Source organism: Carcharhinus amblyrhynchos, chromosome 6, assembly GCF_965287045.1.
Source record: "Carcharhinus amblyrhynchos chromosome 6, sCarAmb.v2.hapA, whole genome shotgun sequence".
Lineage (NCBI taxonomy): Eukaryota > Metazoa > Chordata > Chondrichthyes > Carcharhiniformes > Carcharhinidae > Carcharhinus > Carcharhinus amblyrhynchos.
The window spans coordinates 37,112,517-37,689,232 of record NC_137329.1 but is presented as its reverse complement, the minus strand read 5'-3'; the positions used below and the strand labels follow the sequence as shown (position 1 = coordinate 37,689,232).

At 41.6% G+C, this 576,716-nt stretch overlaps 3 protein-coding genes, 1 long non-coding RNA gene and 5 other non-coding genes across 12 annotated transcripts; 6 read left to right on the top strand and 3 right to left on the bottom strand.

The window, feature by feature from the left end:
- The first annotated feature begins 31,527 nt into the window (after positions 1 to 31,527).
- Positions 31,528 to 222,458, top strand: LOC145343831 (low-density lipoprotein receptor-related protein 5-like). 2 transcript variants are annotated; one of them, XM_080190227.1, is made up of 23 exons: positions 31,528 to 31,698; positions 67,961 to 68,354; positions 87,915 to 88,112; positions 105,485 to 105,681; positions 118,561 to 118,692; positions 128,920 to 129,316; positions 129,809 to 129,980; positions 170,878 to 171,094; positions 171,966 to 172,255; positions 173,351 to 173,577; positions 176,040 to 176,224; positions 181,610 to 181,933; positions 190,476 to 190,678; positions 193,751 to 193,962; positions 194,693 to 194,883; positions 198,239 to 198,448; positions 199,390 to 199,515; positions 200,803 to 201,039; positions 206,625 to 206,735; positions 207,910 to 208,146; positions 210,621 to 210,760; positions 214,053 to 214,150; positions 216,302 to 222,458. In XM_080190227.1, exons 1-23 carry the CDS (start codon positions 31,644 to 31,646, stop codon positions 216,570 to 216,572), a joined length of 4,824 nt encoding a protein of 1,607 aa, XP_080046353.1. In that variant the 5' UTR covers positions 31,528 to 31,643; the 3' UTR covers positions 216,573 to 222,458. The 2 variants fall into 2 exon arrangements, with proteins under 2 accessions (XP_080046353.1, XP_080046352.1); XM_080190226.1 differs by having other exon boundaries at positions 207,907 to 208,146.
- On the top strand, positions 101,932 to 102,123 carry LOC145344586 (U2 spliceosomal RNA). The gene has a single exon (XR_013886895.1). It is a non-coding gene; the product is annotated as a U2 spliceosomal RNA (small nuclear RNA).
- Positions 222,459 to 234,920: 12,462 nt separating the features above from the next.
- On the top strand, positions 234,921 to 234,993 carry trnaa-agc (transfer RNA alanine (anticodon AGC)). Its single transcript has one exon. It is a non-coding gene; the product is annotated as a tRNA-Ala (tRNA).
- Positions 234,994 to 235,570: 577 nt separating this feature from the next.
- trnav-aac (transfer RNA valine (anticodon AAC)) lies at positions 235,571 to 235,643 on the top strand. The gene has a single exon. It is a non-coding gene; the product is annotated as a tRNA-Val (tRNA).
- An 18,029-nt stretch (positions 235,644 to 253,672) lies between these two features.
- On the bottom strand, positions 253,673 to 253,745 carry trnaa-agc (transfer RNA alanine (anticodon AGC)). Its single transcript has one exon. It is a non-coding gene; the product is annotated as a tRNA-Ala (tRNA).
- A 653-nt stretch (positions 253,746 to 254,398) lies between these two features.
- Positions 254,399 to 506,831, top strand: LOC145343827 (uncharacterized). 3 transcript variants are annotated; one of them, XM_080190223.1, is made up of 16 exons: positions 254,399 to 254,510; positions 317,478 to 317,582; positions 321,638 to 321,712; positions 346,411 to 346,484; positions 377,684 to 377,763; positions 377,908 to 377,947; positions 380,171 to 380,251; positions 392,105 to 392,212; positions 397,365 to 397,474; positions 406,664 to 406,712; positions 408,669 to 408,789; positions 432,443 to 432,537; positions 440,501 to 440,566; positions 443,255 to 443,354; positions 476,253 to 476,405; positions 502,308 to 506,831. In XM_080190223.1, exons 4-16 carry the CDS (start codon positions 346,419 to 346,421, stop codon positions 504,146 to 504,148), a joined length of 2,910 nt encoding a protein of 969 aa, XP_080046349.1. In that variant the 5' UTR covers positions 254,399 to 254,510; positions 317,478 to 317,582; positions 321,638 to 321,712; positions 346,411 to 346,418; the 3' UTR covers positions 504,149 to 506,831. The 3 variants fall into 3 exon arrangements, with proteins under 3 accessions (XP_080046349.1, XP_080046348.1, XP_080046350.1); XM_080190222.1 differs by lacking the exon at positions 321,638 to 321,712; XM_080190224.1 differs by lacking the exons at positions 321,638 to 321,712; positions 346,411 to 346,484.
- On the top strand, positions 400,735 to 400,927 carry LOC145344673 (U2 spliceosomal RNA). Its single transcript, XR_013886957.1, has one exon. It is a non-coding gene; the product is annotated as a U2 spliceosomal RNA (small nuclear RNA).
- On the bottom strand, positions 438,780 to 494,753 carry LOC145343830 (uncharacterized). The gene is made up of 4 exons (XR_013886806.1): positions 494,570 to 494,753; positions 494,078 to 494,190; positions 439,711 to 439,771; positions 438,780 to 438,954 (listed from the first exon to the last, which is right to left on the bottom strand). It is a non-coding gene; the product is annotated as an uncharacterized LOC145343830 (long non-coding RNA).
- Positions 506,832 to 541,458: 34,627 nt separating the features above from the next.
- On the bottom strand, positions 541,459 to 544,022 carry adma (adrenomedullin a). Its single transcript, XM_080191584.1, has 4 exons — positions 543,924 to 544,022; positions 543,341 to 543,449; positions 543,043 to 543,177; positions 541,459 to 542,403 (listed from the first exon to the last, which is right to left on the bottom strand). Exons 2-4 carry the CDS (start codon positions 543,439 to 543,441, stop codon positions 542,133 to 542,135), a joined length of 507 nt encoding a protein of 168 aa, XP_080047710.1. The 5' UTR covers positions 543,442 to 543,449; positions 543,924 to 544,022; the 3' UTR covers positions 541,459 to 542,132.
- Between the last annotated feature and the right edge of the window lie 32,694 nt (positions 544,023 to 576,716).

Below are 576,716 nucleotides of genomic sequence, written 5' to 3'. Positions count from 1 at the left end.
ATCTCATGTGTGTGGAACTTGGCTATCAGTCTCTGTTCAGCGACTCTGCGCTGTCGTGTGTCGTGAAGGCAGCCTTGGAGAACGCTTACCCAAAGGTCAGAGGCTGAATGCCCATGACCGCTGAAGTGTTCGCCAACAGGAAGGGAACAGTCTTGCCTGGTGATTGTCGAGCGATGTTCGTTCATCCGTTGTCGTAACTTCTGCGTGGTCTCCCCGATGTATCATGCTTCGGGACATCCTTTCCTGCAACGTATCAGGTAGACAATGTTGGCCGAGTTGCAAGAGTATTTACCGTGTACCTGGTGAATGGTATTCTCACGTGTGATGATGGTATCCATGTCGATGATCCGGCATGTCTTGCAGAGGTTGCTGTGGCAAGGTTGTGTGGTGTTGTGGTCACTGTTCTCCTGAAGACTGGATAGTTTGCTGCGAACAATGGTCTGTTTGAGGTTGTGCGGTTGTCTGAAGGCAAGAAGTGGAGGTGTGGGGATGGCCCTGGCGAGATGTTCGTCTTCATCAATGATATGTTGGAGACTCCGGAGAAGATGTCGTAGCTTCTCCGCTCCGGGGAAGTACTGGACGACAAAGGGTACTCTGTCCACCGTGTCCTGTGTTTGTCTTCTGAGGAGATCGGTGCGGTTTTTTGCTGTGGCGCATTGGAACTGTCGATCTATGAGTCGAGCGCCATATCCTGTTCTTATGAAGGCACCTTTCAGCATCTGGAGGTGTCTGTCACAATCCTCCTCATCTGAGCAGATCCTGTGTGTACGGAGGGCTTGTCCGTAGGGGATGGCTTCTTTAACGTGGAAGCACTATCTGTAACCCCCATGACTTGCCTGGGTTTGCAAAACCTCACTTACTGTACTGTCTGGAGAAAAGGGATTGGTTTAGGTTAGTGGGTCATTGTTTTTTAACTGGTCATTTTTTTTTAACTGGTCGGCGCAACATCGTGGGCCGAAGGGCCTGTTCTGCGCTGTAATGTTCTATGTTCTACGTTCTAATACACATCTCTTTAACCTGTGCTTAATGCTCTTTCCACTCACATTGTCGGCATCTTTAAGACTTGAATAGCAGGTTAGTTGTAAAGACTCGCATTCTAATCAGTATTCTGTAAACTGTCTGCGCTGTTATATGCTCTGTCTGAGGCCAGAACTCTCCATTCGCCTGACAAAGGGAGAAACCCCAAAAGCTTGTGAGTTTACTATCAAATAAATCGGTTGGACTTAAACATGGTGTTGTCAGACTTCTTACTGTCTGTTTACCCCAGTCCAACACTGGCATCTCCACATCATGCACACCACTAGTCACAGGCCTCCACTCAGAGAAGCAATCCTCCACAACCACTCTCTGGCTTCTTCCATTGAGCCAATGTCTAATACAATTTACTCCTTCCCCATGTATACCTAGCGACTGAACCTTCCTAAATAACCTCCCATGAGGGACCTTAGCAAAGGCCTTGCTAAAATCCAGGTAGACAACATCCACCGCCTTTCTTTCATCCACTTTCCTGATAACCTCCTCAAAAAACTCTAATAGATTGGTCAAACATGACCTACCATGCATAAGTCCCTGTGCATGCGCAATGAGCCTTGGTTTCAACCAAATTGCATTTGGCAAAACTTGGATACAAAATCACTGAGGGCAATCTTACCATGACACCCTGCCAGCTGATGGATGGGGCTAGCTGATAAGATCATACGACAGCCAAGAAATCAGGTTTGTGCCCGATTTCTCTCCTCTCGTGATCTTACCAGCATCGGGTCTCCAGCACAGTTAGCCTTGTGCCCATTTCCAGCAATGGGGCTGAATATGTTATTTAAATTGACTTTAAATATATTTTGCATGTGTTTAGCAAGTCCAGGACTCAACTGTCCCAGTTCACTTGCCTCTGTGGCCTCACCAGGATAGGTTCTCTCCGGCAGGAATCATAGCTGGTCCCCGACAAGGAGGACCAGACATGATGGCCTTGCCAGTAGAACCGGCGTCCATTGAAGCCCCCTGGGAAGCTGTGGGCAATGACGGTACTCCTTGGGCATTGCCAACCTGGCACCGTCCATCAGGCACTGCGTGGTGCCTAGTGGATGGGGCCTCAGGGGATGGGGCCAGATGAGGGATGGCTGTCAGTGGTGGGGTGGTAGGGAACCCACTGCCACTCTGCAATAGGGATCAGTAGAGGAGTGACAGGGATGATTGGGGCTGGCCATGAGGGGAGGTGGGCTTCAGGCTGGGGAGGGAATAGATGACAATCGAGGGAAGAGAGGGGCTTAGTCAGGGCGGGTGAGGGTATTTGCGGTGATAGATTGGTCCAGGCAGGTGGGGAAGGTCGCAATAGGCCATGGATGCCTGTGGCAGTTGGGATGGATGCTGTGTTTAGGCATGGAGGCGGGCTGAGGGCAGCAGAAGCTGAGCAGTAGACCTCTCTGCTCCCACAGCATGGGACCTGTGCATGCGCAATGGCACCCTCTGCTGCACTCAGTCAGCATTTGGGTGATTTAAGCTCCACCCCCTCCGCTACATGTGAGAAATATTTTTTGAGGTTTTTTTAGTCTAAGTGCATAAGGTGGCAGATTTGGCCTCACTGAAAAAACAGATCAAAAACTCTCCTGTTTTACATGCTCGCCTTGGACTTTGAATTTTTTTCATAAGGTCGTCCCCAATGACATTTTTGTTAAAAAATGCATCTGTTAGCAATTTGATTACATTGGAACCAGGGTGATTGGCAAATAAAATCATCTCCAGAATCTTAGTTCTAAACTGAAATACTGAAGATACTCTGCCAGTCTGTCAGCATCTGTGGAGAGGAAATAAAGATTTCCAGATTCTTAATAGTGGATTCTCAATTTAAAGATAACTATATCTGCTAAAATAATTTACAAGTTTCTTTTTTTGTTGAATATGCTGACCAGTTAACAAAACTAACAGCTTGACACTGGCCCTGAATTTCCTGCAATGGTATTATTGGCAATAAATTCATAGGCAAATAGAGTGTAATGTGGGCAAATATGAAAGTGCCTATTTTGGCAGGAATAATAAAAGAGAAGCATATTGTCCAAATGGTGAGAGATTGCAGAGTTCTGAGATGCAGAGGGAACTGGGCTTCCTAGTGCATGAATCACAAGAGGCTAGTTATTGAAGTACAGCAAGTCATTAAGGAAGTTAATAGAATATTATCATTTATTGTGAGGGAGTTGATTACAAAAGTAGAGAGGTTTTGCTTCAGTTGTACAGGGGATTGATGAGACCACATCTGGAATACTCTGTACAGTATTGGTCTCCTTATTTAAGGAAATATGTAAATCTACTCAAAGGCATGGGCAGGTTGTTTTATGAGGAAAGGTGGACAGGTTAGGTTTGTACCGACTAGAGTTTAGAAGAGTAAGAGGCGACTTGATCATAACCTTTAACTTACTGATGGTCATTGACAGGCTGATGTGGAGAAGATGTCTCTTGTTGGAGAGTCTACAGCTGGGGACACTGTTTAAAAATAAGGGGGCATTCATTTAAGACGGAGATGAGGAGAATTTTTTTTCTTAGATGGGAGTGAGTCTTCCTCAAAAGGTAGTGGAAGCAGAAGTCTTTGAATAGTTTTAAGGCACAGCTGGATAGATTATTGATTACCAAAGGGCAATAGGTTATTGGAAGTAGGCAAGAACATGGGGTTGAGAGGTTACAATCAAATCAGCTATGATCTAATTGAATAGTGGAGCAAACTTGAGGTGCCAAGTGGCCAACCCCTAATTCATATGTTCATAAGTAATTGACTGAGTCCTAATCCTCCAATGTCAAATATATTCAGAAATTTGCTTACAGACTGAGTACCACACACTGCAGTGGAAATGGCAGCCAATTAGAAGCAGTGCAGTCAATGTTTATCAGCCTTCAGCACTTATAAGTTATATCAGTTTTCAATGTGCTACGAAATATAATTATTACATTTGTTTATCAGGAATCAAAAGGCACACAGAGGCCAATCAGTGCATTATGTCTGTGCAGGGTCTTTGAAAGAATCATCCATTAATCCCACTTGTGTGCATGTTTTTTGTATTTAGGCACTTTCACTTACTAGGGACTTCCTCAAAACATACTTGCAGGGAATAACTTTATAAATGTTAATCGTGTCTTAAAAATTGAGGGAGATTATTAAAGATAGACAAAAAGTTGACACATGCACTGATGTTGTCACCAATACTTAGGAAGCACAACCCTGTTCTGAAATGAAGTCGAGTTAAGCTAGATCTCAGCAGCCAGCAAGTGTGTGTAACTTAATTTTCCTTGTAAGTGATTACTACGTGGAGAAGAACCACAAGAACCACCACAACCTCAAAGCACAGAACTGAACTACTGGGACCAGAGTCTCTGTGAAACCCACTCATTCATTTTTCCACTTGTTATTTTTAAGTAAGATTAATCATGAAAAGGGAACAGTTTTTAAGTAACGTTAACTATATCATTATATTATTAATGTGGCATTTTGCACAGACTGGATGTGGTGGCCTAGCCAGTGGGGAGGTGGGGGAACCAGAGGCCATTGAAACTTCCTGGGTGGTCGGGGGCATGACTGTAAAGTGCCCATGGGACAGTGCCAGTCTGGCAGTGCCCACCAGGCACCATATCTGTGCTGGGGCAGTGCCAGGGAGGTGGAGACTGACTGGGGATGTGACCTAGTGGGAGTGAGACAATAACAGGGGGTAGGCAAAGTGGGGAGGGAGCACTGCAGTGGGGAGGCAAGGAGGGAGCACTGCAGGGGTGGAGATCGGTGGGGGGGATGTTCTGCAGATGGAGGAGGTCTGATTGGCAGGGGAAGAAGTGATCAGTAATTTACTGAGCTTGAATGGGTGGCAGGAGATCTCCTACTGCAATGGGAGGTCAGGACGCCTGAACAATGGTGCCCCAAGCGCTCTGCAGCTAACTTCATCAGTGAGATTAGGCTCCACACCTCCACCCCTAGCGAGATTCGCATCTGGACTTTTTTTTGCACTGAGCACCATAAGATTATAACCTGTGGCTCACTGTAAAAACTGGCACCGTTCTCTTAAAAAACGGTTTTCCTGCTCACTCAGCACTTAGATCATTTTTCATAAAATTGTGCCCACTGTTTCAAACTGCCAAATTCCCCTTGTGGTTCAGCACTTCCGACAAACACTGCTGCTGTTAAAGCTGTTCAATTGTTCCTTCGCTTCCTGTAGCTCTGGCTTCCTTGAAGACTGCTATAATCATTCTTTCTTCAAAAGGCCCATTCTAAAGCTGATGTACTCTATGGCTACCATTCCATCTCCAACCCACCTTTTCCTAAAGTCTCCAAATATATCATTGTCACATAATGCTCAACTCTCCCATCAAATCACTTTACTTCAATTTCACTCTGGCCACAGCACTGGAGTCAGTCACTCACTAGAAACATCCTTTGTGACTGTAGCTGTGGTATGTTACCTCACGTCCTATAACACCTCTCTGCAGTATTCAATTGGCTTCTCCAATCTCCTAGTCTCCCTCACTGTCTTTCCTCTGCACTGATTGAGCTTGTTGCAACTCAACTGTAACAGCCCATTTCCTACAATCGTTTCTCCTTGTGCCAGGACATGGTCATCTCAGGTATGCCCCAGGCTTCCATGCATGGTACTGAAAATGAATTATTTCAAGTGTGGTATCTCATTACTTCAGATTTTAATTGTTGGAGATTTTAAGAACCTGAGATTTAAAATTTATATATTTTTTGCTTGCCCTTCACGTCTCCTTTTCTCCTAACTCTCTTAACATAATCCTTCTTTCCCTTTCATTCTTTCTCTTTCTTTTCCTGATTTCTCAATGATACACTGGTTCTTAATTTTCATTTCCTTTCCAGCCTTCCACTGTGAATAATGATTGCTTGTACCATTCACAGTGGGCCCTGACGCCTAGATGTTAGCAACTCACACATTCAGGATTCACCACATAAAAAAAACCCTGAAAAGTATAGAGGTAAATCTAACTAACAGTGGATGCCATTAGAAGGTTTTATTGTAAACGTTGGGGTATTATCGCCAAGCTTCTTAAATTATCTCTTCAATTCTGTTTTTTTGCTAAACAGTAAGGCATATTTTGTTCTTACTTTTCTTTGGAGCATTCCCATTTCCATTTCCCTCTTTCTCTTCATCTTTCAAGCTTTTATCCTTGCTTGGATATGGTCCCACCAGTGGTGGCTAACTCTGATGCATGACCCAAGTGATCATTCTTCATGTGTGACCCTGAGTTTTAAGTGTCAGCAGGCTATACGACTGGGGACCATAAAATACTCTCAATGTTAAACTGCCCATTATAGTTTGGTTTCTAATGATCAGTTCAGGGACGACAAGTCAACAGAGATTTTATTTCCTGTTTTCGAAGGAGTGAGGCTTTGTCAAAAATTGCTATCCCACAATGCCTTGGGGGGCCCTTTTGGTAAATTAAATCAGACAGCTTAAAACCGCTGGAAAAGTAATTTACTGAGCTGTGAAGAGATGTTTTGTTGGAGAAGTTCAGTATCACACAATTGATAGTCCTAGCTCTCATAAAAAACATACAAGCCCTTCAAAAACAGGCAAGAAATATTTATTTTAATAAAAAGCTTGTCACATAAATTACTTACAGTTGGAAAACAACTCTGAAAGATTACAGGGCTACTTGTACCGTGCAGTGGAATTATTCCCTAAATCTCACTCAAATAATTATATATGCAGTTCATTTTTATTCTACGTGCATCCTTTAATGTAAGACTGTGCAAAAATTGTTTTGAATAAGTTAGACTGTTAAAAAATGATTTTGCTGAAATAAAGAGGACATAAATCAAGGGAGCGCATGGCTTACTAAAAAGATTTCATATTTTGAACTACGTTTAAATTAAGATTTGAATTATGGTGCCATGAACCATGTGCCATGTCACAAGCAGCCTTACACTAACGCTGCAATGAAGTTACTGTGAAAATCTGTCAGGAGCAAGGCAGGTAGTGAACCAGATAGTTCAACTGACCACTCCATCCTGAGGTTTGCACTGAGCTTGTTTGAAGAAATCTTGCACTGGCAAACCTCAGTGACTCAAGCAGTTATGACTACCATACCTAGTTTTTGGATGAGCAGTCCAAATAATTCTAAGGCATAAGCTACATGCAGAAGTTTACTTTTAAATTAAAAAGTGTCCTGTGTCTCAAATTGTAATGTTTTAAATTAAATTTAGCACTTATAACCCTGCCCCTGTGTCTAATCATCCTAGCCCACAGCTTGATTTTGGACTTGGCAAAAGACTCTAATCCAACTGAAACAGACAAGTGTGAGATTTCCAGTTGATTGACAGTCACACAGTTTGTCAGGGGTTAGTCGAACAGTGAAATTTGTTGAGATGACTACTGAACACTCTAATTGGCTGGCAGTTCTGCTGACTAGCCGTTAATTGGATGGTTGGTACTTAATCATGGTGGAGACAATGTGGGGGCAGGAACATGTGAGCCATGTGCCTTAATCCATTCTGACCTCCCACTCGCGTTAAATCCAGCCCACAGTCTCACTGCCTTTGCAGTTTGCGAAACGGCTTCCAGTCCGCAATGAATAGAACATGTCTCTCCCCTTCTCCACCTCCTCCACCAAAGCATACTGAGCAGCATCAGAGAACGTTGGAGGATGGTCTCTGCCCCACTGCACAATAATTTTTCCACACATAGTTTCAGAACCTACTCCAACATCCCTTTACACGGGCACCACGGTAGCACAGTGGTTAGCACTGCTGCCTCACAGTGCCAGGGACCTGGGTTCGATTCCCGGTTTAGGTCACAGTCTGTGTGGAATTTGCACTTTCTCCCAGTGTCTGCATGGGTTTCCTCCGGGTCTCTGGTTTCCTCCAACAGTCCAAAGATGTGCAGGTTAGGAGAATTGGCCAAGGTAAATTCCCCATCAGTGTACCCAAACAGGCACCAAAATGTGGCAGAAAATAAAGAACAAAGAAAATTACAGCACAGAACTGGCCCTTCGGCCCTCCAAGCCTGCAACTAACATGCTTTCTGACTGAACTAAAACCCCCTACCCTTCCTGGGACCATATTCTTAATTCCCAACCTATTCATGTATTTGTCCAAATGCCTCTTAAAACTGATTATCATGTCTGTTTCCATTACCTCCCCTGGCAGCAAGTTCCAGGTACCCACCACCCTCTGTGTAAAAAGCTTGCTTCGTACATCTCCATTAAACCTTGCCCCTTGCATCTTAGACTTATGCTCCCGAGTAATTGACCCTTCCACCCCGGGAAAAAGCTTCTGACTATCCACTCTGTCTATGCCCCTCATAACCTTGTAGACTTCTGTCAGGCCACCCCTCAACCTCCATCGTTCCAGTGAGAACAAACCAAGTTTCTCCAACCTCTCTTCATAGCTTATGCCCTCCACACCAGGCAAATCTTTTCCACTATATTCCAAGTGCGGCCTGATTAAGGTTCTATAAAGATGCAACACATCTTGCCAATTTTTAAACTCAATGCCCCGGTCGATGAAGGCAAGCATGCCGTATGCTCTCTTGATGATCTTCTCCACCTGCGTTGCCACTTTCAGTGACCTGTATATCTGCACACCAAGATCCCTCTGCCTATCAATTCTCTTAAGGGTTCTGCCATATACTGTATATTTCCTATCTGCATTAGACCTTCCAAAATGCATTACCTCACATTTGTGCGGATTAAACTCCATCTTCCATCTCTCCGGCCAAGAGTCCAATTGATTTATATCCTGCTGTATCCTCTGATGGTCCTCATCCCTCTCCGCAAATCCACTAACTTTTGTGTCATCTGCAAATTTACTAATTAAACCAGTTACATTTTCCTCCAAATCATGTAAACATATGTTTCAAACAGCAAAGCTCCCAGCACTGATCCCGGAGGAATGCCACTTGTTAGAGCCGTCCATTTAGAAACGCACCCTTCCACTGCTACCCTCTCTCTTCTATGACCGAGCCAGTTTTGTACCCATCTTGCCAGGTCACCTCTGATCCCATGCAACTTCACCTTCTACACCCGTCTGCCATGAAGGACCTTGTCAAAGGCCTTACTGAGGTTTATGTAGGCAACATCCACTGCCCTACGTTCATCAATCATCTTCATCACAATCTTGAAAAACTCAATCAAGTTAGTGAGACATGTCCTTCCCTTCACAAAACCATGTTGCCTCTTGCTAATATGTCCACTTATTTCCAAGAGGGAGTAAATCCTCTCTCAAAGAATCATCTCTCCCTACCATTAACATCAGGCTCACTGGCCTGTAATTACCTGGATTATACTTGCTACCCTTCAAAAGAACAACATTGGCTATTCTCCAATCCTATGGGACCTCCCCTGCAGCCAGTGAGAATACAAAGATTTCTCTCAAGACCCCAGCAATTTCCTCCCATGTCTCTCTCAGTATTTTGGGGTATATCCCATCAGGCCTTGGGGACTTGTCTACCTTAATTTTCTCGAAACCTGAATAGCTCCTCCTTTTTGATCTCAACATGACTCAAACTATCTATACACCCTTTCCCAGATTCATCATCCGCCAAGTCCTTCTCTTCAGTGAATACTAGTGCAAAGTACTCATTTAATACCTCACCCAATTCCTCTGGCTCCATACATAGATTCCCTCCCCTGTCCTTGAGTGGCTAACCCTCTCCCTGGCTACCCTCTTGCTACCCTCTATGTGGCAAATAGGGGATTTTCACAGTAAGTTCATTGCAGTGTGAATGTAAACCTACTCGTGACTGATAAACGAACTTTATGTGGTGCAGGCTAAATTGAAGTGGTGTGAGACTCACTCAAACTCAGGACCCTTTGCTGACACCTGCAGCCACTCAATAGTGCATTTAACAGTTTGCTCGGAACACTCATGCAAATTGACAGGCAGCATAAATTTGCCTATATCAGAAGCAACGTCTTTGGGTTAAACATGTATTGGACAAAATCTTCTGGCTCTTCACGGCAGCAGGATCTTCTGGTCCCATCGCCCCTGCTGCCAGTTTCCTGGGGTGGAATCAATGGGAAATCTCATTGATAGCAGCAGGACCAAAAGATCTTGCTGTCGGCCAATGGCACACTGTCTCCCGCCATGGAGAAAACTCCCACAGGAAGGCCAGAAAATCTCACCCAATGTGATTCTCACAAGCGTTTTCAGCAGTATTAAATTATGCTCCTCAGATCTCATTGTCTCATTGCTGTTTGTGAAATCTTTCTGTGCACAAATTGGCTGATGTTTTACCCTATATTAAAGCAGTAAGCACACTTCAATAATATTCCATTGATTGTAAAGCATTTTAGGATATTGCAAAAGGCAGAATATAAATTGAAGTTCTTTCGTTATGCCCTTCCTCTATCCGTATTAGGTCCTCAAGATTTGATTCTGCAAATGTATTTTGTTTCAGCCCTTGCTTCATGTTTGCTAAACATGCAGGTTTTTTTTAACTTTACTCCACCCATGCTATTAATTTTATGTTGGGTTTTTCAAGAGAATGTGTTCATGTTGAATACATGTCCATACATAGCCAAAGTGAAATGAGCAAAACAAGAAGCAGTAGCACAAGTGCTAAAATTGTATGAAATGCTTAATATGCATGTGCAAGTCCAGGTAAAAAGCTTTGAGTAAGTTAAGATCCTGCATAGCATTGTCTGTGTTTCCACCCAGTAGAGTTATCCTTATTGAAATTAACTTTTAACCAATGTTTTCATGGCTAAGAATGAAAGTTATTTGTTGGGCTTGGTACATTTTGTTCCCTAGTGATGTTATTATAATTTACGATTCATGTTGTACAGTAATGTGGTGCTTGTAAAAGAACTGGAACGTATTGTTCATTACATGTAAATCCATGTATGATTTGTATAGTGTTTCCCTTTGATATTTTGTGCCGATGGTGATGTTTAATACTAAATATTGGCATGTTGATGCTTGGGCTTAACTGTTTTGATCTGGCAAAGAATCACACTGGTTTGGTGGCAAAGTGGATTTTGAACCAGTTCCCCTTCAGCTTAAACCTTCAGACCTCTTCTGCACTCAGATTTATTTAAGTTCTTGACATGACTTCTACACATTGGGCAGAATCTTATCGGCCCTACGGCAGTTGAAATGAAGGCATAGGGCTGGTAAAATATTGGGCAGTGGATTGGAATGGCGCCTTTGTGCAATACCAATGACGAGGACATATACTATCTGTGGACATGCCTGTGGATTAACTGCCTGCTTTAGGGAGACAGGCTGGCAATTTGCATAATTAGGGCCCTAAGTAAAGGGCCCTCTTTTTGGGGTTGCTGGTATTTTGCTGGTGATGGTGGGGATTTGGGGAGCGTCCCATGTAGGGATGTCACCAGCTTGATGGAGGCGTCCTCCAGGGGGCATTCAAGGGCAGCTTTTCACCCTTTAAATAATAATCCCTACTTCTACCAAAGTAGAAAATTTGGTATTATTTCTACCAAATTGGACAACCTCACATTTGCTAACATTATACTCCATCTGCCAGGTCCTCGCCCACTCACTCAGCCTATCCAGATCTCTCTGCAGACTTTCCATGCCCTCCACACAATTCACTTTTCCACTCATCTTCATGTCATCAGCAAATTTTGTAATCCTACACTCAGCCCCCTCCCCCAGATCGTCTATGTAAATGGTAAACAGTTGAGGCCCCAGCACTGACCCCTGTGGCACTCCACTAGTCATCAACTGCCAACCAGAATAGCATCCACTGATTCCAACTCTCTGCTTCCAGTTAGATAACCAATCCTCAATCCACACTAACACTTTACCCCCAACTCCATGTACCCTAACCTTCTGCAGCAACCTTTTGTGAGGCACCTTATCAAACGCCTTCTGGAAATCTAAAAACACCACATCCACCAGTTCCCCTCTGTCTACTGCACTAGTCACATCTTCATAGAAATCCAGAATGGGGTAAACACAGTAAGAAGTCTCACAACACCAGGTTGAAGTCTATCAGGTTTATTTGGTAGCAAAAGCCACTAACTTTCAGAGCACTGATCCTTTGTCAGATGAGTAGAAGTTCTGTTCACAAACAGGGTATATAAAGACACAAACTCAATTTAAGAATAATGATTGGAATGCGAGTCTTTACAGCTAATCAAGTCTTAAAGGTACAGACAATGTGAGTGGAGAGAATGTTAAGCACAGGTTAAAGAGATGTGTATTGTCTCCAGACAGAACAGTTAGTGAGATTTTGCAAGTCCAGGCAAGTTGTGGGGAATACAGATAGTGTGACATGAACCCAAGATCCCAGTTAAGGCCATCCTCATGTGTGCGAAACTTGGCTATCAGTTTCTGCTCAGCGACTCTGTGCTGTCGTGTATCGTGAAGGCCACCTTGGAGAATGCTTACCTGAAGATCAGAGCCCGAATGCCTGTGACCACTGAAGTGTTCCCCAACAGGAAGAGAACACTCTTGCTTCATGATTGTTGAGCAGTGTTCATTCATCTGCTGTCGTAGCGTCTGCATGGTCTCCCCAACGTACCATGCCTCGGGACATCCTTTCCTGCAGCTTATCAGGTAGACAACGTTGGTTAATTGCAAGTGTATGTACCGTATACCTGGTGGATGGTGTTCTCACGTGAGATGATGGCATCCATGTCAATGATCCCACACGTCTTACAGAGGTTGCTATGGCAGGGTTGTGTGGTGTCGTGGTCACTGTTCTCCTGAAGGCTGGGTAGTTTGCTGCAGACAATGGTCTGTTTGAGATTGTGTGATTGTTTGAAGGCAAGAAGTGGGGGTGTGGGGATGGGCTTGGCAAGATGTTCATCGTCATCAATGATATGTTGAAGGCTCCGGAGAAGATGTCGTAGCTTCTCCGCTCCAGGGAATTACTGGACGATGAAGGGTACTCTGTCTGCCATGTCCCGTGTTTGTCTTCTGAGGATGTTGGTGCGGTTTTTCGTTATGGCGTGCTGGAACTGTCGATCAATGAGTCGAACACCATATTCTGTTCTTATGAGGACATCTTTCAGTGTCTGAAGGTGTCTGTTGCGATCCTCCTCATCAGGATGCCCACTGTACAAAAATGTCCTGAAACCCATTGTACAAAGAACCCCCAACTTTTGTCGCAACACTACGGACTTCCTACAGAAACTCAGCACACATGGAGCAGTTGAACCAGGGACATTCCTCTTCACAATGGATGTCTCTGCATTCTACACCAGCATCCCCCACGACGATGGCATTGCTGCGACTGCCTCAGTACTCAATGCTGACAACTGCCAGTTTCCAGATGCAATTTTACAATTCATCCGCTTTATCCTGGACCACAACGTCTTCACCTTCAACAACCAGTTCTTCATCCAGACACACAAAACAGCCATGGGGACCATATTCACATTTCAATATGCCAACATTTTCATGCACAGGTTCAAACAAGACTTCTTCATCGCACAGGACCTTCAACCAATGCTATACACTAGATACATTGATGACATTTTCTTCCTTTGGACTCATGGTGAACAATCACTGAAACAACTATATGGTGACATCAACAAGTTCCATCCCACCATCAGACTCACCATGGACTACTCTCCAGAATCAGTTGCATTCTTGGACACATGCATCTCCATCAAGGAAAGTCACCTCAGCACCTCACTGTACTGCAAGCCCACAGACAATCTCACAATGCTCCATTTCTCCAGCCTCCAACCTAAACATGTTAAAGAAGCCATTCCCTATGCACAAGCCCTCCGTATACACAGGATTTGCTCAGATGAGGAGGATCACACACCTCCAGACACTGAAAGATGCCCTCATAAGAACAGGATATGGCGCTTGATTCATCAACCGACAGTTCTAAAGCACCACGGCGAAAAGCTGCAGCAACCTCCTCGGAAGACAAACACTGGACATGGTGCACAGAGTACCCTTCGTCATCCAGTACTTCCCTGAAGCAGAGAAGCTACGACATCTTCTCCAGAGTCTTCAACATATCACTGATGAAGACGAACATCTCGCCAGGGCCATCCCCACACCCACACTTCTTGCCTTCAGACAACCGCACAACCTCAAACAGACCATTGTTCGCAGCAAACTACCCAGCCTTCAGAAGAAGTGACCACGACACCACACAACCCTGCCACAGCAACCTCTGCAAGATGTGCTGGATCATTGACACAGATGCCATCATCTCACATGAGAACACTATCCGCCAGGTACACAGTACACTCTTGCAACTCAGCCAACGTTGTCTACCTGATACGCTGCAGGAAAAGATGTCCAGAGGCATGGTACATTGGGGAGACTGTGCAGATGCTACGACAATGGATCAATGAACACCGCTCCACAATCACCAGGCAAGACTGTTCCCTTCCTCTTGGGGAACACTTCAGTGGTCACGGGCATTCAGCCTCTGATCTCCGGATAAGTGTTCTCCAAGGCGGCCTTCACGACACAGGACAACGCAGTGTCGCTGAGCAGAGACTGATAGCCAAGTTCTGGACACATGAGGACAGCCTCAACTGGGATCTTGGGTTCATGTCACACTATCTGAAACCCCCATGACTTGCCTGGGCTTGCAAAATCTCACTAATTGTCCTGTCTGGAGACAATACACATCTCTTTAACCTGTGCTTAATCCTCTCCCCACTCACATTGTCTGTACCTTTAAGATTTGATTAGATATAAAGACCCGTATTCCAATCATTATACTGTAAATTGAGTTTGTGTCTTTATATGCCCTGTTGTGAAAAGATCTCCCACTCACCTGACAAAGGGCAGCGCTCCGAAAGCTAATGGTGTTTGCTAACAAATAAACCTGTTGGACTTTAACCTGGTGTTGTGAGACTTTTGATGGGGGAACTGCCAGATGACTGGAGCACAGCTAATATGGTTCCACTATTTAAAAAGGATATTAGAGATAAACCAGGGAACTACACACCGGTGAGTTTCACATCAGTGGTAGAGAAACTATTGGAGAAATCTCTGAAAAAGAGCATCTATCCCTACTTGCATAGGCAAAGCCTAATCAGAGATAGTCAGCCTGGCTTCGTCAGAGGGAGGTCATGTCTCACAAGTTTGATTGAATTTTTTGAGGTCTACACACCTGTTCACCTCAAAAAATTCAATCAAACTTGTTACACACACCTGTCTACACACCCGTTCACAAGGGTAGTGCAGTCGATGTAGTTTGTCTGGATTTCAGCAAAGCATTTGACAATGTGCCACATGGGACGCTTGTAAAGAAGGTATAGTGTCATTTGATAAAGTGGATTCAAAATTGGCTCATTTGTAAGAATTAGAGGGTGATGACAGAAGACTGCTTTAGTGACTGGAAGCCAGTGTCCAGTGATCCAGTATCACAGGGATCTGTGTTGGGCCCACTATTTTTATTTATATAAATGACATTGATGACTATATGGGGGTTGGATTAGTAAGTTTGTGAATGACAAAAAAATTGGATGGGTAGTTAACAGTGAGGTTGAGTGTCTTGGGCTGCAAGAAGATATAGCTGCAATGGTCAAATGGGCAGATAAGTGGCAGGTGGAATTTAACCCTGAAAAGTGTGTGATGATACACATTGGAAGGAGTAATTTGACAAGAAAGCGCTCAATAAATGGTAGGACACCAGGAAGTTCTGTGGAACAAAAGGAACTTGGTGCATTTGTCCACAGATTTCTGAAAGCAGAAGGGCATGTTAGTAGGGTGGTGAAAAAGGCATATGGGACACTTGACTTTATCATTCGAGTCATAGAGTACAAAAGTAGGGTAGTCATGTTGGAGTTGTACAGAACTTTGGTGAGGCCACAGCTAGATTACTGTGTGCAGTTCTGGTCGCCACATTATCAGAAGGATGTGACTGCACTGGAGGGGGGCAGAGGAGATTCACCAGGATGCCACCTGGGATAGGATTTAAGTTATAAGAGAGGTTGCATAGGCTTGGGTGTTTTCGTTGGAGCAGAGAAAACTGAGGGGTGACCTGATCGAGGTGTTAATATTTGTGAGTGACATGGACAGAGTGGATAAGAAGCAGCTGTTCCCCTTAGTTGAAGGGTCACGAGTGGACATAGGTTCAAGGTGAGGGGCAAGAGTTTTAGGGGGGATGTGAGGAAAAGCTTTTTTACGCAGAGGGTGGTGACAGTCTGGAATACACTGCCTGGGAGGGCGGTGGAGGTGGGTTACTTCACATTCTTTAAAAAGTATCTGAATGAGCACTTGGCACATCATAACATTCAGGGATATGGACCAAGTGCTGGCAGATGGGATTGGGTGGGAGTTCAGGGGTGTTTCTGATGTGTTGGTGAGGACTCAAAGGGGAGAAGGGCCTCCTCTGTGCTGTATGATTCTATTTCTCTCTCTTTCCCTTTGCTTGACAGCCCAGAAACCAATACATACTTGAACAGAGGAAAATCAATCCCAACATATGTTCCCTGGCGCTCCCGTTTGTTTATTTTGAATGGAGGAATGTTTCTATGAAAATAGTGAAGCAAGGAATTTCATGTGAACTGGGTACATATTCATATGCAAATATTCCAGAATGTAACTTTGTTTTTAACACAGCCCATGTTAAACTTACTTTAAGTATCTAAAAGCAGGTTTATGAAAAGGATCTGTTGCACCCAGGTCTTGAATGTCAGAATGCAGCCAATTGAAATGTTGCCCAAAAAAAATTGAAGATATGAGTAATTAATTCAAAGACATGAGCAGCAGTGGCTTTACAATGTCTAGCTTCATTAAAGTCGGCCTTTGGTTAGCTGTAGAATAATAAATACAATATGAGCATTTTTGTTTTGGTTTTGTTTGTGGCTTATTAACATACTTTTTCTCAAGTTGGCATCACATCTACTTGCTTGCGGTCCAGACTCAACTGTGCAGCTGGGAGATAGTCTGCTTAAAATCTATTCCATATGTGCAGAGACCATTTTGTGCAGAGATTTACAGGGTACAGAATGATTAAACAATGCATTTTGGAATATGGCTCAAACTTATCTTTAGACATCTATTAATAATAACACCAAATCAATGGAAAGAACAAAGTGCTCGCACATAAAATTTAAAGCTTCATGTGAGTGTGGTTTAGCTTGGCAAAGAAAGTGTCATATCAGGAGGATATTTCTAACTGGGAATTTACTCTGAAAGAGGTACAGTATGAGGTGTTCCGTTCTTTACACTGAGTAAAATGGCTGCAAACATTACAAAATATGACTGCTGTGTATTTTAGCTCATTCTCTCCCCACAGCCAAATCAAATTTATATCATAGCAATATTGTCTGCTTGATTCTCATTTTAAACAATTTAATCTCATCTTAAGAACCTGTAAAAGTATTTTTTAAGGAATTTCAACACAATGTTGAATTCCTTCGATGGTATTTTCCAAACAACAAAGACTTGAAGAAAACACAAAGGCTGACTGCACCATTTCATGGTCTTGTTTTCTTTTGTAATTTGGAAAATTTGTGTATCAAAGTAAATAGATAAATGTTCTGAGTTGTGTAGATTGTGTTTAATGAAGAATTACTGTAGTGAGGCTTATGATGACTGTCTTAAAGAGTGCAGAATAAATACAGCAATGATTAATTGTATCTGTAAGTTTCATTCTTTGCTTATTTTAATATGATAAAACTATGGATTATTTATACTTAAACTAATATATATTCTTTCTTAAAATAAACACAATTGAATGCAAACATAATATTATGAAACTTTTTTCATTTAAAAATAACATATCTTTATGAACACATATAAAATATTTCTAAAATAAGCATTTGAAGAAAATAAAATTTAAAAATTTACTCATTTCATAAAATCCTACAATGCAGAAGGAGGCCACTCGGCCCATCAAGTTTGCCTCGATCACAATCCCACCCAATTCTTAAGTCCGTAACCTCATGAATTTACCCTAGTTCGTCCCCTGACACTAAGGGGCAATTTAGCATGGCCAATCCATCTAACCCATACATTTTTAGGCAGTGGGAGGAAACCGGAGCATCCAGAGGAAACACATGCAGACATGGGGAGAATGTGCAGACTCCAGACATACCCAAGGAATCGAACCTGAGTCCTTGGCACTGTGAGACAGCAGTGCTAATCACTGTGCCACCGTGCCACCCTTCCATAACATAGCTAAATTCACTACAACAAAAGCACTTAAACAGTGCCTCTAATGCAGATAAACATCCCAAAGAGCTTCAGAAAGGCGTAAGTGAAAAGAATATTTCAGTGAGCCAAAGTTGAGTTATTATGAGGTGTGACCAGAAACTCTGTCAATTAGATAGAATTTAAAGAGGGTCTTAAAGAAGCTGAAGAAGCAGAGGAACTCACGGAGGAAATTCCTGAGATTGTGAATTTGAGCAGAGATTGAGTTAAGAGGGTCTCGCTGATCTTTAACGTTTATCCTATAAACCATGGAATCTGATGAGCTGCATTCGTCGAAATAACATAACTGCCGTGGCAAACGTTAATTTTGGCAGCTCAGAACAGTGGCTCAGTGGCTCAATTGGTAAGTGCATGCTGAATATGGAACGGATCCATTTAGATCTGGAAGTTTCTGGATTTGATCCTTGGTCTGTGCTGAATTCACTGATCTCAAATATCGATGCAAAATTGCCTCAGGGACTGGGTATTAGGCTGGGGAAAAATCAGTCAGGGTTCCTCCCTTCTAATTTCTGTCCTGTGACTCATGTTGGAAAATACGTGTGTGGGTGTCAGTGAGGGATTAGGCCTGGTTGTGATTTCCTATACAGTCTAACTACCTTTAGCCACTAATAGGTAGAACCGGATTTTTAAAAAAAACTATCGCTTGGCTAAAGTATTGGAAGGTGAGTGTTGCCCTTGGAAGGACATACTTGGATGGGTCAACATCAAGAACTGAATTTTATGCAGTCCCCACTGTCAGGTTTGAATGCAGGGTGACATGTAAAATCCATTAGGTGGCAGCAATCTGTCTGAAATTTTACAATGGGGAGGGAGCAGGGAAATTCTTTGAGCCTATTGAAACCTCAATCCAATGATATGTAACTAGAGGTTGCACTGTCTTCCCGACTCTCACTGGACCCCATATTTACTGTAGCAGCAGTTGACCTGTTTGAGCTTCTGGGGATCTTCCGTGAATGTCTGTATAGGCCGTGTATGTTTATTGATGTCTCTTTTTTTACATTCACAGGTGATTCAGTCCGCCTTGTTGACTAACAAGGGGCATACACACAGTGGGTCGTGCGAGGGCTGCTCTTGGATGTTGCTTCGAGAGTTGCCTAGTGCTTCACGTCGTTAGTGTACGCTTAAACTGGACCAACTGACGGGCAACACAACAGCTCAGTGACAATGACTGCTGTGCAGATACATTGACCTGGGTTGGAGCTCCGACTTGGGTCGGTGTCTGTGGCAGTTTGCACATTCTCCCTGTGCTTGCGTGGGTTTTCTCCAGGTGCTCCGCTTTCCTCCCACGCCCCAAAAACGTGCTTTTAAGATGACTGGTGTTAACAAATTGTCCCTAAATTAGACCTCCCTTAATCTGGTGCACATTTAACTCTCTAAATTTGCACCCCTTTATTGTGGAGTCCAAGAGGCATAGACAAAAGTCGTAGGTAGAGAAGGATTGGAATGAGGCACTCACCAAATGTTAAAATGGGCGGTGCGGGCTTGTAGGGCCAAAAGGCCTGTTTCCTGTGCTGTGTTGTTCTTTGACCAGGGGATCAGGAATTGCTCTTTTTTTCCTTTCAGCACAAACAGGCCCTTCGGCCTACGAGTTGCGCCGATCACATCAACACCTATCTATAACCCCCAATCCCATAAAACCCCATATACTCATCCAGAAGTCTTTTAAAAGACCCCAGCGAGTTCGCCTCCACCACCACCGACGGCAGCCGATTCCACTCACTCACCACCCTCTGAGTGAAAAACTTACCCCTAACATCACTTCTGTACTTGCCTCCCCGCACCTTAAATCTGTGTCCTCACGTAGCAACCATTTCAACCCGGGGAAATAGCCTCTGAGAGTCCACCCTATCCATTCCTCTCAACATTTTATAAACCTCCATCAGGTCGCCTCTCAACCTTCGTCTCTCCAGGGAAAAGAGACCCAGCTCCCTCAACCTAACTTCATAAGGCATGCCTCCCAGTCCAGGCAACATCCTTGTAAATCTCCTCTGTACCCTTTCAATAGCTTCTACGTCTTTCCTATAGTGAGGCGACCCTGCTCAGTCCTGTCCTGTGAGCCACTTTGGTGGACAGTGTAGCACCCTCTGAGGGCTAAGCTGGAAGCCTTGAGTGTGGACTAAAATGGAAAGCAGAGCCAGTTGCCTTTGGCGTGGGTGAAAGATGGAGTTGAAAGCCAAGAAAGTAGGGGGAAGAGAGAAACAGCAGGGTTGTGTGGAGCAGGCTGCAAAGTGGCCAGAAGCAGCAGGGCCACCGTGGCCACAGGAAAGTTTCCTGTGGTCAGCAAATGGCATGTTTGAGTGGAACAAGTTTGACAGTGAAAATTCCAGATCAGCCAAGGACTTAAAGGTAAAGCAGATTACCCCCAAGTCTCTTGCAACTTGAAGAGTTGGATTCTTTAACCAAGGCTACCTTGATTACGGTGTTGCAGGTATGCTGTCTTTCTACACATTCAAAAAAATCCCTGATTGGCAAGCAGGGGGCTGGCTCAGGGCTGTTTCAACAGCTTTTCTTGTTTTGGAATGTCAGGGATCGGTCGTCCATTGCAAAATTGTCCATTTCTTTAAGATAAGCATTTCTATTTATGTATTTATAGCCTTGTTGCCAGTGGAATCAAAAAAATCATTGTGCTGGAACTTTTGTGTATTCAGTGTGCTTAAATCAAGGGTTGCAGGTATTTTGGGAGGCATCCCTTCCAAAGTTCACACTGTCCACACCTCCTCCTCCAACTTAAACCTCCCTCAAACTTTGAATCTACATTATGCGTATTGCCCAGCGATTTGTGGCAATTTGTAATTTACAAGGTATCTTTCTCTTGCCACAAGTTGCTCAACAATTTAAACACTAATGATGCAATATCAAATTAGTTTGGCAGCAAAGTCTGAACCAGTATCAACCAGTTCAATTTAGCATTATTGAATCCAAAATATTAAATGAGATTGTGTGAGGATATATCACAGTTGAGGGGTTTTCCTTTCACCCACTTAGTGCAACTAGTACAAGGTCTTTCTTCCAGTGAGCATATGCATCCTAACACTGTGACATGCATGGCAGTTGCTTGAACAAGAACTAAGGAGATCACATCCTTCAAAGCAGGTACATCTGCTCAGCTGGAGTTTTTTGGCTCTTAATAAAAGATAAGTCAGGTACAGATGGAGATGAAGCAAATAAGTTATAGTTGATCTCTGTGCTAACATGCATAAAGATTCATAATTGTAGTTCATGTAGCTCTGCGTGTAACCAAAGTTGACAGCAACTTATTCTGCTGGCTGTTTTCCACCTCTCAACTGAGATTCATCTGGCTAATCTTGCTGTGGATTTATTAGTCAAGTTACTGGAATTGGCGTTAAATGGGTTAATCTGTATAGGCCTGCTTTTCTTCCCTAGTGCTGAAATGATGGAATTGCACTTAGCAAAGTCACACTCTGCCACATACTCAACCAATTTTCACAAGGGCAGCCTGACTGCACATGCACAGCCAGCTCCCAGTCTGGTTCACCATGGCCACCAAAATCTTGCCATCAATGGCAAGAGGCAAACACCAGATGACAGAATTTTTCAAAAGTCTGAAAATGGCTGTTTGAGGGTGACGATTTTATTATGGTGTTTTGGATGCACTTGTCAGCAGAACGCAGAGAAGCACAGGAGCGACCCAAATATTTGAACATCAGCACAGAAGCAGCGAGAGAACATGGAGCCACACAGGGGCAGCCCAAAGTATTTGAACAGCAGCAGAACAGAGCTGGAGAAACAAACTCTTGAGAAAATGTACGAAAGTGACATCACAGTCGAGATTATGGAGGAGTCCAAAAAAATTAAGGAATACACACTCTGTCTCTCAATTGTTGTTAGTTGCAAGTGATGGAAAAATAACTATCTAAAAAAGGGGTAAAAAAGAAATATCAGCTGGGAATTTTTAGTCCTGCCGAGTACCTGAGATTTTGATAAGGGAATATAAAGAAACATTCTTCCTTCTGGTCAGTGGATCATAGATTTAAGAACGTTAGCAAGAGGAGAAGGGAAATGAATGTCTTCACTAAGAGTTGTCACGATATGGAATGCTCAGTATGAAAAAGAGCTAGAAGTTGATTCCATAAATAATTTTAAAAAATAAGTTGGACAGGTATTTGAGAGTAAGGAATTATGGGGCTTTGGGAAAAAATGTGGAGATGTTGGACAAAGCATGAGTGCTCTTTCTGAAGAGGAGAAATTCCTGAAATGTGTACTGGAGAACTTTTTGGATCAAGTTCCAAGAAGGGAAGCAGTGGTGAGAATTAAGTAGGCCAAATGGAGTGTATTTGATGCAGCATGTAGCAAACAACTGCAGAAATATAAATTAAGCTGAAACTTAAACTTAAAGCTGTAACTTATGACCAACACACAATACAAATGTAAATGACCTAAAACTCTCTCTATTTCCTGACAGTCCACTGTAAGGGAGTTTGAGGTGGGTCCACAGATGATACACATTGGACCAGATCAGGATGCCTGGAGGACCTGCTTGCATTCTTCTTCAGCTGCAGAGTAAAGCAACTTGGACCTCAATTTAAGTAGCACTTAAAGGGTGCTTATTATCTGAGCTCTAAAGTTTTATGCTGTCATGCCACTGAGAAAGCACCTAAAAGGAACAGAAGATGCAGAGCACGAAAAGCACTTTCAATAAAGGATACACCCAGTCAAAAATCAGTAGTTATATATAAATATCAGTAATTATATACAAAATTTGAATATTACTTAAAAGTGAGATGTGTTGCCAAAGCTTTTCATCTTGCACTCATCAAGACAAACACAAGAATGCCAATTTTCAGCGATCACAATAATTTAAATTACAGGAGAAAAGGGTGATCATTGATTGGCAAGTCAATCCTGATTGGCTGAAATGTTGCCCTAGTTGAATAACGGGGAACCAACGGCTCTCCAAGTTCCCAAGTAATTCAAATAAAGCTGCAAGCTTAAACATGTTCCTTTTGTTTGCAAAGAACATGTTGCTGTATGTGAATGTATGTCAGTTCCAGCAAGTGTAAATGAACCACATTACGAGTTTGAGTGATGATCTTAAATTAGTTGATTGTGTAGCCATTAACACATTCAGGATTGTTCAGCAAATGCTGCCTCATTGCAGAATCACATCTACAGTTGATTTTTTTTTGTTTCTAGAAGTGTGGAGCTGGTTGAGTAGGTCTATGTTCACACCAATTACCAGCAACCAAAGAAACATGTTGTTTGATTCAATTACTGGCACGTATAATCTGGCATCACACCAGTACAGAAATTCATACACAATATTGCTCAATTATATGGTAGGCAGAATGTCTTGATAGCAGCATCCTGTTATAGAAAATACTACTCACATAACCACTGCATAGTTGAAACATGAAACAGTTTGCCTCACCTGTTTTTCAAATTTTGAGAAACTTGTTTTTCCCGGGTAATTTGAGGCAGGTTAGGCACTATTCAAGGCCGAAAGAGGCAGCTTTGGCCCATTTATGAATTTGCTTGATAATCAGTGAACAATGATCTGACCAAGGTAGAATTTGTCCTACAAGATAATTTTGGTGCTCTCTATTTCTGTGCAAAGCTTGCAAGATAAGAACATGTCTCTGGCCTTATTTACAAGATTGTTGAGAAGGCCAATCTTACAGTTTGTAGAGCTGTCCAAATCTCAATGTGTATCTGACCAGAAACTGTCCATGGCTGACAGTAATGGAGACCCATTAGTGAACTTTGCAACCAGCATTTCAAGGGAAAGGACAGATTAGATTGCTTCATCTCAAACATGATATGAGTACGCGCTGAAGCATATTAGCATGAGAACAGAAATCTTTGCACACGGCTGTAAATTTCAAGATGACAAAGATATCATTTACATATTGAAAACATGCATTGACTTCTAAGTTGGGCTCATTCCATCAAAGATGTGTGTCACCTGGGAACTGACAAAAATATTAGCAAGCACTGGACCTAAGACTGTATAATCGATTTGGGCATACACGGTGTCATTAAAGCAGAATTTGTCTACGTAATTTGGTTGATTTGAAGTTATTAAGTTCACATGATACACGAAACCAAAACATTTGTTGTTAGATGTGAATCTCCGATAGGGCTATTCAGCAAGTGCTGCCCAAAGTGTGCTAATATCTACACTAACAACCAAGTTAAAATCAATTGAGCTCATGACTAATTCATACGTGCCATAAGAGACACACATTCATAAACTGGACCTGTTTTCTCTGCAAATAAAATGAGTATATGCAAGCCATGCAGCCTTTTTCAAATTAGCTAGAAGATTGGGGAGCCTATAGTTCCCCATTGCTTCTATCATGGCAATGTCTCAACTGTTCAGAGTCCACTGCCAATCTTCGAGTGTCCCTTTCCACTGTATAAATTGTTGTGATTGCTTGAAATTTGGCAATCTTACATTTATTTTGGTGAGAGCAAGATGAAAAGTTTTGGTCTCCCTTTTCAGCAATATATGCAGTAAGATCCTGGAAGGAATTCAGTTTGGCTGCACTTTTTTTCAACTCAACCAGAAAGATTTCTTCTAAAGGTATAGAATAATATGAGTTATGCAGAGGCCAATGCAGATGATTGCTGAAGATGGTTCAGCCCAGTTCATTGTGCATATGTGTAAGGACGATTAGTAAGTAAGAATATAAGAACATAAGAACTAGGAGCAGGAATAGGCTAATTGGCTTCTCGAACCTGCTCTGCCATTCAATAAGATATTGGCTGACCTTTTCATCGACTCAGCTCCACTTACCCGTCCGTTCACCATAACCCTTAATTCCTTCACTGTTTAAAAATCTATCCAGCCTTACCTTAAAAACATTCAGTGATGTAGCCTCAACTGCTTCATGGGCATGGAAATTCACGGATTCACAAATCTTTGGGTGAAGAAATTCCTCCTCAACTGAGTCCTAAATCTGCTCCCCCTAATTTTGAGCTAATTCTAGTTTCATCTGCCAGTGGAAACAACTTCTCTGTTTCTATCTTGTCTATTCCCTTCATAATCTTACATGTTTCCATAAGATCTTCCCTCATTCATCTGAATTCCAATGAGTATAGCCCCAGCCTACTCAGTCTCTCCTCATAAGCCAACCCACTCAACTCTGGAATCAACCTAGTGAACCTCCTCTGCACCCCCTCCAGTGCCAGTATATCCTTTCTCAAGGAGGGAGACCAAAATTATACACAGTACTCTAGGTGTGGCCTCACTAGCACCTTATACAGCTGTAAAATAACCTCACTGTTTTTAAACTCCATCCCTCTAGCAACGAAGGCCAAAATTCCATTTGCCTTCTTAATTACCGGCTGCACCTGCAAACCAACTTTTTGTGATTCATGAACAAGGACACCCAGGTCCCTCTGCACAGCAGCATGCTGCAATTTTTTATCATTGAAATAATAGTTCATTTTGCTGTTATTCCTACCAAAATGGATGACCTTACATTTACCAACATTGTACTCCACTGCCAGACCCTTGCCCACTCACTTAGATTATCTATATCCCTTTGCCGACTTTCAGCATCCTCTGCACACTTTACTCTACCATTCATATTAGTGTCATCTGCGAATTTTGACACACCACACTTGGTCCCCAACTCCAAATCTTCTCTGTAAATCGTAAACAATTGCGGTCCCAACACTGATCCCTGCGGCATGCCCTAGCACATTGTCAAACATCTTCTCCACGTGTCTATCAAATAAGACTGTTTACTGTTAATTGTAGTTTGTAGTGATATCTTTCAGCTAATTGTCAGTGTTTTGATTTGACTTTGGCTGTCTGAGTGTCTCCACTCCCTTCATCCCATACAGACAGAAAAGATAAGGAGCTAGAGCAGATGACAATAATGTTGCGGGTCATGTGCAATATTACAAGGCACTCCTTGATGTGCCCATTCATTAAATCAGAAATTTGCTACAAGGGAGGTCATTCATCCCACTGATATTGATATTCCATTGACTATATGGCCATTCACAGCTAGTAGAGAAAATTAAGGCAGGGTGGACAACACTCCCAAAAAAGCCAGAGCCAGTCTAATTTTCTATCAATTAATTTAGTCTGAATGGATAGAAGGTGTTTGACAAGGTACCTCACAAGAGGTTATTGCAGAAGGTAAGGGGGCATGGAGTTGGTGGTAGGGTGTTAGTGTGGATAGAGGATTGGTTGTCAAATAGGAGGCAGAGAGTGGGGGTTAATGGGTGCTATTCGGATTGGCGGTTGGTGACTAGTGGAGTGCCCCAGGGGTCGGTGCTGGGGCCTCAGCTATTTACCATTTATATAGATGATCTGGAGGAGGGAACCGAGTGTATGGTGTTGAAATTTGCTGATGACACCAAAATTGGTGGAACAGCAAATTGCGCAGAGGGTGTGGAGAGTCTGCAGAAGGATCTAGATAGGCTGGGCGAATGGGCCAGGAACTGGCAAATGGAATTTAATGTTGGCAAGTGCGAGGTGGTCCACTTTGGTAGGAATAATGGTAGGAAGGACTATTACTTACGTGGCGAAAAACTGCAGCAGGCGACGGTGCAGAGGGACCTCAGGGTCCTTGTGCATGAGTCGCAAAAACCCAGCCTGCAGGTGCAGCAGGTGGTCAGGAAGGCCAATGGGATGCTGGCCTTCATAGTGAGGGGGATTGAATATAAAAGTAGGGAGGTCTTGCTGCAGCTGTATAGGGCATTGGTGAGGCTGCAGCTGGAGTACTGTGTGCAGTTTTGGTCGCCGCACTTACGCAAGGATATTTTGGCCTTGGAGGGAGTGCAGAGGAGGTTTACTAGGCTGATACCGGAGTTGAGGGGGTTGAGCTATGAGGAGAGGCTGAATAAACTAGGCTTGTACTCGTTAGAGTTTAGAAGAATGAGGGGAGATCTCATTGAGATGTATAAGATGATGAATGGGATGGATAGGATAGAGGTGGAGAGACTCTTTCCGCTCAGAAAGGACAGTAGGACTAGGGGGCACAGCCTCAAGATAAAGGGCGGTGCGGTTTAGAACGGAGTTGAGGAGGAACTTCTTCACTCAAAGGGTGGTGAATCTCTGGAATTCTCTGCCCATTGAAGTGGTGGAGGCTGCCTCGCTAAATATTTTTAAGACGCGGGTTGATGGGTTTTTGATAAGCGAGGGGATTAAGGGTTATGGGGAGAGGGCGGGAATGTGGAACTGAGCCACGACAGATCAGCCATGATCTTATTGAATGGCGGGGCAGGCTCGAAGGGCTAGATGGCCTACTCCTGCTCCTATTTCTTATGTTCTTATGTAAAATTGGGAAAGTTCTGTTACATATTGGGATTATCCCCATCAGATTTATTCTTTCATGTTCTACAAAGGCGTAAAAGAGGAAAATCAGCAGCAGTTGATCATTTAGGTGTCTTTGTTGTGACCAGATTGCAGTGCCAATCTGGAGCAATTCAGAATTACAAGTTGTTCTTATCACAGCTTTACCCATTAATTATATGGATTGGTATGTGACAGCATTACAAACTCAAGGATTTTGATGCAATTATACATATTATTGTTGAGGTAAGAAATGCATATTCATTGCAATTTCAGTTTTTAACATTAATCTGATGAGAAATATTCATGTTTGAAATGGCGAGAATTTCTGTAGCCTAATTGACTGCATCAAAGATACCCAAGTGCTGCTGCCAGCCCAGCCACAGAGCCTCAGGAGGAAGAGGGAGACACATAGCACATCACTGATCACAAAGCAATGTCACTTGATCTTACAATCACAATCACTAACTCAAATACTGGCACTGCATGACATTTAGAGATCTGTATAGTGAGGATCAGAAAATTTAAGTCACTAGGCATGAATGGACTACAGCAAGGACAGAGAGAAAGGATATGTCAAGTTCCAGCTCACTGGAGGGTGAGCTTGCAGATAAATTCTGCAATATAGGTCTCAGATGAGGACTTCTATGAAGCACCAACACACAGGTGCAATGTCAGCTCTTCAGCCACATCAAGTAGAATCAACTGTTCCAAAGGGTTATCTTTGCCCCAGTAGCCCACAGCATGGAATCACCAACCTTCCTTGCTTTTCCAACCATCCGTGGCTTCAGCTGGGCTCTCAATACTTGGAGCCTGCACTTTTATTGTTTGGCTGCTTGGAGTCTTTTTCTCTGTTCCTCTCTTCAGTGGTACCTACTAAAGGTCTCCTCCCTTGGGGGTCTCTTCTGGTACTTCACTCTAACACCCCCTCCCTGGGTCCTGTGATTGGGTTTTCACACCTTTTGTTCCTCACACATGCACTCTGGGCAATTCTCCCTAGCCCAAAGATCTCACAACACTAAACCATGCAAGCATAGCCTGCTCACAATTTGTGCATGTTGGAAACTCCCTGGGCACTTCAGAAATTGATAGTTCCCAATTTCCACTCTGATAATCAGTTACTTTTATTTGACAATTTTAAAATGGATATTGACAGATTTCGGTTAGCCAAAGGTATGAAGGAATATGGAAAAAAGGGTATATGAGTTAGGTCGCAGATATGCTATGACTTCACTGAATGGCAGAACAGGCCAGAGGGGCTAAATGATCTACTCATGTTCCTATGTTCCTTGTTGAGGTCATGGGTCAACCACTATCTTATTAAGTGGTGCAGTAGACTTGAGGGTCATATGTTCTAATTCTCTGACTATTTCTTATTAGAATAGAATAGAATCCCTACAGTGCAAAAGAAGGCTATTTGGTCCATTGAGTCTGCACTGACCACAATCCCATCCAGGCCCTATTTCCATAAGCCCACCTGTCCCCATAACCCCATCTGCTAACTCCCAGACACTAAGGATCAATTTAGGATGGCCAATCAACCTAACCCGCACATCTTTGGACTGTGGGGGGAAACTGGAGGACCCAGAAAAAGCCATGCAGACACGGGGAGAATGTGCAAATTCCACATAGACAGTGTCCCAAGGCTGGAATTGAATGCGGGTCCCTGAAGCTGTGAGGCAGCACTGCTAACCACTGTGTCACCCTCGTTTTAGTTTTAAGTTAAATCAATTTTAAAGTTCATGAATGCTATCTAACACTAACCAAACATTTGCGTGGGTAGCCAATGCTAATGCTTTGGTATGGAAGGATCCACTATTAGCAACATATTTGGAAGCCGAACAGTTGTCTTAAACTCTAGACAGATGCACTTATTTAACTGTCAGATCTGTTCAGCTGCTTTAGAATTCTGAAAGCTGGAATAAAGCTGACTGATTTATATCACTAGTCTACCATCGGCCAAGAGATAGGTCTTGCAACACTGAAGAAACAGCACTGGATTGAACTATTTTGGAAAAGTCTACTGACTGAAATGCAACAATTTCAATTCAAAAGGCAGAACTAAACTCTGCCATCTGACTGGCTATGCTGCAGAGTCTTCTGCTAAATATGATGGAAGTGGCTGAAAAGCAAAAGATTAGAGGATAAGTGGAGATGTTTCTTTCCTTTCTCAAAATTAGAGACACCTCTATGCTCAACAATGGAGGTTTCTTGGTCAATTGTAAACATATTGGGTACAAAATCTGTTGAAAGCAGGATAAGAAACACAGAATGTTACAAAGCAATGGTATGAAATATTTTCCCTAATATGTGAACTTTCTTCATCCAGCTCTATTTATAGGCAATGGAGATTAAAAAGAATGCAGCTCCATAGTGGTGTCAGAAATTTGAGATGGATGACCAAATGTAATTTTTGTTTTATCACATTCATCAGTTTAAACCAGAGTCTTTGCCTGACAGAATTATTTGGATTCACGCTGCAGCAATAAGAAATGAAGCACTCTAATGTTGATAACTGTTGCATTAATTCTAAATTTACAGAGAGAAATTAGACTGTTTCAAATATATCTCCTATCGAAAACATCCCAATGTCCATCAATGAGTCCTTCAAATTTAACTTTAGTGAAAGATTATTACTTAGATAAAAGCAATACGACTGCACATTGGACATATCTAAAACTGTGCGGGAGTCTGGTTCACTGACACTGCAATTAAATTACTGTGAAAATCCCCCAGTCGCCATACTCCAGCACTTGTTTGGGTACACTGACGGAGAATTTAGCATGGCCAGTGCACTTTCAGACTGTGGAAGGAAACTGGAGGACCCAGGCGAAACTCACGGAAACAAAGAGAGAACTTGCAGACTCCGCACAGACTGACCCAAGCCGGGAGTTGAACTCGAGTCCCTGATGCTGAGGCAGCAGAGCTAACCACTGTGCCACCATGCCACCCGAAGAATAGGTTATTTTCCCACCTCAACACATCAAATGCTTCCTCACACATTTTTTCAGCTGAGGAGACACCAGCTACAGGTGAGATGCTGTCTCTGGTGATGAGAAAATTGGATGGTATCTACTCACCTTGACATCAAGAACACTACACCTAGAGGCCCGCGGCAAGAAGACAGCTTATGCCACTGTTTAAAAGCGTCAACATTTGCCATATGAGCGAATATTTGACCTCACATTGCACCATCTCAAATAGTATCGCAACACAAAGCTACATATGTCAACAGTTCTTGATGTTCCTTGGGGTTAGGGTTTAGCCCTTTCCAAATCTGCTCTTTGGCAAAATGCAAACATAATGAAGAATATGTGTAAATACAGCTGCCTGGATTTGAAAGTCTGCATTGGCAGAGTTTAGGAAAATATATGGTTAGGATCACAGCTGGCAAAGATGGCTATAGGCACGAAATTGACGTTTTTTTCGGCCCATCAGGTCTTATTTACAGCAGTTATTACAGGAGTAATACAGGAGAATGGGGGGTCCGTGAACTGAGAAGTTGGGAGGCGCAAATCACACACAGAACAAAGATTGTTTGCTGTTTGCCGTGATACCAAATGGTGGCAGTATTTTTTTGCGTTTCGAGCGAACCCGCCAATAACCTGGCTAAAAATTTGAAAACATGTAACTTTGCATATTCAATCTGGTACCTTTCCCCGGCTTCGCTGCTTGAGGGGAACATTCACAATAGGGTTTCTTTTTGGTTTACGTACGGCAGAAAACTCAAGAGAAAAAAACAAACACTTGTTGCGATCTTTTATTCCCCCCACCCCACGCAACCCAAATCATGTTGGGTTTTCAAAGCGCGTCTCTTCAGAAAGCGAACTTCAGAAGAAAACAATTATAAGACTACGTACAGGAAGCTTAACATCAACAGCACCGCTGTTGTGCTGAAGCGACACCCTGTTGAAGGTTCTTGTGGCACTGGTCCAAAGGCAAACATTCTTAAACTCAACCTAACTTCCATTTGAGGGGGGAAGATCCCGCTTCTTTTTACTTGCTATTGGTCAGGAGGGAGTCAGCGATTTGGCAACATGAGAGGTTGATTGGTCCTAGCGTGCTGTCAATCAGGACAGGCTTCCGCTGGCGAGTCCGGTTGTTTCTGGAAGGGGGGGGGGAGGTGGTGGAGGAGGAACGGGGGGGGTGGGGAAGTAGCCCAGCCGGGAAAAGTGTTGGCGACAGGGCAGCAAAAAGGCTGAAGGTGCTGCTGGAGTGATAGTGCGTCGATATCTTGTAATCATGGGGCCTGAGTGAAACATTCACTTCTTCCAGCTACAAATGGAGACTTTGTTACTCCCGCTGATCGTTTTTAGTCACTACTTGGTTGCAACAGGTAAGTAAGTAGGTGTGGATCGCGCGTGTGGTAAAGTGGGACACTTGGCTGTTTGTTATCTCCGATCAGCCCGTGGGCTTCGCGTTTGTAGCCTCATCCCGTTGTTACTTGTAGTAAATGCAACAAAACAAAAAGAAAGTCCATTGTTGGACTTTCTGTCTTGTGGCAAATCAGCGTTTGTCTTCAGACCCCTTTCAGTGCGAAGCGATTTTAATTTGTGTGTGGAAAAAAGGCGCAGAGTGGTAGAGATATTAAAAAAAAGATTATTTGGATCGGGACGCCAGTTCTTCGACGTGTTTCTGGATCTTGGGGACTGTCAAATATAACATTTGGTAAATTGAATTCGGTTGACTGGGTGAAAAGTTTATATGGGGTAAAAAAATACTCTAAGGTCACAAAGACAAGAATTTAGGACGTGGTGTCGGGTGTCACTTCCCAGTGTTCTGAAAAGTTCGTCAAAATCTATAAGACGCGACCTGTATAAACTCGTAATAAATGCAATACAAGTAGGCAGCAAGCGTTCCTCTTTGTGGCTGCCAACAACTTTTATTTGGATTAGCAGGATGCACTCATTTGATGTTTACGTGTGTGATAGTTCTGAGAAAGTGACAATTGTACAACAAGTTGCAAGATTTAAACTGAACTAATCCAAGTTGGTTAATGAGCAATATATATCCAGCGCACGGAAACCGGAGATGTGCAAGGTTTTCACGGAATCTGGCGAAACAATAAATATGTCGAAAATAAAAACCGACACTTTAAAAAAAATGTATATTCCAGGGGGGCACAATTTTCTTTTGCTATAACATGTTAAGGAACTGCATCAGAGATCATGTACATGAAGTTGTTGGCAGGAAATAAAATGGCTTATTAATTCCTTGTGCTGAGCTCTCTGAGCCAGGCTCTATTTTATTGAAAGGATTTTTAAATGTATACCTACGTTCATGGTGACCTAAGCCTTCTAAATGATCCCATTCTTTCTACCTCGAAATAACTTGTTTAATTTCGCAAGATGTAATTGACTTTTCTTGAAATGTGTTTTGTATAAAGTTGCATTTTTGAATTATATTTCAGTGCATTGCATCTTTAAGGAATATTAATCTATGGACCTGTTCATTTATCGAACTGTTGAATTTTACTTGCTATTAGAAACTTAATGTACATTAGATTTTGTAACAGATGTGAAACTAGAAATAATTCAAGCATAGGAAATAAAATTAAAACTTCCTTTTTAATAATGTTATCTATCTATTGTATTTGGGGAAATAAAAGTTTCTTCAGTTTTAAAGGGACTTGACCATGGGCTCAGAGCACATTTGTGGTCCTGACGTCAAGATGCAGCATTTATGATGTAGCTTGGCTCCATGCACTAAATTTTTAAAGTTTAAGTAGTGGGATTGTTTATAGTGAATTTTATAATAAACTTGTTTAATTGTATGTTTTTAATTACCTCAGTTTCATTACATGCCGAAGTTTGAGAGAGAATTTCAAACTAAACAAATACGCCGTCTGTTTACAATAACCTGAGGGATAGCTGAGTATATCGTTTCATAGAATCCCCTTTGGCCCATTGAGCCTGTACTGACAACAATCCTGCCCAGGCTCTTTCCCCATTACCCCACATATTTACCTAACCCTTTGTATTTGCCCTGCTTATCTCACTGACATGAAGGGGCAATTTAGCATGGCCAATCCATCTAACCTGCACATCTTTGGACTGTGGGAGGAAACCTACGCAGACGCAGAGACAAATTCAAGACAGATAGTGATCTGAGGCCAGAATTGAACCTGGATCCCTGGCACTGTGAGGGAGCAGTGCTAACCATTCTGTCACCATGCACTCCTGATTGGCACAACGCTCAAATTTTCTATTAAGTAATTTTCCACACTTCAAAGGCATGTGTATGTGATTTGTTAATTCTTGACTTTATTGGACATCAATAAATTTTTTAATGTTATTGTAATGAGCAAGATTTCAGCTGTCAGATTGTAAATTTTAAATCAGTCACTTTTACCAGAAGACAGTGCAGTTGCATAATAAATTAGTTCCCTCATCATACAAAGTACATTTTAGAGGCATTAAATAGTTTTAAGGAGCTGTGGGTACAGTTTCTGAATAAGGGGTCTCCCCTTGGTGGAGTTGAAGAGGAATTTCTTCTCTGAGGGTTGTTAATCTGTGAAATTTCCTACCCCAGAATGCAGTGGAGACTGGATCATTGAATAAAATCAAGGCATATTTTCATCTACAAGAGATTGAGGGGTCATGGGGGTCAGGCAGGAAAATGGATTTGAGACGACAATCAGATCCACCATAACATTATTTGAATGGTGGAACAGGCTTGAGGAAGTGAATAGTGTACTACTATTTCTTAGGCTCTTGTGTTGATGGCATTTATTCGGCTGAGCAATATAGTCCATGAAGTCCCAGGTATGTTTTTCCATTCTCTGCTGGACTAGTTAACCTCAGCTGGGCAGTTGTATTTGATTAGGTTAGTGAAGGGAGAACTCAACCAGAATTTCCACCATTACGCACTATCCAGTAAACTCAGCTGGGAATGCAGGTGTGTTGATGTAGTGAGGACGTATTGAATTTAGTCTCTATTGCAACACATGGGCAAAGTTCAACATGTGATTGATTGGTAGTTTGTGGAATCATAATACAGCAAAAGAGAAGAGAAGAGAAAATTGGCAAAGGAAAGAAAAAAGTATGGACAATTTATTATAAAGAAATTGATTCATGATCACAATATCGTTATCTGGCCAGTTTGGATTATTATATTAAAATATTTCTTCAGTATTTCACATGAAAAGTAAGGGTTTGAACATGTGATCTTCCTGAGCTTGGGTGAGAATGCTACTGTTTAGCCCAAGTGAGCCACTAAATAGTTTGAACGAATTGAAGGTCTTTTGCTTAAAAAGGACTAAATTCAAGTGGAAAAGCCAGGTTTTCTGTTACATTATTAACTCTTCTCTATTTCAATAATTTGGCACTGTAAGACATCTTTAATGTTTAAAATAGTCACTAATGGGAGATTAATCACATGAAAATTGATGCCAAGTCAAGGAAGAATACAATTAAAATAGCTGACCAGTAGCTTAGCTAAAGAGGGAGGGATTTACAATTGTCTTAAAGGAAGAAAGAAGGACAGAGAAGTTTAGGATCTCACCTGCTGAGGACAAAATCATGAGTATGGGGCAAAGGCCAAGTGTTGAGAATTCTCCATTCTTCCAATGTTGTTGGGCTGGATGAGGTTCGAGATAGGCAGGGGCAAACCTGTGGATGGATTTGAGAATTTTAAAATCATAGGCCAGCAGAAGGAGTGAAGAGTGAATGGGAATTGGTATGATCTTGGATTTGGGACAGTTAAGTTCATGCAGGATGGAAGTTGAAAGCTGGTTAAGAGAGTATTAATGTAGTCCAGTCTGGAGGTAACAAAGGCTTGGATTAGGGTTTCAGCAATAAATGGGGCAAGACCAGCAATATTTCAGCGGTTGAAGTAGACAGATATATTACCAAAGTTGTGGACAGTATGGCTGAACTGAGAGAATGGCTAGACAGGAGGATAAAGAAAGTAACTAGCAAATGGAGCTTGTGGCAGGTTGGGGTATGGGGAGGTGAAGTCAATGCTTCAGTCTTCCCAGTGTTTAATTAGAGAAGATTTTGGTTCACCCAGAGATGGAGGGCAGTCTGTTTGACAGCATGGTGGCATTGAGGGGTTCAGAGAGGCGGTGGGGCTGGGTATCATTGGTATATCTGTGCAACGTGTAGTTTCAGAGCGTTGCTAAGTGGCAAAATGTAGGTAAAAATTAGTATGAGGCCAAGGGTAGATCCTTAGGGATTTCCAGTTATAATAGTACAAGGACACGAAAAGAAGTCGTTGCAGGAGATTATGGCAATGCAGATATGAGTGGAATCAAGAGAGGGCAGTCCCACTTGCTTGATTAATGAGGAGAATGGTGTTAATTACAGTTCGACAGTTTGTGAAGGGTTGGAAGAAAGAGAGCACAACATATGTACAGTCATAGAGGATGTCATCTGTGATTTTGATTAGGGCCATTTCAGTGCTGTGACAGGGATGGAAACCTGATTGAAGATATTTAAACATGGAACAGCAGAAAAGATAAACACAGATTTATGAAACAACAACACATTCAAAGATTTTGTAGAGAAAAGGAGGATGGAGATGAGGTGTTTGAAAGGACAGAAATGTCACAGGTGGATTTCTCAATGAGGAGAGCAATGAAGGGGAGGGGGCCAGTACCCGAGCCTTGTCTGGGAACCAAATGTAATGTCAAGTGGCATGGAGGCCAGGAACGGAAGTCATATGAATGAGAAGTAGCCCGAAATTAATTAAGGTGAGGACGAAACCGAGTTATATGGCCTGAAGTTAAGTGAGAATAGGATCAAGAGAGGGGGAGGTGGGTCCCCTGGACAAGATGCACTCAGGAATATCAGGAAAGAACAAGAAGAGAATCTGCTGAGAGACCCAAGTTCTTGGCTTGGGCAGAGTAAATCTTGTCAAAGTTTTGGCTGAGTGAGAAAGGAGGGAGGGATGTATCAGAAGCAGCTGAACCATTTGTCTCAATTTTCATGACAAGGAAAACCATGAACTCCCCCTTTGAACATAAAAATAATATATTAAGGTGTGCAATGGTCTTGTACCTTTTTCCTACTATGAATGTCAGGTGAAGTGTTACTTCAGTTTTCACAGGAAGCAAAGGCCTTTTCTGCTCCAGTATTCTTCACAATTGACTTATCCTCATAATACATTCTGTAATATTTTAGTTAAAGGATACATGAGATCAGACTTTACCATTTCTATGTTGTTTACCTTTTAAAAGATTTTTTAACACCCAGGAGATGGTTTAAACATGAGTTTATAAAGCTATATAACAAAAACTTATATTTACATTGTGCCTTTAACATAATAAAGCAACCCAAGGCACTTCAAAAGTTATCTAACAAGATTTGACACTGAGCCACAGAAAGAGATATAATAGACAGACTTAAAAGCTTAGTTGAAGACATAGATATTAAGGAATGTTTGAAAGAAATGGTAGTTTAGACAGTTCTGGAGGCAATCATGTTTAGGGCTAATGGCAGCCATACTTTCAGCTGCAACGGTAGAGCTTTTAAACTGGAGGACTTATAAAAGGCTGGAGTTAAAGCAGCAAAGGGATAAAGTAAAGTTTATTTATTAATCATATTAACACTGCAATGAAGTTACTGTGAAATTCCCCTAGTCGCCACAGTTCGGCACCTGTTCAGATCAATGCACCTAACTAGCATGTCATTCAGAATGTGGGAGGAACCTGGCGGAAATCCACACAGACGCAGGGAGAATGTGTGCAAACTCCACACAGTGACCCAAGCCAGGAATCAAACCGAGGTCCTTGGCCGTGTGAAGCAACAATGCTAATCACTGTGCTACCATGCCACCTTCAAAATCAAATCTCAATCTCAAAATGGAGGGGAAAAAATGATTTGCTGAGTGATGCTGGAAGCTTTTCCTGCACATTTTCTTATAGAAACTGGATTCTGATTTTACTATGTATACCAACCAGAGAGAAAATATTTCCCTATTTTTGCATTTGTATTATAAAATAAATATAAATATTCTTGGTGATCATATAAAGATTGCTTAAAAACCAATGTAAGAAATTTGGCATCTCAACTTGTACGTGGGAGCATGCTGCTTATGACAGGAAGGAGTGCAACATGATTCAAGGAGGTATTTATGCCATTTATCTCAGTTTTAAGACCGTGAGACCTCCTTTGATTTTTGCAGCTCTAAAAATGTGTATAGATGGGGACTTTTCAATTATGATACCTGGAAAATTATAGGCCCCTTGCACTTCAAATTATTTTGCATAGCAGCTGCTTTGAACATTCTGCATCTGTTGGAGTCTCTTCAAAAGGTGCATGATTGAGTTATGGTGCTTCTGAAATTTAAATTAAGAAACTCAAAGGAAGAAAAGGAATAGTGTTTCCTTTCATTTTTTGTGACCACCACAGATTTTAACTTTTTTATTGTCAGTAACTTTGGTCTGGCATGATCACAGGAATAAGTAACCAATCAGCTGTTCCATTTCCCTCGCAAGTATGTCTGATATCAGAATGACTTATTGACAGACAATGATAATAGCTTTCCCAGCTGCACTTTATTCTTAGGTTTGTTTTGTTTACGAGGAGGTAGAACATTGAACCATGTACAGAATACTTCATGTAAACTTAACAACTCAAGTCTGGCATTATTTATGGTTGATGTGGAGATGTTGGCGTTGAATTGGGGTAAACACAGTAAGAAGTCTCTCAACACCAGGTTAAAGTCCAACTGGTTTATTTGGTAGTAAACGCCACTAGCTTTCGGGGTTTGCCCCTTTGTCAGGTGAGTGATCCCATTTTTTTCAGTACCAAAATTGATGCTTAGGCCTATACTCAGTGTGTAAATCAACCCCTCCCACCCTGACATTTCTGTTAAGAAATGCTACATTTCGCATTAGTAGTTGGCATCAAGTTTTCAGAAATGTATGATTTACTTGCCTTGTAAATCAACGCAAGGATCAAGCAGACAATATGGGCCAAGTTGCCAAGAAGAGTTCAAGCAATGCAGACTGTACAGGGCAAATAATGATCAAAAATGGGTTTCCTGGCAAAAAGATGAAGTGCAAAGCTGATTTCAAACTAAAACTCGACAAATAACTGCTGCAGTGCAGGAATTCAGTGTTTGTGAAAGATTGGTGCGGGTATGGAAGAAGGAATCTGCACTGAAGAAACTGCCCATGACCAAATGTGCCATGAGAACAGGGAATTAAGATCTTGAGAAGCAGGTGTTAGAATCTCGTAAAATCATCAGAATTATTAGATCATCACAGAAATGCAATGTGTATATACAGAATTGGGTGGACCAAATCAAAGCAAGTTGAACAAATATTTCCAAACAACAGCTTGTTTGTGTAGTTGACAATCTGGTGTTGCAGCAGGAGAACAAAATTGCTCAGTGATTGATTACCAAAAGAATGCTAATATTATCAATTTCCAGCAATTCATTGTCAGACAATGGCAAAAACACAAGTTATGTCACATCAGAACATGGATGAAACAGTCATGCAATTAGATTTGCCCAGCAACCAAACTGTGGGATGGAAAGATTTGAAAACACTTCTTGAAAAGCTCAGGACATGAGAAGATGAGATTCAAGCCTGCATTGCCAATGAAATAAAATTAAAGCCTATGGTAATTTTCAAATAAATCACGCTGCAAGTGATATGTCTATGAACATGATTGGATGAATGAGGATGGGATGAAGTTTTGGGTCAATACAGTATGCATGTAACACCACATACTGCACCCTCTCCTTTCCTTCTCCCCATGTACTCCAGGAACAGTATGCTTTGTCGGTATAGTGCACAAGAAACAATACTTTTCACTGTATACCAGTACATGTGACAAATCAAATCAATAGACATCTTGATGACCATTGCAAAGAACACAGCTTATTACAGTGTTTAGACGTTTGTTCAAATCCCATTTAACTGATGAGAATGAGAGGTGTTTGTAAAGAAATAATACCCAAATTGCAGTTCTACCAGGAGTTCTATTATGCTTTGGATGAGTGCCCCCAACAAGGGTCAAGTTTGTGCCGAGTAATCTCAGTGAATAATTGGTGGAGATAATACCTTCATAAAGAGTGGAAATATGCTTGCTGCCCTGCTTGATGTTTTGTGTTCATCGAGAAATCGTGGGATGCTGTTGTGTGGTTTCATCATCAAATTATGGGATGCTATTAAAGCTGTCATCAGATTTAATCAAAAAAATGCAGAATATCCAATTCAGTAGATGCAGAGGAAGATGTGATTTCTTTATAGAGGGATAATTCTGAAAGCAAAGGTGTCAAATCTGATCCCGAATACTAAAAACAAATTACTGCGGACGCTGGAATCTGAAACCAAAACAGAAAATTGTGGAAAATCATAGCAGGTCTGATAGAGAACAGAGCCAACATTTCAAGTCAGGATGACCCTGGAGGGATCCTTGTAATCTATTCCATAGCCAAAGTGACCAAGAGTGAATTTGATGAATATTTTACGTCCGATACCAAAGACAGCGAATTTGACAGTTTCTTTGTTTCAATTCAATCCCTCTAGAAGTGAACCCGGTTGCTTTGTTTGTTTTTATATGGCTGAATAAACTTTGAGGAATTTATGTATTTGTGATTTACAAAGAATAGACATAGTGGATCTTAACCAGGATTTCAGCTTAAAAGCAAATCTAGAACTTTAATATGGATGATGAGAAACCATTTAAAAAGGCTACTGCTGATGGCTCACGCTTAAATAACAGGCAATTGGGCGAAATACTAGAGCAAGTCTGGCTTGCGGAACCATACCACCAGGAAGGAGATTATGAATATTGGCGAGGGTAAAAAAACAGTTGAAACCTCAAACTGTATGCCTTGGTTAAAATTTATTGAACAAAGTGGATGAAGCCTAAGTAATTGTACTGTATGCATGTCAATGCTGGCAAGACATGATATGTTTTTATGAGGATTAGAAGAAGAAAAGCTGTGGTTGCACCACCATTAAAAAGCAGTTTAAAGGGAGGATAGAGGCGAAACCCTTTGGATACGTCTATACTTTGAATATATCTACACTTCCCGTTGCCTCGAGAAAGCAGCAGTATTATCAAGGATCCCAAGCAGCCCTGATTTACTCTTTTCCACCTTCTTCTGTCAGGAAAAAGATCTGAAAACTTGCGCTAACAAACTTGAGCAGCTTTTTCCCTGCTGTCTTCAGATTTTTGAATGGTTCTCTCTGTTATAATCAAGGTCAGAAACTACACGGTGTTTTATGAAGACAGCCTAGATCATATGTTTTACACTTTGAATTTTGGCATGGGTAAGCATAAGATGTTTCACCCCAGGTATGATTTAACTGACCCAATTTTATCAAACAAAGTTTATTTAAGAATATGGTTAACACATAGAAAATTAGCAAGAACTTTTACCAATTACAAATGAGAAAAAAAACCATGATATTAAATAAACTTTAACAGCTCAATGTACTTTTCCAATCAAACAAACATATACCCAATCCCAGGTTTAGCACAGAAAATAAGAATGTTCACGTGATGTTGGATTTTCTAACTCTGCAACACCTGCTGTGAATTAGTCCTTTGGATAAATAATTGAATTTCTGAATTGCCAGCCTTGGAGCTTCAAACACCTTGAGCTAGGTCCACTGCTTACCTCTAGCTAGCCAACCATCAACAGCAAAATTTTCATGCCAGTAAAGTAAAAAAGACTGCTTCCAACCTGCCAACAGAATTTCTAATACCAGGGAGAGAGACAAACACACTTCATCCAGGCTGAAGTCCAAACACCAAACTAGCCAGCAACCAAAACTGAAAGTAAGAACTCTTGAGGGGGGAAAAAACCTATCCTACCTGACCTGTCAATCATTCTTCCCTCCAATAATTCAAAAGGGTCATAACATTCCAGGAGAGTGCATTAGGCCGGAATTAAAAATGAACAAAAATCCTATTACATGATTCTAACAATGAAAGGACGTAATTTCAGACAGGTCAGCAATGAGCACAAGCACAAAGACCCTCTTAAACTCCAGAGAAATATGATTAAAATATATTTCTTAAAGGCACGGTAGTGTCACATATCATGTATTAGGCTAATCTTTCTCTCCACTCTACCTGTAACTGCAACATTATATTCTCCACTCTCTCTTTTCCCCTCATGTACATCATGAATGCTATGTTGTACCTGTATAGCACACAAGAAACAATACTTATCACTGTATCCCAGTACATGTAACAAATAAAATCAAAATGATCTCACATTGAATAGCCTTGCCAAATAAAGCATAAATAATTATATTGTAAGACATTTGGGTCAAAAATATTACTTCTGTTCGCATTCTGGTTTGAGCAGGATTGTTCAACCTATGACTGATTTTATGCGTATGATGGTGGTGGGGGGTGCAAATTGATATGTGTGCTTCCCAAACTATGGAAGCAGGGTCTGATGCAACTTCATTCTTACTTTTCCTTGCTAGTCTTTCTTTTAATTTTTGGGTTGAATTGGTAGTTAAATCCTGAATCAGAACAGCCAGGTTCATTCAGGTTGGTTGCTTCTAATGTATGCAAACAAATGGGAACATTGAAGCTTTATATGTGACCCATTAAGTATTGAGGTAGCCCATGATGTGGCTAAAACAATGGCCCAGATGACCTGCTAAAATGGATCTTTCTGCTAGCTGGTCTCATGGAATCAGATAATTTAATTTTAAAAAAACAGCACCCTGGACATACTCAGCAGGCCTAGCAGTATCAATGGAGGAAAAAATAAGAATTAATGTTTCAGGTCCATTACCTGTCATCAGAATTTTACATTAGGCTTACTGCTGTCTCTGCTTATGAAATCTGGTGGCATTGGTATGACGTTTGTATTTAATTTTAAAAAAATTGGGCATTTCTGAACTAGAGATACTAACCAGTTCTTCATTAATTAGTTTAGGTTTCTGTACACTTGTTGTTTGGAGAATTGTTTATTTAATAGGTGTTCACCAGCACCCAAAACAAAATTGGAAAGAGGACCCTTTTTGCACATATCCTATTTGCTCAATATTTGAAACCAAATATTTTGTTGTATTCCTTGCCTCATGGACTGAATGATGCACAATAGCTCCTTATTTTGTATGCTGTTTAAACCATACTAGTTATACATCTAAAATTGAAAACATTAATTATAAATTTTGATTGTACAAGTTCAATATACGGATGTGTAAGTAGTGAGTGATTCAGCTGGTGTTTCTGTGAAATGTGCTTTCCTGCCTCCCACCAACCCATGTTAATATACTATCTGCCAATTCTGATATTGTGATAAAAACTAAAATTACTTAATGCAAATATGTGGTATAGTTGGCAGGGTGACCTATAATACATTTATTAAAATTGTTATTAAAATCTTGTTTGAAAACTTCCCTGCATATAGGGGAAAATATGAAATTGGCCTGTGTTTTGTACACGATAGTGCAAACAGGTAAACATGTGAATTCAGAGCTGGAGTATTCAATAAGATCATGACTGATTTTGATTGTGCTCTCAGTGCCACATTCTGCCATCCATCCTGACAACCTTTGATTATCTTATTGGTCAAAATTCTGTCTCAGCTTCAAAAATATTCTTCTCTTTACTGCAATCCTCTTTGGCTCATTGTAAAATGGTAACAGGGAAGCACAGAAATCAGAGGAAGCGAGAAAGGATACAGGTTGGTTTTTCTATTAAAATCATTATGTGGAAGCCATCGTGGTCTGGAGATGCTTCTGTCCTGTTCATTTGGACCAGAAATTGCTGGTGGAATAGCTGTGAGTTAACAATGTAAGGAATTATAGCATTTGATATCGAGGAGAGATTTGCTGCAAATTGCTGGAGAAGTTGCACCTCTCCATGTGTCATGAAATTGTGGAATTTGTCCTCTGAATATGGATGTTTCTCTACAGACGTTCAGTTTGATGTTTTAATGTCACACTGGCCATTAATGGTCTGGCTTTTGGTCCTAATACAAAGTTCAACTCCAAACAACTCTACAGATTCAGATTTAAAAGATTAAAATGGAAATGCCGACCTTCATCGTGAAGTGAAGAATTTCAAGCACCATTGCTATCCTATCATCCCAAAGCACTTTATAGTCACTGGAGTAATTTTGAAGTTAAGTCGCCTTTGTAATGTATAAGTCGCGACAGCCAATTTGCAGAAGCAGCAATAATGACCAGATAGTCTGGTTTGGTGATCATGGTTGAAGAACACACATCAGCCAGAAGATTGAAAAAATCTTATTTAGCTGTGTCATGGAGCTGTTTTTCATGGGGTAGGGTTTTAGTGGAAAGAGAGCATCTCCCCATTGCAGTTGGGCACCAACCAAAAATTTAATAAAAGCCTGCCCTGTTGTGGTATTGCACTGCCAGTTTTCATTCCCCTTCTATTTAATCCAATTTATTTACGAAAATGACATTGCAGTAAATGTTACTCTTTCTATACTATGTCAAGTATTATAGCTGTATATGTAGATAAATAATTGTGTTAAATGGCTTCTAAATTCTATATTTTAACTGTATAGTACAATATGTGAAGACCCCATGACACTATTCAAAGTAGAGCAGGCACGTTCTTTTTGACGGTCTGGGCATCTATCCTTAATTTAAAAAAAGGATTAGCTGGTCAGCATTGCTGTTTGTATGGTCTTGGTGTTTGCCAATTAGCTGCCATGTTTCCTACATTGCAATGATGACTAGTTTCAAAGTATTGAATTGGCTGTAATTTGCTTTGGGCCATCCGGGGGTCATGTAGGGAGGTGGTTTTGAAACATGCTATAGAAGTGCATGCTCTTCATTTCAAAGCTGACTTGAACACTAGAAATGATTAAAAAGTCTACTTCAGAAATAAAATGAGTAATGGATGAAGAATTTGTGTTCTTTTAAACCCACTCTAGGTTAGAGACTGATAACAACACTTATCTGTAAACGAGTGATTGCATGTCAAAAATAATTTATTGGTTATAAAGTGTTTTAGCATATCTTGTGGATCGATGAGGGCCTATTTAACTGCAGATTCTTTGTGATCCCTAGAACAATGCCATCTGGGTGTGTTTAAAGGTATGAAGCTGTATTATTTGTGCAGCTGGGGAACTGAGTCCAACTGTGGGAAAACTGCATGTTTTTGTGAACATTCCAGGTGAGAAGGAGGAGATTGAGAAAACTTTCCAAAGCAGCTGCCATAATATATTTTAAAAATAATTGAGCATTTGACGTTCAGATTTTAATGATCTAATTCCAGTGATCAGAAGAAATATTCAATTATAATAATACTTTTAAATCGAAACATAAATAGAAATTAAGCTTTTCACAGAAGATAAAGTAGAGCTTTCCTTGATATTGTGACATAGCATTTAACAACCTGCACAACTGGCAGCTATTCTTTGACAATTTTTTGCCTACATAGTAACAAAACACTAAATAAGTTAATTACTGCAAAAATTGTATTTTTGAATTGGTTTTAATATATTAAAAAAATGACCAGGTAATGAAAGGAATATTGATAACTGGTTAAGGTTTTGTGTCTAGGTCATTAACGGAATGCTGTCATTAGTGCCTTTTAATTTACAAACATGAGGAAAGTGTCCCTTTACCAGCAGATATATTATCCAGGTGAAAAGACAGTTGTGATTCTTTAAGGTACATGATTGAACAAACTTTTCTTTTATATTTGGATAAATGGAAAATAATTAGATAGTATGAACTAACTGGGATGAAGGCGCTTTATCTGAATGCGCGAAGCATTAGGAATAAAGTGGATGAGTTGGTGGCGCAGATTGACACAAATGGATATGATCTGGTGGCCATTACAGAGACGTGGCTGCAAGGTGACAGGGACTGGGAGCTGAATGTCCAGGGGTATCAAGTGTTTAGGAAGGATAGGCGGGAGGGAAAAGGGGGGGGGGGCGTAGCTCTGCTGATTAAGGATAGCATCAGGGTGGTAGCAAGGGATGATATTGGAGCCAAGGAGCAGAAGGTGGAATCGTTGTGGGTAGAGATTAGGAACAGCAAAGGGAGGAAGAAGCTGGTGGGTGTCGTCCACAGGCCCCCGAATAATGATCTGGAGGTGGGGCGGGCTGTTAACGCGCAAATAAGTGAGGCGTGCAGGAATGGGACGGCCGTAGTTATGGGGGATTTCAATCTGCATATTGATTGGTCGACCCATGTTGGACGCGGTGGGCTCGAGGCGGAGTTCTTGGAATGCTGCCGGGATAGTTTCCTGGAACAGTGTGTGTTGGAGCCGACGAGGGAGCGAGCTATCTTGGATCTGGTGCTATGTAATGAGGCGGGTAGAATTAGGGACCTTGCGGTGAAGGATCCTCTTGGGGAGAGTGATCATTGTATGGTGGAGTTTCTGGTGCAGATGGAGGAGGAGAAAGTGGGTTCCCGGACACACGTCCTTTGTTTGAACAGAGGGGAGTACGGTAGGATGAGAGAAGAATTGGCGAATGTGGACTGGGGGAGCGCGTTGGAAGGTAGGTCTGCTGAGGAGCAGTGGAGGATCTTTAAGGAGATCTTTCTTGGTGCTCAGCTGAAATTTATTCCGATGGTCAAAAAGGACCATAGGAGGAGAGGTAATAGGCCGTGGATAACGAAGGAGGTGAAGGAAAGTGTTAAATTAAAAGCGGAGGCGTTTAGAGTAGCTAAGAGTAGTGGGCGAGAAGAGGATTGGGAGAGGTTTAAATGTCAACAAAGATTGACAAAGAAATTGATAAAGAAGGGTAGGATAAACTATGAAGCTGGGCTAGCGCTTAATATAAAAAAGGACAGCAAGAGTTTTTATAAATATATAAAAAGGAAGAGGCTGGCTAGGGTGAACGTTGGACCCTTAGAGGATGAGAAGGGGGACTTAGTGGTAGGGGATGGGGATATGGCTGAGGTCTTGAATAACTTTTTTGTTTCTGTCTTCACGGAGGAGGACATGAATAATTTGCCGGATGTTAGAGATGGAAAGGTGGTAGGACTGGAGGGCCTCGATGACATTACTGTTACTAGAGAGGCGGTGCTCGACAGACTGGAGGGGCTGATTGTGGACAAGTCCCCAGGACCGGATGGAATGCATCCGAGGGTCCTGAAAGAAATGGCGGAGGTGATAGTGGATGCCTTGGTGGTTATTTTCCAGACGTCGCTGGATTCCGGGGAAGTGCCGGATGATTGGAAAACGGCTAATGTTACGCCGTTGTTTAAGAAGGGTGCCAGGCAAAAGGCGGGGAATTATAGGCCGGTTAGTTTAACGTCTGTTGTAGGTAAAATGTTAGAATCCGTCATCAAGGAGGAAATAGCGAGGCATCTTGAAGGGAATTGCTTGATAGAGCAGACGCAGCACGGTTTCCTTAAAGGGAAGCCGTGTCTGACAAATTTACTGGAGTTCTATGAGGATGTGTCTAGGGCGGTGGATAGAGGAGAGCCAGTGGATGTGGTCTTTCTTGATTTTCAGAAGGCGTTTGACAAGGTACCTCACAAGAGGTTATTGCAGAAGGTCAGGGGGCATGGAGTTGGGGGTAGGGTGTTAGCGTGGATAGAGGACTGGCTGTCAAATAGGAGGCAGAGAGTGGGGGTTAATGGGTGCTATTCGGATTGGCCGTTGGTAACTAGTGGAGTGCCCCAGGGGTCGGTGCTGGGGCCTCAGCTTTTTACCATTTATATAGATGATCTGGAGGAGGGAACCGAGTGTAGGGTGTCAAAATTTGCTGATGACACCAAGATTGGTGGAAAGGCAAATTGTGCGGAGGGTGGGGAGAGTCTGCAGAAGGATCTAGATAGGCTGGGCAAATGGGCCAGGAAATGGCAAATGGAATTTAATGTTGGCAAGTGCGAGGTGGTCCACTTTGGTAGGAAGAATGGTAGGAAGGATTATTACTTACGTGGAGAAAAACTGCAGCAGGCGATGGTGCAGAGGGACCTCGGGGTCCTTGTGCATGAGTCGCAAAAACCCAGCTTGCAGGTGCAGCAGGTGGTCAGGAAGGCTAATGAGATGCTGGCCTTCATCGCGAAGGGGATTGAATATAAAAGTAGGGAGGTCTTGCTGCGGCTGTGTAGGGCATTGGTGAGGCCACAGCTGGAGTACTGTGTGCAGTTTTGGGCGCCGTACTTACGCAAGGATATTTTGGCCTTGGAGGGAGTGCGGAGGAGGTTTACTAGGCTGATGCCGGAGTTGAGGGGGTTAAGCTATGAGGAGAGGCTGAATAAATTAGGCTTGTACTCGTTAGAGTTTAGAAGAATGAGGGGAGATCTCATTGAGACGTATAAGATGATGAATGGGATGGATAGGATAGAGGTGGAGAGACTCTTCCCGCTCAGAAAGGACAGTAGGACTAGGGGGCACAGCCTCAAGATAAAGGGGGGGCGGTTTAGAACGGAGTTGAGGAGGAACTTCTTCACTCAAAGGGTGGTGAATCTCTGGAATTCTCTGCCCGTTGAAGTGGTGGAGGCTACCTCGCTAAATATTTTTAAGACGCGGGTTGATGGGTTTTTGATAAGAGAGGGGATTAAGGGTTATGGGGAGAGGGCGGGAATGTGGAACTGAGCCACGACAGATCAGCCATGATCTTATTGAATGGCGGGGCAGGCTCGAAGGGCTAGTTGGCCTACTCCTGCTCCTATTTTTTATGTTCTTATGTTCTTATAAGGAGAGGCTGGTCAAACTAGGGTTGCTCTCTCTGGTGGAGGCTAAGGGGAGACCTGATAGAAATCTGTAAAATTGAGAAGCATAGATAGGGTTGACATCAGAATCTTTTTCCCAGAGTTGAAATGTCTAATATGAGGGGGCATGCAGCTAAGGTGACAGGGGAAAAAGCTCAAAGGTGATGTGAGGGGCAAGTTTTTTACACAGATTGGTAGGTGCTTGAGATGAGCTGCCAGAAATGGTGGTGAAGGCAGATACGATAGGGGCTTTTAGCTATGCACGTGAATATGCAAGGAATGGAAGGATATGTACCAAGGGCAGATAGAGGGATCGGTTTGATTTGGCATCATGTTTGGCACAACATTGTGGGCCGAAGGGCCTGTTCCTGTGCTGTACAGTTCTGTGTTCTACATAATGGATTGGGTGCAACAATTTACTGCTAAGAGACACTGTGGTCTGAGTTTTAAGTGCGAGTGGATTATAAAGCCCATTATGTGGTCTATTTTGCTACAAGCATCTTCTGATTTGTAGTAAATGGTGTTCAGTTTATTCAGTTGAGATGAAGGAACGCTAGCATGGAGTATTTGTGGCATTAGGTTGAGCTATTGCTATTTTGGGAGCCTGTTACATGGACGATTAAAACATCAGCAATGGAAAAGAAGCTCTTGTTTCTCAAACTACAGTTTTTGTCTAAATTAGAATGAATGTGTTTTTATTTCTGCAAATGCATACGGATTTTTGCTTTTCATTATTTTATATTTCTGTCAGTTTCACTGAATTTCCTTTTTTTAAGATATTTGTTTGCTGTAAACCCTGTTCCTTGACCAGAATATATTGAATGATCAACAGAAGTTTGATTTTTATGGCAACCTCAAAGTTAATCACATTATAGCATTGATGGATTGGGCAGTATCAGATGACCTTGAGCATTCTAGCAATTCAATTCTAATTAAATAGGCTGAAAACATTTTTAGGTTAATTTTATACTTCTAACTGGGGACACATTGGAGACCGGTCTCCTTGGGAATATTAGTGGTGCAGCCATATATACTTGAGGATTATTCTAGTCCGATTAGTTCTTTTCAGCAATTAGGTAGATAAAACGTATTAGCAGTGTGACTTGAAAGTATTTTTTTTGTAAGGTTATCTGAGAAAGTTTTCAGAAAGATCAAATATGATGTAGCTATTTATTGCAAGGCATAAATACTCAGATGATGTTTTTTCTGAATATTCTCGAAGTTTGCTTCTTGAATCAGTGGATGAAGTCTGCAGTAGCCTTTGTAGACTTACATAATGTATTTAGTCTGGGTTGTTGTCTAAGAGGGGAAAAAGTAATCTGTAAGGTTGCCAAAAAGTACATATGGGGAGAGAGCAAACTATGGGACTTGAAAAAGAATAGGATAATTATATAGCATTTTCTTAGAAATTGGTAACCATTGAACTGTGTAACTAACCAGGGATAGTGCATGGCACGTGGAGGAACAAACATGTCAGATGCCTTCCGAGGAGACTGCAGTTATGAGAGCTGGCATGTATAAGGCTGCAAATTAAGTGCAGATCCAAGGTTAAGGGCAGACACAATTAATAGAGAAAATAATATTGGAACAAGTCCAGCCACTGTGCAAGTTAGTTTTAAGGAGGCAGTAAGCAGTTTGAGACTCTGATTAGTGCCAAAAGGGAAAACCGCACAAAATTAAAAAAATGCTTGATGTTTCTGTGATGGGATGTGGCTTTAGGAAACTGATATTGATAATTGCGATACAAACCCATGCAAGCGGTCTTGTTGACGGACAGCAGAGGTAATCTTGCTCTGGACTGTCTGGCATTCGCTTTGCAAATTATGTTCCTGATTTTTCAGTGGTAAATGTGAAGGATGATTTTTGTGAATAAACTGACTGAATCTGTGAAGATTAATAAACATTCTTTTGGCTTGCCTGTGCAAAACAAGATGTTTTTTAAAACATTTAAAAGGAAGTTTTGTTAACTTGGGGAGTATCATGACTCTCTGATCCCACCAACCCAAAACTCCATATGAATTGGCTAAAATACTTGCTTTCTCAAACTATTTTGTTTTATTTGAAAATTCTCTTCCATTTCTGTCATCAGCACCATCTGTCTCAGCAAAACTCAAGCAAGTTTCATCAGAAGTATATTACTTCTGTATGAGAGGATTTTAATTTTTTTTGTTAGATTTTCTTTCTTTTTGCTCCTTCCCTTTTACAGCTGCTAACCTGATATCTCTGGAGCCAGTGGCAGGTTTATTAACATTTCCCATGTTGTGCTACTGTCCCTTTTTGTAAAGTGAATTATTTTCCTGTCCTGGTTACCAACTGGACTCAAACACTTAACCTTTTAGGTCTACACTATTATTTTCATACCTATTTGATCATGAAACCTTAAAATTTCTATGAAGATTTTAAAAAAATTTTATCTTTTTGGGTATATTTCTACCCAGAATTAAGAAATCTATTGATATACAACCAGTAATGCCACATTTGTTTTTGTAACATTATTTTTTTCTTTCGTAAAATTAAGTGAAATGACCTCTGAATTGTCAAACTGGTTCCTGACATCCATTATTGATGCACAGTTATTTCTTTTAAATGAGTATTAGGAAGGCCCCCACCATTGTCTTTAATCTCCACTATAAACTCCACACCCTAGCCACTGACTCCATCCATCTGGCAACTGTCTGATGCCGAATCAGACGTTTACTACCTTCATTATTTTTAACCCTAGGTTGAGCTTCTAATTACATACTAGCACCATCATCAAGATCACCTATTGGATTAACCTATCCCAAAGCTCTCCTGGCTGCTCTCCCATCTTCCATCCTCCATTAACTTGAGCTCATCTAAACATCTGCTGCTATCTGGTTCATCTTGTGCTTACTAGCCTACATTGGCTCTCAGTCTGGTTATGTCTCAATCTTAGTATTTTCATCCTTGTTTTCAAATCCCTCCATGGCCTTATCCAGTGCTATTTCTATACCTCCTTCAACTATGCAATCCTCTGAGATGTCTGTGTATTTCTGATTCTGGCGTTTTGCACATTCCCTGTTTTAAACACTCCATCATTGGCGGCTTTTCTTTCAGCTGTCAAGGCTCTATCACTTGGAATTCCCCCCTTTAAACCTCCTGCACCTATCTGCCCATCTTTCCTCATTTGCAAAGCTGACAGCTGCCAGTTTCCAGATGCCATTTTACAACTCATCCACTTCATCCTGGACCACAATATCACCTTCAATAACCAGTTCTTCATCCAGACATACGGAACAGCCATGGGGACCAAATTTGCACCTCAGCATGCCAATATCTTCATGCACAGATTTGACTTCTTCACAAGATTTCTTCACCGCACAGGACCTTCAACCGATGCTATACACTAGATACATCGATGACATTTTCTTCCTTTGGACTCATTGTGAATAATCACTGAAACAACTATATGCTGACATCAACAATTTCCATCCCACCATCAGACTCACCATGGACTACTCTCCAGAATTGGTTGCATTCTTGGACACACACATCTCCATTAAGGACAGTCAGCTCAGCACTTCACTGTACCGCAAGCCCACAGATAACCTCACGATGCTCCACTTCTCCAGCTTCCACCCTAAACACATTAAAGAAGCCATCCCTACGGACAAGCCATCCGTATACACAGGATCTGCTCTGATGAGGAGGATCGCAACAGACACCTCCAGACGCTGAAAGATGCCCTCATTAGAACAGGATATGGTGCTCAACACATCGATCGACAGTTCCAATGTGCCACAGCAAAAAACCGCACCGACCTCCTCAGCAGACAAACGCGGGATACGATGGATACAGTACCCTTCGTCGTCCAATACTTCCCTGGAGCAGAGAAGCTACGACATTCCTCCAGAGCGTTCAACATGTCGTTGATGAAGACGAACATCTCGCCAAGACCATCTCCACACCCCCACTCCTTGCCTTCAAACAACTGCACAACCTCAAACAGACCATTGTCTGCAGCAAACTACCCAGCCTTCAGGAGAACAGTGACCATGACACCACACAATCCTGCCACAGGAACCTTGGCAAGACGTGCCGGATCATCGACAAAGATGCCATCATCTCACATGAGAACACCATCCACCGGATATATGATACATACTCTTGCAACTCGGCCAATGTTGTCTACCTGATACGCTGCAGGAAAGGATGTCCCGAGGCATGGTACATTGGGGAGACCATGCAGATGCTACGACAACGGATGAATGAACACCGCTTGACAATCACAGGCAAGACTGTTCTCTTCCTGTTGGGGAACACTTCAATGGTCATGGGCATTCAGCCTGCGATCTTCAGGTATGTGTTCTCCAAGACGGCCTTCACAACACACGACAGCGCAGAGTCGCTGAGCAGAGACTGATAGCCAAGTTCCACACACATGAGGATGGCCTCAACTGGGATCTTGGGTTCATGCCACACTACCTATAACCCCCTGACTTGCCTGGACTTGCAAAATCTCACTAACTGTCCTGTCTGGAGACAATACACATCTCTTTAACTTCTGCTTAATACTGTCTCCACTTACTTTGTCTGTACCTTTTCAAGACTTGATTAGCTGTAAAGATGCGCATTTCAATCATTATTCTGTAAATTGAGTTGGTGTTTTTATATGCCCTGTTTGTGAAAAGATCCCCTACTCACCTGACAGAGGAGCAGCAAGCGCTCTGAAAGCTAGTGACGTTTGCTACCAAATAAATCTGTTGGACTTTAACCTGGTGTTGTAAGACTTCTTAGTGGGAATTGAACCCATACTGTTGGCATTACATCTGCATTCACAGTATTTAGCCTTTGTATTAGGAATATCAGTTGCCAAGAAGGGGGTTAAAAAGTCTACAGAGAAACATAGATTAAGTGAGTGAACAAAAGTTCTGCAGGTAGAGCATCATTTGGGAAATTTGGCAGGAAAAATGTCCACTTTGGCAGGGAAAATAGAAAGGCAGAGCGATTACAGAATGTGATGGTACAGAGGGAAGTGGGTGCCCTGGTATATGAGTCACCAAAGATTAGTGAGCAGGTACAGCAAATATTTAGGAAGGCAAATGGAATGTTTCTAATCATTGCAAGGGGCATGAAATATAAAATTAGGAAGCTCTTACTGCAGCTGTACAGGGCCTTGCTGAGACCACACCTGGACCACTGTACAGTTTTGGACTCCGTATTTGAAAAAGGATTCTACTGCATTTGAAAAAGTTCAGAGAAAGTTCACCCTTAGGTCACAGCTAGTGTGCAGTTTCTAGCACCATGCCATAGGAAGGATGTGATGTGGTAGAGGAGATTCACCAGGGTATTGCCTGGGCTGGAGTGTTTCAGCTATGAAGAGAGGCTTGTTAGGTTGGGGTTGTTCTCCTTCGAGCAAAGAAAGCTGAGGGGGAAGTTGATTGAGGTGCACAAAACTATGAAGGACATAGATAGGGTGGATAGGAAGAAACTTTTCACCTTAGTAAATGAGACGATTACTGGGGCATAGATTTAAGGTAAAGGGCATGAGATTTAGTGGGGATTTGAGAATAGCTTTTTTTCCCCCCCCCCCCGGGGTGTTGGAAATCTAGAATTTTTCACCTGAAAGGTGATAGATGTGGGAAGCCTCAAAAGATTTAAGAAACATTTAGATGAGTGCTTGGAATGTCAGAGCATAAAAGGCTGTGGGCCAAGTGCTGAAAAGTGGGATTAGAATAGATGGATGCTTGATGGCCAGCACAGACAACAGGCCAAAACAGCCTCTTGCTGTGCTGTAAAGCTCTGACTATGACTCTAACACTCATCTCATTCCTGGGATAAAGAGTTTATATTACGAAGAAAGGTTGAACAGGTTAGGTATGTATCCATTGAATTAGAAGAATGAGAGGTAATCATATTGAAACATAGAAGATCCTGAGGGGACGATAGGGTGCAGGAAGATGTGTCCTCTTGTGGGCAAGGCTAGAACTGGGGGACACATTTGAAGGAAATGAGGTCTCCCTTTCAAGATGGAGATGAGAATTTTTTTATTTCACGGTGGATCATTAATCTGTAGAATTTTCTTCTCCAGAAAGTAATGGAGTTGAGTCAGTGAATTTAATCAAGGCTGATCGAGACAGCTTTTTGATGGACAAGAGAGTTGAGGATTATGAGGGGGTGGCACGTACAGGAAAGTGGGGTTGAGATCATAATCAGATCAGCCATGACCTTATTGAATTGTGGAGCAGACTCAAAGGGCTGGATAGCCCACTCCTGCTCCCAAATTCTATAAAGTTTATTTATTAGTGTCACAAGTAGATTTACATTCACACTGCAATAAAGTTACTGTGAAAATCCCCTAGTTACTGCACCCCAATGCCTGTGCAGGTACACTGAGGGAGAATTTAGCATAGACAATGCACCTGATCTGCACATCTTTGGACTGGGAGGAAACCGGAGCACCTGGAGGAAACCCACACAGACACGGGAGAACTTGCAAACTCCACAAAGACAGTGACCCAAGCCAGGAATTGAACCTGGGTCCCTGGTGCTGTGAGGTAGCAGTGCTAACCACTGTGCTACCATGCTGCCTCTATATGCCCCTATTATATTATGTTTTTTTTCTTGCCTATTTGATTTAATATGACTATAAATGCATTTGATTTGCTCGGTTAATTTGTATGCTTGCTGATGTCAACATTGTTTTAAGAGGTTATGTGGCAGCAATTAAGATGTTATTAAAAGGTTGCTTAGACTGGAATGGCCATAATTTAAGGTTTTGTGGCAAATTTAGTCCTTACCTACCATGCAAAAAGAGAGACCTCATGCTATTCAGTTTTCGATGGTCAGCCAGGCAGTAAGTCACCTTCTCGCTAATGATGGAATGACACAGCTTGGATAGCAGCCTTGGGATGTAATCTTGCGTCTGTCCATTGCCTGACTTTACAGCACCATTTGTACATTAAAAAAGTGCTTACTATTAGTTTCACAGTTATTTTAATAAATTCTAACCTAATCACTTTAATCCAGAAAAGTGCTTTTTGCACATTTTATAGCAGAGATGTGGTAACCATGAAATTTTTGTGTAGGATGAGCAGAAGTTGCACGAGAGAAGATCTTAAACTATCACTGTTGGCTTGTGTTTCCATTTATGTAAATCTGACTACAAATAGTTATTGTCTCTTCAGATTTTCTGGATTTTTCAAAATTCACTTACGGGCTGTGGGCGTCACTGACTAGGCCAGCATTTGTTGCCCTTCGGAAACACAGAAAATAGATACAGGAGTAGGCCATCCGGTCCTTTGAGCCTGTACCACCATTCAATATGATCATGTCTGATCAAACGCTTTCAGTATCCCAGTCTCACTTTCTCTCCATACAGCTTGATCCCTTTAGCCACATATGTCTCTTGAACATATTTAACGAATTGGCCCGAACAACTTTCTGTGGTGGAGAGTTCTACAAGTTCACAACTCTGAGTGAAGAAGTTCTTTGTCATTTTATTCCTGAATAGCTTATCCCTTGTTCTTAGACTGTGACACCGAGTTCTGGACTTTTCCAACATTGGGAACATTCTTCCCACATTTAGCCTGCCCAGTCCCCATCAGGATTTTTATTTGTTTCTATGCAATCCCCTTTAATTCTTCTAAATGCCAGTGAATACAAGCCCATTAGATCTAGTCTCTCTTCATAAGCCATTCCAGGAATCAGTCTGGTGAACCTTCACTGGACTCCCTCAATAGCAAGAATGTCCTTCCTCAGACTAGAAGACCAAAGCTCCACACAGTGCTTGTGGCATCATCAAAGCCCTGTATAACTGCAGCAAGACATCATTATTCCTGTACTCAAATCCTCTTGCAGTGAAGGCTAGCATATCACTAGTTTTCCTCACTGTCTGCTGTACCTACATGCCAACCTTCAGTGACTGTTTGTTTGACTTTGAAACTCAGGTTACATTGTGCTTCCCCTTTTCCTAATCTGTCACAATTCAGATCATCTTTCTTTCTGTTTTTTGTCACCAAAGTGGATAACCTCACATTTATCCACAATATATTTTATTTGCCCACTCAGCAATCCAGTTCAAGTCATCCTGCAGTCTCTTAGCATCCTCTTCACAGCACACACTGCCACCCAGCTTAGTATCGTCTGCAAACTTGAAGATACTGCATTCAATTCCTTCATCCAAATCATTAATGTATATTGTGAATAGTTGGGGTCCCAGCACAGAACCCTGTGGTACCCCACTAGCTGCTGTCTGCCACTCTGAAAAGGACTCATTTATTCCCACTCACTGCTTCCTGTCTGCCTAGCAGTTCTCTATCCGCATCAATATATTATCCCCAATGTCATGAGCTTTAATTTTGCTCACTAATCTCTTGTGTGGGACTTTGTCAAAAGCCTTTTGAAAGTCCAGATACTTAACATCCACTGGTTCACCCATAACCACTCACATCCTCAAAAATTCCAGATTTGTCAAGCACCAATTCCCTTTTGTGAATCCAAGCTGACTTGGACCGATTCTGTCACCGCTTTCCAAATGCTCAGTTGTTACATCCTTAATCCTGATTCCAGCATTTTCCCCACCACCGATGTCAGGCTAAAAAGGTGATGGTGAGTTGCCACCTTCAACTACTGCAGTTTCTGTGGTGTTGAACGCCCACAATATTGTTAGAAAGTGAGTTCAAGAATTTTGATCCAGCAACAGTGACGGAACAGCAATATACTTTCAAGTCAGGATGGTGAGTGACTTGAAGGGGAACATAGAATCCTACAGCGCAGAAGGAGGCCATTTGGCCCATCGAATTTGCACCAACCACAATCCCCATAACCCTATTCATTTACCCTAGTTATTCCTCCTGACACTAAGGTCAACTTAGCATGGCCAATCCACCTAACTCGCACATCTTTGGACTGTGGGAAGAAACCGAAGCTCCTGGAAGAAACCCATGCAGACACTGGGAGAATGTGCAAACTCTACACAGGCGGTCACCTGAGACTGGAGATTGAACCTGGGCCCCTGGTCTGTGAAGCAGCAGTGCTAACCACTGTGCCATTGTGCTGCTCCACTGCTTCTCTAATCTTCTTGTCAAAATGGACAAGTATACATTTTCCCACATTATACTCCACATAGACAGAGACCCAAGCCAGGAATCGAACCCGGGTCCCTGGTGCTGTGAGGCAGCAGTGTTAACATTCCAGGTGGTGGTGTTACTGGACATCTGCTACTCTTGTCCTTCTAGATGGTAGTGGTCGTGGGTTTTGAAAGCTTGGAAAGTTCTACATTGAGTCAACTAAAAGGCTACAAAGCCCTGATTTATCATGCAACACAAACATTGCTGAATATAAAACTATATTCATTGTTGAATATGATTAATGCATTAGTATATTATTTTAACAGGGGTTATAATTTACTTTAAATGGTAAAATATCTGGCAAAATAGTAGAGGAATATTGTACATTATGGAGCATTACTCTGCTAATATCTAAGGTATAGCAAAGTATAAGAAATGTACAGAAAAAATTGTCAACTTACTGCATTGAGGATTACCTGAGTCTTTAACATTAGCTTGTGCACAAATGTATCTTCTCCCATGAAGTTAGAGTCATAAGCTATTCAGTTTTACACTGACATGAACCTCTTAAATATTGGAACTATGATAGTTTTGCCCTTTGTCAGTACAATTCTTCAATAAATTAATTTGGATAGATATGTAGGAGTATCTGATTTTTTCACAACTGGCATTCAGTTAGTGTTCTGGTGAGTTCCTTAATGTGAGATGTTCAGATGTTGTGCAATGAGGATCAGTTTATGATCTTTAATTCTTTATGCCTTTTATATAACTTGCACAATTCCAATTTTTCAGAGGATTCTTCATTGGGCAGTGGCCTTCAGTAATGGTAGCAGCTGTTAATGTACTTCATGTCCTTATGGCATGGTTCATTGTATAAGGTCTGTGATACTATTAGCATAAATGTATTGAAAAATATTCTGCAGTTGAGCAAGTCAATGCTGAATTTTCTGTCTAAAATCTTGGCTTTTCTTGGTGCCTTGATGGATTTGGAAATTTTGGAATTACCTGTTGGACTATCCCTCGTTTTCCACTTTTGTTTTGTAGGGAAAATTCAGTAAGATAAATTTACCCGTTTAGAGACTTTGATTTACACTCAGCCTGGACAGTCAGTTAGTGTAAGACTTCTGTCTGAAAACTGTGCTCAAAATTGGTAACTCTGACAGTTTGTTTAGTTCCCACTAAACAAGAGACCACATAACAAAAACATTCTAGCGTTTAATTCTCAAACTTGATATTATCTGGCAAATGCTGAACTAAAAAGTTAGCTTGTTTATGTTACTTAGGCCCGAACTTGAAAAGGGATAGGAGAAGAAAGTCACTTTATTTTCCCACCAAGCTAGTTAATAAGGCTCTTTTTATGAATCTCACTTTAAAATTCAGGGGTTTTTGCACTGCAGTGTATTCAGTATTGCAATTTCTCTGACTGTTGATGGTCTACAGTGTTAAAATTTCTCACTGTGGTTAAGAAAAAGATAATGGCTGGAATTTTACTGCCACCCCCCCTCCAAAATTGGGGTGGGCATGGCTCGCAAAACGGCATTCTCCATTGGCTTCAGGCAGGATCTTACAAGTCTCAGGCCGCTGAGGCAGTAAAATTATGGCAAATCAACAAGAAGGTTCTTTTTTAAAAATACGCCAGGATGTCCCTACACCGCTGCACTTTGCAGAGAAGTCATGGAGTGGAGATGCCGGCGTTGGACTGGGGTAAAACAGAAAGAAATCCCACAACACCAGCTTAAAGTCCAAACAGGTTTATTTGTAGCAAAAGCCGCAAGCTTTTGGGACAGGCTGTCCCTTCGCCAGGTGGCTGGGAGTTCTCTCCTTAAATCACAGCTGGAGTATTGTGAGCAGTTCTGGACCGTGTACTACTTTGGGAAGGTTGTATTGGGCTTGGATGGATTACAGTGTAGGTTTTATTCGATCAGGGGATGTGGTGTCACTGGGCCAGCATTTATTGCCCATCCCTAATTGCTTTTGAACTGAGTGGTTCATTAAAGCATTTCAGAGGGCAGTTGAGAGTCAACCACATTGCTGGGGGTCTGGAGCCACATGTAGACTAGATCATGTAAGGGTGCAGGTTCCTTTCCCTAAAGGACATTAGCAAACCAGATGACTTTTTATGACAAGTGATATTAGTTTCACAGTCTTCAGTGGACTTTTAATTCCAGATTTTTATTGAATATAAATTTTACTATCTGCCGTGGTGGGATTCAAACTCAGATCCCCAGTGCATTACCTTGGGTTTTCTGCATTAGTCGTCCAGTGACAGTATCACTACACCACCACTCCCAGCCACCTGACGAAGGGATAGCCTGTCCCAAAAACTTGCAGCTTTTGCTACGAATAAACCTGTTTGGAGTTTAAGCTGGTGTTGTGGGATTTCTTTCTGCTTTGTAGAGAAACCAACCTTCTATCTGTAACAGCCTCGATTGTAAAGCTTTCTTGGCTTCCATCAGGAGTTTACTGTGTGCAAAATGCTTCATTGCATGAATCTCTGAAACTTTTCTTCCAAAAGTTGCTTTATGATAGTTCTACTCGATCTGTATTTTGACTGATGGCATTATTTCCCAACCTTTAGATTCATGAACACACCGTGGAAATTCTATTTTAGATAGTAATGAGTACTTATTCAGCATTGACCAAAAATAAATCTACTGGTCATGTGCTCTAGGCCTCATAACATTATATGGTAATTTGCTATGTTATAGATTATACCTGAAGAATTGATTAAATTGTATAAATAACAAAATATCCAGTTACAGAATTAAATAACTTGTACAACTCAAACATTATTAGCATCAAACAGACACAACATTTCTTGCCATTCTTGGTAGACTACGTCTTAGTCTTTCTTTGGTTCAGAAGGTGCTTGGACAGCAAGATTTCAAATAATGCATAATAAAGTGACCTGTGACATTTGATCATTCAGTGAATTACTCTGCAATCTTCAGCAAACAGTTTCAGCTGTAAAAAAATTTTTAAAAAGCACATCACTTCCAGATTAATCATTATTAACCAGTCATCCGGTTACTAAAATGTGTATTCTATAAACAAAGATTACAAATCTTGGTCATGGAGTTTGCTTCCTTCCAGTAGAAGACCCTTGTAACCTACTTGTTCACAGGTGAATTTTATACTTCAGAATGTAATACCCATTTTATGTCAGAATAGTGATTGGCAGGGATTCTGAGACTTTGTAAATATTAACTGCTTTTGATCAAAATTCATGAATTTATTTTCTATTTAGTTTTATTTTCAGCTTTGCTGCTACTTTTGGGCGCATAAGCAGCTCGAATAAGTTTTTTGTTACTGCTATGCCAGAAACCTAATTCTCGTCCTGTTGGGCATAACTTTTAATTATGTCAGGTATTTAAAAAAAAATCCTAAATTTTAAAGTGGCTGCTGAGACCTTTCTGTCTCTTTTAAGCTAACTTGGCAGATGAGAAATCCTTGGAAACAGGTAGACCTCCCGCTTAACATCTTGTCCATTATGATTTTAATGGAAAGTAAAATGGTGGAGTATAAAATCAGCATTTACATCCAAACTCCTCTATTTCCCCATGGATTAAATCAAATGTGCCCACTTTGTTACAAAACTCTCTTCTTATCACAGTTTACATACAGCTTATTTTAGCTTGTTCATCTAAAAATCATAGAATCCCTACAGTGCAGAAAGAGGCAATTCGGCCAATCGAGTCTGCACCAACAACAATCCCACCCAGGCCCTATCCCTGTAACCCCACGTATTTACCCTGCTAATCCCCCTGACATGAAGGGGCAAATTTAGCATGGCCAATCAACCTAACCCACACGTCTTTGTACTGTGAAAGGAAATCGGAGCACCTGGAGGAAACCCACACAGATCTGTGGAGAACGTACAAACTCCATACAGTCACCTGAGGCCAGGATTGAACCTGGGCCCCTGGCGCTGTGAAGCAGCAGTTCTAACCACTGTGCCACCATGCCGCCCTACTGCTTCTCTAATTTTCCTGTCAAAGTGGACAAGTACACATTTTCCCACATTATCGTCCATCTGCCAAATTATTTCTTAATGGATTTCAGATTTTGCTTCCGATCTATAAATCACTGTACTGGCCAAATAAACATCCTGACATCAACTTGGCATTTACCTTTTTGATTAGTTCATAGCACCTGTGCTTTGCCTTGATTTAATCTTAAATGGTGATATGAATTTGCTTTTCAGTACTGAGTCTTCATCTCCATTCAAAGCTGAAAAGCCCAGGCCACTCTAATCCCTTTTAATTCTGTATCTTAAATGTTTCCAACTTTAGGAAAGATGTAGTGTAGTGATATTGTCACTGGACTACTAATGCAGAAAACCCAAGGTAATGCACTGGGGACCTGGGTTTGAATCCCACCATGGCAGATAGTGAAATTTATATTCAGTAAAAATCTGGAATTAGAAGTCTATTGATGACTGTGAAACCAATGTCATTTGTCATAAAAAGTCATCTGGTTTGCTAATGTCCTTTAGGGAAGGAACCCTGCACCCTTACATGATCTAGTCTACATGTGACTCCAGACCCACAGCAGTGTGGTTGACTCTCAACTGCCCTCTGATATGCTCTAATGAACCACTCAGTTCAAAAGCAATTAGGGATGGGCAATAAATGCTGGCCCAGTGACACCACATCCCCTGATCGAATAAAACCTACACTGTAATCCATCCAATCCCAATATAACCTTCCCAAAGTAGTGCATTGCCCAGAACTGCTCACAATGCTCCAGCTGTGTTCTAAGTAGGGTTTTGTATAGCTGTAGCATGACTTCTAATATTTCATACTCTAATCCTCTAGATATAAAGACAAACATTCCTTTAGTCTTTTTGATCTATGTTTGTTTTTGTCAATGAAATTTTAATGATCTGTGTTCATAGACACCAAAGTCTCTGACCATCTTCGCTTTTGCTTTTCACCATTTAAAAATAGCCTGATGTCTTTTTAGACCAAAGTAGATAACTTCAAATTTACCAATATTGAAATCTATTTGCCACAATTTTGCTCATTCAAAGTTTTGACAAAAGGTCATCTGGATTCGAAACATCAGCTCTTTTCTCTCCTTAGAGATGCTGCCAGACCCACTGAGATGCTCTAGAATTTTCTCTTTTGATTTGAGATTCCAACATCAGCAGTGTTTTGCTTTTCCCCTGTGCACTATTTCAAATTGGGTTCCTTCAGCACAACCTTACAAATAAATCCATGCTGCTGCTCGCTAATCAACTGAAAGATTTCAAGATGCTCAGCCACTCTATCCTTAGACTTTAATGTCTGCTGTCAGGAAATTGCTAGTCTAATTGGAATATAATTCTCTGGTTTTTCCTCTCTCACTTTTTTCTTATAGCATGCAATTTTCCAACTGAAGGAATGGGTCCGAAATTAAAAAAACTTTACAACATCCTATTTGCTTTAAAACCATGGATTGGAAACCATCTGGCCTTGGGGATTTGTCTGTCTTTAGTGCCATTATTTTCTACATTGCTGTTAATTTTTTTTACATTAACTATAGTGAGTTTGCACCTTTGATTTAAAATTAGTTCCCTTACGGTATCTGGCACGCTGTCCTCTTCTCGTATTATAAATGCTGATACACAATCCTTATTCCAAAAGTCCATTTCCTGATTTTAATTTATAATATAACAGTTCCAGTTTTTAAAGAGGCCCACATTGATTTTAAATATCCTTTTCCCCCAGTACAGTTATAAAGGGTTTTTGTGTTGCTATTGAAATTCATTCTAAATTTCTTTTCATTGTCCCTTTTTATAGCTCTCACCATTTGCTTTGTTAACCTTTGCCGTTCCTTGTCTCTTTCCCTTTTACCCGGATCTATGCCACTTCTTATTGGCATTTTTGTATGCTCTTTCTTTTAGTTTAGTGTTATCCCCCACCTCTTCAGTCATTAATGGCTGCTTTTTTTTTTGCAAAGAGAACTTCTGTCCTTTGCATGAACGTTTCCTATTATGGTGAATTGTTTCATCAAGTAATATATTCCTTCATAAATAGCTATCTATTCAAATTAAAAGAGCTCTAATAGTTTGGAAACTGCCACAAATTTGACAGGTTTTCACTCAGCCCTTGAATCCACATGATGGAATCTGTTACTGGTTTCGGATAGATAAATGTAATTTCTCAGAGTGTTGTGAGACTTTGGAATTTTCTTCTTCAAAAGCTGGTAAAGGCAGAATCGTTGAATATCTTAAGAGTTGGATAGATTCTTGATAAGCAATGGGGTGAAAAGTTATCTATTGGGCATGGGCAGGAATGTGAAGTTGAGGTTAAAATTAGATCAGATATGGCCTTATTGAATGGCAGAGTAGGTTCGAGGGGCTGAATGGCCTACTCCTGTTTCTAATTTATGTTTGTCCAATTATCATATCTTTGCTACAGCCTGTTTGATCTGTAGGAAAGGAACTGTTACAAATCATTATCTCTTTGTTTACTCAGATGTTGAGACTGTTGACATTTGGTTTTGACATTTTTGAAGAAATTAGCTGAATTTCAAAGGGAAACATACCCTTCTAGTCCCTCACTCTGCTAGTGCTTATCATTCCTTTTCAGTGTTACATGTACAAATTTCTGATCCGGCACTGGGGTTACTGCGAGGTTGAAGTTTATTTTTCCCCCACGCAATCTTCCCAAAAATGACCAAACCAGCATCAAAAATCAAAAAACTAAAATGCAGATTACATCCACCATAAATCAAGTTTTTGTGATCTCTTGGGCTGGTTTAAAAACTATCTCGTTGGAAGCTGGCCCAGCCCACAAAACCTGCCACACCGCCAAATCAAATTAATTACCATGGCAATTTTCAGCTAATTACCCAGTTTGCAAACCTTTGAAAAGCCTCATAAAATTACCTTTTTTGGCACTGTCATTATTAGGCACCTTTTCAAAATCTATTAGATATTGAAAATATTTACTTTTTCAAGCTGACTATTGTAAAACAATTAAACTTTAAATGATTCTGTATAGATTGTTGAAGTCACTTCCAGTTATTTAAAATCGGGTTACTCACACAGGGTGCACTAAACTCTGATTAAAAATGCTTATTTTATATGATAAACTAATTTTCAGCTTTGTAAATTAAACTGGACTAGGTTGCCACTCTTAAATATACAATAGAACATACCTATTTTAAGGCAAATTTCATAAAATCTGAAATGTTAGCCGATTGTAAGAGCTCCTAATCTGGCATGTATGAACAATAAAACAGTAAGACTAAGAACTTTCCATGTCCAGTCTCATTGGGAGACAGACACCTTTGTTGAAGCTGTCTTTCTAAAAAAAAACTCCCATGCTGTAAGGAGGAACTCTTGAAGTGAAGAATAACTTTAAAGTTGTAGCCTACTTGTGAGTACTTATCCTGTATTAATGTTCTCTTTGAATACGTGTTTTCTCCTTACCTGAACCCAGTCTCTGTTTTTTCTTTCACTCTTCCCCATCCCCATCTACCCCATTCAGTTTTACAGTACTAACTTTGCTCCGAGGAAATGTTTCTTTTTTAACTACGATATTCCCCATCTTTCTGCCAATTTTCTTTTTTCAGTTCAATGCAGATGATTGAAGAGCTACTAAGACCTGATGTAGCCAATTAAAAATTGCCATCCTAACACAGATTTGTTTTTAATCCCTATATGTTCGCAGATCTCTGTTCAAAGGTAGGCTTCTAACACAGTATCACAGTGGTTAGCACTGCTGCCTCGCAGCGCCAGGAATCCAGGTTTAATTCCCGGCTTGGGTGACTGCCTGTGTGGAGTTTGTGCATTCTTCCCATGTCTGTGTGGGTTTCCTCTTGGTGCTCCGGTTTCTTCCCACAGTCCAAAGATGTGCAGGTTAGATTGATTGACCATGCTAAATTGACCCTAGTTTTGGATGGATTAGCAGGATAAATATGTGGGGTTGCGGGGATAGGGTGGGATTGTTGTCAGTGCAGGCTCGATGGGCCAAATGACCTCCTTCTGTACTGTAGGGATTCTATGATGATTTCCTGATAAAAGTTCATTCTGTGGCTTGTAATATGGTTGTAGACAAGTAATGTGCAATTAGAATTCTGGATATAGCTGAGTCGAAAATTTCTTTAACGCTGCTATTTGCAAGAACTTTGCTAGAACATATGACCAGCCATTACCTGGGCTGTTGTACCAGAATTTTCTGGTCAGTGTTTACCACACATTGTCTGGAAAATTATGTAAAGCATCTATTGCCCACATTGTTGATTACAGTGGAGTGAAATGGCCCAGAATTCCTGAAACTGAAGTACGGGTCCACCCATGTGAAATAAGAAAGTTATTTCAAAAATACGCAGACTGATCATTTAGCTCCTATTTCTCTTCAGATGGACAGGATGCTACAATTTGTTTTCTTCCCCTCTTTTTCCTGGAACTTCAGACACCACACAATGAGGCTGCTCTCTCGTGCTTCATCTAAAAGACCATTGTTCACATGGGTCTTGATTGCAAGTATTGGCGAGCTACTCGATTGTGCCCAATCCTGTTGTTCCCTAGACCATTCATGCGTATTACCAACATTGAAATGTAATCCATGTCTGAGCCCAGACCAGTTTTGCCCTTCCCCAGCAGAGGGGAGCTACTTGTTAGAGTGACAGTGTTCCACTTCAGATCAGGGATCAAATCATGATCCTTCCTGCTCTATCTAGCTCATGACAGCATAAGAAAATGAGCAGGAGTAGATCCCAAGAGCCTGTTCTGCCATTTGGCAAGATCATTACTGACCTTCAATTTCTGTCCTACTTTCCCTTCAGATCCCCACATCCCATAGTTTCCTTAAAGTTTAAAATCTATTGATCTCAGCTTGAATATACTGTGACTAAGCATCCATGATTCGCTAGGGTACAGAAATTTATATTCGTAACACTTTGAGCAAAGAAATTTCTCCACATCTTAGTCCTAAATGGCTAACCCCCTTATCCTCAGACTATGAGCCTAGTTCTAAACTCTCCAGCCAGGGTCTCAGCATCTGCCTTGCAAAGCCCTTTCAAAATCTTTTATGTTTCACTGACATTGCTTCTCATTCTTCTAAACTCCAGAGAGTATACATCTATTCCACTCTATCTGTCCTCGTAGGACAACCCTGTCATTCCAGGAATCAATCTAGTGAGCCTTTATTACACCGCTGTTAAAGCAAGTTTATCCTGTATAAATCTCAGAATTAAAAGGCCCGATTTTAACCCTGTTCACACAACCTGAATGGTGAATGGCTTGCTGTCCACCACGTCCACCCACTTGCATAGCTGCAGCTACATCTTGAACTCTGAGTTAGAGTATTTGAGATAGATTTTAGTGCTCCCTTTCCTGCCCATCAAAAAAGGTTTCAGTGGAAGTTAAAATAATAGGGGTGTTGGACGGGAACCTTCATGTATTAACACCCTCTCTTCATCACCACCCACCATCTTAACTTAATAACTCAGCTGCAAACAGGCACAGGGGGACAGACCTATCAAGGCAAGTGTGAACCTATTGGCTATTTATATCTTGTTCTTCAAAACCGCAATTATATTTTAACTTCTGGATTCGAGGGGCCCATGTTAGGGCATCTCAACAGTTGAAAAATACCAGCATCAGAGAGTAGCCAGTAGAGGCCAAAGTTTATAAATATAAGTTTTCTTTTGTGGGCACCACCTTTTGTACAAGATGAGTAAGAATTCTCTTGCCAAATGCATGCCAAACTTTAGATGACTGTGCACCAAATTACTAATCAAGCTAGTGTGAATGTTTATTTTCTACATTCCCTCACCCATTGAGATCTGTTGAAGGAACCTTTAGCACCAGCGGATGGTTGTAGATGATAGAAAAGGCCTATGATAAACTCTTAATTACATTTTGAGATAAGCCTATAAGGAAAACTTGACAACTACCGGACGACACAATAAATAATCCAAGAAGTTAAATGTGGAAATACATGGGTATTATATATGATAACACTTTATTTGGGCAATAATTTAACTGAACTAGTATTTTATGTATTAGGAAATGCTGATTTGAGCTGTGATGTGGAGATGAATGATGAGTACTATACCAGTAAACTAATTGCTGGGCTTTTAGAAATCATTGGGTTTGGCTTCATTACCAAATTCTTATGCATGTCCAAAGTTTTGCTCAAGTATTGCTGAAATGTGGTAATGAGCAGGGTTTGAAATAAAGACATGAAGATACACAATGTGTAGCCTTGTTTACTAGGTTGGTTCCTGGAATCAGAGGCAAAGTAATTAGGTTTGTACACTCTGGAATTTAGGAGACTGAATGGTGATCTCATTGAAAGGTACAAGATCCTGAATGAAGTTTGATAGGATTGACGCTGAGGTTGTTTCCTCTGCCTGGGAATCCGAAGCACCAGGGCGTAGTCTCATACTTGGCACCTTTAGGATGGTGTTGAGAAGAAATTTCTTCACTCAACGGGTTGCAAATCTATGGAAGTCTCTACCTCAGCTGGCTGTGGATGCTTTGAATATATTTAAACCTGGGATTTTTTGGTCTCTCGGAAACAAGGGACATGGTGAGCTGACAGAAAAGTGAAGTTGAGGCAAAAGATCAGAAAGATTCACCATGATTATATTGAATGGTGGAGCAGGTTCAAAGGCTGTATGGTCTATTTCTGCTCCAACTTCCTATCTTCTGATGTCTTGTAGTTGATTTGGGACATGTCAAGGTGTAGCAATTCCTTATGTTGTAGGATGTGAGCATGTTCTGATGTCACTTGAAGATTGTATTGGAGGTGGGGTAGGTGGTGAGTGAGTACTGAATTCAGACAAGTTGCAACTGTAGCTAAGAAAAAAGATAGAGACTGACTTACTGTACACTGGTTTTTTCCTTGCTTCTGGGCAGAAAATGATTGCTATTTTATGCTTGGCCTTAAAAGAATAGAGGGGGAAAAACTGCCAAGATATGGTGGTAAAAGTAAAAATATGAAAGGCTGGTAACTAACTGTACTTTTCTTGTTTTTCTATAGCATCACCGCTGCTGCTTTTTGCAAATAGGCGGGATGTCAGATTGGTAGATGCAGAAACAGTGAGACCTGAATCTACTGTCGTGGTCAGCGGTCTGGAGGATGCAGCTGCAGTTGACTTTTTGTACTCTGAAGGCGCAATTTATTGGACTGATGTGAGTGAAGAAGCTATTAAACAAACAAATGTGAACCAAACGGGGAATGTACAGAAAGTGATCATTTCTGGTCTTGTTTCACCGGATGGATTGGCTTGTGACTGGTTAGGCAAGAAGCTTTATTGGACAGACTCTGAAACTAATCGGATAGAGGTTGCCAATCTTGATGGAATTACTCGAAAGGTCCTTTTCTGGCAGGATCTTGATCAGCCAAGAGCTATTGCACTTGATCCACAACATGGGTAAGTGTTTCATTTTTGTTTTGCTTCTTAATTTTGAAAATTTAATAGTTTGTGATTTTTGAATTTTGGCATAAAAATAGAAATGTGATACATATTGCCCCGGTGCTGCAATCTTTTCAAAGGTATTATTTCCTTGCTGTGCAACTGAACAGATGTTTAGACTTAACCAAAAGTGCCATGGCATGCATTCAGACAAGGCCAACCTTCAACAAAGGCTAAATTTAAGTTAATATGGGAATAAAGGACAGTATTGTTATTTCACCTTCCCGTTTAGAAGTCTGTTTCCCTCTCGATAATCTCTACATACCACTGGAATAGCCCATCAGGAATATCTTTATTTTCAGTACGATTCCACTGCAGCCACCTGAGATTTAATTTCAATTTATTTTTTCTACATTTTATAAGAAAAGTGGATTTTAAAAAATATTAATGTGGGATGTCATGAATTCGACAGCCTCCATTTGATGTTTGTCAGGATAATGCACATTTTTTTAACGTAAGTAAATGAACTATGCTTTGGCAATATTGTCAGCTGACCTGTAGCAGCCTATTAGCAACTTGTGATTCGAGGATGTAGGATGGATTTGCTTGTCAGTCTGTTAACACGGTAGAATTTGGGAAGGCAGTCAGCACCTATAGAGCCATAGTTCATTATGAAAAGAAAACATTGCAAAAATATTTTGATTGTTGCTTTTTCTAGTCCTTTCCTTTTTTATTATGTGAAGAGAAGTCCAAGAGCCAGGTGATTTAAGTAATTGATAATAATGGGATCCTTACGAAAGGGAAGAATAAAAGAACATTATAGAAACAAAAGCATTCGTAATGACTAGTCAGCATATATTTCAAAAGGGAAAATTTTTCTCAATCAACCTTATTAATTTTATTTACAGAGGCAATGGATTGAATGGAAAGTGGTAATGCAGTAGATGTAATTTATCAGGACTTTCAAAAGGGCTTCAATAAGGTCCCCCATTATAGACTAATGAACAACATCAGAGAATGAGGAGTCAGAGGACAAGTTGCAGAGTGGATTGCTAACTTGCTTCAAGACAGAAAACAGAGTGGAAGTACAGGGGTAGTTATTCAGAGTGAGGAAAGATGGGAAGAGGTGTTCCACAAGGATCATAGCTGGTGCCGCTTCTGTTCACTATTTACATCAACAATTTGAACTTTGAAATCAAAGCCATAATTTCTAAATTTGCAGATGACACTAAACTATGGGTAGCGATCAATTCCAAGAAAGACTACAACAAATTACAGGAGGGCATTAATAATCTTTCAGAATCAATAAATTAATGGTAAATGAAGTTCAATGCAATTATGTGGTAAGAAGAATAGGGAGGACATTTATTATTTGTTAGGTACACAAGTCTTGATGAAATTGAGGAAAATAGACCTTGGAATGAAAATACAGCAATCACTGAAAGTTGTGCCACAGGGTAGCAAGGTTATACAAAAAGCAAACCAATCACTTGGGTTTATTTCTCCAAAGGATAAAATTGAAAAGCAAGTAAGTTATGCTAATTTTTTATTAAATCTTAACCACTGCTTCGAATTCTGGTCACCACATTAGAAATAAATATAGAGGCACTGGTGAGGGTGCAAAGAAGATTCACAAATGTATGGGTATACATATCAGGCAAGGATGGACAAACTGGATCTCTTTTTCCCTTAAGCAAAAGGCCAAAGGTGGCCTAGTAAACAGTCTTTAAAATTATGAAAGATTTTGATAGACTTGATACACAGAGGATGTTTCTCCTTGTAGGGAAGAGCATAATTAGAGACCATCAATATATGATCATTTTGAAGCCTAATAGGAAATTCAGAAGAAATTGCTTTATTCAAGGAGTTGTGGGAATGTGGAATTCACCACCACAGGAGCACTTGAAGCAAATAGTATGGATGGATTTTAGAGAAGCATGAAGGGGAAGGGGATAAAGGTTTTTTTTCATTCATGGGGTAGCTGGCTAAATCTGCATCAGTTTCCCCATTTTTAACTTCCGTTACGAAGGTAATGGTGAGCCACCTTCTTGAGCCATGGCAGACATGTTGGGTTGGATACATCCTCAGTGCACTTAGGAAGCGGGGGGGGCGGTGGAGATTTAAAACCCAGTGACCATAAAAGAACAGTGATATGGTTCTGATTAAGACAGTGTGTGGTTGGAACTTGCACCTGCTGCTCTTCTTCTAAGTGGTAGAAATTGAGAGTTGAAGGAGGCTTGATGCGCTGCTGCGATACATCTTGTTACTCTGATAGATTTAGATGAGAAAAGGCAGCAGAGGCACGATTGAAGTTCACATGGCCTGCTTGAGCTTAAAGTCTGTTTCTGTGCTTATAGCTCCCTTTATCCAATGTATGTAATCCTCTGTTTAGAATGGCTGCAGTAGTGATGGAGTTAAAGAATTCCATTTTAAAAAAGGAATGGGTAATCTGACAAAGTACTGGATTTTCCAGTACTGGTACCACAACGAAGCAAAGTTAAGGAAAGGTTTGATGCTAGGCCTAGGAAGTCCAGGCTATTGGGCTGAACTATAGCTTAAAAAACAGGCTGATTTGGATCATATAGGGAAGGTAAAGTCTGACCTACTTTCCAATGCAAACCCCACTCCAACCCACCCTTTTACAACTTTAATTGAGGCCAGAGGCGGGTCGAAACTTTAGCAATGATGATGGATCTTCTAGTCTCATTGCCATTTCAGGATTTTCCACATGAACTCTGGTCGACCTAGTTTCCAGAGTATTGAAAAGTCTATTTGATCTTGAGGATTGGAAGGGACATCACAGCTGAACCTGATTAACTATATCCGATGTAAGTGTCAGTGCATGTGCCAGACCTTCCATTTTGGATTTGAACCTTCTTCACTGTCTCATCTGGCACTTGTTACAGAACCACAATAATTTCCAATTTTTTAAAATGGAATAATCATACATTTAATAAACTAATTATTTTGTAGATCAAGGATTTCAGCAATCTCTGCACTTTGTGCTATGGGCTGCATTTGATGAATTAAAACTCAAGAGATGGTTAGTGCACAAACTTGTTGCTTTGTGTGAAAAGCAGAATCATTTAAAATATTTTAAGTGGATGAAGTAGGGGAGCAAATTTAATCTGACATAACCTTCATGAAGATCTATTTATACCCAAGGTGTAACCTTGGCATTCGGAACTGGGAAGTACTTTAACCATGTCAATCTCTTAAACATTCTGCAAAATATTTTGGAAGAATTGCATGACATAGTGCAATGATAATGTAGAAAAACATGATAATGATATTGAATGTCAATTATCATACCAATAGCCTTATCCCTTGTGTTATCCTAACTTTTGGATTCTGAAGGGAAATTATCAGGGAAATTAAGGAAAATTATGTCTTATTTTTAACAATTAATTTACAGAATGGACACATAAGGCAGTATATATGGGCTCAACTGAAGTATTAATGTTTTTACTTTCTTTTGATTGCTTTGAACAAGTTTGTCCAGAGGTTCAAGGAACTGTAGAGGAGTTAACCAGGTTCAAGAGAGCTCAGTTTGAGGTGGCGATTTGTCAGGAAATGTCACATTCTTGTAATATAACTGGATATCTAAAGGTCAAATTTCAGTCAGTTGGACGCTAGGCATGGAAAGAAAATTGTCATTGCTCAAGGAAAAAACATGGGAATATGTACTGTACTAGAATGATAATATATTCGCCTAGGCTTTGCATGAAGATTAACAGTGCTCACTGTTACTATGTAGTAATTAGCTCAGCAACTTCGAGATTATGGACATATGTAAAACCATGAAGATGTGGTATTTGCTCACTAATGTATTAAACATGGAAGGCTAGTGCCTTTATGTATAGGAGGATATTTATTGGCACGATTGGTCACAATTAATTCACTGTCGCTGAATCAAAATCCTGGAACAACCTCCCTAACAGCACCAGTGGTGTGCCTATACCACATGGACTGCAGCAGTTCAAGAATGCAGCTCACAGCCACTTTCTCAAGGGCATTTAAAGATGATCAATGAATGCTGGCCTAGCCAGCGATGCCCATACCCCATGAAAGAATTTAAAAATCTCCTGCTCCTAGTTTCTGTGTTCATCTTTTCAAGGGATAGTCCTCTTTCCCTAAAATCCATCCATAACGTTTGAGGGGGGAAACAGAGTTGTGAAATACTGGACTGCTGGAGGATGAAGCAATCATGGCAGTTGCCAGGAAAGCAAGCGCACATGCGGGAACCTCTTGTGCTCACCGATCAGCTGAACCTTTGAAGGAGTAGAAGCCCTTCCTATTCATGAATTTGACTGGCTGGTGGCTCAGTGCCTTGATAGCTACTGTGTGCAATCAATGACACCCTTCATCTGCAGGAATCCATGATGGAGGTAAATCCCACTACCTTTTGTACCTGTGAGGCCCTATCTGTCTGAAATAGGATGTACTGCCATTTGCAAGACACCGCCAAAGGTCAGCTGCTGGTCCTTGAAGATGCCAGAGAAGATGTTAAAGGCTAAGTGGCATTGATGGCTACTGGCAGAGATTGCCAAGCAGCAGTGCGAAGTGTGAGATCTCCCAAAACAAGGGCAAAAACCTCTGTAATCCTCTGCCTGTCAAGGTGTGGTCTCTTGCAGCACTGGTTCTTCAACAAATCCAAGACGTTCCTCTGTTTTTAGTGGTAGATGCTATGCTGAGGACAGGGTCTCAATTCCCTTACTGTCCTTGTCCCTCTCCTCTGCTATCCTTATCACCACTGGACACAATATCTGAGAATTGTGCTCCCATTTTTAAAAATTCTTTCATGCGATGTGGGTGTTGCTTGCTCAATCAGCATTTATTGTCCATCCATAATTGCTGCAATACCTTCAATTCTGAGATAAAGTTCCATTGCTTACTATCAATTGTTATGTTATAGTTTTCTTATTGTGCTACAAGTGATCTTGAAATATTTACATTGCCCAACACTTTTCCTCTGACATTTGAACGGTTTCCAGTTAGATGTTTGAATTTTTTTAGATCTACCACAGATTACAAAACATTAATATTTCTAAGGTGTCAGCCTTCAGTGTATCCATTGGTACACCATGAGCAATGCTACGAGATGATTTTTAACATGTATGGATAAAAGCTGTTCCCAGCCCATCCATTACAACTTGGTATCTTGCTTGAATGCATGTTGCATTGATTTCTGATGGCTTATATTCATAGAACTGTAATGGAACACTGGTAGGAAATTCATAACACGGTAGTTGAACATGGATAAGACATTCATAACACTAATTGAACATGAATAGAAAATTCATAAACTTGTAATGGAACACTGATAGGAAATTCATAAAGCTGTAATGGAACAGAGGTAGCAAATTTATAAAAAAACTAATGGAACACGGGTAGCAAATTTGTAAAAAGGCTGTAATGGAACATGGAAACTGTAATGGAATGTGGGTAGGAAATTTATAAAAGAGCTATAATAGAACATGGAAGCTGTAATGGAACGTGGGTAGGAAATTCATGAAACTGTAATGGAACACGAGTAGGAAATTCATAAAATGAAAACTGACCATTATGAAGTCCAAAAAAACTATAAATAAAAAGGGGACAGTTAGCAACAACCACCATTCAAACTGACAAATGTTGTTTGGAAAATCTTTTCAACTGCTCTTTTGCATTCCCTGTTAAGCTGATGATTTACTGCAGGAACTAAGTTTTATTTGTGACAAAACAGAGATGTAAAAGAAAGAACTTGAATTTACAAGTTCACAGCCTCCTGAATATGCCCATGTGCTTTACAGCCAAAGAAGTACTTTCGAAGTATAGTCACTACAATAGAGATTTAATTGCACAATACTATTCAGTATGTTCTGAAAACTCCTGACAGAAATGATGTTATAGGTTTTGTCCCTATTTGAGTTTCCTCAGGCTGAAGTTCCTGGGGATTACTGAGCCAATAATCTCGCCTAAAGAGTTTCAGCAATTTGGAGGCTACTATTGCTTGCAGAATTTGGCTTTTCTATTTGGCAGCAAGACTGACCTTTCGCAGGCCACGTTAGCACTCCTGTGGAAAGCTGCACCCTGCATTTATATGCATCAAGTAAAAATTATTAAATATTAAAACACTCGTGCAATCCATTTTTAAGGTAATTTGCTTTTTTGTGCATCCAAAAATAAGTAGAACTTGAATACTTAACCCTTGGCACTAAAATCAACATTACATACTAGCTTATCTCCTACAACCATAGTTGACAAAGAAGTTGAACACAAACTAAGTTAGCGAGAAAGCAATTTAGGGGGAATGAACTTGAAGGAGTTCTTTGCTTTTGAGTTCCAAATGTTAACAGCAGTTGCTTTTCTCTGCGACCGGTTCCAATTTCTTAAGCCTTTCAGCTAAGGGCCAGCTGCTGTATTGAACTAAACTGAACAACTTACTTCATTCTTGTCTGTGTGCAATAACATTTCCCCATCTTGTTTCATATTAACACATCAAATATCTGGAACGTGCACTGTTTTTACCAATTTTCAAACATTCTGGCAGTACAACTTGTAAAGTGCACTGCCTGAGAGCATGGCAGAGACTGATTCGACTGTGATTTTCAACAGGGGTTGGGATAAGCACCAGAAAAGAAATACTTAGTCGGACTGCAGGAAAAGGCTGATGGAGTGTTGGCTCTTGTAGAGAGCAGCCATGGACTCGGTAGGCTGAATGGCCTTTTCCTGTGCTGTAAGCATTCTGTGATTAACGCTGGAAGGTTTTAGAAAAGGGGTCAAGTTTTTTCATATGATAGTTATAAATGACAAATAAGGTGGGTAATGATGAAAATAGAAAAGAGAACATGTAAAGGAGGCTTGATGAGACATGTAAAATTATGAAGGGTTTTGATAGGTAAACGTGCAGAAGCTGTTTTCAATTGTTCACAAGTCCAGAAAAACAGAGAATGTAAGCATTATCATGGGATGATCTAAAACATTCAGAGGAATTTATTCATGCAGAGTGGTGCCAGTATAGAACTTACTACCATATGGAAGCAGATAGCATTGACACATTTAACGGGAGCCTTGATGCATACTTGAGGGAGAAGGAAATAAATGGATATGGCGATAGGGTGGGGTAAGTGGGAGGAAGCTCATGTGGAAGATGAACACTGGCATACTTGTTGTTCGTCCATCGTTGTCGATGAGGACCTTGACACCGTTAGTCATTTTGAGGCTGGCTGCGGTTTGTCCAAAGATGACTGATCAGGCCAATTCGCGCACGGAATATCATTGCACATATTGGACAGACTTGTGTAGACACTATAGTTGGTGCGCTGGTGGCTGTGGACTTGCGCAGCTCACACTTAAGCTGTGCTTCAGCAATGCACCTTGCTTCATAAGCTTGACAGCCCTTGTGGATGAGGCAGTGCCAAGAGGGGTGGTTTTGTGCCAGCGTTTTCCAGGTGGCCATGTCTATGTCAAGCAACTTCAGAGAGGCATTGAATGTGTCTTTGTAACGTTTCTTCCGCCCTCCATGCGAGCGTCTTCCAGCAGAGAGTTCACCAAAAAGGAGCTGCTTGGATATGCACTTGTCTGGCACAGGGATGACATGACCTGCCCACCGGGTCTGCGCTCTTATCAGCAGTGTGTGGACTGGTAGACTTGCTCCAGAGAGAACTTCGGTGTCTGGTACTTTGTCTTGCCATCTGATGCATAATATTCTGCGAAGACAAGTCATGTGGAAATAATTGCGCCATCATGCATGCCTTCAAAACACAGTCCATGTTTCAGAGGCATACAGGAGGGTAGTGAGTACCGCAGTGCTGTAGACCTTCAGTTTTGTTGCTGGGCTGATTCCTCGACGTTCACGTACAGTGGAGCGCAGTCTACCGAAAGCAGAACTTGCCTTTGCTATTCTGCAGTTAACTTCTGTATCAATAGTCACTGCTTGGAAGAAGGTGCTGCCAAGATAAGTGAACTGGTCTACTGTCTGTAGTTTCTGCCCTTTGATTGTGATTATGGATTCTGAGTTCGGTGCATGAGGAACAGGCTGGTGCGTGACTTTGGTCTTCTTAATGTTGATAGTGAGTCCAAAGTTGTCACAAGCCGTAGAAAATTTGTCCATATTGACTTGCATCTCTGGCTCTGAGCTGGTATACAGGGCGCAGTCATCGGCAAAGAGGAAGTCTCTCAGAACAGTCTCCTTTACTTTGATAATAGCTTGAAGTCTCCTCAGGTTGAAGAGCTTCTCATCCACTCTGTACTTGAGGCTGATTCCAACAACACTGTCCTGGAAGGCAGCATTCAGCATAGCAGTAAACATCATGCTGAACAGTGTGGGTGCGAGCTCACAGCCCTGTTTGATGCCATTGGTGACTAGGAATGCCTCAGAGGATTCTCCGTCATCCAGCACTCTGGCCATCATGAAACTGGCATACCATCTGAATGAATTTGGGGGGACAGCCGAACTTTGATATGATCCTCCACAGGCCTTGTCGGCTGGCAGTGATGAAGGCTTTTGTGAAATCAACAAAGGTTGTGTAGAGCTCGTGATTCTGGCCCTGACGTCCTGAAGTTGGCACGTAGCAAAAATCATGTCAATAGTCCCGCAACCTTCGCGAAAGGCACACTGTGAGTCTGGAAGCAGGCCCAGCTCCAGATGAGTGACCAGACGATTTAGGAGAACTCTTGCGAGGGTTTTTCCTGTGATGGAGAGCAGCAAAATTCCTCGGTGGTCGTCCCATACTGACCTACGTTGGCAAGATGAATTTCATTCAGAGCTGCAGTGTCAATGTTGTGTCTGGCAACTAAGGCTGTTCTTCTCTCTGGTCTATCTGCTGTAGGGTTGTCCAAAAGCATGCACACATTCCAAGTGCCAATGGTGAACAGTGTCACCTTGTGTTTTATTTTGTTTGTTCGACCGCAAGATGGGATCCCCGCAGCAATGGTAAACTGGCCAGGGTGTGGTGAAGCAGACAATATTTAGGGCACCTTTTCTAGCCCCTTTCTCATTCTATGGAGGTTCCTGAAAAGGACTGCTCAATTGCCCAGGTAGACGCCGAGTTTCACTGCTCTTCGGTCAGCGGAAAACAACCATTATCCTGAGCCGCCTGTGTGCAGGTCCGTGACTACAGCTCTGTGTATTCGCACCTACTGCTTCATCACTCGCCCATCGCCACAGGACTTCAAAAGTTGAACAGGATAATGATGATAATGATAATGATGTTGCACAGCATCAGCTTCACTCTCTCTTCCTAATTCCCATCTGGATCCAGTGGCAAGACAAGAGTCAAGGCAGCTGGAGATGAGACTAGGTGCAGTGGATGACCAGGACATCTTCTGTATCTTGTCCTGCGCTTTGCATTCTACGCCGCTTGCAGAGACCGCCTTCTTGACCGTTGGACCTTCCATTGGCATACTTACATAGGTGGAGTAGTAAGTTCATTCAAAAAGAGTATTTGAGGACCAGGATCTCAAACCTGTGACAATTTACCAGTGATTCCAGTACTCCTATATGCTTCAGAAACTTGGACTGCCTACAACAAGCATCTCAAAGCCCTGGAGAAGTGTCAGCAACAAACCCTTTGCAAGATATTCCAAATTTAATGGCAAGTAAGGTTGTCCAACAGCAGTGTCTTCTCCCAAACTAACATGCCCAGCACTGAGGTGCGAGTCACTCATAACCAGCTTCAACTTGACCACAATATTCAATCCGCCTCCTTCAGAAAAGTAACAATATTATACCATGCATGACAAAGATGCATAGGTTGTTGCTCACTATTACTAGTATTTATCTGGAGAAGATGGTTCTCTCAGTAGCCTGGCCAATGTTTGTCCCTCAACCCACATCACTAAAGCAAATTATCTGATCATTATCTCATTGCTGTTTAAGGAACCTCGTTGTACGCAAATTGGCAGCTGCGTTTTCCTACATTGCAATACTGGCTACACTTCAAAAGTATTTAGTTGGCTGTGAAGTGTGTTGGGACTACTTGCAGTCTTGCAAGATGCTATGCAAGCGTCAGTTCTTTTTTTCTCCTTCCTAAAATTTTTTCCAGTGTATCTTTTTTTTGTCACGAAGGTTGAAGGATAGTCATAATTATAATTAAGTTGGCTAAGGCACTATAAGGATGGCTTAATATTGGAAAGTCCCGAATGCAAAGTAACAACGTACATCTAAAGGCTGTCTGCCTAGGAGGCAATACAGGATAGAAATCAGATCTGCTAAAATCACTAACGTTATGTCATAATCACTGCTTTAGAAAACATTTTAAATGCTCCATTTTTAAACCTTAGTCTTCCTTTTGGAGGCCTCCTGAATAGAACCTGCAAGAGCAAGATTATCACTATCACATAATCAGGCAATTGATGCAAATTCATTTCTTGTTCATTTTTTGATTTGCCTATTTATAAATTAAAGCTGGAAAATTATTTTTAAAAAATTTTAAAAAATGAGATGTTTCTGGAGGAGCATTCAAAGGATTTGTTACAGGTATCCTACTTCAAGCAATTCCAAAAAAGATTTTTTCATGCAATTAAAGCTATTATAAGACATTTGTTCAGCTAGTATGCATTTGTGTTTTTCTATAAGTTTGAGATTATACCTGGTAAATAGGAAAATGGTTGTGGTTGTGGAGGGTCAGTCATCCCAGCTCCATGACATCTCTGCAGGAGTACCTCAGGGGAATGTCCTAGGCCCAACAATCTTCAGCTGCTTTGTCAATGACCTTTCCTCCATCATAAGGTCAGAAGTGGGGATGTTCACCGATGATTGCACATTTGCAACTCTTCAGGTACTGAAGCAGTCCATGTTTAAATGCAACAAAATCTGGAAAATGTACAGACTTGGGCTAACAAGTGGCAAATAATATTCGTGCCACACAAATGCCAGGCAATGACCATCAGCAATAAGAGACACTCTAACCACTACCCCATGACATTCAGTGGTGTAATCATCACTGAATCCCCCACTGTCAATATCCTTGGAGTTACCATTGACCAGAAACTCAACTGGACTCACCACATAAACAATGGCTACAAGAGCAGGTCAGGAGTTAGCAGTACTGCAGCAAGTAACTCACCTCCTGACTCCCCAAAGCCTATTCACCATCTACAAGGCATAAATCAGGAGTGTCATGGAATACTCCCCACTTGCCTGGATGAGTGCAGCTCCAACAACACTCAAGAAGCTTCACATCATCCAGGATAAAGCAACCTGCTTGATTGGCACCATATGTACAAACATTCAATCCCTTCACCACTGACGTTGAGTAGCAGCAGTGTGCACTATCTACAAGATGCACTGCAGCAATTCACCAAGATCCTTAGACAGCACCTTCCAAACCCCTGACCACTTCCATTTGAAAGACAAGGGCAGCAAATAAACGGGTACACCACCATCTGCAAGTTCCCTTCCAAGCCTCTCACTATCCTGACTCGCCATTCCTTTGCAGTTATTGGGTCGAATTCCCTCCCTAATGGCATTGTAGATCAATCCACAGAACATGGACTGCAGCAATTTCAAGAAGGCAGCTCACCACCACGTTCTCAAGGGCAACTAGGGATAGGCAATAAATGCTGGCCCACCAGCGACAGCCATGTCCCACAAATTAATTTTAAAAAAGGCTAGAAAGTCGAATCTTCTTTCCATGCTCACTCTCTACACCATTTAACTCTTTTCTCTTGCAATCATTTCTGAATTTTTCTTTAGCAATGTTTTGTGATGGAGATTCCAAAGTAATTGACATATGTGAAAGTGACGATAGTTTTTTTTCTAACTGCATTTTTTATCCACGTTCCATGGCCATCTCCATGAAAACCTTTTCTGTAAACGATAATTACAAGTTGGTGTTTTAGTTCTGCTGTAAGAGATTTTGGCATTATGATAAACCTTAAAGAAAATTGTGAGAACGTTGTGTGGATCTCTGAAATTACGTTTCGGCAAATGACATGTAACTTACTGATGTTTTTTTTTGAAATATTTTAAGATAGGAGAGTTATCAAAAGCTCACAGGGCGACACAGTGGTTAACACTGCCACAAATCCGGGTTCAATTCCAGTGTTGGATGACTGCCTGCGTGGAGTTTGCATTTTCTCCCATGTCTGTGTGGATTTCTTCTGAGTGCTCTGGTTTCCTCCCACAGTCCAAAGAAATTCAGGTTAGGAGATTTGGCCAACTAAATTGCCCCTTGGTGTCCCAAGGTGCATAGGTTAGAGGGATTAGGGGAAAATATGTGGGCAGTACAGGGATAGAGCTGGAGTGGGCCTGGATGGGATGATCTTTTGGAGAGTCAATGCATACTCAATGGTCCAAGTGGCCTCCTTGGGATTCTGTGATATAAAATGTAGATACATATCCAATAATTCATAGTAAGTAAATTCCAGCTGGCTATGCAATATGACTGCTGAACAGTGTTACAATTAACCAGATGTATTATAAGTAACAAGTCTTAGAAATATCATTTGAATTATTTTCCTGCCTCTTTCCTCCTTTCTCCTCTACGTCCATGCATGACCCTATGTGGGTCAAAGTAAATGAATTAATATTGGATCGTTATAGCAATTTATTCTGCAATATGAGCACTTGCAATGGGCAAAATCATTTTACATCCTTTCAAGATAATGGGCAGAATTTTTCACTCCCATTTGTGATGAGCATGTTTGGTGGCATTTGTGGAAAATATGGTGATAAGACCAAAAGTTAGTTTTATATCCTCATGAACCCAGTTTGCTATCGTCTGCTCCACCCATCAGTAGTGAGCCATTTTTCCTGCTCACTGCACCTTGGCAAGCTAATTTCAATACATTAGAATCTCAATAAAGGCCCCCCCGCCCTCCACCATGGACCATGACCTCCTCATGCCAATGTGTTTCATGTCTGTATATAAATGGTGTACCCATGGCAACCCCCATTTCACTCAGGACTTCGAGGTTAGTTTGCCTACTTTGCTTTGAGCAGCACTTGCCATCATCAGCAGCAGGCTTTACTGGTAGCACCAGATTGCTTTTAATGGGGTTGGCCCATGGTTAAAAGTCCACCCACCAGACCAGTGGTACATTGTGGGCGGCTTTTCAGCAGCAGCAGGCCTATAGCTTGTTTGAGGAAGAGGCAGAAGAGACCCCCGTGTAGGAAGAGGCTGCAGGGATGAAGGCTGTTATGGGGTATCCCAGAGTGTCTATGGGAGCTCCAGTTGATCTGTGTAAGTGGTCTCAAGGTGCTGAAGGCAGGGGTGACGGTCTCCAGAGGACGTAACTTGCCCTGGCAGCACGGATGAGATCATTCACCCTCTTTCTGCATCGGACAGTCGGCGGCTTCTGTGCCGCATTGGCATTGACGAGACTGCCACCATCTCCCAAGCAGAGTGCTGAGATTGCTGGACCTCCTGTGGCCTCAGTGAGGGTAGAGGACATCATGGCAGTAGATGTTTCAGTGATGGGTAACTGAACTTCCCTTGGCTTTTGTTGCCATGTTCTCACTGGAGTGGTCCTGGGCTGCAAACATTGAACTGTGAACGCAGCTATAGTTTAGAAATGGAGCCTGGAGTGAGGAAACGATCAGGTAACGAACGGCATGGCAGTGAAATGGTGCATTTCTTGTGGTAGCATAATTAATGAGGTGGGTGACAGACATTACAGCACTAAAGCAAGCCATTGCGGCTGGCGGGGAAGACATATATTTTCACACCGACTGCTGCAGTTAGAGCAGCTGTGGGATAATTCTGACCAATATCCGTGTTCAGCTGAGTAGAAACGAGGATATTTTACAATTTTCCCTGAAAGCTGCTGACTTCCAAGTACAGTACAACAAAGAAAAACCTGAAGGATTGCTCCGAACTGTGATTGGTAGCAGTGGAAGGATTTTGGGCTCTTAGAGGTTCATTAATATAAAGTGGTTTGTTACTTACCCATGCTGCACACATCTGAGATAGAAGCTAATTCATGTTAATATGATAGGAAGGACTGGTTTAAACTTCAAAATGAAATGCATCCAGTGCGTGTTTGTACAAGAAATCTAGTTCAAAAGGATTCGATGAATAGCTAGCGCTGCTGAATTTGCCTTTGTAGAGAAATTGAATTTGGTTTCAAGCGGAAATTGGTCATTTAAAATCCATCTTGTACTTCTTTTAAAAGAGATTTAAAATGCACCAAATTAAGTTAAATTACAATAGATACGTTATCGTGATCAAAAATAGTGGCAACATCATTGCACCTTTTTGTTCCCCCATCTTAAATTTTCAGTTTAGTAATAATTATAGCAGAAACGATGTGAGTGTGGTTCGGAATAATTTGGCATCACTGTCAGCATGTTTAGATTTTTGAAAAGATGTGGTAATTTTTATTAACTGTCTGTTCCTCCAACATTTTGATCAGATTTCCTGCATTACATGCAAATATAAACATAGCAAAGAAAGTTAAACTTGTCTCTGGCATGCCAGCAGGAAAATGGTTTTACTGTAACGGGTATTGTTGATCTTCATTTCCATTTAGTTGTCTTCTCAAAGCTTTTGTTTCCACCGTTGCATCTGCAGTTATTTTCCTTGTTATACACAGCCTTTTTATCCTTTTACGTTATTTTTGCTATTCTTCACCACTCTTTTTGAGCTCTTGCTGCCTGTTTTTTTTTGCTTCTGTCTCTTATTCTCGTCATCTTTCATTCACCGCTCTTGCATTTCCTCCTTTTAGCTTTTTAATGTTAACTGTTTGCTCTTGTCTAGTCTCTACAGGCCCAACCACAAACTAATCTTTCACAGTTATACATCAGAGATGGTGTACAGGCCGTGAGAGCTGGAAATTTACCCTGTGGGATACTAGCATTTGAATGTGTTACCTGTTTAGCACTGATCTATTTATCTAAAATGGGTTAATGTCTCCATTAAAATGGTGAAACATTTTCAATGAATATGTTGGGCATTTTTAAAGTAGTTTCCAATGGCATCATTTCTGAGTCCAGATTTTGTATCACAAACTGAATAAAAGACTAAATCAATGGCTGAATAATGATTTCCAGGTGTGCTCAGTGATTGAATTTAATTTCAAACACTGAGGAAAAATCATAAGCTATCTCTCTTTCTTTCTAGGTTTTCTTTTTATGTCTTTAATTCTGTCAATATGATGCAGTACATAAATATTCAAAAGCCAACTACACGCTAGTTATAGTAGGAAATGTGATTAAATTAAAGGAGAGCCATTGGCAGAAATTGTTACCATGTCGGGTAAGAGAAAAAAAGACCATTTAAAAAAAAATATTCTTATCCATCCACCTTTCTGCTCAAGGTGTTGCAGACTGTAATTTTCCTACAATTTCCCACCTTTTTGTTTATTCTGCTGTCTTATCAGAAAGGGGCACAGAACAAAAGTGAAACCTTTTCTTGGCAAGAAAAGGAGAGTTAGAGGCAGAATTGTCTTGCAGCATGTTTGCTGAATTTAGTGTTTTTTTTAATTTGCTCATGAGATGTGAGTGTGGCTGGAAATACAATTATTTATTTCCCATCCGCAATTGCCCTTGAGAGGGTGATGAGTCACCTCCTTGAAGAGCTGCAGTCCATGCTGTTGGGAAGGGAGTTCTGGGATTTTGATTCAGTGACAGTGAAGGAACAGCGGTATGCTTCCAACTTGGGCAGTGTGCAACCTCAAGAGAACTTGCATGTGGCAATATTCCCATTAGCCTGCTACCCTTGTTCTTCTGGGAGGTAGATGTCATGGGTTTTGCAAACTGTATTAGCAACCCTTTAAGAACGTAGCAGTTGTTTAAAGGTGGAGTGGAAAACAAGTGGTAAAACTGGGGAAATTTTTTTTTGGTTGGGATTTTTAAGATAAAGGCACAATTTGATGTTACAAAGAACTGGCCTTTTTACAACTTTTTTTTATTCTCCAGTACTTCCCAAACTGTGCCACAGCCAATGAATACTTGTGAAGTAAATTCCCTGTGGTCACATAGGGAAATGTGACAGTCAATTTGTGGGCAGCAAGGTCTCTTAAATAGTAATGAGATAACCATAGAATCTCTCCAGGGCAGATAGAGGTCATCCGGCCCATCGAGTCTGTCTTGACTCTCTGAAACCTTACCCTCCCTTCTACCCTCTCCATGTAACCCCATATATTTACCATGGATAATTCATGCAGCTCACACAACTTTGGACTGTGGGAGGCAACCAGAGCACCCAGAGGAAACCCACATGGACATGAGGAGAATGTGCAAATGCCACACAAGGCTGCAGTAGGACCCAGGTCCCTGGTGCTGTGAAGCTGCAATGCTAACCACTGTGCTAAAGTGCCACCATGATCAGAAAATCTGTTTCAATTATGTTGATTCTAATTGTGTCGAAGGATAAGCATTCAATAATGCTATGGGATCTTTTTCATCTACTTGAGAGGATAGATTAACATCTTATCTGGGGTAATGTTGCAGTAGTCTTCGTAACTAATTCCTTCACCATTCTACGGCCAAGAACACAGGTTGCAATCTAATTTTGATCTGGCTGTTGAGAGATGTGCAACAATGGCTGAATACACGTTCGCCTTTTTTTTGTTCTTGGGATGGGAGCTTCCTTGGCTATGGCTTTGCCATGCCTAATTGCCCTTGAGCAGGTAGTGGTTAGCTGCCAGAATGATCATGTTCATTAGATTAGATGTCTTAAATCAATTTAAATTCTCCATGGTGGGATTTGAACTCTGATCTCCTGAGCATTAGTCCAGGCTTCTAAGTTATTAGCCCACCGTGCTAGCTTGTTTTCATAGGATTGATAGAGAACTTTGTTTGTAACCAATGACAGCTATTTGACACATTCTCATCCACTTTGCAGTTGTTCCCATTTATTTTCAAAAAATGAGCTATGGCCTGGAAATCATGTAACGTGTGTGTATATACGTAAACGTTCCTTTCAGATTTTAGTGTACTTTGTTCATCTTGTCGTTCATTAGGATGGAAATGTATAATATATGACCAGGCTAGTTTCATTGCTCCCTTATACAAAGGTCCAGATAGAATTACTTGTTTTTTCCATGTGATATGGATTATAAAAGAGAGCCTATAAGTTCAGTTGGCTGTCATATTGTTGGGAATAATACCAATTGCATGGGTTTGATTCCTGTGCTGGTTGAGGTGCACTTGGAACTTGCCTCCTCACCTTGCCGCTGTGAGGAGAAGACAATAGCAAAACAGCACTGACAAAGAGAGTGCCAGGTAAACACTACAAAGTGAAGCATCAGACATGAGCTCAAGACCGATCTTCAGCCAGACCGCACATGAATTAATAGGTTTAAGTACAAAGATGGTCTCATACTTTTGGGGGATTGTCTGTGGCATTATTGTTATATGTTGGATACAGTGTTTTCATTCCCATGTTTACTGTTAGTCAGTTATAATGTCACTGTGCTGTACTGATCAGTTGTTTAATGGTGACAATGTTTGTTTTTTTTTAAACAAAATTGTCCATACAATAAATCAAAAAAAGCAGACAGATTTTCAGCATGCCATGACATGGAGTATTGGAACATGATTTATTGGAAATTTTCCCATAAGCTCTGACCTTGGGCAAGCTACATCTGAGCAGGCGGGTGTGGAGACACCGATTTGAAGAAAGGTGTTTTCCCAGTGGGAGAGGCAGAAAGTTAGAAAACAAGTAACCTGAACATGCAGGGCCAATTTCTTGGCCATTATGTAAAAAAAATTATGTAAGCGTGGCTTGCGAAACTTCTGCCTACTCATCCAAATCAGCCAGTGACTGTTTATAAAGTATGGCAACAGAAATAACCAACAAAAGTTGTATTTATTTTGATTTACTTTCAGTTTTTATGCCTAATGTCATGAAAATAGTTCTGTTTAATTCCACAAGCACTGGCAGTTCTCTGCAACCTTGACTAACATAAGCAGTATCATCAATAAGCAATTCAGCCATGCAGACATCAAAGTCAAAATGTTACACATTCACTGTTTTTTTTAATGTGTGCCAGTCTATCTCCATCTCTGTTCATTTGTGTGTGTCTCTCACTCTTCCTTTATGAGTTTAATTTTTCATCTCTCACTGGGACTGGGATTAGAGGCATATGGAACATAAATATAGGCTGATCAGCTGCCATGCTGGTCCGCTGGCTATCTCTCTTTCCTAACAAGATTCATTGGATGACAATTAAGATTTGGAACAATGATTTTTATTTCCTGTTTTCTTATTTTACTGAACTCTGCATGTTTAATGCTTTCATATTCTCCTCAGCTCTGAATATTATGCCATTTTCTACTTTCTTGTCAGTGTGGCATCAGCCTTACTTGTACCACCTTCTCAAAGTCGTCTCCAGAGTACTAAAAAGTATGATTCTTTAACTTCCCTCTTCGTCATCTACATACTCCCTCTGAGAGAAAAAATTATCCTCATCATTACCTTGAATGAGTGATCCCTTATTTCTAGATTCTCTGACAAGCGAAAACATTCTCTTCATATTCAGCCTGTCAATATTTCTCAGGATCTCAAAGGTTTTGATCAAGTTACCTTTTACTCTTCTCAACTCTAATGGATACAAATCTAACATCTGCAACCTTTTCTCTGAAGACAACTGGCCAATTCATGGTATCAGTCTAGTAAACCTTCTCTGAACTGCTTCTAATGCATTTGGATCTTACCTTAGATATAGAGACTAGTACTGTACACAACATTCCAGAAGTTGTCTTTTCAATTTTCCTGTGCAACTGAAGCATAACTCCTCCACCTCTGTATTCAATTCCCCTTCAATAAATGATAGCATTTTATTAGCTTTCCTCACTACTTGCTGCACCTGTGTACTAACCTTTGTGATTCATGCATTTGGGCACTCAGATCCCTCAGCCCACCTGCAGAATGTCACTGGGGCTGCAGGAATAAGTGACATAGTTTACTGATGCGATTATGGAATTTGAAGTCAGCTCAAGGCCAAAATGCACAGAGGCTGCACACAGTCCTGTGACTGTTCCTGTGTTTGGCATCTATTTATTGTGAATCACCTTAGAATGTTCATAATGTTAAACTCCTTCTATAATTGTAAATTGCTTGAGAGTTGCCCCAGCTGATACAACATAGTGCAGTGACCCAATCTTAGTACCAGACTATACTGTCCATTGAGGAAGCCCAAAGGTATGAAGAAACTGACTGCAGTTTTGTTTCTGAAAAGACTGAGGCCACTTATGACATTTCCAAATGTGAAAGACTTCTCACATCCCCAGCTGGCGATCTCCCTTTTTTTTTGGAAAATGAACATTGGTTGCTCTATTGTAAATTTCATTCCAAACCATTATTGTTTTGACAGTGAAGTTTAGACATTTGTCTGCATTCGTAGGACTAAGCGCATCTGTTTAGAAAAGCCAACCATGCGGATGGTGGAACATGTATTACTTTGTCTTCTATATAAGCAGGGTAGTCTTTTGACTTTGTGGAGAGATATCTTGTTAATTTAAGCATGGATAAAGAAGGTTAAATGATGAATAAGAATTTTTTTTAATGACCATGATTCTACAATAATTTTCAAACATTACAATTCTTTTGTCACGATGGTTTTCACAGCTTGTGCACTGTACATAGATTGAGAATATTTAACATGGTCAGCAAGTTCTTATTTCTATTGTTCTGCATATTTTTACAGGTACATGTATTGGACGGACTGGGGTGAAATACCAAGAATTGAACGAGCCGGCATGGATGGCAGCAGTCGCTCTGTCATTGTAGATTCTGATATTTACTGGCCAAATGGACTGACAATTGATATCGAGGAACAGAAACTTTACTGGGCAGATGCAAAGTTGAGTTTTATTCATAGATCCAACTTGGATGGTTCTTTCAGGTAATGTTATTGAAATATTTGACTTCCTTTCATCACTTAGGATTACAGAGCAGTTGTTTAATGGAAAATAAGTGCAATTAATTTACTGGGATGGCTCATTGTGGGTTTATTGCTTTACTCCGTATAACATAATCATAATCTCTGATTGTTGTCAATTGAATTGACAATGTGGTACTATTGATGATGTTTGCAGTGTGCCTGTTGCCCTTCCTCTTGGCAATAGAGGTCGCAGGTTTGGGAGGTCTTGTTGAAGGAGCCATGGTGAGTAGCTGCAGTGCATTTTGTAACTTGTATATGCTGTAGCCAACAATGCACTAGTGGTGGAGGGAGTGAATATATAAGGTGTTAGTCACGTGGGCTGCTCTGCCCTGTATTGTGTTAGGTTTCTAAGTGTTGCACTCATCCAGACATATTGGAAAGTATTCCATCAGATTCCTGATTTGTTAGTTGTAGGTGTGGAAAGGCTTTGAGGAGTCAGGAGGTGAGCTATTCTAGACTATCAGCCTCTGATCTACTCTTGTGGCCAGTATTAATGCATCTGGTGTTATGATCTTCAATGAGACTAGTAATTTTAAAAAGAATCTCAAATTCTAAGTTATTAACTGAAAGGATCACACCACAAAATTTCACATTTTAACAAGAAAAATTACTGTTCAAGAGTAAAACAATGCAAATACTACACTATATTCACTCTAACACTATATTCACCCCATAACACTATATTCTGTAAATACTTGTTCTTTAAACCTGAAAATTGCAACAGAACACACTCCATTCTACTTCTATTTCCACTTAAGATCTTATAAAATATAGAGGAACCTAAGAGCTCCTTCACTTCTCTTCTCCTTGGGCCAAACTATAAGGTGTACCGATATTCTCAGGAATTCACTTTGATTCTCCTCAGTATTCTTGCTGTGTGAGATTTCATGGGATCCTTCTACCAGCTGCAGCTAGCCAATTCTCCTTCATCACTTTACAATTGTGGATTCTCGAGCTGAAGCTTGGTCTCACTGCATTCTTGTTTCATGATTTTCAAATTAGAACCACCCCTGTTGCTACTGGTTGCAGTATCTTTGGTAGATCCTCTTTTCCACCTTCTCTAAACTGTTCCAGATCATGACATTGCCTAACTGTTTCTGTGAGAAATCACACAGAAAACCCAAAAGCACTGCAGTCCATCCACACAACAATGTGGCATGGCTGGAATATCCAATTCCTAAACCTTTTGTTCTGGGAAACAATATGAATAATTTAAATCCCCATTGAGAAAGCTGTAGACATTCCATCTCCACCAAGTAGCGCTGAGAGCCTATAGTTTAGTTTGTAATATAGCCCAGAATGACCTTTCTAAAATAAATATAGGCTACCCTTTGATTTAAATTTCTTTAGATCTGTTTTCAAGTTTTTGAAACCAAGTGTCTTAATTCATCATACATTTTTTAAAAAATCTCCAAAATAATAATTATATCCCTAAAATGAATCATTAAATTAGATGAAGTATGCTTAATACTGGTCCAGTTAGGTTTTAGTTGGTAAAGACTCCCAGGATGCCAATAATGGGAGGATTAGACAATTGTAATGCAATTGATTGTCAAGGGGAAAATTGTCTGTCTCTGAATGGAGTTGATAATTGCCTGGCACATTTTGTGTTCCAATACTACTTGCCACTTTTAAGCCTAAGACTGAATGATATCCAGCTCTTGCAGTAAGCGGGCACAGACTGTTTCAGTATCCAAGGAGTTTGAATCATACTGAACACTCTGCAATCTTCAGCACAAGTTCTCACCATCTGATCTTATGATGGAGTCATTGATGAAGATGTTGATAATAATTGAGATTAGGATATTACCTTGAGGAGTTCCTGCAGCAATGTCTGAAGCAGAGGTTATTGGCCCCAACAATTACAGTCATCTTCCATTGTGCTAGGTATGGCTCCAACCAGTGGAAAGTGTGTCCCCCACCCCCCCCCTGCCAACTGCCATTGACATCTGTTTTGCTAGGGCAACTTAATTCCATGCTCAAAGGCAATCACTCTCACCCCATGTAAAGATACACTATCAGACACTCTGTTAATGAACATAAAAAAGAGTTATTAATAAGAATTGTTCCGCAGCCATATGGCTACAACTTGTTCCCTTTATGTTTCTTGCCCAAGAGAGCTCTACCCCAAAGGACGATTTCCTACTCTAAGTCCTACTAGTCTCCCAAACCAAGTGACCCTTACTGTGCTGTGTTGTTCTTAAAAGGACAATCACTACACTCTACCTCTGGAATTTAGCTCTTTTTATCTGACCATGTTTGGATCAAAGCTGTTATTAGATCTGGAGGTGAAATGCCCTGATGGAACCCAAATTGAGCATCAGTGAGCAGGTGAAAAATGCATATAAGAATAAAGTACTGCAGATGCTGGAAATCTGAATTAAAATAAAACTCTGAGTCTATGGAGCAGGAAACCAAGTTAACACGTTAGGTGGGATTTAACAGCCTCTCTTATCCCAAAAATGTAAAATCCTGTCCGAGGTCAATGGACCTTCCCATTGTCCTCCCCTCGCCCGCTCTGATCCCCGTGACAGGCGGGATGGTAGAATTCCAGTCTTTAAGTAAGAATCCAGTAAAGTGAGTAAGTGCCACTCGGAAGCACTATCAATAGCATCTTGCATCACTTGCTGCTGACCAAGAATAGACTGATGGGACTATAATTGGCCAGATTAGATTTCCCCTTTTTTTTGACCAGGACATCCCTAAGCAATTTTCCAGTTTTTCAAGTAGATGCAGTGCTGTAAAACACTGGACCAGCTTTGTAATTGATACAGCCAGCTCTGGAGCGCATGTTTTCAGCATTAAAACTGGAATGTTGTCAGGGCCTTTGCTATATCGAGGGCATTCAGCCATTTCTTGATATCACATTGAGTGAATCAAATTGGCTGAAGATTATCATGATAAGGACCATCCACTCAGATGGACCATCCACTCAGTGCTTCTGGCTGGAAATGGTTGTGCAAATTTCAGCCTTTTTTTTGTATGGAGACCTGCCATCATTGAGGATGCTCAGCTTGGCTTCTGCCAAGACAGCCTGGATACAGACCTCATGAAATCCATAGTCTAAACATGGATAAAAAGCTGATTCCAGAGCTAAATTGAGAGTGACTACTTATTCAGCAAGCATGTAGTCCTGTATAGGTTCACCAGGTATACCTAAAAATGAATTGCTGCTTTTTGGCATGCTCTTTTATGTTCCTCATTGAAATAGGGTTAGTCTGCTGACTTTATGATAATGTTAGAGAAATACAATGCCATGATGTGGTTGAGTACAATTCTGCTTATGGTTTATAACACCTCAACTGTCAGACCTGTTCTGACCTTGAGCGTTGCTGCAGCTTGCATTTGAATAAAATCTCATTATCCCATCTCTTTGTCTCTACTCTTGAGGCACAAAAATATGTGCCAGGGTCAGACATTTTGTCCAATTTCTCTTTGTATTGAGTGGAGTTGAATCCATTTTGACCTTGGTTTAAGTCACTGTGAATTGGTGCACACACCCTTCCAAAACACAGTAATTAACTTTTTATTAATCAATGGTCCGACTTCTAGTCTGGTTCTGTTGTGGTCACCAATTTTAGATAGTCTAATTGTAAAAATTTTTAGGGACAAATTAAGAGTGGCAGCCCCCCAAAAAGGAAGGGGGGAATGGCCTAAACAGAAACTAAAGTCCAAGGGAAACTTAAAACATTAAATCAAAATGTGTTTGTAAGGGTCTGTATCACACACTGTGGTGCCCAGCGGGCACGGAAGGCGTTGACTGATTTAATTTCAGTCAATCCAAATACCAACAATTGTGATGGCTTAATAAATCTATTTTTGTTCAAACAAGACTTAACCAATTAAGGCCAGACAGGACTCGTAGACTAGTAAATTGTAGAAAGCTTATTGAAGAAAAGGCATACTTCAACTCGGGAATGATTTTATAGCTTCAGCTAGTTGTGTAATCCATTGAAGTGTAGGTCATGTTCACCATCTAAGGTCTCTGATCTCAATCTTGCACCCTGTTGCTGAGACTGGCATGTGGTTTATACACCGGAGTTTTCATACTCTAGCTGGCAATGAAATGTTAGAGAACCCCTGTACTTAACTCTGCATAGCCATCATACCATGGTAGAGTCAGGCTATTGTTGATTTAATGATCGGCTGTAGCTATTCTGAAGTAAATTTGGATGACTTCCATTTGTACCTAAGACTATCTGGCTTCTGTAATTCTAACAGAAGAACAGTGGTGCTAAATATCACTGCTTCTTAATCTGATCTTGAACATTCATTATGCTAGAGTCTTGCAAGGCTATTGTGTGATGTCTCACAGACCTTTGCAATTTCAACTGAAGATTATCTTTCTCTCATGAAAAAGTAATAAAACTTATACAAAGATTATGCATTAATAGTTAATCTTTGTGATTATCAATTACATTGATTCATTGATTAGAACTTTATCAAGATTCATTACTTTTATAATCATCTATTTCATGACAGATCACTGTTCAATACTATACTTTGATTTATACAAGTTATAAATACAGATTACAAAATGAGTTGTTGCTATTATAATGGCCTCCTTGACCTTGTGGGTTATTATGGTGAATTTTGTATAAAAATCTAACTACCCCAAATCTACTCACAGAAGAGTGAGCAAAATGCCAGACCGTGAGCTTCCTAATTGTAGTTGAATATATTTCTGCTGCTGATGGCATGCAGCATTTCATAGTGCCCAGTTTTAAATTGATAGATCATCTCTGGATCTAAAATTAAAGCAAAATATTGTGGATGTAGGAGATCTGAAAAAGAAACAAAAACTGCGAAAAAAAACTCAGCATTTCTGGCAGCATCTGTGGAGAGAAAAACTGAGTTAACGTTTTGAGTCCAATGTGACTCTTCTTTGGAACAGAATAAGTCACATCAGACTCAACGCTCTTTTTCTCTCACCCCAGATGTTGCCAGACCTGCTGGGTTTTTCCAACATTTTCTGAATATATTGCTATTCTGAATCAACCTCATTTACTTTGTACAATGGTGATAACATCACACAACACCTCCATGTGAGGATGGGACTTTAACTCTGCAAGAACTGTGTGGTGGTCACTCCTATCAATTCTGTTATGCATGGACCAATAATCTTCAACATCTGTGGATGGTAAAAATAATTTCAGGGTTCTGTGAAATTTAGCTGGTTAACTGTAAGTGTGCACCTGTGTTTCCAGCCATAACTCTCGACTAAACCTTGCCAAGGCTTCAAGCAAAGACCAGGTGTTTTAATCACAGGAAGGGAAAGTGCAGACTTCCTTAGTAGCATGGAATGTTAGATCCTGATTTTTAATATTAAATATTGGTTAAGACCTGAATCAGGCACTTGCCTTCCTGCTCCACCCACCTAGCCACTTGTCTGATGCTGTCTTGTAACTTGTGGAGAAAATTAAATATTGCGCATTAATTTTTTTAAAAATCTAATACTGGTTTATACATAACAAGTTAATTTTTACAGACTACTGTTTGAGGAGGAAGTGTAAATACCGTTAATATCGAAGACCAATCCCAAAATCATGGCAAAGTTAATGATGTGTGAGTCTGGAAAAATCATTAAATTACTTAGTTGGAATATTTGATATTTTTGTAGTCAAGGAAACATACATACAGTCCAATGAGTGCTAGACTTTTTGGTGAGATTGAGGTATGGATGCTAACTTCCTACCCCCAGCCATATTTTCTTTCAGATTACATGATAAATTAATTACCCTACATCGATCACAGTGTCCTGATAACACTTGATTTTTCTTCAAGTATGCTGTGGTAATATTCCGGAATCTGTTATTTGTTATAAACGTGCACCAAGTAAATTCTCTTAAAAGTAATTCAGCGGCTGTAACATCCTATTTGTGCTTCACAAGTTCCATGTATTCGTTGCAGTATTTACATTTGAGGCAAGTAATATTTTCCTTAATTATTCCAGACATTAGTTGAATTGCTTCATGCAGCGTTCAGCTGGCTTACTGTGGCTAGAGTCTGAAGTGAGCAGGGAGGCTATGTCTGCTTTGCCCTTTGCGAGTACTGGCTTGCGGAAGACAATGGAAGTTGTTTCTTTCCCCCAAACGGGTAGGCCTGTTGTAAATGCTGACATACACGAATCTTCTGATCAGCATGCTTTATGACTGCCACTGGGGTCAGACAAACAAGGGCGGGAGTGGTCTAAGGTTTTGATCAGCTCTGCTATACAACCAGTGCCTTTGAAAGCCTCTTCAAAGGCTATATTTTGTTGCATTGTAGTGGCTTTGGAATAAAGACTGTAAAATGGATTGTTGGGAGCTTTTTTTCAAGTTCTGTGTAAATATTTGTTTTTTTAGTTCAAATTACAATGAAAAGGTGAACTCAGTGAAGAGTAAGCAAGTGGGATAGCCTTACTTGAAGTCATTCGATAGGTGAAGTGTCCTCAGACCAATGTCCTGGTCTGTATATCCTGCTTAAAATAAAAATATAAAATTCAGTAAAATGGATATGCGTCAATTTCTGTTTTCATGTGACCCCTCAAATTGGATGCTGACTGTGCTAAAGCTACACAAGAGAGTTTCCTTCAGGCAAGTACGTCAGGCAGCAGACTGCAAACAGCATGAAAACTGTGCAATTAAAACTATTAGTTGTAACAACATATTGGTACACTTACACAAATTGCTGCCATATGTTAAAAGAACTACAGAGGTTTATCTCAACATTAAAAAGCATTAGTAAAATTGTTTTGAATTTGAGCTTTACAGACCATATCATGAACACAAGATTTTTTTTAAAAAGTCAATAAAGTATCTGACACGCACATATAACCCATCATGATGTCTGAATCCCTGAATCAGACTACTGAGTAATCTACTTTAGCATGATGGATGTTGAATATTTTTCTCTCCATGTAGGGTAACATCCCTCTCTAAATGCAGAGCTTTTAACCACGTGTGGGCAGGTTCCAAAGATCCCCAAGTATATTCATAGGTATTGTTGAAGTTAACTTTGCTAAAGCCATGCAGTGCACCAGTTCAAAGCAATGTTGAGCTTTCCACTGCTTGGCCAGCTAGGATCACCCTACCCATAACAAAATTATCTTGTTGGGTTCTCTGCAGCCCAGCGGAAAGAATCTCAACCAACCCTACCTCCACTCTGCCTCTGCAGTCTTATCTCTGCGGATTTCACAAATAAGCAAAATAGACCTGCCAGTTATCAACAATGCCCTGGAGTATTGCAGACCACTCTGGTTCCAAAGCCTGATTGGAATATCTCCCATAGAGAATTGATTGGTGGATCCGGGATTCCAAAGGGCCCAGCCAGTTTGCAGTTTATTAAACCTCAGCCCTATCCATGGAATTTGCTGTAATTGATATATTGCTCAGTCTGATTTCACATGTAAAATGGCTGCTAAGGTGTGCCGTTTATGTAAGTCTATTTAAAGAGACTTTATGGGAAGATTGGTAGCAGGATTTTGAGGCTATCCTGCTACTTTTGTTTGTTTCCTTATTGGTTTCGCTGAGTTGAAATTGCGGCAAGTGTTCTTTACAACATTCCGTCTAATTTCCTTTTGGTGTGTCAGGGTGATATACTCAAGTGCCAGGCCCCTAATTTTTTTTTGTGTGCGGGGCTGACCTAGGCACAGCTTGTGTGAGGACTTTCAGCTTGCTGCGGGGTTGTAGAACTCACAGGGAACATGAGTTCTTGCACTGTCATTTATTTTGAGGTGCTCATAAAGTGAGGACAGTGGATTGACCAATTGAATTCCCACTTCATTTAAAGCTTTCGGATAACAGCGAAGGAGAAAATGAGTTGAACTTGTATTTAACTTTGCAAGTTCAGTGCAACTTTTTGGGTCAACTGATGTACGATCTGCATTGTCACTTTCAATGAACCAGTATCGTAAATTGGAACAGCCTGTGGTATTATTGATCACTTATATCTTTACAGTATCTTAACTTGCCTCCTTGCTGGTATTTTAAAATACTATTAACTGGATATCCCATCCTAGCTCTTCAACCTCTATTTACTTCCCCAGTGTTTATTAGACTGGTAGTGTTTGGCAAAAACAAGTCCATGTAAAGACTGATATATGAATACATTAAAATATTGGTAAGTTTTGTACAGCTACCAATATTTTTGTCCCCATTGACAGGAAGATACTTCCAAATAGCTGTATCCCTTTAAGTTAGGGTCACGTGCCTTTTAATTGAGTTCATATCGCCAATATCCTGTAGATCACCATTGGCCAGAAATTTAACTGGACCTGACATATAAATACTTCAACTGCATATTGTTAGTTGCTGGGAGTGATGTAGCAAGTAACTCACCTTGTGACTCCCCAAAGACTTTCCACCATCGACAAAGTCCATATCAGGAGTGTGATGCAGTACTCTCCCCTTGCCTGGATGAGTGCAACTCCAACAGTACTCAAGAAGTTCAACATCATCCAGGATAAAGCAGCCAGCTTTTTTGGTATCCCATACACCATCTTAAACATTCACTCCCTCCACTACTGATGCAGAGTGGCTGCAGTGTATACTAAGGATAAATTACAGGTGGTAATGAACCATCTGCATGTTCCTCTCCAAGCCATATATTATTATGACTTGGAAATGTATTGTCGTTAGCATTGTTGGGTCAAACTCCTGGAACTCAAAAATGGCATTAAGGAAATACCTTCACCACATGGAGTACAGCACTCCAAGGAGGTGGCTCTCCACCAGCTGCTCAAGGGAAATGAAGAATTGGCATTAAATGCTGACCTTTATAGGGATTCTCATACCCTATGAATGAATTACAAAAACTTATCATTCCCACCTTGCATATAATTTTCCATTTTCCAACCTCTGTCCCATCTTTGGCAATTTCCCCCAACGTCGGACCAGATAGAGACTGAGATCTGGGGGTCAGCAAGTTAACATGAGATAGAATTTAATTATGCACCATTTACTAATGGAAGTCCAATTGGAAAATATATCTATTGTTTTCCAAATGCTGTACGCAACGTCAGTTATGTAACCAAACAGTGCTTTCATTGCAGTGTGATTTAAATTAAGTAGCACTCAAACTCTGAGGATAGGGAGACTCCAATAATTAAAACTATAGGCTACCGCTTGTCTATTTTCTGCAGAAGCCTGACTAAATTGTAAATTTTGCATTTCAGCATTATGGAGCAGGTAGTACTGAACAAAATACATAAGCTCATTTTGGAAATGTAGGAGTGGTGTGATTTGAACACAGAAAATTTGGTGTTAAAGTATTTTGACTGAGGGAGGGAATTCAGTAATTTGCAGAATGCAGTCATAAATCAGCTGATGTTGTTGACTTGGGTGGAGTGGAATGAAATTCAGCTCACTGTTGGATATCAGCGAGCGACCAGGGAGTCTCCCCAGACAACCAGTCAGCCTATTTAATTATAGTTAATATGAGCCATTTTTAAAAGCCCTTTTACTATGCCTAATTAAAATTACTTTTTCATAGCCTAGGGCAGCACAGTGGCACAATGGCTAGTACTGCTGCCACACAGTGCTAGAGAACTGGGTTCGATTTTGGCTTGGGTCACTGTCTGTGTGGAGTCTGCACATTCTCCCCATGTCTGCATGGGTTTCCTCCGGATGCTCCGGTTTCCTCCCACAGTCTGAAAGATGTGCCGGTTAGATGGATTGGCCATGCTAAATTCTCCCTCAGTTTATCTGAACAGGAGTCAGAGTGTGGCGACTGGGAGATTTTCACAGTAACTTCATTGCAGTGTTAACGTAAGCCCACCTCTGACAGTAATAAATAAACTCTTCTTTAATGAAAACATGAATGCTAGAAGTATATAACAGGTCCACAAGTACATATCAGTATTGGCTGTATACCCATTCTATTTGTATGTCCTGGCGCATCTGCTACATATTTCCAGCAATTATATTTTTAACTAAAGAGCATTTCTAGGCTTTCCAGTTAGTGTAGTAAATATAATTTTGTAATGAGTTTAAGATAAATGATAACAGAAAATGCTGGAAAATCTCAGCAGGTCTGACAGCATATGTGGAGAAAGAACCAAACTCTTGTTTAGAGTCTGGATGATTCTTTGTCAGAGCAATAATTTGCCTTTATTTTATATTAAGATAATGATGGGTGAACATACAATGTGCATGAGGTCTTGAGCAACACATGAAATTGTTCATAGACAACCACAGTTTCAGTACATTCTATTCCTCTTGATCCCACTACCTGTACTCCAAAATGAATTGTGTCAAATCTTGTGTGTTGGCTGGGCAGTTTTCCTTGCAGAAATATACTAATCCACAAAGCTAATGGGGAGCAAAATTAAGTATCTTGCATGTTTTACACATCAGACAATATGCTACATGGTAATTTAGTTAAGGGCTAGACTTTTCTCCATCTTTCTACTTGATATGAAGAAAAAAATTAGTCTGTAATCTGAGCTACTTCATCCCTGCCTTTAACAATGGGCCAGATGGGTTTTCATCTGTGCCTTTAAGTGAGGTGAATAGCCAGAAAAGCCCAAATACTAATAGTTGTGCCTAAAATGGATTTATATGCTGCATGACCTTAACTGTTATTATCAACCTATTCTGCCTGTGTCTATGCATCGTGAAGGAAGGCCGTAAATAAGGGTATTCTGGTTTCTAGGCAACAGCCTGAGTGGAAACACATTTCAAAGGAAACTTCACAATCTTTAGTTTAAATCACTACGTTACTTCATAGTAATCATTTTGAGTAATTTCATTTGTGTCATCATCAAAACTTTGCTGGGCTCAGTATCCTGCTGAACTCATGAGACTTTAATTCTTTAAACCCAGAAATGTGTTAGCAGAGGAGGCTGCTGGAGTGCTAATATTAACACTGCCATCTTTGTGATGTGGGAGACTCCTGTTGCTGGTCGCATAGTTAAGTGTTGCGCGTGAACAGGATTTAATTTGTGATGTCCAATATGCCAGTTGGCGTTCACTATTTGGCTCACACTTGTGGGATAGTCACTTTAGCTATATACCAGCATTGACAACTTCAGATGTCTTGGGCTGGGATTGATGGGCAATAATGTACCTTTCTCAACATTAGAAATCAATAAGCATTTTGAAGAAGCTGCTGATAAGAGGACAAAAATGGCTTTGTGAATTTGAAATGTAATTTATATTAGTCTTTTTGCAAGCTTTTAAAAAGAATTGTATGTCCTTTTGAGTAGTTCAGTATGGAGGAGGAAGAAAGTAGAACTATTTTCAAGGAAAAATTGGCAGAAATTTGTATGTAATATGCATGGATTAATTTTTAGTATATAACTGCTGCCCCTGCCTTACTGAACAGAAATGTTGAGGTCTTATATACAATATGTTTTGTGGGTTTTATTAATGTGTGAATATGTATATTTCATGTACACTTGGTTTGCTCTACAATTTTTGGCTTAAAGTTAGTGCCTCCATAATGTAGATTAAAATTCCAGACTTCTATTTGGAGAACAGATAATTTCAGCAGCAATTGTTTAATTTTTGCAGCTGTAATGAACTTTTTATTGGCCTGCACAAGCCATTTTCAAAACCTTCAAAGATATTTCATGGAATGCACCTCACATCCACAATATTTGAGAGTGCCATCAAAACTAAGTTGCAGATGATCTATTTCTGACTTTTTTGTAAAAAAAATTGCAACTTTTGGTGATTGTTCTTTTCCCAGCAGATGTTGAAAAAAATACATGTTATCCTTTACCTCAGTGGTGACACCTTACCTTTGATTTGGAAGGTCATAGTTCAACACCCCTCTTCAGCACTTGAGCATGTAATCATGGCTTGACACTTCAATGTGGTACTGAGGAGATGCTGCACCATTGGAGGTGCTGCAGGCTTCCAGATGCTCTGTTCGCTCATTAGATGTAAAAGATTCCATGATACCATCATGGAGGGGCAGGAGAACTCTCCCAGTGTCTGACCGTATTTATCTCATAGCCAACACTGAAACAAATTGTGCAATAATTTATATCATTGATTGTGAGAAAGCTTACTGCACAGACTGACTGCTGCATTTCCCTAGAAGACAACGGCAGCTACAGTAAAATAAAATAAGTCAGTGGGCATGATTCTCCAACTATTCATGCCAATGGGATTTTCCCATTCCACTGTAATGAACGGAGATTTGGTTGAGCGCCAAATTCTCCATCCTCTCTGGCGGTGGGACATGAACAGCTGGAGAATTCTGGCCACTGGCTCAGACATGTTTTGGGAATGTTCTGCAGACATGGAAGATGCTGTCTAAATGATTTTTATTTTGCTAAACAGATTATCCTGACAAACTGAATCTTAGATCAGCTCTCAATTTAATTTTAATCTTGGGTTCAGGTGACAATTAACCATCACGTGCATTTGGTATTGTTCCACAAGAGGCCTACTGTTAAAAAGTTTGACTTCCAAATTTGAATAGAAGCATAAGCTTTGAATTTTTTCTCTTCACAAAATATTTCTTTTTCTTGCTGACTGCTAAGTCCTATTGCTATACTTTACGATGATGCCCTTGCCACATAGTAATTGTTAATGCCGGGAGTAAGTGCTGTGTAGTGGAAACTGAAGATTTTCAGCTTCCACCCAAGGTGCGTATAGCATATAGAAAAAACAATCTGAAATGTTAGAACTTACCCATTCGAGGAAAGAGTTAAAGAACGTTGAGTGGTTCAAATAATCTTACATACCATGAAATTGAACATCAATTCTTTTATACAAGTCTTTACAACTCAATGGGCGTTGCCAACTTTTTAACTCGTTCATAAGTAGAAGAATGAGATAATGTTGCTTGATTTTGAATTTTTCAAAATTTGTTTTGTTTTTCAAAATTAAATTCAAAATTATGTACCTCTTATATGTGTGAAGAGAAAGACTGGTGACCTTTCCAGGTCTCAGATAATCTAAGTTGGTTTACTATTTCTTTCTGGCCATGTCAACCATGGCTTGGTTGGTAGAACTTGTGTATCTGTCACAATGTTCTGACTCCAAATTCCTCCTGAGCACAAAAATGAAGATTGGCACTTTTAGTGGTGCAGTCTTTCAGATGAGACATTTAAACCAGGGCCACACCTGCACTCTCAAATGGACATAAAAGACCCTGTAGCACTACTTTGAAGAAAAGCACGGGAGTTATCCCCATTGTCCTGGCAGATATTTGTCCCTCATTCAACATCACAAAGGCAGATTATCTTGTTATTATCACATTGCTGTTCAGGGGAAGCTTCACAAATGCAAATTGGCTGCCACAATTCCTACATTACAACAGTGACTGCACTTCATAAGTATTTGATTGGCTGAAAGCCCTTCAGGATGCCCAGTGGTCACGATGGGCATTATACAAATCAAGTCCTCCTTTCTCTTATTTCTTTCCACTTTCTCTTATTTCTTCCTCTGTCTCATTCTCTAGACTTGCACTCTCTCATTCCCTTTTCCCTTAGTCTCTTAAAGGAAATGAAAATGTCTCAGGAATATTGGAGTGAATGCTTTTCTCAGGGTGAGATACATTATTCAGCCAAACTCTAGAGAAGTTAATTTGTATATTCCATAAAGCATATTGACATGGAATAGTTGATACTAATACCAAACTATCAACTTCACAAACGAACACTTGTCATGATAGAAGCACGTGTCAGGAACATGTGTGTATTTCAATGGAATACTGATTTCCATACTCAAATAACCAATATGCACTGCAGTGTGTAAGTCTCTGTGTTGATGGTGTTAACTTGTAATACTTGATAATTAATATGGAAGGTGTTCCTGTTTTGTGTGTAAGCAAATACATGGGTGCCATCGCTTCTTGGCCTTTTGGCTCAGATCAAGTGTAGTATTAACATGCCGCGCTTGGTTGAAGTCATTAGGTTACATTTCAGCTTCATTTGAAGCAATTTTTTAAAGTGGCATCGCAGCCTTTTGGCTAAGATGCAAATAAGATCAAGCCTTGGAGGAGGAGCTATACCTACTCCAGTCAGCTTGGACCATGTAGATCAAGCCCAAAGCAGGAGGTGAGAGCCCTGTCTTCTCAACTTGGATTGGGAATGTCTCAACTTGTTGAGACTCTGAATTGGACTTGATTGGATTGAATTGGAATAAAAACAAAAAAAAAGTGGGTGCCTTATTATTTTTAACCATCCATTTCTTAAATCTTAATGCATAAAGACATGACTCATTAAATATCATAGTGTGCGCTTTGTTGATTTAAAAGGCTATGTTTGCCACTCTTGAGAGCACTTGAGATATTATCTCAAATTATGGGTAGGTTATTGCAGCTAAATTGGTAATCATAAATAAATTGAATCCATCTATACAATTCTGTTAAAGCATTGTTTGCTAGATTAAAGACCACAGGCATATAAAAACAATGTAGAAATTCAGGGCTGAGATTTGTAAGAAAAAAAAAGACAGGTAAAATTCTCTGTGTACAAACTTCATTCTTCAGTGTGGAAAGGTTCCTGTAGAGACCAACAACTTCTGAAAAGAGATGAATTTCCCAGCAACTGGTGGAAAGATCCAAAGGACATGTTTTCACATTTTAAGACATTTACTGTGACAAACAAACTAAAATCAACATAGACCAAATATTACTTAACAGGCAACTACTATACCAAACTTAGAACCTGTTTTGCTGTGCATTACACCTGCCTGATTTGTACAATTACAGGGAGATTTCCTGTGTAGCAACATACTGTCCAGAGGGCTCACACTAGGTCAAAACTTCCAGTATCCTTCAAAATCATTCCATTCAGCCAAGATTTTTACATTATTTCAAACAATGTGGGCATCACTGGCTGGACCAGCATCTTTTTATTGCCCATACCTAATTGCCCTTGAGAAGGTTCTGGTGAGCTGCATTCTTGAACAGCTGCAATCTTTGTGGTGTCAGTACATCTAAAATGTTCTTAGAATTTTCTAGATCCAGTTTTCACCAGCCAGGCTCACTGAGCTATGACCTATTATTTAAAGCTCCATTGGTGTTTTCTCTCCTTCCTTTTGAAGAGTAAACAAACTCTTTCTTTTAACGTAGAACAGTTCTTCCATTTGTCCACAACAGATTCTTTCGTTCTTTTTGCCTCAAAAAGTTGTGTGAGATGCTGAGTAAAGATCTGAAAATTGTTGCTTGAGGTCTCTGTTTGAGTTTCTCCCCATGGCAACCAGATCGCTCAGGCATGTCTTCAAACTGGGCATTTCTGGAATACTCCATTTTGCCTTAAGTTAAAGGGGACATGCTAAAATATAACCACCTTGTACAATTCAACTTCATAATGAGCAAAATACAAATGTTTTCACAAGCTTGTGTGTAGATGAGAGCTGCAAAGAGTGTGGAAAAGAATAGGCGATACAGTACAACCATGAAGATCAGGCATACAGACTGTCAACATTAACTCTGTTTCTCTCTCAACCAATGCCGTCAGATCTGCTGAGTATTTCCAACATTTTATCTTTTTATTATAGGCAATACAATACCCAGATGTAAAAACAGACTATCTGAAGTACTGTCTTTTAAATGATATTTGGGCTGAATCTTACCTGAAGATGCATTCTCACAGTTGCAAGCCTGCCCATGCTTTGCTGGCTCAGCCTACAGTACTTTAACAGCCATGCACAGCGCCTTTATTTGATTTGAGATGGGTTTTTGTCTCTATCAGAGAATAAGTCACACCTCAAGAGAGCTACTGGCCAATGAGATTGGCACACTGCACCTAGCTAGAAGGCTCGTCAGATTTTAATGGGCAGCATAGACACTTGGTGCATTTTACCCATCATGGGTAAAGTACCAGCAGCAGCAGGAGGCGCCCTTAAGTTATTATTAATTGGTCACTTAAAAGTCTCAGTTGAACCACAGGCAAGCAAGCCATGCAGTGTCTGCCCTGCCACAAATAAAATACCCATGAAATAAGGTGGATGTAATAACAGTATTTGAAGATGAACAGTGGAACTTTCACTGTGACCTTGTCAGTATTTATCCCCAACTATCAGCAGTAAAACCCATCGTTAGATCTTTTATCTCATTGCCATTTGTGGGAACTCGCTGAACACTCTTTGAATGCGGCTTTTGCTTAATACAACAATGTCTGCATTTCTGCCATTATTCATTGGTTCTGAAGCACTTTGAGATGTCCTGAAATGAATGTCCAGAAATGTGCTACGTAAATGAAAATTCATTTGTTCCTTTAGCTGTTGTGAAATGTTGTTTGTTACGTACACCATTTTAATTCTTTCTATTGAAGTGATCAGTTTGCAAAATATAAACATATCTTTGTCTAAATAGATTCACATGAACACTTAAATGACCTGTATTGCAAGCTTTTGTCTTAATTTCTTTTGTGCAGTTTTTATTTATATTGTACTCAGAAAATGTTTTTTTTCAAACAATGCCCAGAATTTTACACCTCTACTCAGTTGTCAAGACTGGAATTCTATGCCTTCACAAAAAAATGTTCTTTTGTACCTTTTTCTGTCTCCATTCACCACCACCCCCCCATCAGAATTTAATTCATTTATTATTACCTTAAGGCATTGAATATTTACAATCAATCCTCTTATTGGCTTCCCAACTTGTTTCATACACCAATTATTGTGAACTCTGTTGTCCATGCTTCTCACGCAAAGTTAGATAGAATAAAATCTCTACAGTGCAGAAGGAGGCCATTCGGACCATTAAGAATCCTACACAGGCCCCACTCCCATAACCCCACACATTTACCCTGCTAATTTCCCTGACACTAGAGTCAATTTAGCATGGCCAGTCAACCTAACCCTTTGGACTGTGGGAAGAAACTGGAGTACTAGAGGAAACCCACATAGACATGGGGAGAATGTGCAAACTCCACAGAAAGTGACTCGAGGCCAGAATTGAATCCAGGTCCCTGGTGCTGTGAGGCAGCAGTGCTTACCACTGTGCCACCATGCCACCCATTCAAATTGTTCCTGTTTTCAAGTTGCACGTGCACTCTTGGCATATGAGATGCAAGTTTCTTATCCTAGATTTCTAATCTCTTCATAGTCTTACCTCGCTTTTTAAGCAATTTTCTCCAGCCACCTACTCCAATTCACATCTCTGCTTCTTCTGTACCAGATTTCAGTCTATCGTTCAAACCTTCCACTTCACGCAAGACTATTCTTTGGAAATTATTAATCTTTGCTATCCCTCTTCAAAACTTATCTCTTCACTCTGGCCTCCCTGAAATTTTTTTCACCTCTTTGGTTTTTCTTCAGAAAAGTGTCCTTTTTTTATGTGACCGGTGATATAAAAATGCAACTTGTTTCTGTGCTTTAACAGGAAAAATTGTATGTTATTCTTATTGCTTCTTTGTTTGAATTGCTTTATTTTGTTTTCTTCAACAGGCAAAAAGTTGTACAAGGTACTCTGACTCATCCATTTGCCCTTACATTATACGGCGAAACGTTATACTGGACAGATTGGCAAACCCGCTCAATCCATGCTTGTAACAAGAGGACTGGGGCAGATAAAAGGGAGATACTTGTCAGTATTTACTCTCCCATGGATATCCAAGTCTTCAGTCAGGAGAGGCAGCCACACAGTAAGTTTGGGGGATGGTCATCAAGGTTAAAAGATTAATATCTAAAATACTTACTTTAATGAAATGTTTTGATCAGTGTCACTATTTATGATTTAACAAACAGAACAAATTATTATCAAATCTCTTCAATTTTCATACACTGCAGTTACCTTTGCAATATTCTTTAAACAACCCAAAGCTGGAATCATGGCCCAGTGCAGTCACATGCAACCCTGGTCCAAACAAGTCTGTGGAAATGTTTTAATTTGGATTGCAGGCGGTTATCAAATCATAATGTTATTTATCATGTAATGATTTAATGTTGCATGTAAAGCTCTTGATATACAACTAAATATCTAAAATTGGAACACAGTAGTTCCTCATTTAACTTTATAGTTGTGTTCCTGAGAATGAGATCTTGGTGGTAAGTTGGTATCTTTTATCATTGCTTTGCTACTGCTGGCAGAAGTATACATAATGCCATAACTGGAGTTAACCTCAACTCTAGCATGAAGATGGTACTTGTTCCTCTGACTTGAAGACTCACCAAAAGAGAAGGTTAATCCTTGCAGCACTGAATGCAAAACCCTCCTGCCAACAATTGTAAAAATGGGCAGCATGTTTACCCATATATGGAAGCAGGAACAGAGGTAGGCAGACGTGTAACTTTACAACAACAATGACATATCAGTTTGACAATACCAAATTGCCCTTCAGGCTATTATCCAGAGCTGGGATTGAAGGCAGAAGGTAAGGAAAAGGCTAACTAAAGCTAATTCTCAGAAATTTGGCCTCTATGTCCCCCAGCAGCAGGGGCAGTCCAGCTGCCAGTAGGCGGCCTTCCAGCAGCAGACCTGGGAGGGATCAAGGCTACAGGCTTTGAGACTCTCTGTCAAGCTGGCTCTGCAGCTGTGTCCATTTTTTTAATTCCAAAACCTGGAAAGTCGCTGAGAGGGCCTCTGGAGTTGGCACTGGCAAGTGCAAGACCATCTGCACTGGAGGTGCAGAAGGTCTTCCAGCTGTAAAAGTCCATCCACCATACTCAATTGTTAAGCAAGTGTGCCCTCTGGCTACTATTTGGCCAATTCAAAAAAAAATCACAGCCAGGTGATGCAGTTCAGGGCTGGCATCATCATTTGACCACAGGGTTGGGATCCCAATGCAAATATCCCCAATCCTGCCCTTTGTTCCAAAATGTGACTGAGAAACAGTTTGGCTGGCACAGTTGTTTGTGTTGCTTCTTGCAGTCTGGATTCTGCTTCACAAATGAATGGCCTTAATACATTGAGGATCCACATAAACACAAGGAAGGCGCCAGGAGACTCAAGTGGAGGCCATTTAGCATGCTCCCCGTTGGGCGCCACAGCCTCTGGGCGCCTCCGAATTTTTGGAACGGTCAGCTCTTGCCAATTTCTGGCATGGTGCTGTATAAATTATGTAAATTCTGATTTTAATATGTTTAACATATGGTTAGCGTCCCGGGACTGAAGTCTCTAGGTCTGCTAAAGTCTTCGCCTGTGCCAGAAGTGTTTCACTCCAGCAGGGTTTACAATAGCTCCCCACTTGCGGGGAGCTGGCGGCCTGACCCTGCTGGAGTGAAGGGGAGGCCATGGAGGCCCAGATATTGGGCAGCGCTGAGGGAGCGGGGCTTCTGGGAAGTGTGATCGGTCAGGGTGGGAGGGTCCCACTATTGCTCTGCACTTGGGCTGGGTGACAAAAGGAGGGAGGCCAGTAATTGGGGTAGAGGGAGGGGGTTGTTCAGGGTGGTGGGGGGAGTCAGAACTGCGGAAGATTGGCACATGCGCAAAGGCCTGTTCAGCACCATGCTGCAGGCCTCTTCAGCAGGGATAGGCCCCATCCCTAGATTTTCAGCACAATTTACACTAGTGCACTCTGTAGTGCACAGAGTGTGGGAGATTCATTTTGAAAATCCCACTGAAAAAAACAGTGGTATTTACTCCAGTCTTTATGTGAATTCGACACTTCGATTTTTTTGGGGGGGAGAATCGCCCCCAACATAGAGCATTTCGGCTATGGTTGAAAAATTCTCAAAGGGAAACTATTTTTGGCAGCATTATTCCTTTGACGCTGTAATGGTCCCAATTTTGAGAATACTAATGGTGTTTTAACATTGCTTTCTTTGTAAGATCTCTTCCTTGTGCTCAGTGAAGCACTGACTACAAAATGTCAGAATCCATTAGATTCCATAAAGCCTGATGCTAATGGGGTGAAATGTCAGCATGTCATGACTCGGAAGTATATAGGCTCAGCAGGACTTCTTATACCAACACTGTGCAGAACATCTGCTGCACTTGCTGTGTCGGTTCACAGTACTTGTTTTGTGGTTAAATACATTGTGTGCAACACTTCTGAGTTTTGGAATCATGGCTGCAGGATCTTGGTAGTGAGGTTATTTTGTAAACTTTCTGTCTCCACTTGATGTCTATTTATTTTCACTTTGCTGTCGGAGAGAGTCAGGGAAACATTTAGAATCTATAGATTTTTCAACTGAACCGCAGGTAAGATTGAAAAGAATGAGATTTAACATGAATGGGCACAACAGGTTGAGAAAATATCATACCTTAAAATATACTTATTTTACCACAACATTCAAAAGATTAAAAAAAAAGCCTAGAACTGCTAGTACTCCAGCCTCTGCATTCTTCCCCCTCTTAAGAAAACTGCATTAAAAGACTGAATCAGAGAAAACTATTTTGTCCATTGAGTTGAAAAAAAGGTCATATGCTAAACATCTATGTTGATTCTGGGGCAGTAAGTTGGCACCTCATTATTTCCTTTCTAACTTTTTCCAATCTCAGGAAATTGTACATAGCATTAAAAAAAAATCAGATCAAGATTAAATGTAATGACGAGGCACCTTTTTTCTGTGGTGAAGATAAGCGATAGCTGAATCTGGGCATCATATTGCTGTCTCTTTTAAGCAGTAACTTTAAGAATTTTTGGAGTAATAGTGAAAGGGTGGGGAAATCAGACTTCTGAAGTATTGGTCTGGTTCTGAGGCAGGTGGGACCTGTATAAGCTGGATGGGTTACAGCTGAACAGGACTAGGACTGATATTCTTGCGGTGCTGATTTGCTAGTGCTGTTGGCGTGGATTTAAAGTAGCTTGTCAGGAGGATGGGAACCCTCAGTTGTGGCTCAAATTGGAAGAAAGCAAAGCTGGTAACAGGAAATAATAGTGGGACCAGAAGGCAAGAAAAACAAAGCATTCAGTTTACAAAAAATGCAGAATGATGAGTAGGAATAAATGGGTCATTCTTACATCGGCAGACTGTGGCTAGTGGGTAGCTGCAAGGGCCAGTACTTGGGTCTCAGCTGTCCACAATATATATCAATTATTTGGATGCGAGGACCAAAAGTAATATTTTCAAGTTCACAGATAACACACATTCCCACCTAGCTTTGTATTATGAGGAAGATGTAAAGTACCTACAGGAGGATTTGGACCAACTCAGTGAGTGGGCAAGAACATGGCAAATGAAATATCGTGTGAAAAAAATGTGAAGTAATTCACTTTGGTAAAAAGAACAGATGTGCAGAATATTTCCTAAAAGTTAAGAAATTTGGAAATGTAGATGTACAAAGGACCTGGGTGTCCTTGTCCATAAGTCACTGAAGGCTAACGTGCAGCTGCAGCAAGCTCTTAGGAAGGCTAATGGAATGTTAGCCCATATTGCAAGAAGTTTTGAATACAGGAGGTAATGAGGTCTTGCTTCAGCTTGGTTAGACTGCACCTGGAATACTGTGTGCAGTTTTGGTCCCCTTGCACTGGAAGGGATATTATTGCCATAGAGGGAGTGCAACAGAAGTTCACCAGACCGGAAATGGCTTGACTGTCTTATGAAGAGAGTTGGGCAAACTGGGCTCGTATTCTCGAGAGCTTCGAAGAATGAGAGGTGATCTCATTGGAACCTACAAGATACTTAAAGGAATAGACAAGGTAGATGCAGATAAGACTCCCTTTGTTTGGGGAGTCTAGAACCAGAGGCCACAATTTCAAAATAAGGGGGATGTCACTTAGCACCGAGATTATGAGAAATTTCTTTACACAGAGGGTTGTGAATCTTTGCAATTTTCTACCCCAGATGGTGTGGAAGCTCAGACATTGTGTATGTTTAAGGTGGAGATTGATAGATTCCTGATTAACAGGAACGTCAATGTTATGGGGATAGTGTGGGTAAAAGGCATTGAAATGCCTGATCAGCCACCATTGTATTGAATGGTGGGGCAGGCTCAATGGGCTGAATGGCCTACTCCTCTTCCCGTGTTCCCATTTAGCTTCTTGTGGAAAACAGCCTATTTCCTTCACAAGAGTAGTAAAGTGCATTCAAAGATACAACGCTGAAAAAAAAGGCAACGCGAGTTGTGGCACAAATTTGCAAGTACTGTACTTGTTTGTTTGTCGAATTTTCAAAGAGAAGTGCTCAAGGGTATAAATTGTTTTCTTTAAGGCTTTCATTGTCAGTAATCCAGTACAAAAATATTTGAGTGCGATTTCAAGAAAAAATTCCCTGTACAAAAAAATTGCTTATTTTCTTTTAATGTTGCTAATCAGTAATTCGGCTTTTATGATGTATTATACAACGGGTTATCAGCCTCCTGGCAGGACATAAATGAGAGAACTCACTAGTATAATGATCAGCATGGCAGAGTTGCCGTAGGCCTCATTCATCAAGCCCCTATCGCTCCTGAAAGCTAGCTTGTTGATTTAAGAATGACTCAGAACACAAGATGGTGCGGCTCAACGTAACTAATCAGTAGCCTTGAATGTGCTGGTGTGTCCCTTAGAGGTCAGGTTTGTAAACCTGTGAGCCTCTGAAGAAGAGATGGAGGGAACTATGACCAACATATACAGCAACAGATGCAAAGAATCAGAATGGACTGTCAGATACATCAGTTACTGGTACTGCATTTCAAGAGCATGCATTGTGCTGATTATGTTCCTTTCAGTTGACAAAATGCCTTGTCTAGCTAGCCGTTTATACTCCAGTGGCAATGAAAACACATAACAAGACCCACCAGCAGCAGCTTAAATACCTTTCACTTCCCAAGAACAGCATTACTAATTTCCTCTTCCCCAATCATTTTCCTCCCGTCCACCTCAAAACCAAAATGAATGAAATAGAGTTTGCTCTATTTCTAATAGGTAAAATAAATTAACTAATCTTCTGTATGTAGACGTTAAATAAGCATTCAGAACGTGTTTTGGAAAGCTTAATGTGTTATTAAGTGCATTTAGTTAATTTATAAACTCTCTAACTTTTCACTTAAGTTTAGATCTGGCATATTCAAAAATTTCTATAACACCTTTCACAACCTCAGGACATCCCAAAAAATACAGCAGCTGTTGGAAATCTGAAATTAACTGCAAGATGCTGGAAATGTGCAGCAAGTCTGGAGAGAAACCGAGATAAAGTGCGGAAACTGATGGGGACGAGAGCTAGACAAGGCATTTTTAGTTGGCCACAGTTAGGAAAGCTGGCAAGACCCCATGTCACCTCTTTTTGGGAAGGCTTGCCACATTTTCTGTGCCTCCAGTATTTAACAGGTCAGCGGTGGGCCTTCCCTGCAGGATCAAGAACCATGGGGGCTGATGTCCTGTCTGCTGAGAGCAGCTGGCCTCTTTTATGCTCAGCGTCGCCACTGGAGAACTGATGGCTATTGCTGGTATTACACCTGACCAAGTCCTCATGTCAAGTAGTGACCCAAGTATAGGTGAGTAATGGTGGGGAAGGGGGTTGTAACAGGGCATGGTAAGAGGGTCAGCAGCAAGGGCAGAGGGGTTGATCCTAGCAGGCCCCTATTCCCCAATGCCAGGCGCTTTGGTCAGAAACTGAGTGCCTTTGACCCAACTCCTAGGAAGCCCTCTACCGGAGATGTATTACTTGGCAAATTAAGGGCCTCAATTGAAGTTAGGACAGGAAGACCTTCTCCAGACCATCCCATGGTGGACCTAATTGGGTTGAAGCCATGAAGGTAATGGGGACCTGATCTCCCGCCTCTTGCCTGATTAAATGCCCCACTCTCCCAACCCTCCCCAACTCCACAAAATTTGCGATAGGGAAGGCACAAGATTCCACCCACAGGTTCAGATTGTTGCCAAAATGACTGGACTTTTAAACCTGGTGATGGAAAATGTATGTGGGATGATGAGGATGTAAAATCCTGCAGGCAGCCTTTCCACTGCCTACTCCCCCCATCACTGCCCTCACCACAATTTTACCAGTCGTTTACGGGCTTAATTCTGCCACCACCACCACCAGGATTTCAAGGGTGACAGGAGAGGCCAGTGCCAAGCAGCCAGCCCAGCAGGTTAGGCATTTTGCACAGGAAGGAAGTGAGTATTACAGAATGCGTGTGTTGTATGTACACTTATCTTATTCTCCTGTGGTATTGCATGGGCGGTTGTGATTGAGACCAAATGTAGCCTTCAGAGAAAGCAGGTTAAATTGTGGGAGATAATTAGACCGTGCAACAAATCATATTTCCTGTGTTTTAATATTATAGTTGGTTGTGTATTATTGCAGTTAAACTTGAGGTTATTGGGAAGCAGAATAAAGGTTTCGCTAGTGAAGGCTGTGTAGCTTGAAGCCAGAAGACTGAATTGTACCATCACTGGTGGGAGCGTGCAATTATTGTGTGACAAATTTAAATAGGCAGTTTCTATTACATATCATCAGCCTAATTAGCTAGAAGGTACACTTTGTATGCTGCAACTGATTTGATCCTAAATTTATGAACATGGGACCCCAATTTCGACATCGGAAACAGGAAAGTGCTTTAACCACCTGGTTTGCTAGTCTAGTAACATATTCACTAAGTTACCATTGCTCCTCATAGTTTATGATTCCTATGTGTGTATGTATTCATAATGGCACTCCAGTTGCTGAGAAATTAGATTCTGTTTTGTGATTGAGCTGTACAATTGTAACATGGCCTTTTTTTAAGCTATGTGTACAGTAGATCAGTAAACTTCAGGCTAGTTCAGTGTACAGGTCTCGGTATATAAACTCTGAAGAGTTACTAACTGTGATCATAGCGTGAAGAAAATGTTCTCTGCCTCCCCTTGTGGTTTTCAGCAAAGCTAAAAATCGTGTGGTCAGTGTAAGTGCCTTGTCCAAATCTCCTCCTGCGGTTTTACAGCAAGCAAACGTTCAGCACTCATGTTCGCCTAATAACTTCAACATTGGTTGGTGCACAAATTGAATTGTGGTAAGACAAACGTAAATGTTAAGAGATTCCAATCTGTTTAGTTTCTTCCTGATTTGAAAAGGATTTTTATAGAAGTATATTTGCACAAATCATTGAAGCTGACTGGCCAGGTTGAGAAAGTGGTTAATAAAGTATATAAGATCCTGAGCTTTATAAATAGGGGCATCAGGCACTCAAGCAGACAAATTATTCTGCAACTGGGGCTGTTCTCCTTAGAGAAGAGGAGGTTGAGAGGACGATTTGATGGAAGGATTCAAAATCATGAGGGATCTGGACAAAGTAAGGGATGGTTCCCATTGATGGAAAGTTTGAGAACCAGATGACACTGATTTAAGGTGATTGGCAAAAGAGGCAACAGCAGCATGAGGAAGAGTGTTTTTATGGAGCGGGTAGTTAGTATCTGGAATGTGCTGTCAGAGATGATAGCAGAGGTTGAGGCTTTGTGAAGGAAATGGGATCAGTACCTGAAAAGGGAAAATTTGCAGAGCTACAGGGAAAACGTGGAGTTCCTCTTTTAGTGAGCTGTCATGAACAAAATGGTGCCAAAAACCATCTTCTGTGCTGTAACCATTCTACAAAATGTAAAATCACCAATTTTGCAGCAAAAGTAATTGTTCAATTTGGTTGCAGACTGAGCACCTGTCATTTAATTTTACTGATTTTGTTTTGGAACACATTGCTTGGGCCTTCGGTAGTCGTAACAGCTGAAATAGACTCAAAATTTCCATTTTTTGGGAGGAGAAAAGTGATGTTTATCCTGGCATTGTAGACCAAAATTTGAGATGGAAGTCTGATGGACCAAAATTATAAATAAGGCAGGTTAGGCAGCATCTATGGAGAGATGAACAGACAAACATTTCAGGTCAATGATCTTTCATCAGAACCAGGAAAAGTTATAATTGGCTTTGAGAAAATGAAAGGGGAAATGGTGGAAATAACAAAAAGGAAGAACTGTGATGGTGTGAAAGACAGGAAGGAATTAAACTAAGTAACAGTGCAGGGCCAAAGGAATGGTAATGGGACAAGTGAAGAAGCAAAAGATGTGCCTCGAGGAGATGTGAATGGCAGAATTTCTCTGCATACCTCATTCCCTTCAACTTGATGCATTCTTTTCTGAGATCTAATCCCTAATATTTTCATTAACCCTGCAGACAGGATTGGTCCCATTATCGTGTGATGAGCCAATCTTTCAGAGGCCAAATGACATTTTCATAGGAACATACAAATTAGAAGCAGGAGTAGGGCATCGAGCCTGCTCCGCTATTCAATACAATCATAACTGATTTAGTGGTCTCAACTTTCAATGAAATAACGGGGTGGGAGGAGGGTCATGTAATGCATGTGTGGGAGCGGCAGCATTCTCATGAGCTTTGGCGCTCCTCATTTTTCATTTTTGATCCTTGTTTTATCCTGATGCACAACCCACAATTATCTGATCCTGATGTGTATTATCTGTGCTATGTTGCTGGAAGATCCGAGCTAAACTTTGGTTACAGGGAGCTGGATTGAGTCAAGAAAATCCTTAATTAATTGAGATGGCTGGGGTGCGACTGATTTGCAGTGGCGGTTTTGCTGTTGAGTGGGCCAATGTAGACTTCATGATAATAGCTGCCATTGTGAGTAGAATTGTGGATGACAGTTTTGGCTCCCCAAAACTGGTGCTCACATTGCTGAACTGAGAGATATCCTAAAGAGCATGGATGAAGCAGAGAAGAGAATCCTGCAAGTCAAGAGGGCAGTTTCTGAGGTAGGGGCTCACCCTTCAGTCCTTGGAAATCCTGCTGCATGTTATGTCGAACATCCTGGTTGATTCATGGAAATGGGGCCAGTGAAGGAGTATCCGTGCGCCCAGTCTCCTGGGAGGGGAGAATTCACAGCCCAATTTGAGAACTGGCTGCCATGCTTTCACAATCTTGATTTGAGGCTGGGCATTTCACATTCAATGGGACCACACTGTATCCAATCTTCGAGGTCTCGGGTTGGTTGAAGACTCTGACTGCTGGTCTTACATTGTCTTGTCCTCGGTGTTCATCAAGAAGGGCTGGAGATGGCAGGATGCAACAGTCTTTGCCACCCGCTGGGTCTAGGTTTCTCTTTACCGGGACTTCAGGACAATGACATGGTAGAGCTGAAGAGGCTTTGCAGAAACTATGGATGGATCCTGGATGTTGCTTGATGATCCTGTCATGACTTTGGCCTTTTCAAACTCTGTGGATGGTTACATTATCCTGCAGTGCTTCATTAATCCTGAACTTTGTCCCCTTGTAATCATGCACTTGATTTTACGATGTTCGTGAGAATTCTCCAATGTCAAACGCCATCGCTGATGCTCAGTCAAATCTCCATTCTTAGCAGTGGGACAGGAGAATCCCAGCTGTGGACGAGGTTGGAGAATCCTGGCCATTGTCTTTTATTCTGACAAGCGTTTATGATATATAAGCACAAAAGTGTTTGTTGCCTGTTATCCTATTGCACTGCAAAAATCCGTATTCATTAATCCTGGACTGTACCTCCTGTAATTTTATCTTTGTGTTAATCCTGTACTGTGCTTTTTCGTATTGATGGGTCAACTTTGTAACAGCTCTGAGGTGAATTTTATCAATTGTCCTATTTAGTGTCATATTCTGCAGTTCATTGTTAATCCTCCTTAATCCTTGAATGTGTCCCCTGTAATTTCATCTCTTAGTTGATCTTGTTGCATGATTCATCACATTGATAGGGATATTTCCCTTTAAGGGAGCATGATGTTGAATTTGCGCTTGTTATTCTGTTATCCTGATATCGTGGTGAATCTAGTGGCATCCATTTATCCTTAATAGAATGCAACCCACAATGTACTTCTCATTTCTGAGGTGTGGTGTTGGTTGTGTGGTACTAGAGCTGTGCGATTTTTTTTTGTTGTCCGCCTTTTCGTCTTGTAATATTGACATTTATAGTGGTGCACTTTTTCACCTGATATACTTTATTACAGTTAAAATAAGTAGTGTCATCACAGGGAGGTGAGAAGTAGTGGATTCACCAACTTTAAGGGCATTCAAATGGTCATTGGATAGGCATATGGATAATATTGGAATAGTTTAGGTTAGAGGGTCAATAGATTGGTTCCACTGGTTGGCGCAACATCAAGAGCCGAAGGGCCTGTACTGCGCTGTAATGTTCTATGTTCTAAGTGGTCTAATAGGGTGGTAGTTGGTAGGAAGACTCCCAGAACTTGCATATTTTGTATTCCAGGGTGATAGAATCTCTGATTAACTCCTGTTACGGTATTCTGGGAAAAGATGCTGTAATGTATTGTTGGTGCCTCCACGATGGCTGGGGATTGGGGAAGCATCCTTTGGTGCATGCCCACATATGACAGGAAAATCCTTGGCAGTCTACCTGCCATCTTTCTTGTCCTAATATGCTGCCTTTTTTTTAATGGTTGAATAAGCAATGGCATTAGCTACTTGAAAGATTTGCCTTCCATGTGTTCTGTCGCTCAGTCACTGTTATCCTGTAAGCTTGGTTGTGGCCGTATCCTGACATTCCCCCATCCCTCGATATATCCTTTCATTACTTGTATAATGGGAGGCTCTGGATATAATAGTTAATCTGAATTTTTTTTTTCTCTCTGTCTCTTCCTACATGTACTTGTGTGAAAATGATCTTGCTGCACTGTACCAATCCTTGAGGGCTCATTGCATTATTTGTTTTAAAAAAGTCTTTGATAAAAATGCATTTTTAAAAAATTCTTAAAGAATAGAAATAACTAGGTAACTTGATAATAAATGACCTGTCAATGAAAACTAATTCTCAGGAACTATACATGTTCATGATTCATTAATGTACTGTTAACTAAGGAGGAAAACAAACATCATCTTTTATATTAGATGGATTATATGGGCATGTTTTTTTGTGGATTAATTTCAGTTCCCTTCAAAGTAAGCTTAGTTGTGATGTGGTGAAATTTTCATCTCCCTTGTTATGGTGTTGTATATATCGGGTAGACTCTCAATTTTATGAAGAAAGCGTTCATGCCAAAATGAATAAATCATTATCAGCACAATCCAAATCCACAATTGAGAAAGCCTATCCAAAAAAATTCCACTACTTTATTTGAACATATTTAATTTTGTAACTGGGCAATTAAATAAAATTGTTCTTTGTCATGCCACATGAAGTTAATCTCTTTCATCGCGCCAGCCTTGCAAATTTTCAGTTTTATGAGTCATTTCCAGCCTTCCTGTTCCAAGGATATTTGAATCTTAATTAGCAAAGTTAAGAATAACGTAGTGGAAAATCAAAGACTGCTGTTTGTATAGGAAAAGATGTAATTTACAGAAAAGAAGTATCTATAAATATACCTATTTTATTTGTGTTCTGGAAGATTAGTATCTGAGTGTAATATTTGTTTGTTACCTCCATCACTGAAGGTGTGTGAAGGTTATATTTTTGTCCTGTTGGTCTGTTAGCCTATTTGTTTGTGAACAGTATATCTCAGAAACCAGTGCATGGATATGAATGAAATTTGGTACACAGGGTATGTCCCATGGAAGAAGTGATTAGAATTTTGTCAAAGATGCAAGTCTAGTACCTGGAAGTTTTTAAAGGATTTGTTAAGATTGAGAAGATGATTTGACTTTTTTTTATGTTATGGATTATCTCAGCTGCTTTGCTCACAGCTGTCAAAATAGGAGCAGAGTTTTCAGAGCACATTGTTGGATATGCATTGACCCAAAGTTTGCTCAGTAGATTGAGACGAAAGCGCTTGATAAAAAGATTTCTTTTCTCATCTTTGTAGTTACAGTGCCTCAGTGAAGAACTGTGTAATTGTAATAAAATTGAGTTAAGACTGCATAGTGGAGGTTTGCGCTTTACTGAGATCCCATTTCATTTGCTCTTTTTTGTTATTGCATGATTATCAGATGGTTCCGTGTTTTTAATTTGATTATTTAATTTGTATATGAATTTATATGGGGTTTTTATGGAGGTTTTTGCTATCAATTACACAGTAGTCCAGCCTTTGAACTGTGAATGTGGTTCTTGAATTAAGAAAAAATCCATTGTTAAAAGACTATTGCTGATGATCTGAACAGGCAGAGTAGAGAAAAGGAGAGGGTCCAATCAAATTGGAACCGGTTCATCTAACCAGTAGCTAAACAAAAAGCGCAAAACATTCCAAATTTGTTACAGTGAACCTGCTCTAAATTCGATTGCGAAAAGATTAGCTCAACACTTCAGGTGAAAAGGAGTGAGCAGTTATCCATGATTTCCATTACTGATCTTTAACAAACTTGGAATGTGCATGTCTGTGGACAGGATGGGCTTTGGATAATGACCTGAGCAGTTTAATAATTTGTTTACAGTTATTCACAAAGTGCATACATAAAGAAAAGCCACTTGTTTATGATACAGGAAGGAGTCACTGAATACTGATCAAGAATTCAAAGCTTGGATATTTCCTTTTCTAAAACCCATTTTTCAGTGTTATCATAGATCTGTAAAGAGTCATCACCTTCAGTAAAGGAGGAGAAGTGAGAAATTGGTAGTAAATGGAAAATTAGTCACATTTTGGGTAGGGGATGTGTACTTGATTCATCTGAACCTGGTTGTTAAGATAGTATGTTAAATTTCATGCCATCACTGGAGAGGACATTCATTTTTTTCCCTTTTCACCCATCTTGTACAGTTCGCATCCCATGTGATGAAAGTAATGGAGGATGTTCTCATTTATGCCTGCTTTCCCCAAAAGAACCATTCTTCAGATGTGCCTGTCCAACTGGTGTCCAGCTAGAAAAAGATGAGAAGATTTGTAAAAAAGGTAAGAAATGCTATTGATAAGGTCAACTTTTTTTTGTAGATTAGGTGAAAAGTAATGAGCATATTTTCACTGGTTTGAATTATGCTTGGATGGACCACGTCTTGGGAAATTTAGCAGCCTTCGTCTAAGATTTGGTTTTATTGCTTTCAAACTGGAGGCCTGTGACTAGCGATGTGCTTCAGGGATCAGCGCTAGGTCCACTGTTACTTGTCAGTTATGTTAATGATTTGGATGAGAATATAGAGGGCATGGTTAATATGTTGCAGATGACACCAAGATTGGTGGCAATGAGGAAGGTTATCTCCAATTGCAGCAGGATCTTGATCAGTTGGGCCAGTGGGCTGACGAATAGCAGATGGAGTTTAATTTAGACAAATGCGAGGTGATGCATTTTGGTAGACTGAACCAGGGCAGGACTTATTCAGTTAATGGTAGGGCGCTGGGGAGAGTTACAGAACAGAGATCTAGGGGTACATGTTCATAGCTCCTTGAAAGTGGAGTCACAGACGGACAGAGTGGTGAAGAAGGCATTTGGCATGCTTGGTTTCATTGGTCAGAACATTGAATACAGGAGTTGGGACATCTTGTTGAAGTTGTACAAGACCACACTTGGAATACTGTGTGCAATTCTGGTCACCCTATTATAGAAAGGATGTTATTAAACTAGAAAGAGTGCAGAAAAGATTTACTAGGATGCTACTGGGACTTGATGGATTGAGTTATAAGGAGAGGCTGAATAGACTGGGACTTTTTTCTCTGGAGCGTAGGTGGCCAAAGGGTGACCTTATAGAGGTCTATAAAATAATGAGGGGCATAGAAAATAGATAGTCAGGGGCAGCACGGTAGCACAGTGGTTAGCACTGCTGCTTCACAGCTCCAGGGACCTGGGTTCGATTCCCAGCTTGGGTCACTGCCTGTGTGCCGTTTGCACATTCTTCTCATGTCCGTATGGGTTTCCTCCAGGTGCTCTGGTTTCCTCCCACAGTCCAAAGATGTGCGGGTTAGGTTGATTGGTCATGTTAAAATTGCCCCGTAGTGTAGTAGGATGCTTAGGTTAGAGGGATTAGAGGGTAAAATATGTAGGGATTTGGGGGTAGGGCCCGGGTGGGATTGTGGTCGGTGCAGACTCAATGGGCCGAAGGGCTTCTGTCTGCATTGTAGGGTTCCCTGATCTATGAATATCTTTTCTCAAAGGTAGGGGAGTCTAAAACTAGAGGGCGTAGGCTTAAGATAAGAGGGGAGAGATACAAAACTGTCCAGAGGGGCAATTTTTTTCACACAGAGGGTGGTGAGTGTCTGGAACAAACTGCCAGAGGTAGTAGTAGAGGCAGGAACAATTTTGTCTTTTAAAAAGCGTTTAGATAGTTACATGGGTACGATGGGTGTAGAGGGATATGGGCCAAATGCAGGCAATTGGGATTAGCTTAGAGGCTTAAGAAAAAATAAGGGCGGCGTGGACAAGTTGGGCCGAAGGATCTGTTTCCATGCTGTAAACCTCTATGACTCTTAAGACCTTTCTCACCAAAGTGTTACAGCATAGGACCTCATTTCTAAAAAGGGAAAAGTGACATTTTTCATTTATAGCTGCTAAGCACATTGTTTAAATAAAACTAGTCATTTCAACCAATTTTGTTTTAGTGAAGGTTCTAAAAACAATATATATCATGCATAAAATAATTTCTCTAATCTTGGTGTGGAGAAAATTTGCAGCTTTATGATTTTATAATACATTTGTTTTTTTCTGTGATCTCTTTTGTTAATGGCCCAGTCTTAGATAAGAGGACTTTGAGTCAGTTTGTTGACAAATGCAGAGAAAATTGACAGCTGTGTGATATAATTAGTATGTTTTCTGTGATCTATTTTAGTAATATTTATTTGCACAAAATGAAGAGGTGTTAATTTCTTAAACCTTCAGTTATTAGTTCTTTAAAGCTCTGATAATTTAAGAACATAAGAACATAAGAAATAGGAGCAGGAGTAGGCCAACTAGCCCTTCGAGCCTGCCCCGCCATTCAATAAGATCATGGCTGATCTGTCGTGGCTCAGTTCCACATTCCCACCCTCTCCCCATAACCCTTAATCCCCTCTCTTATCAAAAACCCATCAACCCGCGTCTTAAAAATATTTAGCGAGGTAGCCTCCACCGCTTCAATGGGCAGAGAATTCCAGAGATTCACCACCCTTTGAGTGAAGAAGTTCCTCCTCAACTCTGTTCTAAACCGCCCCCCCTTTATCTTGAGGCTGTGCCCCCTAGTCCTGCTATCCTTTCTGAGCGGGAAGAGTCTCTCCACCTCTATCCTATCCATCCCATTCATCATCTTATACGTCTCAATGAGATCTCCCCTCATTCTTCTAAACTCTAACGAGTACAAGCCTAATTTATTCAGCCTCTCCTCATAGCTCAACCCCCTCAACTCCGGCATCAGCCTAGTAAACCTCCTCTGCACTCCCTCCAAGGCCAAAATATCCTTGCGTAAGTACGGCGCCCAAAACTGCACACAGTACTCCAGCTGCGGCCTCACCAATGCCCTATACAGCCGCAGCAAGACCTCCCTACTTTTATATTCAATCCCCCTCGCTATGAAGGCCAGCATCCCATTAGCCTTCCTGACCACCTGCTGCACCTGCAAGCTGGGTTTTTGCGACTCATGCACAAGGTCCCTCTGCACCGTCGCCTGCTGCAGTTTTTCTCCACGTAAGTAATAATCCTTCCTACCATTATTCCTACCAAAGTTGACCACCTCGCACTTGTCAACATTAAATTCCATTTGCCATTTCCTGGCCCATTCGCCCAGCCTATCTAGATCCTTCTGTAGACTCTCCACACCCTCCGCACAATTTGCCTTTCCACCAATTTTGGTGTCATCAGCAAATTTCGACACCCTACACTCGGTTCCCTCCTCCAGATCATCTATATAAATGGTAAATAGCTGAGGCCCAGCACCGACCCCTGGGCACTCCACTAGTCACCAACCGCCAATCCGAATAGCACCCATTGACCCCCACTCTCTGCCTCCTATTTGACAACCAGTCCTCTATCCATGCTAACACCCTACCCCCAACTCCATGCCCCCTTACCTTCTGCAATAACCTCTTGTGAGGTACCTTGTCAAACGCCTTCTGAAAATTAAGAAAGACAACTTCCACCGGCTCTCCTCTATCCACCGCCCTAGACACATCCTCATAGAACTACAATTGTTTTATGTTTTTTAAATAATTAATGGGTAGTTTTGAAACTGTTTCAAGCATGCCGTTACTACAAAATGATTCTGTGCAGAGTTTATACTGGGTAAATAAGTGTGGAAGCACTGTGTGTTGCATGGAAGACACAAGAGGCTGTTGGGAGTAGACAGTGGATATGTGTTGGGGGGGATGGGAGATGGGAATGGGAGTGTTTCCTGTTGTGGAGGTTGGTGGGAAACAGCGCCATATCTCCCAACCTCAACTTCATTAATCATGGGGGTTTAGCACCGTATTCCATGATGGGATGGACATGATGGCACAAGTTCCTCCATCCTACCTTTGTGCCATATTAATAAGGTGCCTCACATCACTGACCCGCCATTGAAGAAAGGCGAAAAAGATCGATTGCCATAAACACAGGCTGGAAGTTGGATTTCCTCACGGCCCTGGATCTGTAAGATCTACCTGCAGATGCTCCCCCTACCCAGTGCTATGGTGTTCCAGGGTCCAAGGTCACTGGTGGCCTCCATCCTAAACTCCGAAGACAGCCCCAGGCATTGTTCAGGTATGTCCTGACTTCAGCATGCCATGTTATTTCAGACATAGTCCAGACTGATGAGTTTTTTGATTGGTGTCACAAAGAATCGGGAGTAAGTGGAAGATTCTATTTGGGCCTTCACCTGCATCCCATTAGCAGGAAGCAAATCAGTTTCACGCCAGTCTCCAGCATGTTTCCCAATCCTGCACGGCAGGCACTGGCAGAAGATCCTGCGGGAAAATCATAGTATGTAGAATCGATTTTTGGACTCCTGCAGAATTCTCTGCTGTCGAGCCCATCAATGAGACCATGGGAGAATTCTGCCCAAATTCTTAGAACTGAGACAGGCCTTTTAAACAGTTTGTTTTGGCAATTGACCACATCTGTGGTCACCTCCAGTCTGCTTCCAGGGTTGACAGGCTTGACTCCATTCTGCACTCTCAGCCCTGGATTGAAAATTCAGTCTTCATGGCACACTTTCCACCAAGGCAGGTCTGGCCAAGTCAGGAAATTCCTAACTTCAAGTATCCGCCTTGGTAATGAAAATCTGGCTCGATGATTCTGGCACCAAATAATCTAAATAATACGGGGAATTGCCACACAGTAGGCATAATTTGGGTCCATTGAATGATGTGATCAGATTGACATGCTAAAAATCTGCACATTATATAGTTATGGGAATATATAAAGTGGAGGTCAAACATCTTCCCACAACAAATATTGAAGAATCACCCAAAGCCATTCCTGTATTTCTGCAATTAGTTGTAAACCAGCTTTGGAAATCTGAAAATAGACTGCCAGTGTTCCAGGTAAGAGAAAAGGAAAAATACACCTCAAGAAAAGCTGAGAAATGTTGTCCTCGCCTTCCTTTCTGCATTAAAAATTTCGTGATAACAAAAGTTCTTGTGTCTTTATGGTGCCTTTAAGTTCAAAATGTTGCATGTTCTTTCTATTTGTGAGTTAAATATCTGAACAAAAGATCAACATTCTTTGAAAACAAGCATTCATTATAATGAATGGTGGTTGTTGAGACTCAAACTCATTGATGCATCCACAGTCTTGAAACACTTAGCCTGCCTAATGAAAAGTGCCAACATTGTGTATTCACTCTGTAACCTTAACAGCTTCCTGGCACATTAGTTGGAAGTTAAAACTGAGGCGCAGATTGTAAAATAAACAACCCCTTCTCAACGCACGCATCACATCAGGTCCAAACATAGCACATATGAATGCTGGAAATTAGTTCCATTCAGGCAGTAAGTATTACAATGTTGACGTTTCTTCCTGCATTTAAAAGACAGGGAGAATAGCTTTGGAGCCACGTTGTTCACGGCCTGTTTCATTACGCAGTTTGTGAGTGGAAAGGACAAGAGTTCCCAGCGGCGTTGACTGAGAATTTGGATGAAACAATGACACATTGTACTAATCTGATTAGCAGATAGACAAATGGGGCAGGAATAGCAAGGAGTTCTGGCAGGGCTTGGGGGAACTGAGACTGCGCTTTACATTTGTTTGCATTAGCTTGATAAATTGGCACATTTGTTACTATATTATAAACGGTCCTGTCACCTGTCAAATGTGAAGTGGTGCAGAGGAGGATGAAAAAGAATCTTTGTCAACTTGTGCGGTGTCCTTCCATTTTTCTTGTCACTCCTGAATGAAATTTTGCAAATGTAATTTAACCGGCATTTCAGCACTTAAGCATGACTATTAATAATGCAGCTTCAATCAATTACCATTTAAATGATGTTTACAAGCTGCATTTCAAAACTAATTAAAATAAAGTTGGCAGCTTGCGTTGATTTACACTGTACGCTCCAATCTATCATGTAAAATTCACTTCTAAAAGTAATCATATAAAATAGCAAAACGATTAACAGTGTCACTTTCAAAATATTCTGAATGGGTTTCTTGTTTCCTTGAATATAATCTTTCACAGCATTTAAAATATTTTCTGCTGTATAAGAGACTGTTTCTTTTCCTTTGTCAATTTTAAATGTGGATAAATTTGTGTAGTGAGTCCTATAATTTGAATCTGTAAAATTCTGTACAATTCCAAAAAAAGTAAAGGGTTGTTGTTTGAGAACGCTCAATGTTCTAGCCCATTTAAAGATTTAAGTGCCTGTGAAGCACCTTGGTTATTTTTCTATAAACAGTATAATAAATGCAAGTTGCTGTTTGCCTGCATAAGTGGTACAGTCTTGCAACTGAATTCAGTTTGAAATTGATGCATGATGCAGGACTGAGATCTGAACTTTTAGATTTTGCCATTTCATGGAAACGCATTGATAATATCATTCACCTTGCTACTGGTCTATTGGAGAATGAAATATGTTTTTTAAAAGCTGTCAGTTGGTTCAGGAGGGCTCACAGACAGGTTTTGAGTTTTTCTTTCAGTCTATATTCTTGTGAATATTTGATTACCTTTCCAAAGTATAAAGCTGAACTCCTAAGTATCATGCATGAAATTATCATTTGTATTGGTGCTTCATGGACTCATTTGAACTATGCACTTTGGAAGGTTGAGTTTCTGCTCCAGTACAAAGATTTTATGTTCAATTTGTGTAACTTTTTTTAGTCAGTAGCTGTAAATTTGGCCTCCTGTAGATCTTCAGCTCACAATACTCCCTTTCTTTAGGTGGACAGCAAAACAGTCTATGATATTCTTCAATATCACCCATTACTGTAATTTCAAGATTGAATCAAAGGATTTTCATTTTTGGAAAAAAAAGTTGTTAATTCTCCATCCTTGCATAAGCCACTGCTCCCCACTCCCCAGTTCCCCTTTTCAGTGTTTACTGCCAGCTGTGTTGAAAATACTTCTCCATGTGGGTGACAGTTGAACAGAGTATAAATACAGACATCTGGACAGGAATACATGCTCCCCTGATAATTTCTTAGCTGAAGTTTATTTGGATAAGTTGACTGCATGATAGGAGTAATTGCCTCATTATAAATCAATAATTGCACTGCTAATTAATTCCACTTTAAGGGGCAGTTTGATGACAGCACATTGAAACTCCAATTCACTGACACTGTCAATTTTACACCTATGATTTCCCCGCATGTCAAACTCCCGATATTTCCGTTTTATACTGCACCGTCACTTGCTGGACAGAGGCTAAGCCCTTGCCGAAAAGGGAAGGGGGAATTTAGCGACCTAATTTCACAGGCTGTTCTTGTGCATTTTCTTGTACCCACCTATGGAGAGCCTTTGTCAGGGCCTTGGGAACAATTTGTCAAGCCGTCCTATTACCTAGAGCAAATGAATATCAATGGAAGATTGTGGCTTGAGTTCATGCTGTGTGTCATTACTGAAGTGCATGTTCACACAAAGTATTCCATGAAAAGCATAAGCCCTTCTAATATGAATAGATAACACCTTTCTTAAAATACCATTGAAGAGCTTTCATACAAATGCATCAACATGTTATTACTGTCGCTAAATAAGTAACGAAATTATGTTTTTTGAATGGAATTGAAAGTATGTCTGAGTAACAATCAAGAACTTAGTGTTGAGGAGAAAAGTTTTGAGTTCTGTTTTGCTTTTTTGAATTCACAGTGAGAATGGCAGAATGTTCTTTTTTTAAAAAAGGCTACACTTGATGTATCATGAATTAAAAGGATTTTGAATTCTTAGCAATGTCTGTCGTCAAATGGTCTGGTACCTTTTGAACCTATGTGACCTTGATTTAAATATTTAGAGGGCAGAGCAGAGCTTTGTTCTTCCCCTCCATTTAAATTTCAGTCAGTTCTGTGCAATTTTGTGTCAGTGCTGGCACCAATACCTCTCCTAAGCAGGACAATTAGATTTCCAGTCAGTCAGGAGCCAAGCAATATAAACACAATCTTGACAGGCTAGAAGGCAAGCTTTCAGTTACTAGTCTTGAATTATAAGTTGCTGTATAAATAACTCCAGCAACTGTAGATTAAGGCTGGTAGCCTTTTACTTCTGCTTGTCCGATTAAAACGAAATATTTGTGCAGGGCCTGCAATTTTCTGATTACGCACAGCCAGTTCATTTTCATTTAAACTGGCAGTAATAGCATCAGATGAGATTACATAAAATTCATCTCTCTTTCCTTGACTGTACTTTAAACAAAATAAATGTTTTCATGTCAAATTCCATATATGGAAATATGTACAAAGATAGACTGCACAAAGGCTGTGACATAATTTCCCAGTTCTGATTGTAAACATGAGCTTCTATTTCCTGGTTTGATCAATTCGGAACTCCGAGATTGGGTTGCAGCTTTATTTTAAACCATGTATCGCTGCCTTGCTTGGAATGTGCAATTTCTTAACACTGTTCTAAAGTGATTAATACTTTTTCTGGTTGTTGTTTAAGCAAACTATCCTTATGTGTATAATCATGTGCATTTTTTTAAATATATGCCATTGCATTGAATATTTTTAGCCAGCAAAGTAATTCAATTGGGAAAATCCAAGGTAAATTGGCAAACATGTACCTTTTTCACTAGAACTTTCTCAAAACAAATTGGTCGTTTACCTTATTGCTGTTTGTGAGATTTTTGAGCACAGACTGGCTATTCTATTTTCCTATACTGCCACAGTGGCTTTTATAATTCATTTGTGGGACATGGGTTTCACTGGATGGCTAGCATTGATTACCTATCCCTAGTTGCCCTTGAACTGAATGGCTTGCTATGTCATTTCAGAGGTCAGGTGAGAGTCAACACTGTGACTCTGGAGTCACATGTAGGCCAGCCTGGGTAAGGATGGCAGATTTCCTTCCCTAAAGGATGCTAATGAACCAGGTGGGTTTTTCCTGACAATTGGTGATGGTTTCATGGTCATCAGTAGATTCTCAATTCCAAATAGTTTTATTGAATTTAAATTCCACCATCTGCCATGACAGGATTCAAACCTGGGCCCCCAGAACATTAGTTGAATTTCTGGCTTAATAGTCCAGCAATAATACCAGTAAGCCATGGCCTCCCCTACAATTTAATTAAGTGTTTTGTTCGGTGTAAAACACTTTGAGACAGCTCAAGATCTTGAAACATGCTCGATAAATTCATTCTTGCCCAGAAAGTATACTCGCTTGTACAGGCATTAAGAAATGACTGCTTTAAAACCATTTAATGGTAATAAATATGGGTGAATTATCACTGTTTCACAGCAGGGTAAGTGTCCTACATTGCAATGATGTTTTGTGTACGTTCTTTTATTTTGCAATTTTTCAAAATCATTTTAATGCCTCTCGCTAGCCAGTAGAACACTCAACTGGATCATTATTGTATTAAAAATCACTTTAATCCTTTTCTAATGAGATAAATAATTGTCACAATAGAAGACCAGTAGGTGTAAGCATGTTCATGCTGATGAAATACTCTGGCATAAAGCAGTATAGTTTTAAAATTTGAGTGACTTGCACATGATAACATTTGACCAGACGTTATTGTGGAATGATGCACTGAAATAAAACTTTGTTATCAATTGAGCTTCATTTCTGAAAGGAGGTTCAGAAAAAAGCAGATAACTAATATTAAGATAATAAAATTGTAATCTGTTGAATAAACTTTGGTATAATGAATCAAAAACTTTAACCTTGAATATTTTAATAAGGAAATCTCACCTGCTAACATCTTTAAAAATTAAATAATTAAAAATAATAAGGATTTTGGTTCTGTTTATCTGCCTGCAAATATTTATCTCAAACAGTAAATGTTGGCTAACTTATCAGGACAAACGGGCTAAAGCTAATGAGAAAGACAAAACTACGGGAAATGTTCTGTCAATTTCTGTGAGTTGATGAGTTTTCATCAGAACATGCAAATGTTAGTGATGTAACCAGTTTTAACTAACTACTGAGGCAGGGGTAAGGTGTCAGCTAGGGGGAAGATCAAAAGAGAAGAGCTGTGAAGGAAGCAGTAACGAAATGACTAATGTGATGATACTGTAAAGCAAAAAGTAGTAATGGAGCAAGTAGAGAAACCAAAGATCCATCAGTAGGAGGTGCAAATAGGAATAGAAGAAGCATCAGCTGCAGCTGCTGTCTGAAACTTTGGGGCCAGAGGTTATGACCTGAAATTGTTGAACTCAAGTGTTGAGTCCGGAAGGCTACAAAATGCTTTTTCGAACAAAGTTGATGGTGTGTGATTCTGTGTATTTGTCATTTCAGCTTTTTATACTAATTCAGGTCTCACAGGTCCTTTTAATCAAGTTAATTAAGTATCATTTAAACATTCAACCAAAGAGTACAAAATAAAAATTGGTCATTTTTAAATTATGTTTTTTAAAGAGTTATATAGAATCTCTCTTATTAAAATGTTATTAAGATGCTTTCCCCTCTTTATATTTGGGATGAATGTGTCCCGAGTTATTTTTCTGTTTTGTTTGGCTTGATGAACATAACGTAGTTAGGCTTGCTTGATGTTGACTGTACAAATCATGATAATACATTGTTGAATATATTTTGCCTATTAAATGTTTATGTTCAGAAGCAGTCCTGGAACTAATTTTTTTTTTCTGCCCTATAATAGGTGCTGAAGAGGTCTTGCTGCTTGCGAGAAGAACAGACTTACGACGTATCTCCTTAGACATGCCAGATTTCACTGATGTTATTCTTCAGCTTGACGATATTCGACATGCAATAGCAATAGACTATGATCCAGTGGATGGATATATTTACTGGACTGATGATGAAGTTAGAGCTATTCGTCGTGCATTTCTGGATGGCTCAGGGGCCCAGACGCTGGTGACCACAGAAGTTAACCACCCAGATGGAATAGCTGTCGATTGGATTGCACGAAATCTTTATTGGACTGATACTGGAACTGACCGCATTGAAGTAACTCGCCTTAATGGGACATCTAGAAAAATACTGATAGCAGAAGGTCTTGATGAACCTCGAGCAATTGTACTTAATCCAGTGACTGGGTATGTATGCAAGGATTTTTGGTGTAAATATTAAATCAGAATTGAAAAAAATAGTGATTTTTGCATGCAATGTGTTTTAAAGTATATAGGCAGTAATTCTTTTTAATTCATTCATGGGATTGTGGTTCATTGCCCACCCCTGAGGGCACTTAAGAGTCAACCACATTGCTGAGGATCTGGAGTCACATGTAGGCCAGACTGGGTAAGGATGGCAGATTTCCTTCCCTAAAGTGAACCAGATGGGTTTTTACAACAATCAACAATGGTTTCATGGTCATTATTAGAATTTAAATTCCAGATTTTTATTGAATTCAAATTTCACCATCTGTCATTCGAACCTGGGTTTGTTTGCTGTTTTTAAGTTCCAACTATTGAGAAATTGATCTATTGACAAAAAAGTCGTCATCAAAATTTCTGGAACGTAATGTAAAGAAAGCTGTGATTTGTTTTGTTCCAGCAGTGCGAGAATTAATTTTATCAATATCTTTACAGCTATATGTACTGGACAGATTGGGGTGAAAACCCGAAGATAGAACGTGCAAACCTAGATGGCTCTGAACGGATGATTTTGGTAAACACCTCTCTGGGTTGGCCCAATGGCTTGGCTTTGGACTATGTTGAAAACAAACTTTACTGGGGTGATGCCAAAACCGACAAAATTGAAGTAAGTTTTGAAAAGAAACTTGAGCGGTTAGTGCAAATTGGCACAGGGAGACTAGAGTACATTTGGAGCCTTGAGTGAAATAGTGGTATACTATATTGTGTTCAATGTCATGAAATACTTTTCATCCATCCAGCAGACAGAGAAGACCCCCTGGATGGAAATCAATTTTCAAAATAAGGTGGGGTAGAAAATCCACAGATAAAAAGTTACCAATGCAGGAAATGACATTCACATGTTACATTAATAACATAAGAGAGGCTAAATGTAATTTAAACCACTAAATTAATTATTATTTAAAACATTTAGTTGAGGGCAATTAGCTGTCCTTGTATTCTGTTTTTGTGGATTATGCTACCTCGACAATTCAAAATTGAAATAGCGAAGTGATTGTATTATTTCAGTTATATTTCAGTTTGTGGCAGAATGCCAATTTCAATGTTGTTACTTTCATATAACTTCCTCATTCAAAGTTTCTTGATTCCAGTTATTGAGTACGTCAACTCATATAAGTATTAACAGTTCACTAGATTGTAAAACCTACCAATATAACACTGCAGGAATGAAAAAGAATCATTCAGCTAATTTACCTTACTCATCCACACCTGTTTCAGATTCTAATCTTGCATTCTTGATTCTTATCATTGTGTTCTTTACTGAATTAAGTGATTGATCTAACTCCTTCATGAATATTTCGATTGCATGTGCAGATTTTTAATTCATTTGTGGGATTTGATCATTGCTGGCAAGGGTAGCATTTATTGCTTAACCTTAAATGCCATTAAGAAGGTGGTGTTGAATTGTCTTCTTGAACTACCTACAGTCCATATGGTGCAGGAGCACCTACAGTGCTGTTAGGAAGGGAGTTCCAGGATTTTGACATTGTGAACAGTGCAGGAAAGGTGCTTTATTCCAAGTCAGAATGATGGGAGATTTGGAGGAGAACGTGCAGGTGGTGATGTTCCCACTGCTGTCCTTGGCCTTTCAGGTGGTAAAGGTTTTGGAAGGTGCTGTCACAGCAGCCTTTGACTTGCTGTCTAACCACAGTAGCTGTATAGCTTGTCCTGTTAAGTTTCTCGTCATAGGTGACCTCAGGATGTTGATAGTGGCGGATTTGGTAATGGTAATACTACTGAACATCAATGAGAGATGGTTAGATTCTTCCTCATCACAGATGGATATTGCTTGGCAGTTGTGTGGTGCAAATTTTACTTGCTGCTTATCAGCCCAAGCCATTGTCCAGGCATTGCTGCATATGGACACAGACTGTTTCAGTATCTGAGGAGTTGCAAATGGTGCTGAATATTTTACAACCATCAGTAACTATCCCCCTTCTGACCTTATGATGGAGGGAAGATCATTGATGAAGAGCTGGAGATGGTTGGACTGAGAACACTATGCTGAGGAACTCCTGCAGTGGTGTTCTATGACCAAAATGATTGGACCCAAACAACCATAACCATCTTCCTTTGGACTAAATATGACTCCAATCAGTGGAAAGTAATTTCCCCATGTTTCCCATTGACTCCAGTTTTGCTTCGGTTTCTTGATGCCACACTTGGTGAAATGCTGACTTGATGTCTCACCTCGCCTCTGGAGTTGAGCTCTTCTGTTCATATTTGGGTTAAGGCTGTACTGAGATCAGGAGCCGAGTGACTCTGGCAAGAATCCAATCTGAGCATTGGTGAATAGGCTTATACTGATTTGCGCTCTGTGGCACACCTGTTTTCACAAGGTAGTGCAGGATTCAATGACAAAAGGCTAGCTGCCTCAAGAAACTTGTTTCTCAACGCAACCATCATGCCTTCGAAGCCTTGACTCAAGGAGCCCAGATGTTGGGACATGCTAATGTGATGCCCTTATTCAACGAAAGAAAGAGGCAAAAAGTTGGAAACTATAGACCAGTCAGTTTGATCTCTGTGGTGGGAAAGTCACTGGAGTCAATCATTAAGGAGGAGGTGACTGAGCGTCTGGAAAAGCAAAGCTCAATTCACCAGTGTCAGCATGGTTTTGTGAAGGGCAAGTCTTGTTTGACAAACCTGCTAGAGTTCTTCTGGAACTCTTTGAGCAAGGTAGATAACCTGTGGATGTGATCTACCTGGACTTCCAGAAGGCATTTGATAAGGTGCCACACAACATACGGATCCAGAAGGTTAGATCCCAAGGGGCCGTGGATAGAGTAGCTGCTTGGATTGGGGATAAAAGGCAGAGGTTGGGATAAATGGGTCTTTTTCCAGTTGGCGATCTGTAACTAGTGGGGTTCCACGTGGTTCAGTTCTCGGACCACAATTATTTACAATCTATATCAATGATCTATAAACAGGGACAGAGTGTAACATAGCGAAATGTGCTGATAACACAAAGGTAGGTGGGGTAAGGAGATAAAAAGCTTTTAAAAATGGATATTGAAAGGCTATGGGAATGGGCCAGAATCTGATAAGTGGAGTTTAATGTGGGTAAATGAGACGTTATCCATTTTGGCTTGTAAACTAAAAGGGCAATTTACTATTGAAATGGGAAACAGATTCAAGAAGCATCTGTGCAGAGGGATCTGGGTGTCCTTGTACATGACACTCAAAGTGGGTATGCAGGTGCAGAATGTTATAAGGAAGGCAAATGGAATCTGGCCATTTATTGCAAAGGGTCTAGAATATACAAGTAAAGAAATGTTATTACAATTGTATAATGGATTGGTGAGACCACACGGGGAGTACTGTATGTTCAGTTTTGGTCACCTTTGAGGAAGGATGTGGTAGCACTGAAGGTGGTTCAGAAGAGGTTCACTAGATTGATTGGTGGTTTGAAGGGGCTGTCATATTTGGAGCAGTTGAGTAGCTTGGGCTCGTACTTGCTGGAGTACAGAAGAATGAGAGGGAATTTGATTGAGGTACATAAAAGAGCTCAGTGGGATTGGTAAAGTAAATGTTAACCAAATGTTCTCCCTTCTAGAACAGTCTAGGAAAAAAGGTCATAGTTGTAAGAGGAAGAGGTTCAACACAGAGATAAGGAGAAGCTACTTCTCACAGAGGGTTCTAAATCAATAGAATTCACTGCCTCAGGCTGCAGTGGATGCAGAATCAATCAATGGGTTCAAGAAAAAGATAGAAAAATATTTGATCAAAAGTGGGATGAAGGGCTATGTGGAAAAGGCAGTGAAGTGGAGTTAGGATGAGATGGAGATCAGCCATGATCATATAGAATGGTGGAGCAGGCTCAGAGGGCTGAATTGCTCTCACTCCTTGTTCCTACATTCCTACCCAAGGGAATGATCCAGGAAGAACACCAACTTCACCTCTCCGGTCTGGGAGGTTGTTGCCTAGGAGAATTGTGCAACTAGCAACCACATCAGAAGCACTAAACAGTGCAGAAAGCAGATGAATTATCTCAACTACTCTGCCTTGTGTACATCACTCTGTTCCAAACAGGTCTGAGGCCAAAGTAATTTCCTGCTGGTAAGATGCAAGATTGTGAAAGCTTGACAAGATTTCAGCGAGCAACTGTTTTAATGAGCATTCATGAGATGGAAATGGAATTCACACTACCAGGCAGCAGGAGAACTGATCTGCCATTAACCTGCCTTTGGGAGAATTTTAAACTGTTTTCATACCAGTGAATATCAAACTTACCTGCTCCAGTTGGGTTCTGGGCAGCATGTTGGCACAGTGGTTAGCACTGCTGCCTCACAGCACCAGGGATCTGGGTTCAATTCCAGCTTTGGGTCACTGCCTGTGTGAAATCTACATGTTCTCCCTGTGTCTGTGTGGATTTCCTCCCACAGTTCAGAGAAGTGCAGGTTAGATGGATTGGCCATGTTAAATTGCCCCCTTAGTGTCCCAAGATGTGTAGGTTGGGGGATTAGTGCTGTAAATGTGTTGGGTTACAAATGGGGGTGGGGTGGGCCTGGGAAAATTGTTCTGTTGGAGAGTTGATGCACACTCAGTGAGCCAAATGGTCTCCTTCTGCATTATAGGAATTCTATGACTCTGAGTGCTGCTTGATTGCACTGTCAACAACACGTTTGATCACTTTGTTGGGAAGGTTGAGAGTAGACTGGCCAGATCACACTTGTCTGCTGGCACATCCACATCTTTCCTTTTGTGGACAGGGCACAACTAGGCAACATTCCACATTATTAGGTAGATGCCAGTGTTATATCTGTACTGGAAACATTTGGCTAAGGGCACGGCTAGTTTTGGAATACAAGTCTTCACTGCTATAGTCAGGATATAAACTTTGTGCTGTACGACAGGCTCTTCATGCTGGTGGAATCTTTGGTCCCAATGGTGCACCCCCATTACGGATGTCCCAGTGGCATGGTGTGAAATCAATGGGAAATCCCCACTGATAACGACAGGACCAAAAGATCCTGTGGCAGCCAAGGGCGTTGCCCCCCACTGTCAAGTTTTTCACCATGGCAAGGCCGAGAATTGCAGTGAGTGTCTTTATCTGTTTTTTGATATGACATGGAGTGGATTAAATCAGCTGGAGACTGGCATCGTGATGCTGGGGATCTGAAAAGAAGGCTGAGATGGATCATCCAGTTGGTACTTCTGGCTGAAGGTGGTTGCAAAGTTTAATGCATAATGTAGCAATATTTGTCACATTAAAAAGCAGAAAGACAAAGATGCCATTGGGACATTGTGTAGATACCTGACACCTTTTTAACAGTATCATTTAGCCTTTTTTCCTTCAGAATTATCACTTGAATCAATTTACACTGTTTGCTCAGTGACCTCCCATAGTAATAGGTGGAAAAGTTCTGTTTGAATTACCCTCTTCCTAACTTTTTAAACATTTATGTCTCCCTGTCAATTTTAAGCACCTCATTTATCTTTTCTCACTTTAGCTGATCTTTACTGTCAGTTTTATAGATTTCTCTGCTTTAAGTTGAAGATCTTTCTCCCAATCGTCCCACATGTTCTGCTTAGCACATGCTCACACCTTTAGTTCCATATTCCCATGCTATTTTACATATATCCACAATATATCTTGGTCTCATTACCTAAGACTGTTTATCATGTGTTTCATATGTGGACAATTCCAAGCATTCAGAAGCTACTGAAATTAAGTTTGCAATTGCTGGAGCTTGAAGTTTACTTTGTAGTTTAATGAAAGATTTCTTTCCAGATTTGCATGATGAATGTCCTTTTGTTATTTTAAGACATGAGGTGAATTTCAAATGGAATTTAGATTTGAAAAGTGTACGGTGTTCCATATTGGTCCAAACATTGTAGGTAGGATAAATATTTCCTATCTTCTCAGCTTCTCAAGTCTGAGCATTTGTTGCATTCTTCTGCCTCTGGTCTTCTACAGGGTCTGTGAGATGAAAAGAAATTTTGTACTGCATAACCTCAACATGAAATAGAAAAGCACGATTAAAGAGCTCTTTATTGGGTGGAAAGAAAAGTGTGCGTGAGAAATCATATGTGAAATGCAGGCAAATCTTTATCTTGTGTTGTGTGCTTCATCAAGAAAGTGTCTTGATGAGAGTGGTGGTTTCTGCAAAGAGTAGAAGCAATTGGTGATTTCCCTCAACCCTGCATGTAAGCGCGCGCGCACACACACACACACACACCCCCCCACACACACACACACACCCACACACACACACACACACACACACACCAGCATGTTGTACAGCTGGCATAACTGCATCACGCAATTAAAAAATATTTTTATGGTCTTGTGGTACTTTTGCCCTCTATAACTGAATTGTGCGGCATGCTTAACCTCTTAAAATTCTACTTGCATTTCATCCATGTAATTTAATTTGGGGCGGGGAGGAAGAATGTTGACAGCTGTGCAGTGACATGTATAAGTTTTCAGTCTTTTTGACTGCAGTGGTAGCACTTCCTTCAAACGTTAACTTGGCAAATAGTTTGAATATACTTTTTAATGTATTGAAGCTGATGGTTCGAAAAACTGTGATATGAATTACAGATTAAGTGTATAGCTACGTAGCAGGCATGAGAATTTGTGAAATTTCATGCAGCAAAACCAGCACTTATTTTCTCCTGACAGAAAACCTTTGCATCTGTGCTGTTCAGTTGCAGCACAAAGAACCCAGTCACTTCATTAAAATCTTGTATTCTGAAGAAGCCATTTGGCACAGCTTGTCAAACCTATCGTGACACCGGACTATATAGGGCTTTCCCTAAAGCTTTGGCACCCTGTGGTAACATTGTTTGCAACTGAAAAAAAAACCTTTGAATTGGCAGAGACTGAAAAAAAATGTTATAAATGGAAGTATATTAAAATTTTGCATGGTTCGTATATATTGAACGATTTACAAGTTGAGACAAAAAAATTAAAATGGAATTTGTATGCAAAATGGATACTTTTATAGTAGATTTGGATTTGTTTTACATGGATTAAGGTACTACAGCAGGGATAAAGGAAATGTTTTTTTGTACCCTTAGTGACTTTGCATAGCTAATTACTGGCAAACTTTTTTGCTTCTAACTCTTTGCAGTTTAACAGTATTGCAATGAGTAGACAAAGTGACAATGTAATACCTCCATTTTACAATGTTCACATTCCTATTGTACCTGCATCATCTGCAACCCAAAAAAGGAACAAAAAGTGTAATTCTATCAAAGTAATGTGTTATCTTGTGTTGTAAAAGCATTGCTATTAGCCATTGCCAGAATAATTCCTGTGTGGACTACTTTGTTTAAAGTCAGTTCACCCACAACATTTCATTGTAATCAGGTCAAAGCTGACAAAGCCAAGAGTGATTTGTAAAAAACAGTAGCTGGATTTAGCCAGTGCAAATGTATTTATTTGGGAATTAACCAATGACAATGTATGTTACTTGTTGTTCTGTTTCCACCTGAAAACGCACATCAAGATTTCCTCCAATGGAAATAAGTAACTGAGTTTTAATGACCAGTTAGATCTGTAGCCTGTGCTAAGCCAATTCATTTTGACCAAGAAGGTCAAGATTGATGAGTGAGTGGTTAATCAAACAGAGTTCCACTGCTAAAGGTTATCCCGTGAGCACTGCTGAGCAATGAATGTAAACTTCAAACAAAGGCAGATTGAACCTGGTGGTATGTCTTTATAAAGAGTAGTAGAACAAAAACCATTTGCTCGCACCATTTGAAGGTGTTATTTAGACAGGGGACCAGAGAGACCTTACAAGTCCACATTGAAGTCAAGGCCTTCAAGAGAGGTGGGTACAGTATGTGAGAAAACTGATGGAAGGAAATCACCATATACAAGACACAAGTCTGGAGGGTAATGGAATACTGTCATTTGCTGGATGAGTGCAGCTCCAACAATACTCAAAGCTCAACACCATCCAGCATTAAGCAGCCTGTTTGATTTTCAACCCATCCACCGCCTTCAACGTTTACTCCCTCCACCACCAATGCACAGAGTCTGTGTGTGTAGTGAGATCAAGTTTAAAAGGATGGTTACATGAAAAACATGTTACCTCATTAAAATTTTTAAAATTTTATGTTTGTATTATGGGATATGGGGATATTACAGGATGGTGGGGTTGAGGAAGGTTATCTATGATCTTGCTCAATGGCAGAGCACGGTTGAATGGCTGCTCCTGTTTCTTATGCTCTCTTATGATCTACAAGCAACTTCTCAAGCCTCCTTTGACAGTATCTTCCAAACTCTACCACCTAGAAAAGGGAACAGAACTTGCAATTTCCTGTCAAATCGTACATCATTGTGATGTGGAACTGTTTCTTTACTGTCAGTGAGTCAGAAATCCTTGAACTTTCTTCAGCACTGTACTGTGAGTGTACCTACACCAGATGGATCACAATGGTTTAAGGAGTCGACTCACCATCATAATCACAGGTGAGGGCAGCAAATGCTGGCCTTGCCAGCGATGCTTGTTTCCAAAGAACAATTTTTTTAAAAAGGGAAAATTTAAACACAAATCAAATTGTCCTTCCATAATTTACTGGCCAAGTTCTACATTACCACAATGATAAAAGTAAAATACCGAGTTTGGTAGATAGCTGAAAATTTAAACAGAAAATACTGGAAAAATTCACGTCAGGCAGACTCTGTGGGGAGAGAAACAGTTAACGGTTTAAGTGCTACATGACATCTTCTACATTACCATGTTTCCAGCATGAACTGTGATGTGTTTATTTATGGTTAACATTATTGAGTATCATGAATAGATGGCGTTTTTGAATCTCTTATTGTTCTCTGGCAGTTCTTGTGGAGATCTGTAAACCACCCCCTCCCCCTCCACAAAAAAAATGGAATTTATGGCATATAGCATGTTAAAAATCTCAAAGTAGAATACAACCTAACTTCAGCCTGCCAATTTGCACTTTTAGTAGGGGTTTTGATGTCACCCCTGAGTATTGGGAGAAGCTTATCCAGAATCACTGCACCGAGCTCAATCAAATAGAAAACCGTGGTCTCCTTCAAAAACAAGCACACCTCAGAGGCAGAGTGAAAATTCAAAGCGAGGTAATCCCGAGCTAGCAACATGTTCAGAATTCAATTGTCTGTGGTTTCCTGTCCGATTTGCAGCAAAACAGATCATAATTATGATCGTAAGTCCAAAGATGTGCGGGTTAGGTTGATAGGCCATGCTAAATTGAACCTGGTGATAGGGGGATTAGAAGTGTAAATGTGTGGAGTTATTAGAATAGGGCCTTGGTGGGATTGTGGTCAGTACAGACTTGATGGGCTGAATGGTGTCCTTTTGTACTGTAGGGATTCTATGAATTAGCAGTCACCTATGTAACTTGTCAACCATCCTGAATAATGAACATGGCTGTCTTTGCCTTGAAGGACAATGCAGACACAATGGGCCAGGTGATTTCTTTCTGTGCTGTAAACTTTCTGTTTCTAAGAACGAGAAGGGGGTGACCAAACTGCTTTCAGGAAACAGATATTCAGTTAAGCATTTTAATGAGGCTTTGTACCTCAGATTTTACCATTCATTTTTAATTTCATACTGGTTCGTGAGGTTTCCCTTATTTTGTCAAACCTGGCAACGAAAGAGAGATGAGAACTGCTGGATCCAACAGTTCTGTTCTTTTCCAGCACTGCTTGTGAGCAAGGAAGAGCAGACTGGTGGAAACTTAAAAGCCATCTCTGTAACCACTTGACTCTTTGATCTCTCCCATCCCAATCCCTCCTTTTCCATTTCCCACTGTAATTGGGTAGTCTTTGGCACCTCAGACCAACATTAAAGTGTTGAACTAAGCCAAATTATTGTTAGCTGATGAGTACTGGAGGCCCCATTATTTCTTTCTCAGCGTCACATTGTGATGGACGTGTTTTGTCTATACAATAGATTTCTGTTCTTAGCCATGCTCATTACCCAGTATTCTGTTACAATGCAGCATTGACTGCTACCTGAGAAGAAAGCTGCTTGCTTTGGAGTTGTGATACATAAAGACTTAAAAATATAATGGGATGGAATGACAGAAAAACTACATTGGAGAAAAACATCAGTATTAGTAATTTTAGTAATTAGTAGTAATTAGTAGTAGTAATATTTCAGTTTCACCAAACTGCTGTGGTTTTTCGCTAGTCCAAAAATTGATTTCAAAGAGCAAGGTCAGTTAGTTATTTAGCTTAGCCAATCTACCTTTGGCCTCTACAATACATTAGCATTATTCTTTCCTGGAAGTTTGTGAAGCAGTCTGTCATTGTTTGTCTTCTGGGCCTTTCTGTCACAATCCTGGCACTGGCCTTTTTCTTAGACAGGAGTCGTGAGAAGGAAGTTGGTTTCAAATGTTCAATTAATATTGGGGTGACATCAATCAGAGGGGGGGTTCAACAACTATTGAATCCTCTATAGAATAGAGCTATCTCTTTTGTCTGACTCCAAGAGAGTTTTTTGTGGCATAGTCTTTCCTCTTTTTCCCAGTTTCCATTTGTCATGAACTTTATACTTAGATGCATAAAACAAAACATAAACACCATACATAATGAACTCCACAAGACTGATGTGAGATCCTGTCCTGTGTAAAGAATGTGCTGAAGGATCTATCCTGTTCACCCTGATCATCTTGTAAATTAAGATAATAGGTATGGAAAAAATAGTGTGAACCGGGATAGAACTCTTTGTACAAGGGATGACGCATGTATAAAGTTACCTTCTCTATCCACTATATTTTGCAGTAAATTACATTTGCAATTTGAAATAAAGTTGGAATATTTTACATATTTTGTCATATTAGCACCTCTCTGACTAGTGCTGGGGGTTTTTGGAACCTTATTCTTCAATTGTTGCTGAGTTGTTTTCCTATTATCTTGCACTTCTACATAGAATGGCATTATGGTTGAAATGTTCCACTGAATTCAGTGCTCCATCGTTGGTTTTCCTTTTTATGATAGGTATTTTACTTCTGAGAGTCTGCTTCTGGTTTCTGCAAACTTCCCCTTAGTTAAAAGCTCTGAACAAGAATCCACATTTTAACTTTGTGGTGTGAAAGGCGATTGCAAACATTTTGAAGCTTTTTTTTCAGTGCTAAGGAAATGCAGCACTCCAGGGATTATAATAGCTGAATGACTTTAATCAAAAGGAAAATACTTTGATTTTAGCATCTGTGTTCTTATGGATTTGTACAGACATCTGACTTTTAACACCCCGTATTGAGAGCTTTAAAAACAATACTCCTGAATGGCTGTTTGTACTGAAGAAAAGCATTGGTTTGCCAGCTGAATTACACTTTCAAACATTCATGATTAAAATTCAGAAAATACCACACTAAAATTAGAATTTTTGCAACTTAAGGGACATTTATTTTAAGATCTTTAAAGTGGTGACAAGTCTACTTTTGGTGTTTCCCAACCCCCACCCTTCACAAAGTAACACTTTCTGTTTAACTGTCTTTCTTAGAGTGGTGTTAGTAATGCACATTCCTTTTTTCTTTTTTGGGCTTTGTTGAATCCAAATGACATTAGTACTCAATCATGGCTGCAGAATGAGGCTCGTCTTTCAGAGTTTTTGATTGACCGCCATAGTTCTGTGGGAAAGGAAGCTGTCCTTTTCTTGACGGGAGGTGACCCTCACCTTCTACTCTAACAATGAAGACATAATGGAGGCCTGATTGGGACGTATGAGAACCCCCACAGTCTGCCACACACTCCTTTTAGCAGAAGTGTCTCACACTCAAACTTCCATTTGACAATCGTTCTTTCACCGTTCCTTTTCATAAATGCTCTGCAGAGCCATTAAATTGTATTGGTTTTATTCAAAGTCTACCCGGATAATTTTTTTTAACAAGTTTCCACATGAATCTCAGACAATTATGGACAATTAAAAATGAATATTTTTCTGGTCAAGTTTTCCAATAAACTACCTGGATAAACATTATGACTGATAAATTACATACATGTGTATTTTTGCTATATGTCGATATAGTGTTCTGTGTCAGATATAAAATAAACATCAGATCTGTTGATTGAAGGGACCTGAATATGCCTTGTGGCATTTGGAATGTGCCTATTCACTGCCCGAATGACTATAAATGGAAGACTTTGAGTCATGTAGCCCTCCTCCCAGGCTCCCTGTGTAGATATTCCTGTGCTTCTGAAAGCTGATTTCTGAAAAGAACTTTGTTCCTCCTGGCAAACTAAATTATTCCTGGAACAGTTTTTTTTTCTTTCAATCTTGAGAAAGGGCTGTGGTCTTGAATTTCTTTTCAAGCTGTGCACCTCCTTATTTCTGAGTTTGTAGAATACTTCTTGTGCCAATAGACACATGTGAGGAAAGAACCAGAGTTGCATTTCTGTGTAATTTAATGTACAAAAAGATAAGTACAGAGCAGCTTCAGTAGAACTGTCCATGCTTTTCATTGGAATCTTGTTTCTAGCCTGCTTCCAAAGATAGTACCTTTTTATCTTTCCCACTGTGTTTTGGAAATCAGACCAAATTGCTGGCACTTGATTCTCAAAGAATTTCGGAAAATAGTCACATTTTTGTCAAATGTTAACTATTTTTTAAAAAACCCTCAGTTCTTGTCTAACAATGTTTTTGGATATTTTGTGCATAAATGTGTTTTGAGATGAATATTCTCCTTTTAATGATACAATTGTCATAATCTTGACAGAACTAAAATGGGAAGATGAAAGCTCACTAGGAGTGGGCTATGCCATAAGTACTCCATTAAGAAAAGACCCACCCCACTACCACCACCACTGTGCAATATGAAGGAAATTTCTACATGTGTATTGACATTAAACCTCACTGTAAGATAAAATCACATGCAATAATTCTCACTACTGTTTGTTGCTAAGGAGCATTGCATGTAGAAAATCCATTGATGAAATTAGTGTGATTATTGTGCATATTTTAAATAATGACTTTGAAAGGAAGGAGAGATGTTCTATCCATAAATGTGCTGGTTCTGGTAATACTGCTCTCTTTGTCATCATTTCTAGCATATATTTGCAGCCAACATAGAGCCTGTCATCCAATGATCAGAGTCCAAGTTGCATCGCCAGTGATCCAACCACTCAAGTGTGTTTTCATAATTCAGGGTATATTTGAGTGCATTTATATAATGTAGCAATTAAGAATGTAGTGAAAACCTTCAAACAGAAACAAGGATTCACTACCTCAAATACATCTGATGTGCTTCACTCAGATTTTTATATAATTGCATCAATTTTGATGTAACAATTCCCCGCCAGCCATCTTTTATTATTTATATAAAGCACATTGGCGTCTTCTGTCAGTACTTGAAGTATAGTTTTTTGTGAGGTTTTAGTAGCTATTTGGGAGAACAAAATTTGATTTTTTTTGCGGGGTTTAAACGGAGTGTGCATCTGAAATCCTTTAAAGATACATTTATATGCCAACCTGCAGTGAATGTACTGTAGAAAGACCATTTCTTTCATAGCAAAATCAAGCTTTGAATAAGTATATAAAATCAATGTTGCCTGCCTCGAGCTGTTAAAGAGGTTGACCTAATTTTTATCCATGCAATGAACAAGCTCAAGTGATTGGTTGACTTATCAGATGAATATGTGTCTCTTGTCATGGCAAAATCAATCTGTCATGTTTTGTTGAAAGCAATAAAAGTCCCCAAAATAATTTATGTATTTTAAAAATCAAATCTCTTAGTTGTGACAGGATTGGCTTGGCACAGCTTACTGTGTAAATCATGTTTGCATAACTTCTAATTTATAGTGTGGATCTTTGCTATTGATGAGAAACAAATTGGAACATGCCAATAAAAAATGATGTAATAAAACAGAACACCAGTACAGTGTATGTCTGGTGACTGGAAATTGTGGAAATAAACAGACTTATCTGAATAGACACATGAACTGACGGGGAGTAGTGATATGAGTGGTTTGACAAGATAGGACAGCATGATCAACGTAGACTTCAAGGGTCGAAGGATCTGTTTCTGTGCTGTATTGTTCTTTGTTTTAATTGCCTCATGATGAAGTTGATTTGAACTTGCAGATCCCTTCCATCCCTGCCACTCGTCGGAAGAGAGAGGGTCAGGAGGAGGATTATATTTGTAAAATATGAAATGTAATCCCAAACCACCAACAATGCACCTATTTATGGTTTAACTGTGCTGAGTTTGAGGTTAGCCAGTGATTGTAATATTTAAGTGAGGCTCAGTTCCTCCAGTATCAGGAGCTTTTTGAATGCAACAGTTGGGAAACCTGGCAGCAGGATACAGTAGGAGTATTCCACCCTGGTCCCTCAAGCAAACCTGTTGTGATCTTTCCCACTCTCCCTTCCATGTAATTGTTCTCTCTCTCTCTGTCTCTCTCTTTCTCTCCAACCAACTCAAGAACACTTCTTCCCTCTGCCATCAGACTTTGATTTGATTTATTATTGTCACATGTATTAGTATACAGTGAAAAGCATTGTTTCTTATGCGCTATACAAACAAAGCATATCATACGTAGACTTTTGAATGGATCTACCATATATTAAGCTGATCTTTCTCTACATCCTGGCTCTGACTGTAACACTACATTCTGCTCCCTTTCCTTTCCTTCTCTATGTACTCTATGAACGGTATGTAACATCAGTACAGCATGCAAGAAACAATACTTTTCACTGTATCCCAATACATGTGACCAAATCAAGATCAAATCAATCCTCATACCATCACACCACCCCCAAGATTGCTTTCCTGCAATGAGCCCATGACATCCCCAAACCAACTCCCAAACTTTTTCAGTTGTTGGGACTATCCTGAATAGTGCTGGCTGCAGCCTTCAATCAAAGGTCACTCTGCCTGAGGGTCATCCGACCTTCACTTGGGCTGGCTGCTGGGCAGACAACTTTGGCAGGCCCTTTGCATTCCTGGAATTACTGGGCCTCCTAGCCACTGATAAGTACCTGTGCTCGCTCTCTCATTGGCTCCCCATAAATATTGGGGCCAGGCAGCTTCTTACTCAAGCTGGTACCAGTGGGAAATTGCACATTTGTATGATTATTTGTATTTCACTGCCATTTTTCTCTTTTGATCACACACAACCTTAATTTTAATTGCTTAATAGATGCAAAAGTTTCCTGATTGTGAAGTTGGTTACATTTCTTGTTTTTGTATTCTTTCCATATTAGATTCTTCATAGTCTCTCTCTTTCTTCTTGGCTTAGAAAATTGTAATGTCTTCTTGGTATGTGAAATTATCTCCTTTGGTGTAAGCCTTCCTTTCATTTGATAGAAAGTGCTTCATTGTGGTTTTTGTCTCTTCATTGTGCATGTTTTCAGCATATTGCATGATGTGCAGATTCAAGAATTTGCTATCTGTGCCTATACACTTCCACAGTTTCTGCCTCCAATGTTGAGAAGTTGACATTTCCTCTCTTTCTGATGACAGCACATTATTGAAAGCAGACTTGGGATTTTCAGGATTGGGAAATTATTTTCAACCTATGCAGCAGTCCTCTTAGTTGGGATCAATTTGTACTTTGTTCAGCAGGCTGGGTTAAAATTGTTTTAAGGATGATCTCTATTTACCTTTTATTCAGCTTGCTCTGTAATGTCATTTGAACTGGTTTCATTGACTCTAAAATTATTTACTTATGTTAAGTGGGAGCAATAGTTCACAGGCAAAGTATATGACATTATTGTTACTAGAGAGGCAGTGCTCGACAGACTGGAGGGACTGATTGTGGACAAGTCCCCAGGACCGGATGGAATGCATCCAAGGGTTCTGAAAGAAATGGCGGAGCTGATAGTGGATGCCTTGAAGATTATTTTCCAAACCTTGTTGGATTCCGGGGAAGTGCCGAAAGATTGGAAAACGGCTAATGTTATGCCGTTGTTTAAGAAGGGTGGCAGGCAAAAGGCAGGGAACTATAGGCCGGTTAGTTTAACGTCTGTTGTAGGTAAAATGCTAGAATCCGTGATCAAGGAGAAAATAGCAAGGCATCTTGAGGAGAATTGTTTGATAGAGCAGGCGCAGCACGGTTTCGTTAAGGGGAAGTCGTGTCTGACGAATTTATTGGAATTCTATGAGGATGTGTCTAGGGCGGTGGATAGAGGAGAGCTGGTAGATGTGGTGTTTCTTGATTTTCAGAAGGCGTTTGATAAGGTGCCGCACAAAGAGGTTATTACAGAAGGTTAGGGGGCATGGAGTTGGGGGTAGGGTGTTAGCATGGATAGGGGATTGGCTGTCAAATAGGTGGCAGAGAGTGGGGGTCAATGGGTGCTATTCGGATTGGCGGTTGGTGACTAGTGGAGTGCCCCAGGGATCGGTGCTGGGGCCTCAGCTATTTACCATTTATATAGATGATCTGGAGGAGGGAACCGAGTGTATGGTGTCGAAATTTGCTGATAACACCAAGATTGGTGGAACGGCAAATTGTGCGGAGGGTGTGGAAAGTCTGCAGAAGGACCTAGATAGGCTGGGCGAATGGGCCAGGAACTGGCAAATGGAATTTAATGTTAGCAAGTGTGAAGTTGTCCACTTTGGTAGGAATAATGGTAGGAAGGACTATTACCTACATGGTGAAAAACTGCAGCATGCAACGGTGCAGAGGGACCTCGGGGTCCTTGTGCATGAGTCGCAAAAACCCAGCCTGCAGGTGCAGCAGGTGGTCAGGAAGGCAAATGGGATGCTGGCCTTAGCGAGGGGGATTGATTATAAAAGTAGGGAGGTCTTGCTGCAACTGTACAGGGCACTGGTGAGGCCGCAGCTGGAGTACTGTGTGCAGTTTTGGTCGCCGCACTTACGCAAGGATATTTTGGCCTTGGAGGGAGTGCAGAGGAGGTTTACTAGGCTGATACCGGAGTTGAGGGGGTTGAACTATGAGGAGAGGCTGAATAAACTAGGCTTGTACTTGTTAGAGTTTAGAAGAATGAGGGGAGATCTCATTGAGACATATAAGATGATGAATGGGATGGATAGGATAGAGGTGGAGAGGCTCTTCCCTCTCAGAAAGGACAGTAGGACTAGAGGGCACAGCCTCAAGATAAGGGGGGGGGGGCAGTTTAGAACGGAGTTGAGGAGGAACTTCTTCACTCAAAGGGTGGTGAATCTCTGCCCATTGAAGTGGCGGAGGCTGCCTCGCTAAATATATTTAAGACACGAGTTGATAGGTTTTTGATAGGCAAGGGGATTAAGGGTTATGGGGAGAGGGCGGGAATGTGGAACTGAGCCACGACAGATCAGCCATGATCTTATTGAATGGCGGGGCAGGCTCGAAGGGCTAGATGGCCTACTCCTGCTCCTATTTCTTATGTTCTTATGTGGTATAGGTAGAAATAGGCACATAGATGACAGAAGAATTCCATTTTTGGGTTTTACTGAATGTTTTGATCTTGTATAAGACATTGTGTAGAATTCTCCCATCAGCAGGATGATTGGCAGTTGACAGGAGAAGAAGTCAGCTGGAAATCCAAAAACCAGTTTCTTTCTGGAGGGAAATGACAGCGGGATTTTCTCACCCTGCTCACCGTAGAGGATCATGATTCCCACTGAAGGTTGTTGGGAAACCAATTTGCATCCCATTAGTGAGATGCAAATGAATTTCATGCCAGCCTTCAGTGTGTTTTCCAGTCCATCATGGTGAGTAGCAAGATCGCACTGCAAATTCACAGTAACATGTAGATTTTTGGGCTTCTTGCCAAATTCTCTCCCCCTTCCAACTCCGAAACTCTCTGCCTCTACCATTGAATGGCTGGTGGGGCCTTGAGAGAATTCCACCTGATGGTGAGTTAGAGTGTTACAATGCAGAGAGCATGACAAGCAGGTTTCTTAGGGAAGGGGGCACTTGCTGAGAGCTTTCCCCTTCCTCCCTCGTTTTCTCCTCCCCTTTTTCCTACTTCCACCTTCTTTCATTTCATTCCTCTCCCCTTTTATTATCCCCACCCCACAACTCCCTGCTGCCATCATTCACCTGTGTCCTGCAACCTTGTGATGACGATACAAGGCCTTGAGTAGGTGTCATGCCAACAGCCTACCCAGTGTCCTTGCCGTTCACTAGAGATACAGGTACCAGCTTTCAGTGGGTGGGATTCTCCCCACTCTTCTTTGTTCTTGGGGCAGGCCAGCACTGTCCAGTTAAGTGCTTGTGGCAATTAATACAGCAGGCCTTTCTAAAAGAGGCAGTATAAAGCTTTTACCAGCTCTCCAGCCAATGATGAAACCTTCATTCAATACTGCCTTATATTAATTTTCTTATAATTGCAACACATTTAGCATTGTATTTTTAACTCTGTACAATGATTTAAATGTAAGCTTCAGGCTTAAAACTAAAAATTCCCTAATTTATAACATTGGAAAGTCTCAAAAGTGCATATGGTAAATGATGTTTTGGTCTGTTCCACCACACCCTCTTCCCATAGGGAAACATCTGTTTTTTTGCTTAATGCACCACCATAACTGAATAGCTGAGATCAACAGTTCAGTTTGTGGAATGGTATGTATTTGAAACACCAATTTAATTGTTTAAGAAATTGTTAAATACTGATATATATTTGCTTTTGACCTCTTTAATTTAACTTACCTAAGCAATCTCTGATAGGTCACAAATTACATCCTCTGTGACTAATCAAAGCGCGTTGTCCTTTCTTGCCATTTTCCAATCTCTCTGCAGACTTTGACGTAAAGGACTCCTATTGAAGCGGGATTCTGATTTAGAGACATTCAGTCATAATCCCACTGTTGGTAGCTTTGCACCATTGGGTCCTCAGCCAAGCACATATACCAAATGAGCAGGATTACTATTCGAACAACACTTTATCAACAGTAGGGTAAAACTACCCTGTCTCATGATGGTCTAATTCCAGCTCACGTTCCCTATTAGTGGGTGAATAATCTAACGCTTGGTGAATTCCAATGACATTTGTCCAGCTCAGTGAGACTGCCCTTCCTCAGTTCCTCTCTTAACTAATTAGCCATTAAAAAAAACTTGGTGAATATTGTATACCAACAGCTACAATTAACAAGAGAGTTGGAAACAAATACATCTGAGAAGAAAGACTGAGTGAGGAGCACCGTTAATTTTTTTTCTGTTTCGAAAATGATTATATCAGTTGCAACCCGCTTATTTGAGTTTGTTTCAAAATTCAAAAGTAATCAGGAAAATAAAAAATATTCATGCATACTGTAAGAGGACTGCTAATAAAAGTCCTGGATGCTTATTTGAACAGAATTCTCAGCAGCCGTGTTCTGTAACTGGGAAAGAAAGCAGATTACTAAATTGTTTCCTTAGATTTTACATACAGTTTGGCCTCTTGTTTCAAAACAAGATCCAAAATGGATGACGAGAAAAAACGAAGAGCTAGCCTTTCCTCAATGCTATACCTAGAAGAAATATTTTGGGCAGGTATGAGGGGGGAAATTGTTTTATCTACCTGCAGCATTTATAAAAATAATTTCTGGGGATGGATCTTCCTTAAAAGCATTTTGCAGCTTAACATTTCAACATTTATACAATATTACTTTCTTCCCTCAGTCTGATTTTCATGAGATTTTCTTCTGCAATAATATTTAATTAGTAAAAGATCCAGCTGGATAATGTTAATTATTAGTTTTTTACCTGCAGCAACCTAATAAATGTAGAATATAATAGGGCTTCACAGAAAGGTGATCATTGAATGCAAAACCCTGCCAACTAGTGGCATGAAATATTGGATGTCAGTGAAATGACCTCAAACTGTCTCTTTTTAAAGAGGAATTTGTGTGGTGTAGGCCTCATACAGAGCTTATGCAGGTGATGTACAATTGATTGCTACCTTAATGATCTTTTTAAGATGTTCAAATACATGGAAGGCTGAACAAAAATAAGCGCAGTGATGCTGGAAATTCTGCATTTTATGCATATGTATATTTTTATATATAGTAAAAAGTCTGACAACACCAGGTTTTAGTCCAACCTATTTATTTGATAATATACTCACAAGCTTTCGGGTTAGCCCCTTCGTCAGGTGAATGGAGAGTTCATATTTTTATATATGGCAGGTTATTCACTTTTTTTTGCTTTCCATCTCACCTGTTTTGTTCTTGTCTGGCCATCTCTCAGTTGTTAGAAAAGACAGCCGGTGGCTCAGATCTTGAAAGTTTGGCAAGTTTTTTTTTCACCTCTTCTTTCTTTTCCTCAGTCCCCTTCCTTTCTCAATGAGTTGGGTGTTTTTGCACCTTTAAAGAGAATAAGAGCATTGCCTTCACATGTAAGGACTAACGTTGTCTCTGCAGCACTAGCTGATCAATGATAGAATTCTGTTTTGTAATGCAAGCTGAAGTTTGATGCTCTGGTGAAGTACACTTTTCAATTCCAAAAATATGTCAAAATAATTGTAATGTTTGAATTACTGCTCATCAGTGTCTGCCAAAGTGAATTGGATTCACACTCACATGGCCTTGGAAAGAGATATAATGTAGATTCATGAGAATTATACCAGGGCTTAAAGGATTGAAATATAAGGACAGGTTGCATTAATTGGTTTGCATTCTCTTGCATTTAGGTGATCAGGTGGTCTAATTGAAATATTTTAAAATGGGATAAAGAGGTCTGATAAGGTGGATACCGAGAAACTATTTCCTCTGGTTCAGGGACTCCAGAACTTGGATTCAGACAAGGAGCAATAATCCAATGGAATTTAGGGTCAGTATATCTAATGCACACAGATGTTATGTCCCAAAGTGCCATACTCTATTGGCGGAAAACAAGTTACGAATAACCTGAACCGATAAGCTTTGTTTGAAGTGCAAAGTTTACTCAGCAAACAGCTGAATTTGGAGTAACTTCACTGATAGAAATTGGACTTTGTGATTTTAAAGGGATAAATTATCTTAAGTATAGCTTTATCTTAAAATAATACATTGTGCAAAACATTGTATAATATTATAAAAAAGCAACTAACCATATTATCTGTTAGCAACACCATGGAAGCTCCATGCTATGAACACATTTTGCTTTAAGTGCAATACAAACTTAAAATGCTGTTTATTTAGGAGTTGTAACCGGAAACGAATGATGCATTGCAATCTGTAAAAACTCTCTGACCAAACACCAATTTAATTCTGACCTAACCATTTATTTTCTTGACAATTAGATTTTATAGTTCCAAAGATACGCCTTCCCATTGAACCAAAATGATACATTGAATGTAGTCCTGGGTTACCAATCCCCACAAAATAGCTCATCATCTGACTTGCTATGTGCAGCATTCTAGATCCCCCTGGAACAGGGGTTCTCAACTAGAACAGAGGTCCACACCTGTGACACCGGTACGGCTTTAGACTTGGTTTCTACCCACACTGTGTCAATGTGTGTGTGTGTGTGTCTGTGTGTGTGTGTCTGTGTGTGTGTGTGTGTGTGTGTGTGTGTGTGTGCGCGCGCATGTGCGCTAGACTGCTTTGTTTTTCCCCTCCCTCAGTACCAGCTGTTGTTGCCCTCCCTGGATGTTGTTTTAGGAACTGGGAGCATAAGCTGTGTATTCAGGACATCACCTACTACCATTGACAGCACTCTCTCTTGTACCTGACACAGGAGAGAATTTTTAAAAATCACCAAAAACATACTTTGACTGAATTTTTAGTTTTGAAATTAAAATAATGCTGAACTGGTTTTGAATAAAAATGATTTGTGTGAAAAAAATTCTAAAACTAAGTAGAAAAGCTGGAGGGGTTGATAGATTTGACACTCGTTTGATAAACAGTAATACTGTTGAATCAGAAGGCAAATTGTTCTGTGATCTGACACTTGGGCATGCTGGGAGCAGTTGAACAAGCACCTGAGAAGTGCTGTAGTCACATGGCTGTCTGTGATATGTTAAACATTGGCCGCATGGAACTCGCACAATCTGTTCATATTCTGTCATAAAAAAATAGTAATAATGCCTCAAATGATGCAAGTGTTGCCAGAAAAAGATTTAGTACTTTTCAGCCAGTTGTGAACACAAAGACTCCCTGTTTTCCAAAGCACCTTCCAATCCAACAGGTTTATTTCAGTCTGGTTGTGGAGGATAGTGCTGTCTTTTTAAACACTGGAAAGTGGTGGCCACATTTAGTTTCACATCAAATAAGTAAAGTGCATAATATATATTTCATTGTACAGCTTATTTTTATGCAGAAACAATACCTGTGTTATGGGATGAGGGTGGATGTCATGGGAGAGGGTTTTTCAGGACCAAAACAGTCGAGAGTCCCTGTACTAGATTGTAGATGTATTTCTTTCTTAGCAAACTGATTTTCTCTCAGCTGTCTAGAACGCACTGATTCTTGGAGAGCTGTGATTGCAAGAGTGCCAGCCACCATCTTAAAACTTTAGTGAGAACCAGTCTTCTTCACCTGTTGGCCTTCACAATGAGTATTAGAAAATTATTTGCAATAACTTGACCCAATAATGTTCATGATGTGGGAATGCCGGCGTTGGTCTGGCGTAAACACAGTAAAAAGTCTGACAACACCAGGTTTTAGTCCAACCGATTTATTTGATAATACTCACAAGTATTATCAAATAAATCGGTTGGACTAAAACCTGGTGTTGTCAGACTTTTTACTCCAATAATGTTCGACAGAGCACATTTTCAGTAGAACGGAGGTCAGTGGCTAAATGTACTCCACTTCACTTCATAGGCTATGGGTCTGAAGCTGTTTCATATGGTTTGAGCACTGCTTTTGCTGAGATTAGTTGGCTTAATTCCACCCACTGATCAAGTTAGAGTGTTCTTCATCTGTATGTGTCACATCTGGATGATCCACTTACTTGGGGTATAGGGAAGTTACATTCATCCACATACACTGATAAATGCATACACAATAAAACTTAGGTTCAAAAGTTATCCTAAAGCCCAGTGGTAATTGTATAGTGCATTGTAATTCCATGCTTTATGATGATACATCTGTCATTTCTGTGTGTGACTTAAGTGCTACATACAGTGGTGATCTTTCGGGTTTGGCTTTGTTTGTGGCTTATTAACACCATTTTTGTGAAACTGGCATCAACTCGACTTGTTTGTGGTCCACGGTCGCCACTGCAGCTGGTGAACTGTCTGCTCACAATAGATCCCATATGTGCAGAGACCACATTGTGTTGGAATTTACAGGGTACAAGCCATTTAAATAATGGACTTTGAAACATAACTCCACGTTTTCCCCCCTCTTAAAATCCATTTATAGCAGACGAGACCTAACAGCAGGAGGTAAGGATTTGCGTGTGAACTCTGTGTCTACGTTCAAATACAATTTAGTATTGGCAAATGAACTTGAGTTTTGGCAAGACATGTTTTGCCTGTGTAACAAGTAAACTTTATAGTTTAGGTTATTAAATTTATCTTAAGAGGTTTGTAGCATGCATCTGGAAAGCATAATATCAAAATGTTGTATTATGTTATATAAGGAACTGTGTAATTTTGTGTAGTTACTTGATATATGTGTGCATTTTGCTTGAAGACGAGACATATTTCTTACGAGACCATTGCAAAAATAACTGCCCTTGGGATAGCTGAAGTACTGGAAAACTAACTGCCAAGCTTCAGTATTTCCAAACTGGAGGGGGCCATTCTTCAACTTCTCTATTACTGTGTTCCATTACTGCCTTAATGAGAAGGTCTCTGCTTGGTAAGTGAGCAAATGACTCGACTATATGCAATGTATCAGCATTGGTCCACCTTGTGTGTTTCTGCTATAATTGATGTTAAGAACTTCAGACTGTCTGGATTGTTACTTGAAGTGGCAGAATATTGCAGTGGTAATCCATTTTTCATGAATACCCATTTGAGGTACAAGGTTAGAAGTGTCTCGTAAGGAATTTGTATAGTCTTCAAGCAAAATACACACACATATATCAAGTAACTGCACAAAATTACATAGTTGCTTATATCACATAATACAACGTTTAGAAATTATGCTTTCCAGATGCGTGCTATTCAGATAAATTTAATTTGAAGTTGTTTTTAGGTATTTAGGTAGATAGGGGCAATTCAAATTCCATACCATTTATATTATCTACTTTACGCTTACCTTGTCCTTCTTTCCACTCATACTTACTTAATTGATCAGCTTATTTTAATATATTCCTCCGAAGTGAATAGATGGCCTTATTGACCAGAATGTGCATCTCATGAGCAAACCATTCCTAGTAATTACCAGAGGGGCACAATATTATGGGAGGAAGGAAGAGTTTTGGCTTTAGGTCAAATGCAAAACAAACATTGGTGAAGAGTGAAAAGTCAGTGTGCAGCACAAAGAATTTTCATTTAGATAGTGCCCTTCATACCACTGGGCTAAAATATTTCAGTTAGATACTTATGTAATGCAGCCACGCAGAGCAGCCAATTTGCACCCAGCAAAGTCCCACAAAGAATCATGAGGTAGGTTTCCAGTTAGCAGGCCTAACCACTGTTGATGGCGCGATAAAAATAGGCCAGCACACCAGTGGAGCGTCTTGCTCTACTACAAATATAGTCATAGGATCAGATGAGATTGCGTCCAAAAGGTGAAACCTCCAAACATTCAGTTCTCGGTTCCACACTGAAGAACTAGCCTAGATTATGCACTCAAGATGGGAGTGATAAATAAACTTTAATAGTCACATGTAGGCTTACATTAACACCACAATGAAGTTACTGTGAAAATCCCCTATCACAACTAAGCTAAACTAACATTATTTTTGTTTGAAAGTTGTGAAGGGTGAGAGAGATGATATGAATTAGCAAGTGCTGGTTCACCGTGTCAGGTTCAGATTTTATGAAATTACTGACTGTGTGGCCTATTATCTCCGACTAGATTTTATTGTTTACACAAACTAATTTAACTTCGTACAAAATTAAGGCATGCACAAAAGAAAACAAACAGATGTGTTCCGAAAATGATGCCGATGTTTTTGGATCTTCAGTGGATTGCAGAAGAAATTTGCTGCGCTGAACCTGAAATTCACATCTTCACTGCGTTCAAAAGTCCATATAAACAATAAATTATAATAATGAGATTTAATAAACTCCAAGTGCACTAACATTACTGTTACAAACTCCGATGTATTGTACAGAATGTGGCAAGCTCTTAAGGAAATTAAACAACTGACAGCGGGTTTTTGTGCTGACAAGTTAAATTTACAATGCAGTGAAATTTTGGCTGAATCTATTTCAAAGAGATTTTTCCAGAAGGGTTTTTGGCACAGTGAAGAATAATATTTGGATCAAATTGTGAGTTGCAAATAGTTTGTTTTAGGGCTATATCGTATTAGAGCTTCTCGCAGAGCTGGGGGAATTTTTCTTTTTTTCTTGTTTTGGCATCGATCCTCATTTTTCTTCAAATCTAAGCACACAGCAGCTCTTCATTTTTGTTGCAAGATGTGCTTTATGCTGTTTTTACAAGTTCTGTACAAGCCTTGTGTAATGAACAATTTTTTAAATCTTGTGCGGTAATAATCCACTGCGAGAAATCGAGGTTCAGTGACAGGTGCTGGTGTGTGGCTGCAGATCACAGCTGGTGATGTGATTGACAGTCTCAAGTGTTACAGTGGATATATCATTGGCTGTGAACATATAGTCGGACACTAGCATCTTGCTTACGCAACAAGGTTATGAAGAATGACGCACACATAAATTGCACCAGTTTGTACTGAGAATAAAATCTTTAGTGACAGTGAAATAATAGTGAGGTTGTAATGTAGTTGTGATACGTGAGATCTAATTCAAAATATGTCAGAGTCTTCAAGTTTGTTCCCAATTTTCAATAAATCGTATTACTCAGTTACAGTACCTATTTCCATTCTCTTCTGTGGCCGGTTTGCCTCCAGTTATTATTCTTCTAATCTGTAACATCGTAAGAAGTAGGAGTCAGCTACTTAGCCCTTCAAGTCTGTCCAGCTATTCAATACAATCATAACTGATCTGACTGTGATGTTACTGCACTTTTCTACCCCTCTCACTCTCCCATAACCGTGATTCTCCATGTCAAAATCTGTCGAACTCTGCCTTGAATGTATTCAATGCTACTGTTCGCAGAAGGGGAGAATTCCAAAGCTTAATGACTCTCCGAGAGAAGCAATTCCTCCTCAGCTCTATCTTAAATGGAATCCCCCTTATTTTTAAACTACACCCCCTAGTTTTGGATTCCCCTATAAGGGGAAATAGCCTCTCACTGTCTACCCTGTCAATCCCCCTCAGAATTTAAGTTTCAAAAGATCATGACTCACTCTCGAAACTCCAAAGGGTACACGTCCAGACTAGTTAACCTGGGCTCCAAAGACCATGTTTTGATCCCAGGAATCAGCTCAGTGAACCATCTCTGAACTGCTTCCAATATAATAATATATCTTAAAAAAAGAAAGTGTACACAGTACTCGAGGTGCAGTCTCACAATGCCCTGTACAGTTGCATCACTACATCAAGACACTACATCAACTGGTTCTCCTTTATCAATCTGCTTATTACATCCTCAAAGAATTCTAAGTTTGTCAACATGATTTCCCTTTCACAAACCTATGTTGACATGTATTATAATTTGTATTACACCTTTCTAAATATTCTGCTGCTGCCTCCATATTAATGGATTTTCATATTTTCCAAATGATAGATGTTAAACTAGTTGATTTATAGTTTCCTGTTTTCTGTCTCCCACCCCCCACCCCTTTAAATAGTGTAGTTATATTTGTTGTTTTCTAATTCACTGGGACCTTTCCAAGGATCAAGGGGATTTTGTAAATTCCAACAAATGTATTCACTGCCTCTGCAGCCATAATTGGCTAGAAGGAAAGATATTTCAAATTAGGCTTTGTGTATTTCTCTCATTTACTTCACCCTCTTCAAATGCCCTGTTTCCATTTCCAAATAGAAATATAGTGTAAAATTAATGATATTCCCAAACTTAACTGTACCGGACAGTCATTCTTGGCTGTTCTACAATCTACAACCATTGTTCACAAATGAATAGTCATTTTAAATCAAACAAAAGAAGTGAAGTTAAGTTAATTTTAGGTAACTTGAACGGTCAGTGTTAAATCTTGCAGAATCAGAGTACTTTAACGAAAACCACCAATATTCAATTATTGTTTGAATATTTAATATAATCACATCTTTTTGTCTTTGAGTGTAATCAAAGTATGTTCAGTTTCCTTTAATCAAGATAGTAAAACTATATTCAAATTCAATTTCCACTATACAAGTCATTTTTAAACCACTTTTATACTTAAGGAAATGGAATTTAAACAAACTTCCTCACATCCAGGAAGTGATCTAATTGATATTGGTGTGTTTCCTCCAGCTGGTGTGAATCCTGTCCTGTCTGGACAGAAAAGTGTGCAAGTGTAATATTTGTGAGGGAGAAATTGGTTTTGTTTTTTTAAAACATGTTAACGAGCTAACTGGACTAATGGTCACTTACCATTTTTATAGTGGTACATTCTGCTGTGTCCATAATTATAATGGAAAATCTCTTTGTAAACCTGTTGCCCTGTAATTGCACGTTCTGCTAGTGACATCGGCAATGAGAGGAAAGGGGAATGCAAAAGAGGGAGGATAGAAATGGGAAGTACGAAGGAAAGAATGCCAAAGTTGAATGGGCAGTAGGAATTGACAAAGTAGCAAGAGGCATTTTATATTCCACTCTCTCCTCTCTTCAATCAGGATTAAGTAGTATTCACTCTCGAAGCTTAAGTGATGAATCAAGATGCAAACCAAGCTGGCAGAAAAGGCTGTTCCCCCATAGAATTGTGCAGTTAGTGTGGCAAGCTTATGTAGGCAAAAGACATTAAAAAGATAGGAAATTACAACAAAGTGTTGATGTGAAAAGTGTGCTTAAAACCGTGGAAAGAAATCAAGTGATGCAAAGAGTATATTGAAATTTAAGATACTTAGTGATTTTTTTTAAATAGGAAAAACACACTGATTTTCTGCCCATTTATTAGAAGAGAAAATTTGCCCACAAATGCTTTCAAGGCAGAAACACGTAGAATGGTGAATAATAATGGAAGCAGTCGGGGCTAAGTGAGGATGCAAATAGAGCAGCTATAGAGTCAGATAACACAACTGACAGCTGGTTATTGATGGCTGAAGTCTGGTGGTTTAACAATACTACCAGATCCTATTTCTCACCAGTCCTGCTGGACCCTAGAATTCCAGACTTCCAATTCCAGGTCTTTCAATGACTCTTGGTATTTGCAAACATACAGACTGCATTTTCAGTACTTTCTGATCTCCGAGCTAGTTCCAGTGACCCCAAACATTGTCATTATTTTCAACTCTCCCAGGTCCCAACACTTGCCGCAATGCTGCCAGATTCTCTAATTCTTCCAGCAATCATGGGGTCTCATCCCAGTGTTCCCGCACCCTAAGACAACTCTCAGTTTTAGTTGGTCACTGTCTCTGATACTACCGTCCTTCTAAAAACTCTAATTTACTCTCAATTACACCATGGACAATCACTTATTTGTGCAGAAGTACTTGTAGGGAAAAGCAAAATATTTATTAATGTAACAAAAATAAAAAAGGAAAATAAAATAAGTCACAAAAATATATGCACCAGCAATTCACATAAAATACGTGCTTTGAACTCAGTACTTTGCATATTGATGCTTGGCGTTCTTCACATTCTTGGGCCAAAATGCATTGGAGGTGGGTCAAATCCCATGGCAATATTCAGGCTTGTACAGCCGAAGGACCCGTACCTATGCTGTACTTTTTGGTTCTTTCTTTTTATTCGCTGTTTTACTTTCTGAACATAAGTGGCCATGCCAATAAACATTTTATAATTTTACTCTCAAGTTCCTTCTAGCTTTGGCTCACTGTCTATCCCTTTAATGAAGGTCACATTTCAGCCTCCGTGTTCTTGACTTGCATGATGGAGTCCTGTTGTAATTGGTCTGAATTGGACCAGCTTTCTAGCATCAGATTGTTACAACTTCTTTCTGATAAGAGTCCTTCAACCTGAAATGTTGGGAAGAATCTTCCTGTTTTCACTCTAAGTACTCCCACTGGCATGAAAACGGAAGGATTTTGTGCTGACATTGGCAGCGCATGCCAGGTGGGATTCATCCACCTGATGGGTGCAAATTTATGCATCCCACGATGGACGGCATGGTGGCTCAGTGGTTAGTACTGCTGCTCCACAGAGCCAGGGACCAGGGTTCAATTTCTGGCTTGGATCACTGTCTGTGTGGAGTCTGCACGTTCTCCCCATGTCTGCATGGGTTTCCTCCAGGTGCTCCGGTTTCCTCCCATAGCCCCAAAAAATGTGCAGGTTAGGTTGATTGGCCATGCCACATTCTCCCTCAGTGTACCCAAACAGGCGCCAGAGTGTGGCGAGTGGAGGATTTTCACAGTAACTTCATTACACCGTTAATGTAAGCCTATTTGTGAGTAATAAATAAACTTGCATTTATATGAGCTGGCCAGCCCCACTGTTCAGGGATCAGGGCATCTTTTGTTAAAGGGCACCCCGATCTTCATGCTCGTGGCCTGGGAAACCCGTGGTATGGGGATGCTCCACTGGCTGCCGGAGAAATCCAACCACCATCTCAGTCTGTGTGGAATGATGATGATGCAAAGCTCCCAAGGTTTGTTCCTGGGGAATGAACCTGGTGGAGTCGGCGGCTTTCCTTTCTGGGTGGAGATATTTTTATGCTAAGGTAAAGGGGGAATTATTGAAATATAATTTTAAATATGTTAATTGTATCTCTCAGGCAGTGTTAAAAGATTGAATTGTATTCAAGGTTTCTGTTTGGAGGATATGACAATTGTTGCAGAGCCACCCAGTGGTGATGTATGGAAATTTGAGGCTGCAGATAATGCCTCAGGACGTAAGCTATAGCCAACCATCTTCACAGCAATGCCTTCAGGCACTGCAGGCATACAATAGACTTTGATAATATAGAGTTTGGACAGTAGTTTTTTTTTGTTTATCTTGAGGGTAGCACTTAAAAATGCTAATTTTAGATAGCAGATGTTTGTCAATTTCAAACTAACTTGCAATAATGCTCATTCCATCCCACTTATGTTCTTTATGCAACCATAAAGAACGTTGGTCTCACTCCAGAGACAAAAACTGAGGAAATTTAGGAAAGCAATGATACATTGGCACAGCTATTTTCAGAATCTTAAATTGCTAATTTATAATCCAATGGTGTTGGAACTAATGTATTTGTTGTTATATTTGTAATTGACTTAAAGCTTCCAAATCAGCTTCAGGTTTTAAATAATATGTGATCTTTACTGCTTGTGTAGTTTGCTTTCAATTTCATTGATTGCTCATTTAACTTTAATGAATCATTGCAGGACAGCTAAAACATCCAATCTAAGATTCTTGATTATCTAGGTTGGAGAACGAAATATACAACTAAGCGCACGTAGTTCAGAGGTTTTAAAAGCGAAATGTTTATTTTAAATGCTCCTAAACTGTCTGCTCAGCAAATTGAAGTGACGGTGCGCAAATCAGAGAAACCCTGATCTTAGTTTGATTTCCAAGTGAGCTAATGCTTTTAGTATCTCTCTCCCATGTGTTAGCGCTGACCCAGTTATGATAATATCATGGAGAGCCTCGTGACCAATCTGAGTCCTGTTTGCATCCAGAGTTCATGGTCTTCAGACTTCTCAGCAGCAAGCTCTGAAAAGCAAAATGATGGAGAAAGGGAGCTTGACTAGATTAAATTTCCTTTTAAAGAATAGTTTTAAATTTTAACTGGCTGTAAACGTGAGCAATTGGAATCATAGAACCCTATAGTGCAGAAAGAGGCCCTTCGGCCCATCAAGTCTGCACTGAACACAATCCCACCCAGGCCCTACCCCAATATCCCTACATATTATACCCACTAATCCCTCTAACCTATGCATTCCTGGACACTAAGGGACAATTTCTTAGCATGGCCAATCAGCCTAACCCACACATCTTTGGACTGTGGGAGGAAACTGGAGTACCTGGAGGAAACTCACGCAGACATGAGGAGAATATGCAAACTCCACAGATAGTGACCTGAGCTGAGAATCGAACCCAGGACCCTGGAGCTGTGAAGCAGCAGTGCTAACCACTGTGCTACTGTGCCACCCCAAGAATTTACTCATTACTCAATTAGTAACAAGTCAATTCTATTAAATACAAACAGTCCTCAATTAGATAAAATTTACATCTAAGAAATGAGCCATTTAGCCCTGTCAATCAATGATAGTATATATCCTCCACACAAGCCCCATCCCACCTTATCTTAATTTACCTAACAGCATATCTTTCCTTTCTTTCACATGTTCTTAATTAGCTTGCCCTTAAAAGCATCTATCATGTTTGCTTCAAACCCTCTGTATACTGGCATGTTCCACATTCTCACGACTGAGTGAAAAATTTCCTAATGACTAATATTTATGTTCTCTAGTTCCCCACTACAGTGGACACTGGATGTAGATGAGATATGGTTGGGAGTCCTTACTGCCAAACCAGCATCAAACTTCTTCCCCATCGAAAGCCTTCATGATTTTAAAACCCTTGATCATGTTGCCTTTCAAATCTTTGCTCTAGTTCAGCACTTTTTCTTTCATTGTGCTCTTTCAGTTCTGGTATCATCCTTGTACACTTTCTGCAGGACTTCTACATTCTTTTTGTAGCGTGGAGATCAGAACTGTTCCAAACATCATTTAACCAAGGTTCTACATTAGTTCATCACATTTAACATTCATAATTTTAATAGCATGATTTCTAATATTAAAGAATTTGAACTGATGATATTTTATACATACCTAACCCAACATTGCATTTATACTGTGTCTTCAATGTAGTAAACTATCTGAAATTACTTCCTAAGTGCTATCAAACAATATGTGCCAGAATCCAGCAGCATAATGCCAGTCATTGCAAGTGAAGAAAATTTGCCTGACAAAATTCCTATTTTCCATTCCCTCTGAGCTGGCCTCAATGCAAAGATTGTAGTCCTGTCCCTTCCAGAGTCTGAGGATGGTACATTAAGCTTGACCAAACAGGTACTTACAAATTAAATGGTAGTACATGAATTACATTCTTAGAGATTTGCTAGGCCTTAAGCAAACGGGAACTTGCAACTGTTTCAGTCAAAGCATTTCTCATGTTTTTGCCCCTGCAGGCTGGGAGAACATTGTGTGCACATGCATTTCCTCAGTTGGTGCTTCCCAGTGAGCACAGGTGTCTGTAATCAACAAGTTTAATTATTCTTCCTCTTATTCAAGGAGCTGTCTAACAAGACTATAACACTATCTGGAACTGCCGTTGCTCACATTTCCAGAGGGGATGTTGTATCTATGATTTTTTAATCTATAGTATCTGTTTTGAGTGTGAATCTGTTTTGGTGGAAGCAGAAATTAGTAAAGCAGTTGGCACTTGGAATAACATGGATCAATTGGCCCAATATATTGCAATACATTCTTTGTAGGGATTGTTATCTCTCCATTATAGCGACCACATCGAAACAAAAATCTTCAGTGATTATACCCTGGGAAAGATTGGGCTAAACTTCAGCACACAAAAATGAGTGAATTTGGTCAGATCAGATGTTAAAATTTTAAAAATCTGAAACTTAACTCCTGTGAAGACAGAGCAAGGAGGTGGGTTGTCAATTTAAATATTTTGCAGAGGCTGTCAGTCATTGATGTAACCTGCTTTTGGAGGTTTTACTATGAGCGACCGAGTACCCAAGTCCTGGGGTATCAGGTAGCTGAAGTGAGGTGAAAACAGCTTTGGGCAAAAAATGAGTGCCTTCACAGCACTGCTTGTGGGCCAAGAAGTCCCGGAGCAAATGCATGCACACACGCTCAGGGTCATTTTTTATCTGGTTCTATGTCCTGCTCCTGCAATATATTTCCCACTTGACTAGAAGTCAGACCTTTTTGGTAGGGTGATGTGGAGATGCCGGCTTTGGACTGGGTTGGGCACAGTAAGCAGTCTCACAACACTGGGTTAAAGCCCAACAGGTTTATTTGATATCATGAGCTTTTGGAGCACTGCGCCTTCATCAGGTGAGTGAAGAGTTCACAGACAGGACCCAACTGACACAGACTCAATTGCAAGATAATGATTGGAATGTGAGTCTTTACAGGTAATCAAGTCTTTACAGGTACAGACAATGCGAGTGGAGAGAGGGTTAAGCACAGGTTAAAGAGATGTGAATTGTCTCAAGCCAGGACTGTTAGTAAAATTTTGCAAGCCCAAGCAAATCATGGGAGTTACAGGTAGTGTGACATGACCCCAAGATCCCAGTTGAGGCCGTCCTCATGTGTTCAGAACTTGGCTATCTGGTAGGGGGACTTGAAGACAGAGAAATTGTTATAACTTTACAGCATGCAGGGAAACCTGGATCCCTGTCTGAAAGCCTGTGCCAAACTGCCTCCCCCACCTGCTGCCCCACATAACCTGCTAATATCCAGCCATTGTTCTCTATTGAGAAATTGATGACACCATATATATGGATTGCTTATAGAACTTGTGTCATCTTATTCCAGTACACATTTGTCTCTATATACTTCCTCACACACATGCACAACACCATGCCACATATTAATATCTGTGAGCCATTCCCACACTCCAATCTGAATATTGGAGATCACTTGCTATGAAAAATCTTACTGCCAAAAGAAAAATGCCAGATCAACCTGAAAAATTTAACAGACTCAAATCCAAAGTTAAAGTCATTTTCACATACACTTCACATAAAAATGCAGCTGATCCCTCCTTGGAGCATGACTTGGTATCAGCCCAGAACATACTTGACATTCATTGCTCATTTCATATGGGCAAACTGAGGGCATTGAACATTCCTGAGGAGAAAACAGAGTTGGTGCCAAGGTTTGTTCCTGTTGTTGTTGAAGAACTTGGACTTGCACAACACATTTTTTGATCTCAAGATACCTAAAAGCCAGTTAAATATTTTTGAAGCGGCATCACTGTTGTAATGTAGAGAAACATGGTAGCCAGTTTACACACGGTAATGTCCCACAAAAGCAACGTGATATAGGGTGTGACCGACCTACCATTCACGCCATGTTCCTCGCTGCAGCAAGGTCAGAGGATTTGGTGGCCAACCAAATCTCCATTCACCGTGGCGGGTTTGGAAAATCCTGCCGGTGTGAACGGTGGTAAGACTCTGGTCAGTCGGTCGCTGTCATGTTCATTGAGGGATAAAAATTGGCCAGGATGCCAGGTGGCCTCTACTGCTCATCAGATAGGATCTTTTATGTTCATCTGAAAGGACAGGTGAGTCTTTTGGATGATATGTTAAATTGGGACCCAAAATTCAACATACTTTTGTTGAATTAATTACCATGCAAACAATACTTGGATCATAGTCTTTCCTTATATACCATGGCAACAACTTTGAGGGGGAAGGAAAAAGTCATGTAGAAACTTCATAGCCTTGTCACTTTTAAACTTATGGTTTCTGCCTTGGAACAGGAATCTTGGAAATTCTTTAGGTATGTTCAGATATCTGAATATTCTCGATGAGTTCTTACAGGGGTATTTTATCTGAGTGTTTGTGATGTTTTGGCTTGTATTACAGTGCATTCTGACCTGTAGTGGCTCCCAGTTAAGCAATGTCTCAAGTAAGAATTTTCATCCTTGCTTTCAAATCCTATCATCGGCTCACTCTCCTCTATCTGTTTAATTACCTCCCAAGATAGCTGCATTCCTCTAATCTTGCCCTTTTTGCGTCTCCAGTTTTAATTGCTCCACTTTTGATCGGCTGCCTTCTGTTTTAAATTCTAAACCCGGAGAGAGGGTGGGGGGAGAGAGAGAGGAGAGATTGTGTGTAAGGGCAGTACAGTCCCACTATAAGGTTCTCCTTCGCCCTCACCTCAGACATGGTACAATTTTCCCATCCGGCCCGCCACAGGAATTGCAACGCGAGACTCGGACCATGCAAAGGTCTGTTGACCTCAGGAGGGATATTGTAGTTTTGGGGCGAGCGCGGCCAGAAATTCCCGCCCACAGTGTCTTGCACTCTCATCTACCCTGACAGTGGCTGAGGATATTTGAGTGCGCACCCTGAGACTAAGAGTGAGCTAGACAGACACACGCTCACTCTGTTACGCTCATACTTACCTTTATTTAGTGCTGTTTAGTTTTGCTCAGTAAGTTTCTTTAATTTTTTAAAAAGTTATGAAAAGAAATGTAAAATGTTGCGCCAAACTTAATCTTTGTGAAATTTGCTCATCAGCCCCTGGAGTGAGAAAAGAATTTGAAGTGCTCCCCCCCGCAACCCTTCCCCAGGTGAAGAGGTTAAATAAGCCTGAGCTAAAGCTTTAGGCTTCCCAGTTGAGCACTGCAAAATGTTATTTCAAGTACACAAAATGCAACTATATAAGTAAGTTAATTATTTTCTTACAAACCTGTAATTTCTTCATGTCTTTATTAGTTTCAGAAACTTGCTTGCCATGTTAAGTTTTTCAATGCAGTTTGGGAACTAAAGCATTTCTTATTGTGATGTGGTGAAGAGGAACTTTAACTGCTCGAAAGCATGTTCATTTGCTTTCAACTGATTTGTCACTGGTATTATTAATATAATTTATGAATGTGATTTGAACCAATCTGGTTCAGGTATTACAGGCCTTTGCAATTTTAGTGTGATGCACGTAAAGTACAGCCACAGATGTGCAGTATATTTTTTAATTCCTTTGATGCTTGTTTATCAGAAGCCTGTCTGTTCCTATGCTTGTGATAACAATAGTGTTCCATCAAGAATATCTTTTGATCTTATTTCTTCAAAGTGAGGACACTTGGATCGCATCTGATGGAAGAAAATATTGCTTTGCACTTTTCAGATTGTATTCTTGTGAAGCACCTGGTGGTGTTTTGCCACACTACAGGTGCTATATAAATGCAAGTTGCTGTTTTGGTATTCTGATAAGGTTTACTTGGATTCTAAAGTTGGTATCTGATCATGTTTGATGGACATTTTAATATTTGGCCATCATCATAGCTGTGGGAAAGATGAATTTAAGGAAAGCATTTGGATGCTTGACGAGGTCACAGTAAGTCAAATGTCTAGAATAGCAGTACTGTAAGTGTATATGTTTTCTTTTGTTATGTATTTTCTTTTGTTAGGGGTGGCATGGTGGCACAGTCATTAGCACTACTACCGCACAGCGCCAGGGACCCAGGATCAGTTCTGGCCTCGGGTCACTGTCTGCGTGGAGTTTGCATTTTTTCCCCGTGTCTGCGTGAGTTTCCTCCAGGTGCTCCAGTTTCCTCCCACAGTCCAAAGAAGTGTGGGTTAGGTTGACTGGCCATGCTAAATTGCCCCTTAGTGTCAGGGAATTAGCAGGACAAATACTTAGGATTCCGATGGATAGAGCCTGGGTAGGATTATTGTCACTACAGGCTCGATGGGCTGAATGGTCTCCTTTTGCACTTAGGGATTCTATGATTCCATATATAATTTATGGCACTTCACCTGAACATTATACTGAACCATGCAAGGAGATATTAGGACTGATGATCAAAAACTTTGTCAAAGAGGTAGATTTTAAGAAACTTTTTAAAGGATTAAGGACAGAGAGAGCATTATTTAATGCAGGCAGTGGGGTCTTGCCTGTCAGCCGTAGAGCTAGCGAGAGTCCTGTGGTGCTTCCTTTTGGTAGTGCCTGCTGTATTAAGTGCCAGTCAGGCACTCAAGTGACCAGGGAGCTTTTACTGGAATCAAAGACTGAGGTAATATCTTACCCACCAAAAGCTACTGGCCAGTTCGAAGTTTGCAGCTTTTCATTACAAGTGGCATCACCAGGACCAAAGTGATATCTGCCAATTAACATGTCCACCAGAGACCCCAGGGTAAGATGGTGGTCAGTGAGGAGGGGATTAATAGCGAGGCCAGGGAGGGTGATGGTGCCCCTCAGTTGCCCCCCCAACTTCTTTCAGGTGTCTTTGAACAAGGGATCATCTGGAAGCCAACAAACAATATGCCATAGTTTGCTTTTCTGGCTTTCCATGTGGTGACTCATCACCACTGCAAGTTGATTACCAGTTGCAGCAAGTTGGAGCTCTTAAATGGGCATTAATTGCCTTCCAACCCCACCCCGCCTCCAAACCCAACTGGAGGAAGACATTAAATCCACCCACAGCAAGGAAGAGATGCTTAGCAAGAGAATTTCAGAGCTTAAAAGGCAAACCTGCTGAAGATATGAATGCTATACGTGGGACAATTAAAATTGTAGATGTACAAGAGGCCAGAATTGGTAGAATGCAGATGGTTCTGATCCATGTATAGACCCAATAATATTTCAAAAAAGAAATTTAGACTCAAACTTTGAGTTAATAGCAAATGGATAATACGATAAGATTTCACTTATTAAGATGTTTATTGAAACAGACAGACTAAAAATATAATGTAGCAACTGGCCCATTTAAGGGGTGTTAATTTGGAGTTTCATGTGACCCAATCACCCATTAGGGAATGAGCAAGGGGATCGCAATGCAGAACGTGGGCTTTTGCAGCCAGAGTCGATCCTAGAGCTTCTGAAAATACTTTGTATATTTATTTGCATGTAAATAAACCATTATAGTTTCTTGTATTGATTGGTGGCCACCAATCCTTGCAATGATTACATTGGCGACAAGGTAAATCAGAATGACTACGTTTGCAGTGAGGAAATTGAAGAAAACATCATTGCAAAACTGTAGAGTGAATCAGATCAGTCCAAGCCTGAAAAACAGGGGAGTAAGAATCTCTCTTTGGGAAGTGGAAGCGTTCCTCACGACCGCTCAGAAATAGATATTGTATGTGGATCAGTAATACAATAGAGGGGGAGGATAAGAAAGTCATTTTACTTAGCGCATGTGGAACCCAAACGTGTAACTTGATCCAAGGTTTAACCTTCCTGATGTTCCCGACATAAAGACATTTGCAGAGTTCATTGAGCTGGCAGAGGAGCATTACCATCCTAAATCCTCGGTAACACTGCAAAGATATAAATTTACCTCAACCTAGAGGGCCCCAGAAGAGGCCTTTGCAGTCTTTGTAGCAAGGCTAAAGAAGATTGCAGAGCATTTCAACTTACGGTCACCTTTAAATGACATGTTAAGAGATTGATTGGCATGTGGTGTAAATTATGCAGCTATACAAAGGAGACTGTCGGCTGAGTCCTTGACTTCTAAGAAGGCAATAGAAATGGTGGCAGCTGTAGAGTGCCAAGAAGGGCATCCAGGAGTTACAATGCGAGCAAAGCTTGGAGGTCCACCAGTTGTGGCAGGAAACAGAGAGTGGTAATAGCATGAGAAGGAGGCTGTGGGATCAGGCTCAAGCGGAGGGTTGAATGCAGATGTCAGAAGAATCACTAAGTACCAAAGATACAAGCAGCCAAGGAGTAACAAATGCTTTTGATGTGGGGGAAACCCATCCCCAGAAATATGTAGATTTGGAGGAGCAGAGTGTTTTGGGAACAAGGGGGGAGAAAAGTCATTTAATGCACAAATGTAAAAGCAAGCAGGGTAGGCCCTGTACAAACAGAGTAAATAATCCAGCTCAGTACATAGTATGGAGGATTGCTCAGCAGGGGAATGAAATGTTATGTTATTAAACGATGTGGGAGCGGGCAAGGTAGCTCCCAGCACGGTAGTGTTGTTAGTAAATGACTTGCCACTGAAGATGGAAAGAAATATGGAGCATCAGCAACTGTTATGAGCAAGCAGGCCTACCAGTATCTTAAAGAAAGAATTCAACTCCTGAAGTTAATGAACACTGCAACAAGACTGGCTACATACACCGAAGAAGCCATAAAGATTGGAGGATCAGCTATAACCCTTGTGAGTTACAGACCGCAGTCTTCATAGCTACCACGGATGGTGTTTTTGGCAAAAGACCAAGTTTAATGGGACACGATTGGTTCCAGGAGATTAAGTTGAACTGGCAGGAGATTTTTAAGATAAAAGAAGGTGGCCTGCGCAAGTTCATTAGCATTAGGAATTCTGAGATTATAACAAAATAACAGACAAGTAACAAGATTAGCAGGCATTTAGAGGAATAATGAGTCATGATTTGCCCAGTAACAAGATAAGCAGGCAGCTAAAGAAATTAATATAGCAAATTGCTATATCAGACAAACTGTTTACCAGAGAACAGTGGGGCTATACAAATGCAACTTCTAAAGGAAGTAATTTGAGGGATTTAGACAGGTAAATCCACAGGGTGGAATTCAAAGAGATTGAACAGTATAACTGATAGCACCCTCACTGGGAATCAGGCGAGTTTTCCATCCAACAGACAGAGAAGCCAGTTCCATATATGATCAGAGCCACTGTGGCCTGTTCTATCTGACATTTAGAGCCATAGCAGATATTCTCCTCTAAAAGACGTAATTACGTAATTTTGTGCCTTCGCTGAATTAGCAAGAGCATTTTTCCAGACTTCTTCATCTACACTGTATTGTGTGGCCACAATTAGCTGGATTTGACCTCGAATTGCTAAATTGGATGTTGTTTGGGAAAAGGGGTGTCGAAAGAGTTCAGAACCGGACTGGGCCACTACCTTATGAGGTGAGGGTGCAGGACAAATTAGTGAAGAAACACATAGGTCCCGCGTCCTCAAATGATCTGTCCCAAGAGCAAATGCTACTGCCTGATCCAACTGGGCAAGTTGTTTGTCCAAGGGATCAGCCAGTGGCGGACCAAGGTCCCAATGAAACTGAAGTGAGAAGTGAGGCATGGATTCCAGAAAAGAATCCAAGTGAAGCAAGACCAATTGGAACGAACTCTACAGTTGAGCCTGAACAAGTTGGACAAAGTCGCTCCCGGAGAATGAGAGTGGTGAGTGACTGATAAACTATTTTTAAAAAAATCATTTAGTGCTATTATTTTGTAAGTAGTACAAGTTATTTATGCATTTTATACTGAGAGACTTAAAGGGAGAGGGTTTTTGTAGCTGACCTTTTTAACTGGCTTACATTGGGTTAGTCATGTGACCTGATCACCCAATGAGGAATAAGCACAGGCATTTCGGGCTTCTGCATCCAGAGCTGAAAGTGTTAGCATTGTGAAAGTACTCGGTACATTTATCTGCTCATAAATAAACTGCTATAGTTCTTTTATACTAACCGATGGGCCACAATCCACTTGTGCATCCGCTGGCCAGCCTGAAGTGGACAGCTACTGGCCTCTAATTGGCCAGCTACTTTCAGGGGCAAGTCCTCATACTGCAGTAAGTTGTTAACTGACATTATATGCTAAAACCTCTGTCATGAGGTTTGAGTTCACAGCCTTCTGACTCCAAACTTAGAATGTTATGGCATCTTAATAAAAGGAGCATGATACTACTGATAAACTTTTAAGTTTTACATACAAGAAGCAAGAGGTAAAATGGAGCATTTGCCACTGCTGACAAGCAATGCTTGAAGAGTTTGTTACATTCCGAAAATATAGCTGCCCTGGGGAATTCATTTAATAATGACCAGCCCTTCCTTGGCTTTTCTGATACACTTGCTTGATGAGCACTTGATCATGTAAGAATTTAAATTACTTCTGTCAATTGTATATACATGGTAAGGCAAGCCTACCGAAGCTGGTGATGCTCACTTAACCTTTCACATTTTTAATTGCCACTTTGCTCTTCTAAATTCTATGTTTTGGTATGTATCAATCATTGAAGTTGAGCTGTGTTAAACTTTGCTCTGTTTCAGATGAAGAGAGTTCAGCATGCCCTCAGCATGGAAGAGTATGAAAATGTATGTTTTTGAGTGAAATAAATTTCAGTCCCTTGTGCAATTGATATTTAGACAATAAGATGAAGGAGAAAAAGTAAGAGATTTGGCCCATCGAGTCTGTTACACCATTCAGTGAGATCATGATTGATGTGATAGTTCTCAACTCCACTTTCTAGCCTAATTCCTATAACCATTGATTCCCTTCTGATTAAAAATTTGTCTTCTCTTTCAGCCACCTTATACATGAACCTAGTAAAATGCTCCTTTGCCCCGTAAAGATTTTGTAATGATATGCAAAAATAATTGGCTCCTGAGCAAATTTCTTCCCCAACTCTATTGGATTGAGCATCAAGTTTGATGTATGCTAACCTTCAGTTGATCAGTGGTGGGCTCTGCCAGTTCAATTGATGAAGCAGGCTATGCTACCAAGGAATAGGAATACTTTAAGGGACCAGCATTTTTCATTAGTTGGCAATGTATGAATCAAAGCTGTAGCATGGAATGTAGATCATGGTTAGACTTGTTTTGATTCAAACTCACCTCCTTCTCCTTGGCTGGATACTGTTTCATGTTACAAATATCTCTCTTCACAGCTGCTATCCTGCAGGTCAACTTTCGGATGCTGCTGAAGATATCAAACTACTTATTTCTGGATTTTGTTGATTGCTTTGTTTCCAAAACTGAAAATGATCAAGTAAAAGAACATGTCTTTTTCTAAAAGGTACAAGTCAGGTCGGAGAGGATAACATACAAGTTTCTGCTCAGAATGCTGTCATAAAATAGTTTGGCACTGTGCAAATGGCTTTTTGGTATTTAGCTGTAAGGCAGGTCTTCCCTTCCATCACTTTTCATATCTTCTCTGACCTGGACATTTTTTACTTTTTTAAACAGGTGATCAATGTGGATGGAACTGGCCGTAGGACACTTGTGGAAGATAAACTTCCTCACATATTTGGGTTCACTTTGTTGGGTGATTATATCTACTGGACAGACTGGCAAAGGCGAAGCATTGAACGTGTTCACAAGCACCGTGCAGAGAGAGAAATCATCATTGACCAGCTACCCGATCTTATGGGACTGAAAGCTACAAGAGTAACAAAAGCATTTGGTACGTTACCTTGAAGGATGTGAAAGAACTATTAGTCAGGATTCCCTTCTGTTATTGCTGACCCATTTTCCAAATGGCAAGGAAGAGTTTTTAAAAATTCTTTTGTGCGATGCAGGCCTCACTGACAAGACCAACATTTTTTGCCCATCCTTAATTGCCCTTGAACTGAGTGGCTTGCCACACCATTTCACAGGGCATTTAAGAGTCAACCATTACTGTGGTCGGGATTCACATGTAGACAAGACAAGGTAAAGACAACAGATTTCCTTCTCTAAAGGACATTAGTGAACCAGATGGATTTTTTATGACAATTGATGGTAGTTTCATGGTAATCATTACTGATGAATAGTTTTCAATTCTGGATTTTATTAATTGAATTTAAATTCCACCGGTGGTGGAATTTGAACCCATATCCCCAGAGCATTAACATGGGCCTTCAGATGACCATAGACATTACTGCTGCACCGCCATCTCAGTACTATTACATTCGCTGAGGACAAGATTATACTGTGTTGCACTGAAAGTTAAATTAATGCCTAGATTTACTCATGAAAAATCACTTGAATAAGATGTACACTAAAGCGTGAAGCACATTCAGGAGAAGAGCAAAAACCAAATAGCTTACTTTTGCCTAATTATTTACTGTGCAATGTCCAATCTGTAGCGTATATCACCAATATGTTAATGAGTGAATTTCACATATAGGGAGGTGTCTGCTTCTCAAGACAGTGCACATCTGTGTGCAGTACTATCTCTCTGCAACAGGGATGCGATATTTAGTCACATGCTGCTGTGTGTCCTTGTTTCTTTTGATCAGTTCTTTAAATGATCAGTTCTTTAAATAATGGTACTTTTGCATTTGTTTTTACAGGAACAAATCCTTGTTCGAAAAATAATGGTGGCTGCAGTCACCTGTGTTTGTATGTGCCTCAGGGTCCACGTTGTGCCTGTCCAATGGGCCTGGAATTAATAAGGGACATGAAAACCTGCATTGTACCTGAAGCCTTCCTGCTGTTCTCCAGCAGAGCAGATATCCGTAGAATTTCCTTGGAGACCAACAACAATGATGTGGCAATTCCATTAACAGGGGTGAAGGAAGCATCTGCTCTTGACTTTGATGTTTCTGATAACCGAATTTATTGGACAGACATTAGTTTGAAGGTACTGAACAGTAACTAGCTCTAAAAATGGGTGGTAAATAGATTTTGTATGCTAAAGATACACTGCAGGAACTTGCCAAGGCACCTTCGCAAGCACCTTCCAAACCCATAGCCACTGACAAGGGCAACAGACACAAGTGAACACCACTACATGGAAGTTCTCCTCCATAAAAGTTGGTGAGGTTTACAGCGCAGAAAGAGGCCCTTCAGCCACTCAACATCTTGACTTGAAAATATATCACCATTCCTTCACTATCGTTAGGTCAAAATCCTGGAACTCCGTCCCTTACAGCATTGTAGGTGTATCTACAAGCATTATTAATTATTAAGCTAATTCACATCAAAAAGTTTAGAATCTTTACCTACATTCAGTAGAAATGAAATAAGATCAACCTAATGTTTCTTCTGAACAGAAGAAGCTAAAGAATAAAGTGCCACTGGAGTCTCATGGCATCAGGTCAAACATCGGTAATGTTTTGGACGACAGCAGTTCAAGAAGACAGCTCCATGCCAGCTTCTTGAGGACAGCTGGAAATGGGTGATAAATATTGGCCGAGTCAGTGACACCCACATCCTGTAAATGAATAGAGAAAAAGGAAATGGTTTCTCTTTGAAGTCTGAGTGGAATTAGAAAGCACGTGGCTTGTGCAGAGAAAATCACTACACAGACCTCATGGCTGAATAGCCTTTGTTTGTAGGGAGGGCTGTGGGGGGAGTACCTGGTAATGAGCAGGAGGTTTCCTTACCCATATTTGACCTGATGCCATGAGACTCCAGTGGCACTTTCTGTTCAGAAGAAACATAGGTTGATTTTATTTCATTTTCTACTGAATATAGGTAAAGATTTTAAATTTTTTGATGTTTGAAGATTATGGCCAGGAATCTCCAACCTCATCCACGGCTAGGACACTCCAGTCCCACTGCGGTGAATGGAGATTTGGCTGAACGTCAAATTCTCTGTTCTTACTGGTAGTGATGGTAACGCATATAACCTGAGAGAATTCTGGCCCGTGTACTCAGATTAAATTGAAATTAACACTGCTTGTTAACAGATCTGAGATGTTGCATCATTTGTATGGTACTTTCTTTCCCATAGACCATCAGTCGTGCTTTCATGAATGGAAGCTCTGTTGAGCATGTGATTGAATTTGGTCTTGATTATCCAGAAGGAATGGCGGTTGACTGGTTATCAAAAAACCTCTACTGGGCCGACACGGGCACCAATCGAATTGAAGTGGCACGGCTGGATGGGCAATATCGACAAGTTTTGGTTTGGAAAGAGTTGGATAATCCACGTGCTTTGGCTCTTGATCCTTCCGATGGGTAAGGGAAGACCAAGTAAAGTAAATATCACAAGGTTCTGAAGGTCTCAAAAGTTTCCACAGAAGCACGGATGTAGGCTTAAAGATAAACTATATCCCCCGGCATTACAGAAGTGACATTGCAGGAGTTAAAACATTGAAATTTCTCATCTCTTCGGTCATAATCTATCAACCTACAGTCAGTATGTTGCATTTTTGTATCAATGCTTGTCAAGGTAACTGGTTGATTCTTAATCATTTAGGATAAATGTTATCAGGTCCCAGAAAAAAATTGCAATATGGAAATGTGGAAAGTAAAACATTACTAAGGAGTTTTATTGAGAACACTTAGACGCAAAGATTTTGACATATAATTAAGCTGTAGAGGTGTTTTGTCCATTATAACTGGCTAGCTTATGTCAAAGACATAAAAACTTAAGTATTGGGTTCCATTAGCACCTGCTGCTTGTATCAGCTGTAAATTGTAGCATGGTGTACATTTCAGCCATATTGTGAGCAGTTTTGGAATTAGCTGTAGTGTGCTAGGGGAACCAACTGAATCTGGAATTCCACTGTATCTTGATTCAGGCTCATTGGTAGTATCAGCTGATTCCTGCTAAGCTAAACCTACAGTACACGAAAGGTAACTTTGAATCCCAAATTAGTTACTTACAGAATTATAGAAATCCTACAGTGCAGATGGAGTCCACTTGGCCCACAATCCCACCCAGGCCCTACTCCCGTAACCCCTCATACTTATCCTGCTGACGCAAGGGTCAATTTACCATGGCCAATCAACCTGTAGAACATTACAGCGCAGTACAGGCCCTTCAGCCCTCGATGTTGCGCTGACCAGTGGAACCAATCTAACGACCCTCTAACCTAAACTAATCCAATGTTATCCATATGCCTATCCACTGACCATTTGAACGCCCTTAAAGTTGGCGAGTCAAACCTAACCGGCAAATCTTTGGACTGTGGAAGAAAACCAGAGTACCCAGAGGAATCCCACACAGACGCAGGGAGAACATGCAAGCTCCACACAGACAGTGACCCGAGACCAGAATTGAACCCGGGTCTCTGGTCCTGTGAGGCAGCAGTGCTAACTGCTGTGCCACCGAGCCGCAGACATTAGTTGTTCAGGCAAATCTGCATGAGTGAATGTAGTAAACAATAAATTTACCATTGACCATAGTAGCCTTGGTTTGAAATTCAAGGTTTTATCTGTTGTAAATGGCTATTATGAAAGTGTCGTCAATTGTACTATTGAACCATCTTCCTAAAATGCAGTCGTGTCAAGAGAACAACACAATTGGTATCTACAAAGATCAACTGTGTTTGTATAACCTGGAAATAAGAATCTGTTCAAAAGTTAGGCTTTTGAAGGATGTACTTAAACAATTGTTAAATTCTGATTACTGAATGCTTTTTAAAATATTCTGTGAAATTATTTGAGTATTTCACTTGCAGGATGTACAAAACTTGTGGCAATCTGTCAGCATGTCACCATTGTCTTGAGGTGCTAGGGTTTAACTCAGTGATACCACTCCTGACCAAGTCTAAAGTAAGGTCATACGATCAAGCCTCATGACAGAGACTTGAGTATATAATTTAGACTTGTAGCTCAATATGGGAGAACACTTTGTTTTCTTGTGCCTTCTTCAGATGAGCTGGTGAGGCAAGGCAGTGTTCCTCCTCTTGTGTACAGGTTAAAGTTCCCAGTGTACTTTTTGAAGAAGAACAGGGATCTCTCCCAATGTGCTGGCAAACATTTATCCCTCAACCAAATCATAATAAACAGATCTAGTCATTTATCTCTTCATGGTTTTGGGATTTATTTGTGCACAAATGTGCATATGTTTCCCTACATAATAATAGTGAAACACGTCAGGATATCCTGAAGTTCTGTACAAATTTGGTTTATCTTCAGCAGTGCCAAAATGGAGTAGAAACAATCCCATTGCATCAGCAGAAGGTGGTTATTTTTGAGAATGGATTTGAAGCAGGATGTTGGTAATTTGATGCTTATACTGGGAGTCCATTGCCTCCATCAGTTATACATAGCACTAACTCCAATTACTTTAGACACAAGAATACTTTCTACTTCTTGACAAAATAAAGATTATTAACTTTCTGTGCATTTAACATGCAAAATTTATGTCAGGACACTGAATTCAATGATCAAAATAAATGATGGAGCAGGCTCAAAGGGCTAAATGGCCGACTGCTTCTAGTTCCTATGTTTTTATATGTGAACTGCAATTAAAAGATTTACTTATGTGAAAGCTATGAAATAAAATGGTTTCTCAAAGTTCATTTGTTATATTAACAGGAAACCTGATGAATTTTTGAACTAGAAAAATGTATAGTCTCGAAGTCACTGATCTTAAGAATAAGATCTGGCTGTTAGGACAATACAGGGTCTTTTGTTCAGTGATTTGTTGCACCCTGCTAAGTGTTTTGATAACTGTTTCCCGACACCAGATACATGTACTGGACTGAATGGGGTGGTAAGCCAAGAATTGTCCGTGCCCACATGGATGGTGCCAATAGTGCTGCACTGGTGGATAGAGTGGGCCGTGCCAATGGACTTACTATTGACTATGTGGAGAAAAGGCTCTACTGGACTGACCTGGACACATCAATGATTGAATCTTCAAATATGTTAGGTAAGAGGAAATTCCAAACTTGGTTTTGAAGTAACTTGTGAATAAGTGCTTTGATCTGTCATGCTCTGTCACATTGTTTGCTGGAGCAGATGAGTGAAGGAGCAGAGGGACAGATAAGAAATTACCTGTTTTAAAAACCTGTTTAAGTAAGTTTAAAGCACTTTGTAGTAAGAACTAACCTTGTAGAACTGTTTAAATCATTTAAAAGCATTACCGCTTTAAGAATTCTGAGGGAGTGGTTAGAAGGGAGTGTGGGCCAGCAAGCTTTAAATCAGCGCCAGTTTTAAAAGGAGGCCTGGTGTAGACAGCGGGCAGCAGAGTGAGTGGGAAACAGAGTGAGCTATTAGGGCTTAAGATCAAAAGGGCTTGAGAGAAAAGGGGCCAGGTAAGTTCGTGTGGAAATTTTCGTGAATAACGGAGGGGCATGTGATGTGTTGTTTCTGTATGATGTGGGAACTCGTGGACCCAACGGTACTTCCCAGTGACCATGTCTGCAGTAAGTGCAGGTTGCTGGAGGAGCTCCTCTGAGCTACAGACACTGAGGCTCATCAGGGGGAGGGAGGGTGCCATTGTCAATGGGGTGCAAGTGACATCCATCCCCCCGGACTGGCTAAATCTAAGGGTCAGGAACAAGAGGGGGCTGCTGAGAGGAGGAAGGGGGGTGGGGGGAGGAGGCCTCAGCCTCTCAATCTGCATAACAGGTTTGAGGTTCTTGCTTCCAGTCTGGACGAGGACGAGGGAGGTGAGGTCGGTGAGCAAACTGCACACGGTACAGTGATGCAGCAGGGCATAGGCAAAGAGAAGGTGAAAAGGAACGTAGTTGTAATTGGGGATAGTGGAGTGAAGGGTATTGACACTGTCCTTTGTCACAATGACAAAGTCCACAGAAGGGTGTGTTGTCTGCCTGGTGCTCAGGTCCGGGATGTCGCAGCTGGGCTGCAGAGGAACCTGGAGTGGGAGGGTGAGAATCCGGTCGTTGTGGTACATGTGGGTGCCAACAACATAGGCAAAATGCGAACTGAGGATCTGGGGAGGGAGTATGAAAAGCTGGGAATGGAATTAAAAAGTAGAACCGACAAGGTGGTTATCTCTGGGCTACTGCCTGAACCGAGTGCAGACGGGTGTAGGGTTGACAGGATTAAGGAAGTGAATGGGTGGCTCAGGGATTGGTGTGGGAGGAATGGGTTTAAATTTATGGGGCATTGGCATCAGTATTGGGGTAGGTGGGACCTGTTCGGGCGGGATGGGGTTGGTCTGAACCATGCTGGGACCAGAGTCCTGGCGAATCATGTAAAGAGGACTGTAGACAGGGCTTTAAACTAATTATGGGGGGGGAGGGTGCGAGGGTAGGTGACATTAAGAGGCCTAAAGTTAAGGAGAGGGTACAGGTAAGGGTAGAGGCTGAGGATGTCCCAATAATAAAGGGAGTAGGGGGCGTGAGTATGGTTGGTGGCGTTCCGGCAAATAGGGTCCAGGTGAAGGCTGGGATGAAGGCACTTTATCTGAATGCGCGAAGCATTCAGAATAAAGTGGATGAGCTGGTGGCGCAGATCGGCACAAATGGATGTGATCTGGTGGTCATTACAGAGATGTGGCTGCAAGGTGACAGGGACCGGGAGCTGAATGTCCAGGGGTATCAAGTGTTTAGGAAGGATAGGCAGGAGGGAAAAGGGGGGTGTGTAGCTCTGCTGATTAAGGATAGCATCAGGGTGGTAGCAAGGGATGATATTGGAGCCAAAGAGCAGAAAGTGGAATCGTTGTGGGTAGAGATTAGGAACAGCAAAGGGAGGAAGACGCTGGTGGGTGTCGTCTATAGGCCCCCGAATAATGATCTGGAGGTGGGGCGGGCTGTTAACGCGCAAATAAGTGCAGCGTGCAGGAATGGAACGGCCGTAGTTATGGGGGATTTCAATCTGCATATTGATTGGTCGACCCATGTTGGATGCGATGGGCTCGAGGAGGAGTTCTTGGAATGCTGCCAGGATAGTTTCCTTGAACAGTGTGTGTTGGAGCCGACGAGGGAGCGAGCTATCTTGGATCTGGTGCTATGTAATAAGGCGGGTAGAATCAGGGACCTTGTGGTGAAGGATCTTCTTGGGGAGAGTGATCATTGTATGGTGGAGTTTCTGGTGCAGATGGAGGAGGAGAAAGTGGGTTCCCGGACACACGTCCTTTGTTTGAACAGAGGGGAGTACGGTAGGATGAGAGAGGAATTGGCGAATGTGGACTGGGGGAGCGCATTGGAAGGTAGGTCTGCTGAGGAGCAGTGGAGGATCTTTAAGGAGATCTTTCTTGGTGCTCAGCTGAAATTTATTCCGATGGTCAAAAAGGACCGTAGGAGGAGAGGTAATAAGCCGTGGATAACGAAGGAGGTGAAGGAAAGTGTTAAATTAAAAGCGGAGGCGTTTAGAGTAGCTAAGAGTAGTGGGCGAGAAGAGGATTGGGAGAGGTTTAAGTGTCAACAAAGATTGACAAAGAAATTGATAAAGAAGGGTAGGAGAAACTATGAAGCTGGGCTAGCGCTTAATATAAAAAAGGATAGCAAGAGTTTTTATAAGTATATAAAAAGGAAGAGGCTGGCTAGGGTGAACTTTGGACCCTTAGAGGATGAGAAGGGGGACTTAGTGGTAGGGGATGGGGAAATGGCTGAGGTCTTGAATAACTTTTTTGTTTCGGTCTTCACGGAGGAGGACATGAATAATTTGCCGGGTGTTAGAGATGGAAAGGTGGTAGGACTGGAGGGCCTCGATGACATTACTGTTACTAGAGAGGCGGTGCTCGACAGACTGGAGGGGCTGATTGTGGACAAGTCCCCAGGACCGGATGGAATGCATCCGAGGGCTCTGAAAGAAATGGCGGAGGTGATAGTGGATGCCTTGGTGGTTATTTTCCAGACGTCGCTGGATTCCAGGGAAGTGCCAGAAGGTTGGAAAGCGGCTAATGTTACGCCATTGTTTAAGAAGGGTGCCAGGCAAAATGCGGGGAATTATAGGCCGGTTAGTTTAACGTCTGTTGTCGGTAAAATGTTAGAATCCGTCATCAAGGAGGAAATAGCGAGGCATCTTGAGGGGAATTGCTTGATAGAGCAGACGCAGCACGGTTTCATTAAGGGGAAGCCGTGTCTGACAAATTTACTGGCGTTCTATGAGGATGTGTCTAGGGCGGTGGATAGAGGAGAGCCGGTGGATGTGGTCTTTCTTGATTTTCAGAAGGCGTTTGACAAGGTACCTCACAAAAGGTTATTGCAGAAGGTCAGGGGGCATGGAGTTGGGGGTAGGGTGTTAGCGTGGATAGAGGATTGGTTGTCAAATAGGAGGCAGAGAGTGGGGGTCAATAGGTGCTATTCGGATTGGCGGTTGGTGACTAGTGGAGTGCCTCAGGGTTCGGTGCTGGGGCCTCAGCTATTTACCATTTATATAGATGATCTGGAGGAGGGAACCGAGTGTATGGTGTCGAAATTTGCTGATGACACCAAGATTGGAGGAACGGCAAATTGTGCGGAGGGGGCGGAGAGTCTACAGAAGGATCTAGATAGGCTGGGCGAATGGGCCAGGATCTGGCAAATGGAATTTAATGTTGGCAAGTGCGAGGTGGTCCACTTTGGTAGGAATAATGGTAGGAAGGATTATTACTTACGTGGAGAAAAACTGCAGCAGGCGACGGTGCAGAGGGACCTCAGGGTCCTTGTGCACGAGTCGCAAAAACCCAGCTTGCAGGTGCAGCAGGTGGTCAGGAAGGCGAATGGGATGCTGGCCTTCATAGCGAGGGGGATTGAATATAAAAGTAGGGAGGTCTTGCTGCAGCTATATAGGGCATTGGTGAGGCCGCAGCTGGAGTACTGTGTGCAGTTTTGGGCGCCGTACTTACGCAAGGATATTTTGGCCTTGGAGGGAGTGCAGAGGAGGTTTACTAGGCTGATGCCGGAGTTGAGGGGGTTGAGCTATGAGGAGAGCCTGAATAAACTAGGCTTGTACTCGTTAGAGTTTAGAAGAATGAGGGGAGATCTCATTGAGACGTATAAGATGATGAATGGGATGGATAGGATAGAGGTGGAAAGAATCTTCCTGCTCAGAAAGGACAGTAGGACTAGGGGGCACAGCCTCAAGATAAAGGGGAGGCGGTTTAGAACGGAGTTGAGGATGAACTTCTTCACTCAAAGGGTGGTGAATCTCTGGAATTCTCTGCCTGTTGAAGTGGTGGAGGCTGCCTCGCTAAATATTTTTAAGACACGGGTTGATGGGTTTCTGATAAGAGAGGGGATTAAGGGTTATGGGGAGAGGGCAGGAATGTGGAACTGAGCCACAACAGACCAGCCATGATCTTATTGAATGGCAGGGCAGGCTCGAAGGGCCAGATGGCCTACTCCTGCTCCTATTTCTTATGTTCTTATGATTATTTATTATTTAAATATGGAACATATGGCCTTATAAAAGGTTCTGTGTGGAATTTGGCTGATGTTTTTTGAGTTGTTTCTGAAATTTACCACTGAAAAGACAGTTGTACGTTTTTAATTCAAAGCATTTTACATACCATATTATCAATTGGGGCCAAATATTCACGGCATTGTCATTTTCAGTTTGAAGTTGTCTAATAATACGCGTGGGAGTTTACACCAACTCCCAAAGAAAGTGCTTCTGAACTTAGGGCCACAAACTGCTGTTGCAGCTCTTCGATGAGTATGATTACTCAGAAAGTACTTTGTCTAATATTCCTTGGACAATTCCTTGGCAAATATTTTCAAAGAAGAAAACACTTCTATATTTTGTTCCAAACACGCACTTTATCTGTAATTCTTTCAGCATGTTTTTGTGACATTCTTCAGCTGATGTTTTCTTTTAGGGTAACTAATGTTATTGTTTGCATGTTTAATAATATTGAATAGATGCAAATCTCAAAACCCCTAGGATTCTAATGATTTATTGTTTGTTTGTTCAAGTGCATTACTGTTAGCAATAATATGAAAAAGAAAATTTGGGTCCATGATTGCTCACATCAACGTTATATGGCGAATAGCAGAACTCAAAAGTTTTGCTTTCCAGTGTCCATCTAAGATCAGTTTCTTTAGATTAAGAAGCGATGCAATAATCAGCCATTTTCGGTGCATTGTATCAGAATTGAATTTCTTTAAAGAACAAATAAAACTAAACCATGGTTTTTGAGCCAATTGAAGCTTATGCAAAACCAAGTGAGGAACATCTTCCAAATGCACCAATACCAGGGCAAAATGGCAATGCAATTCCACATTGCCCTCTTAGTTTCAGTTTTAAAAGGACTCATAGAAAGGAGACATTACTAATTGTACTTATAAAATATTGCTAATTGGACTTTTTGTGTATTCAGCTGAGTTGTTTGCAAAATCTAATCCTTTGTCATTCATCACTTAAGGAAAACAGCGTGAAATCATAGCTGATGATCTGCCTCACCCTTTTGGATTAACGCAGTACCGAGATTACATCTACTGGACTGATTGGAATCTTCGCAGTATTGAGCGTGCTGACAAGATGAATGGGCAAAACCGTACTCTTATTCAGGGACATTTGGACTATGTGATGGACATCCTAGTTTTTCATTCTTCGCGGCAAGATGGCTGGAATGAATGTGTGCAAACCAATGGTCACTGTTCTCATCTTTGTCTTGCTGTGCCAACTGGGTATAGGTGTGGATGTGCATCGCATTACCTTCTTGATGATAATAACAGGACTTGCAGTTGTAAGTCTTTATTTATCTTACTCCAACATTGAGTTTATTTTATGTATATCTCATCTGGACTGCAGAGGAACTTGGAGTGGGAGGGTAAGAATCCAGTTGTTGTGGTCCACGTAGGTGCCAACGACATAGGTAGAACAGGAACCAAGGTTCTGCTCAGGGAATATGAAAAGCTAGGAGCTAAGATAAAAAGCAGAACCAACAAGGTGGTAATCTCTGGATTACTACCTGAGCCACAAGCGAATTGGCACAGGGTCAATAAGATTAAGGAGGTAAATGCGTGGCTCAAAGATTGGTGTGGGAGGAATGGGTTTGAATTCATGGGACATTGGCACCAGTATTGGGGAAGATGGGACCTGTTCTGATGGGATGGTCTTCGTCTGACTTATGCTGGGACCAGAGTCCTGGCGAATCGTATAACTAGGGCTGTAGATAGGGCTTTAAACTAAATAGTGGGGGGGAGGGTTCGGTGGTATGGGGAATTACAAAACCAGAGGTAAAGGAGAGGGTACAAGTGCAGGTTAATGATGAGGACATTCAACTAGTTAAAGGAGTCAAGGGCTTGGGAGAGGTTAGTAGCATTTCCAGACCATGTAGTAGGACAGAGTATAGAAGGTGGCAGGAATCTAACCTCAGGCAGAGTAAAAAAGGTGACAAGCACGAGAAGGGAGGTGGTCAACGCAGTGCAGGGAGATGGCCTGGGGAAGGATAACCAGTTTGCGACAGGAAGGGACAAAGCGTGCAAACAAAAGAATGCACTAACAAATCAGGTCCAGATAAAGGCTGGCATGAAGACACTTTACCTGAATGCATGTGGCATTTGAAACAAAGAGAATGAGTTGATGGCACAAATCAGTACAAATGGGTATGATCTAGTAGCCATTACAGAAACGTGGTTGCAGGGTGACCAGGACTGGGAACTGAATATCCAGGGGTATCAAACATTTCAGAAGGCTAGATGGGTAGGAAAAGGAGGCTGGGTAGCTCTGTTGATTAAGGATAACATCAGGGCGGTAGTGAGAGACGATATAGGCTCTAAGGAGCAAAATGTGGAATCAGTGTGGGAATAGTAAAGAGAGAAAGTCATTGGTGGGCATGGTCTGTAGGCTCCCAAACAATAACTTTGAAGTGGGCGGGCTATAAACAGGCAAATAACAGATGCGTGCAAAAACGGAACAGCAATAATCATGGAGGATTTTAACCTGCATATTGATTGGTTGACTCAAGTCGGACGCGGTGGGCTTGAGGAAGAGTTCTTAGAATGCTGTTGGGATAGTTTCCTCGAACAGTATGTTACCGAACCTACAAAGGAGCGAGCTATCTTGGATCTGGTCCTGTGTAATGAGACAGGTAAAATTAATGAGCTTCTTGTGAGGGGTCCTCTTGGAATGAGTGATCACAATATGGTTGAATTTCTAATACAGATGGAGGGTGAGAAAGTAGGGTCCCTCTGCTTCAACAAAGGGGAGTACGATAGGACAAGGATGGAATTGGCTAATGTAGACTGGGAGTGCAGGCTAGTTGGTAGGACAGCTGAGGAACAGTGGAGGATTTTTAAGGAGATTTTTCTCAGTACCAGCAAAAATATATTCCGGTGAAGAAGAAGGAATGTAAGGAAAGGGATAACCAGCCGTGGATAACTAAGGAAGTAGAGTATCAAATTAAAAACCAATGTGTACAGAGTGGGCAGAGTTATTGGGGAACTAGAAGATTGGGAAAGCTTTTAAAAACAACAGAAAACCACTAAGAAAGCGATAAAGAAAGGAAAGATAGATTGTGAAACTGAACTAGCACAAAATATAAAAACCGATAGTAAAAGTTTTTACAAACATATAAAAAGGAAAAGAGTAGCTAAAGTAAATGTTGGACCCTTAGAAGAAGAGAAGGGGGATTTAATAATGGGAAACAAGGAAATGGCCGAGGCCTTAAACAAGTTTTTTATGTCAGTCTTCACGGTAGAGAACACAAATAGCTGACTGATAATTGACAGTCATGGGACTGTAGGGGGTGAGGACCTTAAAATGATTACTATTACTGAAGAGGTAGTGCTTGGTAGATTAATGGGACTAAAGGTAGACAAGCCCCCGAGTCCAGATGGAATGCATCGCAGGGTACTAAAAGAAACGGCAGAAGTAATAGCAGAGGCGTTAGTTGTAATTTATCAAAATTTGCTGGACTCTGGGGAGGTGCCAGCTGACTGGAAAACAGCTAATGTGACGCTACTGTTTAAAAAAGGAGGTAGACAAAAGGCGGGTAACTACTGGCCAGTTAGCTTAACGTCCGTAGTTGGGAAAATGCTGGATTCCATCATTAAAGAAGAAATAGCAGGACACCTGGAAAAGAATGGTTCAGTCAAGCAGACGCAGCATGGATTCATGAAGGGAAAGTCATGTATGATGAATTTACTGGATTTTTATGAAGATGTAACGAGTGCAGTTGACAAAGGGGAACCGGTGGATGTGGTGGTTTTAGATTTCCAGAAGGCGCTCGATAAGGTGCCTCACAAGGTTGCTGCATAAGATTAAGATACACAGAGTTGGGGGTAAAGTGTTAGCGTGGATTGAGGATTAGCTATCTAATTGGAAGCAGAGAGTTGGAATAAATGGGTGCTTTTCCGGTTAGCAGTTGGTGACTAGTGGTGTGCCGCAGGGATTGGTGCTGAGGCCTCAACTGTTTACCATATACATAGACGATCTGGAGGAGGGGACCGAGTGTAGGGTAACAAAGTTTGCGGATGACACAAAGATGAGTGGGAAAGCAAATTGCATGGAGAACGCAGAAAGTCTGCAGAGAGATTTGGATGGGCTAAGTGAGTGTGCGAGGATCTGGCAGATGGAGTACAATGTTGGCAGGTGTGAGGTTATCCACTTTGGAAGGAATAATAGTAAAATGGACTATTATTTAAATGGTGAAAAATTACAACGTGCTACTGTGCAGAGGGACCTGGGGGTCCTTGTGCATGAATCGCAAAAACTCAGTTTGCAGGTGCAGCAGGTGATCAAGAAGGCAAATGGAATGTTGGCCTTTATCGCGAGGGGGATAGAATATAAAAGCAGGGAGGTCTTGCTGCATTTGTACAAGGTACTGGTGAGGCCACAACTAGAGTACTGTGTGCAATTTTGGTCCCCTTATTTGTGAAAGGATATATTGGCCTTGGAGGGAGTGCAGAGAAGGTTCACCAGGTTGATTCCGGAGATGACGGGGTTAGCTTATGAAGAGAGATTGAGTAGATTGGGCCTCTACTCGTTGGAGTTTAGAAGGCTGAGGGGAGATCTTATAGAGGCATATAAGATAATGAAGGGGCTAGATAGGATAGAAGCAGAGAGATTATTTCCACTTAGAAAGGAAACAAGAACTAGTGGGCACAGCCTCAAAATAAGGGGGAGTCAACTTAGAACAGAGCTGAGGAACATAAGAACATAAGAAATAGGAGCAGGAGTAGGCCGTCTAGCCCTTCGAGCCTGCCCCGCCATTCAATAAGATCATGGCTGATCTGTCGTGGCTCAGTTCCACATTCCCGCCCTCTCCCCATAACCCTTAATCCCCTCTCTTATCAAGAACCCATCAACCCACGTCTTAAAAATATTTAGCGAGGTAGCCTCCACCACTTCAACGGGCAGAGAATTCCAGAGATTCACCACCCTTTGAGTGAAGAAGTTCCTTCTCAACTCCGTTCTAAACTGCCCCCCCTTTATCTTGAGGCTGTGCCCCCTAGTCCTACTGTCCTTTCTGAGCGGGAAGAGTCTTTCCACCTCTATCCTATCCACCCCATTCATCATCTTATATGTCTCAATGAGATCTCCCCTCATTCTTCTAAACTCTAACGAGTACAAGCCTAGTTTATTCAGCCTCTCCTCATAGCTCAACCCCCTCAACTCCGGCATCAGCCTAGTAAACCTCCTCTGCACTCCCTCCAAGGCCAAAATATCCTTGCGTAAGTACGGCGCCCAAAACTGCACACAGTACTCCAGCTGCGGCCTCACCAATGCCCTATACAGCCGCAGCAAGACCTCCCTACTTTTATATTCAATCCCCCTCGCTATGAAGGCCAGCATCCCATTGGCCTTCCTGACCACCTGCTGCACCTGCAAGCTGGGTTTTTGCGACTCATGCACAAGGACCCCGAGGTCCCTCTGCACCGTCGCCTGCTGCAGTTTTTCGCCACTTAAGTAATAGTCCTTCCTACCATTATTCCTACCAACAGGTTGAGGAGGAACTTCTTCTCCCAGAGCGTAGTGAGTCTTTGGAATTCTCTGCCCATTGAAGCAGTGGAGGCTACCTCATTAAATGTGTTTAAGTCACAGGTAGATAGATTTCTGACCAATAAGGGAATTAAGGGTTATGGAGAGCAGGCGGGTATGTGGAACTGAACCACTTTCAGATCAGCCATGATCTTATTGAAAGGCAGGGCAGGCTCGAGGGGCTGGATGGCCTACTCCTGCTCCTATTTCTTACGCTCTTATGTAGCGTTTCAGAGCTACTAACATTCTTTTTAAGTTATTGCAGTCAGTCTTCTGTAATAATGCAGGGATTATAACTTGAGAACAATAGTAATAAATAGCAATTCGCTCTTTGTGTGTCAGCAATATTCACTTCAGTTTATGAAGTGGCAAGATAGAAGCAAAATTCTTTAGATACTGGAAATCTGAAATAAACTAAGTTCTGAAGAAATGGCGTATTGTGCTCGAAACATTAAATCTGTTTCTCTTTCCAGAAATGCTGCCGGACTTGAGTTTCTCCAGCACTTCTTTTATTTCATAATTAGTAAAAGTTACTAAATATTAAACATTAATGATTCAGACAACCTGTAAATTTATGAAAGTATTTTGGATGAATAAGAACATAAGAACATAAGAAATAGGAGCAGGAGTAGGCCATCCAGCCCTTCGAGCCTGCCCCGCCATTCAATAAGATCATGGCTGATCTGTCGCTGCTCAGTTACACTTTCCTGCCCTCTCCCCATAACCCTTAATCCCCTGTCCTATCAAAAACCCATCAACCCGCTTCTTAAAAATATTTAGCGAGGCAGCCTCCACCACTTCAACGGGCAGAGAATTCCAGAGATTCACCACCCTTTGAGTGAAGAAGTTCCTCCTCAACTCCGTTCTAAACCGCCCCCCTTTTATCTTGAGGCTGTGCCCCCTAGTCCTACTGTCTTTTTTGAGCGGGAAGAGTCTTTCCACCTCTATCCTATCCATCCCATTCATCATCTTATACGTCTCAATGAGATCTCCCCTCATTCTTCTAAACTCTAACGAGTACAAGCCCAGTTTAAAGAACAAAGAACAACCCAGCACGGGAAACAGGCCCTTCGGCCCAACGAGCCCGCGCCGCCGCATCGCCCTACACCTATTCTACCCTGCATGTCTACGAATGGGACCCTACTCAGTCAGATTCAGGGAAGAAATAGTGTCAATTTGGTGGAAACCAATTAGCTTAAGAGCACATCTTTGGGGTGTGGGAGGAAACCGGAGCGCCCGGAGGAAACCCACGCAACCACAGGGAGAATGCGCAAACTCCCACAGACACAGGCCCAAATCCATGTATCTGCACAGCTAGCATTATTCAGCCTCTCCTCATAGCTCAACCCCCTCAACTCCGGTATCAGCCTAGTAAACCTCCTCTGCACTCCCTCCAAGGCCAAAATATCTTTGCGCAGGTGCGGCGCCCAAAACTGCACACAGTACTCCAGCTGCGGCCTCACCAATGCCCTATACAGCTGCAGCAAGACCTCCCTACTTTTATATTCAATCCCCTTCGCTATGAAGGCCAGCATCCCATTCGCCTTCCTGACCACGTGCTGCACCTGCAAGCTGGGTTTTGCGACTCATGCACAAGGACCCCGAGGTCCCTCTGCACTGTCGCCTGCTGCAGTTTTTCGCCCCGTAAGTAATAGTCCTTCCTACCATTCTTCCTACCAAAGTGGACCACCTCACACTTGCCAACATTAAATTCCATTTGCCATTTCCTGGCCCATTCGCCCAGCCTATCTAGATCCTTCTGTGGACTCTCCACACCCTCCGCACAATTTGCCGTTCCCCCAATCTTGGTGTCATCAGCAAATTTCGAATGTTATTAATATGTTATTATATTAATGTTATTAATATATGTAATGTTATTATATTAATATATTAATATTAATATATGAATGTTATTAATATATGTAAAGTTAAATTACTATATTCCTTTAAAGTGTTAAAAGTTAAAGTTTACTTATTATTCACAAGTAAGGCTCACATTAACACTGCAATGAAGTTACTGTGAAATTCCCCTAGTCGCCCGACTGTTCACGTCAGTGCACCTAACCAACAGATCTTTCAGAATGTGGGAGGAATCCAGAGCACCCGGAGGAAACCGATGCAGACATGGGGAGAACGTGCAAACTCCACACAGACAGTGACCCAAACCGGGAATCGAACCCGGGTCCTTGGCGCTGTGAGGCAACAGTGTTAACCACTGTGCTACTGTGCCACCCCAGTCCTAAAACGAGTATCCCATGTTTTGGACATTACTGTTCAGTTATTCATTGGGTTGCAGCTGAAATATAGTCTCCTTCACCCTGAGCATTCTATACCACTCAGTTGTCTAAGGATTTAATGACTTAATATGTTTAAAATATTGCTTCAAACGTTCATATTTAAACTCTGTTTGGATAATTGCAGCAATCATGGTGAGATTCTTCAGCCTCTCTGCTGCTGGTTCCCAGGCAGCAGGAGGCAGCACGCTGTTGACTGGCAGCGGGATTCTTGGGCCCCACTGCTGTCAATGGAATTTTCCCATTAAAGCCACCCTATGCCATTGGGAAACCTGCAGTCAGGGGTGCACTGCCAGCGGGACCAGAGAACCCTGCTTACAATTAATAACAGTAAAAAGTCTGACAACACCAGGTTTTAGTCCAACCTATTTATTTGATAATATACTCACAAGCTTTCGAGGGACACCCTCTTCGTCAGGTGAATGGAGAGTTCTGGCCTCAGACAGAGCATATAAAGCACAGACAGTTTAGAGATTACTGATTAGAATGCGAATCTTTACACCTAACCTGCTGTTCAAGACCTGAAGTGGCTGATAATGTGAGTGGAAGGAGCACTGATCGCAGTTTAAAGAGATGTGTATTGTCTCCAGACAGTACAGTAAGTGAGGTTTTGCAAACCCAGGCAAGTCACGGGGGTTACAGATAGTGCGACATGAACCCAAGATCCCTGTTGAGACCGTCCTCATGTGCGGAACTTGGCTATCAGTCTCTGTTCAGCGACAGCGCAGAGTCGCTGAACAGAGACTGATAGCCGAGTTCCGCACACATGAGGACGGTCTCAACAGGGATCTTGGGTTCATGTCGCACTATCTGTAACCCCCGTGACTTGCCTGGGTTTGCAAAACCTCACTTACTGTACTGTCTGGAGACAATACACATCTCTTTAAACTGTGATCAGTGCTCCTTCCACTCACATTATCAGCCACTTCAGGTCTTGAACAGCAGGTTAGGTGTAAAGATTCGCATTCTAATCAGTAATCTCTAAACTGTCTGTGCTTTATATGCTCTGTCTGAGGCCAGAACTCTCCATTCACCTGACGAAGAGGGTGTCCCTCGAAAGCTTGTGAGTATATTATCAAATAAATAGGTTGGACTAAAACCTGGTGTTGTCAGACTTTTTACTGTGTTTACGCCAGTCCAACGCCGGCATACCCACATCATACAATTAATAAAAGAGATCAAGGAATGAGAAAAAGTAAAAATTGTTTGCACCTAAAAAAAACCTCCAACAATCAAAATACAAAGAAATGAAATTTCAGTACTATAGGAATTGTTTAGCGATAATTTGACTGATTACACCATTTAAAAAACACTTGCACTTGAATGGACAAGTCTTGACATTTTCCCAGGTATTTGGTTGGTATCCATCAGAAGTTCAGCACTTACAGTACAGCCCAACCGTTTATAAGAACATAAGAAATAGGAGCAGGAGTAGGCCATCTAGCCCTTCGAGCCTGCCCCACCATTCAATAAGATCATGGCTGATCTATCGTGGCTCAGTTCCACATTCCCGCCCTCTCTCCATAACCCTTAATACCCTCGCTTATCAAAAACCCATCAACCCGCATCTTAAAAATATTTAGCGAGGCAGCCTCCACCACCTCAACGGGCAGAGAATTCCAGAGATTCACCACCCTTTGAGTGAAGAAGTTCCTCCTCAACTCTGTTCTAAAGTTCCTCCTCAACTCTGTTCTAAAGTTCCTCCTCAACTCCCTTCTAAAGTTCCTCCTCAACTCCGTTCTAAAGTTCCTCCTCAACTCCGTTCTAAGTTAGTTGAGTGCTGAGCTTCTTGGTGAAATACTGGTATAGAAAAGCTCCAGAAGGGTAACCCCATGGCAACTTTCTAATTTTAGCCCAAAATCCAGGCCAACATTTTCATTGTTTTGCAATAAGATTTCCTTTAGCAGTTATGATCCTGTAAGCTTAGCCTGTAGCAATTAGATCATTGTAGAAATATTGATACCAATAACTTTTTAATAATATGTGTTTAATTTGTCTTTGCTCTTTTAGCACCCATTAACTTCTTGCTGTTCAGTCAGAAGACTGCAATTAGTCGCATGGTATTGGATGAACACCAAAGTCCAGATATAATATTGCCTGTACATGGTTTGCGTAATGTGAAGGCAGTGGAGTATGATGCTGTTGACAAGTTGATTTACTGGGTTGATGGACGCCAAAATGTCATCAAAAGAGCAAGAGATGATGGCTCTCAGGCAAGTGACAGATGGAATCTTTCAAAAACAGTGATACCACCGCGAAATTAGTGTTTATTTTCAAATAAATGTGTTTTAGCCGCCCTCTTCTCAGTGTTCTCTCATTTTCTTTACTCGCATTGATACATAGGGATGATGTGACAGATGTAAAGTTCCTCAGAGTGGTAACTCATCCATTTTGCATTTTTGCGAGAATGCCAGGTGGCCAAATGAAACCTATACAACTTTGACAAAGGGTCATCTGGACTCAAAACATCAGCTCTTTTCTGTCTTTACAGATGCTGCCAGAAATGCTGAGATTTTCCAGCATTTTGTCTTCTGGTTTCAGATTCCAGCATTCGCAGTAATTTGCTTTTATCCTGTCTTTGGTTGACTTTCAAATTTGCCCACTTTTCATCAGGATTACAAAATTGTAATCTAAAACAGGAGATGTGGTTAATTTTATATTTCTGCTCATTTGGACCTCTTGCTCTATCCAACTGATATCTCTGATCTCAGTACAGCTTAGAGGCAAAACCTAGGACCTCCCTGGTTTTTCTTGCTTAGTATCGTGTCATTTCTTGCATTTACCCACTGGACATCAGAAAAGTCCTCAGTATCTATATTTCTAATACACGCATGTTTCGAAAGTAAGCAACAGTATCCCTGCTTTTCAAATTATTTTATAGCTGGTAGTGTACTAAGTTCAGTAACAACTTACATAAGCATCATTAACCTAACATGTATTATCCTTGGGTATTCATCTATGATAACAGTCCCACATATTCTGAGTTCAATTCACAGTCCAGGATTTGAGCACAAAGATCAAGGTTATCCTTCAGTCCGGTACTGTGGGGATGCTGAACTATCATCTTTTGGATGAGATATTAAACCAAAGCCCCATTTGCCCTCCCACGAGGATTTAAAAGATCCAGTCATACTATTTTGAAAATAAGCAGGGAAGTTAATCGCAGTCCAATATTTATTCCTCAAGCAACATCACAAAAATAAGTTACCTGGTCATTATCACATTGCTGTTTGTGGGAATTTGCTCTGTGCAAATTGGCTGCTGTGTATGCCATATTACAACAGTAACGACATATAAAAAAAAGTACTTCATTGGCTGTAAAGCACTTTGAGATGTCTGATGATTGTGAAAAGTACTGCATAAATGGAACTTTATCTCTTTCATTCTCTTACTTTTATTCTCTATAAGATCATCTTTACATTTGACATTTTGTGAACTCACCTGAGCTCTGAACACCTCTTGCTGCTTTTCAAATCATCATGAGGTCATAGAGCCCTGTAGTGCAGAAAGAAGCCCTTCAGCCCATCAAGTCTGCACCAAACACAATCCCACCCAGGCCCTACCCCATATCCCTACACATTATACCCACTAATCCCTCTAACCTACACATCCTTGGACACTAAGGGGCAATTTCTTAGCATGACCAATCGACCTAACCCCACACATCTTTGGACTGTGGGAGGAAACCAGAGGAAACACATGCAGTCGCAAGGAGAATGTGCAAACTCCACACAGACAGTAACCCGAGCCAGGAATTGAACCCAGGGCCCTGGAGCTGTGAAGCAGCAGTGCTAACCACTGTGCTACCGTGCCGAGATGGTTATCAATAGTTCACTTTTCAATGTGCTTTAGACCCACAATGAACTGGATTTTCATCAAGGCAGGAACAAGAGTCAGGAAAATTCCCAGCTTGCTTTGCTCGCCTCAGGAGAGAGCACCAGGAAAGATAAGATTTTCCGTCTGGGTTATGAGGGATGGCAGGTGTGGGCTGCAGTCATGCTGGGAGACCCAGGAAAATGTCCATAGGTAACTATGGGATTGCCAGTTACCAAGGTGGCCTGTTTAAAAAGATAGCTTTGGTGCTGTCCCTGTTGCTATAGACAAAGTAAGGCCTTTAGCTACAAATCCCCTTACTTCTGACACATTCCCTAAACCAAGTTATTCTCCACCTAACTCCTATGGCCCCTCATATCCACAAGCCAATCTATGGCACTTCCATGCCAATTCACCATGATATATTGGATAGAACCAATTAACCCCATTGTTGCCAGATAATGTGTTTAAAAAAACAGCTTTTTTAAAGAAGTCACTCATTGAAAGTTTTCCACTTTCTTTTCAAAAAAATGTTTTTCCTGCAAACCACCAAATGTGTCAATCATCTAGACACTTTAACATATCAATAGCAGAAACTGTAAGTATTTGAAATGCTGTACTGAAACATCTGAACCACAGAAAAACATTGCTTGATTGACAATATAGCTCTTAATGATCTATTCTGTCAATTGCACAATGTTTATTTACACAGGTGAATAGATTTCAGGTACTTGCAGTTGATACTTCACAGCATTTGGATAATTGAAACTTGTATTTGTCCGTAGGAGAAAAGGAAGTGGAAGGTTATTAATTTATGATTATTTAACACATTTTATCATGACTGCTTTTGTTACATATATCGTCACTATAGGATTCCTTGGTTTTATGCACTGTGTAGTAGATTAAGAGGCCAAAGGGGATGGATGAGGAGGAATATCTTGGATTATAGGGTACGAGGGGTCATAAGTTGTGGTTGAGGTATCATGCCTTAGCATGGGGAGAGGGGAGACATGAAGAGGACCTTTTGTACCGATCTTTCAAAATGTTGCCTCATGCAAACTATGTTTTATACTTAGTGACTTTGTTTCAGTTGAACTGCAGCAGGAACCTAAAAGCATTAGTTCATGATCTGAAATTCTGTTGCATTCATAACTGGAATTATGGCATTGAGCATCTTCCTAATGGGAGACAAAACTACACAAAACTATTACTGTACAAATCTATCTATCCTGTAGTTTGAAGCTATAATAGGCTTAAAAGAGTGGACAACAAGAATGCCTTTTAAGTGTAATGTATCATTGTGTATTTTTCAATTCAAGAAAAAATAATTCCATTTCAAAGCTAGCGCAGATCATGCATGTAAGCTGTTGTTGTAAGGGTGCTTTGGCACTTTTCTGGCATTATGTACATAAAATGGTTAGCCAGTAAATGTTCTTGATTTTTTGACCCTGATTTGTTGTTTATTTATTTAGGCATTTGTGGTTGTTTCTGGGCCAAACCAAAGCCAAAACTCAGACATACAACCTCATGATTTAAGCCTTGATATCTACAGCCGGACTGTCTACTGGACTTGCGAAACATCCAACAGCATCAATGTTAATAGGCTTAACGGAAAGCCCATTGGCATAGTTCTTCGTGGAGAACATGACCGACCAAGAGCTATTGTTGTGAATGCAGAAAGGGGGTAACTCATATTCTTCTTTACATTTGTTATTGAAGTGAAGCTTAATGAACAGTTAAATTAATTCATCCATTCTTGTACCAACTCTCTTGATCCCTCCTTTGCTTCGGTGTTGTTAGACACTCTGACCAGCATTCGGTTTTGAATGAGTCAAATGTTCCTGAACGTAAATTCTGAGAAGCACAAAATCCATACCCTCAACGTTGTCTCCAACCCCTTGCTTAGCCTCAATCCGGTACTGAACCAGACGCTTCACAACTTAATTTGGTTATGAACTGAATTTCCAACCCTATAACCGCATTCAAAAAGACCATTTATTTCAATCTTCATAACTTCCTTTGCAGCTACCCTTCTTTATTTCATTTCCACTGAAATACTCATTATTTTTATCACCTCCAGACTCAATTACTCCAATTCTCTCCTAGATAACCTTTAACCAAGCTAGTGAAACTCCTAAGCATTGTTGCAGCTTTGATTTGTCCTTTTTTAAAAAATCTCATTTTAGTAACTGTAATAAGATGCTGACTTTTTGTGTGAGATGATGGCCGAATTCTCCGATTTTGCCTGCGGCTGGAATTTTCTAGTTCTGTTGTTGCAAATGGAGATTTGGCTGAATGCCAAATTCTCCATTCTCACTGGCAGGGTGTGTGAGGCTGGAGAATTCTGGCCTAGGTCTCCTAGCAGTAATATCTCAATTTTAATCCCCCCTTTGTGTATTAAAAATGTTATGCAGGTATATGTACTTCACAAACATGCAGGACAGGTCCCCAAAGATTGAACGTGCAGCACTTGATGGCACTGAAAGGGAAGTATTATTTTCAACTGGATTGATCCGACCTGTTGATTTGGCAATCGATAACAAACTGGGAAAACTTTTCTGGGTTGATGCAGATCTGAAACGCATAGAAAGTAGTGACTTGTCTGGTAAGTTTGAGATCTCCACAATGCTTCTCCAATGTACTCGCTCTGTCTTCTATAAAATGAAGCTCTGTTTCAATATACTACTGAAAGTGTGAAGTGAAAACTGATTTGTAACTTTGAGTTTCCACAGCTGTATTTAGTGAAACTTTGAAATCCATCTTTAATATATCTGTCTGTCTTTGATCTTTCTTGTAATAGCTTGGCAGAACCAGGGAGTTCAAACTAGAAGAATCTAGTATAATTTTGGCACAATTCTGCCTGTCAGTACTCAGGAACACTTGAATCTGAAATATTCAATTTTCTTGGAAAGTTTAAAAAAAACTGAAGAGGATTTTTAAATTGATCATGTCGCCAAATGAATAATGAGTCAAACAGCAAGTTCAGATCCAAACATAGATAACTTTACAAGGTTTATTGTCCCAAAAGTTCAGTAAGTGATGATATCATGGTGAAGTTGAACATGTTTGGATCATATTCCTCTTTTTGTAATTTAAAAGTAGCTTTAGCGTTTTAAAAAGGATTAATGCCTCCATTACAATACAGAGAGAGAATTTGATATGATTGTGTGAAACATTTGTGCAGTAAGATTGCTTACAGTAACATGCAGGCTGTTATCTACAATGTAACAGCAAAGAGCTATCTCACCAGGGCACATTGGAATTGATATAGCGCTGTTAGAATCAGTTAGTAAGCAATGTAATATATCATCAGCTATGCAATGGAATATGATGGGATGAAAGCCTTTTGGCTATAGGGTCATATTTACAATGAGTTTGGTAATCTCTGCTCAATATCTTGTTGGTATGGGTCTGCAGCACTAAACTGCACTTAATTTGACACCAATTGGCCCTAATTTGGCAGTAATTTTACCCTGAGAGGAAACATAACAGTTTGAAATAAGTTAGAAGGAGATACTCACCTGAGATTCAAGCTGAGGCACATTCTTGGTACTGAAGGAGGTTCCTTTTAAGTTTTATGTTGCATCCAAAGTTCTGTACCTGGCGTATAATTGTTTGATGTTGATATGAGATACCCAAAACGGGAAGTGTGGAAAAATTCTTAAAGCAGGTGTTGGTAGTGAAAAAAAACAATAGCGGGCTGTTCTTGTGTAATTTGTGGACTGCCAGCACTATATTGTTTTCTGTATCAGTGTGTGCTGTATTTAACATACAATTCAGGACACGTATACAGTACAAAGACCAAGCCACTTCAGCTGACCTCATGTTAAAATTGATTAAGTCAGTAATAACAGCTCTTAAGCCACGGTAGTGAAAAAACCATTGTTGCTAAATAAACTTTTGCTTCCTTTTGAAATTTTAATCATGGTTCTGATTGGGCAGATGTTTACTTTGTCGGCTCTAACCAATATGAAGACTTGTTTTTCTTAGAAGCAGGAGCTTATCTTAAATCCTTGGTTACTCTACATTGTACATATGTGACAACAGGAATTAGGTAAAATGTCACTTGACGTTTTTCACCTGCAGGAAGTTTATGAAATAAAATCTGCTTCTATTATTTGTAAAATAAGTTCATTAAACTTGTGACTTGGCAGACATTCAAAATCCACACTTTTTTTTACTTACCCATTGGGTCAAACCTTGCACCTTTCTTAATTTCTGAAAATTCTAAAGCACTTTAGAACTAACTTTTGAAGTGTAGAAAATATAGTAGTGGAAAAAAAAAGTGTTAGTCACTTTGCACACAGAAAACTCATATGAACATCAACGTAGTAATGATCGCTAGTCAGTTTGGTTTACTGAAATTGATAATGGAACAAATATTGGCCAGGCCTCTGGAGATAATCTCTTGCTTTTTCTTCAAAATAGTGCCATGGGATGTTTTGCATCCAATTGGAAGAGCAATCAGGAACCTTGGTTTACTGTTAGCTAAAGATACTGCATTCTAGTGTCAGCCTAGATATTTGTGTTCAAGTGTATAGAGTGGGATTTGAACCCACAATGTTCTGACTCATACCTGGGAACATTTACCTTATTTATATTGATTTTGAACCATTCAAAAAAGTATTAAGTTTTGGTAAACTTAAACAATGCAACAGATTATCACGAAGAATTTTTGCTCCTACATAAAACCTGCATTTTCGTTGAGTTATTTAGTACTAACAGTTGATGTCTGGTACTTTATTCAAGTAATCTTCACACATGCCTGAACGTGAGCTGTGTTAGCATGTTTAACAATATTGAATATTTAAATTTTGACCATCATTACCAAACACCTTTTAAGTTTCACTCATAAAGGCGACACTTACATGGCCCTGCTGGGTTTGGATTCCCCCATGTGGGAATCACATCCTGTCCCCTGCCCCTGTCCCCTACCGGTAGAGATCGCATACGTTGGAAATGGGGGTGGCACTTCTGGATCTGTGATCCCAGCGCCATTTTGAATAAGGCAAGCAGCCTCCGCAACAGCGGGCAATTAGTTCAGAAGATTGTTCTTCTGCACATCCAGCAACAGCCCTCATCTGACTGGGAGCACAATAAAGCTCAGTGCCCTGAAGATGGTTGGCGCAGTTCCCTTCTGAACACTTCACGCTTGCTGAAGGATCTCGAGAGCTGCTGGTCAATCTAATTGGCTGCCAGCTGTCTAATGAGGGGCTTCCTCTTTAGCCAGGATTGGAAGTCCGAGCTTGTGCAATCTTCGCTCATTACAGCATAAAACAGCATTGAGGCTGTTGGAGTCTGCATGGACATGTTCCCCATCTGCTCTTTTGCCCTTGCCATCCTAAAAATTCAGGCCCAAATCTAATAGCCATGTAAATGCACTTTTGAGCCAGGTAATGCTCAGAATCTCGAATCATAACTGATGCTTTATTTTCATGTTGCTAATTACAGAACAATTGAGGCCAGTTACAAGTCTCCATTTCTACTCTGCCTGATATTTACTAATCCAGTTCCAACCTGGAATAGAACTTTTGATTGGCTGGTTGAACTGGCGTTGTACTACGTATGGCAATAGGGTAACACACTAAATTGTAAAGAAAATCCTCACATTTATTGCAAATATTTGTATTTCATCCCTTTCCCTCTTGAAGTTTGTCCATATTCTAATGTTGGACAACAAGCAGAAGACCACTAACACTTCTCAAGCCTGCCCTTTTGGCTGCTAGGAGGGATATGAAAGGAATGCCAGTTGACTTGCAATCTGATTTTTCTTTTCCCAATCTTGCCCTTTCCTGAAAGAAATTTGTTTATGGAACGTCTCGGGTGCAAATCCACATTCTGCTTTTGGAAAACGTTTGTTTTGGTGCTATTGTGTATATAATTCTGACATAGTTTCATGGAGGGTGTTGATGACGTGCATGAAGACATTTTAAAAGAGGGAATTTGATTAATTTACTTAGGTGCCAACAGACTGACATTGCAAGATTCCAGCATCCTTCAGCCAATGGGGCTCGCTATACTTGGTGATTACCTTTATTGGATCGATCGTCAGCAGCAGATGATTGAGTGCATAGAAAAGATTAATGGAGACCATCGTACAAGAATTCAGGGCAGATTAGTTCACCTTACTGGCATCCATGCAGTGGAAGAACTGGATGTAGAAGAATTCAGTAAGTTTTCAACAGTATTAAACGAAGAAATTTTCTATCACAGATGCAGAGATTTTGTGATATCACAAAACGTGGCTAGGGAAATATTATAAATGGATGTTGTCCAACAGTTGCTGATGGATGTAATTAAGTGTTATCATTTTAAACTGCTCCCTTCAATCAATGCTTACAAAAAAAATAAACCTTGCACAGCAGTGAAAGTAGCCAAAAATGTATCGGGATATAAGACTGTGTTGTTGCAACCTGTGCAATTCACCTCATCCAGTTTATCATGGTTTGCTGCTAGTTACAGCGCACAAAATGCCAATGCGGCACAGCGACGCAGTGGTTAGCACTGCTGCCTCACAGCACCAGGGACATGGGTTCGACTCCCAGCTTGGTTCACTGTCTGTGTAGAGTCTGCACGTTCTCCCCATGTCTTCGTGGGTTTCCTCCAGATGCTCCAGTTTTCTCCCACAGTCTGAAAAATGTGCTGGTTAAATGCGTTGACCATGCTCAATTCTCCCTCAGTGTACCCAAACAGGCGCCGTAATGTGGTGACTTGGGGATTTTCACAATAATTTAATTGCAATGTTAATGTAAGCATACTCATAAATAAACTTCTTATGAAAAAACTTCAATGCAAGTTATATGCCTGTAAATTTTGCAATTTATGCATGAAAATAGTGAAAGAAATTACATGATGAATAGCTGTTAAATAGCAAGAAATCAAATGTATTCCTGCATTAAAATTTCAGAATGATCTTTTGGAACAATCTGTACATCCGAAGTATAATTAGTTAACGGTAGAGCTGCCTTCATCCTACCACTCGTTTTCCAACACTTTCAGTTGTGACCTGAAGTGGTTATTTTGTAAACCTGACTCTGTGATGCACTGGAGCAGGATAAAGATCTGAAGCATTTACTAATGGTATTAAAAGTCATGAGTAATTTCTTGACAGGTTCACATCCTTGTTCCCGTGATAATGGTGGCTGTTCACATATCTGCATTGCAAAAGGTGATGGGACACCACGATGCTCCTGTCCTGTACACTTGGTGTTGTTACAAAACCTACTGACGTGTGGAGGTACTGTACCCATATATAGCCGTTTTATCATTTTAAATCTCTTCCTTTGGTACATTATCCTATTTTGTGACATTTGAAAGTCTATGACAAATCATTCCACATTGCAACCTCAATTGAAGAGCAGAATGACTTAATCCTAATCATTTGGGTTAAATGATCTCTGAAGTAAACACCAGTATTGTTTACGAGCAAATGTATGTTTAAAGAATCCCTTCACTTAAATGTTGGAATTAGAATTTTAAATTCTGTCCTCTCTGCACCGATAAGTAAAGAGTCAGACCTCAGTTTGGACTTATGTTAAGTTATCCATCTTGATATTACCCTTCAGGGTGTGAATGATGGCGGGATGCCCTACCTACCAGGGAGACAAAGGGAGTTTAAACAGGAACCATTTCCCATTCCAATGGCTTTCCTGGAGGGACAGTGCATGGGGCAGTAGCAGGGTGCCTTGGGCAGTGGCAGTGTTCTGCCTGGGCAAATCCCTTTCTGACCAGGGGATTTATTTATGTGCACCCCGGTGAGTTACCTTTGCCTGGTTCCTGTTTTTAAAAGCAGTTGTAAACCTCACCAATGTGACATCATGTCAGCAAGGAGGGGGGTCAGAGGGTTTCAAATTTGGTGTGGGGGAGGGAAGAATGATTTGACGGAGAAGCCCACTAGTTATATTAAAATTTATTGAAATGAGATTCCCGACCTTAGCCTTTTGGCTCACTCTTGAAGAATGGCAAGTGGGCACAATAGTGCTGTCGTCATATGATGCCAAGGCTTCTTCAACAGCATCTCCAGACCCACTACCTTTGTCACCTAGAAGCACATGGGCAGCAGGATTATGGGATTCCTAATTATAAGTTTCCTTTCAAAATATACACCATCCTGAGATGGACATAGATTGTCATACCGTGCTCATTGCTGGATCAACATCATGGAATTCATTACCTGACAGTGTCATGAGAATGCTTTTGTAACATGTTCTGCAATGGTTTGAGAAGATAACTCACGACCAGCTTCTCAAGAGCAATTGGGGTTAGGCAATGAATTCTGGATTTGCCAATGATGTCCACATCCTAAGAAGAATAAAGACATTAATATTCAAGCATGTATTGCACCTTCAAAAAGGACAAGAAGGGAGGACAGAAAATGAGTGCTTGAGAAGTGCTAATGAAAGAAAAATTGTGCAGATTCAGATATGAATCCTTTCTGATATTCCAGTCTAACATCTACATTCATAGGGTAAAACAAAGTATTAACAATGAAAAGCATATTCTGAATAATACTCATCTTGTTCAGAACCACCAACCTGTTCACCAGAACAATTTACATGTGCTACTGGAGAGATTGATTGTATCCCAATGGCATGGCGTTGTGACGGCTTTCCAGAATGTGATGATGATAGTGATGAAGAAAACTGCCCAATCTGTTCCACCAACCATTTTCAGTGTGAAAAGGGCCAATGCATTGATGGACGTTTACGATGTAATGGTGAAGTGGATTGTCAGGATAAATCGGATGAGGAAAACTGTGCTGGTAATTTTCTTTTTAATCTTATTAACCAGTTATTACCTTTCAACTGTGTGTCTGTTTGGATATTGTGGTTTAATCTATTTTTTAATTACTTGTTGAAATTGAATTTCAAATTCACTCCGTCATCAAAAACTAAATGTTGGGTTTATCTTCTTTGTCAGTAAAGGAATCATTTGGCATTTTCTGTCCAACTGTTACAAGTCTTGGGTCACACCAAAGAGGTTGATTTCTTTCCAGCGGAAAACAACTAGAAGTGGCATCTCGGGGACAGTCTTAGATCAAAGCAAAAAAGTGAGACAAATGTGCTAAGAACGCTTAATATGGTTAGTAAGAAGTCTCATAACACCAGGTTAAAGTCCAACAGGTTTATTTGGTAGCACAAACTTTCAGAGCACTGCTCCTTCATCAGATGAGTGAGGAGTTGTGTTCACAAACAGCGCATATATAGACACAAACTCAGGATATTTGATGAGTTTGTGTCTATCTATGCCCTGTTTGTGAACACAGCTCCTCTCTCACTTGATGAAGGAGCAGCGCTCTGAAAGCTTGTGCTACTAAATAAACCTGTTAGACTTTAACCTGGTGTTATGAGTCTTCTTACTGTGTAACATCTCTAAAGGACTTAAGAGGGATAACAAGAAGTGAGGGTAAAAATCAAGTTAATGTGTTAGTTGTATGGTAAGGCCAGTAATGAGGTACTCCAGCAGCATTCTATAGTTCTAAACCTAACTGAATTTGTTAAGGTTTCAAGTTATCTCTATTCAGTGCGCACACACCATGTTCAGTCATTTTGTGCCAGTATTATCTTTAAGTATAACAGCGCTATGGATTTAAGTTAAATAGTATATTTGCTACCCTGTGCTCTCAATAGGAAGCTGCATTTGAAGAATTGACGTAATTGGGCTATAGTTTTTCTTTGGGACAAGTGCAGTATTGGTGCATTTACCCTAAAGTCATTTGGCACATGGAAATTCACCCCTTCAGGGGAAGAATTTTCCCTCTCACTGGCATGCGAATGAACTATCTATATCCCTATCCATGTTGTTCTTGTACAGCTTCGACATTGGCATCTATCTGGCAATGTGAACAATTGCCCAGGTATGTCCGGTTCACAAAAAGCTGGATAAGCCTAGTTCAACCAATTACCACCCCCATTAGTTTGGCTCAATCATCAACACTAATGGAAGATTGTTGTCAACAGTGCTATCAAGCAGTACCAGCTCATCAGTGATCAGTTTAGATCCTGCCAGGGATATTAGATTCCTGATCCCATTATGGCCCTGGTCCAGACATGAACAAAAGAGCTGAATTCAAGAAGTGACATGAGAGCAACTGCCCTTAACATTTGATTGAGTGTGGTCGCAGGGAGCCCTAGCAAGTCAATGGGAATTGGGGGGAAACTCCTCACAGGTTGGAGTCGTAGCTAGCATGAAGGAATCATAGAATCCCAGCAGTGCCAAAGGAGGCCATTCGGCCCATCGAGCCTGCACCGATATCAATCCACATAACCCCACTAATCCCCCTTACACTAAAGGGTAATTTACGTGGCCAATAAACCTAACCGGCACATCTTTGAACTGTGGGAGGAAATCAGTGCACCTGGAGGAAACCCATGCAGACATGGAGAGAAGGTGCAGACTCCACATAGACAGTCACCCAAGGCTGGAATTATATCTGGGTCCCTGTAGCTGTGAGGCAACGGTGCTAACCACTGTGCCGCCCATAGGAAGATGGCTGTGATTATAGGAGCCAATCATTTCAACCATAGAATATTGCTATAGGAGTTCCTCAAGGTAGCGTGTCCTATGTGCAACTATCTTCAGCTGCTTCATCAATGACCTCCCTTCCATCACAAGGTCAGAAATGAGGATGTTCACTGATTGTACAGTGTTCAGTACCTTACATGCTAAAACAGTCCATGTCCAAATGCAGAAAGACTTAGACAACATTCAGATTTTGGCTGATAAGTGGCAAGTAACATGTGTGACACAAGTACCACACAATGATCATTTCCAACAAAAGATAATCTAACCATCTCCCCATGATATTCAATAGTATTACTATGGCTGAATCCCCACCATCAATATAGTTACCATTGACCCGAAGCTTAACTGGAACAGCTGAATCAATACACTGGCTACAAAAGAGGCTGAGAATTCTGTAGCAACTATCTCAACTCCTGACTCCCCATCATCTGCCCACCATCTATAAGACACAAGTCAGGAGTGTGATGGAATAATCTCCATTTGCCTGGATGAGTGCAGCTCTGACAATACTCAAGAAACTCAATACCTCCAGTATAAACAATCCGCTTGATTGGCACCACTTGATCACTGACACACAGTGGAGCAGTGTGTGTCACCTACAAATGGACTGCAGAAACTCACCAAGGCTTCTTCAGCAGCACATTTCAAACCAACAACCTCTACCACCTAGAAAGACACAGGCAGCAGATACGTGGGAACGCCACCACATGCATGTTTCCCTCCAAGCCATATACCATCCTGACTTGGTTAATTCACTATTCCTTCGTTGTGACTGGGTCAACATCCTGGAACCTACTCCATAACAGCACTGTGGGTACGCTTACGACAGGCAGACTACAGCGTTTCAAGAGCGCAGCTCTTCTGCACCACCTTCTTGAGAGCAGTAAAGGACCCTCACATTCCATGAAATACTTTTAAAAATATAGTTTATAACCCCGAATTAGATTCTTTTGTTCAAAATTCAAGTTGGAATACTTTCTCCAAAGATCGCCACAGAGCAACACTATCACACTTGAGTACACATTAGATCCTTGAGTGCATTAAATGATGATTATTGCAGGTGGATGTGATTCACAGGTACGTTTCTCTTGCTGCTAATGAAATCATCTTCCCACATATTGCATTTCCATTTCATTAATCAAACCTTTCCAGTGCAGAAGGAGACTATTCAGCCCATCAAGTCTGCACTGATGTTGTTTTCTCAGATTAAGCCTCAGATTTCTCAAACAGTGGAGGTGATTCTCCCAGCCTGCTGCGCTGCACTTGGGAGATGTGGGGGGGAGAGGGTGTGGCCTGGAGAACATGAGCTGAGCCTAGAAAGGAGAGATCAAGAAGAATAACCAAAAATTTGGTCAGATTGAATCATGGCGGGCGTGGAGGGCCAGCGATGTGGGGTCGGCCAGCAATCGGGAGGCTGATAGTGCAGAGCCACTGTGCACGTGCCAATCTCTGCTATGACAGATCGGCAGATGTGCAGTGGCTCGCTCAGCACTATGCTGCTGGCCTCTCCAGCAGGAATAGGACCCACCCCCTGATTTTCACAGGATTCACGCTAGTGTACTGTGTAATGCATGGAGTGTGGGAGATTCATTTTGAAATTCCCGCTGAAAAGACCACTGGGACTTCCTTCGTTTTTTACACAAATTCGACACTTTTGGACAAATGACCCCAGTGTTTTGAGTGCTATGTTATTAGCGTTCATCTAGTGGTAGAAACTAGGTATTGCAATGCTTCAGTTTGTTTCACCAATCCCATTGACCTGAATTTTGCAGTGCTGTAGGAATAAGGTGAGCTGTGATTGCTCCTCATTGTAACAGAGAGAATCAAAAGGTAACTTTGGGCATCTGTACATGCCCAATTATATAAGCACATAAAAGAAATAGGAGCACAAATAGAATATATGAACATTTAAACATACGAAATAGGAGCAGAAGTAGGCCGTTCAGCTACTTGAGCATGCTTCGCCATTCAATAAGATCTGTTCATGTTTCAAGTCCTACGTTATTATCTACTCTCAATTATCTTAGAATACAAGAATCAATCTACTTCTGTCTTAAAAATATTCAATGACCTCCACTTCTACCACCTTCTGAGGTATAGTTGTAAAGTCACACAATCTGGGAGAGAAAAGCATTTCTCCTCATCTCTGACCTTAAAGGTGACCCCTAATTTTAAACAGTGCCTTAACATCCCTCCTTAAGTAAGGACAGCAAAACTGCATGCACAATTCAAGATGTGGTCCCCCCAATGCCCTGTTTAACTGAAATATAACATCCTTACTTTTATGTTCAATGGTCCCTCAAGCCTACTCTGCCATTCATTAAAATCAAAGCTGAATTTCTCCAATAACTCCACTTTCCAGTCTTCCCCCCATATCCCTTAAATGTGCAATACAGAAGTTGAGGTCAGAGGTAGTCACCTCTTCTATAGAATCTGCTGTAATAATCCTCACCAATAGAATTGGCATTAAAACATAATGGATTAAGGATATTTGCTATTAGTTCCCTAGTAGAAAAGCCAGAAAATGTTAGGGTTGGTGAATTCAAGATTAAGTGTTTTTACAGCTAATGAGTGATAATGACTTCCAAACAACTTCTCTGGCCCTGAAAATGTCATGTTAGAAATTTGAGTTATATTTCTTAGAAGGAAATACATTGTTAGAAATGTTTCAATTTATTTAATTTCTTTTATCTCTCTCTGAATCCCATCTCTCTTTCCCAATCTCTGTTTCACTTTCTGTACATGATTTAAAATTAATTTGAACGTCCTGGTTCAGTTTCTGCCTCACTCCATGAGATTCTTCAAACTGATGGTTTGCAGAGCCTTGCCCAGCTCTCTCATGCCGTAGAAGCCCGGTAAAGGGTGTCACACTGGATCAGAGTTAGATTTAAGAAAGTTGCGCTCAAAAGCCTGTAAGAACTTTGTGGGAAGCTGTTAGTGGGGTGGAAAGCAAGTGCCATTCCTTTGCTGCTGGATGCAAAGTCAGGACTTTCAATGGTGTTTTGGTGATATTGAGATGCTCACCTGAAAGGAGTACTCAAGGATTCACTTGCCGAAAGTTTTGTCATTCTAGAAAAGGGTTCAGAACTGCTTCAAATCAAGTTTGTTCAGAAAGCTTAATAATTTGCATTAATAGGAAAAAGGGAAGTGCAGAGGAGAATGTTTTTAGGATGTATGTTCCAATTTTTTTTTGTACAAATAAAGAACACAAACCTGTACAGAGAAGGTAGGATTGTTTTTATTTTCCAGTCACATGTAAACTTGCTATTTTTCACATCCACGTTTATCACTGAGATGTTCAACCGCTGATAGCTACAAGGTGACTCATTTGGAAATGGTGCAGATGGCCATTCTGTCCCTTCCTGAACAATGTCAAAATAAGTGTTAAGGTACTATTATATTACTAAATTTCCATAATGTGATATCAACATCAAGAAAGATGTCTGTAGCACTATTCCAGTGAAGTTATTCTCTTTTGGACTCATGATTGAGGCTTGATCACAAATGTGCATCCAATTTCAAAGTGAGAGGTTTCAGAAAAAAAAATTGAAAATAAAAGCAAAGTGCCTACTTTCTGTTAACCAGCAGCATTTTATTTCAGCAGTAGTTCATACTGAAAGTGCATGCCTCTATATATTGATTTTTATTAACAGCTATTCATCTTGTTGCAATATAATTCTAGTAAAATTCTTGCATTGCTCCATTTGAGCTACAGAGAATGTCAGGCTGGCTAGTTTTAACTTGTTTGTTTCCAGGATTTCAAAATGTTTAAATTGTTCTCAAAACTGGCTGGTATATAACTGTGTTTTCTGTCAATTCCAGTGATTTGTCATCCTAACCAGTTCCGCTGCAACAGTGGTCAGTGCATTTTGAAGAAGCAACGTTGCAACTTATTTCCAGATTGCCACGATGGGTCAGATGAACTACTTTGCGGTTAGTATCTGTTCATCCACTCAATAGGTTTTGGACTTCAGTGGCCCTTGGGATGCATTGAGGAGAACATGTTCTGGCTCTTGAAGCAGAACATGTAAAGCATTCTTTTGAAAGATGATCCAAATTTTTTTTTAAAAAAAGTCATGTTTATTTTGATATACTTGTGACCATTAAAATGATGAATGGAAAGTTCCAATTTTTCCACACCCAGTTTCTGCTTCACTCACCCTGTTTAGGTGTAGCATACAGATGTTACTGCATCAATATGTTTCCATTTTCCACAATGGCTCTCATTATGGCTTGAATTGGAATGCTACTAAATTAAAACAGATGCAATCTTTGCAGGATTTCACTTGAGGCTTGTTTATATGCATGTCAAATCAATGTAGCTGTGTAATTATATGCCCTAAATGTTTTGCTTTCCCTATTGGTTATCTACAAATAAATATTCAATTTTGAAGAAAAGCAAAATTACACATTTTATTACTGCGGTATAAAAATACCACTCTCTAACATCATCAGAACTTCCCAGTAATGGCTCACAACCAATTGAAGTGCAGTTGCCTTTCTTTGTAAGACAAACAAGTTATTTACAGCAAGGTCCCACCAACAGTTAATGAGATGGATGAAGTTAAACTGTTACTAGTTGAGGAGGTAATATTGGCTATGGCACTATTTCCTTTTTAAATGGTGTCATGGGATAGTAATTATACTTCCAGACAGACTGGATCTTGATTTAATATTTTGTTCCCAAAACCCCTCTCCTGCGCTTAAGTAAGAATTTTGTTTATACAATGAACTCCTGAACTAATTCTGAGCTGGGAGTGCTACCAACACAAGGCAGACTCATATTTACCAGTTTAAAATTGACATTCCATTTTTCTCAGAAGTTTTTCATATTGTTGTACACTAGTCGGTTCACTTGGAGACCTTGAGTGAGTCCTTGAGTACTCCTTCTTTCAGGTGAGCATCTCAATATCACCAAAACACCATTGAAAGTCCTGACTTTGCATCCAGCAGCAAAGGAATGGCACTTGCTTTCCACCCCACTGACAGCTTCCCACAAAGTTCTTACAGGCTTTTGGAATTAATATTAATATGTTCTGATTTTATTTATCATGATTCAGTTCATCTTGAAATGACTTTTCAACTAAATCTGTTCACTTCCCAGCAGAATTGGCTAAAGCTTCAGTGAATGAGTTCCAGTCCCATAGCAGTGCAATTGGACCTGTCATTGGTATAATCCTTTCACTCTTTGTAATGGGTGGTATGTACTTCGTCTGTCAGCGAGTCGTCTGTCGACGCTACAAGGGACCGAATGGACCTTTTCCACATGAGTATATCAGTGGAGCCCCACATGTTCCCCTAAATTTTATTGCTCCCAGCAGCTCACAGCATGGCACTTTCACTGGTAAGGAGCCCTCCATATTATCCCTGATAATTGATTTTGGTGTTTGCTTTGCATGATTGATTCAAATTGAGGTGTAATTTGTATATTTTGGCACAATATTGTGCAAATTAACAAATAGCATCCCTGGGCTCCTGTAATATTGTCTTATAATTTAAAGAAAATGATGTTTATACAATGCTAGTAACTAGCAATAGGTAATCATGCCTCATATTATGTTTTATAAATGCGAGTTAATAAATTTTCAAAGCTTGTTATTTTAGTGTTTTTTCGCCAATAGACAACTGGCTGAGCTATTTTTATTCGGAAAAGCAATTAGTCTGGATGTCTGGAAGGATTTTATAGCTTGACTACGTGAGATTTTTTGTATTATTATTCAGTATAATTAATATTTTAATTTCTGGTCTGTCCTGAATTAATTGATCATAGCTGGGACAGCAATCAGCTGCTACAGAGAGGGAAAATCAGCCAATCGTTCTATGACCCAAATGGGAAAATGTATATTTGTGAAAGTCAGATGAAGACAGGACCAGACATCACTGTGACACTCTGTCATGGTCAGAACGCACTCTGTATAGACTGAACTGAAGGGAACGGACCATGAAATTCATGAAGCTACACCCCAATTTAAGTTGGCACTTTAAGATGTAGAAGCATATTGCTACTGCAGTCAGATTTGATGTTGCATTAGAATGGAAGCTTCAGTTGTACAGAAGTGGTTTGGAGAATGTTTACCAGACTAATATCTGCAATGGGTGGTTTGTCTTAAGAGGAAGGGTTGGACAAATTAAACTTGTATTTACTGGAGTTGAGAAAATTAAGAAGCAACTTGACTAAAACATTAAAAATTCTGAGGGGTGAATGTTCCCTCTTGTGGGAAAATCAAGAATTAGGGGTCACTGTTTAAAGGATTGCCCATTCATGTAAATTTTTGTAAGCAGTTTCAGCTTAGCTCATGGTAGGTGAGATTCCACATTATAGAAACATAGAAGCTAGAAGCAGGAGTAAGTCATTCGGCCCTTCAAGCCTGCTCCACCATTCGTTTTGATCATGGCTGATCATCGAATTCAAGATCCTGATTCCACTTCTCCCTGTATCTCTTTAGTCCCTGGAGCTTTATCCAATTTCTTTTTGAAATCAGACAATGTTTTGGCCTCAACTACATTCTATAGTAGTGAATTCTATACATTCATCTCTCTCTGGATGAAGAAATTTCTCCTTACCTCAGTTCTTGTCTATGACCACCAGTTATGAACTCCACCATTGGGAACATTCTTTCCGAATCAACCCTTTCTAACTCTGTTAAAATTTCATAAGTTTCTATGAGGTCCTCTCTCACTTTTCTAAACTCCAGTGAATATAACTGACTTAGTCTCTCCTCGTATGACAGACCTGCCATTCCAGTAATCAGCCGGGTAAAGCTGAGGACATCCTTCCTCAGATGAGGACACCAAAACTGTACACAATACTCTACTCACCAACGCCCTATACAATTGCTATAAAATATCCCTAACCCTATACTCAAATCCTCTCACTATGAAGGTCAGCATTTGTTTTCTTTAATACCTGCTGTACCCACATGCCTACTTTCAGCAACTGGTGCTTGAGGACACCAAAGTCTCACTGAGTATCTACCTCTCTCAATTTACACATATTCAAGTAATAATCCGTCTTCCTATTATTGCTACCGAAGTGGATAACCTCGCGTTTATCCACATTATACTACATCTGTCATGCAGATGCCCATACACTCATCCTATCCAAGTCACAGTGAAGCATCTCTGCATCCTCCTCACAGCTCACCTCCCCATCCAACTTTGTATTATCTGCAGATTTGGAGACGATACATTCAGTTTCCTCTTCCACATCATTAATATATAATGTGAACAGTTGGGGTCCTGGCACAGATCCCTGTGGAACCCCACTAGTCACTGACTGCCAATCAGAAAAGACCCTTTTATGCCAACTCTTTGCCTCTTATTTGCCAGCTTTCTATCAATCTCAAGACATTACCTGCAATCCCATGTGTGTTAACTCTGCATCGTAGTCTGTTATGTGAGACCTTGTTGAAAGTCTAAATAAGCCTAGTCTAAATTGACCTAGTTGAACAACCTAGTCAAGTCTAAATTCAAAACAGATGAGTTTTTTTTGAGGGATGTGTGTCTTGGAGTTTTGGCTATATTCTTGATAAACAAGGGGGTGAAAAGATTATCAGGGGTAGATAGGAATGTGAACTTGAAGTTAGTCAGACCAACTATGATTTTGTTGAGCAGCCTTGAAAGGCCAATGGCCTACTTCTGCTCCTAGGTTATATTGAGATTTCACAACTCAGTAAAATGTAAAGGTTATGTAACTATTTTCATTTAAATGTGTGTAAAATGATCTCTGAAGTCTGGAATGAAAATACTAATATATGATTCCATTTTTTTTTGGAGTCCTTTGTGCAGACTTTGTGACTTCTGTTTTGTCCTGTACAGGAATGTCATGTGGCAAGTCCATGATCAGCTCCATGAGTTTAATGGGAGGGAGCAATGGGGCCCCACTGTATGATAGAAATCATGTGACCGGGGCCTCCTCCAGCAGTTCATCAAGTACAAAAGGAACCTTCTATCCACAGGTATGCACTTCTATATGTTCAGTATCCATGTCAGTTATAAGAATACGCCTCCTCAAACTCATGTATTCAGCTCATGTATTTACATACAGCAATGGGAGCGAATTCATAAAAGATTCCCTGTTGATCGAGCAGGACGTTTTCTAAATGAACATTTGTTTCAATGTGATTTAGGGCATTTAATGTAGATCTATATTTGAAGTTGCTTCTTTGTCAGTGCATAATGTACTTCAGTGAGGATACAAGGAACCTACAAAGGGATACAGTTGGGTTAAATGAATGGGCAAACATTTGGCAGATGGAGAATAATGTGAGGCTGTATGCTGATGGGAATAATTAAAAAGTAGAATTTTACATAAGTGGGGAAAGAGGACTGCAGAATGCTGTGGTACAATGGGATATGAGTGTCCTTGTACGTACATCACAAAATATTAGCATGCTGATACAGCAAGTGATTAGGAAGATAAATTGAATATTATCCTTTGTTGCAAGAAGGATAGAATGTAAAAGTAGGATGGTTCTGCTCTAAATGTGCAGCACATTGGTGAGAACATAATCTGCAGTACTGTATACAGTTTTGATCTCCTTAGTTAAGAAGGAATATACTTAGACTAGAAGAAGTTCAGAGAAGGTTCACTATGCTGGTTCCTGGGATGAAGGACTTGTCTTCTGATAATAGGTTGAACAAGGTGGGCCTATTACTAATTTAAGTACAGAAGAATGAAAGATGACCTTATTGAAATACATTGGATTCTGATTTGCCTTGACAGGGTAGATGTTGAAGAAGTGCTCCCCTTTTTGGAGAAATTTAAACTGAGGGCACAGTTTTAAAATAAGGGGTCTTGCATTTAAGATAGAGATGAGGAAGAACTTCTTTGCTGAGAGAGTCAGGGGTTTTGGAATTTCCTTCCACAGAGAGCAGTGGATGCTGGGTCAGTGAATATATTCAATTTTTGAGCTACAAGGGAGCCAGTGGCTATGGGAGACAGGCAAGAATGTGGAGATCAGCCATGATCTAATTAACTGGAGGCACAAGCTCAATGGGCTGAATGCCTTCCAGCCCCCACCAGCAATCCACTGAAATCTCCGTTCACTCCAGCAGGACTAGAGAATGCTGCCAGCATAAAGAGCTGGAAAATTCTGGTCCTGCTCCTATTTCCTCCTAACACAGAGCAAGTTTCTGCTGCATGCTGTTTAGATTATCTCTAAATAAGAAAGTTTTATGTTTGGACAACTGAAAGCTGAAATGTCTTAGCAAAAATATTTTATTTCAAATCTTTGTAGTGGAAAGGATTGTGTGGAATATCTATCCACATTGCCTTTCTATTGTAGTGCCTCCTTATCTCAGTTACTAGGAAGGGCATAAGATTCAGATAGGGCACCTCCTCTTCCTGTGTGGTGGGAACCAATGCCAATGGCATGTTACTTCAGTGCTATCACTGCCAGTTTTTCAAGACATTAAAATAAATTTGGTTGAATCCACAGAAAACAGAGATATTGTGCTGCCTTGTATTTGAGAACTTTAACTTCAGGTTAAGTACCAACAACAACTTGCATCTCTCCCCTCTCTCAGCTTTTCCCATATTATGCAGGTCACCACAGTGCTGATTGATTAGTCTTCACTATCTTCACTCATATCACCATTAATGTGACAATTTGGCAGTTGGTCAGATGCCCTCCTTTGCCCATTTATCTGGGCAAGGGACCTGCACTGATACACACTATCTGCACCATTGGCTGGATTCTTTTGTGGACTCGAACCCAGAGCATTCTGGTGCAGAAGCAGAGACACTACTGCTTGAGCCACAAGACTCAACAGCTAGCATTTCTAACAACATCTTTAATTCATCAAGCATCCAAGGAGCATCATTATACAAAATTTACACCAAGCCACAAAAGGCAATAAAATGGCAGGTGACCAAAAGCCTGGTCTAAAGGATAGGTTTCAGTGATCATCTTAAAGAGAGAAGGAGAGGCTTAGGAAGGAATTCCAGAGGCTTGGACTTCAGCAGCTAATGGTGCCGCTACCATAAGTGGAGCAATTAAAATCAGAAATGTTCAAGAGGCCAGAATATGAAGAACGCAGGTATCTCGGAGGGTTGTGAGGCTGAAGGAGATTCCAGAGATAAGCAGGGTCCAGGCCACCAGGGTGGTAATTTTAAAATTAAGGTGTTGCTAAACCAGGAGCTAATGTAGGTCAGCAAAAACAGGGCCAATGGGACTTTCTCTCCCCATTGAACATTACATGATAATTCATGCTTTTTAAAGTGGGATAAGGCATAGAGGACAGTTCTTCTGGTACTGGAAATTGAAATTTAAAGTTGTTTTGGTTTGAAGATCATAGTTTGGTTCTTCTCTTCCTTGTGCTCAATTTTAGTATGCCATTGGCAAAGTTCACTTACAGTGCCCGCAGTGGAGGAGAAGATAGAAAGGGTTTTTTTTAATTAAATGTGGAGCTGCTAAATAACTGGGCCAAATTCAAACTGAACTTAATATTCTGGTGATATTACTAGTGATGTTTGATTTGATTAGTGAATGTTGCCCTTCATTGACAGATTTAGGTGATCCTAGAAATAATTTTAGTTGTCGGCTAATAACAGCAAGAACTTGCATCTTCATAGATCCTGCAATCCAGAAAATGTTCTGTGCAGTGAAGCATAAGGGGGAGCAAGAGGAGGGGTAGAGAAACAAGAGCAGAGCCTAAAAAGGAGAAATTAAGAGGAATAACCAAAAGTTTTGGTCAGAGGTGAGATCAAAGGAGGTGTTTAAAGGATTAGAGCGAGAAAATTCCAGAAATTGGGACATGTGCGGCTAAAAGCACAGTCGCAGTTTTTGAGGGATTGGAGAGGGCAGGAAGTTGAATAAGTAGCCTGCTTCCAAAGATAGGAGAGTTGAGATTAGGGTTGGAAGGAGTTACAGTGATTCATTAGTGTAGATTGGGCTGGTGGTAGGTGGGTGATGGATATCAGCTCCACTGACCTAATGACATTAGTGAGAGCAGAGTCACCAGGGAAGGTGCACTTTGCAAAGGTAGTCAATGGACAATACTGAAGCAGCAAGCTACATGAACTTATTTTCTTCATTTTGGTCAATGAGGAATGACTGGTTGTACAATGGAAGCTTTCATTTGAAATTTGGGAAGGAAAATCTATGATCAAATGGGTTGATCTTGGTGTTTGTTTAGTTAGTTGATTCTCAGCACTTGCCCTGCAAAACAAAACATTAAATGTTTAAAATCAATTATCTGTTTAATTACAATCCCAAACGTTCTGACTTATTTATTTATTTTTCATAGATTTTAAACCCACCTCCATCTCCAGCCACTGATCGTTCACTCTATAATACCGAAGTGTGCTACTCCTCCAACAGTCCTTCCACGACCAGGTCTTACAGGTGGGAAAAGGCACATGTTTCTGGCTGCTTAAAATCTATTTGTCATTAATTGTTACAAAAACATTTAAAGGGCACAGGTGCAGGCGAGTATTGTAATGGCTGAGATGCTGAAGTTCTCAATGCTGAATATAGCAGAAAATTTATTGTGTGTTCATTAAACTCAATGAAAAGTTCACATTCTCAGCTTACGGATGAGCTTTCATTAGGCCATTTGTTTTAACTTCTGCACTCATAAAGCCTTTCTCCAAATGTTTAGAAACTACCGCTTTAGATCAATAAATATTCCACAGCCAGTTCTCATGAACACCAAACTGTTGTTGAATTTTTGCCCTCCGTCTTTTGTCAATTCAGAAACGGCCCAGATTGGATCTGGAACGATTTGATATGGATGATTGAAATGTGTGTGACCACACGGGAAGCTACTCCTCCTGTGCACTGTGAAAGTACCTTGCTGAGGGAAAATTAAATCAACTTCTGAATCTGTCCATCTGTCTGCATTATTTTAGGAAAATGTATCTTATGAAAATTCATAGAAATAAAAATGACAGATGCCATCATAAATGTAGCTGCAGGGGTAGAAATTGAGACCATAACTGAGTTCAGCAATTTAAATGAAAGAAAATCACAATTAAATAATAAATTAATGTTACAGATCATTGGGGGGCTTAGTATAACTCAATTGTATTTTGATGTTGGCAATCTAGTGCATTGATGGTGACTTTTAAAGAAGCCATATACTAAAACTGTGCAGTCAACATCTTATTTATTTGGCACCTTTAATGTAATGAAATGTCCTAAGGCGCTTCATGGGAGCACAATAAAACAAAGAATAATACTGAGCCACATAAGGACATGTAGATTCGATGACGAAAAGTTTTGGTCAAAGAGGTAAGTTTTAAGGAATGTTTAAGGAGGAAATCGAGGTAAAGAGACAGGTGCAGGGAGATTTGATCACCCCCACAACGTCCAAGGGGAATCAGTGATCTCCCAGTGAGGCTCATTGAGTTCCCTTGGTTACAGGCTTGGCCTGTCCAACTGGATCTTATTAACTGAATCTTTCATAAGGCAGGCCCAGGATTGGTCCTGCTAAACTGTAGTCCCAGGTAGGGCTGAGTGTCTGTACGCCATGGTTGTGTTTTTACTTTGCATGCTGTAATAAACTATGTTCCTCTCCAGTCGCACTTCCTGAGTTATTACAGGAGGATGTTCTAGCAGTTTGGGCCCACACAACTGAAGACATGGCTACCAATCCTGGACCGATTAAAATTAAAATCGAGTGTGCACATGTGACCTATGGTGGAGAAATGTGGGGCCTGTGGAGATTACAGAGATGGGGAGTGGCAAGGCCATGGAGGGGCTTGAAAAAAGGGATGAGAATTTAAAAATAAAAACAGAGCTTGACTTGGTCGTGTAGGTCAACAAGCACAGGGCTGATAGGGGAATGGGACTTGGTGCAAGTTAAGACATGGGCGGCAATAAAGTTGAGTAAGCAAATATTGGCTTGAAACTAGGATTCTCTCAAGTTTTATATTCTGATTTCTCAGTATACCTTCACGTGGAGATAACTTGCAAAGGGCAGCTATTTCCTCACAAGAACTAAATGAAAATCAGAGAACCCAACCACAAGCCTCACAGCAATTGTAGGATAATAATCATCAAGGTCAGGCTGCAGTGTGAGATTTCAGCCAAGAAAATTGCATGCTGTAAGGAGGTAGCAGGAAAGGGGGAATAAATGCTTTTAGTTTAATCTCATTGGTAAAAGGTGTTGATTTTTTTTAAAGTTAACCCACATCAATGTGCTACATGAAAGTAAAATGCCTTGTGATTTTAATTTCAATCAGAATAATGTTGCCAAGTCTGTGAAGTAGCTAATTAAATTGCATTTACATGAGCCTCTCCATCTCCAAGTAAAGCATGATACAGTAGCCTTCATTAGTCCACCATCATGTCTGTCAGTAGGTAAGGTGGAGGCTGGAGAGCAGGAGATGGACCACTTGAATTAGTTCATTAATGAGCAGTATGAGTGCATTCAGTTTACAAATCTAGAAGATGTAAGGTAAATTGCACACCTTAAATCTTGGCTTTGGCGTGTAGTTTTTGACTGTTGAAATGATTGAAACAGAAACTCAACATTACTTTTCAATTTTACAGACATTATATTATGCAAAGTGTGGCGCCACCTACAACTCCGTGCAGCACTGATGTGTGTGATAGTGATTATACCACAAGCCGGTGGAAGAGTCCCAAGTACTACGTGGATCTGAACTCCGACTCGGATCCTTACCCACCACCCCCTACCCCTCGAAGTCCATACATGTCAGCCGAAGAGAACTGTGAAAGTTGTCCGCCATCACCTTCCACAGAACGAAGCTACTTTCATCTCTGTCCTCCCCCTCCATCTCCCTGTACAGATTCCTCATGACCCTATCAAAAGAAACATTTTTATAATTCTGTACATAGCTTTAAATACAAACAGAGAGAAAGTATATTTTATGAATTTAAAATAACAGACGGGTGGGATTATTCAAATGACAAGTGTACAGAGAATATGCGCTAATCGATAGGGGCAATGGAGTTTTGTACAGTTGAAAAGAAAAATATTTATATGTCTTTTTTTCTTGAGTAAATACACCATTTACATCTTTGTGCCATATGCTCATTATACCGAACAAAGGAGAAGCAAAAGATTCACAAATGCTAGCACAGACAAAATGGGCCAAGTGGCCTTATTCCACACCCTACAATTTTAGTTAGGCAAAACTATATTAGAAATGAAATTACAGGATGCCATATTCATGGATACTAAGTGGACAACTGTTTATTTTATACTTTTTCTACATATTTATCAAAATTATACCTGCTGCACAGTGGAATTTTAATGTTTCATTATTGATATTTCCAATCAGAATGTCACCACATTCTGATCTGATGACACACATTATTGTGTTAAGGATGCGATACATACAATCCTCTGACAATTACATAACCTTGAAAATAAACCACTAGCCAGAACTTTTGTACGTTTAGTGTCATTGTGGGTTAGCATACTATTCTTTCATGTCAAGTACCTGTGTTTGGATTCAGCTGAAGTTGATGACATTGAAGTCTGTTTATATTTGTTGTTTCTAAGGATACTAAGAAATTAATTTGAGCAGTATCAGTTCAACTCAGAGGGTTCAGGTTCAAGGCAGAATAATAATCCATAATCTATTGTAAATTTATACTGCCAAGCAGAGGATTCCTGATGTGAGAAATAATAGTATCACACAGGTAACTTTTAAGGAGTGCACCTCTTAGGTTCAAATTAAAAAATGTTGAGCTAAATAGAAGGATTTTACACTATATCAGACCTAAGGGTACTTGACGATGCCTCTACCTGTCGGTGGTTATAAAAAAAAGTTCCATCTTAACAGAGATTTTCCTCAGTTTGTTGGGCACAGGATTCTCCAACAAAAGATTACAGGGCAAAAGTTCTAGTTGATTGTTGTGTGATTTGTATTTTAACATTAAATTATTTATCATGGATAATAAACCAATCTTTTTCTTTAGAAATTATTTTAATGTTTGGCTTTTTTTCCTTTGCTTGTATGCACAAAAGTCGTAGCTGTCACTACTGAAATATTTGAGGAATGCCCATTGTAAATAAATTAAAAGACCTGCACACTAATAATAAATACCTAAGATTTTGTTGAATCGAAAGCTGCCTTATTTATCATTAGCATGAACGTGCATGCTTGTACCACTAATTTGCTATGGTAGCGTTAAACTTAAGATGAGGGACTTTTGCCTTTTGAGATCATTGTGGTATGCAGAATCTGTAATTCCAAAAAAGAGTCTTTTATGAAAAGATGTCATAATATCTTTTTACTTTTTAAACAGTTACAAGGCTTTCCATTCTTAAATTTATCACTTAGCACTATAGAGGTTAAAAGTATATTTTATCTAAATTCATTACGTTATTTATAAAATTCACAGATTATATGTATAATTTTCAGCAGCACCATTCTCTCTGTATTGTTTCTGTGCATTGACACTAGCCATAAATTGAAACAAAACTTATACAGAACTTTATTACTGGAATTTTACTGCCTCACTTGCCCAAGGCTCCTAAGATCCCACCCGAGGCCAATGGAGAGTGCTGTTTTGCGAGTTGGGGCGGGCGTGATGGTAAAATTCTGGTAAGAATTTTCTTTTTTTCTATTATCTATTAAAATAATTGTGATCACGTTTTAGGCAAAGTCCCATAAAATGTGTAGAACCCAGTTTGCTGCATTTACATGAAGTGTTCTGTTTTTGTCTGTTATTTGAATGATCTAATTGTTACAGGGAACTTTATGTCCTTGTATTTCAAAATATGCTTGGCTTTTTGGGGTGAAATATGAGCATATAGCTGACCTACCTATCTCTGAAACATTGTACATTAAAGCAGAGATACAAACTTCAGATTGTTCTCTTTTCCAGTTTTTAACGTTTTATACTACAGTACTCTTGTGCATATATTTTAAGATCATCCTTCAAGGAAATATGAAACCTTGTTGATGTAATTATATAGTAGCCTTATTAAGGGAGAAGTGCTGTTTCATCAGTATAATTTTGTTTTCATTGATTTTGGTGCATACTGTTCAGATCGACCACAAATGCAAATCAAAACCCTTAAAAGACTGAGGCAGAAATAGTATAAATTAAGCAGATAAGAGATTGCATACTTTAGCATTCTTTGGTTTTATTTTGTGTATCTGTCTCGGGTTTTCTACCAAATTTCAAATATTTCTTCATTATCAATTGAAATTGAGTAGTTTGTGGAGAAATGCCAAATACAATTGGACTTGAAAGATGCACAGTAATCATGCTTTTAAATTGTTAGGGTGTTACTATAGTATCAGTGAGATTATGTGAAAGCATTAGTGTCAACAATTTGGGAGGGTAGGAGGAGGCTATATTTACTATGGAAAACTATTAGCCCCAGTATAACCTCCGCCCCCAGTGCATGGTATCTCTTGTTTATGACGAGAAAGCCCCTCTCTATTGCTGATCTGGAAAAGTCTAATATTGCCAGCTTCACTTTTTTGGCAGGTTTTAATGGTGCTTTACATAAAATTCTTGTAAGTAATCACTAGTTAGCTCAGTATGTTTGTGACAAAACATATCATTCAGTTTCTGTTTATGTATTGTCCACTTTAGAGAATCATTGCTTTGTTTCTACATTATATCCTTTCAGCCCAGTAAGTCTGGGATTGCGTTTCTTGCACATGACAAAACTGCCATGCAATTACCCATTTTATATTCCTGTTTTCAAGCAATAATCCAATTTCCTTTTTAAAGAAAGGTTTTTGCTTCAACAAGCAAGTTGAAAAGTTCCAAATTCTAACCACTAAGAGACTATTTCTTGACCTTTCTCATTAAATGTACCTCACTTTGTTGCTATCTGTTTCCACTGGTTCAAATCAATTGCTATTAAACTTCACGCAACTCTTAATTATTTTGAAGACCTCCATCAAGTCAGGTAAATTAAAGCAGAAATTGCTGAAAATGCACAATAGATAAATTAGCATTAATGGACATAATAAATAAGTTAACAGAATCCTTCAACAGAACTGAAAAATGAACAAGCATTGAAAAACGTCAGGCTGACGTTAACCAAATACTGAAAGAAAGACATTATGATCATAATAATAAAGGTTTACCATTTTAAGCTACCAGTACATTAGATCACTCTCAAACAAGGGGGGATAGCGAGAACTGCTGCTGGAACCTCACTGATGCTGCTTTTCATTCAGCCACCAGGTGGTGCAAAAGAGCAAACCAGCAAAACTCCCCTGTTGCTTATGTTCAGCATTCTTCCCCACTACTCAAATTTTTGACAAAGCTAAGGTAAAAGACTTGCTATGTGGGGAATCATGAATATAAATATGACTAATTATGTGTGGCCTGATATGTTTGAGCACCAATATACAGTACCACTATTGTAGATAATCAGATAGATTGGCTTGCTGGACCAAATGTCTTCTCCTATGTGAAATCTTTAGGCCGTAATTCTCCAACCTTGCCTGCAGCTGGGATTCTCAATCCCATTGCAGTGAACGGAGTTTTTGCTGAGCACCAAATTCTCCGTTCTCGCTGTCAGCAGTGGTGGGGTATACGAGACTGGAAAATTCCAGCCTTAGTATGTTAACTCCTGATCACCTGGACCATTAGACTTAATTATCTGGCCACTCTTCATAAATGCTGATAGTTTGACATGTTTCCTTTCGTCTTGATGTGAAACAATCCCTTGCAAAACAATTTGTGATGAATACACTATTCCTACATCATTCCCTGAAAGTGCTGGTACATGGGGAGGTAGTCAGTATGAGTGCAAGAAGTAGAGGTTAATTTATACAAAATATTGGTTACATCGACTAAGAGTATGAAATCTGGGAATTCGGATACATAAATCAGTTTAAAAAGTAGCATTACAAGTTGATAAAGCCATATGGAGTGCAACTTCATAGAATATAAAAATGGAAAGTAAGGTTAAATTTATGTAGAATCATGGTTAGAACACAAGAGCTAGTTCTGTGAGCACTTCTGATCTCCATGCTACAAAAATGGATACTATCACACTGGAGAAATTCACAGAGATGTTACTAGAATTGTGGGATGCTACAATTTAGAATGGTTGAGTAGGCTTGGGGCTCTTTTTGCTGGAAAAGAGAACAGATTGACCTGTTTAAGCTTATGAAAGGTTTCAAAAAGGCTTAGTTTCCACTTGTGAATGAGTCCAGACAAAGCAAGTAAATACCAAGTAGCCACTAACGGATGAAATAAAGATTTAGGAGGAATTTTCAGTGGTGAGAATGTAAACCTTGGTGCCACGTGGATGGTTAAAGCATGTAGCGTTGACACACTTACAGGGAGACTTGATGTGTAAGTAGGAATGTAGGCAGGGTGAAAAGAGGTAATTAGAATAGAAAACTGAATTTGGAGTATAAATATCAATTGAGTCTCTTTGGGTCAAATGACCACTTTTGTGTCGTAGTTTCAATATAAAAACCACAGTGTAATTATTGTGTGCAATTTTGGGTTCCTTATCACAGAAAAGGCATTAAAGTCATAGAAAGCAAACAATACAGTTTCACCAAGATGATGTCAAGTTGGGAAGTTTTCCATTGTTTGCAGAGGAGGCTGAAAAATTGTAATATAGGTTTTCAAACTTTCTGAAATGTTTTGATTCTAAATTGGGAAAAACTACTTCCTACAGGTGGAAGTCAGTGACAAAGGACCATTCGTTTAAAAGAGTAAGGAAAGAGGTGGGAGAAAAGTTTTAAGGCATGGAATATTTTGCCACAGTCGTTGAGACAAAAACTATTTAAGAGAAAATAGATGCATTTTGAAAAGTGCAAGGCCGAGAAAAGAGCATGGAAGAGAGAAGAGTATGATTAGTTCTGGATCACTGTTGCAAAGAGGCAGTATTGGACAAAATTGTTTGCTTTGTAAAATTTAAGAGGTAATGTTACTTCTGACAGCAATTTATTTATTCATTAGCTTCAATGGAAATACTGTTTTAACATGTAATTTATATTTTTTCTAAAAGTAATCCCCCCCATGGTTACTCACTGTTAGCATGATTTTTTTTCCTTTAGTAATGGTTTTAAATTTTAGATCTAAGACAAACATTTAAGTTGGCCAGCTTTAAATTCTGAAAGTTAATTCTGATAGGTTTGCTAAACTATCACTGGTAATTTCAATTGTAATTGGAAACTACAGCTTGTCTCTGCCCACAATCCCAACCCACACATCAATGTTGTGCTGCCTTTGACAAGATAGTAACGTCATTAAAGTTGCTGTCTCACAGTGGGGCTTGTCAAACAAGCTGAAGTTTGTAAACAAATTGCTTTATTAATTACTATAATGGTTGCAGCAAGAAACAAGAAAGCATATCAACTGACTTGATATCTTAAAAGCTGCTCAACTGCATGGGATTTCTGCAGCACAAAAAATTGTGCGATTTAACACAAGAATAATAGACTGATTGTAATAATGAGTGACCTGGTCTCCTTTTAACTTTATAACTGGCAACGGATATAGGCTTGCCTTTACTTTCTTAGTCACCAGGTTTTTCTTTATGTTGAATGATATTTGTCTGTAATGTTTAAATTTATGGCCAACATTTGGCCTGTTCTCTCCCTCGGCTCCTGGTGCTCGCATGTTGAAATATTTTGCTTGTAATTCTTTGTATAAATATTTGTAAAGACAACATCAGATCACTACATTTGTAATAAAAATGCTGTTGATTTTTATAATAAAATGTTTTATTTTAAAATCTGTATTTTTTTGGTCACTTGAACTTTTTATTTTGAATGCAGTGCAGAAAGGACAGAACACTGAAGAGAAATCAGCAATAAAATAAAAGAAAATAAAAACAAATTATTGCAGAGGCTGGAAATCTAAAATGAACCAAAATGCTGTAAAAAGAATCGTATATCTAGGACTGTAGATAGGGCTTTAAACTAATTAGGGCAGGGGTGGGAGAAATTACAATGTCTAAAGTAAAAGAGAGGGTATGGGCACGGGAAAATGTTGAGGATGTCCCAATAATAAAGGGAGAAGGGGGCATGAGAAAGGTTGGTAGCGTTCCTTCAAATAGGGTCCAGATAAAGGCTGGGATAAAAACACTTTACCTGAATGCACGAAGCATTCGGAACAAAGTGAATGAGCTGGTGGCGCAGATTAGCACAAATGGATATGATCTGGTGGCCATTATGGAAATGTGGTTGCAGGGTGGCGGACTGGGAACTGAATGTCCAGGGGTATCAAGTGTTTAGGAAGGATAGACGGGAGGAAAAAGGGGGTGGGATAGCTCTGCTGATTAAGGATAATATCAGGGCAGTAGTAAGGGAAGATGTAGGCTCCAAAGAGCAGAACGTGGAATCATTGTGGGTGGAGATAAGGAATAGTAAAGGGAGGAAGACGCTGGTGGGTGTGGTCTACAGACCCCCAAATAATAACTTGCAGGTGGGGCAGGCTATAAACACAAATAAATGATGCGTGCAGAAATGGAACGGTGATAATTATGGGGGATTTCAATCTACATATTGATTGGTTGACCCATGTCGGACGCGGTGGGCTTGAGGAAGAGTTCTTGGAATGCTGCCGGGATAGTTTCCTTGAACAGTGTGTGACGGAACCAACGAGGGAGCGAGCTATCTTAGATCTGGTGTAATGTAATGAGGCAGGTAGAATTAGGGACCTTGTTGTGAGGGACCCTCTTGGGAAGAGTGATCATTGTATGGTTGAGTTTTTGATGCAGATGGAGGATGAGAAAGTAGGGTCCCAAACCTGTGTCCTCTGTTTGAACAGAGGGGAGTACGATAGGATGAGAGAGGAATTGGCAAATGTAGGCACAGATTGGTCGGTAGGACTGCTGAGGAATGGTGGAGAATCTTTAAGGAGATCTTTTTCAGTGCTCAGCAGAAATATATTCCAATGGTAAAGAAGGAACGTAGGAGAAGGGATAATCAGCCATGGTTTTCGAAGGAAATAAAGGAGAGTATTAAATTAAAAGCTGATGCGTTTAGAGTGGCTAAAAGTAGTGGGCAAAAGGCAGGGAATTATAGGCCAGTTAGTTTAACGTCAGTTGTTGGAAAAATGCTTGAATCGGTCATCAAAGAAGAAATAGCGAGGCACCTAGAAAAGAATTGTTTGATAGAGCAGACGCAGCATGGATTCGTTAAGGGGAAGTCATGTTTGACAAATTTATTGGAATTCTATGAGGATGTGACTAGTGCAGTAGACAGAGGGGAAGCGGTGGATGTAGTGTTTCTCGATTTTCAAAAGGTGTTTGATAAGGTGCCGCACAAAAGGTTGCTTCAGAAGGGTTGGGGGTAAGGTGTTAGAGTGGATAAAGGATTGGTTGTCTAATAGGAGGCAGAGAGTTGGTATCAATGGGTGCTATTCTGATTGGCGGTTGGTAACTAGTGGAGTGCCGCAGGGATCGGTGCTGGGGCCTCAGCTATTTACCATTTATATAGATGATCTGAAGGAGGGGGCTAAGTGTAGGGTGACGAAATTTGCTGATGACATGAAGATGAGTGGAAAAGCAAATTGTGCAGAGGGTGTGGAAAGTCTTCAGAAGGATCTAGATAGGCTGAGCTAGTGGGCGAGGACCTGGCAGATGGAGTACAATGTTAGCAAGTGTGAGGTTATCCGCTTTGGCAGAAATAATAGTAGGAGGGATTACTATTTAAAGGGTGAAAAGCTGCAGCATGCTACGGTGCAGAGGGACCTGGGGGTCCTTGTGCATGAGTCACAAAAACCCAGTCTGCAGGTGCAGCAGGTGATCAAGAAGGCGAATGGGATGCTGGCCTTTATAGCGAGGGGGATAGAATATAAAAGCAGGGAGGTCTTGCTGCAACTGTACAGGGCATTGGTGAGGCTGCAGCTGGAGTACTGTGTGCAGTTTTGGTCGCCGTACTTGCGCAAGGATATCTTGGCCTTGGAGGGAGTGCAGAGTAAGTTCACTAGGCTGATACCGGAGATGAGGGGGTTGGACTATGAAGAGAAAGTAAATAGATGGGGTCTGTACTCGTTGGAGTTTAGAAGGATGAGGGGGGATCTTATAGAGACGTATAAGATAATGAAGGGGATGGATAGGGTAGAGGTGGAGAGATTCTTCCCGCTCAGAGAGGACAGCAGGACTAGAGGGCACAGCCTCAAGATAAGGGGGGGCAGTTTAGAACGGAGTTGAGGAGGAACTTCTTCACTCAAAGGGTGGTGAATCTCTGGAATTCTCTGCCCGTTGAAGTGGTGGAGGCTACCTCGCTAAATATATTTAAGACACGGGTAGATAGGTTTTTGGTAGGCAAGGGGATTAAGGGTTATGGAGAGAAAGTGGGAAAGTGGAACTGAGCCACTTCAGATCAGCCATGATCTTATTGAATGGCGGGGCAGGCTCGAAGGGCTAGATGGCCTACTCCTGCTCCTACTTCTTATGTTCTTATGTTCTTATGAATGTTTAGCGGGTCTGGGTGCATCGGTGGCAAGAGAAAGAGAATTAATGCTTTACATTCAAAATTACTACGTCAGAACTAAAAAGAAGTAGAAATTTGATGGGTTTTATGCTGTTGACAAAGGGACAAGTGGAGCAAAATGGAACATCTGGGACAGCAGCTTCCAAACCTATGACCACAACCATCTAGAAAGATAAGGGCAGCAGATACATCGGAACACCACAGCCTGAAAGTTTCCTTCCAAGCCACTCACCATCCTAACTTTGAATTATATTGCCATTCCTTCTTCATTGCTGAGTCAAAACCCTGGAACTCTCTAACAGCACTGTGAGTGTACCTGTGCCACATGGACTTCAGATGTCCTAGGAGGCAGCTCACCACCACCTTCTCAAGGGCAACTGAGGATGGGCAATAAATGCTGGCCTGTTTGGCAATGCTCACGTCCCATGAATGAATAAAAAAAAGTCAAGGCAGATGAGGTTAAATGACAAAGGGAGTGGTAAGGTTAACATTAAAATCTATGCTTTGGTCCAGAGTAGGTGTTAATGGCAGAATAAAGATCAGGACTGTCTGAAAGCAAAATAGCAATGCATTAATAGCAAAGAAAGTGTCAGCACTGTCTGAAAGCAAAAACACAAGAATAAGATAAGACTGGCAATTGGGGGGGAACTCAATATAGAGAACAGAGTTCGTGGTCTGAAGTTATTGAACCTAATGTTAAATCCAGAATTATGTAAAGTGCCTAATTAGAAGATGAGATGCTGTTCTTCCAGCTTTTGTTGAGCTTCAGTGGAATATTATGGCAGGTCAAGGACAGAAATGTGAATATGAGAGCAAATTTGGAGAAATGAAATGGCAAATGATGGAAAGGTTGGTGTCTTGTTTGCAGACTAAGCAAAGGTGTTCTGCAAAGCAGTCACCCAATTTGCACATCGTTCCCTCCCCCCAAAGTAGAGGAGACAGCAATGTGAGCAGCGAATACTGTAGATTAAAATTAAAAGAAATGCAAGTAAATCACTGCTTCATCTCAAAGGAATATTAGGGGCCTTAGATAGTCAAGGAGGGGTTAAAGGGGTAGGTGTTACACATCAATACTAATACTATCATTGCCATTCCCTTTGCCTTGTATCCATGACATCTTTGTAATTTAATCTCTCCTGCCCTCTAACCTATCTCTGACTTTCTATTTTGTCCTACCTGTCCGTCTTCCCATAAAATGCACCTCATTTCTACCCCTCCAGTTCCAGATAAGTCATATTGGAATGGAAACATCAGGGTGTGAGGATTCACTGGGACGGGGGTCTCATGGCTGGACTGCCTTGGGAAATGTTTGTTCAGATTCAGGATGGCGAATCTGGGCACCATCCTGGGGTAAAATGCTCATTAGTTCTCTGTCTTCTAAAACCTTTGAAGTTCCCTGATCACTTTAATCTCCATGCCCCCTGGACAGCTGGAAGGCTTCCAAATCATAGCAGCACTCTGCTCAACAGAAAGGATTCTCCTTTCTCTGTGGAAGAAACTGTGGATGTCAGAAGATCCTTTTCAAGTCCCCTTCCTGGCAGAAGTCATTCACTTTCACTAGGAGACAATTCCCTTCACTACAACTGTTCACTCAGCCCCATTGTTTTAACATAGCATTTATTTTGTCTCTGAACCTTCGCAGAAAGCTAAAAGCCTTTGAAATACCTTCCAACCCTTTGAAAGCCCTTGTTTCCTTTCAACGTCAGTCCTGCCCTTTTCACTCATTTGATTGACAGCTTAATGGTTTTTATTCAGCATACAGCCAGCTGTGTTCATATACATTTCCTTTCATGCTTGAATGCATCTCAACTACCCCCCACCCCCCATTGTTCTTAACCACAATGCTTACACAAGCTTACTTGCTTTGAACTTGCCTGCAGTTGTTTGGCAAGCTGGGAGTCATGCTCACCCTCATGCCTGCATGGTATCGAGGCGGTGGGGGGGTGGGGGGAGGATGTCACCCATTATTTCAGCGTAGGAGGAGAATGTCTCTCTCTGCTGAAGGGTTGGTGGTGTTCCCCTTGTCAGCGGAGGATCATCTTTTCCATTTTTGGGGGAAGGGATCTTGTTTGTGAACAGAGATAGGGGTGTCCTTCAGCAAGGGTGCCGTGATATCTGGTGTGATTCCTGAGATGCATGAATTTGCATCTTATCAGGTGAGTGAATCCCAGCTGACAGGTGCTGGCAGTGCCAGCTGGAAACTCTTCAGTTTTCCTACTCATGTGGGCACTTACTGCTGGTTTGGGTGAATCCCAGCTGTCAACTCTGTTTCTATCACCACAGATGCTGCCAGACCTGGGTTTTTCCAACATTTTCTATTTTATTTGAGGTAAATTGAAGTTTCTGTCTAAATATATAGAATGTAGCATTGTGTGGTTAAATGTGTTTTGATACACAACGCATTTGCTTCCTCGTAACAAGACATGAAGCTTTTTATTCGTATGTAAATGATGCTCCCAGGTGGAAAATGGTTTACTTGTTGTCAGAGAATAATTATCAACACACATTTAAGAACATAAGAACATAAGAAATAGGAGCAGGAGTAGGCCATCTAGCCCTTCGAGCCTGCCCCGCCATTCAATAAGATCATGGCTGATCTGTTGTGGCTCAGTTCCACATTCCCGCCCTCTCCCCATAACCCTTAATCCCCTCGCTTATCAAAAACCCATCAACCCGCGTCTTAAAAATATTTAGCGAGGCAGCCTCCACCACCTCAACGGGCAGAGAATTCCAGAGATTCACCACCCTTTGAGTGAAGAAGTTCCTCCTCAACTCCATTCTAAACCACCCCCTCTTTATCTTGAGGCTGTGCCCCCTAGTCCTACTGTCCTTTCTGAGCGGAAAGAGTCTCTTCACCTGTATCCTATCCATCCCATACATCATCTTATACGTCTCAATGAGATCTCCCCTCATTCTTCTAAACTCTAACGAGTACAAGCCTAGTTTATTCAGCCTCTCCTCATAGCTCAACCCCCTCAACTCCGGCATCAGCCTAGTAAACCTCCTCTGCACTCCCTCCAAGGCCAAAATATCCTTGCGTAAGTATGGCGACCAAAACTACACACAGTACTCCAGCTGCGGCCTCACCAATGCCCTATACAGCCGCAGCAAGACCTCCCTACTTTTATATTCAATCCCCCTCGCTATGAAGGCCAGCATCCCGTTAGCCTTCCTGACCACCTGCTGCACCTGCAGGCTGGGTTTTTGCGATTCATGCACAAGGACCCCGAGGTCCCCTGCACCGTCGCCTGCTGCAGTTTTTCGCCGCGTAAGTAATAGTCCTTCCTACCATTATTCCTACCAAAGTGGACCACCTCGCACTTGCCAACATTAAATTCCATTTGCCATTTCCTGGCCCATTCGCCCAGCCTATCTAGATCCTTCTGCAGACTCTCCACACCCTCCGCACAATTTGCCGTTCCACCAATCTTGGTGTCATCAGCAAATTTTGACACCATACACTCGGTTCCCTCCTCCAGATCATCTATATAAATGGTGAATAGCTGAGGCCCCAGCACTGACCCCTGGGGCACTCCAGTAGTCACCAACCGCCAATCTGAATAGCACCCATTAACCCCCACTCTCTGCCTCCTATCTGACAGCCAGTCCTCTATCCACGCTAACACCCTACCCCCAACTCCATGCCCCCGACCTTCTGCAATAACGTCTTGTGAGGTACCTTGTCAAACGCCTTCTGAAAATCAAGAAAGACCACATCCACTGGCTCTCCTCTATCCACCACCCTAGACACATCCTCATAGAACTCCAATAAACTTGTCAGACACAACTTCCCCTTAACGAAATCGTGCTGCGTCTGCTCTATCAAGCAATTCCCCTCAAGATGCCTCGCTATTTCCTCCTTAATGACAGATTCTAACATTTTACCTACAACTCCACTGTTTCTTTTCATTGTCCAAACAAAGGTATATTAAATTCACTGAGGAGTCCTGCAGAACTATTAAACTTAAAGTTTATTTATTAGTCACAAGTAAGGCTTACATTAACACTGCAATGAAGTTACTGTGAAATTACCCTAGCCGCCACAGTCTGGCACCTGTTCGGGTACTTTCTCATAAATCTGTGGTGGAGACTTTGTTGCTTCAAGAAATTTCTCCTTTCTATAACATATGCAAACCAATGCAAAATATTGATCCAAGTGCTGTACAATGTTTTTGTCCAATAATCGCTACAATTTTACATGTTCAATGCTGGCAAAGTATAATGCAATTGTAGCCAACTGTAAATCTTGGGTCTGGTTTAATTTTCACTGTAAGAAGTCTCACAACATCAGTTTAAAGTTCAACAGGTTTATTTGTTGCAGAAGCCACAAGCTTTTGGAGCACTGTCCCTCCATCAGGTGAGTGGGAGTTCTGTTCACAAACAGGGCATATATAGATACAAGTCAAATTACAGGCTGGAATGTGAATCTTTATAGGTAATCAATTCTTAAAGGTACAGACAATGTGAGTAGAGAGAGGGTTAAGCACAGGTTGAAGAGATGTGTATTGTCTCCAGCCAGGACAATTAATGAGATTTTGCAAGCCCAGGCAAGTTATGGGGGTCACAGATAGTGTGACATGAACCCAAGATCCCGGTTGAGGCCGTCCTCACGTGTGGAACTTGGCTATCGGTTTTTGCTCAGCGATTCTGCGTTGTCATGTGTCGTGAAGGCCGCCTTGGAGAATGCTTACCCGAAGATCAGAGGCCAAATGCCCATGACTGCTGAAGTGTTCCCCAACAGGAAGAGAACACTCCTGCCTTGTGATTGTCGAGCAGTGTTCATTTATTTGAGCGGTGTTCAAGCCTTCCATATACACAGGATTGGCTCAGGTGAGGAGGATCGTAATAGACACCTCCAGATGTTGTAAGATGCCCACGTAAGAACAGGATATGGCGCTTGACTCATCGATTGACAGTTCCGATGCGCCATAGCAAAAAACCACACCGACGACCTTAGAAGACAAACACGGCATACAGTGGACAGAGTACCTTTCGTCGTCCAGTACTTCCCTGGAGCGGAGAAGCTATGACATCCTCTCCAGAGTCTTAAACATATCATTGATGAAGACGAACATCTCGTCACGGCCATCCTCACACCCCACTTCTTGCTTTCAACCATCACACAACCTCAAACAGACCATTGTCCGCAGCAAACTATCCAGCCTTCAGGAGAACAGTGATCACAACAACCTCTGCAAGACGTGCCGGATCATCAACATGGATGCTATCATCTCACGTGAGGACACTATCCACCAGGTACTCGGTGCAATCTTTTGCAACTTGGCCAACATTGTCTACCTGATGTCCCAAGGCATGGTACATTTGGGAACTATGCAAACACTATGACAATGGATGAATGAACACCGCTCGACAATCACCAAGCAGGAGTGTTCTCTTTCTGTTGGGGAACACTTCAGCAGTCACGGGCATTCAGCCTCTGATCTTTGGGTGAGCATTCTCCAAGGCGGCCTTCATGACACATGACAATGCAGAATCGCTGAGCAGAAACTGATAGCTAAATGGTGCACACATGAAGATGGCCTCAACCGGGATCTTGAGTTCATGTCACACTATCTGTGACCCCCCACGACTCGCCTGAGCTTGCAAAATCTCACTAACTGTCCTAGCTGGAAACAATACACATCTCTTTAACCTGTGCTCAACCCTCTCTCTACTCACATTTAAGACTTGATTACCTGTAAAGATTCGCATTCCAACTATTAACTTGTAAATTGAGTTTGTATCTATAGACATCCTGTTTGTGAACAGAACTCCCACTCACCTGATGAAGGGGCAGTGCTCCAAAAGCTAGTGGCTTGTGCTAACAAATAAACCTGTTGGACTTTAAACTGGTGTTGTGAGACTTCTTACTGTGCTTACTCTAGTCCAACACCGGCATCTCCACAACATAATTTTCACTAACAGTCATCAAGATGTATAATGCAGTTAATAACTTCTTCCTGAATTTTGACTTCTATTGTAAAAATCAAATTACTCAAAGGTGATTTATTTTACCAGACAAGGGTTATGTGTGAAATGGGAGATTTAATAGTGATGACCTGAAATGTTATAGGAAGCTTTAAGACTCAGTGCATTTCTCAGAATCAGAAAGTGGAAATTTGAAAACGCATCCTTCAATAGGTAAGAACTAGGCACAGCACGTTAAGCCAAGAATAGCCATGATAACTGCCTCCATTACCACAAAAGCAAGGCAGCAGAAAAAGACTAGAGAGGATGTTTCCACTAGTGGGAGAGACTAGAACATGAGGGCATAACCTCAGAATGAAGGGTCGCTCCTTTAAAACTGAGATGAGGAGGAATTTCTTCAGCCAGAGGGAGGTGATTTGGTGGAATTCATTGCCACAGAGGACTGTGGAGGCCAGGTCATTGAGTGTCTTTAAGGCAAAGACAGGTTCTTGATCAATAAGGGGATCAAGGGTTACAGGGAGAAGGCAAGAGAATGGGAATGAGAATCCTATCAGCCACAATTGGATGATGGAGCAGACCAGATGAGCCAAATGGCCTAATTCTGCTCCTTATATCTTATGGTCTTATGGACTTGAATTTGTATAGTTACATGGCTTTTTGATTAATTAATGAAAAGGGTTATTGATGGTAGTGCAGTTGACTTCTACATATGGACTTTCAAAACATGCTTGATAAAGTACCGTAAAATATTATTGTAAGCAAAATGAAAATGCATGGAATTAAAATGACAGTGGTTCAGAAATTGGCTAAAGGACTGAAAGCAAAGAGTAGTGATGAACTCCAAATATTATGCGCCTATGCTGAAACAAACAACCTCATCCATCTCACTAATCGTATGTAGTACTATAAAATTATTGTCTAAGTTGTAAATGTGTATTATCATTTTTGTACAATCGTTGGACATTCAATTGGGCATGCTAAATCTATATTTTAAGCAGTGCTTGAAATAGAGAAGATTTTCATTGTTATTAATCATTGCAGTCACTGCCAATAACTATGGACAGACAGAAATTAGAGTAATAATGACTTGCAGTTATATAATGCATTTATAGTAATCAAACATTCCAAGCCATTTCACATGAGATATTAGGACAGATGAGCTTAGTCAAGAGTTAAATTTTAAGGCATCAATGCAGAATGGGATATCAATGGAATAGACAAGTGTCAAATGTAACTAAAGCATGGATGAGGTTTTCAGCAGCAATGCTGAAGATGGGTAGAAATGGGCAATGTTGCAGGGGTGGGATTAGAGTGGATAGCTCTGTTTTGGCCAGCATAGGAAACACAATGGGTTGAATGGCTTCCTCCTGTGCAGTAAATCTGTCTAGGTTTCTAGGTGGAAGTAGGTGGTCTAGGTATAGAATGGCAATGTGGTTGAAAGTTTATCTAGGGCCAAAAAAGATACAAAGGCATTTGATGCACATCCTTAATTGCCATTGAGAAGGTGCCCACCTCCTTGAATCACTGTGGTCCTTGTTTTGTCAACACACCCATAGTGACATTAGGAAAGGAGTTCCAGGATTTTAACCCAGCAATTCTGAAGGATGGCAACATAGTTCCAAGTCTGAATGAGATGTGACTTGGAAGGGAGATTTCAGGTGGTGGTATTTCCATGTGTCAGCTACTCTTGCTCTTATAGGTGATAAGTTGGTTTCCCAGATGCTGTCAAAAGAGGCTTGGTGAGTTGTTGCGCTGCAAACTGTGGATGGTAGATGTTTCAGGCACTATTTGCCAGTGATAGCAAGAGGAAATATTTAATGAAGTGCATATTTAATGGAAAAAGCAAATGATTGCTTTTTCCTGGATGATATCAAACTTCTGGAGTGTTATTGGGAGCTGCACTCAACCAGGCAAGTGAAGAGTATTCCATTACATTCCTAAGTTGCACCTTGTAGATGGTGGATAGATTTTGGGGAGTCAAGAGGTGTGTTGTTCACCCGGAATTCCTAACAGCTGTCCTGCTCTAACAATCACAGCATATATATAGCCAGCCTTTTAGAGTTTCTAGTCAACAGTATACCCTAGAACATTGATGGTGTGAGATTCAATTTTGGTAGTACCATTGAATGTCAGGGGGAGATGGTCAAATTCTCTCTTATTGCAAGTGGTCATTGTTGGCACTTATGTGGCACAATTTTGTTTTGCCATGTATCAACCCAATAAATGTTATCTAGGTCTTGTTGCAAATGGGTACAGTTTCAGCACCTGAGGAGTCATAAATTATATAATCATTAATCAACATCCCACCTCTGCCTTCTTGTTGAACAAAAGGTCATTGATGAATTTGCTGCAAGTTGTTGGGCCTAGGGGACTTCCCTGGGAAACCCCTGCAGCTATGTCGTGGGACTGAGATGATCAGCTTTCAATAACCACAACCAATTTCCTCTGTGCTAGGCATGACTCCAATAAAGTGAAGGGTTTTTACTGCGATCCTGAGGGGAGAAGGGATGAGTGGTAGGAGGCTGGGGTGCAGGGGAAACAGCTTAAGTTTTATTCTTATTTCCTCATTTTACTGTTTTTGTTTTCTTTCAGAGAATGAGCTTGGGCCTCAGCCGGTGCTTCACTGCAGTAAGCGCAAGGCCCAAAATACCAGCCACAAAGCATTAAGTGTCGGATAGTGGCCAGACCAGCTAAAAACTGGACTGTCTGGTATCAAACTGGATGAATAGTCAAAGGGGACCTGACTTGGCTTTCGGATAGTGTTGATGAGGAGAAGCCTGTCAATGAGAAATAGGAAGGGGGCAAATGATTCCTTGGAGGAAACTTCAGAGACTGAATGGGTGGGAAGAGAAGGCAGGAAATTCTTTGACCATGAATGTATAGTTCTGAGTGGATCCAGGCAAGAGTCGGTCATGGATTCATAGAGTTATGCAGCAGGGATACTGGCCCTTCTGCCCAGTTAGTTGAACAACAGAGGGGTAGTGTTAGATAGAGGAGGGTGGAGGAAAAGTCCCAAAGTCAATCGTGACTGTGACTTTAATGATGTGGGTTGCAAGAAAGGATGTCCCGAAGCATGGTACATTGGGGAGACCATGCAGACGCTATGACAACGGATGAATGAACATCGCTCGACAATCACCAGGCAAGACTGTTCCCTTCCTGTTGGCGAACACTTCAGTGGTCACGGGCATTCCGCCTCTGACCTTAGGGTAAGCATTCTCCAAGGCGGCCTTCACGACACACGACAGCGCAGAGTCGCTGAACAGAGACTGATAGCCAAGTTCCGCACACATGAGGACGGTCTCAACAGGGATCTTGGGTTCATGTCGCACTATGTGTAACCCCCGTGACTTGCCTGGGTTTGCAAAACCTCACTTACTGTACTGTCTGGAGACAATACACATCTCTTTAACCTGTGATCAGTGCTCCTTCCACTCACATTGTCAGCCACTTCAGGTCTTCAACAGCAGGTTAGGTGTAAGGATTCGCATTCTAATCAGTAATCTCTAAACTGTCTGTGCTTTATATGCTCTGTCTGAGGCCAGAACTTTCCATTCACCTGACGAAGGGACTAACCCCGAAAGCTTGTGAGTCTATTATCAAATAAATCGTTTGGACTAAAACCTGGTGTTGTCAGACTTTTTACTGTGACTTTAATAACATTAATGCTGTTGATTTCAAGGGCTTTGAGTTATTGCCACCCACCCCGGCTAGGAAGTTAGTGTTAAAATGCTGTACAAACAATTAAAACGGATACATCTAAAATTATAGAAAAACGCCATTGAATTAAACTTCTAACATTCCTATTCAGGTAAGCAGTAAAGTCATATAACGGGGAATTAGCTCAAATGGTAGAGCGCTCGCTTAGCATGCGAGAGGTAGCGGGATCGATGCCCGCATTCTCCAATACTTTTAACAAATTACTGTCCTCTTCAAACGGGAAAGGCCAACAGAAAAGGGAGCCTCTTCTTCTCCGATCTCCCTCCACTCCGATAAGCACTTCCAGCTTTCGGTATCTTAATATTGCTTGTTGATGATTGTACTAGGTGTAGGAAGCGGGATGCAGCCGCGGTTAGAGCCCCTCACCCAGTGTTCCAGCTCTCGGGGCAGCGGCTCTGAGTCCGAGGCCGGGAACTAAGTCGCCGGCCGGGGACTGAACTCCTAATTGGTGTGAAGGGGGACCCACTTTAAATTCTGAAATTCAACTCTGACGTTAAATTGACTAAATTTTTCACTGGTAATTTCTGGTTGTAATTGGAAACTACAGTTTCTCTCTCTGCCCACAATCCCAACCCACACATCAATGTTTTTCCAATGCAGTAATGTCACTGAGTTTGGTGTGAGAAGCGAGTCTCAGAGTGTGCAAAGCAGAGCAGGTGTAATTTTATCACAGCTGGGAATGACCTAACCGGAAGATCTAATTGCTGGTCTCAGTGTTCGCTCTACATTCGGGGAGTGTTCAATCCTTTCGTTGATCAGGAGAGTTTCCGTAGTGTAGTGGTTATCACGTTCGCCTAACACGCGAAAGGTCCCCGGTTCGAAACCGGGCGGAAACACTTTTAATTTCCGCTACTTATCACTTCATGCAGCTCAACACATTTTGCTGCTCATTATATTTGATTTTAAATCTAATCATATTGGTTTATGATTATACCACAGCATACCATACCAGTACAGTAAAATCAGGGTTTTATATTTATCTTCCTCATTGGGCTGCTCAATGTCCCAAACCAAATTAACCCATTAAATAAACAACCAATTGAGTAATTTTCAAATCAAATATATTGTTATTGTTCTGCAGGGAAATATTAACAACACTTTCATTAATAACCTTTAGCATGTCTCTGTGCCATACGACTGGCAAATGCATGTTGTTGCAATGCAGTAATTGCACTAATCCACAGGACCTGATCTTGTTGAATGACAGAGCAGGCTGGAGGGGCTAGATGGCCCACTCCTGCTCCAAATGTTATGTTCTTAAGTACAGATCAAGAATTAATATATACAGCAGAAGTCTTTGCAGCAACACTTTTTGGATATTTGTTTCTTTTGATAGCTAGGGAAATAATTCACAAAGGCACTTCTTAATTATGGCCAGTGCCTTGTATACAGTCAGATAACCTGCTCTTTGGAAACTTCTCTTCAATGTGAGTCTTTCTTTTGGGCAGGTTTCTCAGAATCAGGAATGTTGTGTCTCCATTCCAGTTCAATGGGTTCAGAGATGATTGATCAGTCCAATGTGTGATCTGCAGATTCTGTCATATATGGGTCAGGAAATACTTGGAAGAGTTAGGCAGATGAGATATTTGGAGGTTATTGTCCTCTTGCCAACTTTTCCCCCAATTGCTTCTGACGAAGTCACTTGAAGTGTTTTGTAACTTTAATTTTGGTTGGTCACAAGCGAGGGACTCCATGATTCAGTGGAGGACAGATTTGTTTATGGTCTGCACAGCAAAGCAGTATGGAAATGTTTGCTAATGGAGAGTAGCCTTACTCTGAAAAAGGCCATGGAAATTGCTGTTTCTATGGAACTGTCTGCAAAGGGAACTCAGCAATTGAGTTAATGTACTTGGATACACAAATCGGCACCCAAGAACCAGAGGTGGATTTATGAATAGGCACAGTGTCCCATCAATAAGTGTGTTGACAATCTAATTAAAGTATTAAAATTATACACATAATACATACATATAAAGGATTTGATAGTCCCTTTATACCTATAATGTCTCCTTTGTTTTATAATGTTTTCAAAAGTGAATTCCATTGCATTCCATTCCATTCTGTCAGAGATGCATGGCCAGTGAGGGAAGACTTCGCCTGAGTGAGACAGAGACCAAGTGGATTTAATTGGGAATTTGGTTCAAAGTGAGAATTCAACTAATAAGTTTCTTCAAGTTCAATTTTACAGTAAGAGTCAGATTCCAACCTAGAAATAACTTAGCACAAACAGCCTTCAAGTACGTTAAATACTAAGAAGTAGTGAGACAGAGATCGTGTGAATCAAAGATTGGGAATTTTGATAAAAATGGGAATTTGGTGAATTGGGGGAATGTGGTGCTTTAGGTGAGGTTCATTGCAAGAAGTTCAACTTAGAATAGAGTGCTGGGAGTTGGATAACTAAGGGAGTTGGGGAAGGAAAGGAAAAGAGGTGCTCTTTTGCTTTCTAATTCATCTAACTCAAAACCTTTCAAACTGTGGACTGGGGCTCAGCGCCTTCTTCTGCGACTGGATCCTAGACTTCCTAACCCACAGACCGCAATCAGTGAAGGTAGGCAACACCAGCTCCTCCACGATCTCAACATCAGTGTCCCACAAGACTGTGTTCTCAGCCCCTATACTCCATATATGCCTATGACTGTGTGACCAAATTCCCCTCCAACTTGATTTTCAAGTTTGCTGATGACACCACTGTAGTGGGTTGGATCGCAAACAATAATGAGACGGAATACCGAAAGAGATAGCGAATCTTGTGAACTGGTACAACAACAATAATCTTTCCCTCAATGTCAACAAAACAAAGGAGGTAGCCATTGACATCAGGAAACATAGTGGAGGACATAACTGTGTCTACATCAACAGGAGTCTTCATGTGGAGATGCTGGCATTGGACTGGGGTAAATAAAATAAGAAATCTCACAACCCCAGGTTAAAGTCCAACAGGTTTATTTGGTAGCAAAAGCCACTAGCTTTCAGAGTGCTGTTCCTTCATCAGGTGTCACCTTGTGAGACTCTTTCTACATCAACAAGGACAAAGTGGAAATGGTCAAGAGCTTCAAGTTTCTAGGTGTCCAGATCACTAACAACCTGTCCTGGTCCCTCCATGCCAACACCATAGTTAAGAAAGCACACTAGCACCTCTACGCTCTCAGGAGGCTAAGAATATTTGATATCTCTGCTATGACTCTCAACAACTTTTAAGATTGCACCATAGAAAGAATTCTGTCTGGTTGTTTCACAGTTTGGTATAGTTCCCACTCTGTTCAAGACCACAAAAAACTACAAACAGTCATGAACAAAGTCCAGACTATCCCACAAACCAGCCTCACATCCATTAACTCTGTCTACACTTCTCGCTGCCTCTGAAAAGCAGCCAGCATTATCAAGCACTCCGTACACCATGGACATATTCTCTTCCACCTTCTTCCGTCAGGAAGAAGATACAAAAGCCTGAGGACACATACCAACCGACTCAAGAAAGCTTCTTCCCTGCTGCCATCAGAATTTGAATGGACCCACCTTGTATTAAGTTGATCTTTCTCTACATTCTAACCATGATTATAAGACTACGTACTGCATTCTCTCCCTTCCTTCTCTAAGGACAGTATGCTTTGTCTGTATAGCATGCAAGAAAATATATTTTTCATTGTATGCTAATACATGTGACAATAATAAATCAAATCAAATCAACTTTATCAGCCTTCAGTAAGTTGTCTAATTCTGCTTCAGGAGAAGAAGCTAGCTATTTGGTGAGTATCTGATTTATTCTATTCCTAAGGTTCAACATAGTCGAGCAACTGGTGGTAAGTTTAATAAAATACATAAAAACAAAAATAAAATATACAATTAATAAAATAATTAAATATTTAATTGGAACACATTAGGATGGCAGGACAGGTGTCACAGCTGCAGCATGTGGGAACTCCTGGATGCCAGTTTGATCCTGGGCAAACATGGATGAGAGAAGAATTGGCGAATGTGGACTGGGAGAGCGCGTTGGAGGGAGGGTCTGTTGAGGAGCAGTGGAGGATCTTTAAGGAGATCTTTCTTGGTGCTCAACGGAAATTTATTCCGATGGTCAAAAAGGATAGTAGGAGGAGAGGTAATAAGCCGTGGATAACGAAGGAGGTGAAGGAAAGTGTTAAACTAAAAGCGGAGGAATTTAGAGTAGCTAAGAGTAGTGGGCGAGAAGAGGATTGGGAGAGGTTTAAATGTCAACAAAGATTGACAAAGAAGTTGATAAGGAAGGGTAGGAGAAACTATGAAGCTGGGCTAGCGCTTAATATAAAAAAGGATAGCAAGAGTTTTTATAAATATATAAAAAAGAAGAGGCTGGCTAGGGTGAATGTTGGTCCTTTAAAGGATGAGAAAGGGGACCTAGTGGTAGGGGATGGGGATATGGCTAAGGTATTGAATAACCTTTTTGTTTCTGTCTTCACGGAGGAGGACGTGAATAATTTGCCGGGTGTTAGCGATGGAAAGGTGGGAGGACTGGAGGGTCTTAATGACATTACTGTTACTAGAAAGGCGGTGCTCGACAGACTGGAGGGGCTGATTGTGGACAAGTCCCCAGGACCGGATGGAATGCATCCGAGGGTTCTGAAAGAAATGGCGGAGGTGATAGTGGATGCCTTGGTGGTTATTTTCCAAACGTCGCTGGATTCCGGGGAAGTGCCGGATGATTGGAAAATGGCTAATGTTACGCCGTTGTTTAAGAAGGGTGCCAGGCAAAAGGCGGGGAATTATAGGCCGGTTAGTTTAACATCTGTGGTAGGTAAAATGTTAGAATCTGTCATTAAGGAGGAAATTGCGAGGCATCTTGAGGGGAATTGCTTGATAGAGCAGACGCAGCATGGTTTCATTAAAGGGAAGTCGTGTCTGACAAATTTACTGGAGTTCTATGAGGATGTGTCTAGGGCGGTGGATAGAGGAGAGCCGGTGGATGTGGTCTTTCTAGATTTTCAGAAGGCGTTTGACAAAGTGCCTCACAAGAGGTTATTGCAGAAGGTCGAGGGACATGGAGTTGGGGGTAGGGTGTTAGCATGGATAGAGGATTGGTTGTCAAATAGGAGGCAGAGACTGGGGGTCAACGGGTGCTATTCGGATTGGCGGATGGTGACTAGTGGAGTGCCCCAGGGGTCGGTGCTGGGGCCTCAGCTTTTTACCATTTATATAGATGATCTGGAGGAGGGATCCGAGTGTAGAGTGTCGAAATTTGCTGATGACACCAAGATTGGGGGAACGGCAAATTGTGCGGAGGGTGTGGAGAGTCTGCAGAAGGATCTAGATAGGCTGGGCGAATGGGCCAGGAAATGGCAAATGGAATTTAATGTTGGCAAGTGTGAGGTGGTCCACTTTGGTAGGAATAATGGTAGGAAGGACTATTACTTACGGGGCGAAAAACTGCAGCAGGCGACGGTGCAGAGGGACCTCGGGGTCCTTGTGCATGAGTCGCAAAAACCCAGCTTGCAGGTGCAACAGGTGGTCAGGAAGGCGAATGGGATGCTGGCCTTCATAGCGAGGGGGATTGAATATAAAAGTAGGGAGGTCTTGCTGCAGCTGTATAGGGCATTGGTGAGGCCGCACCTGGAGTACTGTGTGCAGTTTTGGGCGCCGCACCTGCGCAAAGATATTTTGGCCTTGGAGGGAGTGCAGAGGAGGTTTACTAGGCTGATACCGGAGTTGAGGGGGTTGAGCTATGAGGAGAGGCTGAATAAACTGGGCTTGTACTCGTTAGAGTTTAGAAGAATGAGAGGAGATCTCATTGAAACGTATAAGATGATGAATGGGATGGATAGGATAGAGGTGGAAAGACTCTTCCCACTCAAAAAAGACAATAGGATTAGGGGGCACAGCCTCAAGATAAAAGGGGGGCGGTTTAGAACGGAGTTGAGGAGGAACTTCTTCACTCAAAGGGTGGTGAATCTCTGGAATTTTCTGCCCGTTGAAGTGGTGGAGGCTGCCTCGCTAAATATTTTTAAGACGCGGGTTGATGGGTTTTTGATAGGAGAGGGGATTAAGGGTTATGGGGAGAGGGCGGGAAAGTGGAACTGAGCAGCGACAGATCAGCCATGATCTTATTGAATGGCGGGGCAGGCTCAAAGGGCTGGATGGCCTACTCCTGCTCCTATTTCTTATGTTCTTATGTTCTTATGTTCTTATGTTCTTATGTTCTTATATATTTGAAGTTCAAGGAGATTTGGCTCAGAGTTTATGAGCTGGAGATTGAATTACAGGCACAGTGACGCATCAGGGAGGGGAAAAGTTACTTGGATTCTTTGTACCACGAGGCAGCCACACCTCTTTAGAACAGGGTCTTTGTACTTGGTCAGTGGTCAGGGACAGGCGAATGAGACTGATGAAGCAGGTAAGGGAAATCAGAAGTCAGAAATGCAGGAGCTTCAGTCCTTACAATTGTACAATGGATTGAGTTTTTTTTTGCTCCCCATCACTTCCAGCTTAATGCTGCTTACCAAGCTGTGTGGCTGTGGAGTGCAGGACCAAGTGCAAATCCGGCAAGACCTGCTGGATCAAACTCCCCATGGTGACTTCAAGTCAAAATGCTCACAGGCCAGAGCCACGACCTTGGACAGAATGCAGACAAACTCCTCTCTCTTTTGGTCAGGTCTGCTGAGTGACTGCCAAATCTCTGCTTGATATTCTGCTGCTGGTCGTATTTCCAGCAAGGAGTTTGCGATCACTTCCAGAGTGAACTCTGAGTCTGACTCAGACTGAGCATGTGGCTGTTCTCCAGCAGCCCTTTGAGTGCTGGAGACCTGGTCTGCCTCTGCCTCTCACTGCTGTGGGAGCATTTCAGTGAGGTGTTTTCCAGGAAGTGACTCCGAGTCTAATCTAGAGCTGTGCCCCACTGAGATGTGCATCTCTGCGCTAGTGGAGGTGAGTGCTATGACACTTCTTCATGTGCTTTCTCTTCAGACGTGATCTGGAACCTGGGATGTAGCAGTCAGCAGGCTGCCTCCAACTCTGCTGTGGATCTGAACTGCACCCAGGTGTCATGGTAGGGTTAAGAAAACTTTGGGCCACAGATGTTCAACTACTGTAAATAACTTGCAAATATATTTCATGGTTATGTGAATGTCTTGGCCAATTGAAGGCATTGTGACTTTGTGCATTGAAATTCTCTTTATGTGGAGGTTTAAACTGATAGCGTCCCATTGTGAGATTAGCATTCATGTGATGTCAGCCTCACTTAAACTTGAGTCAATGTGGCAGACCCTTAAATGCCCTCAGGGATGAGCAATAAATGCTGGCCCAGCCAGGGATGCCCACATCCCATGAAAGAATAACAAAAAACTAACCTCCATACCATTGTGTGATGACAGGGAGATATGTTTAAATCATTATTTGAAATGAGTTGTGTAAATATTTCTAACCCTTCTCTCTCAAGGAACACCATTGAGTGAGAGCGGTTCATCTGCATTGACTAGTAGTATTTGTTTCTCTTCAGTGGTACTGCACAGGATAAGGAGATCCCTGGCCACATCCTTATTGCAATGATTGCAATGTTTGCATCATTATCTGATGCTGTATGTTTCAAATTTTCTCTCACATCATTCCCGTTCCTCAATGGACTCTCAGTTCCCAGAGTGAGTGTATTCATAGGGCATCATGGACTGAAGCATAGATCATGGCCTGGTGATTCATGAGGCTAGAATGTGTAAGTGTGAATGCAGGATTTGTTTTCGTTGTGACTGGTTGCACATTCCCGAAGAGGAAATGGCATTGAGGACTAAAAGAAATGACATTGAGGGCTAGATGTAGCCATATGCCTCCTTCAACCTCACTCTTCCTGGAACCTGTCAGCAATTAAAGTGTCACGGGCATTTGTATCCAATATCATGCCTCCTCCATGGTGTCATCACGTTCATATTGGCAACCTCCAGAGCTTCCTGGGCCCTTTCAGGCCTAAGCTGCCTAACCATGATCCGTGGAGGTGCAAAGTACCTCCCCCACAGAAGAAGCAGCAGCCAGAACTGTGGCCTGATAACCATGACGAATGCACGAGGGAGGCTCCTCATGAGATTAAGCACCGTCTCCCTGTTCCACCCACCACACACACACACAACCTTCCGACCCCTGAGATTTTAAAATCCAGTCCATTAACTCTGTTTCTCTCTTCGCAGGGGCTACTAGATTTGATAGAGTCATAGAGGTTTACAGCATAGAAATATGATTTCCCCCTCAGCATTTCCTGTTTTTATATCACAAAAGATTGCATTGCATTTTGGAATTCAAAGTGACTACATTTCAATGACAATCATTATTGATAATATTTATTGATTTTTAGTAGTTTTGTCCCAAAATTCCTGGTTCACTCATAATGTAAGATGCTGGTCTAAAATGTGCTATCCTTGCTTTTACCAGCAGGTGGTATTATAAACCCTTGTGAACTTTCTCTCACATTTTCTTCATTCTGTCATGGAGTGAGTAAGTAGCCCACAAGGCTGACTGCAATGAAAAGACAGAAACAGGTACAACACTGCAAATCAGAAAGAAAATCAAAGGAGTTGAGAGTATTGTGAAGGATGGAAAAACTAAAGGGAAAATATGTTTGGTTAGATCACAATTCAGTCAATTTACTCTTCTAACATGGTTTAAAAATGTTTCAATATGTGAAAAACTAAGAATTAAATATCCTCAATAATCATCACCCCTCCACTAAACTTAACGCCAGAACACACAAGGAAAGCATTAATTTCTGAGAAACCGTAGTACTTAAATTGGCACAAGACAACAGACATAAATTTGCAACATATGCAACAGTTTTCAAAGTAGCTGACGCACACATCTTCACACAAAAACCTAGCCTCTAAACATGCCTTCCACAGAAAAATGAGGTCATAGTTAATATATTTTCATCACACATGCACAAAGCTGGACGGCAATTACTGCTCTTTTCTCTGCATTTCAGGTTTCCATCCCAGATATAATTTAACAATTAATCCAGTATTTATATTGATCTAACATTAATTGTTGCTTAAGGAAAAAAGTTCCAAACTTGCACCACATTTTGTGTGTAGAAGTGTTTCTTAATTTCACCCCTGAAAGATCTGGTTCTATTATTTAGATTGTACTTCCTAATCCGAGAATCCCCTAAATTAATTGGCCATTTACCTCATTACAGTCTCTTCATTACAACACAGACTGCAGTTCCAACGTACTTAATTGATTGTAAAGCATTTTGGGATGTCCTAAGGTCATTAAAAACGCTCTAATAATGCAATTTATTTATTACAGTTTGTGATCATAGTGTGTGCAAAATGGTTTCATGTTTGTCTCTAACATAGTCAATGAAATTTGAGCAATTTCAAAGTATGTGAAACGCTCTGAAATGTGAATACATGTAAATGCAAATCTTATGAAATAAGATTGTTCAATATTAAATTATTCTGTTAACACAGCGCTCATCAGAACAGCATCCACTGCAATTTCCTCTATAGAGTAGCTCCTGAACATATAAACGTTAAGTGTTCCTGGCTCCTGGGTAGTTGATTATTCTTTTGTTGATAGGTTTAAAACTGTTCTCTCTCCTTCACATCCTTTCTCTTCTTTGCAGCTTCCCTCTTCTCTTTGCAGCCTCCCTCCCTGTTTTCAACTTTTTGTTGCCCCATGAGTTCTGCAGCCTCACTTCCTCCCCACTTCCCCATGAATCCACCCCCACCTTGGCAGACTCACCTCCACCCCAGCTTCAACATTCTACTTTCCAGACATCGTCCCCCACCCCCACTTCCCCAGCCTCTTGCTCACTGCCGTCACTCACCTTGTGGATATGCCGGCGTTGGACTGGAGTAAACACAGTAAAAAGTCTGACAACACCAGGTTTTAGTCCAACCGTTTACTATCAAATAAATCGGTTGGACTAAAACCTGGTGTTGTCAGACTTTTTACTGTGGTCACTCACCTTCTCATTGTTTGTTGCTACTTCAATCACAAGCTGTTCATTCCCCCACTTGGTGCTGATTGGTCCACTTGTGATTCTGTCAGTTCCATTTTTGAGTGTAACTTTTCCCTGATTGTTTGCTTCCTTAATTGAATTTTCCAGGGTGTTTTGTGCAGGACAGTGTAGGAACAAAGGGACCCTGGGGGTATATGTGTAGGAAGCATTGAAGATGGCAGGGGCAGATGAAGCACAATTAACAAAGAAGGTGGCACAGTGGCATACTGGTTAGCACAGCTGCCTCACAGTGCCTGGGACCGAGGTTTCATTCCAGCCTTGGGTGACTGTGTGGACTTTGCACATTGTCGCTGTGTCTGTGTGGGTTTCCTCCAGGTGCTGCAGCTTCTTCCCATAGTCCAAAATGTGCAGGTTAGGTGGATTGGTAAAGTGACCCTTAGGGCATGATTTTAACATCAAGTTGTACCCATTTTCAGATGCGAAAACTTGGTAAAGTCAAGCATGAGGTAAGGAGCGTGATCTGTGTCGGTGCCCCCTTTACCAAGGCCCAAAAATGGCTGCGATTGAGACTGCACCCAAAATGGGCACAACAGCCATTTAAATGCATTTGCACGCATTTAAACTGACTTAATGTGCTGCACGCCCATCTTTACCGGCATGTCCCCCTTTACCACTGCGTTCACCCATCCAGAATCGGCACGAAACAAACACGCTCCATGGAAGTCCAATTCTGGCTTCAGTTAGTGAGGAGGTAGGTGCCTAGCATCTGACAGCTCTCTGCTTGAGATCGGTGGGGTGGGTGGCAGGGGTGGGGGGAGAGGTGGGACCGCTGCCACTCTGCTTGAGATCTGTGGGAGTGAGGGAAAGGAGGGTCTGCTACCATCTGCCTGAGATCAGTGGAAGGGAAGGAGGGGTCTGCTGCCACTCTGCCTGACGTGGAGACGCCGGCGTTGGACTGGGGTAAACACACAGTAAGAAGTCTGACAACACCAGATTTAAGTCCAACCGATTTATTTGATAGTAAACTCACAAGCTTTCGAGGTTAAACTCTTCGTCAGGTGAATGGAGAGTTCTGGCCTCAGACAGAGCATGTAAAGCACAGACAGTTTAGAGATTACTGATTAGAATGCGAATCTTTACACCTAACCTGCTGTTCAAGTCTTAAAGTGGCCGACAATGTGAGTGGAAGGAGCATTGGTCACAGGTTAAAGAGATGTGTATTGTCTCCAGACAGTACAGTAAGTGAGGTTTTGCAAACCCAGTCAAGTCACGGGGGTTACAGATAGTGTCACATGGACCCATGCTCCTTCCACTCACATTGTCGGCCACTTTAAGACTTGAATAGCAGGTTAGGTTTAAAGATTTGCATTCTAATCAGTAATCTGTAAACTGTCAATGCTTTATATGCTCTGTCTGAGGCCAGAACTCTCCATTCACCTGACGAAGAGTTTAACCTCGAATGCTTGTGAGTTTACTATCAAATAACTCGGTTGGACATAAACCTGGTGTTGTCAGACTTCTTACTCTCCCTCACATCAGTGAGGGGAAGGGGATCTGCTGCCACTCTGCCTGAGATCGGTAGGGGGGAGGGGCCCTCAATCAGTGTAGTGGTAGGGAGGCTGAGGGGAAAAGGGAATCAGTAATGTTGTGGGGGTGGGGCAATGTCTGTGAGGGCCAGGAGAGGCATAATCTGGCCCGGAAGGGTTGTGGCAAGGGAGCAGCATTCTATCTTTTTTTTCTGTGTATGTGCAGTTGTAGGCGCTGATTGCAGCTGCAGGAGTTCAGGTGTGTTAAGCCCCACCCACAGGCTTGTGCAGCGCGATTCGGAATCACTAATGTTTTTGCAGGCAGAGTGTGTATGGGGGCACCTCAGAACAGGTTTAAAAGTTGGAACTGAAACACTCCCAGTTTGAAGTTCACCCAGCACTCAGTGTCCAAAGGTGTGTAGGTTTGGGGGACTGCTAAGGCAAACACATGTGGTTACTAGGATAGATGATGGGTGGGCCTGGATAAGATGCTCTTTCTAAGAGTTGGTGCAGACTTGATGGACTGAATGGCCACCTTTTGCATTATAAAGATTTTATGATTCTAAGAATGTCAGATCCTGGGTTTTATAAATAGGGGCATGGAGTACAAAAGCAAGGAAGTTATTATAAACACGTATGAAACATTCGTTCAGCCTCAAATGGAGCATTATTATCATGTTCTAGACGCCACATTTTAAGAAGGATGTGAAGACATTGGAGAAGGTGCAGGAAAGAACCACAAGAATCATTTCAGGGGTGAGAACCTTCAACTATATAGAAAGATTGGCGAAGGTGTGTTAAGAGGAGATTTGATAGGGGTTCTCAAAGGTCATGAGGGGTCTGGACATATTCGATAGAGAAAACTGTTCCTCTTTGAGAAAGAATCAAAAACCAGAGGTCACCAGTTTAAGATAAGAGGAAATATTTGCAGGGTTAAGGGAAAATGGCAGGAGCATGGCACTAGGTGAGTTGCCCAGTGAGCTGGCACAGAAAAAACAGGCTGAATGGGCTTTCGGTGCTGTAACCATTCTACGATTCTATGCTATTCACATAGTGTTGTTGCGGGCACGCAATGGGATCATTTTAACTTTGTGTGATTGTGTGGAATAAATGATTGTAAGTCAACAGCCCATTTACCTCTCCCCTGATTTTTAATTTCATTGTTCCATTCTATTGCACGATTTCAAAATCTATCCCAATGTGTTTTTCCCCCTTCTTTTGCAATGGAAACATTCTCCTTAAAATCGCGAATGGGAGTTAACATGCATTTAAACATGCATTAAGCATTGAAAAAGTTCTTACTGGAAATTTTTAATGTTAGTTTAATGCATGTTTATGGATGACATATTTCCTGCAAGGTTCCTTGGCCTGAAAACTGAAAACAGCACTCTTGCTATTAAAACTTCATTGAAAAATAATTTAACCATTATATTCTCTTCTGCACTTAGGACATGAAGGGGACAAACAGCTTGAAAATCCAACATTTTCGACTTTGCTACCAATCTGTTTCTGATTATAAATTTGTATTATTTGATCAGAATAGAAGGGAGGAATTCCTTTTGGAACAACAATTATGATGGGTGTGCATTTTCCAGCATATCTAATGATCTTCAAAAAAAATGACCAAATAGTTTTGTTCTTGCTTTGTTTTAGTATGCATATTTGTAGAAGTTTCAAAATGAATAACAAAAGTTATGAGGAAAATAAATAGTGGAATTCTTGCAAGTGCAACTTGCTCATTAATCTGGCTTTAAGATTGTAATTCAATTATCCCAGAGATTATGCATTTGAAAATATTAAAGAAAAGCAGGACCCGTAATCCAGTGTAATCGAGGTCTGGGCATCAATATTTATTGTGGTGGATATCTTAGTAAGCATTGGTTCCTGAATTTGTTGATCAAAAAATAGATTCAAGTAACCAATAGTCAAGTATTGGGTGTTTTAGTAACATTTAAGAAGTAGGTAATGTAGGTATGATAATACAAATAAAAAATAGGACAGTTTCCAACCTGTTTTTATTCTTCCAGTAGTACACAATGTTCTTTCCTATATTGATTCAACCAGACGTAAATCTACCATTTTCTTTTGCACAAAGGCTTCTGTAAATTGCAGATCTTGTGTCCCTTCCCCTGCAACTATCTGTATCAATTGGTCATCCCACAAGACACAGCATGACTAATGTAAACTGAATAATGGAAATTAAAATGTCAAGCTATCCAATTTACTGCCACATTAATTTGTTGCAAGGTTAAAATGCTTCCTCTCCAGCTATAAATGTTGGTCTCCTCAAGCTATTAGAATGACAACTAAAATGAAATGTTTAAACATGAAGATGCTGCTTCATAGCAATATGTCTATGCTGGGATTGTACTAAACATGATTTTTTTTCTCTGATACTGGCGACTATTCTTTTGTGGGACCACTTATAATTAAATTTCTCACAGTGATAGATTTGGGTTGTACAAATTGCATGGCTGTAAAGAACATTGGTTGGGAGATGGGGTAAAGAAAGGACTGCAAAACACCATGAAATATGACCCTAGGAAAATACATTTTTTCAAAATGCAATGTGTCCCCTTTTATGCCCTCATTTTTAAAGGCATTTTCTCAACCTCTGTAAATATCATTAAGTAAAGAATTTCTTTCCATTTATTTGAATTTCTGAGAAAAGTCCATATATGAAAAGTTAATCTAATTTCTTTTCCTCATAGATATTGACAGACCTGCTGTGCATTTCAAGGATTTTCTGTATTAATTTTAGCACATACTTTTTCTTTCAATTTCAATGTTCCTCACCTTCTGAAATTAAGTATGTTATTTGCTTAAAGTGGTTTGCAACTTGCCTCAGGTTTTTCCATCACAGCTAACACTTCTGTGATTGACAGTTCCGTCTCCCGCTGCAACACAGTTTATTTCACCTGATCAGAAACATTACTGTAACAAAATAATCCATATTTCTATTTATTTGAATCATGAACTAATGCACAAGCAACTCTTGACTTCTCTGTTTGTTTATCTCCAGTACAAAAATTCTGCTCAATGGTGAGGTCCTATATGTGCTAGCAGCTCAGATGCAGAAGAAACCATCCTGTCAATCAATCATACTTACATGGTATTCTTAAGTGTTCCAGTTTAAAAGTACAGGTAAAAATATATCCCAGCTTTTCGTATTATTTTCAGATTTGCTTTCTTTTCAGAAGCTATTCTGCAATGATATGGCTTAAGCTGTCAATTTGTTTAATCTTTTGAAATAAAATCAAATGTTCACCCTTATTTGTGTTATTGCTATTTCGAGTTTGGAGTATTTTTCTATTTTTATTTGACAAGTAATGTGTTCCAGTAACATTTATGTTGCTCAGGCATGGTGCTGCTGTACAGTTCAGCTGAGGTGAGCATGATCATCTCTGTGTGTGTATCCATCAGAATGACATGAGCTCTTTCAGCAGGGATCAGGGATCTGCAGTCCCACAGGGAGAGGCACAGCTGTTGGAATGCAGAATTAAGCAAAATGTAGTTATTGACAAGTGCTTTCAATGATGGGCACCTCCTATTAATGTGGTTGTGCATTGGTCCTTATCAGTAATATATGAAGCAGTCCAAAGATGTGCGAGTTAGGTTGATTGGCCGTGCTAAAATTGTCCCTTAGTGTCTTGAGATGAATAGGTTAGAGGGATTAGTGGGTAAATATGTAGGGATATGTGGGTAAGGCCTGGGTGGGATTGTGATTGGTGCAGACTCGATGGGCCAATTGGCCTCTTTCTGCACTGTAGGGTTTCTATGATTCTTAAAGTGTTAAACCTAAGAAGGATAATGTTCCATTCTAGCTACGCAGGATAATAGCAGCAAAATATTGTGGATGCTAGAATCTGAAATTAAGAAAACAGAAAACAATGGGAAAACTCAGCAGATCTAGCAGTATTTGTGGAGAAAGAAAGTTAATGTTTTGAATTTGTATGACTCAGAGTTTTTCCAGCAATTTTTGGTTTTTGGAATTCCCTAAGATTGCCGGTAATGGGGTTACTCCTTGCATGAAGGGATAGTATTAATGTATGCCGCAGTTACTTGAGATTCCTTTTGATGCCACCGAACTTCTTCTTCATTTGTTCCCAGACCTAGAAGATGGTGTTCACTTCTCCCACAGACAATTTGGTACTTTGCTTAAAGAACTGCTTGACCTCTTGCATGAATGATAATCATGCATCTCCTCCACAGCTCCCTGCAAAAGGACCTCTAAGGCACATTAGTGAAAGGAGCTTCTCCAGGACCATGATTAAACGCATCTTAAAATGCATTTTGCTCTCAACCCATTTAGAGTTAGTAATATGTTTTTCAGAGCAGTTGATTGGCACATTATCCTGATGTGCAGCCAATCATCTTCCAATGCTGATTCCCTGGGCATATAAAAGATATCCTGAGGGCCTAGTCAAATTAGACCAAACAGCCTAATTTGGAATAGTGACAATGCCAACCTCCTTGTATTGCAGATATGGCCACACAGAATTCGGATAAAAACATCTCTCATTTCATCAGGATTGTACATTTTTATAGGAATTATATGTTTTTTAAAGCATTGCATTTTTAAAGGAAAATTGTTTTGTGGGAAAATGTATTACCGTGCTTTGGTTTGGGAGGAGAGGTAATATGTATATTATTTTTGTTGTTTGTAACTGATACAATAATGTTTGCTGACTTGATTTATATTCTACATCATGCATATTTAAACACATTTTGCCAAACATCTCTTCATGAAAACAGTGCTAAACTAAAGAGGGATTTTGACAACAGGAAAGCAGATACTTCCTCTACCAGGTAGTGACACATTGCACTGAAACTCTATCAGGCTTACTTCAGGAAAGTTCACCCCTAGTAGGTATTATCTCTTACAGAATGTTGGAGCACCAAAATACACTGCTATCTTGTCACTTCCTGCAAGTACCTAAATTAAAATGCCTGTTACTTGATCTGTTCAAGAGAGAAATAATATTTTTGCAGTCAAAATAAATCATTTTTTTTACATTTCCTATAAAATGTCATGTATATTTCTGTAATTCTATTTTAAAATGTTCACCATGAAGATTCAGATCAAATTAAATCCCCAGAAAGTGTACCATGTTTATTTGTAACAATTCTACAAATATGAATTGGCAATGAATATTGCCTGTTTCCTTTATGCAGGAGTTCCCAAACTCAGTTCACAGAGGTCACAGAGATAGTGCTCGAGGTGTGTATGACTCCTCTTCCAAGAGAACAACGTCAACTGTAGAGAGTCTGGTAGGACAGCCCTTCCCTTGATCCACTGGCTGTTTGCCACCAAATAGCAAGCAGTGGACATTGAGCCCAAAGCATTCTTTAACTTCAGAAAAATCTTTAGCAGTGAGGGCTGAGCAATTTGTGTGCCAACTTGTTGCAGGCAGAGGCAGGCAAGTGTAACTCAGCTACTTTTGAAACTGGGAGGTAATGCAGCTAAACCGGGAAGGTGAGTGGCAGCTTCAAACCTAATGTGCACCCTGCCTGGGCTGGTGAATCTGCTTTGCAGGCACCGGCAACTTGACCAGAAGAGGCGATTGGTTGGTGGTAGAAGAGAGGCTGATTAGTGCGTGTGAGCAGCAGAGGGAGGAAAGCTGATTACTGTGTGTGGAGTAGTTGTGGTGGTGGAGAAGCGAGCTGTTGCTGATTATGGGGGGAGGAGAAGGGCTGATTACAATGTCTGTGGGATGGGGGGAGATGGATTAGTTACAATGTCTATGGGGAAGGGACTGATTACTGTGTGTGGTTGGTGGGTGAGATGGGCTGAATACAATGCAGTTGGGGGAGAAGGGCTAACTATAGTGTTGATGGGGGAAAGGGGCTGATTATTGATTAGAATACAAGAGCAGGGATGTACTTCTGAGGTTGTATAATGTTCTGCCCCCATTTGGAGTATTGTGAGCAGTTTTGGGCCCCATATCTAAGGAAGGATGTGCTGGCCTTGGAAAGGATCCAGAGGAGGTTCACAAGAATGGTCCCTGGAATGAAGAGCTTGTCATACGAGGAATGGTTGAGGACTCTGGGGCTGTACTCTTTGGAGTTTAGAAGGATGAGGAGGAGTCTTATAGAAACTTACAGGAAACTGCGAGGTCTGGATAGAGTGGATGTGGAGAGGATGTTTCCACTAGTAGGAAAAACTAGAACCAGAGGGCACAACCTCAGGCTAAAGGGACGATCCTATAAAACAGAGTTGAGGAGGAATTTCTCCAGCCAGAGAGTGGTGAATCTGTGGAACTCTGCCACAAAAGGCTGTGGATCATTGAGTAAGACAGAGATAGATAGATTCTTGATTAATAAGAGGATCAGGGGTTATGGGGAAAAGGCAGGAGAATGCGGATGAGAAAACATCAGCCATGATTGAATGGCAGAGCAGACTTGATAGGTCGAGTGGCCCAATTCTGCTCCTATGTCTAATGGTCTTACTACTGTGTGTGTAGTTGCAGGGGAGGGGGGTGCGGGGTGTGTGTGGTTGTGGGGAGGGGGTGGATGGGCTGAATACAGTGCTGTTGCGGGAGAGGGGCTAATTATAGTGTCAATGGGGTGATTGCTGTCTGTATGCGGGAGGGGATAAGGGCTTATTACAATGTCTGTTGTGGGGGGAGGCTCTAATTCTGTGTATGTGGGAATGGGGAGTTTCACTGAGTCTTCTGCCACTGGGAAATATGAACAGCTTGGCTGAACATATATGAGTGTGTAAAATGTTAACTTTCTTACATAATATGTTAAAACCATAGACTTTCATATCCATACAACATATATATGTTGACCTATATATGTGAATGTTGATAATTATATACTGAATATTACTTTACTGTTACTTCATTGTTTTTTTGCTGACATCTGGAACCATGTTCGCTTTTAAGTGTTAAAATGGGGTTATATTGGAAAATAGTTTGGGAAGCACTGTAATGGCTAAGTTACTTTCAAAAATAAAATAAGAAATGTAGAAACATTGCAGCACAGGAGGAGGCCATTCAACCCATTATGCCCATGCCAACTGAAAAAAAAGTATCCGGTCTAAATCGCATTTTCTAGCACTTGGTCTGTAGCTGTGTAGGTTGTGACAATTAAAATGCATATCCAAGTTTTTTTTAATGCGGAAAGTTTTTGTTTCTGTTTTTATTTCAGATTTTCAGCATCTGCAGTGCTATATTTTTATTTTTTCAAACGTGATGAGAGTTTCTGTCTGTACTGTTGTATCAAGCTGAGTTACAACCTCCATCACCTTAATTCCTTTACATATATATACATCAGATATCATAAATATCTAATGATTTTATTTTTGTTGGTTTTAAACCCAGACATAAATCAGGGTTTGAAATGCAGAAATTAGGTTTGACGTTACTTATAGCTTTGGAAAATGTAAATAGTTGATGCAAAGAAATGGAAGAAAACGATGTGGAGAATGCGGGCATCGATCCCGCTACCTCTCGCATGCTAAGCGAGCGCTCTACCATTTGAGCTAATTCCCCTTCCTAAACGTTGGATATGACACGGTATTCTCCGCTTTATTTTATGATTCTGTTGGAATTTATTTGTATCATTGCATTCATTCATTTATTTCCATGCATTATTTGCCTGCCATTGCTTTGCCATCATTGCAATCGTGAAACGAATGAGGAAATCGAGCTTTCCACTCGTGCAGTCTTTTCGACATTTTGTCGAATCAAACCTCACAACAGTGTGATACTCCCAATAGACAATGCAATGCAAGATAAAGATCATTGCAAGGTGCTTTCCTCTGTGGCTGTGTGTGTGCACTCACGCTTCGAATGCAGAAGTAAAGAAAGGATAGACAAGACAACGAGTACCACTGAAGTGCTTAAATGAAGAATGCATAGTAAACATAGAGAGCCGGAGCCCCCCCGCCCCTCCCCCCCCTCGCCGCCGGCACACACAGAGAGACAGACTCTTCCTTCACACATTAAAGAGCAGATGGTGCTGCCGAACAGCACGAGCGCAGCAGTGCGCGCGCGCCTACTGCGGTGACAGGGCGCGCGAGGCGGCAGAGAGCGAGCTGAGCGTGGCGCCGCCGGGGCGTGAGCAGGAGGGCGCGCGAGGGGCCGCCGGGGCGCGAGCAGGGGAGGGCGCGCGAGCGAGAGAGCGAGCGGCAGAGAGCCGGGGAGCGCGAGCGAGCGGCAGCATCTTGGGGGTGTCAGGGCAGGAAGACATGAAGAGAGGGAGCCGCCGCGGGCTCAGTGACAGGCAGCGAAGAGCAGCACAAAGTCAGCGAGAAGGTAAAAGAGCCTGTCTACTCTGTCAGCGGAGGGGGGTGGGTGGCTGCCGATTGATAAATAAGGGAGCCGTGGCGGTGATGTTGAGGAGGAGGAGCCGGTAATGGTGTAGTGTGTGCGTTGTTGTCCGTTCGTGCCCCTCGCAGCCACCGGCGATGGTGGTTGTTTTTTTCTGTGTGTTCTCTGACAGGGGCTCCGACCGCTGTCATTTATTTCATGAGGGAGGGAATCCGTGACTCTGTCGATGTTGCATCCCTCCGATCTGGATTTATCGTGGTGGAAGGGGTGAGTAGTAATGAAATGGGTTTGGTCGCTTAGGTCAGAGCGCCCTGCCATGATATCTGTGAAAACTGTTGGTGGTACACATTTCAAAGCCGTTCCGAGGACGCGAAACGTGTCGATAGTGTCAGTTGTACAGCAATGACACACTGTTTAAAACTAAACTCGCACAATAAATATCCGAGAACTTATCACCGACTATACTCCCCGTGGGAACTGCTGTTTTTGTCCTGAAATGGAAATCAGATAGTAAGTCTCAGAGACTCTTTATTTAACGTCAGTTTATAAATAATGTAGAACCGAAATATTGTTTTTCACTGCGCTGCCCTTCTCTATGGCGAAAGCTGTCAAACATGTTTGAATTTGCAGACTGAATATTTCAATATTTCTTGTTCCAAAGGAGAACAACATATTCTTATAATACATCGCGTGTGTATTGTGACATTTCTGCTGATGATAGTAAAGCTTTGAGGAATACTGTAGCAATGTTATAGTGGTGGGGTGTACACGTAAATTACTGCAGCTTTTTATGAGGGCCAGAATTATAAGGATGAAACAGGTTGTAAAAAGATGTAGACAGGTTAAGCGAGCGGTCAACAAGGGGAAATGTGAGGTTATTTATTTTAGTAGTAAGCATAGAAAAGTAGTATTAGAGAAGATGAAACTTCTGAATGTTGACGTTCAGAGAGACTTTGCTGTTGCAAGGAACGCAAAGTTAGCACGCAGGTACAGCAAACAATTAGGAAGGTAAATGGTATGCTGCCCTTTATTACAAGGGGATGGAAGTACAAGAATAAGGAAGCCTTGCTACAGTTGTTCAGGGCTACGGTGAGAACACATCTGGGTTAGTGTGCCATTTTGGTTCTATATCTAAGGAAGGTTATACTTGCATTGGAGGTAGTATAGTAAAAGTTCACTAAATTAATTCATAGAATCCATACAGTGCAAAAGAGGCCATTGGGGCCATTGAGTTTGCACTGACTCTTTGACAGAGAGTCTTACCCACCCTTCCTATCCCCTCTAACCTGCACACCTTTGAAAGGGACAATTTAGAATGGCCAATCCCCCTAATCTGCATATCTTTGGACTGTCAGAGGAATCTGGAGCACCCGGAGGCAACCCATGCAGATACAGGGAGAATGTGCAAACTCCACATAATTTCCCAAGCCTAAAATCAAACTTGGGTTCCTGGCGCTGTGAGGTAGCAGTGCTAATTACTGTGCCACTGGTTCTATGGATGAAAAGCTTGTCCTATTTTGACTGGCTAAGTAAATTGGGCCTGTACTCTTTGAAGCTTAGAAGAATGAAAGGTAACCTCATTAAAGCATACAAATTCGAAAGGGGTTTGACAGGATAGACATCGAGATGTTGTTCCCCTGACTGGGGAAGCTAGGACATGGATCCGCAGTCTCAAGCTAAGGGTTGGATCATTTAGGACCATGATGAGGCGAATTCCTTTCACATAGAGGATTGTGACTATTTGGAATTGCCTACCTCAGGCTTGTTCATCTTCCATTGTTGAATATATTTATGGCTGAGATAGAGGTCTTTTGGGGAATGGGTGGGAAAGTGGAGTTGAGACAGAAGATCAGTCATGATCATAATGAATGGCGGTGTAAGCTTAATGTTCTGCTGCAGCTCCTATTTCTTATGTTCTTACAAATTTACTAAGACTACAGTATTGTAACAGCTGTTATGTGATTAAAAATAGGTACATCATTTTGGAAGTTATGTGGAATATCTGCTACAGCATTGTAGTGCCTCAGTTTTGTTGAGCTGTATGTTTTTGGATTTGTACATGTCTCCTATTTTTAGTGTCAGCTGCAAATTTGGACCTTTAGGCCTCCACTCACATCTCTTAGACCTTCTTTGGTTCTAGTCAGTTTGGGTTATGTGTTGGTGACTGGAGGTATGTATAAAAATTTGGGAAATACAAAATATTACAGGAGGAATCGTTAGGGCTACTGACAAATTGAGTGGGGAATGAGAATGCTGACGGCAGAGACCAGCAAAAGGCCCCAGAGAATTTGGCAATGGTCATTAGTGAACATGAAAGAGATAAATGGATTGAGATCTAATTGGAGAAAATTCAAGTTACAAGGAGACAAGAGTATATTTGTAAGAAACTCTCAGGCATTTTGGAGTATGTTGGTGGCATCCAGGGTGTGGGGGTGGGGGCCAAAAAGTAAAGCAGGAGAAACACAAACACTACAAGTGAGACTAAAAAGAAACAAACACCTCCCACAATTTACTCCCTCATTATATCTGCACTCACCATCCCCCTCCCCACTACCCCCTCACTTCTCAGTACTGTATCTTAAAATATAATTACCTGCCAAATAATTATCTTTGAAACCTCCAGATTAGGATGCAGAATTACTTTCTTATTCTGAATTTCTGTGAGGAAACTGAACATGGCTACTTCATAATGTGTATCCATCTAATGAGTATTGATGGAGGATTAAGTTTAAAGATGGAGCATTTCATTCTTCAGCGTTGTTTGAATTACTGCTGAGTAATACTACTATCTCAATGCAGAATGTGCTGCATTTTTAAGATCTTCTCATTATTGTGAATGAGTTTGTTCACCTCTAATGTTCTTTGTGGTCATTCACTGCCTGTTTAAAGATTTGGTTTGCTTTTGTTCCAGTTTGAGTGTGTATCCAGTTGCTTTTGTATCTGGATTAATTTAATGCAATCCAAGTGTGAAATAATTCTGATAAATTGTGATAGTGCACACCAGTTTTTTTTATCTAAACTAGTAACTCCTCAAAACAGAATAGATTTTGATGTTGCCTTCGTTACAGCTATTAGAGTTTCCCTCCATCTGTGTGACAGTAGAATTATACCCCACCGTACAATGGAGTGTTCTGTTTTATTCTGCGCTAACTGAAAACATTGGCACCATGTTTAACATTACAACATTTGTTTTCTAGTTTACTGATTGTTTGTGGAATTGTTTTACAAATGCATAAGCAAAAATAAGAAGGCAAATGATAATGAGTTTGTTTATTTAACTGGACACAAACTAGCCCTGTTAAAATGCACACATTGTCTATATTCTTCTTCGGTCTGTTGCGCAATCAACATTATCATATCTCTCTTCACTTACTAGGATGCCTTTTTGCCGCTATTGTAATGTATCTTTATCAGGAATGAAGAATTAAATTTATCCCCAGCACAGAACTTGATAGATCACAATGCAAGGATCAAGTTTAAACTTTGTCATTTAGGAAAGGCAATGGCCTAGTAGTATTATCACTAGACTATAATCCAGAAACTCAGCAAATGTTCTAGGGACCTGAGTCTGGAGGGCGGATGATGGAATTTGAATTCAATAAAAATATTTGGAATTATGATGCCCATGTCCCACAAATGAAGTTTTAAAAAATGATACAGACTGTCTGAAACGAAAATGCTTCAGTGCTTACAAAGTGACTGAATAGTTTTGAAGAAATATCATGTTGGACTGTCTTTACATTGTATCTGTATTAATGTTTATTCCTAACTCTACCTCTCAGATCAACTTTGTTATTTAATTTTGCCATTTGCCCCATCCAAGATGTTGAAATGAAGATTCCCTTACTCCTTCTTTGCGCATCTCACACTGTTTCTTTCCATCCACCTTTCCTCTAAAATATTAATTCTCAACTGCCACCCATGTACTGTTAAATTTCTTGCTGAAATTTCTCATTGTTTGTTTTCCATCAGCCTTTTCAGTAAGCAACACCTCATCCTTGGTTATTTCAGGCTGTTTCTCAACTCAACTCTCTCCTCAGAGTTCATTGCCTTCCTTTCGTCCTTCAGTATCTCCCCTGGATAAACCCCATCGCCTGTATTCACAGTCATTCCCTGGACTTTGTCACCTCACATGCCTCTGTATTTCCATCACGTACCAGTCACATCCCTCTTTTGTCTACCAACTGCACTTCCTTTTGTGCCTGCCCCAGAAAAAATCTCTGCTCCTAAGTCCCTTACAATGGCACTTTAAACATCCAATTTTTTGATAGAAGATGGTGTTAATGTTTCTGTTGTTGCAGTTTCCAGCTTCATTGGATCCAGCACTTTTTTTACTTGTTCTGTATCACTCCCTTTTTCTTTCCTCCATTGTTCATTTTGTTATTCCATCCTATCAGAGACCTACCCATTTCTCTTGTCTTTCTGCATCGCCCCAACCCTCACCTTGTCCCTGTGCTTGTTTAAGACCTGTTACGTCTGTAATAGTTTCCATTTCTAATTAAAGGTCAATGACCTGAAATGTCCACTGTCACTTTCTTCTTAGATACTACCTGAATTGCTAAGCTTTTCTAGCATTTTCTGTTGTATTTCAAATTCCCAACTATCTGGCTTTTGGCCCTCCATTCACCATGATATTTCTGCAGCTACCCACCTACTCAGTCACATCGTCGTCTCCATCGTTGATGCCCTTGTCTTCACTAAAAATATTATGCCTGCTCACCCTAATAGTTCACTTGGATGGCCCTTATTTCCACTCCCTGAAGTCCATATGGTGCAGACTTGAACATTTATGCCGCCCTGGTTTGGCCATTCATTGACAAGTCTGGTTGGACAACATAAAGTAGTAAGAATTCTGCTTTCCTCTCACAAAACTACTCACTACTCTGGATCATTCTGGAATATAAAGATAACTCCTGTCTTCTCTTCACTATAAACTCCTCTCCCTTACCTCCAGCAACAAATTTGAGAAGCTCATGGACTTCTTTGTCACTAAGATTAAGACTATTTTTCAGCTTCTCCTAGCCCACCAAACCAAACACCCCCTCCTCCCCTCACCTGAAACTCTCATCTATCTGTGTTTCTCTTTTACCTGTTTCACCCTCTCTTGTCCATGAGAGCTACCTCCCTCCCTTAACTCTCTTCCCACCCAACTTCCCTTCCTGGTCCCCATGTAAGCTGATATTATTAATGGTTCTCTCTCCTCAGGTACTGCCAGCCTTTTCTTCAAGTCTGCCCTTATATCCCTCTCCTCAAAAAAAACATACTTGAGTCCTTTAGCCTTAAAACTATCACCCCATTTACAAACTTGCTGTATTGTCCAAATTTCTTGAATTTGTTGTTGTCACTCAAACCCCTGTCCATCTTTCCCACAACTCCATGTTTATATCTCTCCAATCAGGTTTCTGCCCTTTTACCCGTACTGAAACAGCCCTTCGTAAAATCACATATGACATCCTATGTGATTGTGAACATTGTAAACTCTTCTTTCTTGACCTTCTCGAACAGCTTGCAACCTTTGACATGGTGGAACATACCATCCTTTTCCAGTCCCTCCCCTATTGTCATCCAGCTGAATAGAGCTCCCATCTCCTGATTCCATTCCTATCTATCCAGTCAGAGATTAATCTGCAATGATTTCTCTTCCTGCTCCTGCACCATAATTTCTCATATCTCCCAAGAATCTATTCTTTGCTCCTTTCCATTTCCACATGCTGTCTCTAGGTGCCATCATCTGAAAATGCACATCAGGTTCCACAGTTATGTTGATAACACCGAGCTGCATGAGCCTCTCTATTGACTCTTTCATTGTCTCTGGCCTGACATACTGCTTGTCTGACAGGATGAATAGAAATATTAGGAAGACTGAAGCCATTGCGTTTAGTCACTACCACAAACTCTGTTCCCCAGCTGCTGACTCTCTATCTCTCTCTGTGGCCACTGTGTGAAGCTGAACAAGACTGCTTGTAAACTCTGTATCCCGTTTGACCTGAGATGAGCTTTTGTCAAGATCTGTACTCCATCATCAAGACCTCCTACTCAACCTCTGACGCATTACCCATTTTTGTCTCAGCCTCGGCTCATTTCATGCTGAAACTCTTATTTATGCCCTTTCTATTTATTCATGGGGTGTGTGCGTCATTGGCATGGCTCGCGTTAGTTGCCATTGCCTTTCTGAACTGCTGAAGTTTATTTGAATATTTGTTACCTTTAGATTTGCTTACTTCAAAGTTCTCTTGGTCAGTTTTGGATTCTTGACTGTTCTCATTTTTAATCACTCCGCCATTATCATCCATACCTTCAGCTACCTTGGGCTTGCACTCGAGAATTTCCTATCTATGTCTCTTCCTCCTCCTTTAATATACTCCTTCAAATCTATCTCTTTAACCTAACATTTAGTAACCTGCCTAATGTGTCCTTATATTTTGTTCTCATGGCAGAGGTGATAGTGGATGCCTTAGTAATTATTTATCAAAATTTGCTGGACTCCGGGGAAGTGCCGGAAGATTGGAAAACGGCTAATGTTACGCCGCTGTTTAAAAAAGGTAGCAGACAAAAGGCAGGGGATTATAGGCCGGTTAGTTTAACGTCCGTAGTTGGGAAAATGCTAGAATCCGTCATCAAAGAAGAAATAGCGAGGCACCTAAAAAAGAATGGTTTGATGAAGCAGACGCAGCACAGATTCGTTAAGGGGACGTCATGTTTGACGAATTTATTGGATTTCTATGAGGATGTGACTAGTGCGGTAGACAGAGGGGAACCAGTGGATATGGTGTTTTTAGATTTCCAAAAGGAGTTTGATAAGGTGCCTCACAAAAGGTTGCTGCAAAAGGTTAGGGTGCACGGAGTTGGGGGTAAGGTGTTTGCGTGGATAGAGGATTTGTTGTCTAATAGGAAGCAGAGAGTTGGAATCAATGGGTGCTATTCTGGTTGGCAGTTGGTGACTAGTGGAGTGCTGCAGGGATCGATGCTGGGCCTCAAATATTTACCATTTACATAGATGATCTGGAGGAGGGGGCTGAGTGTAGGGTAACGAAATTTGCTGATGACATAAAGATGAGTGGAAAAGCAAATTGCGAGGAAGGTGCGGAAAGTCTGCAGAGAGATCTGGATAGGCTGAGCGAGTGGGCGAGGACCTGGCAGATGGAGTATAATGTTAGCAAATGTGAGGTTATCCACTTTGGTAGAAGTAATAGTAGGAGGGATTATTATTTAAAAGGCGAAAAGCTGCAGCATGCTGCGGGGCAGAGGGACCTCGGGGTCCTTGTGCACGAATGGCAAAAACCCAGTCTGGAGGTGCAGCAGGTGATCAAGAAGGCGAATGGAATGTTGGCCTTCATAGTGAGGGGGATAGAATATAAAAGCAGGGAGGTCTTGCTGCAACTGTACAGGGTACTGGTGAGGCCGCAGCTGGAGTACTGTGTGCAGTTTTGGTCGCCGCATTTGCGGAAGGATATATTGGCCTAGGAGGGAGTGCTGAGAATGTTCACTAGGCTGATACCGGAGATGAGGGGGTTAGCCTATGAGGAGAGATTGAATAGACTGGGTCTGTACTCATTGGAGTTTAGAAGGCTGAGGGGGGATCTTATAGAGACGTATAAGATAAAGAAGGGGATGGATAGGGTAGAGGTAGAGAGATTCTTCCCGCTTAGAAGGGATAGCAGAACTAGAGAGCACAGCCTCAAAATAAGTGGGAGGCAGTTTAGATCGGAGTTGAGGAGGAACTTCTTCACTCAAAGGGTGGTGAGTCTCTGAAATTCTCTGCCCATTGAAGTGGTGGAGGCTACCTCGCTAAATATATTCAAGTCACGGGTAGGTAGGTTTCTGATAGACAAGGGAATTAAGGGTTATGGGGAGAAAGCGGGAAAGTGGAACTGATCCACTTCAGATCAGCCATGATCTTGTTGAATGGTGGGGCAGGCTCGAAGGTCTAGATGGCCTACTCCTGTTCCTATTTCTTATGTTCTCATGTTCTTAAAATGACAGCAATTCCCTTTAAAAGTGAGATCAGCAGCAGATTGCGTAGTACAGTGAGTTGCTTTGTTTGTGAATTGAAAAAAGTCAATCCCCAGTTAAATAGATGCGTATAAGTCCAAGATGTTGTGAAACTAGTACTAAAACTATCAACTGAAGTGAAGACCTAAATCTCTATCGTAGCTTTCTTCACTTCTAGACAAAGTTCTGTAATTTAATAGAATCTTGTTTTATTTGCAGTGTGTCTGCTATAAAAAACACTTTCCATAATTTCTGAGTACTGAATATTATAAGCTATAATTTTTTTAATATAAAGTTCATTTAGTGGTGTCATACATTAAACACTGCAATGAAGTTACTGTGAAAATCCCCTAATTGTCACACTCCAGTGCCTGTTTGGGTGCACTGAGGGAGAATTTAGCACGTCCAATCCGCCAAACCAGCATTTCGGACTCTGGGAGGAAAGCAGAGCACCCAGAGTTTAAGTTTAATATTTATTAGTCACAAGTAGGCTTACATTAACACTGCAATGAAATTACTGTGAAAAGAAAACCCACACAGCCACGGGGAGAACGTGCAGACTCACCACAAACTGTGACTCAAGCGGGATTCGAACCTGGATCCCTGGCAATACTAACCACTGCGCCACCATGTCACCCGTGAGTAGCTCATGAATTAATAAAAATACTGTCAGGTTGACTGAGGCACTTGCCATTAATTGAGATTATACTTCGTATAAGTTAGTATTCAGTATTGAACAGCCAGATGGTAATGTAGAAGTTGATTGTTATCTCATCCTATACTAGTCACTGTCATCAATTTTTAAAAAATAAACCTAAATTGCCTCTGATTTGTAAACATATTCCAAGAAGTTGTTGAAGATTATGCTAATAATCTACTTATTGATATTTGTCCTGCTGAAAGATAACAGGTAGTTGAATTTTAATTTAATTGATTTGAAATTACACAACTAATCATTGGCAAAAAGATTTATGGCAATAAACTTCTATTGATGTTTTAATGTTAGTTGAATAATTTTACCTTGGTTATACAATACAAGAAGGAATATTCACATGATATATAATTTGTGCTTCTGCTATTTTATGTATTTTAACTACATAGTAATGTTATAATGTACCGCACCTGGCGCAGATTGCGGCAATCCCAGAGATTAGTGTGCAGATCTCAAAATTGGTCTCACAGCTGGTGCCAAATCCTCCAGGCCCCTTTCTAATGGCATGAAACAGATCTGGGTACATGGCTGATTAGCATATTTAAAGTAGTACTTAAATATACATAGCCTATTCAACTCTCAGCGCATAGGATTCTCTGGCCTTCAGGCACAGCACGAGAATGGCGAGAATTACTGCTGGTCTCCACCAATGGAGATCTAGTGCGATGGCCATGCTGGGGGACTCGGAGGCCATTGAAGCCCTAGGTGGTCGGGGTTTGGCCAGACAAGGACGATCAGGCAATGCCCACCTGGCAGTTCCCACCCCGACAGAGGTTGCTAGGCACAGTAGCAGTTGGACACTACTGGTGTTCCAAGGGGGTCGGGCCTGTGTGGGAGCTGTGACTTGGGTGCTATGCAGAGCAACTATGATGGAAGGTTGTGCAGAAGGGCACTGATGGGTTGACTGTGCAGGGTAGGATAATGCAGGGGTAGCTCATGTTGGGAGTCAAGCAGGGTGACCCATCGGGGAGGGCCCAAATGTGGATGACCTGTGTTGGGGAGGTGAGGGGGAGCATGCCGCCGATAAGGGGAAAGACTCAATGAATGAGGGAGGGGGGTCACCCATTTCACTATGAGATCGGGGTGGTCTTGCGAAACAGGCTCTCTGGCATGTTTAGACTCTGGCCTCCCAGTACTGGCGTGGAACTCCCAATTCTCCAAAAAAGTGACCGTGTGTGGGAGGGTTGTCATGTAGCATGTGCTGAAAAGACCAGTGCAGATTGCTCCTGTTTTCTCAGTGTTGTGATACTTAGTCAATTTTTTGGGAGAATTCTTCTGACCAGAGTTTCTTCAGTCTAGCTCAGATTCACTCTATCTAACTTCAGCAATAATCTCATGTTATTTTTCTAGGAGCATAAATTTTGGTGCGATTTATTGCTAAATGGTGCTTTTCATTGTTACTGACCATAAAACAGCTGTTAGTTTGAACTTTTTCAGTAAACATTTATTATTTCTAAGTTATATGTCTGAAAAAGATGACCGTAGCTGGTACATTCTGTTTTTTTTTGCACAGTGCCATTTTGGTACTTGGACATGTACCTTATGATTTCAGAAAGGAGGGGAGTGAATTAGAAATATGGACAATATTCTTTGTCACATCAGAAGCAAATGGAAACTGTGGACCAGACAGTTCTCCATTTGTCGGCGCATCATGAAATCTTGACTCAAAATCTACAAAGATGTTAGTCTAAAATTTGCAGAAGTCACTGGAGTTGCAGAAAGGTTAGAGATCAATGCTAACATTTATTAAAGTTTGATAGTAATGTTGAAAACATATGATCTAAAGTTTTTATTGTTTTGTTGCAGTTATTCATATTATTATCATAATTTCTTTCATTTTTGGCCACAGTTATGGATTTAAATCAACAAAATAATGAAATTGAAATGTTTGACACTGGCAATGCAGTGTTTGTTGTCATACTAGTTGTCTTGAGGGCAGCAAGACGTCAACTATTTTGTGCAGGACATGAAGTGACATTTAGACAAGACTGGATGATGTTGACATGTCCATATATGAAGAACATTGCTAAACCATGAAATAGAATCATAGAATCCTTACAACGCAAGAGGAGGTCATTTGGTTCATCAAGTTCTTGCTCGCTGTCTGCAAGAGCAATTTAGCTAGTCCCAATCACCTGCCTTTTTGCTGTGTTGTACAATATGTTTCCATTCAGATGCTTGTTCAGTTCTCTTTTGAAAGTCATGATTCAATCTGCTTCCATCACCCTTTCAGATAGTCATTCCAGATTGTGACCCATTTGTTGCATAAATAAGTTTTTCCTCATGGCAAAACTGGATTTTTGCCAATTATCTTACATTTGTGTCCTCTAGTTGCTAACTCTTTATCTAGTTTTTCTTTATCTACTCTGTCAAAACCCTTGATGTTTTTGAATAACTCTATTAAATTTTCTGTCAGCTTTTTGTTCTCTGAGAACAACCCCAAGCTGTCCAATGTAGCCACCTATCTGAAACCTCTCATCACTTCTCTAAAGTCTTTTCTCTCTCACAACACAGTTACTCTGCATGTACTTGTACCCTAACTATTCACAACCCTGTCCTCCTCTGCTTTCGTTTAATCATTACACCACCCTCACTCCATCTCTCACACACACACACACACACACACACTTTCCAACAGCTTGCATGGCAGTCTACAAATTAATTGATTTCTTAAAAAGTGCTGAAATTGAATTTAAACACATGAATGTATAAGTTTTTTTTAGTAGTTCACAAATTTGCAAAGGACATTTCAATTATTTACATATATTACCATTTTCAAGAATAAGGGGTCCATTATTTATTAATGTTTGTTCCTGTTACATCATATGGACAATCATAAGAACATAAGAAATAGGAGCAGGAGTAGGCTATCCAGCCCTTCGAGCCTGCCCCGCCATTCAATAAGATCATGGCTGATCTGTCGTGGCTCAGTTCCACATTCCCGCCCTCTCCCCATAACCCTTAATCCCCTCTCTTATCAAAAACCCATCAACCCGCGTCTTAAAAATATTTAGCGAGGTAGCCTCCACCACTTCAACGGGCAGAGAATTCCAGAGATTCACCACCCTTTGAGTGAAGAAGTTCTTCCTCAACTCCGTTCTAAACTGCCCCCCCTTTATCTTGAGGCTGTGCCCCCTAGTCCTACTGTCCTTTCTGAGCGGGAAGAGTCTCTCCACCTCTATCCTATCCATCCCATTCATCATCTTATATGTCTCAATGAGATCTCCCCTCATTCTTCTAAACTCTAACGAGTACAAGCCTAGTTTATTCAGCCTCTCCACATAGCTCAACCCCCTCAACTCCGGCATCAGCCTAGTAAACCTCCTCTGCACTCCCTCCAAGGCCAAAATATCCTTGCGTAAGTACGGCGCCCAAAACTGCACACAGTACTCCAGCTGCGGCCTCACCAATGCCCTATACAGCCGCAGCAAGACCTCCCTACTTTTATATTCAATCCCCCTCGCTATGAAGGCCAGCATCCCATTAGCCTTCCTGGTCACCTGCTGCACCTGCAAGCTGGGTTTTTGCGACTCATGCACAAGGACCCCGAGGTCCCTCTGCACCGCCGCCTGCTGCAGTTTTTCACCACGTAAGTAATAATCCTTCCTACCATTATTCCTACCAAAGTGGACCACCTCGCACTTGCCAACATTAAATTCCATTTGCCAGTTCCTGGCCCATTTGCCCAGCCTATCTAGATCCTTCTGTAGACTCTCCACACCCTCCGCGCAATTTGCCGTTCCACCAACCTTGGTGTCATCAGCAAATTTCGACACCATACACTCGGTTCCCTCCTCCAGATCATCTATATAAATGGTTAATAGCTGAGGCCCCAGCACCGACCCCTGGGGCACTCCACTAGTCACCAACCGCCAATCCGAATAGCACTCATTGACCCCCACTCTCTGCCTCCTATTTGACAACCAATCCTCTATCCATGCTAACACCCTACCCCCAACTCCATGTCCCCTGACCTTCTGCAATAACCTCTTGTGAAGTACCTTGTCAAACGCCTTCTGAAAATCAAGATAGACCACATCCACCGGCTCTCCTCTATCCACCGCCCTAGACACATCCTCATAGAACTCCAGTAAATTTGTCAGACACGACTTCCCCTTAACGAAACCGTGCTGCGTCTGCTCTATCAAGCAATTCCCCTCAAGATGCCTAGCTGTTTCCTCCTTGATGGCGGATTCTAACATTTTACCTACAACAGACGTTAAACTAACAGGCCTATAATTCCCCGCCTTTTGCCTGGCACCCTTCTTAAACAACGGCGTAACATTAGCTGTTTTCCAATTTTCTGGCACTTCCCCAGAATCCAGCGACGTTTGGAAAATAACCACCAAGGCATCCACTATCGCCTCTGCCATTTCTTTCAGAACCCTCGGATGCATTCCATCCGGTCCTGGGGACTTGTCCACAATCAGTCCCTCCAGTCTGTCCAGCACCGCCTCTCTAGTAACAATAATGTCATTTGAAGAAACTTCACAATAAAGGATGATTTTATTTTGCATACAAATGGAATTTTAAAATATAGTTTGGGCATGGGGCGTTGTAATAATAGAATATATGCAACTGTTATATTTATCTTGTTTCTATTTTAATTAACATGAACAGAGCTTCCTCCTCTTCCCAATTTAACGACAAATCTCCTTTGTTGAATGGTACAATGCAGAGAAATATATCTCTGTAAATAGTCTGTATCACATTTGGAATATTTTCTTTCTTTTCTCAAAACTAATGAAATAGTTTTGAGGATGATACAAAACTTCGAACCATGAGGATGATAATTTCCTTCAAAAGGAAATAAACAGATTTGTGCAATGAACAGACAAGTGTCAGAGGAAATGTAATACTTTGAATTGTGAAGTGATTCATTTTGGTCAGAAGAGTGCAAAGAGGTGATACAAAATACAGCATACAATTCTAAAGGAGGTGTGGGAGCAGAGCGATTTGGGTGTGTATGTGCATAAATTATTAAAAATAGCAGGTTGAAAGGTGAAGGTAAGACACATGGCATCCTGGGCTTTATCAGTTGGTGCATAGAGTGCAGGAGCAAGTAAGTCAGTGTTAAATCTGTATAAAATGCTGGTTCAACCTCAGCAGAAGTATTGTGTCCCATTGGGACACCACACTTTAGGAAGAATGTGAGGTATTAGAGAGGGTACAACAAAGATTCATGGGAATGCTTCCAAGGATAAGGAACTTCAGCTATAAAGACAGGAGAAGTTGCATTGTTTTTCTGGGAGAAGAGAAGGTTGAGAGGAGATTTGATGGAGGTATTCAAAATTATGAAGGTATATGGACAGAGTAGATGGTGAGAAATTGTTCCCAGTTGTGGAAGGATTGAGAACTAAAAGGCACAGATTTGAGATAACTGGCAAAACAAGCAAAGGTGTCAAAAGGGAAAACCTTGTCACACAGAATGGTTAGGATCTGGAATGCATTGCCTGAGACTGTGGTGGAGCCTGATTCAGTCGAAGCATTGAAGAGGGAATTGGATTATTATCTGAAAAGCAAGAATGTGCAGGGCTACGGGAAGAAGGGGTGTGGCACTAGGTGAATTGCACCTTCAGAGAGCCAGCACAGACAGATTGGGCACATGTCTTCTATGCTGTAACAGTTCTGTGATCCCATATCTTAAAACAACAAAGACTGTATGTGTACAAATTCTCAGCATCAGGATATTCCAAATCATTTTACAGCAAATGAAATAGCTTTTAAAGTGCAGTTACTGTTACAATGTAGGAAAGCACAGTAAGAAGCCTCACAACACCTGGTTAAAGTCCAACAGGTTTATTTAGTAGCACAAGCCACACACGACCATGCAGATTGCTGAGCAGAAACTGATAGCCAAGTTGCGTACACATGAGGATAGCCTTGACTGGGATCTTGGGTTCATATCCGTAACCCCCACGACTTGCCTGGGCTTGCAAAATCTCACTAACTGTCCTGGCTGGAGACAATACTCATCTCCTAAACCTGTGCTTAACCCTCTCTCCACTCACATTGTCTGTACCTTTAAGATTTGATTACTGTAAAGACTCGCATTCCAACCATTACCTTGTAAATTGAGTTTGTATCTATATATGTTTGTGAATACAACTCCCACTCACCTGATGAAAGGGCAGTGCTACAAAAGCTTGTGGCTTGTGCTACCAAATAAACCTGTTGGACTTTAAGCTGTGAAACTTCTTACTGTGTTTACCCCCAGCCCAACGCTGGCATCTCCACACAATGTAGAAAACACAACCATTTGTACAAATAAAGCACCCAGAATTGCACTGTGACAGTGAAGAGATAATCTTATATACAATTTGATCTAATGTTGATGAGGGGTAAATGTTAGCCAGGATGCCAGGGATAAATCTCCAGCTGAGCAGTGTTCTTGAAATGGAAGCATTTGCACCCACCTGAGGGGCCTCAGTTTAATGTCTTGCTGGAGAATCTGCCATACAATAGTACTTTGTCAATTTACCCTGTAGTGACAGCTGGATTTTGTGCTCAAGTATCTCAAGATCTCTGTTGTGAGTGGGAGGAAAGAAATCATGTAAGTGGAGATGCAGGAAATAAAAGGAAACAGCATAGTAATAAAGCAGGTAGCATTTTGGGCAATAATAACCAAAATGTGGCAGGAAGGGACAGAGTATACAAACCTAAAGTGTGCTGACACTAGAAGTGTGTTCTATCTTTTTGAACGTGGTGGGGTAGCTCTGATAATTAAAGATGTCAGTAGTACAGTAGTAAGAGATTTACCTAAAATCGAAAGAGCAAGATGTAGAATCAGTTTGGATATAGATTAAAAATAGGAAAGATAAGAGGTCACTCAGGGGAATTAATTTATTGGTCCCGTAAATTGCACTGTAAGGCAGAGCGTACCGAAAGAAATAAAATTGGGCATGCGTGAAAGTTGCTGCAATAATCATGACTAATCTGTACATGGTTTGGTTGAATTAGGTTGGCAAAGTTCATAGAGTGTATTTAAGACAATTTATTAGTGTAATACATTCTGGAGTCAACCAGAAGCAGGCTGTTCTAGACTTGGTAGTGTGAAATTAGACAGGATTAATCAGTGACTTCTTGGTAAAGCAGATTAAGTGACAGTGATCATAACATGATATAATTTCATGTTTGCTTTGAAGGGGAGAAATGTAAGTCTGAAACTAGGTTTAAACCTAAAAAAGATAATTATAACGGTATGAAGGCAGATCTAGCTGAATAGGAAAACTAGGTAAAAAAATGCAATGGCAGACTTTTAATGAGATATTTTATAACTCTCAAAGATTTATCTCAGTGAGAAAGAGACACTGTTTGAAAGGATGCGTTATTGGTAGCTAAATAAGAAAGTTAAGGATAGCATCAAATTGAAAGAAACACTGTACAAATCTGTAAATTGGTAGGTCAGAAGATTGGTCAGATTTTAAGAACCAGCAAAAAAAGGGTTTAGAAAAAAGAGGGAGAAAGCAGAGTATCAAAGAAAGCAAAAATAGACATTCTGGGCTACAGTTGGGAGGCAGGAACAGGAGTCTGATAGAATATTGGCCAGTATTCAATCTTACGCTGATTGGCTCATTAGATGTGCATTCACCAAGGAGCACAGTGAATTGTGCAGTGGGAGAGCAGGATACGGATGTTCCTGCCATCCCCTCAGCTGCCACATATCATGTAGAAGTGCATTATTGCCCATTATTCAAGCATCATGAATGCTTGAGGTGATCTGTAAACAAATGTCAGTGATCCATCTAATCAGTATATTCTTTGAAGCAGTCCCTCTGGCCCTGAGCGTTTCAGCCAAAGGGAATTATTCTACCTACCCTTGGCCTGATCCCACCCCAACATGGTGAAGCTCATCAAGGAGGAGCACAGAGGGGATCTCCTCTCATTCACACATTTTTGTGCATGGAATTACAGCATTGACCAGGATAATGAAAACCATGTTTGCATACCCTTACACAAAAACCTTTCAGCTTCTCTACATCACATTGAGACACATTTAGAGATCATTTCCTATCATTGTAGATGTCCTACCACTCCATTACCAACCATGACCATCTACTGGGGACTGTCTAGGTTTGAAATCTGTACCCCAAGGCTCCAGGGAGCTAACCTATGCCTTTCTTCCTACATCCTTCCTCTCTTGCCTTGGTCAACTTGAGTTGCCCTTCAGAGCAGGCTTTACTGCAGTTCACAACCTTGCTGGCATTTCGATGTTCGGAGACCTACGAGTCAGGGAGCAAATTTGCTACCATTCGGGCTTTACTAGAAAGAGGGAAACACACCGGAATATAGTTCTTTAGGAATTGACTCATGATTATTAAGATGTCCCTTTAGTCATCCGGTTGTGCTCACACATACAGACCAACTATGATGTGAAGAAGAGCCTTGAAAAAATGGTGCACATAACTTTCCAAACACACTCCACTACTTTCTATTCTCACATCACCCACCAACTTCCTGTCCTTCATCCTGATCCATCTAATGTAACTATTTTTATCTCCTCTGTTACTCTGGAACCATCCTATTTCCACCCTGACCCCTCCCGCATGTTTTACCTGTTTCCGTGACATGCTCATAAAACCATTAACCTGGGCATGACCCTGGACCTGCCACCCTACTGCACTCCACTCCCTCCTCATGTTCCCTTTGCAGCCCTGTATTCTCACTTCAACCCCCAGCATCTCACGAGAGACAAAACCAATCCTGCCTTTTGAGATCCACCTCTCTTCCACATCCACTCCCCATTCAGAGGACCCACACACCCAACAAGCAAGGCCCCTCCATCCTCCCCAAGTCCTTGAATCATCACCTTCCCTCCTCGGCTCCATCCCTGTCCTGAACTCCTTCAGTCCCTTGGCCAGCATCTCTACCCATGCCCCTTAGAGTGCCATCAACCAATCGTTTTTTAGTTAAACAACTCACTCTAAAGAAGAAAATAAACAGTGGCTACTTACTTTAACTCCAACAGGTTGTCCTCCTCAAGTCCATTTAAGGCAGTTGTAAATCTGAAGATGCTTATTACTCATTTACTGATGGCTATTTTGGGAAGGGTAACAATTCTGGTGAGCTGGCCTTTTAATGAACATGCACGACTTGCAGTTGCATGCAAATACATCTCTTGCTTGCAGTTGGGAAGTTTGACACACCTTCAAACAAGGCTGAACTTAATTGCAAAATTTCTTCCCACTGTCAGGGAGCTGAATTTTGGCTCTTGCTCAATTAAGTTCCCTTGCCCACTTTGCTTTTGGAAGCGGCATAAGATTCTGTCCTAAGAATTTCTATAAATACTTAAATAGGAAAAGAGTAACTAAAGTGAGTCTCTGGAGAGCAAGTCTGGGAAATTGATAATGGAAAACAAAGTATTGGCAGTGATGTTGAATAGGTATTTTATTTCTGTTTTCATGTAGAAGGCTTAGAAAAGTTCCCAAAGATACTTAAAAATCATGAATTCAAAGGGAGGAAAGAAGTTAAAACAATCCACATCATCAAACTAAAAAGGTGAGACAATTATTAGAGCTAAAGGCTGACCAGATGGCTTGCATCCTAGAATCTTCAAAGAAATAGTTGCAAAGATAGCAGAGGCATTGGTTATAATCCTCCAAAATTTCTTAAATTCTGGAAGAGGCCCAGCAGATTGGAAAATAATAAATGTATCAGCTTTATTCAAGAAAACAGGGAGACAGATCGGAGGAAACTATAAATCAGTTGGCCTAAATTCTATCATCAAGAAAATGCTACAATTCAATATTAATGAGGCTATAGCAGGATATTCCCTGGATCAGGCAGTGTCACCATGGTTTTGTGAAAGAGAATTTGGGTTTCATTTATTAAATTTATTTGAGAAAGTAACAAGCAAGATGGATAAAGCGGAACCTGTGGATGTGGTATACTTAGATTTCCAAAAGGCATTTGATAAGGTGCCACATCAAAGGTTACTACACAAGATAAGAGCACATGGTATGGGGGTTACATATGAACAATGGAGTGATTCACTAACAAGAAGCAGAGAGTAGGAATAAATGGGTCTTTTTTGGGTTGGCAAGCTATAACCAATGGAGTGCCACAGGGATCAGCGCTTAGGCCTCAACTATTCACAATCTGTTTCAATGACTTGTGTAATGTCCTAACTACATTAGGGGTTGTGGGTTTTAACAGAAAGAAAGGACATGATTTGCACGTGTTGATTCATCAAACCCATAACAAGATTTATTGAAGAACTGCAGAATACAAAATTTAAAGTAAAACAGCAGCCTAAGTACAAAGCCAAATTACATCACCATCAAGTCAGGTGATCAGCTCTTAAAGCACCCTGCAATTTTTTTTTAAATATAACATCCCTCCCTCTTTACTTATGTAGTCATGACAACAAACTACTACAATGTTATACAAAGACTGTAGACATAGTATCATTAAACATGGTTAATAAGAAAGGCAAGTAGGAAGACATCTATTCCTCTTTGGTTATATATGACATTCTGGAATGTGGTTGTTCTTGACCCCTGAAGTGTGATTTGGAACATAAGTAGACACTTCTCTTGGAACTAATTCTGTGTCATTCTCACTTGGTATAGTGGCATAGACACAATCATCATAGAATCACCATAGTGCAGGAGGCCATTCGGCCCATTAAGTCTGCATTGACCACAATCCCACCCAGGCCCTATCCCTGTACCCCACATATTTAACCTGCTAATACCCCTGACACTAAGGGGCAATCTAGCATGGCCAATTCAGCCTAACCTGCACATCTTTGACATGTGGGAGGAAACCGGAGCACTGGGAGGAAACCTATACAGACACGGGGAGAATGTGCAAACTCCGCACAGATAGTGACCCGAGGCCAGAATTGAACCCAAGTCCCTGGTGCTGTGAGGTGGCAGTGCTAATCACTGTGTCTTGTCCCACCCATCAGGCAATTCATATTCAACTAAGTCTTCCATAGTGGTATTCACAACACTAGGAACTAAAGAAGTTGATACTTCTAGAGATGATTCGGAGAAATCATTTTGAGGTGATAACAACTGGTCAGCAATATGTCATAAACTAATTCATCTTTGGTTTGAACCATGTAAGAAATTCGATCTGTTTTTGTTAAAATATGGCTGATATCCATTTCTCACTTGTGGCATAATTACATGCTAACACTCAATCTCCTTGTTGAAATGAGCATTGTTTTCCTTTACTTCTCGTCTGGCAACCTGAGACATTTGTTGACGTTCTACTATTTCTGAAGTTTCTTGAGGTAAAAACAAATCAAAAGTAGTTCTCAATGTTCTCTTTAAGAGTACTAATGCAAGTGAACTTTGGGCAGTTGCATGAGTAGTTTTTTTATGGAACATAGAACAGTACAGCACAGTACAGGCCCTTTGGCCCTCGATGTTGCACCAAACTATGTCCAAACTGAAGATCAAGCTATCCCATTCCCTAACATTCTGGAGTGCTCCATGTGCCTATCCAATAATCGCTTGAAAGTTCCTAAAATGTCCGACTCCACTATCACAGCAGGCAGTCCCTTCCACATTCCAACCACTCTCTGAGTAAAGAATCTACCTCGGACATCCCTCCTATATCTCCCACCATGAACCTTATAGTTATGCCCCCTAGTAACAGCTACATCCACCCGAGGAAATAGCCTCTGCACGTCCATTCTGTCTATCCCCTTCATTATCTTATAAATCTCTATAAAGTGACCTCTCATCCTCCTCCACTCTAAAGAGAAAAGCCCCAGCTCCCTCAACCTTTCCTCATAAGACTTATCCTCCAAACCAGGCAGCATCCCGGTAAATCTCCTCTGCACTTCCTTCAATGCTTCCACATCCTTCTTATAGTGAGTTGACCAGAACCGCACACAATGTTCCAGATGTGGTCTCACCAAGGTCCAGTATAATTGCAGCATAACCCCACGGCTTTTAAACTCAAACCCCTTGTTAATAAACGCTGACACACTATAAGCTTTCTTCCCGGCTCTATCCACTTGAGTGGCAACCTTCAGAAATCTGTGGATATGAACCCCAAGATCTCTCTGTTCCTCCACATTCCTCAGAACCCTGTCATTGAACCTGCAATCCGCATTCAAGTTTGTCCTCCCAAAATGAATTACGTTGTACTTATCAGGGTTAAACTCCATCTGCCACTTTTCTGCCCAGCTCTGCATCCTATCAATGTCTCTTTGCAGCCTGCAAGAGCCCTCCACCTCATCCACTACTCCACCAATCGTGGTGTCATCAGCAAATTTACTAACCCACCCTTCAGCCTTTTCTTCAAAGTCATTGATAAAAATCACAAATAACAGGGGACCCAACACTGATCCCTGTGGCACACTGCTGGTAACTGGCCTCCAGTCTGAAAATATTCCCTCCACCACCACACTCTGTCTTCTATGAGACAGCCAGTTACTTATCCAAACGGCCAAATTTCCTTCTATCCCATACCTCCTTACTTTCTTCATGAGCCTACCATGGGGAACCTTATCAAACACCTTCCTAAAATCCATGTATACGACATCAACTGCTCTACCTTCATCTACACACTTAGATACCTCCTGAAAGAATTCAATCAAATTTGTGTGGCAGGATTTTTCCCTCACAAAACTGTGCTGACTATCCTGGATTAAACTGCATCTTTCCAAATGGGCGTAAGTCCTATCTCTCAGGACCCTTTCCATTAACTTACCAACCATCGAAGTAAGACTAACTGGCCTATAATTACCAGGGTCATTCCTATTTCCTTTCTTGAAGAGAGGAACAACATTCGCCACTCTTCAGTCCTCTGGCACAATCCCCGTGGATAGAGAGGACCCAAAGATCAAAGCTGAAGGCTCCGCAACCTCATCCATTGCCTCCCAAAATATCCTAGGATGTATTCCATCTGACTCAGGGGACTTATCGCCCCACAGGTTTTTCAAAATTGCTCATACATCTTCCCTCAGAACATCTACCTCCTCCATCCTATCAGCCTGTATCACACTCCCATCCTCAAAAACATGGCCCCTCTCCTTAGTGAACACTGAAGAAAAGTGTATAGCTAAAAAGCTATACACACTAAGTGATGCTGAACCTTGCTGTCTTGAAACTTTTAAAGAATGTTTCAATTATTGTACTAATCTTTCAGCCAATTCATTCGTTGATGGATGATATGGTGCAGATTTTATATGCTGAATACATTTACTTTGAGATAATCCTCAACCTTGTGTGAAGTAAACTGTGAACCATTATTGCTAACAATTTGTTCTAGCTTACCAAATCTTGCAACAATTTTATTAAATTTTTGGATGGTTTGTTCAGCTATAATAGATCTCATCATAACGACCGATGGCCATTATGAGTGTATCAATTAAAACAAAGGACATGTAACCCTCAAACGAACCAGCAAAATTTATGTGTATTTGTTGCCATGACGTCTTAGTTAAATCTTAGGAGTGTAAAGGAGACAGTGGTGGTGTGTTTCTTCTTCCTGCACAGGATTGACACTCTCCCAATTTTTCTTCAATCTGAGCATCAAACCTGACCATCAAAAATAACTACATGCTAATCCTTCATCTGACCTACACCAGGATGTCCTTCATGTAGTTGTTTAAGCATTTTATATGTATATAAGGGGCAAGAAGGTAACTGGGGAAAGGGTAGATCCACTCAAGGATAAAGGAGGGAATTTATGTGTGGAGCCAGGGAAAGTGGGTGAGATTCTTAACAAATACTTTTCTTTGGTAATCACAAAGGAGAAGGGCATGGTCGAAGGTCTAGAGAGAGATATGTTGATGTTTGAGCGTATGTTGATATAGAACAAGTGGTGGTGTTGGGTGCAATACCTAAAGCATTAAAATAGACAAAGTCCCAGGACTCATGGGATCTATCTCAGAATACTAGGGATGCGAGGGAGGAAATTCCTGGAGCCTTGTATGAAATCTTTGTTTCCTGTTTGGGCACAGGTGAGGTTCCATAGGACTGGGGAATAGCCAATTTTCTTTCTTTGTTTAAGAAAGGCAACAGGGATAATCTAGGAAATTACAAGCCGATGACCCTTCTGTCAATGGCAGGAATATTATTGGAAAAACTCTCACATCTAGAAAAATATGGACGTACTAGTGATAGGGAGCATGGCTTTGTGTGGGGAGGTGATGTCTCACAAACTTGATTGAGTTTTTAAGAAAGTGACAAAGATGATTGATGAGGGCAGAGCAGTGGATGTTGTCTACATGATCTTTAGCAAGGCCTTTGAGAAGGTCACTCAAGGCAGACTGACCTAAAAGGTCAGCCATGGGAGATATGCGATGAGCTGGTAAGATGGATACAGAACTGCTCTATTCAGAGAAGAAAGTGATGGAAGGATGTTTTTCTGACTGAAAATCTGTGACCAGTGGTGTTCCACAGGAGCCTCTATTGTTTGTAACATACAGAAATAATTTGGAGGAAAATGTAGATGTTTTGATTAGTAAGCTTGTGGAACACAAAGATTGGGAGAGTTGCGGATAGTGAAGAGGATTGCCAATGGAGACAACAGGATATAGATAGACTGGAGACCTGGGTGGAGAAATGGCAGATGGAATTTAATCCAGCCCAATGCAAGGTGATCCACTTTGGAAGGTCTAATGCGGGAGAGAAGTATGCAGTAAATGGTAAAACTCTTAGAAGCATTAACATACAGAGGGATCTAGGCGCACAGGTCCACAGTTCCCTGAAAGTGACAACACAAGTGGATAAGGTGGTCAAGAAGGCATATAGCAAACTTGCTTTCATTAGTTGGGGCAAAGAGTATAAAAATTGGCAAATCATGTTGTAGCTACATGGAACTTTACTTGGGCCACTTTTGGAATATTGCATATAATTCTAGTCACCACACTACCTGAAGAATGTGGAGGCTTTAGAGATGGTACAGAAAAGGTTTACCAGGATGTTGCCTGGTTTGGAGGGAATTAGCTATGAGGAGAGGTTTGACAGGCTTGGTTTGTTTTCACTTAAACATTGAAGGCTGAGGGGTGACCTGATAGAAATTTACAAAATTATGAGAAGCATTGATAGAATTGGTTGTCAAAGTCTATTTCCGAGTGTAGAAATGTCAATACTAGGGGCATAGGTTTAAGGTAAAAGAGGAAAAATTAAAGGAAATGTCAAAAGCAAGTTTTTTCATGCAGAGGGTGATAAGTGCTGGAATGCACTGCCGGAGGAAGTGGTAGAAGCAGATATAATAGCAACATTTAAGAGGCATTTAATAGGCAGGAAATAGAGGGATATGGACCAGGTAGGGATAAAAGGTCTTTGGTTTAAAAAGGCGTCATGTGTCGGTGCAGGTTTGGTGGGCGGAAGGGCCAGTTCCTGTGCTGTACTGTTCTTTGTTCTAACTCTTCCACGCAGACTAGGGAGAATGATCATTCAAATTCTCCTCAACAGATACCCTCCATGAACGGTCAACTCAAGCAGTCTTGACACACATGGCTTCAAATCAGGATATGGATGATGTGTTCCAGCTACTGTTCCTTTCAATACTATATCCTTTACCTTCCCCATCACTGAATCATTTCTAGTACGTCTCTGAACCTTAGAAGCTGTCACTGGCAAATGATCTATTTGCGAAAAATAAAGAATATTAGCAAAACTAGTTGGTAATGCTCAAAAGGTGAAGGTTTTAAAGTTTGAAGTTTTAAAGTTTATTTATTAATGTCACAAGTAGGTTTACATTAACATTGCAAAGAAGTTACTGTGTAAATCCCCTAGAAGCCACACTCCAGCACCTGTTCAGGTACACTGAGGGAGAATTTTATTTATTAGAATGTCTCATTTGGGTTGGAATTTTTTATACCAACCCTGATGAGACATTTGGTTAGTTCCAACAGCAGTAGTTCAAAATGAAGGCCAAAATGAAAGACATTTAGCTAATAAATGTCATCCTAGAAGCAAGAAATGTTCTGTATAATTATGCACCTCCACCACCTGCCTCCCCTGCCCTACTCCCTATGATGAGGATATGAGAGTGGACATTGGAGTGATATGAAATGGCTACCAGGCTTCAGCAAAATTATGACCAATGTAGTTTTCGCCATACCTGCAGATTTCATCCCAGAATACAAGCAATGTTACCAATTAAACCCAGTTAATCAAGAAGTGTACTTGAAATGTTAGTAGTGCAGATTCATGCATCATCTCTACGTGTAGGCTTATCTCCAGTAATAACGTTGTTTCACATGCAGGTTGAATGCCACTATCTAGAGAAATGACTGGTTAACAGCTCCACATTCTTTACTAATGCTTCTTTAGAATTCTCCTTCCTCTCTAAACTGGCTGCAGGCTGGAGTTTGTTTCAAGGCTTGTCTGTACTGCAGCTGACCACTAGAATGTTTGCGAGCACAGGGTAGCTTCACTCCATTTCCTCCCTTACTTCCTCAGTATATTTCTACCCTGGTAAAGGTGGTCAAATACAGTGTGCAGAATTGTAGATGAGCACCAATGTCCTTCCTCTCTGCAGTTTAGAATGTTGCTGTATTAATGCTTACCCCATTGAGTGGAGAATTTGTCTTGTTTCCTTTAAAAAAATACTTAGATTACTTAAATACAGTTAGATTTAATTGATTCCAAACTTAAATTATTTTAACAATTGCTCACACTTCATGTAGTCACTTTTGCACTGACAAGACTCATTGGAATAAATGCAAAATGGATGTTCAAGATTGTGAAGCGGACTGTGCAACTTTCTAGCATAGTTTTGTAAGTGCAGTAGTTGGAATATTGATTAGCAAAACTGAAAGTTAGCTTGCATCTTACTAGTCACCTAGCCTACAATTTAAACTCTGGTTATTGTGCATATGTGCTTATTGTTCTATACCACCTTATGAGAATGGAAACAAACAGCATCCAAACTACTAAGCCTTGGTTTGTATTATAACTTGGCTACAAAACATTTATTTCCATTTAAACGTAGCTCTTCAAATTTGAATGATACAGTGGTTAAGTGGAAATTATGTTGCTGTCATTCTCAAAACTCTTTGTATTACTCAACCTACAAATACAGTGAAGATGTGAGTGCTGCCCTAGCATTTTGTGATATTTAGTACCTTATTCTAGGTTAGTCCAAGTCAGAAGTTTGTCTACATTTGTGTAAAACGAACACATTTGAACGTACTCATCATATGCCTTCTTTCTGAGTTGACATATGACAGTGTATAATTTTTCTAACATATTCCTAAAAAAGAGCCAAAGTTGGATAGCTTTTACCGTTAGGTTAACCTTGAACAGAGTGGTGTAATTAGTTTTACCATGGTGTCAATAGGCCTATTTTTCTTGATTCTGAATTTGAAGTGAATGCTGATTTTGTGAAAGACCTGTGTTTTGTCACAGACTCCTTTTAAGAACTAGCGTCTCCACAGAAAACTGCCTCGTTTTTTGTCGATACAGTTAATTGAATTGAGTATATCAACAGTTCTGAGTGACAACAATGCAATGGAACAACGAAAGTAAGGTTCTTTTGCTTTAAAGCAAGTAATGTTTGCCGAATCTGCATATTGATTGGATGACCCAAGTCGGATGCGGTGGGCTTGAGGAAGAGTTCTTGGAATGCTGTCGGGATAGTTTCTTTGAACAGTATGTGACGGAACCTACGAGGGAGCGTGCTATCTTAGATCTGTTGTTGTGCAATGAGGCAGTTAGAATTAGGGATCTTCTTGTGAGGGATCCTCTTGGGATGAGTGATCATAGTATGACTGAATTTCTGATGCCGTTGGAGGATGGGAAAGTAGGGTCTCAAACCTGTGCCCTCTGTTTGAACAGAGGGGAGTATGACAGGATGAGAGCGGAATTGGTGAATGCAGATTGGGGGCGCAGATTGTTGGTAGGACGACTGAGGAACAGTGGAGGATTTTTAAGGAGATCTTTTCAGTACTCAGCAGAAATATATTCCATTGGTAAAGAAGGACTGTTGGAGAAGGGATAACCAGCCATGGTTATCGAAGGAAATAAAGGAGAGTATTAAATTAAAAGCTGATGCGTTCAGAGTGGCTAAAAATAGTGGGCAATTAGAAGATTGGGAAAGTTTTAAAAATCAACAAAGAATGACTAAGAAGGTGATAAAGAAAGGAAAGGTAGAGTATGAAGCTAATCTAGCTCTAAATATAAAAAAAGACAGTAAAAGTTTTTACAAATATATAAAGAAGAAGAGGCTGGCTAGAGTGAATGTTGGACACTTGGAGGATAAGAGGGGGGATTTAGCGGTGGGTGATGAGGAAATGGCTGAGGCTTTAAATAAGTTTTTTGCCTTGGTCTTCACGGAGGAGGACACGAATAGTTTGCCGGATATTAAAGATAGAAGGATGGTAGGAGATGAGGACCTAAATGCGATTACTATCACAAGAGCTTGATAGACTAATGGGACTGAAGGTGGACAAGTCCCCAGGACCAGATGGAATGCATCCCAGGGTTCTGAAAGAAATGGCAGTGGTGATAGTGGATGCCTTAGTAATTATTTATCAAAATTCGCTGGACTCCGGGGAAATGCCAGAAGATTGGAAAATGGCTAATGTTACGCCGCTGTTTAAAAAAGGTAGCAGACAAAAGGCAGGGAATTATAGGCCAGTTAGTTTAACGTCTGTAGTTGGTAAAATGCTTGAATCGGTCATCAAAGAAGAAATAGCGAGGCACCTAGAAAAGAAGGGTTTGATCGAGCAGACGCAGCACGGATTTGTTAAGGGGAAGCCGCGTTTGACGAATTTTTTGGATTTCTATGAGGATGTGACTAGTGCAGTAGACAGAGGGGAACCGGTGGATGTGGTATTTTTAGATTTCCAGAAGGTGTTTGATAAGGTGCCTTACAAAAGGTTGCCACAGAAGGTTAGGGTGCACGGAGTTGGGGGTAAGGTGTTAGCGTGGATAGAGGATTGGCTGTCTAATAGGAAGCAAAGAGTTGGTATCAATGGGTGCTATTCTGGTTGGCAGTTGGTGACTAGTGGAGTGCTGCAGGGATCGGTGCTGGGGCCTCAACTGTTTACCATTTATATAGATGATCGGGGGGGGCGCTGAGTGTAGGGTGATGAAATTTGCTGATGAAGCAAAGATGAGTGGAAAAGCAAATTGCGTGGAGGATGTGGAAAGTCTGCAGGGAGATCTGGATAGGCTGAGCGAGTGGGCGAGGACCTGGCAGATGGAGTATAATGTTAGCAAGTGTGAGGTTATCCACTTTGGCAGAAGTAATAGTAGGAGGGATTATTGTTTAAAAGGCAAAAAGCTGCAACATGCTACGGTGCAGAGGGACCTCGGGGTCCTTGTGCACGAATGGCAAAAACCCAGTCTGGAGGTGCAGCAGGTGATCAAGAAGGCGAATGGAATGTTGGCCTTTACAGCGAGAGGGATAGAATATAAAAGCAGGGAGGTCTTGTTGCCACTGTACAGGGTACTGGTGAGGCCGCAGCTGGAGTACTGTGTGCAGTTTTGGTTGCTGCACTTGCGGAAGGATATATTGGCCTTGGGGGGAATGCAGAGGAGGTGATGGGGTTGGCCTATGAAGAGAGACGGAATAGACTGGGTGTGTACTCATTGGAGTTTAGAAGGCTGAGGGAGGATCTTATAGAGACGTATAAGATAATGAAGGGGTTGGATAGGGTACAGGTAGAGAGATTCTTCCCGCTTAGAAAGGATAGCAGGACTAGAGGATGCAGTCTCAAGATAAGGGCGGGGGGGGGGGGGCGCAGTTTAGATTGAGTGAAGAAGTTCCTCCTCAACTCTAAGGGTGGTGAATCTTTGGAATTCTCTGCCCGTTGAAGTGGTGGAGGCTACCTCGCTAAATATATTTAAGTCACGGGTAGATAGGTCTCTGATAGACAAGGGAATTAAGGGTTATGGGGAGAAAGCGGGAAAGTGGAACTGATCCACTTCAGATCAGCCATGATCTTATTGAATGGTGGGGTAGGCTCGAAGGGCTAGATGTCCTACTCCTGCTCCTATTTCTTATGTTCTTATGAATGTTTTTTCATGATATTTCAGCAGGTGAATTAATGGTAGTGTGCCAAAATTTGGGGAACTTATTTTAAAAGTGATCATATGTTGAGGCCAATCATTCATTTTCATTATTCGACCATTGTTGACAGAAAAAAAGAAATGAAGCTAAAGGAATCACATGCCAGAATTAAACTTTTTGCGATACACATTTACATTTTTGAGGATGTGTAGCCCAAGTCTGAGTGGAAGGAAGTTTCACTGTTGCACCAAGAAAAACAAAATACAAAGAGAAGAGCTGATAAAGGAGAGGATTTTTGTAAAGGCAAAACAAAAATCCTTTTTATTCAATTTCCTCACTTACTTTGAACCTAAATTTATTTGGTAAATATCCAATTTTGTGCTTATTTGTTCATACGTTTGCATTTGTCTGTACTTAGGCTCCTCTAGGTGTGTTGAGATGTTTCTCACATGTAGGTGCTTCCTAATTGGAAATTCTTTCCTTCCATCCTGTCACTCCAAAGTTTGAAGATTACAGTAAGTTTTGTGGATGGGAAGAAGAAGATACGTGGACAGACTAATTGAGTTGAAAAATGTATTGCTGATATTCAAAATTAGGAATTTTGAAGTCATCTACTTTGGATTTGAAAAATACAAATCAGAAAATTTTCCTAATGTTGAGAGACTAAAAATTGTGGAAGAGTAATGATTAGTCGTATTTTCATCATGGAGGAAGGAGTTTTCCAGGTTTTGTGAACATGCCTCTGTCATGGAATTTTCATCTTTTGGAAGTCTGCCTCAGGCAGCAGGCCTGAGATGGAGCCGACTGATGCTGAAGTGGCCAGGTTGATAGGCAAACCTCAGCTCACAGAAACATCAGCTCAGTTCTTCAGATCAGTGTAAAGCCCTCCCCTCATCCTTAATTGCCTTGGTCATTAGATGACCATTCTTTTCTAATTATCAATGCCGTGCAGTCCTGAAATGGTACAAAAAGTAATCAATAAGGCCAACGGAATGTTGGTCTTTATCTTAAGAGAATTGAAATGAAAATTGAGAAAATTATGCTTCTGTTGTTTTGATCACATTTGGATAATAGTATTTGAATTAATAAAAGTAATAGTGTTAGGTACGGAACCGCACAAAAGATGCAATTTCACACGAAAGGTTAGTGAAAATATGGAACTTGCTCCCCCAAAAGCCTGTGAGGGCCATTTGAAGTCTTCAAGATTGAAATAAATTTTTGTTTGACAAGGATGTGGAACAAAGGTGGGTAAATAGATTTTAGGTACAGATTATCCATGATTTAGTTGAATGGCAGGAAGAATGAATAGATTACTCCTGCCTTTATGTCGTTAAGATTTCTTTTATTGTATGCAAATACTAACAATTATTGAAAAACCTATGCAGCAAATATATTTTTGATATTGTATGTAAAATGCATATTTTAATTATTGCAAAGCACAATTGATGCTCAGAAGGTCAAAAGCTAATTATACAGTGGACATAAAGTCAGCTAGAACTGTTTAGGAAGTTGCACCTGGAAACCACATTTGGTACAGCAGTAATAATGTTCTGCATGTAAAACTCGCTAAATTGTAAGGCTTTTTTTTACATTTAGGAGAGTCATTGCATTCAAGCCACATCCTGCACATAATCACTCTTTTTTAAAGTTGTTAGTTGAGGTAATATTGCAATCCACAGAGGATAGAGTAATTTTGTCTCTGTAGCGTTACAAAGAATAACATCTGCTAAGGTTATTTAGCATTCTATTTGCCTTACCTTTTGAGAAACACCAATGCAGATGAATTCCACGAATGATCATCTGGCCTGGAACATTTGTTACATCCTGAATTGCTGAAAACATTATGAGCCAGAAATGCTGTTCTCATTTGAGAGATATAAATTTAAAGATTCTGAAGTAACTTTCTCAATATTGGACTACAGGGCATAATTTCAGCTGGGGAGCCCCCACTGAAGCTATGTCAGCACAGTGTTGCAAAAGTCATTAGAACAGGTGGCTTCCTTGATGCAAACGCTAGAAAGAGTGGAAGACATTACTGTAATGTTTTGCTAATCAACAGATGGTTTACCACTGATATTTTCAATGTTGAACGATAGAAAATTAGTAACATGAAAAATCCACTTGGTCGAACAAGTCTTTTTTTAATATTGATCAGAAATTAAACACAAACATTTCTCAACTATTTTTCTATCCCATTCTGTTTTAAAATTTCAGTCTGAAATGCATTTTCTGTTCTATTACGATTTGTCTGTGCCAACAGTTTCCTGTCCCTAGAACAAAAAAAAGGATAAGCAAGCCCACTTCTGTTGCACTTGTCACACAAAGAACTACTTAATGGTGAATGAATAATGGTAATAAGAATGTTTTAAAAGGTACTTCTAAGTAGTTGTTTTGTTTAGATGCGATCAGTCCAATTGATTTCATCCTTTCGGTCTACTCAGAAATTTTAAAAAACTTAGAAGACTAATTAGAATTTATTCATCCACCTGTAAGCAGCAGTGAAATACAAATGGGCTTATAGACCTATGTTGGATGACTCTACTGTCTTTTCATTAATCTTGGTTTCTTGATTTCGCCTATTATTTCTAGCAGTTATATCCCACTTTTGATATTCTGTGTACAAATAAATGTTTCCTGGCATTCAGCCTACACTTGCCCATCACTAACTTGAACCTCTGCCCCTTTGTCGTGCTTTTTGGTACAAATAAATATTGTTTCAGGTTCACTTTTATTTTATTAAGTGTTTTGTTTTAAGACTGAAGATGTTGTCTATTTTTCACAGTTAATGCCACAGAGCAGCCTCATTGCTCTATCGTACGCTATTTCTGGAGCCTTATGTCATCAATGGTGTTGCCTGGCTGGAGTTTTGTGTAGTTTTGGAATGATTCCTTGGCATTCAAATTCAACCAATCCATCCTTTTGGTTTATTTATTGCTGCTGCACGCAGTTTGAATATGTTGAATGACAAGTCAAACAACACAATTCAGTCTCTTTCAGTTTTGCTCTTGGCGCATTCTCTCTCAAATGGGAGTGTACACTGCTATTTTTAATTATAGTTTCTATATTGCACCTTCTCTTTGAGTTCTATTTGCTGTTGATTGACCCAGTTAAAAATGTCAGACTCTTGGGTATCACTGGGAACACAGTTCCACTTCTACCTTACTGTCATCTTCAAACATATATTGTAACAGGCAGAAGCAAATTAGTGCAGTTTCTGGAATCTGAAGCAGCACAGTAGCACTGTGGTTAGCACTGCTGCCACACAGTGCCACGGACCTGGATTCAATTCCTGGCTTGGATCACTGTGCGGAGTTTGCACATTCTTCCCTTATCTGTAAGGGTTTCCTCCGTTTGCTGCAATTTCCTCCCATAATCCAATGATGTGCGGGTTAGGTGGATTGGCCAATCAATGTAAATTGCCCCTTAGTCCCAGGGGACTAGTTAGGGTAAATGCATGGTGTTATGGGGATAGGGCCTGGGATGGGATTGTGATCGAAGCAGGCTCGATGGGCCAAATGGCCTCCTTCTGCACTGTGGAATTCTATGAAAACAGAAAATGCTGGGAAATCTCAGGTCTGATGGCATCTGTGGAGAGAGGATCGAGCCAATGTTTTGAGATTGGCTGACTCTTCATCAAAGGGGTAAAGAGGGTCTCTTGTGAAAATTTATAAAGACTTTTTGGATGTGCATCATGACCTTCCAGAAGTCCCAACACAGTGATCTCCATGGGAATTACTGACAGCTTGCTCCTTGGGATCTGATGCAAAAGTCTCCAACTGAGTTAGAGTTGGAAACTTTGGATGGTTCTGATTTACTTATCTGAAGTTATCCAGGAAATGTTCTGCAGAAAGGTCAGAATTTTACGGCTTGGTCGTGGCGGGACCTACAGTGGGAAATTCAGCAGCCCAGCCAAAAGTCCACTGTCTTTTGATGGGATCTGACAATCCCGGTGGTGAACAGCGCCAGCTGAGTAACTGCAGAACTGATCCTCTTCCCTCATATTTGCTCAACCCCCCACCATCTTGTTCCTGACTACACATTGACTCCTCAACTACCCCCCCAACCCAACTATTCCTCCTTACACACTCTCGCCTCTGACCACCTGACTAACCCTCCCCATTCCGACTTGACTCCTTCCACCTCTACGCTACCTGACCACTTCACGACCTGACTACATCTCTTGAATTGACTGGACTTTCCATTCAGCAGCTTTTGCTGATTCTCTTCACAAGTCTCTGCATGATTTTCTGTGCTGAACGAGTTCTTCTGACTGCTGTATTGGAAGCCAAATTCTTTTAAATGTAATCGGTTCCGACACTGATTGGAAAATTTCTTAGTTCTGTTGTGTGATGGATGCCATTCATTGTGGTATTCTTCCTTTCTTCTACTTTTAGTTATTAATTCTATTAGTCTTCCGGTAATAAAGACTAAACTAATGAATATAATCACATGAATATACAAATTCAAAGAAAAGGTGAGCCGTTTACCTCCTTGAGCCTGCTCTGTCATTTAATATGATCATGTTTCGAATGCCACATTCTGATCTGCCTCAGTAGCCTTTGATTCCTTTGCCTAACAATAATCCTTTGTCACGATGTTTATACGTTGCTGCCACTGTTTTAAGTACAGACTTGTATATTTATATTTATATTTTTCCTTTAGATGAATAATTAAAGATTTATCAGTCCAACCTTGTAGCAGTTGAATCCTCATTTTTTGCATATGCATTTTCCATAACTTTAAATCCTCTTTTCTACTTTGAGAGGGCTATAGCAACTAATCAGGTTTAATTTCCTGATAACACAGATTCTGCATAATAACAGCAACCCACAATCAATATATTATAGGATATCTGATTGTTTTGCTGCCTCTAGCTCGAAGTATGATGTCAAAATGGTTTCATTTGTGAAAGCAGGACTTCTGGAACTAAATAATGGAGAAATAATAATGGCATAGTGGCACAGTGGTTAGCGCTGCTGTCTCACAGCACCAGAGACCCGGGTTCAATTCCAGCCTCGGGTGACTGTGTGGAGTTTGCATGTTCTCTCAGTGTTTGCTTGGGTTTCCTCCTGGTGCTCTGGTTTCCTCCCACAGTCCAAAAGACATGCTGGTTAGGTGCATTTTCATGCTAAATTCTCCCTCAGTGTAGCCAAACAGACACCGGCGTGTGGCGACCAGGGGATTTTCAAAGTAATTTCATTGCAGTATTGATGTAAGCCTACTTATGACTAATAAATAAACTTTTACTTTCAATGTCCTCAATGAAGATATTAATTAACCTATCAAATTAGGAGTGGAATAACTTGGTAAATTCCAGTTCAGATTGAAGTTGCAACAGAAACTTTCTCCCTCTCCTCTTCTACCAGTAGCTTGATAAAGAAACAGTTTGTCCCAGATGCCCTTGCAGTGATAATACTGCATATTATGCATTGTTTATGTCAACCAACAAGGGACAAACCTCCATACAATATGTGAATGACCAATATATCTGCATCCATTGTTTGAATTTATCACCGACTACAAGTTGATTGTCAAAACTATGGTAGGCAATATTCCAGCTTTCTGCTGTGATGAGATGAGAAGGAATCTGCTTGAAAAAATTCAGTTAATAACTGAAGAGTAAGGTTTATTTGAATTAGGGAAAGCTATCATTTGTCACTGAGGGAATAGCTAATGCACTGTAGCATGCAAGGTTTATTGGCTGGACGTAGACAGAATTGTTAATTGATCTCAAAGATTTGTTGCCAGCAAGAAATCAGCTTTCATTCACCATGAAGAAATTACATGCATTGAATTCAGCCTCATAAATGATAGTTGGAAGCATATTTACTCAGTATGTGTTATGGAAAATGGAAGCTCCATCATGAAACTTTAATATTGCTTTGTGCTATACATAGCATGCTGATGGGTAGATGTCAGATCATGATAGTGGTTAAAATGCCTGATGCTGCTTCAGCTTTTTGGCCTAACCTCTGATAAGTTGCATTTCCTTTGTAGCTTTCAGAACATAGCAAAAGCTGTATTCTCTCTCTTGGCTAAATCTGTGATGTTTTCACTTTAGAGCTAGATGAGTGGTCACAGATGCTTTGGCCTTGAATGAATGCTTGTAGCATTGTTTTTCTCAGACTATAATTTTAGTTTTTATAACAAACCCTTCAGATCCGTACAGTTAAAATCTTGCATCAAGCATGATTCTGTCATATATCAAAATGAAAGTGTTGCTCTGGAGACATTAAATATCACAATTCAGATATCATGCCATAATAACAATAATTGTGATTAGCTAAAATGGGATGAGTGAAATAAATTCCTAATTGGCTATATGTGGGTAAGTACCAGTGACACAGAAAAACAGCAGAAAATTATGGAGTAATTGATTTTTTTTACTCTTCACTTAACTTATGTTAGCAATGTTTTGTACTGAATAAAGAATGGAGCCACAATTTTTCCTCTTGGCGAGGTTGTGATTGCTTTCTGACCTTTTGGTCTTCTCTTGCAGCCACTTTAAGTCCTTGCTACAGTTGCAGTTACTATCTCTTCCTGGTCTTGTTTTGACTGTATTCTGAGTTCTTTCTGCATTACTTTGTGCCTTCTCTGTGACCTTAGCCACATTTTGAGCCCTGCTAGGCCAGAGCCATGCTAATTTTCTCTTATTTGTTTTCTGGTCTTCTGTAGTGCTCCAGCACAGCTCCAGTTTGGGCTCTTTGAAACTAAGCACTTTTAACTCCTAAACTGTCAAACCGTAGGCATTCTTTTGTATTGAAATTCATCCACTGCCACTGGTTCTGAATTCTGGCTTTTTCTATACCCTTTGGTGCTACGAAGCAGCACCTCCTCTTGATATTGTTATGGTTTGAGCCTTTTAAACCATATGTCCTGGACTAGTTCAGCTTTTTATCTTGTGTAATTGTCATAGCAAAGTGCATTGGCTGATTTAAATCAAGAATCAATTGAGCATCAAACCACTCTTTTCAGACTTTATACCCTCAAAATCTAATAATCTAGTACTCAATCCCTGACTTCTGCTGAAGGGACCTCCAGAATGTGTGCAGAAATCTGGGACCAAAGTCCCCCAAGAGGCCAAACCGCAGATCTCACTGGTGTTAAGTATTTGTATAGCTGCGAACAGTAACAATAATTTTTAAAAATCTGAAAGATAGAAGTCTGCCTAGCAATTAACAGTCAATATTTCTAGTGGGAGGCAAGCCTCTAAAAGTGACCAGGTCATTCCAAAAGTATGAGAGAATCTAAAGACGGTTAAATATGAATTGCTGTAAGAGCAGAAACAAATCACTTAGGTAACTGAGATAGAAATGTTAAATACCCCAAACAGGAACAGTTTACCTGAATGATTGGGTGATTCAGTGCTATGGAAATGCTAAGCTCTGCAAAAGGAAAGAATTCCAGTGGTACGACAGCTGACCTGTGAGTTTGAAATAACCAAAGGGGAAATGGTATCTCCAGTGCATTAATTTCCTCTTTAACCAATAGCTCCCGCTTTTCCTTTTGTCTGTCCTTCCTAAATACTGAATACCCCTCAGAAGCAGAGAGGCCAGTCTACATCTCTCAGCTAGGAGGCTAGGACCCATTTCACAGCCAAGAGGTTCTGTACGACGGTGCAGAGGGACCTCGGGGTCCTTGTGCATGAGTCGCAAAAACCCAGCTTGCAGGTACAGCAGGTGGTCAGGAAGGCGAATGGGATGCTGGCCTTCATAGCGAGGGGGATTGAATATAAAAGTTGGGAGGTCTTGCTGCGGCTGTATAGGGCATTGGTGAGGCCGCAGCTGGAGTACTGTGTGCAGTTTTGGGCGCCGTACTTACACAAGGATATTTTGGCCTTGGAGGGAGTGCAGAGGAGGTTTACTAGGCTGATGCCGGAGTTGAGGGGGTTGAGCTATGAGGAGAGGCTGAATAAACTAGGCTTGTACTCGTTAGAGTTTAGAAGAATGAGGGGAGATCTCATTGAGACGTATAAGATGATGAATGGGATGGATAGGATACAGGTGGAGAGACTCTTCCCGCTCAGAAAGGACAGTAGAACTAGGGGGCACAGCCTCAAGATAAAGGGGGGGCGGTTTAGAACAGAGTTGAGGAAGAACTTCTTCACTCAAAGGGTGGTGAATCTCTGGAATTCTCTGCCCGTTGAAGTGGTGGAGGCTACCTCGCTAAATATTTTTAAGAAGCGGGTTGATGGGTTTTTGATAAGAGAGGGGATTAAGGGTTATGGGGAGAGGGCGGGAATGTGGAACTGAGCCACGACAGATCAGCCATGATCTTATTGAATGGCGGGGCAGGCTCGAAGGGCCAGATGGCCTACTCCTGCTCCTATTTCTTATGTTCTTATGTAACCTTTTTTACTTCTCAGAGATGCTGTAGTGTTACATCTAAGTCTTAGAGCCAAGACATTACAGGAAACTTCCATAAAGGTAGCTTGAATATCCTTGCTGGACCAGGAAAAGATGTTTCCCAGACTTGATCATAAGCAATGTATTGTGTGTAACTGTAAGCCAGTTTTGACATGTTAGTTTAATTTGGATATTGTTTGGGAAAGGAAAGACTTAGTGAGTTCAGAGATCGTGGATATGGTTTGGAATAAGGGGTAATTTCTATGTAAACTGGGTGTGTGTTTTGTTATTCATGTACTTAAGTTGAGTTTTTATAGTCCTTTTCATTGTATATCGTCTTTTCTTTCAAATTAATAAATATTCTTGAATAGTTGTTTATAATGATTGGACTGGTTCTTTACTGGGGTTTAACGTGTCTCCTCACAGTATTCCACAAAAACTAAACACCACCAGAAACCAGTGTTTCAAGATGGGACATCTTCGCAGGTCACATCAATGTGGTTTGTGACGCTGGCAAGATAGTTAGAAAATAAGAGCAGGAGTAGACCATTTGGCCCTTTGAGCCTGCTCTGCCATTCATTATGAGATCTTCCTGCTGCCCCTTCCCCCAATATCGTTTGATTCCTTTAGCCCCATGAGCTATATCTAACTCCTTGAATACATGCAACGTTTGGCCACCATTGCTCTCTGTAGTAGAGAATTCCACAGGTTCGCAACTCTCTGGGTGAAGAGATTTCACCTCATCTCAAGTGAGGTGAACGGTTTACTCCGTATCTTAGACTGTGATCCCTGATTCTGGACTACCCTGCCGTCAGGAATATCCTTCCTGCATCTGCCTTGTCCAGTTCTGTTAAATTTTATAGGTTTCTATGAGATTTCCCTCATTCTTCTAATTTCCAGCGAATATAATCTTAATCGACTCAATCTCTCCCCATACGTCAGTCCTGCCGTCCCAAGAATCAGTCTGGCAAACCTTTGCTGCACTCTCTCTCCATAGCAAGAACATCCTCCCTCAGGTAAAGAGACCAAAACTGTAGACAATGGGAGTGCTTCTCCCATCCCGACGCACTAATTTTTTAGCGTGGCGGATCGGGAAAATCACGTGTGGGCCAATTTGCTGGATTCGTGCATGCATTCCTAAAGCGCATGCATCTCAGAGCACCAGATATCTAATTTCCTGTTTAATGCCATTCCCAATATCACTGCTGCTTGGGGGGGTCTGTATACCACTCCCGCTAACATTTTTTGCCCATTGGTATTTCTCAGCTCTACCCATACAAATTCCACATCACCTTTCATCTCTATTGCATTAATTTCTTCTTTAACCAGCAATGCAAAGGCTGCATTTCTCTTTCTATCTGTCCTTCCTAAATACTGAATACCTTTGATTGTCAGTTCCCATCCCTGGTCACCCTGCAACCATGTCTCCGTAATCCCCTTTCTGTTTACATCTATTTGCGCAATTAATTCTCCACTTTATTATGAATGCTCACCGCATTAAGGCACAATGCTTTAAGGTGTGTCTTTTTAACATTTCTTTCCAGTCACCATTACTTTTCACTGTGGCCCTGCTTGATTTTGGCTCTTGATTTCTCCACCTATCACTTATTCCCCTTTCTATCTTTTGTTCTTGTCCTTGTTTCCCCCTCCTCTGACCCCTTGCTTAGTTTCCCATCCCCTTGCCATTTTTATTTAAACCGTCCCCCAACCACTCCAGCAAAAACTGTCTCGAGGACACCAGTTCCAGTCCTGTGCAGGTCAACTTGTCCAGACTGATCCTATGCCCCTGAGATCCAGTCTCAATGTCCTCTCTTCAGCCATATATTCATCTAATATAGCCTGCCAAATTTGCTTTGACTAGCACGTGGCACTGGTAATAATCCTGAAATCAGTATCTTTGAGGTCCTATTTTCCAACTTACTTCCTAACTCCTATAATCTGCTTTTAGGACCAAATCCCTTTTTTTAACTCTGTCTTTTGGACCAATATGTATGATGACCATTGGTTGGTTGTTCACCACCCCACCCCCAGAGTGTCCTGTAGCCGCTCTGAGACACCCTTGACCCTCGCCCCAGGGAGGCAACATACTATCCTGGAGTCTCGTTTGTGGCCACAAAAATGTCTATCTACTCACCTTACAATTGAATCCCCTAATAACTATTGTATTCCCACACTTTTTACTTCTCCTGTGCGGCAGAGCTAAGTATGATGCAACAAATTTGGCTGTTGCTGCTTTCCCTTGATAGGCCGTTCCCCCCAACAATATCCTAAATAGTAAATCTGTTTTGCAGGGGAATGGTCATTCCTTTCCTTTAGAAATTTAGATTGGGGAGCCCTTTAGAAATGGTGCTTCTATCTCTGAAAACATTTTCAGGCCCTGCCAGTGTGGGGCACACCTTCAGGATTTTTTTCTTCAAATTGGAGAAAAGCTGGCGATGCAGCCACCGAGCTGCATGCAGCTTTTCTTGCCTGGTCCAGCACTTACAAAGAAAAAAAGGAAAATTCTGCTTACTATCTCGGTTGTCTATCTGGGATGTTTAGACTGTTTATCTCATAAGATTATCTGACTGCAAATTTCCAGACGTTTGTACAGTCCTATTTTGATGTCCCAGAACCTTTGAAGTCCTAACTCTTTTCATTAACGTTACTATGGAACCCACACTGCTGGCATGGAAATTCAGATTGCAGTCTTCTTGACTTTGGGAGCTACTATTTAAAGGGGCTTCCAGAGTGCATTCCCGCTTCTGAACTGTGTTCTGTACACTAGCCATGAGAGTCCCAGGATAGTGGCCTTAGGTGTGGCAACTGCCGTTATCCTTCAGGATGACAGTGTCTGTTCGCTACCAAATATTCCTCCAAAAGCATTTGCTGGTGTCACTCAGCTAGCTGGTTTAGACTACTGCATCTAATGCCGAGACACATCAGTCTGCAGCTGTGTCTCTGGACCTCGAGCTATTGTTTGAGGTCATCCTCCAGATTCATCTATGTCCTATGGAGTCCTCAAGCTGCAGTCACAGGGGGAAAGAAATTTCAAAGGAATATCAGGAGTGAAAATGAACACATAAGGCAGGTGTAAGAGTAATTTGTTTTTCTTTTGTTAATGCTAGTGTGATTTGTTAAATTGTATTTTTTATCCTGGATTTCATGTGTGTTTTTTTTAGCTAAGTAAAGGCAAGATGCATTAGTAACAAGAAAGGCATGCATTTAGCACATTTCACAATAACGTTCCAGTGCCATTTACAGTCCCTTTGAAATAGTTTTGAAGTGTAGGAAACACAACAGCCAACTTGTGTGCAACAAATTCCCACAAACAATAATGTGATAATGACCAGATAATCTGTTTCTGTGACGAAGATTGGGGAAGACATATTGGCTAGGACTCACCTGCTTGTCTTCAAAATTATGCTGTGGGACTTTTTATGTTCACCTGAGAGGATAGGTGTGGCCTTTGATTTAAGTCTCATCTGAAAGGTGGCAATCTTGACAGCAGAGCACTCCCCCAGTACTTCACTGACATGCCAGCCATCATTCTCTGCTCAGTTCCTGAAATGGGCCCACAATCTTGTGACTCAGGCAAGATTGATATCTGTTGAGCCCCAGCTGACAAATAGGTATGAAGAAAAATTATCACATGGTGGTTGTCGGAAGTTGGAAGTGGAGGAATGATTGTAGGAGACAGTTGGGGAACTCGGTGGCTGATTTAGTTGAAGAACTCCTCATTGGGAGCTTGGGAAAATTGGTTTCTGGTAATCATTGCTTTTTTTCCTCACTTTCCTCCTCTTTTTTACATGTTGTTGCCCAGGAGGTGGCAGATTGGACCATCATGATGGCAATCATGTGGAGCATGAATAAACTCACGTGTACTGCAAAGTTCCTCTGTAGTGCCTCAGACTGCAGATTCATGCTCGAGTGCGCAGATTATTTGCTCAGGGCTGTTCTTTGTGGCAGCATGGCTGGCCTTTTGGACATTTTCTGCAGTTATGTGTAGGCAGTGATGTAGTGCTGCCAGAGCGCACGGGAGCAGCGTTCCAGCATCTCCTATTCACCACTGGATGGTAAATTGTCCTTTGCTGATTGGCCATCCATTATCTGTGGGAGGGATCTTGAGAAGAGGGTAATTTAATTCCATGTTGCTTGGATCAGCACAGACATGACTGAGAAGAATTTCAGTTGAACTTTTGCCTTTTGCAGTGGGTGCATGTGGTCTGTGTTGAAAGTTCCTCCTCTCTGCTCAGTGTCACTTGCATTGGAACTAAGCATTTTTGTCATTGAAAGTTTTATTCAGTCTCCAATACAAATGAGCAAAATGTAGGAGCTCAAACAATGTGGAGAACAAGCTCCATCGTTATCATTTCCTGAAACCGTCTTCCCTGCTGGAAAATAATTAACCTCAGAAAATCCAGTAACCGCAAATCACCATTGCCAAACCTAAAGATTGCTCAGTATCACATCAGGCAGCATGATTTGCAAGATGAGTAGAGAATCAGCTGAAATTCAAGCCCTGCTCCCCTTTCCAGTGTTTCATGTACAGAGTAAGCTGCATTCAGACCATTGCCAACTCCCTGTGCTGGCTGTGCACACAATCTCAATCCAAATTAAGATTTTAGCAAGGATCTTTAAAAAAATCATCTTCCAAGACTCAATTTTAGAGGTGGCAGAGCGAAGACCCGGGATTGCTGCTGCTGAATGTCTCCAAGTCAATGTACCGCAAAGCAGCAGCAGCAACTTCACAGCTCCTTGATTGTTTAAAAAAAAGAACCCCACAATTCCCTTTACACAACTTCCTAATTGAAGTCCTTTTAAAATTCAAGGTTCCTGGGATTTGAAGCAACATTTCCCCAAACATCCTGTTGTGTTTGCCTACTGAACATTAATTCCTTGGCTGTGATGGCCAGAGGAGTGAAACGTAGAATTGTGCTTGTGTCCATGCAGGCAGCTTTATATGGAATTTGTAGCACTGAGATTGGCCATCTCACCTCACCTTTTCTGGTGATTATAGAGTCATAGAGGTTTTACAGCAACTTGTCCACGTTGTCCTTTTTTTAAACCCCAAAGCTAGTCCCAACTGCCCACATTTGGCCCATATCCCTCTGTACCAATCTTACCCATGTAACTGTCTAAACGCTTTGTAAAAGACTAAATTGTACCCATCTCTACTACTACCTATGGCAGCTTGTTCCAGACACTCACTACCCTCTGTGTGAAAAAATTGCCCCTCTGGAGACTTTTGTATCTCTCCCCTCTCACCTTAAATCTATGCCCTCTCGTTTTAGACTCCCCTACCTTTGGGAAAAGATATTGACTATCTAGCTGATCTATGCCCCTCATTATCTTATAAACCTCTATAAGATCACCCCACAGCCTCCTACACTCCAGAGAAAAAAGTCCCAGTTTATCCAGTCTCTCCTTATAACTCAAACCAATAAGTCCTGGTAGCACCCTAGTTAACCTTTTCTGCACTTGTTATAGTTTAATAATGTCCTTCCTATGATAAGGTGAGCAGAACTGTACACAGTACTCCACACAAGACTTATGTTCCACACAAACCTCTCCCCACCCTTCTTGATCACACTATCCAGGTAATCTTCAGCTATTTTTTCTCCCATGTGTTTATCAAGTTCCTTTAATGTATCTATACCAGAATCATAACATGGTTACAGCACAGAAGTAGGCCATTCAGCATTTTGTATTGTGTCAGTTCTTTGCAACAGTAATTCAACTAGTCCCATTCCTCTGCATTTTTCCTGTGGCTTTGTAAAATCTTTTCAAACATCAAATGTTCCCTTTTGAAAACCACAATTGAATCTGTCTCTACCACGTACTGAGGCATTGCATTCCAGATCCAAACCACTTGTTGTAAAAAGAGACTTTTCCTCATGTCACCTCTGGTTCTTTTGTTAATCAGTCTTGACCTTCTGGTGTGAACAGTTTCTCCCCACTTATTCTATCCACAACTTTTGAACACGTTTAACAAAGCTCCTCTCAACCTTTCCTTTTCCAAGGAGAACAGCCCAGCTTCACCAATCCATCCGCATAACTGAAGTCTCTCATACTAGGAAGCACTCTCATTCTCATAAATCTTTTCCGCACCCTTTCTAAAACGTTCACATTCTTCCTGTTGAAGCTAAATCAGTGTTCTATGAAGGTTCATAAATTGATTGCTTTTGTACCCTGCCCCTATTTATAAAGTAAAAAATCTCACAACACCAGGTTTAAGTCCAAACAGTTTATTCGATAGTAATCCCACAAGCTTTCGGAAACGGTGTTCCTTCGTCAGGTATGTGGAAGTTCTGATCAGAGAAAGGCATCTAAAGACACACATTATGCCTATTTATAAAACCAGAATTCAGTATAATTTATTAACTGGTTTCAGAACCTCTCCTGCTGCCTTCAATGATTTATGCACATATACATCCAGGTCACCTCTGTTCCTGCATTTTATTTAGAACTGTACCCTTTATTTTGTGTCATCTCTCCTCGTTCTTCTGACCAAAATGTATCAATTCACATTGCATACATTACATTTCATCTGACACGTGTCTGCTCATTCCACCAACCTGTTTATATCCTCTTAAAGTCTATCACAATCCTCCCCACAGTTCACAGTACTCCCAAGGATGGAATTGTGCTTTTTTTCTCAGCAGAGCGACCCCAACAACAGCTTTCTCCGCCATTTCATTTAGCTGATAAAAAAAGAGAATTGAAGGGGCAGACCGCACAATGTAAATCTGACGCAATACTGTCCCCAAACACTACCTCTGCCCTGGCAATGGGCCATGTCAAGGGTAGTGTCTGGGCATTACCTCCCATTGAGCAATGTATTCTCCTGAATTCTTCTGGCAGTTCATCTCTCCAGGTGCAAGTCTTGTAAGGACCTGTCATAATTCATGTCAGAGAACCCACATGCTGATGTGAATGGATTAATAGTAGAGGGGGGTGATTATTAGGCATAGAGGCCTGATAATTAGAAGTAAATTTATTGTAATAGGGTCCCTGGCATTGAACAGGATTCCTGTTATAACACTGGTGGATGAAGGGGACAATTGCTTCCCACTTTTACGTTGGCATGAAACATGATTTGGACTCCCCTTTGGATTTTCCACTTCCATCACCATTCCAGTCTGATGAAACGTAAGTGAAAAATGCCTCTTAAATCCTCCAACATCTTCACATTCTGAAATTGTGAACTGTATACCCTGGTCTAGATTATTAATGTAAATTAAGAAAAGCAGAGACCTGTCTATATACCATTGCCCAGTCAGAAATAAGTACAATTTTCAGCAATTCATGTTTAATAAGTTTGAATTAAATAATTAAACTGTTGCATAATGAAATTCTAACTGTGCTAAAGACGAATGATCCACAATATCACATGGTTCAAAAAAAGTGTGCTGGCACTAATAGTTTTCACTTTAAAAAGCATAATTTTACTGACACAAGAACAGAGAATGATGGAAAACTCAACAGGTTTGGCAGCATCTGTAGAGACGGAAAGCAGAGTTAATGCTTTGAGTCTTTCTGACTTTTCATCAGAAGTAAGGAGAGGGAGAAATATGTTGGATATTAAATGTAGCTTGGAGAGATCTCAACAAGCTGTACCAATCTTAAGAACCTCTCATTATTGGCAATGCTTTTGAAAGAAGAAATCTATTTTTGCAACACTGAAGGGGAACTATTTGGCCTGATTGGCAGAACATAAGAAATAGGAGCAGGAGTAGGCCATCGAGCCCTTCGAGCCTGCCCTGCCATTCAATAAGATCATGGCTGATCTGTCATGTCTCAGTTCCACCTTCCCGCCCTCTCCCCATAACCCTTAATCCCCTTGCCTATCAAAAACCTATCAACCCGCGTCTTAAATATATTTAGCGAGGCAGCCTCCACCACTTCAACGGGCAGAGAATTCCAGAGATTCACCACCCTTTGAGTGAAGAAGTTCCTCCTCAACTCTGTTCTAAACCGCGCCCCCCCCCCCTTTATCTTGAGGCTGTGCCCTCTAGTCCTACTGTCCTTTCTGAGCAGGAAGAGCCTCTCCACCTCTATCCTGTCCATCCCATTCATCATCTTATATGTCTCAATGAGATCTCCCCTCATTCTTCTAAACTCTAACGAGTACAAGCCTAGTTTATTCAGCCTCTCCTCATAGTTCAATTAATTAGAAGTAAGTTTACACCAAGCAGGGGCTTGGTGTAAAATTCTAGCCTGTATATCTACTTAATTCTCTGGGAGGCAAGGGAGGAGATTGCAGAGCCCCTGGCTCTGATCTTCAGGTCGTCATTGGTCACCGGTATAGTGCCAGAAGATTGGAGGTTAGCGAATATTGTCCCATTGTTTAAGAAGGGGAACAGAGACTTCTCCGGGAATTATAGACCGGTGAGTCTTACTTCTGTTGTGGGTAAGGTTTTAGAAAAAATTATTAGGGATAGGATTTATAGTTATTTGGAGAGTAATGAAACGATTAGAGATAGTCAGCATGGTTTTGTGGAGGGTAGGTCGTGCCTTACTAACCTTATTGAGTTTTTTGAGAAAGTGACCAAAGAGGTGGATGGCGGTAAGGCAGTTGACGTGGTGTATTTGGACTTTAGTAAGGCGTTTGATAAGGTTCACCATGGAAGCTTTCTGCAGAAATTGCAGATGTATGGGATTGAGGGTGATTTAGGAAATTGGATTAGGAATTGGCTGGCGGGTAGGAGACAGAGGGTAGTGGTTGATGGTAAGTATTCGACATGGAGTTCAGTTACAAGTGGTGTGCCTCAGGGATCTGTCTTGGGGCCACTGCTGTTTGTAATTTTTATAAATGATCTGGATGAGGGTATAGCTGGGTGGATTAGTAAATTTGCTGATGACACCAAAGTCGGAGGTGTGGTAGATAGTGAGGAAGGATGTCTTAGTCTACAGGGAGACTTGGTCAAGTTGCAGAGCTGGGCCGAGAGGTGGAGGATGGAGTTTAATGCGAAAAAGTGTGAGGTAATTCACTTTGGCAGGAATAATGGATGTGTAGAGTATAGGGCTAACAGTAGGACTCTGAATAGTGTGGATGAACAGAGGGATCTAGGTGTATGTGTACATAGATCCCTGAAAGTTGGGAATCAAGTAGATAGGGTTGTTAGGAAGGCATACGGTGTCTTGGTGTTTATTGGTAGGGGGATTGAATTTAAGAGCCGCAGCATCATGTTGCAACTGTACAAAACTCTGGTGCGTCCGCACTTGGAGTATTGTGTGCAGTTCTGGTCCCCACATTATAGGAAGGATGTGGAGGCTTTGGAGAGGGTGCAGAGGAGGTTTACCAGGATGTTGCCTGGTATGGAGGGGAGGTCCTATGAGGAGAGACTGAGGGATTTGAGGTTGTTTTCATTAGAAAGAAGGCAGCTGCGAGGGGACCTTATTGAAACATATAAGATGATCAGAGGTTTGGATAGGGTGGACAGTGATAGCCTTTTTCCTCGGATGGAGAAAGCTAGCACGAGGGGGCATAGCTTTAAATTAAGGGGTGGTAGTTATAGGACGGATGTCAGGGGTAGGTTCTTTACCCAGAGGGTGGTGAGGGATTGGAATGCCCTGCCTGCTGCAGTTGTGGATGCGCCTAGTTTGGGGGCGTTTAAGAGATCCGTGGATAGGTTTATGGATGGAAAGGGTTTGGTTTAGGTTAGAGGGTCATTGTTTTTTAACTGGTCGGCGCAACATCGTGGGCCGAAGGGCCTGTTCTGCGCTGTTATGTTCTATGTTCTATTAATTGAACAGAAACTGGGAATGAAAGGGAAGGGAAAGTAAATGACTAGTAAACATGGTATTCAGGTAAAGGTTCTCAAAACATAGCATGGCTGAAGCTCAGTATTCATCGGAACTCAACAATAATTACGATTGTCATTGTAGTTGTAAGGTGAATATAAGATCTGAATGTTGTAAGGTATGAGCCTGGATTCAGTCTCTCATCAGAGCCAGAAGGTTATGGGCTCAGATTCTATGCTAGAAATGGAATATATATTCTGCATTGACACTTAAATTTAATATTGATAGTATACTGCACTCCAGCAGTACATTTGACTTTTAGGTGAAATATTAAACATGTGCTCAGTTAAAAGTGAAAGATCCTGTGGCACTAATTGAAGAGGAGAATGAAAGTTCTCCCATGCAGTCTCCTGTCCAGAATATATCTCTCAACCAATGCTACCAAAGACAGATTAATTGGTAATTTATTTGTTTCATTGCTGTGTGCAGATTACCTGCCAATTTGCTGATAATTTGTTTATTAGTGTCAAGCACTTTGGAACATCCTGAGAATGTGAAATATGTTTTGATTATGTTGATGTGCCGCACAAAAGGTTGTTACAGAAGGTTGGGGGCATGGAGTTGGGGGTAAGGTGTTAGCGTGAATAGAGGATTGGCTGTCAAATAGGAGGCAGAGAGTAGGTGTCAATGGGTGCTATTCGGATTGGCGGTTGGTGACTAGTGGAGTGCCCCAGGGATCGGTGCTGGGGCCTCAGCTATTTACCATTTATATAGATGATCTGGAGGAGGGAGCTGAGTGTAGGGTGTCGAAATTTGCTGATGACACAAAGATAAGTGGAAAAGCAAATTGTGTGGAGGGTGTAAAAAGTCTGCAGAGGGATCTAGATAGGCTGAGCGAGTGGGCGAGGACCTGGCAGATGGAATACAATGTTGGCAAGTGTGAGGTTATCCACTTTGGCCGGAATAATAGCAGGAGGGACTACTACTTAAAGGGTGAAAAGCTGCAGCATGCTACGGTGCAGAGGGACCTGGGGGTCTTTGTGCATGAGTCACAAAAACCCAGTCTGCAGGTGCAACAGGTGATCAGGAAGGCAAATGGGATGCTGGCCTTCATAGCGAGGGGGATTGAATATAAAAGTGGGGAGGTCTTGCTGCAACTGTACAGGGCACTGGTGAGGCCGCAGCTGGAGTACTGTGTGCAGTTTTGGTCGCCGCGCTTGCGCAAGGATATTTTGGCCTTGGAGGGAGTGCAGAGGAGGTTCACTAGGCTGATACCGGAGTTGAGGGGGTTGAACTATGAAAAGAGGCTGAATAGACTGGGCTTGTACTCATTGGAGTTTAGAAGGATGGGGGGGATCTTATTGAGACGTATAAGATGATGAAGGGGATGGATAGGGTAGAGGTGGAGAGGTTCTTCCTACTCAGAAAGGACAGCAGGACTAGAGGGCACAGCCTCAAGATAAGGGGGGGGCAGTTTAGAACGGAGTTGAGGAGGAACTTCTTCACTCAAAGGGTGGTGAATCTCTGGAATTCTCTGCCCGTTGAAGTGGTGGAGGCTACCTCACTAAATATATTTAAGATGCGGGTAGATAGGTTTTTGGTAGGCAAGGGGATTAAGAGTTATGGGGAGAAAGCGGGAAGGTGGAACTGAGCCACTTCAGATCAGCCATGATCTTACTGAATGGTGGGGCAGGCTCGAGGGGCTAGCTGGCCTACTCCTGCTCCTATTTCTTATGTTCTTATGTTAGTTAGATGTAACAAAATTTTATCACGCTGTTTTCCTGTTCAAGAGTCTTTGAGGACCTGAGTTGTAGAATGCATCTCATTTTCAAACAGCAAAAGCAGCTTAGCTTGGAAAGTATTGTGTTTTTCTAGAAAATAGGAACAAGGTCCAGAATATTATGCTTTTCCTCAGCAGGTTCAGAGGTGGGGTGGGGTGTAAAGGGAGTGGGAGGGGGTGCCGGCAGACCATGAGATTGCATGGACAGGATCTGGCTGAGTTGCTGACCTGGTGGTAATTTTATGCTGGGATCAGCAGGGCCTTGAATGGGAAGTTTCCCCTTGCTCCAATTATGACCGTCAATTAGCCATTTAATGGCCACCAAAGAGTTTTTATCCATCCCATGTGGGAGCCAGGGAGGGTGTTCATTCAGAACGCTCCTCCCCTGACGGATTAGTGGTCCCTAGACTCTACTACCCTCCCCCTCACCTATTGTTGAGTCCTTGATCATCCCACTTGTGACTTCGCAGATGTTTTCTATCTGCCCTGGGACCCCTGTCACTGACCTGCCCTTTTGATCCCTGGCCTTAGTTCTGGGCAGTCCCCTACAGCACCTTTTCTGAATACTGCAGTGCTGTGCTTGAGGGATTGATGAGCTGTCGTCCAATCTTATTGGCCTGCAGCACTCCTCGGCAGGACTTCCTCCCTAGTGAAGGTATAAGTCGCACATTATGCTAATCAGTGCACACCAGAGTGTAAAAGGCATCAGGTCAGCTGGGACTCAGCAGGACTGTATTCCCTGCCATCCTAAAATTTCAGGTCTTAGTATTCCAAATGTAACATAAAAAGGCATTTATAAACAGTAAGCACCAGGTTTGGCACTCATAGAACTGCATGGAGAATGGTCACAGAATGGCTTATTGCCTGGATTGTTGTATTACAGCATTCCCAGGAGATTGTGTGATGATAACAAGCATAAATGATTAAGTGATTTGACAAAGCACAACCTCCAGTGGCAACATCTCGGAAATTTCTACATTTATAAATGGGTGGAAATTTTACAAAAAAAAACTAAGAGGCCAATTTTATTCCCTGCCTCACTTTTGGTGAAGTGAGGTGGTAAGATGGTGCAGGGGGTGAAAAATCAGGTTCGTGCCCAGTTTTCGCCTCCCCTGATTGTACTGGCACTGTTTTGCTGGCAAAATTAGCTTCATGCAAGGAAAGGCCACAAAGTTGATTTAAATATTAAAACATGCTAATCAGCCAGATGCGATCCAGTTTGCGCCATTAGAAAGGGGCCGGGGTGATTGCAAACTGTTTCGCACCAGGTGTGAAAGCAATTTTTATACCCGAATGCTATTTTCACTGATTGGTGCCATAAACATATGTTCTGGGCTTGCCCACCACTATATAATTACTGGATGTTGATACTTGCAACGATTTACAAAATACAAAATAATCTGTAAAGACTCTCATTCCAACAATTATTTTGTAAATTGAGTTTGTGTCTTTATATGCCCTGTTTTGTGAATAAAACTCCCACTCACCTGATGAAGGAATAGTGCTCGAAAGCTAGTGGCTTGTGGTATCAAATGAACCTGTTGGACTTTAATTTGGTGTTGTGAGACTTCTTACTGTATTTATTATATTGGTCAGAATTGCCTGACTTGAACACCTCAGACCTAGACTTCAGCAAGCAGTTATTTTGTCGTAGTTGTATTTCATCCTGTATAAAAACATCTGAAGATTACATAGGTGATGTTGTATTCTGGGATATATGGATGCTGCTGCTTATATTGAATATCAGGTTTATTCTGTTCAGATTTTTCCAGTATGTGTGTACTCCCATGATTTTCCTATAGCTGTGGTAATGAACAAAGTACCCTGCCATCAACGTGTACCTCAGAAAATTCTTTTTAATGGGTAAAGGATACTACGTAAACCAAAAGCCAATTGAACAGATCCCTTTGCTCAGAGAATTAACCATTAAAGTTTTAGGTATTTTGTTCTTGTAGGGTTCAGTGACATCAACCACTCCTGTGGTTGAGCCTTAAGTTTGAGAGAATGTGTTCATTTGCATAGATTTATAAGTTAATATATAACAGCACAGAGATTGAATGAAGAGCCTTCTTTATTTCATTTTTACTTCTAACATTTTTTTCTTTGACTTTAGAAGATGTAATCTTGACCTAGGTTTTAATTGCAAAGCAAATTTTATTAAATGGTAGAGTGGACAGGCAAGTGGTAAATGGAATTTAATGTGAGTTGCTGCATTTTGGCAGAAGTGATAGGAAGACACAATATAGATTTAACGGCACAATTCCAAAGAGTGTACAGGAATAGAGGGACCTGGAGGCACATGTGCACTGATCATTGAATGTGACAAGACATTTTGAAAGATGGTTGACAAAACATTTGGGATCTTGGCCTCATAAATAGTGACATTGGGAGACAAAAGCAGGGAGGGTATGCTGAACTTTTATAAAACACATGTTAGGTTCCAGTTGGAGTATTGCATCTGGCTCTGGCCACCACACTTCCAAAAGAATATGAGATTGTGCAAAAGGATTGTTCCAGAACTGGGAGATTTTAGTTATAAGGATTAATTGGAATTGCTGGGGCTGTTTTCCTTGGAACAAAGGTTGTAACATGTTTAGATGAGCTAGAATTCGATTTGATTTATTATTGTCACACATAAAAAGTATTGTTTCTTGTATGCTGTACAGACAAAGCATACCGTACATAGAGAAGGAAAGGAAAGAGTGCAGAATGTAGTGTTAGAGTCACAGATAGGGTGTAGAGAAAGATCTAAGAGTGGTAATGACCTGCAACTCACTGGTCTTGAGAATAATGGGAACAGATGCAGCCAATGATTTCAAAAGGAAATTGGATGGGCGTTGGAAGGTAGTAAACCTACAGAGCTATGGGGAGTGTGACTGACTGAATTGCTCTGTGGAGACCCAACATGGATTTGAGAAGCCAAATGGCTTTTTTCTGTACTATAAATGGTTCTATGCCTTTGTACCAATGAAAAACTCAACAATCTCTATAAGTAAATAAAACATAACAAATAGCCATAACTGATCCATTAAATTGTGTTCATACTTGGAAACCAGCTGGTCTGACTCTCATTCTCTAAAGGCTTTTCCAATTTGAAGCCAGACTGAAAATGTTTTGCAGAATCCAAGTGGACCAAAGAAGTTAAGCACACATCGAAAAACATCCACAAATTGTTTTCATTTGAATTGAATGGCTTGGGCTTGCTGTCAGCTGCATGGCCAAGACAAAACAACTAAAATTTGTAACATCTGTATTAAAATAAACAGGGATGTGTTTTCAGGAAGTGAAACTGGGTTTTAAACCCAGGTGTTTTAAACCCTGGTGTTTTATGGCAACAAAATAAACCAGTACCATAATTTCTACAAATAAGACAAAGGTATTTTATATTTTTTCACATCAGTATATGATTAGTAACTGCTGATGCAGTATTCTATTTGTACTAGCATTCAAGATCCATGTTTTGTCTTAAAACATTGAAAAAAATATTTTGACTAAAGCTTTTGTTTGCATGATGCAATGAAGAATAAAGAGACAGTGATGCAATGTTTGAAGGTTGGGGGACACTGAGAACCATTGCTTGGTCATTTGTTACTCTCAGCTATATGGAGTGAATACAGAAAGTTCAGTTATAGTTGGTAGCCATAAATTGTTTTGGTCTCAGCTGGTGTTCCTCACTATTGACAGTACGTGAATTGCTATTTGAATACCATTTTTTAATCTTTTCAATTGCTAGTATCTTCGTTTGGCTATCTCACATGCATAGAATGAATTCCATTTCATTTGTATGTGAGATAACAGCCATTTGCCATGAGGTATTGTTGCCCATATATGTCAAGAAATTAAATTTGGCTTTGAAGCTTTTTGAGTACTCAGATATGCAAAGAACGGTGGTGACTGCAACTAGCATTAGTGTATTCAAAGGCAGCTGCAGGGATGGAAGCAGAGCTTCATAGTCAGTACATTTTATTTTGATTTCCAAGTTCAGTATTTGGAGGTTGAGGCCTAGGTTTTCACCTTAAGGCACCTAGCAAGAGTCTAGAAAATTTCAGTCTTAGCCTGTCTACCTGCCTGCCAAGAAGAAAGTGTCCACAAAGGCAGGATCTTCATTGCTGGGAGGAAGGCATGGGGCGACATGGTGGAGGCAACCACAAAGGCTGTCCAGTGTAGAGACAGGCTGTTTAACAGGCCTGCCTGAATGCAGTGGGATTTTATCCTAGTTATAATAAAAACAGACCTTCTGGCCCTTAACCTTCCCAGCCATCTCCATGCCACTTCATGTCTCCCCATTCATTCCCCTTGGCCCTCATGTCCCTTATGCCAAGCTAATGCACTTGCATATCTATTGATTTACTATACACTGAACAAATGAACTATATAATGACAATAGGATGTGTAAAAAAAAATTAAAAGTTTAATTCATTTATAACTTTCTACTATGTAAAAGAGTTATTTCCCTTAGAAAGTAATAGAAATATGAATCATTCAAAGTCTCTATAACAAAAGCCACAAACTCTCAAAACTATTTAATGCTATGTGACAAGTGTGAAATTGACAGCAGAGATTAGACAGCGTGAACTATCAATCACACATTTTTTCTCTGGGGCGGAGGTGTTTCGACAATTGTAATGGATGATTACAGAAAAAGAGCTAACATTTGAAGTCTTTGTCAGAACCAAATGAAAGCTCTGACGAAGGGTCATCTAGACTCAAAGCATTGGCTGTTACTCTCTGGAGAGCTGCTGGCCAATCTGATTGCTGGAAGTCTTGTTTTATGCCAATCAATGCTCATTAGAGCTCAATGGAACTGTTGGAGTCAGAGAGGATGCACTGTTGCATAGTATGGAAAATATATAGGAGCTGATTTTCTCTTGGCAAATTTTTCCTTTGGGCTTTGCTGAACTGTTTAAGGTAGCTCTCTCCTCATTGGTCTGACAATGCTTCATCTCAGGAGGATGTAATACTTTCCACAATGCCAAATTCTTTGTACAGTGCACCCATGTCAATCTGTTTAAGATTGCATGCTTGAATACTGTCGCAAAATTACTCAAAGGATGCCACCTTTAATAGGATTGAATCAAGCATTCTGTTGTGAATGCTATTTTTATCACTCTAGTAGCTCTTGATTTTTGTAAGAAAGATTAAAAAGTCTCTCACGTTTTCCTGCCACAACTGGTGTTAATTGCTTCAGTTACTCACTGGTAATCCAAAAAAACTTGTCCTGAAAGTTCTCTCCAGGTTCTTATTCATGTCAATCATCAAGTTATACAGTGACAGGATGCCAAACAACTTCTAAAGCTTCAGTGTAGTCTACGAATGGTTTCAGTGCATTGCTGAGAAGCAGAAAGTAAAACTCAGCCACTTCATTGACAAAACCCTCATCCCTGAAGCATCTCCACAGTAATATGGGAGCAGTCTTCCATACCTAAACTCAGAGAGGAGCTTTTCACAGGTTGCCAGCATTTCAGCATTTCTTTATAGTTGGCAATAGAGAAAGCCTCCAGGTCACAATGTGCCAAAATAAGGTGCATACCTCCACTTCAGCAAAATCTCAGAACTCACTCAATTGCTGTGTTCTGTTCTCCGAAATGTTAAAGAAGCATACACCTTTAGAATAATGTTTTCTGCATTAACGTTAATATTTCCAAAATACTTTGTTGCATTGTGCGAAGTAAGAGCCAAACAGTTGGCTGGAACATTGTCTTTTTCGCACCTTTCAATTTTTGGTAAATGCTGTGTTTTCTCTGGAATCAATACTTGCATTTTCAGCTGAATACATATGGAGTCTCCCTAGGCTGAGATTGAAAACATTGGACAGAATTCTCCCAAGCCCCCAATGACAAGTTCAGTGGCGGGTGGGCGGAGGGGGTAATTCAGTGGGTGGCTTAAAAATCTGCTTCATGCCAGTATAAATTTACAGCATGATCTTTCTCTGGCGCTCACTTTGGTGTATCGATAAACCTGCTGGAGGCTGTATGAAAATCATTTGCAACTGCTATTAGGATGCAGATGAAGGTCCAGTGACCCATGCCTGGTTCTTTGTGGCACCAGTGGGAAAACACAGATGTGAAACATATTTGGAACAATGTGACATGCAGATGTCAGGGCTCACTTGAACAATGCCTGGAGTTGCCTTCAGAGGATGAAAGCCGATGGCAACCTTGGGTCCCATAACAAAACAGCAGTGGGCGATGGGAGTATCTACAGGTGGACCTTCCAGTTTTAGTTTCTTGGAGGACATCCATCTTCTGGCCTCAGAATGTTCTTGGAAATCCATCCTCTTTCTCAGTCAATCCATCTTCCGGCCTCAGAGTGCTCCCAGAGATCCATCTTCATTTTCTGGAGGTCCACCTTCTTTCTTTAATAGTAGGTCATTGATTTTGGGTGGTGTTTCAATATGGTACCTGAACACAATGGTGGACTATGTGCCATCAGGTCTACTCCATCACGGAATAAAGTGCAAAGCACCAGGTTGCAAATTAATGAGGTTGGGTTTGGAAGATTTGGCTTTTTTTTGGCCTATTGGCCTCTGCACTGTAGAACACTGCACATTCCTGCCCCTGCCACAGGAATTAGTCTGCACATGAGAGAATTCCACTCATTGAATTTGGGGAATATAGATTGAACAATTTTTCCTTATCAGAGCTTAATTGCTGTGTACTGTGTCTCAAACTCACATTGTTTCATTTTACTCCTGCTAATCATTTCTTAGACTCTTCATGCTCCTTTGAGAGAATTTCTACTTTTGCTTGCAAGAACAAAGAAAAATACAGCACAGGAACAGGCCCTTTAGCCCCCTAAGCTGGTGTCGATCATGATGCCCCAACTAAACTAAAGCAAAAACCTTCTGCCCTTACTCGGTCTGTATCCCTCTGTTCCTTCCCTATCCGTACCTGTCCAGATGTCTTAAATGTTGCCAATATGCTTGCCTCCACCACCTCCCTGGCAGCACACCCCAGGCACTATACCCTGCGCAAAAAACTTCCTCCATACATTCCTATCAAACCCTCCCCTGTAACTAACACTTCCACCTTTGGAAAAAGCCTCTGACTATCCACCCTATCTATGCCTCCACAGTTCTGTAGACCTCCACATCATTTAACTTTTGCTTCACATTCTAGGTTCTTCATTTTCATTTCAGCCATTTCATTTTTTAACAAATCAATGGTCCTCAGTAAGTTTAAGGTATCCAGTGTTTTTTCTTCTTGTTCTTTGAGCTTCATTTTTCGATTTTATTTCTGTCTTTTCTTTCTCTGCCCGCAACAGAGCTTTGTCTTTGTCCTTCATTTTTTTTTCAATTTTGGCCATGTCTGTCTCTGGTGAAGTCTTAACTTGTTTCAGTTCTGCAATTGAACGACTCAGTTCATTATCCACTTGCAGCTTGGAAAGTTCTATGGCTTTTCCTTTCCTCTGAAATATTGAAAATTGCTGAGTCTTCACAGCTAACTGGTCCTTCAGGTCGTTCAGGGTGAGATAAAATTCATGTTGTTTCTCTTCATACGAACAAACTTTGACCTGTGAGAATAAAAGCAGAAAATGCTGGATAAACTTAGTAGGCCTGGCAGCATCTGTGGAGAAAAACAAAGTTAATGTTTCAAAACAGTAAGATCATGGCTGACTTAATTGTTGCCTCAAATCCAGTTTTCTATCTTCTCCTAGGATAACTCCTCCGAGGCAGGTGTCCCTTCACCAAATAGATTTATTTACATAGTCAAGAACACTCATGTACTTCCTCATACAGAGTATGTCTCCAGAGTGTCAGTAACCCTGACACTGTACATTATATATAGATGTAGGGTTCCCTGATTGGACAAGCCATTGCTGCCTTAATCAGGGAGCTCATATTGTAAGAGGTCCAAATCTTGGTCCTCATTAAAATCATTACATCCCTCCCACTCTGTGTCCAAGGAATCTTGGTGGTTTGTTTGCCTTGAGAGCTCCTTGAGGCATTTAAGCACTGGGTCTTGTTCATCAGGCTCTGCGTCTGATGTAGATGGGTGTAGCAAAGCAGTGCTCATCTCTTTTGTCTTAAGCTCAGAAGCACTCCCTTCATCAGATGGCAAGGGAGTAGATGTGGCTAAGTCTGCCGTGTGCATTTCGGACTCGAGTTCCAACAGCATTTCCTGGAAGTCTTTCCAAGGCTTTCAAAATGCTAGGCATCGTTTGTTCCTGAACAGCCTTAGAGTTTAAGGTTCTCAAATGATCAAGATGTTTCTCAGGATGGTACGTACTGTATATAAAACCGATCCTGTCCTTGAGTCAACCATGCCTTGTAACCATGCAGGGCCATTCCCAGGATTGACGAGAAGGCCACTCCCAAGGCTGACTCTTTTTCAGTAGTTAGTGTAATGGAGCCAGGCTGAAGGCAAGGTTGGGTATAAATTTCATATAGCAGGTTACCAACCCTAGAAATGATTTTAACTGCCAGGATGTCTCAATCTCTAAATATTGGAATTCAGTCCCATACCTATATCCACTTGTAGCTCTCAAACAAACAGCAACGACAGGCACCTTACTGTGATAATGGGTGGGTGTGAAAGTATTCATTCAGCAGGAATCCAGTAATAGTTCTACGAGTGAAATAACAAGCAATCTTTTCATTTAACATTCCAGACATTTTTTCCAATGATTTAAAGGCCAGATTTTTAAATGTATTGACCTTTTGATAGCTTCCTGTGGCAGCTGTCTTCAACAGATGCTTCTCACCATTTTGACAGTTGATTTTGTCATACCTATTGACATTTTTAATGACCTTGACAGTAATAAGTTAATGCATTTTTTATAAGGGCACTTTACCTCCCTGAAAGATATCACAGAACCAGATCCACAGGGGTGCCTTACCTTTCCCTGGCAAGCCAAATAAATCCACCAACTTCAGAGCTGCATTTACCTGGTCTAATCTGCATATATTGGGTTTCATATTCCTGAAAATCCTATTTCAGTGGAGGTGGCTGATAATATAAATGACCAGCTGTCTCTGTAAACCACATATGCACAAAATGTTCACTTTCCCATTACTACCTCTGAAAATGGAAAGGCCTATTTTTGGGGGCAGGACTTATGATTTTCAAGCATTTCTGCTATTTTCTCCACAATGATGAACCTTCCCATTTGTCATTGCTTTCTGTACCTTACATGTGCATATAAGGAATGGTTTAACACTGAAATAGGTTATAATTTTTTTACTGGCGAAACAATTAAGTAACCAACTTTCCTTCATGATGCTCATGTTAACTGACATGGTCAGTGAATCACTCTCTTCAGTAGTCTGTTTCTCCTTCAATCCTGTCATCACCACCTCATTGCCACCTCCTCAAAAAAAGCCCTTGATCCCTCTGTCCTTGCACACTGTCACCCAAACTCCAACTTCCCTTTTCTCTCAAGTCCTTGTGCATGTTATTGCCTCCTAAATTCATATGTATCTTTCCTAAAATTCAAAGTTAGCACCTCCTTTTTATCTGCGCTACTATGGCATGGACATCTCCTTTATCAAAGTCACAAATGATATCTTAGCATGCTGTGACCTTGGTAAACTATCCTTCCTTTATCCTTCTCAACCTGTTGGTAATCTTTGACATGGATGATCACACCACCCTGCTCCAATAACTCTTTCCCATTCTCCAGCTGGGCAGAACTGCACTCAGCTGGTTACAATATAATGTAAGAAAATAAATTTGCATTTATGTAACAGGGTTAACATGGTAAAATTTCACAGAATGTTTCACAGGGACATTATAAAACAAAATGTCATATCTCACCATAAAAGATATTAGCCCAGATGACCAAAAGCTTGAAGGAGGAGATTGGTTTGAATTAAAATCTTCATGGAGGAGAGAGAGCTTTACAGGGGGAGAGGTTATTGTCAACAGGATTTTCTGCTGAATGTAGCCCTTGTTGCTTGGAAATCCACGGCAGGGATGCACCAACGGAAAGACTGGAAGATCCCACCAGCGCAAATGGTCAGAAAGTTTTGGCCAGTGACTTAGGTTTTCCCAATATTGAGTTGGATGAAATTCCAGGACTGCGTGAATGATAGGCAGTGTAACAAATACAGAGGCAGTGATGCATTATGCTATGTGTGCGAAGTGTCACATTTCCTACAATACAACAATAACTACACTTCAAAAACTGAAAATTTCTATATGAATTAAAAGGTAGAATTTTCCAGCTCTGCCTGCAGCAGGTCCGGCCTCAAAGGGCTCGAAAAATCCCAAAAAAAGGGACACTCACGTTCACCATTAGTGAGATTGGCAATATGGATGCAAAATTTTACAAGAGTCAGGAAACAAGATTTTCACCGGGAAATCTCACTTCCTGATTTTTCCCTGCCCCTTGCCAGTGAGGTAATGAGGATCTCCCTCACAAAGGGCGGGGACCTTATTTAAATTCATTTATGTCTTGTTAAAGACCTACACGACACATGATCCTTCCTTATTGAATATTCAAAGCTCGACTGACATCATATCAGTGAGGTTGACAACAGCTGTAGGAAGTTGGAAAACAGTTGAGGAATTTCCATGGTGAGGCCAAGTGGGGCTGGGAGTGGGTTATACCTGGGTACAGCCCCCTGGCACTGCCCCTGACTACAGGCCCCTGGCACTGCTCCACATTCCTCTGTGGTGGAGGGGATGCTGGGGAATAGTTTATGGTCATTTGATTAGGCTGCCCTTTACAGATGGAGCCTTGATCTCTGTAGAGCGACCTTTCTGGCTGTTATCAGACTCTGCCCTGCCAGACTGATGGCGTAAACCACACCCTCTGATTTCAAAACATGACTTCAAAAAGAAAGGCCCTAGAATTACATGTTTTAATGGTAAGTATCTTTTAGCTGTTGCAAATTGTTGTGAGGCATTACAGTTTTAATGTTACAGTTTAATGTTACAGGCGTTACAGTTTTCCTGTCTTGACAAAGAAAATCCAATTCTGTATGCCAGTTATAGGTTAAGCAAAAAAAAATTGCAAGTTGATAGAGGAATAATATAGAATTGTTAATATGAGGCCCTTCATTTTAGTTTTACTGTAATAAGTAGACTAGGTTATGGTAATTGTAAAGTGCCTTTTATAGTGAGAATTCACAATGTGCTTGGAACAAAATATGCAAAGGTGTTACAAACTGCAAAGGCTTTGTAAACTGTATAACCACAAATTAACCAAGTATTAGAAGCTTGAACTATACTTTCAATATATATGTACTGTGCGCCTTGGCCAACTTCGTTCTGAATGCAGCATGATGGGAAACATAGTGATGGACAGGCCAAATTCTTTTAACACAATTGAGCATAGAAAGGCAACTTCTGTTATCTGTTTTTAGCTGCACGAAAGCAAGTTTAATAGGCCTGGTACATAAGGGAGTGGATTTGTTCATGGGCAGCAAGGAGAAATCTTGCAATCTGATGAGGAGAGGCCAGATTCAGGCAGAGAATGACTCCTTTTGCCAATTAAGGTTCACAGCTGCAAACAGTGGCCTTCGTTACTGGAATTGATGTGGGTTAAGTTTCCTAGATAACGGGGAGGAACCTACAGGGACCGTGAGCTAATGATCCCCTATTCCTGTTGACAGGTGGAACATTATTGGCTAAGATAACAATGTTTAATATTGTAATTGGACTCTCCTGTCTGATTGACAAGGCTGGGCGGGATATCAAAATGTTCAGAATAATATAACAATTTTACAATTGTGAGGTTAGTTCAAAGAGGGCAGTCATGCCTTATCGATTGTGGCTCCCTTCTGTTGCATGCATTGGCAAATAATTTATTTTTCATTCTTTAACTTTATGCTGTCTTTCGCAGTCCATGGATTGGTTGACTAAAGTCAACTAAATAAAGGGCACCCAGTGGGACACCTCAAAAAATTCCTTTTACACCAGTTTAGTTGATAATGTTGAGCCAAGAGTTTATTGACAGTTGGCAGGCAGATGAAATAGAGAAAATTCATTTGTTAACTATTTCATTAACATCAAGTCATATGAAATTCAAAATCTACATGGTATGGTGATGTTTGTTTGAGGCATATTCAGATTCAAAGAATATCTGTATTCCGATCCTATGACTGGACTGCTCCTAACCCTGGAAAACCTGAGGATCACACTTGGCATGATAATTTCAGGCAGCTGTCTGATCAAATTCTTCATTCAGCTCTCTGTACTGTGAAAATTTTGAAGTGGGCTGCTCAATTTGATCTCCACTTCCCCTGGACACGTGGAAGGCATCCAAATCACAGCAGCACTCCATTCTGCAGAATGGATTCCCCTTTCTCTCTCCAAGAAGTTGCAGGTGTGAGAAGACTCCTTTGAAGTCCTTTGAATCACAGGACAAGTCACTTTAACTGGGGGAGGAGGAAGGGACCTCTTCTTCTCCTTAGCTGCTCACTCAGACCCATTTTTGTAACACTGCATTTGTTTCAAGTCTCTGAGCCTTCCGAGAAAGATCTAATCCATTGCCAGTCTTTGAAGTCTTTTGAAATCCGTTCCCAGCCTTTGAAGTCTTTTTAAATCCATTGCCACCTTTTGAAGACCTTTGTTCTCATTTAGTTAAACAGTCCACCTTGAAATAGCCATTGACAGCTTAATAATTTTTTCAGAGCATGCTGGAAGCGTGTTTATTGATCTTTCCCTGCATGGTTGAATGCATCTGACTGCAATGTGTGTAAAAGTCATAGTTCTGCTGTAGACAACCTCAAAGCAGCTAAGTCCTTTTACTTTCTCTTTTCTATAAACACAGTGGTAGGGGGAGGGTTACCCTCTGTGCTAAGGGGTTGAGTGTGCTCCTGGTCAATGGGGTTTCCTTTTCTCCTGTTTGGCGGGGGGGGGGGGGGCGCATGGTGTGGGTGTCTGAATGCTGAGATTCGGGTGCCATTTAAAAAAGGACTCTTTTGTGTTTCGTGTGAGGTATAAATTTGCATGGAACATCCAACTGACAGTCGCTGCTAAACAGCAGTGGGAAACATTCTGGATTTCTGCTGGTATCAACTCTTAGAGCTGCTTCAGTGAATCGTGACCAGTATATTTCAAAATGTAACTGTCTTGAGTGAAGAAACAAGAGTCTGGAAAAGACTAAACCACTAAGAAATGATCTTTTAATTTTTAGATAGATGTGAACTATGAAATGCCCTGAATGTTACTTTGCTTTATTTGGAGCATTTAATAAATGCAATTGCATGACTCAAATATTGAACATAAAGACATTAGCTTTTCTTTTGTTCCTATTACTTGGCAGCTGGTTCTTAAGCAACCTTCCCCACCCATTTATTCCAGTACCAGGCCTACAAATACACTGCCAAGCATAGAGTTTAAACAACATGTTGCAAGTTATGACCCACTGTTTCCGCCTTTCTTAGGGCTATTATTAAATTGCATTAAATTTCATTGCTGTCACCAATACTTTGCATATGCTTTTCATGCTCCCCAGAATATAATATCTATAATAATTTTACTTTATTGTGTTGAATTTTTGCTTGGACATTAATTATTTATGCCATAGCAGCAGCTTTCATTGTGCAAAATAAATATCTAATATCTTTAATAGGATCATAGCTCAAAAAAAAGCTTTTGAGTCTGTTATATTCATGCCTGCTCTCTGCAAGAGTAATTCAGCTAGCTCCCTCCCCCACTCTTCTCCCATAGTGTTGCAATTTTTTCTCTCTGCAGGTCTTGTACAATCCCCTTTTTAAAGGCATGATTGGATTCCCATATGGCCTCCACCATACCCTCAGACAGTATATTCCAGGCCTTAACCACTTGCTGTGTAAAAATGTCTTTCCTCACGCATCGCTATTGGTCGTTTTGCCATTCATCTTCAATCAGTGTCATCAACTCTTCTGATAGTGGAACAGAACCTTTCTGTCCACTATGTCTAAACTCCTTATGCTTCCGAACACCTCTACCAAATCTCCTTTCTTCTTTTAGGAAAACAGCCTTAAGCCTTGCTAGCATGTCCAGGTAACTGAAGTCCGTCATCTGTGGAATGATTCTTGCAAGCCTTTCTGCACCCTCTTGAAAGTCTTTACATCCTTCCTAACCTGTGGCTTAGAGTTTACACAATTGTGCTAGGCTTCTGCACATTAGTATTGTTAAATGATTTGGTTTATTTGTTGTCAGATTTTGTACTTTGTCACATATTTGCATTGTACAGGTGAAGTATGATAGAGTTAAATGGTTTTTAATTTTAATTTACCATATTCATTGCAAGTGTGACATCTCTGATAAATTGATAGTGATCGTTCTTTGAATAAGTTTTAAAAAGTTGAAAAATTTAGCGTATTTACTCATCTAACTCTGAAATCGATGCAACTGTTTAAATATCAGTTTCCTCAGTTTGATAGCCACAAATATTATGGACAATATTTTAGTGACCGTTTGAAAAGAGACAAGACATCGAGTAGCCTTTATTACAAATTCATAAAATGGTTCCTTGAAATCTATAAATATTAATGCATTGTGCTTTTGTCCATCTGAATTACTCCATAGGTACAGGAAGCCAGTGTTAAGATCTGAAGACGCAGTTAGCTGATTTCAGACAAGAGGCACAAACCTTTTTCAGAAAATCTGGCTCCTCACAGGAATAAAAATAGGGTAAGCAACAACTTACATCTACAACAAAATTTACAAATAAAAGTTTGCAGCGTGGAATTATTGCAAACTTGTGTTTCAGCTACATTTTAAATACAGCTGCATATGTATAATGTAGCATTTGAACCATAATATAGTGTAATAGTTACGCAAAGTGTCATGCTAATTACAACAGATATGCAGTGTGTGAATCCCTATTTAACTAGAGTGCCGGTTTTCGGCCAGTACTTGCAGAATGCATTATGGGACCATTAATCCAAATTATGATGTTGGGCCCTGCATCACTCTTACCCAGGGACAACAGATTTTTGCACATCTATGATTCACTCACTAATTTCTGAATGCCACCTGCATTTTTAATATTGCTGGGAGTCAACAGGGATATGTTTCAATTATAATTTGGAATATTTAACATTGGGCAGAATTCTCTTGTCCTGCCCATGTTGAATTTGTTGGTGGGTGGGAATGGAGAATCTAGCGAGAGCCAAAAAGTCAGAAATCTTCTGGCATAAAATCATGTTGCAGTTCTCCCATTGCAGATTAATGGCAAATCGATCTTTCTGCTGACTGGGGAGTCATGAATGCCATTTGCATCTCATGAACACTCACTAAAATAGCTATCCAGCAGTGTCCCTTCACAGGCCTTCCAATATTGTGTCATGTCAGTATGAAAATAAATTAGTCTAAAACCCAATTGCTGAAGAGTGACATGTACAATTGGCAAGAGACATAAGAACATAAGAACGTAAGAAATAGGAGCAGGAGTAGGCCATCTAGCCCTTCGAGCCTGCCCCGCCATTCAATAAGATCATGGCTGATCTGTCGTGGCTCAGTTCCACATTCCCGCCCTCTCCCCATAACCCTTAATCCCCTCGCTTATCAAAAACCCATCAACCCGCGTCTTAAAAATATTTAGCGAGGCAGCCTCCAGCACCTCAACGGGCAGAGAATTCCAGAGATTCACCACCCTTTGAGTGAAGAAGTTCCTCCTCAACTCTGTTCTAAACCGCCCCCCCCTTTATCTTGAGGCTGTGCCCCCTAGTCCTACTGTCCTTTCTGAGCGGGAAGAGTCTCTCTACCTCTATCCTATTCATCCCATTCATCATCTTATACGTCTCAATGAGATCTCCCCTCATTCTTCTAAACTCTCGAGTACAAGCCTAGTTTATTCAGCCTCCCTCATAGCTCAACCCCCTCAACTCCGGTATCAGCCTAGTAAACCTCCTCTGCACTCCCTCCAAGGCTAAAATATCCTTGCGTAAGTACGGCGACCAAAACTGCACACAGTACTCCAGCTGCAGCCTCACCAATGCCCTATACAGCCGCAGCAAGACCTCCCTACTTTTATATTCAATCCCTCTCGCTATGAAGGCCAGCATCCCATTCGCCTTCCTGACCACCTGCTGCACCTGCAGGCTGGGTTTTTGCAACTCATGCACAAGGACCCCGAGGTCCCTCTGCACCGTCGCCAATGCAGAAAAGCTTTCTGCCATAGTGCTGTGCTGCTCTTGATGTGCTGTACATCACTGTAATGGGGCAGACCATCTCATCTCCATGCTCAGCTGGCCTTCATGGATAGCACCAAGCTCCTAGAACCTTGGACCCTCCTGTGTCACCGGTTCGGATCAGGAGAACATCTGGGGTTGGGGAACCTTCCTCCAGGTATCAGACGCCTGTGTCTATCTGGACAGCACGCTGCTGCAGGTCTCATTTTCCTCCTTGCACCTTCTCACCCTCCTTCAGTCACCCCATTGTTGGCAGCTATGCCTCCAGCAATCATGGTCAATGCTTTGGAATTGCCTCTCTAAAAGCTCATCTTTTTAAGCAAGTTTTTATTTACCTCTTTAGCCCAGTGTTGTAGACACAAATATATGTCCAGATTTTTTAACTCAAGCACGAAACAGGAGGCTGAGAGCTGAATAAGCCATCTGCAGCTCAACAACTAGAAATCTGGGTGATTTATTCCTGTGTGGGGTGTAGTTATCCACTGCAAATGTGAGGTTATCCACTTTGGTAGAAGTAATAGTAGGAGGGATTATTATTGAAAGGGCGAAAAGCTGCAGCATGCTGCAGTGCAGAGGGACCTGGGTGTCCTTGTGCACGAGTCACAAAAACCCAGTCTGCAGGTGCAGGTGATCAAGAAGGCGAATGGAATGTTGGCCTTTTGTAGCGAGGGGGATAGAATATAAAAGCAAGGAGGTCTTGCTGCAACTGTACAGGGCACTGGTGAGGTCGCAACTGGAGTACTGTGTGCAGTTTTAGTCCCCGCATTTGCGAAAGGATATATTGGCCTTGGAGGGTGTACAGAGAAGGTTCACCAGGCTGATACCAGAGATGAGGGGGTTAGCTTATGAAGAGAGATTGAATAGACTGGGTCTGTACTCGTTAGAGTTTAGAAGGCTGAGGGGGGATCTTATAGAGACTTACAAGATAATGAAGGGGCTGGATAGGGTAGAGGTAGAGAAATTCTTCCTGCTTAGAAAGGATAGCAGAACTAGAGGGCACAGCCTCAAAATAAGGGGGGGGCGCAGTTTAGAACAGAGTTGAGGAGGAACTTCTTCACTCAAAGGGTGGTGAATCTCTGGAATTCACTGCCCATTGAAGTGGTGGAGGCTACCTCATTGAATATATTTAAGTCATGGGTAGATAGATTTCTGATAGACAGGGGAATTAAGGGTTATGGGGAGAAAGAGGGAAAGTGGAACTGATCCACTTCAGATCAGCCATGATCTTATTGAATGGCGGGGCAGGCTTGAAGGGCTAGATGACCTACTCCTGCTCCTATTTCTTATGTTCTTATGTATGTGGGCCTTACCCATATGCCTCTGGTCAGTTGTCTATCCAGTGCTGGCAGGAAGTAACAACTGGTTGTCAGGGAAGGGCACCATGTCAGGTAGTGGAAGGACGTGACTGGGGATTGAAAGAATGATCACCAGTATTTGAATGAGTCCAGACAAGGAGCTCAAAATGGTATTATGATCAGAATGAGGTGGAGCTTGGGACAGGATAGACCAGTAGAGGAGCACCACTGCTTATGGCTGTTTTGTCCATTATGGCCTTGGATCACTTGCTGCTAGGTTGACGTGGTAGAAAAGCCGCAACCGTTTGCTTGCTCAAGCCAATAGTTAAAATAGCAGCCACAGCTTGATAACATCATCAAAGCCCAACCTATACATTGTTAGGGACCAGATGAGAAACTCCAAGGTATATTGTGAAGTTTACCTAAACCCCAACTATTTTTTGATCTTTGCATTGGTGTGAATATAAGGTGTTCTGCTTCAGGTGTGATTATATTGACCCATCAGTAAGTTTTTATTTAAAACAAACATTATTTAACAACACAATTAAAATATAACAAAAAGAATTAGCATAACTTTTACAAATTGAAATGCTTCAACATGACAAGGTATAATTCTTAACTGCTAGCTATTGCTATTAGTTTCAATTTAAGCAATATCCCATAGACCTAAACACCTTTTCCAAATCAGTTAGCAAGACACCCAGGCTTACATGTTTCCCTAATGCTGCAGCCTTTTAACGCCTCTAGACTGAGATACAGAAAGCCACCTGTCTTCTGATTCTCAGGCAGCAGCCTCCAGAGAAAACCTATTTTCACACATCAGGATTCTAGTGAGAGAGAGAGGGAGAATACACCTCTTGTTTTTTGCCGACTGCTGGAGAGAGTATATCTATTTTCCAGGTCTCCAAACTTCAATCTCCAGAAAGAGAGAGAGGAAATAAGCTACTGCTCCTTTTCAAATTCAAACAGCAACTGCCTGTTTTTTCCCTCCTTGCAAGCCCAGCACCACCCACCCACATGACAAGCATATGTCAATCAACCTAATTAAACCTTACCCTGAAACCCCAGGGAACAACTCTAAGAATAAAAATACGCATTAGCACAGATTAAAACAAACACACCAATAATTAGGAATAATTATTCTTCTGTATGCTGAGCATGTGGGCTATCGGTTGTAGACAATTTGGCATCATTTAACAGAGCTGCCTTATAAACACACTCTTCACCAGAAACATGACACAAAATACATTTCTTAAAGGCACAGTATCATTACAATATTTAAAGAAGGACTCTGTTGGACAAATGGGTTAAAATCAAAGATTTCAGAAAGAAGGTAAGATATGAGCGGAAACATTATGGACATTTCATTTTATCAATTTTGTGCATGGCTTGGACACTACTTCATCAATAGATTGCCCTTGTTCTCTCATAGTCATTTTTGATTTGCTGTGAGTGGCTGAAATACAGCTGTAAAGTGAAGGCATAGTGACTGTTGCCAGGATAATGGAATTAATCTGCATGATTCATTGCCGATAGTCAAACAGCTTCTGGATGTTGAGGGAGTGATATTCCAGTTGGTTGCGCAATTAGCTGATTTGATGTGATTTAGCCATGAAGTGATCTGTGTGTAGTCTGTACCACATTGCACCATGTGAAAGCCTGCAACCCTATGAAAATCACATATTTGCTCCACCTGCTTGTCTCTGGCAAGAAAGAATGAAACATAGTTCTCTTCACATAGAGAATCTCCCTGACTTCACTTTACACAACAATGAATGGCCAAATGCAAAATATTACAAAATCTCTATCTCCAATCTAGAAGTGCCAGGTGAATGGAGTTCATCACCAGTAACTTTCACAGACACTTGGATTTTTTATCCTTGCCCAATTCTGAGATTGCAGTTGTGCTTGCAGCAGGTAGGAAATTTCTGTGCAGACTTCCTTACTAAATCCTCTTGCTGAGAGCCTTTCTTAGCTCCTCCTTCCATTTTGCAGCTTGATCTGTTCTGTGTGGTGTCCATTTAATCTTCAAATCATGCTGTATCTAAGAGGAATGCCTCCCATGTCTGCGAACTTATTGGTGCAGAGGCCTTGAAGTTAGCAAAATGTCCTTCAGCATCTGTCTGTGTAGAGTTACGCAACTTGAAACAATTACTGAAAATGTCAAACAGAATATTTTCAAATCTCGTAAATGATCATAAGAAATCTACCAACAATTAACATCTAAGTAGTTGATGTTCCCTTTAAATTGCATTCCTGACTGAGTTGCGGGGTGTGGTGCGTTGAGGTGGTGAGAACGGTACACTTATTGTGTAATACATTCAACTGTATGAGGTTAAGAGAGAGAGAGTGTTTGGCTGTAGTGTTAAGCTCCAAATTGGTATACACAGTTCAGAACACAGGTTTGTGCAGGTGGTGTGCAGACTTTTTGGAATTCTAACTGCATTGACCACAATCCTTATACATCACCCGGCATTTCTGCATAAGTTACATTCTCTTAGTACTGCACTGTACTGTCACCATCGATTATGTTCCTGAACCACTTCCTTCATTCTTGGGAAATCTGTTCTAAATATTCGTCCCTGTGGGAGCAAAATTCTTCAAATTTCTGACCTCGCATGGGGTTTGTGCAAATTTAAACCCATGTTATCTTCAGTTCTCTTCTAGTTCTGAGCTGAAGTTCAAGTTTGATAACATATTTATAACTAGAGCTTCTTTTATTTCACATTTTGAAGATGTTGTTCATGTTCTCCCTTGGTATTTTACTTTCCCACAAGTTCAGTTCCTAATCTGTCCTAATAATCTAGAGTCCTATGTGCTGAGTTCACTAAGTTGCTGTTTACTGAAACATCCAAATCTTGAAAATAAAATGCCCAAAATTACAAACAGTATCCCAAATGCAGCACTGAATACAGTGGTTATATCATTGGCTTTGCAACCCAGAGGTCTGGGCTACTGATATAAAGACATGAGGTCAAATCCCACCAGTACATCTGGAGACTTTGAATTCAGTCAATTAACTAAATCTGGAATTTTAAAAAGAGCTAATATCAGTAATGGTGGCCATCAAAAGATCAAATTGTTGTAAAAAAAAATCTTGTTTGTTACTGTCCTTTAGGGAAGGAAATTTGGCGTCCTGCCATCCTCACTTGATCAGGCTTATGCGTTACTTCGGAACCACAACAATTTGGGTTGATTCCTAACTGCCTTTAAAAATGGTTGTACCAAACTGCTTGAAGTGATTGACCAACACTTTTTCAATGGTAATTGGAGATGCAAAATAAATGCTAGTTTGAGTAATGATGCCAGGAATTAATTCTTGAAAATTATGTCTAGTTAAATTTAGGATCACGTGTTCATTTACAGGCACATTATCGTGAAATAAATTAGGTTTTTTGATTTGCTTAGTAAAGCTTTGTATTTATTGGAAATCATAAATGAATGATCAATAGTAGTACAAGTATACTTTCTCAACGTTTGCTATTAATTGTGCACTCATTACGCTCATATTTGGTTTCTGTTATTCCATAAATTTGTCTACTTTAAAATCCCCAATTCATAGGTTTTTAATGCTTTGAACATTGTATCTCATTTCCAATTTTTTTCTCAGCTGTGTTTAGGATATACTGTCTGTAAAAGCACAATCCATGCCCTGCAGCAACCAAACTTTTCCCTCTTATGACCATTGTCTGCTTCCAGTTGAGACAGTTTTCAATTCAGTTAGATAATTTGACAGTGAGATTTATGTACATCAAGAAACAATGTAATTTCTTTTAAGATTCGACAATATGCAAGACCTTGCCCAGATGAATTGAGTTTTTTTCGTAACCTTTGTTTTATTGAAGTCAATTTGTAATACAGATTTATGAGCTAATATAACTAGATGTAGAATTTGATTGTGAACAGTCGTTTCAAGAAGCATCACTTGAATATTAATGAAAAGAGAGACATATTGCCAAAGCTTTGCATCTTGCACTTATCAAGAAAATTCAAGAATGTCAAATTTCAAATAATCACAGCAACGAAATACTACAGGAGAAAAGGGTGGTGATTGGTTGGCAAGTCAACTCTGATTAGCTGAGGCATAGCCTTTGGTTCCTTCAGTTGTTCCTTCGGTTATTCATAATGGACTGGAGTGCAGACCATACTCAATCAGCCCACACTTGAAAACTCTGAAACAAAATATTTACTGTTAGATGTGTTCCGCGATTGGGCAACACTTGTTTAATAATCCTGCATGCACCAATAGCTAGACTACAGATTTGGGGAGGCAATGGCCTAATGATACTATCAGTGAACCATTAAACCAGAAACTCAGCTCATGTTCTGGGACTCAGGTTCAAATTCCCCATGGCAGCTGGTGAAATTTGAATTCAATAAAAGATATCTGGAATAAAGAATCTGCTGATGACTATGAAACCATTGTTGATGGGAAAAACCCATCTGGCTCACTAGTGTCCTTTAGGGAAGGAAATCTGCCATCCTTACCCAGTCTGGCCTACATGTGACTCCAGAGCCACAGCAATGTGGTTGACTTTTAACTGCCCTCCAAGGGCAATAAATGCTGACCAACCAGTGATGCCCATATCCCACAAATAAATAAGAGAGTGATTTAAAAATAACCTGTCAAGCTTACAAAATGGCTCATTTATACTTGCCCTTTTGCAGAGACTCCCTTCTCCTTGGGGAGCCAATAGTTCCAAGTAGATTTTCCAGCGGCAGTGGCCTGGCCAATCAGAGTCGACTTGCCAATCAATTAGCATCCTTTTCTCTTATCATATAGATTGAATTTTGGCATTCTTCGCTTGTCCTGATAACTGCAAAATGAAAAGCTTTGGCAATGTTTCTTTTCAGCAATTTGATTATAATTTTCATTTGTGAAGTTTTAATACCATCAAAAGCAAATCTCCAAATCCTTGTGCTGTTTCTATAATCTATTTCTTTGTAAATTGCTGACCTCTCTCTCCCCAGTCTATGTGACCACAGCCAGGTGCCACTGACTGTTCTATTCACACCCCACCCATCCTTCTTGACTTACCTGAGGGTAACTGCAATGCTATTGGCAAGAAATAGGCAAACCCAAATTTCTATCCTAGTAAACTTTTGTGTGACCATGGTGAAGAAAACATGTAGAACATTGGTGTGATTTATGCCTGACGTTATTAAAATTTAGTTACAATCTATCCAATCCCTTGTAGTTTTTATTTTCAAGAAATTTGGTTCACTTGTATTTCTGTGTAACATTTTCCACCACATTAAAAATACCAGCTTGAATCATTTATGTTCATAGAATAGGAACGCTAATGATATCTTGCATCTGTTTTATGTTACATTAAAATTTGGAATGTGCTTTTTAAAGCAGCATTTAAAAATATTTGTCTTCTGATATGAGAATTGCTGGCAATGGGCATTTGTCCATCCTAGTTGTCCCGCAATTGGCAATACAACTGATGAAGTAACTGAAGAGGGCATTAAAAAAGGAAGAACTTGCACTTGAGTAGTATAGTTTAAATCCCAGAACATCCCAAATGTTTTGCAGGCAATTAAGTATTTTTGAAACATGGTCGTTTTTATCATGAAGGGAAGTATGACAGCCAATTTATGTGCTGCAAAGTTCCTCAAATAGTAATAAGATAATCTGTTTTATCAGTGAGCTCCTTTGTGTGAACCACATAGTGCTGGAGTTATATGTAGCCAATTCAAATTTCACTTCAGGGTTAAAATTGTTTCTTTAAGAAAATGGTTTTGGAACAGGCTTCTGCTGAAATCTCATGGGATAGGCTGGGCATTTTCTGTATTGGTAGATCTTTTCAAATGCATGTTATTGATTTATCAAAATTGGAAATTTTATAAAATAATAGACACCTGATCAGCCATGCTTAATATGGAGAAATGCCCATCAAGCCATAGCCTCTGGTGATTGGCTAGGGACCTGTTCTTGGAAAAATTAGCTGTAGAAACAGATATAAGAATGTTCCGCTAGGCATGAGAAAGAAAGATAGATTCTTAAAGTACAAAAGGAAGCTTTTCAGCCTGTCACACTTGGGCCAGCTCTTTGAAAATGCTGTCCATTCTAGTCCCAGATTTTTCCCTATAAGAGTGCAGATTACACCTCTTAAGGTACATGTCCAGTTGTCTTTTAAAAATTCTTATGAAATCTGATGCCACCACCCTTTCAGGTAGTGCAGCCCAGATCTTTAATAGTCCTCTATGAAATTGACCTTCCCCTCTCTTTCCCCACTACTTTGCCAATTACTTTAAATTTACCATCTCTACTGATTAATTAATGCATCAGAAGAAATAGTTTCTTCCTACTTGAATGTCAAAACCCCTCACAATTTTGGATAACTCAGCCAGATCTCTCCTTGATCTGCTCCAATATGAACAATTGCAACTCCTCCAACCCCTCTATGTAGCTGAATTCCCTCATGCTTGGCACCATGCCTGGTAAGAAGTCTCACAACACCAGGTTAGAGTCCAACTGGTTGGATTCTAACCTGGTGTTGTGAGACTTCTTACTGTGTTTACCCCGGTCCAATGCAGGCATCTCTAAATCATGACCATGCCTGGTACCATGGTGGCACAGTGGTTAGCACTGCTGCCTCAGTGCCAGGGACCTAGACTGGATTCTAGCCTTCAGCAACTGTGTGGAGTTTGCATGTTCTCCTGTGTCTGCATGGGATTTCTCCGGATCTCTGGTTCCTACCGCAGTCCAAAGATGTGCAGGTTAGATGGATTTGTCATTCTAAGTTGCCTCTTAGTGTCCAAAGATTTGTAAGTTAGCAGGATCAGCAGATAAATATGTGAGGCTACAGGGATAGGCTCTGGATGAGATGCTCTGCCTGAGAGCATCTCATCCAGAGATGCCTGGGAGTCAAATGGCCTCCTTCTACACTGTAAGGATTTGATCTATGTAGCCTCTGCAGGTCTTTGACATCCTTGCTAAAGAATTATATATATAATATTCCATTTGAATCTTAACCAGAAATGTTAAAAGTCTTGGCAAGTTTTCATTATTTATAAATGCAATGCCCCTACTTACAAACCCAAATATCCCATATAACATCTTAATTGCCTCAACAACTTGTCTTGCCATTTCAAAAATTTGTGAAATGCGCTCTTGGGTTCCTCTATTTTTACGTTATTGCAGTCAAAAGTCCATTGACGTTTGGTGGGAGTGGAAGAGCCTAGTGACAGGCAAGGCAGGAAATTTCAGCCTATGATGTTCAGAACCTATATAGTATTGTAATGTTCACAAACTTCAAAGTTATACTTTCTATCCCCAAATCTGAATAATTTATATATAACAGTAAAAGCAGTGGTTCTAATATGAACCTATTGGTGTTTTTCTCCAGTTAGAAAAATTACCATTCAGCAATATTCTTTGCCTCCTATCACACAGCCAAATAAGTACCCAAATTACTACCATCACTTTGCTTCTATTTTCTGAATGAGTTATGAGGTACTTTTATCAAATGCATTTTGAAAATTCATATAGACAATATGTATTGCACTACTTCAATCAACTTAATCATTTATTATCTGACTACGCGAATCTTTCATAATATTGTGTGATTGGTGACTTTTGTTTAAGTAACTTCAGTGTTTGTAGGTTTGCTATACTTTCTTGCATTTTTCTGACATGTAATGCACTGTTTTGCTGTTCTGCTTTTCATATTTTTGAATTATAGTTTGCAGTTTAAATATAAAATAATAGATATTGGCAAATCATTTAATCAAACCAGATCACACATTTCAGGATTTAAAATGTAAAAATAAAACATTTCCATTGTTTTGGAGCTCACTGATGAACAATCTGATGAAATGGTTGATTCACTTACCTGGATGTCCATTGCAGTAATGTGCAGAATGCACAATCACAGTTATATTCAAAATAATTTTTACTTCAGCATCATTACTTAGATTGGAATAAGTACAAATATATCAGGCAGAATTTCAAAATGATCGTCCTAACCAAAATGGTCAGTCTAGTAGACGGGTCAGAAACTCATTAATATCTGCAGTGAGCTTTGCCATGGCTCTTTAACTGAGACACAATATTAGCAGCCCACTTCCAGATTTTTTGATCAGAAAGCTTTTGGTACATTGGCCTTTATAAATCGGAGTTTCGAATATAAAAGTTGGAGTGTTATGGTAAGGTTATATAAGGCATTGGTGAGGCCGAATTTAGAGTACTGTGTACAATTTTGGTCACCTAGTTACAGGAAGGATGTAGATAAGGTTGAAAGAGTGCAGAGAAGGTTCACGAGGATGTTGCCGGGATTTGAGAAGCTGAGTTACAGAGAGAGATTGAATAGTTTAGGACTTTATTCCCTGGAGTGTAGAAGAATGAGGGGAGACTTGATAGAAGTGTATAAGATTTTGATGGGTATAGATAGAGTGAATGCAAGCAGGCTTTTTCCACTGAGGCTAGGGGAGAAAAAAACCAGAGGGCATGGGTTAAGATTGAAAGGAGAAAAGTTTAAAGGGAATATGAGGGGGGGCTTCTTTACACAGAGAGTGGTGGGAGCGTGGAATGAGCTGCCGGATAAAGTGGTAAATGCGGGGTCACTTTCGAATATAAAAGTTGGAGTGTTATGGTAAGGTTATATAAGGCATTGGTGAGGCCGAATTTAGAGTACTGTGTACAATTTTGGTCACCTAGTGCGGGGTCACTTTTAACATTTAAGAAAAACTTGGACAGATACATGAATGAGAGGAGTGTGGGGAGATATGGTCAAGTGCAGGTCAGTGGGACTAGGCAAAAAATGGTTCAGCACAGACAAGAAGGGCCAAAAGGCCTGTTTCTGAGCTGTAATTTTCTATGGTTCTATGGTTCTAAAGGGTGAGTGGGATAATGTGCTGAATCTGTCAAAGAAAAGATTTCTAATTAAACAGACTCAGGTATGGGTCAGAATGACTGAACTCTATTCCTGATGCTGCAAAAAACATAAGAGTGGGGAGGGAACCTGAGAAGGATGTCCTCTGGGGGTCTCAGCTGGAGGTTTTGCTGTGAGATGCAAAGGACTGTGGTGAGGTGATGTTTGGGAAGAATGCGGGGGGAGAGGTTTGCGTCTGAATCCAAACAAGCAACTGAAAGAGGCTAGCAAAATCAGCAGCAAGATTATGGCCTCTCCAACCTTCAGCAGGTCCACCAAGAGGATGAGGGTGGAAAAGGTGAGTGACACAACAATATCATGTGACCAGTCGCATACTCTGTGTTTCCCAGCATTTTTCTGCACAGTACACCTCAGAACAATCCACCTCACAGCACATCTCATACCTCACTCACTCTACAGGGACCTCTGCATATCTCCAAATGAACAGCCAATATGTTCAGTCATCCTTATCCTGTTGCCCTCTTACATCTTTGCTTTACAACCACCCTCCACAAAGGTTGTTCTTCTCTTCTCTCCACTCATTCCATTTCTAATAATCCAGATATGTTGTTCTAGGAGTCTGCAGATGTCAGCAACAAGCTGTTGTGAAAGGCAAAGCCTCCTGAGGCACAGGTGCTAACACATGCTGAGAGAACTGATCTAAAACCCGTAGACCTTGTGTTTGGGGCTTACCACCTTCAATCTCCATCTCTTGCATTCTCTGTGCCCTGTGGAGTGACATGTGGCTGAGCAAAGTGCAGATGTTGCTGCTGTTGATGTTGTATCTGGTGCTTTTGCTGGTCCTCTCATTCTTCATCAGAGGTGAAAGAATAGCTGCATAAGCTTATTCTGTGCTGTAGTGAAGGCTGACAACTGGGAAATTGAATGATGTTTAAGACAGGTGAACTGACAACAACACAGCTTATATGTATATACTGTCTTTAACATAGTAAAACATCACAAGGTGCGTGGTAGGAATATTTTAAAAAAAGGCACTAAGCCACATAAGGAGATATTGGGCCGATTTTACCATCATATTGCACCTGTTTTCAGAAGCAAAAACTTAGTAAAGTCGGGCGTGAGGCGAGTAGCACGATCAGCGCCCACCTCCACGCCAGTTCCCTCTTTACCAAGGCCGAAAATGGCTGCAATCGGGTACGACAGCCATTTAAATGCATTTACATTGACTTGATGGGCTGCACTGCAAACTACTGAGGACAGCAAATGTTGTCCCATTGTTTAAGAAAGGGAGAAGAGACTTCCCTGGGAATTATAGACCGGTGAGTCTTACTTCTGTGGTGGGTAAGGTTTTGGAAAGGATTATTAGAGACAGGATTTATAGTTATTTGGAGAGTAATGAATTAATTAGAGACAGTCAGCATGGTTTTGTAGCGGGTAGGTCGTGCCTTACTAACCTTATCGAGTTCTTTGAGAAAGTGACCAAAGAGGTGGATAGGGATAAGGCAGTTGACGTGGTGTATATGGATTTTAGTAAGGCGTTTGATAAGGTTCACCATGGTAGGCTTCTGCAGAAGATGCAGATGTATGGGATTGGGGGTGATCTAGGTAATTGGATCAGGAATTGGCTAGCAGATAGGAGACAGAGGGTGGTGGTTGATGGTAAATATTCGTCATGGAGTTCGGTTACGAGTGGTGTGCCTCAGGGATCTGTTTTGGGGCCACTGCTGTTTGTAATTTTTATTAATGATCTGGATGAGGGTATAGTTGGGTGGATTAGTAAGTTTGCTGATGACACCAAAGTTGGAGGTGTGGTAGATTGTGAGGAAGGGTGTCATAGTTTGCAGGGTGACTTAGAAAGGTTGCAGAGCTGGGCCGCGAGGTGGCGGATGGAGTTTAATGTGGAGAAGTGTGAGGTAATTCATTTTGGTAGGAATAACAGATGTGTTGAGTATAGGGCTAACGGGAGGACTTTGAATAGTGTGGACGAGCAGAGGGATCTAGGTGTATGTGTACATAGATCCCTGAAAGTTGGGAATCAAGTAGATAAGGTTGTTAAGAAGGCATACGGTGTCTTGGCGTTTATTGGTAGGGGGATTGAATTTAGGAGTCGCAGCGTCATGATGCAACTGTACACAACTCTGGTGCGGCCGCACTTGGAGTATTGTGTGCAGTTCTGGTCCCCACATTACAGGAAGGATATAGAGGCTTTGGAGAGGGTGCAGAGGAGGTTTACCAGGATGTTGCCTGGTATGGAGGGGAGATCCTATGAGGAGAGACTGAGAGATTTGGGGTTGTTTTCGCTGGAAAGAAGGCGGCTAAGAGGGGACCTTATTGAAACATATAAGATGATTAGAGGTTTAGACAGGGTAGATAGTGATAGCCTTTTTCCTAGGATGGAGAAAGCTAGCACGAGGGGGCACGACTTTAAATTAAGGGGGGGTAGTTATAGGACTGATATCAGGGGTAGGTTCTTTACCCAGAGGGTGGTGAGGGACTGGAATGCCCTGCCAGCTGCAGCTGTAAATGCGCCTAGTTTGGGGGCGTTTAAGAGATCTGTGGATAGGTTTATGGACGAAATGGGATTGGTTTAGATTAGTGGGTTAGTGTTTTTTTTTAAAAAGCTGGTCGGCGCAACATCGTGGGCCGAAGGGCCTGTTCTGCGCTGTTATGTTCTGTGTTCTATGTTCTATGTTCCCCTGTGTTTGTTCATCCAGAATTGGTGTGAAACAGACGTGCTGCACAGAATTCCGATTTGGGCGCTCCAGTTAGTGAGAAGGCAAATGCCAAGTGTCCCTGCTTGAGATAGGCAGTGCGGTGAAAGGGGGCTCCAACAGCTCTCTACTTGAGATCGGGGAGGGAGGTGTGGTGGGGGAAGGTGGAGTCTGCTGCCACCCTGCCTCAGGCCATTGACGGGGGGGGAGGGGGGGCTGTCTGCTGCCACTCTGCCTGAGATCAGTAAGGGAAAGGGGGGTCTGCTGTCATTCTGCCGGTGATCAGTGAGTTGCAAGGGAGGGTCCACTGCCACTTTGCCTGTGACCAGTATGGGAGAAGAGGGTTCCACTGCCACTCTGCTTGAGATCTTTGAGGGGAAAGGGGGGAATCTGCTGCCACTGTGCCTGAGATCAGTGAGGTGCAAGGGAGGATCTGCTGCCAGTTTGCCTGTGATCAGTGTGGGGGAAGGGGGTTCCGCTGCCACTCTGCTTGAGATCGGGGGGGGGAGGGGCCTGTGATTGACGGAGAAGATGGAGGGATAATGGAGTCAGTAATGTCGGGGTGAAGCAATGATGTGGAGGCCAGGCGGAGGCATTAGCTGGCCCGGGAGGGCTGTGGCAGAGGAGCCACATTCTATCTTTTTTGTTCTGCACGTGCGCAGTTGGAAGTTCCGATTGGAGCTGCAGCATTTTGGGTGTGTCCACAGGCTTGAGTGCAGAGTGCATATGGAGGAAGGAGCCTGAGAACAGGTCTAAAAGTTGGATCTGAAACACTCCCAGTTTCAAGTCTGCCCAGCACTTAGAATCAAAATGATAAAATAGGGAATATTGGATCAAAAGACCAAAAGTTTGGTCAAAGAGGTAGGTTTTAAGGAATAGCTTAAAGGTGAAAAGCAGTTGAAGTAGGGTAACAGAGCTTAGGGCCTACATAGTTGAAGGCACAGCCACCAATGGTGAAGCAATTAAAATTGGGAATGCTCAAGCGTCCAAAATTAGATAAGCTCAGATATCTCAAAGGATGATGAAGCAGGAGAAAATTACAAAGATAAGAATGGGTGAGGACTGTAAAACTTATCAGAAGTTGGCAATCATCATGCTAATCTAGCAGTGCTGGGGCAGACCCAGTGGGAACTTCATAGGTGAGAAACTCATTTATTTGTAATGTTGGGGGGAGCATAAGTGGGAGCTGGGATACTGGTGATGGCTGTTTGTGTTGGGGGAAGGGGGTGCCTGCATTGACTGGGTGGGAAGGAGTTGGGGGAAAGGGTCCAATGTTCAGGGGGGTATTGACATTGATTGTTTGTGGGGGTTGGGGAACAGATGCTGACTCTGATCGCAGAAAGGGAGTGTGGTGAATGCCAGCTCCAACCACGGGAGGTGGTGAATGCCAACTGTGATTGTGGAGGTAGAGTGTGGGGGGCGTGAGCCCCTGAGACCTCCATGATGGGGTGGAATGAGTTTGTTGCTTTGATTGGGGTGCCCTTTAAAATGGCGTCCTGATCTCAGTGCAGCTGGGCTTTGCTGGCATGTTTAGGTCCCATCCCTCTACGTGACAGCTTGAAACATGCTCATCTGTTTTTTTACAACAGTGCCAAAAGTTCGGAAGGAAAATTGACTTGTTTTCTGGAGAGAAACATGCTGTTTTTCTCACTGGAACTGACACTTTGCCAAATTCTGGTAAGATCCCCCTGAGTGTTTGTTCTCTAAAATTGTTATATCTAAGCCAAATTTAAAAAATAGTACAAGCCCATCTTTACCCACTCCTGAAAAACAATGTAAAATTTTATGCTCAAGTGCTTAACAACTCAGTTTATTTGGATAATCAAAATTGATATCCTCTATACAGTATATATTTTTAACAAATTATAATTAAAGCCTCAAATACAAGTCTTGCAATGTACTAATTTATTGATTGCACTCTGCCATTTGGTAATGCTTGTGACAACATAATTGAGAATTGCAGAGTTGTAGTGTGAATACAATCGTCTTTATGGGACTGCCTGATATCAGTATAAATTGTAGCAATTTAGGAAGTAGGTGAGGGAAAAGACAGTGTGGGGTACAAATTAGTGCTATAGTCCCATTTTAATGCATCATCTGCACATCTTTTTCTTCCTGCTGAAGTATTTGAAGAACAAATGACAAATCTGTATACTTCACCTCTCACATGTTGTGGATCTATATGCAAAACTGTCCATAACTGCCATTTGTGGTGTAACCTGTAGAACATGGGGACAGGATTCAGACATTAAACCTGTTTTGCCATTTAGTATATTTTTTCATGGTTGATCTGTACCTTTGTTTTCACCATTTTCTTTTATCAACTCAACAGCTAAAACCTATCAATTTTCACAAATCCTGAATCCACAGCTTTTTGGGGGACTGAGCTCCAGATTTCCAACATCCTTTGTGTGAATAAATGCTTCTTGATTTCATTCCTAAATAACCTATCTCTAATTTTAAGATTACGGCCTGGATCTTGTGGTAGATGGCTAAGTGGAGGTACTTGCCGCTGACTGCATGAAATACGTTTTGACCTTGGCCTTAAGCTGCACCAAGAGTTCACTCTCTTGGCTGCAACATGAGTCAAACAACAAAGTCAGTTCGCAGGTTTAGCAGCATAGTCCATTGCTGGCAAAGCCATGCCCTCTTTTTGTGTCATGTGTGGAAAATACCCCTTAAAATATCAAGAAATAATGATGGTATATTGCAGTGAAGTAAACAGAGGAGATAAATGTATGGTATGAGTCAAGAAAATTAATTAGGATATCTAAACAGTTTTTAATTTTTAGGCAGCAATGAAGCTGTGTATAAGTATTAATAAAAGCACCCATGGCTTTCCCCTGGCACCCCTTCAGGACCCATTGATCTCTCCAAGCAATCAAATCACCAGCTGTCCCCCAGTACTCCTAGCTCCACCTTCCAGGAGGGGGGAATGGATCAGGGAGCAGACCGGGAAGATTCGGGGCAGAGGAACTGGAAGAGCGGGAATATTTTAACACTCTTGTTGGTTTAAATGATTTAACACTCTTGTTGGTTTGAAAGCATGTACTGTGTTGCAGGCTGTGTTGTTGCTAGCATCGGCCCTAAAAAAAGCTACATAAAAACTAATGTAACTTCTAATCAGCCCAAGATTCCAGTGACAGATCTCTGGCCCTTTATAAACCAGCAGAGCCAGTTGCATGCACTTTGGATTTCAGCATAAACAGGATTGCCACTGCAGTCCCTAAGGATGGCAAACTTCTCAACATTCACCACTGTTGGGACTGCAAGATCGAGGCCAATGTTTTCTTGCCCTGGATCCCCCAACCTTGAAATAGTTTCTCTATATTTACCTTAGCTAACCACTTTGTTATTTTAAACACCTCAGTAGTATCACCTCTCAGTTTTCTAAATTCATGGAAATGCAAGCCAAGTTTATGCAATCTGTTGTCATAATTTAACCCTTTAAGTTCTAATGTCATTCTACTTAATCTACACTGTAGCCCTTTTAAGTCAATGTATCTTGACAGAAGTTTCATACTCAAAACTAAACACAGTGCTTAACTGGAATTTTGCCACGGTTCTGTACAAATAACACATCATGTCTTTATTTTTATTTCCAGTTGCTTTGCAATAAAGACCAATTTTCTGCGTAATGGCTTTGTGATTTGTGTACATGGACATTTAAATCATTTTGCTACTTTGCAGTTCCCATCATTAAATACCAATTTGTCTTTCTCAGATTCAAAGTAGATTCATTTCACGTTTTTCCACATTGAACTCCATCTGCCATGACTTTTCCATTCACTTAGCCTGTCTGCATCTTCCTGCACCCATAAACACAACTTACAATCCCTCTTAATTAGTACCTTTAGCTAACTTGAATACACAGTTCTCCACTCCTTCATCCTACTTATTAATATATATAGTGAAAGGCTCACTTGTCACATCTGCCCATTCAGAGATATTCTTAAACAATGGAGTACCAATCCAAAATCACAGTTATTGGATGTAGACATCTTTGGAAAATTGTAAGTACTGAATCAGCAATTTTCTCAACTATTTCTTTTAATATCCTGGTGTGGTTGTCCAAGTCCTGTGGTAAATATCATTGCACATGTTTAGCATTGACACGAAGCATTTTCCAGTGTTTCACTCTGCTTTGCTGTGGTATCAGCTCAACTTCTGACTCTAGCAGTGTTTACACAGCAACCGTAGCAGTGGTAAACCACTCCAGTCCAATGCCATAATTATAGTGTACATGCTAAAAGGCAAGTGCATGTGAAATGATTACTTAGCCCCTTACATCTGTAGATGTACCACAAATGCTAAAGAGCTGTTTCAGAATTGCTAAAAAAGACCATGAAGGAAGCTCTTGTGCAGTTTAAAAATCATAAATTGAATCACTAACTTATTATGCATAGGGGTACACATTACTAAATCATTTTGTTTTCCAAAGGATGTTGCCCTTGTAACTTTTAATTTGGTATCAATAACTACAAGAATCGTTAAAGGTTTCAGAATGGATGGGTGCAATCTTACCACCTTGCTGTGACAGTCAGGAAAATAGTGTGTGATGCCAAAAATCAGATTAATGCCTGACACCAATAGGTTTGATATCTTCATGGCATGAACTGCGAGTCAAAGCTTATTAGCATAAATTTTAATGTATTTTAATATCATTAGTGAGTTCAGTATGTATGCTACCCACCCCTTCCCAAATGCTTCCCGCTTCTGCAGTGAGACATCATGCTAGCATGAATCACTACTGCTCTATAAAAGTGTGGTTCGGGTGCAGCAGTGATGAAGGTGAGCGAGGAGGTGAATACCATTGAGCACCAGTTTCCGGGGCACATGGGGGTCTCGGCCACTGCATGGTGTGGACTGAGGTAGGGGTCTTGCATGGGTACAGGGGTTTGCTGGTCCGTGGTCTTCGGGTTGCGTGTTGTCGTTGGCCTTGGGCACATGTTGCACACATTCCTCTGGCCACTGAACAATTGCATACATGGTTGGGTCCCAACTCCTCCAATGTCATCTGTCTGCTGGACAAACTGGAATGGATAACCTTATGGACTGTCTTTTCTCTTTCCTCTTCCCCTCACACCTCCGCCCTCCTAGCAATCATGGATTTCACCTTGGATCCATGCTGCTGAGGAGGAAGAAATCCACCTACTGCAAGGCCAGCCCAGACCAGAGGCTGCAGCAGGAGGACAGGGGGCTGCCAGTTGGGGTCAGGACACGGCCACCCATCAGCCTGAGGGGAGGACCAGAGGATAGCTGAGACAGAGACACAGCATGTACAGGACCCATTTATCCTTCGATGTGCTACCAAATCTGCAGATCTGGAAGGACGCAGGATGTCAGGAAGTGGATAGATATGGATAATCCAGGTGCAACAGATGGTACTGATGCCAGGATGGGATGGGCATTCACTCATGCTGCCCAAAGGAGTCGTGCATTTTTTTTCGGCACTACCTGCTGATCCCACGTCAGCGTGTGGGCACTGACAGTGCTACCTCTCACCAGGCCACATTGCTGGCCTGACCCCGAGTCACCAGCTGTCTCAGACGAAGAAGATGGCCCTTTTCTCCTTCGCAGCATGCTGTAGCCATCCCAACTCTCTTAAATGCAGCTCCCCCTTCTTAAAAGTGCACAGCTGTGGGCACTTTGGGCGAGTGAGATATCTGGGGCCTCCATGATGCCATGATTCGCTTGGAGGCTCTTACATTGCACTATGTGTTGGAAAATTTTGATGCAGAGGGCGCCGAAAAGATCGGCTGAAGGATTCCCATTTTCTAGCTGTTATTACGCTTCACACTCCATATTTCTTTTTTCAGCAATATTCAAAAAATATTTTGCTGTTTAAAGTGAACAGAACATAAATGTGTTATTTGAATTAAGCAGACCCACTTCATACTTGGTGACACCATTGTGGCACCATGATGTAGTTACGTGGTAGTTAGCTTGTTGCTAATATGCTGGGTAGTATACACTTCATCGAATATATGAAAATATTGGGTAAAGATTTGCATTTATAGTTTTTATTGTATCTTATCAACCATTCAGAAGACAGAATGTTTTAATTTGCTAGCTTTAAACAATTTAACTGGTTGAAATAGTTGACAGAATTCATATTTTAAAGCCAAAAATTTAAATATTTTAACTCCAAATAAAATGGGGAACAGTTGTAATCTGAATTAGCCTGGAATTTATTTTTGTTGTCGTATTTGTTTAAAAATAAACGGTTGTTAGACTTTTAAAGTTGCGCAGATGACGATTTCTCATTTGCTTATATGTTTACAATGTTTTCTGCGAAGTGTAGACTGATAAAGATTAGAAAAGCAGAGCATGATTTAAAAAGAGAGATCTTTGAAACAATGCAGATTCAGGATGACTTTGTACATGCATCACAAAAAGTTAGCATTCTGGTACAGCAGGTAATTAGGAAGGCAAATGAAATGTTGGCATTTATTGCGAAGGGGATGGAGTATAAAAATAGTGAAGTCTTGCTACAACGGTACAGGACATTGGTGAGACCGCAGCTGGAGTACTGTGTATGGTTTTGGTCTCCGTATTTAAGGAGATTGGAGTTTAGAAAAATGAGAGGTGATCTTTTCGAAACATGTAGGATTCTGAAGGGACTTGATAGGGTAGATGCTGAAAGGATGTTTCCTCTTGTGGGGGAACCTGAGGGTATATTTAAAGACCAGGGGTCTGAAGACAGAATGAAGAATTTCTTCTCTGTGAGTCATTAGTTTTTGAAATTCTCTTCCACAGATTGTAGTGGAGATCGAGTCATAGAATATATTCAAGGCTGAGTTAGATTTTTGAATGACAATGGAGTCAAGGCTTATGGGGGTCAGGGAAGGAAGTGGTGCTAAGGCCATAATCAGATCAGCCACAACCTTATTGAATGGCAAAGCAAGCCCCATGGCCTACTCCTGCTTCTATTTCTAATGATTGCATTAAGAGATTTCTAGAATGAGTTGCAGATTTTACCATTTGTTTCTTTTTGTTTTAAGATTCATAGAATCACAGAATTGTTACAGTATAGAAGGCCATTTAGCCTGATATGTCCTGGCTCTCTGAAGAAGCAATCCCACTACCTTAGAGGGAATGTTTTTCTAACTGAAATGTAGGATTCACTTTGGTTTTGGTTTAGTAACATTTAGTTCTCTGGGTGGCTGGTCAGTTTTTCTGTCGAGTATCACCTGTGCAGATGCCGGCCTATTTTGTACTATATTTCAAATGTTATTTATTTCTTTGGGCTTTCACTATGTTTGCCTTGGACGAGGATTTTTGGCTTTCACTGCAATTCAGAATTTTTTTTATAGAAAGAGTATTGTGTGTAGTCACTTTCAATGCATTTCATAAAATGTTGCTGTCTCTCCAATTTATTTTTAATATTTTAAAATGTTGGTTTTCTTTTCCTTTTTTTCTTTCATATTCCTATTTCATTTGACATTCAGTTAAATATTTAAAAATATTTCTTTTAATTTCAGTTAATTTAGATACCCTGTATCTATCACTGCATTTAGATGATATTGCTTTGTTGTGCCACACATACCAAATATGATATGACCATCTGTCACAATGAATCACTAAGAGCTTAGATTTTTCACTTAGAAATAATGCCAAGGTAAAGTAGGATATTGTACCAACTGACCTGAAGTAAATTGACCCTGCCATTATTTGTTTAATTTCAATATTCCCAGTGAGCTCCAGGTTTTAGAAATGCCTCTCGCTGGGAGTTTCACAGGTGGGCGGGAACTAGTGGGCTCTGCAGAATTTAAAGGACTGTTGGAAATTTAAGGGCAACTCATCAATCAAAATTAATTGGTAAAAGGAATCTTTATTAAAAATATCTGAAAAAGTTTTGGACAATATCTGGGACTTCTGGAAGAGAGTAAAAAGGTCAAAAATGTTCTGTTGTTGCAATGAAAATGTTGTTGAACTATGTTCCTGGTGAAGGCAAGAGAGGCAGAAGGAAGTCATCAGCAGGAATTGTGCTATATCAACCAGGAATGATGAAGCAACTATACCTTTCAAGAATATACAACATTACAAGTGACTCACTTGTCTGCAACTTACAATAAAACACATGAAAGTGCTTGAATTCTTTCTTGTACCACAGGCATACTTAGATATTGGACAGGATGTTCTTCCCCCTCCCCAGTGTGTTTCATAGCGGTAGGAAACGGTGCACCACTTGCTGGTGGCAGGATCTTATTTATGGTCCTGCCATTGTCAATGTGGTTCCTCATTAAATGCACCCCTCAAAACTGGGAAACCTATGGTGGGGATGCACTATTGGCAGCAATGTAAGATCTTGCTGATGTAAAAGCCAGCAAGATTTTGGTGATTATTGTTGTGAAATCAATTATTTTTCTAAGCCAGGTGCATAAGGAGCAGATGAGCTAATCAGTGCAAGTACAAGCATAGGAGTGATTTGAGTTTATTGGTTCAAACCTATGGATTTTAATGGACAGTTATTCAAATTTGAATCATTCTGATCAACACTATTCGCTACAATATGTTTCAATCAAAGAGATAGTAAATCCTAAGAATTACTTAAAACTTTTGTTTTGTTTCTGCTAAAATATGCATTCTTTTAAGGTTTCATATATTTTTTGGCAGCTAAAGCTTCAGTTGGGAGGTATAATCAACACCAAGGCAGGTAACATAAGATAGTGTAGGTCGTACAAGCGAAATCAATGGTAGTCAGAAAAAAGGTTGCAAAATTTTTACAATAACGACACTCCAACAAAATTGGGAAAGTGGAACTATATGTGGAAATTTGGCTGCACAGTACCCCCAGGTTTGGGCTGAACACAAACAAGGTTATGGATATTTAGATGTCCCTCCAATAACAATTCCTGGGAAAGTCCACGTAAGCAATACCCACTCAAACCAGAAGTGATGGAGGCAGTTAAAAACATCATTGTAGATTTAGAGAAATAACAGAAATCACCTGTTTGGCCACTAAGGAAACCAGATGACGGTTATTGATTAGCTACCGATTATACAGCCCTAAATTGCTATGGACTCGAGCCAACCCAAATCCTGCTAGTATCTTGAGCACAATTGGAATAGAGCAGACGATAGTCACAATATTAGACATAGCTAATGTATTTTGACCAATTCCTGTTACTGAAGAACACCTGTATAAGTTTGTATTAACAGTTGGGAATCTGCAATGCAGTTGGACCCATCTGCCACAGGGATTCAATAGAAAAAGGATCAACCAAAAGTTAATTAAATTAATTATAGAGGTAGTATTTAGATTGTGGTGTGGCTCAGGTCCTAAGGAAATTTTTTTGTTTAGAACAAGTTTGTTGCAGGAAAATATTTAGTTCAAGCAGAACTTGGGATGTTGGCTAAAGAAGTTAAAATTCTTGTTAACTGAAAGGCTCCTGATGGTGAGTTAGGTTTTTGGGATGGTCCACTGAGAAGTGTAAGAGAATTTTAGATGCAAGATTCCAGTGTTAAAAAATTTTAGAACCAGGAGAGTTCTGACTTCAGGTGGGGATGATTACAGTGCTAACAATGCCTGTTTTAAATAAGTCTGCAACACTGAGATTTGATGGAACAACCTTGCTGGAAGTAAGTAGAAGGCCAAGAAATTTCAGTCCTTATCCAAATCTTTGAAACAATATTCAGGACAAGTGGTTAAGCTTTCAAGTTCTCGTATTTATCTGACTAAGGTCAGATGTAAGTCAAATGGGTGTAGAAAAAACTTAAGTTTGGTTTAAAGTATGAGGCTGAAATTTTCCAGCACTTCAGATTTAATCAACCGTGAAAGGAAACAAAAGCAAAGTTACTGCCTGCTATGAAATAGCCTGGACCTGTCAATCAGGAGGCTAGTTAAAGGTAGTGGAGCATGAAATTGAATGTAAACAAAACATTTTAAAGCATTTAGGCTTCTTAGCTTGGCCAGAAACCTGAAAAGGAAATACATTGTTTAAAAAAAAGAGGCCAGACTGAACAGATATGGTGGAAAGAGGAAGTACTTGAGGCTTTTTGGAATGTGAACTAATTGTATCAATAATGAAGTGTTTGATCTACTTTTCGTTTTGTAAGTTTATTTATTTGTGTCACAAGTAAGCTTACATTAACACTGCAATTGAAGTTACTGTGAAAATCCCCTAATTGCCACTCTGCAGCGCCTGCTCAGGTACACCAAGGGAGAATTTAGCATGGCCAATGCACTTAACCAGCACGTCTTTTGGACTAGGGGAGGAAACCAGAGCACCTGGAGAAAACCCATGTAAATATGGGGAGAATGTGCAGACTCCACACAGTGACCCAAGCTGGGAATCAAACTCAGGTGCCTGGCATTATGAGGTAGCAGTGTTAACTACTGTGTCAACATGCCGCCTTAGAACTATCAGTCAAAGGTCAGGCAGCAACTGTGGCTCATTCAGGCTATAAAGGGGAATCCTCTAGTGAAACTGACATCTCCTGTCAATCAGAATACTTCAAAGGGCCCAGGTCACACCCAAAATTTCTGAAATCAACCAAGGATGATCCCTTCTGTAGATTGGAGTGCTGCTGGGATTCTGAAGGCTTCCGAGTGTTCAGGGGGCCTGGATATTAATGTTACCAGGCCACTTCAAAGGTCTACAGAACACAGACAATAATAAAGATTTCAATAGAAAATTGTCCAAAATCACCAAAAAAAGTTATCTTCACATTTCCCTGGGTAAGAAGGGAATATCCAGCCACAAGACCCTCTCCCAGGGGAGAGTCGCAGGGTCAATTGGTCAACTTCTTTCTCCACCACCGCCACCCCAAGTCCAAGGCACCGGATGCACACTTGTCACATTAAATTAATACTATTGAGTATTCATCAGGTTCTCACCCACTTTGGGTAAGAACCTGATCACGACCAGAGGAGTGGGCCAAGAGTCTCTCAGTGAATTTGACGCCCAGTGAGAATCCCACTTTGACTCCCACACCTGATTCAACTGATCATCACAAGTCTCGCTAACAGCTAGGGGCCCCGGAGAATCATCTCAATACTTAATGCCATGCTGCCTCAGTCCTGTGCTTTGTGTACAATTGAGTTTCTCTCAATAGAAGAGAAGGAAAAATAAATTAGTATAAAGTGAAAGCATGGTTACTTAATAATAATGGATGTGAAATTTGTATCCATTTTGCTGCTGGAAATGGCTCTATGCAAGCCCTCCAGAAGATCTGCACGGTTTACCATCTTGAGGAGAAAGCTGATGCAAACTTCCATGCTTGCATCGGAAGAAACTGAACATATCATATCATAATACTGGCTGATGTGACACACAATTGCCAAATTTGGACCACACAGATTCATTGAGCAGATTTTCTTGCTATAGAGTTTTATAGCACAAAAAGAGGCCCTTCAACCCATCATGTCTGTGCTGGCATCAAACATCTATCTATTCCAGTGCCATTTCCAGCACTTGATCTGCAGCCTTTTGTGCTATGGCATTTCAAGTGCTCATCTAAATGCTTCTTAAATGTTGTGAGTGTTCCTATTTCCACCACCCTTTCAGACAATGAGTTTCATATTCCCATCACCCTTCAGGTGAATATGATTTTCATCAATGCACCTCTAAATCTCCTGCCCCTGACCTTAAGTCTATGACCCCTGGTTATTGATCCCTCTACTAAGGGGAAACGAAAATAGTATCAGGAGTAGGCTATTCAGCCCTTCAAGCCTGCTGCACCATTAATTGTGATCATGGCTGAGCATCAAATTCAATCCCCTGTTCCCACCTTCTCCACTATCTGCCAATCAGAAAAAGACTCATTTATTCCAACTCTTTGCTTCTTGTTAAAAAAACAGAAATACCATTAAAAAGCCTGCGAAAATCTTTACAAAGGCAATTGCTTACCTTTCCTCTGTGTAACCTTCTCTCCGCTTGCTCCAACAAACAATGGCCAATGAAGAGAGACTAAATAGACTGGGTCTGTACTCATTGGAGTTTAGAAGGATGAGGGGGGATCTTATAGAGACATATAAGATAATGAAGGGGATGGATAGGGTGGAGGTAGAGAGATTCTTCCCGCTCAGAAAGGATAGCAGGACTAGAGGACACAGCCTCAAGATAAGGGGGGGGCAGTTTAGATCGGAGTTGAGGAGGAACTTCTTCACTCAAAGGGCGGTGAATCTCTGGAATTCTCTTGCCCGTTGAAGTGGTGGAGGCTACCTCGCTGAATATATTTAAGTCACAGGTAGATAGGTTTCTGGTAGACAGGAGAATTAAGGGTTATGGGGAGAAAGTGGGAAAGTGGAACTGATCCACTTCAGATCAGCCATGATCTTATTGAATGGTGGGGCAGGCTTGAAGGGCTAGATGGCCTACTCCTGCTCCTATTTCTTATGTTCTTATGTTTCTTCCCATCAGCCCTATCTATGTCCCACATTATTTTGAACACCTGAACCAGGTGCCCCACCCCCCCCAACCCCCACCCCCACAACCTTCTCTGCTCCAAAAAAACAACTCCAGCCTAACCAGTTTCTGGTGACTAGCACTGCTAGCTGTGCAGATACATGGATTTGGGCCTGTGTCTGTGGGAGTTTGTGCATTCTCCCTGTGGATGCGTGGGTTTCCTCCGGGCGCTCCGGTTTCCTCCCACACCCCAAAGATGTGCTCTTAGGCTGATTGGTTTTACCAAATTGACACTATTCTCCCCTGAATCTGGCTAAGTCAGGGGTTCTATTCGTAGACACGCAGGGTAGAATAGGTGTAGGGTGATGCGGCGGCGCGGGCTTGTTGGTCCGAAGGGCCTGTTTCCCGTGCTGGGTTGTTCTTTGTTCTTTGTAGTTTCTCTTCATAGCTTCATAGCCCAGGCAACATCCTGGTGAACATCCCCTGAATCCTTTCTCATGAAATCCCATCCTTCCTATAGTATGGTGACTGCAATTGCACACAGTACTCTAGCTGTGGACTTACGAGTATTTTATACAACTCCATCATAGCCTCCCTGCTCTTATAGCAGAAAGTTGTAGTTTGTCTGGCATCTTGCCAAAACCATAGTTTTAGTGAGCATTGTGAGGGTGTATTACTTTACACATGTAGTAAAACTTGATTTCCAAAAGGCATTCAGTAAGGTGTGACAAAAGCTTGATAGGCAAGAAAATAACTCAAAAAGTTGGGGTAATATCTTAATGAGGATAGAGGATTAGTTAACCACCAGGAACCAAAACTTAAGCATTAATGGGGCATTTTTAAGTTGGCAGGCTGTTACTAGTAGAGTGCCACCAGGAATAGTGCAGAGGCCTGAGCTTTTTACAATCCACGTAAGTGATTTAGACAAAGAGGCGGGAAGTAATGTGTCTAGGTTTGCTGATGATTAAAGCTCAGTGGAGATTAGGAGGGCATAAAGAGGCTGTGAAAAGATGTAGACAGGTTAAGTGAGTGAGCAACATGATAGCAAATGAAGTTAAATGTGGGAACATGGAAAGTTTTTCACTTTGGTCTGCTCCCGCTGCAGTTTTACTGGTACCTCCTTTAGGGATTTTTCCCGCAATGGGATAGGTCAGCACCAAGGGTTCATGCCACTTGCTAAAGCCTGGAGACTGTTAGCTGGGCTGTGCCCCTCGGTGACCTTTTCCCTTCAGCGTGAACTGCCTGCTTGGTTCTGAATCAGCTTTGGCCAGGTTCCACTCCCAGTTGCACAGCTAGGACAAGAACGTGCCAGCCTGTTATATATTTAAATGGCTGCATGGTTGCTTTAAAAGCTGATCACATGATTTGATGATGATGTCATTAAGGATGTTTCAGAGACTCCAGCTTTTCATTTCAGTTGTACTCTATACAGGCAAGATCTCCTGGAATAAATCTGTTGTTGGTTTCAATCCACCTGTGCAAATCAAAGCTGCTTCTTATTGGAAGAGTGGTGGGGGGGATGCTACAGAATAGCTGTGGACTGAACCACCCAAGATGAAGTGGTCTTGTCCTCTGAACGTTACACAGGATGGACAGGTACCCTGCTCCCAAGTATTAAGTTCAGCCTGTGGTCTAGAAGCGATGTAGAAATTGTAATCTGAAACCATAAGAGTGACACAGAGAAGGTGCTTTATAATGAATTGTATTAATGAGAAGGCTTATAATTTCAAAATCCAGACCAATTACATTTCCATGATTATTTTAAGGATTGGGAGATTATGGCCTGAATTTTCATTGAGTTGAGATGACACATTTGTGGGCACATTCCCCCAAGGTGGGCGGACTGAGCCAGGAATTTTCCCAACTCCCCTTGCTTCAGGGAAAATTCAGGCCTTTTGCTCAATTTATGGTCAATTTACCTCAAAGACTCAGTTCATCTACGTTGTCTTTGGGAATAATTCATCCTGTGTTGACATAGTCTAGGATATATTTTCAGTGTTCGTGTGCAGCTTCACAGTTCATTTTAAAAATTTCCTTTTGACGGAGTTTGCAGTAAAGTGCAAAGAATGCATACTGATTTTGATATGCATATGAATTATTCACTAATAATTTCCATTTATTTTTCAGCTTTTGACATGAAGAAAGATTTAGAGGCATTAATTGCAGAAGAACGTGCTGAAATAATTTCCAATTACAACAAGGTACTGTGTAATTTACAAAACAGAACAAAGGAATTAACTACAGTGCTACATGAAAATTGTGAATAGGAACTGAAGGGATGCTTTTATTTTTCACTCTAACATTTTGCACTGTACATTAATATCTCCTTTTACGTTGCCTTTAAAACATATGAAGATGAATTTCATATGGAATATAAATCAGGTAGGCAATGTATTAAAATTTAAACCTTTTTGACTTGTGGCCCCTGTTATGATGTAGAAAATACAATAGGCACCTAGCTGATCTGGAAGGGTAAAATTTGGTAACATGTAATGATTTAGAAGAGTCCGCAGCAGCGCCATGAATAGGAGGAGTAGATGTGTCAGGAGTGAAAGTATGTAACCTTTAGAGCAGAAACCAACATTTTTGCAGAACCAACAATTGTCAGTACATTAAACATAGAACTTTTTAAGGTTCCATATCTGTCAGGGACTACAATAAAAATGTGGCACATCTTCATTGCCTGACTCCAATTGAGTATACCACAGAAAATAACCTTTTTCCTAAGTTGTATTGTTTATGTTTGGTGAGTAGGAACAGGAATTGATCATATAATGCAGGCAAGAGACTGCAATGGCCTTTGTGTTGCAGTTATTTAATTTAGCAACTAGGAACAGGAGTAGACCATCTGGTCCCTTGAGCCTGCTCCACCATTCGATAAGGTCGTTACTGATCTTTTTATGGACTCACCTCCACTTACTCGCCCACTCACCATAATCCTTAATTCCTTCACTATTCAAAAATCTCTCTATCTTTGTTTTAAAAACATTCAATGAGGTATCCTCAACCTCTTCACTGGGCAGGGAATTCCACAAATTCACAACCTTTTGGGTAAAAAAGTTCCTCCTCAACTCAGTCCTAAATCTGCTTCACCTTATTTTGAGGCTATGCCTCCTAGTTTTAGTTTCACCCGTCAGTGGAAACAGCCTTCCTGTTTCTACCTTATCTATCACCTTCATAATCTTGTATGTTTTTATAAGATCTCCCCTCATTTTTCTAGCTTTCAATGAGTATAGTCCAAGTCTACTCAGTCTCTCCTTATAAGCCAGCCCCCTCAACTCCAGAATCAATCTAGCGATAAGCTGGATGAGGCTAGGTTATGAAGCCCCACCAGTTTTGGTGGGAGATTTGCTCACCTAAATTAAAGTCCACTGAAACAGTGGCACAGATAAAAACTCAGAGGTAAGTCAATGCTTTCATTTTGTCTGCTAGTTTGGTCCGTGGTTTTAAGTTCAGGTTTTGCAGTAGAAATTTGAAAAAACTCTTGTAAAGTCAAAATAGGCTTTGTATGGTTGGCACATGACATATATTTCTTTTTATAAAAAAGGTTTAATGATTTGGCATTATTGTTTCTCAGATGCTTCTTTCAGTTTCACCTCTGATAGTATTTCCGTTCCCCTTATCCTTTGGTAATAGGGAAGACAGATAGGATTTAGTTAGTTTCCCTGACACTATGTGAACTCAGTGACCATTTTCCAACAATCTGAAAAGAGTAAGAGATCTGTAAATATCTCCGTCTATATGCAATTCATACAAAATGTCCCTGAATCTGTTTATATATTACATAGTAATATGGCTTACCTTGCCTACCAAACTTAACAACAGTGTTAAGTTGGTTGAAGACATGCGCTCTGGCAACAGTTCTCCAATTTTCCAAAAACATCAGCATGCTCATGCTTTGGCATAAAAGTCTATGCCACTCACGTCAATGTGTTTTTCCTATAACTCACGAGGAAAACCCAACAGAAAAAATACAAAGCATGCAGTGAACATAACATACTTGCACTTAACTGACTCACGTGGTGACCAAGGTCGTCGTCATTCACTGGTTGAGATTAGTTTCGTTCGATGAGAAGATTCTGTGTGGGATGTGGTTGTGTAAGGAACAATTATCTTTTAAAATTCTCATATACATGGGTGCAATTCAGGTGCATAGACTGCATTATTAAACCATTTTTTGTGGGCTTGGTGCAGTAGTCCTTAATACCACAGGTATGTACAATATTTTTTATATTTGTTCATGGGACGTGGGTGTCACTGGCTAGGCCAGCATTTATTACTCATTTTTAATTGTCCTTGAGAAGGTGGTGGGGGGCTGCTGCAGTCCATGTCTTATTGGAATACCCATAGGACTGTTCCGGGGAGTTCCAGAATTTTGACTCAGCAATATAAGCAACAGCAATATTCTTCCGACTCAAGATGGTGTGTGAATTGGAAAGGAACTTGTAGGTGATGGTGTTCCCATGCATCTGGTGCCCTTGTCTTCTACATGGTAAAGGTTGTGGTTTGGAATGTGCTATCAAAGGAGCCTTGGTGAGTTCCAATATAATGTCGAATATGGTACTCACTGCGGTCACTGTGTATCGGGAATGGAGAGTGAATGCTTGTTGTGGTGGATGGGGTGCCAATCAACCATACTGCTTTGTCCTGGAAGGTGTTGAGTTTCTTCTGTGTTGTTGGAGCTAAACCCATCCAGGCAAGTGGGGAGTATACCATCAAACTCCTGACTTATGCCTTGTAGATGGTGGACAGATTTTGGAAAGTCAGGAGGTGAGTTACTCCCCATAGGATTTCTAGCCTCTGACCTGCTCTTGTGGCTACAGTAATTTATATAGGTAGTCCATTTCAGTTTCTGATCAATGCTAACTCTCCCAGGATGTTGATAGTGGGAGATTCAGCATGGTAGTGCTATTGAAAGTCAAGGGGCGATGATTAGATTCTCTCTTGCTCGAGGTGATCCTGGCCCTTGTGTGACACAAATGTTACTTGCCACTTGTCAGCCAAAACCTGGATATTGTTCGGATCTTGCTACAGTTGGACTACTTCAGTATCTGAGGAGTCATGAATTGTGCTAAACATCATGCAATCATCAGCGAACATCTCCACTTCTGACCTTATGATGGAGGGACGGTAATTGATGAAACGTTTGAAGTTGGTTGGACGTAGAACAATATCTTGAGAAGCTCCTGCAGTGATGACTTTCAACAGCCATGACTATTTTCTCTTGTGCTACAACAAGCAAAGAGTTTCCACTCTGATACCCATTACTCCAGTTTTGCTAGGGCTCCTTGATGCCACACTCAGTCAAATACTGCTTTGATGTCATGGGCAGTCCCTGTCACCTCACCTCTTCAGTTCAGCTCTTCTGTCCATGCTTGGTCCAATGCTGTAATGAGGCCAAAAGCTGTGTTGCCCTGGTGGAACCCAAATTGAGTACCAGTGAGTCTTGTTGTTGAATAAGTGCAACTTGATATCATTGTCAATGGCACTTTTCACACTCCATGATGATCGAGAGTAGACTGATGGGGCACTAATTGACCCGATTGGATTTGTCCTGCTTTTTCTGAACACTACATATCTGGGCAATTTTCCACATTGCTGGGTAGGTGCCTGTGTTGTAGCTGTATTGGAACTGCTTGGCTAGGGGCATGGCTATTTCTGAAGTACAGGTTTTCATTACTATTGCTAGAATGTTGTCAAAGCTCATAGATTTTGCAGTATTCAGTAGTTTCAGCTATTGCTTGATATCACATGGAGTGAATCAAATTGACTGAAGACTGGCATCTGTGATGCTACGGATCTTAGGGGAAGACTAAGATTGATCATCCACTTGACACTTCTGGCTGAAGTTGGCTGCTAAAGCTTCAACCTTTTGCACTGATGTGCTGGGTTCCCCGTCATTGAGGATGGGGATATTAGTGCAGTCTCCTCCTGTTAGTTTTTTAGTTGTCCACCATCAAATCCTGCCACATTATAGAAAGATGACCTCAGGTTTCATGACTGGATTTTAGGTATATTGTATAACTGTGTTTTCAATGTTAATTTGGGTCATTGGCCCAGTTAATTTTAATGTGGGGATAGGGAAAGGATAGAAACAGAGAGTTCTGATGTAGAAAAAAGAAATAAGATGAGAATGGTGAGTCCTTGTATGGAATGGAGTAACTGCAGTGAGTCATGATGTGGGAAGAAGCTGAATGGGGGAGTTCAGCCTTGATGTGGGCAGCAGTGGCTGCATCTGAAGTACTGAGTAACTCAGGATGTGGGAGTAGGACAACTGGGCTTGAGTCATGATATACAAGAGTGCTTCTTTGTTTAAAAGAAAGTTATATAAAAGTAGATGACTATACTTTTCAAATTGCAATAGATGCACTGTAAGTTGTTTGCAGTATGTATACGTGGGTTTTTTAAAATTCATTTACATAATGTGGGTGTTGCTGGCTAGGCCAGCATTATTATCCATCCCTAAATGCCCTTGAGAAGATTTTGACCCAGTGATAGTAAAGGAACAGTGATATGTTTCCAAGTCGGGATGGTGAGTGGCTTGAAGGGGAACTTCCAGGTAGGAGTGTACCTATGTGTCTGCTGCCCTTGTCCTTCTAAATGGTAGCGGCCATGGGTTTGAAAGATGCTGCCTGAGGAGCCTTGGTGAGTTTCTACACTGCACCTTCTAGCTAGTACACACGGCTGCCACTGTGTCGGTGATGGAGATTTTGAATGTTTGTGGAAGGGGTGCCAAATAGCGGGGCTGCTTTGTCCTGGATGAAGTCAAGCTTCTTGAGTGTGGGAACTTTCTCACCCTGCCAAGTGGAGAGTATTCCATCACACTTCTGACTTGTGCCCTGAAGATAGTGGACAGGCTTTGGGCTGTCAGGAGGTGATTTACTCACCACAGGATTCCTAGCCCTTGATGTGCTCTTCTAGCCACAGTAATATATGGCTAGTGCAGTTCAGTTTCTGAAGAATGACAACCTTCAGGACGTTGATAGTAGTGATAGCAATGGTAATGTTATTGAATGTCAAGGGATATCGGTTAAATTTTCCCCTATTGGAGATAATCATTGCCTGGCACTTGTATGGTGTGAATATTACTTGCCATTTGTCAGCACAAATCCCTAGACATTGCCCAAGTCTTGCTATATTTGGACATGGACTGCTTTAATATCTGAGGAGTCGCGAATGATGCTGATAAGTGTGTAATTATCAGGGAACAACTCCACTTCTGACCTTCTGATGGAAGGAAGGTAATTGGTGAAGCAGCTGAAGGTGGTTTGGCTGAGGACACTACATGGAGGAACTCCTAATGTAATATCTTGGAACTGAAATGATTTACTAGCAATATAGGTAATAAAATTGTTTTCATTGATGGTTATAACGAAATAGAAAGCTGTTATGAACAGAAAACAGGAAAATGCATTTTCTTTTCCAGATGTTGACTTTTTTGATTAAATGTTTTCATTATTAATTTCATTTGCATACATGACAAATATATAAAACTTCAAAACTCAACTACATTAGTAAAGAATCATGCAGAATGTTCCTATGATGGTGACTTATCTCCACTAGTGCGAAGGTTCATCTGTGCCCACAAGGTGCCTGTCATTTCCTCAACTTTCCACTATGTGTAGGTGTATCCTCATGATCTGAGATTGAGGTGGCCTGCTGACTTCCATGCCCTGCTTCTTGAGAGAGGCCTAGACTTTGAGGTACCAGGCCTACTTTGGGGCTATGTGGGTGTTGCAGTGCTACCTTTCTGCTGTGTGGAGCTGGAGTGTGTCATTTACAGGGAGGGCGGGGGGGGTGTCAGATAGGCTGGGCACCCTCAGAGTCTCTTAGGTGGAAATCCCCAGGCTACGCTCCAGCTGATCCTTTTCCTTTTGTGTGCCCAAGGGCCCTGGACTCCTCCATGGGATGGATGAACAGTTGGAGTGAGATTCAGAAGCCCCACCATCCTCTGGTGCTGACACTTATGGATTGCCTCTAGTGCAGTTCATGAGCTGAGCCACGGAGTGAACATCCTTCTGCACCAAGGCCTCCACTGCAGATGCCACTCGAACAATGTTGGCCTCATTGCATACACGTGACAACACTATCTCGTCCGTCTGTTGACCTTGCAGTGTGGTGAAAGATGCTGTTATCCCTTCCTGATGCTTATGACTCTGCCTTCAATGGCTTTGGGACAGCTGTACCTCAGGACATATTATCGACCTAGGGCTCAACAGAGTCCCGGGCTTCAGCATCTCTCCGAGTGCTGGATCCCTGGAATGTCCTTTCCTCCACCTGCTGTGGACGTTCAGTGTGAGGTGCTCACCAGGGAGTGCCCCAGAAGCCTGCTGCCAGGTTATTCCCACCAAAGTGTAAGTATTTACGCTGGTGGAGGGTGATAACTGTGAAGCCTGCATGATGCTTGTCCCAAGATATCTTCGTCGGAACTGCTCTGGTGTGGTCTCCAGAGGGTGTGAGGAGGGTTCAGGCTGGTTAACTGATTGACTTGAGAGATGGCACTAGTGCATCACATGGATAGACTGATGTAAGGAAGTTAAGTCACGTGAGGCTTCACCATGGCTGCATGTGTTGAGGGTTTTCACTTTTATCTCTGCCTATACCTCACCCTCTGCACAGTGACAATCCTGCTCCCCACCGGCTAGTTCAAGTGTTCTTTCCTCAAAGCATGTTAAGATTTTCAGCTTGGGTATGGTTCCAGCTGGTTGCGCCCGCTCACACTGTTGAGTTCGAGTTTATCCTGCAATGAAACAGATAGGGGGAGTATGGGTGGAAGCCCTGTTAAGTTGATGGTAATGGAGCCTGCCATGATTGGAAGATGAGTGGCAGCAGGGATGTGAGGAGCAGATTATCTACTGGAGGATGCGGGGAGGATGAGGAGGGTGACATGATGTGTTGGCACCCATGAGGTGGCTGGGAGAGAGGTCACTGTGGGGATGTGATGAGTATGTTAGGAGGTGCAACAGGGGAGACATTAGGAGACAGACTTACCCTGGTTGCTCAAAGAAGGTTATTCAGCTTTTGGCACTATAGCCCATCTTCAAATGGAGCGAGCTGGCATTTACTACCACATCCACAGCCTCCCAGGCAGAGATGGTGACCTTGCTTATTAGATGTCTGGATGTCATTGCCTGTGCTTGACACCATTAAGAACTTTTGTGGGGACTCCCACCATGGAACATGATAATGTTTTCCTGACAGCCATCTTCCTAACTGGACTTGAAACAAGTGCTGCGAAGGTGTTTAAAAGGAGCACCCCACTGATTGCAGAGATTAATTTTTCCTGGTGTGAGCAAATCAGAGGCAAACTGCCATATGCATGACATGAAACAATTGGAAAAAAAATTAAAGGCTGGATATACAATTAGTTTTCTTGCTCTTGCAGTAACGGATTTCTTCCCTGTTTTCTTGCCAGGACCAACACTTTGAAAAAATATTGAACATTTTGCCCTCAGTGCATGCATCCCTTACTTATTCCATATATACTGCAGGCTGAATGCTACTGATGAAAAGATAAATTATTTCTTGGCTAACCTAAGGTGGAGCAAAGACGAATACTGCAGACAACAGTCAAACTGGTCTTCTGTGTCCAGTCATCCCTTTTCCCAATAGAACCATTCTACAGGCAGGTGGTCTGTGTCCAAGTAGCTGATTTGGAGAAAACCCTGAATAACAAGCTGCGTCGGGATGCTAAATTGTTGCCCGCACCTCTCTGGTTTTGTGGAAATGAAGCTTAACGCCTAATTTGAACCAATCTTTGAGTCAGACATATGTTACAACTATGCCTCTCATTTCACAACTATTTCGTGCAAAATTGTTTCCTCAGTCGATGAGTTTATGCCTAGGCAAGTTCATGTGGTTAAGTATGGATTTAAGTACTATTAAACAGAATTGTCAAAACATGAGGAAATTACAAACTGAAAACAGAAAATGCTGGAAAATCTCAGCAGGTCTGACAGCATCTGTGGAGAGAGAATAGAATCAACATTTTGAGTCTAGACCCTTTGTCAGAGGAAATTATAAAATGTGTTGCATGCTGGCATTATCAGCAATAGCACATTGTTCACAATAAGAAGTTATTGCCCAAAATATGTGCAGACAGGAAGAAAAGTGCTCTCAATAGATTGTTCCCGTATTCGGCCTGCATTCTGTGTGAGAAAAAAGATTGTCGTTTTTAATTTATATGCGATCTGTAGGATCTGAAAGATGATTAATCTTAAAATGAATTATTCCATGCCGTGTGCACCTATTGATAGTGCTTACCAAAACACATTTAAAAAATCAAGACTCTAGTTTTCAGTCTACTCACCGCATCTTTCCAATAAAATGGAAAACTAATGTCCAGGAAAAAAACAAAAATACAAATAAAAATAGAAAATACTGGAAATACCCACCAGGTCCAACAGCATTTGTGGTGAGAAAAACAGTTAATGTTTCAGGTCAGTGACTGAAAATAAATGTCAGAACTGGGAAAAGCCAGAAATGTAATGGGTTTTAAACAATTACAGAGGCAGTGAAAGGGACAGGATGGATGTGGAAGAACAAAACAAAAAGTCATTGATTGGGTGGAAGGTGGAAGAAATTAAATGAGAAAAGGAATAATGGTGCAAAGCTTAGTGAGACAAAAAAGAAAGTCAATGCCACTATTCTGAACAGGAAATGGGGGATGATGATCTATTGAATGTGGAGAACAATAATGATAGGTGAGGTCAAAGGAAACTCTTGTTTTTCTGGGAGGGAGGTAAAGGAATGAGATCAGAAGTGTATGAAATGGAATGGACATGGTTGAATGACCAGACAACCAGGATTGTGAGGCATTCTCAATCGGGGAAAAAGTAAGACTTCTCAGAAGTGCTGGAATTCAAGGTTACATCATTGGAATACTTGCAACAAAGAAACTGGGAGAACAGAACAGAGTCCTCATAAGAGACAAGGTGGGAAGAAATATTGTCAAGGTAGCTGTGGGGATTGGTGGCCTTATAATAAAAGTTGATAGCAGGAAATGGGGGCGGAGAAGTCGAGCAAGGGAAAGAAAGAGTTAGGGCTGGAACACGGGAAGGTGAGCGAAGAATGGAAATTGGAAACAAAGTTAACGAGAGAGCAGAAAACTGTAACAATATATTGTGAAAAGAGATAAAGGAGGGGACTAAAGTGTCGAAACAAAGAATATTCTACATATCTCACAAAAAGGCGGACATATCTGGGACCCACATGGGTTCCCACAGCCTTTTACTTGGAAGAAATGAGTGGAGTTAAACAAGTTGTTCAGCCAGCCAGTGGAGGGTGGTGAGTGATTTGGACTGATTTGGCCTCAAGGAAAAAGCAAAGAGCCCTAAGACCATACTGGTTGGTTTGGAGGTGTAGAGGAATTGGACGCCTGTGGGAAAAGGAGACTGTTGGGACCAGGAAGTTGGAAAGTTACAGAAGGCATCTGGAGCTGGAAAGTGACTGGACAAGGGGAGAAAGAAAAGAATCAAGATGGTAGTAAGAATCAGTTCAGTGGGGCAGGAACAGGCTGATATAATGGGTCTTCCAGGGATGACCTGCTTGTTGGTCTTGGGAAGGATGTAGCAGTAGGTTATTCAGGGTTAGGGGGCTATTAGTTTGGAGCCATGGAGGAAAGTTTTTAGAGGAGATGAGGTCGGTTATATTCTTGGAAACAATGACTTACGTTTGCTGATTATTAAAAATAAAAGTCAGAACAAATATGCGTATTTTTGGTTTTAGAAATCTATTAAACAAATGCCGGCCAATTTGAGGTGCCAGTACATGTTACACTGATAAGCTGATGTCAAACTTACTGCAAATGGAAATGAGCAAATCCAAGAAATGTTGTACAAATGCAATCTACAATTCCAACAAAGGCATGATCAGAGTTTTCTCAAACTGAATTACAGTTTATCCAGTGCAAAATTTGAGATGTAGTGGATTGTACAATTCCTCACCATTAATGAGTGTTTTATAATCAGAACACATGTTGCCATATTTTTGCAAGCTTTAAACATTGGTCTGTCTGCATCAATGCTGAGCTTGTCCATTAAAATAACAAGTGTATTCTTACCAGATGAAATCATGCAAGGTTTCATATATATGTGTATTATATATATAGAATATGGTATTTGAATTCTGTTGCAGATTATATTCTCAGAACTAACTGATCATAAAGTAACTGCAATCAATCAGTAAATCATTGACACTTGGTGTGATTTTAACTGCGCCAGTGGAATCTGGGTGGGTGATCACTTAAAAATATCCAGAATATTTACTTGCCCTGTACAAACCCAAACTTAGTGGGGTCCCTTTTTGTGTGTGCGTGTTGAGTTTCCGTAACATAATTGGAACCTATTTATAATTTGATACCCTGAATGGGAGGTCACGATAAGTTTTCTACCTGATGAAGAGCATTCGGGTCAGACTGACCTTATTTCGTCTGAAATCTTTCCTCCATGACTCCAACCTCATAGTTCCCTCATTCCAAATAACCCACTGCTACGTTTGTTTTTATTTTCTTTACGGATACTGAAGGAACAAGACCACTTGTTTCAAAGAAGAACAAAGAACAAAACAGCCCATGAAACAGGCCCAACGAGTCCACGCCACCATTTTAACATTATGAGTCCCCCCTCCACCCATGACCCTTGTCTATGCTTTTGGCATTCCACATTGAGGGAAGACTAATATAGGGACAATTTGTTACAGCAGTCAGCCTAATAGCACATCTTTGGGGTGTGGGAGGAAACCGGAGCACCCGGAGAAAACCCACACAAGCACGGGGAGAATGCATAAACTCCCACAGACATTGGCCCAAATCCATGTATCTGTACAACAAACAGTGATAATCACTGAGCTGTCGTGTTGCCCAGCATCTGGTCCAGTTTAAGCGTACACTAACGACATGAAGTACAAGGCTATTCTCGAAACAACCAAGAGCAGCCCTCGTACGACCCATCTCGTGTGTGCCCCTTGTTGGACAACAAGGCGGACCGAAGCACCTGTGGATTAAAAGAGAAAAATATCAGTATCATCCACATCCTTATACATTCCCAGGGACGTCCCAAGGCTCCTGAACCTTATTTAAAACAGCCTCCTATATCCGTCCATCTCCATCCCGCTCATGTGCCTGTCTAAGTAACTCTTAAACAACTCCAGCGAGCCTGCCTCCACCACCTTGCTTAGCAAAGCATTCCATACCCCCACTACCCTCCCTCTAACATCTGAATTATACCCCCACCCCACCCCAAGCCCGTGGCCCCTCGTAATATGCATTTCCAACCTAGGAAAAAGCTTACCACTGTTTACACTATCTATACCCTTCATAATCTTACACACCTCTATTAGATCTCCCCTCAGTCACCATCTGTCAAGGGAAAACAGCCCCAATTTGCTCAATCTTTCCTCATAACCCAGTCCTTCCATACCAGGCAGCATCCTGGTAAACCTCCTCTGCATTCTCTCCAGGGTCTCCATGTCTTTCAGGTAGTAAGGCGACCAGAACTGGATGCAGTATTCCAAATGCGTCCTAACCAACGTTCTATACAACTGCAACATTAGACTCCAGCTCTTATACTCTATACCCCTTCCTATAAAGGCTAACATACCATAAGCTTTCTTCACAACCTTCTCCACTTCTACTGCCACCTTCAAAGACTTGTGCATTTGCACCCCCAGGTCCCTCTGTGTTTCTATACTCATTATAGGTCTACCCTTGATCATATAACTCCCCCCTACATTATTTCTGCCAAAATGCATCACCTCACATTTTAGGATTAAACTCCATTTGTCATTCATCTGCCCAATATACCAGTCTACCTATATCCCGTTGTATTGCCTGACACTGCTCCTCACAGCCCGCCAATCCAGCCATCTTAGTGTCATCTGCAAATTTGCTGATCACACCACTTACTCCCTCTTCCAAGTCATTTATGTATATTACAAATAGAAGAGGTCCCAGTACTGATCCCTGCGGCACACCACTAGTGACAGACCTCCAGCTAGAAAAGGACCCTTCCACTACTACTCTCTGTCTCCTCTTACCAAGCCAGTTATCAATCCATCTAGATACCTGGTCTTGCATTCCATGAGCCTTAACCTTTTCAACCAACCTACCATGAGGGACTTGGTCAAACGCCTTACTGAAATGCATATAGACAACATCAACGGCTCGTCCTTCGTCGACCGTTTTTGTCACTCCCTCAAAAAATTCTACCAGATTCGTAAGGCAAGACTTCCCCTTAACAAAGCCATGCTGCGTATCCCTAATCAGATCACAACGCTGTAAATGCCCATACAGCCTATCCCTAAGAATTCTCTCCATCAACTCGCCTACCACTGATGTCAAACTCACCGGCCTATAGTTACCAGGATTATCCCTCCTACTCTTTTTAAATAACAATTTCTGCTGTTTTCTGCCTACTTTCCAGCCAAAATAGGGAGGGTACAGTGTTCGCAGTAGGATTTATGTGAAACCTAAGAATTGTGGACTTTGCGCATCAGGTTTCAGAATTATATTTTACTGGTCAGAGACTAGTCTGTATTTAATTTGGCCTTTGTAATAACTGTTGAAATTAGGATCCTGATGTTCACTAAATATTTAATAAGTTTTTCCATGGCTACAGCCAAATCTTTTGTGACAGATATAGAGTTGAAACTAAATTGATTTTCTACATCTGTATGGTCATTGTTAAGAATAGCAGTTGTGATATAACATATACAAAGCTGAAGAGGAAGATGTGGATAGAATAAATCAACTTGTCTCTTCTTTTAGTGTCCAATGCTCGATGAAGCATGTGTCTACTCAGTAATGGTGCAATGTAACCTTTTTACCAGAATATGACAACAATTTTTTTCCTTCATATTGGACACCAAAACTATGTAAATCAATGATCTTAGAGATGATCTGTATGGCTCTCTACAAGACACAGAAGATGAAGTAAACATTCAATTATTCACAAAATTACAACTGCAGTCCCATCTTAAGAATTTCTAGTGATTATATATTTCCATTTCATCCCATTTCAACTGCACAGTTAACTGTTACTTGCTGTGCAAATTATGAAAGAAACTGAGGGATAGTATTAATTGTCACTTAGATACAGACTAATAAAGGACATAGATTGTCCAATTAAGCCTGGCTAACTTGGTTGTTTTATTTTAGGAGGGCTGATTAAAGATTGGACTACATGTTTGATGTCAGTCTACATGAATTTTAAGAAGGCTTTGGCAAGGCCCCACATGGCAGACTGGTCATAAAAGGCCTTATGATATCCAAGGGAAAGCAATAAGTTAAATTCAAAATTGGCTCATTGACATTAAGTGGAGTGTAATGGTTTTCCAATGTTTATTTAGCTGGAAGGCTGTTTCTAGTAGGATCTGTAGGGCTCAGTACCAAGTTCCTTGCTTTGTGTGATATATAATCAATGATTTAGAATTAATTATAGAGGGCATAATTAAGAATTTTGTGGGTGATTCAAAAATTAGCTGCTCATTTCTGTTTTATCATTGCTTGACAGACAGCTGCAACAGTAGATATATATGTGTTGGTTGTATTTTTTGCAAATTCTTACTATGTTATGAATAAAACCCTGTGTGGTGCTGTAGTGCAGTCCCTTGATCCCTTCATGCCTCAGTGCAGCAGTCAAGGATGATTATGTAACATGTTTTTATGTCTTTACCAATGCTGGGTAATAGATTACTATGGCTGCAGCTTGAGTAAATGATGAATGTTCAATTTTTGACATATTATCACAGGAAAATGTCATTAATCAGTATAGGAGATTATCTTGAGATGAAAGTCAGACGGCATACATATGAATTCTTAGGCTTGAAGTTTAGAGCTCCTTATATTGGATTGAGTTATTCGGGTCACCCCTTAAGAGGTAAGGAAGGAATGCTAGGAGAAAAATGTGAAGAAAAGTTTATCTTCAACACGTAAACATCATAAGTGTGTCTAAGAGCAGCATAAAACTACATCATGAACTTAGCATATTATCTGCTGCTGAGCTACTAAATAAATGCGTATCTGTTCATTTATATAGTGCATTTTGCCATATAGCAATTAGAATTTTGTTATTAATTGTTAACTGACAGTTGTCCTTTCTATAAATGTTTTGACACTGTTTCTGCAAGTTACCTTAACGTAAGTTATCTCTAAAATATTAATATAAACCATGAAATTAGACTATCATACCGTTATTGCAGCTGCCTTGTATTCTTAAGAAGCAAGATATTAGAACATAGAACATTACAGCGCAGTACAGGCCTTTCGGCCCTCGATGTTGCGCTGACCAGTGGAACCAATCTGATGACCCTCTAACCTAAACTATTCCAATGTTATCCATATGCCTATCCACTGACCATTTGAATGCCCTTAAAGTTGGCGAGTACACAACTGCTGCAGGCAGGGCATTCCATGACCTTACTACCCTCTGAGAAAAGAACCTACCTCTGACATCCGTCCTATAATTACCACCCCTTAATTTAAAGCTATGTCCCCTTGTGTTAGCCATCACCATCCGAGGTAAAAGGCTCTCACTGTCCACCCTATCCAATCCTTTGATCATCCTGCACGTCTCAACCAGGCCACCTCGCAACCTTCCCCTCTCCAATGAAAGTCCCTCTCCAATGAAAGTCCCTCAGCCTTTCCTCACAAGACCTTCCCACCATACCAGGCAACATCCTGGCAAACCTCCTCTGCACCCCCTCCCCCCAATGCCTCCACACCCCTCCTACAATGCGGCGACCAGAACCGCACGCAATACTCCAAGTGCGGCCGCACCAGAGTTCTGTACAGTTGCAACATGACCTCACGGCTCCGAAATTCAATCTCTCTACCCCCTGTATGTTCGGGGTAAGTTTTTCACTCAGAGGGTGGTGAGTGAGTGGAATCGGCTGCCATTGGTGGTGGTAGAGGCAAACTCACTGGGGTCTTTTAAGAGACTTCTGGATGAGTACATGGAATTTAATGGGATTGAGAGTTATAAATAGGCCTGGTAGGTATGGATATGATCGGCGCAACTTGTGGGCCGAAGGGCCTGTTGTGCTGTAGTGTTCTATGTTTTATGTTCCATGTTCTAACTTCAACAAGACGCTCCAACTCCTGTATTTGATTTGATTTATTATTGTCATATGTATTAACATACAGTGAAAAATATTGCTCTTTGCATGCTATGCAGACAAAGCTTACCGTTCATAGAGAAGGAAAAGAGAGAGTGCAGAATGTAGTGATACAGTCATAGCTAGGGTGTAGAGAAAGATCAACTTAATGCGAGATAAGTCCATTCAAAAGTCTGACAGCAGCAGGCAAGAAGCGAGGTATACATGGAGGGGTGGTAAATTGGATTAGACATTGGCTCAATGGAAGAAGCCAGAGTGTGGTAGTGGAGGATTGCTTCTCTGATTGGAGGCCTATGACTAATGGTGTGCCACAGGGATCGTTGTTGGGTCCATTGTTATTTGTCATCCATATCAATGATCTGGATGATAATGTGGTAAATTGGATCAGCAAATTTGCTGATGATACAAAGATTGGAGGTTAGTGGACAGTGAGGAAGGTTTTCAAAGCTTGCAGAGGGATTTGGACCAACTAAAAAAAAGGGCTGAAAAATGGCAGATGGAGTTTAATGCAGACAAGTGTGAGGTATTGCACTTTGGAAGGATAAACCAAGGTAGAACATACAAGGTAAATGGTAGGATGCTGAAGAGTGTAGTAGAACAGAGGGATCTGGAAATAGAGATACATAATTCCCTAAATGTGGCGTCGCAGGTGGTTAGGGTCGTAAAGAGTGCTTTTGGTACATTGGTCTTTATAAATCAAAGTATTGAGTATAAGAGTTGGAATGTTATGGTGAGGTTGTATAAGAAGACATTGGTGAGGCTGAATTTAGAGTATTGTGTGCAGTTTTGGTCACCTAATTACAGGAAGGATATTAATAAGGTTGAAAGAGTGCAGAGAAGGTTTACAAGGATGTTGCCAGGACTTGGGAAACTGAGTTACAGAGAAAGGTTGAATAGGTTAGGACTTTATTTCCTGGAGCGTAGAAGAATGAGGGGAGATTTGATAGAGGTGTATAAGATTTTGATGGGAATAGATAGAGTGAATGCAAGCAGGTTTTTTCCACTGAGGCTAGGGGAGAAAAAAACCAGAGGGCTTGGGTTAAGGGTGAAGGGGGAAAAGTTTAAAGGGAATATTAGGGTCGGCTTCTTCACGCAGAGAGTGGTGGGAGTGTGGAATGAGCTGCCGGATGAAGTGGTGAATGCGGGCTCACTTTTAACATTTAAGAAAATCTTGGACAGGTAAATGGATGAGGGGGGTGTGGAGGGATATGGTCCAGGTGCAGGTCAGTGGGACTAGGCAGAAAAATGGTTCAGCACAGCTAAGAAGGGCCAAAAGGCCTGTTTTCTGTGCTGTAGTGTTCTATGGTTCTATGGTAAGCTGTTCTTGAGTCGGTTGGTACATGACCTCAGACTTTTGTATCTTTTTGCCGGTGGAAAAAGGGGGACGAGAGAATGTCCGGGGTGCGTGGGATCCTTAATTATGCTGGCTGCTTTGCCGAGGCAGTGGGAAGTTTCGACAGAGTCAATGGATGAGAGGTTGGTTTGCATGATGGATTGGGCTATGTTTACGGCCTTTTGTAGTTTCTTGCTATCTTGGGCAGAGCAGGAGTCATACCAAGCTGTGAAACAACCAGAAAGAATGCTTTCTATGGTGCATCTGTAAAAGTTGGTGAGAGTTGTAGGTGACATGACAAATTTCCTTAGTCTTCTGAGAAAGTAGAAGCGTTGGTTAGACTTTCTATAGTCTATAGAAAGTTTATAGTTTATAGACATACTTTATAGTTAAGAGACTTTCTTAACTATAGTGTCGGCATGGGGGTCCAGGACAGGTTGTTCGTGAGTTGGACACCTAAAAATCTGAAGCTCTCAATCCTTTCTACTTCGTCCCCATTGATGTAGACTTTATGCTTCCTGAAGTTGATGACAATCCCCTTTTTACTCTAAGTAAATGGGTAATAATTCCCATAACATGAAACATGTCTACTGGAGAAATTATAAAGTGGCCAAATTATATATAAAATATGGATTCAAAATTTGTTATTGCAATTAGTTAATGTAATATTTCTAAATATCTTTTGCTTCCAATTGTCTTTGTATCATTCCTTAAATATATCACTTTTACTCCCTTGAAAATGAGAGCCTTTTACACAAAGTTAAAAAGAATAATGAAAGAAAAATGTTTTTTCAGTCAGGAGAAGAGACATTTTCCTATGCCTAGAGTTTGTAACAAAATCACAGCTACTAGTTGAGTGATTAAAAATTCAAAGTTTTTTTTTAACTGTATGAAGTATGGTGATCTACAATATTTTCTTTCAGTTCACTGCTTTTGGCAATTTTTTTTGTCTTTTAGGGCAATAATAAGTTTTATTGGCGTGGCTAACTACTGCTCCAACAAACATGTATATTAACTTCCATATTACTAACTGTAACTTAAAAATTAAAAATGAGTTTTTTGTTTCATTTTCTGGAGTGTAGTTAGTGAAGTAATCAAATTTTTTTCTGAAAATATGTAAAAATCAGCCTGTTTAGAACTTAATTTTTTTGCACTTTTATGTCCTGAAATGATCTTTATAAGCATGCATGCTTAAACTAGAATTTATTAGATTTACATAAATTTTACAGTACAAATATCAGCCAATTGGTCCAACTTGTCTGTTTTGGTATTTATGCTACACACGAGATTTCTCCCATCTTACTTCATTTAATTTTATTTGCATATTATCCAGTTCCTTTCTATGTCATGAACTTAACTAGCTTTCTTTGATTAAATCTAGTTTTGATAAATGATACTATTTGTCCACCAAAAACGTTCAAATCTGTGACCCTTGTACTTAAGGGAGTTGAGATGGGGGTCTATAAAAGGGATCAGCTGCTGTGAAAGAGAGACACCACTCAGCTATATCATGTCACCACTCTTATCAACCCTTCCACTTCCTGCAATTTGTTGTACTGCTTGTCTGACATCCAGTATTAGCAGATGAGCAGAATTTCTTCCAACTAAGTAGTAGGAAGATTGCCTTTGGCTCCTGCCATAGAATGTGTTCCCAGTTGTCTCATTTGTAAATCAAAGTACCATTTTATTCTTTGGCCATGAACTTAGATAGCATCTTACTGCTCTATAATATCTTATGAGTTTACAGACAGAACATAAGAGGATGCCTGGGAGCATGTTTCTATTTGTGCTTAGCTCATCCTCAGTTGGAATACAAATATTTTAACGAATATGGTCATACTTCATTAAGTGAACATTAAAAATAGAAATGAAAGAATAACCAACCAAAAAGAAAGAAAATGAAAGCTGAAGAAAACTTACTGTTGAGAAGTAAAATCACAAAGTGAAAAAATATTTAGAAATGCTATGGAAACAAAATACTTTCAAAATAAACGTGATGGTTTCAGGAGCTACTCTGATTTTATTCATCACTTAAAAAACATTACATTATATTTGGTTGTCAGTTTGGGGTCTTAATATTAAAATGGAGTATTGTAAGGAAGGAAGCTAATGATACTTAAAATCATTTGAGCAACTACAAAGCAGATAATGTTGGAATACATTGGGCTGAATTTTTGCCAATGGGCAGGAAGTAGGAATCAGGTTTGTTTCAGGTCAGAAATCCACCTCAGGAGTCAATGGGAGGAATTTTCCTTTCCTGTCTGCCATGGGAATTGCAGCAGGTGGGGGTGTGGGGGACAGACCATGCAAAGGTCCATTGACCTCTGGTGGGATTTTCTGGTTTTGGGACAAGAGTGGCCAGAAAATTCCACCTAAGTTTTTTTTTCGCCCTGAAGACTCTTGAGTTTCTCAAGGGCAACTTAATGATTTTTGAGGGCTTGTTTTTCATAGAATTATAGAATCCTTACAGTGCAGAGGAGACCATTCAGCCTATTGACTCTGCACTGACTCTCTGACAGAGGATCTTACCCAGGCCCATCCTTGTGACCTCTCACATTTACTGGCCTTAAACTTCTTACATTTACCATGGCTAATCCATCTAACCTACAGATCTTGACACACTAATGGGCAATTTAGCATGACCTAGCCATCTAACCTGCACATCTTTGGACTTTCTCCCTAACTCCCTTATAAGGTAATACAATCACATATTGTTCTGTGTTTGTGTTTTTTTTTAGAGAATTTCCTCCACTAGATAGATAATGTAGTATATAAAGCAAATACTGAATGTGTGTGTTTTATATATATAATATATATATAAAAAGATCACATATATATATATTACTAAATCTTTTAACTTGGAAGCTCCTGAAACCCTCTTTCATGTCTTAATTGCCTCTAGACTTGACCATTCCAACACGCTCCTAACTGGTATCCCACATTTTACTCTCCTTAATCTTGAGGTCATCCAAAATTCTGCTACCTGTATCTTAACTTGCACCACATTCCATTCCCCAATAACTGTGTTCACCAACCATGCAACATCGTGATTTTAAAGTTTTCATGCGTGTTTCCAAATCCCTCCATGGTGTCGCCCTTCCCTCTCAGTGCAAACTCCTCCAGCTCCTTAACTCTCTAAGATGTGTAATTCTGCTCTTGTTTGTACTCTAACTTCAGTTGGAAGACTTGCTCCACAGAGATTGGGGTGCCACCTTTAAAGGGTGCCCAGATCTGCACAAAAAATAAATTGCTCTCACTCCCCCATTGACACGGAAAACACCCTCCTCCCCCAAATACCTGACGAAGAAACACCGTTTCCGAAAGCTTTTGGGATTACTATCAAATAAACTGGTTGGTCTTAAACCTGGTGTTGTGAGACTTCTTACTGTGTTTACCCCAGTCCAACACCGGCATCTCTACATCATTTCATCTTTAAACCAGTAGTGATTTGCACCGGTGTGACATCATGCTGGCTGGATGGGAAAATACATTGAGGGCAGAAGTAGCATCTTCCTGGGAGTGAACCTGATCCCTCAGCGGAGGGGGAGGGGGCGGCAGGAAAGATCCCAAACTGAAATCTTGCTAGTGCAAATCCCATTTTTGGCCACTCGTGAGATTTAGCAGCCATTACAGGATTTGCTAACATGGTTGCTAAATCATGGCCAGTGTTGAAAATCTGGTTATCCAACAAACTGGAGTTGTCCGAAAACTGGACCTTCAGAGAATATGCCATATGTCAAATTTGATTAAGTAAAATAGGAAAAAACTAATTTACCTGGGCATTTCACCTAGGTGCTGAATTGTTGCAGTGTGGCACTACAAGCAACCCTTGATTCCATCCGATCCAGCTTGGCCTGAACTGTCCATGGTCTAAAACATCCCACCCAAAATCCAGCGAGATCTAAATTCCAGCAAAGACTCAGTCCCAAGGTTGCCAGTTTTGAAATGCAGAACTTGCACATAAATTTAAGTTGCACTTCATTTACTCAGAAATAAATATTGCTTTGTTGCCTACCCAGGGCTTTGAGACTTTGATATCTTCTGCTACCCCATCTTCTAGTTCACTTTAACTAAAACTCAATCCAGTTTATTAACTAGATCAGGAGGCTATGTCATAAATTTATGTAACACTTCATCTCATACCTACATGATAAAACAGCTTCCTAATAATGTTTTTCACTTACTTGGCAGTTGTCATTAACTGCCACCAAGAAAATGTCTTGAACGCTTTATTGGCAGGAATGCCAATAAAGGCAATTTTTCTCAAGCAGTTGCTCAACCTGGGAGACTCAGGTCTCCTGCTGTGGCTGCTCCTCCAATCACAGATTCTTCTCTGGAGCAGTAGCTCCTCCAGATTCTATCTCTCCCATGCACGTGGCAACTTTTATTTCAGCTGTTTCCCCAATGATTGAATTTTCCAGGGCTTTTTTGAGGGCAAATTTGCCTGCTGCTCCCATGTATTTAAACCCTGCCACCTTGGAGAGGAAACTGATTAAAGTTTAGAATTTTGCTCGGGATATCCCTTAATGGAAACATGTTTTTTGGTCACTTAGCAGCACTGGGGGCAGGAAAGAAAACAGGTCAGATAAAATATGGGACTGTAGTAACTGAAAGTGAGATATCATGGGAACTTGAGACCTGGCAACCAGGGCAGAACAGCACCTCACTTTGTTGATGCCAATATGTATCTACTCCTGGAGGCCGCGAGAGAGAGAAGTTCTTTTCCCAGAGGATGATGGATTTCCCTCCATTTCATTTTTCTTCCCTTTCTCACCTCCTGTACCTGGTCCTTCCTCAATGAGCTGCCTTCTTCTGGGGCCTCATTGTGCTCAAGGTATACACCTCTTTGGAGGGCCATGTTAAAGAGTGCAGGAGAACACCATATTGATCAAAATCCTTTCAGGGGAGTATTGACAGACACCACCTGATTGGCTCAGGCATTGGACTATATCTTCAGAAGCCTGATGTCCTATTCAGTGCTTGTCCTGCTGAGCAGGTGGCATTGATTGCATTATCTCTTTGTCTCTATTTGGGGCTTCCATAGAGACATATGTAGCAATGTCTTCAAGAGAGATCCTTTGCTCGCTAGGATCCATCTATGTACTTGAGAGGTTGGAGTGAAGATTTCTTGAGAGAAAGAATTGAGAGCTGTTAGCTCAGGCAGGTGGTAGTTGCTCTCTCTCTTTGTCCCACTGTCCCCTTCTTTTATACCCGTGATGACAGATCAATATTTCTCAGAGTAGGATTGGTTCTAGATTGTCAAAACCATCAGATTTAAATTTAATAGGTTTTTGGTATCTATGTGTCTGATTCAAATTGATTGGCTAAATTCAAAAACCTGTTGTCTTGGTAAAAACTGCTGCTTGGCCTTTCAATACTAATGTTTCAGTTTGGGTTCTCTATGTACTTGCATTTTAAATCTCTAAGCATAGAAAATGCATCACCTTTTAATGGGACCATGTAACTTTCCCCTTAGCATTTTACAATTTTACATACATCAAATTCTAACTTCCTACCTCTCAATCTACAATTACTGTACCCAACTTCGCAACACGTGGCAAATAGTTCTGAAAGGGGCAAGGTCTTTGATGAGGGCACAGATGTCTGCGACCATCTGTCTGAGGAGCTGCAGTGTCCTATGGTACTGGTTTTTAGATTCCTTCAGATAGCTCCATTTTCACAGCAGTAGATCTTAAGTTGAGGTTTGGCTTCCACTGTCTTTCTGCCCAACTTTTCTCGCTTGAGAACTCCTAATACCCAGCATTCCATCTTTCCTGCAGATGATGTTGCCCCTCATCACTGTATCCTCAGTGCTCGCTGAAGTCTTTCTTCTAGGCTGGTGACTGCCCAGTTGTCCTTTGTCCTTCTGCACCTGCATTGCTGAGGGTTTACTCTAACAACTCAAGGCCCAGACACTGAGTGTCCACCCCTCTTACCAAATATCAAAGCCTTGGCACTCTACTGAACCTTGCTATGGGGCTGGGGTGATGTCCTGGAACAGCCATGACTGCCCCACTCTCCCACACTCTTTACCCTCACCCTGGAGCTGATATGTTTCTGAAGACACAAGTAAGTATGCACCACTTTAAAAATGTAAACTTTGAACTTTGACGAGCTCATCATGAGCTTTTAAACACCTTTAATTGGCCTTAGTTGGTAGGAGAGCTAGATTCTTGTCGTTCTTTCCTCCCTCTCTAGTGATTCTTGCCACCACTGAAAACGGCATCTTGAAACTGAAATGCCATCCAGCATGCCTTTTCATTCCACACCATCTGCAACCAACCAACAGCTGTGTTTCCTATTCCAGGCAGCCCTGAAAATTCAACGTATAGAATCTGAAAAGCAGTGTCTTTCCAGCAATTTTTAATTTTTTTATTTCAATTTTCCTGCATACAAAAATGCCTGGTATATTTTCCTCAAATCACTTTCAAAAGGTAATGACAAATGTAGTCTTGGAGGAGTATTGAACTTGACAGTATTGCTTGTGTTGTTGTAACTTGACTTAGGGTGTTGCTGTAGTCTTGCCAATTTTACTGTGTTGTGCTAATTTAGTTTCCTCATGTATTCAGTAATTCATTTGATGTCCAACAGTCCACATTATTACAAAAACGCGAGAAATGTACAGAGGGGAAATTATTTATTCTTTTTAATTGTTTAATACTTAGAAAGGGGTACTCATAGAATCCTACAGTGCAGAAAGAGGCCATTCGTCCCATCGAGTCTGCACCAACCAGAGCCCCATCCATGCCCTCTCCCCAGAACCCCATGCATTTACACTAACTAGTCCCCCTGACACTAAGGGGCAATTTAGCAGGGGCAATTTAGCATGGCCAATTCACCTGACTGGATTCGGATGGATACTGATGGTATTATCTGCTGTGAAATTGGACAAATGCCTGGAAATGCATTGGGAGAATGCAATACACATTCCCATGCCCATTGCATCTGATGTAGGCGACACACAAACCAAAAATATATGTAGCATGCCTCAGCTTTAAGAACATGGTTGAGTGAGCATGCCTGAGCAAATGCTTAAGAACTGTGAGAGGTCAGCATGAGTTCAAGTTAGCTTAAACTACTTAAGTCTTGAAGGAGAGGTGCATCCTGGCTAGAGCATGTTTTGATATCATGCAAGTGGGAATTTGACCATGGTGCAATATGGCAGAGAACATTTACCAAAATTTCTGATGCTGCTCTGGAGTCTTGCTATTGGAAGTGGAGCGCAGGAGAGATGTTGATATCCTTAGAGGAAACAGGAGATCCTCCAAACAAACTTTGCAAAAGCAGTGGGACAAAATAGAAGTGGTGATCAATATCAGACTTCTCAGAACCCTAGATTCCCTACAGTGCAGAAAGAGGCCACTTGGCCCATCAAGTCTGAGCCAACTCTCCAAACTAACATCTCACCCAGACCCTACCCTCTGTCCTCTCCCCATAACCCCACACATTTATTTTGGCTAATCCACCTAATCTATACATCCTTGGACTGTGGGAGGAAACTGGAGCATCTGGAGGCAACCCTGACAAACTAAATGCAATGGCATAAGAAGTTTAGTGACTTCACAGAAGTGGTCAACGTCAGTGAATGTATCTTCAAATGCTGCATCCCACCAATTATAACATGAGACTTATACATTGTTCAATGCATCATATTCCCACCTCTCACTTGCGATGGTTAAATTCTCTACTGTTGGAGATGACCATTGCCTGGGTAACGACTAGGTCCTGCTGCATTTGGAGCAGTCCATGTCCAAATGCAGTAAGTCCTGGACAATATCAGGCTTGGGGTGATAAGTGGCATGTAACATTTGTGTCACATATATACCAGGCAGTGCCAGTCTCCAGCAGGAGGAAATCTAGCCATCATCCATTGACATTCAATGGCACTACCAGTGCTGAAACCCCCACTATCAGCATCTGGGAGGTTACTATTGATCAGTAGCTCAACTGGACTAGCCATATCAATACTATGACTGTGAGAGCAGGTCAGAAGCTAGGAATCCTGAAGCGAGTACTCATCTCCTGAATCCCCAAAGCCTGTTCACAATCTACAAGGCACAAGTCAGGAGAGTGATGGAATACTGTCCCCTTGCCTGGCTGAGTACAACTCAATCCTACTCAAATGGCTTGACCATCATTCAGGACAAAGCAGCCCATTTGTTGTCACCCTATCCATAAACATTCATGCCCGTCACCACTGATGCACAGTAGCAACAATGTGTATCATCTACAAGATGAAGGAACTCACCAAGGGTCCTTAAACCTTGGATTCCAAACACATGGCCACTACTGTCTAGAAGGGCAGGGAAGCAGATACATGGGACCGCCACCACGTGGAAGTTCCCCGCCAAGTCAGTCACCATCCTGACTGGGAAGTATATCATCATTCTTTCACTGTTGCTGGGTAAAATTCCTGGAACACTCTCCTTGATAGCCCTATGGGTGTACCTATGTCACTTGCAGCAGTTCAAGAAGGCAACTCACCACCATTCTCTCAAGAGCACTCACTACTCAGCACTGACAACTGCCAATTTTCAGATGCAATTCTACAACTCTTCTGTTTCATCCTGGACCACAATGTCTTCACCTTCAACAACCAGTTCTTCATCCAGACGGAATAGCCATGGGGTCTAAATTTGCAACTCAATATGCCAACACCTTCATGCACAAGTTTCAACAAAACTTCAACCGATGTTATACACTAGATACATCGATGACATTTTCTTCCTTTGGACTCATGGCAAAGAATCACAAACAACTACATGATGACATCATCAAGTTCCATGCCACCATCAGACTCACTAGGGGCTACTCTCCTGAATCGGTTGCATTCTTAACACATGCATCTCCGTCAAGGATGGTCATCTCAGCACTTCACTGTACCGCAAGCCCACGGATAACCTCACGATGCTCCATTTCTCCAGCTTCCAGTCTAAACATGTTAAAGAAGGCATCCCGTATGGACAAGCCCTCCGTATACACAAGGTCTGCCCAAATGAGGAGGAATGCAATAGACACCTACAGATAATGAAAGATGCCCTCGTAAGAACAGGATATGGCACTCAACTCATCAATCGATAGTTCCAATGTGCCACAGTGAAAAACCGCACTGACCTCCTCAGAAGGCAAACATGGGACATGACCCTTCATCATCCAGTACTTCCCCAGAGCAGAGAAGCTATGACATCTTCCTTGGAGCCTTCAGCAGGTCATCGCTGAAGATGAACATCTCGCCAAGGCCATCCCTACACCCCCACTACTTGCCTTCAAAGTTCTGGTCACCTCACTACAAGAAGGATGTGGAAGCTATTGAGAGGGTGCAGAGGAGATTTACAAGGATGTTGCCTGGATTGAGAGGCATGCCTTATGAAGATAGGTTGAGGGAGCTAGGTCTCTTCTCCCTGGAGAGACGAAGATTGAGAGGCAACCTGATAGAGATTTACAAAATGTTGAGAGGTATAGATAGGGTGGATTTTCGGAGGCTATTTCCCAGGGCTGAAATGGTCGCTACGAGAGGACACAGGTTTAAGATGCTGGGGAGCAGGTACAGGGGAGATGTCAGGGGTGAGTTTTTCGCTCAGAGGATGGTGAGTGAGTGGAATCAGCTGCTGTCGGTGGGAGAGGCGAACTCGCTGGGGTCTTTTAAGAGACTTCTGGATGAGTACATGGGATTTAATGGGATTGGGAGTTATAGATAGGCCTGGTAGGTATGAATATGATCGGTGCAACTTGTGGACCGAAGGGCCTGTTTGTGCTGTAGTGTTCTATGTTCTATGAATGCGCAACCTCAAAAAGATCATTGTTCACAGCAAACTACCCAGCCTTCAGGAGAACAGCAATCATACACCACATAACCCTTCCACAGCAACCTCTGCAAGACATGCCAGATCATCGATACGGATGCCATCATCACATGTGAGAACACCATCCATAAGGTACACGGTACATATTCTTGCGACTTGGCCAACGTTGCCTACCTGATACACTGCAGGAAGAGATGTCCTGAGGCATGGTACATCGGTGAAACCCTGCAAACGCTACAACAATGGATGAATGGATACCGCTTGACAATCACCAGGCAGGAATGTTCCCTTCCTATCGGGGAACACTTCAGCAGTCATTCAGCCTTTGATCTTCGGGCAAGTGTTTTCCAAGGTGGCCTTCAAGACACATGACAATGCAGAATCCACCAAGCAGAAACTGATAGCTAAGTTCTGCACACGAGAATGGCCTCAACCGGAATCTTGGGTTCATGTCACACTACCTGTAACGCTCACGTTTGGCCTGGGCTTGCAAAATCCGACTCACTGTCCTGGCTTGAGGTAATTTGCACCTCTTTAACCTGTCATTCTCCCTCTCTCCACTCGCATTGTCTGTACCTGTGAAGACTTGATTACCTGTAAAGACTTGCATTCCAATCATTATCTTGCAATTGAGTTTGTGTCCATGTATGCCCTGTTTGTCTACCCAATTCTCCACTCACCTGATGAAGAAGCAGCACTCCAAAATCTCATGTTACCAAATAAACCTGTTGGACTTTAACCTGGTGATGTTGTGAGATTTCTTACTGTGCCCCCCCCAGTCCAATACTGGCATCTCCATTTCGAGAGCAATTAGACATAGGCAGTACATAAGAACATAAGAGATAGGAGCAGGAGTAGGCCATCTAGCCCTTTGAGCCTGCCCCGCCATTCAATAAGATCATGGCTGATCTGAAGTGGATCAGTTCCACTTTCCCGCTTTCTCCCCATAACCCTTAATTCCCCTGTCTATCAGAAACCTATCTACCCGTGACTTAAATATATTCAGCGAGGTAGCCTCCACCACTTCAACGGGCAGAGAATTCCAGAGATTCACCACCCTTTGAGTGAAGAAGTTCCTCCTCAACTCTGATCTAAACTGCCCCCCTTATCTTGAGGCTGTGCCCTCTTGCCCTGCTATCCTTTCTAAGCGGGAAGAATCTCTCTACCTCTACCCTATCTATCCCCTTCATTATCTTATACATCTCTATAAGATCCCCCCTCAGCCTTCTAAACTCTAATGAGTACAGACCCAGTCTATTCAGTCTCTCTTCATAGGATAACCCCCTCATCTCCGGTATCAGCCTAGTGAACCTTCTCTGCACTCCCTCCAAGGCCAATATATCTTCCGCAAGTGCGGCAACCAAAACTGCACACAGTACTCCAGCTGCGGCCTCACCAGTACACTGTACGGTTGCAACAAGACCTCCCTGCTTTTATATTCTATCCCCCTCGCTATAAAGGCCAACATTCCATTCGCCTTCTTGATCACCTGCTGCGCTTGCAGACTGGCTTTTTGTGATTCGTGCACAAGGACCCCCAGGTCCCTCTGCACCGTAGCATGTTGCAGCTTTTTGCCTCGCACTTGCTAACATTAAATGTTAACAGTAAATGTTGACCTAGCCAGCAAGCTCTCATCCCTTGAAATATCTTTTTCAAACCATCAAGCATGAGTCATACTTATTATTCATTGTTTCATTTCGCCCTCACACTCTTAGCATAACTGCAAGCTCCATAGCCGTATCTCAAAGTTTACACAGTCTGTCAGCTCTTCAACTATAATGGTTGGGATTTTTCAGTCATGCGACACTGAGACCTGAAATTCCCACTCAAGGTCAATGGACCTGTAAATGGTCCACCAAATTTTCTGTCCCAACCATGATGATTCCCACAGTGGACAAGATTGAAATGGACAAGATTCTATATATCAAATGCATTGCACCATATGTACTGACAAAGTATTATGATGCATAACTAGGGACCAGAAGTAAAGCCTCACCAGTGGAGAAGAAATCTTATTTCCCAGGAGGGGACAATACTAACCATCATTGGAGTGACCATGACTGAACCTTGGCTAGTTCCAGGGTTGAAACCTTGCAAAACCTCACTTACTGTACTGTCTGGAGACAATACACATCACTTTAACCTGTGCTTAATGCTCTTTCCACTCATACTGTCAGCATCTTTAAGACTTGAATAGCAAGTTAGTTGTAAAGACTCACATTCTAATCGGTAATCTGTAAACTGTCTGTGCTGTTGTATGCTCTGTCTGAGGCCAGAACTCTCCATTCACCTGACGAAGTGACAAACCCTGAAAGCTTGTGAGTTTACTATCAAATAAATCGGTTGGACTTAAACCTGGTGGTGTTAGCCTTCTTCCTGTGATTACTACATCTCTCCAGGATCTGTTTCCCTATCTGCTCCTCAACATCCCTGTCACTATTGGGCGGCCTATAGAAATTGCCCAGCAAAGTTACCGACCCCTTGCTGTTCCTAACTTCCACCCACAGAGACTCTGTAGACAATCCCTCCACGGCGTCCACCTTCTCTACAGCCGTGACACTAGCCCTGATCAACAGTGCCACTCCACCCCCTCTTTTGCCTCCCTCTCTGTCCTTCCTGAAACATCTGAATCCCAGCACCTGAAGTACCCAGTCCTGTCCCTGAGACATCCAAGCCTCTGTAATGGCCACCACATCACATTCCCAAGCAGCGATCCACGGTCTGAGCTCATCCACTTTATTCACTACACTCCTGGCGTTAAAATAGACACACCTCAGACCTTTGGTCTGGGCGCTCCCCTTCTCAATCACCCGTCCATTCTCCCTCTTACACTGTCTACAATCCTTCTCTATTTGCAATCTAACCTCCTCGCTCTCAGTCACCTCATCTTGATTCCCTCCCCCCAACCTTTCTAGTTTAGTCCCCCCAGTAGCCTTAGCCAACCTTCCCACCAAGATATTGGTCCCCCTGGGATTCAAGTGCCACCCGTCTTTATTGTACAGGCCACACATGCCCCTAAAGAGGTCCCATTGATCCAGGAACCTGAATCCCTGCTCCCTGCTCCAGTCCCTCAGCCACGCATTCATCCTCCTCCTCATTCCATTCCTGCTCTCACTCTGCCGCGGCACAGGCAGCAATCCTGAGATTACTATCTTCGCGTTCCTCTTTCTCAGCTGTCTACCTAACTCCCTATAATCTCTTTTCATGACCCGTTCCCTCTTCCTACCTATGTCAGCGGTACCTATATGTACCACGATCTCCAGCTCCTCTCCCTCCCTCTTCAGGATTTCTGGGGTGCGCCCAGAGACATCCCGGATCCCGGCACTAGGGAGGCAAACCACCATGTGAGACTCCCGGCTGCGTCCGCAAAAACACCTGTCTCCCCCCCCCCCCCAAACCCACCACTATAGGGTCCCCTATTAACACTGCCTTCCTCCTCCTCCTTTCCTTACCTTTTTGAACTACTGGGTCGGGCTCAGCTCCAGAGACATGGCACCGCTCCTTCCCCCAGGTGGGCTGTTTCCCCCAGCAGTACTTATTATGAAGGGGCACATCCACCGGAGTGCTCTCCATCACCTGAGCTTTCCCCTTCCTGACAGTTACCTACTTGCCTTCCTCCCGTGGCCCTGGTGTGACCACCTGCCAGTAGCTCCTGTCAATCACCTCCTCATTTTCTCTAACCAGACGAAGGTCCTCGAGCTGCAATTCCAGTTCCCTAATACGGTCCCTTAGGAACCGCAGCTCCACACACCCAGCACAGGTTTGGATGTCTGGGAGGCCAGCAGCCTCCAGGACCTCCCACATCCTACATTGGGAACAACAGACTGGCCTCACACTCATAAGTGCCCTTTTAAGAAATTCAGGAAAAGCAAGTAATTAAAACTTTTAAACTTACCTTGCCTCACCCTTTTCGCCTAAGCCCTGTGAGCCAAAGCCCTTATAGCTCACACTCTGCTTCCTGCTCACTCTGCTGCCCACTCCCGACGCTGACCGCTGTCTATTGCAGCCTTCCTTTTATACTTCGCACGCTAAAAAAAACCCTTCCCAGCACACCCCGCGGCCCACTTCCGGTTAAAGTTTAAAGCAAGTTTTAACAGTTAGAAAGTCCACGAAAATCTTTAAAAAGTCAGTTGCTCGCCTTCTCACTCTTGATCCTCCTCTCTGCTCGCTCCACGAGCAATCCAATATTTCTTTAGCTACTTTGTATCAGCAGCTTCAAGAAAGAGATACATATCAGTCTCTTTTACCTCCACATTTTTTTGTATTTTTTGGGTTTTAGCATACATATATTTTTGATCAGAAAAAAGAAGGCTGAGAGGAGATTTGATAGAGGAATTCAAATTTATGAGGGATCTAGGCAGAATAGATGGGGAGAATCTGTTCTCATTCATGAAAGAATCAAGAGCGAGAGGGCACAGATTTAAAGTGATTAGTAAAAGGCATAAAAGTGAGAAGAAACTTTTTACACGACAAGTGGTTAGGGCTTGGAATGTAATGCCTGCGAGTGTGATGGAGATAGGTTCAACTGAAGCATTCAAAAGGGAATTTGACTGTTACCTGAAAGGGAAGAATGTGCAGGGTGATGGGGAGAAGAAGGGGGAATGGCATTAGATGAGTTGCTCATTCGGTAAGCCAGTGTAAACACGATGGGTCAAATGGCAGCCTCCTACAACGTGACAATTCTGTGACTTTATGAATTTGACTATAATTGTTCATGAAATTTGAATGCAAACTGCTGAACTGCAAAGTTAATATAAAAATTGTCATACTGTTGTATTCTATAGGAGTTCAGAGCATTAATGTACTTGCACAACTTTTTTTACTTGTAATCTGAACCCTTGGATCTCAGCAATACACATTAGTTCCTTACTACATCTGTATGACATTTTTGTGTTCCCTGAAGTGTAGGACCTTTAGTTTCTGTGAATGAAATCGCTGATTTGGTGTTAGATTAAGGACAGTTTTGGTTCTGTTAGTATATGCTGACTGAGTAGTGGATTGAGTGAAATTATTTCAGTGAAGGAGAATGTCATTCTGTCAGTCTGGTCTGGATCTGAACAAGGATTAACTCACTTTATATATTTTTTTGAAAAATATAACAGGGTATGTATAAAGAAAGAAATAAATGGATTAAAGAAATTTTTTTTTACAGGGCAGGCAAGATGGGGCATCAGTTGATCCATGGGATGATTTCAATTTATACAAAGTTGTGGACAGATTTGGCTTTCTGCAGTAAGTTCAATAAATGTTGAACCTTTTGGTGACTATTCCCATTTATTAGAAAATGTCAGACACTTCTAATATTCTGTTTGTAATTGATGTATGTCCTTCTCTTGGTGTTACCAAATGAATAATAACATTCTGATGTACTTTCAGTGAACACGAGCTGCCGACGCCAACTGTATTGGAGGAAAAGGTAAGATGTCTCTTATAACAAATACTTGCTTATTATTGAATAATTCCACATTGTTCAGTAAATGACAGCAGATTGATAAAGCTGCTCCCCATGTTACACAAAAAACAAAATCACAGCGTTTAGTAAACAAAAACTGAGATACTGTGGCCGGAATTTTACCAGCATGCCCATCATGGGAACCAGAGCGGGTGAGGGTGGGAGAAGGGGAATGTCCGTTGATCTTGGGTGTGATTTCATGGTTTCAGAACAAGAGAGGCCATAAAATCCCACTCATCATTTAAAAGTAAGCTTAGATGGGATCGGTCCTATGCTGCAGTACATTGGAATTGGAGTATGAATGTTGGTGCTTCACTTTTGCCATATAGTGTATTTCCACTCACTGCTGAGCCACTGAAAACTTCCTGTTCAAAAATAAAGCCTCTGTTTGGTGCCTTTTCATCAAACAAGGTGTGTCCTTTTCATCAAACAAGGAAGGCAATGAAGGGAAAATTAGAGGTTCAGTGAATTTGAACCACTCCCAGACACGCATTGAACAACTGGTTCCAGAGCAGGACTCGTTGAAGCCTGGAGTAGGTTTGCTGCTCACAATGTCAGAAGTTCAACATCAAATATGCGCAGGTTCACAAAGTTTCTACTGAGCAGACAAGAGTCTGGGAACATGATGTAGAATAATGGAGCATGAAGGTTTATTTAATATATAAAATGTGTATATATAACATAAATTGTTCCAGTAAAAGTGCAATTTACAAATGCTGATAAGATCAAATGAAGATAATTTTCCAAATGTAATTAACTGACATAATCATAGAATTTAAATTACATCTGTCTGACCAGATTGAGACAGAAAAAGAATAAACAATTCTGGTATATCTTGAACAACATTTGAACCAATTATGTTACATTGTACTTTTGTCTAATCCAAACATTAGCTACTGAATTGTTGCCTTTATACAATGGCCAGGATTTTTAGAATGATCCACCCTGCCACCCAAAAGTAGAGAACACATTGCCAATAATACTGGCCTTTTATGTAGCATTTTATTGATTGTCTTTTGGAAATCCAAATACACCAGCTCTACAGTTTATCTACCCTGCTTGTAACAGCCTCAAAGAACTCTCATAAATTTATCAAACGTGATTTATCTTTCACAAAACCATATTGAGTCTGTTTGATAATATTATGAAATATTTCTCATCTCCTTAATTAGGTTCCAGCATCTTTACAATAACAGATGTTAGCAAACTATAGGCAGTTAGCCTGATTTCTGCTTCCTTCTTTTCCTGCATAGTGCTATTGCATTTGCAATTTTCCAATCAACAGAGAGCTTTCCGGAATCTAGGGAATTCTGAAGGGCAACCAATGCATTCCCGCTACTTCTACAACCACTTAAGACCCTAGGGTGCAGCCATCAGATACAGTGGACTGTGGTATTCTCCCAGTGGTGGGTGGGGATCTCACTGTGTAGAAAACCCAAAAAATAAAGTCTCTTGAGGTTACTTGAGGGCTTTTAGAGGCTTTGGGAAGTGCATTGGGAAGAGGGGGGGGGGGAGTGGTCTACTGATAGCCTCTTGCTGCTAAACCCCCATCATTTCCCCTCTCAACCCTATCTCCTATCTGCCTCCCCAACACTGATCCTGATCCTGCCATTACTCACCTATGCCTGGGTCCACTGGTGATTCTGGACCTTGTCTGGGTCTGCTTCCAACAGCAACCACCAGTGGCACTACTGAGCAATGAAGAGCTTCCAGCCTCTGATTGGCTGGCAGCTCTCTTTTGGGAACTTCCAACCTGTAAAGGAAATGCCTGAGAGGAAATCTTGGAGTGGTACATAAGATAGTTAAGGAACTTGAAAAGGTAATTCTGAAAGGTTAATCTAGAATGTAACTTGGAAGAGCATGTGCTCAGAAGAGTAAAAGATAAATCTGTGCAAAAACTGATAAAAATGTAGCATAAAGTTCCAGATCAAGCAATGAAGGTGTAAGCTCGTAAGTCATTTAATGAACGTCTGAAGCTATAATGAGGGAGACTTATCTTCCTGAATGAGTGGAATAAGATGGGATGAATGACTCTCCTCATTAGGGATTTCTTCATTTCCCCCATCTTGCCCAGAAATTGAGGCTAATAATATTTGGCGTCTTTGTCTATTAAAAGTGCCCAGGACTAAAATTGAATCATTACTGAAATAAGCAAATGCTTTTTACGCATGACACTTTTTTTTTCAGGCTAAACATTTGGAGATTGAAAGAACACCCAAATGGGTCAAAATGGTTAAAAAATGGGAGAAGTACAGAAACAGTGACAAGGTAACATTCATTACTTAAAAGTCACCTCAGTAAATCTGAATTTATATGTTTGAGTTATTTGTTTCATTTCACCTGAAATCAAGAAACAGCTGAGGGTACTAGATACTGCAAAGGTTATGGGCCCTGACAACATTTCGGAAATAATACTGAAGACTGGTGCTCCAGACCTAGCTGCTACTCTTGCAAAACTGTTCCAGTATAGCTTGGCTACGCTGAGGGTAGTGTTGTAGGTCCAACCATATTTTGTTGTTTTATCAATGCCCTTCCCAACTTTGTAAGGTCAGAAGTGGGAATGTTCACTGGTGTTTGCAAAATGTTCAACGCCATTCATAACTCCTCAGATACTGAAGCAGTCCATGTTCATATGCATCAAAACAACATTTAAAGTTGCGCCAATAAGTGGAGAGTTACATGCATGCCACACAAGTGGCAGGCAATGATTGTCTGCAGCAAGAAAGAATCTAACCATCTCCATTTGACATTCAATGGCATTAGCATCATTGAATTCCCAACTATCAACATCCTGGGGTTACCATTGACAAAAAACTTAACTGGACAAGCCATGCAAAAACTGTGACTATGGGTTACTGAAAGACTGGAAATTGTGTGGCAAGTAACTCACCTCCTAAATCCTCAAAGCTGGTCCACCATCAGAAAGGCAGGAGTGAACTGTCTGATGAAATACTGTCTATTTGCCTAATTGAATGCAGTTCCAACAGCACTCCAAAAGCTCAACACTATCTAGCACAGAGCAGCTTGCTTGGTTGGCACCCCGTCCACCACCTTAAGCATACATTCCCTCCATCACTGATGCTCAGTAGCCACAGTGCCTCACCAAGGAACCTTCAGCATCTTCCAAACCCCTGACCTCTGCCACCTAGAAGGACAAGGGCAACAAATGCATGGGAACACTGCAAGTTCCCCTCCATGTCACACACCATATTTACTTTGAGTTGTATCATTGTTCCTTCACTGTTGCTGGGTCAAAATCTGGAACTTCTTTCATAATAGCACAGTAGATCTATAGCACGTGGGCTCAGCACTTCAAGAAGATGGCTCACCACTACCACTTTCTTCTCAAAAGCAGTTAGGTCAATCAATGCTAGCCTAGTCAGCAACTCCCATATTCCATGAAAGAATACATTTTTAAAAAAGACTCGTCATGTTCCATTTTAGCAGAGATAAGCTACAGAATGAGCAGAGAGATTCTGACTAAGAAATTAAAGTCATGTTGATAAAGTTGATTAGCCCAGACCTTTTATCAGTATTCTGCCCACTGCTGTGATCCTCTGCAGGTTGAATTTGCAAAGGACAGATCCGAACAATCCTGCAGCTTGTTGACTAGTGGAATCAAGTCCTCAATGCCCAAGATCTCCCTTGGATAACCCCAGTGGCTTTTCCTAGTAATTTTCTCTGGGTTTCACTCATTCCTGCCTGTTCAGGAAATATTATTAATCAACAATAACCTGCTCACTGATCCTCAGGTTAAGTTCAGCCAGAGCCTTTAACTCCTCACCTAATAGAGCCTTGGTCCAAACATGGAAGAGCTGAACTCATAGAATCCCACACAATCCCTAAAATGTAGAGAAGGAGGCCATTCAGCTCATTGCATCTGCACCGAGTCTCTGGCAGAGCATCCACCCAGACCCACCTCCATCCTATCCCTGTAACTCCACATATTTATCATGGCTAATCCCCCTAACCTCTACTACTTTAGACACTAAGGGGCAATTGAGCATGGCCAGTCCACCTAACTTGCACATCTTTGAACTGAGAGAGGAAACTGGAGTACCTGGAGAAAACTCAGACACAAGGAGAACGTGCAAACTCCACACAGTCACCCAAAGCTGGAATTGAACCTGATCCCTGGCACTTTGAGGCAGCTATGCTAACCACTGTGCTTCCCAGGACGTGAGATGACAGCAACTGGCTGTGACATTAAAACAGCATTTCATCGAGTGTTGCTTTAAGGAACCCTAACAAAACTGAAGTCAATGGGAATCAGAGGCAAGATGCTGCACAAGTTGGAGTCAGACCTAACACAAAGAAAGATGGATGTGGTCATATGTAACTCCTGAGATATGTACAACTAGAGTGGCAACGTTATTTGGAGGGGTAATCTTTTAGGTAGTTGTGATTAAATTATGCAGAGCTGTCACAATTACTGTAACTTTACTGCTTTAAGGAGTCTGGGAGGAATTTGCTAGATGTATTCCTGAATTAGTCAGTGGTTTTTCTGGATTTTCCTAGGAGGCAATATGATTAACAGATCAGTGAGTGGTTGCATCTGTCAATATATTCATTCCTGACATTTTAATGTGGTACAATAATGAATTAAGTAGAACGTGTGTACTAAAAGTTTTTTGTTTCTTAAGTGGAGTTGGGACAGCCAGCTCTAAGTACAAATTCTAATTTTGTTTAGTTGTATTAGAGTCAATACCATCTTGGTTGCTGGATTTACTTATGCAGATTCCAACCATAATTCTGGTATAAAAATGTAAACAAGGTTAGATTAACTACAGGCAGTAAGGCCATGTTACCAGTGCTAAAATTATAGATGTACTTTTCAAGCTGACTCAAAAGAAATTTCCCTGGTTCACTACTTGCAGCAAAATTAGAAATCATTTCATAATAAATGTGTTTACACATTTGGTACAAACAACATAGAAATAATTTTACCCCATGTTGAAATTGATATTGTTCAGACAGGTTTCTTTATGCAATTGGCCACAGACTTACCATAATCCTGCGACTTTTAATGTCATCCTTGATGTAAAGGAGCAGAAAAGCTAATCATGTGAAATTTGGAGGCCTTAAGGACTCACTTTATGCCCTCTACTCATGATGTATGAACATTATATGTTCAATGCCAGAGCTGAAGAGGGGAGAGCATTGCTCAGTATGTGAATACAATGAAATGCCTGGCTGAATTGTGTGTTTGAGCGCTTAAAGATGATCTGATCAAAACTAGAATTGTCTTAGAATCAAAGAGATCCTGCCATAGCACCACATCTGCTGAACAAAGAGAAACCTACTTCAAGAAAGCTGTTGACATGTGCAGATGCTCTGAAATGGTCAATCATCAGCTGCTCAGTATTGATAGAAGAACTGATGAGTCTTTGCAATCTGCTGAGAGGCAGTTCAGATCTTCTAAGCACAAAACAATGGAAAAAAGAAAGAACTATTTGCAGAAGGATTAGCAGAAAGATCAAGACCAGAATACTAAATGTAAATAGTGTGGTAGACACCACACAAAAGGAAAGGAAGCATGTCCAGTGTGGGGAAGCTGTGCTGTAACTGCAAAAAGCCGTATCATTTTGCACATAAATGTTGTGCTGCAAACTTATAAAGATAGTTGCAGGAAAGATGTTAGACGATGAACCTGATGAATCACTCTACAGCTAGAACAGGTTGGCACCCTCAAGTTGCAAGGAAAATTGGTTTGTGATTATTGGAATGATGACTGCAATAAAGTCAATATGAAGTGTTAGATAGGCAGTGATGCTACATGTAGTAGCATGAGCTTCACAGCCCTGTATGAAGTTGCTGAAAGTGGTGACCCAAAAATGAAGCTATCAAAGGTTAAGTTGTGGCTATGCAATGGAACAATGTTCACTCCAGGAGGCCCACCTGAGCTAAAAGCCCTATGTAAATAAGATTTGCAGTTCCAAATACATTAAGTAAAATCCCCTAATCTCATCTGAACTAATTCAAAAGCTTGCAGTACAGGTACCAGAAAGAGGTTTGTCCAGCACTGCTGAACAAATTCTAAAAATTACAAAGATGTTTTCACAGGCCTTTGATGTTTTCCTGGTGAAGTAGATGAGTATGTGCGACCAACTCAACATCTTCCGAGAAGTTCCAGCAGCTCTCAAGTCTAGCCTGAAAGATAAGATAGAGGAGTTTGAAAAGATGGAGTAATCAAGAAAGTGATAACTCCTACACACTCCATTAACAGCGCAGTAACAGTGAAAACAACCTGGAAAACTGAGAATGTGCATTGATCCAAAGAACCTCAATAAATCTTTGATGAGATTTCACTATCCCATTTTAACCATTGAAGAAATTCTACCACATCTTTCCAAGGCAAAGGTCTTTTTTGCCTTAGGTGCACAGAATAGATCCTGGCAAGTGAAATTGGATGAAACCAGTAGTTTTCTGACTACATTCTGTAAACTGTTTGGGACATACAGATGATTATATGTGCCATTTGGAATTTCTATTGCTTAGGGAAAGCAACAGCATGATATAGTCAATGATCTTCTGAAGTGGATGTGATTGTGGATGATGTGCTCGTTTATGGATATGGAGATACAATGAAAGAGGCCATCACATACCACGGTCAGAATCTAGTCAATCTGCTAGAAAAAGTGCAGCAGATGAACCTGAAACCAAGTAAGAGGAAACTGCAACTGAAGATGACTCAAGTCAAGAACATAGGTCATGTACTGACCATGAGAGGAATTCTCTTTGACTCTGGTAGGGTGAGAGCTGTGTTGCAGAGATGCAGTAACCAACAGATGTGTTGTTGTAGTGTGAACTTGCACGAAGCTCACTGCGAAGGATGTTCAGTTGTATTGGGATACAGAACACAGCAGCTTTCACTTGCTTCAAGCAACTAGTGGTAACAACATTACTGCTGAGTTATTAAGATGTTAATGATGAAGTCATCCTGGATGGTGATGCCAGCAAGACAGGACTTGAAACAACCACGTGCAGTTGTGTTTGTATTCAGAATGTTAATGCAAACTGAATGATGCTATGTAGAGATTGAGGAAGAGTGCCTGGCTGTGGTCTTTGCTTGTGAGTATTTTAATCAGTGCCGGTTTGGGAGAGACAGAGGACGATAGAGTCTGACCACAAACCACTTCAAAACATCTTTCTCAAGTCATCATCTATGCTCCAAAGTGTCTGCCAATTGTGTTATTTTGTTTGCAGAGTCATCATTTAGAAATACAAACAGGGGTAGTGGATGCACATTGCCCATACATTGTCAAGAGCTGCACTCCTTTTGAAGAAAGTTGCTGATGCTAGTACAGAGTCTTCCAGATTCAATAAGAATCAACAGCTCAACATGTTCTGTAAGTCATCATCTTGGCACACGTTAAATCTGATAGGCAAGGGTCTTGGACAGAGCAAACAAACTACACAATGAGATGCAGCTGTAGGTGCTGCAAGAATACAGGAAAATTCAAGTGCACACCTATTATAAGGAGTATTGGGCATGAAGGGATTGACTGGCCAAGGTGGCATCTTGTACAAAGGAACTAACGTCATCATTCCCAAAGAAATGAGGAAACAAATGCTGAAGTACATCTATGCAAGCAACCAAGGAATTGAGACTAGTCTGAGGAAGAGAACTGCTACACTTGCATCTAAGCAATGAGCTAAAGATCATATCAGTCAGTGCAGTGTTTTTAATATCATCAAGCTAAGTAAACTGAAGAGCTACTCATAACATCCTAGATAGACAATGGATTAAGCTTGGAGTAGATCGCTTTCATCTCTTTGGAACTGACTATCTTGTAACCATTAACTGCTATTCAGACGATTGGGAGTTGGACAAGCTGATATCAACAATCACTGTGAAATCAAAGAACAATACAGCACAGGAAACAGGCCCTTCAGCCCTACAAGCCCGCGCCGCCCATTTTAACGTTCAGTGAGTGCCTCATTCCAATCCTTCTTCTACCTACGACTTTTGCCTACGCCTCTTGGACTCCACAATAAAGGGTGCAAATTTAGAGAATTGTATGTGCGCCAGATTAAGGGAGGTCTAATTTAGGGGCAATTTGTTAATACCAGTCAGCCTAAAAGCACATTTTTGGGGTGTGGGAGGAAACCGGAGCACCCAGAGAAAACCCACGCAAGCACGGGGAGAATGTGCAGTCTCCCAAAGACACTGACCCAAGTCAGAGATCCAACCCAGGTCCATGTATCTGCACAGCAAACAGTGATTATCACTGAGCCGTCGTGTTGCCCGTCAGTTGGTCCAGTTTAAGCGTACACTAACGACGTGAAGCACTAGGTAACTCTCGAAGCAACATCCAAGAGCAGCCCTCGCACGACCCACCGTGTGTATGCCCCTTGTTGGTCAACAAGGTGGACTGAATCACCTGTGGATGTAAAAAAAGAGACATCAATAAACATGTAAAGCCTATACAGACATTCACAGAAGATCCCCAGAAGCTCAAACGTAAGAGACAGGTGATCCATAAAATATGTTGGACGGCCCATAGGAATCTATTGATTCCCAGGAACGTCTTGAGGCTCTTGATCCTTAACTAGAACAATCTTTTGTATCCCTCCATCTGTAGTCTGCTCATGTGCCTATCTAGGTAAGCCATAAACAACTCTAGCGTGCCTGCCTCCACCACCCTACTTGGCAGTGCATTCCAGGCCCCCACAACCCTCTGTGTGAAAAACGTCCCTCTAACATCTGAATTATACCTCGCCCCTCTAACCCTAAGCCTGTGGCCCCTCATGATTTTTGTATCCAACCAGGGAAAAAGCTTCCCACTGTTCACTCTATCTATACCCTTCATAATCTTATATACTTCTATTAGATCTCCCCTTATTCTCAGTCTTCCCAGGGAGAACAGCCCCAATTTGCCCAATCTCTCCTCATAGCTAAGACCTTCCATACCAGGCAGCATCCTGGTAAACCTCCTCTGCACTCTCTCCACGGTCTCCACGTCCTTCCGGTAGTGCGGCGACCAGAACTAGATGCAGTACTCCAAATGTGGTCTAACCAATGTTCCAGACAACTGCAACATTAGATGCCAGCTTTTATACTCTATACCCCTTCCTATAAAGACAAGCATACCATATGCCTTCTTCGCCACCTTCTCCACCTGTACTGCCACCTTCAAGGACTTGTAAACTTGCACACCTAGGTCGCTCTGTGTTTCTATACTCTTAATAGTCCTACCATTTATTGTATAACACGCCCCTACATTATTTCTTCCAAAATGCATCACCTCGCATTATCATAGAATGCCTGATAGTACACCGGTCTTTATGGCATTCTTGATATTATGATGAATAACAATGACCCTCGGTTAATGAGGGAAGAATTCAGGTACTTTGTAAATGATTGGGAAATACAGCAATACAGATCATCTCCACCCTATCCCCAGGCAAATAGAAAGGTTGAAACAGCAGTAAAAATGGCCGAAAGGATCTTCAGAAAATTGAATAGGCTCAGCAAAAATGTGTACAAGATAATCCTAGAATGGAAAAACACCAACTGAAGGCATGGAATGTAGTCCAGTTCAGTGACTAATGTCACGCCTCACCCAAACTACTTTTCCAAAAGCTAAAACACTACTGAAACTGGAAGAGGTAACAGGTGTGAGTAACAAAATCAAAATAAAATGACAGAAAGCTAAATTTCACTTTGATATAGTTCTTAAATCATTGTTAGAGCAGACAATTGGAGAAGTAGTCAGACTGCAAAAATTCAACACTTTCAACAAAGGTCAGCTCACTTGGCAACTTGGGACCTATGTAGAAAAGTTGTCACTTTGATCCTACACAGTGAAAATTAACGACCATATATATTGCTGCAACGCAGGCAAATATGGACAACTGGTGAAACTACTCCTTGACAGCAGATAGCTGATCAGAGAGATGAGAGTTCACCAACTGCACAAGGAACTGAACAACCATCAGTTCCAGAGGTCAAGCATTCCACAGTAAAGGCAACAGCAGAAACAATGATCACAGCAGCAACTTTTTCTAGGGTTTACCTCCCAAATGCCCTTGGAAGCAAAGATTGGCTCTTAATTGGTCCATTAAGTGGCTCCATTAACGTTCCTCCCAGTAGCAGGAAGACATCAGGAACTCGAGCAGCCTTTTCCCACAATATTGCCAATCCTGCTGTGTCCCAGCCCACCTACAGTGGATTGGAGAAAATCACCTTTCGGAGATCAAGCAGAAAAATAAAAAGATTATGATTTGAAAAATGGACAGATGGATATTGTATGTCGAATTGTGGTATAAAGCATCTTTAGTTTGGAGAATATAAAGCTGATTTATTTGTCAGATTGACATGGAGACTAATTTAAGCATAATTAATTCATCCTCTGTGAGTGGTTATTGATATGTTTTTACATTTTCTGCCAAAAAGGAGTGTCAGGCTGTTAAAATGTCTACTGTTGTTAGAGTGCTGTGGGAAAACATCCTAGTTTGATTGCCATAGATCTTGGTGTAGAAATTGATGGAGGTTGACTTGTATGCCAAGCATAAAATGATCTCTACTCTTTCATGGGATGTGGACAGTGGCAAGGCCAGAATTTGACCTTCCTTTTGCTAGGCTCCTGCAGAGGGCATTGAACAAAAACTGGGTTGCTATGGGTCTGGAGTCACATATAGGATGGATCGTGTAAGGATGACAGATTTCCTTCTCTAAAAGACATCAGTGGATCAGATTTTTATAATAATTGAAGACAATAATGTTCCCTCTTCTTCAATATACGGGCTCTCTCGCCTCCATGATGCATTAATGGATAATGAGCTGCGAAATGTTGCTCCTACTGGAAGGATTCACTGGCACAGAAATTTGGGATGAAGTTAACTTTGATGGCCATTGGCAGTACCATCATCTCCCTGTTATGAAATTGCAGGTCAAGTTATAGAAGGTGGCACCGCTCGGTGATCATCTGCTTAGTGAGATGGATGATACTGCTGTTAGCTGAGAAGTAGGTAGAAGTGCTCCTCCAGACTCTTGATGGATAGTGCTTTCTTTTAAGAGTTCTTCTTTTCTGCATTGCTTCCCCTCTGCTGATTGACTGAACTGCTAAATCATTCTGCATGCCAAGAATGACTGGAATTATAGCCTCCAATAATGAATAACCTTGATTATGGAAGAAGACTTTTCTTCTGACAGACTAACCAACTCCTCTAACCTCTTCTCAAGATCCAACACCAGTCCCTGGAAAATCCAAAAATTAGCAAAACTCCTCAAACATGTACTTGCACTAGCAAAAGCATGTCGTCTGTGAGCTCTTTTTGGGTGGGGAACCCAGTGTGATGGGGGAAGGGTTCCTCATGCAGCTAAACACATGACCATCTTAGAGCATTTAAGAGAGGTTGTTAACTGGACCTCCACAGTTTGTTTAAGATCACAAACCTCCCTCTCAGCTTCCAGTTTATAAATGTCTCCCCTGTGCTAGTGCCTTGTCAGTCGGGACACATAATTTAGGCTGTGTTGGAAGCATTCCAAGTATCATTTTTTTTGCATTGGGGTGCAAAATGTAAGTCCTGGTAAGGAAACTTTATATAAAGTGGTTTGATCTGAAAGAGCTGTAAATAGATAATTATATCCAAATGTCTATATTTGACTCATTTTCCTAACAATATTTTTTTTGCAAGGCTAAATCACATTAGTAGAAACAAAGACCACTGATCTTTTGGCTGTTGGCTTCCATGTTTCTGAATAGCAACCAGAAATAAATTGATGCTATATCCCACTTAAATAATTATTAAGGCTTATGCAAAGCTCATATCCAGTGATGACAACTGTCTGGAAAATCCATTAATTTTTTTGTGGCTGCAAAGGTATAATAATGTAATCTTATTTATTCAACTAGTTCAAAATAAATTACACGTTCATGAAAAGCTTAAATAATTTCATGAGATAAGATAAACTGAATCGTATATTAAAAACAAATGGTGCTCAAAATGCTTGGTATGTCAATTTAATTTTCTGTTTTTCATAACAATTCTTTGAGATATGGCAGAAAAATTACTTTATTAATTTTTTTGGTTTAACTAAACTCTGGCTCGTACATATTTGCTTGTACATATTTATACAGTTCATGCATTGAGTGTCAACTGTGAATGAAATCCTGTACCTGGATTTGTGTCGTCTTGGTATACCTTACAGGATGATCTCTGGGGGATCTCGTAATAGAATCGATCTGAATGATTGATGATATATCTGTTGCCAACAGCAAATGCCAGAGATCTGAGATAAGCTCATAAAAGATTGAACCAGCAAACCTTTCTCTGAATATCTCTTGAATAAAGGAAACATCCTGGAATTATTATTCCTGACCATGCAACTACTTTTCAGCTATGTGGATGATAAACTTATTTTGAATAATTTACTTTAACTAGTGTAATTCAGATAATGGGGAGTATATTCTCATTTACATGGACAGGGTTCAAGCCTTATTTATTAAAAACCTAAAGCTCAATGGGCTTCGCACTTTATGCAAGACGTTTTACATTTACACTTTTGGGTTCATTAAGCACCTTGATACGTTTGGAAAATAAGTTAACTGAGCCTTTATAAGAATTGCACCTCCGAGATACAAATTAGAATATTAATCAGTCCAGTCATGTATGTCTCTCCAGCTGAAAGAATATTGCAAGATTTCTACATATATAAGTCTTTGATGCATTTCAGAATGCCACATTTTCCTATAATGCAAATTGGCTGCTTTGCAAAAAAAAGCAGGTCAGTCATTTCTTGTCAGCTTATCTATCATTTAGATATTTGAAAACTTGCAACCAGTTACTAATCTACAGAGAAATTATTTTGTGTTAATTGATCATGAGATATACTTGGGCAGAATAATTTGGCATTTCTTGAACAGCAGGGTGAGCATTATTACACCCCTTGTGCTTCATTGCTAACTGTCCCTTCAATAATGCTTGTGTCACAGTTTAGGCCCCAGCCATACCATTGATTGGCCTAGCCCTTCCCCTGTTGCAGATCTGTGGATGGCTCACTGGATTTTCTGCACCAGTGCACCCTACTTCTATGACCCGTGAAAACAGTGATCTGTTTATCAGTACTTTGAACACACTAGTGGTTACTTGGATGAGGTATTGTTGATGATTATGGAACCAAATCCTTCAGGACGAAAGGAGATTTTGTGGCGCAGTCAGGAGCGTTCCTGCTTCTGAGTAGAAGCTCCTGGTTTGAGTCCAAACTCAGCATGTAATGGCCAACAAAGATGAGCTTTTTACATGGCATACATTAAAGGCAGGTGAGAAGAGCAAGAGAGATTTCTGATCAACCATGTGACGAAAAGAAAGAGCCTCTCCCACCACTATCTATAGCACCAGACTGCAACATGCATTAGGAAGACAGTGACAGAGCGGTAATGTCACTGGCCTAGTAATCCAAAGGCCCAGGCTAATGTTCTGGGAACAAGGGATCAGATTCTACCACGACAGCTAATGAACTTAAATTCCATTATTAATCTGGAGTGGAAAAGCTAGTCTCATGGATTGACTGTCGTTACAAATTGTTGTTCATTAAAGTTCTTTGGAAATTACAGATAAGCAACAAATATGACTTGTCAGCGACACTCACAACTCATGAAAAAACAAAAAAAGTGAAATTTTACAAAGAATATTATTCACGTTAAAAAACAAAATTAACTTGATATTATTCGTGAATAAACATTACAATAAGTAATCCTCAGTAAGTATACATTAAAATGGACATTTCCCTCAAAGATTAATGCTGGAATTCTACTACCTCAGCTGCCACAGAATCAGAGCAGGTGAGGGGCAGACAATGGTCCCTTGACCTCGGGTGGGATTTTCCGGTCTCAGGTTGAACAAGGCTGTAAAATCCCACCCCATGTTTGTATTTGGTGATTTAAGAGTATTTTGTGTTGTGGACCATGAACAAAGAATTGTTTTGTTAAATTAGAGAGACTTATAACGACTTAGTTAAATAACAGAGTAAAGTGTAACTTACATTAACAGACAAGTTTTCAATGAGTAAGTATTTTGTGGATAATCTGGTATTATGTAAACTTGTGAGTATAGAATTGAGCATATATAATTATCATGTGACAAGTGTAACACTAGTCTGTGTTTTCATTTCAGATGATCCGTAGAATTTACAAAGGAATCCCACTACAGCTTCGGGGTCAGATTTGGTCACTGCTATTAGATTTAGAAAAATTGAAGTCGGAAAATGAAGGGAAATATGAGGTAAATTATTTAGGAAACTGTTTCTCAACTGATTTTTTTTTATTACTGCCTGCAATCTTTGATGACTAACATACTGGACTTTTCAAATTCTGTTAGAGAGTGTTGACTTTTTAAAGCCAAAATGTTGGTTCAAACAGAAAGTAATAAGAACATAAGAACATAAGAAATAGGAGCAGGAGTAGGCCATCTAGCCCTTCGAGCCTGCCCTGCCATTCAATAAGATCATGGCTGATCTGTCGCTGCTCAGTTCCACTTTCCCGCCCTCTCCCCATAATCACTGAGCTTTAATGCATTCTTTCATACCTTTTTCACAGGGGAGATAATATTGCAAGGGTAATATAACCTCCATTGCTAAGAGCACATAGGATGGAATTTAATGCCCTCCCCTGTGGCAAGTTGGTAGGTGCACATTTAATCTGATCAGAAGAACATGCTGCTTTCCTGTCTGTCTTTCCTGATTAGGTCTGTGACAGGAAACCCCATGGACTACCTTCCCATCCTGCTGCCAATGGATCCTACATTGGGCATTTCATGCCCCTTAAGGGTGCCACCCTGCCATTGCTGGTATTCATCTAGCAGTGGGCAGGGGGCTCACCAAAACTGAATGTTCTAAATTTTCATCGGTGGGAATTTAATTTGGAGGATGAACTTAAATTCAGTGAGGTAGCCTTTTAGTTGGCATGCATGATATGTTAATAAATGCAAATTGAATGGGATTCCCAATATTGTTCATTGGGAAACTCAGCCCATCTTAACCTCCCTTGAGAAGCAAGAGAAAAATATTCACAGTTTTTCCTACCAAATTACATGCAACCTGCCCGCCTGGTGAGTTTATTTGTGGGCTTCTGAGGAGGGCCACTTGTTCAAAGACATTAGGTACCTGATCCAGAGGCCTTGCGTCAGGGAGGAGGGGGACTGTTATGAGTGTTTGCTTTTGAGCACTTCCCCCACAAACTCCCTTCCACCATCAAGCATTTATGCCTGATTTCACAGCTTTTGGATAGGTATAGTATGGCAGCAGCCACCCCTCTGTCAGTGTCCTTGATGAAGGGAAGGCTTGCCACTGCCCTGTTACATATCTGATTGGCACTTAATCTGACTAACTCCTGAAAGGAGGTGATGTTGGGCTCTTGCCAGTTCTCCAGCCAGTGCTTCAATCATATGATGCCTATAATTTGTTACATTATGGTTTATATTGTTAAATCTATCATGGGCAGTATTTTTTGATTGGTGGGGTTCTTTGTCTTGCTATCTAAAGGATTGACAGCAAACATACTCCCATCTAATTTTGTGTCATAAGCAAGCGTGGACACATTGCATTCGCTTCCCTCATCCAAATCATTGATATATATTGAGAACAACCAGAGCCTGAGCACTTAGCTCTATAGCAGCCCTCTAGTCGTATTTCCTCTCTCCCCACCCCCCGCCCCTCCCCCGGAGCGCTCTGATATCCAGCCCTGCCAATCAACAATGGCAATTTCCCCCCCTACCCCGTCCACAATGGCAGCACCCCCCCACCCACCCTTGTGGCAGACCACCCACTGACTCCCCAACCCACCCCAATCGCTGGCCTCCCTCCAGCCCAGACTGATCCCCATGCATAGTGGCAGTGGGACTGCCCCCTCCATCCCACTGATTGCCATGAGACTTTGCCCCTTGGACAGTGCCAGTGGGGCACTGGCTGGCACTGCCAAGGTGCCCATGCCCAAGGGGCACCACCCTCCCAACCCCCAGGTGAGGGCACCAATTGCTTTCCCCTTCATTCTAGTGGGGTCTCTTGCTAGTTCCCCAAATGCAGGGAGCTACTCTAAACCCCATCGGAATGAAGTATTCCTGACAGGGTGGGAGATTCAATTGGGACTGGCAAGTTCTCGATAATCACATGCTAAACATATTTAAATTACATTTTAAAAAATTCAAATGACTTAGCTCTCTTCCCACCAGTTTTCAGCGTGGTCTGGTTTCCGACCATTCTCCAGCTTTGGGAGGTGCATATGCATTGCCGGAGCATGCGCAAATCACGGAAAGTGGCCGATGGCGCACATCTCCCAGCCCGACCTGCCAGAAAGGTTGCGGTTGCGATGGGAGAGTCGTCCCCTTGGTTCCTGAAAATCAAAATGCACCACATCCACTATTTCCCCTTTATCTATTCTGCTAGTTATGTCCTCAAAAAAACTCCAGTATGTTTGTCAAACATGACATCCCTTTCATAAATCCATGTTATCTAATCCTATTGAAATTTTCAAAGTATCCTGATATCATATCCTTTTGTAATAAATTTGAGCGTTTCCAAAACGACTAATGTTAGGCTAACCAGGCAGTGATTCTGTTTTCACCCCCTCCTTTTTTAAAAAGCAGGTTACATTTGCCACCCTCCAACCTGCTGGGACTGTTCCAGAACCTGCAGAATTTTGGAAGATGACAACCACTGCATCCATTATTTAAATGGCCACTTCCTTTAAACTCTGGGATGTAGATTATTAGGCCATCAGAATTTATTGGTTTTCAGCCCATTAATTTCTCTGGCACTATTTTTTGACTAATTTCCTTCAATTCTTCCTCTTCACTTGACCATTGGTTCCCTAACATTTCTGGAAAGTGACTTCCATGAAGCCAAAATTAAAGTAGTTGTTTAATTGCTCAGCCATTTCCTTATTCTCCATTATACGTTTTCCCATTTCAGATTGTAAAGGACCTACATTTATGTTCTTAATCTGTCTCTTTGTACATACTTATAAATGCTTTTATGATCTGTTTTCATGTGCCTTGCAAGCTGACTCCCCTATTCCATTCTTCTCTTCTAAATCAATCTCTTGGTTCTCCTTTGCTAAATCCTAAACTGCTCCCCGTCCTCGGACTTGCTATTTTTTCTAGCAGCTTTATATGATTCTGCTTTGGATCCAATACTATTCGCAATTTCTTTTGTTAGTCACAGTTAGGTTGCTTTTCCTATTGTATTTTTGTGCCAGAAAGGAATACAAAACTGTTGCAATGCATGCGTTCGTTCCTTAAGCATTAGCCATTGAGTGAGATCTTCTAGCTGTTCAAGCTGCTGGGACCTTCCAATCCTACTGATGATGCACCCCTGCTGCAAGTTTCCTGATGGTGTGTGTTGGATTCAATAGGAAATCTCATTGATAGCAGTGGGACCAGAAGATCCTACTGCTGGCCAATAGTAGGCCGCCTCCAGCCTCTGAGAAACACGCCACGGAGAGGCAGAAAATCTTGCCCACTGTTGTTCCACTGTCATGCCTTGTAATGAAGCTCCTCAATCTATTGTATCTAACTCGGTGTTCATAGAAACCATAGAGACCCTACAGTGCAGAAGGAGGCCATTCAGCTCATCAAGACTGCACTGACAACAATCCCACCCCAGGCCCTATCCCCACAACCCCCCACATATTTACCCCACTAATCCCGCTAACCTACACATCCCGGGGCAGTTTAGCATAGTCAATCAATCTAACCCGCACATCTTTGGACTGTGGGAGGAAACCGGAGCACCCAGAGGAAAGACATGGGGAGAATATGCAAACTCCACACAGAAAGTGATTCAAGCCAGGAGTCAAAGCCAGGTCCCTGGAGTTGTGAGGCAGCAATACTACCATGCCACCCAATTCCATACATTTGTTTAGATTTAGGATCCTAGTTTCAGATTGGACTACTTCACTTACCATTCTAATGAAGAAGTCTATCATCTATGGTAATTCTTCCCAAAAGAACTCCACACAACATAATTAATAAACCCCTACTCATTGCACAATTCCAAATTGGGGTAGCCTGTTCTCTAGTTGACTCTTTGACTTCTTTAAAATTCCATTTTGGATTTCAGGAATTCATTTGCCACAGTATCATTGCTAATTTGGTTTGCCCAGTTTAAATGTAGGTTGCAGTCACCCACGATTACCGCAGCACTGTTGCTACGTACATATAATTCCCTGTTTAATGCTGTCCCTTGCTTTAGCACTACTGTTTGGAGGCCTATAGATAACTCCCATTAATATTTTCCTCCCCGGTTGCTTCTTAGCTCTACCAGACAGGTCCTGCATCTTGATTTTCTAAGCCAATATCCTTTCTCACTATTGCACTGATTTAATTTTTTACTAACAATGCCACCCCACCTCCTTTTCATTTTTATCTGTCCTTCCTAAATATTGAGTACCCTTGGACATCCAGTTCCTAGCCTTAGTCATCCTGCAGCCATGTTTCCACAATTGCAATCACATTGTAATCATTTACATCAATTTGCACTGTTAATTCATCTAACTTTTTTGCAAATGCTCCATATATTCAGATACAGTCATGTCTCTACAATTGCAATCACGTTGTAGCTGTTTACATTTATTTGCAATTAATTCATCTACTTTTTGCGAATGCTCCGTATATTCATATACAGAGCCAATAGACTTGTTTTTTGACATTTTTACCCATTTTTTGTATAGTGGTTCTCTTTGCTCTTAGCCCTTGTTTCTTCAGCCTTCCACTTTTGCTTTTTACTCCTATAACTTCTATTCCTATCTTTGGTTCCCCCTCTGTCTCCCTGCTCTAGTTCCCTTCCCCACACCACGCTAGTTCAAACCATCCTCCACAGTACTAGCTCAAGGATACTAGTCCTGATCCTGCTGGGTTGCAATCTGTCCAGTTTATATAGGTTCCAGCTTCCCCAGGATTGGTCCCAAAGTCTCAGGATTTTAAATTCCTCCTACCCACACCATCTCTCCAATCATGCGTTCATTTTGTTTATTCTTCTGTTCCTAATCTTGCAAGCACATGGCACTGGAAGTAATCCTGCAATTTTGAGGTCCTATTTTCTAAGATATTTCCTAGCACCCTGTATTCTGCTCGCAGGACCTCATTTCTCTTTTCGGCCTTGTCTTTAGTATTGATATGGAGCATGACCTCTGGCTGTTCACCTTCCCCTTTAAGAATGCTCTGCTTGTCATGTTAGCCACTCAGTAACATCCTTGACCCTGGCACAAGGGAGGCAACATATCATGATGTTCCATCTGCATCTGCAGAAACAGTGTGTCCCCGTCACCATTGCTGTCTCACTCTTTTTTGTCCCTCTCCCCACCCTCTGCTGCTATTTGTGGTACCAGCCACTGACCTTTGTGACAGTTTTCCACAATTAAAACTGTCTTTGTTTTTTCAGAAAATGAAAATACAAGCACAAAGTGTTTCGGCAGATATTAAACAAATAGACCTTGATGTTAATCGCACTTTTAGAAACCACATCATGTTTCGGGATCGATATGGAGTGAAGTAAGTAATATAATTTCTGGTAGAGAGGTAAAGATTATGGAAACTGCTGCAGCTCCGCCCCCTATTTTCAACAGTATTTAAAATATGGGCTTTGTCCATGGCTGTGTCACCATCACTTCAGTTCCACTGCTAAGAGCCACAGATGTGCACTTGACAACTCAAAAAAGAACAAGTATATTAGCAATATCATTAGAAGCTGGTGTTTGAACCCAGGTCTTCTAATTCATGGCAAATATTTTGGAATCATTTTCACATTTGGTTGTTTTCTGTTGTCTTAGTGCTATTGTTGACACTTCCAACACATTTCCTATCAACCTGGTTAGCATTTATTGGCACTAGCATAATTTATCTGAAATATAAATTTAGTACAGAGCTGGTAACATCCTCACATATAATATGTGACGTCACTGGCCTTGCAACATCTATTTCCTGCTGACTTGGGGAGGCCCACCCACTGTCAAATCTGACCAGAGGAGGCCATGTTGGTTTTTAACAAAATTTACAAGTTCTCATGTCCAGAAACTTCAGGAGTGCTCTCCTCAGATCTCACAAGGAGTCCTTGGATCTCCCCAGCCTTGACCTTGTCTCTTGGACTTGGCACTGATGTCAGCTGCTATAGCTCTGCCCAATTACTGGACTGTTACTTTGCAACTCCAGCATCTTAACACTTCCTGCCCAATTTCTGTTCTTGCCCACTCTCCCTGACATCAGTCTTGTTGGCTTCAAGAGGAAGGTTGACACAAATTATTTAAATGAGGCCTGTAAGTTAAAACGGCCTGAGCCTGCAGAGTTCCCTAATGGATCCCCGTTGTGCCTGGCCATTTTAACTTGCTCCCAGTTAAAATCAAGGCCAATCTGTTTTCAGATTGAGTTGCATTTTAATAGCAACAATTTATATTTATATAGTGCCTACAGTACAATAAAACTTTCCAAGGCCCTTCACATGAGCATTGTAAAACAATATGACACAGAGCAACATGGTTAGATGAAGTCAGATGACCAAAAGCTTGGTCAAAGAGTGTCTTAAAGGTGAAAAATTAGGTAGAGAAGTGTGGGGAAAGATTGCAGAGCACAGGGTTCAGGAACTGAAAGAATGGTCACCAGTGGTGGAACAATTCAAATAAGGGATACCCAAGAGGCCAGAATTAGGTAAGTTCAGAGACCCCAAGGGTTTATGCTATTCAAATAAGAATGTTTGATTTCAGTAAAAGGAAGATAAAACAAGAAAATTATTATTATCCTTTATAAATCTTGTTTATGCCTCAGCTAAACTTTGATTGCCGTCCTGAGCACTACATCTTAGGAAGGCTGTCAAGGCCTTAAGATGTTGCAAAGAAGGTTTACCAGGTTGATGCCAGGGATGAATGACTTTGTTTATATAGGGAAATTGGAAATGCTGGGATTATCCTCCTTTGAGGTGGTCTGAGAGTCACAAAGATATTAAAATTAACTGATATTGGAGGCATAACTGTAGTGTAGATGATGTTCCATTGTCATGAGAAACTTTTCACAAGAGAAGTTTTCCAAGATGCAAGCGATGGATATGCTGCCAGCATAAAAATCATCATGTTGGACCTGGCTTTGGGTGATTGTGTATGACTTTGCACTAATTGCGATACACTGTTTGTGTGTGTGCCAGTGCTTTAACATGTCTTTACATGGTTTTTCTGTTGCTGCTGAGCTATCCTGGAGTATGAATTTCTCAAAAGTGGTAAATAACTCAATTGGAGATCCATTTTCATAATTTAAAAACAAAGCATTCGAGTTTCAGCTATCAACAAATTTGACTAATTTATGGCTATCGGTATGCATGAAAGGTGAAGAATTCTTCATGCTGTTGTAGCAAATACAAGCAACATCAGTAGCATTTAAAGGAAATGCATTTTTCTATTTTTGTTCTGACCACATGGGTTCAATATCTGGCTCAGATATGTGGTATGTTAAACAATGTCATTGAGACTGATCTGTAGCATAAATAAAATGTTGGGGTTTGTATAGCAATGACTACACTACTTCGGCTCTTTCAACAGCCAATTGTGCACCAGAGAAAAACTCTCAAAAATGTACTTTTTTAAGTAAAGCTGTCTTATTGTGAGAGAACTATGAAATGTTGCATCACGCTGTATATATTTGGTCACGCGAAAGCAAGTAGGTATGAACGAAAAAGATAGCTATTAAAAATACGCCAATGTAGGGTGATGTTCTTATGAGCTTATGTTACTGCAGGGAAGTGAGGTTTCACAGCTACTGTAACTTTGCTGTACAAATTTGCACCAAAATGACAGTAAGCCATGCTAAGGCCATCCAAGCATACTCTGTCAGCAAAGATGAAAATAACATTTTGAGATGGGGTAAAATGACTGCAGCAACAGTGAAAATAAATGTGACATTGAAGTCATTTAAGAAAAGCAAGTGTTTGGGAGTCTGAGAGTACAACATAAAATACTAAGAACTGTATTTGTTTGAGATTGTTGTAATAGAGTGTATAATTGAATCTGGATATTGAGGCTCCACACATCTATGATATTTGTGGGGATCTGGAAAACGTGAAACACAATTAAGATTAAATTCTCTTCAGCTTCTCCACTCTGTCTCATTTTTGGTGTCCACATCCCATCAGATCCTTGTGACCTTTACCCTTAAAACCAATTTGCACTATAAAGGAATTGAAGCCTGCGCTCCCAACCTCATTTAGCATTTTCTGAACTGATTGAGAACTTATTTTGGGAATTCAAAGCCAAGATGTGCAGTCATCAGCAGATAATTCCAGCAACATATGGATTTTAGCCTAATCCGTTCTGTGAAAACATTGACTGAGATATGACTGATCATCTGGAGTTGGACTCGTAGCAGGAGAGTTGGTAGAACTGTCGGAAGAGAAGCCCAAAATCTTCCTGATACTGGTATATTTCAAAATGCGGGAGCAGTGCCTGAGTTAGGTAGGTAATTAGTCCAAATAACTGGCCTTTTAATGGCAATTTTATGCCCCTATCAGAATTAAACTGGCAATGGAACAGCACCAGTTCCTGATATGTATCTTGAGGCAGCCTCCCAGTGGGGTAAGCTTCCTTCCCAAAGGCTCTATGTCCCATGGAGGGGGCCCCCCGGGAAAGTTATGACTGCTCCTGGATTCCAAGGCTGGAATCAAATGTAACCTGCCTGCCTGACACCATGACATTAAAATGATTCTCTACCAGTCCTTCAGAGACTCAATATGTCAGTGTCTCCTTCTCCGTGCAGTCTCGGCAGAGGCTACCTCTAGCGCTTCTCGGCCTTTTGGCTAAGATCAAGTGTAGTATCGACATGCTGTACTTTGTTGAAGTCATTAGGTTACATTTTAGCTTCATTTGAAGCAATTTTTTAAAGTGGAATCTCAGCCTTTTGGCTAAGATGCAAATGAGATCAAGTCTTGGAGGAGGAGCTATACCTACTCCAATCAGCTTGGATCATGTAGATCAAGTCCAAGACAGGTGGTGAGAGGCCTGTCTTGTCAGCTTGGATCGGGAATGTCCCAACTTGTTGGGACTCTGAATTGGATTTGATTTGATTGGATTGAATTGGAATAAAGTTTTAAAAAAACGCTGCTGAAATTACAGGGAGGAAGCTGCAGGGAAGTAGCAGCATTTGAAATCGAAAGCTCAGGGAAGATGTTAAATCTGTTCTCAACTTTTAAATTCTTGATCTGTTTGGCTGAGTCCAGCACAATCTCTGCATCTTTATACCGGTATAGAATTCAAATGAAAATAAACCAGAAGCTACTACTCACTTTTCAGCTTTTTTTGATGGCTGCTCGTGGAACCAAGTCGAGCAGGTTACTGATTCTTTGTCTGCTGAAAGGTGATCAAAACCCTGGTCTCTGGTAATTTTTAAAGAGCATTGTATAGGAGGAGAGAGAGATTTAGGGAAAGAATTCTAAGGCTGAGGAAGCTAAAGACATACCCACCAGTTGTGAAGCGATTAAAAATCAGGGATGAACAAGAGCTAGATTTGGAGGAGCACAATTAAGTTGGAGCATTATAGGGCTGAAGGAAGTTTTACAAGCAGGAAGGAGGCAAGGCTGTGGAATTATTTAACAGCAAGGATGAATTTTAAAATCAAGGTATTGCCAGACTGGGCATCTAGATAGGTCAGCAAGCAGCAGGTGAGTGGGATAGTGTGAGTTATTATGGGCAGCAGTGTTTTGGATGAACTCCAGTTTATGGAAAATAAACGCATTATTACAATATTGCAAGACACTGGTTAGTTTGCTTATGTATTTAAGCTTAAACATTGAAATGACAGTAATATCCAGTATGTAGACCTCTTTGTTTCCTTAACCAACAAACTTTTGGGATAAAATCTAGAATTTTTAAGATGGACTAAACTGGATTTGCAGAAAAAACTTTTATGCAGCTGTGACCATAACTGTCGATGTATGGAGATAGTTAATGACTGAATTAAAACACACTTAAACCCTGAGCTCATAAACTATTTGGTATGCACTTCTGTAGTATCATTGGAATCCCTTGATTGAGTTACAGCTTTTGAACTCATACCACAACATCCATTTTTCTGGGTTATTTAAAGATTGATGCAGCCTAACACAGATGTATTACTGCAAACTAAATGCAAATTCAGTGAACATTGTAATAATTATCTGCACAGCATGTGGCAAATGAATGACACATAAGATGAATTAGATCAAAGAAAATTACTCCAAAATACTGAGCAAGTTCTATGCGAAGACAAAAGTTGAGATTAATAACGGACTGTAGTATACCTTTAGATGTTACAGTTGCTAATGGTAAAACATAATAAAGATACTTTGATGGTTTAGGAGTATTTGCACTGTAGGAAAAAAAATGATGAAACAATGTCAACACTATACTTCAGTGCTATCACAATCCCTGTATAATGTCTCTTCTTCAATAATTTTCTGACACTCTACTTAAGTACAGTTGAAAGTACACCAATATATGTACTGATTCAGTAAAGCTGTTGAGACAATATTAAAGACAAAACAGAAGAAAAATGTAGGCAAAGTGTCTTTTTTCCTCCTATAAATATTCTGACTTTTTTGAGTTTGGCTTCTTTACCTATTCATGGTGAGCTCCTGGCCTGGAATGCACTTGCCTGCAGAAACTTTCTTTTAGCAGGAAGTAAGAAATAATGCATAGCTGCAGCTCTTAAATGTTTTGCCATCCTAGGGCATTATTCACACAGCAAAACAGTCAGGCTGCTCAGCAGGAAGTGGTTACATGAGTCAACACAGTCTCAATCATCGAGAGATGAAGAGAAGGGTAAAAACCTCAGAAAATCTGCTATGGTAATACTAGTTATCATTCCATGACAACAAATCAATGGGCAAAATATGCAGGCCTACAACCACTTCCTTTCGTATCCTGACTGAGGCTGCATACCAAGCCCTCAGAAACCAGTTCTTCAACTGGCCTCACATGCAAATATTACAGTAGGCTACACTTTATTATTGCCACATGAACTGCTTCACTCTCACCTCACCTCAAGTACAGCTCATTTATCCAAGTTTGAATCTCACATGTAATGAGATCCGGAGCTGAGTGGCCCTGGCAGAACCCAAATTAAGCGTCATTGAGCAGGCGACTACGAAGCAACTGCCGCTTGATAGCACTGTTGATGATTCCTGTCTATCATTTTCCTGATGATCAAGAATAGCTTGGTGGGGCAATAAATGGCTGAGTTCAATTTAACCTGCTTTTTGTTTACAGACATGCCTGGGCAATTTTCCACATTGCTAGTTAGTGATATTTCAAAATCTGGAGCACAAGCCTTCAGTAATATTGTCAGGGCCCATAGCCTTTACAGTATCCAGTTCCTTGAGCACTTTCTTCATATTACATGGAATGAATTGAAATGGCTGAAGTCTGGCATCTGTGATGCTGGGAACCTCCAGAGGAGGCCAAGATGCATCATCCACTTGGCACTTCTGGTTGAAGATTGTAGCAAATGCTTCACCATTTATACTCCTCCATCATTGAGGATTATAATATTTGTGGAGCCGCCTCCTTCAGTGAATTGGTTCATTTTCCATCACGCATTCGTGGCTGGATTGGCAGGACTGCAGAGCTTAATCAGTTGATTGCGGAATCGCTTAACTCTGTCTATCATTTGTTTTTTGTGCTGTTTGGCATACAGGTAATCCTGTGTTGTAGCTTCACCAGATTGATACCTCATTTTTAGGTATGCCTTGCTGCTCCACATGGTAGTTGGTTGCAACAACCACCCCGTGGGGATGATTCCTGTCTATCATTTTCCCACCCCACCTACCTAAATGAATTTCGGGACCTGGATTGTCAGGATCCTTATGGACAACACCAACAACAGCAGAGCTGAACGTCGCACTACTATCATAGCTCTGGAACCATCTCACCACACATTGAGTGAGATACAACTGGCAGGAAAGGTCAGCTTAAAGAACGAGGCAGTGGATACAGCTTCTTCTGGAAAGGCAAACCAGAAGAAGAACATCATCTCAGTGGGGCCAACTTTGCCATAAAAAACAAATTGGTTTCCAACCCCCTGCGGGATGAGCAGACACCTCATGACCTTACAGCCTTACCTTGCTCCAGAAGCAGCACATCACAGCCATCAGTGCCTTTGCCCCAACCCTAGACGCAACGGGCAAGACAAAAGAGGCATTCCTACTCCAACCTGAACAATCACTGTCCCACATCCCGAAACAAGACAAGCTGATCCTCTTCGGTGATTTCAGTGCTGTAGTCGGGAGGGATGCAAACCTTTGGAAAGGCATGTTAGGCAAAGAAGGGTTGGGGAAAACAAACACCAGTGGAGTCCCCCTCACTATAAAATGTTTAGAACATGATCTGGTCATTACGTGCACCCTGTTCTGCCAAAGGGGCGAGCAGAAGACCTCATGGCAACACTGCCACTCCAAGCACTGGTATCTAGTGGTCTAAATATCATTGTCCAAGCAAGGGATCGCAAAGATGTCCACATCATCCACACCATGAGTAAAGCTGCGACTGCTGAACTGACTACCGACTCATTCGCTCTACCATCTTCATCAGATGGGCCCAAACCAGCAGAGGCAGAAAAATCTCTGGCGTTGAAGACTCAGTGTCCCTGGACTCGAAGATCCTGAGATGACCGACAACTCAGCTGGCGCCTCAGAGCTAACCTGGCGATGACCAACGAGCCAGAAGTGCAGAATGCCCACAAGACCTGGTCCACCTTAAAAGCCACTATAGTCAGTACCTGCCTTTGACCAGGAAGTAAGAAGATTGGTTAGATAAGAACAATCAGGAGATCCAGGCAATGGTTTTGCTTCCAGCTACCTCACCATACTGTCTTCCATGGACTATCCTTTGTCCCTTCGTAATTCTCATCTAAATACAACCCTCCTATCTTAGATTTTTCTAATCAATCATAATACTCTTATTTTTGATTTTCCTTATTTGGCTTTTCTATTCCAACGTATGAGTCTTTTTCATTTTGCAGTTCTTGCCTCTTTCATTGTGTGTTTGTTTCTCAATCATACTCTTTTTCTTTTGTCTCTCTTTCAGTTTGTCTCTCATGTTTGTCTCTGTCTCATTCTGCATTTTCTCTGTAGTTTCTGTCTCATATACTCTATCCCACACACACTTTTTTTCTGTCTGTTTTTATCTTTATTCCTCTGATAATTTATTCTCTCCCCCTCCGTATTTCACTCTGTGTCTGGTCTTGCTCACTGTCTTGCTGCCTCTACGTATCCCACACTAGAAACATGCCATCACTGGCTTAATTCCAAACATGAGGACTGGTCATAGTTCTCAAGTTTCTCAGAATATCCCAGCAGCCATTTTGAAAACAGAGCAGGCAAATACAAGTGTCTTGTGATCATTTTGCTGCTAGTTATGTGTTTATTACTGAGATTCCTGGAGATCAAGATCTACCAAATAGTATTAATTTCCAGCAATGACTGAAGCTTGAGTTTTGTTTTCATTTTTATTACATTGACAAATATCAGACTGGTTAATCCTAAAGTTCAATCTGCCACAGTTCTCCAGGCTGCTTGGGTCAAGGGTTTCAAATTTTTTGGCAAGCACATACTCTGCATTTAAGATAATGTTCAGATTGCTACTTCCTTTCTTTTGAAATCTTATAGGTATCTAAATTAAGCCTTGCTTAAAGCTTTCAATACCAATCCCTATATGGGTAAAAGCAATCCAAGTCTTTTATGCAGACCATTCAACAAGAACTATAACTGTTTTAGCTCACTGTATTTTAATTTGTGTGAAACTACAATGGTCAACATATTATTACATTTCACTCTGCAGACATGTAAAGAAGTTAATTTGTTTACACAATTGTTTGACAGATATAAATGCTAGAATTTCACCAGGCCAAGATTTCATGTGTTAGCAAGCAATCCAAATTAACATCCCAAAAAAGGATATTATGGGTCCATTTTAAAATTTTAAGATCATGCTTTGTTTTTAGGTAGGAATTTTGACTGAGCAGGAAGTCCTTTTCTCCGTGGTGTTGTAACTTAAACATTTTGAAACATCTGTATATTTAAGCACTTCAAAATATTCTACAGTGAGGACCAAAGTGTTATCAAAGGTGTAAACTGTACCCATTGATGCTGAATGGGTTTTAGTTGTATTATATACTCAATAGAACATTGAAACAGAACTCAACAATATCTGGTCATTGTTTTGCGCTGACCCTTGTTTCCAAGGTCTCTAACCCATATTACAGGACTTGCTTGCATGCCGTAAGTACACGTTCATTGCAATTTTCAAGATTTGATCACATCTGATATTTAATATGCTCAAACAATAAGCCTCTACCATAACTTCAGAACAGAACTCCTACTATACTGGTGTTTACATTTTTCTATTTCCCATACCAACCATCCTTTCTGAGTGATATTGACTGTTTATCCCAAATTAGAAGCAGGATTCTTTTTTGGCCTGCTGCCCACTCATAACTGGAATCACTTAGTGGCTTAATTCACTGCCACTATATTGGCACCCCATCCTTATTTTTATTAGTTCTTAATTGAACTTATAATTGAAACTGGCTTTTAATTGGATGGTATTTATATAAAAATACTTGTCTATCAGTCTCAGAATATAAAATATACAAATACCAAGAATAGGAAATATTCTTTATCTCTGCTGTTCTAAATTGCATTATTCCTAATTATGATTAATTTTCTTTAAACAGACAGCAAGCTTTGTTTCATGTACTGGCTGCCTATTCTGTATATAACACGGTAAGAAAATGAAGCTGTGTTTACGTCCTGAGGTATAATAATATTTGTAGTTAATATAAAAAATTCAATATGCAAATGTAAACTTGCAGTTTCAAACCATTTACATTGCAGATTTGTAGATTTGAATCTTAAAGACATTGGATTTATCTTTCAACCAAATGTATGAATCCAATACTGTGGCACAGCGTTAGCACTGCTGCCTCACAGCACCAGGGACTGGGATTCGCTTTCTGGCTTAGGTCACTGTCTGTGTGGAATCTGCACGTTTTCCCCTTGTCTGCATGGGCTTCCTCCAAATACTCCAGCTTCTCCCACAGTCCATAGATGTGCCATTGGCCATGCTAAATTCTCCCTCGGTATACCCGAACAGGCACCTGAGTGTGGCGACTTTGTTGCAGTGTTAACGTAAACCTACTTGTGACACTAATAAGTAGACTTCAAAAGAGTATGAATTTTGGAAGTAACATATTCCAATCACAAACAAGAATCTTAAGCTTACACAAAGACAGTCACATCACAATGGTAAGAAGAAAGACCTGGCTAAGGTTGATAGCATAAATAGGCTAAAACAAGAGCAATAATTTTAAATTGGAGTATTAGCAATCAGTATAATTTAGCAAGAATTCAGATGAAGGATGATGCAAGTTCGGGTGCGAGCAACAGCATTTTGGATGAGAAGCTAGGATAAGATAGATCAGCAAAGGAAATGTTGAAATAGCCATTGAGCTGATGGCAGAGACATGGATCAGGGATTCAGTGGGAGATGGACTGAGGCAGGGACAAAAGTGGACAAGGTACAAATAGACTATCTTTATGAGAATATGTGGGGTTGGAACTTCAACTTAAAGTATATCAAGTTCCTGAATAGTCTGGTTCAGCTTGAGACAATGGCCAGAAAACTGAATAGAGTCAGTGGCAAGAATAAAAAGCTAGTGCTGGGGCCCAAAATGATGGCATTAGTCCACTCAGTGTTTAGCTTAAGGAAAATTCAGCTCCTCCAAGGTTGGCTATTAGACAAACAATGGTCAATAAAGAGCTCAAGAGAGGCAATGGAGATAGTCTTGAGTGTTGTTAGCTTACAGAGGGAAATTGACCCTGTTGTGGACTACATTGTTAAGGGCTGTACCTAAATGGGGAAGAACTAAAGCAGCAATTTATCCGAAGTACGTACTTCAAATAATTTGATGCCAAGTCAGATAAGGAGAGGTTAGCATTACAGACCAAAAGCTTGATCAAAACAGTATTTTTAATTACCATTTTTGAGGGGAAAGAGAGGGAAATAGAAATGTGGTTTAGATAGAAAATTCTAGAACTTGGAATTAAGCCAGCTGAAAATTGGAATGATCAAAATCAGGATAGAAACTTGTTTGAAGAGACTGATGCTTTTCCATGTTACATGGGGCGGCACGGTGGCACAGCAGTTAGCACTGCTGCTTTACAGCACCAGGGACCTGGATTCAATTCCCGGCTTGGGTCACTGTCTGTGTGGAGTTTGCACATTCACCCCGTGTCTGCGTGGGTTTCCTCCAGGTGTTCAGTTTCTTCCCACAATGTGAAAGACGTGTTGGTCAGGTGCCGGACTGTGGCGACTAGGGAAATTTCACAGTAACTTCATTGCAGTGTTAATGTAAGCCTTACCTGCGATAATAAATAAACTTTAAAACTTTAAAACATGGATAAAGAGAGAGCACGAATTATATGGACATGATAAAAAGTTAATGTTGCTGTTCATTTTTCCAACATCATAGAATATACAGTTTGTTGAATACAATTTGTATCTCCTCTGTCATTTATTCTGGTAAGGTTTAAGTTTTACATACTTTTTCCTGTAAGCAATAGCTTTTTTAATTTTCTATCTCATCTAGTTTATAATTAATTGCTTGCTTCTTAGGGCAACATCAGATACAGTATGGTAAGAATTTAAGAGTAAGAAATTAATCATCCCTCTTTTCACAGGAGGTGAGCTACTGTCAAGGAATGAGCCAGATCGCAGCCATTCTACTCATGTATTTGAATGAAGAGGATGCATTTTGGGCGCTAAGTCAATTACTGACTGATCAGAAACATGCAATGCACGGTAAACACCTTAGTAGCCTGACAGGATGATGAATGTTATCAGTACCTTAGCTTCCTGATCAAGTTTTGGAAACTCATGTTGTTCATTTATGCCTCTCACAGTAACTATTGCAAGTTTTAAAAGTCTTCAGCATGAAATGCTAGTGCATGTCCCTTTTTGTGTTCTGTCCCTTTTTGTGTTCTGAGTCTGTATTGGAATTTTCCAAATAGATGTGTTCAGACTCAGCATTGAGTTGAGCACATAAATTAAGCTGACATTTCGATGCAGTATTGAGGCTACATTATTGGGAAGCCATGAGTTAAATGGGTTGTAAAACCAAGGCTGTGCCTTTCTACTTAGATTAATGTAAATTCTCCCATAAAACTCATCTAAGAAGCCCAATGATTTCCTGACCAACATTCAGTCTCACTAATATCCTGAAAAATATATTATCTGGTCATGCATTTATTTTCTCTTTGGGGTAAGATGTGTGCAATTTAATAGCCATGTTTGTGTGCAACAAGAACTGTATTATTCAAAATGAAGTGCATTAGAAAATCCTAAGGATTTGATACATAAATGCACATCCATTCTTTCCTTATCTTCAAAGTAAAATAGGAAGAAACTTGCAGTTGATTTAAATAATACTCACATCTGGAATGTCCAGACTATGGCCCGTGGAGCCACATGCATGATAATGTATGGGATATTGCATGCTGCATCTCCATAACTTCTCAGGATGTTCTCCTCATAAAAGCTGTTTCCCACTCAAGTCACCAGATTGTGCAGTCAACTATTTTTCCTGTTTGCATGTTAATAAATGATTCCCTATGTTAACTGAAACCCATCATTTCAGATCTTCCTCCTACCAGCCATTCCAGTGACATCACTGGCACAGAGACACTGGGCTGCATATCATTGGAGGTGGATGACTTTCCACCCAGAAGTAAAGTCAGCGTGCAGCTGACTTTCTCAGCTCCTTTCTCCCCACACCTTAACATACGGCAGGCTGACTAAACAGCCTGCCAGTGAGACACCTGTCCCTCACTAGGAAGGGATTCCCACCCTGCCAGCTGATTAGCTTGGCCACCAACTGCAATAGTCCCAGCAGCGCCAAGAGCACAATGGTGAGTGCCGTCAGACCTGTAGCCAGTTCTAAAAGGAAGGCTCAATGGTTCCCAGAGCAAGGTGAGTCCAGGGTATTGGTCAAGTGGGGTTTGGGAGCTTGGGGAGGGAGCCAGTGTGGTGGGAGAGGCGATTTTAGAGAGTAGGAAGAAGGGTATGGGGGTTATTTTAGGGGGCTAAGCCCAGATGCACAAAGGCATCCCACTGAAGAACATAAGAACATAAGAAATAGGAGCAGGAGTAGGCCATCTAGCCCTTCGAGCCTGCCCCGCCATTCAATAAGATCATGGCTGATCTGTCGCTGCTCAGTTCCACTTTCCCGCTTTCTCCCCATAACCCTTAATCCCCTCTCTTATCAAAAACCCATCAACCCACGTCTTAAAAATATTTAGCGAGGCAGCCTCCACCACTTCAACGGGCAGAGAATTCCAGAGATTCACCACCCTTTGAGTGAAGAAGTTCCTCCTCAACTCCGTTCTAAACCGCCCCCCTTTTATCTTGAGGCTGTGCCCCCTAGTCCTACTGTCTTTTTTGAGCGGGAAGAGTCTCTCCACCTCTATCCTATCCATCCCATTCATCATCTTATACGTCTCAATGAGATCTCCCCTCATTCTTCTAAACTCTAACGAGTACAAGCCCAGTTTATTCAGCCTCTCCTCATAGCTCAACCCCCTCAACTCCGGTATCAGCCTAGTAAACCTCCTCTGCACTCCCTCCAAGGCCAAAATATCTTTGCGCAGGTGCGGCGCCCAAAACTGCACACAGTACTCCAGCTACGGCCTCACCAATGCCCTATACAGCTGCAGCAAGACCTCCCTACTTTTATATTCAATCCCCCTCGCTATGAAGGCCAGCATCCCATTCGCCTTCCTGACCACCTGCTGCACCTGCAAGCTGGGTTTTTGCGACTCATGCACAAGGACCCCGAGGTCCCTCTGCACCGTCGCCTGCTGCAGTTTTTCGCCCCGTAAGTAATAGTCCTTCCTACCATTCTTCCTACCAAAGTGGACCACCTCGCACTTGCCAACATTAAATTCCATTTGCCATTTCCTGGCCCATTCGCCCAGCCTACCTAGATCCTTCTGCAGACTCTCCACACCCTCCGCACAATTTGCCGTTCCCCCAATCTTGGTGTCATCAGCAAATTTCGACACCCTACACTCGGTTCCCTCCTCCAGATCATCTATATAAATGGTAAAAAGCTGAGGCCCCAGCACCGACCCCTGGGGCACTCCACTAGTAACACCCTTCCTTTCCACCCTTTTAAAAACTTTTGTATGCATGTATGTAGATGCATATGTGTCCGTGTCCTGCATGCAGCTAGTACTGATGCAATGATTGTTGGTAACATCGTTCTGGTCAAGATGTACAAATGTTTATTTAAATAGTTATAATGGGAACTGTTAATACAGTCCCACTACCGATACATCCACGCTTAACGTGGGTTGCTGCCCATATCAGATAAATAATACTACCATTTGTTGTTTCTGCAGCACCAATTATAAAGGGGCTTCCTGTAATATGTAAAGCACAGTTACTATTTTGGGCATATCGATAATTATTTACCTATTTAAAAACCTCTATTGATTTCAGGCATAGTTGGGTCCTTAAACATTTTCAATCAGCTGTTTGAACTTTGTTAAAAATCTGTTTTAGGACCGTATTTTTGCTACCAAGGCAAGTAGCTGTCATCAGGTAATTTTCCAACTCACTGGGCCCGCCTCAGTAAAAAAAGACCCCAAATTGCGCAACTTGTCCACCGCGGGGGTGTGGGGATTTCCATTCCAGAAATACTTTGATTTTAAAATTCTTATTCATGTTTTTAATTTCCTCTATATCCTCATCCCTCTCAATGTCTGTAATCTCTTCCAACCTACAAACCCTTTGAGATATTGGGTGACTGTGGAGTTTGAACATTCTCCCGGTATCTGCGTGGGTTTTTTCTTGGTGCTCCGGTTTCCTGCCACAGTCCAAAGATGTGCAGGTCAGGTTGATTGATTATGCTAAATTGCCCCTTAGTGTCCCAAGATGTGTAGGGTAGGGCAATTAGCACGGCAAATTTAAGGTGGTTATGTGGATAGGGTTTAGGTGGGATGAGTTGTCGGAGATTTGGTGCAAACTCGATGGACCGAATGCTTCTGCTCTGTGGGGATCCAATGAGCTTTCCCGCCCTCCCTCACCCAAGATATCCTCAACTGCAGCTACCATCTGCTATTCTGGAGTGATGTTTCAAAGCAGACAATGGGTGTCCCCACTGGTTAGCAGTGCATCTCTGTAGGTTCTCCTTCAGTCAGACTGGGAACAGCGGGAGTTCCCATTTCCCAGTGATGACAGCAGAAGACAGAAACCCTCAACTCATTTGAAAGGTACCTGGATTTACACTTAAAGTGCTACAATCTGCAAGACTATGGACTGGATGCTGGAAGATGGGATTAGAAAGGGCAGCTAGTTTTTTTAATTTCAGCCATGCAGACACAATGGGCTGAATAGTCTCTTTCTGTGTCATGCCCTCTGTTACCCTAAACTCTCAGAACCTCAGCATTGAACTTCCCTCTAACCATGGATCACTCTACAATTGTACTTCACCTCCCATCTGCACATATTGACCTTCCCTATGTGGTCCAACTTCCACACTCTGTTCCCACAAACCCTTGTAGGTCTACCATGACACACCCTCCCTTAGTCAGCCATGCCCCATTTCCCTTAGCACAGCTAGCACCCCATCTCAGAACATCAATACCTCCCCTCCTACGGTCCTATAAAGTTACTACTCAGTCCAGATTTAACAAGAAGATAACCTGACCTACTACATGCCACCTTTAACCAGGCATATGTTTCTCATCAGCTACGGAGCTAATTGCAAAGCAAAAAGCATTTTAATGAATCTGCATGACAGGCAACACTGCAGGAATATAAAATTGGTAATCGGTGAGTGCCAACAGCAAGCCTCAGGAAAAGTTATCAAAAAGGAAGACGAAAACTGGAGAAGCAGGAGGGCACAGAAAGAGTGGAGCTGATCATAACAATAGCAAGGCCAAGGCAAAAAGAAGTCAAGGAATTTAAGGCAAAATGACTGCTGAATTTAAGATAACATAGGGAACAGCTAATAGCAGTGCCAAACAGGTATAGTAGACAGGATAAAGGAAATGATGGAGAGTAAACAAAATAGCAGAAATAAAGACAGATCAAATTTTACATGCCATTGCGCCTCCACTCCCCAGTGGACTATCGGGAGAGAGGGTCGGGAATATAGAATTGTGTCGTGCCCATCATCTGCCCACCTACACTGATAATTTACAGCAGCAGTGTAGAAGTTGGACAGCCCACCCATTTTTGGGCCAATTAAAACTCCTCAGTCACCAGGTAATGGCAAATTAAGGGGCCTTACACCACTTTACTAATCGGAAGGGATTCACATGACTGGGCCTACCTAGCCACTTGGTAGAGGAGGTTCCTCCTTTTTCTGGCCTCCTGTGCCTCACGGAAGGGTGTGCCTGACTGGCCCTGGAAAGGCCATCCCACTTACCTTGAACTTAAGCCTCCAGCATCACTACTGATCAGAGTGTCATAGAAACCCTACAGTGCAGAAAGAGGCCATCTGGCCCATCGAGTCTGCACCAACCACAATCCCACCTAGGCCCTACCCCCATATCCCTACACATTTACCCGCTAATCCCTCTAACCTATGCATCTCAGGACACTAAGGAGCAATTTTAGCATGGCCAATCAACCTAACCCGCACATCCTTGGACTGTGGGAGGAAACCGGAGCACCAGGAGGAAACCCTCACAGACACGAGGAGAATATGCAAACTCCATACAGTGACCCAAGCCGGGAATTGAACCCAGGTCCCTAGAGCTGTGAAGCAGCAGTGCTAACCACTATGCTACCGTGCTGCCCATGTCTGCAGTCCCAGCAGTAGTCACATTCCCAGTGGTAAGATATTTGCTGGCCCTTTGATTATCCATGATGTGGAGATGCTCGCATTGGACTGGGATAAGCACAGTAAGATGTCTTACAACAGCAGGTTAAAGGGTTTATTTAGCAGCACAAGCTTTTGAAGTCTCAGCTTCTTTCTTCAGGTGAGTGAGGAGTTGCGTTCACAAACAGGGCATATACGGACACAAACTCAATTTACAAGACAATGGTTGGAATGCGAATCTTACAGATAATCAAGTCTTAAAGGAACTGACAATGTGAGTGGAGAGAGGGCCAAGCACAGGTTAAAGAAGTGTGTATTGTCTCCAGACAGGACAGCTAGTGAAATTTTGCAAGCCCAGACAAATTATGGGGGTTACAGACAGTGTGACATGAACCCAAGATTCTGATTAAGGCCATTCTCATGTGCGGAACTTGGCTATCAGCTTCTGCTCAGGGATTCTGCATTATGTGTCGTGAAGGCCGCCTTGGAGAACGCTTACCTGAAGATCAGAGGCTGAATGCCCATGACTGCTGAAGTGTTCCTTGACAAGAAGGGAAACACTCCTGCCTGGTGATTGTCAAGCGGTGTTCATTCATCCATTGTCGTAGCTTCTGCATGGTCTCCCCAATGTACCATGATTCGGGACATCCTTTCCTGCAGCATATCGGGTAGACAACATTGGCCAAGTCGCAAGAGTATGTATCATGTACATGGTGGATGGTGTTCTCCCGTGAGATTATAAGAACATAAGAAATAGGAGCAGGAGTAGGCCAACTAGCCCTTCGAGCCTGCCCCGCCATTCAATAAGATCATGGCTGATCTGTCGTGGCTCAGTTCCACATTCCCGCCCTCTCCCCATAACCCTTAATCCCCTCTCTCATCAAAAACCCATCAACCCGCGTCTTAAAAATATTTAGCGAGGCAGCCTCCACCACTTCAACGGGCAGAGAATTCCAGAGATTCACCACCCTTTGAGTGAAGAAGTTCCTCCTCAACTCTGTTCTCAACCGCTCCCCCTTTATCTTGAGGTTATGCCCCCTAGTCCTACTATCCTTTCTGAGCAGGAAGAGTCTCTCCACCTCTATCCTATCCATCCCATTCATCATCTTATACGTCTCAATGAGATCTCCCCTCATTCTTCTAAACTCTAATGAGTACAAGCCTAATCTATTCAGCCTCTCCTCATAGCTCAACCCCCTCAACTCCGGCATCAGCCTAGTAAACCTCCTCTGCACTCCCTCCAAGGCTAAAATATCCTTGCGTAAGTACGGCGCCCAAAACTGCACACAATACTCCAGCTGCGGCCTCACCAATGCCCTATACAGCCGCAGCAAGACCTCCCTACTTTTATATTCAATCCCCCTCGCGATGAAGGCCAGCATCCCATTTGCCTTCCTGACCACCTGCTGCACCTGCAAGCTGGGTTTTTGCGACTCATGCACAAGGACCCCGAGGTCCCTCTGCACCGTCGTCTGCTGCAGTTTTTCTCCACGTAAGTAATAATCCTTCCTACCATTATTCCTACCAAAGTGGATCACCTCGCACTTACCAACATTAAATTCCATTTGCCATTTCCTGGCCCATTCGCCCAGCTTATCTAGATCCTTCTGTAGACTCTCCACAATTTGCCTTTCCACCAATTTTGGTGTCATCAGCATATTTCGACACCCTACACTCGGTTCCCTCCTCCAGATCATCTATATAAATGGTAAATAGCTGAAGCTCCAGCACCGACCCCTGGGGCACTCCACTAGTCACCATCCGCCAATCCGAATAGCACCCATTGACCCCCACTCTCTGCCCCCTATTTGACAACCAGTCCTCTATCCACGCTAACACCCTACCCCCAACTCCATGCCCCCTGACCTTCTGTAATAACCTCTTGTGAGGTACCTTGTCAAACGCCTTCTGAAAATCCAGAAAGACCACATCCACCGGCTCTCCTCTATCCACGGCCCTAGACACATCCTCATAGAACACCAGTAAATTTGTCAGACACGACTTCCCTTTAAGGAAACCGTGCTGCGTCTGCTCTATCAAGCAGTTCGCCTCAAGATGCCTCGCTATTTCCTCCTTGATGACGGATTCTAACATTTTACCTACAACAGACGTTAAACTAACCGGCCTATAATTCCCCGCCTTTTGCCTGGCACCCTTCTTAAACAACGGCGTAACATTAGCTGTTTTCCAATCTTACGGCACTTCCCCGGAATCCAGCGACGTCTGGAAAATAACCACCAAGGCATCCACTATCACCTCCGCCATTTCTTTCAGGACCCTCGGATGCATTCCATCCGGTCCTGGGGACTTATCCACAATCAGCCCCTCCAGTCTGTCGAGCACCACCTCTCTAGTAACAGTAATGTCATCGAGACCCCCCAGTCCTACCACCTTTCCATCTCTAACATCCGGCAAATTATTCACGTCCTCCTCCGTGAAGACCGAAACAAAAAAGTTATTCAAGACCTCCGCCATATCCCCATCCCCTACCACTAAGTCCCCCTTCTCATCCTCTAAGGGACCAACGTTCACCCTAGCCAGCCTCTTCCTTTTTATATATTTATAAAAACTCTTGCTATCCTTTTTTATATTAAGCGCTAGCCCAGCTTCATAGTTTATCCTACCCTTCTTTATCAACTTCTTTGTCGATCTTTGTTGACATTTAAACCTCTCCCAATCCTCTTCTCGCCCACTACTCTTAGCTACTCTAAACGCCTCCGCTTTTAATTTAACACTTTCCTTCACCTCCTTCGTTATCCACGGCTTATTACCTCTCCTCCTACGGTCCTTTTTGACCATCGGAATAAATTTCCGCTGAGCACCAAGAAAGATCTCCTTAAAGATCCTCCACTGTTCCTCAGCAGACCTACCTTCCAACGCGCTCCCCCAGTCCACATTCGCCAATTCTTCTCTCATCCTACCGTACTCCCCTCTGTTCAAACAAAGGACGCGTGTCCGGGAACCCACTTTCTCCTCCTCCATCTGCACCAGAAACTCCACCATACAATGATCACTCTCCCCAAGAGGATCCTTCACCGCAAGTTCCCTAATTCTACCCGCCTCATTACATAGCACCAGATCCAAGATAGCTCGCTCCCTCGTCGGCTCCAACACACACTGTTCCAGGAAACTATCCCGGCAGCATTCCAAGAACTCCTCCTCGAGCCCACCGCGTCCAACATGGGTCGACCAATCAATATGCAGATTGAAATCCCCCATAACTATGGCCATCCCATTCCTGCACGCAGCACTTATTTGCGCGTTAACAGCCCGCCCCACCTCCAGATCATTATTGGGGGGCCTATAGACGACACCCACCAGCGTCTTCCTCCCTTTGCTGTTCCTAATCTCTACCCACAACGATTCCACCTTCTGCTCCTTGGCTCCAATATCATCACTCGCTACCACCCTGATGCTATCCTTAATCAGCAGAGCTACGCTCCCCCCTTTTCCCTCCTGCCTATCCTTCCTAAACACTTGATACCCCTGGACATTCAGCTCCCAGTTCCTGTCACCTTGCAGCCACGTCTCCGTAATGGCCACCAGATCATATCCATTTGTGTCGATCTGCGCCACCAACTCATCCACTTTATTCCTAATGCTTCGCGCATTCAGATAAAGCACCTTCATCCCAGCCTTCACCTGGACCTTATTTGCCAGAACGCCACCAACCATACTCACGCCCCTTACTCCCTCTATTATTGGGACATCCTCGGCCTCTATCCTTATCTGTACCGTCTCCTTAACTTTAGACCCCGTAATGTCACCTACCCTCACACCCTCCCCCCCCCCCCTAATTAGTTTAAAGCCCTGTCTACAGTATCCGTGTCGATGATCTGGCACGTCTTGCAGAGATTGCTGTGGCAGGGTTGTGTGGTGTTGTGGTCACTGTTCTGTAGGCTGGGTAGTTTGCTGTGGACAATGGTCTGTTTGAGGTTGTGCAGTTGTTTGAAGGCAAGAAGTGGGGGTGTGGGGATGGCCTTGGCGAGATGTTCATCTTCATCAATGACATATTGAAGGCTCCAGCAAAGATGTCATAGCTTCTCTGCTCCGGGGAAGTACTGGAGAACTGCAGGTACTCTGTCCACCATGTCCCATGTTTATCTTCTGAGGAGGTTGGTGAGGTTTTTCATTGTGGCATGTCGGATCTGTGAGAACATCCATGGTGGGGTTGCCCCGATGCTTGTGGGGGCCTGCCCCTCATGTCCACCGGGATTGGGGGCAAGTATTTTAAAAACTCTTTAAAGATGGTGCCCCGAGTACTTCCCCGGAGTGGAGAAGCTACGACATCTTCTTCAGAGCCTTCAACATGTCATCAATAAATTCAAACATCTCGCCAAAGCCATCCCCACACCCCGACTCCTTGCCTTCAAACAACTGCACAACCTCAAACAGACCATTGTCCACAACAAACTACCCAGTCTTCAGGAGAACAGTGACCACGACACCACACAACCCTGCCACAGCAACCTCTGCAAGATGTGCCAGATCATCGATATGGATGCCATCATCTCACATGAGAATGCCATCCACAGGTACACGGTACTTACTCTTGTTACTTGGCCAACATTGTCGACCTGATATGCTGCAGGAAAGGATGTCCTGAGGCATGGTACGTTGGGGAGACCATGCAGACACTACAACAACTGATGAATGAGCACCACTCAACAATCACCAGGCAAGACTGTTCCCTTTCTGTTAGGGAACACTTCAGCAGTCACGGGCGTTCAGCCTCTGATCTTTGGGTAAGTGTTCTCCAAGGTGGCCTTCATGACATATGACAACTCAGAATTGCTGGGCAGAAACTGATAGCCAAGTTCTGCACGCACAAGGACGGCCTCAACTGGGATCTTGGGTTCATGTCACACTATCTGTAACCCCCACGCTTTGCCTGGGTTTGCAAAACCTCACTGACTGTCCTGGCTGGAGACAATACACACCTCTTTAATCTGCGCTTGGCTCTCTTTCCACTCACTTTGTCTGTACCTTTAAGACTTGATTACCTGTAAAGACTCATTCCAACCATTGTCTTGTAAATTGAGCTTGCGTCTGTATGTGCCCTGATTGTGAACACAACTCCTCACTCACCTGAAGAAGGAGCCTGAGACTTCAAAAGCTTGTACTGCTAAATAAACCTGTTGGGCTTTAACTGGTGTTGTGAGTCATTTGATTAGAGGCAGATCTTGAGGAGAGACATCTTCCTTCATGGGAGTGGAAGCCGACACTTGGAAAACAAAAAAAAACACTGCGGAAAATGAGTGCACAGGCAACAATGTGAGAGCAAAGACAGGTAAAAGAGATAATGCGTTTCTCATTCGAAATGCTCATAATATAAAACCTTTCCATTATAGAATCATAGAAAAACTACAACACAAACAGACGCTTCGGCCCACAAGTTGCGCCGATCTTATCTCTATGTACTAGGCTTACCAAAAACCTCAATCCTATTAAATCCCATGTACTCATCCAGAAGTCTCTTAAAAGACCCTAATGAATCTGCCTCCACCACCACTGACGGCAGCCAATTTCACTCACCCACCACCCTTTGAGTGAAAAACTTACCCCTGACATCTCCTCTGTACCTACTCCCCAGCACCTTAAACCTGTGTCCTCTTGTGGCAGCCATTTCAGCCCTGGGGAAAAGCCTCTGAGAGTCCACCTGATCAATACCTCTCTTCATCTTATACACCTCTAACAGGTCCCCTCTCATCCTCCGTCTCTCTAAGGAGAAAAGATCGAGCTCTCTCAACCTGTCCTCATAAGGCATGCCACCCAATCCAGGTAACATCTTTGTAAATCTCCTCTGCAACCTTTCAATAGCTTCCACATCCTTCCTGTAATGAGGTGACCAGAACTGAGCATAGTACTCCAAGTGGGGTCTGACCAGGGTCTTATACAGCTGCAGCATTATCTCCCGACTCCTAAACTCAATTCCTCGATTGATGAAGGCCAGTACACCATACACCTTCTTAATCACATCCTCTACCTGCGAAGCCGATTTAAGAGTCCTATGAACCCGGACCCCAAGATCCTTCTGATCTTCCACACTGCTAAGAGTCTTACCCTTAATATTATATTCCTTCATCTCAATTGACCTGCCAAAATGTACCACTACACAGTTATCTGGGTTGAAGTCCATCTGCCACTTCTCCGCCCAGTCTTGCATCCTGTCTATGTCATGCTGCAACTTCTGACCTCCCTCCAAACTACCCACAACACCGCTGACCTTCGTGTCATTGGCAAACTTACCAACCCATCCCTCCACTTCCTCATCTAGGTCATTTATAAAAATCACAAACAGCAAGGGTCCCAGAACAGATCCCTGGGACACTCTACTGGTGACCGACCTCCATGCAGAAAAAGACGCATCTACAACCACTCTCTGCCTTCTGCGGGCAAGCCAGTTCTGGATCCACAACGCAACGTCCCCTTGGATCCCATGCCCCCTCACTTTCTCAGTAAGCCTTGCATGGGGGACCTTATCGAACGCCTTGCTGAAGTCCATATAAACCACATCCACCGCTCTTCCTTTGTCAATGTGTTTAGTCACATTTTCAAAAAACTCAACCAGGCTCGTTAGACATGATCTGCCTTTAACAAAGCCGCGCTGACTACTTTTGATACTACTATACTTCTCTAAATGTTCATAAATCCTGTCTCTCAGGATCTTTTCCATCAACTTACCAACCACTGAGGTTAGACTTACTGGTCGATAATTTCCTGGGCTACCTCTGTTCCCTTTCTTGAATATAGGAGCCACGTCCGCAATCACCCAATCTTCCAGAACCTCCCCCATCTTCATCGATGACGCAAAGATCATCGCCAGAGGCTCTGCAATCTCTTCCCTCACCTCCCACAGTAACCTGGGGTACATCCCATCTGGTCCCGGTGACTTATCTATCTTGATGCTATTCAAAAGCTCCAACACATCCTCTTTCTTAATGTCCACACACTCAAGCTTTTCAGCCCGCCGCAAGCCTGCGCTACGACCACCAAGATCTTTTTCCACTGTGAATACCAAGGTAAAGTATTCATTGAGCACCTCTGCTATTTCTACTGGTTCTGTACAAACTTTCTCACTGTCACATTTTATACGTCCTATTCCTTCGCATCTCATCCTTTCACTCTTCACACATTTGTAGAACGCCTTAGGGTTTTCCCTAATCTTACCTGCCAAGGCCTTGTCATGATGCCTTCTGGCTCTCCTAATTTCCTTCTTAAGTTCCTTCCTACAAGCCGTATACTCCTCTAGACCCCTAACATTACCTAGCTCCCTGAACCTTTTGTACGCTTTTCTTTCTAACTAGATTCGCGACAACTTTCGTGCACCACGGTTTCTGTAACCTACCATAACCTCCCTGTCTCGTTCAGAACGTTGTTGTGCAGAGCTCCAGACAAACATTCCTTGAAAATCTGCCACCTTACTTCGGTATATTTCCCTGAGAATACCTCTTTCCAATTTACGTCTCTAATTTCCTGCCTGATGGCTTCATATTTCCCCTTCCTCCAGATAAACACTTTCCTAGCTTGCCTGATCCTATCCCTCTCCAATGTTAGTGTAAAGGAGATAGAGTTATGATCACTATCCCCAAAATGCTCTCCCGCCAAGAGATCTGACACCAGTCCAGGTTCATTACCCAATACCAGATCGAGTACAGCCTCTCCTCTTGTAGGCTTATCCACGTACTGTGTCAGGAAACCCTCCTGAACACGCCTAACAAACTCCTCCCCATCCAAACCCTTACCCTAGGGATATTCCAATCGATATTTGGGAAATTAAAATCTCCCATCACGACAACTCGGTTGTTGAGGAGGAGATAGGGAAACAGATCCTGGAGAGATACAGTAATAACACTGTTACTATTGGGTGGCCTATAGAAAACACCCAGTAAAGTTATTGACCCCTTCCTGTTCTGAACTTCCACCCTCAGAGACTCCGTAGACAATCGCTCAACGGCGTCCACCTTCTCTACGGTCATGACATTATCCCTGATCAACAGTGCCACTCCCCCATCTCTTTTGCCTCCCTCCCTGTCCCTCCTGAAACATCTGAAACCCAGCACTTGAAGTATCCAGTCCTGTCCCTGAGACATCCAAGTCTCTGTAATGGCCACAACATCACATTTCCAAGCAGCGATCCATGCTCTAAGCTCACCCACTTTGTTCACCACACTTCTAGTGTTAAAATAGACACATCTCAAATCTTCGGCCTGAGCGAGTGCTTCTCCGTCAACTGTCTATCCTCCCTCCTATACTGTCGACAATCCCACTCTATTTGCGAGCTAACCTCCTCGCTCCCAGTCACTTCATATTGATTCTCTCCCCGCAACCATTCTAGTTTAAAGTCTCCCCAGTAGCCCTAGCCACCTTCCTGCCAGGATATTGGTCCCCCTGGGATTCAAGTGTCACCCGTCCTTTTTGTACAGGTCACACCTGCCCCTAAAGAGGTCCCAATAATCCAGGAACCTGAATCCCTGCCTCCTGCTCCAATCCCTCAGCCATGCATTCATCCTCCACCTCATTCCATTCTTGCTCTCACTTTCTTGTGGCACAGGCAGCAGTCCCGAGATTACTACCTTTGTGTTCCTCCTTCTCAAGTCTCTACCTAACTCCCTATATTCTCTTTTCATAACCCCTTCCGTCTTCCTACCTATGTCAGTGGTACCAATATGTACCACTACCTCTGGCTCCTCTCCCACCTCAGGATTTCTGGGACGTGACCAGAGACATCCTGAATCCCGGCACCAGGGAAGCAAACCATCATCTGAGATTCCAGTCTGCCTCCACAAAATCGCCTGTCCAACCCCTCACTGTAGAGTCTCTGATTAATACTGTCTTCCTCCTTTCCTTAGCCTTCTGAGCTATTGGGTCGGTCTCTGCGCCAGAGGCACAGCCACTGCTGCTTCCACCAGGTGGGTTGTCCCCCCCAACAGTACTCAAACAGGAGTGTTTATTGGAAGGGGTACATCCATTATGTGCACGCTTTCTGTCACACTTCCTAAGTATTTCCTCATCACACTTTGTGGAAAATATCACTGCTGGCATAAAAGACCATCCTTTGATGCATTGTGAGCAAGGTCTACTTTTTATTGGATTGCTGTATTTCAGGGAATTAAATTGTTGGATGAATACATTGAGATGATGTAGGCCAAGGGAATTACTCTGAAATGCTCCTGTTTCCCAACAAAGGTGCCAACCTGTTCTTTTAGTTCTTTGCTAAGTATTTGCTGTTTTAACAAAAACCTAAAGTAGGAAACAAGAACACTGGCACTATTGTTCAAAAATCACATAATCATTTAACTCACTGAAACAGTAGAAACCAACAATCCACAGAAGAGATCTATATTTGGTAAGTATTGAAATGATGATTGTTATTTTCTTTAAAAGATACAAACTACATTGAACATGTCTAGGGTATACCTCTTCTGGAGTGCTATAAAATATTCATTATTATGTATTCTGGGAATAAATTAAAACCCAGTAAACCGTGACAATCTTGGCTGAAAGGCATTAGGGTATGTATTAGAAATTCAGTATTAAATAACAACACGTGGGCTTTTATTAAAAATGTGACTGTTAAGTTTATCCATACTCATTAGGTGGAGATCATTGCCAAAATATTCCCAGCTAATATTACTAGGAACTTGGCAAACCTGATACATCTTGACATATGGTTTAGATTCCCCGGCATCTGTTATCTCTAAGTCGTGAGAATGTATTTGAATAGGATGGAAAAATATCTAATCTAAATACTAAATTAATAAATTGATTTCCTGGTGTAATATCAATCTTATCAATGAACCCCCAAAGCGATTTCCAGTCAGTGACAGCATTTCACAGTTTCCAGCTTTGCAGAGGATTGAATTGGACGCTCTATATAATGCCTCATCCATTTATGCTGATGCATAGAGTAATCTATTTTAACCAGAATGTTTTTAAAGCATAATGTGGTGCTTGTAGTAAAAATGTATTATATTTTTCTCCCTCATTGGTTAAGAATGTACATGCCTATCTTTTTTTCTGCTTTCTAATTGGTTAGATTCAACTAGTATAATTTCACCATTCATAAAAGCACAAAATCTCTCAGTAACCACTCCCAATTTCAATTATATTTCAGTTTTTATAACTGCCATAACAATTATTCACCCATGCTTCACAATTGGATCAGAAACCCACCTGATTTCATAGCTGTGAAGCCGAACCCACGTTTCTGGTCCAGCATCAATGTAAGATTAGCAAACTGCCAGTGCTAAAAAAAATCTAAAAGCAGCTTTCTGATTGTTGTGGAATGATGGGAAGAAATCCTGAAGCGCCTCCCTGTACGAGTTGGCAGAATCTTGGTTAGCATTTGGGGAAGTTGGTGCAGGTCAGGGTTGTTGAGTTACCACTACATGTGATATGTACTACTCATTTAAACAATCTTGCAAAATTATCAAGAAGTCTTTATTAACATTAGTGAAATATGTAGAGAGTACAAGTATGAGAGAATTCCATGGTATGTCCTTAGACGTTGCTGCCAAGCTGTACAGTGCTGACCTAAGCTCTTGATCAGGTGCCTTCTTACACCACTGAGCGATACTGTACTCAGTCCTAGATTAAACCTTAGTTTACCAGATTGTACTGCTACATGTCTTCCCCCCCACCCCCCACCAAAAATATTTATCTGTTGGATCTAGATTGACAATAGTTAGTTTGATTCAAATCTTGTGTTGCCATAAGACTTACGTGATTAACTTTGGTGTTACAACTATAACTACTCTAACTCTAAACTGCTTTGTGATTAATATTATTACATTAACAACACACATCAATAGAGTTAATCATTTCTTTCTGGGGGGATGGGAGTGCTATCCATCTGGCTGTCAGTTACATCCCTCCTCCTTCTTTTGTCTTTTCGGGCATCTGGAAGCCGTCTGAGGTTGAGGGGGAGCAGTCTTATGAACGAAAGAAGAACTTAGAAGCAGTTCATCTTTCTTGAGTAGTGTTTGCGTCAGGCTGTTAAGTGATTACAGCAGCCTCTGTGGTTCTATCACACTGGCTAGTAGTTGCTTGGGTCGTGTGTAAGCCATCATCTCAGTCAACTGCACTGTAGTCAGCGGTGAAGGCAGAGGCTGTTCTGGTTCTGGCTCAGGCATCAACTCCACAGGGAGTGCTGTGGTAACCTCCCATGATGTGGGTTTGTCGGGCACTTGGTTTAGTTCAGAAACCTGAAAAGGAGAAAAACACCTGCTCTGCGAACAAGGGAGAGAAGTTAACATTGGGCACCAGCTTTGTATTCAAGCTTTCAGGAGAATGAGTTCTAGCTGTCTGTACTGAGGAGCGAATAAGTCTGATTTTGTATGATGTACATAACTTCTGTGATCTGTTTGTCACCCTACTTTCATGTCTCTTGAATCATTTCAATGACCGGGGATTGGACATCCCCTGCACAGTAGAGTGGGACGTCCATGTTTCAGACCCAGCAGCCTTGGAGTCACGGTTCCCCATCTGATAAGATGGTCACTACAGCGCTGAAATATATCTTGAAATTGGTTAGATGGCCGTTGACTGAGATGTCCACGCTCCAGAAGAAGAAGTCACATAGATTGATGTTACCCATGAATAAGGGTGATCTTTATTAACATTACTGAACTATGTACGTAGAGGATACAGGTATGGAGCGACTCTATGACATGTCTTTACATGCTGCTAACTTAAACTGTGAGTCAGGTGCCTTTTTACATTACTGATCAGGCCATAAGATATAGGAGCAGAATTAGACCATTTGGCCCATTGAGTGTGCTCTGCTATTGAATCATGGCTGATAAGTTTCTCAACCCTATTCTCCTGCTTTTTCTCTGTATCCTTTGATCCTATTACCAATCAAGAACATATCCATCTCTGGCTTAAATATACTCAATGACTGATAAGTAGTAATGCCCTCAGTCCCAGTTTTGTGTGGCTTGCCTGCTGTGCCACCAGGAACCCGCCATGGGTATCTCTCCCTTCTCACCTTAAACCAATGCCCTCTAGTTTTAGACTCCCCTACCTTTGGGAGAAAGATATTGACTATATCAAGCTGATTTATGCCTCTCATTATTTTGTAGACCTCTATAAGATCACCCCTCAGCCTCCTATGCTCCAGGGAAAAAAGTCCCAGTCTATCCAGCCTCTTCTTATAACTCAAACCATAAAGTCTCTGTAGCATCCTAATGAATCTTTTCTTCACTCTTTCTAGTTTAATAATATTCTTTCTATAATAGAGTGACCAGAACTGCACACAGTATTCCAAGTGTGGCCTTACCGATGTCTTGTACAACTTCAACAAGATGTCCCAACTCTTGTATTCAGTGTTCTGACCGATGAAACCAAGCATGCGGAATACCTTCCTCAGCACTCTGTCCACCTGTGACTCCACTTTCAAGGAGCTATGAACATGTACCCCCAGATCTCTTTATTCTGTAACTCTCCCCCAGCGCACTACCATTAACTGAGTGACTCCTGCCCTGGTTCAGTCTACCAAAATGCATCGCCTTGCATTTGTTTAAATTAAACTCCATCTGCCATTCGCCAGCCTACTGGCCCAATTGATCAAGATCCTGTTGCAATTGGAGATAACTTCATTCACTGTCCACTATGCCACCAATCTTGGTGTTGTCTGCAAACTAACTAAACGTGCCTCCTATATTCTCATCCAAATCATTAATATAAATGACAAATAACAGTAGACCCAGCACTGATCCCTGAGGCACACCACTTCATTGGTCTCCAGTTTGAAAAACAACCCTCTACAATCACCCGCCGGCTTCTGTCAAGAAGCCAATTTTGTATCCATTTAGATATCTCGCCCTGGATCCCGTGAGATTTAACCTTATGCAATAACCTACCATGTGGTACCTTGTCAAAGGCCTTTCTAAAGTCCATGTAGACTGCACTACCCTCATCTACCTTCTTGGTTATCCCTTCAAAAAACTCAGTCAAATTTGTGAGACATGATTTTCCACTCATAAAGCCATGCTGACTGTCCCTAATCAGTCCTTGCATCTCTAAATGCCTGTAGATCCTGTCTCTCAAAATACCTTCCAACAATTTACCCACCACAGATGTGAGGTTCACTGGCCTGTAGTTTCCAGGCTTTTCCCTGCAGCCCTTCTTAAACAAAGGCACAACATTTGCCACTCTCCAATCTTCAGGTGCCTCTCCCATGACTATCGATGATTCAAATATCACAGCTAGGAGACCTGCAATTTCCTCCCTAGCCTCCCGCAATGACCTGGGATACACTTCATCAGGTCCTGGGGATTTATCTACCTTGATGTGCTTTAAGACTTACAGCACCTCCTTCTCTGTGATATGTACACTCCTCAAAACATCGCTATTTATTTCCCCAAGTTCCCTAACATCCATGCTTTTCTCAATAGTAAATACTGATGCGAAATATTCATTTAGGACCTCACCCATTTCTTGTGGATCTGCACACAGATGACCTTCTTGATCCTTAAGGGGCTCTACTCTTTCTCTTGTTACTCTTTTGCCCTTTGTGTATTTGTAGAACTCTTTGGATTCTCCTTTACCGTACCTGCCAAAACAATCTCATGTCCCTTTTTTGCCCTCCTGATTTCTCTCTTAACTCTACTCCTACACCCACTATACTTTTCAGGGAATTCACTTGATCCCAACTGCTTATGCACGTCATGAGCCTCTTTCTTCTTCTTGACCAGGGCCTCAATATCCCAAGTCACCAGGGTTCCCTACTTCTGCCAGCCTTGCCCTTCACTCTAAGAGGAATGTGTTTACCCTGAACCCTGGTTAACACACTTTTGAAAGCCTGCCACTTATCAGACGTCCCTTTGCCTTGCCACAAACTTCCCCAATTATCGTAGAAACCCTACAATGCAGGAGGAGGCCATTTGACCCATCGAGTCTGCACTGACACAATTCCACTGAGGCCCTGCCCCCATATCCCTACATATTTACCCACTAATCCCTCTAACCTACGCATCTCAGGACTCTAAGGGACAATTTTTTTTAGCATGGCCGAACAACCTAACCCACACATTTTTGGACTTTGGGAGGAAACCCATGCAGACACGAGGAGAATGTGCAAACTCCACACAGACAGTGACCCAAGCCGGGAATTGAACCCAGGTCCCTGGAGCTGTGAAGCAGCCATGCTAACCACTGCACTACTGTGCCACCCTATTAACTTTTGAAAGATTCTGCCTGATACCATCAAAATTGGCCTTGCCCCAATTTAGAATTTTAACTTTTGGACCAGACCTGTCATTTTCCATAGCTATCTTAAAACTAATAGAGTTATGATCACTGGTCCCAAAGTGATCCCTCATTAACACTTATGTCACCTGCCCTTCCTTATTTCCCAAGAGGAGGTCAAGTTTTGCCCTGCCTCTAATCAGGCCATCCACATACTGAATGAGAAATTCCTCCTGAATACACTCAACAAATTTCTCTCCATCCAACCCTCTAATACTATGACTGTCCCAGTCAATGTTGGGAAAGTTAAAATCTCCGACCCATACCACCCTATTTTTCTTGAAGTTATCTGTAATCTCGTTACATATTTGCTCCTCAATTTCTCGCTGGCCATTTGGGGCTCTATAGTACAACCCTATCAAAGTGATTTCCCCTTCCTTATTTCTTGGTTCTACCCATATAGACTCAGTGGCTGAACCCTCGGATATATCCCCTCTCAATACTGCTGTGATGTTTTCCCTAATCAAAAGTACAACTCCCTCTCCTCTCTTACTCCTGTTCTATCTTTCCTATAGCATCTGTACTGTGAAACATTGAGCTGCCAGTCCTGTCCCTCCCTTAGCCATGTTTCAGTAATTGCCAAAATATCCCAGTCCCACGTACCCATCCATGCCCTGTGTTCATCTGCCTTGCCTGTCAGGCCTTTTGCATTGAAATAAATGCAGTTTAATCTGGACCTTCCTTGCTCTCTGTCTTGCTTTTGCCTGATCTGTCTGGTACTAGGATTACTGACATTGTCTTTCCTACTTAATGTGCTCTCTGTAACTTTGGTGCTGTCCTCGAGCTTTTCTTCTGTCTCCCTACTGCTTTGGATCCCACCCTCTTGCCAAGCTAGTTTAAACTCTCCCGAGTGGCTCTAGCAAATCTTCCCGCTAGAATGTTAGTCCCCATCCAGTTCAGATATAACCCGTCCCTCTTGAACAGGTCACCCCTTCCCCAAAAAAGATCACAATGATCCAAAAATCTAAATTCCTGCCCCCTGCCCCAGTGCTCAGGCCACGTATTCATCTGCCTAATCTTCCTATTCTACTCTCACTAGCACGTGGCACCAGTAGTAGCCCTAAAATTATTACCTTTGAGGTCCAGCACTTTAGTCTTCTGCCTAACTGTCTATACTCTCTATACTTCAGGACCTCATCCCTTTTCCTATCTATGTCATTGATACCAATATGTATAATGACCTCTGGCTGCTCACGCTCCCCCTTAAGAATGTCCTGCAATCACTCAGAGATGTCCTTGACCCTGTTGTCAGACTTTTTACTGTGTTTACCCCAGTCCAATGCCGGCATATTCATATCTTGACCCTGGCACCAGGGAAGCAACACACCATCCTGGAGTCTCAATTGTGGCCACAGAAAAGCCTGTCTGTGCCTCTAACAAGACCCCTATTACTATTACTCGCTAGCTCTTTGCCCGACCCTGTCCCACAGCAGAATCAGCTGTGGTGCCATAGGTCTGGCTGCTGCTGGTATCTCCCCCGATAGGCAATCCCCCTCAACCGTATCCAAAATGGTGTTTCTGTTTGAAACGGGAATAGGCACAGGAGACTCCTGCACTACCTGCCTGCCTCTCCTGGCACTCACCCATCTACATGTCTGAACCTTTGGTGTGACAACCTCCCTGTAACCAGCGCCTATCACACTCTCTGCTTCCTGTATGTTTCAAAGTGCATCTACTGCCGCTCTAACCGAACAATGCAGTCTGTGAGGAGCTGCAACTGGACACACTTCCTGCAGGCAAAATTGTCAGGGAGACTAGAATGCTCCCTAGTTTCCCACATCTGGCAGGAGGCGCATACCACTGCCCTTATACAGATTAAAGGATAAAAGAATCTCAACTCACCTCTCCCTTGCTTGTGGTCCTCCTGCCGACTTTTTTTTGGTTAGAGGAAGAGGTAGAGAGGGAAACACTGAAGCAGTATTTGGAGTTTAACTGTCCCTTCACAACAGCTCCTCCACAAACCACCTTCTTGTCACAGTGACTGCACCTATGCAAATATTACCTGCAACTGCCAATTACTTGCGCTGCTCTGCTGCCCTCGCCTGGACATGTTCCTTCACCCGAAGTAGGAAGGTGCCTCCTGGAAACACACTACGTATAATTTTTTCTCTGATGTCTTCTTTTGTTTTTTGCCATTTGCTTTAAATCTGCATTCTCCGGTTCTTGACTGTTACATCAGTGAGAAGACTTTCTTTCTATCTACTTCGACTAGCCCTCTGACAGTTTTGAACACTATCAAGTTTTCTCTCAGAGTTCTGCAAGAAAAGGAAACCCAGTTTCTCTAGTGTATCCATGAGGTCTCTCATTCCTGAAATTCTCATAAATAATTTCTGCATCTTTTCTCATCCTTCCTAAAGAGTGGTGCCAACAATTGATGCACTACTTCAGGCGAAGTCAAACTAATGCTTCTCCCACACCAGACTATCTGCTTTTTGTACTTAAGGTTGTTATACCTTGTTGCAATCGCATGCAGTTTCATATGAAATATATTTCTCTGTCTCTTTAGTTCTGATGAAGAGCAGTCGGATTTGAAATATTAACTCTGTTTTCTCTCTCTACGGAGGCTGCCAGACCTGCTGAGTTTATCCAGCATTCTCTGTTCTTGTTCCAGATTCCAGCATCGCAGTATTTTGCTTAACTTAGTGTTTAGCAAATGTTCATCAACAATCACAATAATCACCGGTCAATAGGAGCGGTACTGAATCATTAAATAACTCCTCTCTGCCCCAAATGCCAGGTGCAATCTTTGGCAATAATAACTCTATCATTCATCTCAACTTGTACCCAGGCACAATTGTGACATTCTTTGCATAATGAGAATTATTTTTTCCAACAACAATTTCATTTTTTAAACTATTGAATTAATTTCTTCAATGTCTCAGAACTTTTGATATTTTAGGGCAGTTTCATCTTCTGAGTAATTGTTGCAAATGAATTGATGATTTTGAAAGTTTACTGCCAAAACGTATGCAACATCCAAATATTATTAAGAATGATCTTACAATGTATTATTGTTAGACCATAAGGACACCTGCAACTAGTAATTACAATGACTGTATAGAAACTAGAACTTAGAACAAGGCTGACATTATGCAGACAAACTGGTCCATTATGCTATACTTTTCCTTTATAGGCATTCAAATGTTTCTGCATCAACAAAAAAAGTCAGTTCCCCTCCTCCTTCCCCACCTCCCATCTTAAAGAAAGCATTATGTTGACAATGGCATAGTAGTTAGCACTGCTGCCTCACAGCACCAGGGACCCAGGTTCAGTTCCCAGCTTGGGTGACTGTCTGGATGGAAGTTTGCATATTCTCTCTGTGTCTGCATTAGTTTCCTCCAGTTCCTCTGGTTTCCTTCCACAGTCAGAAAGACATGCTGGTTACGTGCATTGACTCGAACAGGTGCCAGAGTGTGGCAACCAGGGGAATTTCACAGTAACTTCATTGTGGTGTTAATACAAGCCCTACTTATGACAAATAAATAAACTTTTCTTTAATGATTAACCCATACAGGATATATGTCTCTTCCCCCTCCCAATTTTCCATGTGAGGTGTGGCCTCTCTTAAAGCCAAATAATTTGTTTTGAAATGTATTGTTTACATGCTGGACTGTGTCTATTTGCGGAACTTGTGCTTTTCACTTGAAAATGTTTCAAATTTGTAGTGTTCTGTTGAATATTTTGTAGAAGGGCAACTGTCCAGAGGAATGTTGCTTTCAGAAATAGTCAAGTTTATGTTCATTTAGTTATCAGACTTGTGACATTCTCAAACATTCTACATCAATGTAATATCGCCTAAGGGCAACCAATGGAAGTTGAACTTGTTGCATCAAATTATTTGCTCGTCATGCCCTAATGGGACAGTGAAAGTTAATTTATGAATACTCGCCAATTGTTAGAAATTTTTCCTGGGAATGAGTTTAGTTTAAAAGCATGGGTTGACCATTTTTACAGCAGGAATTTGCGTATAAAAATGGAACACATTGAGGTAAAAATACATTTGATTGAGACTCTGCATTCAAACCTGAAGGCCCAAAGCCTGCCCAAATAGGACCTTGGAAACTCCTGTAAATAATGTGAACAAGCTGCCAGCACCTGTGGCACCTCTACAGGTAATTCACCCATTCCAAAGAATCAATTTCAGGCTACTTGCAGTGGCTCTCAAGTATGTAGCAAGGGGAAGTAGAACAGTCAGGTTGGGCATTGTGGTCAAGAATGGCAAGAGGGCAGTGATGTCTAAATTGGGTGCAATGAGGTCCAGTTTCTGCACCATCATCTGCAGCAAAGCATCAACTTGTTTCATTATACTTACAGTCTTTCTGATGTTATGCTTTCACACACATTTGTAACATAACCTCATTATTTTCTTTCCAGGATTTTTTATTCCTGGATTTCCAAAGCTCCAAAGGTTCCAGGCGCACCATGATCAGATTTTAAGTAAACTCATGCCAAAGCTGAAGAAACATATGGTAAGTAGTTCAAATTTCTTTAGACTTTTAAATGGCCTGTGTCATTTTGTTGTTTTATTTTGTTTGTTATGCTTTTACTGTTGATTTGACACATTCTTAAGGCATTACCAAAAGATTTAGGAACTGAAAACTCATTACCTTATCTGCCCAATGTCATCGTAGGTCTAGCAGGATTGAAGTGCCAGAAGTTTAGCTGCCATCTGGATATATTGGGTTCCAGCTTCCCCTATTGATTTCCCTGGAACTTTGTTTGGGAGAATTTTTACCCACCTGTACTAAGGAAGGCCGAATCAGGTTTGGGTACAAATATAATTGAGCAATTAACAAATTGAAATTGACTACTTACCTCTCCCAAGTGGGTTGCAGGATGAGTAACAAACCTTTCTTCTAGTGCGTTTTACACCATCAAATATGGGTATAAGGTGTATTTAAGAATTTATTTAAATAGAGATGGAACAGGGTGAGGAACGCATATTTCTTTGTCCTTTGTTGTTATGAGGGGCAAATATGATGGTTTGGCCATTTAAGCAAAAGGTCATCTTCATGCTTCTGGGCCAGAATAACGGGGAACATTTAATTGATGCCTTTCGTCCAGAGGTTAATTCCTTCTCATCTTCAGGGCCTGTGAATGAGATTAATTTTGTCAGTGACTGCCCTATGTTTATTCAAACTTGATTCTCCAAAATATGCCAATGTGAAAGATGACACTTTATTCATTATAGATGCCATCACTTAATTGTGGCGCAGGTGGAAACCTGTAAAAATTAGTGTGCATTATTACTGCTTTACATGGCTTTATTTTATTCTCCTGGAAAATTACTCTGTTAATTTATGTGAAGTACCATACACACAGAACAATAAACAATCCAAAGAGCTTAAATGTGGAAGTCGGGGGATTGGTGATCTTATGCATGTGTGAGCACACCGCCCATATCCAAAGTCACACTGAATTCAATACTGGTACATGAGTGCTGATGTGAGCGAAATATGATTTTTTTTCCTTTACTTGTTCATGGGATGTGTGCGTCACTGGCTGGGCCAGCATTTAATGCCCATCCCTGAGGGCAGTTAATAGTCAACCACATTGTTGTGGGTCTGGAATCATATATAGGCCAGACCAGGTAAGGATGGTAGATTTCCTTCCCTAAGGATGTTAGTGAACCAAATGGAATTTTACGACAATCAACAATGAAATTTAATTCCAGGTTTTTTTATTGAATTTCATTTCACCATCTGGTGGGATTCAAACCCAGGTCGCCAGATCATTACCCTGGATCTTCTGAATTACTTGTCTGCTGATAATACCACAACTCCACCATCTCCCTCTCTCTCTTTGACTTTTTTAAAAATGCGCTGTTGTACACCACACTAAGTTTTTCTTTTCATTTTAAAATGGAGCAGTATGCAAAAGTGTTGGCCCCATCCATTACCATCAGTGTTCTATCTTCACCAAAGTTGAAAGTTTGTCCCATAGAGTTCTGTGTTGTTGGTGTGCATACAGAAGTCTGCCACTTGCTGAAGGATGAAATCACCATGTGGCATGTAAATGACAAATAGTATAGCTTCCAACTATTGTTGGAAAATGGTAGACTACTGGCAGATCCAGAGTATGGAGGGTGTCCCGTGTGGGGTTTGGTCTGGGTGCTTTAAATTGTTACAGTGAAGTTAGAAGTGAGTTAACTATTAGCATAACATGAGCAAAACCATCCCAGTGCAGCACAGTTGTCCAGGGGAAGTTAGCGTTCCTGGACAATTGCCACATAAACCCTTACCTGAGAACTTCCAGGGGGATTCCCCAGTGTTTTTTTTTGGGTACCCACCCCCTTGGAAATACAATGCTGAGGAGCCAAGAAGTGTGGGATGTGGGACATTGTTATGCTGAAAAATTTAATGACAGCTGATGGGAGATAGGGCGACCTCAAGTTTGGAAACTAAGGATAAAATCTTAACTCCCAAACATTTGGTTGGGATCGTGCCAGAGGGGGAGGGCTGCCACCCCCATTGCAGATGGGAGGTGGTCACAGATCTGCCACATGCTGAGGCAGGCTGGTTAAAAGGCCCACCTTGGCTCTCTGGAACTCCATTCTAATTGTTCTGTTAAACATAAGGCCCTCTAGGCATCAGCCTTCACTCCCCTCACATCCCACCCACTCTCCATGTCCATATATGCCAACTCATGACCCCAACACACCTCCATGGCCCCTTATATCCCCTATGCTGACTCATGCTAGCTTGTGGACCCACACACATCCCAATGGCCCTCATAGCTGCATGCCCACCTAGTACCATCACATACCAGCTATGACCTCCACCATCACCCTTCACTAGTACCCATTATGCCAACTCATTCTATCTCCGCCATTGATAGGCCTCAGGGGCCATACATTAATGAAATAAAGTTCTAAAAATCTATTGTAGACATCACTGTATGAAAAACCTTCTGTTCAGCTGGATGCCAGCTAATGTTGGGCAGAGTATGGACTACATGCATTCCACTTGGTCTTAAATTGGCAGTCAGTGTCCTGTGTATGTCACAAAACTACCACCTGACTCAGACAGGCTCTTTGGCCATTAGAAGCAAAACTTGGGGAAGCTAGGATCAACAACACCATCAGCAAGAAAGGATGACAAAATTATTTACCCATCAATCCTTAGCATTATCACTACTACTTCCAGACAAAAGCTCTTAAAACTGTCTCCTGTATCTTTGCTTCCATTTAGTGGCCAAAGGCAATACTGCCATAATAGTTTACGCCCGTTTGCATTAAATTATTTCTGATTCTTTCTCTTGTGTAATAACATGATCCTTTGAACTTTTAAAACGTTTAAGCACAAAACACAGTTTGAAAATAATAATAATATGATTGGCATGAGATTGCTGAAGGAGGATATTTTGTAAATTTTACATTATTTCCAATAAACCAGAACTGCTGAGTTCCAAGCTGACATTCTATGGATCCGAGATTAAAAGGCTAGCATTAAAAGTCAATGACCTTAATGACTGGTTGTTTTTATTGTTGATTCTTTCAAGGGCTGTGGTTGTCATTGGCTAAGTCAAGCATATGTCGCCCATCCCTGAATATCCTGGAGAAGAAAGTGCTGAGTCAACTTCTTGAACCGCTGCAGTCCATGTGATGTAGTACCCCAACAGTACTGTTAGAAAGGGAGTTTCAGGATTTTGAACCAATGGCGATATAATTCCATGTCAGGATGGTGTGTGGCTTTGAAGGGAACTTGCAAGTGGTGGTATTCCCACACATTTGTTGGTCTTGCCTTTCCAGGTGGTGGAAACCGTGGGTTTGGAAGATGTGTCAAAGAAGCCTTGCTGAATCGCAGCAGAGCTTCTTATAGATGGTACATGCCACTGCAACTATGTGTCAGTGGTGGAGGGAGTGAATTTTTAAGGAGGTGGATGGGATCCCCAAAACAGGCTACTTTGTCTTGGATTGTCAAGCTCTTGAATGTTGTTGCAGCTACACTCATCCAAACAAGTAGAGAGTATTTCATCACACCTCTAACTTGTGTCTTGTAGATGGTAGACAGAGTTGGGGGAATTAGGTAGTTTGTTACTTGCTGCAGAATTCCCAGTATCTGACCTGCTCTTGCAGCCACAGTATTTGTGTGGCTGGTCCAGTTCAGTTTCTGGTAAATGGCAACCCCAAAACATTGTTAGTAGAAGATTCAGCAATGGTAATGCCATTGAATGTCAAGGGGAGATGGTTATTGCCTGGCATAACTGTGTGGCGCAAATGTTCCTTGCCACTTCTCAGGTCCAGCCCGAATGTTGTCCAGATCTTGCTGCATGGACATAGACTGCTTCCATATTGGAAGTGATTCAGATAGTACCGTACATTGTGCAATTACATACTTCTAATCTTATGATGGAGGGAAAATCATTGATGAAGCAGCTGATAATAGTTGGGCCTAGTAGCCTACCCTGAGGAACTCCTGTAGTGTTTTGTATGCAATTTATATTTTATTCTTTTTATATTTGGAGTGTTAGACAAGTAGAAGGCTGCCAACTGTACTTCAGTAAGCTGTAGCGTGCCATTTGTAAAGGATAGGGTGTAAACATATATATAAAAGTATTTGGTTGCTATTCTGAAACTTGATAACAGAGGAGAAGTCATAGGTCAGCTGGAGGGCTAGAGTAAAAATAGACTGTTGGCTTGATTCTTTAGATATTACATATTGCCAACTGAATGACATTCAGGCATTTATATTTGTCTCACAGGCTCAGAAGAGCTGTGTGACTTCTTGACCCCATCGCCACCCCTTCCCGCCCGAATAAGAGTACATGATATTACAATGTTTTTTTTTAATCCTGAGATATGGGCAACACTGAAAAGGGAATAATGAGGGATTTTAGTCATGCTAGTAGTGTGGAACTAAAGTTACATTAGTCGAGATCAAGTTCAGTGACAGGTTCCCTTCCCTGACAGGTATTAGTAAGCCTGTTTGGTTTTTACAACAATCTGGCAATTTTCATGGTTATTTGTAGTCCACAACTAATTTAGTTTTATTGCATTCAATTTTGCAATTTGAATTGTGTTGAATTTACAAGGGGAGAAATACATTTGCACAGATTTGTTTCTAGCGGTATGATATTGAAGAATGCTGCATAAGCCTTGCATCAAGCGGCCTCTGGCACTGTTGATGGATACTTGAAGTGCATCTGCCTAGTGCCTCACTGTGCAAATTTCTCTTTGCTGCCCAACGATCTCTCATGGTTACAAGTGGAGTACTGTAATCATTAGCTTCTGTGCCTTTAATGTTTTGATGTTTCCTTGCAAGTTGGATTCGATTTGTATTTGTGCTCTTATTAATTCCAATTCAAAACTTATGTTTTTGAAAAAGAAAAGTTACACATAAATTCAAGTTGTTCAAAGGTAATGCATTTAATTTGATAAGTCAAGTTATTGAAATGACTCCTTCATGACAGTGGTACTGTGCGGTAGGAAATGGTAAAAGGCCTCCTCTTTCTGTCTCTGTTGATCACAACAGCTGTTTTTAAAGAATTTGCTTGTCAATGTAGTGTGTTGTGATTGTAAAAGACACACAGGTTTTCTTGTAAGTTTTAAAATATATATATAAGCGATATAGATGATAAGTGGGTCAGAAGATGATATGAAGATTGGCAGGGTAGTTAATAGTGATTAAGGCGGTCTTAGGTTGAAGGAAGATATAGACAAGCTGGTCAAATGCACTGAAAAATCTGTGGTGATGCACTTTGGAAGGAGCAACAGACCAGGGAATACTCAATGAATGGCAGAACACTAGGAAGCTCAGAGGAACAGAGGAATCTGGAGAGCTTGTCCCAGAGGAGAAATGAGGAATATAAATCTTCATACAGAGGGGTGTTGTGATCCAGTAGGCATAAGGGACACTTGTCTTTATCAGTTGTGACATAGATTATAAGAGCTGAGAGGTTTTGTTGGAGTTGTACAAAACTTTGGTTAGGCCACAGATTGAATACTGTGTGCCATTCTGGTCTTCCCACTATGTGATTACACCGGAAAAGATGCAGAGGAGATTCAACAGGATGTTGCCTGGGATGGAGCATTTGAGAAATGAAGAGAGGCTGGATAGGCTAGGATTGTTTTCTTTAGAGCAGAGAAGGCTGAAAGGAATCTGAATGAAGCTTAAGATTATGAGGGGTGTGGATACGAAACAGCTGGTTCACTCAGATGTTGGTGGGAGTGTGAAATGTATTGCCTAGGAAATGTCATAACGTTCAAAGCTATGGAGCAAGTGCTAGAAAGTGGAATTAGTGTTGGTTTAGTGTAGTTTTGTCAATGCAGACCTGATGGGCCAAAGGGCCTGTTATGTACTGTATGATCAATGACTATGTTTCTTGAAGGAAATAATAGGGTGGGACTTTCCACACAACCTGCTGCCTGTTTCATGGAGGCAGCCTGCCATTGGCCAGTGGCAAAATCTTCTAGTCCTGTCGTTGTCAATGGTGTTTTCTATTGGATTAATTCTTTACCTGGGAAACCTGCGGGATGTGCTGTTGGCAGGACTGTAAGATCCTGCCAGTGTGAACAGCTGGAAAGTTTCGGCCATAGTGCTTATTATTGTCTTTGATAGACAATAGTTTAAAACATAATTTTAAATGGTCCAACTCAAATGGACATCTGAGATACTCACGCACACACAGAAGTAGGTTACAAGAAGGAGGGGTAAGTTAAATGTTTCAGAATGTCTAAAAGGAAATCACTCATATATGGATCCCCTATGCATTGAATGGTTTCAGGCCATGTTCAGTGAGTTTTCCAGATTCCGCACAGCGATATTTTAAAGTCTTGATGACAATCTCTATGTTTTCCTCTGAAGTCAGCAGTTGTTGGTTTATGTTGAAGATGTGCCTTTAGTGCTTGGCTGATCAGATACAGTCAGGACACATTTGCGGAACGGCTGAAAAGAAAGAGGAGCCACAAGTTATATTCTCATACAGAGAGTTCTGGATGCCCTGGTACATAAATCAAAAAAAGTTAGTATGCAGCAAGTGATGAGGAAGGCAAATGAAATGTTGTTGTTTATTGCAAAGGGAATGGAAGATAAGAGTTTTACAGGGTGTTTACATCAAGAGTACTGTGTATAGTTTCAGTCTCCTTATTTAAGAAAGGATATTAATGCGTTGTAAGTAGTTCATAGAAGGTTCACTTGATTGATACCTGGTATTGAGGAGTAGGGGATGGGGGTGTTTATCTTATGAGGTAAGATTAGACAGGCTGAGCCTCTATCCATTGAAGTTTAGAAGAATGAGAGGTGTTCTTATTAAAGCATATGAGATGCTTGGGGGGTTTGATAGGGTGGATACTGAAAAATTGCTTTGCCTTGAGGGAGACACTAGAACTAAGGGACACAGTTTAACAGTTTAGCAATAAGACATTTCCGATTTAAGTCAGAGATGACAACTTTTTTTCTCAAGGTGACATGAGTCTTTGGAATTCTCTTCTCTGGAGAGCAGTGGAGACGGAGTCGTTGAGTATTGTTAAGATAGAGATAGATTCTTGACTACAAGGGAATTAAAGGTTATCAGGGATAGGCGAAATGTTGCATTGAGGCCGCAACTGGTTCAGCCATGATCTTATTGAATGCCAGAGCAGGCTGAAGAGGTCAAATTGCCTACACATGCTCTAATTTGTATCTCCATATGTTCACTGTTACCTTCTCGTATTCTGTCCATTGTCCAAAGTGATTGAGTTTTAACAGCTTGGTCTGCGTCCTCCTGAATAAATAGATTATGTATAGATGTCTGTGAGTAGTTCAGGGATGGATCATTCACACTCATTTAAGCTGATTGAAACAAAAACAGAAAATATTGGAAAATCTTAGCAAGTGTGACAGCATCTGTGGAGAGAGAATAGAGCCAACGTTTCAAGTTGAAGAGTCATCCTGACTTAAAACGTTCGCTCTACTCTCTCTCCAAAAATGCTGTCAGACCTGCTGAGATTTTCCAACATTTTCTGTTTTTGTTTCAGATTTCAGCATACGCAGTATGTTGCTTTTATCTAAGCTGAATGTCCTGGTGGGTTACTTAAGACAGCATGATTCCCAAATTACAAAGCTATGTAAATGTTCTGTCATCGTGAAAAACACTGTTTAGGTTACCTAAAATGCGGTTGTCAACCTTTCAAAAACTTATACTGTGGGTTCAGCCCACTCAGTAATTAAAGTCATTTTTGGTATAAAACAAGATTTTATAACAGTAGGTACTTGGTAAAATGATTTATGACATATGCTACATTTATCAGTGGGTGACATGTTACCATTATGGATCTATGTAGGCTATTCTCCAGAGTGATGTTTTCATTTCAAAGATTAGAAAACACCATTTAAATTTTTTTTTCTGTATTTTCTTCCGAACTGAAGAATTTATTTTTGTCAGAAACTGTCTGAGAGATACCTTGAGAGATCTACTAGTTTCTGAAATTGTATTTGTGATTTTGCATTACAGGATAAAGAGCAAATGTCTACAGGGATATACACCACGAAGTGGTTCTTACAGTGTTTCATAGAAAGAGTAAGTATAATTTTGATATTATGGAAGGGCTACAATGTGTCAGTTGAGTGAACAGTGTAACGGAGACAGTGAATTGGTAGCCTCCAAAAGCAAACAATGAATCTTCAAATTAGAGATCTGTGGGGAAATTTAGAGTATTTGGTGAGGAAAGTTGATTAAGTGACAATAAAGAAAGAATAATGGTGAATAATTGTTTTTTAGATGAAGGAAGTTATAATTTGGGGCTCCCTGTGATTAATAATCTGCACTACAGGGATTCTATGGATTCTATCACCTAACTTACCAGCCACAAATTTCCACAAGCTACGCCTCATGAAGAAGCCAAGAGCTCACTTGTAACATTCTTATTTCAATTGGCTTCTTGTTAAAATAAATACACTCAGTCCGAAACAGGTTTGTTGCAATCAACCGAGGGAAAAAAGAGATCATCTCTCCTCACCCAATCCTAACAAAATGTTTAAAAGATCCCAGCCGTTATAGATTGAAACATTCGGTCTCAAAGCAAGGAAGTTATGGTGAACTTCATAAAACACTGGTAGAGGCTCATTTGGAATATTCTGCCCAATTTTAGGCAAGATACTTCAGGTACTATTAAAGAGAGTGTGGAAAGGATGGTTCCAAGGCAGAAGAGTTGACAATCAGGAGGCACCAATTTAAGGTGAATAGCAAAAGAGCCAAAGGTGACATGAAGACATGTTTTTTATGTAGTGAACATTTAAAATTTGGAGTGTACTGCATGAGTGTGTGGAGGAGAATAATTCAATTCAATCATGGCTTTCAAAATAAAATTGGATAAAAAACAGAACAGAGAAACTTTACAATGTTTTGGGAACTAGCCAGGGACTAGCTCAGTTGCTCTTGTAGAGAACTGACATGGACAGGAAGGACCGATTGGTCTCCCTTCTGTGCTATAATCATTCTATGATTCTACAGCATCTGAGGGGTGACCTGAAAGGACACGGGTCAATTAGGTAGATCTAGCACATTTGACCCAACTATTCCATTATTTGAAGAGGTTACAAATCTGACGGTTGATAAAGCAATAGAAATTTGGGCAGCATGTGACACAGTAGTTAGCACTGCTGCCTCACAGTGCAAGGGTTGCTGGATTTGACTCCTGGCTCAGGTCGTTATCTGTGTGGAGTTTGCACGTTCTTTCCGTGTCTGCATGGGTTTCCTCCGGGTGCTCCGATTTCCTCTCTCAGTCCAAAGATGTGCAGGTTAGGTTGATTGACCATGCTAAATTGTCACTTCATATCAGGGAGACTAGCAGGGTAAATACATGGGATGGGGGCTGGTGGGATTGTGGTCGGTGCAGACTCGATGGGCCAAATGGCCTCCTTCTGCACTGTAGGGATTCAGTGGAAAAGTTATTTACATGGATTTCCAAATGCATTTGAGGTTACCCAACATAATATGCCCGTGTATGCCTATGAGATAGGTAGTAAGGTAGCAGCATGTCAGGGGTTGACATTCTAGAAGGTTAAGGATTGATTTGATCAATGTTTTCTTGGTACCAATGGATTAGGTAGATAGAAAAGAATGATCTCTGCTGGTTAGACAGCATAGGATTAGGGGACATAATTTAAAAATTAGAGCCAGACTTTTCAGAAGTAAAATTATATTCTGGTAAAAGTTTGGAACGTTTTTCCACACATGGCAGTTAATTCTAGGTAAATTACTAATTTAAATCTGAATTTTTTTTGTTAATTTAAGGAATGTGGTTACAGATCAGCTATTTCAGCCTGAATATTGATAGAGGGGCAAATGACCACTGGATTTACCTTCTTGACCCCACCCCCCCCCTTTGGCCTAAGGCATCAGGCCAGGGTGTCAGTTCCCGGATGCCAGTGGACAGTGCAGTGTTGGCACTGCCAAGGTGTGTGGCCTGAAGGTTGGCCTAAGTGGGGCTCTGAGGAGGAAGGGGGTAAGTGGAGGGTCTGATGGAAGGGAACTGGCAGTGCCAACTGGGCACCCTAGCAGTGCTAGTTGGCCAGTGCCAAGGAGGTGGGGCCTGAGTGGGGGTCATGACGGAGGAGTATGCAATGGGGGTCATGCAGAGGTGGATCATGTTGGGAGTCATGATGGAGATGCATGTTCGGGCTCAAATAGGGCAGGTTGGGTGGGCTCCATGCCGGCGACCCATCCGAGAGGGGGTGAAGGTACATGCCACTGCTGACGTAAAAGAAGGGAGTCGATGTCCATGGGGAAGGGTGAGGGGGGGAGTCTGCCAGTGCAGTGAGAGATCGGGGTGCCCTTGCAAAACATCGCACGAGCGCTCTGAAGCTGGGCTGACTGCATGTTTAGGCCCCATCCCTCCCACAAAAATATAACCCCCAACTCTCCAAAAAAAAGTGACTGAGTGTAGGAGGATTGTGGTGCGGAGTGCACCTGAGAGACTGTGGAGATCACTCCATTATTCTCGCCGTAATGACGCTTGGGTTTTTTTGGGAGAATTCCATCCACTGTTGTCTTCCTGATGCACACCTGTTTCATAAATAGTGGTATTATTCTCTCACCTACCGTTCACTGTACTAGAGGTGTTCAACTGAATAGCATGTCAGAGATTGCTGGTTAAGAGATATTTACATTGACTTTTTACGTATCATGTATTTTACGTATTATGTATTTTATAAAGGAAAAAATATATTCCTGGAAATATTGATTTTTTAAAAAATTTTCTAACAGACACCATTTACACTCACACTGCGGTTATGGGATATCTACATTCTGGAGGGTGAAAGAGTCCTTGCTGCTATGGCATATACCATCATGAAACTACACAAAAGTAAGATGACCTCTGCAGCATATTGAATTTCTATAAAGCAGTTATTTTGAATATCAGTAAAGGAACTGAATGCCAGAAATTAAGAGCATCGTTTTCGATGCCTAAATCTTGACTGCACAATCCTTTTTTAATAAGATTATTTTCATTTTTTTTAATCAGAAAAGAGGGTTAATTTTATTGACCTTGTATAACAAGATTGATGTGTTTAAAAAATAACCAACTAAATATAGGGCGGAATTCTTCCACTTTGTGACTAAGTGTGGTGGTGGGCATTATCACATCTTTGTCTCAGCAACTACTAGAAAATAGCATTTCCCTCTGAGTCTAAACAGTCCTACCAGACTTCCAGAGAGATATTGGTGAAATGGGACACAGCTGTAGCCCATCTTATCTTCATTCCAATGATTCTTGCTCGCTCTACAAAAACTTAACCAGTTTCAATTTATGTTATGTGGGTTGTCTTTACACCCACTGATGTTAATGAATGGGAAATCCAGAAACAAATACTAAAGAAGTGGCAGTATTTAAAAACTACTGACACATTCGCTGCACATAGTGGGCCTCATATTACCTTTGCATCATGCCCGTTTTCAGGTGCGAAAACTTGGTAAAGTCGGGCATGAGGCCATTAATGCAATCTGCGCCCATGTCCGTGCAGATGCCCACTTTACCAAGGCCCAAAAATGGCCACCGTGCCCAAAACAGGTGCAACAGCAATTTAAATACATTTGCATGCACTTAAATTGACTTAATGGGCTGCCCGCCCAACTTTACCAGCATTTCCCCCTTTACCATCATTTACCATCGTGAGGCTAGATCATTCTCTGGTGGGGGGTGGGACGGCAGAGGGAGGCCAGATTGTTGTCTGGTTGGTGGGGGGAAGGGCATCACTCTCTTGTGAGGGGGCAATCATTATCTGGGGGGAGGGAGACGGCGATCATTCTCGGGGTTGGGGGGGAGAGGCTAAATGGATCTCTAGTGGAGGGTTGCAGGGGGTGTCCGCTGCCACTCTGTGAACAATCAATGGGGAGGAAGGGGGGCAGAGAGTCGCAATCAGGGAGGGGGGGGTGGATAAGGGGGACAGTTATGTTGTTGGGGTAGGGGGTATTTGTGGGGGCCATCGCTCCTGGGCCATTTTATTCGCTTTTTGCAGGCTGGGAGCAATGTGACGGGCGCATTTTTCAAATTTTTTTTCACTGCGCGTGCGCAGTTCAAAGCTGTGACCGGACCAGCAGCGTTTCAGGCACAATAAGGCCTGCCCACAGCACAGTTCAGATGCACAGTTTTTTTTTTCCAGGCTTATGGGGGCGCCTGAGAACAGGTTTCCAAGTCAGATGTAAATTGCGTCCAAATTCAGCACTTAGAATGAAAATGGTAAAATCGGGCACAATGAGTGCATGGAAACCTGGAAATATCAGCCCCTAATTGCCAGCCTCAGCATGTTGGTGCATTAAAAGCAAGCCAAAGGGTTAAGTTCCACCCCTCACTCAATATCTTTGTTCTCTACCTCCCTCCCAAGATATCAATCCCTCCAATATAAAATTCGCTATCACATTTTCACAACCATCGATCTTATCACCTTACTTGCTCTTGCTAATCTCAATGTGTCAATCTCAGATATGGACATTTCTGAAAGTATGCTTGAATCACACTCCACTCACATCTCTCTACCACATGCCAACCCTACCTCCTCCTATATGTGCATCTGGAAAATAATTATTCCCCAATTCATTTAGGACTACAGTTTCAAAATCCCATTGTTTAGCTTTTGTTTTCATTTCTGCAGCTAAGGATTTGCTCAGTTGCATTCTCACCTCCACCTTTGATGCCCTTGTTCCAAATAAAACTGTTACTTTGTCACACTGGCCATTCCCCTGGCCTGCTTCCTCAAGTCTAAGAGAAACACCCTGAAGGGATATAGCAGACATGTACTTTATAGTTAATTAAATGCTTTTAATTTAATTTTGGATTTTTCATTTGATTATTAAGAATTTTATTAGAGAAGCTACAGTAGTTATCTGAGATGCTAATTATGCTGAAGGTGGAATGCCTGCATTCATCTTCAATATAGATTAAATATTTATATTTAATATTTATAAATTCTATTGTGTTATGGCTACGGTAACTACACTTAATACATTATGATCCCATTGGTAGATCAATTTTTTCATTGTGAAACTTGAATTTTCTACCCCAGACGGTTATGGATGCTCAATCATTGAGTATGTTAAAGGCTGAGATCGATGAACATTTTCACTCTGAGAGCCAAGGGATATAGAAATTGAGCAGGAAAGTGGATTTGAGGTCAAAGCTCAGTCATAATCTTTCTTAATGGTAGAGCAGGCTCAAGGGGCATATAGTCTACTCCTATTCTTATATTTTAGTTTATGTGCATGTAATCAAATTTCTAGTAATGGAAAGAAATGCTATTAAGGAAGTTGAGGTGTAGTACTATTACCATCTGCAGTATTGAGGAAAACAAAATTAAATTATAATCTTATTAATATCTTGAATCTATTTCTGAACTTATTATGTTGGCATCACATAAACAAAGTGACATCTGGAGTATTTACAGGAACAGAGAGCTGAAGAGAATTGAGAAAAATAATCTGCAGTTCATTAAAACAGCTAGAAGAGTCTTAAAAGAAACGACATTTGAAAAGTCTGAAATAAAAGCGGATACTGAAAATCTGAAATAAAACAGAAAATGCTGGATAAACTCAGCAGATCTTTAATTTGGTTAATTTGTTTAATTTGCTTAATATAGCATATATAACAAACAAAGGAATATTTTAAATTATAAAGTAAAAGCAAAAAATGCTGGATAAACTCAGCAAGCAGCATCTGTCAGTGTCGAACAGAGTTAATGTTAAAAGTTCTGTGGAAGGGTCATTTAGATCCGAAACGTTAATCCTGCTTATCTACACAGATGCTGCCAGATCTGCTGAGTTTATCCAGCACTTTTTGTTTTTATTTTACAGTTTAAAATATTCCTTCATTCATTATATATGTTATATTAACCAAATTAAACATAACAGCAGAGGAAACGGCAAGAATGCAGCTGTCCTTTTTCAAATTTTCCTTTTGAGCAGATTCAAAAGAAAGAAAAATTCGTATTTATATAGTGCCGTTCATGACTTCAAGACATTCCAAAGCACTTTACAACAAATGACATATTTTGAAGTGTAGCCTCTGTTATAATGTGGGAAATGTGGCTGCCAATTTATGCACAACAAACTCTCACAGACAGCAGTATGATAATGACCAACTCATCTGTTTTATTAGTAATGCTACCGGAAGAAACAACATGGTTCATGGACTTTACATTCACTATATAAATAAATAAAAATAAATAATTGAGGGATAAATATTACCCAGGACACTGAAGTTAACACCATTACTCTTCTTTGAAATACTGCCATTGGTTATTTTCCATCCACTTGAGAGAGCAGACGAGGTCTAACCCAAAAGATGGCACCTCAGAATGTGCAATAGTTTATCAGTGTTGCACTGGATTATCAGCCTAATTTTGTGGGACTTGAACACAGAATCTTCTGGTTAAAAGGCAAGACAGCTACAAACTCAACCACAACAAACACATGACTTCCCCTTTCGCGAGCTAAATATTGCAATTTTTCTGCTGTCATTAACACCTGTTTCATTTGTGTTGCTTCTGTAAATAAGTTTTTAACATAACTTAGCCTACACAATGCACATAGTGTAGGCGGGTCTTTGAAATACCTGTTGGGTGGTTCCTTTTGCTTTTTAGATATGTCCCACCCAATGCTATTTTAATTCAGCAAAACATTGTTTAGGAGACCAGCCTTTCCCCGGCTGGTGGGAGCCTACTAAACAGTCAGAAGTCTCAGACAGTGACATTGTCAGCAGACAAAAACCCTGGTGGATGGCACCAAAATAACCAGAAGAGATCAATGTAAGTTTGTTTTTTCACATTGAATGTGAGACTTCCTTCTGAGTTAGACAGAACAGGCATGCTCCTGCAGATTCCTCAGAACCCTCAGGTTTCCCAGTCTGGATTTTACCTGAAAGACCACCCCCACCACGCGCCCCCCCCACCCACCACCACCACCACCACTGCAGTCTGGATTTTAATCTTCCTCTTCAGAACCACATGTCTGTGGAAACCATAACTCCATCTCCTGACTCAACTTAAAGCAACCATTCCTCTGGGTCTATGGTGGTCTCTGATGCCTGTAAAAGTTCCCACTACTGACCTTACTGTAACACCTGCCATCTACAAGCGGAGGACTGTTTAAAACAATTCCAGCCAGTCCCAGAACTGAAAGTGCACTGGAATGGCGCACATCTTGGCTGCCTTGTACCCAGCCTATCCATCCTGAATGCACCTGGAGTTAAATTAGGGGGTCTTTAATATTTTTAAAAATAAGTTGACTTCCTACACTAAAGGTTGGGTGCAAATTGCTTTTTAAAAATCCAAATGCACTCTCAGGATGGTAAGAACCTCCAAGGATAAAGTTGTTTTAGGTGGAATGTAAAACAGATGATATTGCATTGATAGTTTGAACTGAAAGTCAGTTCGGTTCCATTGACTTTAGTAGAATTGAGTATCAGGTCAGCAAATTCAAATCTGCCTGGTTTGTGTCTCCATCCATGCTCAATTTCACCCCATCAGGTTCCTTTAGTAAGTGCAATGTAAAATGGAATTATTTCAAAAGTCAGTAAAATTTGCTGCTATTTCTCCAAAGTGACACAGCTCTTTCCTTCCGTCTCTATCCTCCAAGAGTTAAGGTCCTGTGCGAGCACAGGATAAAGTGGACCACAAATAGAAAAAAAAACATTTTTGTGGAGATGTGTGAAAATTGGAGAAGGAAGAAGCTGAAATCAGATTCTGAACATATATTTTAATGTGCTGTTAAGACTGTTACACAGTCTGATGTCTGTGGGGGTAAAAAACAAAATGCCAGCAATCCTCAGCCAGGCAGGCAGAATCTACAAAAAGAGACGCGGAGTTAATGAGTTAATCTAATGATATTTTCAGAGCAGGAGATGAGGTGGGTTTGGGCAATAATTTGTGTCAGCTTCCCAAAGTTGAAATGAAAGTTGGGTGTTAAAGATAGATTCGCTGGAATTCCAATGCCCCACCTGCCAGGGGAGTGAGAGCGGGTGAGAGGTGGACAATGGGAAGGTTGACCCTGGGTGGAATGTTACGGTTTCGGGGTGAGCGAGGCAGTAAAATCCCGCCCATGGGATTTCTTGAAGGCAAGCAGCAGGAATCTATTTTTAATGCATTAGCATATCGTACACACTAGTTAAAGCATATGGTCATCAGACTAAATTATATTTTTGCAATTAAGTTGGCAGCAAATGAAAAACACGTTCCTTCGTATTCATGATTAGTCAAAGGTAGCACAAAGCAAGTAGGTATAGTCTTCCAAGTGAATTTGGAGTGAGTGGGAATTGCTTTTCTTCTGGGGGAGCTTTTCTGGACAAGGGGAGAGGAAGCTGAACTGTTGCATTGAGTTTGGGTGCATCTCTGCATGCAGGTCAGGATATAGCTGCCCGTGCAAGGGAGGATGGAAGCTTTCCAGACAGATTGGGGTGTAGTTCTCCAGGCAGTTTGGAGCGCAGCTGTTCTTGGAAGAGAATTAGGAGCATGGTGGTTCTAAGCAGTGTGGTGAATGGCTAACCAAGGGAAGGAGGTTGGGCTCTGGAGGACAGAGGGAAGGAGCTGAACAACATGGGTAAAATGAAGCTCTGCCAAAGACAGATCAAGCATGATAGAGGGGAGATCAAGGATGATTGAATGTAGATCAATGTTGAAGTTAGGAAAGGCGAGGGTAACAGAGCGCAGTTCGTAAGTCATGAGGAAGAGTCAGGAATTACAGTTGGCAGGTTAAGAGTCTTAGGGAATATATCTAGGATGCCAGAGGTCAGCTTGCTGACGGTAGTGATGGAGGGATAGCTCTAGATTGCAGAGTCATACAGCACAGAGAGAAGCCATTCAACCCATCATGTCTGCACTAGCCATCAAGCACTATCTATTCTAATGCCATTTTTCAGCACTTGATCTGTAGCCATCTATGTTGTGGCATTCAAATGCTCACCTAAATGCTTCTTCAATGTTGCAAGAATTCCAGCCTCTAATACCATTTCAGGCAGTGAGTTCCAGATTCCCACCACCCTCTGGGTGAAAAAGCTTTTCCTCAAATCCCCTCTAAATCTCCTGCTCATTACTTTAAATCATTTCCCCCTGGTTATTGATCCATCTATCAAGGGGACATTTCATAGAAATGATCTCCCCTGACACAGCCATGCTAACTATCCTTGATTAATCTTTGTCTCTCAAAGGGGAGATTAATTCTGTCCCTCAAATTTTTTTTCACTAATTTCCCTACCACTGAGTTTGGATTCACTGGCCTGTAATAACCTGTTTTTTTCCCCACTTCCCTTCTTAAACAATGATACCATGTTAACTGTCCTCCAGTCCTCTGGCATCTCACCTGTGAGAAGCCTCACAATATAGGTTAAAGTCCAACAGGTTTATTTGGTAGCACAAGCCACTAGCTTTCAGAGCGCTGCTCCTTCATCAGGTAAGTGGGAATTCTGTTCACCAACAAGGCATATAAAGACACAAACTCAGTTTACAAGATAATGGTTGGAATGCGAGTCTTTATAGGTAATCATGTCTTAAAGGTACAGTGTGAATGGAGAGAGGGTTAAGCACAGGTTAAAGAGATATGCATTGTCTCCATCCAGGACAGTTAGTGAGATTTTGCAAGGCCAGGCAAGTTGTGGAGGTTATAGATTGTGTGACATAAACCCAAGATCCCGGTTGAGGCCATCCTCATGTGCAGAACTTGGCTATCAGTTTTTGTTCAGCGACTCTGTGTTGTGGTGTCATGAAGGCAGCCTTGGAAAACGCTTACCCAAAGATCAGAGGCCAAATGCTCTTGAGGTTGTGCGGTTCTTGCTTCCACTTCTTGTCTTCAAACAACTACACAACCTCAAACAGACCATTGTCGGCACAAACTACCCAGCCTTCAGGAGAACAGTGACCACGACACCACACAACCCTGCCACAACAACCTCTGCAAGACATGCCGGATCATCGACACAGATGCCATCATCTCACGTAAGATCCACCTGTACACGTTACATACACTTGCAACTCAGCCAACATTGTCTATCTGATACACTGCAGAAAGGATGTCCTGAGGCATGGTACATTGGGAAGACCATGCAGATGCTATGACAACAGATGAATGAACACCGCTCGACAATCACCAGGCAAGAGTGTTCTCTTCCCGTTGGGGAACACTTCAGCAGTCACGGACATTCGGCCTCTGATCTTTGGGTAAGCATTTTCTAAGGCGGCCTTCACAACGCACAACAACGCAGAGTCGCTGAACAAAGATTGATAGCCAAGTTCCGCACACATGAGGACAGTCTCAACCGGGATCTTGGATTCATGTCACACTATCTGTAACCTCCACAACTTGCCTGGCTTGCAAAATCTCACTAACTGCCCTGGCTGGAGACAATACAATCTCTTTAACCTGTGCTTAACCCTCTCTCCATTCACATTTTCTGTGCCTTTAAGACTTGATTACCTGTAAAAACTCGCATTCCAACCATTATTTTGTAAATTGAGTTTGTATCTTAAATGCCCTGCTTGTGAACAGAACTCCCACTTACCTGATGAAGGAGCAGCGCTCTGAAAGCTAGTGGCTTGAGCTACCAAATAAACCTGTTGGACTTTAACTTGTGTTATGAGACTTCTTATTGTGTTTACTCCAGTCCAGCGTCGACATCTCCACATCATGATCTCATTTGTGGCCAGAGAGGATTTGAAAATGAATATCGAAGTCACTACAATCTCCACTTTTGCTTCACATAGCAGCCTGGGCATTTATCCGCTTGTAATCCTGCTAAAACCTCTAACACCTCCACCCTCTCAGTGCTAATCTGTTCAATTATACCACTGTCCTCCTCCCTACTGCCTTTACTTATATCAACCTCCATAGTGAACACAAATGCAAAATACCCATTTAATATCTCATCTACATCTTTCGGTTCCATGCATAGTTTGTCACTTTGGTCCTTTTTCCATGGTTACCCTCTTGCCCATAATATATTTATAAAGCATCTTGAGATTTTCCTTTACTTCCCTCACCAGTTTTCTTTTATGCCCCCTCTTCACTCTCATCATTTTTTCTTTTAGCACCCCTGAATTTTCTTACTCCTCCAAGGTTTGCACTGTTTTCAGCCCCTTGATTCTGCCATAAACCCATTTTTGTCGCTTGACATCAGGGTTCTTTGGAGCTTTGGTCCCATTCTTTATCTTACCAGAACAAATTGGCTTTGTACTCTCTCTAATTCCTACTTGAATAATTCCCACTGCTCTAATGTGAACTTACCTATATGTAGCTGCCTGTTGCAGACTTTGATGTTCAGCTTTTTAATTGATGAGAAGCTTTGTACCCTTCAAGTAACCAGACCAAGTCCAGAGTTCTCTTAAACAGCTGCTTTTAATTCAAGCTAAAAAGCAAGGATACTGGGAAGGCACAGGACAGAGCTGGTAACTAGCCAGAGTCCAGAATTCAGGAATACATAAGCAGTTATACTTTCAAATTTGACTATAAGAACTTAGCATATACCAACCAAGGGATAGGGGTATGATGAATGGGATGGATAGGATAGAGGTGGAGAGACTCTTCCCGCTCAAAAAAGACAGTAGGACTAGGGGGCACAGCCTCAAGATAAAGGGGAGGCGGTTTAGAACGGAGTTGAGGAGGAACTTCTTCACTCAAAGGGTGGTGAATCTCTGGAATTCTCTGCCCGTTGAAGTGGTGGAGGCTGCCTCGCTAAATATTTTTAAGAAGCGGGTTGATGGGTTCTTGATAAGAGAGGGGATTAAGGGTTATGGGGAGAGGGCGGGAAAGTGGAACTGAGCCACAACAGATCAGCCATGATCTTATTGAATGGCGGGGCAGGCTCGAAGGGCTAGATGGCCTACTCCTGCTCCTATTTCTTATGTTCTTATGTTCTTATGTTCTTATTCATAGCTATTGATTAACAGTACATCATGCATAAGATGCAGATATTAAAACCAAACACAATTATTACACGCCTACTTAATTATAATATCCAATCATCGTGAAGACTGCATCATATTCTTCCTGGAACTAAGTCCTGGGACCATTGGAAAGGTATATTTCAGGGGCAGGGGACCCCCAACTGGGGTTGAGGAGGGGTGGTGGTGGTCAGTAGGGTGCTGATCATGGCATTGGGGAGGTAGGCTAGTGAGGAAGAGAGCTCCGGAGTTCAAAGGTGCCGGAGAGGAGTGTGCCCTCTGGAGAGACCTTCAGAATGAGATACACCCCCCCGCCCCATCTGTTTCCACCCAAGATGGGGAAAAGCTTTTTGTCACTTCCTATCCTGTCCACGCCCACCAGCCTAAAAATTGAGGCTCTGTGAGAAATGGCCGTTAAGTGGTGGACCATAATAGGTGAAAGGGCAGGATTCCTTCCCACCCAAACATGAAATTGTGTCTGGAATTGTCTAGGTTTGGGCTGGCAGGTTGCCAGGGGAAAATCCCATACTTTTAATTTTACTCTACCCCTAACCCCCAACCTCCAGTCTCAGAAAACGATGTGAGAGGATGGGAGGGAGTGTAAAATTCTGCCCCTCTCCACAGATGCTCTGACTTGATAAGTCTTTCCATTATTTTCTGGGGGGATTTTCAGTTTCTAGTATCTGTAGTATTTAGCTTTAGCTTTGATGTTTGTGCAGATTGGATTTCAATATATTTTTGTAATGCAAATGATCCCATGAGTACAAACCTCCATTAATTAGGAATGCTCATGCCAACAATTTAGGGTCAGGTTGTAGAGGTGATGACTCAAGAACTCAAGGTGAATGATCGTTTCATTTGATATGGGTCAAAAACCTGGAGTAATGTTTTCCTTCTACACCTGTTTTTCCTTGATTTGAGTTCAAAGAACAAACATGTCTGGGTTTTCCACCTGTCAGAAGTACAAGCACAGCAACAAACATGGAAGAGCCAAGGTCATCTTTTTGTGTTGAATTGATATGGATGATGGAAAGTTTTCAAGTGTCTGTATCTATGATAGGATTATCCTCAGTGGAAACATTTTACATTGCTGAGGTCTCAATAAATTACATCAGAATTCCCATGTCAGAAGAGAGAAGCTGCACAATGTTTTGAAGCTAAATTATCTCTTGCATAGAGTGTTGCTAATTTCATTTTACACCAAGTTTATTTAAGCATTACAATTTACCAAACATTTTTATCACATATCCTGATTTAAGCTTGTCTGCTTACTGATTCTGACCATATCCTGCTTAAGCAGAGCTGTATACATTTTGAGGTTTGACCAGATCAGCTTGATAGTTCATTGTTAAGTGAAGTGGCTGCTAATATTCATTGTTAAGTGAAGTGGCTGCTGATGTACAGATTCACATTTGCCTGTATTTCCACATACAATATGTGTTTACAGAACGGGAAAGCTTGTTTGAGATTGCTGTATATTAAAGAGATATTAAGCATCTAATTCTAAAGGCTCAAAATTAAAACTGGTTTATGGAGCCAAAATAATGTGGGTGAGTACCTGCAGTGGAATCAAACAAGCATATGGTAACCACATATGTGTAATGTTTTCATAACTAAAAATATCTACAGCAACCTGGACATCATTGTAGCAATGGGCAGAATTTTGAGCTTGCCATTTGGACAACTGTCCTTCCTACTGCAGCGTAAAATTGCAAAATCGGGCATTGTGACAATGTGTCTGGTTCCCAACATCACAGTGCAGTTTGAAATAATATGGACTGTGAGAAGGACACAAAGCTGGGAGCACACCCAGCTTACAAAAAAAGCCAATTAAAGAGTATTTTAGGCAATTAACAATCTAGTTGACTGCAATTTTTCGCTGGCCAAGCGATTTTATGTTGATCTCACAGGCTCCACAGAGGGGAGGGAATTGCAACAGGATTGACTCAGCAGCACAAAACTGGAATACAAGGGTTGAAGTGAAGAGAATCATACAAAGTTAGAAACTGCAATTGAAACTGCATGAGGAGTGAGGAGTTCTTCAAGGAGTCACAAAAGAGTTCCTCCAGGAGATCGGATTGCAGCCATGGAGATACTCTTACCATGAAGATTGACAGAAAAGAGTCATAGAGAGAAGGGACCATGAGTATAGTTCACTCAGGTGGAGACTCCTCAAGCAAGGATGAAAGATAGGAAAAGAGGGCTGCTGCTGCTATCTGCTGGCCAACCAATTGAGCAGCATGGTAATACTGAAGGACAGAGAGCGAGGCCTGGCTAGCTGTGCCGAAGCAGAAGAACCTGCCCCAAGGTAGGGTGTATAAGCAGCACTCAAATTTCCTCCACATGTCTGAATATCAGCGTCTGAGGCAGCTGCTGATCTCCAGGGAGGTAGCCACATCAATTTGTGATATACTTGCAGGAGAAATAAACTCCTATTGTGTGGGTTGTCAACCGATGCCTGTGATACTAAAGGTGATAATTACATTGAACTTCTATCCTTGGGATTTCTTCAAGAGACCTGAGATCTGTGCAGTATTTCACTATCAGCAACTCATCATTCCATCAGGCATGTAACTAATGCATTGTTCTGGAAGGTGGATAGCTTTAACTAGTTCACTACTAATGAGGACAGTCAAACTGAGAGATTGAGGCTTCAGGGCCATCGTGGGATTCCAAAAGAACAAAGAGCAATCAATTGCATAGTTGTGTCCATCAAGGCACAACTAGGGGTGTTTGTCAACCAAAAGGAATTTAACTCCCTTCATGTGTAGATTGCATGTAATCACCACCTGAGGATCCTGCAGATACCTAAGTGGTATGCTAGAAGTAACCATGATACTTACATCCTTGAACACTCGTAGGTGCCACAGTTCCTTTCCCTACCTGTGCCGCTGGATTACTTGCTTTTTGGAGAAGAGGGCTGTTCGTCAAAGGAATGGCTCATGATGCCTGTCAGGTATCAATGAACAGGTGCAAAGGAAGAACATAATATGAGCCATGCTTCCACTAGAGTGATTATTGAAAGCAACATTGATCTTCTAAAAGTAAAATTCTGTTGCCTAGACTAACCTTCTGGTTCCTTTCATTATGTATGCCTCTGGTCTCCCTGATTTTTGTCACTTGCTGTGCACTGCACAACGTGGTTCTGCAAAGGGAACTGGCAGATGAGGACATTTTTCAATTGTATGTTAAACTTGGCATGGCTATCTTTAAAACCTTGAAAGTTGTGCGTCAAGGGACCAGGTTCAAGGAATCGGGAGAAGACACCAGAAGTCCTGTTTTCTCTACAAGAAATACAATGTATTGTGCAATGACTCAGAAGAGGAGCATCAGCATCAGACTAGAATGTTGCCCCAAATGGGAATATTGGGATTCAGACTCTATACTAAACTCCAGAGTAAGAAAATTCTTGTCAGGACTAAACTTAATGGTAAAAAGGGCAATCACTAATTTAGAATACAACTAACAATGTTATTGGGACAACAAGGATTGATACTTAACATTCCATTGGTCGAGGCACAGCATAATACAATGTATTTCTCATAAAGAAACCAACACTTTGCTGTCTTCTAATTGTTCCTCAAACCTGATCTCTCAACTCATAATGTTCTTCAAGGTTTTAACATAGCCACCCTAATTCTAACATACAATCAAACCCTTTTGCAGTGATGAGACTTCAACTCTAATTTCCCAGTCTACCTTAACTGCTGTAGAACCATATTTTACAGCTTGTTACTTAGTGTTTTTTTTCTATCACTTGAGCTGAAAGTAGCTTCCTGACTAAAGCTGTTCACTTTTCCTTAAGGCATTAGCCCTAATACTGGGTCTAAAACTGACCTGCACTCTTATGGCAACCCCCCAAACTGTGACAGTTACATTAGTCATCTCTGGATTCTTTTGGCAATTTCCAGCCTATGACAATTATCCGTTGATTGGCAATGTCCTACGCAAATGCTAACTTCCAAACAACTACTAACTCCTAATTTTCTCTCTTAGCAAGGCCTCCTTAGCATATGTCCCGAGACAAACGCTTTCCACCAGCAAGTGCAAAGTTCCTAGTGATGTTCCCTTAATTTATACCCTTTTTGTAGGTAGCTTTTCAACATCTTGCACACTTCTGTTTACTACTAATGGTAGACTCACTGGAGCCCAAATGCATAAATGTGTCCCAGCTATAATTCCACATGTTCTTTCTTAAAGCTACATTATAATATTTGATACCAACTCAAAGACTTCTCAACAATGTTCTAATAATATGTACAAATTAAGGTTTTTCATCATTAGACTTATGTATAGTAAAATTAGACAACTTAATCCTTATTAGTTACACAAGTACGTCGATGAGGTGAAATCTAACAAGATGTAACGAAGAGTGGGTGCCTGTGAGATGCAGAGTCGTGAGGCAATTCACTGAAATATCTGGAAGCCTTTAGGCACATGCAATAATGAGATCCCACGGCAGAAAGCTCATAACCCAATGTTCTGCAGCAACACATCACTGAGAGGGTCTCTGAGGTCCACTGGAAGCGACAGTGGGCTTCTAATGATATTAAATGAATTGTTGTAATTAAGTCAAAGCCGAGTAGCTCCCATAAACATTTGTATTCTACTCAAAGACTCATCATCTATAAGACGGTAATGAGGCTTGAGCGTCCATGCCGGTTTCCCAGTGATATTTTCTACTTCCATTCAGAATGTGTATTATCAAGAATGTGTATTCGTGCTGAGTTAAAAGATGTTTAGACTCTCCTCCCCACCAGTCCTATTCAACTTCTCACTGATTTATGGATTCTCTCCCTTAAGCTGCTTTCAGATCTCGGTGAATGTTTCTCTCTGACAAATCATTGATGGTGTGTAGGGCTGGCCAAAGATCACTTTACCTCTGTGAAGATGTTCTTGACATCACTTCCTTTTATTCTATAATTCTAGGAAATCATCCTGTGAAATCTCCCTCTAATCATTCTGAAACAGGTCAACTTATTGTTTATCTATAAATCTGAAGATCAAATATCATCCAAAAGCCACATTTTTTGAACTTATAAGAACATAAGAACATAAGAAATAGGAGCAGGAGTAGGCCATCTAGCCCTTCGAGCCTGCCCCGCCATTCAATAAGATCATGGCTGATCTGTCGTGGCTCAGTTCCACTTTCCCGCCCTCTCCCCATAACCCTTAATCCCTTCTCTTATCAAAAACCCATCAACCCGCTTCTTAAAAATATTTAGCGAGGCAGCCTCCACCACTTCAACGGGCAGAGAATTCCAGAGATTCACCACCCTTTGAGTGAAGAAGTTCCTCCTCAACTCCGTTCTAAACCGCCTCCCCTTTATCTTCATTGATCTCTAGTTCAGGAAGTCCTTTACCCAAGCTGAGTTAACATAGACCTCATTGACTAAATCTGACCTTTAGCACGGAATGTTCCTGACCTGTGCCAACATGAACCTCGCCAGCTGCACCCAACCTTTAGCACGGGAAATCTACTTATTTCATAGAATCCCTGCAGTGCAGAAGGAGGCCATTTGGCCCATCAAGTCTGCACCAACTACAATTCCACCTAGGCCTTATCCCTGAAACCTCACACATTTACCTGCTAATCCCTCTAACATACACACCCCGGGACACTAAGGGGCAAGTTAGCATGGCCAATTAACTGCACATCTTTGGACAGTGGGAGGAAACTGGAGCTGGAGGAAACCCATGCAGACACAGGAAGAACATGCAGACTCCACATAGATAGTGACCCAAGCCGGGATCGAACCTGGGTCCCTGAAGCTGTGAGGCATCAGTGCTAACCACTGTGCCACCATGCCGCCCACTTTGAACATAACAGACCAGGGAGAAGGTAAGTGACTAGGGTAAATGTATGGGATTTGGGGTGGGAAGTCAGATGGGGTGGGATGTATTAGATTAAAAAGAGATTGGACATGGTGAATAGGAAGTAGCTGCTCCCCTTGGTTGAGGGACCAATCACAAGAAGGCTTAATTTTAAGGTGACGGGCAGGAGACTCAGAGGGGATTTGAGGAAGAAAAATCACTCAGATGGTGATGAAAATCTAGAATGCACTGCTGGGAAGGTTGTGGAGGCCGGAAACCTCACAACCTTTAAATAATATTTGGATGAGCACTTGAAATATCATAACATTCAAGGATATGGGATAAATGCTGGAAAATGGGATTAGTGTGACTTTAGTGGTCATTGTTCTCAATGCAGAATCAATGGGCCTAATGGCCTTTTCTACACTGTGTGACTCTATGACTATGACTCGATTTTTGAAGATTTTGCTTACTGATGTGTAACCAACAAGGCCTCAGGAACATGCATTGACCTTTTTTTTCATACTTTAAGTATTGTGATAAAATATCATAACTTGTATAATATATGAATTAGCTTGCAGGAGCTTTTGGTTTAAAAGGTAGTTCCACTGAGTGGCTACACATTAATGGTTGAGTGGCGAAGAACATGGCAGATGGAATATAAAGTGGAAAAATGTGAGGTAATCCATTTTGGTTAGGGGGAACAGATATGAAGAGTACTTCCTAAATGGTAAGAAATTAGAAAATGTAGATGTACAAAGGGTATCCTTATCTATAAGTCACTGACAGCTTACATGCAGTTGCAGCAAGCTATTAGGAAAACTAATGGATTGTTAGCCTTTATTGCAGGAGGATTTGAGTACAGGAGTAGTGAGGTCTTGCTTCAATTGTATAGAAGTTTGGTTAGACTGCATCTGGAGCACTGTGTGCCATTTTGGTCCCCTTACCTCAAAGGATATTATTGCCATTGAGGAAGAGCAACAAAGGTTCCCCAAACTTGTTGCAGGGATGGTAAAAGCATTTAATGAAACTGGGTCAGTACTCTCTAGAGCTTTGAAGAATAAGAGGTGATCTCATTGGGACCTGCAAAGTATTTAAAAGAATGAACTGGTAGATGCACATAACATGTTTCTCTTGATTGGAGATTGGAGATTCAAGAACCGGGGGCACAATTTCAAAATAAGGGGATGCCACTTAGGACTGAGATGAGGAAAAATTTCTTTACACAGAGTTGTGAATCTTTGGAATTCTCTACCCCCGATGCCTGTGGAAGCTCAGTCATTGAGTATATTTAAGATAGAGATTGACAGATTTCTGATTAACAGTGATATAAAGGGTTAGTAAAGTGTGTGTGAAAAGCATTGAAATACCTGATCAGCCATGATGATATTGAATAGTGTAACAGGCTGAATAGTTTACTCCTGTTCCTATGTTCATCTAAAATTAGTGGGCAGGATTTTATCTTTTAGGTCAATACCCCAATGTTGAGGTCAAATAGAAGGCACAACCCTAAACTGTATGGGAAAGAATGGAGATTTTCCCCAAATTGGCCAATTAGTGGCCAGAGAGCACAGTTTCATTACTAGAGAGATGGAATTTAAAAACAGCAAGGTTATGTTGCAGCTGTATAAGATGCTGGTGAGGCCACACCTGGAGTGTACAGTTTTGGTCTCCTTACTTGAGAAAGGTGGGTGGCACAGTAGCACAGTGGTTAGCACTGCTGCTTCACAGCTCCAGGGTCCTGGGTTTGATTCCCGGCTCGGGTCACTGTCTGTGTGGAGTTTGCACGTTCTCCTCGTGTCTGCGTGGGTTTCCTCCGGGTACTCCGGTTTCTCCCACAGTCCAAAGAAGTGCGGGTTAGGCTGATTGGCCACGCTAAGAAATTGTCCGTTAGTGTCCAGGGATGTGTAGGTTAGAGGGATTAGTGGGTGTAATATGTTGGGATATGGGGGTAAGGCCTGGGTGGGATTGTGTTCAGTGCAGACTCGATGGGCTGAAGGGCCTCTTTCTGCATTGTAGGGTTCTATGATTCTATGATATATTCGCAGTGGAGGGGGTGCAGAGGAGATTCACTAGGTTGATTCTGGAGTTGAGAGGGTTGGCTTACGAGGAGAGATGAGTGGACTGGGGCTATACTCATTGGAATGTAGAAGTATGAGGGGAGATCTGATAGAAACATACAAGGTTATGAAGGGGATAGATATGATAGAAGCAGGGAAATTATTTCTACTGGCAGGTGAAATTAAAACTAAGGAACATAGCCTCAAAATAAAGGGAAGCAGATTTAGGACTGAGTTGAGGAGGAACTTCTTCACACAAAGGGTTGTGAATCTGTGGAATTCCCTACCCAGTGAAGCAGTTAAGGCTTCCTCATTGAATGTTTTTAAGGCAAGGATAGATAAATTGTTGAACAGTAAAGGAATTAAGGGTTATGGTGAGCAGGTGAGTAAGTGGAGTTGAGTCCACAAGAAGATCAGCCATGATCTTATTGAATGGCGGAGCAGGCTCGAGGGGCCAGATGACCTACTCCTGCTCCTAGTTCTCATGTTCTCATGTTATCATCATATTAAGGATGCCAACAGGAAGGCCAGTAGGAGGTCCTATAGGTTGGAGAAGCAGCAGTTTGTAGTTCAGGTAGGAGAGGGAGGGATGCATCCATCTGGAGGCTCCCACTACGCAACTTTTAAAAGTTTGTAAACTAAACAACCACAGCCGCCAGGCCATCATTGTTCAAGTCCACAGGTGACAACAGCTGTGACAAGGAGGCAGGGAGTTCCTCAAAGCCTGTCTTGAGCACTGACCATCTCTCTGCCACTTGAAAGCTACTTCCAGGCAGATGGTCCATTCCTGATGCCTCAGATGACTCACTCAGTCAGCTTCTGTTAATTGGACTTTAATCAAAGATGTATGCGTTAGATGGATTGACCATGCTAAATTGCCCCTTAGTGTCAGAGGGACTAGCTAGACTAAATGCATGGGGGTTTGGAGATACGGCTTAGGTTTGTGGTCAATGTAAACTCAGTGGCTTGAATAGCCTCGTTCTGCACTGTAGGAATCTATGAATGGGCATTAAGTTGCCCTAAGTCGCCCGCAAACGATTAGTCCTGGCACAAATTGCGCCTTTGTGAAAATGGCTCAAAAGCAAGATGGTACTGACAAGCAGTGTAAAAATTCTCAGCTGCTCACCTCTGTACCCATCCTGCCCAGTATTTAATTTCTGAGTACTTTCATCTAGATGAACACAAAATAATTGAGTTAACGCAGCATTCAGAATGTTCATCTTTTTAGATTGGATTCTAATATTTCTTGGTGAGTTTGTGACTTCTGTGTGATATAATGTTTTGTTTTGTGCATGTCTAGACAAAACTAGGAACAGTAACTTGGTTGACCTGAATAGTGAAAATCTTTCTTTGTGCAGGAAACTAAATCTGACAGTTAAATTGTGATGTTTGAATAGCAGGAAACCTCTGTTAGAAAGCAGAAAAGTTAGAGTTTCAAGCTGCAATAATAATGTTCTATAGCCTGTTACACTCCTAATTTAGTTTGATGCTTAAACACTGACAGTGCATTTAATTACATTTCCCTTTTAATCTCAGTTTGAAACATATAAATTAAATGCAGTATTGTTAATTCAAAATTTAAAACAATACCCCATTAAGAGATTCTGTCAAGCATAGACTTTATCGAAATGATCAAAGGAATTGATTGTGAGAGAAAAACAATGAAAACAAACTGGATTTACAAGCTGTCTTTTGAATTATTTAATTAGTGAAAACAAAGCCTGACTTTTAATCCGCCTGCTCTATTTTTCCCCTTACCGTTTTGAGGAATAGAAAATTTTGTTGAAGTACGGTTCCAGAAATAACTGATGAAGATTAGGAGAATGAGATCTGGATGAACTCTTTCATTGCTCATTGCTAAGACCGTTAAAGACCTGCTCAATACCGCATATTCTTGAACAATTGTTTTGAAAATTACACTGGTCAATAAAATTTCTATGTTAGACCTCAGGAACAATCAACATTTCATCGAATTACAAATAAATTAATCTCACAGTAGAAATAAATGTTTACAAACTGGAATGAACACACAAAGCCTTTGATATACTCAAAAGGATAAGAAAGGCTTGCACTCAATGTCTCAAAGTGCTTTACAGTCATTGAAGGACTTTTGAAGTGTAGTCACGGTTTCAAAATAACCAAAATAAGCAAACTCCCACAAACAGCAGTGTGACAGTGACCAGATTTTGTGATTATGATTAAAGAATAAATATTGGCCAGGCCACCTGGGATAGTGCTCCTCCTCCTCTTCAAAATGAGGTTATGGCATCTTTTACATCCACCTAAATAGGTAGGTGGGGCGTCAATTTAACATTTCATTCCAAACACATCGGGTGGGATTTTCCAGCTGTCCCCCCCCAACCACAATTCCTGTGGCAGGTGGGACAGGAAAATCCCCCCTCATCACCTCCAACAGTGCAGCATTCCCTCACGATTGGCATATCAGTCTTGATTTTTGTGCTCCAGCCCTAAACTTGAATTCAGAACCTTGTGACTCAGGGATGAAGGTGCTGCTGCACCCAATTTGTGAAACTGCTAATTTCATGAACTGGACACTGGTAGAACTCATTTTAAGAATCCGGCAAACCCACTGCACAGATCATGAAACTGACAGTTTGACTGCTCATTTTATGAAGTGGCCAGTATTATGCACGAGAATTTAAATCTTTTCAATCAACTTGTTGCTCTGCACAAGCTAAACATGTACTAAGTTACTCAATAACAGTATGAACATTGTGAATTTGAGAAAGCGAGTTTGTCTACAATGGCTCAAATGGTGGTTGGTGGAAGATGTAAAATTAAATACAGTGTCAAAGAGACCAGTTCACATCTGCCCGTTTGACTTCAAAACAGGTATGGAATTCCATTTTGGAATTGAAAGTAGTATGGAAGACTCAAAGGCTCAAATAGCAAGAAACACATTGATGATAAGTTTGTCTCTGTTTTGTTGTGCCCAAATGAAAATGGGCGTTGATACCTCTTACAGAACCAGTATATAAGTATAGAAATCTATACCAACTAGTATAACCCCTGCAAACATTGAAAACGGATGACGATATTGAGAGCTGTGCTGTTTCATGGCCTACTGAATATGAACAGAGGTTATTTCTGTACTCAAATGTGGCAAAACGGGACAGAAACCCTCCCTGTAAGAGATGTTTAACACATCATCTCTAGGTGTTGTGGACAAGATTACCAAGAGCAATGGTAAGTACGTGGCTACCAAGGAAACAATCCTATACATCATGTGACAAACCCACATTGAAACTGGCCTTGATGGTGAAAAGACATAAGAACATAAGAACATAAGAACATAAGAAATAGGAGCAGGAGTAGGCCATCTGGCCCTTCGAGCCTGCCCCGCCATTCAATAAGATCATGGCTGATCTGTCGTGGCTCAGTTCCACTTTCCCGCCCTCTCCCCATAACCCTTAATCCCCTCTCTTATCAAAAACCCATCAACCCGCTTCTTAAAAATATTTAGCGAGGCAGCCTCCACCACTTCAACGGGCAGAGAATTCCAGAGATTCACCACCCTTTGAGTGAAGAAGTTCCTCCTCAACTCCGTTCTGAACCGCCCCCCCTTTATCTTGAGGCTGTGCCCCCTAGTCCTACTGTCTTTTTTGAGCGGGAAGAGTCTTTCCACCTCTATCCTATCCATCCCATTCATCATCTTATACGTCTCAATGAGATCTCCCCTCATTCTTCTAAACTCTAACGAGTACAAGCCTAGTTTATTCAGCCTCTCCTCATAGCTCAACCCCCTCAACTCCGGTATCAGCCTAGTAAACCTCCTCTGCACTCCCTCCAAGGCCAAAATATCCTTGCGCAGGTGCGGCGCCCAAAACTGCACACAGTACTCCAGCTGCGGCCTCACCAATGCCCTATACAGCTGCAGCAAGACCTCCCTACTTTTATATTCAATCCCCCTCGCTATGAAGGCCAGCATCCCATTCGCCTTCCTGACCACCTGCTGCACCTGCAGGCTGGGTTTTTGCGACTCATGCACAAGGACCCCGAGGTCCCTCTGCACCGTCGCCTGCTGCAGTTTTTCGCCCCGTAAGTAATAGTCCTTCCTACCATTCTTCCTACCAAAGTGGACCACCTCACACTTGCCAACATTAAATTCCATTTGCCATTTCCTGGCCCATTCGCCCAGCCTATCTAGATCCTTCTGCAGACTCTCCACACCCTCCGCACAATTTGCCTTTCCCCCAATCTTCTCAAGAAACTTTCTGAAAAGTATGCAAACATCCCATGATCTCTTATATGGTGGTACACCAGTCACTGTGAGAGTAACTTAGAGACAGCAATAGGAATGGTTGTGAGACCTCTCTATGACTTGAATAAGTGTGGACAAGTAGACCTAATTCTCGTGTAGACTATGAAGGACAGAAGACTATGTGGAGCATCTGACCAAATTCCATGTCCAAGTTTGTAAGTCGAAAAGTTTAAAAATGTCCTCTGAAATCCAAGGCATCAGCTGAAAGTGCCCAAAAGCCACTTCTCATATTTCTAGACATTACAGCCCCACATATTCTTCAGCTGACTGAAGTCAGATAACAGAAAGAAGTTCACAGCACATGTCATCCACAAACTGGCATCACTCTGAGAGGAACTGGTGTTCTAGGCATCTCCAGACTCAAGCCTCTGTGGTGCATAATAATAGTGATACGAAGCTGAAGTATTGGCCTAGATGCGTGACAACAAATGTGCTTTGTGGAGAATGGTGTCTGTTTTGTTCAGTGGGCTATGAACAGCAGTTACCATGAGGTTATAGGAATGATGCCTTCCCAAGTATTCAATGGAAAAAAACCACAGTGCAGCCTCAGATTGAAGTTGCCAGTTGAGTTCCTCAACAGAATTTGCACAGCCATTGAAGAAGAAGAACTGTAAGGTCTTCTTGAAGAGAATATGCAAAATGCTGATCCTGAACAGGGCCCTGGACCATCCTCCATGGGCAATTCTGAGCCAGCCCAGGAACCATCCACCACAGACAACTCTGAGTCAGCCCTTCAACCATCCAACATGGAAGATTCTAAGTGAGTTCCAGAATCACCCACAATGGATGATCTTGAGTTGGCTGCTCCAACATGGACAGTCCTGAACCAACCAAATCATTCAACATGGACGACCGTGAGACATCCCTGGGACCATCTTCTATGGATGACCCTGAGCAGGCCTCTGGATCATCCACTACTGAAGACTCTAATCTGATGAAGAATTTCCAAAGAACTAAGGGCAGGAGTAGGCAATTCAGCCCTTTGACCTGTACTGCCATGAAGCACAATCATGGCTGATCTTGTCTCAGCCTCAACTCCACTTTCTTGCCTGTTCTACATAACCTTTCAACCCATTACTAATTAAAAATCTGTCTCCTCAAATTTACTTAATGTCCCAGCATCCATCACACTCTGCGTTAGTGAATTCCACAGAATCACAACCCTTTGAGAGAGATAAATAGTTTTTCCTCATCTCCGTTAAAACTATGATCTGTTGTTGTAGATTGGCCCACAAGAGGAAGCGTCCACTGAACGTCTACTTTGTCAATACTTTTTATCATCTTGTATACCTCAATTAGATGTCATCTCCTCCTTCTAACTCTTAAGAGAGTATAGGCCTAAACTGCTCTATCTTTCATCTTAAGACAAACCCCTCATCTCTGGAATCAATCTTGTGAACTTCCTCCAATGCCACTACATCCTTCCTCAAATAAAGGGACCAAAACTGTATACAGTACTTAAGGTGCAGTCTGACATGCCTTGTATAGTTGCGATAACACTTCCTTACTTTTATACCTTATTCCTTTAGCTATAAGTGCCAAAATTCTGTTTGTTTTCCTTATTACATGCTGTACTTGCATGCCAGTTTTCTGCAACTCATGCACAAGGACACCCGATTGCACTTTGCTCTGAAGCACCTTGAAGTCTTTCCCATTGACTTAATAAGTTGCTTTTTCATTTTTCCGTTCAAAATGGATCATCTCACACTTACCTTCATTAAACTGCATCTGCCACATTTTGGCCCACTCACCTACCTACCTATATCCATTTGTAAATTTCATCCTGCTGGAAGTGCAAGGAAGATGGCACATCAGGATATCACACAGTAAGAAAAGCAGATGATGATATGCAGCATAAGGTCACTTCAGGCTGTTGGTGTTGGCGCCAATATGGGTATCCCAGTGTCAGCATTTGACCGCAGCAAAGGTGATCCACCTAATGTTATAGATGTGATGCTGGCAGCAGATGGGATTGAGTACTCCACTGGAACAGCAAAAGTGCCAGGAATCAATTTGAATTTGTGCTGCACAGTGGATTAAGTGTAGAAGATATTCTAACAGAACAACTCAGCTTTTGTGAAATTGTACATGCTTAAAGTGATTGTGGTGGGCAAGACTTCCAGATATGTCACTACAGGAATAACTGCTTATCAAAACAATGTTCCAGCTTGAAAGCAGGTCTCCACTGCAACAGTGCCTGCCACAGCCACAAGTCGTGTGACATCGTTGACCAGTCCTGACAGTGCATTTTAAATATGAATGAATTGTATTTATGCTATTTTTGTAAACATTGATGAATAAGCTGTCTGAATGCTTTGGGTGTGATCCTGAACTAACTAGAACAGAACATAAACAAATGAATTTAAAATGTTTGGACACCACAATTAATCTGAAATGTACATTGAATAAAGGCACAATGTGCATACATGAATTGTTTCTTCAGTTGTTTTTTTCTGAATTGTGGTTGTTGGATATAAGTATATCTGACTGGTTTGGATATAATACTGGATGAAACATGAGAAGACAGTAAACATATTTAAGCACATTATACATTTGTGAATAAAATTTTGTTTTTTGTTTGTAAAAGTTGGCCATTTCACGAACTGGACAAGTTTTCCAATGGCAATTTCATGAACTGGGTGGTCAAACTGCCTGATTCATCAACTATGCAGGTAGGCTAATTTGACTGGCCATTTTATTAAATGGTACTTTCACAAATTGGGTGCATAACAGTGCTGCCACTGAGGCATAGCTGAAACATAAAAACTAACATAAAAGGCTGTCATTTTATAGTTCCCACAGGAGAGGGACATGCAAATAGTGCATTTGCCTCTGCTCCTGGCTTTAAAATTTATTTTCAACCTCCATCCTCCTGAAGAAAAAGGATGTTTCTAAAAAAAAACTAAGTTTTCCACAGGTAGCCAAACTCAAAAACAAAGACAAGCACTTAAAATCCAGATCCAAAACATCATTAGCCAACAACAGTGCAATATAAAGAAAACAAAAAAAAATTCTGCTAATTAGAACATAGAACACTACAGCACAAACAGGCCCTTCGGCCCACGAGTTGCGCTGATCACATCAACACCTACCAATCTATAGACCCATCTATAACCCCCAATCCCATTAAACCCCATATACTCATCCAGAAGTCTTTTAAAAGACCCCAGCGAGTTCGCCTCCACCACCACTGACGGCAGCCAATTCCATTCACTCACCACCCTCTGAGTGAAAAACTTACCCCTAACATCACTTCTGTACTTTCCTCCCCGCACCTTAAATCTGTGTCCTCTCGTAGCGACCATTTCAACCCGGGGAAATAGCCTCTGAGAATCCACCCTATCTATTCCTCTCAACATTTTATAAACTTCTATCAGGTCGCCTCTCAACCTTCATCTCTCCAGGGAAAAGAGTCCCAGCTCCCTCAACCTAACTTCATAAGGCATGCCTCCCAGTCCAGGCAACATCCTTGTAAATCTCCTCTGTACCCTTTCAATAGCTTCTACGTCTTTCCTATAGTGAGGCGACCAGAACTGCACACAGTACTCCAAATGAGGCCTGACAAGGGTCTTATAAAGTTGCAGCATTACCTCCCAATTCCTAAACTCAATCCCTCAATTAATGAAGGCCAGTACACCATACGCCTTCTTGACCACATCCTCCACCTGCGAGGCCGATTTAAGAGTCCTGTGGACCCGGACCCTGAGATCCTTCTGCTCTTCAACACTACTAAGACTCCTGCCCTTGATAGTGTACTCGTTCATCCCATTGGTTCTGCCAAAATGGACGACTACACATTTATCCGCGTTGAAGTCCATCTGCCATTTCTCCGCCCAGTCCTGCATCCTATTTATGTCCTGCTGCAACTTTTGACATCCTTCCAGACCATCCACAACACCACCGACCTTCGTGTCATCAGCAAACTTACTTACCCATCCCTCCACTTCCTCATCTAGGTCATTTATGAAAATGACAAACAGCAAGGGTCCTAGAACAGATCCCTGGGGCACTCCACAGGTGACTGACCTCCATGCCGAAAAAGACCCATCCACAACCACTCTCTGCCTTCTGCAGGCAAGCCAGTTCTGGATCCACAAGGCCAAAGGTCCTTGGATCCCATGCCCTCTCACCTTCTCAAGAAGTCTTGCATGGGGGACCTTATCAAACGCCTTGCTGAAGTCCACGTACACCATGTCCACTGCACTTCCTTCGTCAATGTGTTCAGTCACATTATCGAAGAACTCAACTAGGCTCGTAAGGCACGACCTGCCCTTGACAAATCCATGCTGACTGTTTCTGATCATGTCAAACCTCTCCAAATGCTCGTAAATCTTGTCCCTCGGAAGCCTCTCCATCAGCTTACCAACCACTGAGGTCAGACTCACCGGTCGGTAATTTCCCGGGCTATCTCTGTTCCCTTCCTTGAAAATAGGAACTACATCCGCAATCCTCCAATCTTCCGGATCCTCTCCCGTCTCCATTGACGACGCAAAGATCATCGCCAGGGGCTCTGCAATCACTTCCCTCGCCTCCCACAGTATCCTGGGGTACATCCCATCTGGTCCCGGCGACTTATCTATCTTGATAGAATTCAAAAGTTCTAACACATCCTCCTCCTTAATATCCACATACTCAATCTTTTCCATCTGCTGCAAATCCGTAGCAAAATCTCCCAGATCAGTTTCCACCGTGAGTACTGAGGCAAAGTACTCATTAAGCACCTCTGCCATTTCTTCCAGTTCCACACAGACCTTTCCCCCTTCACCTTTTATAGGTCCTATCCCTTCTCTTCTCATCCTTTTACCTTTCACATATTTATAGAAGGCCTTGGGATTCTCCTTAATCTTACCCGCCAAGGTCTTCTCATGACCCCTTCTGGCTCTCCTAATTTCCCTTTTAAGCTCCTTTCTACAGTCCTTATACTCCTCAAGAGCCTTAACATCTCCTAGTTCCCTGAACCTTTTGTACACCTTCCTTTTCCTCCTGACTAGGTTCAACACAGCCTTCGTGCACCACAGTTCCCGCGACCTACCAAAACCCCCTTGTCTCATTGGAACGTTGTCATGCAGAGCTCCAGACAAACATCCCTTGAATATCTGCCACCTTCCTTCGGTACTTTTCCGTAAGAACGCCTCCTTCCAGTTTATTTGTCCAAGTAACTTCCTGACTTCTTCGTATCTCCCCTTACTCCAGACAAACACCTTCCTAGCCTGCCTGATCCTATCTCGTTCCAATGCAATTGTGAAGGAGATAGAATTATGGTCACCATTCCCAAGATGCTCTCCTACCGAGAGATCCATCACCTGCCCTGGTTCATTCGCCAGTACCAGGTCAAGTACAGCCTCTCCCCTCGTAGGCTTATCCACATACTGTGTCAGGAAACCTTCCTGAACACACCTAACAAACTCCTCCCCATCCAAACCCCTTACCCTAGGGATATTCCAGTCAATGTTTGGGAAATTGAAGTCTCCCATCACGACAACTCTGTTATTACTACATCTCTCCAGAATCTGTTTCCCTATCTGCACTTCAACTTCCCTGTCACTATTGGGCGGCCTATAGAATACACCCAGCAAAGTTTTTGACCCTTTGCTGTTCGTAACTTCCACCCACAGAGACTCTGTAGATAGTCCCTCCACGGCATCCTCCTTCTCTGCAGCCATGACACTGTCCCTGATCAACAGTGCCACTCCACCACCTCTTCTGCCACCCTCCCTGTCCTTCCTGAAGCATCTGAAACCTGGCACCTGAAGTACCCAGTCCTGTCCCTGAGACATCCAAGTCTCCGTAATGGCCACCACATCACATTCCCAAGCAGCAATCCACGCCCTGAGCTCATCTACCTTATTCACTACACTCCTTGCATTAAAATATATACACTTCAGCCCCTCAGTCTGGGCATTTCCCTTCTCCACCCCCTGTCTAACCTCCCTCTCATACTGCCTGCAGTCCTCCCCTACCTGGGAGCTAACCTCTTCTGTCCCAGTCTCCCCATCACAATTGCCTCCCCCCATCCTTTCTAGTTTAAAGTCCCCCTCATTGCAAAATGTCCACGACCACAGTTGTACATGAAGTGACTTTGTGGCCACCAGATTATCGTGCTCTCCAACTTCTAAATGTGCATTTCAACGACCTTGCAATGAATGTGCATTGCATGGTAATTCCTAGGGAAGCAAGCATACTTGAGGCACCATTGAATAGCACAGGCTCCTGTACCCCAGCATTGGCTATCAGAAAATGTTTGTTGCAGCTGATCTTTTACTTTTCTTTAATGTGAGCATGTTTTACCTTAGACTCCATTAAAATCAGGTCCAATTCCCAAGATGACTGGTGATCTCCTCATTCAGGTACAGAGTATCCATCCTACACCAAAAGTTCCATAAGGTTGTAAGCCATAAGCACTCAGGGTCAAACATCAATCCAAAAGTTACCGGCAGGCCACTCACAAGCTGTCCCCTTTAAGATACCATACAAAACAATTTAATAATATCACACAGTGAAATGAACAACAGAAAGAAATAGCAGAGACATTTCCGGCACCCCTACACACCTAAAAATGGGCAATCTAAAACTTATGTGATCTTGAATTTATTTACTTTGTGGTCATTGCTGGCTAAACCAGCATTTGCTACCAATCCTCAATTGAAAAAGTGGCAGTGACCCACTTGAACCACTTGTGGACCAGATTATCCACTAGGGAGGGAATTCTAGGATTTTACTCCAGCAACAGTGAAAGAACAGTGATAAAGTTCCCAAGTTGACATGGTGTGTTGCTTGGAAGAGAACTTGTAGGTGGTGGTGTTTCCATGCATCTGCTGTTCTTGTTCTTTTAGGTGTTAGAGGTGGTGGATATGGAACGTGCTGTCAAAGGAGCTTTGGTGAGCTTCTGCAGTGCATCTTGTAGATGGTGCAAACTGCTGCCACTATGTGTCGATGATGGAAGGAGTGAATATTTAATGATGAGGTGCCAGTCAAGTGGGTTGCTTTGTCCTGGATGGTGTTGAACTTCTTGAGTGTTTTTGGACCTGCACTCATCCAGGCAGGTGGAAAGTATTCCATCACACTCCTTACCTGTGCCTTGTAGATGATGAACAGATTTTGGAGAGCCAGGAAGTGAGTTACTCGCTGTAGAATTCCCAGTCTGTAACTTGCTCTTGCAGCTACAGTGTGTATATGGTTAGTCCAGTTCAGTTTCTGGTCAATAGTAATCCCTGGAATGTTGATAATAGGGGATTCAGCCATGATAATGCTATTGAATTCAAGGGAAGGTTCTGAGATGCTCTCTTGTTGGAGATGGTCATTGTCTTATTTGTGTGATACAAATGTTACTTCACTTATCAGCGTAAGATTGAAAGCTGTTTACATCTTGCTACAAATAGAAATGAACTGCTTCCTTATCTTTGGAGTAACAAATAGTACTGAACATTATGTGTTCATCAGTGAACATCCCCACTTCTTATCTTATGATGGAGGGAAGGTTATTGATGAAGAAGTTGAAGATAGTTAGGTCTAGGACAGTACCCTGAGGAATTCTTGCAGCGATACATTGGGACTGAGATGATTGACCTCCAACAACCACAGCCATCTTCCTTAATGCTGGGTACAACTCCAACCATTGGAATATACCACATTTCAAACTCATAGGACATCTCAAATTATTTAAAAACAGCGTGGTCATTTTGTAGGAACAAAGATGCAGCAATATATTTGTACTACATATTAGTTGCATCATGATGTTATCTGCAATTTTGATTGTTGCATTATAAAAAGCCATAAAAACATGATGTAGATGGGTGCCAGAAATTAGAAGTTATGGTTATGAGGAATCGTTTAAAAAGCAGAAATTAGCGCAGGGAAGATTAAGAGAATTATTTTTAATTATGAAAAATTTGATTGAGTGAGTAGAGAATGAGTATTGCCTCTAGTCAAGGAATTCAAGCATTCAAGAATTTAAAGAAGTGAGAGCATTGGTTGGGAGAAATTTCTTTACACAGGGCATCGTTGCAACATGGAATGTTTAACCATATGGAATAATTAGAGAGCTCATTGCATCTGTCAAGGGAAAAGTCTGTTTAATATTTTAAACTGGGGATATTTAGGTCTATGAGTAGGAAGCAAAGTAGTAGGATTAGTCTAGCAAAGAGCTGGCATTGAATGTTGGGGAAATTGACGTCAGTTCAAACAACAAAGGAGCTTGACAGTGCTTAATGGTTTATCCGTTAATTCGAGAAGTCTAATGAACAAAGCAGTTGAACTAAGGGCACAAATAGACACTTCGGAGTATAATACCAAAGCAATGACTCAAAGAAGAACAGGAATGAGAACTCAATATTCCTGGTAACAAACTTTTCAGACATGATAGAGTGAGGGGTAATAAGGGAAGATGGTGGTATATTGGTTAAAGAAACAATTACACCTGTGTGAGGAGGGGAAAAAAATCAGACAAGAAGGAACAAAAAGACATTTTTTTTTGAGTATACTATAGCCACCAATCAGAGAGATAGAAGAGCAAATATATACGCAAATAGTTGAGAATTCCAAAAGAGTTACAGTAATGGGAGAAGAGTTCAGCTACCCTAATGTTAACTGACATAAAATCAATGCAGAGGGTGCAGAATTCTTAAAATGTTTGCAGGAGATTTTTTAGCTCATATAACACCAACAAGGATAGTTCTGAATTTATAATTAGGAAATTAATTTGGGTAGGTAGGATACATTTCAGTGGAAGTGCCTTTAGTGTAGTTATAGAAAATAACAAAATTAGATCAGGGGTAAAGTTCGCAGTTGAGGAAATGCCAATTTTAGTAAGCTGAGATGTGATTTAGCAAAAATGGACTGGAAACAGACACTTGAAGTGAAATCAGTAGCAGAATAATGGGAAGCAGTCGAAGTAGAGATGATGAGAGCTCAAAACAAATATGTTCCCACAAAGAAAATGAGTGAGGTTACCAACTCTAGAGCCCTTTTAATGTTAAGGAGCTTACAGGATAGGGTTTTAAAAAAAAGGGAGCTTACCAAACAAGCACTTTGCTGTTGTTTCCTGTTGGGTGGCACGGTGGCACCACGGTTGGTACTGCTGTCTTAGTGCCAGGAACCCAGGTTTGATTCCAGCCTTGTGTGACTGTGCGGAGTTTGCACATTTCCCCATGTCTGTGCAGGTTTACTCTGAGTCCTCCAGTTTCCTCCCACAGTCCAAAAATGTGCTGGTTAGGTGGATAGACCATGCTAAATTGCACTTTGGTGTCCAAAGATGTGTAGTTTAGCAAAGACTATTGAGAGTGAAACAATTGGTTGGCAAGAATTGAACTCTTGTTGAACATTTACTTTTAACTTAGCTGAAGCCTTTTTTTAATAAATTATAGTGAATTCTATTGTCAAAGCTAAATTAAAAATTGTTTATCCCAAAAATATGTAAATTGGAGGAAAAGTTACACAAATATTTAAAGAAAGAAGAAATGTGGCCTTGTATGGTTTAGTTTTTAGAACTTTTCTGAATCTGAAAGTTAATTTGAAAGAAATCACTAGAGATGATTGGTCTTTTTTTATTCTCTAGTAGTAGCACCCATATTATGTTGCATCCCCAGAGCGCCCCTCCCCAACCAATGAGTGATGGTGCAGATTGGGTTCTTTAATTAGTGATGTATCTAGAATATTAAACAATCTAAATTATTCTGGTAGCCTAATGGGACATTTTAGAGAGTAAACAAATAATGCTGTAAGAAAATAGACTCTTGCAATTAATTACTCTTGGCAGAAATTTACAGCAAAAATTTTCACACAACAGATCTATAGATTTTCCTACCATTAAAATTAGTAATAGAAAATTGCAAGCTTGGGAGTGTGTAATTTCCTGAAAAGTATGCATCAGGAGTGCCAAAATAGAAAATCTCATCTCATATCTTTGTGCTTTGTGATTAACTTGAAAATAGATCAGAATTGGCTTGTGATTATATTATCCAGTTTAAGTAAAATTAGGTGATAATCTTATTGATGTGAATGGTCTACACTTGTCCACAGGATTAAAAGGTGGATTCTAAGCTGTAACCTACAATCCATTTGATATTAACCTTCCAGGATACCTATCATATGATCTCCCATTATAGCATTCAGCTGTTTCAGCAGAACTCCCTGCATAAAGAAATACTTCCTGATTTTTACCCTAAGTTTGGCTTGCATAGTCCTGAATCTGTGCCCACTTATACTCTGCTAATGACATATATGAAAGTATACATCATGATATGTCAAGGAAGGCCATTAACAGTACCGTATGGTAGGTAATTGCATAAATTTAAATCTCATGGGATCCACAATGAGGTAGCCAATTGAATACAAAATTGCCTTGATAACAGATGACACAGGGTGGTTGTAGAGGGTTGTTTTTCAAACTGGAGATCTGTGTCCAGCAGTTTGCCTCAGGGATTGGTGTTGGGTCCACTGTTATTTGGATGAGAATTTAGAAGGCAGGGTTAGTAAGTTTGCAGAGGACATCAAGATTGGTGGAATAGTGGATAGTGAAGAAGGTTATTTGGGATTGCAACGAGATCTTGATCAATTGGGCCAGTGGACTTACGAATGGCAGATGGAGTTTAGGTAAATGCGAAGTAATGCATTTCGGTAGATTGAACCAGGGCAGGTCTTATTTAGTTAACGGTAGGACGCTGGAGAAAGTTCTAGAACAAAGAGATCTAGGGGTTTAGGTTCATAGCTCCTTGAAAGTGGAGTCACAGATGGGCAAGATAGTGAAGAAGACATTCAGCATGCTTGGTTTCATTGATCAGAACATTGAATACAGGAGTTGGGACATCTTGTTGAAGTTGTACAAGACATTGGAAAGGTTGCACTTGGAATACTGTGTACAATTCTGGTCACCCTGTTATAGAAAGGGTATTATTAAACTAGAAAGAATACAGAAAAGATCTACTAGGATGCTCCCAAGGCTTGATGGTTTGAGTTATAAGGAGAGGCTTTATAGACTGGAATTTTTTTTCCCTGGCACGTAGGAGGCTTAGGGATGATCTTATAGAGATCCATAAAATAATGGGGGGCGTAGATAGTCAACATCTTTTCCCAAAGGTAGAGGAGTCTAAAACTAGAGGGCATAGGTTTAAAGTGAGAGGGGAGAGATATAAAAGGGCCAGAGGGGCAATTCTTTCACACAAACGGTGATGGGTCTTTGGAACGAGCTGCCAGAGTAGCAGTAGAGGCGGGTACAATTTTGTCTTTTAAAAAGCATTTAGACAGTTATACAGATAAGATTGTTATCGAGGGATATGGGCCAAACACGGGCAATTAGGACGAGCTTCATGGTAAAAAATGAGCGGCATGGACAAATTGGGCCGTAGGGCCTGTTTCCATGCTGTAAACTTCTATGCTCACAAACAGCAGGACTCATGCGGGTGGGTAGGAGAAGAGACACAATAAAATCCATTTATATTGTAATGTACAATTTCAGATCCCTACATGATACTTGCCTGTCATACAGAAGATCATTTAGCTTTGTGAATGGGTCTTGATATAATAAAAATACACATAGTTGCTTTTATCAGAATGTTGGTAATGTGCCTGATGCCATCAGTCACTCTTATTAATACGAAACAAGCTTAGTGTAGGCATTCCCTGTTCGCAGTCTGATTTATATAATCATATTTGTTAGGTTAGAACTAAAACAGCAATATTTTCTTTAACAGAGCGCCTGGTGAAAATGTCTTTGGAAGATCTCCGAGAATTCCTTCAGGAAATTATGTCAAAAAACTTTCATTATGATGATGATGCTGTCATTGAACAACTGGAAAAGTCCATGGTTGAGCTCAGAAAACTGAAGCTAGAACTTCCTCCACCAGGTATGTAACAATTCTACAGCAAGCCAGATCAACTCAACTTCTAACATTCATCTCCGTTTTAAGTTTCAAACAACAATCTTTTTTCAATAAATCATATATTTTGTTTCAATTATTTTAAATAACTCCACTCTTTGCTACTTTCCTTCCACTGACTTTTTTTTCTGTCCATATCTTCCTTTTGGCCCCACTATACTGTACATCACTCCCTAGCTGGAGAGCATTGTTAACATTCTGAACTACAAGCTTTTGGCTGGGTGATGAATTTCAGGCAGTGTTCCTTTCCGAACACTGGTAGCTTACATCTCCCCAGAGGGTAGCCAAGATGGAGATGACAGTATTTGCAATGGGGGATATTGACCTGTTCCACCCCTATTTTGCCATGGTTTACAAAAGAAGCCTGTTTTCTGCCTCTACTTTGAGATAAGTCCAGAAAGTTATAATGGAAATGCAGCTAGACAGTTGACATAAGGTCAGAAGGGGTAAGAATCTCACTATGAATAGATATACTAAAATGTACACTTGATGATTAATATGGATTTAGACGATGTGAACGTGAGTAGTCAGTTGCAAAATCATCTATCAACTATGCAAAAAATGGCTGCTAAAACCAGTACTAGCAATGTAGGGAATCCATGTGCAGATATACAGAATAATAGCCTCAACTTCATTGTAAATTACATGCACACACTCTGCCCATTTATTTGCCAATATTAATGAATACTGTATCAAATTTGCAAATTAAAGCAGCTTTGCAGTTGAGGTTTCCATCCCCTCATTCCACTTTCTGTTTTCATGCTGCTGACCTCTGTTTTCAGATGCATATCAGGCAACTGTGAAATTAATTTCTCACCAGGGCCTCTAAACTTTGGGGTTTATCGAAAAATTATTAGTTAGGGTCTCTGGTTCATTATAACTATAAGTTGCTTTCAGGTTATATTGCAAAAGCTAAGGTGGCTCGGTGAAAGTTTGATTGCTGTTTTTGGATCATATTATGTACTTTAGTACATTTTTCCATGAAAACTATAAATAAGTGGCTTTTAACATAAATGTCATCATCTGTAAAATATAGTATCTGCATTGGAAGATCCCTTGAAATTCAATTTCACTAGCCCTGCCTTAATGCACTGTGCAGTCAAACAGACGTTTTTTCCTTAATTTCAATATGTTTTTAACTAATAATTTAATGTCCAACTAAAGTGGAAAAAATACACTTTTTTAATGTCCCTATGATTTTACTCCCGGGTTGCACACTAGTCAATTTCACTAGCAGGATATTACGGTCTGGCTAACAGTGCACCCCAACAGATTTATTTCGTAGCAAACGCCACTAGCTTTCGGGGCTCTGCCCCTTCGTCAGGTGAGTGGGGAGTTCTGATCACAAGCAGAGTATATAAAAACACACAGTCAGTTTACAGAATACTGATTAGAATGCGAGTCTTTACAGCTAATCAAGTCTTAAAAGTGCCGACAATGTGAGTGGAGATAGCATTAAGAATAGGTTAAAGAGATGTGTATTGTCTCCAGACACGACAGTAAGTGAAATGTTGTAAGCTCAGGCAAGTCATGGGGATTACAAATAGTGTGATATGTACCCAAGATCCTGGTTGAGGCTGCCCTCACGTGTGCAGAACTTGGCTATCAGTCTTTGCTCAGCGACTCTGCGCTGTTGTGTGTCGCGAAGGCTGCCTTGGAGAACGCTTACCCAAAGATTAGAGGCTGAATGCCTGTGACTGCTGAAGTGTTCACCAACAGGAAGAGAACAGTATTGCCTGGTGATTGTAGCATCTGCACGGCCAACGTTGTCTACCTGATACGCTGCAGGAAAGGATGTCCCGAGGTGTGGTATGTTGGGGAGACCATGCAGACGCTACAACAACAGATGAATGAACACCGCTCAACAATCACCAGACAAGACTGTTCTCTTCCTGTTGGCGAACACTTCAGCAGTCATGGGCATTCGGCCTCTGATCTTTGGGTAAGCATTCTCCAGGACGGCCTTCACAACACACGACAGCGCAGAGTCACTGAGCAGAGACTGATAGCCAAGCTCTGCATACATGAGGACAGCCTCAACCGGGATCTTGAGTTCATATCAGACTATTTGTAACTCCCATGACTTGCCTGGACTTGCAACATCTCACTTACTGTCCTGTCTAGAGACAATACACATCCCTTTAACATATGCTTAATGCTATCTCCACTCAAATTGTCTGTGCCTTTAAGACTTGATTAGCTGTGAAGACTCAGATTCTAATAGGTATTCTGTAAACTGTGTGTCTTTATACGCCCTGTTTGTGACCAGAACTCCCCACTCACCTGACGAAGGGGCAGAGCCCCAAAAACTAGTGACGTTTGCTACCAAATAAACCTGTGAGATTTCTTATTGTGGGTCAACCCACAGCATGTGGACTGCAGCGATTTAAGAAGAGAGCTCACCTCACCACCACTTTCTCATGGGCAATAAATGCTGGCCAGCCAGTGATGTCCATGTCCCATGAATGAATAAAAGAAAAAAAACTTTCTCAATGGTGAAAAGCAAAAGGGGTGGAGCTCCAAAGAGAATTGGGGATTCAGCTACATAGATCATTAAATGTCAAGGACAGGCACAAATGAAAAATCAAAAAGGAGAATGGAATGTTGGCCTTTTTATCTAATGCATTAGAATGTGGGATCTTATGCAAAGCCCTGCTTAGACCACACCTGAAATATTATGTTAACTTCTGGACCCCAAACCTTAGGAAGGACATATTGGTATAGGAGGGAGTGTAGGTAGATTTACCAGACTGTTACCTGGATTCCGAAGATTAAATTTCTAGGAGAGATTACACAAACCTTTGGAGAGTCTCAGATGAGAACATAGAGCCTTGAAATTAGAGTCAGACCTATCAGGAGTGAAATTAGGAAATATTTCTACATACAAAAACCAGGACATAATCTGTGCGACAGGGGTCACATGTATGGTTTGGAGAACTAATTTGTGGAGGAGGTCTGAAAACATTAAGAACTGGCCAGCATCAGGCCTATCTTGGAACTTAGGACACCAAGGGTGGAAAACCCTTTACTTACAGTTTTGTTTGCACTTCAGCTCCATGCTCCTGATCTATGGGCAGAAGCGGGTTGGGAAAGGAGGAGGACCTCCTTGTGAACCTGCACCTAGGCCTGGCTAAACTTGCCATTATAGGTCCAGGCAATCAAGGGTTCCTTAGAGAGGGAACATGCGGTGTCTACGAACACCATAGAGGCCTTCTGTCCTGAGGTGGATTACCAACCCTTTTAATTATTTTTAGGTTTAATGTTTTTAAGTTTAATTTGTGATTTATTTTTGTTTAAGGCAGTTCCCTAAGAGGCTGCCCGTTTTATTTTATCCTTCAGGTAATATGATTTAGCTCAATTGATTCGACTCAAAAGAGTTGGAACTTAGGACACCGAGGGTGGAAAATCCTTCCCTGAGAGCTGCCAGCCAATCAGGATGCGGCTATTCTCCATTGCCAATAGCACTATGGGGAGTCGTGACTCCTGCTGGTAATGCTATAAGTGCTTCACCTGAGTTCGTAGGTGAGTGAATGAGGTAGGATGGTGGTCGTGGGGAGGGGTTTAATTTAAAGAAGAGTCGGAAACAAGGGCAAGGGTGTTGCATCCCTGCTGTTGGGTTCCTCGATCAGGCACTGATTGCTTGTGAATGAAGAACTCCCTTCACCCCCATGCCATCCCTCAGGATACAGGTAAACCCGAAGGTACTGGGCAGCCTTTGGGGAAGACACAGGAGAACCATACAGCTTCCTTTTAATTCCTAAAACACCACTAAATGACAGTGAGCAATTGGTGCCAAGTGGCACATTATTAAGTCTAATTGACATCTCACCACAAACAGGTGAGCTGTGTACATCAGCCCCTTTGACTTAGCCACAGGAAGTTTTCCAATTGCCTGCAGACTGATGTGCAGCACGGTGGCACACTGGGTAGCACTGCTGCCTCACAGTGCCAGAGACCCATGTTTAATTCCTGGCTTGGGTCACTGTCTGTGCGGAGTCTGCACGTTCTTCCCATGTCTGTGAGGGTTTCCTCCAGGTGCTCCAATTTCCTCCCACAGCCTGAAAAACTGATTAGGTGCATTGGCCATGCTAAATTCTCCTTCAGTGTACCCAAACAGGCGCCAGAATGTGGCGACTAGAGGATTTTCACAGCAACTTCATTTCAATGTTGACTCAAGCCTACTTGTGACACTAGTAAATTTTTTAAAAGCCTCCTGGCTGCTGTGTTTCTCACCATAATGGGTTGGATTAAATTACACCAAACAGTGGTAGAAGCTTGAAACAGTCTTCCACAAATAGCAGTTAAATGCTGGGTGAATTCTTAATTTTAAATTTAAGGTTGTTAGATTCCTGTTGACCAGAGGTATTAAGGGGAATGAGGAAGAGGCAGGTATCTGAAGTTAGGTCACAGGTCAGCCATGATCTCACTGAATGCAGTAAAAAGTCTGACAACACCAGGTTTTAGTCCAACCGATTTATTTGATAGTAAACGCACAAGCTTTCGAGGTTTCCCTCTTCGTCAGGTGAATGGAGAGTTCTGGCCTCGGACAGAGCATATAAAGCACAGACAGTTTAGAGATTACTGATTAGAATGCGAATCTTTACACCTAACCTGCTGTTCAAGTCCTAAAGTGGCTGACAATGTGAGTGGAAGGAGCACTGATCACAGGTTAAAGAGATGTGTATTGTCTCCAGACAACACAGTGAGTGAGGTTTTGCAAACCCAGGCAAGTCACGGGGGTTACAGATAGTGCGACATGAACCCAAGATCCCTGTTGAGACCGTCCTCATGTGTGTGGAACTTGGCTATCACTGAATGCGTCAGCTAAATTATCCACACCATTCTTTCTATTACATTTTTGGATTGCACAGTTTATTTAAGTGTGTGGCCCCTTGCATTTTTTTGTGCAGACTTGCATGCACCATTTAAAGAGGCCAACTTGTGTGCAGGCTGCTTGGGGAACTTTCAGTTGCTGAACACACCTGAGAAGGAACAGTGCACCATATGTCTGTAAGCTTACTGACTTCTAGGTTTCTGCTACCGCCTTGTGGTCACTTTCAGATGTTGCATGTAAAATGTTACAAATCAAGCCTCAACTTTCTGTTTCTGACTTCCCTATCTGTGTTATAAAACATTCACAGACCCCTTGTAAAACATCACAGGTGGAAGGGGTTAATAATCCATGTAGAATTTCAATCAGAAATAATAATCAACCTGAAATAAATAACTTTCGCAAGAACAGTCAAACCTCAGCAGCCTTTGTCTTTCCCTCCCCATCTAGTCACCTCTCTTCATTCATCACATGCACGTGCCTCAAGTTAACTGTTTGTATCGTTCAGACCAGTCTTCTCCTGCTCTTTCAGACTCACCAATCAGAATCTGAATTTGCTTTGCATTGCCTGCTGATTTTGAGCTTATCAGTAAATGCAGAGTAATTAGACTCTGATTGGATGCCCAGTGCACAGGCCGGAAGGGGGCCCAGTGCCCAGGCAGGGTGTTTTTCATTATAAACCTATCTCTGCCCCCAGTACTTTACTGGAGCACTGAGCTTGACTCTTGTGTGCAAATCCTTGGGCGGTGTTTAATGTTGGCGACTGGGAACCACATCCCATCATCGTTGGTATTAACCCAGCAGCCAACAAGGAGATCACCATGCAGGGACCACGCCAGGAAACCTATGTGGGATTAGTTGTGAGCTCCCAGTGAGGTCCCTCATGAAAATGCACTCAGTGCCTGATCAAGGCACTCAGTATCAGGAAGGAGAACCTGCTGAGAGCCACCCCTTTCCCTTGATGTTGCCCTCCCCGCAATGCCCACACACCGTCATGTGCCTGGGATCCAGTGACGATAAACCTCAGATGGGTGTCATACTGGCAGCAGCTAGTGCCTCCCTAATGTTGTTTCCATCCAATGGAGGGGTATTGACCGCTGGTTGGAGAGCTGATGCTGGGTGGAGAGCCGACACTGGTTGGAGAGCCCTGTGTCACCTCTTTTAGGGAAGACCTGCCCTCAGCCACCAGACAGAGGCTGGCAGCTTTACTGAATGGAAACATCACCTCTGGCAGTCAGGATTGACATTCTGTGAGGATTCTCTGCAGCTGCAGCCAGTGACATCAAAGAGCAGGATTGGATTAGTGGTCCAAAGTGAAATTTGAAGAACGAAGTTCTACTTAACAACAGTGCCCAGGACATTGCTATCCCATTGCAGGAAATTCCAAGGCAACAATAGATGTCAATTCACCACTGATTTACAGGAATAATATGTGAACTAACAGCAGAAATGCCACAAATCAAGAGTATGAAAGTAAAGTTTATTTATTAGTCACAAGTAAGACATACATTAACACTACAATGAAGTTACTGCGAAATTCCCCTAGTCACCACACTCCAGTGCATCTAATCAGCATGTCTTTCAGATTGTGGGAGGAAACCCATGTAGACATGGGGAGAACGTGCAAACTTCACACAAACAGTGACCCAAGTCAGGAATCAAACTTGGGACCCTGGCGCTGTGACACCAATCGCTGAATGTAAACATGCATGTGCAGCAGGCAGTAAAGAAGGCAAATGGTATGTTGGTTTTCATAGAACAGTAACATCCTCACAGTGCGGGACGAGGCCATTTGGTCCAGCGAGTCTGCACCAACAACAATCCTACCCAGGCCCTATCCTCACAACCCCATGCGTTTACTCTGTTAATCCCCCTGACACTGAGGGGCAGTTTAGCATAACCAATCAACCTAATCCGCACATCTTTGGCGTGTGGGAAGTAACCGGAGCACCTGGAGGAAACCCATGTAGACATGGGGAGAATGTTCAAACTCCACACAGGTAATGACCCAAGGGTGGAATTGAACCCAGGTCTCTGGCGCTGTGAGACATCAGTGCTAACCGCTCATAGCAAGAGGATCGAGTACAAGAGCTGCAATGTCTTGCTACAATTACACAGGGCCTTGGTGAGGCCATATCTGGAATACTGTGTGCAGTTTGGTCTCCTTATCTGAGGAAGGATATATCGAGGGAGAAAGTTTACCAGACTGATCCATGGTTGGTGGAACTGATGTATGAGGAGAGATTAAGTCGCTTAAGATTGTGTTCATTGGAGTTTAGAAGAATGAGGGAAAATTGCATAAAAACCTATAAAATTCAAACAGGATTAGACAGGATAGCTGCAGGAAGGATGTTCCCGATGGTGGGGCATCCAGAACCAGCGGCCCTAGTCGAAGGATATGGGGTAAACCTTTTAGAATTGAAATGAGGAGAAATTCCTTTATCTAGCAAGTGGTAAGCCTGAGGAATTCACTACTACAGAAAGTGGTTCAGGCCGAAACATGGTATGTTTTAAGAAAGAGTTAGATATAGCTTTTGAGGCAAAGGGAGTTAAAGGATATGAGGGGGAAGGCGGGATCAGGTGTGGACTCGGATGATCAGCATCAGTGCCCTTTTTACTCTGAAACAGTTGATGCTCTGTTGGGAGAGGACATTCGTTCATGCACTAGTCAACAAAATGTTGTGCAGCCTCTTTAATAAGTGTTGACAGGCATTTCAAGTAACTGTCAGCTATTTAACGACAGCTGTTGCTCTCACTGGTTTCAATTCTCCTAAGTGACATCTTGTGCTAAAATATGAGATAAACTGGCATTGCAGCCTGGCCATCTTTAGTGCCTAAGTATTTGTTGTAAATCATCCCCATAAAGTCCAAACAATTAGCTAATAAAAATGTTGGGCCTCTTGAGGCCAAAAGTGAAATCTTCAGAGGATATATCTATAAGTATTAAATAAATAATTTGTGCCTGTCTTCACAAAGGAAGCAGACAATGTGAAAGGTGCACTTAAAGAGGAGAGAGAAGCTATGGATGAGAAGTCACAGATTGAGACATATTAAAAGGATTAACATTTCTAAAAGTTATGAAGTCACCTGGTTTTAATAAAGTACATTATGAATTACTGAAAGAGGCAAAACTAGAAATAGCAGAGAATTATTCAATCATTATTGGGTGCAGAAGTAGTGTTGAAGGACTGTAGGGTTGTGAATGTTATATACTAAATCCCCACTTAAAGTTGTTTCACTTTAATGTGGGTTGCCATGGACTTTCCCTCCTGTGGCCTGTCTGCTCACTTGACCTTTCCAGCAATGTTTCCCCCTCTCTCTTAGACTGTCTTCTTCCCCTGCCTCTCCTACACTCTCCCACCCTTGCCTCTTCCACGTTTGCTGATTCATACCCCTTGTCTCCCCTGTCCCCGCCTCTGCCTGCTCTTGCCTTTCCTCTAGGCCTCTTCTTGGTTCTCAAGGTCTTCTTCAGTGGCTACCAGCTTCGAGTTCACTCTGATTTCACTCTGGGCTTCTCTCCTGAACTTGCATTTAAATCCTGGGCTCCATCTAGTGACAGAAGTTAGTTGGTGCAGGTACAGCTGAAGTCCAAGGAATATCTGCACTGACCAACTTCTTCCACAAGATGGAGCGTAGTCAAACTAAAAATATCCTACTGAACTGAGTACCATAATTTTTTTCCATATAATTTAGTTGTATGTTTTTATATCAGGATGTATTTTAATTTGTAAGTTATTTTAGTTTAGAATGAACAGTATTACATGTATGGTACAAGACCTTATGAAATTAGTGCTGAGTTTAAACTCAGCATGGGGCAATATCAAGAGGATGGAGCTTGATGGGGCAGGACTTCTGGGGGGTGAACAGTGGAAGTGGGGTATCCCACTGCCACTCTGCAGTTGGGATTGGTGGAGGAGGGAGGGAGACCAGTGATTGGGGCTGGCCATCTGGATGGGCACAGGTTTAAAGTCCAACAGGTTTATTTGATGGCAAACGCCACTAGCTTTCGGAGCGCTGCTCCTTCGTCAGGTGAGTGGGAGATCTCCACATCTGGATGGGGGCAGGTGCAGCCTGCTGGACAGGATGTCAGGGCTGCACTGCAGGGAGGGATGGATTGGGGTGAGGGGTGGTCACTGCTGACCTGGATATGTCCAGGAGTACAGCAATTGGGCCCTTGGGGGGAGAGGCTATTGTCGGCAGACAGGGGCCACTGTGCATGCGCCAATCTCAGCGCTGATGGATCAGCACATGCACAGTGATCTGCTCAGCATTTTGCTGCCGGCCTTGCAGACAGCAGTAAGTGCCATCCACTGACTTCTGGAGTGAATTACACAAGCGGAATTTCACAGTAACTTCATTGCAGTGTTAATGTACGCCTTACTTGTCACTAATAAATAAACTTTTACTTCAGTGCACTCTGCAGTGCATAGTGTGTGGGAGCTTCATTTTTAACTCCTGCTGAAAAAAACAGCATGATTTACTCCAGTTTTTAGGCGAATGCAACACTTATTTATTTGGGAGAATCGTCCCCATTGTCTGTAGCTAGTATTGACAGCTGAATGGGATAGGCTGCTACAGGTCCTTTAATACCCAGACACTAGACTAACATAATAAACATCCCATCAGGAATAGTGGCACTGCTTTTATGAGGATAATGAATGCAAGTGGTTAACCTCTTGAGAATAGAGCTTCTACGCAGAATTGAAAACACAAATGACAGTGCATTGTTTTAGTGTTTGCCAAGAGTACTAGTGGTCAAGTGATTTTGTACTTCCATATAACTCTTCAATTCTCTTTTACCTTTGATATAGTAATGTTATTCCTCATAGTAAAGGAATGTTTGTTATGTTGATTGTTAGTCTAGCATCTGGGTATCAAGGGGCCTGCAGCAGTCAACCCCATTCTGCTGTCAAACTCTTGCATTCTCTGTAGAAACCAGTAATTCTGATTTCAAAAAAATCTGAAATTCCAGTTATTCACAAATAGAATGAAGCCACAAGATTCCACAATTTGAAACAGAAGAAATTTACTATGCAAGAGCACAGTAGAGCAAACATTAAATACCAGCTTAGATAACCTCTTATGCTTGAACATCCAGAATCAACATAAGTAAATCTGATTTCACAAGCAACCTGCGGTTCATTATTAACTATGTTACATGTTAAATGTCAGGTAAAATTAAGACAGGTTGTACAAATTGGCTCATCATATAAGTCATCAAATAGTGTCACAAAGTTCTTGAAAACTCTGTCTTTCTCACAAACAATTTCAGCTGCTTCAAGCCGCTAGCCTGATCACCAGCAGAGAGCAGCGCACAACCAACCTTAGTTCCAAGGATACAGTCTTCATCAAAAATGGCACACGATGCAGAATCTTCTCAACTTGGTCTGGTTGGCATAGATCCACCAATGTTGTCTTCAAGTTGATTGACCATGCTAAATTCACCCTAGTGTCAGGGATATTAGTATGATAAATATGAGGGGTTGTGGGAATAAGGCCTGGGTGGGATTATGGTCGGTGCAGACTCAATAGCCTCTTTCAACACTGTGGGGATTCTATGAAGTAACGTATTTTCAACTTCTGGACCTGGACTCTGTTTTCTTTAGCTTTCCTGTGCTACACTACTGGGCTCTCAATTACTACAGAGTTAAAGTTGATCAAAGTGCTTTTATTATAATTTTAACTAGATTCACTTTACCCAGAGGCTTTGCTTTCCAAATGTTGGTTTCAGTTTTCATTTCTATAGAAACTGAGAGTGCCAGTTTACTTTTTCAGGTTCCTTTTTCTGTTTCTTCTTTCAGATTCTGTTTTCAGTTAGTGTCTGGCTTTAAAATTACAAAATTTGAAAAGCACAGATTAAGTTGCAGTGCCAGCTAATGTCAATGTTGCTGCTGCTTGGTATTAAAATTTATTACAAATTAAAACAATTGCTTGAATTTCATTTTTCAGCAGCATCAATTTATGAAATTCAAGAAATGTCTCAACTTTTAATAAATTTTAATGGTCACAACCTGATCCTAAACTGTTGACTTCAATGCGGTTATTAGCATACTCTGCAAATTGTTTTTTTCAATTTATGACAAAGTATGGGACAGAAAATTCACAGCAGATGAGGCATCCCATCTATAGAATAGGATGCCCCGGCCTGTCACCTCCAGCACTGACCTCCCAATAGTTTATAGAGTCATGGGAATTTTCTTAATTAAAATGTAAATTGTAGATCAGGACTAGGGTAGTTTTTAAAGCACATGCCTAGGCCTAAAGGATGGAAGCGTAAACATTGATATGAACCAGTTGGACCAAAGGACCTTATTTCATCCTGTATGTAATATTTTAAAGTGGCACAACTTTACTGTTGTAGTGGTGTGTTTCCCCGCTCCCAGCTGGGCTCTAGAATTGTGGGTCTTGATTCACTGGGAGTACTTATGTGGATGAACCAGATCCCAATGAAGGTGAGAACACTGAAACTCAAAGTACTGGAAGCCACTGTCCGCAATCATATCTCTTTCTGTGCTGCTTCACAAGGCCTTGTGAAATCTCCCAGTAATTCAGGACCCCCCTCATATCTGGGACACTGCCTGACCTTAATTTCTCTCACACAAATTTGACACCCTGCCATCTAACCCCAATCTTTCCATTGCTGGGCATCATCCCCAGATGGGTCTTCTAACCATGCCTTAGGTGTGAGTCAACAAGCAGAGAGAAAAATGAAAACGTGCCCCTACCACCAAATTGGGGCAGCACAGTGGCACAGTGGTTAGCACTGCTGCCTTGCAGCAACAGTGACCCAGGTTTGATTCCCAGTTTGGGTCACTGTCTGTATAGAGTTTGAACATTCTCCCATGTTTGCATGGGTTTCCTCTGGGTACTCCAGTTTCCTCCCACTGTCCGAAAGACACGCTGGTTAGTCGCTTTGGCCACGCTATATTTTCCCTCAGTATACCTGAACAGGCACCAGAGTGTGGCGACTAGGGTATTTTCACAGTAATTTCATTGCAGTATTACTTGTGTCAATAATAATTAAACTTAAACTTAGCAGGACCTACATGTTCCCTGGTGTAATAATCCTACTGAGGCCAGTCCCCCATCAGCTACAGAGTTAAGTCAGTCCCAAGTCTTTTGACTGCCAGTCTGAATGGAATCAGCTGGTTTTAAACCCTCTTTTGCTTCTTCCCCATTGGGAGAGCCTCCACTCGCCTAATAGAGGAGTTCATATTCAGTGAGCCCCTCGAGGAGACCTATTGTTGATCCTCTGTAGCCATCAGAATATCCCTCCCTTCCTCAAGTCTTTTTCTTCCCACTGCACCCCTGCCACAGGGGGATCTTTACCTCCACTTAGTGACTGGCCTGCGGTTGATTGGAGGCAGAACTGGAACAGGGGTGTGAAGCGGATCAGACACCTTTGTTTTATAAGGGAGCATCTGTTGTGGTCGTCCCCATGGCTATTAATGAGCCCTCGACTGGCATGGGCTCCATACTCCATACTGAGATGGTCCAGATGTTTCCTGACAATTTTGCCCTGCATATGGATCTTATAAGACACAGGCCCCATTTCCTCCATTACGATCCAGGGACCCAACTGAGGCTGTTCTTGAAGGCCCTCACGTGGACAGGGTTACTGGTTTTGAACGTTCTTTCTGTCCTTGCAGAATCATGGTTGTTCTTCTGGTCCTCTTGTTAGGACTCCACCTTTCCCGTTTGGGAAAAAGTAAGCATAATCGTGTTGTAATTCCAAGGTTACAACCTGGTTGAGAGACAACCACACAGGTACCCCAGAGGAATGATACCATCCTCGGCACTGAGCTCGTCTTTCTTCATTCCGTAGTGTTTCATTTCATCTGAAGACTGTCTTCTGAGACCCCCATTTAATTTAGGCAGGAGTAAGCCCTTTTGTGTCCAGGTCTAGATTTTCCTCTCAGACACTACCAAGGTGCCCTAAAAACTGAGAGCAAATATGTGGGGTTATTTATAAAGGGCCTGCGTAAGATGCTTTGTGGAGAGTCAGTGCAAACTTGAATGGTCTCCTTGTGCATTTTTGGGATTCTATGAGGTCCTTAGTGTGTATGCAATAGACTTCTCTGTGCTATCTCTCCAGTGATGTGTAGTACCAACCAAACCCTGTAAGGAGGGGTCAAATGTTAAGCAAATGTCCTTTTTGGCATCAAAATGAGCCAATAAATGAGTGATAAAAGTTGATGATTAACAGTGTTGAAAGCTTCCAACTGCTGCACTTCACAAACCCACCTTTGATGTTTCCATAGTAGGATATGTAAGGGACCAACAAAGAAGCTAAATTAGGAATAAAATTCCCATAATAATTCACTAACCCCAGAAAGGATTTCAATTCTGTAGGGCTCCTTTGAGTTGGCGCCCCCTTAATTTTTTTCCATGCCTTTCTTGGAAGATTTTGGGGTACTTATTGATGGTTTCATACAGTGACCCTGAAGATGTCTACCCTGAAGATCTCCAAATCTTCAGTTGATGTGTTGGAGCCAATCTCTCCCCCTAAGGCTAGGTCCTTGTTCCCGTACAATAATGAGTGGAAGCTGAGCTGACTGCAGCTGTATGTCACTGGGTTGCCAAAGTGCCCTTTATTTGCAATGGTTTCCTAGTGTAGGTGGCCAGCTGACTTTTGTGTCTTCTAGGTTCAGGAGCTGAATACCAACCCAAAGGCCATCATAAACCTGCTCTCCGATATCGGAGACCGCAGCCTCCGTATCCACTTCCATTTTTAATAGGTGGCCATTTACTAATAACTCCATCATTATGGAGCAGCCTGATTTACCTGCAATGTCCCTGTTCCTGATTGTGGGCCTACGTGCAAGGAACAATCAGGTACTGGCTTTGATCTTTTTTCAAAATGGCACATGTTTTGACTATCCCTATTTTGCCTCCGGTGTGGTCTTCTCAGCACTTGCAATAGCCTGCCATCTGGCATCTACAACCTTTTGGAAAATGCTCTTTCAAAGTCTGAAGGCTGTCCCTGACCTTGCTTGACTCCTGGTGATGTGACTCGAGCTCCACCGCTGAAAGCGGTTCTGAGATATTTTATCAATACCATCACTCTCAGTTGAGGGATGACATTGCATGAGGCCGCTGCCTTCAGTCAGAGGACATTGTTATCTGATCCCTGTTTGTTCCCGAGCTTCTTTCTCTGCATTGTCCAATGATAGAGCTATCTCGATGGCCTTCTTTACGTCCAAATTGGGTTCTATCATTAACATTTTTTGGACTGTCACATTGACAGAAATTACAGTATCATCAAGCTATTTTTAACGTAAGTTAAAGAGAATTCATTATGTTGCACAGATTTTGAAATATATGGAAGTCTGAAGTAAAGGGATTTAATTTAAGACATTAATTTACCGTAATTACCTTGAGGAAAAATAAGGAGATGTTCAGTGACTAAGGACTATATTACAGAAAGGAAAGTTGATCACTGCTATTGAGCTATCCTTGAAGCATAAAACTCTGTTCAGTTGTATCCCATATTGATGACCAGAGTTTTGGTTTGTTCCTTCCAGCAAATTTGCCTTCTGTCTTTTTACCCATCATCTATAAAAGTTAAATTGACGCTTTCTAAGATGGTAGAAAGAAAATACGTGATGCAATTACCTATGAAGTGTAAGCAGTTGCAAAATATCAGCATCGTTTGAAACCAATATTTTTTATTCATTTGTGGAATGTGAGCTTTGCTGGCAAGGCCAGTGTTTATTGCCCTTCCCTAATTGTCCTTAACTGAGTTGTTTGTTAAGCCATTAAGTAGGTCACTTAAGAGAAATAAACAATTCAAAACTGTTCTTCCCTGTTAAGTTAATCATTCTGTTCCACTGTAGCTCTCTTAAGATCATTTGCAATTAGTGAAGAAAAATAATGGTGTTGAACACCATAATATTGTCAACAAAATGAGATTTGCACACCATTGGCATTTTCCAATTAATAGTTTCGTTAATAATATACCTTCCATATTTATAACTGTGCCAAAATCATCAAACAATAATAAAATGGAATAAAAATGCCCTTATATAGAATCTCAACCTGCACAGACATTAACGATCCCCTGTGAAATTAGGATGGAAGGAAAATGATTTGAAATAATAGCCTAGATTAAAACCAAAAATGGCATCTTCAGTGGAATCTGGTCTTCTACAGGTCATCTTAACAGTAGTAAATGACATAATAATGAATTGTACCTGGTCAGAAAACTGACCATAAAAGGAAAGAAAAGTCTAGGGAAAATATTTTCTGTTCAAATTTACTGCCATTGCATACAATGATGGAAGGCTTTGAATTGTCTCACAGGAAAACCTAGAGCTGTGACCCACCTTTAACTTTTCCTGTCTTGTCCACCGCCACCCCCACCTACTCCTCTTAAAATAAATTCAAGCCATTCCAGACTGCAGCTTATATCAGCAACATCACCAGAGATTTTCTGGATGGAGAAAAATCCACAGTTATGGCTCCTCATTGAACAGCATATTTCTTATTCATTTATTTACTACACGGGGTGATTCTCCCAGCCCTTTGCACTAAAAAAATTAGTGCAGCAGGCCAGGAACATAAGAACATAAGAAATAGGAGCAGGAGTAGGCCATCTAGCCCTTCGAGCCTGCCCCGCCATTCAATAAGATCATGGCTGATCTGTTGTGGCTCAGTTCCACTTTCCCGCCCTCTCCCCATAACCCTTAATCCCCTCTCTTATCAAAAACCCATCAACCCGCGTCTTAAAAATATTTAGCGAGGCAGCCTCCACCACTTCAACGGGCAGAGAATTCCAGAGATTCACCACCCTTTGAGTGAAGAAGTTCCTCCTCAACTCCGCTCTAAACCGCCCCCCCTTTATCTTGAGGCTGTGCCCCCTAGTCCTACTGTCTTTTTTGAGCGGGAAGAGTCTCTCCACCTCTATCCTATCCATCCCATTCATCATCTTATACGTCTCAATGAGATCTCCCCTCATTCTTCTAAACTCTAACGAGTACAAGCCTAGTTTATTCAGCCTCTCCTCATAGCTCAACCCCCTCAACTCCGGTATCAGCCTAGTAAACCTCTTCTGCACTCCCTCCAAGGCCAAAATATCACATCGGACAATTTGTGGGATTCCTGCAAGCGTTCACCCCGCGCTGTGTCTCCCAGGCCTGGATTTCCAGCGGCGTCTGCATGGCTCTGGGAAATCAGCTAGGAGGTGGGGCTAGTATTTGTATACAATTTAAATACTATTAGCGGGCCCGGGACTTAATTCTCCAGGTCCACTAGCATCTTTCAACCCGCCAGAGTATTTTACTCCAGCGGAGATTACAGTAGCTCCCCACCTTTGTCTGATCCTGCTGGTATGAAGAGGAACAATCAGAGACTCCCACCCGCCCCACGGGGTCAGGTGGTAGAGACTGATGCCCCCTAGGCATGGGCTTCCTGGCAGTGCCAGCCTGTGCCCCTGGCACTGCTCAAGGGGCAAAATGGCCATGCCAAGGAGCACCTTGGCACTGCCCACTAGGCATGGAACAGTGCCGAGGGGGCAGCGCCTGCTTGGGGCAGGGCCTGTGGGGTGATCAGTGGGGATGGGCGGGGGGGGAGGTCCCGCTGCCACTGTGCGTAGGGATTGGTGGGGGCTGGAGGAAAGCCAGTGATCAGAGTGGAGGGGTCTGACTGCAGAGGAGTGGGGATCCTCACTGCTGAGAGATTGAAGGAGGGGATGGGAGGGGTTTCAGGGCTGGCCCGCAAATGGACAGGGAGATGTGATCGGGCTGTGTAGGGGTTGGGAGGGACAGCACTGTGGGATCCTGGGCTGGTCAGCGATTGAACTGACCAGCACGCTGATTTCAATTACTCTAGTGTGAATAGGCCCCGCGCCCTGAAATTTAATGATATTCACGCTGGTGGCCTCTGCATTGCACAGAATGTGGGAGATTCTAGTCCCACTGAAAAAACCAACATGAATTACTGCAGTTGTCTCATGAATTCAACACTTGGAATTTTTTTGGGAGAATGCCCCCCCCCCCCCAATATTTAATGCTATTCAGACCCTTGTCCTCTGCATAGTTTATTTTAAACCCTTTGAACTGTTTAACTACATTGATTGTTTTACTATTTATACAGCTTTTATATTTGCAATTTGAATACAAATAATAAATGTAACACTTAGCTTCAGCTCTTGCTTTTAGAACTCTTATAGCATAAACTGAACAGCAAAGAACAAGGATGGAATTGGGAAAGGACAACAGACTCATAAAAACAATTCTGAAACACTTTGACACATTGATGCCCACGACAAAGAATTTGACCTGTTATGGAATGCTTGTTTTAAATGTGCAGTCATGATATGTACTGCACTTTGACATTTTTGTCTTTTTTCCACGAGAAAAAAAATGGCAAAAAGTCACACTTCAGAATGCTTGACAGCACATTGCTTTTCAAAAGTAGATGCCTCTTATTTGTACAACTAATTTTCTCCCTCTCCACATGAAGGTGCTGAGTAATTCTTAGTTGCGTTTTCTTGAGAGTCTTTAGCCCTTGCATATCTCGACCAAGTGAAAATGGATGATGGTGCATCAGAAGCCTGTTTTGTATCTTTCCCAATGTTTATTTCAATTGTGGAAATCAGAGTCAGGAAGACTGTGAAACTGTCAACCAACCCATTCTACACTATCCACAAAATTATCCCCGTTGACTTTTTCTTACTGGTATCAAAGCCAAGGTTATTTTAGTCAATAGGCCAAACAAAACATTCATAATCTTTCAATTGTATACAATACCAACAGCATTTACCCATTCAGCCATTAAGGATAGTAATTACAACCAGTTTTGGTCTTACTTGATGATCAGCAGTGATTGACGATCATAGTTGGACTTTTTTCTGTCGCCTGTGGTTACAACCTCCACCTAGCCTTGTATTTCCCTTTGTAGTTTATTGTATACATGCACCAACTGAGAATGCAACAAACCAAGTATGAAAATAATATACATTTATGAGACTTTGATCCTATGTACTCGAGTATTTTTTTTTAATTGAAAGTTAGGTAATACAAAGGGCAATGTGCAGAATGCAAGTGAGATACAAAGAATTTTCTATTTCTGTCACTCTAAGGAGTAGCATTATTTCTTGACAGTCTTCCTTTCATCTGTATGTTTCAATATCGAATGCTAACTGTCCTTAACAATAACATAATCGTAGAGCAAAAATTCACACAGCCTTTAGTCTAATTAATTTTTATTGTTGTAACATTATCAGTCAATTCATTTCAAAGGTCCTATTAGATATTTGCTGACAATATATGTACTGCCAGGACTTTTCTTTTACACTTACCCAGTGTTTTCTCCTTGTCACTTGGAAGAGATCATTCATGCTGAGCTGCACTTCTCCAGGCACTGACATCTCTCTACTAGTTCATAAAACTAATCAATCTGTACATCCGTGCCCATTGAAAAAGTGTTGACAGGCCTTCTGGCTTTTGGGTATCACGGTCATGACCTCCATGTGTGCATTTTCCAACAGGATTCATGGAATATAGATTAGGATTGGGAGCCTTTTTTTTCTTTCTGTAACCTGAGCGTATCGAGGTTAATTATAGCCTCCACTGTTGCTGTTTTAGAAATCAGCTGACTGCACAGATGTGAAATTGAACCCAAGACCTATCTGGAATGTCTAGCCCTGTACCATTCAGTAGATTTACACGCGAAACCACCAAGGAGCCACAGCAGAGGTTTACAATCAACTTGAGGCTTTTTTATGGCTTTGACTTGATGCAACTGTTTCTAGCACTACTGCACATGCCACTTCTTGCATTCCTATATTACTACAATGACTGCACTACAAAATTACTTAATTGGCTATAAAGTGCTTTGAGATGTCCTGAGATCACTAAAGGCACCATATAAATTTAAACCTGTTTTTCCTATTTCATTCTCATTTACTTGCTGGCTGTTATTTTCTTCCCAATAGCCCTTCAGCTTCAAGGAATCAGCTTTTTCCTCACTACCCTCTCTTTTACTTTCCTGATTCCATCCATTCCTCCCCACTATCCAGCACAGGCGCATTTTGTCCAGCATAAGAAGTAGGATGCATTGTTGTAAGTTCAGTACCAATCATGTTAAACATTCCAATTTCACACCTTGTGAAAAGAAATGAAGCCATTACTGTTTGGAGATCATAACGTGAAGCCGTTTTTTTTTCCCCCATTATGAAGGAGAGATTTTGTAGTACATCAGGGATTACTGGCAACCAGTTTCAGAGATTTGTTGCAGAAGATTAGGAGTAAATCATCAAAGCTATTGCTCTCTAACATTGCTAGCGGATGCATGTAATGGCAAGAGAAGATATTTCAAGTGTCTTATCTGGAATAAATAGTGATTTATGAAAGTAGTTTATGTAGAGGGCAAGAAATATGGTCATTCTCATCCTGTGGAATCAGTCGATAATTTATTTTTCCATAGAGCTCAGTATACTAACATGTCCTTAATATAGAAAACAAGATACTAGTGTTGTGAGCTGGCTCACAACATACTGTAAGAACTATTTCCAATTTAAGATCATAACCAAAAAATAGCGAATTTTGCAGTTTCACAATCAAATAAATTGACCTGATCCATTTGTTGGCCCATTTCTATTACTACAATGTCATTATTAGTATCATCCACAGCTAACTAAGGAAGTTAAATATGGTATCAGATTGAAAGAAAAAGTGCAAAATGCTGCGAAGATCAGTGTTAGGCTAGAAGATTGGGAAAATTTTAGAAACCAGCAATGAATGACTGAAAAAGACAGCACAATTAGAGTATGAGAGTAAACTAGTAAGAAATATAAAAACAGAAATATAAAAAGGAAAAGAGTTGGTTGCTTAGACTGGGAAATTGATAATGGAAACCAAGGAAATGACAGACAGTATTTTGTATTGTGCCTCTATTAGTAGGCACAATAAAGTCCAAAGAATATAGAAAATCAAGAGACAAAAGGAATGGAGGAAGTTAAAACAATTACGATCACTCAAGATAAAGTACCAGGAAAACTAATGGGAGTCGAGGCTGATAAGTCCTCTGGAGCTGACGGCCTACATCCAAGCCTCTTAAAATGAATGGCTGCAGAGATAGAAGATTCATTGGTTGTAATTCCAAAATTCCCTATATTCTGGAAGCTCCCAACGGATTGGAAAACTGAAAATATAACCCTTCTAGTCAAGAAAAAGGGGAATAGAAACAGGAAAATAGAGTCCAGTTAGCCTAACATCTGTCATTGGGACAATGCTGCAATCTATCATTAACAAACTGGTAGCCAGACATTTAGAAAATTACATTAGAATCAGGCAGAGTCAACATTGTTTTGAGAAAAGGAAATTGTGTTTGACAAAATTACTGGAGTTCTTTGAAGATGTAACAAACTGGTTAGATAACGAGGAACCAAAACATGTAGTGTATTTGAATTTCCAAAAGGCATTCAGTAAGTTGTCATTATAAAGGTTGTTGCATAGGGTAAGAGCTCATGATGTTGAAGATAACATATTAGCATGAATAGACGATTGACCACCTAACAGTGAACAGAAAGTTGAAATAAATAGGTCATTTTGAGGTTGGCAAAATGGAACTAATGCTGTGCCTCAAGTTTCAGTGCTGGGTCTTAACTATTTACAATCTCTATAATGACTTAGATGAGGAGAGCGAATATATAATAGCAAAATTTGCTGAAGATGCAAAATAGGAAAGCAAGATGTAAAGAGAACACAAAGGGTCTGCAAAGGACTATAGATAGGTTAAGTGAATAAGCAAAAACTTGGCAGATGCAGTATAACGTGGGAAAATGTGAGGTTGTCCACTTTGGCAGGAAGAATAGAAAAGCAGAATACACTTTACATAGAGACGGTGCAGAATGTTATGGCGTAGAGGAATCTGGGATTTCTTGTTCATGAATCACAAAATGTTAGCATGCAGATACAGCAAATCTTGGCCTTTTGGGTAAGATCAAGTGTAGTATCGATATGCAGCACTTGGTTGAAGACATTAGGTTACATTTCAGCTTCATTTGAAGCAATTTTTTAAAGCAGCATCTCAGCCTTTTGGCTAAGATGCAAATAAGATCAAGCCTTGGAGGAGGAGCTACACCTACTCCGATCAGCTTGGATCATGTAGGTGAGAGCCCTGTCTTGTCAGCTTGGATCAGGAATGTCCCAACTTGTTGGGACTCTGAATTGGCTTTAATTTGACTTGATTGGATTGGAATAAAGTTTAAAAAAAATTGGAAGGCAAATTAAACATTGGCCTTTACTGCAAGGAGGATGGAATATAAAGTAGGAAAGTCTTGCTACAAACCGTACAGGACATTGATCAGAGTGCACATAGAATATTGTATACAGTGTCGGTGTCCTTGCACCCGGATGATATACTTGCATTAGAAGCTGTTCAGAAAAAGTTCACTAGACTAATTTTTGGGGTGAAGGAATTGTCCTATGAGGGAAGGTTAGGCTTGTACTCATTAGAAAAATGAGAGGTGTTCTTATTGAGACATAAGAGGAGACTTGACAGGGTAATGTAATCTAGAACTAGGAGGCATAGTTTAAAAATTCACTCATTTAAGATAGAGATTAGGAGAGATTTCTTCCGTCTGTGAATCATTATTTTGCAGAATTTTCTTCCCCCGAGAGCAGTGGAAGCTGGGTCATTGACTATATTTAAGGCTAAGTTGGACAGATGTTTCATATTCAACTGAGTCAAGGGCTATGGGAGCAGGCAGGCAAGTGGAGTTAAGGCCACAATCAGGTTGATGACAGAACAGGCTCAAGGAGCTGAATGGCCCACTCCTGCTCCTATTTCTTAAGGTCCTATGAGAAGTGCATTGGAATAATCAAGTATAGAAGTAACAAAGGTACGAGAGAGGGTTTCAGCAGCAGATAAGCTGAGTCAGGTGCAAAGCCAAGCAATTTTAACAAGGTGGAATCAAACAGCCTTGGTGATTATAGGTCGAAAGCCCATCTCAAGGTCTAACGTGATAACAAGGTCATGTACTGACTTGTTTAATCTCAGACTGTTGCCAGGGAGACAGTGGATTTAGTAGCTAGCAAATGGATTTTGAAGTGGAAAATAAGGGCTGCAATTCTTTCAAATCGGGACTCAGAGTCCATGCCAGTGGGAAAACAAGAGCCTTGCAAAGAAACACTGCCAACCCACGCACATCACCCTGGTATGATGCCATGCTAACCCTTGGGGGTGGCGGGGGGGAGATGCGGTGGGGAGCAGGAAGCTGGAGCAGAAGGGGAAAGCAAGGATTGGGAGAAGAAAGGTGGAAGGGAGGCTAGTATAATGGGAAGGGACTAGGCTAGACAGGGTGTCAGGATCAGAGGAGGTGGGGGGAGGATACATCTGCCAGACATTGAACCTCCTATACCTTGAATCTGGAGGCAGTGAGGGCCTCCGTGGACCTACATTCCTTTCGGACTGTGGCCACCTCCTGCTCTGCTCCTTTGGCATCCTCCTCCTTTGTGCCATCTTGGTCCTCCTCCTCCTCCTTTGATGAGACAACTTGTTCCTCCTCCACTATGTTGCAAGTTTGTGTAGCACACAGCAAGCAATGCCACCTCTGTATTGAAGTGCCCCTCCGGAAAGGTCTAAACATCAGAACTGCATCTTGAGGAGGCTTATGCATCACTCGACAAATCTCGGTAGCATGGAAAATTCCCGCCAGCGTGAACAGTGATAAGATTCCAGCAATAAAGTTTTATAACACGGAAAGAGACCCTTTGGCACATTTTGTCTATGCTGGCCATATGTGCTTTCAGATGATATTGTCAAGGGACAGTGTGTAGTTGAGAAATAGAAAGGGACCAAGGACAGATCTGTGGGAGACACCTGAGCACAGCACAGGAGCAGGAAGATAAGGCATTGTAAATGGTTCTCTGGCTGCAATTATATACGTAAGAATGGAACCAAGTGATTGCAGTACCACCCAGCTGGATGGCAATGGATAGGTGTTGGAGGAGGATGAAGCAGTCAACAGCTATCAAAAGCTGCAGATAGAAGCTGTAGAAGTCACATAGAACTTTTGGAAAAAAAAGGTGGAAACCTATGAACAATGGTGCATTACTCTGCGGTACATCCTTCTTCATCATCTCATTTATAAACAAGAGCAAAAAGGGACATGAAAGCTACATCTTGCTCTGCCAACGATGAATTTAGCTTGTATATACTCACTCCTACTTTCATTTGTAACCTTTTTCCTGACAATGTACTATTCTCCAACTGATGCGCCAGATTGACAGCCTACTCCAAATCCTAAAACTGCTCTTTGTCCAGATGATTGATACTGCATGCAAATGGCAAACTTTGAATATTTTCAGCCATGTAGACACAGCCATAAGGAGAAGACCTATCTGGGCACACACTGATGCTGTGCTGTCCATCCTCCTATTTAACTAAATCGGCAAACACAAACATCCATACCTTTTAGTACCCTGTAACACGGCAATTCAGTTGCTGCCATGTATGTGCCTTTGTTTGTATGGACTCTCACATAATTCTATTAAAAAGTATCATCTGCTTTTTCCCTGTCCCATAACATTTGTTGTTTCTGGTCACAGAGGAAGAAGAACCTGTTCCAACCGACTGTAGCAACGATTAGGCAATCTTTCAGAAAGATGACTGTAGGACACTACTCTTTTCTGGAATCTCATAGTACTTATATGATTAATATGTCAGCATTACTCAGTTTACATAGTAGTTTATATTCACCTTCATTGACAAAGGGGAAAATTATATTGCAGTTGTGTAAAAAGTTGCATAAATAATTATCTATGATATTCCCAAGGGCCAAAAGCAGGAAAAGGCCTGGAAATGGATTTTCAGGTAGCAGTTCTATCATTTGTGCCCAATAATTAGTGAAGAGCTCATAGCTATCTAGCCATGTTTTAGTTCTAATTGCCTCAGCAGTGTCAGATCTTATTAATTCTACTTTATTTGCTAAATTGTACTTTGATTTTTGATCCTATTTAGTATTTAATCTCGTAAATTTTCTGAACTAATGAGTCACCCAGCCCATTCTTGATTTATATAATTGATTATCCAATCCTTTCACTATGATCTCAGTACCCTCTTGAGACTGAAGTTTTCAAAAGATGTTTGAGTAACGATGCTGCACATTTAGAGCTTAAGCATTCAAAGTGTTATACTGAACTCTGTTCAATCAGTTTTGTCAGAAATTATATCTCATTTTAGCTTACCTTGTTTCACAGAGAAGAGGAAAAATCCTACAGGGTGGGCTCTGGCATGGTTTTTGTAAAGTGCAAATTAATTCTGCTTGCAATATTGATGTATTGTAACAATTGAACTGTCACTGAAGTGCTTTAATAAGTAATTTCTTCACTTTGAAATCCATTCCTAATTGAATGTTCTTCGTACTTGCCAGTTTACCAACAGATCATGGTTTTCAGTTACTTAAATTGTAATTTTTAATATCCATTTTGCTTGACATAGCCTACCATGCTGACTTATATTTTTGTAGGGCTTCGTCTTTACTGTTACATTTTTTTCATTTATATTCTTATCTTCCATCTTGTTCTTTTTTTCAGTTTCATAGTCTCTACCTGTGTTCAATTCATAATCACATCTCTACATTGAAGTATGGTGGGCATTATTGTTGAACTTGCACCAAATGTGTTTGTATCTATGCATTTTAGTTAACCATTGTAATTTACTTATGTTTGTTTGTCTGTTTCCCTGTTGCATTTTGTGCAGTATAGGCTATCAAAAATTATAATAAATTAGTTTATAGTGTGCTGTTGCATGTGCTTAAATGATTCCTGCTGCCTCAAGCTCAGAATATATCTCAAATCATCTAGCTTATGACATTATATGTTGCATACTTAAAATTAAGCAGCATCCAGCTCAGATTCATTTCAGTTGGACAAGTAATATTTTGGTCTTGTTGCATAGCTTTTACTGTGCAGAATCTTGATACAGTATGCTTTTTTAAAAGAAGGACATCTTTTATTGGCAACAAAAAAATTATTTTAAGTGTGATTATTAAAAGATTAAGTATGGGCTCTATGTTTGTAATTATGTATTATTCACTAGCATGGTAAAGGAGCATTAATAGATTTTAATGACCCATGTAGTTTTTTAAAAACATTTTGAAAGAACATTGTACCTGACAAAATACCCACCTGGCTTAACATCTGTTGAAAAAACAATATACATGCTCTATTTCAAGATTCATTCATAATTTACAGATTATGATTTTGATTTCTTTACATATAATACTTTGCTTTTAGAAATGTTTATCTTAAAGTCATTATTTGAACAACCGGAATAAAATATAACTGCTGTTGGATGAATTGTTCTGCTCTCCCCTCTGTTAGGTTATCCTACTCCAAGTACAGTTGTCTGTTTGAAAGTTGCACTTACACATTCTGATACACTGATGGTTGACTCCGAAACCAGCAGACAGTCAATGGATGGACCTAAGTTACTTCACAATTTCTGCTTATCCACTGGGATGGCAGCCTCCATTACTTTGAACTCCTCACCATCTCCCTGTCCCCAGTAGTGACTTAGTTCCTCAAGTGCCCTGAGGAAAACCTTATCACCTGTTGCTCTGCAGTGACAGTGACTGTGCCTGAAGTGCAGCAACTTGTTATTTTATGACTTTCCTAGATTTTTTTCATCTGTAAGGTTGCCACCTACACTATTGCTCCTTTATGTGAAATTTTCACCATGGAAACTACTAATGGAATGCATTGACCACCAGGAGGAGTATTTGTTGCAGGGCTAGACTAACCTCTTCTTTGCTCTTTATTCTTCATTCTGCTCATAGAACATGTGTTGTTTAATGTTTTCTTCAGAGTCTGAGTCTTATAAATAGGCATTAATATATGTAAAGAAATCAAAATCAAATATAACAATTAAATGAACTGAACTTGTACACAAGAGAACCAATGTATTATCTTCTGCAGGAACATAATTTTAGATGGTATGTGGAATTCACAGATAAAGTAATTGCTGCTTTTTTCTTTACATTAAAATCTTCAGACTAAGTAGCATTTTTTTTTCTTTTTGATCTATTTTAGCAAAACCCGATGAATTTCCCAACAAACCATTAGGCCAGGAAATTTCTGTCACCTTAATACCAGAGAAGAATAACATCATGGTCAATGGCAAGAATGAAAAGGTTAATTCTCTTTCAAATGACTTTGAACCTGATAATAAGGTGGACAGAGAAGCACTGGAAAAAAGCTATATTCGGCCTTCTGAGTCGGAGCCTGTGGATAAGAGCAAGACTTCTTCTCCAGAAAAGAATGAGAATCCATGTCCACTGGAGAACAATGCTCATGGGGAAGTTTGTGAAGTTCAAGCTCCTATTGATGAAAACTCCAGGTCCCCTAAAAAAGACCAAAACCAGGTGCCAAAAGAAAATGAAGTAGTGCTTTCAGAAATGTTTCCACCTCCTAGCCCAGAAAAAGATTCAAAGGAGCCTCTCAAGAAGGAAGACATTTTACCTGCTGAGAATTGTATTGCAGAAAATAATACAACCCCAAATTTAAAAGAAGTTAGCTATATTGTTCCAGAAGACAAAAGCATCAATTCTCCAGAAGAGAACACCATCAATTGGCAAGACAAGAAAAAAGTTGAGTATGCAGAAAGAACTGAAGTAGCTGAAACTCAATCACCGCAGGAACAATCTGTGTACTATTCAGAAAGTAATCAAGTTTCAGTACTTAAAAATATGGCTACAAAGTCTCCACAGAAAGACCAGGCACTTGTTTCAGAGTCAGTGGATGAACGGTTGCTAGATGAAGAATATAACAGTGATAATCCCTGTCCATGGAGAAATGATGGACTGATAGATACGGAAAAAAGTGAGAATATGCCATTACCTTTTCCAGAACCTCCACCTGCAGTGGTGTTCTCTGAGGAAATGCATGTTTTGCTCCCAAACCCAGAAGAAACATTGCATATTTATTCTGGCCCCAATGACCTTCAACAATTGGAAGCACATTTCCCTGTTCATCAACTACTGTCTATGTACCCAGAAAAGAATAATGCATCTTTCAGTGATTTGATGCAAGAAACTTCAATTGATTTGAACAGCACAGAAATAAAAGATGTAAATGAGTTCCAGAGTGAAAGACGGGTTTCAAATGTTTCTCAGTATGACAATTTATCAGATACAGAGTATAGGTATGATCATATTATTTCAGAACCAATGACTGAGATTCAGTATGATGAAAATGATGCACATGTCCAGCAAGAGCTTGCATGTGCAGAACCAGTAGAACCTGCTGTCAGTTTGCCTAAACCACTTTTGGGATTAGAATTGTCAGATAAACAACAGTCCACTGAACAGGACTCATCTTTGTATCAACAGGCTTGGGACACTTACAGCCCTGAAAACCATGCCATGCCTTCTGCTCAGCAGAGTCCTTCCAAATATTCACCAACTGTTCACAAACAGGACCCTATAAGAAATGTAAATTTCCAGAATCCCGAGCATCCAATTGCTGTCACGGAGCCCTCGCCCATCAGGCAGTGTTTAAATAGCCCCTGTAAAATAGTCAGGTCCATGACTTCAGTTCATGAGACACATGGAGCTGAACAAAATCTTCTGCACTTCAAACAAATGGCATTGCCTGTACAGGATGACACACAGTTGGTTGTAACTTCTGATGAAAAGGAGACTTGTACAATAAGAGAGATTGACCCACCTGAAGCTAATTTTCCAGTTTCAAATGTGACCTTGGATAAAACTGTAAGCCTGACACAAATAGCAATTCATCCTATTGTATGTTCCCCTCCTACTGATACAAATATGCAACAAGAACATGTCATAGTTGCAACAGAAAATCTTGACACAGAAATTTGTTTGGCAACATCTCCAGAGTCCCAAGACTGTGAATCTGCTACATCATGACAGCAGTCATTCCATTTTAACCATAATACATATGTACAAAATTTCACCAATTACAAAGATCAAATGTTCCAAAATGCAGAAGCATTTAATCTCATAATAGCAACCATACATTTTCCAAATTTTCAACTCATTGGTTAATTAGGCTTTGAGGGCAGTATCGATATTGAGTCATTACAGAAATCTATGCAAACTGTACAATTTCATAACTTTAAAATTTTAAGACATTGTATTATACATCATTCTGCATCCTCAGAAAATATGAAGGCAGGTAACTATATTTTAACATTGTGTAAAATCTTTATTTTTTTTGGCCTTTGTAATTGTTGGTGAAATACCCATCTTGTTAGCAGCCTAAACTTTGTTTAAGCTGATGCATGACCACCATCAAAATGCTTTGAACATTTGAAAGGGAGTGAGCAGGCTCACTTCATGACATGCTGTAGCACTGTCTGTCACACAAGTAGCTTTTGGTTTTCTCATGTGGACTGTTTTTTCATTCACATCCCAAGATGTGTGGCAAGCAGGCAATGCAGATTGAGTTTCTCATCAGTTATTTCTATCTTGCTTGATTTTGATATATACTGGTCCACACCTTTGGCTGGAAATAGTACCATCATGCACAGACTAAATTCCTTTAGCTTCTGGAATATTGTACAAATGTACTTTGAAGAAGTTATAGAATTTGCATTCTTTACAAAATCTTTGAAGTTGTTTAGTAAATACTTAAATAGTAGGAGTTTCTGACATGATGTTTTTAGTTTCCTATTTTTACAGTTTTTAAGGATGCAAAAATAAATCATTTAAATAACTGTGGTATGATGCTGAAGGACCGGAAATGTAGTTGTTGATGTTTACTGTAAATTTTAGAACAAAATTTTGACAAAGGACTGCTGAAACTATGCTTATGATTACACTTTTTCATAAGGGAAAAATTTGATGTCATTCCCTGACACTTGCTTTGCCTGTAATTATCCATATAACATTTTGGTTAGTATTGAGGAGCTTGTACTGTGTGACATCAACTCAGGAATATAGTATTCTTGCTTGATGACCACTTGCAAACAGTGATTATTTACAACAAGCAAAACAGAATGTGTAGTGGTGCTCTGAGCATACAAAACGTTAGGAATGTAATATGCATTTTAGTGAGAGAAATATTAACCCTGAAAATTGAATGGATGTATTTAACTGATGTGTGATGTACATAGTTTTTTTTTGTAAAGGCTGTTTAATTTTGCACTTTCTATGATAGGCTCAAGTTAGCTTTTTCTTTAAAAGCTATAAGTTTTCAATGATGGTTGATAATGGGAAAATAATTTTGTTCTATTTGTTAAAATTTTGTAAATTTACTTTTGCAGGGCTTCTACATTGCCCGGTTTTCTTTTTATTTTATTTGAAAACATGTGAATAACTTGGAATAGTGTGGAAACATTATTATGTGCAATGCACCAACAATGTTGTAAACAAAGCTTTAAGAATGTTTTTGATATGTTGCATTGTGTTTTGTAGCTCAAATTTAACATGGTGAAAATATCATTGCATAAAAAATATATTCTTGGCTTGTGTAAATTTTGGTTAACAATCAAAGTACTAAGATAGAAAAAGGGATTACTTTTAATCACCCACCTGGTGGAAAGCAGGTGGGTGGCCAATTTGAAATGAACAGGTTATACCTGCTCAAATCCTAACTATCTTTGTTTAAACTTGCCAGGTGTTGCAGGCAGGTGAAGCACTCGCCTAAATTTAGAAGTAAATTGGACCCTTAAACAGTGTTAACCAAGTTTGTAGCAGCATGTCTGAAGACAGAGACCATGTTTCCTTTCCTTTGTAGGGGCAAGAGGAGCACAAGGTATTTTCTATTTATTGATGCTTTATTGAAGTGAAAAGGTAGAGTACCTTTTCACTTTTCCACATTCTGTATAAATGATCCTTTATGAATGATTATATAGATTTATTGGACTTGAACCTTTTTCCCTCATCCACCAATGCTGAATACCAGGGAGTTCTCTCAGTTACATAGGCTTATAATATGGCAGCATGCTGAAAAATGTGTGTAGTGAGAGTGGTAAATCTGACTTTTACATTAAACTTTTTTATGTTGTTTCTGTTTGTGAAAATAATTTTGAAACATGCAATATTCATATTCAGTCTTTGGTTCATTTGTGGGGGAGGTTAGATTGAGGGGGCACCATTTAAAAATAATGGGTCTCCCATTTAAGACATACATGAGGAAAAATATATTTCTGTCTGAGGATCCTCTTCCCCAGAGATCAGTGGAGGCTGCTAGTTCATTGAATATTTTTAAGGTTGAGTTAGATAGATTCTGGCAAGGAAGTTAAAGACCAGAATATTCACACCAGCAGGATCTTCCAGTCTCACCAGAGTGCATCCCCATCGCATGTTTCCCAGAGGCAGGTGTACGTTCAACAGGAAATCTCTTAATAGCGGTGGGAGCAGAAGATCCTGCCACCAGCCAATGGGCCGTCTCCACCACCGTGAAACACAGCGCAGGGTGTGTGAAAATCCTGCCCAAAGGATCTAGGTAGCACAAAAAAATAAAAGCCACAATCAGATCAACTATGATCTTATCAATTGGTGGAGCAAGCATGAGATGCCGAATGGCCTATTCCTGTTCCAAATTCATATGTTCAAAACATTTTTTTATGTCAAATACTGGCTCTAACTTTTGTGTGTTTTTTTATTTTGTAACGAAATATCAATTTCCAATTACGAAGCATTAAGCAAGTTTCTCAGAATAAATAATCTTACAAACAAGAGATGTGAAGACAAATTGTGTCCAATTAATTAATGAATTCACCAGAAGTTTAATAGAGAATGTAGTTATCACAGAGATATAATTTAATAAAACAGAAATTAACTTATTTGGAAAAAAAAGTGTTACCATTGAAAACAGTAAAAAAGATGCAGGCACAAAATGGATGGCAAAAGAAGACAAAAGGCAGTGGAGATGGATTCCTGGAAGAAGAAAAATGTGAAGTTAATGCTTACCTAACCAGCAGAAATGAACTCATCACAGAGAGAGAGAAACAAAGAGGCTAGGAATGTTTGATGAATTGAGAATTGATGAATTGAGAAAATCCTGGTGGCACTGCTGGGACCTGAGATCTGCCAGCCATTCACAGTTGGGACTTCCTTGCAAGTGCAAAAGTCACACCTCAATCCAGTTAATAACCCAACAGTTGTAAATAACCCAGCAGCTGTAAATAAGCTACCTGGTGAGCCAGCCAAACATGAGAAAGCTTATCCCTTGACTTTTGCACAAGGGGGCAGGTAGTCTGCCCTAGCTGAAAATTAAGCCCTATAATTTGAGGTAGTCTGCTCAGTGACTGTCATCTTTTCATAATAATTCAATCAAGGTATTCCATCTCTTAAATATAAATCACTTCTTCTTCTGTTAATGTTTTGTGGAATGTGTTTGCAAGACAAAATGATCTGGTTTGAGATACTCTGGAAATATATAGTGAGCAACAGCATCTGAAGGGCCAAGGCTACAGAGTTCTTAAACTCACACTAGTTGTCTTTATCCTTTTCCGGCTTTCATTTGGGAATGTGCCCAAATATTGACGAAGTGCACTGTATTGAAACCAATGCACAATTCTAAATCTGCTTCAAAGTTCTTGTTGGATAAACAGAAACAGGAAATCAAACAGCAAAGGAAATCCCCCTTCATCTGAAGTTCAAGGTATCTGCAAAAGGATAAATATGTATTGTAAAATTGAGGGGGGGGGAACAGGATGACTGATGTGGGAAATGGAAAAAAACTGTTGCATTCCTGCAGTATGTGGTGCTCTTTTATGTTTAGCGCATTGTCGTTACTTCTTTGTATTTCCAGATTTCTTCAACCTGAATTCAAGTTCTCAGATTTCTATGGTGACCTCTGGATTACAAATCCAATAGCATGTACTTTTAATTGTGTGCTTTTAAAAATAAAAAGCCTCAAAGTGTAAGAAAAATTACACAAGGATGCATGAAAAAAGTGATTAGTTATTTTGTCAACCTTCATTCGACGGCTGCCTGTAGAATGGAGCTGAAGAAGATGTAGGAAGTATACAACAATGGTTAAATCAATGTTGAGTGTTGACAGAATTATGCTTCTCTCAGATAAGGATCGCAATCCAATAACATTTTAATATTCATTACCTGAGGTTACAAATGAAAGATGAACGCTTAGGCAAGATACTGGAAAACAGATAGAACTCATGGGTTTATATCTATGCGTGAGTCTGACAAAAGTAGACAAGTTTAAGAAATTTGTTTTTAAATTTATCACAGTGTGTATTTTTCCAGTGTTTTGTCTAAGTGGCCATCTTTCATTTGTAAGCTTAGGCAATGAGCAAGGGTCACCATAGCAATTTGAGAATTTGATCAAGCTGTTCAAATTTCTATAACCTTACCTTAGTTGAGCACTAAAACTGTAGGATTCAAATGTGGAAAAGTCAAAAATTGCGATTGGGCTCCAACCATACCAGCGCTATTGAAGCACTGAAGTCTATAAATGGCATGAGCCCTGCTTCTCTTCCTAGCAGTCTCTGCATGATGACCCAAGCTATGAATGGCTCCAGCGCAAGTGTGCTATACATGAACCAGAAACATCAGAAGTGGTTGGGTCATGATGTCAAACAGCAGTTCTAACTGACTTGATGCTTGTTGTGGAAACTTGGTTCACACAGGTCTAATGCATACATTTACTAATCATTCTCAATTGGATGTGCCTTCAGTGACACAACTGACCCCTCTTGAGCGATATTTAATGGAAAGGCATCCAATTTGCCACTGTGGTGCATTTACTTCCTTCTGTCGTGACAGCATTTGTAGAAATCTGTAATTTTCCTGTTTTCAGGCTAGGAGTTTCTGTGATGTAAAAATGGAAGTGTTTTGTGCTACCGCTGGGAGCATTTGTCAGATGGGTTTCGCCAGCTGGACAGGTCCCTCTCCCCATCCACTGACCGGGGGAGCATCACCAACATCACAGCAAAGAGGGGCATTATCCGCCTACCACTCAATAATGGGTCACCCCTCAACACCACACAGGTATGAGGGAGACCCAACCCAACCCCATTCCAGCCCCTTCCCACCCACACCCCCACTCAGACCACCCTTCAGACCACGTACCATGGCAATACTAATGGTTCACTGCACTGTGGCACTGGGATAAGTCCAGTGCCCATGTGCCCTCTGCTGATGCCATGCTGCAGAAGAAGGGTTTTGGGTGGATTTGGGCTAGGGCAAGGGGCTGACCTCATCACTCTGCCTTGGGATGACGTCTCATGGCTGGAATGCCTCTTCTAGGCCTGTCAGTCCTGAAGAGACCTCTGGCATGGTGATTTCAGGCAATCCTGTCATCAACATCTTTATTCCCGCCTGTCAGCAGTGAGAACTTTGAGGTTTGAGGTAGCCTGGTCACTTTAATCTCCATGCCCCCTGGACTGCAGCAGACTTTTAAATCACAGCAGCACTCCATTCTGCAGCAGGGATTTCCCTTCCTGTCGGAAGCTACTGGCATGCACAGACCCCTTTGAAGTCTTCTGACAGCAAAGAGATGTTGATTTCATTGGAGGAGGGTCCATTCTCCACAGGTGTTCACTGAGCCCTAATTTATTCACACAGTTTTTATTTAAAATCTCTGAGCCTTCCTAGAAAGCTGAAAACTTTGAAACCCTCTTCCATAAAAACCTTTGCTCTCTTTCAGTTTCATAGTGCAGTGCTTTGAAAGAAGCTTCCATTGACAAATCAATGGTTTACTCCTCAGCCTCCTATCAGCTGTGTTTATTTACCTTTCCCTTCACACTTCAATGCATCTCAAGTACCCCCATTGTTCCTAACTGCAATGTTCACAAAGGCTTTCTACACTGGTAGTTTCCTCAAAGAAGAAAAGTAGTTTCATTTCCTCTTTTGCAGACCACTTATTCCCTATGCAGAAACCACAGCTGTCAGTCAGGCTTATCGTCTATATAAACAATGTGGTTAGGGAAAATGGCAATACTTAATGTGTTCCAGTGTGAAAAGAAATGTAAATAAACACAGCTGACTGGAGGCTGAGTAGAGATCCATTAAGCTGTCAAAGGAAGCCTCTTTCAAAGCACTGCACTTTGAAATTGACAAATAAAAGGTTTCTGATGCAATAGAGAGGGTTTTAAAGGTTTCAGCTTGTTAGGAAGGCTCAGAGACTTCAAGTAAATGGGCGGGTGAATGGGCCGTTAAACCCACTAATTGTATTTCAATTAACAGGTTTGAATATGGGTAGGAACCTGATTGGGGCCAGTGAGGTGAGTTGGGAATATGGTGACCGTTTTTTGCCCAGCGTCCTAGTCTCCAGGCCATCGGAATTCTCACCAGAATTTAGCAGGCCTGGAGAATCCCTCTCATGGCCCTAATTAAATACTGGTAAGACTGAAGCCATTGTTTTTGGATCTTGCCTCAAATTCTGTTCACTAGCTACTGATTTCAGTGTTCTCCCTGGCAATAATCAGTCAGTACATGAACTTGAGATAAGCTTATGATCTCATTCACTAAGGCTGCCTGTTTCCATCTTTGTAACATTGCCTGATTTTGCATCTGATTCAGTTCATCTGCCCACTTGAAATCTTCATTCATACTTTTGTTATGTCAGTGCTTGACTATTCCAATGCACTCCTTATAGGAGCAGGAGTGGGCTATTCAACCTCTTGAGCCTGTTCTGTCATTCAGTAAGATCCTATGGTTATCCTTAATTCCACTTGCTTGCCTGTCCCCATAACTCTTGACTCCCTTGTATATCAATGATCTGTCCAACTCACCTTGAATATATTAAAAAAACAAGCCTCCACTGTTCTTTGAGGAATACAATGCCAAAGATTAACAACTCTGAAAGAGAAAAAAAATCCAGATCTTTATCTTAAATGGAAACCCCCTTATTTTTAAACTCTGCCCCCACCCTCCGCTAATTCTAGATCACTGCAAAAGGGGAAATGTCCTTTCAACAACTTCCCTGTCAAGCCACCTCAGAATCTTGTACATATCAATAAGATCATCTCTCGTTCTTCTAAACTCAAATGAGTATCAGCTCTATTTGATTAAGGTTTCCTCTTAAGACACACCCTTCATCCCAGGAATCAACATAGTGAAACTTCTCTGAACTGCTTCCAATACAAGTATATCAGGACTGAACACAGTTGGACCAAGATTCTTACTAATTGTAATCCGCCTTGCAATGAAAACCAACATTCCATATGCTTTACTTGTTGTACCTGCATACTAGCCTTTTGTGATTCATGTATAATGACACCTAGGTCCCTCTTTACTGCAGCATTCTGCAGTCTCTCGCCATTTAAATAATACTTTTCTATTCTTCAGGTCAAAGTGGACAATCTAATGTTTCCCCATATTATGCTACATTTGCCAAAACTTTTGTCCACTCACTTAACCTATCTATTTCTCCTTGCTGGCTCTTTGTATCATCCTTAAAACTTGCTTTCCTGCCTGTCTTCGTATCATTTACAAATTTGGTTACAATACACTCCGCCCATTTATCCAAGTTATTAATATAATTGGGTCTGATTTGCTCCATAATGCAGCCCTGCCAGCTGGGAATTTTTATCAACTAGGGATCAGAAGTCCACCCCAATGAAGTAAACAGCTAATTTACAATTTTAAAGGCCTTATTAAACAGCAATTTCCATTGCCAATAGTGGAGCAACTTGCCATCTGACAGTTACATGGAGATGGCCTCCCAGAGGCAGCCCAGCAGGGAAGGCTTCACGGGCTAGGAAGAGTTCTCCAGCAGGAAAGGCAGTCCCTGCGGCCCCAACAATTTGACCCTCAGCCCCATGGTTTAAAACAAAATTCACCATCTGCTGTACCTCAGCAGTGCCCACCTCTCCCAGTAGCATTGTTGAGGCTATCTGCTGGCTCTGTGATTGGACAGGCAGCATGGAGAGCCTGCCAACCATACTCAATTAGTCGCTAGACCCACAGGCAGCCAATTAGGAGTTTGCCTGTTGTAAAATGCTGAGTGGGTCCCTACTACCGACAAGTACAGCTTTGGGAACCACTTTTGGCCCTGACTTTGGGGTTCCTGCTCACCTAATAAAGTTCAGCCAACATTTCATCAGAACCCATTTTCAACATGGGCAGTATTTTGTCCAGAATTCTTGAAGTTCAGCTGTCCCTTGATTTTAATAATTCGGAGAATGTTTGGAGGTCAGTTTGCAACAGGAGTTAGGTATTGTTTATCCGTTTATCTTATGAAATATCATCAAAGGAGCAACGTGTCCTTAGACTATGTTAAGAGGGAAAGATCTAGCAGGTTTTCCTTTCTTTTGTCATAGCCTTATCCTGCATGCCTCTGTGATTTCCTGTTTTCCCTGCTCTTATTCTGTCTCTATCATAGACATATATGGGCATGCTCATAGTGAGCCACATGGTAAGGGCTCTAGGCTAGCGTGGGAGGACGTGAAGCAAATGTCCACTGAAACTGGTGAAAAGTCTATTGCAGAATCCATTCTTGTTACATAGCTGAGGAAGGATTTTTCTCAATGCTTCAGTCAAAACGGATGTTTCAAACAATGTTTGTGAATATTCAAACTCAATCATTTCCTGATTTTATAAGTCATGCAAGTAACTTGATGCTTTTCTGGAAACTTAAGTCAGGTGTGATTCTGATATAAATGGCAAAATTTATAGGACTTTTTTTTTCCCCTTCATTTAACTTATCATTGGCATCCTTAGAGCAACTTGGGATATGCGCACCTCTGCTAGCAACTGACTGAACTAAGATTTAGCACGTGTTTTAAAATAGATCTCATTCTTAACAAATATAACTGAAGTGCAAATTCTGGTCCCAAACATTGCAAGTCCAATTTGGGCAAGATGGTGATGTAATGGCAACAATCCAGAGGCCCAAGCAAATTTTCTGGATGACACAAGTCAAATTCCATCATACCAGCTGGTGGAGTTTGAATTAAGTAAATTGGAAAATAAAACTAGTCTCAGTAGTGGTGACATGAAAACATAATTAGTGATTCAAGAAGAAAGCTTACAACCATCTTTTCCAGGACAATTGGAGATGGGCAATAAATAGCACATCCCATCAATGAATTTAAAAAATGGATCTCGCAATGCACTTAGGAAAGTTATTCCAGTTTAACGCTGATCGGCTTGGTTTTCCAGGATTCAAGGAACCTGACACTAATTGGAGATGGAAGCAGTTGGATTGATAACAAAGTGCTTGTCTGGTTTGTCAGGCACTGGCACAAGTACTGGGCAAGAGGGATCTGTACCACTGGGACAATCCATACCTAAACTGTGCTGGGACCTGTCTTCTTGTAAATCACATAACTAGGGAAGTATAGAGTATTTTAAACTAAGTAGTGGGGCAATATTTTTCTACATGCAGTGGTGGGCAGTTCCGCCAACACTGTTCCCACTGGAGGGAATGGTATGAACTCACCCAATTCAACACTTGAATCTCATTAATTATGCATGAGTGAGCATCTCTCCGAATCACCTGGCGGCTTGGGAATTGATTTGTTTGGCCACTGTTAGCTTGCAGGCTTGAAGTCCTAGCATCATATGTAAACACCAGTCCAGCACAATCATATCATGCTGTCTAGCCCACCGATCCTCATAAGATTGCAGGATGTCAAGAACTCAGAGAAAGACTAGCTGCCTCAAGTAGAAGCTAGTTCGTCAATAGAACCGCCATGCCCTAGAAGCCTTGATTCAAGGAATTAAGATGTAGATGCACATCCTCCACCCAAGGGAAAGCTCCAGGAAGAACACCAACGTCACTCCTCCGGTCTGGGAGGTTGTTCCCTCGAGGAACAGTGCAGCTGGCAACTACACCAGAAACACCATGCAGTGCAAAAAGCAGTTGAATTATTTCATCTGCTCTGCCAGGGTAAATCCTCTCTCAGCTCCCTCCACTATCAAACATTTATCATGAACTCAAATAGCAACTCTCTTCATAGATCTCGTGCATCCATTAGCGACAGTCACGTATTTTCTAATGGATGTTTTCACATCACTATCATCCCATCAGTCACACTCACACTCCTACATCTGGTCCTTCTGGGAAGGCTCACCTCATTGCATAACCAGATTGTCACAGTTATAATACTAAATGCAGTTCTGGTCACCACATTATTGGAAGAAGGTGATTGCACTGGACAGGTGCAGAGGAGATTTACCAGGATGCTTGGATAGGTTGTTTTTGTTGGAGCAGAGGGGTGACCTGATCGAGGTGTACAGAAAAGCGAGAGATATGGACAGAATGGATAAGGAGCAGCTATTCCCTTAGTTGAAGGGTCAGTTACAAAGGGACGTAGGCTCAAGGTGAGAGGCAGGAGATTTAGGGGGGGATGTGAGGAAAAACAGTTTTACTCAGAGGATAATAACAGTCTGGAATGTGCTGTCTGGGAGGGTGGCAGAGGTGGGTTGCCTCACATCCTTTAAAAAGTATCTGGATGAGCATTTGGCACATCATAACATTCAGGGCTATGGGCCAAGTGCTAGCAGACGGGTTTAGATGAGAGTTCAGGTGTTTCTAATGTGTCGGTGTGGACTCGATGGGCCAAAGAGCCTCTTCTGCACTGTAATATTCTGATTGAGTGAAAATATCATTTTCTAATGGTCAGTTGCAAAAAACAATAGGTTTTGGCACCATGCCCAGTATTGGATGGGAGAGGGCTTAATGTGCTTTGAGCCTAATTGATTCTGCCGTTGGTGTTCAAGAACCAACTACTTGGACTAGAGCAGTCCAAACTATTTTCTTCCTCTTTCCCGTGCAAATTGCCAAGTGTCTGCTGTGCACTTTCACCTGAAGCCATCACCAAGATCACAAATTTGCTGCACCAGTGATCAAACTTGCAGCCTACAGTTGCTGGCACTGTACTTTACCAATGCACACACCTTAAAACTATTCTTTATTTTATGTCAGTTCTGTACTACAATTATGCAAATAACATAAAATCAGACCTAAAACATTCAAGAAGGGAAACAGAAGTTGCTAACAGTATCACTAATGTCATGATTTATAAGGAAAATAAATAAATAACATTACAGAAGGGATCTCTGGAATTCTTTCCTTGACTGTGATGTTTTTGTGCTTTTAAGACGTCAACGTATCTTAGCAAGGAAATACCTGAGATACCGTAAGTGAGCTTGTTTTGGGAAGTTTAGAGTTATGCATTTAGATTGCCGAAATAGTCTGTAAGCCTTGTTAAATTTATTACCATTTTTCTTCAGTCATCAACGTTAGACTTGGCAGCTAGAAGTCACCCAGCCTACTGATTAGCTCTGCTTAAATTTTAAAGTTCAATAATTCATGCTCTAAAGATTATCCTTGTCAACTCACTACCAACAAAAACAATGAACCCAGCTGAAACTCTGTAAAACTGAAGGGGAATTTCAGTTTTAAATGATGCAGACAGCCTGTAAAATCAACTTTTAATCTCTTAAAGGGGCACATTTTTTGTTTTATGGTTTCTTCCACTTAAAATTAATTTTCAATTCTTTCTTCACCCAAGTAGTTTATTGTTAATAGTTGGGATTGTCGTCAGTAACACATTCCAGAACAAGACAGATTAACATCTTCCCTGACATATTGATTTTTAATTATGGATTTCTGACTGTAAAACTTTTCTGTTTACATTCACTTGAGGCCCCATAATGAGGCAAGGACATTGTTCTTCACGTGTTGCATTTCAGTTAACCTTGCGCTTAGAAATGAAAAGTTACCTAACATAAATTAATACAACTCCTGACACACCATGCACAACATAAGGACAAAGAATAAAGTAAATTACAGCACAGGAACAGGCCCTTCAGCCCTCAAGCCTGCACCAACCATGCTGCCCGACTGAACTAAAACCCTCTACTCTTCCGAGGACCATATCCCTCTATTCCCATCCTATTCATGCATTTGTCCACTCGCCCCTTAAAAGTCTCTATCATATCTGCTTCAACTACCTTCCTAGCAGCAAGTTCCATGCATCCACCACCCTGTGTGTCTCGTACATTTTCTTTAAACCTTGCCCCTTGCATCTTAAACCTATGCCCCCTAATAATTGACTCTTTCATCCTGGGGAAAAGCTTCTGACTATCCAGGCTGTCCATGCCCCTCATAATCTTGTAAACTTCTATCAGGTCACCCCTCAACCTCCATCATTCCAGTGAGAATAAATTAAGTTTCTCCAACCTCTCCTCTTAGCTAATGCCCTCCATCCCAGACAACATCCTGATAAAGCTTTTCCGTACCCTCTCCAAAGTCTCCATATCTTTCTGGTAGTGTGGTGACCAGAATTGAACACTATATTCCAAGTGTGGCCTAACTAAGGTTCTATAAAGCTGTAACATGACTTGCCAATTTTTAAACTCTACACCTCGACCGATGAAGGCAAGCATGGCGTATGCTTTCTTAACTGACTTCTCCACCTGCATTGCCGCTTTTAGTGACCTGTGTGCCTGCACACTCGGATCCCTCTGCCTATCAAAACACTTAAGGATTCTGCCATTTACTGTGTATTTCCTATCTATTAGAACTTCCAAAATGCATTACCTCACATTTGTCTGGATTAAACTCCACCTGCCATCTCTTTGCCCAAGTCTCTAACATCTGTATCTTGCTGTATCCTCCGATGGTCCTCATCGCTATCTGCAAATCCACCAACCTTTGCATCATCCGCAAACTTACCAATAAAACTAGTTACATTTTCCTCCAAATCATTTATGAAAATACAAACTGCAAAGGTCCCAGCACTGCTCCCTAAGGAATGCCACTTGTTATAGCCCTCCATTCCTTCCACTGTTACTCTCTGTCTTCTATTACCTAGCCAGTTCTGTATCCACTTTGCCAGGTCACCTATGATCCCATGCGACTTCACCTTCTGCAGCAGTCTGCCATGAGGGACCTTGTTAAAGGCCTTACCGAAGTCCATGTAGATAACATCCACTGCCCTACCCTCATCAATCATCTTTGTCACTTCCTCAAAAAACTCAATCAAGTTAGTGAAACCTCTCCTTCACAAAACCATGTTGCCTATCACAAATACATTCACTTATTTCCAAGTGGGAGTAAATCCTGTCTCAAAGAATCCTCTCCAATAATTTCCCTACCACTGATGTAAAGCTCACTGATCTGTAATTACCCTGAATTATTCTTGCTACCTTTCTTAAACAAAGGAACAACATTTGCTATTCTCCAATCCTCTGGGACTTCCCCTGCAGCCAGTGAGGATGCAAAGACTTCTCTCAAGACCCCAACAATTTCCTCCCTTTTCTTTCTCAGTATTCTGGGGTATATCCCATCAGGCCCTGAGGATTTGTCTACCTTAATATTTCTCAAGAACCCCAATACCACAACCTTTTTGATCTCAACATGACTCAAACTATCTATACACCCTTTCCTAGACTCATCATCCACCAAATCCTTCTCTTTGGTGTTCAATTCTGGTTACCACACTATCGGAAAGATGTGGACACAAAGGACTCATTTAGTACCTCATTCATTTCCTCTGGTTCCACGCATAGACTCCTTCCCCAGTCCTTGAATGGGCCAACCCTCTCCCTGGCTACCCTTTTTCTCTTGATATATGTATAAAAAGCCTTGGGATTTTCCTTAATCCTGCTGGCCAATGATTGTTCGTGACACCTTTTAACCCTCCTTACTCCTTGCTTAACTTTCTCTCTACTTTCCTTGTATTCCTTGCTTCATGTGTTCCCAGCCTCCTTGACTTGACAAATGCTTCCTTTTTCTCTTTGACTAGGCTAACAGTATATCTCATTATCCAAGGTTCCCAAAACTTGCCATACTTATCTTCATCCTTACAGGAATGTGCCAGTCTTGAATCTCTATCAACTTACATTTGAAAGCCCCCCATATGCCAGATGTTGATTTGCCCTCAAACGTCTGCCCCCAATCTATATTCTTCAGTTCCTGCTTAATATTGTTGTAACTAGCCTTCCCCCAATTTAGCACCTTAACCTGAGGACTACACTTTATCCATCAATACCTTAAAACTTACTGAATTGTGGTCGTTGTTCCTACGTACTTGGTGTGTAACCAGGTCAAGGACCATGTTGGCCATCTGCAGATCACTCTTAAAGCTGTCCTACTACAAAAGACACCAATAATGGAATTTACAGCATGGAAAGAAGCCACCCGGCCCTGTTGATCTGTGCCAGTGTTTATGATCCACATGTGTTGCCTCCCAACCTGCTTCATCGAACGATATCTGCATGTGATTCTATTTTCTCGATAATGTATTTATCTAGATTCCTCTTAAAGGAATTTATGGGGTTTTTTTGCCTGAACAACTCCATGTGGCAGCAAGTTCCATATATAGCCAATCTTTGGGTAAAGAAGGGTCAAAGAGCTAAATCAAGGACATGAGCGTTATGATAAATGAGGTTTTGCTGTAAAATTACCTACATGAAGCTGGGTGAAAGGCATTCTCCAGTTAAATGTAGACCAGACAAACTTAGATGGAGGTAGCTGATGAAAGGAAAGCTATCTCATCTTTGTTCCAAACTGGAGAGCAACTGAGGAAAAAAGTTGCTGATTTCTGGAAAGTTCATCAACAAAATGTGCTCATATTTCACTTAATCGTGCACCTGTCAATGCGCTTAAACCACATCGGTTGCAGCAGTGTAAAAAATGGCTCACCACCAATTTCTCAAGGGAAATTAGGCGTAGGCAATAAATGATAGCCTTGCCACTTATGTCCACATATGCTCATGAATATATCTGTGCAATGCAACAGTAAGGTGATTGCCCTTCAATGGGATATGACAGTTGATTTTGAGCAAAGGCATCATAAAATAAATGGAGAAAAATATCATTCTTTTCATCAGTTCTGGTGTTCTGAGGGCAAAAGCCAGGTTCTTGTTTTCTGGGAATGGTGCAGATGTGTAATTGTGCCTTCAAAAATATAAGTATTTAACTAAAGATATCCTAAGGTTTCTGCTGACTAAATAGTTGTGTGGACATATCTTGTACTTCACCAGTTGCCTTTGGTTGAAGTATACTTTGGATTCTAACATCCAAACTCCAAGGCAATGTGGGGTACCCCAAAGATGCACAGGGGAATGTTCCCACTCCACCAATCTCTGGAATTTCCTGAGTAAGGATTGCACAGCAATTGCTGGGAAAATGAAACTTCCTTTGGACAAGTATCCTGTACTGAGAACCAACCAAAAACATTATTTAAATTACAAACTTAAGATTGTTCCGACTGTCTTATAGCAAAAGTCACCCAGAGAAAGTTAGAGTTAAAACCACTTCAAATTTCCGGGTAATTATTGCACTGACTTCCCAAACACCCATATAACTCTCACTGCATCCAATACCACCCCACCTTCCCAAGCCCCCAGCACCAGTCTTTGACTATCCCCTACACTCATGACACTCCCCCCCACTGCCAATCCTCAATTAACACCCCAATCCCCCCTCACAGGACAACCTTTGTTCTTCTTCTTTAACCGCATCCCAGCAATTGTCACTCCCGTTTGTCAAAATTACTTACTTTATAGCTAGTGCTTTAAGAAAACGGATGTGGCTTACTTCAACTGAGTTGTGTTCAACTAAGGGCCTCGGGAACCCACTATGCAACACAGATCATATCCAGTCAGTCAGAAGATTGGACGAGAGGAGCGGCTGGCTTTCAAGCTGAGTAATTATGGGTAGAGTAGCAATCTGACTCAATTGCCACTACATCAAAAGTTACTGGCCTTTTTTCTCCTATGTGCTCCAATTCAATGCTAGAGTATAGACAGAATAGGCCACAATAGTCGTAACTATCTTAGCCAGGCTGAACAGTAACAATGTTTTAGTCTGTCAAAGTATGAATCTTTGCTTAAACTGCTCCACTAGGACCTGGATAGTTTCATGTACTTTATCTGTTTCCTCCAGGTTTTTTCTGTCACTGCAAAGAAGCCATAAAGCTAGTCTGTAATGGATAGCTTTGATCTTCCGACAGACAGATTCCTCAGCCTCTTTGAAGTAATGGTGACATTATCAATTGCACTGAGCCCTTTCATCTGAATTATGCAATTGTGTACTGCAGCTTGTGAGATTGGGGAAGGGAATATTTGAATTGAATACATAGGAAATAGGACTAGGAGTAGGGGTCCTTGAGCTTGCTCCGCCACTCAGCAAAACCATAGCAGATCTTCGAACTTAATGTCGTTTTGCTGCTTATTCCCATATCCCTTGATATGTTTAATATCTAGGGGACGATATTGAGCCTGCGCTCTCCATCCACAGGAATGACAGCGCCCGTTCAAAATCCAGAGAGACTCAAGAGCACAGTTTGCCCTGGGGAGTTTCTGAGTTCCCATCACAGCCCCCTCACTGGCAGAGCACTGTGAAAAACACCATGGGACTCCAGGAAGCTCATTTTAATATCTTAACATGGCGTTAGCGAGCATCCACTTCGGGACTTTCCCCTCACCAGATATTCAGTGGAATATTCAGCACAGTGGCACAACGGTTAGCATTTCTGCCTCACAGCGCTGGGGACTCAGGTTCAATACCGGACTTGGATGACTATTTGTTTGGATTTTGCACGTTCTCTCCATGTCTGTGTTGATTTCCACCAGGTGTTCTCACAGTCCAAACATATGCAGGTTATATGGATTGGCCATGCTAAATTGCCATTTAGTATCCAAAGATGTGTAGGTTGGGTGGGTTAGCCATGGTACATTGGACAGGGCTGCAGAGATGGAGGGGAGGGTTTGGGTGGGATGCTCTTTTGGAGGTCCAGTGCAGACTTGATGGGTTGAACGGCCTCTTTCTCTGGGGATTCTAAAGCCCTTGGGAGAGAGGGGCATAGTCAGTCAGTGGTCTGACAATCCCCTGGCACTGCCCCTTGATACAGGTTGGCACCATGCTCATGCCAGACTGGCCATGCGAACCTGGCTGTGCCAACCTCTACCAGGGGCAGGCACCAATGGGAGCCTCATTGGGGAGGAGGAGATTCATTCAAATTTGGTTGTGGGTTGGGAGCAGATGGAGGGGCCGAGGATGCCAGGGGTGGCTGACTCTGACTGGAAGGGAAGGGGGGCATGGTGGTGTGCCAGCTTTGACTGGGGGAAAAGAGGCTAATTATTAGGGCTAAGGGGGCAAGGAGCTGATGATTGGAATAAAGAGCTAATGATTGGGAAGGGGCTGATGATCGGGAGGGATAGAAGTACTGACTCTGATCGGGGTTGGGAGGGGAGCCCCTAGACCTCTGCAGTGGATTGGAGTGTGTGGTTTTGTCCTGTTATTCATCTTTAAAGGGTGCTCGGGTCTCAGTGCAGCCAGCTTTTGCCAGTGTGTTGATGTACCCCCCCCCCGCATGATGGCATGCAACACACCCTCTTGATTTTTTTAGGCAGAGTGTCGTAAGATCTCGAGATAAAACCGATCTGTTTTTCTGGAGAGAAGCACACTGGTTTTCTCACTGGAAACAACATTCTGCCATTTTTTGGTCAAAGTCCCTCCTAGAAATCTGTTGATCATGTCTTGAATATTCTGAATGGCTGAGTCTTCACAGCAGTCTGAGGTAGAAATTTTGAAAGATTCACCACCTTCTGATTGAAGACATTCCTCTTCATCTCAGTCCAGAATGGCCTATCTTGTAATCTGAGACTATATTCCCTAGGTCCAGACCCCTCACCAACAGCCATCCAACCAAGGAAAAGTATCTGGTAAGTATTTTGTATTCTCCAATGATATCACCTTCCACTCTTCTAAGCTTCCCATGAATTAGTCTGGTGAACTTTTGTTCCGCTCCCTCTATGGCAAGTATATCCTTCCTTAGAAGAGAAGACCAAAACTGTACAAAATACTCCAGGTATGGTCTCACCAAGGCTCCATACAATTAAGAACTTGTGCTTAAATCCTAGTGCAATAAAGGCTCACGTACAATTTGCCCTCCTAATTGCTTGCTTGTACCTGCATGTTGTGACTAATGAACTAGATCCCAGGTTTCTTTGGACACCAATTTCCCACCACTTAATAAATATTGTTTGGATTTTACAGTCTCGCTTGACCTGAGACTGGAAAATTCTGCCCGAGGTCAACAGATATTTCCATTGTCCACCCCTCGGCTGGTCCGATTCGTGGAGGACAGGGCGGTAGAATTCCAGTGTATATTTCTGTTTTCCTACCAAAGTGGATAACTTAACAATTTTCAATATTAAATATAATTTTCATATTCTTGTCCAATTAGCCTTTCTAAATCCCCTTGAAGCCTCTTTGCATTCTCCTGACAACTCTCATTTCCACCAGGTTTTGTCATCAGCAAACATGGAAAAGTCATGTTTGGTCCCCACATCTTAATCATTGACATGATTGTGAATAGCTGGGGACAAGCACTGATCCCACCACACCGATCACAACCTACCATCTTTAGGGGGACCCATTTATTCCTCCTCTGTCTTCTGTCCAGTAACCAATCTTTAATTCTTGCCAGTATATCATTCTATATATGTGCTTTAGATGCGCTTTAACTTTGCTGATTAGCCACTTATGTGGAACCTTATTAAAAGCCTCTTGAAAATTCTCCATGTTAGATTTCATCTGATTTCTATCAGTACAATCCACTAATCTGACAACATCTTTCCTAAATTCAAATATAATCCTCTTTGCAGTTAATTGTTCTCCCTATTTTGTGCTTATATAAATATATGTATTTATATATTACCATTGAACAGATCAGAAGTTTCAACAATGATCCCTGGAAAGAACACTGTTTTGATGTCTTTAGATTTCAAGGATGGATTAGTGGCAGCTTTATTGCTGCTTAGTAGATTGTAGGCTCAATCCCCAATCCAGGGATTTGAACATATTATCTAGATTGAGATTGTGGAACTTCTACACTGTTAATTCTCTGTCCCACTCATTCTCTGACTTCTCCATCTTTCTCCTCCAATACTCTTCAAATGAGGCTGAGCAATTATTAAACCAAGGTCCAGACTTTTCTCTAGAGACATTAAAGATCAATTGGCAGGGAAATCACTGGTGTCCTGGCTGATATTTATCCTCATTATATTTCAACAACCAAAGCCCCAAACCAACAATAACCCCACCCATCTGGCTAAACATGTTATCTTTTAAGCAACTTCTCCTTTAACTTCTCTCACTTGGCTGATTGAGCAAACAATTATTACCTCAATCAGGGAGCTCATACTCCAAGAGGCCACCTCATGGGCCGCTTTGAAGTCTTTACAAAACGTTAGTTTGGAAAGCAGTATGAATTCTGGTGATGCCTATCGCTTTTTAGGATATGTGGAATATTATTTGTTGCTGTCAGGTCCCCTCACCTTTTCTTTGGTACAATAATGATTGTATCATATTGCTTCCTGCTTTTAATATGAAATACAACATTTCACTAACTTTGTTTCAAGTTTACAACACTCCCTCACCCCCATGTGATCCATCTCTGATTCTTTATTCTTTTATTTCAACTTCCATATCTCCATTTCTAGGGATGGGCTGTTAATGGTGTCACCTGTAATGCTGCTAACTCCCACTGCTACCATAATTATACTTACTCCCACTCACTTCTTTTAACACCATTCTATTCTCCCAGTTTCCGTATCTCTGTCTTTTGATGGTGTCATCTTCTCACCAGTGCTTCTGATTTGTCTTTCTTTTTCCTACATCCAAGAATCACCTCCACCATGGTTTACAATGCCCTCAATCATGTCTGTTCTATTTTCCACACCTGCCCTCACCTAGTCCCCCTCCTTCCCAGAACCAGGGTTTTCTTCTCCTTACCTTGTCCTTCATTCAACTCTCCAATGAATGGAATCACCCTCCACTATTTCCACCAGATCCAGCATAATGTCACCAACATCCCCAACATTCCAAAAAGACCATTCCCTTCATGACACCCTGGTCCACTCTTCCATTACTTCCAATGCAAATGCCCCTCCGGGGTTGGCAGAGCTCCTGGATGGAAGACCCCGGCATGAGCTCCAGCATTTCCTCTTTCCTTGGAATACTCACTGGCCCCTGGGACAGTCTATGGAATGGCAGGGCAGCTGGAGTGAGCTTCAGAGGCCTCAGCATCACCTGGCTCTGCACCATGGAGTGAAAGCCATCAACAATAGCCCTCTGAGACTGGGTCATGCTCTGGATCCTCTTATTGATAGCCCTTTAAGTCTGGCCCAAGCCCTTGAGCCCCTCAGCAGTAGCACTCTGAGAATGGGCCATGCTCTTGAGCTTGACCTGCTATGCCTTCAACCATGGTCCTCTGAGACATGGCCATGCTTAGACCCTGCCACCCCACGCTCTCCACCATGATTGCCACCCTTGCAGTGTTGGGCTGGGTGCCACGCAATGTCAGCACCATCTCCTGTGACTGAAGGCTGTGGGACTCCTCCAAATAGCCTTGCAGTTGCTGCAGTGTTCCTGACAGCCCCTCTTGCAATACCACGTCTACTTCTGCATCTCTAGCAGTTTCTAAAGAATTGATCCCAGTGGCCCAGCACCTGGCTGGGGGCTGGCTGTCTCATTGGCAACAGAAGACCTTCACCACGGACATTCTCTCTTCCACCTGATATACATCTGCAGCCGTTTGGTGCTCACCAGAAAGTGCCCCAGAAGCCTTACCACTAACAAGTTCCACTGAGGTAATTGTATCTGCATTGGTGATGGTGCATGTGGTGTCTGTGTTGACTGGTAGGTGCTTTCCTTTGAGGTTTCTTCGGGACTTTCCCCTGAGGTTTCTTCGGACCTTCCCTCTGGGGTATCAACTGGGTTCATGGCAGAGTTGGGGGAGGTGGGGGTGGCATCGACTCCTGACGGCCCAGTCTCATCAGGGTTTTCTTCTGCAAAAGAAAACATATGATTCAGTGCGTGGGAGGGACAAGTATCTGGGTGGATTGCAATTTACTTGATATAAGTCATATGAATGAAGGTTTTGTGGCTCCTCACTTCTGTGGCACTGTGACCTGGCTGTCAGTCACTGCACTTCTCTCAGCATCCCCTGACAGCTCCATGACACGCTTCTGAAGTACATCAGGAGATGGGTCTCGAGGACCTCACCACCTGTTATGGGCCATCTTCTCCTGCAGGGACAAAGTGGGGGATTGAAAGCCAGATGGATGGAAGGGAGCGGGATGTTGGGGTGGGGGCAATCGGATGACGCCTGTTGGGGCTGTGTCTCAGCAGGCAGGGGTTGTGATGGGGGGGAGCTCCTAGATGAGTTGGAGAAAGGTGCTTGTGGGATTGAGTGTTGGAAGGTGCGGGGAGCCAGGGAGTGGATTGACATGGACATTCCAGATAGGACATATGGGACTGATGACAGAATGGGATGGGCTCTCACCCATGCTACCTAACGAGGTTGTTCATTTTCTTTCAGCACTGGCCCTGGTCCTCTGTGTTAGTGCATGTGGGCACTGACTGCTGCTGCCACTGCTGCCAACACTACACGCCAGCCCAACCCCTGGGTCACAACTGTCTCAGGGAAAGAAGGCGGCTCTCCTCTCCCACCACAATGTCCAGCAGCCATCCCAACACTCCCTCCATAAATCATGGAGCTGGTCTCCATGGTGCCATCATCCTGGCATCAATGACTGTGAATGCAATGTTAAGTGTTTAGATGCAGCTCCCCCTTGTTAATGGTGCACGAATGCAGCCATTTTGGAGAGTCACGTGCCTGGAGCCTCCATGATGGTGTGATTCGCACATAGGCACTTTCATAGTACTGAGTGTTGAAAGATTATGATGCAGAGTGCCCCAAATAGACTGGCATGGAAAACTCCTGTGTTCTCACTGTTATGACACTTAGAAATTTTTTGGGAAAATTCTACACTCCATCTCTGGCATGGCTTTTATATTTCATAGTCCAAATGTTTGTTATTTGCTCACCAACTTCCCTCAGTATTCACAGATACATAGCATTAGATCAGAATGTTCTTTCATTTTAACTTCCAACAGTCTTTTCAGTATAACTACCATATTTGCAATTATTCTAACCAATTGCAAGGCACACTGCTTATTTTATATCTCCATCATTCTTTCATCCTCCATTAGATTTCCCTTTTAATCATTTTCCAGGCAGAGATGTCCTTTTAACAATTATTTCATATTTTAACATCTTCATTAAATATTTCAGTTCTTTATAATTTTGTTGCATCCCCAACTCTAAGTGGGCCCTCTACTAAAAGGTAAGGTCACCAATGTCCCAGATCACCATCAAAGGGGACAGCTGACTGGTGATGATTTAATCTGAGGATCACCACACCTGAGGTGAGGAGCAAGGTTGAGGAGGCGAGCCTTCAAGAATAATGTCAGCTGGTACAGGAAGTAGACCCAAACTGTTGGCATTACTCTGCATCACAAACCAGCTGATTTGATTTTTGATTTGTTTGGATTTATTATTGTCACATGTATCGCTATACAGTGAAAAGTATTGTTTCTCACATGATATACAGACAAAGCATACCATTCATTGAGTACATATGGGAGAGGGAAAGGAGAGGGTGCAGAATGTAGTGTTACAGTCATAGATAGGGTGTAGAGAAAGATCAACTTAATATAAGGTAGCTCAATTCAAAAGTCTGATGCCAGCAGGGAAGAAGTTGTTCTCGAGTCAGTTGGAACGTGATCTCAGACATTTTTATCTTTTTCCCGACGGAAGAAGGTAGAAAAGAGTATGTCCAAGGTGCGCGGGGTCCTTGATAAGCTGGCTGCTTTTCTGAGGCAGTGGGAAGTGTAGACAGTCAATGGATGGGAGGCTGGTTTGCATGATGGACTGGGTATGTTCACAACCCTTTGTAGTTTCTTGCGGTCTTGGTCAGAGCAGGAGCCATACCAAGCTGTGATACATCCTTTCTATGGTGCATTTGTAAAGGTTGTTGAGAGTCATAGCAGACATGCCAAATTTCCTTAGTTTCTTGAGAAAGCAGAGGTGTTGGTGGGCTTTCTTAACTATAGCAACAGTGTGAAGGGACCAGGTCAGGTTGTTGGTGATCTGGACACCTAGAACCTGAAGCCCTCGGCCATTTCCACTTCAACCCCATTGATGTAGACAGGAGCATGTCCTCCCCTGTCCTTCCCGAAGTCAATGACTATCTGCTTTGTTTTGCTGAGATTGAGGGAGAGATTATTGTTGTTGCACCAATTCATCAAATTCTCTACCTCTTTCCTGTACACTGTCTCGTTATTATTTGAGATCCAACCTCGACAGTGCAGCCAACTGAGCTAAACCAACGCTTATTCTAGGCCTACTACAGAAACTCAATTTATTCTACTCTTAAAAAAAAATCACTCAACATTCTACAGTACAGGCTTTAAGCTTGGTGAAAAAGACGGGCAAATTTCCAAGGAATGTTCTCTCTCAAGATGCTTATGGTCTTGTAAAACAGAAGCTTATAAAGCTCAGGATATGTAAATTCCCAAGGGGATCAATAGTGACTTCAGAAGATCTGCAGCTGTTTCTTCAGCAAAGCCTTGCACTGACCTGGTCATTGGGACATATTTACATTTGGATTTACAAACAAGCCTTTCAAAAGGTAAGATTTATAAAGAGGAAAGTTGAATGGACATACTTGTTTGTTTTCACAAACCATCCTCTAATTTTCAGGGATATTCTTGTTTATTTCTCTCTTTGATGAACTCCTTGAATCTGTGGAGAGAATGACTGAAAAGGAATTTTCATTTAACTGAACATATTTATTTATTTCCTCTAATTATCTTCTCTCTAATCCTATTAAGCTCTATCCCTTCCAAACCTTTGTTATCTTTCATATAGCCTTACATCCAATTATTTCATACAATGACCAGAAACAGACTTACAAAATGAACTTCTGGCATTAGCTTCACCATAAAAATAGCAAGAGCGTTCAGATTTTTATTGTATTTTAATGTATTATGTATACGTGTGGCATTGTTAATGGTAAGTTGTGATTCTTTTTATTTTTAAATCAATTATCCTAGTCTAGTTCTGTTCTTATTACATTATTGGACAGCTTGCTTTTCTTCAACATTTTGTGCGTGTATTCATTCTTCAAGAATTTGAATTATTTCTAATGTGCAATTTGCTCAAGTTGGTGGGTGATAAGTGCAGTTCCTTTTACAAGGAGGCTGCCTGAGAGAGTTGAAATTTTAATGACATAACTACTTCCGGTCTTTTAGTATTCCAGAATATATTCTGGTAATGAGAGCTTTTGTGCTTCTGGTGAAGCTAAATAAAAAATAATCCTAGGGAGATGTCTTAAAAATTACCTTACAAAATGAAATATCAGTAATATATGAACAGGAGTAGGCCATTCTGCCCCTCAACTCTGTTCTACCATTCAATTAATTCACAACCAGTCTATATCTCAACTCTATTTACATGACATTGTTCCATATGTCTTGTCAGCATCACTCAATAAGAGTCTGAAACAATAAAGTCTCTTTTTTTTAAATTTCAATTGACTCAGGATCCACAACCTTTTGGGGAGGGATCACCAAATTTAGACCACCTCTTGTGTGAAAAGAATGCTTCTTGATTTTATTCCTAGCTGGCCAGGCTTGAGTGTAAACCTTTTAGCTTGATGTTGTCTCTTGCCAACAATGAAAGTATTTTATATTAGTATATTTTCTTGCGTTAAAAATAACAAGAGTATGAACATCCTGTTTAGATCACTATGCAGTTTTGTTTCTTCTTCATGTTCTCACTGTTTGTCAACCAGTTTCAGAAAACATTTAATGATTTTTTTTCCAAAATGCTGTTTTTCACCCATTGTCAGCATCATGCAATCCTAGGTCAAATGTAGGACAAACAGATGTATTATTGCATATTGCCCTGTTAAGTTTCAAAGTTATTTTTCACAAAGTCATTATCCTCTAGAACAGATGATCTGACCATGTGGTGAATGTGAATTTGCTGCTGGCCTTTTAAAATGGATTTTCAGTTATAAAAAATAAATTGCTAGTTGTGTTTGTAAGAATTTATGGGAACCTCAGACTCCTGAATCTTTACTAAATGCCTCAGGGAGTCAGAAAGGAATTTTGCACAGTTTCTGCTCAATTGACCATAGTTTTTTCTCTGTTGTTTTGTCTGTCTCAGGAAACTTCATTGTTCAGGATGCATGGATGGCATGTATTAGTTTTGTGATGCCTGGAATGGTCAGGTTTGATTAGCTTATAATTTTTTTTGCCCTTTTCAAATGTTTGTATATTTGTACACTGATAGTTCATACTTTCTAACTTCAGTTGCAGCATAAACAACAAATTTACAAAGTTTGATTTGTAATGGAACTATGTATCAACTGAGGGTTAAAATCATCCTATACATCTTTTAAATTGTTTTCATAAAAATTTCTTTTAAATGAGTTAAAGTAATCTGGAATTGAGCGGACAAAGCGGTAGACTAATTAATGCTAATTAGTTCTGTGACAATTAGTTTTAGATGCAAACTACAATGATGTGCTAAAAGCCTCTTCTCAGTTGCTGATTATCAAGGTCCTTTTGTGAAATACTTCATTGCTCTTCAGGCTAACAACACAGAATGGACCATGAGCTCCAAGATGTCGTATTGAGAGTGGCAGAGGCAGGGGCGTTCCCAGAAAAGGTTTGCATGGCCTAGAATACAAAATTCCTCTGGATAATTGCCCTGTAATGAGAACCATCTGAAAATGTGATTTAAATTGCAAAGTTCAGATGATTCTGACTGAGTTATATCAACAGTTTCCTGGAAAAAGTTAGAAGAATTAAAACTTCTGGAAAACTATTGTACAGACTTGCAGGACTCGCCTCAAATCCCTGATTACACCCATAGAGAGGCTTTCCCCTACTCCCACAACCCACAAGCGATCTCTTCCCATTCTCCTGACTACCCCACACAGGACACTCCCAAGGGGTGAAGCCGTCTACAGAGACATCCCATTCCATGAGATTCACCCACCCCACCGGTCAAGGGATGAGATTCCTTCTCCCCCCACCCCCAACACAAACCCTCCTGAGGCCCAAACTGACTTGATCTAACACCTGATGCCTGCCACCCTCCAAAAGGCCCAATAACCATCACCAAGGCCTGACACAACCTCAACCTCTGAATGCCCCACCAGCTGCCCCCCCCCACCCTCCAACCTCTGATTCTGTCCAACACCTCTGATCCTTGACCTCCAACCTCCATGACTTCCAAGCTTCTCAAGCTCCAATTCTCAATGCTTCCCTCCCCCCAAATCCTAGTCACTTACCTTAGACACTTACCTTCTTCCTCTCCTATCAAGGACCTTTAAAAATGGACCTTTAACTTACTTGGTTTAGGGAAATTAGTGCCGTTAAAAAAGGGCCATGTCTTCCTTCCCTTTGACACAGCTACATTTTAATGCTGGGCCCTGGAGACACCCTGTGTGGTGATTGTCCCTTTAAGGGCCACACAGCAGATTAAGGGTCATCTGACCCTGGGGGACCAATTGGAACACAGAATGGGGAATCATTCCAGGGGGTTGAGCCCTCAGACAAAGAGTCATTTCGGACGGTCTCTTCAGAAAAGAGGCACGTAGGGAGCTAGTTGAAGCAAAGTTGTTGAATAATCGTTATTAATAAATACCTTGTGTGTTCAGTAATGGAATCTCTGAAAGCGCATTTTTACACACTTTCTGGACCTCTCCCAGCCTGAGTCAGAAGATTGGGTGAGGCAGGCCGGGGAAAAAATTCTGGTTAAAAAAAGAGCGGATTGGCAATCTGACACTCAAAGCCACTCAAGGGAAGGTCAGGAAGCTGACATAGAAGAACTTTCAGCTGAAATGAAAGAATTCACATAGTTACCTTCTGAATTTTGAAGACTATTGCATCACATCAATGACGATTTATTCAATGTCCAGTCTAACAATAACAGCCATAAAAATACTAATTCATTGCCCAAAATGGAAAAGTGTTCAAGTCATCATCATCGACTTGCCTCAACAAACAAACATCAATTATTTGTGAAAACAACTTTTGTGGCAATCTTACTGGCTTGTCATGCTGGTTGACGGGTGTGGCGAGGAGGTGAGAGGTGAAAAATCAGGCTGGCGCCAGGTTTCTCACCTCTCAATATGTTAACGGCAGTTCAACAGGTGAGAAGGGCACAAGACTGATTTCAATATTCATCAGGTAATTTAAATATTATTAGTGAGTGCTAGATGCAATCATCTGGGCTCACTTGTCCTTACCTGCTCATCAGTCCTTGCCAGCAAGGATCACGAATGGTCCCCACCAACAGGGACCAGATATAATGACCTCGCTGGTGGGACTGGAGTTGATTGTGTACACACTGTATACAGCGCACTGGGAAATCAGGACCCCTGTGCAGTGGTGCCCCTGGAGCTCAGAAGCCAGCTTCCCTGCTGAATAGGTTCCGCCCACACCCTCTAATGGCGAGAATCAGACTTGGGCTCATTTTTTTTCTAAGTGTTATACAATTGCATCAGGAAGCTTGCCTAATTCTCTTCCATTTTCATATACATTTGGCACTTAGAATTATTTTTGGTAAGATTGTCTCCATTTTCACATTAAAAACAGATAATTATGCCAATGAGGCTGCAATATCCCAGAACTTATCTGAAGCACATAAATCTCCAAAGGCACCTGATTTCCCCCTCAGTCTGAAGTCTCTAGTGGGTATTATATTGGCAGTGGTCACTGCCTCCTGTTGGTGCTGTTGAGTATTGGAGAGCTGCTGGCCTCTGATTGGCCAACAGCCCTCAGCAGCCATGACTTCTGTACCTGAAATCCTTGATCCTGCAAGGAGGTTCACCATTGGCCTGTTAAGTGCCTGAGTGGCAAAAGATTCTGCAGGAAAAGAGGTAATAGCAGGGTCTACTGGCTGTCCAGGCAGCAGCCGCAGGTTTTCACCTGATATATAAATATTTTAATCTAAACCAAGATTTATGATTGTGAATAATAAATGCAAAAAAGCACAAAATGTGATGAGCATTTAACATTCAGATCTACAATTATTGGGCTAAATTTTATTGTTGCCAAGGCAACGAGATTGGAGGCAGTGAGTCTGATAAAATGGTGGAACACATTGAAACAGAATAGAGCAGATGTTTCATTAGGGTGATAGGGAACACAGAAGGGAGTGTGGAGATGGCCATGATTGTAGAGATTGCTTGAGTAGTATAGTGGGTTGGAGGACATCAGCAGGCATCCAGCTGATTGTGAGTCTCCCAGGCCCTTTTCTGTGATGTATTCAGCCCCAGACTGCAAATCGGCACTGGGCTGATTACCAGATGGAAATCGTCATTTCAACATGAGTGAGCCCATGATGGTAGTCTCCAGGCCTGCAATGTCTCTCCCCGTGACAGGAGAGGTTCTCACCAGCAGCATTTACAACTGCTCCCCACCAATGGGGAACAGGCATGCTCACCCCACTGGGAGGGACAGAAACCATTCAGACCCCCCCAAGGGAGCTCAGGCCTGTGGGGGCAGGGCCTACTGGGGGGACTGATTGGGGGTGGAGGGGGGGGACCTGCTGTGCACTGGGATTCATGGAGGAAGGAGGTAGGGGTAATCGGGGCTGGCCATGGGGGGCTGGCAATTGGGGCTGGCCTGGCGGAGGGGTTGGATAGGCCAGCAATTGGTAGGAGGTTGGGAAGGCCAGCGATCGGAGGGGGGGATTGTGGGTCAGGGAATAACATCAGTAGGCCGGCAATGTGGGACCAGTGTGCATGCACCAATCTCCGCTCTGACAGATTGGCGCATACACAGTGGCCCACTCAGTGCCACGCTGCTGGCCTCTCCAGCAGAATGAGCCCCACACCCCCATTTTTCGATGTGAGTCTCTCTGAGGCACTCTGTGATTCTCAGAGAGCCGGAGATTCTTGAAACTAAGTACACCCAAAAAAAAGGTAGGAAAATCCCATTTTCCAGCCCATTGCGCAGTCAGCTTTTTTGGGGGGACAAGGATCACAGAAGGCTGAACCCTGCCAAAAGGGTCACTGACAAAGGCTCAGCAAGTGGAGATGTCAGAACATCAATAACCACAAAGACTGTGGCTATTCAGTGTATAATGCTGAAGGAGGATTTGATGACATTGGGATGTGATACCCACCCATTGTCTGTGGCAGTGATGGTTACTGTAATCCTTTTGCACCTCAGAATCAAGCCAGGAATCCTATGGAGATATTTGTGGGATCTCTTAACCAGCAGCCCATCACTGCATTAAGCTAGTCATGGACGCCCTATACTAAAAGATTGGCCAATACCTACATTGACACGCAGATTAAACTCTGGCAGGCTGAGAGGGCAGTTGGATTTTAGGCCTTCACTGGATTTCCCCAGGTGCAGAGTGTAATATTTGAAGATCAAAGCTTTGACAGGACAGCCAGCAGCCTTTGTTAACAGGAAGAGTTTCCACTCGCTGAAGGTACAGCCGAGTAACTACTGCAAACAGGTATGCAGATCCTGCAAGTATATGCAAGATTCACAGGAAGCTATCACAACTCTTACATCCTGAGACAGTCCTAGGAACCTCAGTTTTTCATGCCACCTGAATGGCTCCATGAATGGATACTGAATGACAAAGGATATGAGACGACACTTACAACCAGAGCCACGTAGTTACATTGGCTGTTTAAAATGAACTTTTGGTGACTTCATAGATCTGACGAAGTCCTGCAATATGCCTAACAGGGATCTATACAACTTGGTGCTCCTGAGGACGAGTAACCCTAGAGAATGAGAATCTCTTTGACAGTGCAACCTCATCCAAGGAAAAGGAGGATCTTCAGGGCACTACAGACCAGGGGATCCAATGACAATGCATCAAAGTGGCAATTCCGACAGCCAGCATCATGTATGATAAGGAGACATGGAAATTACTAATATAGGCATGTTCCTTCTATGCCTACATTTAGAACATAAGAACATAAGAAACAGGAGCAGGAGTAGGCCAGCTAGCCCTTCGAGCCTGCCCCACCATTCAATAAGATCATGGCTGATCTGTCATGGCTCAGTTCCACATTCCCGCCCTCTCCCCATAACCCTTAATCCCCTCGCTTATCAAAAACCCATCAACCCGCGTCTTAAAAATATTTAGCGAGGCAGCCTCCACCACTTCAACGGGCAGAGAATTCGAGATTCACCACCCTTTGAGTGAAGAAGTTCCTCCTCAACTCTGTTCTAAACCGCCCCCCCCTTTATCTTGAGGCTGTGCCCCCTAGTCCTACTGTCCTTTCTGAGCGGGAAGAGTCTCTCCACCTCTATCCTATCCATCCCATTCATCATCTTATATGTCTCAATGAGATCTCCCCTCATTCTTCTAAACTCTAACGAGTACAAGCCCAGTTTATTCAGCCTCTCCTCATAGCTCAACCCCCTCAACTCCGGTATCAGCCTAGTAAACCTCCTCTGCACTCCCTCCAAGGCCAAAATATCTTTGCGTAAGTGCGGTGACCAAAACTGCACACAGTACTCCAGCTGCGGCCTCACCAATGCCCTATACAGCTGCAGCAAGACCTCCCAACTTTTATATTCAATCCCCCTCGCTATGAAGGCCAGCATCCCATTCGCCTTCCTGACCACCTGCTGCACCTGCAGGCTGGGTTTTTGCGACTCATGCACAAGGACCCTGAGGTCCCTCTGCACCGTCGCCTGCTGCAGTTTTTTGCCACTTAAGTAATAGTCCTTCCTGCCATTATTCCTACCAAAGTGGACCACCTCACACTTGCCAACATTAAATTCCATTTGCCAGTTCCTGGCCCATTCGCCCAGCCTATCTAGATCCTTCTGCAGACTCTCCACACCCTCCGCACAATTTGCCGTTCCACCAATCTTGGTGTCATCAGCAAATTTCGACACCCTACACTCGGTCCCCTCCTCCAGATCATCTATATAAATGGTAAATATCTGAGGCCCCAGCACCGACCCCTGGGGCACTCCACTAGTCACCAACTGCCAATCCGAATAGCACCCATTAACCCCCACTCTCTGCCTCCTATTTGACAACCAATCCTCTATCCACGCTAACACCCTACCCCCAACTCCATGCCCCCTTACCTTCTGCAATAATCTCTTGTGAGGTACCTTGTCAAACGCCTTCTGAAAATCAAGAAAGACCACATCCACCAGCTCTCCTCTATCCACCGCCCTAGACACATCCTCATAGAACTCCAATAAATTTGTCAGACATGACTTCCCCTTAACGAAACCGTGCTGCGTCTGCTCTATCAAGCAATTCCCCTCAAGGTGCCTCGCTATTTCCTCCTTGATGACGGATTCTAACATTTTACCTACAACAGACGTTAAACTAACCGGCCTATAATTCCCTGCCTTTTGCCTGCCACCCTTCTTAAACAACGGGGTAACATTAGCCGTTTTCCAATCTTCCGGCACTTCCCCGGAATCCAACAACATTTGGAAAATAACCACCAAGGCATCCACTATCACCTCCACCATTTCTTTCAGAACCCTCGGATGCATTCCATCCGGTCCTGGGGACTTGTCCACAATCAGTCCCTCCAGTCTGTTGAGCACCGCCTCTCTAGTAACAATAATGTCATTGAGACCCTCCAGTCCTACCACCTTTCCATCGCTAACACCCGGCAAATTATTCACATCCTCCTCCGTGAAGACCGAAACAAAAAAGTTATTCAAGACCTCAGCCATTTCCCCATCCCCTACCATTAAGTCCCCCCTCTCATCCTCTAAGGGTCCAACGTTCACCCTAGCCAGCCTCTTCCTTTCTATATATTTATAAAAACTCTTGCTATCCTTTTTTATATTAAGCGCTAGCCCAGCTTCATAGTTTCTCCTACCCTTCTTTATCAATTTCTTTGTCAATCTTTGTTGACATTTAAACCTCTCCCAACCCTCATCTTGCCCACTACTCTTAGCTATTCTAAACGCCTCCGCTTTTAATTTAACACTTTCCTTCACCTCCTTTGTTATCCACGGCTTATTACCTCTCCTCCTACGGTCCTTTTTAACCATCGGAATAAATTTCTGCTGAGCACCAAGAAAGATCTCCTTAAAGATCCTCCACTGCTCCTCAGCAGACCTACCTTCCAACGCGCTCCCCAGTCAACATTTGCCAATTCTTCTCTCATCCTACCATACTCCCCTCTGTTCAAACAAAGGACGCGTGTCCGGGAACCCACTTTCTCCTCCTCCATCTGCACCAGAAACTCCACCATACAATGATCACTCTCCCCAAGAGGATCCTTCACCACAAGGTCCCTAATTCTACCTGCCTCATTACATAACACCAGATCCAAGATAGCTCGCTCCCTCGTCGGCTCCAACACACACTTTTCAAGGAAACTATCCCGGCAGCATTCCAAGAACTCCTCCTCAAGCCCATCGTGTCCAACATGGGTCGACCAATCAATATGTAAATTGAAATCCCCCCATAATTATCGCCGTTCCATTCCTGCACGCCGCACTTATTTGCGCGTTAACATTTGCATTGCAATTGTTTCCCTGATATATCCTTGTTTTCTTTTTCTTAATTGCCCTTCATCATCTCAATATTCCTGACAGAACAAGACATCAAGGCATTCTGTCCATTGCCCTCATGCAGTACAGACCTTTTCCTTCCTCCCTTCTCAACAGATCACCCACTGATGACAGCCCAACAGTGTGCAAGTTAGCACTTGAGACCTCAACTGAAGAAAAATATCACCATTAGTTTAGCGGATTGTTCCAAATATTTGCCACTTAACATTTAGCCTTCACCCACTGAAATCCAAGTGCTAGTATGCAAACATTTGCAGTTACACCTACATTGTGCTGGCGCAGTGCATGCAATTGAGGTGGGGGTAGGCTGTTTGCCTTTCTGCCCTGGTGTTTAGGTTAATATAGCATTCGTTCTCTGACTGACTGAGGCCTTGAGAGTTCTGATCTCTGCAGCAGCATCCTCTGTCACCAAGCTTCTTGAGCCACCGATGTCACCATCAAAGCAGCTGAGGAGATACCATTGAGACCAGGAGATCCTAGGGGCATCTTCACCATTTCAAGGCGATCTTTGCTTCCCTGTGATCCTGGAATGCTTTGGTCCTTGCCAAAGATTGCAGGTACCACAGGCTCAATTAGTCTATCCATCACTTCATAGAGCTCATGATTGAGGTAATAATATGTAGGTCTATGCCTTTCTCCTGCAGCCACTCTGTGGTTTGCTGTGTGTAACTCTTCATGATAATCACCATTTTCTCAATGGAAGAGGCTATGCATTCTTATGCAATGAAAGACTGCTACTTGTGGCATGGATGGGCTTCTCCATTATCCTCACAAGAGTGAACAGCCTCTTAGAGCTCTGACAGATTCCACACATTTATTCTGCAAACTGATGATTCCTGAGCCTCACCATCAACATGAAGCTGAGCATCGCTGGCCTCTTCCTCAATCCTTCAATGAGGAGTTGCTACAGCTGTTACAACTTCTGTTAGCTGTCCCTTCACATCTGGGCCATGTTCCCCAGCTGAGGCCACCCTTTTTAACCACAGGCTAATGCTCACTGATGTTTGAGTATCTGCACTAGTGCTAGAACGATGTGATGATGTCCATGGTTGTTCTTCCTTTGATGTCTCAAGTACTGCTGTGCGTTTGTCGATGCCACTTCTGCATCATGACCTATGAGACAAGAATGATCATAGAATCTCTACAATGCAAAATGAGACCATTTGGCCAATCAAGTCTGTACCAACTCCCCAGAAGAGCATCCCACCCAGGCCCTCCTCTCCACCAAATTTCCATAACCACCACACATTTACCATGGCTAATCCACCTATCTTGGAACACTCAGGGTAAATTTAACATAGCCAATCCACCAAACTTGCACATCTTTGGAAACCAGAGCACCCTGTGGAAACCCATGCAGACACAAGAAGAACGTGCAAATTCCACATAGTCACCCAAAGCTGGACTCGAACCTGGATCTCTAGCACTGTGAAACAGCAGTACTAACCACTGTGTCATTGTGCCGTCCTAATGACTAACTTTCCACTAACTCCTATTGCTTGTAGTTTTATCTGGAGTTGTTTGTGTTCATCATTGGCCACAGGTGTGCCTTAGGTAATGCACATCATAATGTTCAATGGATGTTCCCATAAAGACTTCACTCTCTATGGACTCTACACCCATCTCATCCTCAGCAACAGAATGCCCTCCTGTGACCAGCTTCAATTTCCAATGTTTCCTCCTCCGTTAATGTTAATAACCAGCAGTAACAATCCCTGTCCAGTGTGTCTCTTCTCCACAGCATTGTGAGCTCACATCTCTGGTAAAAACAAATTACACTGTATCAACTGGAGTCATTGTGTCAGTTTCCAGATCCAGCCACTGGGAGACCTGCTGCTTGGACTATTTGGCATTGGGAATACAGCAATCAATGCAGACGAATCAGGGCCTCTGTGGTGATGCACCAATCCACCTCACTGTGATCATTGATGCTTAGTCATGACCGATGCCAAGATCTTCAATCTCATCTCACATTGCATTGATGCCTTTTGTGATATTCATGGATATAAATTTGGTACACATTTGCAAGTTTACCAGTTAATCCAAGATACTCCTTAATATTGGATAAGGTCCCTAAAGGCTAGCAACAGTTATCAATAGTAACTGTTTCAATTTATTTCTATTTATATTGCTTTAGTGCTTTCTAGCTCCCAACAGATGGCCTTTATACAACCAACAGCAACATCAAAGTAAACTTCACTGGCTAGGAAGATTTTCTTAACTTAATCTGCCAAACCATCATCCTTAATAACTCTGGTAACTTTATTTTGGTGTTACTGCCAGCAACAAGAGATTTGTGCGCTGAGAACCAATGGTGCGAACATGATACTGTAGCAATGTAAAAGTGGCTTAATATTGCTGCTTGTAACTCCCGCTCAAGTAATATTCAGAGAAAACCTTAGAAATCAAAGAAATTTACAGCAAGGAGGGAGGCCATTTGGCCCATTGCCTATATGACAGCCAACAGGTGGCCATCTAGCCTACTGCCCTTTCCTTGCTCTTGGTCCGTAACCTTGCAGGGTATGGCATTTCAAGTTCATAACCAAGTGTTCTTTAAATGTTGAAGATTTCGATCTCTACCACCCTTTCAGTCAGTGGGTTCCAGACACCATCTGTGTCTCTAAAGCTATGCGTACGGTTTGTTCACAAATGTTGTAGCAATTCCCTAGTTGTGGGAGACAAACATAAGAGCATGTAACGGGCATAAATTATGGTAAATTCTGGATTTGATTGAAAGGAAGGGGGGGGGGTAGTGAATGTGTCTGAGTTAACAACATTCTTGTATCAATCTTGAGTTTCATCCTTCCAATTTGGAGTCAGATAAATGTGATGTATTTTCCCTGAGAAGCTTTAAATTGTAACGTTAATTTGGTTTCATATTAGTTTTTCTGTAATTCAATTTAATGATTTATAACACAACAAAATTTGCATACAAACTACTCCGCGCACTCATAGCTAACGGGGACGTTTCTCTGAAGCAAAATGATATAAACAATCATACTATTGCCATTGCCAGATTTGACCACATTTTGCTTCGTACTTAGTTTTGGGTCCGTGTTGATCCGCGTAGATAAGAGACCATAAAACAAGACCTGTTTCGCCCAGTGGTTTGGAAAGTAACGGATTAAAAAGATTCCAGCGTCTGGCTTTTTATCATATGAGAATATACATCCCAGGCAACGTTAAAGGGCGACGATATTTTGTCTTGAAATGTAATGAAGCCTGTTGCACGGTTTGTGCCAAGTAATTTTATATAAGACGTTTATCACAAATTCCAACGACATAAATATTACTTTGCCGAGCTCCGAAAGCGAGGTTTCCATTTCTATAACATTGTACCCGCACTCCCGCTTGCGGCAACCGTTGCAACAGAAGTCCCAGAAGCCATTGTCGAACTGAATGTGGTTATTTCCTGAAAATTGTTTGTTTGCTTTTCGCGCGATTGTAAAGAAAGAATTTGGAGGAGCGCGGGAAAAAGACATTCATCCGAATGCAGCAATACATTACTTAGGATCCTTGCTCTTGCCCCGAGAGCTTTGAAAAGTTTTTTTTCACTTTCCAGCCGCTCTGTCAAGTTCACACTGTTTGCAAACTCTAGATGGCGGAATAGCTCCATCGATGATCTGCGAAATATCTACGCAACGAATAAATATTTTGTGGAAAAACTGATCAGTCATAATACAATTTTATAATGTTCAATTATAATTTCCTGCCGATATGCGTTATTAACAAAATTGCATTTGAATCACTTACCTGCCATAAACTGCCACATTCTTTTTCTAAAGGTTTAAAGTCTCCTTGGAATCGTCGCAATTCATTTAGAAAAAAATCAGAGATGATCATTAAACAATTTTAACAAAGGGAAATTCCCTTTGAATCGGAATCATGGAGTTCCCTACAGCGCAGAAGGAAGCCGGTCCGCCCATCGATCCTGCACTGACCACAGTCCCACCCAGGCCGTATCCCCACAACTCCATAACCCCATGTATTTATTCTAGCTAGCCCCCCTGAACTTCGGGGCAATTTAACATGGCAAATCCACCTAACCCGCACATCTTTGGACTTCGGAATGGAATCAATAATCTTTTTTAGAAACGGTTCCATTTCTCTTCCCATATGGATTTAAATTTTAATACGGATGAGTCGAAACAATTTTAACAACTAAGACTTTCAGGTGTAGTATCCAGGCTTGTCTAGCCTGTAAGGATCTAATGTAAATGTGTTTTATGATTTTTCAGCATGAATCAAGAAATTTATGGTATTTGAAGCCATCTATAACTGCTGGACCGAATGTGAAATTATATACATGAATAATTTTATGACAAACACGCGGTCAATGTTTACTGCTGAGGAAAACACTCTCAGATTGGCAAACTGCACTGAAGAACTCTTTAACCCTCATTATTCTAGCTCTTGTAATGTCTGGACTTTAGATCAGGTGGCGCTGCAGGCTTTAAAAATACAATAAACTCCACCGCATTCTTTTGCCTCTCATTGCGGTTTCCTCCCAGCGCTGAGCATGAAAAACAGTCCAAGCCCCTCACACCACCGCAGCAATGCTCTTTAACTAGGATGAGTCGGATCCAGTCCTTCCAGAAGGAATTTGCCTTTTGTTTCACTGTATCAATGTTTTCTCCCCTAACAAAATAACTTAAGGCAAACCCTTCCGTGATGTGTATGCCTGCTGCAGGTGTGGTGCTACCGCTTCATAAACTGGATGCTCAATACATGTATTGTGAATTAATGGTACCAAAGAAGCGCCTGGACTACGGCACTGAAGGAGCTGCCGATCAAGTACAGACCAATCCTAAACAGGAATGGGGTGGCTGCTGAGGTGCTCCTCGCATCTTTTCTTTTTTAAAAAAGGTATACAATACCACAGGCATCATAATGTAGGCAGATCTTTATTGTATTTAATAATTATGACAAAATAGATTGCACTACAAATATACAGTCATTGCAAGTCTGGAATGTACAAAAGGAGTCGGGTAACTAGTGAACATTTTTACCTCCATAATAATGAACACACGAATCTAAGTTTGGTGATGCTACAATGCCCTTATATATTTATATCACGTATAAAAATAATTCTATTTCCAGATGTACAGTTACAGGAAATAATGAGTTAAATAGTTTAAACAATTTTATATACAAATGTCTTTCATACATTAAAACGTCGATTGCACTTTCTGTAATAGAAATTGCGTTCAAGTATGATGCAATCCTTTTTCTACTAGCAGGATTTTAGACTCCCTGTAATCCAAACAGAAAAAAAACAGTTCAAATGTAGTCTGCAGATAGTGGCTGGAATTTGGCGCTATGTAGGGTATGAACCCTTTTAATTCCAAGGCATTCGCTGAGAGGTGGCGCCTTTTTCTTCATTCAGTTCATTCTGAAACTTCTCCAAAAAACAAATTCTGGCAAGTTTGGCAGCTTGTAATAGTTCTGAACTCTGGCGTGCATTGTTAAGTTTGCCAAATGCAGACTTTATGAATATTCTAGTCCATGGCAGCGGCTCTGAAGTTGTACACTTGCGTGTGCTTGTCATTGCACAGCCCATCACGTCCTTGCCAGTATATCCTGTCCCCCAGGCAGCGTGAGCGCTATCTTGGATCGCACCGATCGCCGTTTCCTGCCGTAGCTGTTGGGACTCCACGTGCTCCACCGAGCCATGTTGTCTTTCTCCGGGTTATTCAGGAGCTGATTTAACCGGTGGCTCAGTTTCTGGACCTGACACGTCCCGAGTTGGCAGCTTGGCCGGTTCAGGTGGAGCTGTGGAAAATGGGGCAACCCGTATCGGTAGCGCTTCACACGGATGTGCGCGTCTGAGCTGAGGAAAGAGAGAGAAAGAAAGGGCAGCACATTACCATCAGAGCGAAATCAGAGAAGTGGGATCAGAACCCGGCGGTATAAACTTTGGCTCATTTAAACCTTGGCCAAGCTACACTTGATGGACTCAAGCCTGCACTTGTCGGGAGATCATCATCGGCCGATTTATTTGATTTTTCTCCCATGGCAAGATCACTTTGCAAATTCGCATGTCATCGGCTCAGGTTCTAAACAACATCTCAGAACACCGGGGGAGGGGGGAACCTCGCAAATCATAAAAATAAAGATGGGAATGATTGCCAGCTTCTAGGTCATACTTTGAGTCAGAGGCAGTAATCGCGACATAAACAAAGAATAGACACTCACTCCCTCGCATTGTTTTACTTTCCCTAATCTCTTCACAGTTGGAGAGAGATAGGAACCAAAACTAGTCCGAAGGACTATCATTTCTTCCAATCGGGTAACAACAGTCCCGTATCTCAGACTCCTACATGTTCCCTTTCAGCCTCCACGTTTACTCGTTTTTTTATATAGTTTAATCTTAGCGCTCCCCCAACCCCGCAGCCTGGGTGCTGAGGTTTACCCGAACCAGCCGGTACCATGTTTCAGGTTTGCAGCTGGAAGGATTTGCTTTAATTACCTGGAGTGGACGTTCAAGTTTTCCTTGACGTCTTCCGCCCTCACGAACTGGTGGCTACTCGCTACCACCCCCTGAGTCTTCAGCTTGGAAGATTTCAGATCCCTCTTCGCTCGGCTTAAAGCCCAAGTGGTCAACCTGCGAACAAAAACACACAATCCCGATAAAGGACACGAGACCAAAGAGTACGCTGTGAGTACAGACTGGTGAAAGTTTCAATTTGGAAAGAAAGGTGTCTTGATTCAACTGGGACGTGTTTTTAAAAAAAACTGCGGGAAAAGAGATACAATAGAGAACTTGCCTTTTTTTAAATGCTGAAGCTACGTCCAATTTGGCATCCACGTTATCATAAATAGAATAGAGGAAGCAGCAATACAGCAGGGCAACGTGAACCATCCTCATGGTGAAACCTGATGGGGGAGAAAGCAGAGCCGGCATTAGGACTGTTCTTTGGATGATTTATATTTGCTTTAAGGCTGTGGGGGTATAGCTTGCTGATAGGCACTTCTCCAGTTCTGACGAGGTGTCAGCAACGCGCGCGAATGTTTAGTCTTAACAACAGATCGAGCATCTCCGCTCAGGAGAAGCCACCGCCAGGTTCCGTTTTGTGCTCTTTCCCTTTCGGACCATGTTCTTTAGATGGTGATCGGGTTCTGAGTCACTCACACACATAAGTTACGACAAACATTACGAAACTCAAAAACACGGAGTTTGCATTCAACCTGCTGACTGTACTTCACATCGCTCTGATCACTGCCGTGTCCCGCATCCATTTCTATAACATCACTAAATATTTGCGACTACCCAGTAAAGTTAGTGAAAGGTGCGATGTATCACAAACTTGCTTAACTGAGCCCAAGGTAGAACATTTCACAGGTACCTACCAAGCCTGTTTAATGGGGTTTCCAAAATTCTTCACTCCCGTATCTCGTGGTGTATCCTTACAAAGTCTTTCGCGGTGAGATCGAGACGAAACTGTTACTCTCGATTCGCATTGACTGAGCCCAGAGCCGCAGTCTCTCCTTATATAATGGCACACGGGGCGGAGATTCAGTTGATGGACAGCTCGCAGACAACTGCAGAACCTAATGCAACATCATTTGATGAGCATGATAACTGCAATCCACCGCCAATCTGTTCGCAGCCCATAAATCTGCCATATATAGTTAACATTTTGACACTTTACACTTGGCGCAGGTAAATTTAAGATTAAACATTGCTTTAGCGAAGAGATTTAAATCGGATGCAGTACCAACCAACATCTAGTGGGCGGTACTTTGAGGAAAAGACACTTCCCAAACTGCTCACATCTTAATTATATCCTAATTTATTTGCTCTTAAAATCCGGCATATTTCTCATTTTACATTTGCAGAAGTTGCGGTTGTTTGGATTTGCTAACGTCTCAAGGTAATTTCACCAGGAACAAAAAAAGTTTGAAATTTAAAGTTACAGGTCAGGATGATTGATGATTTCATTAATTATTTTGTTCTGCTACGATGAGTCTACATTTTCTAAATGCACATGGCGTGAATCGGCTGAACATGATTAATGCTTCTAGCTCGCCTGTTTCCCTCCGAGACTCCATATGACAGTTCGTCATGCCTCTGATATCTCCAGCGATCATCCATTGCTTAATCACTGGAATGTAAACGGGACCGATTGTCACGTACATCCCTCCTAGTTTTAGACTTGGTTAAAGTTTTCCTAACTGTTCCGAGGAAGTTTACATTGAAAATGCGCGCTCCTTTTTGGGCGTTTGAACGTTACCTTATTCTGAAAAATAATCAATAATTTCGACTTCTAGGAAATAAATGGGCAGCATTCATCCCGAAATGTCCATTGCCAACAATGATAAGCCGCGTGTTGCTTTTCTGTTAGCTTTCAGATAATGATCTGACTCGGCGTGTGCTGCTGATCCATCCAACACCACTTTCTGATAGATTGTCATTAGAGCACTGGGTAGATGTGACCAAACTCTCAGTGCTTGCTGACCAAACATGTGAAAAGTTTATGTGTGTAATTCAATGCACTTGCAAATTATTTCCCCTAACAAACCAAGGTCATCGCCTCTCAGGAGTTTATGTTTGACAGGTGATATTGGCGGTCCTCCTGATTCCCTTAGAAACTATTTCGAAGACGATTTTTTTTGTATTCTTTCATATCATAGATAGCAAATGTACATAAGGTTTAATACAAGAGAATCTAGGATGACCCTGTGAACCACCAAAGCCCTTTGAGTTGGCCTAGCTTGTCTTCTCGTTTGGTATAATAGTCAAAGATGTCAGGATCTGACTTTGAATTAAAAAAAAATTGCAATATCAATGGAAATATCAAATGGTATTTTTAAACGTGTGCGTTATTCTACCGCGCCGCCCGAATTCGTAACTGCTCTTTGGGCGAGGAGTGAAGTTGTCCCGAGAATAAAACAAAAATGTAAGAAGGACACGTGCGAAGCTGATTTTAGGAGTTTAAAAAAAATCAACTGAACAAATAACACAGGGTAGTTAAGTTTCAGGCATGCATCACTCATGTACTCTTCTTCCTCTTGTTTATTGTATGTTTGCTGATTAATGACACGGACACGTTCTTTCTATTGCTCTTGGTGACCACCGCTTGACTCAGGAAAGGACACGAATCTCTTTGCAACATTCTTGAGATATTAGTGTCGCATGTTCCTTCCAGAGTTGGCACTTCACCAATGTCGCTGCCTTCTCGGAACCTTACTTAACAACCCAAACTTGGACTTGGTTAGAGTGGGAAGCGGGGTCCTAAGAGCACCACCAGCAGAAAGGAAGCAACAATACCGTTCAAGTGGAAATTGTCCTTTATTTACTTCATCAGAGAGATAAATACAATTTGTGTCACAGACACCTGAAGCGAAAGTTTCCGCAAATTTCATAAACAAATAGGTGCGTGAATATCCAGTTTTTTTTTGCCAGTATCTCTGTAACCTGATAAAAACATTACTGTAAAAGTCACGCTGTTATTAAAGTAATGTGAATGTTTTCCTTCTCCCATATTTTCCTTTCTGTTCCGCCAACTGGTGGAAAGCAATATTTAACCAACCCGTTATCTGTTAGATATTTTCTGACCACTCCTTGTGCTCCTGCTGTTTTAAACTTCCTTCCCCTCCCCCTTTCCGTGTCCTGGGCATCCGGGCCGCCACTAATTCATTTAACCTTCTTAAAATGTTCAGGGGCGATGATTCTTCCCAGATGATGCCATTACTGTTAGGTTTCTCTTCATAATTAACCTCACGACAACCTGAGTCTTCATTTGGTCGTATTGGTTGCCAGTTTCTTTCACAAGAAAACCTGTGTGTTTTAGTTGAATTGTCATGTCTCTTCTTCTTGAATTATTTCAGTATCTTATTGAGACAGATGCTCAGTTGGGCATTATTTGATTCGGTGTGTTAAAGTGAAATCTAATTGGATATTGCAATGTCAAATAGTTACAAAATGAACATTGTCAGTTTATGGAATGAAGGGGAGTATTTCAACATGTCATGTGTCTTCTTCCATCAGGATCTAACTCCTCCCTTGTGCAGAATATGGATGAGCCTATTATTTTAAGATTAAAATACCTCAGTTAAGTAGTTTAACTGGATTATTCAACCTGCAGCCCTGGAGCCACCACAATCAATGGCTAAACTCAAACTATCAGTCCTATCAGGATGGCACACTATCAGTGTGCCTCTATTTCTTATAGGTGTGTTTCCTGTTTTAGTTTTGTAGGCCAGAGGATTTGGAATGGGTCAGTTTCATTGGTTCAAAGAAAAGCCCTAATTGATTTTATTAGCCTGTAATATTTATAATTGCATTTTCAAAGTTTATTAGTTGCAGAACTGCCCATAAATAAAATACCTGTAGTTTTATGCTGCATAATTTGGGTCACTGTTTATTTTCTTTCCCAGATTACTATATATGTAAGTAGATACTATATCTGAGGGTTTGTTTAAATTCCACAAAACAGGTGACATTTTAATGCTGGGGAATCTTTCTGACATTTTTGTAGAATGGAAAGCTCAAAGTTTTGTTAATTAAAACGTCCTATTAATGAAATAGTTCTTTCACTGTGCCCATCATTAACCACAACAAAGAAAACCAATCAAAGTACTAATCAAAATACCAATTCCTTTGAATGATATCGGGATCTCCAATAATAAAAATGAAACAGTTATGTCGAAAAGGTCACAAAATATGCTATAACTTCACTCATTTTGTTTTCCAAGAACTTCTACCTATATATTCAAGGTTCTTCAGTTTTACTTTCTGCTCGATTCCTGGAGTTTCCATCATTGGACATTAAATGATTCTTGAGTTGGTGTAATGGATTCAAGAACAGCATTTCTCACAATGATTCTCCTGTAGGGTGCCATAAAGCATGCTTCACAAAATCATCCGGTTATAAAGTAGAAGTCTTAGATGAAACACAAAGAACAAAGCAGAACAAAGAAAATCACAGCACAGGAACAGACCCTTACGCCCTCCAAGCCTGCACAGACCATGCTGCCTGACTGAATTAAAACTCCCTACCCTTCCAGGGACCATATCCCTCTATTCCCATCTTATTCATGTATTTGTCCAGACACCCCTTAAAAGACACTATCATATCTGCTTCCAGTATCTCCCCCAGCAGCAAGTTCCAGGTACCACCCCCCCACCCTCTGTGTAAAAAACTTGCCTCTACATCTCCTTTAAACTTTGCCCCTCATGTGTTAAATCTAAAAATGGACTCTTCCACCCTGGGAAAAGGCTTCTGATTATCCATTCTGTCCATGCCACTCATAATCTTGTAGATTTCTATCAAGTCGCCTTTATTTATTGTATATTTCCAACATTCCTGTGAGAACAAACCAACTTTCTCCAACTCGTCGTCATAGCTAATGCCCTCCATACCAGGCAACATCCTGGTAAATCTTTTCTGTACCCTCTCCAAAGCCTCCACATCTTTCTAGCAGTGTGGCAACCTGAATTGAACACTATATTCCAAGTGCGGTCTAAGTATCTATAAAGCTGCAATTGCCAATTTTTAAACTCAGTGCCTTGGCTGATGAAGGCAAACATGCTGTATGCCTTCTCCAGTACCTTCTCCACCTGCGTTGCCACTTTCAGTGACCTGTGTACCTGTACACCCAGATCCCTCTGCCTATCAATACTCTTAAGGGTTCTGCTATTTATTGTATATTTCCTATCTGTATTAGACCTTTCAAAATGCATTACTTCACATTTGTCCTCATTAAACTCCATCTGCCATCTCTCCATCCAAGGCTCCAAGCAATCTATATCCTGTCTATCCTCTGATGGTCCTCATCGCCATCCCCAAATCTTCCCACCTTTATGTCGTCTGCAAACTTACTGATCAAACCAGTTACGCTTTCCTCCAAATCATTTATATATATTACACAGAGCAAAGGTCCCAGCACTGATCCCTGAGGAACACTATTTGTCACAGCCCTCCATTAAAAACGCACCCTTCCACTGCTATCCTCTGTCTTCAGTGACCGAGCCAGTTCTGTATTCACCTTGCCAGCTCACCTCTGATCCCATGTGACTTCTCCTTCTACAGCAGTCTGCCATGAGGGACCTTGTCAAAGGCCTTACTGAAGGCCATGTAGACAACATCCACTGCCCTACCCTCATCAATCAACTTCATCATTTCCTCGAAAAACTTGATCAAGTTGTGAGACATGACCTCTCCTTCACAAAACCATATTGCCTTTCACTAATTCATCCACTTATTTCCAAGTGGGAGTAAATCCTGTCTCGAAGAATCCTCTCCAATAATTTCCCTAACACAGATGTAAGGCTCACCGGTCTGTAATTACCTGGATTATTCTTGCTACCCTTCTTAAATAAAGGAACAACATTGGCTATTCTCCAATCCTCTGGGACCCCTCCTGTAGCCAGTGAGGATACAAAGACTTCTTTCAAGACCCCAGAATTTTCCTCCCTTACCTCTCTGAGTATTTTCAGGTATATCCCATCAGGCCTTGGGGACTTGTCTACCTTAATGTTTCTCAGGAACCCCAATGCCTCCTCCTTTTCAATCTCAACATGATTCAAGTTATCTACACACCCTTTCCCAGATTCATCATCCACCAAGTCCTTCTTTTTGGTGAATACTGATGCAAAATACTCATTTAATACCTTGCACATGCCCTCTGGCCCCATGAGATTCCCTCCCCTGTCCTTAAAGGGGCCAACCTTCTCCCTGGCTACCCTCTTGCTCTTTATATATGTATAAAAAGCCTTGGGATTTTCCTTAATCCTGCTGGCCAATGATTTTTCATGACCCCTTTTAGCCCTCCTTACTCCTTGCTTAAGTTTCTTTCCACCATCCTTGTATTCCACACTTGCTTTATGTGTTCCCAGCTTCCTTGCCTTGACAAATGCTTCCTTTTTCTCTTTGACTAGGCTCACAATATCTCTCATTATCCATGGTTCCCAAAACTTGCCATACTTATCCCTCATCCTTATAGGAATGTGCTGGTTCTAAATTCCTATCAACTTACACTTGAAAGCCTCCTACATGCCAGATGTTGATTTGCCCTCAAATGTCTGCCTCCAGTCTACATTCTTCAGTTCCTGCCTAATATTATTGTAATTAGCCTTCCCCCACTTCAGCACCTTAATTTGAGGACTACACTTTTCTTTATCGATCAGTACCTTAAAGCTTCCTGAATTGTGGTCACTGTTCCCAAACTGCTCCCCTACTGAAACACTAACCACCTGGCCCAGCTCATTCCCCAATACTAGGTCCAGTATGGCCCCTTCCCTTGTTGGACTATTTAAATATTGTTCCAAGAAGCCCTCCTGGATGCTTCTTTATTAGTTCCAATAAATCTCTGTGGTTGTGTGAAGTAGAGAGAAGTTGCAATTTGTTCATAACCCAGGGATTTAAAATCTTCAGGACTTTTTTTAAACTAGGAAATAATTCTGTTCTTTACAAAATAACCCAATGACCTTAACTAAAGCAGAGGTAGATGAAAAATAATTTCTTGAAAGACTATTGGCTTTCATTGCATTTAAATCCATATTGTACAATATATGGAACACATATGGATTGAAAAAGTTTCCAATTCTTGAGAAGTTCAACAGTGCCCTACTTTGCTTCCAACACATGTCTCTAATCACACAGTATATGAGAGGGAATGAGGAGGAGGCTGTAACTGACATCCGAAAAGGAGGAAAGACAAACTGTAGCAAAAACAGAAGGCACTGATCAGTCATAAAAATTGCTCAACAAAAAAAACCAAGATTCATCCAGATCTCTTCTACCATCCGATTTGTCATGCAACACAGTGAAAATGTAATTGTTGACTAAGCTTAGACATCAATCACTGTTAATTAATCTACAGCAGACCCAGACAAGATGCAAGCGATGGAAAGCTTTGGGAAGCATAGGTTTAAAGTCACTTGTTGCTCCCATGCGTGCTAAACTTACCACATATCATGTCTCGAATTTCCCATACGTTATATCTCAAAATGTTAATTTCAAAAATAAATCTGTCTAATTAATGCATAAAATTTGAAGAGATGGTCAATGAATATCACATAATAAATTTGCTAGCAAAATAAAAGCCAATGGGATGAAAGAGGTTTTGACAGTGTTTTAGTGTGGTTAAGGGATAGAAAGCAAAAAGTATGGTGAATGTTTGTTTTTCAGACTAGAAAGAAGTATCCAGTAATGTTTCCCAAAAGTTGACATAAGACTTGGTTATAAAAAGCATAATTTCAAAGTTGTACATAACACAATGAAGGATGATAACAGACGTCAGGGGGACATAAACAGAAACACAACAGAAAGAAGTTTGAAGAGAAGTGTAAAGTTCTTTTAGGAAGAATGGGGAAAAGCATAATAAACTACATAGTTCAATCTTAAAGGGGTGCAGAGAAACCCGAGATGTATCTTTAAAGGTAGCAAGATGAGGTAAGAATGATTTAAAAGACATAGGGGATTCTTGTCTTTATAAACAAAGGTATGCAGTACAAAAGCAAATAAATTATTCAAAGCCTTTATAACACATTGTAAACCATAATTCCAGCTAGATTACTGTGGCCAATTTTATTTAACACTCTTTAGTTATTGGTCATCAAGGTCTTGGAGAGGGTGATTGGAGTTTTTCTAGAATATTACTAGGGATATGGAGAGTTTGGAAAAGCTAAGACTTTTCTTCTTAGAGTAGAGAAGATAAAGAGGAGATGTTTTGAAGTTGTTCAAGCTCACAAATGTTTTTGGTAGAGCAAATAAGGACAAACAATTTCCAGAGACAGTGAACATAGATTGAAGGAGTGAAGAACCAGATGACAAGAATATTTATTTTGAGTGCAATGACTTGAAATGATCCACCCAATAGAACAGTTAAGTAAATTCAACAGTAACTTTTAAAAGGGGACCAGTTGCAGAATAATGGGGAAAGAACAAAGGATGAAAATTTATAGAGTATGAGAGGTTGGTTTTTGAAGTGTAAGAGATGTCATGTGAAGATGCATGTACTGAAGTTAGCCATCTGTGTGAAATTTTTTTGAGCCGCTTCTGCCAGATTTTCGGGTCCAGATCCTGGCTAGTTACTCTCAGCCCTTTCTGAGCATGATCCTTGAGACCCATACAGAACTTTGACCACCTCTCCTGACCACCTGCACTACCAATGCCTTCAACATTGTATCAGTCACTGTGAAACCCACCCTTTAACCTGGTGTTCACTTTGTATTAATTTGGATCATAGAAATAAGGTATAGTCTTTCTTTAAGGCTGGCTTCACAACTTGGTCTGCAAACAAATATGCTGCTCCCACTGTGCTGAGTGCAGAGACCACAGTGTGCTTGGAGATATGGACAGTAGTGTGCTGCAGGCTCACACTACACTACAATCATGCAGATGAGGAGTTGTACTTAATCTTGTGTTACCCACTTTGGTCTGCATAGGTGTGAGCAGAGCATTAGTCCACAGCAGTAGAAGGAAACATGCAAATACTGAACTTGCAACCTATTTTTCACCGCTCTTGATGAAAATCAGGCTCGGTAAAAAATGGGCTGTCTATTTGGCATCATAGGGCCTGATTTCACCATCAAGTTAAGCCCATTGTCGGGCATGAAAACTTAGTAGGGTCAGTCGTAAGGTGTATTTGCAATTAAATTGACTTAATGGGCTGCATTCCCAACCTTACTGGCAATTCCCCCTTTACCACTGTGTTTTCCCATCCAGAATCAGCACAAATCAGACGTGCTTCACAAAAGTCCAATTGGGATGCTCCAGTTAGTGAGGAGGTAAATGCCAAGTGTTCGACAGCTCTCTGGTTGAGATCGATGGGGGAGATGAGGGGGATCTGCTGCCATTCTGCTTGAGATCAGTGGGGGGAAAGGGGATGGGGTCAGTGATTGGTCTGGATTGCAGAGGAGTGGAGGGATAAGGGGGTCAGTAATGTTGTGGGGCTGGGGCAATGTCTATGGAGGCTAGGCAGAGGCATTATCCAGCTCGGGAGCGATGTGGCAGGGAAACCACATTCTATCTTCTCTTTTCTGCGCATGTGCTGTTGGAGGCGCCAATCTGTGCTGCAGGTTTTCGGGTGCATTAAGCCATGCACACAGGCTACTGCAGTGTGATTTGGAATTGCTGATTTTTTTCAGGCAGAGTGCATAAAGGGGCACCTGAGAAGGGGTCTAAAAGTCAGATCTGAAACACTCCGAGTTTCAAGTTTGCAGAGCACTTCGAATCAAAATGGTAAAATAGGGCCTATGGACTCTACAGTGCAGAATGGGGCCATTTGGCCCACTGAGCCTGCACCAACAACAATCCCAACCAAGTCCTGTCCTATCCCCATAACCCAACATATTTACCCTCCTAATCCCCCCTGACATTAAGGGGCAATTTATCGTGGTCAATCAACCTAACTTGCACATTTTTGGACTGTGGGAGGAAACCAGATCACCCGGAGGAAACCCACACAGACACGGGGAGAATGTGCAAACTCCACAAGGGCAGTCACCTGAGGCTAGAATTGAACCCGGATCCCTGGTGCTGTGAGGCAGCAGTGCTAACCACCAAGCTGCTCTGCCTTATTTCCCATTGCTAATATAAACCAATTTCACTCCACAAAGTGTTCTATAGTAGTTTCATGGGCACTAACTATTGTCAAAACCTTGATTTTTTCATAGCTAAATAAATTTTCTTGTATGAAAACAAGTTTGTAAATTATTTAGTTTGAATTCCATGGCAGCTTGAGCTATTAAATAGGCTAATGTATAAACACGATGAGTTTAGCATTTTATCCAATTTATAGAAATCCTGATCCAACCACAGTTTTGATCCAAAAGTACATTTTTTGGCACAGTAGTAATGTCATTGTTATGATTCATTTGTGTTATCCAAAGGTCCATGCCCCTTCATAAATAATTTTTGTTGCAATCGTTTAATAAGTTTTATGATATATATTTTCTAGAGAATGTTATGCTATTGGGAACTGTTGGATTTATCCAAGCTTTCTAAAAAGACCAATTAGGGAACTACCTTGGGAGCTAGAAAAAGTTAATCTTAGACTAATTGTAAACATATTTGTAAGGGATGGGTGCCAATTATCTGCAATAATTCTAAAAAAACACATCTCATACTTTCATGTAATTTCCATCCGAACTGTGGATTTCTATATAATTAAGTTGTGATAATTGAAGACTATATTTAACTTTGCTATGTGTTTGTACTTACATATGTTTTGAGATACCTATTGCATTGATATGTATGCTCATCAAACTAATGTCCTTTTGACATTGGGCAGGATTTTACGAGAATTTGGCAGAGTGTCAGTTCTGGTGAGAAAACCAGTGTCCACCTCAGGTCCACTAGCCAATTTTCTCTGCAGACCTTGTGACTTTAACTGCAAAAAAGGTGGTCTGCTCCATCATTCTGATGAGGCAGAGACTTCTAAAGCCGGGAACTGTTTCCACTGAGATTGAGGGTGCCCCGATCACTGGAGAACAAAATAATCTCCACCCCATCCCCACGGAAGTATCTGGGGCCTTCTCCTCCATACCATGATTATCGCCAGCATTCCCCCTCCTTCCAGCATACCATTGTTGACATTGGTCCCTTCCTCCTGAACATCGCTGGCATCACCAATGTTCAATCCTCCCCACCACCACAAATAAATGAGCCTCCACACATGAGGCTCTCCCTAGAGCCCACACCAGCACTGCCCCCTGACACACATTGACACTGCCAGATTAACAGTGCCTAGTCATATCCCTCTCCTCCAGGGGCTAAACTTATCTTTGTGCCCCCAGAAGGATCCCCTCAACTGTTTCACATCTGGGTGAACCTGCTATAAACTGCGCCAATGTGATGTCACGTTGGCAAGGTATGAAAATCTAGTGAAGGGGAAAGATCTGGCGAGAGAGATATTTAATTATATTTAGATTTATTAAAACGAATGTCACTCAGGTTCTTGCCCATTGTGGACATGAACCTGATTACATCGCCAGCAAGGGGTGGCAAAAATTGGAAATCAGGATCTTGCCGGCAAGATTTACAATTTTCAGATTTTTGAGCACTCACCAGTGTTCTTGCAGATGGAGAGTATGGGCTCAAGATCCTACCCATAATTTATATAATTTTCATGTCCATCTTGTAATCCTATCTTTATCTCTTTGAACAACATTTAGGGCATTCTTTGCATTAAAGACAAATATGGAATCATGCTGAAATACAGTGATTTTGAAGTGTGATGATGCCTGTAAGTATGCAGCATAAACTCCTAGCAAAAGTATTCAACACTGAATCAAAGATGGTGCTGGTGTGACAGAAAGCATGATCCACAGGTGGCAAGATCCTTCTTGAGATCCGCCTGTTTGTTGAGGCCTGGAGAGAAGTTAATGTGCATCAAGCCAGCTTTAAACATACCTGGAGTGCTGTTGCAAAGAGAGAACTTCGAAAGTCTAGCTGGAAAGGGTTATTTTTAGATTCCTTCCTGCTGGTTGGAATTTACTGTGTGTGTGCTCAGCGGGGGAGGGGCTGTGGATTGCAGCTCAGTCTGCAAACTCTGTTCTTTTTTCACCCAAGAAAGGGTGAATTAAAGTGGAAGGCAGGAGCCATTGAGGTCCTGTTGCAAATTGCATGCTGCTATTTCTACTTTTGGATTGCTTTTTTTGCAGCTAGAGCTCAATGAGGGGCATGTTGGGACTTGCAGTTCAGCCTGGGACCATCTTGTATTTTTTTTCACACAGTCAAGTGTGAATTGGTTTAGGGTGCGGGGCAACCCAGGGAAGAACTCCTGGGTCATAAAAACTGCAACTGTCAGATCAACCTGGGTACACTGGTGTTTCTTTTGTCAGTAAAAAGTCTGACAACACCAGGTTTTAGTCCAACCGATTTATTTGATAATAGATTCACAAGCTTTCGGGGTTAGTCCCTTCGTCAGGTGAATGGAGAGTTCTGGCCTCAGACAGAGCATATAAAGCACAGACAGTTTAGAGATTACTGATTAGAATGCGAATCCTTACACCTAACCTGCTGTTCAAGACCTGAAGTGGCTGACAATGTGAGTGGAAGGAGCACTGATCACAGGTTAAAGAGATGTGTATTGTCTCCAGACAGTACAGTAAGTGAGGTTTTGCAAACCCAGGCAAGTCACGGGGGTTACAGATAGTGCGACATGAACCCAAGATCCCTGTTGAGACCGTCCTCATGTGTGCGGAACTCGGCTATCAGTCTCTGTTCAGCGACTCTGCACTGTCGTGTGTCGTGAAGGCCGCCTTGGAGAATGCTTACCCTAAGGTCAGAGGCTGAATGCCCGTGACCACTGAAGTGTTCGTCAACAGGAAGGGAACAGTCTTGCCTGGTGATTGTCGAGCGATGTTCATTCATCCGTTGTCGTAGCGTCTGCATAGTCTCCCCAATGTACCATGCTTCGGGACATCCTTTCTTGCAACGTATCAGGTAGACAATGTTGGCCGAGTTGCAAGAGTATTTACCATGTACCTGGTGGATGGTATTCTCACGTGTGATGATGGTATCCATGTCGATGATCCGGCATGTCTTGCAGAGGTTGCTGTGGCAGGGTTGCGTGGTATTGTGGTCACTGTTCTCCTGAAGGCTGGGTCGTTTGCTGCGAACAATGGTCTGTTTGAGGTTGTGTGATTGTCTGAAGGCAAGAAGTGGGGGTGTGGGGATAGCCCTGGCGAGATGTTCGTCTTCATCAATGATATGTTGAAGACTCCGGAGAAGATGTCGTAGCTTCTCCGCTCCGGGGAAGTACTGGACGACGAAGGGTACTCTGTCCACTGTGTCCCGCGTTTGTCTTCTGAGGAGATCGGTGTGGTTTTTCGCTGTGGCGCATCGGAACTGCCGATCTATGAGTCGAGCACCACATCCTGTTCTTATGAGGGCATCTTTCAGGGTCTGGAGGTGTCTGTCACGATCTTCCTCATCTGAGCAAATCCTGTGTATACGGAGGGCTTGTCCATAGGGAATGGCTTCTTTAACATGTTTAGGGTGGAAACTGGAGAAGTGGAGCATTGTGAGATTGTCAGTGGGCTTGTGGTACAGTGGGCTCACTGTACCGCAAGCCCACAGACAATCTCACAATGCTCCACTTCTCCAGTTTCCACCCTAAACATGTTAAAGAAGCCATTCCCTATGGACAAGCCCTCCGTATACACAGGATTTGCTCAGATGAGGAGGATCGTGACAGACACCTCCAGACCCTGAAAGATGCCCTCATAAGAACAGGATGTGGTGCTCGACTCATAGATCGGCAGTTCCGATGCGCCACAGCGAAAAACCACACCGATCTCCTCAGAAGGCAAACGCGGGACACAGTGGACAGAGTACCCTTCGTCGTCCAGTACTTCCCCGGAGCGGAGAAGCTACGACATCTTCTCCGGAGTCTTCAACATATCATTGATGAAGACGAACATCTCGCCAGGGCTATCCCCACACCCCCACTTCTTGCCTTCAGACAACCACACCACCTCAAACAGACCATTGTTCGCAGCAAACTACCCAGCCTTCAGGAGAACAGTGACCACAATACCACGCAACCCTGCCACAGCAACCTCTGCAAGACATGCCGGATCATCGACATGGATACCATCATCACACGTGAGAATACCATCCACCAGGTACATGGTAAATACTCTTGCAACTCGGCCAACATTGTCTACCTGATACGTTGCAAGAAAGGATGTCCCGAAGCATGGTACATTGGGGAGACCATGCAGACGCTACGACAACGGATGAATGAACATCGCTCGACAATCACCAGGCAAGACTGTTCCCTTCCTGTTGGCGAACACTTCAGTGGTCATGGGCATTCAGCCTCTGACCTTAGGGTAAGCATTCTCCAAGGCGGCCTTCACGACACACGACAGTGCAGAGTCGCTGAACAGAGACTGATAGCCAAGTTCCACACACATGAGGACGGTCTCAACAGGGATCTTGGGTTCATGTTGCACTATCTGTAACCCCCGTGACTTGCCTGGGTTTGCAAAACCTCACTTACTGTACTGTCTAGAGACAATACACATCTCTTTAACCTGTGATCAGTGCTCCTTCCACTCACATTGTCAGCCACTTCAGGTCTTGAACAGCAGGTTAGGTGTAAGGATTCGCATTCTAATCAGTAATCTCTAAACTGTCTGTGCTTTATATGCTCTGTCTGAGGCCAGAACTCTCCATTCACCTGACGAAGGGACTAACCCCGAAAGCTTATGAATCTATTATCAAATAAATCGGTTGGACTAAAACCTGGTGTTGTCAGACTTTTTACTGTGTTTACGCCAGTCCAACGCCGGCATACCCACATTGTTTCTTTTGTCACCCAACCATGGGTGAATTAAATTGAGGGAGAAGAGTTGCAACTTGCAGCTTGGTTGGGAACGCTTTGTTGCTTTTGTTCACCCAGATAAGAGTGAAGTAAAGTGAAAAGCAATCCATGTAAGAACTCTAGTGGATCGAACAGTGAGATAGCTTGATACGTGGACCAAGCAATAACGCTCCAGACTGGAAGAAATGGGTAAGCCCACTGGCACTGGCACTGGCAAAATGGCAGGAGGCAAACCAAAATCGAAGAGTGAGACCACAGGGCCAAGGGAAGGTCCTGACCACACTCTCCTGAAGGAATCCCTGAATAGAGCATGCTGAGTGAAAGGACAGGGGAAGCTATTATGGAAGACATGCAAAGATTGGACAGTTATTTGGACCAGTGGGCTACTGAGTTGCAGGCCAAGCTAGACAAGCTGGAAGAGGAGCTTGGATCATCTGTTAAATCTCTCCAAGCTATCACCATCACCCATGGGAACTGCTTGAAGGAGCTTGAGCTCTCAGAGGCATTTAGTGGAAACACTATCTCGAGCTGAAGAGCCAAGTTACCCATTTGACATCGGAGGTTAAGACCCTAAGGGTGAAATGTGATGAAACGGAAGGACACCAAAGACAAAATAATATCCGTCTGATAGGCCTTCCAGAGGGAATTGAGGGCCCAAATATCACAGAGTTTATCGCCCAACTATTGAAGAATGTGCTGGAACTTGAGGATGAGCCGCTTCTGGATTGCACACACAGAGTGTTACGGACCCGGCGGCGGTGATGAAATTTGTGGAGCAGACTTCTGAATTGGGTGACCGCACGGCGGATGTAGATTGATATTTATTTTTTATGAACCTGCATGCTTTGCCTGGATCGAATTGTCGGCCAGGAAAGGGTAATGGGTTTTGCAACTGTTAGGTTAAGTGTTTGGTATTTCTCCAGACCTTTTCAGGTTATAGCACTGGTGACCACGATGGGAATGGAGGTGGAGATCATGTCCCATGTGGAATGCTGTGAAGGCAGCATGATAAGGAGGTGTTGAAGCATAGGCACCCTGTTTGGGAGGGTGCGTGCAGTGGAGGGGAGGGGGCGATGCTCTGTTTGCGGGTTTTTGGGTGTTTTTGTGTCTTTGGTATTATCTTTTTTTCTCTGTGGGTGTGGTTTGATCTCTTTCAAGCCCACCCTCTCTTTCTCGTGGTTGGTTCCCCGGGGCTGGTGGGGAAGATGGGGAATGGGGCCCTGGGGTGCGGCGTCTTTTGATGTCAGCAGTTGGGGGAAATTCCCCAGTGAGGAGGGATACCAGGCTACTGTTAGGAATGTGGGATGGTGGCTAGGAGGCCCTTACACTCTGACTTCGGAGCAATCAAGTTCACTAGCTGGAACATCAGGGGATTAAGTACAATAAGATATTTCAGCATTTTCAACACTGGGTACCTAAATTGCATTCCTCCACACCCACCTCAGGTCAGTGGACTAGTTTAGGCTACATGGAGGATTGGGGGGTGGGGGGGTCAATGCTTTCACTCAACTTTTCACACCAAGGCGCAGCAATCCTCATCCACAAGTCCTTACCCTTGGTAGTAGCCAATGTCATTTCTGACTCAAATGGCCGATACGTCATTGTCACGGGTAAACTATATGTGACATTCCTGGTGTTAGCCAATGTGTATGCCCCAAACTTGCATTGTGAAAACTTTTTCCAGTCATTTTTCATGCTAATTCCAGATTTGAATTCGCATTGGTTGATACTGGACGGAGATTTTTACTATTGGTTGAATCCTGCCCTGGACCACTCCTCCCCCAGGACTGCTGTATCTTCCAAGTTGGCAAAAATTATTAAATCATTTCTCAGACCCATGGAGGTTTCTTAATCCCACTAGTAGGGAATTTTTTTTTCACCTGTCCACCGAACGTATTCAGGTATAGATTACTTTTTGATAGATAGTAAATTGCTTCCTGCGCTCATGCTCCTACGAAACCATTGTAATCTCATACCATGCTCCCTTGACTTGGGAGTGGGGAGGAGGGTGGGCCCGGTACACCTTGGCAATTTAATACTTGTCTGCTCTGTAATGATGAATTTGTTAGATTTCAGTTAACCAGATCGATGATTTCTTAGAATTCATTGATGTTCCGGGAGTCTCTTCAGCAACCTTATGGGAGACATTGAAGGCTTATTTAAGGGGCCAGATCATATCTTATTCAGTGCACGAGGTGAAGCAGAGAAGAAGGAAGTTATCAGAATTGCTGGGGCGTATCGCCCAAGTTGATGCCGCGTATGCTGTGGGCCAGTCCCCCGAGGTATATTGGGCAAGTTTACTACCACAGGTGGCGTTTGAGACCTTGTCCTCATGTCAGGCAGAAGAGATGCTGTTCAAATCTAAGTATACACACTATGAACATGGGGACGGCAAGCAAGCTACTAGCTCATCAGCTGCGCTGATTCTCTGCCAAAAATCTCATACCACAAATGCAGACTCTGAATGCAGTCTCTACTGATCCACAGCAAATAAATGAACTGATCGGGTGGAATGGGATTATTTATTTTATGCTCTCGGGAGGTTCGGGTTCGGCCCAAAACTCATCTCCTGGATCAAAATACTGTACTCCACCCCTGCAGCCTTGGTCTGGACAAACGTTGTGCATTCAGTTTTCTTCCCTTTGTCCTGGGGCACTAGGCAAGGATGCCCTCTCTCCCCAATGTTATTTGCCATTGCTATTGAACTTCTTGCTGTGGCTTTTCGAGTGGGTGAGGGTTGGTTGGGAGGGAATCGAACTATCGCTGTATGTGGACGACCTACTGTAGTATGTTGGTGACCCATTCAACTCAATTCTCAAAGTCTTATCTATACTAGAGAGGTTTGGTCTATTTTGGGGTACAAGTTTAACTTGAATAAGAGTGAGCTCCTTCCTTTGAATGCAGTGGCTCATAGTCTCCTGCTCAACACCCTGCCTTTCAAGATTCATCAGGCAGTTCACTTACTCAGGAGTGCAAGTGATGAGCAAATGTAGTGGGTTCTTTGGAGCTAACTTTGCTCCACTCATGGGGTGGACAGAATAGGACCTCAAACGTTGGTCCATCCTCCCATTATCATTAGAGGGCCGTATCAATATGGTGAAGGTGAACATACTACCTAAGTTTTTATATTTCTTTCAGTGCATCCTGGTGTTCATCCCCAAATCCTTTTTTCACAGACTTGATAAGCTCATTTCAACCTTTGTCTGGAATAGAAAAAACTCAAGAGTGTGGAACCCAGTCTTGCAAAGCCCTAAACAGGAGTGGGGTATGGGATTGCCCAATCTTTTATTTTATTATTGGGCAGCTAATATGAGAGCGGTAGTGTGTTGGGTGCAGAGCGAGAGGCGACAGCTCGTTCCTTGTTGGCTGCAGTTAGAATTCTCCTTCTGTGCTCCATCTTCCCTAGCTGCCTTGATGTGTTCCCTGGTAATTCTTCTCTCCTCCCAGTATACTAGGGGTGCACTTGTCAAGTCAACTCTTAAAATTTGGACACAATTTAGACGCCACTTTGGGTTTCAGGCCTGGTCGCTAGCCTCCCCAGTATTGGCTAACCATGTTTTTCCTCCGTCTGTTTTGGATGGTGCCTTTAGCATAGGGGTGAAGCATGGATCAGAACATTCCGGGACTTGTATGTAGACGGTGTGTTTGCATCATTCCTGTAAGTGGTGGATAAGATTGCTTTACCTGCAACACACCAGATATTTGCAAATTCCAGACTTTGTGCAGAGTGCTGACCCCCAATTTCTGATACTCCCTCCTCATGCCCCATTGACATCTTCTTAATGCCTTCTATTACTATGCACACTATCATTTCTGTTCTTTATTCTCAAATTCCATTCCAACAAAACTCTCTGTCATTAAATCTTCATGGGAACAAGATCTGGGGGAGGGAGTTCTCGGAGCAGAATTGGGACGTGTTGCTGCATCTCCCCTCAATATGTGCCAAGCTTGGTGTGATACAATGTAAATTCCTTCATAGAGCATATCTAACTAGGGTTAGACTCTCTAGAATGTACCCAGGCACAAGGCCCATTTGCGAGCGGTGCCAGCAAGTTCCCGCCACCCTCTTACATATATTCTGGTCTTGCTCATCACTGTATAACTACTGGATATCAATATTTGAGCTGATAGCAGCCATGTTAGATCAGGACATAAATGCATCCCCCAGGCTGCCCTGTTTGGGGTTGTGCCTTTAAATCTGCCGCTGCTGAAATTCCAAGCAGGTTTTGTAGTTTTCACTACACTCCTGGCAAGACGACTAATCCTGTTTAGGTGGAAATCAGGGGCACCCCTGACGCACTCACAGTGGATGAAGGAGGTGGTAGATACCTGGGGGATGCATTTATGTCCTGATCTAACATGGCTGCTGTCAGCTCAAATATTGATATCCAGTAGTTATACAGTGATGGGCAAGACCAGAATATATGTAAGAGGGTGGTGGGAGCTTGCTGGCACCGCTCACAAATGGGCCTTGTGCCTGGGTACATTCTAATGAGTTTAACCCTAGTTAGATATGCTCTATGAAGGAATTTACATTGTATCACACCAAACTTGGCACATATTGAGGGGAGATGCAGCACCACGTCCCAATTCTGCTCCGAGAACTCCGTCCCCCAGACCTTGTTCCCATAAAGATTTAATGACTGATAGAGAGTTTTGTTGGAACGGAATTTAAGCTGGAGAAGAAGAGGTGCATGCTACATGGGTCCACTGCTAGGTTCTACAGGACGGTTAGCTTAACATCTGTAGTTGGGAAAATGCTGGAATCCATCATTAAAGAAGAAATAGCAGGACACCTGGAAAAGAATGGTTCAATCAAGCAGACACAGTATGGATTCATGAAGGGAAAGTCGTGTTTGATGAATTTACTGGATTTTTATGAAGAAGTAACGAGTGCAGTTAACAGAGGGGAACAGGTGGATGTGGTGTTTTTAGATTTCCAGAAGGCGTTCGATAAAGTGCCTCACAAAAGGTTGCTGCAAAAGATTAAGGTACATGGATTTGGGGGTAAAGTGTTAGTGTGGATTGAGGATTGGCTATCTAACAGGAAGCAGAGAGTTGGAATAAATGGGTGCTTTTCCAGTTAGCAGTTGGTGTCTAGTGGTCTACTGCAGGGATCGATGCTGGGGCCTCAACTGTTTACCATATACGTAGACGATCTGGAGGAGGGGGCTGAGTGTAGGGTAACAAAGTTTGCTGATGACACAAAGATGAATGGGAAAGCGAATTGCGTGGAGGACGCAGAAAGTCTGCAGAGAGATTTGGATAGGCTAAGCGAGTGGGCGAGGATCTGGCAGGTGGAGTATAACGTTGGCAAGTGTGAGGTTATCACTTTGAAAGGAATAATAGTAAAATGGACTATTATTTAAATGGTGAAAAATTACAACGTGCTACTGTGCAGAGGGCCCTGGGGGTCCTTGTGCATGAATCGCAAAAACTCAGTTTGCAGGTGCAGCAGGTGATCAAGAAGGCAAATTGAATGTTGGCCTTTATCATGAGGGGGATAGAATATAAAAGCAGGGAGGTCTTGCTGCAACTGTACAAGGTACTGGTGAGGTCGCAACTAGAGTACTGTGTGCAATTTTGGTCCCCTTATTTGCGAAAGGATATATTGGCCTTGGAGGGAGTGCAGAGAAAGTTCACCAGGCTGATACTGGAGATGAGGGGGTTAGCTAATGAGGAGAGATTGAGTAGTTGGGCCTGTACTCGTTGGAGTTTAGAAGACTGAGGGGAGATCTTATAGAGACATATAAGATAATGAAGGGGCTAGACAGGGTAGAGGCAGAGAGATTATTTCCACTTAGAAAGGAAACAAGAACTAGAGGGCACAGCCTCAAAATAAGGGGGAGTCAGTTTAGAACAGAGTTGAGGAGGAACTTCTTCTCTCAGAGGGTAGTGAATCTTTGGAATTCTCTGCCCATTGAAGCAGTGGAGGCTACCTTGTTAATTTATGTTTAAGTCACAGGTAGAGAGATTTCTGATCAATAAGGGAATTAAGGGATATAGGGAGCAGGCGGGACAGTGGAACTGAATCACTATCAGATCAGCCATGATCTTATTGAATAGCAGGGCAGGCTCGAAGGGTTAGATGGCCTACTACTGCTCCTATTTCTTATGTTCTTATGTTCTATAATCATTTATTGCACATGTTGGGACGCTGCAATTGGAGCCAGCTGAGTCAATACCTAATAGCCCCAGGACCCCGGATGCTCACACAGAACCCCCCACTCCTCCAATTGGTGGACGCACCCTAGCCCTACACCTGAGTATACCCAACCAGCCAGCTGAGGTGTGGGGACCAATATGAGAACTTTTCTCTTTTCCCTCCAACTCTCTTTCTTCTCTCTCTTTTGCTGTCTTGCCCTCTTTGCTCGTTCGTTTATAGCCTGGGCTGCATGGGCGTTCATTTGGTTCTCCAGTGGCGTTCCTCTGCCTTTTTCATATATTATTACTGTCATTACTGGTGCAATTGGAAGGGACTTGGGCAGGGTGGGTGCCAGGGGTACCAGGGGCTTGTCCCCTGGCCACGGGGGAGCCCTGTGCCCAGTCACATTGGAATGTACACGTGAGCACTGTGTGGATCTGTACCTGTGTTTGTTTGCTATGTAAAATATAAGAAAATTTTCAATAAACATGTAAAAAAAGAGTATTCAGCACTGTTTTCAAAGAGTTTACATATATCTCTTCTGAAACAAAATTGAGATTATAGATACTATAATATAGAAATTCCCTTAACACATCTGATCACCTTATTTAGAGCTTTCTTCAGCCAGAATTGCTGAGAGAGGTATTTATCTAGGCCTCCTCCTGAAATACTCCCCATCACAGATCTCAGACTTCAGCCAACTTGATTCACTCCATGTAATATTAAGGAATGGCTGAGCTCACTCAATAGAGCAAAGGATATGGGTCCCAACAACAACCCAACAGTGGTGTTGACTCTAGTTAAGCTGTTCCAGTGCAGCTGGAACACTGTCATCTGTCTGACAAAGTGAAAAATTGACTAGGTGTGATCTACCCACAAAAGGCAGGACAAATTCAATCCAGCAAATACTGCCCTATCAACAGGCTCTCAATCATTAGCAAAGAAGTGAAAACGTTCACAGACAGTGCCAACAAGCAGAACTTATTCACTAATAAACTGCTCGCCAATGCTCAGCTTGGCTTCCACCAACGCAACTCAGCTCCAAACATCATTTTTTATAAATTTAAAAGTTTAAAGTTTATTTATTAGTGCCACAAGTAGGCTTACATTAGCACTGCAATGAAGTTAATGTGAAAGTCCCCTAGCCGCCACACTCTGGTGCCTCTTCGGGTACATTGAGGAAGGATTTAGCATGGACAATGCACCTAATCAGCATGTCTTTTGGTCTGTGGGAGGAAACCGAAGCATCTGGAGGAAACCCACACAGCCACAGGGAGAATGTGCAGACTCTGCACAGACTGTAACCCAAGCCAGGCATCAAACCTGGGTCCCTGGTGCTGTGAAGCAGCAGTGCTAACACTGTGCCACTGTGTCGCCTCTTGCCATTACAGACCTGGCACAAAGAAATACGGAAAAGTTGAATTCCAGAGATGAGGTGAATGTGACTACCATTGTCATGAATACAGCATTTGACCAAGTGAAGAATCAAGACTCATTTAATGCATTTATTAAAATTATTTTATTCTATTAAAAATATTTGCTTTTTTTTAAGCACTAAATCCTCACTTTATTTTATTATTTATGTCATTCAATGCAAATTATTGTAGACTTCAACATTTTAGCTCAGAAAACAATGTATCTGGAATGCATTATATGTTTAATATTTCATCTAATTTTAGGAAATCACCTTTTTCATAAATTGGGACCACATGGAGGAATGGGATATGATGTAACCAGAGGTCTCACAAAGCTCATGGCTAGTAGCACTCTGAATCTTATGCTTTATCAGCCATACATACATGTTGAATAACATAACACAAAGTATTGTACAATTAATATACTGCATGAAAATCTTTTTTCCAGTAATATGTTGACGTTTTGTTTCATTTGTTTTCTCAAAAATGGCAGAATCATAGAATCGTTAAGGCCAGAAGAAGGCCCTTTCCACTAGCCCTGAATTTACTTATTTTTCATGTGCTAATCCAATTCCTTTTGACAGCGCTGATTTTATCTGCCTCCACCACACTTCTAGATAGCATACTCCAGATTCTAACCAATCACTACGTAAAAATATTTTTCCTCATGTCTCCATTGGTTCTTCTGCCAATCACCTTATACTGGTGTTCTCTTCTTTACCATTCTGCAAATGGGGACAGTTTCTCTCTATCTGTCTTGATCTTGATTTTGAACATTTTCATCAAATATCCTTTCAACCTTCTCTTCTCAAAGGAGAATGAATCCAGCTTCTCCATGTAACTAAAGTCACTAATTCCTGGTGTTATTCTTGTCAATCTATCTTGTGCCTTCTCTAAAGCCTTCATGTAATTTATGAATTTGGGTGTCCAGAATTGGACATAATTAGGCAAAACCAGGTTTTGTAAAGATTCACCATAACTTCTTTGTTTCTGCATTCTATGGGTCCAATTCTACCATTTTGATTCGAAGTGTTAGATGGACTTGAAACTGGGAGGGTTTCAGATCCAACTTTTAGGCCTGTCCTCAGGTGCCCCCATGCACACTCTAGCCTGAAAAAATGTCAATGATTCTGAATTGTGTTGTACAAGCCTGTGGGTGGGGCTTTGCACACCTGAAACCCTGCAGCTCCAATCTGCGCCTCTAACTGCACACGCGCAGAAAAAAAATGATAGAATGCTGCTCCCCTGCTACATTTCTCCTTAGCCAAATAATGCCTCCCCCTGACCCCCACAGACACTGCCCCACCCCACAACATTAGTGATCCCCTTATTCCCCCCAACACCCCCACCACCCACACTGATCATGGGCCTCTCCCCCCACTGATCTCAGGTAGAGTGGCAGCGGACCCCTGCTTCCCCTTCACTGATCTCAGGCAGAGTGACAGCAGACCCCCCCCTTCACCCCCACTGATCTCAGGCAGAATGGCAGCAGACCTCCCTTCTCCCCACACCAATCTCAAGCAGAGGGCCATCGGATGCCAGGCACCCATTGGCTCACTAACTGGAGCACCCAGATTGGACTTTTGTGGAGCATGTCAGTTTTGTGCCGATTCTGGATGGGCGTACGCGGCAGTAAAGGTGGAAGTGCCAGTAAGGTTGGGCGTGCAGCCCATTAAGTCAATGTAAATGCATGCAAATTTAAATGGCTATCGCACCAGTTTCGGACATGATCCCAATCGTGGCCATTTTTGGGCTTTGGTAAAGAGGGAACCGGCGCAGAGGCAGGTGTGGATCATGCTGCTTGGCTCACACCAGACTTTACCAAATTTCCGAGCCCAAAAATGGGCACAACGGGATGGCAAAATCGTGCTTTATGTCCCTATTTATGAAGCCTAGGGTTCTGTATGCATTTTGACCACATTCTCAACCTGCTCTCCTATGTTTACAATGAGTTGTGCACATATATCTCCAGGTCTCTTTGGTCTTACACCCACTTTAGTATTGTACCCTACATTTTATTATATCTTACCTAATTTTTCCTACAAAATGTAGCACTTCATAATTTCCTGCATTAAATTTCATCTGCCACTTGTCTGCCATTTTACCTGTCTGGTAGGTCTATTGGGAGTGGAGGGGGGTTAGGGTGTGTCAGTGAGGGGTGGGATGAGGTTCAGATGTTGGGCTGGGAATGTAGCTTTGGGCTAGTGGGCAGATGTTGGGTTGGTCTGGGGTGGGGGTGTTAGGTCAGGAAGGGGGTAGTGGGTGGAATCGGGCCCAGATATGGGGGAGCTGTTGGGTTGGTGGTGAGAGGGTTGAGTCCAGTCAGTCTGATGAGAGTATTTTGTTGGGGGAAGTTGTGGGGGTCCTCTAGGGGGTCTGAGATAGGAGTGGTGTATGGATTCCTCTGGGAGTTGGGGGTGTGGACTGTGTCCCGTGCTGGGCTTTATCTGGGCTTTTTAAATAGTTACTCTGAAGTTAGAAGACCTTTTTCTCTCTCTAACTCTTTCAGAGTAACTATGTGGGTCAAACTGGCAGAATGATCCAAAGTTAGTTATATAAATTGCCATGGTTCCCAGCTCACCAGCGAAATTGCCCAGAGAAGTTTGCCCTTTGGGCAATTGCCTTATGTGGGAACTTCCAAGAAGATTCTCTAGCACATCCTTGGGGTACCGCCCCAAATCCTCTGTTATGGGGGGTGGGTGCAGGAAGTTATGGCCCAATAAGTGTGGCATGCTTTGAAGGAACTAGTAACTTTGCACCAACAGTTCCCAAAGACTTTTTCTGTGTTTGCTGTAGATGAATTAAGAATGATTAATCCTATGACTATTCAACCACTATTAGTGAACAGAATGGGGAGAATGGTAGAGGATGAACTCAACGGATCTTGATCTTTATATGTTCCTATATTTCTTATTTCTGCAGAACACAGCGAGAGGTCTGGAAAATAATATAGAGAAGGCCTTAAACATCTGTGCAGTCTCAGATCCACAGTTATCTACATTCTAACTTTCCTTTAGTACTGGGCAATATTTTGCAGCATCTTCAGGGGACTATTCGGTGATGCAGTATTTGTAATTGCTTTCACATTACTCACAGAGATCCAGTAAAGACCTTGGATTTAAATTTTAAACATGATCTTTATGATCTTTTCATCTTCATCTCCAACTAAGTAGGTGCTACAGCCAAAATAATAGCAAATGTACTATTGCAATCTGAGAGCATTGTTTCAGGTGACTCAACTGGTCAAGGACACTTTGGCCAGGATTTTACTGTCACATTGCATCGGTTCTCAGGTGCGACGCGGTCGTAAAATGGGGCATAAAGCAATTAGTGAGATTGGCACCAGTTTTCATGACTGGCACCCTTTTCTGAGTGCAAGAATTCTGGAGTAGTCAGTCTCTCGCCAGAAATGGGTGAGAGACAGGTTAATGAATTCAAATTCATTGAAGTAAGCATTTAAATGTCATTAGTGAAACTGGCACTCAATTGTGCCAGCTCATCTGCCTTAATGACCTTACCAGGAAAAGTTTTCGCCGGCGAGGAATAGACATGCGAGGAATAGACAGAACGGAAAGCAGTTGACTTGGCCTCACTGGTAGAATCAGGGGCCATTAAGGCCCCCTGGGAGGCCAATATCAAGACGGGTGCCCCTTTGGCAGTGCCAGACTGGCAGTGCACCCTGGAACCTGGGCAATACCAGTTTGGCACCTGAGCAATACCCACAGGGCAGTGCCAGGTGTCAGGGCTAATGGGGGAGGGGCTGGTGGGGGTGCAGGGCTAATGGGGAGAGGCCCACTGCCACTCCACAGCAATCGGTGGGGGGGGGGGGGCGGTGTTGGGAGGAGGGGCCCACCATTCTGCAATGGTCAGCGGGGGGAGGGCAGCAGGGTCATGATTGGTGGGGAGGAGGAGGTCCGTGATCAGTCTGGGTGGTGGAGTGGTCAGTGGGGGCTGAATCTATGGTCACAGGCCCTCATGATTGCAGGCGGGGTATCTGCTTCAGGCTGCCTGAACTAGCAGGGGCCTGACAGCTCTCTTTTTGTCAGTCAGACCCCTGCTACTGCTAATGCGCATGTGCAGCATCAGCAGCCTGGACATGTGCACGACCTCCTACTGCAGGCTTTTGCATGTTTTAAACCCCATTCACAGGCTTCTGCAGCGAGCAACAAGCTCACTCAGAATTTTGCAGCCGGAATGTGCATGGGGCCTAAAAAAACCCCAAAAGATATATTAGAAACTCTGCCAGTTTCAAGTCTGCCCATCATTTGGACTAAAAATGGCAAAGTATCACCCCTTATGTGTCTTCAGGATCTCATAACTAACTGTCATTTTTTGCATTTCTCATAACTGCACATGATCGGAGTTCAGAACTACACATGCGCAGTTAGAAAAAAAAATACAAAAACAAAATACCAAAGTCATGGCAAGAGGGTCAACTATTAGCAATGAACAAGTTCCCATTCTACCAATACAGTGACAAAATGGTGCACCAGTACTAAGACAACTCCAAATGAACGTCAAAGCTGTCCAGGTCATTGAAACTGTAAAACATATCTGCAGAACAACTTTCCCAAAACCACTTTCCCCGACATATTTTTTAGAGCTCTTCAGTTGTCAATTCTTGTTGGACTCCTGCTGTATTCCAACAATGACAAATAAATAATCATTGCAATGTTCATTAACAATGCTTTTATTCAACCAGCTGTGTGGTACATAACTGATTATTGTTAAAGAAGCTTCCTTCTTTGTTCTGTTGCATTATGAATGACATCTAACATCAAACCTAACGCTTCTAAATATTTCCTTTTTGGAAGGAGTAATTGTGCTGGTTTCTTGACAGCCTGCTGGGACTTTGGTGACTGTAGGTTGCCTCATATTGTGCATTGTGATCGCCTGCATTTGAATAAACTGTACCTCTTGCTGTTGCGATTCTTTGCTTTCTGGTACCTCTATTATTGCTTATACAGAGATACTTGGGGCGATTCCCTGACCTTGTTGCTCCTGGAGAATAGCGTCTGGGCCAAAAAGTTCATTTTGCACCAAGCTCCAAACAGTTTGCGCATTTTCCAGCCTCTTCCTAATGGCGCGAATCAGATTATGCCCTTTCTGGGCGCAAGTCTGAGTAGCATATTGAAAGTAGCATTTAAGATTGCGTTGCCCGGAACTCAATGCACGGAATTCACCGGCTTTGGTGCATAGCGCGATAACGGCAAGAATTGCTAATGGTCTCCAGTAGCAGAAAATTGATGTGATGGTCATGTTAGCATATAGGCCATTAAAGCTCCCAAGGGTTGGAGTATGGACTGGCAGTGCTCACCAGGCAGTGTGCACCTGGCAGGGTCCACATGGTAGTGGCCTCCGGATATCCCAGCAGTGGCCACTGGACAACCTGACAGTCCAATTGAGTACTGCCAGTGTGCCAGTTTGATAGTGCCGAGGGGGTGGGGTCTGTATGGGGGCCATAACTTGGTGGGCGGGGGGAAGCTCTATGCAGGGGGGTGGGGTAGGTTCTGACTGGGGTTCATGCAAGGGTAGATTGTGAAGGTGGTCCCTTTTGGCGGGGGGGGGGGGCAGGGGCAGGGGGGGAGGTGCATGTCGGGGTCAGGCAGGCAGAGCCCAGTGCCATTGACCTGTGTTGTGGAGAGAGTAGGAGAACATGAGTGGGATGAGGGCAGCGGGGTTCCAGTGTCTGTAAGATGCAGAAGGGAATCTCCTAATGGAAACTGAGATTAGGGTGCCCTTGCAAAATAGCGCCTGAGAATTCTGGAGCTAGGATGTTTAGGCCTCATTCCCCTCATACTGGCACAAAACTCCCAACTCTCCAAAAAAATGACCAGCACAGATCACTCCATTATTCTCACCGTTACGACACTTGCAAATTTTTTGGGAAAATTCCACCTGCTTAATTGATCAATTATGTGATCAATTTGAGAGGAATCTATCCAATTCCAAACTATCTTAGACATGGAGGGCACGCTACAAACACAACACAAATTTAGCAGAAAGAATATGTTGGACAGTTATGGGATCTGTAGATTTCTTCCTCATTGTACCTATGTTCAAACCCTTTGATAATTGTGCCCAATGCACAAATTTTCTTGTTGCATTTGTGAATTGGAGCTAATTTACTGGTGTTTGAAACATTTCAGCATCTTGCCATAGCTTTGGTATTCTGATTGAATTCCACAGTAAAGTTCCTTTGCAAGGTACAATTATAGGGGGCGCAATAGATATTAGTTACTTGTGAGGCCCTGGGAATTGCCAAAACAAAATTGGCGGTGCAATCTTCCTGGAGGAGACTTCCTAATTAGCCATCTTCACACCATTCCCTATTAAAGATGGGGAGGGGGGAATGGGGCATTCTCCTAATACTGCAGGCAATATCAGTGGCCTTCATTTTCAGATGGCTTTGGGAGCCCTACTGGAGAGATGGCGCTGTTGATATTGCAGACCCGACTCTGCCATGTGAAAATGAAGGCATCTTTGGAGGCATGGATATAAATCAAAAATGAGAACTGAAGCTTGGAGTAGAGGGAAAACCCCCTCTAGAGAAATTATTTGGGCAAAAGCATGGCGCTTCCAGCTCTGGTGGTCTCCATTGAGCTGGTGACGTCAGCATGTTGTGGCATAGGGCCAGGACCACTATGCCAGTGGCAAAATGCTGGCGAGGCAACAAAATCATGCCTAGAATCATAGAACTCCTACAGTGCAGAAGGAGGCCATCCGGCCCATTGAGTTTGCACCAACCACACTCCTACCCAGACCCCTCTTCTGCAACCCTCATTTACCCTGCTAATCTCTCTAATACTAAGGTCAATTTAGCATGGTCAATCAACCTAACCCGTATGTTTTTGGATTGTGGGAGGAAATTGGAGCACCCAGAGGAAAGAACAAAGAACAAAAGAACAAAGAACAAAATCAGCCCGGGAAACAGGCCCTTCGGCCCAACAAGCCCGCGCCGCCATCTCAACACCACCAGTCCACCTCTCTACCCACGACCCCTGTCTAATGTTTTATGGCCATCCAGATTGAGGGAAACTGATCTAGGGACAATTTATTCCTGCCAATCAGCCTAACAGCACATCTTTGGGGTGTGGGAGGAAACCGGAGCACCCGGAGAAAACCCACGCAAGCACGGGGAGAATGCGCAAACTCCCACAGACACCGGCCCAAATCCATGTGTCTGCACAGCAATCAGCGATAGTCACTGAGCTGTCGTCTTGCCCAATATCTTGTCCAGTTTAGGCAACACTAATGACATGAAGCACTAGGCCAATCTCGAACAACCAAGAGCAGCCCCAGTACGACCCATCGTGTGTATGCCCCTCGTTGGACACGAGGTGGACCAACTTAAAACCTGTAAATGAAAAGAGAAAGAACATTATTATCATACTATACCCATTTACATTACCAGGGGCGCCCCAATGCTAATGACCCTTATTTAAAAGGATCTCCTATATCCACCCATCTCCAACTCAGTCATGTGCCTGTCTAAGTTACTCTTAAAGGACTCTAGCGTGTTTGCCTCCACCACTTTACTTGGCAGAGCATTCCATACCCCCACTAAAACCTCCCTCTAATATCTGTGTTGTACCTCTCCCCCCTCACCTTAAGTCCATGGCCCCTTGTCCTATGTGTCTCTATTATAGGAAATAGCTTACCTCTGTTTACTCTATCTATACCCTTCATAATCTTATATACTTCTATTAGATCCCCCCTCAGTCGGTGTCTTTCAAGGGAAAAGAGCCCCAATTTCTTCAATCTTTCCTCATACCCCAGTCCTTCCATACCAGGCAACATCCTGGTAAACCTCCTCTGCACTCTCTCCAGAGTGTCCACGTCCTTCCGGTAGTAAGGTGACCAGAACTGGACGCAGTACTCCAAATGCAGCCTAACCAACGTTCTGTACAACTGCAACATTAGACTCCAGCTCTTATATTCTATACCCCTTCCTATAAAGGCTAAACCCATGCAGACACAGGGAGAATGTGCAAATGCCATACAGACAGTGACCTGAGACTGGAATTGAACCCGGGTCCTTGGTATTGTGAGGCAGCCATGCTAACCACTGCACTACTGTGCTGCCTAATTGGAGTCTTAACCATTTTTATTGTTTACCAACTTCAATGGAGCTGGCAGCTGATCCTATTTCCAGCCTATCCGTGGGAAAGTTCCTCAGCAGCACAAATGCGCAGGGGAGCTGTTCTGTTCTGATGTAGCTCCTTCCTATTTTCTCAAAACCTCACCTCCAAGCCACAAGGTCAGCAATATTCAACATATGTTATAGCTTTGAAAATTCATCCCGTCTTTGGTGCAACTGCCAAAGCACTACTCTTAGTCTCAGAGAGTTTTGGCTGTGATTTTAAACTTGACATATGGTGCATTGAAAGAACTTAATGTCCTGCCTTGAATGCAGCACAACATAATATTGGCTGCTTTTTCCTGCATTCCCACATTCTATTTTCCCAGTTGGAGCTCTGAATTCTGACTCTTTCTATATATTCTCCCTTTCTGAGATCCCGTCCCAGTGATCCTGGAACTTCTGCTTTCCACTGCACGCGATGCTTCCAGAAACCATCAATGTATGTAAAACTCTCTTAGTGTTCTGAAATCCATTTCTGTAATTAGTCTGGGATCCACCCCAGTGCTGCCAAACTTCTTTTGATCTGATTTGATTTGATTTATTAGCACATGTATTAGTATACAGTGAAAAGTATTGTTTCTTGTGCATTATGCAAAGCATGCTGGACATAGAGAACGAAAGGAGAGCATGCAGAATGTAGTGTTAACGTCGCAGCTAGGGTGTAGAGAAAGATTAACTTAATACGAGGTGGGTCAAATTCAAAAGACTGATGCCAGCAGAGAAGATGCTGTCCTTGAGTTGGTTGATACATGACCTCAGGCTTTTGTATCTTTTTCCTGATGGAAGAAGGTGGAAGAGAGTATGTCTGGGGTACCTGGGGTACGTGGGGTCCTTGATTATGCTGGCTGCTTTTCTGAGGCAGCGGGAAGTGTAGATAGTCAATGGGTGGGAAGTTGATTTGGGTGATGGACTGGTTTTTGTTCATTACCCTTTGTGGTTTCTCATAATTTTGGACAGAGCAGGAGCCATACCAAGCTGTGATACAACCAGAAAGCATGCTTTCTATGGTGCATCTGTAAAAGTTTGTGAGAATCATAGCAAGCATGCCAAATTCTCTTAGCATCCTGAGAAAGTAGAAGCATTGGTGAGCTTTCTTAACTATAGCATCAGCATGGAGGGACTAGGACAGATTGTTGGAGATCTGGACACATAGAAACCTGAAGCTCTCGACTTTTTTCACTTCTTTCCCATTGATGTAGATAGGGGCATGTCCTCTATTACACTCCCTGGTGTTGATGACTGTGTCCTTTGTTTGTTCAGGAAGAAGTCTCACAACACCAGGATAGAGTCCAACCAATTTATTTGACAGTAAACCCACAAGCTTTTGGGGTTTGCCCCTTTGTCAGGTGAATGAAGAGTTCTGGCCTCAGACAGAGCATATAACAGCACACACAGTTTACAGAATACTGATTAGAATGCGAGTCTTTACATCTAATCAGTATTCTGTAAACTGTCTGTGCTTTATATGCTCTGTCTGAGGCCAGAACTCTCCATTCACCTGACGAAGGGGCAAACCCCGAAACCTTGTGAGTTTACTATCAAATAAATTGGTTGGACTCTAACCTGGTGTGGTGCGACTTCTTACTGTGTTTATCCCAGTCCAACGCTGGCATCTCCACATCATGACTCCTTTGTTTGTTGACATTGACTGAGAGATTATTATCATTGCACCAGTTTGCCAGATTTTCCATCTCATTCCTGTACTCCTGTCTCATTATTGTTTGAGATCCGCCCCACTACGATGCTGTCTTGAAAATCAAGTTGGAGGGGAATTTGGCCACACAGTCATAGGAGTAAAAGGAGTATAGTAAGGGGCTGAGGACACAGCCTTTTGGGGCACTGATGTTGAGGATGATCATGGAAGTGTTGTTCTTGCCTATTTTTACTGGTTGCAGTCTGCAGGTTAGGAAGTCTAGGATCCAGCTGCAGTGGGAGGAGCCAAGCTCCAGGCCATGGAGTTTGGAGATGAGTTTTGTAAGAATAATGGCATTGAAGGCTGAGCTGTAGTCAATAAATAGGAGTCTGAAATAAATATCCTTGTTATCCAGGTGTTCCAGGGTTGAGTGCAGATGGCCAGGGAGATGGTATCTGCTGTGGATCTGTTGTGGCAAAAGGCAAACTATCGTGGATCCAGGAAATCTGGGAGGCTGGAATTGATTTATGTTATGATTAACCTTTTGAAACACTTCATAATGATGGATGTCAACAACTTTTCCAGTGAAGCTTGCAGCTACATCTCAGACAGTTGTTCGACTCTGGCACCCAAATTCTGGTATATGCTAGGAGTAAGTAGTGAGAAAGCTTGCAAAGGTCTGAACAAAATAACCAATCCTATATGGCCAATGAGTAAAATGTGGCAATGAAAGGAAAAAATGCAATTGCTTAACATGCTTGTGAAAAGAAAAATCAAACAATATTTGGTGTTGAGAGTGATTGCCTTGACTTCAGAGCAGCACTTGAGTGATTGTGGCATCAAAGAGTCTGAGTAAAGCTGAAAGTCAACAGAAATCAAAGGAAAAGCTCTTCACTGGCTGCAGTCATACCTAAGATGTTGTGGCGATTGGAGGCCAATCATCTCGATTCCAGGGCATCATTGTAGGAGTTTTGCAGGCCCAATGTTTCATGAATAGTCTTCTGTTGTTCCTCAGATCAAAAATGGAGATGTTCACTATGATTTTAGTGTGTCAGTTCCAATTGTAACTCCTCAGATAATGAAGCAGTTTATGCCTGCATGTCATAAGATCTGGACAACATTCAGGCTTGGGCTGATAAAAGGCAAGTAACATTCAATGGCAACACCATTGCTGAATTCCCCACCACAAACATCATTGATCAGCAACCTAATTGGACCTGCCATATATATACACCTATTCACCAGTGGCGCACTTTGCGCCTTATGTCTTTGTCAGGGTGGTCCTTTTTTTTAACCAACTGATGTGTTTTTTTCACCCACAGGTGAAATGATACTGTTATTGGGCTAGTAACTGAGAAATTACTGCTCTGGTGATTTGGGTTCAGATCTCACCATAGCAGTTGGTGCAATTTCACCCCTGCAATTTTTGTTTAATCTATTAATTATTGTTTTATTAAAAGATGAGTCTATATTATGGCTAAAAGACTATTAATAGGGGATATGTCCCTTCATAGGCTTCCAC

Excerpts from the sequence above, each read along its gene's own strand:
- LOC145343831 (XM_080190226.1), top strand. The coding sequence starts at position 31,644 with ATGGAGACTTTGTTACTCCCGCTGATCGTTTTTAGTCACTACTTGGTT. Across the intron at positions 68,355-87,914 it reads GCACTTGATCCACAACATGG|GTACATGTATTGGACGGACT; the intron begins GTAAGTGTTTCA and ends ATATTTTTACAG. Across the intron at positions 173,578-176,039 it reads GCTCTTGATCCTTCCGATGG|ATACATGTACTGGACTGAAT; the intron begins GTAAGGGAAGAC and ends TCCCGACACCAG.
- LOC145343827 (XM_080190222.1), top strand. The coding sequence starts at position 346,419 with ATGAAGAAAGATTTAGAGGCATTAATTGCAGAAGAACGTGCTGAAATA. Across the intron at positions 346,485-377,683 it reads TAATTTCCAATTACAACAAG|GGCAGGCAAGATGGGGCATC; the intron begins GTACTGTGTAAT and ends TTTTTTTTACAG. Across the intron at positions 397,475-406,663 it reads CGGGATCGATATGGAGTGAA|ACAGCAAGCTTTGTTTCATG; the intron begins GTAAGTAATATA and ends TTCTTTAAACAG.
- adma (XM_080191584.1), bottom strand. The coding sequence starts at position 543,441 with ATGAGGATGGTTCACGTTGCCCTGCTGTATTGCTGCTTCCTCTATTCT. Across the intron at positions 543,178-543,340 it reads GCTTCAGCATTTAAAAAAAG|GTTGACCACTTGGGCTTTAA; the intron begins GCAAGTTCTCTA and ends TTTTGTTCGCAG. Across the intron at positions 542,404-543,042 it reads AACTTGAACGTCCACTCCAG|CTCAGACGCGCACATCCGTG; the intron begins GTAATTAAAGCA and ends CTCTTTCCTCAG.